General features: G+C 38.3%; 3 pseudogenes; all 3 read left to right on the top strand.

The window, feature by feature from the left end:
• The first annotated feature begins 57506 nt into the window (after nt 1–57506).
• Nucleotides 57507–58895, top strand: LOC149170008 (sucrose synthase 2-like; annotated as a pseudogene).
• A 7157-nt stretch (nt 58896–66052) lies between these two features.
• On the top strand, nt 66053–67077 carry LOC149170007 (sucrose synthase 3 pseudogene; annotated as a pseudogene).
• A 545-nt stretch (nt 67078–67622) lies between these two features.
• Nucleotides 67623–68745, top strand: LOC149170006 (triacylglycerol lipase 2-like; annotated as a pseudogene).
• The last annotated feature ends 507971 nt before the right edge of the window (nt 68746–576716 follow it).

Below are 576716 nucleotides of genomic sequence, written 5' to 3'. Positions count from 1 at the left end.
TCCAAACCAGACAATAGTCAAACGGTCCGGATTACAAGTGACCCGGTTTCGCCTTCAGAAATTACCTCCTCAGATGATGTTATCACTGCCAAGAATGATGAACCCACCGTCCAAATTCTATTCATTGACGTAGACGTTAATGATCAAGTGAGCATCCCTCTCATTTCTTCACAACAGGAAGAAAGTCCATTAGAGGCATATCCGGCTGTCTATCCAGTCCCACCTCCGAGCAACCTAGTTATTTCCTTTAATTGGGATCAACTAGTCAATCCTCGGTTACCAGCCTCCATACCATTTCGAATTATAGTTCAAGTCTATCGCATGGTTATGGCTGGTACAATTATTGATGAAGGATCTCCTGTGAGTATCCTTTCTTCAACAGCCTGGGAAGCACTTGGTTCCCCACTGCTTCTGCCTGAGATGCGAAGCCTTATAGGTTTCCATCGAGAAGTCACTCGACCTTTAGGAATTCTTCCCAATGTACCTATCACGTTAGAAGGGAAGACTATCCAAATGGGTCTCATGGTAGTCCAAGGTCCGTTAGATTACAATTTACTCCTTGGACGAGACTATATTTATCGCATATGTGCTATTGTGTCCTCAATCTTCAGAGTGATGTGTTTTCCGCATGAAGGAAGAACGATCAAAGTCGTAGACCAACTTTCATTCCCCGGTTCGCACTTCACATATAGCCATCTGCCATTCCTAAATGGTCTTATTTCCACAGGAAATGCCCCAGCACCCACCCCGTCATTCTGATGACGGCAGCTCACCTGGGCGCGTGACTGAAGCCCGGGGGCATCCTCCAATCGAGTCTTTCCAAGTAAACCTTCATTCCATCCACTCCGTGAATGCCATGAAGCTTGGGGGGCATGTACCTCGATTGGTATAATCATGCTGGGGGCATGCAACAAATTTTTTTTTTAACAAGCAAAGTTCTTCATGGTTCAAGCTTGTGTAAAAATGAACCCATTTACATCCCGTGATTGCCTTTTATCCGCTAAAATTCTGCTAGATGAGCCTTGGTTGTTTCATTCCATCGCACCAACTCCCAACTCCCAAGGACTCCAATCCTTTCAGTTCCTGAGACACCAGTCCAAAGGACACCAATCCTACTTCTGAGGCACCAATCCCAAGGACTCCAATCCTTCTTACTTCTGAGGCATCAACCCGAAGGACTCCAATCCTTCTTACTTCTGAGGCACCAACCCCAAGGGTTTCGACCCAATCTTGTCAAGGCATGTTTGATAGTAATGTTTTGCTCTCCAAACTCTTCTTTACTGAGTTCTATCTATTTACAGCTTCACTGTAGTCTCCATGCTACAACATCAATGACAACGAGTCTTCTTATGAAGAAGTCTTTACAACTCTTCATATTGTCCACACAGAGTCTCCAATAGCCTTCATGACCTCTGATAATGTCTCCACATAGCCTTAGTGAGTCTACTATTAGCTGCACTAAGTTCTACATAAGAATCAACTTTTTGTTCAAGGATGTGTTCTTATCGTCATAGTAAATGCTTCAAAATGACTGCTTCTCCGCTGACTACTTCTCTCTTCAAACAATGTCAAATAAAACTTTATTTATTACATCCGAGAATTGTTCTACAGACTACATTCTGTACCTAATTAATTCTTTCATAGGGTAACATGATTAGTAGAGAAGCTCACCCTTCGAATGCCTCCTGTCCTGTTGGTCCTTCATCCCTTTTCTATTCTGTTGGACCCTCCAGCTGCCTTTGTTTCCTCCAGATTTTTCAATAACACTTCCACTTTCCTTGTTCTCCATTTTTGTATCTTCTTAATGCCTCTGACCATCGGTTTCCTCTTTCCGCTAGCACTTTGGCTTCTTCCTCAGTCATTGTAGTTTCCTCTGCCTCACTTGATCCTTCGGCTACCCGACTGTTATAGGGAAAAGTGTCTATATAGAACTACTCTATCCCACTAAGGTGTGACAAAACTGCCTTAGAAACAAACAAAGAAAAGCTACTTATGTATTTCCTTTATGAATTATAGATAGAGAGGAATAGAAAGAACCAACCTCTGTCTTGCGCTAATCCTTTGATTCGATCCCTCTCTTCTTTGATAGTCTCCAGCTACCTGCTCCTTAGCACGCCCAGCTTCACAAGGTACTTGTAAGATCACAGAAGCATAGCACTATACAAAGACATAGATCTATATTCATAAACAACTTAGGATCAGATTTAAATTGACCATACAAATGTAACGAGCATCAATGATACAAAAGCATGGAGGAAAACTCAAATAGCTTTTATTGATAGACAAGAAAAGATCCAGGAGGAGTTACAACTAGTTGTTCTGACCCAGCATCAACCTCCCAGCAAAGAAGCCCCTCTTCACCTCAAACAGAGCTTAGATCACCCAACAATCTGATGTTTGTCTCTAGAAACCAACAACAATTCCTTACAATATGCAAAATTCCAGCCCTTGGATCTCTGGGATGAGGGATCCATATATAGATATCTGTAAGGAGGATGAGTCAGCTTGTGATTCGATTAGTGTCTTCTCTCTATCAGTTCTTTCTTCCACTTGGAGACTGAGAGCCTCTTACTCATCCTTGGTCGAATTCAGTGAGGCAAGTGTCACAGGAGAAGATTCTGGAAGCTTCCATTGCCTCTCTACCTCGCGGAATGACACTTCCATTTGTCATTTCTCACCCATCACACCCCACAGAAGGGAGTTTTGAAATGCAACGCACCCTCACAGTGCATTTGGGTGAGATGCAACGCACCTAGCCAGTGGAGCAGCTGCAATGATCCTGTTTTGACCAATTTTGAGTAATTTTTCATGGAGAACTTTTGGGAGAAGCTGTAATCTGTTGACCTTGTTCCTTTAGGGGTTAGAACAACACTTTTAGGGACTTAGGAGCTCTTGGTTTATGGACATTTCATGCTTCGAGTTGTAGGGCACAAAAATGTCTATAACAGTTTCCCCCTAAAGTATGAGGCCGTTAACCTTTTGGTGTCGGGTGAAATGCTTTATTATGAGGATCTGAAGTTCTTTCAATGCTGGGAGGAGATCTGTAATAAGATACAATACAATACATTATCTTCATAATATTTTCATGATCTAGCTGAGGCGGGCATTCCCATGCTGAGCTTTATAAATTCATTTTCATGTACATAGGACAGACAACCGTCTGAGTGTAGACTGATGATTCTGATAAAGCCATCATCCTTTTGGTAGGATGATTATCTGTGCTGCAATGTTGTACATTTAATGTCTTTATTTCCCTGAATATATATTGCAGCCCGGCTGGATGAAACTAGATCCAGGGTCTTCAATCTCGTCCGATCTTCACTCGAAGTAAAAGTCGATCCATGTGAGAAATGTTTTGAAGTTGAACATGGAAAGGCATCGCTTGATTACCAGTCAATGATGTAAATTGTTAACAAGCGCGAGAGGAATCACCGATAATGATAATGACCCTCAAGGTACTGCAGTACAATTCACGTGGTGTGAATAAAGGACTTGGCGTCGAACACCATGCAAAATCTTTCAGTCGAAGGCCATTGATGTATACCTGTCACCGGAAGTGAGAAACTTTCCATTGAGGCATGCAAGCTTCAAAGTATTGAATGGGGTGTTCCTAGATCAACTTCTTGGATAATGAGCTGATGTCGACAAGAAGTGATCCGTCATAGGAGGGCCTTAATGAATCCCACATCAATGACATGGAACGGAGCAAATGATTTTGATGGAGGTGAAAATGATCTGGTGATATAAGGTTCAGGGTGCCGGTCATGAAAGAATGGTGAGACACAGGTGACTTCTCTGGATGACTTCTCTTGAGCATATTGGCGACACTGATGTGATGGATTGGTAGCATTAACCCCAAATGTGGATGGTATGGCGTGACCATGGTGATGTGACCGGTGAGTGAAACAACCCAACCCGACTCGGACAGGGAGTGGAGGTGTCATGTTCAAGAGCGACTTGCTACCAACAAACTTTCTTTGAGTTTTATTCCCAATTTTTCGCCAGTCATTGCTAACCAGTACCTCTTTATTTTTTTCAAGCTTGAGGAGGATAACATATGCTTGTTCTATAATTTTCCCTTCGGGCAAACCGATCGCTATGTTTTAATGAGCCTAGCGATAGTGAAACTCGTTCTCGTTTAAAGACAAGTTTGTCGCTATTAATCTTTTTAACGAGTTTAACGACAAAGATAACTCGGTCCTTTTCAATTTTAGAGAGTCTAAAAAGGAACGTAAAGGTAACTCCAAAATTCCTTTTTCGTCATCTAATCTCTTAAGTCTAAAAAGGTATAAAACAATACAGAAGGGATGAATTTTCGATAGTTTTAACAAGCCGAACAAAACAAGCGCTCGATCTTTTTGTGTAATAATCCCTCAGGTCCAAAAAGATTAAAATCTAGAGGAGGGATAGCATTTCCTGTCCCTTTAACGAGCTGGAGAGGCCAATGGCTCGGCAATCTTTTCATATTTTACGAGTCAGTTGAAAAGATCTTAAAGGAGACTCGTATTTTGAGGAACGAGTGATAAAACGGGTAGCAGCCGATTCCAGGTAAGGTTTGGAATTTTCCAATCATGGCAGTGTAACAAGGATGGCTAGTTAAATCACTCTTCGTAGCTGTTCCTCAAAATGGGTAAACAATCAAATGGAGGTGAATGATCGGCCAATGAAAAAGTGGAGGCGATGGTGCAAACACAACCAAGGCTTTAATGGATGAAGTACTACATTCACGATGGTTATTTACCGGGGAATAGTTCATTTTTTAATGAGCTTAAACGTGGGTGGAAACATTTGCTCATGTCTTATGTTTATTTTTTAACGAGCTTGAACTATGTGCTAAAACGGCTCGATTAATCCAGTCTTGTGATAAGAATGTCTCATATAAAAACGACAACTTTTAGAGATTTGCCCCACATCCTTTCTTTATGCAAGTTAGGAAACGACCAATCCTATGAGTTTAAAGGGTTAGAGGTCCTATAAATTTAAAAAATAAATATCCGCTCTTCGCTTGCACTCTAAAAGGTTTGCATGCCCCCAGGTATAAAATAGAGTTTCAAGGTTACCCCTTCTTTAGTCCGTTAAAACATTTGTTTTACCGAGAGAGGCCTACCTCTTACAGGTTACCCAAAGATTGCTCTATTCATGGCCTAAACAAAACACTTCTCTGGCGATGTCTACCGAAATAAACAAAGGTGAGCGACAATGCCCACCAACTCACATAACTTTGATAAGAGAATCTTGTTCTAGAATAACCCCCTCTTCCAATCACGGACGGGGGGTACAGGCTAGTCATATTCTCCCGCGGAAACCTACCCTATACCCGAAGTTTTCCTGCTGAAGCAGACCAGGGTGCATGCCCCCTGGGTTTCAGTCATATCCCTCTGAATCACTCGCTCATCAGGAGGACGGACTGGAGATTGAGACATTTCTTACGTGAAAAGACCATTCAGAGATGGTATATGACTATTTGCTCTGTATGATCCGGGGAATGAAAGTTCGTCCACGAGCTTGACCATTCTTCCTTCGTGCGGAAAACACATTACTCTAAAGAGTGAGGAGACAATTACTCCCATGCAATAAATATAGTCTCGTCCAAGGAGTAGATTGTAATCTAGGGGTCCTTTAACTACCATTACGTTCATGTGAACGATTTTCCCTCTCAATGTTATGGGCACATCGGGAAGGATCCCTAACGGTCGAGTGGTTCCTTTATCAAAGCCTGTTAGATTTCTCATCTGAGGCAAAAGTGATGGCGAACCGAGTGCTTTCCAAGCAGTTGAGGAAAGGATACTCACAGAAGCCCCCTCATCTATGATGGTACCAGCCATAACCATTCTATATATTTGAACAATAATCCGGAATGGTATATTGGTCGGTAAATGGGGTCTTCCTAGTTGATTCTAGTCGAAGGAGACAACTAGGTTGCTTGGAGGTAGGACTGAATAGACGGCCGGGTACGACTCTGACGAACTTCCTTCCTGTGGTAAAGGAACGGGTAAATTGCCCCCATGTTCGTTGGAGTCTGTGCTTATGAAAAGAATTTGGACGGTGTCATCCTTGTTCTCTTCAGTGATTGTATCATCTAAAGATGGAACCTCTGATGGCGAAACCGGGTCAACTGCCACCTCGACCTTTTGACTTTCGTCTGGTATGGATTCAAATGGTTTATCTTCAATGACAGATGCCTCGGCTGACCACCTGGGTGGGCCAGCCAGATTTTGAACTAGTGACGGACTCAACAAGAGTTTTTTATATCCAAGAGGAAGTCGTAACAGTGAAACCGGACGATCATCCAAAACTCTTTTAGCTTCGTCTAAGAAGGGACAACGGTGGATGGCGTGATCGCCTTCGCACAATTTACAAGGAAATCTATATTTTCCTTTTTGTCCTGGGGCTTCACTTTCACTAGTTGATGGTGTGTTTTCAACATGATCATCAGAGGTTGACGACATTGCATTGTGCAAATGAGGAGACCAGTCCCTTAAGATTCGAGGGATGCAAGGACAATCTCTGTGAAAGTGGTCTCCTTTGCAAATGACACATGGCGATTTAGGCCTGGTTGGTGTAGTGTGTGGATTTTCGTTAGACGACACTCGTTTGCCCCCATTCGCTTTTGGCTCCTTCTTCTTCTTCTCTTTCTTCTTCTTTTCCTTCTTCTCCTTAGGTACTTTACTTTTGGCTTTACCAGCCCAATCAAGCGAAGAGGAAGGAGGAGAGGAAGAATTAGAGGAGGTAGAAGGTTGGTGGGTAACTCTGGACTCGTCTAATTGCCGATTTGATTGTTCAGGAATAGTGGTGTTCTCAACAACACAGGTTGAGAAGAGGCATACAAGCAAACCAATTGTCAGTCCTGGAAGCGACAATGTGGCCATATGGGGTGCACCAACATCTCCCCAAGAGGAGAAGGGACTAGGATTTCCTCCAAGGGGAATTCCTTGGTTGGTGGGTTCCATTTTCTCAACCCAAGATCAACGTAGGAAAGGGGTAATGAATATTCCATTTAAAATAAATTTTTAGACACTTTGACACAACTTGTTTTTTCAGTTTTTAAGAGTCGAGGAAAAACAAAAGATGACTCTAGTCGCCTTCGATTTTTAATGAGCCTGAAGTGACAAGTGCTCAGATGGACCTTTTCCGTTAAGGAGTCTGAAAAGGAACGAAAGGGACTTCTCTGGAAGTCTAGGTAGAGGGAGTACCAAACCAATCGCAAAACTGCAGAATACTTTTTATGGTACGGCAGTCAATCTTCCCGAATGTTGTGTTCAGTGCATTGAGATCGATAGGGCGGCATACACGGCTTCCTATGGATAAAGGATTTAAGCCTATAGGGGTCTCCCAAAATATACTCGACGGTATGTGGGAGCACAAGTCCGTACTGGCACTTATCATCTCAAAGTGGAGGAATCACCCAACCATCAGTGAGGACAACAGTTACCAGGCTTTACGACGCCGAAATACGTCTCTAGCCTGGACCTCTAAATGTTGTGCGTTAAGTTCCAAAGCGTTGTTAGATTCATTGAATTTATTTTAAGTTGATCTTGTTTATGAAGTTTTCCTTTCGGGTTCACCACGAGATGTAGATGTAATTCCTAAAATGCAATCTAAAGATGATAAACAAACTTTTTATCTCTTTTGTTCCATGAAAATCCTAGCTACTAGGGAAAAGAATGACAAAATCTTTTCACAAAGAGCAAAGAGCACATTGTAAATGCACTTTCCTAAATCAAGCCAAATAGACTGTCTATATGCAAATGCACATGCATGTATTTGTTTTTCGACTTTCTTAATATATAGATGCTTAAAAACAAAGTTGATGTACAAATCTGAATTACTTTTCAAGCGACAAATATAAACAAGTTTCTTTTCGAAATCGAAAATAGAGATGATTACGACACCTTACGATTTTGAAATGAACACTCGTTCTTGATACTAGAAAATTGCAAATTCAGACCAAAAGCAATAGTAACAGGATAATCGACCATCAACATCAATCAAACTTTCTCCTATGATCGAAATCGACACTTGCGACAGATCCAAATCAAAGGACGACAACACGAATATGCTACTTTTGCAAAGGAAAACTGTAAATGACTCAACAAACACACAAAAACATCTACAGTTCTTTTGTACAAAGGAGGCGGAATAACAACAAGGAAAAGGGGTTTCAAACAGACATATACTGATCACAGGCAGCAAAATTCAGGAATAAAACTGGAAAGGGTGATCCACAGAAGCCACAACTGCACAGAGCTAGTCTGATCAGCACACCTGTAACACAGGGAATCTGAAATGCAGCGCAGGTTGTCCCTTCGGGAAGTGCGCTGAAATTCAGAATCTTTGAACAGTACATGCACTAGGCCAGAAACGAGACTCTGTCCGGGTTCCGGGTCACAGTTTGCAGTTCAGTTCTTGGTTTTTGGCCGAGTAAAAAGCAATCAGTAATGCAACAATCAGGGGTAGATCTAAGGAGGATCTAAGAGCTATCACAAGGGCAATCAGATAGTTTGTGAATCAGTTGTTTAAATCATAAACAAATCCAGTGGATGGATTGAAGCAGCAGTTATCTACTTTGAATTTGTTATGGAAAATGCAATTCGAATGCTACTTATAAGTTTATGAAACAAACAACAAAGAATGATAAAGAAACAAACTAATTATCTCCACAGTGGAGTCGCCATTTTGTTACAGGGAAAAGTGTCTAGATAGAACTGCTCTATCCCACTAAGGTGTGACAACTGCCTTAGAAACAAACATATAAAAGCTACTTATGTATTTCCTTTATGAATTATAGATAGAGAGGAATAGAAAGAACCAACCTCTGTCTTGCGCTAATCCTTTGATTCGATCCCTCTCTTCTTTGATAGTCTCCAGCTACCTGCTCCCTAGCACGCCCAGCTTCACAAGGTACCTGTAAGATCACAAAATCATAGCACTATACAAAGACATAGATCTATATTCATAAACGACTTAGGATCAGATTTAAATTGACCATACAAATGTAACAAGCATCAATGATACAAAAGCATGGAGGAAAACTCAAATAGCTTTTATTGATAAACAAGAAAAGATCCAAGAGGAGTTACAACCAGTTGTTCTGCCCAGCATCAACCTCCTAGCAAAGAAGCCCCTCTTCACCTCAAACAAAGCTTAGATCACCCAACAATCTGATGTTTGTCTCTAGAAACCAACAACAATTCCTTACAATATGCAAAATTCCAGCCCCTGGATCTCTGGGATGAGGGATCCATATATAGATATCTGTAAGGAGGATGAGTCAGCTTGTGATTTGATTAGTGTCTTCTCTCTGTTAGTTCTTGCTTCCACTTGGAGACTGAGGGCCTCTTACTCATCCTTGGTCAAATTCAGTGAGGCAATTGTCACAGGAGAAGATTGTGGAAGCTTCCATTGCCTCTCCACCTCGCGGAATGACACTGCCATTTGTGATTTCTCGCCCATCGCACCCCACAAAAGGGAGTTTTGAAATGCAACACACCCTCATAGTGCATTTGGGTGAGATGCAACACACCTAGCCAGTGGAGCAGCTGCAATGATCCTGTTTTGACCAATTTTGAGTAATTTTTCATGGAGAACTTCTGGGAGAAGCTGTAATCTGTTGACCTTGTTCCTTTAGGGGTTAGAACAACACTTTTAGGGACTTAGGAGCCCTTGGTTTATGGAAATTTCATGCTTGGAGTTGTAGAGCACAAAAATGTCTATAACACCGACTTTTGGCTTCCTTTGTCTCTTCGAGTTTACCAAAACTCCAGGGACACGTAAATCCAGAAGAGAGGACTGAAAATACACAGAGAAAACATGTTTCATATTAAAACTGTAACAGAGCCCATTTTTCAATGATGATAGGCATACATAGGACTTTTTTTTTTAACGGAGAGACTGTACCAATCAGGAAGGCCCTACATGCAACATCACCACCACAATCGCAATCGCCATCGTTTAGGCCTCCTAAAATGTCGGGTACATTTTTATGCATTTTGGCCTTCAAACACCGCACAACAAAATTTTCGAAATACACAGGAATATATGAAAAATGACCAAAACACTAAAGGCCAGACTTCAAATTTATTACACCCGCATCTATAACTGCATGGGGACTGTTGTGTAATCATAATCGGCAGTCGCAGCTTCCTGATGGCTGATGGCCTATTCACCTACGAATGTGATATGGTATTAAATCAAACTGCAATGTTGCATCGGGTCAGCAACATACATCACAATCGGTGCTTACAGGAGTGAAATCCCTTTGTGTATTGTGATATGCGAGTACCATTAGGGCGGATGTGATATAACAATAAAGCCTTCCATAATGTTGCAGCGGGTCTGCAACACACACATACACACACACACACACAGATATATATATATATATATATATATATATATATATATATAGTGCCGCCTTTATACTCCAATATATCTATCTTTTCCACCTCTGATAGTGCATATCGATATACATGTAAACTCTGCCTCCTTTAACTCTTCCGCATATATATATGTATTTTTCTCTTTCGAATCAATGGCATATATTACCCTCGATAGTTCTTCTTTGGCATCCATTGCTCTCGATAGTCCTTCTTTAGCATACATTACTCCCGATATGGCTCTGATAGCTCTGATATCTATGTTTTTCTCCTCCGATCTCTTTTTGATAGCTCTGTTTTGCTCCTCTGATAGCTCCGGTTTGCTCCTCTGATATGATAACTCCTCTTGGTTCTTCTTGGGCATGTATTACATGCGATGTTCCTCCGATATGGCTCATTTTGCTCCAATGTCTTCCTTTGGCTTTGAAATGTCTTTCACTAACCTCCTCTTGATACCTTCATACCTTGATGGCTTCTGCCTTTTCCGTTATGCCTCTCTTGCTCTAATATTCTACAATACTCTTAAGCATAAGTGATAGCTTTGATATGCCTCCTTTGTTAACTCCTATGTTAACAGACTCTTGCTTATGGCTTGGCTATCTTGATGGCATTGCTCTTGTCTCTTCATGGATCTGCTTTGCTTCCCCTTCATGGATCATCTAGTATCTAGAATATTGACGTCAATGACAACCTAGGTCAACAAGCTCTTGTACCAAGGTAGGTGGCTCACCAAGGACCAAGTTCAATGAAGTTTCCCCATCTCATGGAGGCTCTCAACGCAATGGGATCCATTACTTCCTACGGGGGAGGAATGATCCAAGTGGATATTGTTGGCCACTCGCATATTCCACTTGGACCCCCACCATTATACCATTATGTCTTTCAGTTTTCGTAATTGTAGCACAATTTACTATTTTTGGTAGTTTTTCAAGTCCTAAACTTCCAGAGTTGTTTTGAGGCCCCAAATAATGTTCTTTTTTTTAAACGAGCAAACATGAGTCTTTGATCAAAGTTTGAAATCAAAATTTATATTCCTTTGATATATATTTATAACAAGGTATCGTGCATGTCAAACAAAGATCGTATGCCAAAGTTAGGACCCCAGGAAGTTGATGTGCCAATTTACCCCAATGGGGACCATAGTTTTGACGCTTCATCTCCTACGGTTAGGTTTTTGGATTTTTAGGATTTTCCATTGTTTCTCAATAATAAATAGGCCTTCGAGCCTCATCGTCACATAGTTCAGAGGCATGTAGCTGCCACATATCTTCTCAGAGATAAGCTACCATTGCCCGAGCTAGTTTATTCCCATTATGTATGTAAAAATAATTTAGTTCTTTGATATTAATGAAATGGAGTTTTATTTATTTTGCATGTATATGTTTATGTTTATATCTGTATTATTTTGTGTTCGTACATAAATCTGGATCACACGTCCTTGTGCTTTCTCCTTACTTGTTTCATTTTGGTGTATTAATTGGGAAACTTCTATAGTCACTTGTTTGGTGTCCATGATTATCATATTTAAATCCTTCAGGGACATCCAATAAGGGAAAAAAATAATTGTAACTTAATACCACCTTCATGGGAGTTAATAGATTTATTCCTTTCCAAGTTACATGAGGAGAGCCTTCTTGAGGAATTCATTATTTTACTATTTTTTTTTTATTTTACTCCAATTGGGTTTATGAGAAAAAATAGATCTATGTTTGATTTATTACTCCATTTAACCTGCTTCCTTTACTGCTAATACAAATATGTAAATTTGTTGGTCCTTAGCTTGATTTGCGCCTTTTTTTCATTGTTCTTACCTCTTTTCTTATGCACTAAATGTCCATTCTCCATATGCCACGAATTCCCTTGACTTCAAGAATATAGTACAAATTCACGTTCTTCTACTTCTTTATGCCTGTTTTCCTTCAATTTTTTATTCCTTATTTTTTTTCTTATTCTAAGAAAAAGGTTTGATCTTGCCACTTTTACACTCAAATGCTTTGTGTCCATAATTTGTATAGTTCTAACATTCAATGTAGTTGAGAAAAGGAGAAAACAATTTTTTTCTTATATGAATGTAGCTATGGGAATTTTCAAGTATGTTGTCCCTAGTTCTTGACGACTATTAAGGCTCATTTCTAACATGATTATCTCATAGATAAGTTTTATAATGGAAAACTCTATGACACGAAATTGTACATGAATGAAAACTACCATTAAAAAATAAATTAAAAATATAAATAAAAAAATAAATACAAATTCTACTTAGCAACAATTTTTATTTCTTGATATGGTTTGTTGTTTCTTTAATAGATTTATCTTGGAGGGACATAGCGATTTTGTTGAATTCTTTATTGACCTTCTTAGTTGTTCAAACTACTGTAGATTTCCCTATTTTGATGTCATTGATTTATATTTTCCTTATTTATATTGATGTTAGGTCCTTTGATTTGATTAACATAGCTAATTGGTTCTTTTCCTTCAACCTTGTTGGTGCTTGATTGTTCTTCATAACCTTGACTAGTCTTGATGAGAGGAGATATTTGGCTACTAAGAATATCATTTAAAATCTTGGTACTATTATCAAAATTTTGATATTGATTTATCTATTCATTGGTATTTTCCAAATCATTTCTAAATGATACAATCTCAACTTTTAATCTCTCACAATGACCTTCTCCTTCAATCAGTTGGCTAGTCATCACTTCTTTCATTCTTTTGGCTTCTTCTAACTCTATTTTCAGGATTATGAACGATGAAACTTTAGACCTGTGTCCTTCTTCCACATGCTCCTTGGATAGATCCTTCCTTAAGGATGCATTATCATCTTGTAATGTTTCATAGCTATTTTCCTTGTGCTTTAGCTGCTTTGATAGGATTTATTCAATTCCTTTTGCTTCTTCTAGATGGACATTTTAAAGATTCATTGAATTTTTATCAGAAGAATGACTTTATTTTCCAGGTTTTTTCAATTGTTCCTTCATTCTTATGTTCTCTCTTTTGGCCTTCTTTAACTTATATAGAGTAGTAATCAACTCTCCTTCAAGATTTACTTTATATTATTCTTCATCTAGCTCATTAGGGGAACTGACATGTTCAAATCTAAGGTATATTTCACTTTTAACTTCCTTTTCTTATGAATCTGATATATCTTTCTAATTAGATTTAATTTCTTTAACAATATGATGATCCTACATAGTCATGAATTTATATCCTTCTTCATCTCTACTAGATGTATATCTATCTCTTTTTTTCTAACGAAAAATCATCTTCTAAGGAGTAAAGGTTTTTCTATTTAGCTCATAATATTTTCTCTCAACATCATTTTATTCATTATCACTACCATTTTCTGAAATTACATATAAACATTTAGAAGAAAGATAACTTATTCTTCTACAGTTAAAAAAGAAAACTAACATACCTACGGATTTCACTTCTTCTCCATCTTCTCTACTGTCTATCTTGACATTTGATAAATTAGTAGCATTGTGACTTGTTTCTCCACATTTGAAGCTTTTAATAAGTTGCTTACATTTTTCTGATTTCTTGTGATGCCTCCTTTCAATCCGAGCTTCGTTCTTATACGAGTCATCACTTAATCAATCATGTTATTTGATCTTCTTTAAATATTTGTGTACTTTTTCCTTCTAAGAATATTTCTTGACTTCAAATTCCAAGTGAGAATCTTCATCATAGATGAATTGCAACTTATTTCATATCTCATTTTCTCTCTCTCAACATATTACCTTGTGAGAATTTGATTTAGACAACACATTCAATATTGTATTCATAGCTTTAGTATTATAGTCATTCTTCTTCCGATTTGGATAGCGATACATCCAACCCAAGGTCCTTTAAATAAATTTCATTCTTTCCTTTGAGAGTGCATAATCTGATCCATTCAATAATGATACTCCATATAATGGGGAAAGCTAATATTGGTTAGCCATGATCCCTTGAGATATAACTTCTAGTGTTCACAAACTATTATTGAATGAATCGAATTTGATACCAAATGTTAGAGACTAGGATAATATTGAGAGTGGGATGAATTAGTATTATACAATTTCCAATATTTAATATTATTTTTGTTATAGCTAATCAATAACACAACAACACAATTGATGATACATCATACACATATGAGACACAACATGGAAACCCATAAAGGGATAAAACCAAAAACATTTTTTTTTTTTTTCTAATTTAAATGTAACCTCCAACCAACTGTTACATCAAACTTAGTGGCACCAACCAAAAGGAGACAATCATCCCCTAATTTTCAAGCACCAACTTGCAGGAGGCACAAACCCCTTTTAAATTTACAATCACCCACTTGTTAGTGCCACCAGGCCTTATTGTTTGCAAGTACCAACCTATTGGAGGCATCAACCCCATGATATTTACGTGCACCAACCTAAAGGAACAAAGAACTCCTTGAAGTTTATAGGAAGCAACCTAAGGGAAACACCCACTCCCTATATGCAAGCACCACCCTGATTTCCCTTGTAGATCCCTTTTTAATCCATTTTTAAACTCAAACCCATAATATTTATTTCAATTCAAATAATTTGGCTTATTTTTAATGATGTTACTTATTCAGCTCTCACACAGCTAGATATTTTACTGCAACACAAATATGCTTAGACATCTAATACTTTATACTTTTGTTCTCATGTTATTTGAATCTGTTATTCTCTATCTCAAATATGCATTACTATTGTCAAAATATAGGCTCCCTTTTCATAAGAATTTTCAAATTGTATCCTATGGTATACTCATTGATTCTTGATGTCATTTTTTCTTCCTCTATAATATGGTTCACACCTCTGATCTCAACATGTCTTAAACAAGAACTTAAGATAACTTTTTTTTTGTAGTTCCTCTCATTGTCATTCAAAAGATGCATTTCAAATATACACCAGCCAAATTCATTTGACTTTTCTAATGATATAAGGTAAACATCCTCTTCACTCTTCATTCTTTCTATGATTTGTTCTTTAGGTAAAGTGAGAAGGTAATCGTGTCACACAAAGAGAGAAAAATAAAAAAGAAACTTAACCCCCTTGCTTTGGTTCTCTATATCTAATATCCTTGATTTTGTTTAGATGCACACTCAATAAACTCAGTGACACCCACATCATCACCATTTAATTTGTATTTATAGTTTATGTTTTATGACGCAATGGCTTAAATAGGGCCAGCATGAGGAGTTTACTACCCCCATAAATTAATAACCATGGGTTGTCACCTTCAATAAATTCAATTTTGAACCCATTATTTACACTAACTTTTAATTTACTTTTCTCATAGGGTCAAGGAAACATGACATGGTTCCAATTATTTTTTCTCTTGGGGGCTTATTTCCTTGACCCATAGGACCATCTCACATGACCATGTCCTTAACCACCCAAGAGGAAAAATATGTTGATACCATGCTATCATCATGGTGACATCATCATGTCGCACGACACCCTTTAGGTGGTTCCATGTGTGATTTGGAACCCAACCACTTAATCACCCAAAAGCACCATATACATGTGATACATGGCACCCTTCAATGCGGCCATGTGTATCCACATCATCACCTTGAGCCATGAAATTTCTCTGTCGCCACCACCTATCCCCACATGTGTTTTCATGTCATGCTATGGTCCACTTAGATGCCACCTGTGTTACTTATCGCTCGTCACCCATGCTTTTGAGTGCACACTAATTGGACCAAGTGGTATGACAAGCACTTCGGTGCTTAGGCCAAGCACCATGTGACTAGGGACTATGGCTAGATGCGTTATTTTCCACTTCTTGGTGTTGATGCAACCTATGTGCCACATTTTTTTACCACTTGTTCCACAACTATGCTATGTGTTAAAACAATTTTTTGAACTCCATTAGTTTTGCAGACACCTAAATAATGGTTTTGTAGTTGGCGAGGGGGAGGGGCAATATATTTGAGCCATCTATATTCATTAATAAGTATGGTGTGAATCCATAGGAGGGATCCCCCACCCCATCCTATTAATCCTTCACACATGGGGGGGAGCTCATTATCAACAAGTGTCATTTGTCCAGCGGACCAAAATTTTCAAAAATGATATGCCACTCATACATGTCCATTGTTTATTTGGAAAGTGGGATTTAATGTCCTTGCAACATTGAATGCTTCTAGTTGTCGATATGAAAACTCTACACAATGTGTCTATGATCACTTCACAGCATGCACATGAAATAGTAAATTTTTGGTTTATCATGATTTGGGGATATGCTCTAAATTTTGAGTTTCACTAAATTTGGGGTTTTCCCAATGTTTTGAATTTTGAGTTTCTATACAATGATGAGATCAAAATCCATAACTTCACATTTGAATATAATGCCCAAGAATTTGTTTTTACCCCTCTTGCAAACCTTAAAGAACACCTTGATCATTGTCACTAATAATCCTAGATCTTGTTGGCACACCATATTCTTAACACATGGTTTCAATGTTATATTTGACATCAATAATAATTGTCGTTAATGACAACACATGTCCAACGCACCATCCAAGATCCCTAGTCTAATATTGTGTCTATTCACATGATGAATCAATTAGATTTGTATGATGCTACAGTAAGTAAAGTTTACATTGAATAATAAAAATACATCAAAGGCTATAGACAAACAAGGACAAAAACATGGGGTCTATGATTCCACGAGAGGAAAGAAAGAGGGCTTAAAGGCCAAGGAAGAAGAATATTATTTTATTATGAATATAATTCTTTAAAACTTATCTTTAAGAAACTTTGATTTATGTTGTCCTAAATATTATCAACCATGTTATTAGTTTGCAAGAAAAATACATGGGCTTCTTAGGATGACATGTGGTGCATTATTAGCATTCAAATATAATCCATGATCTTGATCATGCAAATGTTTGGTTTTATGGGATATTAATTCAATCAAAATATTTGTCTTACAACCTAAGATGTTGCACTAATGCTAAGTTAAAAATCATGGAAAATGAAACTATGTTCAAACTAGTTACAACTATATTGTCATTGAGAAAACTAGTTACAACTGAGAATCCCTAGAGCCCCTAGTAGTAATATTTATTAGCTAGTCTATCCTAGAGACTTGGGGGAAAGTGGGATAGCCTAATGACTTCATGGAAAAATAATAGGATCCCATTCAATAGGTTTTGTAGGTTGATGAGGAAATATTGCTGGTGGATTGGGACAATTGTAAAAATTTGTAGAAGGTAAAGTTTTGGGAATTGGGATATGTGAAAGAGCTAGATCTAGCCATAGGATATTTCATGCTTGTGGACTCGAATCCTTATCTTGGGAGTGCCCATTTTATAGAAATATTAAGGGAAACAAGAAGCCTAAATTTAGGTGAAATGTCCTCTACTTGTATCTAGTTAATGGATAAATTCTCAAAAACAAAAGTGTGATAATATATACATGATTATGTTAAATTAATGCTTCTATGTCATGAAATGAAATGGTTATTATATTCTTTAATTATGGTGTATCTTTAAGTTTACAACTAGAAATGTAAATTAATTAATTTTGTTACAAGGGCCTGAACAATCATATATGCATGCATAAATCATTTGATAGCATGGTGTAGATGATTATTGTAATAGAACTATATAATTATTTATTTATCCCAATTAAATGGATGGGCATGTATAGAAAGGTATGAATGTAAGAGAATTGGAATTTTTTCAATGCCAATAAGTACCCCTTAGTCTTTGAAAAGGACAAATTTTACTACATGTGTGACTAACGAGCATCACAAAAAGATCATAAATTCCTTCATGTGTGTGGAACATAGCATTCCTAAATGTCTGGTTTCTTCATTTCAATTTGTGATATCCACATTAGAGGTATACTTTAGTGAATAATTAGGAATTGTTATGTTTATCCAAGATAAAATCAATGATTGTAATCAATAATTTATACTTATTAAGAGCATGAAATTTTAGACATACTATTGAAATTTACAATTTTACTAAGAGGGCGATTGAATCAATATAATGAAATTTTTTACTTATTAAATCCCGTCAAAAATCATAAAACATATATCTCATAAATTAAACAAGTAACATGTGATATATGTGGAAATAATTATGGGAGAAAACTATAAATCTTATTTTTATGAATAATATTATATGCACCAACCTACTATTATATCAATTTGTAGGAACCAACCTATAGGAGACTCCAATACCCTCTGCAGTTGTGTAGGAACCAACCTATGGGATACACCAATCCTCTCTACTACTTTGTATAAAAAAACCTATAGGAGACCAACCCCCTTTGCTGCTTTGTAGGAACCAACCTATAGGAGACATCAATTCCCTCTGTTATTTTGTAGTAACCAACTTACGCTAGATACATATCCCCTCTTTTGAATATTATGAAATAGTCTATAGGAGAGACCAACCCCTCTACTACTTTGTAGCAACCAACATATAAAGACACCAATCTCCATTGCTACAATTATTAGTAGGCACTAACCTACTTCACTGAGTCAACTTTCTCCTTCATAATGTTTATTAGTAGCTTCTACTTTCACCAACTCTTATTCTTTCTTTTTACTTCACCAAATCTATTAATATCTTCTACCTTCTCATGGTCTACTTGTTGTTCCTTCCTTCATTAGGTCTATTTCTCTGAAAAATTGTTTCTTTTGGCTTCTTTCCAAGATTGAACTTGAACAACGTTCTACATAGACAATTTTGTAAATATGGTTATGAAATTATACCATAGGATCCTAGATATATATTCTTTATCTCATCCCTATTTCATAGCCCAAAACATTTTATAAATAGATTAATAGAAAAAATTCCAAATTTACCTATTTGAAGCATGTTTGAGGAGCATTCAAGAAGAATGAATTGCTCATATCATAACTCCATAAATATGGTGAAAAAATGTTTGATATTTCTACCATAGGTACCTTGGGATGGATTTTATATCTCTTCCATATTTCATAGTTTAAAACATCATAATTATATGGTTTAGTGAAAATGCCAAGCTGACTTGTTTGAAGCATGTTTCAAGAGCCTTTAGGAAGCCTAAATTCCTTAAATCATATATCCATAATTATAGTGAAATAAGGTTTGAAATTTGAACCATATATACATGAACATATTCTATCTACATACTCCAAGTTTCAAGGTCTAAAACATGTCAGAAGAATAACTAGAATGAAAATTCCAAGCTGACATGTTTGAAGAAAATTTTAGTAGCATTTTAGGAAGCCTAAATTCCTCAAAGCATAGCTATGGAATTATAGAAAACCAAGGTTTTAAATTTGAACCATGGGTATGGAAATAATTTATGTATTTCCTATATGTTTCATGATTAGAAGAATTCTAGTAGAAAACTTATAGTGAAAATGTTAGGTTAACTTATTTGAAGTAGATTTAAGGTGAACCCAAAAAAGTATAATTTCCTAAGAGCATATCTTTAAAATTGTAGAGAAATAAGGTTTCAATTTTTAAATACAAGTACATAAGTATATTCTATCTATATTCTCCAAGTTACACATTCAGAAACATCCCAGAAGAAATGTTATACTATAAATTCTAAGATCGCTCATTCACTCCATAAATCACTTGTTTTCTTCCACCTTCAGGATCCAAGAATCACCCTAAAAATTATTCCTTAGCTACTTTTGTGGTGTAAGATACATTATTGCTTGGATTATCCTCAAATGAGCTCCTATGCCCTTTATTTATAGTTTTTTCATGTTCACTTTATGGGGCCAACTTGGAAGATTGGTTAGGTGGAACCAATTGTACTTGGTTGGGTCATTGTAATAAATATTTCATATCTGCTCACTCATATGAAAGTAGAGCGAGTTCTATATACTATTGCAAATGTATTGAAATAGTGTTTCAAGATATATATTTGATGCTCATATTTGAGCTATGAAATTATAGTAAACAATTCTTCAAATATAGGGCATCCAAATTGTGCATCAGAATTCCAAAGCAATATTTCCAACCATTCTCATTTTCCAATATTTATCTTTGACATATTTAGTATCCTCTTTTATTTTACATTAACGATCATAATATTTCCAACAATCTCCCCTTTTTCATTCATGGTAACCTTTAGTCAATTCTGAAATAATATTGTAGAACACCCCTATATGTAATTCTCCTTGTGCTTGTAATTCTTTCTCCTTTAACATCAATGGTAAAGGGATAATCCCTCATATCATGTTCTTTTCATTATTTGTAACTCTTATTCTATCTACAAAACTTCCTTCATTCACAGTTTCTCTTAGTGAACAAAGCTCTTCCTCTATTTGCAACTTCTCTTAGTGGTTGCAATTTATCCCTCTATCTACTATCTCTCCTCATGTTTGCATGAATATTTTGGATATTATTTATTTAATTTCTCCCCCTAATATATAAATAGAAAAATAATTACTTTCTTTGAATTCTTATTTCTCCTTTGTTTGCAACTAGGATCCCCCTGTCAAGGCTATGCCTATCTTTTTTATGCAAAAAAAATTTCCTCTTTTATTGTTCTACTCTTAAGACTCTTCCCACGATGCTTAAACTTCCTTTTACTTGTTCCTTTTGGGATTCCTCCCCTTGGGCTTATGATTCCTTTTGTCTAAAACTTAAATCTTTAGGAATCAAAGGGTTGTTCCATCTAAATTTGTGCTTCTCCTTATTTGTAAATCTCCACCTTTTGATTTTATTTCCAAATTAATTTCACTATTAACTTCACTTTCATCTGCTAATTCATATTCCACAAAATTTCCATTTCATCATCCTTCTCCTATAACTCACTCTAAAAAGTTCACATATTCTTAATGTGGATTGAGGTGTTCTAGTCTCACACTTATATTATATTTGTCTTTTACTGATTAGATGTTAGGGATATTACTCCTGTACTATTTTTTTTCTTTCTTTTAATCTCTACTAATATTCTTAAACCTACTTTTCTCATTTCACATACTTTAAAATGGAATATGAGATCTTAATATTGATCAACCATTTTACTTACACTGAATAAATTGTGCTCTAGACCTTCAACAAATAAAACATTCCAAGTTTTTGTCCTTCGACCATGAAGATTGACTATGCATTTTCCAACTATCCTTCCCAAATCATTATTTCCATGGGTGACACTACCTCCTTTTACTTCCTTTATAGAGATAAATTTCGTCCTATCTCCTATCGTATAAAGAGACAAATTTGGTCATATCCCCTATCGTATGATTTAGGAAGGATAGTTGGAAAAGGCACAGTCAATATTCATGATTGGAGGACAAAAACTTGAAGTGTTTTGTTTGTTGAAGGTCTAGAGCACAATTTATTGAGTGTAAGCCAAATGGTTGATCAAGTTTATGATCTCATATTCCATTTTGAAGGATGTGGAATGAGAAAATTAAGTTCAAGAATATTGGTAGAAAATGCAATCAAGTGTTTAAACAATGTATATGTCCTTAGTGAGATTAAAATAAAGAAAAAATATAGTATGCGAGTAATATCCCTAACACCTAATCAGTAAAATAAAAATATAAGATAAGTGAGAGACTACAACACCTCAATAAACATTAATAATATGGGAACTGTTTAGAGTGAGCTAGAGGAGAAGGATGATTAAATGGAAAATTTGCGGAATATCAATTAGCAATTAAAAGTGAAGTGAATGGTAACTTCATTTGGAAATAAAAACAAAAGGGGGTGAGCTAAAAATAAGGAGAAGCATCAACTTAGATGGAACAACCCTTTGATTCGCAAAGAGTTAAGTTATAGACAAAAGGAATCATAAGCCCAAGGGGAGAAATCCAAAAATGAACAAGTAATATGAAGTTTAAGCACATCGGGAGTAGTCTTAAGGTTAGAACTATAGAAGAGGAAATATTGAATGCAGGGACATATAGACATAGCCTTGACAGCAGGGCCTAGTTGCAAACAAAGGAGAAATAAGCAATCAAGTAAAGTAATGTTTTTTCTATTTAGATGTCAGGGGGGGAATTTAAAGAAAGAATATGTAGAATATTCATGCAGACATTAGGAGAGATAGTAGATACAGGAAGAAGTTCCAATTACTAAGAGAAGTTCCAAATAATGAAAGAGTTGTGTTCACTAAGATAAATTGTGAATAAAGGAAGAGCTACAAACAACAAGGAAGTGTTGTAGATAGAAGAAGAGTTACAAATAATTAAAATGACATGATTAGAGGGATTATCGCTTTTCCATTGATATTAAATGGGGAAGAGTGACAGACACAAGGATAAATTCATATAGGGGTGTTCTACAATATTATTTTAGAATTGACTAAGGGTTACCATGAATGAAAAATGGGAGATTGGTGGAAATATTTTTATAATTTATGCCAAGACAAGGAGAGACTACATATGTCCAAGAAAAAATTTGGAAAATGAAAATGGTTGGAAATACTTCTTCTGAACTTTTGATGCCCAACTTGGATGCCATATATTTGAAGAATTTTTTACTATAATTTCATAGCTCAAATGTGATCATCAGATATATATATCTTGAAATCCAATTTCAATACCTTTCAAATAGTGTATGGAAATAGCTCTAAATCCATAGGAATGAGGAGATATGAAATATTTCTCGGGATGACCCAACCATGTACAACCAGGCTCGTACAACTAGGTCCATCCAACCAATTTTACAAGTTGGCCCCATAAAGTGAACATATAAACACCATAAATAAAGGGTATATGAGCTTATTGTAGGAGAATCCAAGCAATAAGATATCTTAGGTAACAAAAATGAGCTAAGTAATAATTGTTAGGGTGATTCTTAGAGCCTAAAGGTGGAAGAAAATAAGTGATTTATGGAGTGAACAAGTCGTCTTAGAATTTACACTGTAACTTTTCTTCTGAGATGTTTCAAAATGTGAAACTTGGAGGATATAGATAGAATATACTCATGTACTTGTATTTAAAATTTAAAACATTGTTTCTCTATAATTTTAGATATATGCTCTGAGGGAATTAAGCTTCCTAAATAAACCTTAAATCTACTTCAAATAGGTTAACATGGGATTTACACTATAAGTATCTCCTAGAATTCCTATAATCATCAAACTTAGAGGGAATAAATAAATGATTTCCAATACCCATGGTTCAAAATTTTAAAACTATGCTTTCTATAATTCCATAGATATTCTTGGAGGAATTTAGGCTTCCTAAATGCTTCTAAAAGTTGCTTCAAACAAGTTATCTTGGAATTTTCATTGTAGCTATTCTTCTTGGATGTTTATACCATGAAATGTGGAGTGTATAGATAGGACATTTTCATGTGCCTATGGTTCAAATTTCAGATCTTAGTTCGTTATAATTGTTGATATATTCTTTGATGAATTTAGGCTTCCTAAATGATCTTGAAACATGTTTCAAACAAGTCAGCTTGATTTCTTTAACTAAACTCTATTTCTGTGATGTTTTAAACTGTAAAACGTGGAAGAAATATAAAAGACATCCCAAGGTACCTATGGTAGAAATTTCAAACCCATTTTCACCATATTAGTGGATTTATGATCTATGCAATTTATTGTTCTTGAATGCTCGTAAAACATTATTCAAATATGCCAATTTGGAATTTTTTCTATAAATTTATTTCTAAGATATTTTGGGCTATGAAATGGGGATGAGATAGAGAATATATCTCTAGGTTCCTATGCTAGAAATTTCATAGCCATATTTGCAAAATTTTATATGTGGCATGTTGTTGAAGTTCACTCTCAGAAAGAAGCCAAAAGCAACAAGTTTTTAGAGAAATAGACTGCATGAAGGAAGGAGAAACAAGTAGACCTGGTGAAGTTAGAAGCTACTAATAGATCTGGTGAAGGAAAAAGAAACAACAAGAGTTGGTGGAAGTACAAGAAACTAATAAAAATTATGAAGTAGCAAGTTGACTTGGTGAAGTAGGTTGGTGTCTACTAATATCTATAGCAATGAGGATTTGTGTCTCTAGCATAGGTTGGTGCCTACAAAATAATAGATGGAATTGGTGTCTCTTATAGGTTGGTGCCTACAAAGAAGCAGAGGGGGTTGGTCTCCTATAGGTTTTCTTGTACAAAGTAGTAGAGAGGATTAGTGTCTCTCGTAGGTTGGTTCCTACAAAAATGTAGAGGGGATTTGTGCCTCCTATAGGTTGGTGCCTAGAAATTGATGTAATAGTAAGTTGGCATATATAAGGTTATTCATATAAATAAGTTTTATAGTTTTCTCCGATAATGATTTCCACATATATCTCATGTTAGTTGTTCAATTTATGGTAAATATCTTTTATGATGTTTGAATGGATTTAATAAGTAAAAATTGTCATTATATTGATTCACTCCCCTTGTTAGTAAAATTGTGAATTTCAATAATATGTCTAAAATTTATTTCTCTTAAGAAGTATAAATTCTTGATTGCAATCATTGATTTTTTCTTGGATGAACATCACAATACTTAATTATTCACTAAAGTAGACCTATAATGTGGATATCACAAATTCAAATGAAGAAACTAGACATTTAATAATACTATGTTCCACACACATGAAGGAATTTATGATCTTTTTGTGATGCCCCTTTGTCACATACATAGTAAAATTTATCCTTTGCAAAGGCCATGGGGTACTTCTTGGCATTGAAAAATTCCAATTCCCTTGGGTTCATACCTTTCTATACATGCCCATCCTTTGGATTGGGATAAATTCATAATTATATAGTTCTATTACAATAATCCTCTAGGCCATGTTATTAAATGATTCATTCATGCATATATGATTGCACAGGCTCATGTAACAAAATCAATTCATTTACATTTCTAGTTGTAAACTTAAACATACAACATAATTGAACAATCTAGTAACCATTTCAATTCATGACCTAGAAGAATTAATTTATCATAATCATGTATATATCATCACACTTTTCTTTTTGGGAATTTAACCATTAACTAGATACTAAGAAAAGAACATTCCACCTAACTTTATGCTCTTTATTTCCTTTAATATTTCTATAAAATGGAAATTCCAAAGCTAAGGATATAAGTCTACAAGCATGAAATCTCATATGGCTGGATAGAAATCTTTCACATATCTCAATTCCCAAAATTTTACCATCTACAAACTTTTACAATTATCCCAATCCACCAGACGTCTTTCCTCGTCAACCTACACAACCTACTTAATGGGATTCTATTATTTACCATGAATTCCATAGGATATCCTAATTTCTTCCAAGTCTCTAGGATAGACTAGCCAATAAATATTACTACTAGGGGCTCTAGGGATTCTCATTTGTAACTAGTTTTCTCAATGACAATAATTTCCCTCGCAGAGGGTCCTAATTTTCCACGTAGTTTTGTTTCCCATGATTTCTAACTTAGAGTTAGTGGAACATCCTAGGCTCTAAGACACATATTTTTATTTAATTAACATCACACAAAAAAATCCATTTGCATGATCAAGATCATGGATTATATTTGAATGCTAATAATGTACCATGTCTTTTCCTAAGAATCCCATGTATATTTCTTGCAAACTAATAACAAGGTTGATAATATTTAGGACAACATGAATCAAAGTTTGTAAAAGATAAGTTTTAAGGAATTAGATTCATAATAAAATAATATTGTTCTTCCTTGGCCACTAAGACCTCTTTCTTTCCTCTCTTGTGGAATCATGGACCCCATGTTTTTCCCCTTATTTGTGTATAGCCTTTAATGTATTTTTATTATTCAATGTACACTTTTCTTACTATAGCATCATTCAAATCCCATCCATTCATCATTTAATTAGATACATTATTATACTAGGGATCATGGATGGTGTGTTGGACATGTGTTGTCATTAATGAAAATTGTTTTCATTGATATCAAAGATAACATTGAAACTAGGTGTTGTTAAGAAGATGGTGTGCAAAGAAGATCTAGGATTATTAGTAAAAATGATCAAGGTGTTCTTGAAGGTTTGAAATAGGGGTCAAAACCAAATCCTTTGTCATTAGATTCAAATGCGAAGTTATGGAGGTTGATCTCATCATTGTATAGAAACTCAAAATTCAAAAGATTGGGAAATCGCCAAATTTAGTGAAACTCAAAATTTAGTGCATATGCACAAATCATGCCAAACCAAAAAATTTATATTTCATATGCATGTTTTGAAGTGATCATAGGTGCATCATGTAGATCTTTCATATTTATAGCTAGAAAAATTCAATTTTGTGAGGAAATTAAATATCACAAGTCAAATAAACAATGAATAGGTATGACTGGCATATAGTTGTCTGAAAATTTTGGGCCCCTGGACGAATGACACTTGTTGATCATGAACCCCCCCTTGTGTGAAGGATTAATAGGATGGGGTAGGGATCCATGATGTGGATTCATGCCATACTTTCTAATGAATATCGATGGCACAAATCTATTCTCCCTCGCCCAACCAAGTAAAAAACCACTATTTGGGGGTTCGCACAACCAATGGACTTCATAAAATAGTTTTAGGACATAGGGGAACAAGTGGTAAATAAAGTGGCACACATATTGAATCAATACCAAGAATTGGCAAACACATAAGCTATACATAGTCCCTGTTAACATGTTGCTTGGTTTAAGCCCCCAAGTGCTTGTTATACCACTTGGTATAATCAATGTGCATTCAAAAGCATGGGCGGTGAGTGAAAAGCGGCATAGGTGGTATCCAAATGTACCCTAGCATAACATGGAAACACATGTGGGGATAGGAGGTAGTGACAGAGAAATTTCATGGCTCAAGGTGATGATGTGGATATACATGGTTGCATTAAAGGGTGCCACCTGTCACTTGTATATGTGCTTTTGGGTGACCTAGTGGGTTGGTTCCAAATCACACATGGAACCACCAAGAGGGTGCCATGTGACATGATGATGTCACCATGATGATAGCATGATATTCAACAAAATTTTCCCTTGGATGGTTAAGGACATGCTCCTATGGGTCAAGGAAATAAGCCCCCAAGGGAAAAATTGATTGGAACCACATCATGTGGCCTTGACCCTCTAAGAAACATACACCAAAATTTAGTGGAAATAATGGATTCAACATTAAATTTATTGAGGGTGGAAACCCACGGTTATTAGTTTAAAATCGTCATGTTGGCCCTATTTAAACCATTGCATCATAAACCATAAACTATAAATATAATTCCAATGGTGATGAAGTCAGTGTCACTGACTTTATTGAGTGTGCATTTGAACCAAATTGAAGATATTAGACACATAGAACCAAAGCAAGAGGGTTGAGTTTGTTTCTGTTTTTTTTATCTTTTTGTGATAGGGTTACTTTCTCACTTTACCTAAAGAACAAATCATAGAAATAATGAAGAGTGAAGAGGATGTTTAACTTATATGGTTTAGAAAATCAAATGAATTTGGATGGTGTATATTTGAAATGCATCTTTTGAATGAAAGTGGGAGGAATTGCAAAATAATAAATTATGCTAAGTTCTTGTTTAAGAGATATTGAGATCAGAGATGTGAACCATATTGTAGAGGAGGAACAAATGAAATCAAGAATCAAGGAGTATACAAGAGGATAGAGTATGAAAATTATTATTAAAATGGAGTATATATTTAGACAATAGAAATGCTTATTTGAGATACATAATAAAATCTTCAAATAAGATGAGAACAAAAACATAGAATATTGGAGGTTTGAGCATATTTGTGTTGCAGTAAGATATCTAGTTGTGTGAGAAATGGAGAACTGACATCGTTATAAATAAGGCTAACTATTTGAATTGAAATAAAGCCTATGGGTTTGATTTTCAAAATGGATAAAAAAGGGATCTACTAGGAAAATTTGGGTGGTGCTTCTGTGTTAGGGAGTGGGTGCTTCCCTTAGATTTTTGCCTATAGACTTCAAGGAGTTGGTTCTTCCTTTAGGTTGGTGCATGTAAATATCAGGGGGTTGGCTCCTCTAATAGGTGCGTACTTGCAAATAGTGGGATTTGGTGCCACTAGAAAGTGGGTGCTTGAAAATTGAAAAAGGGTTGGTGCCTCTTGTAAGTTGGTGCTTGCAAATTAGGGGATGATTATTTCCTTCAAGTTGATGCCAATAAATTTTGATGTAATAATATCTTGGAGCTTGAATTTCAATTATAAATAAAAGGAATTTTTCTAGTTTTATCCCTTTATGGGTTTCCATGTAAATATATTTGTCTCATGTGTGTATGATGTCTGATGAATGGTGTTGTTCTCTGGCTGATTAGTGATAACATAAATAATATCAAAGATTGGAAAAAATTGTATAATACTAATTCATCCCGCTCTCAATATTATCCTAGATTCTAACAATGGGTATCAAATTCAATTAATTTAAGAGCAATTTGAGAACAATTTGTGACCACTAGAAGGTATATCTCAAGGGATCATGGCTAACCAAGATTAACTGTCCCCATATGGAGTACCATTATTAAATGGATCAGGTTATGCACTCTCAAAGAAAGAATGAAACTTTATTTAAAGGATATTGGGTTGGATGCATGGCTATCTATTGTAGATGGAAAGAATAATGATTAGAATACTGAATCTATGAAGAAAACCTTGAATGGTTTGTCTAAATCAAATTATGACAAGGTAATTTGTTGTGAGACTACAAAAGAGATATGCACTGAGTTGCAATGTAACTATAATGAAGATGCTCACATGGCATTCGAAGTCAAGAAATATTCTTAGAAGGAAAAAGTACACAAATATTTAAAGAAGATCAAATACCATGATTGATTAAGTGATGACTCATATAAGAACAATGGCCAAATCATAAGGAGATAACAAAATATATTAGAAAAATGTAAGAAACTTATTAAATGCTTCAAATATTGAGAAATATGTCGAAATGCTACTAATTTATCAAATGTTGAAATAAAAAATAGTGAATATGGGGAAGAAGTGAAATTCGTTGGTAATTTTATTTTCTTTCGTAATTTTAGAAGAATAAATTATCTTTCTTCTAAATTTTTATATGCAATTTCAGAAAATGGTAGTGATAAAGAAGAACATGATGTTGAGAGAAAATCCTCTGAGCTAAATAAGAAAAACCTTTACTCCTTAGAAGATGATTGCTCGTAAGAAAAAAGAGACGGGTATACTTCTAGTAGTGATGGAGAAGTATCTATGCTCATGACTATAGAGGATTATCATATTGTTCAAGAAATTAAAGCCAATGAGAAATAGATATCAAATTCAGAAGCAAAAGGAATTGTAATTGAGATATACCTTAGATGTGAATGTGTTAGTTCCCCTAAAGAGTTAGATGAAGAATAATATAAGTAAATCTTGAAGGATAGTTGATTACTACTCTAGCTAAGTTAAAGAAGGATAGACGAGAGAAAATAAGAATGAAGGAACAATTGAAAAATATTGAAAAAGAAAGTCATTCTTCTGATAAAAAATCAATGAATCTTAAAAAGGTCCATCTAGAAGAAGCAAAAAGAATTGAAGAAATCCTATCAAAGAAGCTAAATCATAAGGAAAAGAGTTATGAAATACTACAATATGAGAATGCATCCTTACGAAAGGATTTATCCAAGGAGCATGAGAAATAAGGAAACCTATCTAAAGTTTCACCATTGATTATTCTAAAAACAGAGCTAGAAGAAGCCAAATGAATGGAAGAAGTGATGACTATCCAACCAATTGAAGGAGAAGGTCATTGTAAGAGATTAGAATTTGAGATTATATTATTGATAAATTATTTGGAAAACACCAATGAATATATAACTCAATATCAAAATTTTGATAAGAGTACCAATATTTTAAAGGGTAATCTTAGTTGTCAAAGATCTCCTCTCATCAAGACTGGTCTAGGTTATGAAGAATAATCAAGCACCAACAAGGTTGAAGGAAAAGAGCCATTTAGATATGTTAATGAAATCAAAGGACCTAACATCAATGTAGCTAAGGAAATATAAATCAACAACATCAAAAGAGGGAAATTTACAATGGTCTGAATTACTAAGAAGGTCAAGAAAGAATTCAACAAAATCCCTGTATCCCTAAAAGATAAATATGTTAAAGAAACAACAGATCATATCAAGAAAGAAAAATTGTCCCCATGTACAAAAATATTTTTTATGGTAGTTTTCATTCATTTACAAATTTTTTTCATACAGTTGTCCACTGTAAAGTCTATAAAAGAGATAATCATGTTAGAAATGAGTCTTATTACTCGTCAAGAATTAGGGACAAGATACTTGAAAATCCCCATAGGTGTATTCATAGAAGAAACAAATTATTTTCTCCATTTCTCAATTACATTGAATGTTTCAATTGTAAGAATTATGGGCACAAAGAAGTTAAGCGTAGAAGTTTAAAAATCAGAACTACCTCTTAGAATAAGAAAAAAAATAAAAAAAAAAAAATATATATATATATATATAGCGAGAGAGAGAGAGAGAGAGAGAGAGAGAGAGAGAGAGAGAGAGAGAGAGAGAGAGAGAGAGAGAGAGTGAGAGAGAGAGTGAAGGTATATCCCATAGTCCATTGTCATAGATTGGGACAACATATTCCTCAGTGCATTTTCGTCAAGTCTTTGGTCGATGATGAATACAAAAATTACTAAGACCAAGAATTTCCACCCCCAAACTGATGGCCAAAAAAAGGTTTTCAACAAGATGATTGCACACATTCTATGCATGTACAACTCGAAGCATCCATGCATGTGGGATCGAAGTCTCCCCTATGTCTAGCACAACTACAGCAGAGCTCTCCACAGCTCAATGGGAAACAACCCCTTTCAGGTAGGGCTGGGATTTCAACCATTATGTCCAATTGATGCGGCCATACCATTTTCAGCCACTCACGTAGATTCAGCTCACGTCTAGTCTGAAGCCAACAGAGCTAGAAACTTCATTGAGCACATTCAACACATCCACCAGAAAGTCCATGATATATTGGAAAAATCCGACGCTAAGTACAAGTAGCACCATGCTCAAAATTGAGTGTCGCACAAGTTCCAGTGGGTGACAAAGTTTAGCTACATTTGCAGAAGGAGAGCCTAGCTATACCCCACTGCATGCCTCACTCACTCCAATATGGACCATACAACATCAGCATGGTTGTCGATGACAATGCCTTTGAGCTCATCATCCCATTGTTCCTTGATCTGCACCTAGCGTTCAATGTAGATCGCCTTCGACCATACTTTCGACCATTGTTGGACACATTCGACATTGCAGAACAACTCACACCAATAGTTCTCAACCCGGACTGCATGGAACAAGTCAAAACGGATCAGCTCATGGACACGCAAATCAAGGAAACTTGCAAATAAAGGATCTAACTATATCGAGTTGTCAAAGCAAGCTAACTCCTTCACCATGGCAAGTGGTTCACAAGGGACCAGGTTCAACAGAAATTTCCTCACCTCATGGGGGCTCTGCATGCAATGGGGACCATTGCTTCTTGAGGGGGGAGGAATGATCCAGGTCCTCAGGAAGCAATGGTCCAAGTGGATATTGGTGGCCACCCACCTATTGCAGCTAGACCTCGAGTCAATTTCATATGTTTCCTTGTTTATTTCAGCATTTACTATTTTTAGTAGTTTTTTGGGTCCTGAACTTCCAGAGCAGTTTTGACCCCCAAAATGGCGATTCTTTGATGTCCGCTATAGGCTCATAGATTTAGGTAGGGGTCTATAAAAAATCCTGTAATACTCAGAGAGACCTTTCCAGCAAGGTATTGTACATGCCAAACAAAGATAATATGACCAAGTTACGACCTTGAGAAGTTGGCTTCCTAACTAACCCCAACGAGGCCCACAAACTCTTGGAGTTACAACTCCTGGGGTTAGGGTTTTGGTTGTTTAGGGTTTTGTCTTGTTGCTAAATAATATATAGGTCCTTTAGCCTCATTGTAACGCAGTTCAAAGGCATGTAGCCACCACATCTCTTCTCAAAGATAAGCTACCATTGCCCGAGTTAGTTTATTTCCATTTTGTTTGTAAGCATAGTTTAGTATTTTCGTAGTAATGAAATTGAGTGTTTTTCTATTGCACATCTCTATTTAGGATTATATTTGTAATTTTTTGCATTCTTGTTTAAGTTCAGATCAAGATTTTCCTCGACAAACATTGTAGGAAGTGTTTTGTTTGTATTAAGCCATGATCTTTTATGTTGAAGAAAGTGTAACTAGGTTCTGTCTTCATAAATGTAATTTTGATCTTTGTACTTGTAAAGAAAAAGAAATATTATTTTTGTTATTTATAACAATGAGTTTCTTGCTCAATGATTAGGTCAAGCACATATTTAAGTGCTTCTAGGAAGTCAAAGAGTCAATGTACTTCTTAAAGACCCTTATGAGCTTGTTACACTATGTAATAATATGTATTAGAGTCATAAGAAGACCTCCAAGCAAAGTCATAAGCCTTCTCCAAGCGTTGGCACCATCAAAATAAGTAATCCGAATTATATAGAGAAAGTCAACTTCAACTCTTGATGCCGGCCTAAAACAAGGATATAGACTCCTATATAAGGAGCCATTCAACCTCCTCAAAACATCATCATATCACCTATGAAATCAGCGATAAATAGGATGAGTAAAGGGTACGACCAAGTCAAGAAAAGTGTTCTCCAATTGTAGCGAAGAAGGAAGGAAGTAAAGCGAGTTTTTGGGGACTGTTCTAGGGCTAATTACAGTGACACATGCGAAGGCAAGTAGGCTATTCTATTGTGATATCAAGCTCTCCTATTACAGTCATAAAGGAGAAGTGTTTGGGCTAGAAAATAGTGCCTATAAGGCCTCTCATTCAAGCAAGGAAGAAGGATACACAAGCGAAGGAAGGAAGAGGAGTCTAACATAGTTTTTGTGAAGATATTGCCTCAAATGTGTGAAGAACTAGGGTTGTATTACTGCTACTCTAAGTATGAAATCTTCATGAAGAAAAGAAGGCCTAGTTGGAAGGTGACTAGTTCATCTTCTTATGTTAGAAAGGCTCCATCTCAAGTGAAGGAACAAAATGACAAGGATAACTCTAGGGCATACAATCTAGGGATTCTACAATTGCCGAAAGAACAAGAACAAAGTGTTGGAAGGAGGAAGATGAAGTGATGGAAGAGGGAGGATGAAGTTTTGCTTGGAGGATATTCTTGTCAAGGGTCCAGGGTTTGTAATTGATCAATATAAGATTCAATAAGAGAAATTTATGAAAGGGTTTTTCGCTCTAAGAGAGAGATGCTTTTCCCTAGCAGAGAGCCAACATCTTGTGTTCTTGTTTCTTGTGTTTTGGTAGCAGTTTGATGAAGTAAAAACACACACTAATAATAATAATAAGAATATCAAGTTAACAAAGATAAATTGTAAAAGTGCTTCACAAATTGTTATCAAGTCTAGAATAATCGTACTATACATTATTTCTCTTGATTCTTCAATATGGTATCATAGCTATGGTGACACATCAAGGAAAGGGAATCTCAAGAACACACAAAAGGTGACTCATCAAGGGAAAACATCTCAAGGACATATAAAAGGTTGAAGCATCAAGCCAAGATGTCTTAATCACATCAACTACAAGAAGAATACAAGAAGACTACAAAGCAAGAGGAGAAGCCTTTTTCTATAAAGGCATCTACAAGAAGAGAAAATCAAAGAGGGACCTACATCAAGATACACCATATTCAAAAGGAAAAGTACTACAAGTCAAGTCATCAACCAAATCTCATCATCAAAAAAGTCCATTTGAAGAAAGAAACTTGAATAACATCAAGATCTAAGGAAGGCAAGCTATCAAGTCTTCAAGAAGAAAACAATTCCACAACATCTCAAACTCTATCAAGTAAGTATGTGTCCCCTTCTAAATACACCTTAATGTATTTTTTCAAGGAAACCAACAAATTGGTTGGGACCACTAACGTCCTTGTATGGAAGAAGAGGTCTGATTTACTTCTCAAAGAGAATGAACTTCCAGATCACATCAAAGGGAATATCACAATCCTTGCTAAGGAACAAACTCAAGCCTTAGCCAAGTACAATAAGGATGAGAAAGAGCTCAAAGGATTCTAATAAAATCCATCAAAGACTTTCTCATTCCTTATGTCTCCAAATTTGAAACATCAAAAGAAATCTATGACAAGCTAATAGAGCTATTCTTGGTAAGCACAACTGGAGTAGTGATATCTCCATGAAATGATTTGTAAAATATGAAGATATCAAAGGAAGGAATAGCTCCATACTTCATGAAGATCTCTAAGATTAGGGATCAACTTCAAGAGATGGGAGGAGTCATGTTTGATAGATAAATGACAACCGTAGTACTCAATGACCTACTTGAGGATTGGGGAAACTTCATATCAAGCATATATGCCAAGAACGAAGCAACCCCACTAAGTGAATTATGGTCTCTATGTAAGATAGAGGAAAATAGAATCAAAGCAAAAGATGATGTCGGATCAAAGGAGGAAGAATTTGCAACCATGGCCAAGAGAAAGGGAAAATTTGGAAAATTTCGTCCATGAAGAACAAATAATCTAGATATGTCCAAAGTCCAATGCGTTGGATGCCAAGAATATGGAAATTATAAAAGGAATTGTCCTAAACTTAAGAAGGACAACAACAAAAAAAAGAAAATGGGAAGAAGATCGTGTAACTCAAGAGATGAAAGAAGAAGACAAGAAGCAGAAGAGGGAAGATCCTCTAGATCTCTACTATCACTAAGTCTACTTCTTTACTTAAAGTATTCTTTCAAAGATTTGAGTAGCATAGGAGCATGAAGAGATAAAACAAAATGCATGGTAGAAATACCTTCTAGAATATACGAGAATGATGTACATATATATTCATGTAGAAGGAGCATATCTATTATAGGACCTCATCCATCATAAAAGAATATTTGATCATGATTGTAAATCCTAGAAGGCCTCCATCATCAAAAGGAAGAAACGTTTTCATGATGAGGGTCTTTAACATACTATGACAAGAATATTCTAAAGAAGGTTCATAAATAACAGAAGATGTATCGATGGGAATTCCATTCATGGAATACAAGGAATGATGATATGCAGACAAGAAAAGATGAAGCAAGAAATTACACCAATCAAAATGAAGCTGAGATGATTAAGGAAAAATCAAGATTAGGTATGTATGCATCAAATTTTAAGTCATGTCATCATATATGTTATTGAATCATGGGAATAGTTCTAAAAACATGATCAAGTACAAAATGATCTCTTTCACCAAAGACATAATCAAGAGCATGTACTACATCTAATAAAGGTCAATAAGAAGAAATGCTCACATAAGGAGTATAAGGTTGTTGATTAGTCCAAGAAGCAAGAGAACAAGAAATACTCTCTTAAGGAGTATAAAATTGTTGACTAAGAATAAAGTGAAGAAGAAATGCTCACTAGTCCAAGAAGCAGGTAATGAATAAAGTTCTCTCTTGAGGAAGTATAAGGTTGTTATCTAAACAATTCAAGAAGAAGAAAATTAAGAAAGAGATCAAGCATGTGAAGAACACCATGGTCATGAAGAATCACTATCTGACAAGAACCATTAAAGGCATATCCCGAAAGAAGGCATGAAAACTCTGACAAAGGAAGAAAAATATCAAAGGATCCCTGACACCTATGAAGGCTTTGGAAAAATGTCAAGATGAATTCAAGAAGAGCTACTAAATCGAAGAATGGGAACAAGAAATTACAACTAAGCATCTATGTGATCAGTATTTTGAAGCATTGAAATATGAAAAAGTAGTAGCCAAAACACAAAAGAACCTGACATACATCAAGAATGCCACTTTCCACGAAGGAGAAATAACATGAAAAGATAGGAAGGAAAATGATTGATGGCCTGTGCCATACCAAGAAGAAGTTAAAATAAATACTTCATGACATCAAAGGAAATAAGGAGATCAAGCAGCTGAAGGGCCCATGAAGACAAAGTTGCTGATGAATGGAAAAGTTGCTATCTAAGAGGGAGTTATAACAAGTTCCAAATTAAAAAGGAGCTCGGACAAGTTCCTTGTCAAAGGAAACTTGGGCATGTCTTCCTCAATTAAGAGGAAGAGATAGACACAACGTTCTTGTCTTCACTTGGGAAGAAATAATGGGAGGATTGGGTAATGATCTGGCATCCGATACTCTTTTAGGATGTGTAGGGCATCCAAGGCAAGAGTAGGTAAGAGGACCAATATTATTTGAGGGATGGGAACCCAAGACAAGAATAGTCCTAGAAGGTCATACTCAATGAACAACTGGGTGGGTATGTACCTTGAGAGACAATGACTAAGGTGTCTATAAGTCATTGGTCTCACCAACATTATGCTTTGATCTAATGAGGGATAGAGCTATTAGTCAAGGAGTTGCTATGAACAATGTTGGTTCTTATGACGCTATAACAAATGGATTGCCAATCTGGGTTCTCTTATGTGAATTCTTCAACATTGAAAAATATCCAAACACCTTATAATGATCTATGAATACCTCCCTAGTTAAGAGGGAGCATTGAAGAAAGTGTAACTAGGTTCGGTCTTCATAAATGTAATTTTGATATTTTTACTTGTAAATAAAAAAATATATTATTTTTGTTGTTTATAACAATGAGTTTCTTTCTCATTGATTAGGTCAAGAACATATTTAAGTGCTTCTAGGGAGTCAAAGAGTCAATGTATTTATTAAAGACTGTCACACAGAATAAGTCGATCTTGCGGGCAAGATAGACCTTCCTAGAATCTAAAGAAGACCTAATGACAAGCAAACCAACCAGACACTATCTTTCTCTAAATATGCTTTGATTAACAATGGCAAACAAGTGTTTTTAGGGCCTACCTTAGGTCCAACGCAAGCTTGTGGATGCCCTTGCTCCTTTGATCCAAATGAGCTCCTTTGTCGCGAATCTGCAAATACAAACAAGGCAAACAAATTAAATAGCACCTGAAAAGCCAATTGCATAAAACATATTTAACATGAAAGTCAAGGAGTCCATGAAACAAATAACATGAGATACTTGTTGAGAAAAATGAGTTTGATTGTATTAATTCAAAAGAAGAAGAACTTTACAACCTTTGCCCTGACGCTGTACAAGCTCCTCCCAGGGTCTAGCAAGAAGTCTCCTCTACTTTGACAAGTTTCACTCACTCCCCAATGAAGCCAAAAAGGTATGTGATCTCTCCTCTTAAGCTCAACTAGGAAGTCTTGATTTCACCAGCATTTACCCTAAAAAATGTTCAGCTCCTAACCTCCTCAGCAACCAACCCAATGCCTGTATTTATAGTGCAATGGAGGGAGGTTACTAGGTCCTCCTTCAAAGGGATAAATCCCTCCTTCAAAGGGATAGCTCCTCTCATCAAGGGATTAGCTCCTTCTCTTTTGGATGCATGAACCACCTCAGAGAGAACAATCCACATCAAAATTCCTTCTAGAAACCTCTAGAATTAACCCAAAGTGAGTTTTTTAAGATAAAACTTGTGCCTTTTGACTTTCACAGGGGTCCGCACCTACACCGTTAGGGACAGAGCGGGCAGGTCCGCAGTTTTTATACATAGAAGGTGTGGAACCGCAGGTGACCGTGAGAGAAAGTGCAGAACTAGAGTTACATTGATTTTTAATGTCTTTCTCTCATTTCCAAAGATTGATTTGAAGAGCTGAGGTCTGAGACTTGCTTAGGAGGACAGTACAAGTGATGATAGACCCATACTGACTGCAAATAATCATGGTGACGATATTTTTGTGTAACAGATTGCCCCCTAAAGTGCGAAGTCTGTAGTAGATGAGGATTTCTTATCATTTAGGAAGAGTGAAGTACTTTATCATTTCAAGGATCATCTTGTGGAGAGCCCGGTTAGAACCTGTAAAAACATTCAATGCAAGATATATATATAAGATCATATCATCGCTGAGGTAGGAATTCCCATACTCAGATCAAAACTGACTAGAAAAACTAACTACTGCTCTCATATAGGAATGATCTTGTAAAACATCACAAGTAAAGACTCATGTGGACACAGTATGGACACAGCCATCTGTTTATGAATAGTCCATTAGATAATGAATACAAAATTCCTCGCAGCCTGGATTGTGGAAACTAGTTCCAGGGTCTTCATTTCTACTTCCCGAAACAGTACGATACTATCCATGCGAATAAATGTGTTGATGTCGAACATGGTAGAAACCACTTGATTACCAGTCAATGATGTAAATTGTTAACAAGTGTGAGAGAAACCACCAGTGATGTCAATGGCTCTCAAAGTACCCAGTACAATCCATGAGATGTGAATAAATGTGTTGATGTTGAACATGTCATGGAATCCTTTGATCGAAAGTCAATGATGTAAACTGTCGTCGAAGGTGAGAAACCTGCCATTGAGGCATGCAGATCTCAAGGTACTGACGATTCCTAGATCATCTTTCTAGATAATGAGCTGATGTCGATAGAAAGTGATTCGTCATAGGCAAGCCCACAGCACGAAATCATAGATCAAGTTGAAGAAATTTAGTTGCAAGGACTAACTCAGGGATGGTAAAGATGGATGACAGATATTTTGCCGATGAATGGCTTATTGGCAGTGACCTCTTGAACACATAATGACACGACAAATGGCTTGGTGACAATAGACCCAAAGTTAACACCCAGAAACTGGCTGAAGACTTTCAATGTGGTTTGATCAACTGTTAGGCAAAGGATTTCCCAACCCAAGTGAATAAAAGTGTCGTGTTCAAGAGTGGTTACAAAGTATGACAAACAGGCTCATTTTTCTCTCTTTTCCCCCACCATTTCTGGCAAGTACCTCTTTATTTTTGACAAGCTTGAGGAGGATAACATTTGCTTGATTATAAGCTCATCCTTTGGATGAGTCCAACTTAGTTTAAATTCGAACCCTAAGAAGGAGTGGTTCGTTCCTATTTGTAATTGAATAGGTCCTTTACTGTGAAATTTTAACGAGTCCAGTATAGGAGAAACTCGACGTTTTTCAATTTTAGAGAGTCTGAAAAAACTTAAGAAGACTCCAGGGTTGACCTTTTTCGTAAATTTGTGTCTCCCAAGCCCGAAAAAGAATTAAATAATACTTGAGAGAACCACTTGATCTTTTACGACCAAGGAGTACTTTTCGTCATTAGTGCCTTTGACCCGAAAAAGTAAAAAAGCGATCAATTACACGTCGTTTTATAACCAATATCGAATTTGAAACGAAACAAATTCGGCAATCTTTTCATGTTTTTACAGTTGGAAAAGAGCTGTAAGTGGACCATCTTTTAATTCCATTTTAACGAGTTTAAAAGAAACACTCGGAAATCTTTTCATGTTTCAGGAGTCAGAAAAGAGCTTAAAGGTGACTCTACATGTTTTTTCGTCGAAAACAATAGATTTCGCCTGAATAATCCTTTATTCTGCACAAAAAAAAAACATTACTCATACCTATTTGAAATGGATAAAAATGTTGCAAAAATACCTTTCCAAAGTGAAACATAAACAAATTTGCAATTTATTTACTCAAAAAACTTATAAAAAGGGTCTTTGTCAATTCATTTTTACCGTTTGAGTTTGGGTGAGAAAATAGTGCTTTTTCTCAGAAAACTTCCCGTGAAGATTGCAGGAAATCCAACCATTGGAATCGAACGCCATCTTCTCTAGGTAATCCACATCATCCCACTCTTCATTTTTAACTGTTTAATTTTTTGTTTTAGTCATTTATTTCATTTTTGGGAGGGTTTTTAGGCACAAAACCCGCGCGCGGGGGCCCGCAGGTTTACCATTGCGGGCCTGCGGACCCCGACTTTTTCTCCATTGGGAAAAAGCTCAGAGTCCCACCTTCCATGTAGACAAAGTTTGGTCCCACACACTGCGTATAACCTGGAGGGCGCGGTCCCCATCGCAAAGGTTTTTAACCCAAAAATTCTCAAAAATAGACCACACAATAATTTCTAGCAATTTAATTTGTCTTTATACTTGATGCAGAGAGTACATCATGCTAGATTGGCGTGAACGAGAGCATGAGGACATGGATGCTACCGCATGGAATCATCAGCCTTCACTTGATGCTTTGAGGACGTGCGGCTTGTACAAATTCTGGGCCATTCCTGGCATGAGGGCTCAGGTGGATTTATTACAGTGGTTGGTTGACAGATGGAGCATACAGGACCAATGCTTCTTCATTGGTGGCCACCGGCTCTAAATTGAGCCGGTGGACATATATTTCTTGACTGGTTTTCCTAAAAGAGGCAAAGACTTGACTCTGTTTGGGGCTAGGCCAGGTGGCCAGTCTTTCGATAGCCTCAGGCTAGAGTATTACAACAACCAGGCTAGAGACAAAGGGATAGACATAAAGACCATATCCCATCCTGAGCTCATCGTGATTGCGTTCACTGTCACGAGACTTTGTGGAGCTGCCGCATTACATATTACCACTGGATCCCAGATGCATATGGCAATTGATTGCTTTCGAGGCACCATCTTCAACTGGTGCAATGTCGTGTTGGCCAATCTGAAAGGCCAACTGACCAGGTCGAAAAACGGACAACTAAAGACCTTTGGTTATGGGGCTTTGGTTGTGAGTTTTGGCCTGGAGAGGGTTCCTATGTTGATCCCACAACACCTTACTGTTGGAGCTGGGCTTCCTCGAGAGCCCAAACTAATGCGATGGGTCGCAGTTATGGCCCGTCACCCGCGCGAGAGGACAGAGTTTGCTCGATTCAAACCTGAGTATTTCCAATGGTTGGAAAACCAGGTCTTTTCTATTCAGGACTTCCCTTATGCTGGGATAGATTTTCGTGGTGACCCAGACATGGTTCTTCCACCAGGAGAGCAGTTGGTTGAGTCAGGTAAAATCCTTTTCAACATTTTTCCTATTTTAATTTTTTTGTTATTTTTTCATCGTCTCAAAACTGATAGTAAATAATTTGAAATGCAGATGTGGGTCCACATCGACCAGCTGCTCTCCAGCCTTACGAGAGGAAGCAACCAGTTGCACCCGCGCCAGCCCCATAGGACGAATCAGCAGAGGTTTTGGTCGAGTTGGAGGGTCATCTCGAGCGCTTGACAGGAGACATTCCTGAGACCACTATAGATGACATTCCTCGTCGACTTCAGCGCTACGTGATTGGGGTCCCGGGACCTTTTAGGAGGTTCCTTTGCAAGGTGGCCCGTGCAGTGGTTTCTTATAGAGATCATCACCAGTGATAGGATGATCGCCTATTGTGGGCACATGTGACATTTTTGTTTTTTGTACTTATCATTTTTGCCGATCATAAGGTATTTTTCAACCTATGATCAAGGACGATGTATTTTTTGACACACTCCTATATATATATATATATATATATCACTATTATCGGCTTATCTTGTAAATCATGTTATGGAATGGTTTTAAATTTACATGTATGATTATTGCAAATGTCTATTTAACATTCGAGAAGCAATTGCATCTGCTAATGTATTTAAAGATCTTGGAATATGCTGATATTCAATATAATCAAATTCACGTTCCAAGAGACGCACTCTCAAAAATAATCTCAATAACACTGAATTTCTAATGGCATACACTCTATTAAGCTGTAATACAACGAGTTCAGAATCTAACCTCACTATCAAACTCCGAATCCCAAATGAAATAGATTCAGATAATAACTCAATCACTGCACTATACTCGGCAATGTTGTTCGTTGTTTGACCGAGGCTTACCCCATGCATAGATACTAACTCGTCAGAGGGCGAATAGATAACCCAAGCTGTGGAAGAGATGTTCCGTGTATTACGACAAGCACCATCAGGGAAATCAATGTATGTTTGGAGAGGCATCGACATCTGCAATATCAAGAGTAAAACCAAGATAAGCAGGAATAATGACGAAAAACACTCTCTAAGCTAAGCACACTATTTAAACTAAAACACACTAGCTAGAAAGAAAAACCATCCTAACTACAAATCTCCATACCCATTCTTTTAAGCATAATACCTCTTCAAGTAAAGGCCATTTCTGGGTTTACCCAAAGAGTCCCCGTCAAAGTCTACCAATTCATAGGCCCCTTTGGCTAGCTTTCGCTTGATAACATAGGGACCATGCCACATAGGAACGAATTTTCCAACGCCTAATCTATCATTAGCTTGATCGTAAACTAAGACTAGGTCTCCTTCCGAAAAATTTCGAGGGGTCACATTTCGATCATATTGAGCTTTCATTCGTTTTGCGTGAGTCTCAATCGCCAATGCAACATCACGTCAATTCTCATCTAATTGAGCCAAGTATAACAAACACTTTTCCTCTTCGGAAGTGGCTGGAAGTAACTCGATGGCCATTTGCACTGACGAGATTTCGCATTCAATGGGTAACACAGCTTCCAAACCATAGACTAGTTGGAAAGGAGTGAACCCTGTTGATGTTTTTACTGAAGTTCGGTATGCCCAAAGCGCTGAAAATAGCATGTTGTGCCAATTCGACCGATGAATCCCAATTATTCGTCAGATCATGATAACTAAAACTTTGTTGATGGATTCAACTAGACCATTCGCTTGTGGATAATAAGGGGTTGAACTATCGTGACGTAAACCAAGCTGGCCTGTAAGTTCGGTCATCATAACGTTTCGAAAATGACGCCCATGATCAGTGATTATTGCTTGTGGGACACCAAACCTAGCAATTATATGATTGAACATGAAAATTGTAGTTGTCTTGCTGTCTGCCTCAAATGTAGGCACCGCCTCGGTCGACTTAGTAAAATAATCTACCGCAAGGATGATATACGCATGCCCCCAGGCCGAGTGAGGGTTACATGTAATAAAATCGATACCCCATTTGGCAAAAGGACCAACGGAAATTATAGGGTGGAGAGGAGCAGGTGGAGCACGCATCTTACGATAAAAAATTTGGCAGTTGTGGCATTTTCGGACCGCCGTAATACAATCTTTAAATAAAGACGGCCAGAAGTAGCCAGCGCGCAATATCTTTTGGGCTGTGGAAAACCTAGACATATGACCGCCACATGCTCCAGAGTGACAGTCATTTAGAACCTTTTCAGCTTCCTTGTGAGTTAAGCAACATCGAAAAACGGAATCCGCCCCACGACGATAAAGAGTATCTCCAATAATCCTGAATTGTTGGGACTGGAATCGAATTTTTTGACGTTCTGACCTTCAAATTTCTGGCCGAAAGGATTGGGTCTGGAGATAAACGATGGTATCCCCATACCACGGATCTAAAGTGCTGATTAGAAACAAGGATTCTTCCGCAATGGGCTCCTTCGCCACAGTTTCCGTGTCAGCACGCGGGAAGTCACACATTAACTCTGCAAAAACTAAAGATTTCTTAGACTTAGATTTCTCAAATTCCAAGTCAAACTCCTGCAGGATAACGATCCATTTAGAGTACTTTCCCCCTAGCAATTGCTTGGTCAAAATGTAGATCATAGGGTTGCAATCCAAAATTACCATAGTTTTACGTAGTAGAATGTAGTGACGAAAACGTTGGACAGCTTGAACAACTGCCAATGCCAATTTCTCCACATGTGAGTATTTTAGCTCAGTTGGATTTAAAGTTCAATTAAGGTAATATATCACATGTTAAGTTCCGAATTCATCTTCTTGAACTAAGACCATTCCAATGGTGGAATAAGAGGCAGCGAGATACAAGAAGTAATCCTGGTTGTAGTTGGGAGGATGCAACAACGGTGCATGGGTCAATGCGTGTTTGAGTGCATCAAAAGATTTCTGAGCTATCTCATCCCAATAGAATGGAGTATTTTTCTTCAAAAACCGGGTAAAACCCTTTGTGACCTCGGCGTAGTTAGGAATGAATCGGCGTAAAAATTTTGCTTTCCCCTGCAAACTTTGGAGTTGGCGAAGACTCGAAGGAAGAGGAAATTTGATGATAGCTTCGACCTTCGAGGGATCGACGCGAATGCCGGCTTTCGAAACTACAAACCCCAGCAATCGACCCTTTCTATACAGAAGACACATTTGTGTGGGTTCAACCGAATACGATAATGCCTACACCTCATAAATATTGCTCGTAAATGGACGAGGTGATCAGCTCGATGTAATGAATGAGCAGGCAAGTCATCGAGATAGGGTTGCACAATGTGCTTCATGTCATGAAACGCATAAGACATCGGCCTTTGAAAAGTTGCTCTAGCATTCTTGAGCCCAAAAGGTAACTTGCAATAAGCAGATGTCCCCCATGGACAAATGAAAGTCGTTTTTGGTTGATCGGCAGGTAGAATATTGATTTGATTATATCCTGAAAAATTGTCCATGAAGGAGAATATTTCGCTGCCGGCACAATCATCAATGATTTGATCGATATAGGGAGTTGGGTAATTGTCCTTTGGACAGGCTCGATTAATATCCCTATAGTCGATGCATATTCTTATTATTCCCTGCTTTTTGTTAACCGGAACAATATTCGATACCCAATCCGTTAACGGGATCGGATAAATGAAACCTGCTTTCAACAGTTTTTCAACTTCTGCTTTAATTGCAGCAGCTTTTCATGGGTGAATCTGACGCAAACGTTGCTGGACGGGTTTAGCGTCCGGGTAAGTTTTGATCTCATGAACAACAATCGCGGGATCAATTCCTGGCATTTCCTCATAGGACCAGGCAAACACGTCGTGGAATTCTTGAAATAGGGCCTTATATAGTTGACTTTCGTCATCTGTACATGAGGCACCTATATGAATGTTCTCAACAATTCCGAGCTTAACCGAAATGTCAATAGGAATAGTTCGAGAGATGTTTCCCAAATTTAACTCTGAATCGGGATGTTTCATTGGATTCTGAGGTTCCTTGACATATTTAGTTGTAAAAATTGATGAGAAATCCTTTTCAAAACGATCATCCTCAGGTAAAAACGAAGATCTGTGATGGAGATCTTCCCATGGTAAATCATCTACACATAGGATTTTCACGAATTTTCTCATCAGAGTTGACAAGTTCAGAAAACGTAGTTAAATCCGAGGTTGATGTGAAAAGTGATTCCTCACGGACCACATTCATTAAGTCATTTTTGGTTGAACATGGGTCGGCAAACGACTGCACGGCTTCATAGGCAATTTCATATGGACTCAAAGGCATGGCATTACCAAATGAGTCTATCTCAGATTCAGAAGGGACAATCCAAGGATCATCGTAAATAAAGGTGTCTGATGTAATCATATGAATGGTTGCAAATGAAGATAATGCGTTGATTGGAGGAAAAGGAAAAGTTCCCAGTAAACCAGCATCTTTAACTAGTCCTACTCCAACATCCTTATATGGGATAGTTGTTTTACCAACATGTTGAATACTCTCTGAAGAGGCTGGGTCAGATGAAAAGTAAGCCAGCTGGTCTATTGTTACGATCTTTCCATTATGTGGAAACTTTATTACTCTAAAGACCAATGAAACGACCGCTATCATAGCATAAGACCAACTTCAACCCAAGAGAAGGTTGTAATCTAGAGGGGCATCAACCACCTCCACATCTAGACTAACGGTTTTTCCTTCAACCCCTATTGGCAAATCCTATAGAATGCCAAAAGGATTAAAGCCACGGCCATCAAAGGCCTTTAGAATCATCGGGGATTGATTTAGCGAAGGAGAACCAAGCGATCTCCAACATTGTATCGACATAATACACGTTGAGGCTCCCTCATCAATTACAGTCCGATGAATAGGCCTGTTTTTTACTATCACTAGTATCTGGAAAGCCATTTAATGAGGCAAACGTGGTGTACTATTTTCTAGATCGAAAATTATTAGGTTCAGGTCCTGAACATCAACAGCCCCTATAGCCGACAAAATTAATTTACGATGTGCTGGACATGATTGCAGCACTTCCAAAGCCGACATTGCTGAGGGTGAAATAGCTAAATCCTCAACAATGTTATAATTCTGAGCCACTCTCACATGTGGATTGAAAGCTGACTTTCGAAGTATACCCTTGGCAGGCGGTTTGATTACCAAGTCTGGATTAGGTTTCTCGATCTGTAGTGGATTGGAATTGGGAGCTGAGGTTGATGGATTAGAATGAGAAGATTCTGCTTCTTTACCATCAACAGGACTTTTACTACCATAATCTTGTGATCGAGTCGCAATCCGAACATGGGACATCATCAGTATGGGTTCTTCATTGGCATTCAAAGATGAACCTATCATCTTACTGTCTTGAGTCGGAAAGGGATCCTTCAAAACAGGAGGAGTTTGGGAACCCTTGACAATCTTCGCAACCTCTGCACGATGAGGGAAGTCTCTTGTAAAATGTTCATCGTCACAAATGAGACAAGGATAACGAGGTTTGCGCTTTTCATCATTGGATTCCACCTTTTCAGGTTTCTCCTTTGAACTTTTGTACGTTTTATTCTTCTTCTTTCCTTTCTTCTTCCCACCGGATTTTGATTTGGCTGTAGATGACTCTACAACGTGAATATCGGCAGAGATCTCTGTAGAAGAATCTCATGTTTGGGAATTAGGCAAGGTTATGATAGGCGAATAATTCTTGGAAGACTTCTTCTTACTTTTAGTGTTAACCATGCCAATCATACCATCAGCGGCATGAGATCCAAAGGAGCTGCGGTGATTTTATTTTGCTTAGGAAGATCGGGGATTTTTTCGCGTAACGTACCTGACTGAGTATAGACCAAGTCAAGGTACTGTGCTTGAGAAATCACTTGCTCCTCAGTAACAACTCTGGCTTTAACAACATCTTCAGTGATCTTTGGCAACAAAGATTTTACAAACCACTCAGCCAAGATCTGATCCGAAATAAATACCTTCACTAAACAACGTCGACGTCTCCACTCATGAATATGATCTGAAATGTAAGTGGATGTCAATTGTTTTAGCGAAGTTAACAATTTCGTGCCATTGTCATATCAGACTGGCAACTGAAAACGAGTTAAAAACGAGGTAGCTAACTGACTAAAATTATAAAAAGTGCCTTGCGGTAACTCAATGTACCACTTGGCCGCGAGACCAATTAGAGTGTGCTGGAAAAGCCTAAGATGGACTGAATCATCTATAATGGAGTTAGACGCACACCAGAGGTGGTAAGTCATCACATGGTTCGACGGGTCCTCTCCTTATTTACCTTCGAATTTGGGAATGTCACTGGGCAACTTATTCGGCATTGGCGGCCAAAACAGAAGATAATTAATGGGATCGTTCATTAGGCGCCACAAGTCAGGTAAGTCCAAAGTTGCGATAAACAGTAACTACCGATTAGGATCCTTAAAACTCTGGGTCATGAGACCAGCCTGAGGAGGAGGATATCCAGGATAACTAGGAATAGGAATTGTGTTCGGGATATTGTATCCTCCCAGAAAACTAGGATTAATCGGACCGTACTGGGGTTGTTGAGGTTGTTGATAAGTGTACCCAGGGTACGGTTGATACTGATAGACTGGCTGCTGCATAGCAGGACCGAATTGGTATTGTCCCTGGTACGGTTGATAAGTGAATTGTGGTTGACTTGTGACAACCATACTTAAACCAGGTTGTCCTACAAGCATCTAAACCGAAGTTTGAATCGTAGATCCAAATGGTGGTAAATATGTCTGAGGAGTAGATACAGGAACAGTAGAAACCGGAGCTGTCGATACTCCAAAAGTAGGTGGGATATATTGAACAGATGTTGCAGCAGTTGTAGTAGTCGTTTGAGGCGGAGTACGAGGTGTACTAGGCCCAGGCTGAGAAACTACCGAAGGTACAGAAGTTTGAATGTTAGACTGGACTGGTTGCTGGGGTGTACCAGAAACTAAGGGTTGTCCAGTTTGAGATGACAACTGTACACTTGGCTGCAATACCAGTTGAGCTTGCGATGGATCCCACACTATATTCATTCCGGGGTACTAACCCATAAATAGTTGAGAATACTAAGGACCATAACCGAATTGAGGGTAGGATTGATAATTGAAAGGTACATTTCCCGTTCCTTGAACATACGTTTGACCGGAGGGTGGTTGGAAACCTTGGTTCGAGTATTGACCTTAGGGTTGATACCCTTGAGGCACATACTGATACTGGGGTTGACCTTGAGGTATAAATTGATACTGGGGTTGACCTTGGGGTACATATTGAGTCTGGGGTTGACCTTGAGGAACGTATTGTCCCATAAGTATGTACTATACTTGAGGTTTCCCCCCAGATGCAAACTGTGTACCTTGAGGTTGCCCCCCAGGCGTTAATTAAGGCTGACCCCCAGGCAGTAACTGGCCACCTTGAGGTTGAGGATTGGGAATAGAACCTGACATCATGAGAATGTCTTCTACGCTCAATGGCTTAGTACCATTTCTTCCAGTTAGTAACCCTTGCTCAATGGGTTGAGGAGATGCTCCCGAAAATGTACCAGAAAGTGACTGATACCCAGAGGGAACAGAAGGACCGTTGTACAAAAAGGATTCGGGTGATTGAGTAAACATGGATGACTATCCTGACATATTTACAGGAGTATAAAAACCTCTAGGTGTTGGGTGATAAGGAGCACGAGGTGGTGAAAAACTTAACCCTGAGTTTTCTAAGAAATTAGTCAAAGAAAGATACCAAGAACTGTTCTTAGGTGGACTGTAAAAAGTTGATTCACGCTCCCTTAGTTCAATAACAGGTTGATTTTCAGGGATAGGGATGCCTACTTCTTCTTCTGGAGCAAGTTCTTCAATAGCAATAAGTCCAGAAGGAAGGTCTTGGGTGATTACTCTTTCTACCCTAGGTGAACCAGGACCACTAGAAGTTGGAGAAGCAAACCCCGATGTCAGAGTAGCAGAAAATTCACTTTTAGGCTCAGATATTTCAGTTTCCTCACCTATATCACTAGTAGATGAAAAGCTACCAGCAATTTCAGAAATAGACACTGACTGTGGATTATAATCTGCTTCTAACGGTTGAAAATCGGGATGTACTATCAAATAAGATTCTCCTTCTTCAGGTGACCCAACTCTACTGTCTCTAGGAGTTACGAGGACTTTCAAGCCTTCAAGCTAGCTTGATACTTCCTCAGGAGGTTGGCCCTGAAGTCTACGAGACTTCCTCAGTAACTCAACCACGTTTACAAACTCAGGAGACTGGCCCCAAAGTCTACGGGACTGCCTTGGTAATTCAGCCACAATTGAAAACTTTTAACTACTTCACACGCAAACAAAGTAAAATTTCAATGAAAAGCACCTAAAGTCTCTAAAGAACCAAACCAATTTGAATCACACGCCTAAAGAATCTAGGAGATCAAACACACACAAACAGAAACTTTCCATACTGAAAACACTAGTTGGTGATGAAATCCAACATTGTAGAGTTCAATACAGAAATGGCGGTTGGAACAGTTACCCAGGAACCTGCTTAAAGAATAGACTGGCACAAGTTCCTCCACTTAACTGTCTCGAGTGAAGTGAACCCCCCAGAAAATCCTAGTGAGTCTAGCCGACGTCTGCTCCAGGTACAGTGGGATCTTCCCACCACTGTCACCTTAGGAAGAGTCCTAAAGAATATGGCCACTAAGGTTACCAACTGAGACAAATATACCTGGGGGAATAGTCTACGATCTGATACGCACGCAAGGGCAGAGTAGCAAGCTCAATCCCCTTGAAGGCTGCTTGACATAATCCAAGGTTTACGAACAAGTGACCCAAGGCTCCTTGACAATGGTTAATCTGAGGTTTACTATTTTTAATACGTGAATATCTGGCGTCGTTCCCAATGAGGAAGGATTGATTCCCACACTGGTTCGAACACGATCTCGTGATTCTCCTTTAAGAGGAGCTTTCCCAGAGCATAAATGCAACAATTGGATTTCTTCCCTACCACAAGATATAGCTACTTGTTTTTTTTACTGTCTTGGAGAGTTAATTACTCTCCTACTCCAAGACACTAGCCTAAGCTAAGTTGGTGTATCAGAGCCCTATAAACAAAAATGTTACTAGGTGAATTTTACTTTAAGCGTTAATTTTAGTGGTTTTTGTTTAAGTCAAAAGATGCGGAGATGAAACTCGTGGTATGAAGACTCGACTCAAAATCACTAAAAATGCACCTAAGATGATTTAAACAATCTTTTTCTCTTCGATGAACTTCTAAACTAAGAAAGAGTTTGAGAATGCAGATGCTTTGTAAACACAAATATTTCTCAATCAAACAAATTAAAAGAAGAGCTTTTTCCTTTCCAAAGCACTCAAAACGAGACAACTAGTTATTTCACAAAAATTTCCCTTTTTCATTCCAAAGCACTCAACCACTACAAAGAACAAACTTTTTCCAAAAGAGATTTTTTATATTTTTTAATAAAACACTCAAAACTATGAAAATGACTAACTTTGAGATCTACAAATTATAAAAACCTATTTGAAGTCAAATCCTACTAAAAGTATTTTTTAAGGATGTTTTACTTAGCTAGATGTAAGCTAAGGACCGATTTATACAGAATCACAAATAAGTCAAGAACAACTAATTTTGTTTTCTTTTTGAAAATGAAAATCCAAACTCTCAAACACAAGCTTTTCGAAGTTTTTTAAAGAGAAAACTCAAAGCAGATTCCTCAACAAGGGGAGATTTCATAGATGGTCAGACTCATAAGAAGGCTGGTAGATATTAAGGTGATCTGAAGTCCCTACAGCTTCTAAGCTCATAGCCACTACACAACCAAAATGAAAAACAAACCCAACAAGCAAAACTCCTAGGAATTTCACTTAAAACCCTAACACTAACGAAATCAATATAAGGAAAGCTTCTGACAAGTTATATGCAGGTCTGGGCAGTGGATACCAATTTCTAAACAAACACTAAGCTGACTAATAGAGGAAATATTAGGGTTTTTCAAAATTTTGATAGGGTCTGCAGGCCCACAGTTGACACAGGTGCGGTCCCGCTCTGCACTAAAAGCCAAGCTGCGGGTATGTACGCACTGTGTCAAATGGCTAGGGTGCGGTCCTCTCCCAAAGCTATGAAAAACAAAAAATAACTGTGGATCTACAAACTCTACCCAATTTTACACACAACAAGCCAAAAACATAAACAAAAACACAGTTTCTCAGGTCAAAGTAAAAACAAGGAAAACAATCAAGTCCCCAGTGGAGTCGTCATTTTGTCACATGGAATAAGTCGATCTTGCGGGCAAGATAGACCTTCCTAGAATCTAAAGAAGACCTAATGACAAGCAAACCAACTAGACACTATCTTTCTCTAAATATGCTTTGATTAACAATGGAAAACAAGAGTTTTTAGGGCCTACCTTAGGTCCAATGTAAGCTTTTGGATGCCCTCGCTCCTTTGATCCAAATGAGCTCCTTTGTCACGAATCTGCAAACACAAACAAGGAAAACAAATTAAATAGCACCTGAAAAGCCAATTGCATAATACATATTTAACATGAAATTCAAGGAGTCCATGAAACAAATAACATGATATACTTGTTGAGAAAAATGAGTTTGATTGTATTAATTCAAAAGAAGAAGAACTTTATAACCTTTGCCTTGACGCTGTACAAGCTCCTCCCAGGGTCCAGCAAGAAGTCTCCTCTACTTTGACAAGTTTCACTCACTCCCCAATGAAGCCAAAAAGGTATGTGATCTCTCCTCTTAATCTCAACTAGGAAGTCTTGATTTCACCAGCATTTACCCTAAAAAATGTTCAACTTCTAACCTCCTCAGCAACCAGCCCAATGCCTGTATTTATAGTGCAATGGAGGGAGGTTACTAGGTCCTCCTTCAAAGGGATAGCTCATCTCATCAAGGGATTAGCTCCTTCTCTTTTGGGATGCATGAACCACCTCAGAGCGAACAATCCACGTCAAAATTCCTTCTAGAAACCTCTAGAATTAACCCAAAGTGAGTTTTTTAGGATAAAACTTCCGCCTTTTGACTTTCACAGGGGTCCGCACCTACACTGTTAGGGACAGAGCGGGCAGGTCCGCAATTTTTGTACACAGAAGGTGCAGGACCGTAGGTGACCGTGAGAGAAAGTGCAGAACCAGAGTTACATTGATTTTTAATGTCTTTCTCTCATTTCCAAAGGTTGATTTGAAGAGCTGAGGCCTGAGACTTGCTTAGGAGGACATTACAAGTGGTGATAGACCCATACTGACTGCAAATAATCATGGTGACGATATTTTTGTGTAACAAAGACCCTTATGGGCTTGTTACACTATGTAATAATATGTATCAAAGTCATAAGAATACCTCCAAGCAAGTTCATAAGCCTCCTCCAAGCATTGGAACCATCAAAAGAAGCAATCTGAATTATATAGAGCAAGTCAGCTTCAAGTCTTCATGTCGCCCTCAAGTTACCCTAAAATAAGGAGACAAACTCCTCCTCCACCATAGCCTCTCTCCATTAAGAACAATGTCTGGGAAGTGGTGCCTAGGCTTGAGGGCCAGTTAGTTGTGACTTCCAGGTGGCTCTACAAGATCAAGCATGCTGCGTATGGCAGCATTGAGAAGTTCAAGGTGAGGTTTGTGGCTAGAGGGTTGTCACAGATAGAGGGAGTTGACTATGATGAGACCTTCGTGGCCGTAGCTTGGTACACTTCTGTCTGGTCCCTTATTTCTGTCACTGCAGAAATGGGTTGGAAGATCCATCAGATGGATGTGAAGACCACATTTCTTAATGAAGTTATAGAGGGGTAGGTGTATGTTGAGCAACCACAGGGCTTTGGGGTAATTGGGTGGGAGACCCATGTATGTCGGTTGATGTGAGCACTCTATGGACTTAAGAAAGCTCTGAGAGCTTGGTATTCAAGGATTGATACTTACTTGGAATATATGGATTTCACGAAGAGTGATGCAGATCCAAACCTATACTACCTTATTGTAGGGGATGATCTGCTCATCCTTGTGTTGTATGTTAATGACTTGTTCATTACTGTTGCAGAGAGACTAATTAGTGGTTGCAAGGAGGATCTTGCTATGGAGTTCGAGATGAAGGAAAATGGGCTAATGCATTACTTTTTGGGGCTTGAGGTGTGGCAGGAGGAGGGGCATATCTTTCTGGGGCAGGGGCAGTATGATGTGGATGTGTTGAGCAGATTTCACATGGTAGACTGTAGACCCATGTCTACACTTATGATCACGAATTGGAAGAATATTCATGCTTCAGATTCTAGTTTGGTGGATCCCACATTGTATAGGAAACTTATTGGGTTCTTGATGTATCTCATCAACACTAGGCCGATATATGCTTTGTAGTGAACACACTTAGCCAGTTCATGGTTGATCCCAAGAGGGTGCACTGGGTAGCTGCAAAGCACATTCTTCGCTACGTGCAGGGGACTACTGATTATGGTTTGGACTATAGGTGGGGAGGTGGAGTGAGGTTGGAAGGTTACATAGATTTAGATTGGGCAAGCTATGCTTCTGATAGGAAAAGTACTTCAGAGTGTTGCTTTAGATTGCGTTCGGCAATTGTGTCGTGGTTCAGATGACAGAAAAAGTTAGTTGCTTTGAGATCTTTTGAGGCTGAGTATATGGAGGCTAGCTAGACTAGTTGTGAGACCATTGGGCTTCACAGGTTGTCGTATGGCCTATTTGATCAAGAGTTGAGATCGACAGTTATTCACTGTGATAATTAGAGTTGCATTAAAGACATGGAAAATCCACTATTTCATGACATGTCAAAACACATTGACATTAAATATCATTTCATGAAGGACTATGTTTAGAAGGCGGCAGTGAAGGTGGAGTATATATCAACAGATGAGCAGGTGGCTGATGTTCTCACGAAGTCCTTGCCAAGAGCCAAGCATGTCCATTTCCGGGACAAGATGGGTGTGGTGAGAAATAGTTTCCTAGGTAAGAGGGAGCATTGATTTTTAAAGTACCTTAGACAAGTGGTTTCCCATGGGTTAGTCTCTACCTAGGGAAAGATGTCCAAAATAATTCTGTTCCTAAGTGTGACTTTATAAAGTGAAAGTGACTTTATAAGTGGTGAAGTCAATGTTATATTATAAAGTGAAAAGCAACTTTAGATATAAAGTACAATGTGGGTACTTTATTTAATGGGTGAGTTAACAAATATAAAGTGAGAATTAAATGCACATTTATTCTCATCCCTTGATCTAAATGAATATGAGCCATTAGATCTTAGGGTTGCCCAAAGGTCATTTAGGGAAACAAAAGCAGGAAACGAAAAGAGAGACTGCATTCATTCTTCATGAGCAGATTAGAGAAAGGAGGCTGAGAGCTGGAGAAAATGTATGAAGGAGAAATTTGTTGCAGCAAGCTGAATGAATGATTTATGGGTAAAGCTAGGCATGCAATTCAAGGTATAGAAGACAACAAAAGGTATAGTACAAAAAACATTTAATGTTGAGAGATGCATGCCGTTTGAGAGAAGTTTTTGAGATTTTTTTATTTATTTATTTTTTTTTTAATTTTTTAATTTTTAATTTTTAATATTTATTTATTTATTTATTTTATTTTATTTTATTTTATTTATTATTATTTTTTTTATTTTTATTTGTTTATTTTTTTATTTTTTTTCAGAAGTATGGAAATCCATATAGTACATATGGAATCGATACAGTAAATTCCGTACATCCATATCCGTACAATACATATTTTCAGCTTCAAGTGGGCACATAAATCGAGGCAAAGTGGGCATGGTTTTCAAGGAGTTTTAGGTTAAAGAGATAAGATTTAATTTGTTGTTTTGTTTTGTCTACAAATGTATTTTTCCTGAACTTGAAAGATAAATAAATTTGAAGAGCTCTCCAATATGTTTCCCCCAGAGAAGATTGGACTTTTGCAGTTCTTCTTTAACTATATCCTTGAGAGCTGGATTCGTTCTCCTTTGGGGTTGTCAGGCTGGTTCGCAACCTTCTTTGATATAAATGTGTTGAGTACACACCGACGGGTGTACTCCCTTCATTTCCTTGTAACTCCAACCAAAGGCATCCATATGTTCCCTTAACATGTTGCACAAACTTTCTTATTGGTGTACAAAAAGAGGGGTTGATTTTCAAAGTTCTTTCAGGGCCGAGTTCTATTGTTTCGACACGGGTAGGGGTTGAATCAGCTAAGAATATATGAATCTGATGGTTTCTCTTAGTTTCCTTTACTACTTCCTCTAAGGATAAGGTGCTAGGAGTTGGAATTTGAAGCATGTGTTCAATCAAATCATCTTCATCTGGTTGTCCTCCCATGGCTGTTTCTAAGGTATAGCGTTTGGATGAGTAGATTTCATCTTCTTCCTCCTCTTCTAGCGATAAAGGTAAGTCATTTTCTAGAGTTGGCTGAGCAAGAGGGTACAAGACTAACTTCTTGGATAGATGCCTATTTTTGATAGTCATATTTCCAGCCCTGCAGTTGATGTAGGCATTGGCAGTGGCTAACCAAGGCCTCGCAAGTATGAGAGGATAACTAGTAAGCTTGGCCTTAGGCTGGAGATCTAGGAAGTCTATAGGGTACTCCCAAGAGTCAATGGAGACCATCAGATTGTTAACCCCCTAATTTTCTCTCTTTTTTCCATTTTCCCCTTCCTAAATCATAACCATTTACCGTTGTTTTACCTCTTTTATACACCCTCATCTTGCACTAGTCCAAGCACGGTGACATATTTCGTATAAACTTTATTTTTCATACTTTTAATTTAACTTAGCATTAATTAATCATTTATTACATGATTTCTTACTTTTAATCACTCTTTGTAACTTATCGATATCTCCAATGTTTATTTGGTAGTTAGAGTACTTACCGTGACCGCTGATCCTAGTGTAGGATCAAATCTTGCACCATTTCTAGCACAACAAATCATTGCAGTAGATCCGAACCTCCTTAATCACTGCCTCGCTTTAAGCAGCTTCAACCATGACAACAAGATCGATTCAAAGGTAGCCAAGATCGAATTGCCTCATTTTGAGTAGCTTCAACCATGATAGCAAGATCGATCTAAAGGTAGGCAAGATCAAGTCTGTGGAGAATGAAAGATGGAGATTGGCTACGACCAATTTTGCTAACTGTCTAATTTTAAAGGCCGAAAAGCTAAATTCTACATTTGGTTATGTAATCGGTTGAATGATCTATTTTGGCCTTTGGCTAAAGATCTATATAATGTAGAATGTAAATAGCACTAAAAGAGGGAAGTGTTCGATAGAACAGAGACACAACCAGAGAGGTGGTAATAGGTTGTTGTATTTTGTTATCACCCGAATCTGGGCTGTACGATGTATTAATGTATGTACTTGCCTCAGTGAATTAATAAAAAGGAGGCCCACCTCGTGTTTCACAAATTGCGTTTTTTTATTTGAGCTGATGAATTGATTAAGGAACTGAGCAACATTTTTATTTAAAGGGGAAACGCGCTGGTTGGATAGGGCCCAGCCAACCCAGCACGTTTACCCCATTTCCTATTTTTCTTGTAATTTGTGTTTACATTGTCAAGTGTGATTTAATTTTAAGCACATGCATTCATGTCTGAGTGAAAGCAGATCCGTTGTGTGAAGTAGATAAATTTCCTCTCCTTCACTCGATTTCCGATTGGTTTTCCTCCTCTTGGTCCAAGCAGGAGAAATAACCCTGCACCAGTGCACGTTGGTGTGATATCTCCTTTTCTGCAATTCTGTTTTATTGGTTTTCCTTGCCTAGTCCAAGTAGGAGAAATGAACCTGCACCAGTGCACATTGGTGTGATGCAGCAAACCTTCTTAGTCTACTTCCTGCAATCTTCTTTCTTTAATTCAATGCTTATGACAGGATAAATGTATATTGATTGTTTCTTTATTCTTGCACTCTATTAAGATTAGAAACATTCACCTTTTATGTGTGCAATTTGATTTAATAGTATAATAGAACTTGCAATAATTAAGCACTCATTTTAAGAATTAAATTTTAACTGCAGGAAGCTCTGATCCGATGCAAGAACTAGTTTCTTGCCACAGGATCTGAGTGCTTTGAACCTGGAAAAGTTCAAGCCCTTGCCGGTGTTAGACTCAGTCTTGCCAGTCCTCTGTCAGAATCAAATTCACCAAGGTTCATTTCTCGTCATTTGCAGTCATCAAATGCCATTTTGGTCAAAAAGAGTCATTTTAATTCTTGATTCCAGGGTTTTGTCTCTAGAAGTGTGAAATAATGCTTGCAGGCTAGAGGGAGGTTCAATAAGTTTCTTATTTCAAGAGTTTCATCATCATTAATGCTCAAATTGTCAAATTTGTTTTATGATACGCTCCATTCACAAAACGAACTCTTGGCAAATCATCCTAATTTTCGAATATATAACACGCTCAACAGTTTGGTGGAGTTTGATGGTTATTATCTTGAAAGTGAAGCCGGTGTGGCTTGTAGCTATTGAGAAGTGCCTTATACAAGAATGAAGTTGGACAATCTGAAATCTGAGACCAAGTTCACTGGCAACTGAAACATTGTCAAATGCACAGGATGTATCAAATGAAGTAAGTGCAGAGCTGAAAGGTCAACCTGATATGATTATTGGAAATTACAGCGATGGGAATTTAGTTGCATCTTTGATGGCAAATAAACAAGGAATTACTCAGTGCAACATTTCTCATGCTTTGGAGAGGAAAAAATACCCAGATTTAGACATATATTGGAGGGATTTTGAGGAAAAATACTACTTCTCTTGCCAGTTTACTGCAGATCTAATTTCAATGAATCACGTAGATTTCATGACCACTAACATATGAAGAGATTGTAGGAAGTAAGGATACTGTTGGACAGTATGAAAGCCACATTGATTTCACCCTTCCTGGTCTCTACCGTGTGGTTAATGGAATTAATGTTTTTGATCCAAAATTCAACATTGTTTCTCCTGGAGCAGACATGCAGATTTATTTCCCTTACACAGAAAAGCAGTGCCGCCTTACTACTTTACCTGATTCTGAGCAGATAGTTGAACATGTGTGTGCCTTGAATGACCATAAAAAACCTATTATATTTTCTATGGCAAGACTCGACCGAGTGAAAAATATGACAGGATTGGTTGAATGGTTTGCAAAGAACAAACGCCTGAGGGAGCTGGTTAACCTTGTTGTGGTTGCTGGTGATATTGACCCATCAAAGTCCAAAGACAGAGAAGAAGTGGCCGAAATTGAAAAATGCATAGACTTATCAAAGAGTATAACCTGAATGGTCAGTTCCGGTGGATATGTACACAAAATAATAGAGTACGGAATGCAGAGTTGTACCGCTACATTTGTGACACAAGAGGTGCCTTCATACAGCCTACACTTTATGAAGCTTTTGGGCTTACAGTTGTTGAGGCAATGCCACATGGTCTTCCCACATTTTCAACATGTAATGGAGGTCCTGTTGAAATCATTGTGGATGGGCATTCTACAAGTGAACAGATTGTTGACTTTTTTAAGAGGTGCCAGACAGATCCCACCTACTGGAACAAGATCTCTGATGTTGGTCTACAGCGTATCTATGAAAAATATACATGGCAGTTTTATGCTGACAGATTAATGACGTTGTCTGGGGTTTATGTATTTTGGAAGTATGTATCAAAACTTGAAAGACGAGAGACACGCCATTACCTGGAGATGTTTTACGGCCTAAAGTATAGAAATCTGGTTAAAACCGTGCCCTTAGCTGTTGAATAAAATATTGATGGGATTGAAGATGAAATGTTGGGGGGAGATGTGCTGCCCAATGGATCTTCTCATAAACATTGAGTGACACCTCTCCTCTACTTAATACGCATTTTGTGCCACCATAAGTTGCCAAAGAAGGTTGTTTTATCATTCACGATTTAGAGTATGTGATATTTCTTATGCATTTCTATTTTCCATAGAGGTGGGGGCCAATTTTGTTAAATTAGGATGGTTGAACACCTTGATAAAATTGTGCATCACTGGTTGAGAGGCAATGTTAGCAGACCTCGAGCACTTCTCACAATTATCAAGCAAGCAATTTTCAAAACACCCAAAAGAAAAGTTGAGTTGAAGTCTGGAGGGAGGGAAATGCACTTTAGAAGAGAAGAATGGGTGTTTGCAAGCAGTGCGACGCATATACTCAGGGGCGCGGTGCACACCTAGGGCGCGGCGCACACAGAGCAAACCCTCAGTTCATTTGTTCAACGTGCGCGACGCACACCCAGCACGCGGAAAATTGGGTTTTGCGCATGGCGCACACCCACAAAGGCCTGAAACTTGTTCCAAATTGCATCAAGTCACCTTTGAAACCCCTAAAATCGACAAATATGAGAGCATCTGTGAGAAGTACAACCTTTCACTGTTCTTCTGGTGGGCGGGAATTCATGGAAGCATGGAAAATGATATTTGGTTTACTTTTCTGTATTGGTTTTAATTCAAATACCCTCTTTATCAGGGGAGTGCAGGAGCCAGGCCGTTTCTGTGCCACACTCATGCAACCTTATTATTCTAAATATGGTTGCCAGGAATACAAGACTACAATTGTAGATGGCTTTCGGTTGGGATTTCAGAGGATCTCTTCTCGAGCATTCCCATGTAAACCTAATTGAAAGAGTCCCATTTTCTTTAGCCACGATGTTTTAACTGGTGGAATCTCATGGGTGGTGAATCCCCTTGATCAAGCCGATGTGTCCCCTGTGTTTGTTCTGGTAGATGCAGGTTATGATGTTTGGATTGGGAATGCTCGCACCAAGAGTTACAGCTATGGCCATGAATACTTGACAGAATTAGATAAGGCATACTGGGATTGGAGCTCGGATGAATTGGCAGCCTTTGACCTTCCCGGCATGATGTACCTGTGCACAACATTACAAACTGAAAATTTCATCTCATCGGCCACTCTCAGGGAGCTCAATGTGCCTTGGTTGCTTTAAGTGAAGGGATTTTAGTGGATGTTGTGGACAAAGTGGCATTATTGGCTCCAGTTGCTTATGACTCTCATATGATTTCGCCGATAGCAGTTGCTGGAAACTTTCTAAATCTATTTGAAGACTTCAGAATATATGCGAAATAAACTGTTGCCTTAACATTTCTAGAAATGGGATGTATGATACTTCAGAGGATACCTCAGCTAAGAACTTAATTCATTTAGCTCAATTGTATAGAGCAAACAAGTTTCGGAAATATGATTATGGAGCTGCAGAGAACAATTAGAGGTATAATTCCATGTATTCTCTAGCATATAATCTGTCTAGAGTGCCAACCCAAAACTTGTTCCTCGCTTTTGGAGGTGCAGACGCTCTTGCAGACCTACAAGACGTGGAAAAAATGAAGTGCGAGTTGAAAGCGGGATACAAATATGTTTTCAAACCCAAATTTGCCCATTTGGACTGCATCTTTTCCATCAATGGCAATGAGAAGCTCTATTATAACATCATCATTTTTTTTAGAGCTAGATCTTCTAGATTGATGTATAATAATTTTTCCAACTAAAAGTGACGTTTTGATTACTTTAATAAGGATGTTTACATGGGAAAGAGGGTACCAAATTTTAATGTATTGATTACCATGATGAGCATGATACGGTGCCTCTTTATCTAATCACAAGGCACCATACTATCAAAACAATGTAACGACAAAAGGAAAATGAAACAGTCAAAGACCAGAAATTCACCACGGCTTCAAATAAAAATCAAAATAATCTCATTCCTTCTGCTCCAAAAAGGATTTTTGAATTAGATGGAACTGCAGCTGTACAGGTGGCTGCCAAATACTTAGGGGTGGGCAAGTCTTCTCCTCCAATTAATTGATAAGAGGTTCCAGCCTGTCCACGACTTGACAATTGGCGTGGAGTTTGATGCTCGCATGTTTACCATTGATAACAAATCAAATAAAACTTCAAATCTAGGACACGGCTGAACAGGTATCATTCCGAGGATGCAGTTGGAGTGTTACAGAGGAGCAGCTGGAGCATTACTAGTTTATGACAACACAAGGAGAGAAGTCCAATGATGCAATAGATTCTAGGCCTAAGAAAGTTGAGTTGCCCAAGCTTCCCAGAAATAGATAAAAGATACCAATCAATGTTCCACACCGTTTGATGTGAAGCTTTCATCAAAATTTATTTGGAGAATGAATGGAAATCACACTTCATCCGGTAATCCAGATATCTCCATAAATAATGCATATGCAAACAAGAACGTTGAATTAAAGGCTGAGTGTCAAAGAATATAACAACTTTCATAATGTTGTTGAGCGCTCTTCAAGTTCTCCTCCTTGGTCTTCAAGAACGACTATTGATATGACCAAGGCTTTTAAGGGATTGGCAAATAATAAGGCCTCAACTATTGTCGCTCAACCTCATGACTCTACAGGTTTATTGGGAAATTTAGGATCATCCTTGCATGCTAACAGTTTTGGACATGATTTGCCAATAGTTGGAGATAGAGTACCTTCGGATTTGAGCTTGAAAGTTAATATGCACCTAATTTCTTCCTCTTCACTTAAATTGGTGCCAGATGTTGAATAATATTATGTTGCAGAGAATGAGTTCCTGTCAAAACGAAAATCAACCTGGGAAGATTCATTTCGTTCAATATATTACATGTTTAGGAAAAAGACACGTGATATCGTTTATTTTTGCACTCAACAGTTTATAGTCATGTTTGTGGGAGGTAGTTTAAATGCGAAATTGGAGAATACATGTGCTGCATATCTCACAAGATCCACTCATGGGCTTCGAGCTTTTCTAAAGAAGCATGATATAGATTTCTCTACGCCTCTCTATAGCATGGAAGTGGAGCACGCTACAACAGAGGATTTGCAGGAGCTAAACCAAGTACTCTGCGAGAAGTTAGAAGATAAATGAAGGGCATAGCTGGTGAGGATACAATAAAGCATCTATTTGAAAGAAATCATTTGAACTACATCGAGTGCGTAAATGTGGATTATAAATCTACAAGGAAGGAATCATTATATGATCTACAGCTTGATGTTAAAGACTGTCGAGATGTCTATGATTCATTTGATAAGTATGTTGAAGTTGAAATAACTTGATGGTGATAACAAATGTCGTGCAGAGAAATATGGACTTCAGAAGGCAAGAAAAGGTGTTCTTTTCCTCGGTTTTCCCCGTACCACAACTTCAGTGAAGCATTGAATATGATTTCATGCGAGACACAATGGTCAAGATAAATGATCGAAATGAATTTCTACTTCACTTGACTCAGACAGAGACAATGGCAAATATCTCTCTCCAGATGCTGATAGAAGTGTGCGCGATTTATATACTCTTCATAGTGTTTTGGTTCACAATGGAGGTGTGCTGGATGGTCATTTTTACGCTTTCATTAGACCAGCTATCTCAGACCAGTGATAAAAGTAATTTCTACAAAATGGAGACACGTGTTGAGCTTAGCAAATTGCAGCTGGGTGCGTTCATTAAAGGTGAAATTTTAGTGGAAAACCGTTTATTGAAAAATTAGTTTTTGATTCAAAGGGCCAACATAAGGTGAAGAGTCACTGCAACAGAAAGATAGGAACCGATAGTATATTTTTAACTGCAGTTGCAATTCAAAGGGTCTATGCTCCAGATTATGTCTTTTAATTGGCCATCAAAAAACAAATGTAACGCTGCTCCTTTTTAGAGCAGATCTTTCCTATTCTCATGATTTTAGGTGAAACGGCCCCTATTCTCAAATCGATTCCCATTCCTGAGTCTATTAATTGTATGAAAATTACGTGTAAGTGGTTCTGAGTTCAGGGAAACGGTGGAGGAATAACTTAGTGTTTGGCTGTACAGATTGACAGAGAAATAATTAAATGGCGCAGCTCTGATTTATAAGATTCTTGTAGTATGAGTTTTGGCATGTGTTTTTCTCTCTGTTTCATGTGTATCCTGTGATGTTTTGCATTTTATTCATGATCGTTTCAAGCTGAATACTTTTAAGTGAGAAAGGTAGAATTCAGTCATTGCTCTGCCTTGAGGAAGTGTTCAGCCTTTATGTGTTTTCTTCTGCCTGGAAAGGATTCATACATTAATGCCCTTTTTAGCTTTCTTACATAGTCTTTTCACCCCATTTAAATTCAATTCGATTGCTAAAACCTCATGCTTATCTCACCTTATGAAATATCCTGTGCCTTTGGTTAAATCTCTGCTCATGCTGCCCTTGTCCCACGTAGCCCAACAACTTAGTCATTAAATCAAATATCTCTCATTCAAATTCATTTTACTAGCCTAAATCAGTTCCCATTTTAAGTCATCTCGGACTCTATTGATCATTTTATCGAGATAGACCTGGAGAGAGCCCTCTCCTGTCCTCGTAGGGCTAGCTATGAGGCTAAGCTTGGTTTGATGTTGCCTTGAACCTCGCCTTCATTCAGCCTGAGGTAGATTCGGGCGCTAACATAGTGGCGACTCAACTAGGGAAAAAATGGTTTACTTGTAGATTGTTTTGCCCTAGTACATATCTCAAGTTCAGAGCTGATTGTTGATGGTGAACAATGATCAAACATAAGAAGATGACTAAAATCATTCACCTGGCGACTCCATTCACTGAAAAATCCATGCAATCAATCCTTCATGGTGACTCCACTGTAGAGGGATCAGTAGCTTTGAGATTTCTTAAGATGGATCAGATTGCAAGAAGATACGCTCCCATGAGCCAAGATCACATCCCAGGTTTTCCAAATAAAATGCCCAAGGTAGATTGGTCAAAGAATTTGCCTGTGTTCAGAAATGTGGAAGGTAATTACGCTGCTCTTCATCTGGTGAAATTTCACATTCACGTGCATAAATTAAAGATCGGTTTTCCTGAAGATTGTTTGATGAAAATGTTTATGGCTACTCTAGAAGACGAAGCCCGATCTTGGTATGAAAGTTTTCCACCTGCTTCCATTTATTGTCTAAAGGATTTTCATTCGATATTCTTTGAGAAGTATAAAGAAACTTATCCATCATTAAATCTAGTTCATGACTATTGCAAACATGCTTCTACTTTTATTGAAAGCCTTTAAAAATATTACAAAGATGATAATTTCATGGATGATGAGATCATGGAAGCCTCGTATGAAAATCCTTTCAGCAGCGTAAAGATGATCATGAAAATTTGCAGCATAATGAAGATTGTAGTACGGTGGAAGGTGAAAGAATTCTGTATCTTGACAGTCAACATGAATTATATGAAATAAATCAGCAGGTTGAAGAGTTCCATATGGTTGAAGGTGATGAAAGAAAAAGTATCGGTTCAGATCTGTCAATAGAAGAAGACGACATGCAAGTAATTTCAGTTCTAATTTCAGAATGTGATAATGTCAGGACAACTATTTCAGTTCCAGATTCAGATTGTGATGACCAAGAATGCCAAGTACGGAATCCTATGAAAGAGAACTTTGCTGTTGAAATCATCTGGGATGCAGAAGACACAGTTATGGATCCAAATGTTCTCAGTTCTTTAGAATACAGCCTTCATGAGGAGGTAATCCAGTCAGTATATGAAAAACAAGATCAGACCTTCATTCAATATATTCACACCACAGAAGATCAAAACATTTAGGATTTCCATTCAGATTCCTCTTCATATGTTTCATGTGTTGAAATGTTTTTCCAAGAAGATATCTGCTCATCTACCTGTTCAGAGTTTTTTGAAGCCCAGGAGCATACTTTTACTGAAGTGCATGATGAAGCAAGATTAGAATTTGAAGCAAAGGACACCTTGTTTCTTCAACAGGAAGAAAATCTTCATGTTTTTCACAATCCAATGGTAGATTTATTGCAGTCAGCAGTGAAGGTGATTATTGCAATATTCAGCGATGAAGGAGATAAGAGTCAATTAGCTTTTTGGATGCCTAGTTACAAGTATCTATGGCTGACCAGAAGATCTGATCAGGAGAATCAAGCAAGAAGGCATCTGCTTGATTGGTTACATTGGCATTCTGATATAGTTTGATCATATATGGCCTTGTAAGAAACACAGGTGGCCATATAATGCCACCAAGCTTTAAGTTTTAAGTTCAGGTCTTGGTATTTTGAGTTAGTTTGCTAGAGTTAAGCTTTTCAATCATTTCAGTTCGCATTGAGTCAGTTTGAGTCAAGCTTCAGCCAATAAATTGAGTCATGTTGTTTTGTCAGAATAATGGACTCCATAGCCCAATGGACGAAGGCATTGTCTAGCTCTCCCAGAGATCTGATGTTCTTGGCACCTCCACATAGCGGTAGCTGCCATCCAAATTGGAGCTAATGTTAGACTTAGTCTTGTCAGTCCTCTGTCAGAATCAAATTTACCAAGGTTCATTTCTCATCATTTGTAGTCATCAAATGCCATTTTGGTCAAAAAGAGTCATTTTAATTCTTGAGTCCAGGGTTTTGTCTCCAGAAGTGTGAAATAATGCTTGCAGGCCAGAGGGAGGTTCAATAAGTTTCTTATTTCAAGAGTTTCATCATCATTAATGCTCAAAGATATTTCTTCTTCAAAACTCTGTTTTGAAGAAGAAATTGTCAAATTTGTTTTATGATACGCTCCATTCACAAAACGAACTCTTGGCAAATCATCCTAATTGTCGAATATACAACACGCTCAACAGTTTGGTGGAGTTTGATGGTTATTATCTTGAAAGTGAACCCTGTGTGGCTTGTAGTTGTCCAGAAGTGCCTTATACAAGAATGAAGTTGGACAATTTGAAATCTGAGACCAAGTTCACTAGCAACTGAGACATTGTCAAATGCACAAGATGTATCAAATGAAGTAAGTGTAGAGCTGAAAGGTCAACCTGATCTGATTATTGGAAATTACAGCAATGGGAATTTAGTTGCATCTTTGATGGCACATAAACAAGGAATTACTCAGTGCAACATTGCTCATGCTTTGGAGAGGACGAAATACCCAGATTCAGACATATATTGGAGGGATTTTGAGGAAAAATACTACTTCTCTTGCTAGTTTACTGCATATCTAATTTCAATGAATCACGCAGATTTCATTATCACTAACATATCAAGAGATTGCAGGAACTAAGGATAATGTTGGACAATATGAAAGCCACATTGCTTTCACCCTTCCTGGTCTCTACCGTGTGGTTAATGGAATTAATGTTTTTGATCCAAAATTCAACATTTTTTCTCCTAGAGCAGACATGCAGACTTATTTCCCTTACACAGAAAAGCAGCGCCGCCTTACTGCTTTACCTGATTCTGAGCAGACAGCTAAACATGTGTGTGCCTTGAATGACCATAAAAAACTATTATATTTTCTATCGCAATACTCGACTGAGTGAAAAATATGACATGATTGGTTGAACGGTTTGCAAAGAACAAATGCCTGAGGGAGCTGGTTAACCTTGTTGTGGTTGCTGGTGATATTGACCCATCAAAGTCCAAAGACAGAGAAGAAGTGGCTGAAATTGAAAAATGCATAGACTTATCAAAGAGTATAACTTGAATGGTCAGTTCCGGTGGATATGTACACAAAAGAATAGATTACGGAATGCAAAGCTGTACCGCTACATTTGTGACACAAGAGGTGCCTTCATATAGCCTGCACTTTATGAAGCTTTTGGGCTTACAGTTGTTGAGGCAATGACACGTGGTCTTCCCACATTTGCAACATGTAATGGAGGTCCTGCTAAAATCATTGTGGATGGGAATTCTACAAGTGAACAGATTGCTGAATTTTTTGAGAGGTGCCACACAGATCCCACCTACTAAAACAAGATCTCTGATGTTGGTCTACAACGTATCTATGAAAAATATACATGGCAGTTTTATGCTGACAGATTAATGACGCTATCTGGGGTTTATGTATTTTGGAAGTATGTATCAAAACTTGAAAGACGAGAGACACGCCGTTATCTGGAGATGTTTTACAGCCTAAAGTACAGAAATCTGGTTAAAACTGTGCCCTTAGCTATTGAAGAAAATGTTGATGGGATTGAAGATGAAATGCTGGGGGGAGATGTGCTACTCAATCAATCTTCTCATAAACATTGAGTGACACCTCTCCTCTGCTTAATACGTGTTTCGTGCCACAGTAAGTTGCCAAAGAAGGTTGTTTTATCATTCACGATTTAGAATATGTGATATTTCTTATGCATTTCTATTTTCCATAGAGGTGGGGGCCAATTTTGTTAAATTAGGATGGTTGAACACCTTGATAAAATTGTGCATCACTGGTTGAGAGGCAATGTTTGCAGACCTCGAGCACTTCTCACAATTATCAAGAAAGAAATTTTCAAAACACCCAAAAGAAAAGCCGAGTTGAAGTCTGGAGGGATGGAAATGCACTTTAGAAGAGTAGAATGGGTGTTTGCAAGCAGCGCGACGCATATACTCAGGGGCGCGGCACACACCTAGGGCATGACACACACCCAGGGCGCGGCGCACACAGAGCCAACCCTTAGTTCATTTGTTCAACGGGCGCGACGCACACCCAGGGCGCGGCGCACTGGGTTTTGCGTGCGGCGCACACCCACAAAGGCCCGAAACTTGTTCCAAATTGCATCAAGTCGCCTTTGAAACCCCTCAAATTGACAGATATGAGAGCATCTGTGAGAAGTACAACCTTTCACTGTTCTTCTGGTGGGCGGGCATTCATGGAAGCATGGAAAATGATATTTGGTTTACTTTTCTGTATTGGTTTCAATTCAAATACCCTCTTTATCAGGGGAGCGCAGGAGCCAGGCCGTTTCTGCGCCACACTCGTGCAACCTTATTATTCTAAATATGGTTGCCAGGAATACAAGACTACAACTGTAGATGGCTTTCGGTTGGGAGTTCAGAGGATCTATTCTCGGGCATTCCCATCTAAATCCAATTGAAAGAGTCCCATTTTCTTTAACCACGGCGTTTTAACTGGTGGAATCTCATGGGTGGTGAATCCCCCTGATCAAGCCGATGTGTCCCCTGCGTTTGTTCTGGCAGATGCAGGTTATGATGTTTGGATTGGGAATGCTCGCACCACGAGTTATAGCTATGGCCATGAATACTTGACAGAATTAGATAAGGCATACTGGGATTGGAGCTCGGATGAATTGGCAGCCTTTGACCTTCCCGACATGATGTACTTGTGCACAACATTACAAACTGAAAAGTTCATCTCATCGGCCACTCTCAGGGAGCTCAATGCACCCTGGCTGCTTTAAGTGAAGGGATTTTAGTGGATATTGTGGACAAAGTGGCATTATTGGCTCCAGTTGCTTATGACTCTCATATGTTTTCGCCGATAGCAGTTGCTGGAAACGTTCTAAATCTACTTGAAGACTTCAGAATCTATGCAGAATAAACTGTTGCCTTAACATTTCTAGAAGTGGGATGTATGAGACTTCAGAGGATACCTCAGCTAAGAACTTAATTCATTTAGCTCAATTGTATAGAGCAAACAAGTTTCAGAAATATGATTATGGAGCTACAGAGAACAATCAGAGGTATAATTCCATGTATCCTCTGGCATATGATCTGTCCAGAGTGCCCACCCAAAACTTGTTCCTCGCTTCTGGAGGTGCAGACGCTCTTGCAGACCTACGAGACGTGGAAAAACCGAAGTGCGAGTTGAGAGCGGGATACAAATATGTTTTCAAACCCAAATTTTCCCATTCGGACTTCATCTTTTCCATCAATGGCAAGGAGAAGCTCTATGATAGCGTCATCATTTTTTTTTAGAGCTAGATCTTCTAGATTGATGCATAATAATTTTTCCAACTAAAAGTGACGTTTTGATTACTTTAATAAGGATGTTTACATGGGAAAGAGGGTGCCAGATTTTAACGTATCAATTACCTTGATGAGCATGATACGGTGCCTCTTTATCTAATCACAAGGCACCATACTATCAAAACAATGTAACGACAAAAGGAAAATGAAACAGTCAAAGACCAGAAATTCACCACGGCTTCAAATAAAAATCAAAATAATCTCATTCCTTCTGCTCCAAAAAGGTTTTTCGAATTAGATGGAACTGCAGCTGTACAGGTGGCTGCCAAATACTCAGGGGTGGGCACGTCTTCTCCTCCAGTTCACTGATAAGAGATTCCAGCCTGTCCACGACTTGACAATTGGCATGGAGTTTGATGCTCGCATGTTTACCATTGATAACAAATCAAATAAAACTTCAAATCTGGGACACGGCTGGACAGGTGTCATTCCGAGGAGCAGCTGGAGCGTTACAGAGGAGCAGCTGGAGTGTTACTGGTTTATGACATCACAAGGAGAGAAGTCCAATGATGCAATGGTTTCTGGGCCTAAGAAAGTTGAGTTGCCCAAGCTACCCAGAAACAGATAAAAGAGACCAGCCGATGTTCCACACCGTTTGATGTGAAGCTTTCATCAAAATTTATTTGGAGAATGAATGGAAATCACTCTTCATCCGATAATCCAGATATCTCCATAAATAGTGCATATGCAAACAAGAACATTGAATTAAAGGCTGAGTGTCAAAGAATATAACAACTTTCGTAATGTTGTTGAGCGCTCTTCGAGTTCTCCTGCTTGGTCTTCAAGAACGACTGTTGATATGACCAAGGCGTTTAAGGGATTGGAAAATAATAAGGCCTCAACTATTGTTGCTCAACCTCATGACTCTACAGGTTTATTGGGAAATTTAGGATCATCCTTGCATGCTAACAGTTTTGGACATGATTTGCCAATAGCTGGAGATAGAGTACCTTCATATTTGAGCTTGAAAGTTAATATGCGCCTAATTTCTTCCTCTTCACTTAAACTGGTGCCAAATGTTGAATAATACTATGTTTCAGAGAATGAGTTCCTGTCAAAATGACAATCTTCCTGGGAAGATTCATTTCATTCCATATATTACATGTTTAGGAAAAAGACATGTGATATTGTTTATTTTTGCACTCAACAGTTTATAGTAATGTTTGTGGGAGGTAGTTTAAATGCGAAATTGGAGAATACATGTGCTGCATATCTCACAAGATCCACTTGTGGGCTTCAAGCTTTTATAAAGAAGCATGATATAGATTTCTCTACACCTCTCTGTAGCATGGAAGTGGAGCACGCTACAACAGAGGATTTGCAGGAGATAAACCAAGTACTCTGTGAGAAGTTAGAAGATAAATGAAGGGAATAGCTGGTGAGGATACAATAAAGCATCTATTTGAAAGACATCATTTGAACTACATGGAGTGCATAAATGTGGATTATAAATCTACAAGGAAGGAATCATTATATGATCTACAGCTTGATGTTAAAGACTACCGAGATGTCTATGCTTCATTTGATAAGTATGTTGAAGTTGAAAAAACTTGATGGTGATAACAAATATCGCGTAGCGCAATATGGACTTTAGAAGACAAGAAAAGGTGTTCTTTTCCTCGGTTTTCCCCGTACCAGAACTTCACTGAAGCGTTGAATATGATTTCATGCGAGACACAATGGTCAAGATAAATGATCGAAATGAATTTCTACTTCACTTGACACAGACAGAGACAATGGCAACTATCTCTCTCCAGATGCTGATAGAAGTGTGCGCGATTTATATAATCTTCATAGTGTTTTGGTTCACAGTGGAGGTGTGTTGGATGTTCATTGTTACACTTTCATTAGACCAGCTCTCTAAGACCAGTGATAAAAGTAATTTCTGCAAAATGGAGACACATGTTGAGCTTAGCAAATTGCAGCTAGGTACATTCATTAAAGGTGAAATTTTAGTGGAAAACCGTTTATTGAAAAATTAGTTTTTGATTCAAAGGGCCAACGTAAGGTGAAGAATCATCGCAGTAGAAAGATAGGAACCGATAGTATATTTTTAACTGCAGTTGCAATTCAAAGGGTCTACGCTCCAGATTCTGTCTTTTAATTGGCCATCAACAAACAAATGTAACGTTGCTCCTTTTTAGAGCAGACCTTTCCTATTCTCATGATTTTAGGTGAAACGGCCCCTATTCTCAAATCGATCTGTTTTCCCATTCCTGAGTCTATTTATTGTATGAAAATTATGTGTAAATGGTTCTGAGTTCTGGGAAATGGTGGAGGAATAACTCAACATTTGGCTGTACAGATTGATAGAGAAATAATTAAATGGTGCAACTCTGATTTATAAGATTCTTGTAGTATGAGTTTTGGCATGTGTTTTTCTCTCTGTTTCATATGTATCCTGTGATGTTTTGCATTTCATTCATGATCATTTCTAGCTGAATACTTTTAAGTGAGAAAGGTAGAATTCAGTCATTTCTCTGCCTTGAGGAAGTGTTCAGTCTTTATGTGTTTTCTTCTGCCTGGAAAGGATTCATACATTAATGCCCTTTTCAGCTTTCTTAAACAGTCTTTTCACCTCATTTAAATTCAATTCGATTGCTAAAACCTCATGCTTATCTCGCCTTATGAAATATCTTGTGCCTTTGGTTAAGTCTCTGCTCATGCTGCCCTTGTCCCATGCAGCCCAACAACTTAGTCATTAAATCAAATATCCCTCATTCAAATTCATTTTACTAGCCTAAATCAGTTCCCATTTTAAGTCATCTCGGACTCTATTGATAATTTTATCGAGATAGACCTGGAGAGAGCCCTCTCCTGTCCTCGTAGGGCTAGCTACGACGTTGAGCTTCATTTGATGTTACCTTGAACCTCGCCTTCATTCAGCCTGAGGCATATTCGAGTGCTAACAACAGGAAGAAAAAATCCTTTAGTAAAGATGTTATTTATACCTTCTGCATAAATCTCTATTCTTGCACTAGTGCAAGCAGACTGCGATAGTACAGGACATATTAGTGCAATAGGACAGATTAGTGCAAGAAGGAAATATCTAATGGAGTAGGTTTAAGGGCCCATCTGATGAGACTGCTAAGTGTCTCTACTAAAGAATAACACATAATCAGTAGTTGAAAAATAATTTGCTAGAGTGATTGCCCTTTATCTTTAATTCCCTCTTGCAAATGCATTCTTCCTTGTTCTGGTCTTAGATTATTTTGATAGTTCAAGTTTCCTTTTTCTCTTTTTAATTTGATTCTACAATCTTTCCTTTAAAGAAAGTAGGGATTTATATTAGGAAGATTAATACCATCTTTGGCATTTCTTGTGCTTCGTCTCGAAGTTTACGGATCCCCCGGGTTGACAAATTAAGTGTTGAGGAGTTTGCTTAAGTGTAATTCCTGCACCCAACATTTTGGTGCCATTGCCAGGGAGGCGATTTGATTTGGTAATAATTTTCTGATTATACAATAGAGGTAATTAATCTTTTATCTTTGCAGTATTTTTTAGAAAATCTTCTTTGAAGGAATTTTACTAGTGTTAATTGATTTCTGACATCATTTTTTTATATTAGAAGTTGTTTGTTATTTTTCTTTCTTTTTTAAATGAATTCCTAGAAAAGGTAAGGGTTCAAAGCCCACTAAGGGCCGAAATAATTTTGAAAACAATTATCATATTGAGTCTCCTTCTGTAAGCAGGAAGCCCAATCCAATTCAAACCCATCACACAGGAACAGTCCACCTAGATTCTAGTGACAATAGCTCAGGTGTGGTTCAGCCTGTTGAGAGCGGTTCAAGTAAAAGGGAAATAATGGCGGACCATGAAGATCATGTGGAAGGGACTAGTGAAAACCAGGTTATTGGAGAACAATCCACTTTTGTGTTCCAATTGTGGATCCTGATACTGTGGTGCAAATGAAGAATATTCCACCATCATCTCTCCCTCATTTCCATGGTAAAGTTCATGAAGATCCTAACTCTTTTCTATTCGAGTTTGATATTCTGTGTAGAAGTTATGATTATTCAACTGACACTCAGAAGCTAAGATTATTTCCTTTTACTCTCAAGGACTCAGCTCTATGCTGTTTTATGGGGATAGGAGGAAACACTATAACCTCTTGGGATCAGATGAAGAGAGTGTTTTTGTCTAAATATCAAAAATATTGCAAAACTCGGGACATGCAGCGTGAGATTTTTACAATCATACAGGACAATGATGAAACTCTTAAAGATTACCTAGAAATATTTTTGTATATTTTACAAAGGTTGAAACTTAAGCTTGATCCTAGTACTATTAGAAACTTGTTCTTAAGGGGACTTACTGATAAGGCTATAAATAATTTAAATATGTTAAGACAAGGTGATATTTCTCAGCAAAATTTTGAACAAACTTGTGAATTATGCAGGAAATTTTCAAGAAATCAGTATAGATCCGGTAGAGGAACTCGAAATAGAAATAGAAAAACTGAATCTACTAATGCTATGATTATTGGACTAGAAAATGAAATGGAAAACATGAAAATTGATATAATGAATATTGTTACCAAACAGTTAAACTCTTTAAAATTTCAGCAAAAACTCATGAAGGAACAAGAGTCATTATGTATTTTCTGTCCTAAATGTAGAGGCAAGCATCGTCCTAAAGAGTGTCCTCTTAATTTGAAAGAAACTAATAAGTGTGATATTTGTGCAGAAGACCATGTCACAGAAAAATGTCCCTCTATACCAGTACTTAAAACTGTATTTATAAGGGGACAGCCTGAAGCTGAATACTTGTATGCTATGGGAGCAAGAAGGAATTGGCCTCAGGTAAGTGCAGGTATGGCTCCTGAATTTTTCTCCACACTATTTTGGTTATAATTCAAATGCATATTCTTATCCTAACACTAATCAGCAGTGGTAGTATGGGAATCAATATCAGCGTGGGAAACCTTCTCAACCATGGCAACAAGGTTGGAGAGGGCCAACTCATTCTCCATATTCCTACCAGCCACCCATGCAGTCATATCCATCTACGCATACACCTTATTCAATGCCCCAACTTCTGAGTTAGTCTACTCCACCATTGCCTTTATCTCCACCTTTTCGACCTCCTCGGTTGCCTGATCAACCTATGCCCAATCCTAACAGTAATAAAGCAGTGCAAATGATCTATGTAACAAACCCACCTTTACCATTCGAGTACTAGTCTATTCCAGTTTGGGTTCATGATAAGATCAGGAAGGACTGTAACATCAGAAAATCAGAAGCAACCTACAGTGATTTTTGAAGACAAGGGAGAAGAGGAAACTATTAACCATTCTCCGAAAGTTGTCACTAAGTAGCCCTTACCCTCTGAATCCTTGTCATCTTCTTCCAACCAGCCTCCCTTCCCAGAGAGGCTAGTAATGGAAAGAAGTGAGCCTATTTCTAAGACTAGCTTGGCATCAGAGCTTTGGAATATTTTCATTAAGATACCTTTGCTTCAAGCCATCAAAGAGATCCCCATTTGTACCAAGATTATTAAGGAACTCTGTCTCAAGAAACTCGGGAGGAAGAGATTGGAACCCCAAACCATTCAATTTGTTGCTTCAAACCATTCCCGTAAATCCTGATGTCTCAGTTCAGATTGGTAATGTCCTTGTCTCTAATGTTCTTATAGACCTGAGGGCAGCCATTAATGTCATGACTAAGCACACCATGGATCAACTTCGATTATCTCATCTTCATCCTACTCCCACTATGCTTGAATTAGCAGATAGATCTAAAATTATGCCAGAAGGAGTATTAGATGATGTGATCATCTCATTAGATTCTTGGGGAATATCTTGTTGATTTCATTGTGCTTCAACCAAAGAAACCAGTAGGAGGACATCCCTTGATCTCGGGTCGACCATGGCTTGCTACAGCCGATGAATATACTGGATGTTGTTCTGGTGATATGTATATTTCGTATGGAGATTCTAGGAAGAAAGTTACCTTGTATCCCCCTACCAGATCCATTCAATACCTTCAAGATACTTTATGGTTGGATAAAAGTAGTGATGGGGAGACTCATCCCATTTCCCTTATCCATCATTATACTGGGTCTTCACAAGAACATGAGATTCAAGATTTCCTGAATAATCTAGACACTATGCCTAATTTTGAGCCATTGAGCTAGATTTTTAGCCTAGATTTTCAAGATAATTGTGATTCTCATTCTTCTGTACCACTGCATTTGACCAATCCCTTGAGTAATCCTGAGCCTGATACTACTCTTTTTGAGATTATCCCTGGTAAATCCTTGCATATTATTTCAGATTTGGACTCATCTCAGCAGGAGCAGCTTGTGAATTTGTTGCAAAACCATCTTAGTTCCTTTGCTTGGGGCTATGAAGATATGAAGGGTATTCCTCCTGAAACTTGTACACATCATATCTATATTCAATAAGGAACCAGACGTGTCCAACAACCCCAAAGGCGAATGAATCCAGCTCTAAGATATATTGTGAAGGAAGAAGTACAGAAACTCTTGGATGTCGTTTTTATCTATCCTATTTCCGATAGTCAGTGGGTCTCTCCATTAGTGCTAGTACCTAAGAAAGATGGAAGATGGCATATTTGTATTGATTATTAAGAATTAAACAAAGTCACTCTCAAAGATTATTTCCCTCTCCCTTTCATTAACCAGGTGCTTGATACCCTTGCAGGAAGGAAATATTTTTCCTTTTTGGATGGCTTCAGTGGCTATAACCAGATACATATTGCACCCGAAGATCAGGATAAAACTACTTTTACATGTCCATGGGGTACATTTTCTTATAAAGTGCTTCCCTTTGGTTTATGTAATGCCCCAGCTACCTTTTAAAGGGAAGTCCTGGCCATTTTTTTTGATTTAGAATTTGTAGAAATTTATATGGATGACTTTTCTATGTTTGGTAATTCTTTTCAGGAAGCTCTCAAAAATCTGGAGAAAGTACTTCTTTGTTGTCAGGAAGCCCATCTTGCCTTGAGTGACAAGAAATGTAGATTAATGTGCAAAACAAGAGTGGTACTTGGCCATTTGATTTATGGTAAAGGTATCCAGGTTGATCCAGCAAAGATTGAAATCATTCTGCATCTTCCTGCACCCGAAACTCAAAGGGAAGTAAGAGGTTTTTTAGGACATGCTAGTTACTATAGAAGATTCATTGAATTTTTTTCTAAGATAACTGCCCCTCTTTTCTGACTTCTAGCTAAGGACAGTGAATTTTCTTGGACCACAGCTTGCCAATAGTCTTTTGAAACATTGAAGGAAAAGTTAGAACATGCACCAGTTTTGAGAGGTCCTAACTAGTCCCTGCCTTTTCACATTTCCTCTGATGCTTCAAATTTTGCTATTCGGGCAGCTTTAGGACAAGAGGAAAATAAGCAATCCTATGTTATTTATTATATTAGTAAGAATTCATCTTCCACTTAATTAAATTATACAGTTACAGAGAAAGAGCTTTTAGCTGTAATTTTTTCAATTAATAAGTTCGGGCACTATATTACAAGATATGAAGTATTTGTACATACTGATCATTCCATGATTAAATATTTGATGAAAAAACCATTGACTAGCGGTAGAGTGACTAGGTGGTTACTATTGTTGTAGGAATTTAATATTACTATTATTGATAGACAAGGAAAATCTAATGTTGTAGTAGATTTTCTTTCTAGATTAGATAATCCTGGTGAAGCAACTCCTGTTAATGATGATTTTCCAGATGAACATCTTTTTTCTATGTCAATAGATTTTCCGTGGTTTTCTGACATTGCTAATTATTTGGTTACTAGGAAGACACCACCCCACTTGTCCACTCGTGAAAAGTGGAATATTATTCAGAAAAGTGTTGCATATTCCTGGATTCAAGGAGATTTATTTTACACAGGTCTAGATATGATTATCTGTAGGTGTGTAAGAGAGGATGAAGTGTTTGACATATTGAAATCTGCTCATGATGAACCTTGTGGAGGCCACTTCACTGATAAGCAGACTACATATAAAATATTACGTGCTGGTTACTTTTGGCCTTACTTGTTTAAGCATGCCAAACAATATGTCAGGCGATGTGATAGCTGTCAATGAATGGGCCAACTTGATCAAACCAATGAAATGCCTTTATGCCCCTAAGTTATGATCGAACCATTTGAAAAATGGGCTATTGATTTTATAGGGCCAATAAATCCAACATCATTAAGTAAAAAGCATATTTTGGTTTGTAAAGACTTTGTTACAAAATGGGTAGAAGCTACAGTTGTTTCCTTTGCTACAGAAAAGGTTGTCGTTGATTTTCTTTTTACTGAAATCTTTACTAGATTTGATGTGCCTAGAGAAATTGTTTTTGGCAATCGTCCACAGTTTATTTCTAATCTGGTACAGGGTGTGATGGAGAAATACAAGATCCGGCACTGGAAATCCACGCCGTATCAGCCACAAGCAAATGGCCAGGTGGAATCCACAAACAAAGTGATTGAGTCCATTCTTACAAAGACACCAAATATGCATTGGAAAGACTAGGCTAAAATATTACCAGAAGCTTTGTGGGCATACATAACCACTTGGAGAAATAGCGCGGGACATACACCATATGAGTTGGTATATAGCAAACATGTTCTGTTACCAATTGAATTCCATATCAAAACTTTCAGAACTGTAGTTTAGTTAGGACTAGATCTCTCTAAGGAACAACAACAATGTCTTCTCCAATTAAATGAGTTAGATGAATTTTGTAGGGATGTTGCTCAGTAGAACATACTAATTCAGCAGCAACGCGAAAGGTGGCATGACAAGTCTATTTAGAAAAAGCAATTTCAACCAGGTGATTGGGTGCTCCTTTATGATTCTACATTTAAAATTTTTAAAAGGAAATTCCATACAAGTTGGATGGGACCTTATGAAGTGATCCGAGTATTAGAGAATGGAGCAGTAGAAGTTAAAACTATTGATGGAAAAAATTCAGTACTCTTGGTAAATGGACACAGATTAAAGAAGTATTTTCAGCCACTTACCAGGAAATATTTTACACAAAAAATCCAACAACAATTTAGGACGGTAGTGGTGAATGGTAATACCAACCTTTTGAAAACATGAATTCTTCTTCTTCTTAAAAAATAAAAAATTAAAAGATAATAATACAAAAAATAAAAAAATAAAAAAGTAAAGAAACAACATGTTCTTGTAATTATGAAAATCAGTTCGCTGACATGATTGCAAAAGGATCAACTTGAAAACCAGCTTGCTGGTAGGAAGATAAAAAATTTGTAACAAAAAGAAAATTTTGCTTGATCTTTAGATATGTTAGCGACCACCAAGTAAAAGAAGGTTCAGCAGAACCAACCTTTATACAATTGGGGTAATTAGCATGGATATTTTTATTCAAGTAATGCTTAATTTTCGCTACAATTATTTTTCTTGCACCAGTGCAGGCAGACCTTCCAGAAAATTTTCTGCCTTTCTTCATATTCCACTTTCATAATATTCCCTTAGCTTTCTTCTTTAATCCCAGAATATTAACCTTCCCATATTCTTCTAAATTTACCTTGCCCGTTTCGTAAAACCCCACTTTACCCTTGAATTTTTTTCCCTATCCCACTTCTATTTATTCCCTCTTATGGTACTATTCCTGGAATCCCTGTAACATAATTCCTTCCCATTATGAAATTCCCCTTTTCCCACTTCTTTGTTCCCTCATGAATTCATTGTAGGATCTCGCACACAAAGAGCAAAAGGATATGCTCTGAAGCATCAAGAAAGGGAGAAGAAAATTTCTAGTATAAGTTGAGGAAGCCATGTTGGAAGTCTAGCCTATATTTTATTTAAATTCCCTATTCTTTTTTTCAGATATTATTCTTGCACTAGTGCAAGCATTTCATCCTATATAATAATGCAAGCAAAATGATACCAACCGACTAGCGTAGTTTAAGGGGTGCAAGTAGACCGGTGCAAGCATGCACCCTATCAGAAACAATACAATTTGTTCTTTTCATAGTATATGTCATAGGAAAGTGGTCATCATGAAAGTTTATAAGAAGTCCTTTCACTTAGTCGATGAGTACTTGTGCTATCATATTAACTAGGAAAAAATTATTTAAAATACAAGGTGTTTTTTTAAGTTAAGAATCATGATCATTTTTTAATGAATGCTAAGTTATTTTTTTGAAATATGAAGGAGTGCAGAACTATTTAACCATTGCTTGGATATAATTGCCCCTTTCCGCCATAATCCTAGATGTCCTTCACTCATAATGATTACCTCACCTAGCCATTAAAACGCCGCCGCAAGTACCAATCCGACATGATCTCAAAGATGTCGTGCATCCACAACTATTTCAGTGGAATGAATGGGTGATAAGATGGAAGGGATGGTGGACGGTTGGATCCCTATCTATAAGAACCAATTTTCCCAGTGTTGCATGTAAATTCTTTACTTTTCATAACCGTTAAGCAGTGATGCCGCCTGTTCGAAGCAAACCTTCATCTCTCACTAGGGTAGAACAGACTGCTGAGTATCGCAATAGTCTTGCACTATTGCCAGACTCAGGCTTTCTTCAGTTTTTGCAAAAGTTTGATAGGCACAATAGTGAAGTGGCCTTACAGTTTGCTAGAAGTTTCAAAAATGGCCGAGTAAAAATTGGGCCTCTAAAATTTGAGGTTACGAAAGAGTTTATAGCAGCAGCGACAGGCTTGGAAAATATTGGTGAGTAGTGGTTTAAAAATTAGAAACTAGAAAGGAAGAGATGGCAGCATTTCTTCATCAACAAAAAGATGAAAGTAGATTGGAAGGAAGGAGTTCCGCGTAGTGCCCTGTTGGGACAGTGGCAGGGCCTCCCTTTCATCCTACAGAAATTCGTAACTTGTGAGGGAAGGTATTCCCACACTTTTGTGTACCATTTTAGGATGTTGCAGCATTTCAAAGTCGCCCGACACATCTTGTGGAGGATGAATTTCCCCTATTTTTTGCTTAAGAGCTTGGAAAAAATGGCCAAAGGTGTGTGGGACGGACGGGCAGACTAGGCCAACAAGAAGTTATATCACCACAACCTGATAAATATTTTGGTCCAGAAACAATTAGAAGTTAAAGGAATGACCTGGGAGGCACTGTTAAAACAACTACATAAAAAGATAGCTGTTGGAAAGGAAACAGAGGACCTCGCCAACACACGCAAGGGTACGAGTAAAAATGTAAAGGGGAGTCCTTCTTGCACAAGTGCAAAAAGGAAACGACTTGAAAAATCAAAATAAGAAAGGGCCCCATCTCCAAATAAGAAGGAAACTAGTGCACCTATTGAAGAGACTCCTTCTATGCCACCACTACAGGCACAAACCCCCGAAGAAGACAACCTATCAGTCCTTACGGACACAACGAAATTTGCAAAGGTCAAATATGAAACTCTGTTGGTAAATTTCATTAAAAGGCCTCGGAAAAAGAATAAAGAATCTAGTGCAGGCAAAGAACCACAGTCCCCACAGGACATTGAATCCCCTTTTGCACCAATGAAAGAAGAAGAACTAGAAGAAGAAGAACCAGAAGAAGAATAATTTCCTAATGTAACCATGACGGATATTGAGGTCCTTGAGGAAGACACAGCCCCTGTCAAGACTGAAAAAGAAGAAGATTTGGTAACTCCTGTTGCTCAGATAGTTGAACTAGAGCTTCAAGTGCAAAACTTAGAACAAATCATAGCTAAAGCGTAGGACGATAAAGAACAGAGTAAAAAAGAATTGACTGCGGATATCCAGAAAAATAAAGGAGAAGTTAGAGTTTGGAAGTACCAAGCTGCGCAATGTTTCAAGTGACTTAAACAGGTGACAAAGAAACTAAAGAACATCAGAAAGAATAAGTCTGAAACATTGCAGCCTGATGTCAGTATGCTAGAGTAGGATTGAGCTAGAATGTTCAAAGTTTTGAAGATTTTTTGCAAAGGTAAAGAGTTGTGTGAGGACACACAACAACTTAGGGATGGGAGGATGTTAGGCCCCTAATTTTCTCTCTTTTTTCCATTTTACCCTTCCTAAATCATAACCATTTACCATTGTTTTACCTCTTTTATACACCCTCATCTTGCACCAGTCCAAGCACGGTGACATATTTCGTATAAACTTTATTTTTCATACTTTTAATTTAACTTAGCATTAATTAATAATTTATTACATGATTTCTTGCTTTTAATCACTCTTTTTAACTTATCGATATCTCAAGTGTTTATTTGGTATTTAGAGTACTAACCGTGACCGCTGATCCTAGTGTAGGATCAGATCTTGCACTGTTTCCAGCACAACAAATCCTTGCAGCAGATCCAAACCTCCTTGATCACCGACTTGTGTTGAGTAGCTTCAACCACGACAACAAGATCGATCCAAAGGAAGCTGAGATCAAATCGCCTCATTTTGAGTAGCTTCAACCACGACAGCAAGATAGATCCAAAGGCAGCCGAGATCAAATCTGTGAAGAACGAAAGCTGGATATTGGCTACGGATAGTTTTGCTAACTATCTAATTTTAAAGGCCGAAAAGCTAAATTCTGCGTTTGGTTAGGTAATCGGTTGAATGATCTATTTTGGCCTTTGGCAAAAGATCTATATAATGTAGAATGTAAATAGGACTAAAATAGGGAAGTTTTTTATATAACAGAGACATAGCCAAAGAAGCAATAACAGGTTGTTGTACTTTGCTATCACCTGAATCTAGACTGGACGATGTATTAATGTATGTACTTGCCTCAGTGAATTAATAAAAAGGAGCTCTGCCTCATGTTTCACAAATTGCGTTTTTGTATTTGAGTTGATGAATTGATTAAGGTACTGAGCAGTGTTTTTATTTAAAGGGGAAACGTGTTGGTTGGCTAGGGCCCAGCCAACCCAACACGTTTACCCCACTTCCTGTTTTTCCTGTAATTTGTGTTTACATTGTCAAGTGTGATTTAATTTTAAGCACATGCATTCTTGTCTAAGTGAAAGTGGACCCATTGTGTGAAGTAGATAAATTTCCTCTCCTTCACTTGATTTCAGATTGGTTTTCATCTGCTTGGTCCAAGCAGGAGAAATAACCCTGCACTAGTGCACGTTGGTGTGATATCTCCTTTTCTACAATTCTATTTGATTGGCTTTCCCCACCTGGTCCAAGCAGGAGAAATGAACCTGCACCAGTGCATGTTGGTGTGATGCACAAGCCTTCTTAGTCTACTTCTCGCAATCTTCCTTCTTTCATTCAATGCTTATGACAGGATAAATGTATATTGATTGTTTCTTGATTCTTTCACTCTGTTAAGATCAGAAACATTCACCTTTTATGTGTGCAATTTGATTTAACAGTATAATAACACTTGCAATAATTAAGCACTCATTTTAAGAATTAAATGCTAAGTGCAGGAAGCTCTGATCCAATGCAAGAACTAGTTTCTTGCCACAAGATCTGAGTGATTTGAATCTGGAAAAGTTCAAGCCCTTGCAGGAAGCAAAAATCCTTTAGTAAAGATGTTATTTATACCTTCTGCACAAATCTCTGTTCCTTGCACTAGTGCAAGCAGACTATGATAGTACAGGACAAATTAGTGCAAGAAGGAAATCTCTAAAGGAGTAGGTTTAAGGGCCCATCTGATGAGACTGCTAAGTGTCTCTGCTAAAGAAAAACACACACTCAATAGTTGAACAATAATTAGCTATAGCGATTGCACTTTATCTCTAATTACCTCTTGCAAATGCATTCTTCCTTGTTCCAGTCTTAGATTATTTTGATGGTTCAAGTTTCCTTTTTCTCTTTTTAATTTGATTCTACAATATTTCCTTTAAAGAAAGTAGGGATTTATATTAGGAAGATTCATACCATATCTTGCATTTCCTGTGCTTCGTATCTAAGTTTACGGATCCCCCAGGTTGACAAATTAAGTGTTGAGGAGTTTTCTTAAGTGTAATTCCTGAACCCAACACACATCCTCAACAATCCCCTTAGGAGTTATTGTGGAATAGTCTGCAAGTTGCAAGAATGTTGTGGTATTTCTTAATGAACCCTGGAGATTGAGCTTTAGCATGGTGTCCTAAGTCATTACATTAATGGCAGCTCCAAGATCAATCAAAGTGTGTGGGACAATGGTGTCATTGATGTGCACATCTACTACAGGGCTTCCAGGGTCCAAATACTTTGGCCAAATTACCTGCCCCAACATTAATTCAGATAGTTGTCCAATGACATTAATGGTAGGGGTGTCTCTTTTTTGCCACCCTGGATGTTTGAAACTCTTCTCTTTAATCAACTTTTTGTAAATAGGTACATCCTTGATGGCTTGGAGAAGTGGAGTTTTGACACATAGATTTTTCAATTCACCTAGAATTTCATTCTTTTCTGGGGTAGGTTGGACTGAATGAGTTAATATTTCATGAAAGGGTGGCAGATTCACTCTAGGCATGCTTTCCTTTCTTTCCTCCTCACTCTCCCTAGGTGTAGGTTGGTTTTCCAGGAGTACTCTCCCATATCTCAGGTTGATTTCTTGAATCTCCATAGCATAAGTAGGATAAGATGTCTTTCCACTGTACACTTGTTGTGCCTATCTGTTTTTCAGGTTCGGATTTGGCTGGGCAGGCATCTGAGGTTGTTTAGGTGGAGTAGGGTGTAAAAGTTGTGGTTGAGTAGGAGGTGAAGGAAATAAATTTGGAGCATTGTTGTATGGGGGTCTCCACCCCTAGGGTGGTGAATTCCACTGAGGCTATGGCAAAGTATATGGCTGAAATTACTGGTTGGTCGACTAGGAATGGTACTGAGGTGCAAAATACCAAGGAGGAGGTGTAGGCCACGAGGGATGAGTAGGGGGTCCCCAAAAAGGAATGGATGTGTTCTGGTTAGGGTTGTAATATGCGTGGGATGAGCCTTGCATGCCATGCTAGTATGGCCGAGGCCCATGAGGTCTCCTTTGATTTATGTAGCAGAGTTGTTCAGTCACCCCTTCAGTTCCTTGATACACAACTTTTAGTCTAGGTAGAGAAGGGGACTTGTTTATGGAGTGGTTTTCTTCATAGACCAAGCATATTTCAATTAGGTTTAATGGACATTCATTCCTAGGGCGCCTCCTTGTGTATCTAGGGCAAAATATGGCTAATGCTCTTTCTGCTTCCTCTTGCTTCCTCTTGATGTGCATAGTGTCCATCTATAGGGCAAGGGTTTGCAACATTTCACTCTTGAAATCTTCCAGCATATTTCCAATCTCACCTTTTATGGATGTGTTGGAGGAGGATGGGCTGGCCATTCGTTGACTACCGCTACCCTTTTTCCTAGCTTCCCTATAATGATTCCTAAAGACAATCTTGATATCTTCATAGGGTAGTTGGTAGATGTCCCCTCCTACTAGTAGGTTTAGGATATCCAGAAGATCTTCCCTTACCCCTCAGAGTAGGACTAGCTTCAGTGACTCAAGATCAAGTGTGCACCTGGCCCTTTTGTAGCTAATTTGGAATCTTGCTTCATAATCCTCTAGGGATTCATCATGTCCCAAGGTCATCCTAAAAATTTCCTCTTTAGTGTCTTTCGACCTACAGTAGTCTTGGTACTTGTTGTTGAAGGCTTGCTGCATCTGAGCCCAGGTTATGATGCTATCCCTAGGTAAACCCATGAACCAGTAGAGTTGCATCCTTGAGAGTGGATGGGAATAGTTTCAACTTATGCTCATCAGTGGTGTAATCATATGTTCTGCATATGACAAAAATATCAAACAAGAAAGTATCTAGATTTTCTAAGGTCAGGCCATGGAAATGAGGAAGAGTAGAGGGGATTATGTTTTTCATCTTGGTATCCCCATTAGTTTCTCTAATGGGAAAGAAACCCTCAATTCTTTCTCTATCTCCTTTGTCATTTCTATGTTCAGTCATTAGGTCAGTTGGAATGGGTTCTCCTTCTTCTTCTCCCCCTGTAGGATCTTCAAAAATATTTGGTTGTTCACCTAAGGGGTCCTCCAATTCACAACTACCGAAGAAGAGGGAAGGTTGGCTGTTTGAAGTGGTGGGGGTATTTTGTAGAAATTTACCTAAGTTATCCCTATTCCTATGAGGCATGAAAGAAGTGTTCTTTTTTGTTTTATGGTTTTTTCAATCTTGGAGACTAATTGCAGAATTGAACTCACAAATTGAATGGAAACTAACTGCTTGAATGAAATCTCACTTGCAGAATGGAAAAGAAAGAAAACTAACCTACAATTACTTTTACAAAAATGAAGCTAATACCAGAATGTTAGAGATAAGAAATGGAAGAAAGAAAGAAGAAATCACATCTTACTCAGACACCTCCCTGACAACGACGCCAAAAAGTGATGAGCACCAGTATTGCAGCAAGAATGCCACAACTTCTGGGGCTACTAACTTTATTTTATCAACCCGGGGTTCATACAAACTTGGAGGTGACAGTGTTATATACACAAGTAGATGCGATGGGTCCACTCTTTGTCACTACTAAGCTAGCGATATACCAATATGGTTTCTCAAACCAACCTTCTATTGATTCAGAAGAAGCTTGATTACCAATGAGGAAAAGGGAAATTTACACTAATTGAAATCTTATCTACTGTAGTAAGGAAAAACTAAGATCAAATGCTTAAACAAACCACTCATCTAACTAATTGCTAAGAGGATTTGCTTGAAAGAATGCTAATTTAACATATGTGTAATCCTACCACCCTAGGAGTGCAATCTGAAATAACCAAACACTCTACTGTTGTGCATGTAAATGAACATAATAACTCTTTTTTCCTTTTTGTCCATTTTTTTTTGTTGTGAAAAGTATGAATGCTAAATCCTATTGGTGATGTTGCAGGTGGATTAGGGATGATGGTGAATGGTCAGATGGATTGGGAGGCAAGTAGGGGTCTTCTGCTATCTTCCTAGGTGTTTTTTCCACAATTCGGCCTCAAAATAGGCCACTATAGGCCATCCTATAGGATGTCCTAATGCCTCCTATAGGATGTCCTAACTCTCTTACAGGATCCAACCGAGAGGAATAGGAGTGATTTGGAAGGTGGTGTAGGGCTTAGGGAAGGTAAATGGTGGGAGAAATAAGGAAAGGGAGTGGCTAGGACTCCTTCAGAACTCAAAACAGAGTTTGTGAGATGGTTGGATTTGCTCAACAAACTTGGAGAAATGTTCTTATAGAATGATGAATTTGGTGAGGAACTTAGTAGCTTTTGATGATTTTGGATCAATGAGGTTAGGTTGGGGTTGTTCATCATGAGATCTATCTGCACTGCTAAAACTCCTTCACTACATCAATCATTGGCATTTATCCATGAATCATGTCAAACAAGAAAGGTTTCCAATCAACTAAAGAAAATAGAATTTCATTATCTAGTTGCCTAGTTGATGCATGGAATTACTTGTAGAATGATGTGAAATACTTATGAGATTTAATACAAGGCTGAAGATATCAGAAATTAAAATTGCATCCCATTCTTGAAAACTGGTAAAATGAAGGCCTAAGTAACAGAGAACCCTAAATTCCATGAGAAATCAGAATTCTGTCTTTTTGGGGCTGCATAGGAGTTATTTCCTCATACCCTGGTCCCTGATGTTATAGACATTTTTGTGCCTTACAGCTCTAAGCATGAAATGTCCATAAATAAAGGGCTCCTAAGTCGCTAAAACTGTTGTTCCATCCCCTAAAGGAACAAGGTCAACAAATTACAGCTTCTCCCAGAAGTTCTCCACCAGAAACTGCTTAGAATAAGTCAAATCAGGATCATTTCAGCTGCTCTACTAGCCAAGTGTGTTGCATAGCACCTAAATCCACTAGCTAGGTGCGTTGCAACGCACCTAAATGCACTACCAGGGTGCGTTGAGCAGGAAATGACAAATGGCAGTGTCATTCCGCGAGGTGGAGAGACCATGGAAGCTTCCATAATCTTCTCCAATGACACTTGCCTCACTGAATTCGACCAAGGATGAGTAAGAGGCTTTCAGTCTCCAAGTGGAAGCAAGAATTGACAGAGAGAAGCCACTAATCAAATCATGAGCTGACTCATCCTCCTTCTATACATCTATATATGGATCCCTCATCCCAGGGATCTAGAGGCTGGAATTTTGCACATTGTAAGGAATTGTTGTTGGTTTTGAGATACATATCAGAGAATTGGGTGATCTATGCTTTGTTGGGGGTGAAGAAGGGACTTCTTTGCTGGGAGGTTGATGCTGGGTCAGGAATCATCGGTTGTAACTCCTCCTGGATCTTCTTGTATATCAATAAAAACTATTTGAGTTTCTTCTCCATGCTTTTGTATCATTGATGCTTGTTACATTTGTATGGTTAACTTAAATCTAATCCTAAGCTATTTATGAATATAAAACCATGTATTTGTATAGTTTCCTTCTTCTGTGATCTTACAGGTACTTGGTGAAGCTGGGCAAGTAAGGGAGCAGGTATCTGGAAGCTGTCAAAGAGAAGAGAGATTGGATCGAAGGACTAGCGCAAGGCACAGGTTGGTTCACCCTATTCCTCTTTGTTTATAGTTCATAAAGAAGAATACAAAAGTAGTTTTCTCTGTTTGTTTCTAAGGTAGCTATCGCACCTTAGTGGGATAGAGTAGTTCTAAATAGACACTTTTCCCGATAACAAAATGGCGACTCCGTTGGGGACCGTGTATAATTAGTTTGTTTTTGTTTCTCTTGTTGTTTATTTCATAAACTTATAAGTAGCAATCCAACTTCATTTGCCATTAACAAATGCAAAGTAGACATCTGCTGCTTCAATCCATTCACTGGATCTGTTTATGATTTGAACAGCTGATTCATAGACTAACTGATTGCCCTTGTGATAGCTCTTATACCCCCTTAGATCTACCTCTGATTGTGCATTACTGATTGCTTTTACTCGGCAAAAAACCAAAGATTAAACTGCAAACTGTGACCCAGAACCCGGATAGAATTCTAGTTTCTGCCCTAGCGCAGGCACTGTGAAGAGGTTCTTCATTTCAACGCACTTCCCGAGAGGGCTACCTACGCTGAAATGCAGTTTCTCTGTGTAACAGGTGCGCTGATCAGCCTAGCCTTGTGCAGCTGAGGTTCTTTGCTTCATTCTTTCCAGTTTTATCTCTGATTTTTGCAGCCTGTGATCAATATATGACTGTTTCAAACCCCTTTTCCTTACTGATATTCCGCCTCATTTGTACAAAAGAACTGTAGATTTTTTTATGTGTTTGTTGAGTCGTTTATAGTTTTCCATTTCAAAAGTATAATAGTCGTACTGACGTCCTTTGATTTAGATCTGTCGCAAGTGTCGATTTTGATAATAGGATAAAGTTTATTTGCTTTTGATGGTCGATTATGCTTTTACTTTTGCCTTTGGTTTGAATTTGCGACTTTCTAGTGTCGAAACGAGTATTTATTTCAAAATCATAAAGTGTCGTAATCATCTCTACCTTTTGATTTCGAAAAGAAGCTTGTTTATGTTTGTCGCTTGAAAGCAAATTCAGATTTGTACAACAACTTTCTTTTTAGCATCAATATTAAGAAAGTGAAAAACAAATACATGCATGTGCATTTGCATATTGACAGTCTGTTTGGCTTGATTTAGGAAAGTGCATTTATAGTGTGCTCTTTGCTCTTTGCGAAAAGATTGTGTCTTTCTTTTCCTTTAGTATCTAGGATTTTCATTGCTGAAAAGAGATAAAAGCTTGTTTATCATCTTTAGATTGCATTTTAGGAATTACATCTACATCTCGTGGTGAACCCAAAAGGAAAACTTCATAAGAAAGATCAACTTAAAATAAATTCAATGAACCTAACAACGCTTTGGAACTTAACGCACAACATTTAGAGCTCTAGGCTAGAGACGTATTTCGGCGTCGTAAAGCCTGGTAACTTTTGTCCTCACTGATGGTTGCGTGATTCCTCCACTTTGAGATGATAAGTACCAGTACAGACTTGTGCTCCCACGTATCGTCAAGTATATATTGGGAGACCCCTATATGCTTAAAACCTTTATCCATATGAAGCCGTGTCGGCCACCCTACTGATCGCAATGCACCGAACACAGCATTCGGGAAGATTGACTGCCGTACCATAAAAAGTATTCTGCAGTTTTGCGATTGGTTTGGTACTCCCTCTACCTAGACCTCCAGAGCAGTCTCTTTCATTCCTTTTCAGACTCTTTAACGGAAAAGGTCCATCTGAGCACTTGTCACTTCAGGCTCATTAAAAATCGAAGGAGACTAGAGTCATCTTTTGTTTTTTCTCGACACTTAAAAACTAAAAAAACAAGTTGTGTCAAAGCATGTTAAAATTTATTTTAAATGGAATATTCATAACCCCTTCCTACGTTGATCTTGGGTTGAGAAAATGGAGCCTACCAACCAAGGAATTCCCCTTTGTGGAAATCCTAGTCCCTTCTCCTCTTGGGGAGATGTTGGTGTGCCCCATATGGCCACATTGTCGCTTCCAGGACTGAAAATTGGTTTGCCTGTATGGCTCTTCTCAACCTCTGTCGTTCAGAACACCACCATTCCTGAACAATCGAATCAGCAATTAGACGAGTCCAAAGTTGCCCACCATCCTTCTACTTCCTCTAATTCTTCCTCTCCTCCTTCCTCTTCGCTTGATGGAGTTGGTAAAACTAAAAGCCAAGTTCCTAAGGAGAAGAAGGAAAAGAAGAAGAAAGAGAAGAAGAAAAAGGAGCCAAAGGCGAATGGGGGAAAACGAGTGTCTTCTAAAGAAAATCCACACACTGCACCGGCCAGACCTAAATCGCCATGTGTCATTTGCAAAGGAGACCACTTTCACAAAGATTGTCCTTGCATCCCTCGGATACTAAGGGACTGGTCTTCTCGTTTGCACAACCTGGTGTCGTCAACCTCTGATGATCATGTTGAAAGCACACCGTCAACTAGTGAAAGTGAAGCCCCAGTACAAAAAGGGAAAGCTAGATTTCCTTGTAAACTGTGCGAAGGCAATCACGCCATCCACCGTTGTCCCTTCTTAGACGAAGCTAAAAGTGTTTTGGATGATCGTCCGGTTTCACGGTTACGACTTCCTCCTGGATATGAAAAACTCTTGCCAAGTCCGTCACTAGTTGAGAATCCAGCTGGCCCGCTCAGGTGGTCGGCTGAAGCACCTATCATTGAAGATAAACCATCTGGATCCATACCAGATGAAATTCAAAAGATCGAGGTGGCAGTTGACCCGGTCTTGCCTTCAGAGGTTTCATCTTCAAATGATACAGTCACTGAAGAGAACAAGGATGACACCCTCCAAATTCTCTTCATAAACACAGACTCCGACGAACATGGGGGCAATTTACCCATTCGTTTACCACAGGAAGGAAGTTCGTTAGAGCCGTACCCAGCCGTTTATTCGGTCCCACCTCCAAGAAACCTAGTTGTCTCCTTCGACTGGAATCAACTAGGCAGACCCTGTTTACCAGCAAGCATACCATTCCGAATTATCGTTCAAATATATAGAATGGTTATGGCTGGTACCATCATAGATGAGGGGGCTTCGGTGAGTATCCTTTCCTCAACTGTTTGGAAAGTGCTTGGTTCGCCATCGCTTTTGCCTGAGATGAGAAATCTGACAGGCTTTGATAAAGGAACCAGTCGACCTTTAGGGATCCTTCCCGATGTGCCCATAACATTGAGAAGGAAGACAGTTCGCATGAACGTAATGGTAGTTCAAGGACCCTTGGATTATAACCTACTCCTTGGACGAGACTATATTTATTGCATGGGAGCGATTGTCTCCTCACTCTTTAGAGTAATGTGTTTTCCGCACGAAGGAAGAGTGGTCAAGCTCATGGACCAACTTTCATTTCCCGGATCACGCATAGCAAATAGTCATATACCGTCCCTAAATGGTCTTTTCACGCAAGAAATGTCTCAATCCCCAGTCCGTCCTCCCGATGAGCACGAGTAATTCAGAGGTATATGACTGAAACCCAGGGGGCATGCATCCTGGTCTGCTTCGGCAGGAAAACTTCGGGTATAGGGTAGGTTTCCGCGGGAGAATATGACTAGTCTGTACCCCGTCCGTGATTGGAAGAGGGGTTATTCCGGAACAAGATTCTCTTGTCAAAGTTATGTGAGTTGGCGAGCATCGTCGCTCACCTTTGTTTATTTTCAAGAAACATCGCCGAAGAAGTGTTTTGTTTACACCGTAAATAGAACAATCTTTGGGTAACCTGTAAGAGGTAGACCTCTCTCGGTAAAACAAATGTTTTGGCGTAAAGAAGTAGAGGTAACCTTGAAACTCTATTTTATACCTGGGGGCATGAAAACCTTTTGGAGTGCAAGCAAAGAGCGATTATTTATCTTTTTTTTAGATTAGTCGTTTCCTAACTTGCATAAAGAAAGGATGTGGGGCAACACTCGAAAAGTTGCCGTTTTTATATGAGACATTCTTATCATATGACTGGATTAATCGAGCAGTGTTTACCGCGAGGTTCAAGCTCGTTAAAAAATAAACCCGGACCAAGCAAATGTTTCCACCCGCGTTTAAGCTTGTTAAAAAATGAACTATTCCCTAGTAAATAACCATCGTGAATGTAGCATTTCAGCCATTAAAGCCTTGGTCATGTTTTCACCGTCACCTCCACTTTTCCATTGGCCAATCATTCACCTCCATTTGATTTTTTACCCATTTTGAGGAACAACTGCGAAGAGTGATTTCACTAGCCATCCTTGTGACACTGCCGTGATTGGAAAATTCCAAACCTTACCTGGAATCAACTGCTACCCTTTTTATCACTCGTTCCTCAAAATACGAGTCTTCTTTAAGCTCTTTTCAACTGACTCGTAAAATATGAAAAGATTGCCAAGTTTCGGCCTTCCAACTCGTTAAAGCGACAGGAAGTGCTATCCCTCCTCTAGATTTTAATCTTTTTGGACCTGAGGGATTATTGCACAAAACGATCGAGTGCTTGTTTTGTTCGGCTCGTTAAAGCTAATCGAAAATTCATCCCTTCTGTATTGTTTTATACTTTTTCGGACTTAAGGGATTAGGTGACGAAAAAGGAATCTTGGAGTTACCTTTACGTACCTTTTCGGACTCTCTAAAAATGAAAAGGACTGAGTTATCTTTGTCGTTAGACTCGTTAAAAAGATTAATAGCGAAAAACTTGTCTTTAGACGAGAACGAGTTTCACTATCGCTAGGCTCGTTAAAACAAGCATATGTTATCCTCCTCAAGCTTGACAAAAATATAGAGGTACTGGTCAGCAATGACTGGGGAAAAATTGGGAAGAAAATTCAAAGAATCTTTATTGGTAGCAAGTCGCTCTTGAACATGACACTTCCACTCCGTGCCCGAGTCGGGTTGGTTTGTTTCATTCACCGGTCACATCGCCATGGTCTCGCCATACCATCCACATTTGGGGTTAATGCTACCAATGCATCACATAAGTGTTGCCGACATGTTCAAGAGAAGTCATCCAGAAAGGCCACCTATGTCCCGCCCACTACCATACATTATACTCCATTCCTTCATGACCGCCACCCTAAACCATATATCATCAGATCATTTTCACCACCATCAAAATCATTTGCTCCGTTCCGTGTCATTGATGTGGGATTCATTAAGGCCCTCCTATGATGGATCACTTCTTGTCGACATCAGCTCATTATCCAAGTTGGTCTAGGAACACCCCATTCAGTACTTTGAAGCTTGCATGCCTCAATGGAAAGTTTCTCACTTCCGGCGACAGGTTTACATCAATGACATTCGACCGAAAGATTTTGCGTGGTGTTCAACACCAAGTCCTTTATTCACACCACGTGAATTGTACTGCAGTACCTTGAGGGTCATTATCATTATCGGTGATTCCTCTCGCGCTTGTTAACAGTTTACATCATTGACTGGTAATCAAGCGATGTCTTTCCATGTTCGACTTCAAAAACATTTTTCACATGGATCGACTTGTACTGCGAGTGAAGATCGGACGAGATTGAGGACCCCGGATATAGTTTCATCCATCCGGGCTGCGATATATATTCAGGAAAATAAAGACATTGAAATGTACAACATTGCAGCACAGATAATCATCCTACCAAAAGGATGATGGCTCTATCAAAATCATCAATCTACCATCAGACGATTTTCTGTCCTATGTACATGAAAATGAATTTATAAAGCTGAGCATGGGAATGCCCGCCTCAGCTAGATCATGAAAACAGTATGAAGATAATGTATTGTATTGTATCTTATTACAGGTCTCCTCCCAGCATTGAAAGAACTTCAGATCCTCCTAATAAATCATTTCACCCGATAAATGGCCTCATACTTTAGGGGGCAACTGTTATAGACATTTTTGTGCCTTACAGCTCTAAGCATGAAATGTCCATAAATCAAGGGCTCCTAAGTCCCTAAAAGTGTTGTTCCATCCCCTAAAGGAACAAGGTCAACAAATTACAGCTTCTCCCAGAAGTTCTCCACCAGAAACTGCTCAGAATAAGTCAAATCAGGATCATTTCAGGTGCTCCACTAGCCAAGTGCATTGCATAGCACCTAAATCCACTAGCTAGGTGCATTGCAACGCACCTAAATGCACTACCAGGGTGAATTGAGCGGGAAATGACAAATGGCAGTGTCATTCCACGAGGTGGAGAGACCATGGAAGCTTCCAGAATCTTCTCCAATGGCACTTGCCTCACTGAATTCGACCAAGGATTTGTAAGAGGCTTTCAGTCTCCAAGTGGAAGTAAGAACTGACAGAGAGAAGCCACTAATCAAATCATGAGCTGACTCATCCTCCTTGCATACATCTATATATGGATCCCTCATGCCAGAGATACGGAGGCTGGAATTTTGCACATTGTAAGGAATTGTTGTTGGTTTTGAGATACATATCAGAGAATTGGGTGATCTATGCTTTGTTGGGGGTGAAGAAGGGACTTCTTTGCTGGGAGGTTGATGGTGGGTCAGGAATCATCGATTGTAGCTCCTCCTGGATCTTCTTGTATATCAATAAAAACTATTTGAGTTTCTTCTCCATGCTTTTGTATCATTGATGCTTGTTACATTTGTATGGTTAACTTAAATCTGATCCTAAGTTATTTATGAATATAAACCCATGTCTTTGAATAGTTTCCTTCTTCTGTGATCTTATAGCTACTTGGTGAAGCTAGGCAGGTAAGGGAGCAGGTAGCTGGAAGCTGTCAAAGAGAAGAGAGATTGGATCGAAGGACTAGCGCAAGACACAGGTTGGTTCATCCTATTCCTCTTTGTTTATAGTTCATAAAGAAGAATACAAAAGTAGTTTTCTCTGTTTGTTTCTAAGGTAGCTGTCACACCTTAGTGGGATAGAGTAGTTCTAAATAGACACTTTTCCCGATAACACCTAAAGGGAGGAGTGAGGCCAAATTCACCTACTAACACTTTTTGGTATCCCTTTATCCTTCTAAGCTATTGCTAAAGTAATGCACAAATGGAAGCAAACTAATCAAATCCATAACTACTTGCAATGAAATAATGATAAAACCAATTCAAACATTAATATATGAAACCAAGTAAGCATAGAAATACAAGGAGAGGAGCCTTTTCTGCTAGGTTGGGACCTAACCCAAGATCTTCATCCCTCTGAGTGAACTCAGTGTTGGATTAAGGAAATGTTCATTCTCATTATCATATCAGATATTACATAACAATGTCTTCCACAAGTCTTGAACTCGAAAATGCTTAGTCCTTTTACATCAAAAATCCAAATCCTAATGAGGCTCTAGACCTCTTTATTTATACAACTAAAGTCTCCAAAAAATTCCTTAAATCTAGGGAGGCTTGGCTCCCAAACTCAAGATGAAATGGCTCTTTAATTGCCATTGGCTCGGCTGCCTTTTGATCTTCATGACTCAGCTGCTTGCAACTCTGAGCTAGTCGAATTTGATGGAGGAATATTCAAATGAGTGAGGATTAAATGAGGAATATCTGTCTCCTACAATCTCTCCTCCTTGCCTAATTTGAGTTTTTTCCCTTGATTAGCCAAAATTTCCATGATTTTCTCTCAGAAACCTGCAATCAATGAACATTAGTCCACTAGACATAACATCTCACTTTTACCCATCTCATTAAGAAAAATATAATCAAAATATGTAAGGAATTATGAGAAGAGTTGATTTAAATAAGCTTGGAGGTGTATTAAGGTCCATATAGTTACCCAATGATGAGGCTCATCACAATTGTTTGGATAAATGCCCATTCTTAATGGTCATGTTCTTAGCCTTGCAAGTTATGTTAGTATCCATAGTGGCTAGCCATGGTCTTCTAAGGATGAGAGGGTATCCATTGAATTTGGTCTTGGGTTGGAGAACTAGAAGGTTAGTAGGATACTCCCAAGAATCAATAGAGACCATTACATCCTCAACAACTCCCTTAAGAGCCACGGTGGACCTGTCTGCAAATTGAAACATTGTTGTGGTCTTTCTCAAAGATCCTTGGAGGTTTAGTTTGAGCATGGTTTCCTTAGTCATCACATTGATGGCATCCCAAATATGAATCAATGGGTGGGGGACAATGATGCCATCAATGTGCACATCTACCACTGGACTTTCGAGGTTTAGATGCTTTGGGAGAATCACTCTCCCTAACATTAGATCAGACAATTGACCAATGACATTGATGGTAGAGGTGTCAATATTTCTTCTCCCAGTATGTTTGAATAATTTCTCTTTTATAATATTATTGTAGATGGGAACATCCTTGATAGCTTGGAGGAGTGGGATTTTCACACACAAGTTTTTCAATTCTCTGAGAAGTCAGTCTCTTCTCGGGTGTGTTGGTTAGGATGGATCAATATTTCAGGAAAAGGAGGTGGTTTGGCTTTAGGAACACTCTCTTCCTTTTCCTCTTCAAGCTCCTAAGGTGGAGATGGAGGTTGGTTATCTGGTAGCACTCTTCCAGACCCAAGGTTAATTTCTTGAATCTCCATATCATAGGCAGGGTAAGATGTCTCCCCACTATAGACCTATTGTGCCTAGTTATTGTTCGGGTTCATATTTGGTTGAGCAGGCATCTGAGGTTTCTTATGTGGAGTAGGATGAATGAGTTGTGATTGAGATGGAGGAAGTAGAGCAAAAGGTTGGTTGAATTGAGGTCTCCAACCTTGTGATGGGGTATTCCACCAAGGATGTGTAGAAGCATATATCTGAAATGGTTGATTGGCAGGTTGGGGAGGATACTAAGGTGCATAAAACCAAGGAGAAGGTGTGGACCATGAAGTATGGGTAGGATAATACGAAGGGGGTGGGGGGGCATTCTGATTGGGATGATAATAGGAATAGGATGCACCCTGCATGCCCTACTAGTATGGCCTAGGTCCTTGAGGCCTCCTTTGATTAATGTAATAGAGTTAATCAGCCCCACCTTCTGCCCCTTGGTATACAACTTTCAATTTGGGAAAGAAGGAAACGTATATGTGGAATGGTTCTCCTAAAAAACTGAGCATACTTGTATAACATTTAATGTACGTTCATTTATGGGGTTCCTTCTAGTGCATTTAGGGAAAAAGATAACTAAGGCTCTCTCTGCTTCCTGTTGTTTCCTCTTGATCTGCATGGTCTCCATTTGCAGAGCAGAGGTGTGAAATATTTTTATTTTAAATTCCTTGAACATGTTTCCAATTTCATTCTTGGTAGATGTGCTGGAGGAAGAGGAACTCATTAAAGCTTGACCAGCCCTACCCTTCTTTCTAGCAACCTTAGAATGGTTTTTGAACACTTCCTTGATGTCGTCATGGAGTAACTATTAGATGTCTCCTCTAGACAACAGGTTTAGGGTTTCCACTATGTCCTCTCTGATTCCTCTAAGAAGGACTAACTTGAGTGATTCATGATCAAGAGTGCATCTAACCCTTTTACAACTGAGTTGGAACCTTTCCTCATAGTCTTCTAGGGATTCATCAGGTCCCAAGGTCATTCTAAAAATTTCCTCTTTGGTGTCTTTGGACCTACAATAGTCCCTATACTTGTTGTTAAAGGATTGTTGCATTTTAGCCCAGTTAGTGATTCCATCCCCAGGCAGACCCATGAACCAACACAAGGATGCATCCTTAAGGGTGGATGGAACAAATTCAACTTTTGGTCATCATAGGTGTAATCATAAGTTCTATAGACAACATAAAACTCAAAAAAATAAGTATCAGGGTCTTCTGAGGTTAAGAAATGGAAGTGAGGAAGGAAAGAAGGGCTTATATTTCTCATCCTAGCATCCCCATTAGTCTCTCTGATGGGAAAAGCAATCTCATTTCTATTTTCAGCCATGATGTGGGTATGTGGAATGGTTTCTTCTTCTTCTTCCCCACCAAGTTCTTCAAAGATCTCAAGTTGTTCACCTAAAGGGTCCTCTAACTCCCCTGTAGTCAGAGAGGGAAGTTGATGATCACTGAAGAAGAATGAAGGTTGACTGTTGGATGCTATGGTGGTATTTGGAAAGAATTTACCTAAATTGTCTCTATTCCTACGAGGCATGAAATACTTTTTTTTTCTTGTGAGGTTTTTCAAAAGAAAATGCAAGATAGAAAGGAAAGAAAGAATAACTTCTATCTAGTAAATGCAAAATAGAGAGGAAAGTAGAAATAACATCTACCTAGACACCTCCCTGGCAATGACACCAAAAAGTGATGAGCCTCAGTATTGCAACAAGAACGCTACAACTCCCAAGACTACCAAATTTACTTTATCAACTCAGGGTTTCATACAAACTTGGAGGTGATAGTGTTATATACACAGTAGATGCATAATTCTACTCATGCCACCCTCAACTGGGTCACTTGATCATTAGGGTTACAGACAATTCTTCTACTAAACTGAAAGGAGTTTAACTACTGAAAGTCGAATGTAAAGGCTACTTCTAGTGCATAGGAAGTAAATGATTTTCAACTCAGAAAATGAAAGCCGCCAACTTGTAAATGATATGAAATGACACAAATCTTATGCTCAATTGCGGAAAGGAAAATATGCTAAATTACACTCAATCATCTAGCTAGCAGGGTTGATTGAAAACAAAAGATTTTTCTACCATTTCATAATTCAAACATGCATGCATTGACTATCTAATTCACACTTGTAGAGTAAATAGAGCTCTAATTGCTAAATTCAGAAATGAAAGAACTAATGCTATCTGATCTTGAAGGAGGGAAAATGAATGAACGAATGAGTCTAGGTGGCACTTCTGGTCATGGAGTCCAAGATGAGGGGTTAAATTACTCCTAAAATAGGCTAGGCTATCATTGCAGGTAAAAACAGGGTAAAAACAGGCTGCTAAAGGTTTGTTATAGGATGTTGTTACAGGATTCACTATATTGCTACATGATGTCTTGAATTGCATGGAAAGGGACACCACTAATCAAATCATGGATACGCAAGTCAAAGACACTCACCAATAGAGGATACATTTATATCAAGTTGTCAAATAATTCCAACTCCTTTACCAAGGAAAGTGGTTCACCAGGGACCAGGTTCAACAGAAATTCCCTCACCTCATTGAGGCTCTGCACGTAATGGGGACCATTGCTTCCTGGGGGGGGAATGATCCAGATGGATATTGGTGGCCACCTTCCTATTCCACCTATAACTCCAGTCAATTTTATCCGTTTCCTTGTTTATTTTAACATTTACTATTTTTAGTAGTTTTTTAGGTCTTGAACTTCTGAAGCCGTTTTGAACCCCTAAATGGTGGTTTTATGAGGTCCGCTGCAGTCCCGTAGCCATAGGTAGGGACCTATCGTAAATCCTATAGTACTCAGAGAGACTTTTCCAACAAGGTATCATACATTCCAAACATGGATAATATGACCAAGTTACGACCCTGGAAATTTGGCTTCCCAACTAACCCCAACGGGGCCCACAAACTCTTGGTGTTACCTCTCATGGGGCTAGGGTTTTGGTTGTTTAAGGTTTTATCTTATTTCTCAATAATAAATAGGCCCTTGAGCCTCATGTAACATAGTTTAGAGGCATGTAGCTACCTCATCTCTTGTCAGAGATAAGATAACATCGCTTGAGCTAGTTTATTTCCATTCTGTTTGTAAGCATAGTTCAATATTTTTCTAGTAATGAAATGAAGTGGTTTTGTGCTGCACCTTTGTATTTAGGATTATATCTGTAATTTGTTGCATTCTTGTTTAAGTTCAGATAAGTGGTATCAGAACAGTTTTCTCTTTCCCTATTTTTATTTTCATGTCCCCAATGAGGCCAGGGTATAAGGAGTTAGGACTCGATCTAGTTGAACTGTTGCAAGATCAACCTCGCAAAACCTGACAACCTCCCATGGCAGAAGAAAATAAAGATGAGGGGGTAGTAGATGCTTTCAAAATGTTGCTCAAGGAAGCCCTCAAGTGACAGAGGAACGTGATGATGGATAACTTTTGCCAGATCCTTCGATGACTACCCACAAGTGCCACATCTTCATCCAAAAACCACTCTCGAGGCACCACTCCTTTTAAGGTATAAGTTAACTTCGATATTCCCATATTTGAGGGCCAGATAGATGCAGACACCATAGATAAATGATTAAATCTATTGGAAGGATATTTTTTAGTTCAAGACTATTCCAATCAAGAAAAAATTACTTTTTCACTTCTCAAAGACACCCCACACGTCAAGGTCTGGTGGGGAACCTACTGTGAACAAAAGGACAAGAGTGAACCCTCGCTATTTTTAGCTACACCCACTTGGGATTCTTTCCGAGATTCCATCAAGAAATAATATTACCCTATTGGGAGCTATGAAGATAAATACATAAATTGGACCATGCTACAGCAGGGAAGGGACCAAGATGTGTCAGAGTTCATAGTTTTTTTCCATACCCTTCTCACAAAGTTGGGTATCAAGGATTCTGAGAGGCATTTGGTACTCAAGTACCGTCGCTGTCTACAAAAGTAAATCCAGGACAATATGGAGTGCTTGGAAATTTCCTCGCTTGACACAGAATACTGATATATTGTTAAGATTGAGCAAGAGTTTAAATAAAAGAAGTGGGACTTTGGATCTACAAATACAAAGCAAGGAAAAGGTGACCCCAAAATATAGAGCAAAGGATAGAGCCAAGGCGAGGCTACCCAAGACAACCTGTCAAATCCGAAAGTAAAGAACAACACAATGAAGATCAAGGACACGGGAAAATGGTGTGAGTTACATAAGAGCTCCACTCACAATGCAAGCGAGTGTCGGGCCAAGTAGTCAATAGTGGTTGAGCTGAAGGCCTCTGAATTAGAAACATGTTACGACTTTGAGTCAAAAACTGATAAGGGGAATGAAAAATGGAATCAGATCATTGATGCGAAGCCCAGTGCTACCATGGCCACCATCAAAATCTAGAAGATTGAGCCTGAAGATCCATAGGAGGGGCAACACCTCTTCCATTCATAGATGTGGGTGAAGGGTTATCCACTACAGTTCATTGTTGACAACGGGAGCCAAAAGAACCTCATTTTAGTAGAGTTCATGAAGTGGTTGGGCCTAAATACTATAACACATCCATAGCTGTACACCATCGGGTGGCTTCACCAAGGACAAGATCTTTGCGCCAGCCAGTAGTGTTGCTTTCCCTATAACATCAAGTCCTTCACGGATGAGGTATTCTGTGATGTTTCTCCTCTTGAAGTTTGTGATGTATTATTAGTAAATCCATACTTGTGGAAGTGCCATGATGTATATGCATCTAGACCTCACTCTACGATTATTACTTTGGCCAATAAGTTGTAAAGGATACTAGAGGTAGCCCCACCTGCCACCATCTCTTTGATCACTGCAAAGCAATGCAGTAAGATCATTTAGCATACTAGGATTTTTTTTCCTTATGATTAGCCCTTAGGGCCAATAGAACATTGTGACCCCAACTTCCAGGCATGGCTCCTTCACATAGCAGCAGCATATGTACAAGGTTGTGGAGGAGTACAGGGACATTTTCGCCTCACCTATAGGGATACCTCTGCACTGTCAGTTCAAGCACTCCATTGACCTGACCTCGGGCACGCCGCTGCCCAATGGACCAATCTATCGACACTTTTTTCTCGAGAATGATGAAATCAAGAGACAGATTCATGAACTATTCCAGAAAGGGCACATTAGGCCAAGCACATCACTTTGTGGGAGCCCGATTGTATTAGTATAGAAGAAGGATGGGACCTCGAGGCTCTATATTGACTATTGGGTGTTGAACAAGATCACTATTTGGAATAGGTACCCAATCCTGAGGATCGATGACCTTCTGGACCAGCTCAAGCAAGTCAAATATTTCAGCAAGATTGACTTGAAGTTAGGTTATCACCAGGTTCCTATCAAACCCTTTGATGTGTGGAAGACGACCTTCAAATCTAAGGAGGGCCTTTTCGAATGGTTGGTTATGCCGTTTGGATTGACGAATGCCCTTGCAACCTTCATGAGATTGATGGATGACATCTTGCGACCCTTCACCAATGCATTCATGGTGGTGTATGTAGATGACATCTTGATCTTTAGCCAAATATGGGAAGAGCACCTCCACCATATTTGACAAGTCCTTCAAACCCCACAACAACATAAGTTGTGTTCTAACTTGGAGAAATTCACTTTTGGCTTGATCTAGGTTCAATATCTCGGGTACATCATTAATGAGAAGGGTGTGCATGTGTACCTAGCCAAGATGTAATTCATTTGGGATTGGCTGGCCCTAACCACTCTGACGCAGTTCCACAGATTTTTGCGTCATGCCAATTTCTACGGCAAGTTCATGTTGGGGTTCTCTCATATCACTTGGCCTTTAAGTCAAGTCACCAAGTGAGGAGAGAAAGCAAAGTTTTTTTGGTACGAAACCCAATAATAGGAATTTTCAAGGGTAAGCATCGCTTCTGATCTGCACCTGTGCTCACATTATCAGACCTACAACAACCATTTAATATTGAGAAAGATGCCTCTAACTATGCTATTGGTGTGATTCTTACTCAACAGGGGCATCCAGTGGCTTACCATAGTGAGACACTTTCAGACAGAGTCCGAAAGTGTCCCACTTATGACAAAGAAATCTATTCCATTATGCAAGCCTACCATCAATGGAAGCATTACATTTTGAGGAAGGAAACGATCATCCACACAAACCACCAACCATTGTAGTTCATACAGACACAAGGGAAGTCAAAGAATGATTTCCATAAGAAATGATCCACTTACCTACAACAATTCCATTTGAACATTAAGTATAAGAAGGGAAACACCAATAATTTTGGTGATTTCCTTAACCAATCGTTAGTCGTGGCACTGATCACTATGCTTGACTCCTATGGGCACAAGATTTCTGGGTGGCCGCATCTTTATAAGAGTGATCCAGAATTTTGCAGCACATACTAGACACTCCTGAAAGGAAAGAAAGTTCCAAATTTTCACCTTTAGGATGCATTTTTATGCCACCTGGGACACATTTGTGTTCTCTCAAGTGAGGGCGCCAAGATGAATTGGGAGGCGCACTACAGTCAGGTTGCTTGACATTTCAGAGTAGAGAAAACAATGGAAATATTGAAAAAGTATTTTTATTGGCTGAAACTTCGTCGAGATGTTGGGAAGTACGTTAGATCCTGCACTGTCTATGCCATTTCCAAACCAACCATCAAGAAGCAAGGCCTATATACTCCTCTACCTACTCCTATTTGGCCTTCAGAATCTATCTCCATGGATTACAAGTTGGGCCTTCCTTCTACTAAGAATGACAACGATTGCATTTTTGTGGTCATTAACATATTCTCTAAGATGGCCATCATGGTAGCCTGCAAGAAGAGTATCACAACAGAGGCCACTACTAAGCTCTTCTTTGAGTGATTGTGGGTACACTTTGGGATCCCATAGTTCATTGTCCCAGATTGGGACAACAGATTCCTAAGTGCATTTTGGTCAAGTCTCTAGTCAATGATGGATACAAAAATTACTAAGTCCAAGAATTTCCATCCCCAAACTGATGGCCAAAAAAAGGTTGTCAACAAGATGATCACACACCTTCTATGCATGTACAACTCGAAGAATCCATGCATGTGGGATCAAAGTCTCCCTATGTCTAGCACAACTACAACAGAGCTCTCCATGGCTTAATGGGAAACAACCCCTTTAAGGTAGGGCTGCAATTTTAGCCATTATGTCCAATTCATGTGGCCATACCATTTGCAGCCACTCAAGCAGATTCAGCTCATGTCTAGTCTGAAGCCAACAGAGCTAGGAACTTCATTGAGCACTTTCAACACATCCACCAGCAAGTCCATGATATATTGGACAAATCCAATTCTAAGTACAAGTAGTGCCATGATCAACATTGAGTGTCACACAAGTTCCGGTGGGTGACAAAGTTTAGCTACATTTGCAGAGGGAGCACCTAGTTGGACCCCACTGTAAGCTTCACTCACTCCAATATGGGCCATACAACATCACCAAGGTTGTCGGTGACAATGCCTTCGAGCTCATCATCCCACTATTCCTTGATCTGCACCTAGTGTTCAATGTAGACTACCTTCAACCATAGTTTCCACCATTCTTGGACACATTCGACATTGAAGAACAACTCACACCAACAGTTCTCAACCTGGACTGCATGGAACATGTCAAAACGAATCAGCTCATGGGCACACAAATCAAGGAAACTTGCGAAAAAAGGATCTAACTATATCAAGTTTTTAAAGCAAGCTAACTCCTTCACCATGGCAAGTGGTTCACCAGGGACCAGGTTCAATAGAAATTTCCTCACCTCATGAAGGCTCTGCACACAAATGGAACCATTGCTTCCTAAGGGGGGAGGAATGATCCAGGTGGATATTGGTGGCCACCCACCTATTGCACGTAGCCCTCCAGTCAATTTCATATGTTTCCTTATTTATTTTGGCATTTACTATTTTTAGTAGTTTTTTGGGTCCTGAACTTCTAGAGCAGTTTTGACCCCCAAAATGGCGGTTTTTTGGAGGTTCGCTATTGTTATAGCTCCAAATCTCACTCTCATGGTTTGTGATGCTGTACTCATGGCCTAGGGCAACCCCTCCTTCCAGACCTGGTCCTAAAATTAAAGAAAAACAGTGTTTTATTCCTTATACGCGACATTGCCCTGAGTTAAACACGTGTATACGCGGGTCTGTGTATATCCAACCCGCGTGTATGTATTAAAGCACTTAAAAATATATATAAAATTCCTTCTTTTCGAGCGGAGATCGCGGGTTTTACCTGCTGATCACCTGTTAGTGCCCGTGGCCCAACTGGTCCCAACCAACTGCTAACTAAAAAACTACTTTGGAGATGGTATAAAAAGACCTCAAAGGGAAGGCCTAAGGAGGGGAGAATAGAGAGAAAGGTTATTATGCTGAGATTTTTCCCTTGACCAGGTCTGAAGTCCCTTGTGCCTTCTGCACTTCCCCCATTTTGTGCAGGAAACCTTTGTTTCCTTGTGTGTTGATGTTCATCCACCATTTATGACATCATGGAGAGAGTCATGGAAGGAGTTTTGTTAGAGGCTTGAGGCTGGAACGGATCCGGAAGGAAGCTTTGCTTGGAGCCTGCTGAAGGTGACTTAGGTGAACATATTCCTTTTTATGTACTTTATTTGTCTATAATAAAAGAAACATGTGTCTTGGTTCCCGAAGTGAATCTTCTTTATGTTAATGATATTCATGTTTAGAATTCATGTGTAAATGGTTGTTTGGATTTCATAACTAACTACCTTTCTTTATACATGAAGATGGTTTCTTTATAAGTTTTTGTCCATGTACTGCTGTGTTCTTTGAATTGTTTGTTTTGCAGGACAAAAGTGAAGAAGGGAACTCCAAGAAGGGTTTGGACCCTAAACCCATTCTCAAACGTAGGACCAAAGGTACGTACCCTTATCATAGAATTTGCTTATAATAGCATAATGGTTGTGTGAATGCATGTTTCTTTGAATAGATAACTTTCAGTCTGCTAGGGTTTCAACCCAAAAAACCCTAGGGGAGTAATTCCCTCTACCAGAATTGGCGACTCCACTGGGGACAACACTCTTGTTGTTCCTAGTTTGGGTATTTTTCAAGCCAATCAGGGCTCAGCTGCCTTGTCTGCTTGCTGTTACTGTCTGGTCTGTTCTTGAACTTTAAGCTTTGCCAGTTTCTTCAGTTTGTCTTTTTTATTTTTATTTTTATTTTTCTTGAAGCTTTTCATATACGTTGTTTTTCTTAGATACAGAGGTGTATATACGCTTGTTTCTTTGAGTGAACCCGCGTATACGCAGGTTTCCTCAAACACAGTCGCGTATACACGTAATATGTACTACAGTACAGTCGCGTATATATTCCAATTTTCAAGATTTGTAAATCTTTTTGGCCTCTAAAGGTTTGTCTGGTGGTTTGAGTCAGTCTGAAACAGTCATTTTCCAGTATCAGTTATTTGTTTTACAGCGAGCATCTCGTTCCGAATTCTCTTTGATTATAAGGAGTATTGGTCTTGTTTTTGTTGATTACAAGCGTCATCGTTTTTTGCTAAAGCACGCAAGATTTATTGCTAGGAATCTTGGCTGCTCTGTTTCATCAGGGTAGGAAGATTGAATTCAATCTTTGTGTTAATCTTGTTTTTGGTGACTTTTTGTTTGCTTGACAAAATCAATTTTTGTGACCATCTACTTCTTTGTTTCATGAAAGTTGTTGTTTGACACTTTCTTGGAATTTGTCTTTTTGATCTTTTTGGTTTTCATTGCCAAGGCTTTCATTGCTGCTTTTGATTGTTAAGAGCGATTTCAAACACATTTACTTTTGTTGGGTTTTCATCCATTAAGTGGTGTTGATTCGCAAAAGTGTTTAATTGCCTATTCTTCAATCACAAGTTTCAGTGTTGTTGAGAGCAATTTTTGAAAAGACTTTTTTGTTTGTTGCTTTGAAGAAAATCTTTTGAAAATCTTAGTTTTGCTTTCTTGAACTTGCTTTTCATTTGATTTCCTTTTAGTGAAGTGAAAGTGCTTTATGTTTGTCTTAGAACTTGTTTTTAGTGTTTAGACGAAATGAATGGAAACATCTCATATTCCATCTAGGCATCTTAAGTGGCACGATAAAGTTTGATAAGCAAGCAACTTTAATTTTGTTTTTAGAGTAGTTTTGAATCTTGCATCCACATATAGTTGTTGCATTAGGATAGATTTGCATCCCCTTTTTAGGAATATATAGCTTTGTTAGATTTTGTGAGTGTGAAGTGTGCATTAACGAAAAGGAAAGGAAAATTTGTTTTATTAGAAGTACCTCTGAACCCTATAGAAATTGCTCTTCATCGAAAAACAAAAAAGTGCATGTGCATGTAGTTAAGTTTTTATTAATTTCTTTTGCGTCAAAAACACCAATAGTTTCACTTCCGTTACCTTGTGACTTAAAGAACAATCTAATAAAAGCGCTAACTAAAATTCACTAGAACTTTTTGTTTTAGTCAGTTACACCAACAAGATTAGGATTTTAGGGCCTTGGATTAGGCGAGTGGAGAGTTAACTCTCCAAGGCCATATAAATGTCAAACGTAGGAGTCTGAATAACGAGAGAAAATCCAATAGCGTTAGGAAGACCAGGAAAGCTCCGGACCTCGGAGTTAAGAATGAGGGTCTGTGAAGACAGGGAAGAGAGATACCCCCTCTCCACTTGTCCGAACTTACCTCACGACTGTTCCGCCTAGCTTCTGCGACGAGTTGGTATCCATAGTTGCTACTCCTAGGGAACTACACAGGTGGCTGCGGAGGGGAATCTCGTGGCACCTGAGGTTGACGTTGCATCACTCTCGACAGTACTACTGGAGGGCACCCTTGCGAAGCTTGGGGGCTTGCACCTTCGTAGGCTGTTGTTAGGAGGTCAGCGTAACTTCCTCTGATACCTTCGCTGATAGGACTGGGCCCTCATCATCCCAGACTATCTTCGGAAGGCCCCTTATTTCACTTTCTCGTATTTTGGTGTCCAGTCTTAATCACCCGGAGCGAAAATACTTGGAAGTTGTTTGACTGGCTGTATCTTTAGGGACTTTATAGTGTGTGATCTGTGCTCCTAGTTGACCTAGCTTTCAATTTTTTTAGTATTTAGTTAGATCATAACAAAAAATTCAAAGTGGCTGACCGATCTACAAGACAGTCTCAAAGACTTCGTGGTCTCTTGCCACCAAGTTTAGAGCCTTCTCCTAGAAGGCGCGGAGGCAATACTATCGGTGGGTTTCGTCCCACGCCGGTTGACGCATCGGGGATTGATCCTCCTCTCGGGGGCATTAGCGACCAAGCAAGGCCTGGCACTTCTGAGCAAGAGAGGGACACTCCAGTCCTTTCTCGAGTTCTCTTTCAAGTGGAGAATAACATAGAGGTAGAAGAAATTTCAGAGTCATTAGTGGCTCCAAATTCTCCACTACCATCTAGTCATCCAGACGTATTGCAATACGTTGGGACTCTAACGCATAGACCGTCAAGTCCAGGTTACGCTACGCGCTTACCATCGATGATCACTACTGGAAGCATGGCTTCTACGAGTGCTACGACTATGCAAACCCCAACATCAGTGCAAGGGGGAGGAACCATTTCCATCTCCTCTGCTTCCTTGTTTGGATCTTTTGCTAGCACATCTATAGTTGGGTCTACCTCCATTCCGTCCATGAGTGGAAATGCCCAAACCAATGCTTTTGGTACTGGATTCTTCCCATTTGGCACCCACTCACAGGGTATTCCATCGGTTCCGTTTAGTGCCGCTACATCCATGATGGGTAGATTGGCTTCATTCCAGGGTTTTCCTTTTGGAAGTGGTCATATACCACATTCCAACCCGACGGTAGGATCCATGCCTTTTTCTTCTATAGGACAAAGCAACAATCCTTTCCAAGGTTGGAATAACCCTGGGGTTAGTAGCGCTGGAACTGGGAATCCGTTTATCGGCCAATAAGGGAATAGGCCGTACTACACGGTTAGTATGTTTCAAAGTATTCCTCCCCTTGCTTCGGCTTGGAATCCCTATCAGGGGTTATCAACTCCCTACAATCCTTTAGGAGGAAACTTTGCTGGTTATGGAGGTTATACGGTTGGAGTTGGTCAAACTCCGAATTTTCCTGGACCACAAGGCTTGCCTTTTGGTTCAGCCGGTTCTATTGGTTACTTCGGGCAGCCTGGTGCCTCCCAAATTACAGGACAATCTTTTCAGAGCTTTGGGAGTTCTGCCCAGTCTGGGTGGAATCCCCAAGGTCCTCCTAGGCTTCCGTTTCTGGCAACGTTAAAATTGCCAGATCTCACTAAGTTAACAAATGACCCAATCACGTACAATCCAGCCTGGCCTCCGGTCCCAACCAAACTCCCTTCGGATATACCAAAATTCGAAGGGAAGAGTGGTGAAGACCCAGGCGACCATGTAACCACATTCCATTTGTGGTGCTCATCTAACTCCCTTATCGATGACTCGATTAGGTTGAGACTCTTTCAGCGCACCTTGACTGGTAATGCGGCCAAATGGTATATAGAGTTGCCAGGGGGCAGCTTTACATCGCTCGCTGACTTAGCCAATATTTTCTTAAATCACTTCCAGTTGCCTGTCCGTTATGATGCCGGAATTGAACTTCTGGCCACCTTCCGTCAGGATAAGGCAACCCACATTTCTGACCATATTCAGGAATGGAGACGGAGAAAGAGGCTCATTAAAGCCGAAATCCCTCCAAAGTACCGTCTCGAGTGGTTTTTGAAGTCTTTACAACCCGAGATCTCCAAGGATGTCTCCATGTCTGGGGTCTATTCTCAGGAGCAAGCCATTTTTAGGGCCCAGCAATCAGAATTGATCTACTCTCTGTCCGGGATCCTACAAAAGTACTTGCCAAATGCTCCTGTATCTAAGGTTGATTTAGCTAAGTCGAAGCTAGGTCTGCACGCGGATGGTATTGTCGGGTAAGTAGACACAACTACTGTGAACTTGTTGAATCAACTGCAGCAGTTGTCTTTGCAAACTGCTTCTAACAACCAAGTCACATCGTCTAATTCCCCCCGCTTCCCAAACTTCTTCAATAAATGTCGTCCAATCTGATAATCCCAAAGGAAATCAGTATTCCAATGGGAAAAAGAAAGGACGAGGTAAGAAAAAGAACTAGGATGGGAAGCCTGATGCAAATAAATCCGGCAACAACGCTGGTGGTGGTACAAATGAGTCGAGAAAGAAAGTCAAGTTTCCATGCAAGTTGTGCAGTGGAGACCATCTAACTCATCTCTGCCCTAAGATTGAAGACACTCAGCGCTTGTTAGGATAGCAAGGGACTTCTAGTTCTCAAGCAGTGTTAACCAACCCGTTTCCCCAAGGGCAACAACTTCTTGCTGGCGCAAGTTCGAACCCTGGAACCTTCGCTGGGGGCAACCAGGAAGGGGAAAAATCGTCAAATGTTTTCATGATGGGTTCTAATGTCCATGTGGCTACTCGGTCATGTGATTATGGTGAAGCCGAAACTTCCAAGGACAAGACTGTTCCCGGAAGTACTGACCTTCATATTGAGCAGCCCCCTGTTGAGACTATACCACGGATACAGAAAGGTTCCGCTAAATGTGCGACGATTAATCCTAATGCTAGGGCCGCCCAGAATTATTCCATTATGGAGGATCTGGCTCAGAGTCCATGCACCATGTCCGCTTTAGAGGTTCTCCAGTCGTGTCCGGCTCATAGAAGTGCTTTACTCTCCGCGATTGGAGCAGTCGATCCAGCTAACTCTTTAGTGCTCACTTTTGACATGTTAAATGTCAAAAAGCGACTCCCTCATCATATGGCTTTTCAAATAAAGTCTACATACCAGAAAATCAATATTTTTCACACCGTAGTAGATGAAGGAGCTTCCACATGCGTTATGTCGATGTCATGCTGGAAGGCTATTGGATCACCTTCGGTTGTTCCTTCACCCACCGTCTTGACTGCATTTGACGGTCATTCTCACAAGCCGCATGGGATTATCCCGGCCTTTCCTATATGTGTTGGGGGAAAGGTCGTCAATATTGAAGTATAGATCATAGACGCTAACCTAGACTATAATCTCCTATTAGGAAGGAACTAGGTATACGTGATGGATGTCGTTGTTTCGACTCTGTTTCGTGTAATTTTCTTTACTCATGAGGGGAAAATTGTTAAGGTTGATCAATTGGACTATTTTTAGTTGATCCTCAAGCAAGCTCTGACTCTACTGTCCCTTTAGTGGATAACCCTCGCCCGTCGACCGAGAATTTAGGAGTAGGGATGTATTCCTCATTGATGGGTACATTTGATCTTCCCTCTCCTTTCGCTAAAATTAATGCTATTTCATCATCTAAGGAGTCTCCTCGAGAAGAGTTCTTCCGAACTCATTATTTTTCAGACCCTTGGACCTTGCCTTCACCTACGAACACATTAGTTGAAGGATAAGTAAATGGAATGGCATTCCCTATATCTGCAGTTGAGCTTAGATATCAGTCTATCGTAGACTCTGCAAACAACCATTCTACTCCTTTTTCCAAAGAGGAGTTAGATGGTCATGTGGCCCTGGCTTGGAGCCTTAATTCTACCTCTGCCTTGGACTGCTTAGATTCGGTTCTACCTTCTGAAGAAGCAATCCTCGAAGTAATGATGGGTATAGATCGACCTTGGGAAGACTTACACCATCGTTCATACTTTCTTCCTCCATTACAGGAAGTAGAATCTAGATTCTCCGAGCTCTTCACTAGTGATGTTTGTACGGTGTCAAACCCTTTGGCTCCAGCACACGTTCGTGCCGAAGGTAATATGTCGGTAATTTAAAAAATGATACCTACAAAAATCTCTAGGGACCCTAACGTCATCGAGAATATCTTCATCAGAATTGAGTGTTCCCCTGAAGAAATTCAAATTTACACCGACCTATTCAAGGAATATCGTGATGTATTTGCTTGGTCTTATGAGGAAATGCCTGGCATTGATCCTTCTATAGTTCAACATGAGATCAAGACATATGAAACCGCGAAACCAGTTCGTCAAAGGCTTTGGCCAGTCAACCCTAGGAAAGCAGCGGCTATCAAAGCTGAGGTTGAGAAGTTGCTAAGGGCGGGTTTTATATACCCTGTTCCTCTTACTGATTGGGTTTCTAATCCAGTCCCTGTGGACAAAAAGCAAGGAACAATCCAAGTATGCATCGATTTTAGGGACCTAAACAAGGCTTGTCCGAAAGACAATTACCCCACGCCATTCATTGATCAAATTATCGACGAGTGTGCGGGTAATGAAATTTTTTCCTTCATGGATGGTTTTTCGTGTTATAATCAAATCTCTATCCGTCCTGAAGATCAACATAAGACAGATTTTATATGTCCCTGGGGTACCTTTGCATATAGAAAGATGCCTTTTGGTCTTAAAAATGTTGGAGCCACTTTTCAGCGGGCCATGTCATACACTTTCCACGACATCAAACATGTCATCGAGGCATACTTGGATGATCTCGCTGCTCTTCTTGAAAGAGAACTGATCATCCTAGTCATCTTCAATTGGTTTTTGAACGGTGTCGTTTTTATAAAATCTGGTTGAATCGCAACAAGTGCGTTTTCGTGGTTACATCCGGTCAGTTGTTAGGGTTCATAGTGTCCAATGAAGTGATTCGGGTTGATCCCTTCAAGGTTGAGGCAATAGTTCAGTTGCCTCCCCCGTCCTCAATTCGTCAACTTCAAAGTCTTCAAGGGAAGGCTAATTTCCTAAGACGGTTTATAGCAAACTATGCCGAGATCACTAAAGGGTTCATGCGTTTGCTACGGAAAGGAGTTCCATTTGTGTGGGACGACTTTGCGCAGCGGTCGTTTGATGCTTTGAAAAAGGCATTAGTCTCTGCCCCACTTTTGAGTCCACCGGATTATAGTAGAGACTTCCTTTTATATCTCGCTGCAGCAGAATCAACCATTGGTATGGTTTTAGTTCAAGAGGACGATGCTCTTGCCGAGCACGTGATTTATTATTTGAGACGAGGCTTAATAGGTCCTGAACTCCACTATTCTCTGGTTGAGAAGCTGGCCTTGGCAGTTGTCCACGCTGTCCAGAGGCTCCGTCATTATATTTTGCTACGCAAAAATTTTGTCTTAGCTGCGGTCAATCCATTTCAATTTGTCCTCAGTAGGTGAGTGATTGGGGGCAAATATAATAGATTGATAGTCATTTTGCAAGAATTCGATCTCGAGTTCTTGTCTGCCAAGTCTAAGAAATCCATGGTTTTCGCGGAGCTAATTTCTGAGCTTCCTTGTGGAGAGGATACTGTGTATGAGGAAAGTTTTCCCGACGAACATTTATTCCTCATCTCTTCACTCAACCCTTGGTACGGAGATATCATTTTTTATGTCCAGACATCGAAGTTTCCCTCTAATTTCTCCAAGGATGAACGTCGAAAATTACGTCACCTAGCTAAAAACTATGTTATCATTGGTGACACATTATACCGTCGAGGGATTGATTCAATCCTCCGACGCTGTTTAACCTTAGAGGAAGCAGAGTCTATGCTCAATGACTGCCATAGTGGAGCTTGTGGTGCTCATCTATCAGGGCTTGCTACAGCCCAGCGCATCTTACGTGCTGGCTATTGTTGGCCTTCACTCTTTAAGGACTGTGTGGAAGCGGTAAAACACTGTCACCCGTGTCAAATTTTTACTCACAAGATGCGCGCGCATCCAGCTCCCCTTTTTCCCGTTGTCACCGTCGGTCCCTTTACTAAGTGGGGTATTGATTTTACAACTTGTAATCCGCCTTCAGCGGCAAATCACAAGTACATTATCGTGGCTGTAGACTACTTTACGAAGTGGGCTGAGGCCATGCTTACATATAAGAACGATAGTGACACGCCAACTTTGTTTCTTTTCAATCAGGTTATCTCAAGATTCGGTATCCCAAGAGAGATTGTCACTGACCATGGCAGTCATTTCCAGAATCAACTAATGTCCGAATTGGCTCTTCAATTAGGTTTCTGTTAGGAGCATTCGTCCCCTTATAATCCTCAGGCCAATGGACAGGTCGAGGCAGTCAATAAAACTCTGAAGACGATACTCCAATGGACAATCGATAAAAATCGGTCCAATTGGCACATTATGTTGTATTCGGCTCTTTGGGCATACCGAAACTCTGTCAAAACGGCTACTGGTTTTACTCCTTTTTAGTTGGTTTAGGGGATGTAATCTATCTTTCCAGTCGAATGTGAAATTGCATCTCTTAAGTTGGCTGTTGAGCTTCTTCCTGAGACTTCGAGTCTCAAAGAGTGCCTAGTTCACTTGGAACATCTCGATGAGCAGCGTCGAGATGCCGCCACGATGAATGAGGCCCATAAGAAAAGAGTTAAAACACAGTACGATAATTATGTCCATCCTCGAGTCTTTTCTGAAGGTGACCTTGTTCTGGTCTACGACCAAGATAAGGACGCCTTGGGGGCAGGCAAATTTAAGCCTATGTGGTATGGTCCTTTCATTATTAAACGAGTTTTAGAAAAAGGATCGTATGAGTTAATTGATTTCGAGGGAAACAAGTTGGCGGAGCCCCGAAACGGGCTCTACCTAAAGAAGTACTTTGCTTAGTTTTGACCAGGCAATGGCTTCTTTGTATTTTATGTATATTTGTACATATATCGTCGAGAGTTTTCTGATATCAGCACTTTTTGTCTGTTGTGGCAGGTGTTGATGGATGATTTGGTCTATTTTGGGTTCGCCGATGGTGCTAGTCGGCACACTCGGAATCTTGCTTCCACAGCTTGGGTACTTTATTATCCAACTCATCAATTGATGGCATCAAGAGGTGTGTGTATCGGTCCTGCTTCAAACAATATGACCGAGTATACTGCTGTTATTAATTTATTATCCGAGGCAATCTCTCATGGGATCGACTCGTTGGTAGTGTATCTTGATTCTCAATTGATAGTGTCTCAATTAAATAACATTTATCGGGTATGGGATCCATCTTTATATCGCCAGTATCTAAGAGTGAGGTTGTTGCAAAGATCATTTACTTATATTAATTATTTGCACATTCCAAGATCTCACAATTGGTGAGCTGATTCTATCGCTAATCAGGCATTAGACTGGCACATCAATCATTAATCATAATAAAATCAAGCACCATAAAGTTAAAGTATATATATATATATATATATATATATATATATATATATATATATATATATATATATATATATATATATATATATATATATCATAAAACGTCTTGGGTGTACATATGCGTGTCCAAAAAATATACAAAATTGGGACTCAAATGCCCATAATCGTGTCCGGCATATCTAATGCCTCGGCTTAGGATGAGCATCTAAGTATGTAACTATAGCATTGGCCACACGCCGAAAAATGCGAACCCAGTCACGTGGCATGCCAACCACATGACGCTGCATATCCTCAAGAAGGTCCTCTATGATGGCCATCAGTACTCGGCAACTCAGTCTCACCAAGTGTCATTAGACGTTGTTTAGAGTCCGCTTTGTACCAGCAGCCACCTCTTCGGCTCCGTGGCCATGCCATCCATGCCGCGGGAATCCATCTGGTCATACAGGCCCAATGTCTGGAACATGATCATCATATCAATCATTTGAATCATTTGAATCTCATCAAAAAAATATTTTTCAAAATTCATCATTATATTTGAAAAATCCAAAAAATCATAAAATCAAAAATCTTACCGATCTCGCCCCATGCTGCATTCGGTGGTAACGCTAAATCAGGATCTCCTCGGAAATCCATTCCAGCATAGGGGTAGTCATCCACGACGATGATCTGCTGATCCCACCAGGTGAAGAAGTCATCATCAAAGGCAGTCCTTGGGACCTCCCTGCCCCCCATACGTTTCATCAGATCAGCCCACCGGCCCATGCGTGGATCACGTGGGGTGCTGATGGAAACTACTACCCTGGGGCGGAGTGCGGGAACCTTCTCGAAAATGAAAGTGCACAAGATGCTCCCATATCCAAAGTTTTTAGTCTGACCCCTCTTGATAGAAGTGAGCTGGCTCTTCATGTTGGCCAAAATAGGAGTACACCAGTCGAACACAGTAGTGAGACAGTCAATGGCCACGCTCATGTTTTGCGGTGATGCATGATGCAGAGAGGATGATCCATTCACCCGAGCCATGGTGAACAGGATTATCCTAAGTGACAAACTCGCCACATGTGTGATGGAAATCTGGCTCCCAACCTTCTTGGGATGTCCAGGGCAGTATATCTGTACATAGTCCTCTATCGAGAGACTACTCCGTGTCCTGCCTCGGGACTGTACTACCTCTCCCCTTCGGGAAAGGCCCGTGATAAAATAGATGTCCTCCACTTCTACCCTAAGCGGCATCTGATCGATCATAAAAGCTTCCTCATCGACATCCCAATAATCAATGAGCATCTCAAGCAATCGCGTGTTCGCTTTCATATTTGGAAATTTGAAAAATTTAAGCAAACCGCATCCCCAGAGTGCATCTAATGCTTCTGGACTGTTCATAACTTCATTGTCTACCGCTGCATGTTCTCTCTCATGCCACGTGATAGGCATCCTGAGAAAAAATCGAGTTTAAACCATTAGTTTTTGTTTAAAAATCATTCGTGGCGTATATGCGGGTCCCTGTGCACACAGTAGCGTATAGGGCTCGCGTATACGCGGGTTCAATATTACCAACCCCCGTATACGCCGCGAGCGATTTTTTGACAAAAGGTTCAACGGTGAAACATCAATCATAAATCTTAAAACATGTCACAATCAATTGCAAGCTAAGTATAAGGGTTACCTGGAGGTATTCGACGAATTTGAACGGTTGAATCTGGCTGTGGGAAGTTTTCTCCTTTTGCTCCAAATCTTTTGCTCTCAAACTCGAATGGTAAAAATCATGAGTCCAAAATGCTTTTTATAAGTTTTGAAAATGCAAAAATTTTTCAAAATTTTATTTTGTTTAGCCTCATGTGACTTTTAACTTGGGAGCTTGGAATGTCATGATTGGTTTATTTTTTAGGACATTTTGGACGTTTTCGATAGTTCGAGACAGTTCCATGACTGCTGACCCGTCATGGCAGGTGTCGTGTTCTCACTGGCATATAGGTTAGGAACACCATTTTCTGTTGCATTATGCATACTAGCCTCCATTTGACCGATACATTTGCCATAGGGTCGATCCCATCATGTTATGGTTCGCAAGCCATCTTCACTCGCCGATTCTTTAAATCATGACACGATGGTAGAGCCATCCTTTACATGGGCATCCTAGTTAGCACCTCACTGACATTTGTTGCCCATGCTACTCTGATTTGAGTAGGCTCGGGAGTCCTCTGTAGTCCCACCATGACTTATGTGTTGAAGACTCATTCCTCTTAGCTTCTCCGCTTTGTTCTGGCCTTATACCCTAGAGGCTCCTTTATGTTGAGTTGTACTACTGCATTGCATGTTGACCACTTGCACCTTTTGGCCTGGAGCCGGATTCACTTGGACTCGTGTTTAAGCCAACTTTTGACCATGACATCTACAAAATCAACTTCGCATATCTTTGACTTCTGCAGCTTGACACACCTGGACCCATGGAAGGAACATACCTTTGAGTGTCACTGACCAGTTTTCACCTCCCTGCATTGAGTATAGGAATGTTCATTTCCCAGGAACTAGATCATCTGTTTCACCGACACTCGTTCTTCCCACTGTACCATAGCATTCTTTTATTCTTTTTCCAGCTTAACATAAAAATACAAAAAAATTAAATATTCCAAAAAGAGCGGGAACGGGACATTATTTCCATTTATTGTTGGCAGCTAGAGTCAGTCGTGTCGCCCTTGAAAAAAGCACTCAAAACAAAAGTCTCCTCCGCATGGGTGGGATTTAGTTTGACTTAGGTATGCCATAACCTTGATTATTGAGTCAGTTCTCCCCCGATTGGTTATCTCTTCCAATCATATGGAGGGTTTGTTCGTGCCTTCTGCATGGCAAACTTATAGAGAGTCATCCTATGCTGCCACACAGTCACATTGAGTCGTGCTTTTGTTCAAGGGAAGTTAGCCTGAGTCGGCCTCTCTGCGGTGTCTCTTGACTCATTTTTCAGTCGGCCATCCCTGGTTGTCAGTGTCATGTCTATCATCACATTAGTTATATTGGTCCTTTACTCGTGCCGGTTTGAGAAGGTCCCCATTGACTTCTTGCTAGCGGGTCTTGTCCTTATCGATGATGACATCTTGCTCTGAGGACAGGCCTAGAGCTGCACCCTGGCCCTATTTTCATTATTGATAAGTCACCTTGTGCTCAGCATCGATCAGTATCATGGGTCTTTGACTGAGTGGTTTCCCTTGTGTTCGACATCAGCTTACATTATCACACATTGGGATTCGTGCAGTACCTTGGTTTCCATTTGACCCTATTGGTGGATACCTCGCCTCTGTGTCGGCTTTCATTATTGGTTGGTTCAGAGGGTTTCTGCCGTGCGCTAGCCACATCTTGTGTATGCCGGAAACGTACTTCGGTTGGGTTACTACATCTTTTTCGTCTGATTCCTTCCACATTATTGGCCTACTGGTTACACTCGCACTAGATTGATGGAGGATGCCTTAATGCCTTCCTTCTAACGGATCTTTCCCTATCGACTCCGACTCATTGCTCTGGGGCAAAGATCTAGAGTCGATTTGGCAGTACCTTGGGGTTTGCAGTCATTATTGGCAGATCCTTTGCTATCGACAGTGGGAAACCATCATTGTCTCCTGATCGATAGATTCTTATAGGTGTTCGACTCCAGCTCATCTATTCACACTTGTTAGATTGTACTGGGTACCTTGACGCTCATTATCATTATCGGTGAGTAGTCTCGCATTTGTTAACGGTATACATCAATGACCGGTAATCAAATGATTTCTCACATGGTCGACTTCAGATCATTTATTCCCATGGTGTAGAAATGTACCACGGCGGTCGGTGAAGACCTCAGGTTGTATCAACATTCATTGGTTCACTTGACAGTTGCTCCTATTGCTGCTAGTTGATACCAGTCCACTTTATATGTTGCAGTCAGTCATGGCGACATTCTATATGCTGGCACCTGAGTTTGCAGTGTAGTACCATCCTATTCCATTATGTTCAGTTGGTACCTTTTGGGATCAGTCTTTGATATCAGTGATCCATTGTATCTTTCAACATCATTGACAGTCTTATATGTGATATTCAGACATGTACCTGTTCATTATGATCAGATGATCCATTATGTATCTTTCAGTCATTTATACTTGTATACTTAGTGGATCCGCTTGTACTTGATATGCGAACATGCTTTACTTTTTCTGAGCATGGGTATGCCCACCTCAGACAGTGTTTCTTTCTGATCTCCTTTGGTGGCTTTGCAGGCTGAATTCTGGTGAAGTCCTCCTCGGTTTTTGACAGACTTCCTTTTCATGTACTCGCATAATATATTTCGGCCATCATGTACCCCTTCTGACCTCATATATTAGGGGGCATCCGTTATAGCTCCAAATCTCACTCTTATGGTTTTTGATGCTGTACTCATGGCCTAGGGCAACCCCTCCTTCTAGACCTGGTCCTAAAATTTAAAAAAAACAGTGTTTTATTCCTTATACGCGACATTTCCCTGAGTTAAATGCGTGTATATGCGGGTCTATGTATATCCAACCTGCGTGTATGTAATAAAACACTTTAAAAAAATATAAAATTCCTTCTTTTCGGGCGGAGATCGTGGGTTTTACCTGCTGATCACCTGTTAGTGCCCGTGGCCCAACTGTTCCCAACAAACTCCTAACTAGAAAACTACTTTGGAGATGGTATAAAAAGACCTCAAAGGGAAGGCCTAAGGAGGGGAGAATAGAGAGAAAGGTTATTATGCTGAGATTTTTCCCTTGACCAGGTCTGAAGTCCCTTGTGCCTTCTGCACTTCCCCCATTTTGTGCAGGAAACCTTTGTTTCCTTGTGTGTTGATGCTCATCCACCATTTATGACATCATGGAGAGATTCATGGAAGGAGTTTTGTTAGAGGCTTGAGGCTGGAACGGATCCAGAAGGAAGCTTTTCTTGGAGCATGCTGAAGGTGACTCAGGTGAAAATATTCCTTTTTATGTACTTTATTTGTCTATAATAAAAGAAACACGTGTCTTGGTTCCCGAAGTGAATCTTCTTTATGTTAATGATATTCATGTTTAGAATTCATGTGTAAGTGGTTGTTTGGATTTCATAACTAACTACCTTTCTTTATACATGAAGATGGTTTCTTTATAAGTTTTTGTCCATGTACTGCTGTGTTCTTTGAATTGTTTGTTTTGCAGGACAAAAGTGAAGAAGGGTTTGGACCCTAAAGGCCTTCTCAAACGTAGGACCAAAGGTATGTACCCTTATCATAGAATTTGCTTATAATAACATAATGGTTGTGTGAATGCATGTTTCTTTGAATAGATAACTTTCAGTCTGCTAGGGTTTCAACCCAAAAAACTCTAGGGGAGTAATTCCCTCTACCACCTATAGGCTCATAGCTTTAGGCAAGGGTCTATCACAAATCCTATAGTACTCGGAGAGAACTTTCAAACAAGGTATCGTACGTGCCAAATGGAGATAATATGACCAAGTTACGACCTCGAGAAGTTGGCTTTCTAACTAAACCCAACGAGGCCCACAAACTCTTGGTGTTACAACTCCTGGGGTTAGGGTTTTGGCTATTTAGGGTTTTATCTTGTTGCTAAATAATATATAGGTCCTTGAGCCTCATTATAACACAGTTCAAAGGCATGTAGCCACCACGTCTCTTCTCAGAGATAAGCTACCATCGCCTGAGTTAGTTTCTTTCCATTTTGTTTGTAATCATAGTTCAATATTTTTCTAGTAATGAAATTGAGTGTTTTTCTACTGTATCTCTCTATTTAGGATTATATCTGCAATTTGTTGCATTCCTGTTTAAGTTCATGTCAAGATTTTCCTCGACAAACGTTGTAGGAAGTGTTCTCTTTGTTTTAATCTATGATCTTTTATGTTGAAGAAAATGTAACTAGGTTCTGTCTTCATAAATGTAATTTTTATCTTTTCACTTGTAAAGAAAAAGAAATATTATTTTTGTTATTTATAGCAATGAGTTTCTTGCTTATTGATTAGGTCAAGCACATATTTAAGTGCTTCTAGGAAGCCAAAGAGTCAATTTACTTATTAAATACCCTTATGAGCTTGTTACACTATGTAATAATATGTATTAGAGTCATAAGAAGACCTCTAAGCAAAGTCATAAGCCTCCTCCAAGGGTTGGCACCATCAAAATAAGTAATCCGAATTATATAGAGATAGTCGACTTCAACTCTTGATGTCGGCCTAAAAGAAGGATATAGACTCCTATATAAGGAGCCATTCAACCTCCTCAAAACATCATAATATCATCTATGAAATCAGTGATAAATAGGACGAGTAAAGGGTACGACGAAGTCAAGAAAAGAGCTCTCCAAGTGTAGCAAAGAAGGAAGGAAGTAAAGTGAGTTTTTGGGGACTGTTCTAGGGCTAATTACAGTCACACATGTGAAGGCAAGTAGGCTATTCTATTGTGATATCAAGCTCTCCTATTACAGTCATAAAGGAGAAGTGTTTGGGCTAGAAAATAGTACCTATAAGGCCTCTCATTCAAGCAAGGAAGAAGGATACACAAGCAAAGGACAGAAGAGGAGTCTAACATATTTTTTGTGAAGATATTTCCTCAAATGTGTGAAGAACTAGGGTTGTATTACTACTGCTCTAAGTATGAAATCTTCATGAAGAAAAGAAGGCCCAGTTGGAAGGTGAAAAGTTCATCTTCTTATGTTAGAAAGGCTCCGTCTCAAGCGAAGGAAGAAAATGACAAGGATAACTCTAGGGCATACAATCTAGGGATTCTACAGTTACCGAAAGAAGAAGAACAAAGTGTTGGAAGGAGGAAGACGAAGTGACAGAAGAGGGAGGATGAAGTGTTGTAAGAGAAAGTAACCTTGAAATGGCTTAACTTGTGCTTGGAGGCTCTTCTTGTCAAGGGTCTAGGGTTTGGCATTGATCAATATAAGATTCAATAAGAGAAATTTATGAAAGGGTTTTCCTCTCTAAGAGAGAAAGGTTTTCCCCTAGTAGAGAACCAACATCTTACGTTCTTGTTTCTTGTGTTTTGGTAGTAGTTTGATGAAGTAAACACACACTAATAATAATAATAATAATAATAATAAGAATATCAAGTTAACAAAGATAAACTGTAAAAGTGCTTCATAAATTGTTATCAAGTCTAGAATAATCCTACTATACATAATTTAAGGTGACACATCAAGGAAAGGGAATCTCAAGAACACTCAAAAGGTGACTCATCAAGGAAAAACATCTCAAGGACATCTACAAGGTTGAAGCATCAAGCCAAGAAGTCTCAATCACATCAACTGCAAGACGAATACAAGAGGACTACAAAGCAAGAGGAGAAGCCTTTTTGTATAAAGGAACCTACAAGAATAACAAATCAAAGAGAGACCTACATCAAGCTACACCATCTTCAAAAGCAAAAGTACTACAATTCAAGCCATCAACCAAATCTCATCATCAAACAAGTCGATTTGAAGAAAGAAACTTGAATAACATCAAGATCTAAGGAAGGTAATCCATCAAGTCTTCAAGAATAGGAAAGAAACAAATTGGTTGGGACTACTAACTTCCTTGTAAGGCAGAAGAGGATTGATTTACTTCTCAACGAGAATGAACTTCTAGATCACATCAAAGGGAATATCACAATCCCTGCTAAGGAACAAACTCAAGCCTTAGCCAAGTACAGTAAGGATGATAAAGATCTCAAAGGATTCTAATAGAATCCATCAAAGACTCTCTCATTCCTTATGTCTCCAAATTTGAAACATCAAAAGAAATCTATGACAAGCTAATAGAGTTATTCTTGGTAAGCACAACAGGAGAAGTGATATCTCTATGAAATGATTTGTAAAATATGAAGATATCAAAGGAAGGAACAACTCCATACTTCATGAAGATCTCTGAGATTAGGGATCAAATTCAAGAGCTGCGACAAGTCATGTCTGATAGAGAAATGACAACCGTAGTACTCAATGACCTACTTGAGGATTGGGGAAACTTCACATCAAGCATATAATCCAGGAAGGAAGAAACCCCACTAAGTGAATTATGGTCTCTATGTAAGATAGAGGAAAATAGAATCAAAGCAAAAGATGATGTGGGATCAAAGGAGGAAGAATTTGCAACCATGGACAAGAGAAAGGGAAAATTTGGAAAATTTGGTCCATGAAGAACAAACAATATAGATATGTCCAAAGTGAAATGCTTTGGATGCCAAGAATATGGACACTATAAAAGGGATTGTCCTAAACTTAAGAAGGACAACAAAAAAAAATAAAATGGGAAGAAGATCATGTAATTGAAGAGGTGAAAGAAGAGGAGAAGAAGCAGAAGAAGGAAGATCCTCCAAATCTCTACTATGACTAAGTATACTTCTTTACTTAAAGTATTCTTTCAAAGATTTGAGTAGCATAGGAGCATGTAGAGATAAAACAAAATGAATGGTAGAAATACCTTCTAGAATATAGGAGCATGATGTATAGATAGCTCAAAATATTCATGTAGAAGGAGCATATCTATTATAGGACCTCATCCATGATAAAAGAATATTTGATCATGACTGTAAATCCTAGAAGGCCTCCATCATCAAAAGGAAGAAACATTTTCATGATGAGGGTCTTCAAGATCCTATGAAAAGAATATTCAAAATAAGGTTCATAAATAACAAAATATGTATCAATGGGAATTCCATTCATGGAATACAAGGAAGGATGATATGCAGGCAAGAAAAGATGAAGCAAGAAAGGTTACACTAATCAAAAGGGACCATTAGATGACGCCGAGATGATTAAGGAAAAATCAAGATTAGGTATGTATGCATCAAAGTTTAAGTCATGTCATCATATATGTTATTGAGTCATGGGAATAGTTATAAAAACATGATCAAGTACAAAAGGATCTCTTTCACCAAAGACATAATCAAGAGCATGTACTACATCTAATAAAGGTCAATAAGAATAAATTCTCACATAAGGAGTATAAGGTTGTTGAGTAGTCCAAGAAGCAAGTGAACAAGAAATACTCTCTTAAGGAGTATAAAATTTTTGACTAAGAAGAAAGTGAAGAAGAAATGTTGACTAGTCCAAGAAGCACATAATGAAGAAAGTTCTCTCATGAGGAAGTATAAGGTTGTTATCTAAACAATTCAAGAAGAAGAAAATTGAGAAAGAGATCAAGCATGTGAAGAACACCATGGTCATGAAGAATCACTATCTGACAAGAACCATTAAAGGCATCTCCCGAAAGAAGGCATGAAAACTCTAACAAAGGAAGAAAAATATCAAAGGATCCCTGACACCTATGAAGGCTTTGGAGATATTAAGATGCAGATAACTGATTCTACTCTACAAAGATGTCAAGATTAAGAAGCCATCCAACAAAAGCACTATTTAATGTTGGAGCAATGTCAAGATGAAGTCAAGAAGAGCTACTAAATCGAAGAATGGGAACAAGAAATTACAACTAAGCATCTATGTGATCAATATTTTGAAGCATAGAAATATGAAAAAGGAGTATCCAAATGACAAAAGAACCTGACATACATCAAGAATTCCGCTTTCCACGAAGGAGAAATAACATGAAAAGGTAGGAAGAAAAATTATTGATGGCCTGTGCCATACCAAGAAGAAGCTCAAATAAAGACTTCATGACATCAAAAGAAAGAAGGAGATCAAGCAGCTGAAGGACCCATGAAGACAAAGTTGTTGATGAATGGAAAAGTCCCTAGCTAAGAGGGAGTTATAACGAGTTCCAAATTACAAAGGAGCTCGGACAAGTTCCTTGTAAGAGGAAACTTGGGCATGGCTTCCTCAATTAAGAGGAAGAGATAGACACAACATTCTTGTCTTCACTTGGGAAGAAATAATGGGAGGATTGGGTAATCATCTGGCATCCAATACTCTTTGAGGATGTGTAGGGCTTCCAAGGTAAGAGTAGGTAAGAGGACCGATATTATTTCAGGGATGGGAACCCAAGACAAGAATATTCCTAGAAGGTCATACTCAATGAACACCTAGGTGGGTATGTACCTTGAGAGACAATGACTAAGGTGTCTATAAGTCATTCGTCTTGCCAACATGATGCTTTGATCTAATGAGGGATAAAGTTGTTAGTCAAGGAGTTGCTATGAACAATGTTGGTTATTATGATGCTATAACATATGGATTGCCAATCTGGGTTCTCTTATGTGAATTCTTCAACATTGAAAAATATCCAAACACCTTGTAATTATCTATGAATACCTCCCTAGTTAAGAGGGAGCATTGAACAAAGTGTACCTAGGTTCGGTCTTCATAAATGTAATTTTGATATTTGTACTTGTAAATAAAAAAAATATATTATTTTTGTTATTTATAACAATGTGTTTCTTTCTCATTGATTAGGTCAAGCACATATTTAAGTGCTTCTAGGGAGTCAAAGAGTCAATGTATTTACTAAATACCCTTATGGGCTTGTTACACTATGTAATAATATGTATCAAAGTCATAAGAAGACCTCCAAGCAAGGTCATAAGCCTCCTCCAAGAATTGGAACCATCAAAAGAAGCAATCTGAATTATATAGAGAAAATCAACTTCAAGTCTTCATGTCGGCCTCAAGTTAGCATAAAATAAGGAGACAAAATCCTCCTCCACCATAGCCTCTCTCCATTAAGAACAATGTCTGGGAAGTGGTGCCTAGGCTTGAGGGCAAGTCAGTTGTGACTTCCAGGTAGCTCTACAAGATCAAGCATGTTGCGGATGGCAGCATTGAGAAGTTCAAGGTGAGGTTTGTGGCTAGAGGGTTGTCACAGATAGAAGGAGTTGACTATGATGAGACCTTCGATCCCGTAGCTTGGTACACTTCTATCCTATCCCTTATCTGTATTGCTGCAAAAATGGGTTGGAAGATCCATCAGATGGATGTGAAGACCACATTTTTTAATGAAGTTATAGAGGGGGAGGTGTATGTTGAGCAACCACAGGGCTTTGATGTACTTGGGTGGGAGACCCATGTATGTTGATTGATGCAAGCACTCTATGGACTTAAGCAAGCTCCGAGAGCTTGGTATTCAAGGATTGATACTTACTTGCAGCAGATGGGTTTAACGAAGAGTGATGCAGATCTGAACCTATACTGCATTATTGTAGGCGATGATCCACTCATCCTTGTGTTGTATGTTGATGACTTGTTCATTACCATGGAAAAGAGACTAATTAGTGGTTGCAAGGAGGATCTTGCTATGGAGTTTGAGATGAAGGAAATTGGGCTGATGCATTACTTTTTGGGGCTTGAGGTGTGTTAGGAGGAGGGGCATATCTTTCTGGGGCAGGGGTAGTATGATGTAGATGTGTTGAGCAGATTTCACATGGTAGAGTGTAGACCCATGTCTACACCTATGATCATCAACTGGAAGAAGATTCATGCTTCAGATTCTAGTTTGGTGGATCCCACATTGTATAGGAAAATTATTGGGTTGTTGATGTATCTGGTCAACACTAGGCCAGATATATGCTTTGCAGTGAACACACTTAACCATTTCATGGTTGAGCCCAGGAGGGTGCACTGGGTAGCTGCAAAGCACATTCTTCACTACATGTAGGGGACTGTTGATTATGGTCTAGACTATAAGTGGGGAGATGGAGTGAGGTTGGAAGGTTACATAGATTCACATTAGGCAGGCTGTGCTTCTAATAGGAAAAGCACTTGAGGGTGTTGCTTTGGATTGTGTTCGGCAGTTGTGTTGTGGTTCAGTTGAAAGAAAAAGTCAGTTGCTTTGAGATCTTCTAAGGCTGAGTATATGGAGGCTAGCCAGACTAGTTGTGAGACCATTTGGCTTCACAAGTTGTTGTATGGCCTATTTGATCAAGTGTTGAGACCAACAATTATTCACTGTGATAATCAGAGTTGCATTAAACTCATGGAGAATCCAATGTTTCATGACATGTCAAAACACATTGACATTAGATATCATTTCATCAGGGAATATGTTCATAAGGGGGTAGTGAAGGTGGAGTATATATCAATAGATGAGCAGGTGGCCAATGTTCTCACGAATTCCTTGCCAAGAGCCAAGCATGTCCATTTCAGGGACAAGATGGGTGTGGTGATTTTTAAAGTACCTTAGACAAGTGGTTTCCCATGGGTTAGTATCTACCTAGGGAAATGTGTCCAAAATAATTCTTTTCCTAAGTGTGACTTTATAAAGTGAAAGTGACTTTATAAGTAGTGAAGTCAATGTTAAATTATAAAGTGAAAAGTGACTTTAGATATAAAGTACAATGTGGGTACTTTATTTAATGGGTGAGTTAAAAAAATAAAGTTAGAATTAAATGCACATTTATTCTCATCCCTTGATCGAAATGAATATGAGCCATTAGATCTTAGGATTGCCCAAAAGTCATTTAGGGAAACAAAATGGGGAAACGAAAAGAGAGACTACATTCATTCTTCATGAGCAGATTGGAGAAAGGAGGCTGAGAGTTGGAGAAAATTTATAAAGGAGAAATTTGTTGCCACAAGCTGAAGGAATGATTCATGGGCAAAGCTGGGCATGAAATTCAAGGTATAGAAGACAATAAAAGGTACAGTACGAACAACATTTAATGTTGAGAGATGCATGCTGTTTGAGAGAAGTTTTTGAGATTTTTTTTTCGAAAAAGAAATCTGTACAGAAGTACAAAATCCATACAGTCCATATAGAATCGATACAGTAAAGTCTGTACATCCATATCCGTACAATACATATTTTCAGCTTCAAGTGGGCACATAAATCGAGGCAAAGTGGGCATAGTTTTCAAGGAGTTTTAGGCTAAAGAGATAAGTTTTATTTTGTTGTTTTGTTTTGTTTGCAAATGTATTTTTCTTGAACTTGAAAGATAAATAAATTTGAAGAGCTCCCCAGTAGGTTTCCCCTAGAGAAGATTGAAGGAGTTTTGCCTAGGTGTAAGTTAACCGAAAGCTATGTACCTTGGACAAGTGGTTTCCCATGGGTTAGTCTCTACCTAGGGAAAAGTGTCCAAAATAATTCTTTTCTTAAGTGTGACTTTATAAAGTGAAAGTGACTTTATAATTGGTAAAGTCAATGTGGGTACTTTATTTAATAGGTGAGTTAAAAAATAGAAAGTGAGAGTTAAATGCACATTTATTCTCATCCCTTTATCTAAATGAATATGAGCCATTAGATCTTAGGTTTTCCCAAAAGTAATTTAGGGAAACAAATGGGGGAAAAGAAAAGAGAGACTGCATTCATTCTTCAGGAGTAAATTGGAAAAAGGAGGCTGAGAGCTGAAGAAATGTTCTAAAGGAGAAATTTGTTCCAGCAAGCTAAAGGAGTGATTTCTGGGCAAATCTAGGCATGGAAATCAAGGCATAGAAGACAATAGAAGGTAAAATATGAAAAACATTTAATGATGTGAGATACACATCGTTCTAGAGAAGTTTTTGAGAAAAAAACGTTTTTTTTAATCCATACAATCCATACAATAGTACAGAATCTGTACATTCCATACGAAATCTCTACAATATAGTCTATACAATCGTATCTATATAGTACATATTTTCAGCTTTAAGTGGGCACAAAAATCGAGGAAAAGTGGGCACGATTTTCAAGGAGTTTTGGGTTGAAGAGGTAAGTTGTATTTTGGTGTTTTGTTTTGTCTGGAAATGTATTTTTCCTGAAATTGAAAGATAAATAAATTTTAAGATCTCTCTAACAGGTTTTACCCATAGAATATTGAAGGGGGTTTGCCTGGGTCTAAGTTGACCAAAAATCTGTGTGTATATTTATGTGTGTTGCTAGTTTGTTTATGTCCATATTTATTTTCAGCATGTGTTGACAGTACCATGTGTTTTAATTTAAAAATTTCATTTCCAGACTTCTATATGTTGAATGTATGTTTATGGGAAAGGGAATTTAACCGAATGGGAGTGATAAGGTGAAATTAAACTGGTTTGGGATTGCAGGAAACTTTTTAGTCATCAAATTTCAACAGTTGGCACCATCAAAAGAAGCAAATCGAATTATATAGGGAAATTCAGCTTCAAGTCTTCATGTCGACCTCAAGTTGGCATAAAATAAGGAGACAAACTCCTATATAAGGAGCCATTCGGCCTCCTCAAAACATATTCATATCATCTCTGAAATTAGCGAGAAAGAGGATGGGTAAAGGGTACGATGAAGTCAAGAAAAGAGGTCTCCAAGTGTAGTGAAGAAGGAAGGAAGTAAAGCAAGTTTTTAGGGTCTGTTCTAGGGATAATTTTAGTCACACATGCGAATGCAAGAAATCTATTCTATTGTCATATCAAGCTCTCCTATTGTAGTCATAAAGGAGAAATGTTTGGGCTAGAAAAGAGTATCTATAAGGCCTCTCATTCAAGTGAGGAAGAAGGCTAAACAAGCGAAGGAAGGAGGAGGATTCTAACATAGTTTTTGTGAATATATTTCCTCACACATGTTAAGAAGTAGGGTTGTGTTACCGCTGCTCTAAGTCTACAATCTTCGTGAAGAAAAGCAGGCTCGGTTGGAAGGTGACAAGTTTATCTTCTTAAGTTAGAAAGGCTCCATCTCAACTGAAGGAAGAAAAGGACAAGGATCACTCTAGGGCATACAACCTAGGGGTTCTACAGTTGTCGAAAGAAGAAGAACAAAGTGCTGGAAGGAGGAGGACAAAGTGCTCAAAGAGGGAGGACGAAGTGTTGCAAGATGAAGTAATCTTGAAAGGGCTTAACTTGTGCTTGGAGGATCTTCTTGTCAAGGGTCAAGGGTTTGGCATTGATCAATAGAAGCTTCAATAAGACAAAGTTACGAAAGGGTTTTCCTCTCTAAGAGAGGGAGGTTTTTCCTTGACAGAGATCCAATATCTTGTGTTATTGTTTCATGTGTTTTGGTAACAGTTTGATGAAGTAAACACACAAACTAATAATAAGAAGAAGAAGATCAAGTTAACAAAGATAAATTGCAAAAGTTCTTCCCAAATTTTTATCAAGTCTAGAAGAATCCTACTATACATAACTGCCCTCGATTCTTCAACATTTTATACCTGTAATACGTACTTTCAAGTAGAACATGTGATAGCAAGAACATGATTTTATTTCTCAAGTTAGATCTCCTACATAACCATGAAGGATGGAATCCTTTGCAAAGTTATTCCTTCTTTCAATTAAGGACTTTTTCTTAAAATCCTAGATTACTCATAAACCCTTTAAGATTATATACATTGAAAATATAAAATATTATGAACATACATACCTTGTGTTTACATACTTGTTGTAGTGACAATACTTACTTGATTTCTTTTAAGCTGGCTCTTGTACTGAAAGAGTGCTTTCTTTGGACAGACTTTGTATAGTCTTCAAATGAATATACAATATGAATATTTTTTCAATTGGGACACCAATATATCCCATAATTGGAGAAAATAATTAGTGAAAGTTAAGTTATTTGGACATGAATCTACATGCAAACTTTACATGTGTTTGTACTTGCTTGACATTATTTTGTTTTTATAAAGAAACAAACTTATTATCTAAAGAGGCTACGACTATATGAAATACATAGGGATTTGGTATGTTGAAGGATACTTCACCTATATAAATGATTTATGGGAAATCTAGTGTCCATATTTATTACCAAAATTCATCCTATATAAGTCAGTCATGGGATAAGTTGGTCATGGGATAAATGACATTTAAAAACATCCTTCATGGTTTCAATTTGGTATTAAGAAAGGATCATTAGAGATGTTTCCCAACATATACCCTTAAAATTAGAATGTGTGGAGCCAACAAACTCACGTTTTCCAAAATCCAAGCATAAACTCTTCAAGATCACAATTTTAAGGAAGAATAATTTAGACAAGATGCTCCCAAAGATATGATATGAGCACATTGTAAAGAATTACAAATCACTTCGGCATGCAAGAATGAATATTGGGAAGATGAGAAGACACTAGAAGGAGATATATTTGAAAAAAAGTGAAGGATACGAGAACTAAGATAAAGAGTCATAATATTGAAAATGATTTGATCAAGTTCTTTTAAGTCACATTTTGGGTAATTGAGTCACATATAGAGGTCAAAGAGGCCTAGAAAGAAATTTCTTTAGAAATATTTTCCAAACAAATGAGAATGTTAAACAAGAAAAAGTAGTAATTCAAGTAAATTACCAACAACAAATGCTACAAAAATTAAATTTTGTATGTAATGAAGTAAATTTTAGGTAGATGAACATAAGAACAAGATTTAAGGAAACATGAAGGATGATAATTGAAGAAATAATCAATAGGAGAGTCTACAAAACATCCTATTTGAGTAGATACGTATACAAGTCTCAAATAATTTAGTAGTAGGATAATACTAGATGATAAATAGATATGAATTTCACATCCACATGCATTCTAATGTGGCTAACCTAGATATATTTACATTCATTCTATAGACCAAAAAAATTATAAGTTAAACCCATAAGAGAAATAAAGTTGTAGTTGATAAGGAGGTTGTATTAAATTCCTAATAAATGGCGTTAAATGTCAATGATACTATATTAGAGGTGCTATACTTTTTAGGGATGATGTTTGTAGGAGAAACTATAGGTTCTTACATATTTCGTATCATGTGACTAAATCTATAATTAAAAAAAACCATGAGGTTGGAGAACTAAGTGAGATAATTTGTTTGTGAGTAATTATTTTACAGTTCAAGACAAGTTAATCGATAACTAGAGTGTTGTGCAAAATAGTGTAGGTATTAGGGCTAGTTTTATACAATGATGAATATTAAAAAACATCTTTTGTAATTGAATACTTACTATGGTTCTCTTTAACTCTATCTCATGAACACACTCAATACCCTTGTCTATTGAGTGTGCATGCATAGACACCATCCCTCTCTTATGTTTACACCATACTTGTACTTCTCACTTCCTCCATCCCAATCTCTATGACTCTCACTTCCTCTCTCTCTCACCAACTCACTCTCTCTCTCTCTCTCTCTCTCTCTCTCTCTCTCTCTCTCTCTATATATATATATATATATATATATATATATATATATATATATATATAGAAATATATAAGAGAGAGAGGTGGAGATAGTGAGATAAATGGTGAAGAGAGAGAGAGAGAGAGAGAGAGGGGGTGAGAGAGAGAGAGAGAGAGAGAGAGAGGGAGAGAGGGATGGAGAGATAGAGAGTCAGTGGGTGATATATACATATACATATATACATATACATATACATATATATATATATATATATATATATATATATATATATATATATGTATATGTATATGTATATATGTATATGTATATATCACCCACTGACTCTCTATCTCTCCATCCCTCTCTCCCTCTCTCTCTCTCTCATTCTCTTTCTCTCACCCCCTCTCTCTCTCTCTCTCTCTCACACTCACCATTTATCTCACTATCTCCACCTCTCTCTCTTAAACCCTTTCTCTCTCACCCCATCTTTCTATCCTTCTCTCACCTCCCTTTGTCCTTCTCTCTCACCCTCACTTTGACCAACACTAAAACCTTCTCTTTCACCCTCTCTGTCTCTTTCTTGCTCCCTCTCTCACTCTTCTATTTTTTCTTTCTCTTTATATCTTTCCCCCTCTACCTCTTTCTCTATCTCTCCCTCTCTTTACCCAACTCACCCACTTATCTCTCCCCCTTTACCTCACCCTCAATCGTTGCCTTCCTATGACCCTTTGTCTCACCCACCCTCTCACACACTCTCTCTTGTGTGTGTGTATGTGCCTCACACCAACATTGTCACCCTCACTATCACCCCATCTCTCAAACAATCGCTTCTCTCTCTCCCTCTCACTCCCTCTCTTTATCCCCTAGCTCACTCCATCTTTCCCTCTCCCTCCCTTGCACATCCTCTATCTCTCTCACTCACACCATCTCACCCACTCTCTTTCTATTTTTGACCCTCTCTTGCTCACAAATTCCCTTTCTATAACTCACCCTCTGTCTCTATGGATCTCCTTTTCTCGCCTTCTGTGCCCACCAATATCTCTCTATCCGACCATCTCTCTTTTACCCCCTCTCTCTCCCTCACCCTCACCCTCCCCTCTCGCTAACCCTCCCTCTATGCCACCGTTTAACCCTTTCTCTTACACCTTGTCTATATATTTCTCACTCCTTTCCCTCTTTCACACTCTCTATCCGTCTCCTTATTCCTCTCCCTCTGCCTCTATCACCTCCATCCCCCTTCTCACTTTCACACAACTCTCTCATTGGAGCTCTTTCATTCCCCCTCTCTCATTCTCTGAACTCCCATTCTCTCTTTTTCACACACTCACTCTCTCTCTCTCTCTCTCTCTCTCTCTCTCTCTCTCTATATGATCCTCTCTATGCCTCCTTCCCTCCCTTCCTCCCTCAGTCTGTCCCTCCCTCTCTCTACTACCCACCACCTCTCTCCTTACCTTTCTTTTTCCTCCTCTCTATCTCCTTCCCTATACTTGACTATCACTCTTAATCTTATCATTTCGCTATAGCTCCTGCTACCCTCTTCTTTCTTTCTCTCTCTCTCATGTCCCCATCTACTTCTCTCCCTCCCTCCCCCAACTCTCTTTCTCTCTCTCTCTAGGCCCCCTTTCTCTTACTCCCTCTCTTCCTCCCTTAATATATCTACCATCTAGGCCCCCTTTCTCCCGCCCCCTCTTTCCCTCCCTTAATCTATCTACCACTCCCCCATTATCTCTTTCAATCTCTCTCTATACCTCTCTCTCTCTAACTGCCACCTTTTCACTTTGTCTCTTCCTCCCTTACTCTCACTACCCTTAACTCTTTCCCTCCCTTTCTATGTGCCCCACAACATCTTTCCTTCCCTATCTTTGCCTTCCACTACCTCTCTACTCAATTTTGCCTCACATTCTCTATCTCCTGCCCTCCACTACACTCTTTGTCTCAACCTTTTCTTCTCTCATTATCACTTTGCCTCGCCCCTTCTTTCACCTCCCCCCCCCCTCTCAACCCATCTCTCTCATGCATGCTCTCACTTTGCTATCCACCGTTCCTCCTCAATCTCTCCTCTCCCCACCCTCTCCTTCTCTCATCGACCCTCTTCCACAACCTCTCTTTCATTCACTCTGTCACTCTCCTCCCACCAATCTTTTTATGTATTTCTCCCCCTCTCTATATAAATAAAAAATCACCATTATTTACAAATTAAGAAAACTTGCATAGAATAGTAAAATATCTAATCACATAAACAAATATATAATTCTAAATATACATATAAGAATTAATAATTATAATATACCTTACAATATTTAATTTAATAACAATTAACTGAAAAATAACATATATCTAAATAAATAATGTACAAAACATAAATCAAAACAAATATTTGAGAAGATCCTTATCCAAAATTGCCTTACATAATCAACATTACCCTTTTGATTTTTTTAACCATTCTTTACATCTATATCAAGTAACCTATATATATAGTAATATTTGATTAAACTATTTTGGAAATACAATTTTTTTTATATATATTTATATTAACAATTTTTTTTTTTTTAAACATTCAAAATCATATAAAAAGATAAATAAAAAATATTAATTTTCTTTGACCATTAAATTATAAAATATTAATTTTTCAATATTATATTTAATCAAGTATAATTTAAAATTTCATTTTACATTATATTAAATATAAGTAAAAACATCTAAATCTATGAAAATTATTTTCAATTTTATATTAAAATAAATAAATAAATAAATAAAAACAAAATATTTTATAACTTATCCAACAAAACATTAGAGTTTTAAAAAAATAAGAAAATTTAATAATGTGCCAAACTAAACTTAGAAAATAAAATTAACTAAACATTTCAAAAACCATAAAACACAAAAGACAAAAGCCCAAAAAAACACTCATCCATAATAAAATGGACAACCAAAACTGTAACTGCGTATAAGCATCCACTCATGTCCAGTTTCTCACTGTCAAAGAAATATAAGTACAGAAACATTACCTTCTCTTTCCAGAAACAAGGAAACAAAATAGAAATTCATATTCAAGAAGACAAAATTATAAATAAAAACAGTTACGAGAATAGCAAACAAAGGTGATTGCAGATATAGTGATTTATTAAATCCTTGGTTCTCTGTTCTTACGACAGATTTAAATGAGACAATTGAGTACTTAATAACCATATGAATGTTAATGATCAACACAGTTATGACGAGAGAACTGAAAACGCCAAAGTATTGAGAGTGTTAATATAAATTCCGTTCATGAGTATTGGAGAAATAGATTAATGGAAATGATATTAGTAAATGGGTTAATTTTTCATGTTTTTTTTTAAAGATTTTTTAATTTTCATTTTTTCTAAAATATTTTTCTCAAATTTTATAGTATAAAATTATTTTATTTTAAAAATAGTTAAAATTTTATCTAGAGATTATAAAATTATTATAAATTTGAATATTTTTCAAAAATACTATCCAACATTTTATAGATAATATATCAATAAGATTGGTCAAAATTTCTAATTATTAAGATAAATTTTCATCCTTAAAATTTTCCCCACTATCCACTTAAAAAATTATTAACATTAAATAACTTACAATATATATATATATGGATTAAAATATGTTCTTCAAAATACACAATACACACAATCAAATTGTTATAAAGACCAATGAGATGCACACGGTTATCCATCACTATCACAACAGAGCAACAACCTAACGGAATTATTCTCGAAAATGAGGGGAGTATTCTACAAAAGCAATTTGTACATGGTTGCACAGAAAAAGCATCCACTCCCTCCACCATCATCGCCACCGCCTCAACGTTTTTGATATTGCATTTGATTATATTTAATTCGTTCTTACATTATATTACTCTTTTAATTTTTTCTTTATGCTGTGTGTTACTCTTTTAATTATTTCATGTTTCTTTCGTCGCAGCTTACAAATATGTTGTGTTAATTCTGCTTGCTGAACAATGTTTGTATTGCATTTATGTTTATGTGTTTTGGCTGAACCTGTAAATTATGCGTAGGCTCGCATGTCTCCTTCAAGTAAAAAGGAGAAAAGCATAAGACCATGTGGATATTAGTTGTTGACGTAGGCCCTCGATTTTGAAGACTTAATCACTATTAGTCGTCATGATTATGTTGGGGAGAATAAGTAGGGTTATCATCATTGCCATAGTGGTTTAAACTAGCTAATTTTTTTTAGTTATTTATATTTTGTATTTTTGTATATTTTTTAAAATTTAAAATAACCATTAAAATTATGATATTAGTTTTTAGATGAGGAAAAAGATTTTTTTTTTTAAATATAATTTGAATAATAAAATATTGTAATTTAAGATTTTATTTTGGTAAAAAAATATAATTTAAATAATAAAATTTTGTAATTTTATTAATAATGAGTAAATTGTTTTAATAAGTAAATGGAAGGTTAAAGCTAATGGATCCATTGGTCCTAGACAATAATATTGAAATCTAAATAATAAAATAGAAGAATAAATAAAGTTTTTTTATTTAAATATAATAGATGAAAAATGATATTCCATGGAATAATATAAATTCCACATTAATACTATCAATTTCGTCCATTCATACTACCTATAACAAGCTATATATATATATATATATATATATATATATATATATATATTTATATTTTAGTTATTTAGTTATTTACAAGAGGATAACAATTTCTAGAAATTAGACAATCTTATTAACTAAATCATATTTTAATTAATGAGTCTTTATATTATTAAATTTTATTTGAAAGATAAGATAACTTAGGATTTTCACGGATTCATTTGAGATTAGTTTATTTTTCAATATTCATGTCACAATGAAAGTAATACATTACATGATGAAGTATTATCCCCAAAAAACCTTTTCTTATTCCCTCTTGAAATGAGTTTGGTTTTCATTGGAGTTAGAATCAATTTTAGTTTTTTAACCTCTTTTTGTACATTAGAAAACTAGTTAATGGGTGAATAATTTTAATGGATGAGGACTATAACATAGTGTGTATCATTATCATCATTTAAGCGCTCACTAGCAAGCTATGGAAATCACATTCGATGGAATAATTTACATAAATATCTATCAAAAGTGAGGTATTAGATCAAAGCTTATCATGTTACTAGTTGGAATTAAACATTGGTGTGGAGGAACCTAATCACTTCTCCTAATCACCTAAGGTGAATCCAAGTTTCTACACCAACAATCTAATTGATATAGTTGAGCTAGTATAAATATATTCTTTAAATTTTACCAAAGAAATTGGAATTTTTCACTATAATTCATACTAAAAACTAACAATGAAAATATATTAGATAATGATTATTGAAGGCTAAGCGCTATTGAGTTATGTTGCTCTCATTTTTATGTCATGAATGAGTTCCATTTTGTTTTATTTTTTGTAATAAAAACATTTGAATATAGAATTTCATGTCATAATTATACTCTCAAGCTACATAAAAATAAACAGAGTAAATGTAAACATATATTTTAAGCAAATTGTTGCTTGGGATCTTCGATGAATGATGTAATTATAATTTATCTCTTCCATGTGACCATATTATAAATGTGTCATCCAAAAATATTTTCCAAAATTTTGGTTTAAAGTGTGAAGATTTTAATGCTATAGATCCAATGTCTTCCATAAACATATTTTCCAGAATGGCAGAGCAAGGGGATCCCATAGACGGTGTTGATATTCTTATGTAAGTAATTTTATTTTTTAATAAATAAATAGAAGGGGTCTAAAGCACTTGAGAATGAAACACTCAGATAAGGGATACTGGCCAAAGGAAATAAAAATAAAAATCTCATTGGTAGATGAGATTTGGACAATACTTTCAGGATAATAACTCTAGATAAGATTCTAGATAGGCTTAATGGATGAGAGAGAAAAATCCATTAAGTTTATTAGTTGGAGAAAGATGCTAAGATTGGAAAAAAATGTAACGCATCGCGGGAGACAAAGGCGAGTTTTTATGGAAAAGGCTAGGCAAGTAGTTGAAATACCACAAAAGCGAGACAACTCTAAAGGAAAGAAACCATGAAAGGTATTAAATACCAATAGAGGTATCAATAGAGGGGATTGATACGTGGGCAAGATATCTTGGCACGAGGTGAACTGGAGGATTGTAGTTCTAGGTTGGGAGGTAAACGTGTAAGATTCTCAAGTGGACTCTATTTTTTATTCTGGTGGGAGTATTATACTGTAAATTCTATTTCAACTACTTACTGTTTTACTATCTTATGGTTAAAGCTGATCTTTGCAAATATTCTGAAGATGTACTATGTTAGTTAGGTTGTAATAGAATTCTGAATAATTTATGTTGGCTATCCTGTTATTGTTTTCATATTTAGTAGGACAATGCCTAACCTATGAGGTAACTGGGTAAATCTAACTTAGAAATAGACCCTACAACTTCAACAACAAACATAGATATTTATGGTATCCATGCTGGAAGTGAAAAACACATAAACAGATTAGATATGCATGCAAACTGAACGTAATCATATTATTTCAGTTTTAGATTGAGGAAATTGTTTGTAGATTTAGAAAGAGAAGTAGATTAAATTTAGACAGGTTACCAGGTATGAGAGCACAAATGAGGGAAGTAGGAATTATAGTACCTAAAACTAAATTTGTACGAGTTTCAGTAGTTGTGTTATGAGATTAATGTACGGAGTTCCAATTTATAAATAATATAGGAAAGAAAAATGAGGGTAACTACAACTACAATATAACAAATCTGAAAAATAATATGCATATACTTAAGTAAAGGGTAGACTACTGAATGAAGAAATCAAGACTTCTATACACTGATATGGGCAAGAAAAACTATTGTTGCGGTAAATATTTTCCACTATTCATTGTATGGTCAGAGAGACATTATAATAACCCAACAATCATTCTAGAAACTGATGTACAATGTAAATAAAATTCATAACTCTTAGTTTGGAACTTAGCCTTCGTTGTTTCCAATACTTTCTCGTTCAGGATAGTTAAAAAAAACATGGAGTTTGATCTAACTATGGTACCATGATTGGCCTAAGGAGTAAATTTAATTATGTTTTACCCCCTTCTAGTTGGGGTTAAGACTGAGACGAGTCAAGCCGAAATGGAAATAAAAATTTTGAGCAAAGAACGAGAGTCATTAGCATAACATGGATACATGAACAACCAAACATAAAATAAATTCATCATAACGTACTCTTGAATAGAAATTTCACAAATATTTGTGAAGGTATTACAAATTTTAGCCGTGGAACAAGAAAGCATTAGAAGTATTTTACTCACTCTAGTTGAAGCATGTAAATGAAACTAAACAACTTTGGATTAACTGATTTATAACAAAGTCCAATATGTTATAGTAAGAAAAAGAGTATGTATAGGGGGCCAACCTTTTTTTAGCTCAACATGAGGTGGTTGGGCTAACCTTTAAATATATGATTGGCCGATAGTTACAAGGATTTAGTGTTAATTACAAAGCATGGCTGTGAAGCCTCAATTGATTTCTCAAATTTGAACAGAACGAAACTATGCACAAATATGCTAAGTATATCTTCAGATTGAGACTAACATAGTCGAGGAAAGGTCAATTTGAACCTTAACAAGATAAATCACATCGCTTGTGCCATAAAGGTCAAAGTGGACTGAATTATAATAAAAGAAGTATGAGTAGAGATGCCAAGGGATAAGCCCTGATTAGCTGTTCGAGTCATCATGGTAGTAAGCAAGGGTTCACCTGTAGAAATGGAAACAAGAAAAAATTAAACCCAGGCAACATCTGCTATATTTGAATCAAGAAAACAAGATTATTAGACAAACAAAATTGTCAGCTTTAGGTCCCCTAGAAAATGTTGAGGGGGATGAAGTCCCAACCTTGTCATAAATCATATGGAGGAGGTTAACAAAAAAAGTTGAAATAATACTTTGTGTCAAGGTTAAAATCTATTCAAAACTTAGAAGGAAAATAGGAAGTATTGTGTCTAACTTGTAAGTGTGTTGAATGGAAGGGATTTCTCTGAAATTCACGACTCTGTCACACCAGAAGCATAACCAATCAAAATTTTCTATCATGGACCAACGAACAGTCAAAGGAACCTGCCTCCTTTCAGATCTTAGTGTCCCTAATGAGTATTGACAGAAAATACTATTAAAATTACTCAAATGGGTAAGAAAGGGTCATTCAAATTACTTGGGTAGGGTTATCACCTGAAGCCAAGCTCAAATTATGAATGAAAACACTGGGTGGAAGACCATTGCACATGTAGCACCCCCAATGTTCAGAAAATCTCCTAGAAAATTAAACAAGGATTAGTAAGATGCCGAATTAATGTATAAATAAATTGAGGCAAGAAGAAAATTGTTTGAAACCTAGACAACTAGGAAAATATGAGATATTTTTACCAAGAGAGGAATTGACTATGCCATTACCTTACTAGAGTAGCCTATAGGGTTTCTCAACCTTGAGGGAAACTACGAAGTTGTACATAAACCCGAGTACTTTCTCCCTATGTGGCGGAAGTAATAGACACTGTATCTAAGGACAAACCCATAAGGAAAAAGGGAAATCGAAAATCACAGAACTGTAGGAGGTCTTCTAGAAAATTAGTAAAATTTCCTTTGACCGAAAAGGGAATCCAATATGCAAAGAAATGACCACCGGAATTATTGTCCCTGACCACTAAAATTTGGTCGTCTTACTAAACGTATGAACCAGAAGTAATACTCCCAGTCCAGCAAGCGTGGATAACAAACTCAAAGAGCTAAGAAGACGAAGGTATATTGTCCATCCACTATGGAGAAAAGGCAAGAGGATTAAGGTTAGTGAGATTAAAACTTTATTGTAAACTGACATCTCCTATGTTGCACAGTAATCATGGTCACCTACGCCCATGTGAAGGGGATTGTTGTGGTGGCGGTAGAGTGGAATACACCAAAATAGAGGCGGGTGACAGAAAGTTAAACCGCATTCACTACAAGGTGCATTATTCAGAACAAGGACGAGGCTAATTACTGTTGTTGGGAAAAGTATCCAATACGGAATGACCCTATCCCACTCTAAGGGTGATAGTATCTCAGCAACAATCGAAGCAAAGCTATCTAAGATTTCTTCTTTATGAAAGTAAAATAGGGGAGAAAGAGATCCACTAACCGATGTCTTTCGCTAATGGTTGATCCAATCTTCTCTCCTTGCTGCTTGCTCCCAGCTCTTTGCTCTTTCACTGGCCCAGCTACGCCAAGATCCTGCAAAATGGCAAGAGAGGGAAACTACAAGAAGCATACATTCATAATTGATTCAAGGATTAGAATAAATCAAATACACAAGCATAACAATACACCATTGAGACACATGCATATAGAAGAACCTCAAATGCTTTATTAATGGAAGAAGTAAAGTTCAGGAAGTGATACAACCATAAAAGGCCCAATCCAGCATCACCTCCCATCAGAAAGAAATCTCCTCTTCACCTCCTTCAAAGCAAATCACCCAATAGTTCTAAACTCAAACCAACAGCACTTCCTTACATTCACAAGATTCCAGCCTCCTTAGACCTCATGAGAGAGCTCTATATATAGGAGTTTTGGAGAAAGGATGAGTCAGCTTGAAGCTGGCATGAAGCTGACTAGTGTCCTCTCCCACTTCAGTTATTCTTCAGTTCTTGAGTCCACTTGGAGGTTCTTACTTCCACTTGGAGATCTAGACCCTCTTACTCATCACCAGTTGAATTCCTTGATCCAAGTGTCATTTTGGAAGCTTCCTGGGCATTGACACCTTGAGGAATGACTGTGCCACATGTCCCAACTCGCCCAGCGCAGGTAGCCTTCTTTGCAGTTGACATTCAGCGCAGGTAGACAGTGGAGCAGTTGACATTCAGCACAGATGCTCAGTGGAGCAGTTGACATGATCCAGAATTAGCTTGTTCTTGAGTGTTTTCAGGTGGAGAACTGCTATTCAGTGATGTGGTTTGCTGACCTTGTTCCTCTAGGGGTAGGAACAACATGTTTAGGGACTTTGGATCCCTTAGATTATGGACATTTCATGCTTCATGCTGTAAGGCACAAAAATGTCTATAACAGTTGCCCCCTAAAGTATGAGGTCGTTTATCGGGTGAAATGCTTTATCAGGAGGATCCGAAGTTCATTCAATCGCTGAGAGGTGACCTGTAATAAAATACAATACAATACATTATGATTCATTCTTCTTTCATGATCTAGCTGAGGCGGGCATTCCCATGCTCAGCTTTATAAATTCATTTTGGTACATAGAACAGACGATCGTCTAATAGTAGACTGATAATTCTCTGCTGAAATTATCATCCTTTGAGTAGGATGATCATCTGCTGCAATGATGTACATGTCAAATGTCTTTATATTTCCTGAATATATATCGCAGCCCGGATGGATGAAACTAGATCCGGGGTCTTCAAACTCATTCAATCTTCACTCTAAGTACAAGTCGATCCATGTGAGAATTGCGCTGAAGTCGAACATGGAAAGACTTCGCTTGATTACCGGTCAATGATGTAAACCGTTAACAAGCGCGAGAGGAATCACCGATAATGATAATGACCCTCAAGGTACTGCAGTACAATTCACGTGGTGTGAATAAAGGACTTAGCGTCGAACACCACGCAAAATCTTCTGGTCGAAGGTCATTGATGTATACCTGTCGCCGGAAGTGAGAAACTTGCCGTTGAGGCATGCAAGCTTCAAAGTACTGAGGGGGGTGTTCCTAGATTAACTTCTTGGATAATGAGCTGAAGTCGACAAGAAGTGATTTGTCAAAGGAGGGCCTTAATGAATCCCACATCAGTGACACGGAACGGAGCTAATGATTTTAGTGGAGGTGAAAACAATCTGTGACATATGATTCAGGGTGGTGACCATGGATGGATGAAGGATAATGTATGGCAGTGGATGGGACACGGTTGACTCTTTCTGAACAACATCTCTTGAACATATAACGACACTGATGCGATGGATCGGTAGCATTACCCCAAATGCGGATGGTTTGGCGAGACCATGGTGATGAGAACGGTGAATGAAACAACCCAACCTGATGTGATACAGAGGAAAAGTGTCATGTTCAAGAGCGACTTGCTACCATTAAAGCTTTGAGATTCTCCCAATTTTTCCCCAGTCATTTCTGACCAGTACCTCTTTATTTTTGTCAAGCTTGAGGAGGATAACATATGCTTGTTTTATAACCTGCCCTTCGGGCAAGCCCATCGCTATGTTTTAACGAGCCAAGCGATAGGGAAACTCGTTCTCGTCTAAAGACAAGTTTGCCGCTATTTAATCATTTTAACGAGTCTAACGACAAGGAAAACTCGATCCTTTTCATTTTTAGAGAGTCTGAAAAGGTACAGAAAGTTAACTCCAGAATTCCTTTTTCGTCATCTAATCCCTTAAGTCCGAAAAAGTATAAAACAATAAAGAAGGGATGAGTTTTCGATAATTTTAACGAGCCGAATAAAACAAGCGCTCGACCTTTTTGTGCAATAATCCCTCAGGTCCAAAAAGATTAAAATCTAGAGGAGGGATAGCTCTTCCGGTCACTTTAACGATCTGGAAGGCCAAAACTCGGCAAACTTTTCATATTTTACGAGTCAGATGAAAAGAGCTCAAAGAAGACTCGTCTTTTGAGGAACGAGTGATAAACAGGGATAGCAGCAGATTCCAGGTACAGGTTGGAATTTTCCAATCACGACAGTGTCACAAGGATGGCTAGGTGAAATCACTCTTCGCAGCTGTTCCTCAAAATGGGTAAACAATCATATGGAGGTGAACGATCGGCCAAATGAAGGTGGAGGTGGCAGGTGCAAACACGACCAAGGCTTTTTATGGCTGATAAATTTACGATCACAGAGGTTATTTACCAGAATAGGTTCATTTTTTATTTAAAAATGAGCTTAAACTCTGGGGGAAACATTTCTCATTGCTTTTATTTATTTTTTAACGAGTATGAAGACCACGTTAAAACTGCTCGGATCTTGCATTTATTTTTTAACGAGCATGAACTTTATGCTAAAACTGCTCGATATACCAGTCATAAGATAAGAAATGTCTCCTGTGAGATCTCTATTTTTTAAGGAGTTTCATCTTCACTAAGCTTTACTCCATCTCATCCTTTCTTTATGGAAGTTCGGAAACGGCTAATTCTACGAGTTTAAAGGGTTAGGCCTACAGGTTTAAAGGGAGGACCTAAAAATTTAAAAAGTAAATAGTCGCCCCTTGCTTGCACTCCTAAAGGTCGCATGCCCCCAGGTATAAAATACGATTTCAAGGCTGCCCCTACTTATCCATCAAAACATTTGTTTTAAAGGGTGAGGCTTGCCTCTTTCTGGTTACCCAAAGATTGTTTCGTTAATCTTTCAAACAAAACATTTCCTCGGCATTGTCTACCGAAATAGACAAGGGTGAATGACTGTTGTCACACACGTAACCTTGACAAAAGAATCTTATTCCAGAACAACCCCTCTTCCATCCACGGACGGGGTACGGACTAGTCATATTCTTCCGCGGAAATCCTATCTTATACCCAAAGTTTTCTCTGCCCTAAGCAGACCAGGATGCATGCCCCCTGGGTTCCAGTCCCATCTTTCCGAATCACTCGCACTCATCGGGAAGGAGGACTGGGGGTGGAGACATTTCTTGATTGAATAGACCATTCAGGGTTGGTATGTGACTATTTACGATGCGTGATCCCGGAAACGAAAGTTGGTCTACGAGCTTGACCATCCTTCCTTCGTGTGGAAAACACATTACTCTAAAGAGTGAGGAGACTATTGCTCCCATGCAATATATATAGTCTCGTCCAAGGAGTAGGTTATAATCCAAGGGTCCTTGAACGACCATCACGTTCATTTGAACGGTCTTCCCTTTCAATGTTATAGGCACATTGGGGAGGATCCCTAATGGTCGACTGGTTCCTTTATCGAAACCCGAGAGATTTCTTATCTCAGGCAAAAGCGTCGGGGATCCCAGTGCTTTCCAAGCAATAGAGGAAAGGATACTCACAGATGCCCCTTCATCAATGATAGTGCCAGCCATTACCATTCTGTATATTTGGACGATGATTCTGAATGGTATACTGGCTGGCAACCGGGGTCTGCCTAGTTGATTCCAATCAAAGGATACAACTAGGTTGCTTGGTGGTGGGACCGAATACACGGCCGGATATGACCCTGACGATGTTCCTTCCTGCGATAAAGGAATGGGCGCATTGCCCTGATGCTCGTCAGAATCTGCGTTGATGAAAAGAATATGGATGGTGTCATCCTTATTCTCTTTAGTGAGGGTGTCATTTGAAGATGAATCTTCAGTGACGATGTCATTTGACGATGAAACTTCTGAAGGAAGAACCGGGTCAACTGCCGTTTCGACCTTTGGACTTTCGTTCGGTCTGGATTCAGTAGGTTCATTTTCAATGACTGACGCTTCAGCTGACCACTTTAGCGGGCCAACTGTATTCTCAACCAACGAAGGACTTGGCACAAGTTTTTTGTATCCAGGAGGAAGTCTCAACGGTGAAACCGGACGATCTTCCAAAACTCTCTTAGCTTCGTCTAAGAAGGGAAACGGTGGATGGCGTGATCGCCTTCACACAGTCTGCAGGGGTATCTTGCTCCCCTTCTTTGTCTTGAACCTTCACTTTCGCTGGTTGACGGTAAGCATTCAACATGGCTATCAGAGGTTGATGCTCCCGAATTGTGCAAACGAGGGGACCAGTCTCTTAGTATCCGGGGAATACAGGGACAATCTCTATGGAAGTGGTCTCCTCTACATATGACACATGGTGATTTAGGCCCGGTCTGTGCTGTGTGTGGATTTTTGTCAGATGTCTTTTGCTTGCCCCCAGTCGCCTTAGGCTCCTTCTTCTTCTTCTCTCTCTTCTTCTTCTCCTTCTTCTCCATGGGAGCTTGGCTTTTGCCGGCTCTACCTTGCGAAGACGAGGGATCGGAGGAAGAGTTATAGGAAGTAGAAGGCTAGTGGGCAGCTCTAGACTGATCTAACTGTTGACTCGACTGTTCAGGAACCATGGTGTTCTGAACTACATTGGTTGAGAATAGCCAAATTGGTAGGCCAATTGTCAATCCTGGAAGCGACAATGTGGCCATGTGGGGCGCACCAACTTCTCCCCAAGAGGAGAAAGGACTAGGATTTCCATCATGTGGAATTCCTTGGTTGGTGCGTTCCATGTTCTCAACCTAAAGATCAACGCAGGAATAGTAGGTGATTATGTTCCATTTAAAATAAATTTTATAACGACGCTTTAGACACAACTTGCTTTTTCACTTTTTAAGAGTCGAGAAAAAGCTAAAGATGACTCTAGTCTCCTTCGATGTTTTAACGAGCCCGAGGTGACAAATGCTCGGATGGACTTTTTCAGTTATAGAGTTTGAAAAAGGCTAAAAGAAACTGCTCTGGAGATCTAGGCAGAGGGTGTGCCAAACTTTTCGCAAAACCACAGAATACGTTTTATGGTACGGGTGGTTGATCTTCGTGAATGCTGTGTTCACTGCATTGCGATCAGTAGGGCGGCCGACACGGCTTCTTATGGATAAAGGCTTTGTTCCTATAGGGGTCTCCCAATATATACGCGACGGTACGTGGGAGCACAAGTCCGTATTGATACTTATCGCTTCACCGTGGAGGAATCACCCAACCACTCAACGCTAAGATATCACGTTTAACGACGCCGGAACACGTCTCTAGCTTAGACCTCTATGTGTTTGCGTTATGTTTCAATGCGTTGTTATGTAAATTCAATTCATTTTAAGTTGATCTTGTTTAGCAGTTTGCCTTTATGGATCACCACGAGATGTATAATACAACTTCCTAAATGCAGTCTAAGATGATAAGCAAGCTTTTCAATCTTTCAACTTTGAAAATCTTAACTACTGAGGGAAAAGAAAGACATCATCTTTTCACACAGATCATAGAGCACACACTAATGCACTTTTTCCTAAATCAACATGCAAACTATCAAAATGCACATGCACAATGCATGTATTTCTTTTCTCTTTCTTAATGTTGATGTATTACAAAAAGAAAGCTGTTGTATAACTTTGAATTCAATTTCAAGTGAAAGCAAACAAGCTTTGTCCAAAATCAAAAGACACCTTAAGATTTACTTGTTTCGACACTAGAAATACATAAATTCAAACCATATGACGAAAGCAAAATCTCAATCAGCTATGAACAACAAACAAACTAACTCTTAAGATCAAAATGACACTTATCACAGGTCTAGATCTAAGAGGCCACAGCAAGACTAGTTCACTTTCGTTATGGGAAACTGCAAATGATATAAGAAATACACAAAGAACAAATACAGTTTCTTTATACAACCGAGGCGGAATAGTGGCAAGGAAAGGTGGTTTCAGATAGGTACATTGACTGATAACAGGCTGCAAAAACAAGGATGAAAACAGGGCAACAAACAGCAGGGAACCCCAGTAGCACAAGGCAAAACTGGTTCAGCGCAGGTAGTACACTGTCAGTTTGACATTCAGCGCAGGTAGCCCCTTCGGGACCTGCGATGAAATGCAGATTGCCTTCACAGTGTCTGCAATGAAGAGATAAACTTTCATTTTTCTCAGTTTCCGGGTTACAGATTGCTCAAAAATCCACAGTTTTTGGCCAAATCAAAGGTTATCAATCAAGTACACACTAAAGGGTAATTAGGAGGATGAAAAGCTATCACTAAGAGCTATTCAGAGTCCTTGTGGATCAGCTCTTCAAATCATAAACATGCCCAGAAACTGAGCTAGAGTAGCTGCCCTCTAATTTCCATTTGAAAGATCCAAATGCAGTTCGATTCGGTACTCCCTGTGTTTAGGAAACAAATAGCAAAAACACAAACAACCAACAAGATACGGTCCCCAGCGGAGTCGCCAATTTGTTGTTGGGAAAAGTATCCAATACGGAATGACCCTATCCCACTCTAAGGGTGATAGTACCTCAGCAACAATCGAAGCAAAGCTATCTAAGATTTCTTCTTTATGAAAGTAAAATAGGGGAGAAAGAGATCCACTAACCGATGTCTTTCGCTAATGGTTGATCCAATCTTCTCTCCTTGCTGCTTGCTCCCAGCTCTTTGCTCTTTCACTGGCCCAGCTACGCCAAGATCCTGCAAAATGGCAAGAGAGGGAAACTACAAGAAGCATACATTCATAATTGATTCAAGGATTAGAATAAATCAAATACACAAGCATAACAATACACCATTGAGACACATGCATATAGAAGAACCTCAAATGCTTTATTAATGGAAGAAGTAAAGTTCAGGAAGTGATACAACCATAAAAGGCCCAATCCAGCATCACCTCCCATCAGAAAGAAATCTCCTCTTCACCTCCTTCAAAGCAAATCACCCAATAGTTCTAAACTCAAACCAACAACACTTCCTTACATTCACAAGATTCCAGCCTCCTTAGACCTCATGAGAGAGCTCTATATATAGGAGTTTTGGAGAAAGGATGAGTCAGCTTGAAGCTGGCATGAAGCTGACTAGTGTCCTCTCCCACTTCAGTTATTCTTCAGTTCTTGAGTCGACTTGGAGGTTCTTACTTCCACTTGGAGATCTAGACCCTCTCACTCATCACCAGTTGAATTCCTTGATCCAAGTGTCATTTTGGAAGCTTCCTGGGCATTGACACCTTGAGGAATGACTGTGCCACATGTCCCAACTCGCCCAGCGCAGGTAGCCTTCTTTGCAGTTGACATTCAGCGCAGGTAGACAGTGGAGCAGTTGACATTCAGCGCAGATGCTCAGTGGAGCAGTTGACATGATCCAGAATTAGCTTGTTCTTGAGTGTTTTCAGGTGGAGAACTGCTATTCAGTGATGTGGTTTGCTGACCTTGTTCCTCTAGGGGTAGGAACAACATGTTTAGGGACTTTGGATCCCTTAGATTATGGACATTTCATGCTTCATTCTGTAAGGCACAAAAATGTCTATAACAATTACACTATTTAATAATTATGTTTTCCATAATATCCCAATAGTGGAACATTAAAAAGGGGAAAAGTTATAATAAGTTAGGAGCACATCCATAGTAAATGTCAAGACCAAATGAGGACCAATGGCTCAACGTAACCGATAGGGGTGTAAATTTATATAACTAATTTCACGAGGAAAATAAGGGCCTCCCTTTTCTGAAATATGAAAGACAAGATTGGTTACATAGGTAACAAAAATAATTTAAAGGTACTAGGATCATGGAAGGGCTTGGTCAATAGCTGATCGACAGTCTAGTGTTTTGGTCCTTAAGACATAAGTTGAATGGTGTAATATGCCAAAAATGGTGTGGACTCTTTGGGGTTAGTGATTTGGGGAAAAATAGTGGCATGAGTTGTTGGGATAAAATGTATTCTTGGGACGTTTGGTTTAGGGTGAGAAATATACTTAATTACACATGATCCAAACAACTAAACAACTAAGCAATGTGAATTTCAGGTCTAGATGAAAAAGAAAAAAATACCCACAATACCTCCATGAATTGTGGAACCTAGTAAGGGTAATCCTAGGGGGGTGGAGTACACACTAATAATAATATAGAGGGTGGTGTATGGAATTTAGACGGGACTCGAGTATTCAAATTCAATATGCTAAGAAGTATAAATGAGCTGGGGTGACAACCATAAGAAGGATTTGATATAGGTGGATAGTGGTGGCCACCCGCCTATTCCACTTGGACTCCCACCATTGTTTCTTTCGGTTTATTAGTTTCCTTATTTATAGCACGATTTAATATTTTTTGCAGTTTTTTGGGTCCTGAACTTTAGGAGTTGTTTTGAGGCCCGAAACAACATTTTTTGGGAAAACTGGTACCAACATGCTTCGTGGATTGATGTTGGTCATTCAAAAGTTGTAGTCCTTAGATAAATCTTTCTAACAAGGTATTGTGTGCATCAACTAGAGATCGTATGACAAAGTTACGACCTCAGGAAGTTGATGTACCAATTTACCTAAATGGGGCCCATAATTTGGCACTTCATCTCCTAGGGTTAGGTTTTTGTATGTTTAGCGTTTTCCATTGTTTCTAAATAATAAATAGGCCTTTGAGCCTCATTGTAACATAGTTCAGAGTCATGTAACTACCACATCTCTTCTCAGAGATAAGGTACCATCGCCCGAGCTAGTCTTATTTCCATTATGTTTGTAAGCATATTTCACTATTTTATATTAAGGAAATGAAGTGTTAGTTCTACTGCATATTTTTATTTATGGTTATATCTATAATTTGTTGCATTCCTATTTAAATATGGATCAATGATATTAGAGTGGTTTTCTCTTTCTCTATTTTTCTTTGCATGTCACCAACGAGGTCGGGATATAAGGAATTAGGGCTCGATCTGGTTGAACCTTTGTAAGATCAAACTTACAAACCCCGACGATCGCTAATGGGGGAAGAAAAGAAAGGTGAGGGGGCAGGACATCCTATCAAAATATTGCTCCTGGAGGCCCTCGAGAAACAAAAGAATGCAATGATGGATAACTTTTCCCAGATCTTGATTTCCCATCGGCGCCTCATCCACATCTAGCAACCACTCTAGAGGCTCCACTCCTTTCAAGCTACAAGTGAACTTTTATATTCCCATATTTCAGGGCCAAATAGATGCAGACGCCATATATAAATGGTTAAATCTTCTAGAAGGATATCTTTATGTTCATGATTTTTCCAACTGAGAAAATATTACTTTTTCTCTTCTCAAAGCCACTCCCCATGTTAAGGACTCATGGGAAACCTATTGTGAGAAGAAGGATGAAAGTATGACCTCACTTTTTTCAGTTGCACCCACTTGGAATTTATTTCAAGATGCCATCAAAGAGAAGTATTAGACTATCGGGAGCTATGAGGATAAATACATAAAGTGGACAACGATGTGGCAGGGAAGGGACCAAGATGTGCCAGATTTTACGAATGTTTTTCATACCCTTCGCACAAAATTGGGTATCAAGAATTCTAAGAAACATTTGGTACTCAAGTACCGCGGCTACCTACATAGGTACATATAGGACAAGATGGAGTTTCTAGACATCTCCTCGCTCGACATGACATATCAATACATCATTGGGATCCAACATAAGTGTAAACAGAAGAAGAGAGACTTTGGATTTGCAAATCTAAAGCAAGGGAAAGGTGCCCCCAAGCCACAGAACAAAAGACAAAGCCAAGGCAGGGTGGCCCAAGACAACTTGCCAAAGTTGCAAGCAAAGAAAAACACCACGAAGCTGAAGGACACAAAGAAGTGGTGTGAGTTCCATAAGATCTTCACTCACAACACAAGTGAGTGTCGGGCCAACCAATCACAGGTGGCTGAGCTGAAGGATTCAAAATCAGATGCATGTTTCGACTCTGAGTCAGAACCTAACAAGGGGAATGACAAAGGGAAGATGATTATCGATTCCAATTCCAATGCCATTGTTACCACCACGAAGATCCAGAAGGATGAACCTGAAGATCTAGAGGAGAAGGAGTGCCTCTTCCACTCACAGATGTGGGTAAAGGGTTCCCCGCTACAATTCATTGTCGACAGCGGGAGCTAAAAGAACCTCATTTCGGTAGAGGTCGTGAAGCAACTAGGCTTACCTACCACAACACACCCACAACCGTACACCATCGGGTGGCTTCACCGAGGACGGGATATTTACGTGAGCCAATAATGTTGCCTTCCAGATAGCATCAAGCCCTTCACTGATGAGGTATTATGTAATGTTTCTCCCCTTGATGTTTGTGATGTATTATTAGGCCAACCATACTTGTGGAAGCGACATGTTGTGTATGAGTCAAGGCCTCGTGTTGTTATTATTACTTTGGGAAATAAGTTGTACAGGATACCATAGGCAACACCGCATATCACCATCTCTTTGGTTACTACAAAACAATGCAGTAAGCTCATTTCTAAAACTGTGAAATTTGTTTTCTTGAAGATACGCCCTCAGGGAAAGAAGAATACGGTGGCCACGAACTCTAGACCAAGCCCCTCCGTATTTCAAAAACAAATGGACAAAGTCGTGGATGAGTACGATGACATCTTCACCTCCCCCACAAGGGTGCCTCTGCACTATCAGTTCAAGCACTCCATCGATCTTACCCTAGGTGCATCATTGCCCAATGGACCAATCTATCAGCGCTCTGTTCTGGAGAACAACGAAATCAGACGTAGATTCAGGAGATGCTACAAAAGGTAACATTCGGCTGAGTTCATCGCCCTATGGGAGCTCAATCGTGTTGGTACAAATGAAGGATGGGACTTGGAGACTCTGTATTAACTATCGAGCACTAAACAAGATCACTGTCCAAAATAGGTACCTGATCCCACAGATTGATGACCTTCTAATGAGCACCAGTATTGAAACAATAATGTTTCAACTCCTGGGGCTTCCTACTTTACTTTTATCAACCCAGTAGTTTGTTACAAACTTGGAAGCGATGGTGTTGTATGCACAAGTACTAGCTCTTACTGCAGGCTGTCACTTAGTCAGCTGGCGCAAGATCACCAGGAGCTGAAGCCAACTTCTATGAGTCTCCAGAAGAAGATTTTAACTGTAATGAAAGAAAGCTAACTCTACAAAGACTATTCTACTTGTAGAAAGAGAAAGAAGATTGGAGTGTAACGCAAACCCTAGCAAACCGTAATTTTTCCAACTAACCCTACTTTTGCAGAAAAAGAGATGAAAACTGATAAAATGAGTGCCATTGACTACTAAAAAGGTAAATTACATCTATTCAAGCTATTCCTAGAAGAAAATGAGAAAAGAACATCTTTTTGTGTTTTTATGTGTTTTATGTGAAATTGTTATGCATGTGATTTTGTCTATTTGTGACTGTGGCAGAGGTTTGGTGGCGATGGAGGGTGGATTTGGTTTTTGCAGAGGTGTAAGAAGGTGTGGAGGGGTCCTAAGAAGCCTCTGGTAACCTTCTGAAGACTTTCCCTGCAATCGAACTTCGAAAAATCACTCACAGGAAATTCTACAGGAGGTAGAGGGGATCTACAGGAGGATGCCGAGAGCTATTTTTAGAGGTTTTAAGAGTGGAAAAATGGTGGGAAAGGGTAGCTGAAGACTAGAGGGATGTGTTGAGGTGTTTGGGGCTTAACAAGGAGGATCAGGAAAGAAAATGATGGTTGGATTTGTTCAAATGACAAGAGGAAAGCTTATGGAAAAAGTGCAGAAATTAGGGCAGATTCGTGAAGGACTGTGAATGACTTGTGAAACCTGTGAGAAATGAGATGATGCTATTTGATTTGTTGATGTATTTTGAGATGAGGTGTGTTGTAAGATATCTACACATCTAACTACCGAAACTGAGCAAGAAAAGGACTAGCTGCACCAAGAAACAGAACCATATCTCTTGTTAACCTAATTTCTGACCTAGAAACATGAAGTGCTGAAGAGTACCCTATGAATAGAAAAGCTTGCAAAGAGATTTATTATAGAAAAAGTAAATAATCTTGGCAAAATGAATCTAAAGCAACCCTTTAACTTTTCAAATGAAATCATCACACTAGAAATTGCATGGAAGAAGCGAGACTGTGTTTTTGGTGGCAGCAATGGTGCCTTGAACTCAAACCATGGTCCCAGGAAGGGAGAAAGGAGATCAAGGCCTGTTTTTGGCCTTTTTGAATCTTAGCCTATCACTATATTAACCTACTTCAGCAACTGAAACAAAATCAACTATGCAAACCATCAAAAGCAACCTATTCTAAACAAGGTAAAATGAATCTATGTAACATAAATTAACTCATGAACTGAAACAAAAACATAGAAGTACAAAGCAAGAGGTGTTGGGTAGCTTGGGTTGGGCACTAACCCAAGAGCTTCAGACCTCTAGAAGAAACCAGTGCTGGATCAGAAAATATGTCATCTCCATTATCAAAATAAAAGTCACATTACATAAATTGTTCACAAAAATAAGCTCGAAAATGAGTTGAACAAGAGCTGCACAAAAGTGTGAAAATTCTACTAATAACTAGCTAAACTACTGAGGCTCTAAGCCCCCCTATTTATAAAAATGGAGTCCCCCAAAAACCCTCCTAAAATCAAGGCGCTTGGCTTCCCAGAACTAGAGATAGACAACAATTCTTCTTGACTTTCTCGGCTGCCCCTTGGATGCATCGATGTGGCTATTTGTGCTCCGAGTTTCTGATGGAGGATTTGAGGTAGGGAGTCATAAATGAGGGGGACACCCTCCTACAAATCCTCTCCCTTGTTTTCCTCGAATATTGGCTGCCAAATGCTCATTAATCCTTTGACTTTGTCCAAAATTGACCAAAAATCTGCATAAAGCACACATTAGACTTCATGGCATAATGACTAACCCAATTCACTCTATTAGCATAAATATAATAAAAAACATGCAATAAACTAATGAGAATGGTGGATTAAGCTGAGTTAGGAGGCCAAATGAGCCCATATAATTACCCATTTCTGGGGCTCATCACCTTCTGGACCAACTCAAGGGGGGAAAATATTTTAGCAAGATCGAATTGAAGTACAGATATCACCATGTACCAATTGAACCGTACGATGTGTGGAAGACTGTTTTCAAAGCTAAGGAGGGCCTTTTCAAATGGTTGGTTATGCCTTTCGGGTTGATGAAGCTCCCGCAACCTTTGTGAGGTTGATGGATGACATCTTGCATCCATTCACCAACTCATTTTTAGTTGTATACTTGGATGACATCCTAATCTTAAGCTAGAGTTGAGAAGAGCACCTCCACCACATCCAACAAGTTCTCCAAACACTGCGACAACACAAGCTATTTGCCAATTTGGAGAAATGCATTTTTGGCATGACCCAGGTTCAATATCTGGGCTACATTATTGATGAACGGGGAGTGCATGTGGATCTAGTGGATATCCAAGTTATTTGGGATTAGCCACCCCAACCACTCTGACAGAGATCCGCAACTTTCTAGGTCTTGCAAATTTCTACCGCAGGTTTGTGTTGGGATTCTCTCATATCACTTGGCCCTTGAGTCAAGTCACCAAGGGAGGAGTGAAAGAAAAATTATTTTGGTCTGACTCTCAACGGAAGGCATTCACAGAGTTGAAACATTGCCTCTGCTATGCACTAGAATTGCAACAACCATTTGAGTTTGAGACAGATGCCTCTGACTATGCTATTGGGGTAGTCCTTACTTAATAGGCGCATCGAGTGGCATAATAGTGAGATTATTTTAGACACAGTCCAGAAGTATCCCAGTGACAAAGATATGTATTCTATTGTGCAGTCCTACTGACAATGAAAGCATTTGAAGGAAATGATCATCCACACATACCACCGACCCCTGCAGTTCATACAGACACAAGAGAAGTTGCAAAATGATTGCCATCAAAAGTGGTCCACATACCTACAACAGTTCCATTTGAATATCAAGTATAAGAAGGGAAGAACCAATAATGTTGCAGACTGCCTCAACCGACCACCTATCATGGCATTAACCACCATGCTCAACTCTTGTGGGCACGAGACTTTTGATTGACCACTTCTCTACAAAAGTATCCCAGAATTCAACCACACATACCATACACTTTTGGAAGGTCAGCAAGTTCTATATTTTCTCCTCTAGGATGCCCTGCTATGCCACTTGGGACACATTTGTGTTCCTTCAAGTGATTGTGCCAATATGATTTGGGAAGCACACTATAGTCAGGTCATTGGTCATTTCAGGGTCAAGAAAATCTTGGCAGTACTGCATAAGTATTTCTATTGGCCAAATCTTCGATAGGATGTTGGGAAGTACATCAGATCCTACACTACCTGCTCCATTGCCAAACCGGCCATTAAGAAGAAAGGCCTCTATACTCTGCTACCTACCCGTATTCGACCTTGGGAATCCATCTCCATGGATTACAATTTGGGCCTTCCTTCTACTAAGCAAGGCAACAACTGTGTTTCTGTGGTCACCGACAAATTCTAGAAGATGGCCATTATGGTAGCCTGCAAGAAGAATATCATAGCAGAATCCACTGCGAAACTCTTCTTTGAACGAGTGTGGGTACACTTTGGGATCCCACAGCCTATCATCTCAGAGTGAGACAACAAGTTCCTTAGGACATTTTGGTTTAGTCTCTAGTCGATGGTGGACACCAAGCTCACTAAGTCTACAACTTTCCATCCCCAAACTAATGGCCAGACAAAGGTCATCAACATGATGATCGTACACATTCTGTGCATGTACAACTCAAAGCATCCATGCACATGAGATGAGAGCCTCCCCTATGTCCAGCACAACTATAATCAGGCTCTCCACAACTCGACTGGGCACAACCCTTTTCAGGTGAGCTTGGGATTCCAGACACTATGTTCCATTGATGTGGCCATACCATTTGTAGCTACTCGAGCAGATTCAACTCATGTCCAGTCGGAAGCCGATAAGGAAAACAACTTCATTGAGCACATCCAACATATCTGCCAGCAAGTCCATGACATTATAGAGAAATAAAATTCCAAGTACAAGCAGCGACATGATCAACATCAGGTGCTACACAAGTTTTAGGTGGGCGACAAAGTCTGGTTGCATTTACAAAAGGAACGCCTTATCGGATCCTATCGGAAACTCAAACCACTCCGATATGGTCCTTACACCATTACCAAGGTTGTGGGAGACAATGCATTTGTGCTCAACATTCCCCCATTCCTTGGCCTACACCCAGTGTTCAATGTGGACTGCCTTCGATCATACTTCCCACCATTGCTGGACACATAAAACATTACAAAACAACTCACACCTATAGAGTTAAATCAAGATTGCATGAAACAAGCCACAACTGATTGAATCATGGACACATAGATCAAGAACACCCAACAACAAAGGATCCAACTAAATCGAGTTGTCAAAGTAGGTCAACTCCTTCACGAGGGACCAAGTTTAGCAGAAGTTTCCTCATCTCATGGAGGAACTCAATGCAATGGGAACTATTGCTTCCTAAGGGGGGAGGATTAATCTAGGTGGATATTGATGGCCACCCACCTATTCCACTTTGACCCCCACCATTGTTTCTTTCAGTTTTTCAGTTTCCTTATTTATATAACAATTTACTAGTTTTGGTAGTTTTTCGGGTCTTGAAATTTTGGAGCCATTTTGAGGCCCTAAACAATGTTTTCTGGGAAAACTGGGACCAATATCGGTGTAAACTAATGTTGGTCATTCAAAATTTGTATTCCTCATATAGATCTTTCTAACAAGGTATTGTGTGCATCAAATGAAGATCGTATGCCAAAGTTATGACCCCGGGAAGTTGATGTACCAATTTACCCAAACAGGGCCCATAGTTTGGCGCTTCATCTCTTATGGTTTGGTTTTTGGATGTTTTGGGGTTTTCCATTGTTTCTCAATAATAAATAGGCCTTTTAGCCTCATTGTAACACAATTCAGAGGCATGTAGCTACCACATCTCTTCTCAGAGATAAGCTACCATCACCCGAGCTAGTCCTATTTCCATTCTATTTGTAAGCATATTTCAGTATTTATATTAATGAAATGAAGTGTTACTTCTACTACATCCTTGTATTTATGGTTATATTTTTAATTTGTTGCATTCCTATTTAAATCCGGATAAAGATTGGTGGTGTTGGTTAGCGAAAAAAAAAGGCAAACATAAGGATAATATGCATCAATAAAAAATTAATTGGAAGGATATTGTTGACCTAATTTAAAAAGGATTAGAAAAATGGCTATAACGAGGTGTGTGACAAGTGGAACCATAGCCTAGGCCCAACTCTTAGGCCTACTGGGAACTATCATATAATGGAGTACGAAGGACAGCCTATAGAAACTATCACGGGTGATGGCTAAAAGGAAAGATAATCGAGTTCTTAAATTATAATGGAGACACCTATGGATAGATGCAACGAATTGCCAAGGGAATTTGGTATCGTAAATGGTGATGTGATAAGAATTTGGAGTGCTTTGTATTACTTCTATGATCCTTCAATTTTGGAGTTTTTCTTAAGGTATTTTTGTCCTTACATCATAGAGAAACTAGCTCATATTTTCCTAGACATGTTCTCAGTATTCACATATTAAATGTCATGGCCTACTCATTGCAAGGTATGAAATTTTGCCCAATAATTTCGATCAAAGTGAATATTCTTTTGACAAGGATGAAATTCCTATGTATCTCCATCAATTTTGAGTAAATAGGCCCATGTGTTATGTGTTGTATGAAATTATTTAGATAACAATATTCATCTTTTATGATCTATGTGACTGCAATGAGGAATATCACAATTATATATGGAAGGTCATTGTTGGAGGTTCATAATCTCCTTGAAATATAATGATTTTCTCTCAAATATAATCGACGAATTAACTGATGCCAAGGATGTACAAGAGATATTTTTGTCACCCCTCTAGAATGTGTGAATATACTAGTGTAATCTCGGCCTCAAATCTGAGAAGTTCTCACAAATAATAATAAAAAAAAAAATCTAAGAAGTATGCTACTGGTCCAAAATTATCAAGAGTATAGTTATATGTGATTTGAAGCATTGCCTCTAATCCAGTATGAAAAATTATCTCAGAGATAGATGATGAATGAGTTAAGAGGAGTCTGAAATACATTACTCTCTATAAGTTTGAAATCTCGTAATTAAAGAACAAGTCTTCTAGAGGACCAAATCTTTAAATAATTCAGAAATCCTATGATGTCAAATTAAAGGCGTCTCTATTTTATACATAACATAAGGTTGAAATACATTACTGGGAGCGGATATGATTGAGTTGGGAGCCGACATAACTCATATTGGCCAGAGAACCACTTTACAATATGAGGTATGTGTTAAATTCCAAATCTCAGTGATCCTTTTGAAGAAACTATTTTGACATACCTTAAATCTCTTGAAAGGACTAAGTGTATTAGTAATAAACTGTTAAGGTAAGACAAGAAGGAGTCTGATATATATTTCAAGTAATTAAAGTCTTTATAACATTTTTTCTCCCATGGGAGTATACACCACCCTTTTGACTTTTTTTTTAGAACTTATGAAATGTTATATAGGACAATCACTGATGACTGATATGATATGAAATTTTGAAAAATGCAAATTTTGGATGATTGAATATTGAATATGATCTTCATCTCTATATGATGAATATTACTCCTTGCACATTGATGAAACAAAAATACTTAGCTGGAATGATATCATGATCATGACCATAGCTCATGCAAAGGAAGAATTACAATCATGGAAATGGGTTGACTAACTTATGTGAAAGAATTAGTAAGTATGTGTATATATGTTGAGAAAAATTGTAAGGTGGTTGCTAAGAGAACTAAACAAGTATGAAGGAACCAAAGGAAAATACATAAATCAATGCATAAATTATCAGTGACGTTGAAATAACTAAGTGATCATAAAAATGTTGTGGGATTTGAAATTTTTGTTAATATATTACAACATTTAATATTGGAAGATAAAGGAATAAAATTACCAAAGTAGTCTAATCAAATGGCAAATATTTGAGACAGAACTACAAATAATATAGTAAACCATGAAACAGAATTTGTACACTTACTATATACACAAAGAATGAAGATGTTGGTATTGGACGAACACACTAGTATCAATGCGATTTCACAAAGTATTCATCATGTCACTACCAATTGACTGATAGTAGTTGAAGAACATGGCAACAAAGATTTAAGAAATTTTATAGGCAATAAATGAAACTAAGCTCAAAGGTTTCAAATAGAAGCCTATAGAAGGGACCTTTTGTGAAGATTTTAGAAACAACCTCGAAAATATATGAACTTGACTCTTATATCTTATACAAAACTTAAATGTCAAAATCCTTGTTCTTCCTGACTAATTGAGGATGTGTATATCCGAGGATATGGCCTACTTTCTATAATAATAAGGTGAGTGGAGCATTATTGCTGACTACTGGGAATAGTGGTTATGCAACCACATGCTACTCTGGTGTTTATGGTACTAAGACCTGTGATGGACTTTAGTCCTAACCCTTTAAATGGATACTTTAAAAGGCTTAATGCCTCATAATGCTAACTACTGGGAATGGATACTTTAACAAACTTAATGTCTCTTTTGTGAAGCCCATAACTTCATTCACATGACATGCTAACTAAATTTATGCCACCTAAAGAGTCATCAAAATATAATACCATGAACAGGATGAGTCTCCATATGAGAGTGACATAATAGTTAGTCGTGGAAAGATGGTTAATGGTTGATCAATTGTTTAGTAAAACAGGCGTCAATAAATACACAAATAACTATGTGGAATTGTTTTTCTTGCCCTTATATCCTGAAAGCCCCTAGTATGGGTAAAAGAAAGGGATAGGGTAGGAACCTTAGGTAAGCAAGTTATTCTTGAGACATCTAAAAATAAATAAAAACCAAAAACATATAATACATAGAAAAATCTGGTTTTAAAGGCGAAATTGTTGATGGAAGTCCACATTGGGTGCATAACTGTGTAACAAGAAGGGTAACCGTACACTAAATCTCAGCTCATGAACAAAATTTAAATGCTATGTATTCAGAATTGTTGTAAGATATACCACTTTGGATGACATTTTCTATTCAACCGAAGGTAGTTTCATTATTTGTAGTAAAAAGTAGTAAGAGTACTCTTAAGTAATGATAGATAACTATTAAGTTTCAAGGATTGTTAGAGAAAGAGGGGAAGTTGCTAGAATTTTTCTTGAATAAACCAACCATATGAACCAAGGTAGGGGGCTCAAATTGGCCTGTTAAAGGATTATGACATGTTTATTTCAAAATGTGTTATGGAGTGTCATATGCAGAATTCATAATCAAGAAATTGGTTGACTATAAAAGACGGGGTACAACCAAATGCTGTGGGAAAACTCTGAAATTTAATTGTTGGTGTGTAACATAAAAATTATGTATAAGAATGGAAATGATGTGGACAAAGGAAGGCAATGTTACTAAATATTTCTGGGATGATGTATATATATAAATGTGTAAGGACAAGGCTTCATGGATAGATACAAGGTAAATGATTTCTAAAATTAACCATGGAAATCTACGGTTTCAAGATAATCTTTAGATAACTAGGTGGGTAAGGTCTTTACACCTTCATCCATTAATGAATGGTATGTAACATACTGAGCACAATGGAATGATACTACTAAGTTATCTTACACTGGAGTTTGGATATTAGATGCGTATTAGATACACAAATATTGAACGCCACATAAAACAAACTGAACCAATGGTCCTGTATTATTAAATCTTTGAGGTAAGCAGTATGAAAGGAAAAATGGGAAATCCCTATGTTTAATCTCTTATGGCGGTGAATAAATGAATGAAAAAATGACCTACTATATTATTGTAATTCTATAACAACGTTACTGAGATTGTCTGAAAGCATGTGGATAGGATAATGAGTGCAAGGAAAACAAGTGTTCAGCGTGGATACAAACGTACCAGAAAATGAGGCATTTATTTTAAGCTATTGTACATGCAAGGATATTGGAATAAGGAATCATAGTTAAATTATACGGTGACTTATTAATTTTCATTTCCTAGTTATGAAAAAAAAAGTGATAGTTTATGTTATGAATTTTTGCTTCAAAAGTAGTTGTTTGACAAAATCTGACGTAATGGATTGGAATAAATGTTGCAGGTAGCACTCGAAGGAAACTGGTTGACATAATTCCTTGGTATTTTCCTTGGTATTCTAGATTCGGCAGTGGTCTAATTCAGTTCGAAGTACAAGGAAAATATTGTACTTCTGAATTTGCTACCTAGGCACCCAAAGGTAATGTGCAGTAGGTTTATCTAGTACTAACTATGGAAGTGACAAAAAATACACACTGAGGATGGTGTGAATAAAAGGGGGGGAGAATGTAATATCCCATGTAATTTTTTTTGATATGGTGGAAAAAGGGCATTGATATTCTTATGTAAGTAAACAATTTTTTTAACAAATAAGCAAAAGGGGTCAGAAACACTTGAGAATGAAACACTAAGATAAGGGATACTGGCCAAAGCAAATAAAAATAAAAATATCATTGGAAAACAGGATTTGGACAATAAGTTAATGACAACAACAATAGGTAAGATTCTAGATAGGCTTAATGGATGCGAGAGAAAAATCCATTAAGTTGCTTAACTGGGGAAAGATGCTAAGCTTGGAAAAAAAACATAAAGCACCATGGGAGAGAAAGACGAGATTTTATGGAAAATCCTAGGAAAGTGGTGAAAATATCACAAATGTGGGATGATGTTGAAGGAAATAAATAATGAAAGCAAGGTATTGAATACCAATGGAGGGATCAATAGAGGGGATTGATACTGTTGGGTCCCTATAATACTAGTAATTACCCCATTACTATTATAGTTGCATCCCTTATTAATATTGTTGTGCCCCTATTATCCCCATATTTTTATTACTGTGCCCCATAGAATCCCTCTATTGTTACTTTTGTGGCTTTATATTATTATTGTTAGGCGGCTGGGTTATATTGTGACTCCTTAGATTCCTATATATAGAAAGGAGGTTTTGTAATTTGAATCATCCAAGAATTGTTCATTTATGTAATGTAAAGGAGGTTTCCTCCTCGAAGAGGCTAAATTCTAAGGCATTGATCTATCTTTTCTATCTTTTCTTGAGCTGGTTTCATAACATTTGGTATCAGAGCTTTGGATTCTAGGGTTTCGCTACTCCAAACAGGTCATCGTGGCATTTTCACTATAACTTTTTTCTGTGACGTTTCAGAAGTCGCAAAAGAAACCTATTTGAGAATAAATCGCGCTGAACCTCGGGTCCAAATTTCAGAGCTTTTCGCGCTATATTTGCCGAGATATGATCTGAGGAAGTTGGTCTTTTTGCAGACTCGTCAATTACATTCCAAACAGGTGACCTGGGAAAAATCGTCATAACTTTCTCTCTGGGGATCGGATTGAAATTTCGTAAGAAGGTACAGAAAGAGGACAGACTGTAGTTTCTTGTATGCATTTTTTAGATCCAAAGGTCGAAACACGGACTCATGGCACGTCATACAAGTTCGCTCTACTGAACTAGTCTATAATCAAGTCACTGTGGGAGATTTCGCATAAATATTCCTTGGAGAATCCAATTTGGGTCAGGCTTGTGGCATTGGAAAGAGGAAACAGAGGGCTACTGCAGATCACAAATTCAAAACTAGATGATTGGAAAGTACAGAGATACATCAGAGGCAATATCGAGCTCCTACAAAGTGAAAAAAGGTGTGTAGATTTTCTTAAATTTTTGCTTAAGATTGGTTTGAAAATTTATTTTGAAGGAATTCAAAGGGAATAGTAGAGAATTATTATCGCTAACTGATGCCCCGAGGAAAGAAAATGCAAACACCTAGTAAGGAACCTGAAATATCTAGCATTACTCATGAAGAAGAGGAAGAAATGCTACATGATATATCAAAATTACAAGAACAAGTGCAACAAATGTCACTGTCACAAAAGCTAACATAAGCTAAGATAAATGGCATGGAAGCTAAGATGAATGGCATGGAAGCTAAGATGGACAACTTGAAGATAGATTTGAACACAAATTTGAAGACGTGCATGGTAGATTTGAAGACAGATTTGACAAATTTTCTACAAGAAATACTTACCAATGGTGAAAAGGTAGTAAAGGAAACTCATGATGCAAACAAAAGAAATGTTAATCATGCTTTCTTAGACTCTAATGTGGGATCTAAAACCCACCATATTCCAAAAATCGATATGAGGAAGTTTGATGGCAAGGATGCCGCAACATGGATATTACAAATGGAGCAATTTTTCGATCTCAATAATGTGCAAAACACACAAAAGGTACGTATTGCAACTTTATATTTGAAACATCACATTGAACATCAACAACAAGTCCTCCAACTCTTAAAGGATAACCTCGTGTTGGCACATAATAGAATGAAACAACAAGCAGATCAACATCGCAGCGAAAGAAGTTTTGATGTAGGTGATTGGGTATTCCTACGGCTACAACCATATAAGAAAATGTCCCTCGAGCAAGCTAAGAAGGGAAATAAATTATCACCAAAGTATTATGGTCCGTACAAGGTGTTGCAAAAGATTGGTACTATGGCATACAAATTGGAGCTTCCTGCAGCTTCTCCATTTCACCTAATTTTCCATGTTTCATGTTTAAAGAAGGTTATAGGCAACAAGCTCCCAGTTCAAACGATATCGCCAGAACTTGACGAGGAAGGAAAAATTATATTGGAACCAGAAGCAGTCATAGAAACAAGAACTCGATAGCTATGAAATCAATCAATTTCAGAGTATCTTATCAAGTGGAAGAACTTATCCGCTGAAGATTCCACATGGGAGGATGAGAATTTTGTACAAAAGCATCCAGAACTACTCAAGTGTTGAGGAAAACACTTTTTTTGAAGGAGAGGGGCATGTTGGGTCCCTATAATACTAGTAATTACCCCATTACTATTGTAGTTGCATCCCTTATTAATATTGTTGTGCCCCTATTATCCCCATATTGTTATTATTGTGCCCCATAGAATCCCTCTATTATTATTTTTATGGCTTTATATTATTATTGTTAGGTCGGTTGGGTTATATTGTGACTCCTTAGACTCCTATATGTAGAAAGGAGGTTTTGTCATTTGAATCATCCAAGAATTGTTCATTTATGTAATGTAAAGGAGGTTGCCTCCTCGAAGAGGCTAAATTCTAAGGCATTGATCTATCTTTTCTATCTTTTCTTGAGCTGGTTTCATAACAGATACCCTGGCGAAGATATCTCAGCATGGGGGTGAACTGGAGGATTACAGTTCTAGGTTGGGAGGTAAACATGTGAGATTCTCAAGTGGACTCTATCTACGATTCTGGTGGGAGTATTCTACTATAAATTCTATTTCAATTACTTACTGTTTACTATCTTGGGGTTAAAGTTGATCTTTCCAAATAGTCTATATATGTACTATGTTAGATAGGTTGTGGTAGAATTCTGAATATTTATGTTGGTTATCTTTTTATGGTATTTGGATTTATTAGGAAAATGCCTGACCTCTGAGGTGACAGGGAAATTCTAACTTTGAAATAGATCCTACCACTTTAGTGACAGACACACATATTTATGGTATCCATGCTGGTAGTGAAACACACATAAACTGATCGTATTTTCACGTAAATTGAACGTAATTGTATTATTTCAGTTTTAGATTGATGAAATTGTCTATAGATTTAGAAAGAGAAGAAGATTAAATTTAGATAGTTTACCAGGTCCGAGAGACAAAATGAGGAAAGTAGGTATTACAGTAGCTGAAACTAAATTTATATGAGTTTCAGTAGTTATGTTATGAGATTAATGCACATAGTTACAATTTATAAATAAAACATGAAAGAAAAAAGAGGGTAACTACATCTACCATATAACAAATTTGAAAAGTAATATAAGAATATTTAAGTCAAGGGTAGACTACTCAATGAAGAAATCAAGACATCTATACAATGATATGGGCAAGAAAAACTATTGTTGTGGTAAATATTCGTCACCATTCATAGTATGGCTAGACATGCATTATAAGAACCCATCAATCATTCTCGAAACTAAGGTATGATGTAAATCAAATTAGTAACTCTTAGTTTGGAACTTGGCCTTCGCTATTTCCAATACTTGATCAATCGGAAAAGCTAAAAAGAACATGTAGTTTGATCTAACTATGGTACCATGATCAACCTAAGGAGTAAATTTAATTATGTTTCACCCCATTTGGTTGGGGTTAAGACTAAGGCACATCAAGCCAAAATGGAAATAAATTTTTTGAGAAAATAATTGGAGCCATTAGCATAACATGGATACATGAACAACCAAACATAAACTAAATTTATCATAGCATACTCATTAATAGAAATTTCAGAAAATAATTGTGAAGGATTACATATTTCAGACGTGGAATAGAAAATCATTATAAGTATTTCACCCACTCTAGTCAAAGCATGTAAATGAAACTAAATAACTTTGAATTAACTAATTTAGAATAGAGTCCAATATGTTGCAGTAAGAAAAAGAGTAGGTATAGGGGGGCAACCCTTTTTTAGCTTAACACAAGGTGGCTAGGCTAAACTTTAAGCATATTACTGGCTAATAGTTACAAGGATTTAGTGTTAATTACAGAGCATGGATTTGAAGCCTCAACTGATTTCTCAAATTTGAACAGAATGAAATTATGCACAAATCTGCTAAGTATATCTTCATATTGAGACTAGCATAGTCGAGGGAAGGTAAATTTGAACCTTAACAAGATAAATCTCGTCACTTCTTCCATAAAGGTCAAAGTAGATAGACATATAATAAAATAAGTATGAGTAGAGATGTCGAGGGATAAGGCCTAATTAGCTATTCAAGTCATCATGGTAGCAAGCAGGGGTTCACCTGTAGAAATGAAAATAACAAAAAAATAAATTAAACCCAAGTAGCATCAGATAGATTCAAATCAAGAAAACAATATTATTAGACAAATAAAATTGTCACCTTTGGGTCACCTTGGAAAATTTGAGGGGCCTGAAGTCCCAACCCTATCACAAATCATATGGATGAAGTTAATAACAAAACTCGAAATAATACCTTGTGTCAAGGGTAACATAGATTCACAACTTAGAAGGAAAATAGGAAGTATTGTATTTGACCTATGATTGTACCAAATGGAAGGGATTTCTCTAGAATTTGTGGCTTTGTCGCACTAGAAGAATAACCCATCAAATACTCCTATCACACACCGATGAACAGTCAGAGGAACCTGCCTCCTTTGAGATGTTAGTGTCCCTAATGAGTATTGACAACAAAGAGTATTAAAATTCCTCGAATGGTAATAAAGTATTGTTCAAATTACTTGAGTAGGATTATAATTTGAAGTGAAGCTCAAATTGTGAATGAAAACACCCGGTAGAATATTGTTACACCTACAACATTCCCAATGTTTAGAAAATCTCCCAGAAAATTGGACAAGGATAATAAAGATTCTAAATTCCTCTAAAAATAAAATTAGGTGAAAAGAAAATTGTTTGAAACATAGACAATTGAGAAAAGATGAAATGGTTTTACCAAGAGATGAATTCAATATGCCATTACCTTACTAGAGTAGCCTGTAGGGTTTCTCAACCTTGAGGGAGCAATGAAGTTGTCCATCAAACCAAGTGCTTTCTCCCTTTGTTGAGGAAGTAACAGACATTGTATCTAAAGAAAAACCTGTAAGGAAAAAGGGAAATAAAAAATCACAAAATTGTAGGAGGTCTTCTAGAAAATTAGCAAAATTTCCCGTGACCGTAAAGGTTATCATATATGCAAATGAATGACCACCGAGTTCATTTCCCTCGACCACTGAAAATTGGCCATATTACCAAATGTATGGACTAGAAGTGAAACCCATGGTTCGATGAGCATGGATAAAAGACTCAAAGAGCCGAGAAGACAGAGGCATATTGTCCATTAACTATGGCGAAAAGGCAAGAGGATTAGGGTTAGTGATATTAAAACTCTATCGTAAACTGAAATCTCCTCTGCTACACAGTAATCATGGTCACCTATGCCCATGTGAAGGGGGCTATCGTGGTGGTGGCGGAGTAGAATAAGGGAACCAGAGGCGGGTCGCAAACCAAGAAAGTTAAATTGCATTCACTACAAGGTACATTATTCAGAACGGGGACTAGGTTAATTACACTATCTCATAATTACATTTTCCATAATATCCCACTAGTGGAACCTTAAAAAGGGTAAGAGTTATTAGAAGCTGCAAGCGCGTCCATAGTAAATGTCAAGACCAAGTGAGGACTAGTGGCTCAACATAACCGGTAGGGGTGTAACTTTATATAGCTTTTCATGAGGAAAATAAGGGCCTCCCTTTTCTGAAATATGAAAGACCATCTTGCTTCTATGGGTAACAAAAATAACTTAAAGGTACTAGGATCATGGAAGGGCTTGGTCAATAGTTGATCTAGACTCTAGTGGTTTTGTCCTTGAGACATACGCTGAATGGTGTAGTATGCCAAAAATGGTGTGGACCCTTTGGGGTTAGTGATTTGGGGAAAAATTGTGGCATGAGTTGTTGGGCTCTAAGGCATTCTTGGGAAATTTGGTTTAGGCTGAGAAATGTATTTAATTGCACATGAGCTAAACAACTAAACAACTGATCAATTCGAATTTAAGGGCTATATGAAAAAGAAAAAAAATACCGACAATACCTTGATGAATTGTGGAACCTAGTAAGGGAAATCCTAAGGGGGTGGATTACACTCTAATAATAATATATAGGGTGAGGTATGGAGTTTAGAGGGGACCAGAGTATTCAACTTCAGTATACCAAGTATAAGTAAGCTCAGGTGACAACCATAAGAACGAGTGGTGGTGTAACACAAGGATAATATGCATCGATAAGAGATTAATTGGAATGATACTGTTGACTTGATTTAAAAAGGATTATATATGTGTGTGTGCGAGAGAGAGAGAGAGAGAGACAGACAGACAGACGGGTCACATGTTTGTTGGTAAAATTTAACCAAAAATTTGAAAATTTTGGATTTGTGAAAAAATTATGTTAGCTTGGATGTTTTAGGATCAATAATTTTACGAATAACCTCCATGGAACTTCCAGTAGGCATATTGGTGTAAAGTGACCTCAATAAAAGCTATATAAAATATCATTTTGATCAACCCTTACATCTTTAATACCATTATTTAAGATAGAGTTAATGAATGAGTTTGTGTTTCCAACCATAGGTTTAAGATTCCAGACATGTCATTTAGAAAGATACCATGTTGGACCACCAATCATATTTGTGATGGGTCTTAGGGGTATGCATTCCTTATGAATCTTAGGGGAACCATAAATCCTTGCGCCCTTGGGGTTTCTTTATATCAATTTCTTATTGTCACATTCATTGATAGGTCTGATGGGATTGCATACTTCTTTAGAGATTTTCATGAAGGGATTCTTACTTAATTTTTTGTAACTTCCACTATTATTAAAATGATATAACATTTTATTGTGATATTCATTTCTATTCATGATAACAACTCCTCCCTTTTTTCCTTTCAAAACCATAATGTTAGGGTTGTTGCTTAAGGCTTATAGCGATTGGTATTATTTTTTACTAATGTTTCTTTTAGGGGATTGAGATTAATTGAATAGTCTTGTCTCATTTTGTATTTATTTTTATCAACTATATATTTAATACCATATTCAATATCAAATAAGATGTAATATCCACATATCACCATTAATTTATATTTTTGGGTTTTCTTTTGATTTTAGCTTTTTCTTGGCACCCTCACTCTCATTCTACCTTTTGTTTCTGCTTAAAGCTTTATATATTATTTCCTAGTGGATCAAATTCCCCCAACATTGTTATAGTCATGGTGATGATGTGCTAGGTATGTTGGTTTGAAACATAGAAAAAAAACCATGTCATGGGAACATAAACAATTCAAGAGGGCTTCAAGAATTTTTATTTAATTATAAAAATTATTAGGAAGATGACAGAGATTTAACATTCATAGAATATTCTCGGTAGTATAAACAAATCAAAGGCTAATACATAACTTCAAACTAGTTAGGAACTTGAGATGTATGATGAATAAAATTTTCTCATGTTTATGAAGGATTTATGTCTATGTTCAGTTACTAATCAATTAAGTTATATATTTGTGCATTAAATAAAATTATAATTTAGTTAATTCTTATGAATTTTTTAAGTTCAACAATTTGAGATGTATGAAAAAGTGTTTTTTATGCTTACTATGAATTTGTGTTTGTTTAAATTTACCATTTATTTAATTTATATCATTGTGAATTAATAGTGAAACTATATAAATTAACTTGTTTGTAAATGAAGATATAAATAAATCAGAAGTAAGCATCAAAGTACTTACCTCGGAAAACATTTTACATTGTTAAAATTAGAAAAATCATAAAAATCACTAAATTATGACTTTATTGTAAATTATTATTATTTTGTAAGTGGGATGAAAGAGTAAATATTTATGAGGCCATTACATCAAAGTCTATTAGTCTCTCCTCAATTGGGTTTGTTGACCATTGACATCAATTCAAAATAAACATTCCAAAAAAGATAAAGGCTAGTAGACCATAACCGTAAAAATGAGATACACTGAAAACTCACAAAATGAGAAAAACACCAAAGCACATAATTATTCATCAGAATTGATGTAAGATGCGTTATCTAGTCCCATCCTAGGTGGGAGAGGAGGGCGAAATAGGCAGCTGACCTATTTCTCCAGGTGAGCCAGCCAAGCCTCCAACTCTTCCAAGTTGTCTAGAATGTGCATATGCCTGCGCCAAACCATCACCACTCTCTCTTGGGGTTGAAACTGAAAATATTGAATTTGTGTCAGGGGTGCCATGACCACCTCATGTTCCTTTTGTCGAACTTTCGTGTTGGTTTCCAGCTGCATTTTCACTAACTTCCTTAATGAACCTATGGTAGAGTGAAATGAATTGTTTCTCTTCCACTGAGTAGGATGACATCCATGATGGGGCCCCAACAAGCCCTCAACCTATGCTCAACCCCACCTCCACCTTTTTACCATAATACGCAAAGGTTTGGTTTCATTTACTACCCACTACTACCTCCTACCAACTGGGAGCTTATACATGGTGCCATGCACCCTTTAATCCATGACTCCCACCTGATCCTTCTAGTGCTTGCACTCCTCTCTTTATTCTCCAGTGCGTCTGTATCTCCCACCAAGCCCTTTGTAGTACCACTCTTCCACAATTGTATAAAAAACATACCATTGATTTGAATTCCCTACACCGTTGAGCCCCTTTGACGTGAAATTTAGGCCACCAAGTACTAGACCAAACCCCACAGTGTACACCACCCCTAGCTAAGTCTGTCATAAATGGAGACCTACCCGAGATCATGCATCTTTGTGCATATAGGCCACAAAAAAACTAAGGGAAATAGGCCAAAAGAAAGGATAGGTAATTGGGGTAAAGGAATCGTCAATTCCACTCTGAGACTCTACTTAACTCCACCATAGACCATAATTTACCCAAACCCACAATAGACCATAATTTATTCAAAACCCACAATAGACCATAATTTATTCAAATCCCTTAAGGAAAGTTGTTGTTTATTTTTGGCTTTGAAGGCTCACTTGGTCAAGAGGATGGCATAATAAGAGAAAAAAAAGTAAATACAAGAGAAATGGCCCAAATGCTCCCCCCTGTAGCTGAATGCCACCCCTGTCACATCCCAAGGAATGGGAGTTTACCTTATCCCAGCACAAATACACATCAACAAGGCTCCGTTCTTAACCCCACACTGCAAATTTCCACTTCAAAAATATCATTGAAATGCCAATTGAGCTCTTTAAAACATCCATCTCCCACCTACCTTTGCATAAATGCACTCAAACATCGATGGCAAGTTTCACATTGACTTGCTCTGGTGTACCCTTCCACACAGCCCATTTTCATGCATTCGCATAGAGAAACTGGGAGGTGGCCAGGCTCATCCCCTGAAGTCCTCTTGTTATCCACCCCAATCGAGGTTAAATTATTATTATTATCATCATCATCATCATCATCATTAATTATAAAAATAATTAATGTATGAGGTAAACATTTGCATAATAACATGGAAGAATGTTTTTATCCATTGAGATTTACCCCCACTTTACGATGGATATTCTTAATTTTTAAATAGGCTTTCAATATGATGGGCCAATAGCATTGTTAATAAATACCACATTCCCAGAAAACCATAACTTATTTCATATGACATTTATTTTAATTGATCAATTTAATTAAAAATAAAAAAAAGGCACAACTACTTTGAAGATAATCATTAAACTTTGAGTTCTATATCCTTCTAAGAACATTCTAGAATATTCCATGGAGGTTGAATCCCTATCATTATGCCAATAGGCATGTCAATTTTGGAAAAGGGATTCAAAATGGTATAGATTTAACCTCCACAAAGTATTATAGAATATTCTTAGAGGTATACACAAATAAAAGGTTGATATATATCTCTGAATAAATTATACCCTTTTTCCTTTTTAATTAAATTGATTAGTTAAAATATTTGTCATATAAACTAGTGTCATATGAAGTGAGTTATGGTTTTCAGCCATATGGTACTGGTAATCCATGGGTCCATGGATCATGGTAATAATGGATACTGATAATCCATGGGTCATGGTATTGATAATGCATGGCCATGACCTCTGGTATTCTGACAAATTCTATTTATAGATTAAGAATATTCTCGGTAAAGTGGTGGAAAATCTCCATTTTTAGGAATCTTAGTTCTTCTTAATGTTTTAATTTTAGCAATTTGAAATGTATTATGAACAAATTGTTTCAATGTGTATTTTGAATTTATTCCTACATACATTTATAAACCATTTAATTTATATGGATACTCTATTACATATTAAAATTATATATAATGGTAAACGGTCAATGGGTCTTTGATAGATGGTGATCGGGTGCTCTGTTATGGCACTCCTTGACGTGAAGTCACCGGTTAAATTCCCCTCCCTGATCGGGGTGAAATATTGGACATAATGAAGATGTAGTCCCACCAAGTTTATATATATAATGAAATTATATTTATTTAAATATTAAATTAACTTATATATTTGAAAATATATTCAAAATGATAAAAAATTGTAATTTCATTAATAATTTGCATAATGTTTTAATGGGTAAATGGTATTCTCAAAATGATGGAGGTGTGAATATATAGCAGTAAGAAATTAACATTTAAATGTAGGTTCTTTTTAAATTACCAAACTCTCGCAAAATTCTATCGGATTTATTAAGGGTGGTTGGAAGAAGTAATTTTTATCTTCTCTCCCGAAATTGATTTCTTGTAAATAAAATCAAGTGTAGACCTTAATTTGAATGTTGACACTATGGTCCCTATAATGTTTTTATTTAATATATTATCCAACATATTTTATTGTATTCGATATTAAAAATTCAACATGAACATTATTAATCTTTTCCACTCATATTTCCTATAACCAACTACTAATATTAAAATATTTAATTCTTAAAAAGGAAAAAAAAACTTCTTGTTGGCTAAAAATGGAAGAGGTAAATTTTATCTCAATGGGGGAGAGAATCGATGGGAAGTAGGTAGATCGAAGGTGTGCTCCCCACTGCACAGATAAATGTGGAATTAATGATCATGGTCCCATGGATGACACCCAGCATGCACAAGCATGCAAAATTAATTGACCTCTATATGACATGGAAATTTCATTCTCTCTTTGTTGTTTGTTATTTCACTGTAGTTTGTCTATTCATGGTTAGTTGGAAGGTTGTCTTTAGATCTAATGCATGTGGGATCCTTCCTGATCTCCACTAGGGATAGGAGGCATTTCTTTCTCTACTTGATATATATTTGGCTTTTTTTAATGATTTTTTCACCCTATTTAATTCTTCTATTATCGTTAGCTAGGAAAGGAGGGATTTTGTTGGGCTTGGAAACCAACCAATTTATGTGACATCGATTGGTGGTAGATAATCCTCATGCAGTGAAAAAATATCAAAGGTTAATCGAGAACTTATTTTGTGTTTCTTTTGTGAACAAAAGGTTTTCCATGCGATACAGGTTTTAGTGCTTCAACTCATTTTCAAATTCCACTTCTCTAATGGAGGTCCAAGATTCTAGCTTAGGGTGATTTTTGTTCCATTTTCTCACATTGTATATTATTATGCTTCTTATTATTTTTTGTTACCTGTTGTAATCCCCATATTCTAGTCTTCATTGGGGCAATGTATCTTTCTTGGGGACAATGATTTTTCATTCTACTTCAGTTACATCTACCCTATGATGTTATATTGCTTATTTGCCCCACCAAGAGTTACCATCTACATTTACCTCATCCTTTTGTTTGTTTTTTATCCAATATTAATTAAACTTTAGCCTAAGCTTAACTCCCCATACCATATTTCTATTATGTTGAGACAAAAAATTACAAGATGCCATGGAGGAAGGGGTTGTGGCCTTGAAGGCCACATACATGCCCAACACCAAGCAACAGAAGGTGCTGAGACATTCCAATCTATTTTTCCTCCTCCAACCCACAACAAAATTCACAATCTTGAGGCTCGATTTGTTGCTAAGTGATAAATTTTATGTATTCTAAGTCATTAGACGAGGTTTCATAATGGTTTCCAGACCTTGGCCATAACAAGGGTAGAAGGATAAACAGGGACAAAGAGATAGTAATTTTGTTTCTTTCGATGACAATACATGTGGCTAGGTGAATCTATGGTTACGCATGAAAGGATTAGAAGCCAAAATTGTTGATATTTAAAGCCATTTATACTATGAAATGGAACAAATAACTCTGGTAGAATCTTGTCCCAAAGACCCTACACTAAGTACCTCCTCGAAATCTTAAGAAGCTATTAGGTTGGTGAAAATCCTTTTGTTTTGTAGCATTCTAGTAGATAGAACTATTTCGAGAAAGTCTTTGGAATTTTGGCCACTCTTCTTATATTGAATGCAAACAATTTTTTCTATTTTCCTTCAATTCATAATGAAGCTACCTATACTAATCTATGTTGCTTATAGGTCTACTGGTGATGTATATTAACGATATTTGTTTCTAATGAAATGCGAACTTCAATTAATTCACAAAAAGAGTTCACTTTTAATTTTTAAAATAGGATATCAACTTCTATAAGTTATACCATCTTGATACTTCTTAAACCATATTTTAGTAAGCAAATATTCGTATTATTAGTTTTTATTTGAGAGATAAAATAACATAAGTTTTTAATGAAGATTTAGTGGAGATTATTTTAAATTTTCAAACTTATTGTTGGAGAAAAGGTAGAATATTAAAATTAAACTATTATCCTTAACACAATATTTTTCTACCCCCTCTTGAGGTGAAGGTGGTTTTGGTTAGATTTGGAAGCAATTTTAGTTTTTAACCTCTTTGTAATACCCCTTTGTCTCATTGTAAATATATTATGTTTCTAGATTGAAATATTTTAGATTGATTGGATAGGAAGCCATGGTGGATTTGACTCAAATAAACAATAGATTATGATGATGTAATAAATGAATTTAGTAATGGAATAAGAAAATAATGGAAATTTTGGGAAATAAACACTTGAGTAAGAGATGCTCGCCAAGATCCAGAAACTAGTGTGGTGGATAGGATCAAGATAATTTTTCCTTAAAATCTCTCTCATTTGTAGAAAAAGATTGAGAAAAGGAAAATTAAAGCAATGTGGGAGAGAAAATAATGTTTTAAGGGAGAAAAATGATATAGAAAGAAGAAAAATCCTAGGCTAGTGGGTTCGTAGACCCATGGAAGGCAAGAAACCGCTAAGGAAAAATCTGGTTAGAAATAATGTATAAAATACATTATTTGGAATCACGAGAGGTTGTTGATTCAAGGAAAATGCATCTCAACTTGGGGGGAACCAGTGGATTGGGTTCAAGGTTGAGTGGAAAAGAGTTTCCCAATTGAATTTTCAGCTAGTAGACAGTAAAAAATCCTCCTTACTGTTAAATTGAGTATTTTTCATATTTTAATCTGAAGTTGGAATTATATGTTGTTGGTTATGAATTATTGTTAACGTAGATTTCGAGATATGCAATAGTTAGTAGAATGGGTGCACTGAATTAATTAGTAATAATGTTCTGTCAGTATGGTCCTTTGTGTATCTAGTCAACAAAAGTATGGGCATGGAAAGAGGAAATATTGTAGTAGGAAATATGAATATAAGATATCTGTTAGAAATTGATGTGATTCTATTTATTTCTAATTAATAAATAAATTCTTATTCTTGAATATGAATAAATTGTAATAAATTTGGTTCTGAATATAATATGTAGTGATTCAAATTCTCATATGAATGAATTAGTATGTTTATTTCCTACCAAGTTATTGATTGACTGTTGATGCTACTGAAATCTGATTTAATGGCTAAGATGTTTGAGTATATATATATATATATATATATATATATATATATATATATATATATATATATATATATATATATATATATATATATATATATATATATATATATGATTTCTTGTGCCTCCAAAAATCCATTTTAGTGGCTAATATGTCTCCCTGTATATGAGAAATGAACATACTATGTATAATAGGTGTGTGGGGGAATGCCTTTAATATATGAAAACAAATATCTAGGGTAAATTGGAAATGGAGAATTTTAGTAGGGAATTAGTAGTAACACTCATAAATTGGGAACTAGTTCAAATTGGCAAGACTGGTATGGATCTCATATGATGGAATAATTCCTAAATAAAGGCCTATTCCATACTTTCGACCCATTTGTATGGTTAGACTCTGTGCTTGTTGGACAAGGTGGGAACTAGTTCAAAGACCCAAACAATGCTACAAACCACAATAACTACAATAGTATTACTAATGGATACGAGGGAAACAATTGGAAGGTAACCTAAGCCTAGGAAATCGAATTATGCTTATAGCTTATTCGAAGTTTCATATGAAAGTAAAGTAGTTGAGTAGCAGAGGGGGTTATACAGTTTACACTAATTATCACACAGAAATAGTAAATCTCAAGAAAAATGAAAGGCTAACTTAGGTGTGATCACACAAGTCGCAGTCACCAGAAATATTATTTTCCCATTAACCATAATACAAAGGATGTGATATTGAAACTTTCAACCAGTACAAAAATTAAAAGTTGATTCAAAATTATCTTAGAAACTTGTGTAAATTACAACACTTTAATAAAGGTATAAATGCATATAAGTTGATAGCACATCGTCTTAATAGAAAGATAGAATCTCTGAAATGGAAAAATAGTACACTAATAAATTGTAAGTAGAGGAAACCTGTATCTGACCACACCAAAGAAATCTCAATTAAAGTACCAACATTTTGTTGATACAAAAGAAGCATATTTCACAATTCTTGGGTAGTAAAATTCATACTTCGAGTAGGACCTGGTGTTTTATAACCATTAAAGAGAACATTTAATAATTTCATTATAATTTATAACTGCCAAAGAGGACATGTAAAACCCTTATGAGTACTTTTCACTAAAGAGAAAATTGAGAGAGGAAATACAAAGCATATGCATAAGAATTGTCACTGTAATCTTCATTGAAACCAGATAATTACATCATTGTTTATAAATAAAAATTCTCATGCAGGGAATATATACCCACATCTAAAATTAGACTAAAACATAGCGAAGGTAGTGGGAAAATGAAAAAATTACAAAATGATTCCCAAATGGGTTATAGTGAATCCATCGTCTCACATGTTCTTTTAGAAATTGATAAGAAATTCCTTCCAGAATATTCAAACAAGTATGAGAGATATTAGCAAATCCACTTCCCTATACTTTGAAGAATACAGAAACATCATCATAATATTAGAAATAAAATCTTCTTCTCGTGAGAAAATCCTAAGGTGTGGGTTTATCTCCACTTAAATAATTTATCCAAATCTCATTCCTGAAGCAGTACACCCTTATGAATAGGCGTAGAGCACCAACCTCGAAGGGGAATAAAACTATATCATCCATCAATGAATAAAAGATGAAACTTTGAGTGTAGTTAACTAGAAATTTCCAAGGGCACCATTACAGTACCTACATAAGGAACGAAAGGGCATGAGAGAACACAATAGTATAGTAAAGAAAAAGAAAAAAAAAATCTGAGGATAGGAAGGGCTAGGTATACCTGGTAAATGGAGAGGTGAATTGTGTCTACTCATCCAAGCAAGAGATGATAGGATTAGTGCCTCCAAAAGAAAAATAGATGAAGAAAAAAAGCATAATAATTACCATTTAAACCTGAAACAACAAAGACAAAAACCCATATGACAAAGAAGAAAAGAAACTCCAAAATTGACCTTAACCTGAGGCATTGCAGCACAATTTCTCAGCAAACCCAGCTCCATTACCAACACCGTTGGATTTTCCCGTCGTCAATGCCATCAGAATCTATGACAAAGGTGAACCAGTTATCCAAAACCTAATTGTGGGAGGAGAATCTAAAATAAGTATATCAATAAGGAAAAATAAAAAAACAAAGAGTGTTCAGAGTAGGAATACACAATTTCCTTATCTCACCATAAGAATTGTCTCAATGCCACGACTTCATTCATATGTTAGCTAGAAGAAGGGAGAAAATCTTAGAAGATTGCAGAAAAAAGGAGGGGGAGAAAGACATTGTTAGACCATTTTCAGACCAAAGGTGTAGAAAAGAATACCTAGGAGACAATAGGACTTCGAACCCCAATCTCACACCATTGGATCTGGGCAAAGCCACCATGAACATTCGCTAAAACTCAGTACATCAACCTTGTGGCACCGCATACGATCCCTAATGTAACCATGTGAGCACATAGGTAATTCACATGAGCAAGGTTATCTTGAGCGAAGCAAGTGGGCACACATTTCAAGAGAGTCCACTTGGAGGTTGTTTGAAGGTCCCAAGACGTGAAACTTGAGAAATGTATTCACTCATCCATGGGTAGAGCACATGAGGCATAATAGTTGTACATATGATTAAATTAAACATAATACCTTGGTTAAAATGGATTCCACCTATTTGGTGGTAATATAAGATGTAGCGCCCTAATACTAAATCAACACCAAGACCCTTCTGTTGAAGTGGACACCATTGGAACCTTAACATTTAACTTAGGTTGAGATACTCAAAATTGTGGAATGCAATAACAAATGTAATTCTAACACCATAATAAAATTAAGTCAATATATGTATGACAAGCAATGCCATAGAATATACAATGCACCTATAGTTGATCAAGAATAGAAAAATTATAAGAAATAAACCACAACCATGGGGGGAATTATAATGAGTATATAATTCTCTATCCATACATAAAAAATAAAAATAAAAAATAAAAATAAATAAATAAATAAATAATGGCTTCCTTAGATCCATGAAAAATGGTTTCAAAGCTCAGTTACTACACTGGGCCAAAAGGCACCACCATAATTAAAAAAAAACCTCAGAAACAACAAAGTGGAAGGAATGCAGATTCTACAATTTGTTTTAATATCCACTAAGGTTATGTGTGACAAAGTTAGTCTAGACGATCTCATTCCTTTCTAACGAACTTATCATTCGTCCATTTGGAATAATGTTGTGTGTAACGATAAACATGAATTAATAAAGATCATTGTTCTTTTTTGTGCAACACACATGATGGGTTCTGCTCCATTTTTCAAAAGGTATGTTTCAACTCTATAGTATAGTATGGATTTCAAAGTATCATTTTCATAGAGCTTAAATGGGTACTTGAGTGGATATCTAGGCTATTTATCCACTAAAGAAGTGTTAATGGAGTTTTAGAATCTAATTTTTTTATGAAAAACATATATCTGGCTATGATTTTGGAAAATAAATTTTGGTACCAAGCTAATCGTGCATATTCTCTAGATGGACTGTTCGCTAAGTGGAATTTCCTACTTTAGGAATGAGTCACTTAATAGTCCATAAATTAAAAAAAAATAATGACTAGCCTGTTGTCAATGCCAAAAACATCAAGTTTGATGGTGAGCTAGTATCTAAGTTAACGAAATATTGTTTCTGTGAGTTTTTCCTTATTTCCACAGTGAAATAAGTGGAAAGAGTAAGCTACATCACAATATCTGCACTAAGAATACTTAGTTTGTACTAGTGGAGGGTGATAATTGCGGAATGTTTAGCTACGTAACTAGATTAGTCAAACCACTACATGAATAATAGTAGCGGGGATTATATTGAAAATCAATAAAATGGAATATCATTGTTACCACTAAAACAAGAGATAAGATAATTTAGCCTTATGAATCAAGAAACTAAGTGAAGATGAAATTTTCATAACAATCAACTTCTTTAAAAAAATACATTGAATTGTAAATTAAATCTAATAGGATAGGGTACATGCAAACTTATGAGAAGATTTTGGCATGGATTAATTGGTACTCATTGACATGGCGAATGTTCGCTATACCAACAAGGGGAACTAACCCGATCACAAGCCCCAATTAGGCCTACTTTCGTTTGGAATGACTAGTTCCAACGGGTTTTAAGGGACCCCGTGAACTGTAATAGGTGTTGAATGATTACTTTTGAGAAGAAGACTTCAATTAAATCAACAAAATAAAATAGCTAACCACTATTTATTAAATCCTCTCTACACTTCTTCTAACTACTCTAATCTAGTCCTAGCTGTCTTAATCTATCCTGTAGGAGCAAAATAAAAGAGATTAAACACCATAAATAAATTCCAAGTCCAAAAGAATCAATTACTGAGTTCATAGATGAACAAGGTTGTGTTAGAGCTGATTTCAATCAGATTATTCATACAAGAATACACATTCCTTTCGATACAAATAAATTAGAAATTGGTTTTTAATATGGTTTTGAATCAGAGATAGCTCATAAGTTAACCATGAAATTGAATCATATTCAATTAAACACGACTAATCGTGAACAATATGCCATCAATATGCATACACAAATCACATTTATATTCATGTTAGTAACAAAACCATGCTTCAAAACACCTCAAAAACAAAGGAAAATGAAACAGAAACTAAAGGCTCCTCCATTGACCAAACAATCCTCCCTATTCACAATACATCAAATTGTTCTTATCCAAAACTCAAAAGCCCCTTCTCCTCTTCAAGGGTAATACTTATGCAAAATCCCCTGACTCTTGGACTTCCCTGCCTCTTCATCTTCCCCCACTATTTTCGATATACAAAACCGAGTACACAGAGATAGGACCGTTAGCGTAACCGCTGACATGTAGAAAGCGTATCTATGGGAGCGCTTCATTTCCTGAGGATGTGAACAAATGTCAATAAGAAGGGTGACTATGTGTTTCCTTTCCATGATGAAAACTGGGATAACTTTGCTCTCAGAATGCACAGGAAACGCGTGGGATTCCAGCCTGAAACACATAAGGCTCTACCTTCAGGCATGATGCTTCTGTATACATGACTCTTCGAATCCACTCCTGCGTCCTTTACTTCTCACCTGCAGAGACAACTATCATTAGCTTCATGATTGTGAACAATATAACAAAAATATTCAAACAGAACACAATCACTACCTTCATTAACTTTTATAAAAATATGGGAAACAAGTGTGAAAGAAAAGGTTTTACGCACAAAATACACACAACACGCAATTTCCCGCTCAATCCATAGGCTTGGCACAATTTTTGAGGGCTTCTTTTAATCGCAATCAGGTATCGGCCCCTCTGTGGGTCACAGTACCCATGCCTTCCACTTCTCCAATGCACACTTACATTATCGGGACTCCACAGGCCCGTCTTTTACATTGAAAACCTTATCCCTTTGTTATTTTGGAAAATTTGGAAAACACAGGAAACCAAAGAACTCCCGCCCCGATCACTCAGGACGAACCTCAAATTTTATATATCGGGGCCTATAAATATTGTCGGGTTCGGCATATCACATATCACAATATGCACAAGCCTGGGACTCTGCCGATTGCGATATGTGACGGGGCTTCGGACCCAAATATATATATATATATATATATATATATATATATATATATATATATATATATATATATATATATATATATATATATATATATTTGATAAGCTCAGTGGGTCCGCCATATCACTGCACATATTGTGTATAAGTCTTAGTCTCCGCCGATATGTGATTGGGGAGTCGGACCCAATAATGTATACAATGCAGTTGGTAATGTCGTAGGGTCAGGAGGCGATATCGGACCCGACATATATATGAAGTATGGTTAATAGTGTCATCGGGTCCGATGCCTTATGGTATGCGTTCTGTACCAAGATTATATGCGATAAGTGAAAAGGGAGGATATATGCATGTTTTGAGCATTTTTGCTATGAAAGGCCACGACGAGAATAGTGATGTGATGGGGTTTTGTGAGTTAAACAAACAAACGATTATAATAAGGGTGGGGGTGATGGTTTGTGCGGGCACAAATGTACCATGCATGTTTGTGAAGATTAAAAGGTCCCGATGAAGGGAGTGAATAAAGGGCCAAGCTGTGTCATGAATGACCCATGTAGTAGAGGTTTATTCAATGGCTTAGCCATCAAGCATTGAAAATTTGACTTAGCAAGGAATTAACATCCATGTGATAAAACAGATCATTCCAAAAGATGAAAGATCAAACTTCTAGGGGACCCATTGAAAATTTTCTATCAAAGCATGTGTTTAATAGGGTGGTAGTTGTGGCCACAACAAATGGCAAACCGCTGGGTGAACTAGTTATCTTTGTTTCCAAATAATCCTCAGATCAATAAAACATCATGGTGTTAAGATAAACTTGAAATGAAAACTATACAGATGGACAATCATGGGTTCCACTTCAACATCAGTTGCTTCAGGTGGGATAGAGACAAATAGCTTCCACTTACTGATAGGATTTTGATACGCATTCTCCAATGGCAGTGTTATGGGATTTATTAACCTTCCTTTACCTATTTCCTGCTTTCAAAATCCTTTTGGGGCCATCACTGGTCTATCAATACCTATTTAGGTGTGTACCTGATCTCTTTATTGTTAATCAAACTTGATGTAGATATGTTTATCTGCACTTTATATGAGAATTTCAGTGTTGTATTTTCATATGATTGAATGGGGTGCAGTCATGGATCATGCCATATTTTTAAACTACTTAAGTAAGGTTGGGCTTGCTGTATCAACCAGTACTCTGAGCCCAACAATAGTCCTTACTCTAACTGTCTTTCCAGACAACTTGTCCTTCTAGATTGGCACAAGGACTTGACATTTCATTTTCTTTTGAATAAGTCCTTCCAGTTTTAGGCACAAGGACTAGAGCACAATTGGATTTTCTACAGGGTATATGATAGTGAGCTTAGCCCATGAAAGGAGGTTTACTTGTAGATAATAGGTATTGACAATTTAGTGTGGTGTATGGGACCATTAGAGAATGACTGTAAACCTTATAAGCAAGTATAGGCTAGGTTTGAGTGGGATTTACTTAAGATGCAACGTTCCTCCATGCCAGTCTCGCTGTAGTTACACATTTTTTGTGTTATAAAGATGCCCCTACATGCTCTAGATATTCAAGTTATTAACAGATCTCACATAGTTCCCAACGGATGCCAATGAGGGGTTTCAGTTTGCATTCCACTGCTAATTTTCAAGTGCTCATGGGTTCATAGAAAGTTTGTTTGATTTGCAGGGAAATGATGGATTCAGAAACAACATAATCATCAACAGGTTAATGAGGAAGGGAAAGGCCGAAAGTGTTGAATGAGGGCAAATCTGAAAGGTAGAACAAGACAGGAGGACCAAAATCAGCTGGTTGAAAAGCAATGTGATTCAAAACAACAGGAAAATAGACTTTGCAGAAAACAAAAAGAAAAGACAGAAATACAACTAAACTAACAGCAAAATGAAATGAACTCTAACCTACTCAGGAGGTAACCACCATGCGGTGGCTACTGGAAGTATCTCTTCAAATGTTGGCCATTAACAGGGAGCTTTTCAATCTCTCCCTGTAATGTTTTCAACCTATAAGTCCCTTGACCAATTTTTTCAACAACTTGGAATGGGCCCAACCATAGGTGTTGGAATTTTGTGTGTTTACCCTTTGGCTCACTCGGCTTGTCCCATTTCAACACTAGCTCCCCTACTTGGAAATATTTATCTCCTGCAAGATTGTTGGTCAGGTAAATCCCCTCTGCGGACAGAGGCGATCCCACTAGCCTATAACACAACTAGCCACAATCAAACCACGCTGCTACGCAAGTTCCTAGTTATGCATCAAAGGTGAATCAAGAATACCAACCTGGAGTCCAACGCTATGATTGAAGCAGAGTTGATATCCCCGCTCCCTCGCTCCAACAGATCATAAACGAACACCTACACATGCAAAGGAAGAGACAGATACCAACATAAAAACTACCAAGGCACAACTATATTTCAGTCAGAAAGGAAATAAATCAACACATCACCATAATAGACAATGAGATTGGAACTATAATAACAGTCGCTCATCTATTAATAATAAACAGGAAAAGTTACAACCATTGTTCTGACGTTGACCCTTCTCCTGGCTGGGTGAGTAACTATATGTGTCTTGCAATGCATCTCCTCTCCGGCAACATAACCACTCTAGCACTCACTAGCATTCCTCCAAGAACTCAAGAACTCAACATCTAACACTCCATGACTAACTATTATCACTACTATCACTAGCGATTATCACTACTATCACTAGCGATTATCACTACTATCACTCCTATCACTAGCTTGTCCAATGCATAATGACAAGCTTATATAGATGAAGAAAGGAGGAGGATACGATGAACCAGGACACCTTTTGTGGATTAACATTATCCCCAAAAGCCATTAAAGATGGAGATAGGATAGAGCTCGACATAAAGCTGATTTTTTATCCTCAGAAAAGCTCCATGTAATGAAGGAAACAACAGTCGGACGTGCGTTAAGGCAAAAAGCATGACTAAACTTGGTTGGCGCGACTGTTGCTCTAAGACAGAGCGCCAATGGTCACGCCCTCTTTTGAGGATTTCCATGATTGGCGCGGGTAAGATACTGTGGACTTGTGCCAATGGAAAAAGATCACTTTTCAGGGATAATCTGCAGAAGGTGTCTTCAGCGAACATGGAGTACATACTCAGGGGAACATAATGTAAGTGTTTTTAGACTTTGTCACTTCTTATAACTCCCGGGATGAGTCCTCCAAGGTACGACAAGAGGAGTAACAGGGATGGTGACAAATTACTGTGTAACAGATGCCCCCTAAAGCATGAAGTCCGAGAGGTGGAGAGGGGTGAAATACTTTACAAGAACACACAAGAACACATAAGAGCACATATAGTTACTTCCGCCGAGGATCTGTATTAAGAGACATGACTGATAGTTCAATTACATAATGTACGTGGTATGGTCGCAGCCATCCATAAGAGAGTACATAAATAATCTGGATCCATAGTATGGACGCAGCCATCTGGTTAGGATCAATGAATTGACTCAGGTATGGTCGCAGCCATCCAGTGAATGAGTCAAGTATCAAGAATCACGCCTGGATTACAATAGACACAATCCAGGGTCTTGCGCTCCATCTCGACCCGAACAAGAGTACAAGTTCAAGCATGTGAATATATGAGCTGAAGTCGAACATGCATGAACATCGTCTGATTACCAGTCAATAGTGGAAACTATTAACAGACGCGAGAGGTACGACCAATAATGACAATGGCCCTCAAGGTACTATAGGTACAATCGACGGCGTGTGAATCAATGATCTGAAGTCGAACACCCGTAGAATCATTCGATCGGAGGCCAATGATGAAAACCTCACGTCGAACATGAAGAACCTGCCATTGAGGCATGCAGGCTCCAAGGCACTGGAAAGGAGTCTCTAGATCAACTTCCTGGATAATGAGTTGAAGTCGACAGGGAGTGACCGTGATTGATGGTGGGCCATAATGTTTCCCACATCATCGACACGAGACAGAGAGATAATGTTGTGAATCAAGATTGTGCGAACTATCAGAGGGAGGTTGTTTCTTTGCAGAGGTCAACTTCTCTTGAACATATCGGCGGCACATTAACGGAATTGGCAGTATTTGACATCAATGTATCAAAGGTCATGATGACAAGGCAATGAGTGGATGAGAGGTCAAATAAGGTACCCAAGTCCATGGAAGCAAGTGAAAGATATGAGATGAAATATCCCCACCCCAGACACGAAAGCAAAAAGTGCCATGTTCAAGAGCGACATACTGCCATTATGGTTTAAAAATTTTCTTTCCCCCCCGCCATTTCTGGCGAGTACCCCAGTTATTTTTAACAAGCTTGATGGGGATAGCATATGCTTGTGTTGTGACAAAATCCGATGTCATTAAGTTTTAACGAGTCTGACAAAGGAAGAACTCGGCGTCTTTTCATGTTTAGAGAGTTTGAAAAGACAGCAAAAAAGGAAACTCCAGGAATGACCTTTTTCGTAAAGTTGTGTCTCTCGGGCCCGAAAAAGTATAAAATAATACCCGAAAGAACCGCCCGATCATTACGATCGAGGAGTACTTTTCATAATTAGTGATTTCGACCCGAAAAAGTAAAAAAGCGGTCAAAACCACGTCGTTTCGTAACCATTAACGAGTTTGAAACGACAAAAACCAGGTAATCTTTTTATGTTTTAACGCTCGACAAAAAGAACTTAAAACGACCGCCCCTTATTAACATTTAACGAGTCAAGAGGAGCGACTCGGCAATCTTTTCTTCTTTAAATGGTTAGAAAAGAGCTGAAAGCGGACCTCCATTTTTATTTTCTTTAACGAGTCAAAAAAGGAAAAATACTCGGCAATCGTTTCATATTTTACAAGTCAGAAAAGAGCGTAAAGGTGACTCGTCCTGAAGGAACGAGTGGTATAAGGGATAGCAACTGGTTCCGGTAATGGTGGAACTTACTCGAAACATGTAAAGGTTAAGAGGCTGGCTAATAAAACCACTCATTGCTGCGGTTCCTTAGGAAAGGAAAAACAACCAAGTGAGGGCATATGATCGGCCAAGAAGATGGTGGCGATGGAATGAAACAACCAAGGCTCATCTAGCAGAATTTAGCGGATAAAAGGCAATCACGGGATGTAAATCAGGTATGGGTTCATTTTTACACAAGCTTGAACCATGGAGAACTTTGCTTGTTAAAATTTTTTTGTTGCATGCCCCCAGCATGATCATACAAATCGAGGTACATGCCCCCCAAGCTTCATGGCATTCACGGAGTGGATGGAATGAAGGTTTACCTGGAAAGACTCGATTTTGAAGGAGGATGCATGCCCCCCGGGCTTCAGTCATGCGCCCGGGTAAGCTGCCGTCATCAGAATGACGGGGTGGGTGCTGGGGCATTTCCTATAGAAATAAGACCATTTAGGAATGGTAGATGACTATATGTGAAGTGGGAACCGGGGAATGAAAGTTTGTCTACGACTTTAATCGTCCTTCCTTCATGCGGAAAACACATCACTCTGAAGAGTGAGGACACAATAGCACGTATGCGATAAATATAGTCTCGTCCAAGGAGTAAATTGTAATCTAACAGACCTTGGACTACCATGACACCCATTTGAATAGTCTTCCCTTCTAATGTAATAGGTACATTGGGAAGAATTCCTAAAGGTCGAGTGGTTTCTCGATGGAAACCTGTAAGGTTTCTCATCTCAGGCAGAAGCAGTGGGGAACCAAGTGCTTCCCAAGCTGTTGAAGAAAGGATACTCACAGGAGATCCCTCATCAATAATGGTACCGGCCATAACCATGCGGTAGACTTGGACTATAATTCGAAATGGTATGGAGGCTGGTAACCGAGGATTAACTAGCTGATCCCAATTGAAGGAAACAACTAGGTTGCTTGGAGGTGGGACTGGATAGACAGCTGGATATGATTCTGATGGACTTTCTTCCTGGTGCGAAGGAATGAGAGGGATGCTCACTTGATCATCTACGTTAATAAATAGAACTTGGGCGGTGGGATCTTCATTCTTTGCAGTGATAAAATCATCTGAGGAGGTAACTTCTGAAGGCAAAACTGGGTCACTTGTAATCTGGACCGTTTGACTTTTGTCTGGTTTGGATTCAGATGTAAGATCGTTTAAGGCTGGAATTTCTGAAAGCAAAACCGGGTCACTTGTAATCTGGACCTCTTGACTTTGGTCTGGTTTGGATTCAGGTGTAAGATCATCTAAAGATGGAACCTCTGTAGGCAAAACCAGGTCACTTGTAATCTGGACCTTTTGAAAGACCGGGTCAACTGTAATCTGGAACTGTGGACTTTCGTTTGGTTTGGACTCAGATGGTTCATCTTTGATGGTAGAGTGGTGTGTAGATGATGAATGTAAATCAACACTCGTTCCGACCAGGGAGTGGTCTGGAACAGGCGGAGCACAGGTAGGTTCAGGAAGAGAGGTCTGGACCAAAGAGGAATCATGTTTGATCACTTGGTGAGTGGAGAGATGATCTGCTACTGCAAAAAGACGCTGATATCTAGCGGGTAGTTTGGGTAAGGGAGCTGACGGACTTGCCAAAAGATGAGAGGCTTCATCCATAAGTGGAAAAAGGCGAAGGAGATGATTACCTTCACAAAGTCGACAAGGGAAACGAACCTTCCCTTTTCTCTTACCAACTGACAAGGTATCGTCGATTAGCGACGACAAGGAGCGAGTCGGGTCATGGGACCATATATCGAGGATCCTGGGAATACCAGGACAATCAGAAAGAAAGTGGTCCCCCTTACATAATCGACAAGGAGACTTAACCGTCCGCGAAGGAGCAGAAGGGGATTCCACTTCAGATATTTTCGTGGTAGATGCGACCTTTCCCTTAGGAGACTTCTTCTTGTTGGTCTTCTTCTTCTTTTTCTTAGCCACCTGGTTAGTGAAATCCACGGTTTCACCAGGCGAAATAGAAGATGAGGAGGCAGCAATGGGCGAAGAAGGAAAGGGGTCCACCTTAGAATCAACATGGTGTTGTTCGGGTGGAGGAGGTGGTGGTAGAACAGGAGTCACCACACTTGAGACCATCGAGTTTGAAAACAACCACACGGGTAAACCAATGGTCAACCCAGGCAAAGAAAATGTTGCGATATACTGAATACCGACATTTCCAACCGAAGGAAATGGACGAGGGTTCCCGTCAGGAGGAGCACCTTGGCCGATGGGCGCCGAGAAGGCTGCCATTGAACGAGAAATAATCCTACTCAAGCTAACGCAAACAAAATCTAATTGGGTAGATGTTATCGTGGCCAATAAATTTTAAGACACTGAACTTAACCTTTTCATTTTTTAAGAGTCGAGAAAAGGATAAAAGATGACTCTAGTATCCTTCGAATATTTAATGAGCACGAAGTGACAAGACGCTCACAGGCACCTTTTCGTTTAGGGAGTCCGAAAAGGATCAAAAGTGACTACTCTGGAATTCTAGGTAGAAGGTCTGCCAAACTTTTCGCAAAACCACAGAATACTTTTTAGGGTACGGGTGGTTAATCTTCGTGAATGTTGTGTTCACTGCATTGCGAATCGTAGGGCGGCTGACACGGCTTCCTATGGATAAAGGGTTTATTCCTATAGGGGTCTCCCAATATATACTCGACGGTACATGGGAGCACAGTCCGTATTGGCACCTATCGTTTCACCGTGGAGGAATCACCCAACCACTCAACGATAAACTACCAGGTTTAAAGACGCCGGAACACGTCTCTAACCTAGACCTCTAGAGTATTTGCGTTATGTTCCAATGCATTGTTATGTTCATTGAGTTCATTTTAAAGTTTATCTTCGATTATGTTTCAGTTTTTGGTCCTACCGTATGTGATATCTCAAAAACTTCTTAAATGCAAACTATATGCCAAAATTAAATTATTTGATTCGATGAATTCTATCTACAGGAGGGTTGAGATTTTTACACAAACGAAGTGATCACTCAACAAACAACAAAGATCCTAATGGAGCTAATAACAAGAAATGAAATTTTTTCTTTTTCCTTTTAATAGCAACAAATAACAATAAATGCTAACTACTATGATGCAAAATATTTTTTTGTTTTTCTTTCCTTTAAGATGGCATGATGCATGTAAAATTTTTTTAAGAGATATGCATAATCCAAGTTCACTCAATGAAATAGAACCAATTCTGAAACACCAAAATGAACCATGCAAGCAAGGAACAACACAAAAGACTTTCACTGAACCATGTAATCTAAGTTCGAATGAAATCGAGTGAAATCCAAAGAGGCTAGAAGTGAAGCACTCAGAGTATAGAAGATCAAGCTTTAACAAATCACTGGATAGGTGCAGAACACAACCAACAAGCTGACTGGATAATCAAGAGATCGAAACTTCCCACAGAAGGCTAGACATGCAAAGTCACTAGATATCCTAGGGCTGAGACGAAAATCAATAGAAATGAGCAAACAGCTGAGGGATAAAGGCTAAGACCAGTCAAGCAAAGGTTCAACACAGTTCCAGAGGCTGTAAGAGATAAAAAGAGATTGAAAGAGCTTTCCACCCACACACAGGCAAAATTTACAGAGCTGGCGTGACTGTCAGCCTGCAACTTGCGCTACCACAGGATTGGCGCGAGTTGCCTTTGAGCAACATGCGCCAACTGGCGCGACTGTCAGAGAAATAATTGCGCCAATTAAGCTTGCCAACTGGAAAAATAAATGATACGACCTCAGGTCGGGTTGACAGTGCTCAGGTGGGTCAAACAGTAAAGAATAAACTCAAAACTGACTCAGGAAGCTCATTCACTCAGGCAAGCAGAAGAAAATTAACATGCAAGACAAAAATCAACTAGCTTCTCCCCAGCGGAGTCGCCGAATTGTTGGTCAGGTAAATCCCCTCTACGGACAGAGGCGATCCCACTAGCCTATAACAGAACTAGCCACAATCAAACCACGCTGCTACGCAAGTTCCTAGTTATGCATCAAAGGTGAATCAAGAAGACCAACCTGGAGTCCAACACTATGATTGAAGCAGAGTTGATATCCCCGCTCCCTCGCTCCAACAGATCATAAACGAACACCTGCACATGCAAAGGAAGAGACAGATACCAACATAAAAACTACCAAGGCACAACTATATTTCAGTCAGAAAGGAAATAAATCAACACATCACCATAATAGACAATGAGATTGGAACTATAATAGCAGTCGCTCATCTATTAATAATAAACAGGAAAAGTTACAACCATTGTTCTGACGTTGACCCTTCTCCTGGCTGGGCGAGTAACTATATGTGTCTTGCAATGCATCTCCTCTCCGGCAGCATAACCTCTCTAGCACTCACTAGCATTCCTCCAAGAACTCAAGAACTCAACATCTAACACTCCATGACTAACGATTATCACTACTATCACTAGCGATTATCACTACTATCACTAGCAATTATCACTACTATCACTCCTATCACTAGCTTGTCCAATGCATAATGACAAGCTTATATAGATGAAGAAAGGAGGAGGATACGATGAACCGGGACACCTTTTGTGGATTAACATTATCCCCAAAAGCCATTAAAGATGGAGATAGGATAGAGCTCGACATAAAGCTGATTTTTTATCCTCATAAAAGCTCCATGTAATGAAGGAAACAACAGTCGGACGTGCGTTAAGGCAAAAAGCATGAATAAACTTGGTTGGCGCGACTGTTGCTCTAAGACAGAGCGCCAATGGTCGCGCCCTCTTTTGAGGATTTCCATGATTGGCGCGGGTAAGATACTGTGGACTTGCGCCAATGGAAAAAGATCACTTTTCAGGGATAATCTGCAGAAGGTGTCTTCAGGGAACATGGAGTACATACTCAGGGGAACATAATGTAAGTGTTTTTAGACTTTGTCACTTCTTATAACTCCCGGGATGAGTCCTCCAAGGTACGACAAGAGGAGTAACAGGGATGGTGACAAATTACTGTGTAACAAAGATGATGATCAAACAATTTTTTTACAATCATTTGGTGATTTTTGAATTTAATTCTGGCTCTATCCATTAATTCCTTCAGCTTCATGAGTTGGTTGATCCTTTCTTGAAGCAAGGCTGAAGGGATTCCTCTTGAAGCTTGGGAGAGTTGTAAGGAGGGAAGGGTAACATTTGGGGGCAAGATGGTTTCCTACCCATAGATGAGGAAGTATGGGGATTTTCCTAAGGCCACTTTAGGGGTGACCCTGACATGGCAAATGTTCACTATACCAACAAGGGGAACTAACCCAATCACAGGCCCTAATTAGGCCTACTTTCATTTGGAATGGCTAGTTCCAACGAGTTTTAAGGGACCCCGTGAACTGTAATAGGTGTTGAAGGATTGCTTCTGAGAAGAAGACTTCCATTAAATCAACAAAATAAAAAATCTAACCAATATGTGTTAAATCCTATCTACACTTCTTCTAAATTCTCTAATCTAGTCCTAGCTATCTTAATCTATCCCGCAGGAGCAAAATAAAAGAGATTAAACAACCATAAATAAATTCCAAGTCCAAAAGAATCAATTACTGAGTTCATAGATGAATAAGGTTGTGTTAGATTTTATTTCAATAAGATTATTCATACAGGAATACACATTCCTTTCGATACAAGTAATTAGCAACTGGTGTTTAATATGGTTTTGAATCAGAGATAGCTCATAAGTTAACCATGAAATTGAATCATATTCAATTAAACAAGACTAATCATGAACAATATGCCATCAATATGCATAAACACAAATCACATTTATATTCATGCCTACAGTAAAACCCTGCCTCAAAACACATCAAAAAGAAGGAAAATAAAATAGAAACTAAGGGCTCCTTCTTCGACCAAACAATCCTCCCTATTCACAATACATCAAACTATTCTTATCCAAAACCCAAAAGCCCCTTCTCCTCTTCGAGGGTAATACTTATGCAAAAGCGCCTGACTCTCAGTCTTCCCTACCTCTTCATCTTCCCCTACTATTTTCGATATACAAAACCGGGTACATAGAGATAGGACTGTCAGCTTAATTGCTGACACGTAGAAAGCGTATCTGCTGGAGCGCTTCATTTCTTCAGGAAGTGAACAGATGTTGATAAGAAGGGTGAATGTGTGTCACCTTTCCATGATGAAAACTGGGATAACTTTACTCTCGAAATGCACAAGCAACACATGGGATTCTGGCCTAAAATGCCTAAGGCTGGACCTTCAGACACAATGCTTCTGTATACATGACTCTTTGAATCCACTCCTGCGTCCTTTACTTCTCACCTGTAGAGACAACTATCATTAGCTTCATGATTGTAAACAATATAACAGAAATATTCAAATAGAACTTAAGTGCTGCATTCATTAACTTTTATACAAATATGGGGAACACGTGTGAAAGAAAGGATTTACGCACAAAATACATGAAACACGCAATTTCCTGCTCAATCCATAGGCTTGGCACTGTTTTTTAGGGCTTCTTTTAATCGCAATTTGGTATTGGCCCCTCTGCGGGTCGTAGCACCCATACCTTCCACTTCCCCGATGCACAATTAGACTATCAGGACTCCATAGGCCCACCTTTTACACTAAAAACCCGATCCCTTTGTTATTTCAAAAAAATTGGAAAACACGAGAAAACAAAGAAAATCCCGCCTCGATCAGTCAGGCCGGACCTCAGATTTTATATGTTGGGGCCTATAAATATTGTGAGGTCTGGAATATCGCATTTTACAATATGCACAAGCTTGGGACTCCGCCGATTGTGATATGCGACGGGGCTTCGGACCCGAAAATATATATATCATATTTGATAGGTTCGGCGATTCCACCATATCACTGTGGGTATTGTGTATAAGGCCCAAGCTCTGCCGATATGTGATATACAATTGGGGAGTCTGATCCAGGTGGATGTTGGTGGCCACCCACCTATCCAATTTGGACCCCCACAACTGTCTCTTTCAGTTTTGTAGTTTCCTTAATTATAGCGCAGTTTACTATTTTTAGCAGCTTTTCGGGTCCTAAACTTCCGGAGCCGTTTTGAGGCCCTAAACAACGTTTTTTTTTGGAAATCTACCTCTGTGATTTTTTAGATAAAAAAACATCTTTTCCGTCATAGTCCTCGAAGATATCTTTCCAACGGGCTATCATGCGCGTCAAACGGAGATCGTATGCCAAAGTTACGACAAAGGAAAATGATGTACCAATTTACCCAAACGGGGCGCGTTTCATCTTCTAGGGTTAGGTTTTGGAATGTTAAGGGTTTTCCATTGTTCTTCAATAATAAATTGGCCTTCGAGCCTCATTGTAAACATAGTTCAAAACAGTTCAGAGGCATGTAGCCGACACATCTCTTCTCAGAGATACGCTACCATCGCCCTAGCTGGGTTATTTCTATTTGTAAGCATATTTCAGTATTCTCCATTAATGAAATGAAGTATTATTTCCGCTGCATCTCTATTTTTATGGTTATCGCATCTCTGTATCTATGGTTATCTCTGTAATCTATTGCATTCCTGCTTAAATCCAGATCAGTGGTATTAGAGCGGTCTGCTCTTTCTTTGTTTTTCTTTGCATGTCCCCAACGAGGTCGGGGTATAAGGAGTTAGGGCTTGAATTGGTCGAACCTTTGCAAGACCAGCCTTGCAAATCTCGACGACCTCCCATGGCGGATGAGAAGAAAGACAAGGGGGCAGGAGATCCTATCAGAATCTTGCTCGAAGAAGCCCTCGAGCGGCAAAGGAACGCGATGATGGATAGCTTTGTGCAGATCCTTCAGCCGCTACCCAGAGGCGACGCATCGACTTCCAACAGCTACTCTGGAAACGCCACACTGTTTAAGGTACAAGTTAATCTTGAAATCCCATAGATAAATGGTTAAATCTGCTAGATGCCGTAGATAAATGGTTAAATCTGCTAGATGCCGTAGATAAATGGTTAAATCTGCTAGATGTCGTAGATAAATGGTTAAATATGCTAGATGGGTATTTTTCTGTTCATGAATTTTCAAGTCGGGGAAAGATTGTTTTCGCTCTTCTCAAAGCAGCCCCCCACGTCAAGGAATAGTGGGAAACATACTGCGAGCAGAAGGATGAAAGTACAGGCTCACTGTTTTCAGCCGCCCCCACTTGGAATGACTTCCGGGATGCCATCAAGGAGTAGTTGTTATGAAACCAGCTCACAAAAAGATAGAAAAGAGAGATCCACGCCTTAGAATTCAGCCTCTTCGAGGGGGCAACCTCCTTTACATTACATAAATGAATAATTCTTGGATGATACAAATGACAAAACCTCCTTTCTATATATAGGAGTCTAAGGAGTCACAATATAATCCAGCCAACCTAACAATAATAATATAAAGCCACAAAAATAACAATAGAGGGATTATATGGGGCACAGAAATAACAATATGGGGGTAATAGGGGCACAACAATATAAATAGGGGGTATAACTACAATAGTAATGGGGTAATCACTAGTATTATAGGGACCCAACATGCCCCTCTCCTTCAAAAAAGTGTTGTCCTCAACGCTTGAGCAGTTCTGGATACTTCTGCATAAAATTCTCATCCTCCCATGTGGAATCTTCAGCAGATAAGTTCTTCCACTTGATAAGATACTCTGAAATTGATCGATTTCGTAGCTGTCGAGTTCTTGTTTCTATGATTGCTTCCGGTTCCAATATAATTTTTCCTTCCTCGTCAAGTTCTGGTAATATTGTTTGAATTGGGAGCTTGTCACCTATAACCTTCTTTAAACATGAAACATGGAAAACTGGGTGCAATCGAGAAGCTGCAATTTGTATGCCATAGTACCAATCTTTTCCAACACCTTGTACGGACCATAATACTTTGGTGATAATTTATTATCCTTCTTAGCTTGCTTTAGGGACATTTGCTTATATGGTTGTAGCCGTAGGAATACCCAATCACCTACATCAAAACTTCTTTCACTGCGATGTTGATCTGCCTGTTGTTTCATTCTATTTTGTGCCAACACGAGGTTATCCTTTAAGAGTTGGAGGACTTGTTGTTGATGTTCGATGTGATGTTCCACTGCCTGAACCTTAGAATTTTCTCTTAAATATGATGTGATGGATGGTGGTTGATACCCATAAAGTGCCATAAATGGGGTCATTTTTGTTGCTGTATGGAAGGAAGTGTTATACCACCATTCAGCCAGAGGCAACCATTTGACCCATTGTGTCTGTTTATCAGATACAAAGCAACGAAGATATCCTTCCAAACATTTGTTTACTATCTCAGTTTGCCCATCAGATTGAGGATGATAAGATGAGCTATGAGCTAACTAAGTACCAAGACAAGAAAATAATTCTGTCCAAAAATTTCCAGTGAAAATGGGATCTCTGTCACTTACAATAATCTTTGGGTTTCCATGTAGCTTTTGAACTGTTTCCATAAATGCAGTAGAAACTGTACTGGCTTTAAATGGATGTGATAATGCACAAAAGTGTGCATACTTGGTAAGTCTGTCAACTACCACCATGATGACACTCTTTCCCTCAGACTTGGGTAAACCTGTGATAAAATCCATTGAAACCTCCTCCCAACGTTGGCTTGGAATGGATAAAGGTTGTAATAGACCTGGTGTCTTAATTGTTTCAACTTTATTTTGCTGGCAAACCAAACATTCCGCCACAAACTTTTGAATATCTGATTTAAGGCCATCCCAAAAAAATTCCTTCTTAACCCTGTGGTAAGTTTTTAAAAATCCTGAGTGCCCTCCTAAGGGAGAAGTGTGCAATTCCATAAGAATCTTTTGTTTTAGCTGGGAATTCTTACAGAGGTATAAGCGATCTTTGTACCATAACGAATCATTTTTCCAGCTAAATGTATCAGAAGTACTGGAATCTTGTTGTAGCTTTTGAATAAGTGCCCACACTTTTTCGTCGTTCTTCCATTCCTCCCTTGCTTCGTTTATCCAATCTGGTTGGATAATAGAAATGGCACACAACAATGCTTCCACATCCTCATCCTTTCTTGAGAGTGCATCTGCCACCACATTTTGCTTCCCTTTTTTGTAGATGATTTCAAAGTCATAACCCAACATCTTTGTGACCCACTTTTGTTGCTCTTCAGAGGATAATCTTTGTTCTAAAAAGTATTTAAGGCTATCATGATCCGTTTTTACCTTGAAGTGTCTTCCCATTAGGTAGGGTCGCCATTTCTTAAGTGCATGGAGTATTGCCAACATTTCCTTCTCATAAATAGCTTTGCTTAAAAACTTTCCCTTGATTGGACGACTTTCAAAAGCAATGGGTCTTTCATCTTGCATTAGAACAGCACCAATTCCATTTCCTGAAGCATCACATTCCACAATAAAGGTTTTTGTGAAGTCCGGTGTAGCTAAGACCGGTGCTTGGCACATTGCCTCTTTAAGATGTTCAAAGGCCTTTGTTGCTTCCGAAGTCCATGAAAATGAATCTTTCTTCAATAATGTTGTTAGAGGTGCTGCTATTCTCCCATAATTCTTAACAAACTTGCGATAATACCCTGTCAACCCAAGAAATCCTCGCAGATGCTTTATGGATGTGGGGATTTTCCATTCCTTAATGGCTTTAATTTTGCTAGGGTCTACCTTAACTCCTTCATGAGATACAATATGACCCAAATATTCCACCTCCTGGACTCCAAAGAAACATTTGGATCTTTTTGCATATAATTGTTTCTCCTCCAATAGTTGTAACACCCTGTCAACATGTTCAACATGATCCTTCCAAGACTTGCTGTAGATTAGTATATCATCAAAAAATACTAACACAAATTTTCTAAGGAATGGTTTGAAAATTGAATTCATCAAACCTTGAAATGTTGAAGGTGCATTGGTAAGGCCAAAAGGCATGACCAAAAATTCATAATGACCCTCATGAGTTCTAAATGCCGTTTTTGGAATGTCTTCAATCTTCATTCTAATTTGATGATATCCTGAACGAAGATCCAACTTGGTGAAGTAAATTGATCCATGCAATTCATCCAGTAATTCATCAATAACAGGAATGGGGAACTTATCTTTAATAGTGAGCTTGTTGAGCTCCCTATAATCTGGACACATGCACCATGATCCATCCTTCTTGTGCACCAATACTACTGGAGCTGAGAAAGAACTTTGACTCGGTTGAATTATACCAGCCTCTAGCATTTCTGCAACCATACGTTCAATTTCACTTTTTTGGACATATGGATATCTGTACGGCCTGATGTTTGGAGGAACACTTCCTGGAATCAGATGAATAGCATGATCATGATCACGCATAGGTGGGAGACCTTTGGGAGTCTCAAATACCTTGGAATGATTGTCCAGGACTTTTTGGAGATCTGGAGAAATAGATGATTCCAATGTGGAAACATCTAGCGAACATAATTGTGCAATTACACCTCTTTGCTCCTTTTTTAGAAGCTTTGTCATGCCATTAGAGCTGATTATCTTTCCTCGTTTCCCTGCAATACCCCTTAATTCAACTTCCTTTCCTTCCACAGAAAATTTCATGAAAAGTTCTTGAAAATTAAAAGCTATTGTACCCAAGGATTGTAGCCATTGGACTCCTAGTACAACATCAGCACCTCCCATTGGAATGGAAAGCATTGGGCTAGTCAATACATATTCTCCCATGGATAGCTTGATATTATGGCACTTTCCAGAACAATTTATTGTTCCTCCATTTGCAATCATCACTTGACACTCTGGTGCTGGATATAGGAAGCAATTCAATTCTTTTGCTACCCTACAATGAATAAAATTGTGGGTGCTTCCTGAATCAATCAACACTATTACCTTTTTCTTCTTGATTTGTCCTTCTATCTTGATGGTTTGAGGAGTGGTAATTCCCGCCAATGCATTACAAGATATGGTCGGATTTATTTTTTCTTCATATAGGCTTTGTTCTTGGAATATATCCTCTTCTTTTGACCTTTCTTGCTCCTTTTCTTCTTCCTCTTCACAATCTATGTAGAATAATTTCTTCTCAGCACACTTATGACCTTTTGTGTATTTGCTATCACAATTGTAACAAAGCCCTTTTGCTCTTTTTTCTTCCAATTGTTGTGGTGTCAACCTTGTAGGTTGTGGAAGACTATGGGCAACAACACTTCCGTCTTTATAGTTGTGAATGGTATGCTTCCTAGTTGCCATAATTTTGCTTTCCATTTTTCTTGCTAACCTGAATGCCTTCTCTAATGAATCAGGTTCCCAAAGGCGCACATCATGTTGGATATTATCCTTTAAAGACCCTATGAACACATCAATCCTATGCTCCTCTGGAATATCTTTTACCCTTATGTTCAATTTTTGGAACTCCTCAATGTGCTCCATTATTGAACCCTTTTGTTTGAGACTTATCAATTGGCTAAAAAAAGTGTTGCTTTTTGTATCCTCATAATGTGCTATCAATTCTTCCGTAAAAATTGCCCAAGTGATAAATTGTTTACGAGAACAAAGCCATTGATACCATACAAACTGATTTGGTTCCAAATATAAAGTTGCCATACGTACCTTTTGTGTGTTTTGCACATTATTGAGATCGAAGAATTGCTCCATCTGTAATATCCATGTGGCGGGATCCTTGCCATCAAACTTCCTCATATCGATTTTTGGAACATGGTGAGTCTTCAATCCAACATTAGAGTCTATGGAATCATGATTAACATTTCTTTTGTTCTCATCATGAGTTTCCTTTACTACCTTTTCACCATTAGTGACCCTTTCTTGTAGCAACTTATTCAATTCTTCCATGTCTGTCTTCAAATCTATCTTCAAATCATCCATCTTAGCTTCCACTTCAATCATCTTAGCTTCTACACCTTTCTTTAAACAGTCCATCTTAGCTTCTACACCTTTCTTTAAACCATCCATCTTAGATTCTGTTCCTTTTTGTGTAAGGGACAGTTGTTGCACTTGGTCTTGTAATTTTGATATATCATGTTGCATTTCTTCCTCTTCTTCATGAGTCATGCTAGAGCTTTCAGGTTCCTTACTAGGTGTTTTCATTTTCTTTCCTCGGGGCATCAGTTATCGATAATAATGCTCTACTATTCCCTTTGAATTCCTTCAAAATAAATTTTCAAACCAAGCTTAAGCAAAAATTTAAGAAAATCTACACACCTTTTTTCACTTTGTAGGAGCTCGATATTGCCTCTGATGTATCTCTGTACTCTCTGATTATCTAGTCCTAAATTTGTGACCTGTAGTAGCCCTCTGTGTCCTCTTTCTAATGCCACAAGTCTGACCCAAATTGGATTCTCCAAGGAAGAGTTATGCGAAATCTCCCACAGTGACTTGATTATAGACTAGTTCAATAGAGCGAACTTGTACGGCGTGCCACGAGTCACTGTTTCGACCTCTGGATCAGAAAACCACCCAAAAGAAACTACAGTCCGTCCTCTTTCTGTACCTTCTTACAAAACTTTAATCCGATCCTCAGAGAGAAAGTTATGACGATTTTCCCCAGGTCACCTGTTTTGAATGTAATTCAGGAGTCTGCAAAAATACCAACTTCCTCAGATCATATCTCCGCAAATATCTTGCAAAAAGCTCTGAAATTCGGACCCAAGGTTCAACGCAATTTCTTCTCAAATGGGTTTTTTTTGCGACTTCTGAAACGTCACGGAAAAAAATTTATAGAGAAAATGCCACGATGACCTGTTTGGAGCAGCGAAACCCTAGAATCCAAAGCTCTGATACCAAATGTTATGAAACCAGCTCACAAAAAGATAGAAAAGAGAGATCCACGCCTTAGAATTCAGCCTCTTCGAGGGGGCAACCTCCTTTACATTACATAAATGAATAATTCTTGGATGATACAAATGACAAAACCTCCTTTCTATATATAGGAGTCTAAGGAGTCACAATATAATCCAGCCAACCTAACAATAATAATATAAAGCCACAAAAATAACAATAGAGGGATTCTATGGGGCACAAAAATAACAATATGGGGGTAATAGGGGCACAACAATATAAATAGGGGGTATAACTACAATAGTAATGGGGTAATCACTAGTATTATAGGGACCCAACAGCAGTACTACCCTGTCAAAAGCTATGAGGACAAATACATCAAATGGAACACACTGCGGCAGGGACGAGACCAAGATGTACCAGAATTCACAAATATTTTTCATACCCTTCGCACACAGTTGGGTATCAAAGATTTTGAGCTGCATCTGGTACTCAAATACCGCGGCTGCCTAGACAGATACATCCAGGAAGAGATGGAGTTCTTGAACATCTCCTCACTCGGCACAGCATACCGATACGCTGTCAAAAGCGAGCAAAAGTTCAAACAGAAGAAGCGAGACTTTGGATCTGGAAATCTGAAGCCCAAAGGACAAAGCCAAGGCGGGGTGACCCAAGACAACCACTCTAAGCTGCAAGAAAAGAACAACACCACGAAGCCGAAGAAGGACACAGGAAAGTGGTGTGAGTTCCACAAGAGTCCCACTCATAACACAAGTGAGTGTCGGACCAAGCATTCGCTGGTGGTCGAGTTGAAGGCTTCCGAATTAGATGCATGTTCTGACTCTGAGCCGGAACCCGACAAGGGGGATGGAAAAGGGAAGCAAATCATTGATGCAGATCCTAGTGCCACTGTTGCCACTGCCAGGATCCAGAAGAATGAGCCCGAAGAGCCAGAGGAGGGGGAACGTATTTTCCACTCACAAATGTGGGTGAAGGGTTCACCGCTGCAATTCATTATCGTTAGTGGCAGCCAAAAGTACCTCGTTTCAGCAGAGGTCGTGAAGTGGTTGGGCCTACCAACTACGCCACACCCACAACCGTACAGTATCGGGTGGCTTCACGAAGGACAATATCTCAAATTTCACTAGTAGTGTCGCCTTCCCTACAGCATCAAGCCCTTCACAGATGAGGTATTGTGTGATGTTACACCTCTGGATGTTTGTGATGTACTATTAGGCCAACCATACTTGTGGAGGCAACATGATGTGTATGAGTCAAGGCCTCACGCTGTCATTATTTCTTTGGATAATTCATTATACAGGATACCAGAGGTAGCTCCACCTACCACCACCTCTTTGATCACTGCTAAGAAAGGCAACAAGCTCATCTCACAGACTATGAAATTTATTTTCTGTCTGGTTCGCTCCCAAAGTAAGGGCAAGATCGTTGCTACATCCATGACCCCCGCAAAGGGTTCCTCCACGCAGCAGCAACAACATAGGGATACAGTCATGACAGAACACAGGAACAACTTCTCCTTACCCAGAGGGGTACCACACAAGTTTTAGGTGGGCGAAAAAGTTTGGTTACATCTGTAGAGAGAACGCCTTACCAGAACCCATCAGAAACTCAGACCGCTTTGACATGGTCCTTACACCAGTAACAAGGTTGTGGGCAACAATTCTTTGAAACACGACATTCCTCCATTCCTTTGCTTGCACTGATTGTTCAATGTGGATCATCGCCTACCATGCTTCCCACCATTTCTTGACACATAAGATATTGCAGAATAGCTCACTGGAGACCCAGCTCAGCAGAAGCTTCCTCATCTCAAGGAGGAACTCAACGCAATGGGGACCATTGCTTCCTAAGGGGGGAGGAATGATCCAGGTGGATGTTGGTGGCCACCCACCTATCCCATTTGGACCCCCACAATTGTCTCTTTCAGTCTTGCATTTTCCTTAATTATAGCACAGTTTACTATTTTTAGCAGTTTTTCGGGTCCTAAACTTCCGGAGCCGTTTTGAGGTCCTAAACAACATTTTTTTGGGAAATCTACCTCCACGATTTTTTAGATAAAAAATCGTCTTTTCCATCGTAGTCCTAAGAGAGATCTTTCCAACGGGCTATCATGCTCTTCAAACGAAGATCGTATGCCAAAGTTACAACCCCAGGAAGTTCATGTACCAATTTACCCAGACGGGGCCCATAGTTTGGCGTTTCATCTTCTAGGGTTAGGTTTTGGAATGTTAAGGGTTTTCCATTGTTCCTCAATAATAAATAGGCCTTCGAGCCTCATTGTAAACACAGTTCGAAACAGTTCAGAGGCATGTAGCTGACACATCTCTTCTCAGAGATACGGTACCATTGCCCTAGCTGGGTTATTTCTATTTGTAAGCATATTTCAGTATTCTCCATTAATGAAATGAAGTATTATTTTCGTTACATCTCTATTTTTATGGTTATCACATCTCTGTATCTATGGTTATCTTTGTAATCTATTGCGTTCCTGCTTAAATCCGGATCAGAGTCAAACCTGATAATGTATACAATGCGATTAGTAATTCCGTAGGGTCTGGAGGCTAGTGGCACACCACATATATATATATAAACCTTGGACCTTGGCTGATTGCGATATGCGACGGGGCTTCAGACCCGACATATATATGAAGTATGGTTAATAGTTCCATCGGGTCTGATGCCTTATGGTATGCGTTATGTGCCAAGGTTATATGCGATAAGCGAAAAGGGAGGATATATGCATGTTTTGAGCATTTCCGCTATGAAAGGCCACGACGGGAATAATGATGCGATGGGGGTTTTGTGAGTTAAACAAACAAATGATTATAATAAGGGTGGGGGTGATGGTTTGTGCACGCACAAATGTACCATGCATATTTGTGAAGATTAAAAGTTCCTGATGAAGGGAGTGAATAAAGGGCCAGGTTGTGTCATGAATGACCCATGCAGCAGAGGTTTATTCAATGGCTTAGCCATCAGGCACTGAAAATTTGACTTGGCAAGGAGTTAACATCCATGTGATAAAACAGATCATTCTGAAAGATGAAAGATCAAACTTCTAGGGGACCCATTGAAAATATGTTATCAGATCATGTTTTAGTAGGGTGGTAGTTGTGGCCACAACAGTACTATATCAAATTTATTTATCTGTTTAAACATATGTAGTCAAGTTTTGAAATTCTTCTATGACAACTTTTCTTACAACAAAAGTTGCATTATACATCTTAGATAATATCATACAAGAATCTTGACTCATTAAGTTAGAGTTCGCCTACATCGGTTCTCATTGGTGGTTGTTGAAAGAAGAAAACAACTCAGCTCCTTAAAGTAGTTCAGATACACATATGGAGGAGTGCACAAAGTATATAAGAAATTTTATAGTCGTTAAAAGCTTTGATTTTTTTTTGAAAAGCAAAGATACTCATTTACAGTTGGAAAATCAAAATATGTTGGATTATGGAAGAAAATTATTACATCGTAACATGCTCCCGGTAAGGGAATACATATAATGTTACTGATGGTACTAGGGACCGTAATCAATTTTTTAAAGGATGTATTTGAAATCAAATTTTGTCAAGGTAAGGTATTGTGGCCTGAGAATCCTATTTCAACAAAAAAAATACTATTGACCTTAGCTCTTTTTGCAAAAAAGGAAAAAGAAAGAAAGAAAGGAGATAACAAATATATGATAATATATGTTACAAGCCTTATGAGAAAAGGATATTTGAACCCATAATTCTCAAAGTATAACCATTGACGATGCAAAGTTACTGTAGATTTCAAAATACTACTACAAAAATCCAGAAGAGTAAATCTCTTTTTTGAATGAAGAAAATTAAGCAGTTTTATTCCAGAAAGAAAAGAAACACATAAGTAAAAAGAATCCTACTTTTGAAGTCTTGGTTAGAAACATAAGGCATGATACTATAGGATTGGTCGATTGAAAATTGAAATCATGCAACTGGAAGGGAAGGATATCTTATATGAACCAATTTATAATAAATAGAGAAGCATAAAAGATTGGGATAATGTCTTAGGGGCTGGTACACCAGTATATAAAAAAAATTCCTCAAGGAAGTTAGTGGAACCAAAACCTTGTTTTATACATGGTAGGGTCAGAGCAAAATAATGAGAAGTTTCAACTAATAATGGAGATGCTTTGTAACAAAAGGAGGTATATTGAAGAGCATGCCCAAAATACATTTAATAGAGCAAGACTTAACTAGCATTTGCACCATATGTTGCAAAGGAAACACCGTAAGGCATAGGAAATAGTAGCATAGAAGAAAAAAGATGTGATATGTTAAACAAATTTAATTAAATATTTAAATTATAAATATGAATTAAGAATAAAAATAAGGATTGTCCCTCTAAATATGAATTAAGAATAACAATAAGGATTGTTCCCACATGAGCATAGGAAATAGTAGCATAGAAGAAAAAATATGTGATATGTTATGCAAATTTAATTAAATATTTAAATTATAAATATGGATTAAGAATAACAATAAAGATTGTTTCCACATGTCTAAGACGAAAACTAATCAAATTCGCATGCATCATACAAATAAATTCAAATCCTTTCAAAATTTTAAATGAAATCCACATGCATCATACATATCTTTAACAATAAGGATTGTTCCCACATGTCTAAGACGGAGACTAATCAAATTCACATGCATCATACAAATAAGTTCAAATCCTTGCAAAATTTTAAATGAAATCCATATGCATCATAAAAATTACTATTGTATTAATCATATCTACTTACTACCAAAGCCAAATGTAATTACATGTACATCAAAAGAATAATAATCTAAATGGATGCAAATAAGTTAAAGAGCTATTTGAAAAATTCACGATTTTATGAGAATTTAAGTAAAGTTAAAAGTTGTAAAATCATGTGAAATGTCCCGAAGTGCAGTGAAGGGTCATCAGTATCCTTGGGTCAGCAGGTCTTCCATCTTATTAGCAGCCTATAGGGTCTAAAGTTTGTTGTTTTCCATAGTGGTAGAGGGTTGTAAAGTGAGTCTCAAGGTTTGAACTAAGTCTCTTATTTCGTTGAGAACTGGTAGTGCATGAAATAATGTTTCTATTTTAACTTTCAAGATTTTGAAATCAGTCATATTTTTCAGCATACCATAATCATGCACACTGCGCCATAGCTGCTTACATGGTCATTCGTATCTTTGTGATCCTCAATTTTGGTCTAGGTTTGTGATCCCAATTTTGGTCACAGGGAGAAATTTGAATTCAAGTTAGAAAACCCAATTTAAACCCATGAGCTATACATCAGTTGGTTTATTTGGAGTTTAGTCCCATCTGGTCTCAGGTTCAAATCTTATGGAGAAGGGTTTGAGGTAGCTAGCTGTAGTGATAAAAACTGTCCCTTAAGGGGTTCAGGCCTACCGGAGTCTCACATAATAATGGTGGCAGCTTCATACAATAGCTCAAATCCTTCTTTCTAACATTGAGCTGGGGCCAACCAAAAAAATGTAAAACCCAATTTAGGTTTACAGTAACACCAAACAGGTATATTTAGAGGATTTGAAATTTCTAGTTTCGAGTTTAACTGTCCGAAAAGCTAGTTATGGACGGAATTAAAGCATTAAACGAATGTGCAATCAAGGTACACACCCCATCCTTTATTTGCAAAAGCTAAATTTCATTCGAAATTCATAATTGAAGCGAAAGAAACAACAACAGAACTTTTGATACTTACGCTCGAGCTCTGCTAATGCATTGTTACCATAATCCCGAACCATCCAGGCTAACAAATTTGTCGGGAGGAAGATGAACCCGTAGACATTTTGTGCCATATGAGGGCAAAGATTCAATTCTGGGCAATCACAAACCCACAACTTCTTCAAGCTGCTCAGGTGACCAAGAGAACAGGGCAGCATTTCCAACAAAGCATTTCCCAAAGAAAATTCTTCCAAACTGCTTAGGTTTCCAATATCCACAGGCAATTCTTTTAAATTTGTCTCTGACAGGATTAATATTTCCAGGGACAGTTGATGTGCAACTTGGCGAGGCAACACTTCCACACTCTTGCAGTCTGAAAGGTTTAGATATTCAAGCGTCCTGATATTTGCAAATGTTTCCTCCAACAAGGTCAAATCGGAGCAATATTCCAAATTCAGATATTTAAGTCAAATTAAATTCCTGAAGGAATTTGGAAGCCCATGCAAACTCCGACAGCGAGAGAGATTAAGGTGCGACCCAAAAGAATCAAGCAGCGACTTCATATATGGGCATCTTAGGTGCAAGTATTGCAGTGAGGACAAATGACAGAATTCCTCTGGTAAAGTTTTGAGATGAATCAAATCTGACATACAAGTCACCACAATATTTTCGATGTGCTTCATCCGTCCAATGGACTTTGGGAACATTGAAAGAGGAGCATAAACATGTAGCTCCTGCAACTTCAGAGGTGCCTGCCACACAATATTCATCTTTCAACAGTAAGAAAAATACAGAGATGTTAGCCTTTATCTACAAAACCCTTCAAATGCATTTGAGAGCCTGTGCTAGTATAGCAATTGCAGCAACAATCTACCATAAATTAGGGCGGCAAAGTAAAAAAAGAGAATAAATACAAAATTGTCTTTAGCCCTAACCTGAGATTTTGCTTGCCACAATTTTTTCAATTTGGTTCATACCACTTCTAAAACCCTTATTCTTCATCGGAATCCAAGGAGGCAGGCAAGAGAAGGGACAGTTGTTCCAACGTAGCCATGTCAAGTTTGGTGACTCTACCCTCCTCAGTATGCTTTCTAAATGACGATCTTCAGTTGCAACAAGTTGTAACTTCCTGACATGATATGGTTTAGGGTCGATCAACTTTCTCAGACAGTTTCCCAAAACCTCATCACACCAATTTTTGAACCATGAGACTTCTTCGTATGATTCTGGTTCCTAAACGTGATAGAAATAACTAAGGACATGAACCATCCTAATTCCCCGCCCCTTGGTTATTACCTGCAGATTCTTTACGATCAAACTGTCAAACAACAAATAAAGAAAACAGAGCGACGAGTTTTTCTCTTTCAAGCAGCAAAAAACTAAAACAGAGCAACATGTTAATGTTAGAATGATTCAAGTACTTGCAGGCGATTGCTGCCACAAATCATCAATATCATTGGTTGTGCGCAGAGCTCCTCCAGGCACATAGAAGGCAAATGAGGCGAGAATGCGGTTAAGGGTAAGGTGGTTACAGCCATAACTAACCCAAGCTGATGAGAAACCCAGAATAATGATGCATGTGGGAAACAGATGTCAAGCGGAAAGAGGAAAATTTGTGCCAGATGTCAAACAACAGAAGATCCAGATGTCAGTCAGAGAATGAAAGTGTACACAACTATGTTCATTCAATGAATTCGTGATATTAATGCATAGTTCGAATTATCACATATTTCATGCACATTATATATATTCATATACAAATAAGAATGTATACTAAAACATGAAATACAAAATAGAAAGTGGTATAGAGGCTTGAAACCTTACAACAATTGTCATCTAGTCTCCTCTCCCTGTTGTCTCTGGCCTTGTATTACATATCTCCGTTGCTGGTTCACTTGTAAACATAGGGGGCAATATGAATGGAAAACAGAAGTAGCAAATTGGTCCACTTATCTACTTCATGTGATATAAGCTTCATACCTAGAGTAATTAGCCTATGGAAACTAAACTACCTAGTAACATAAAATCTTCCTCATACCTAGAGGCTAGAGTGGTTAACATATGGGGGTATCTGTGGTCCAATGGGTGATATAAGTATTTTAGAATATACCAGATAAAATAGTTCAATTATAGTGGTGTCATGCGGAAAGAGTCGATAATGCGGACAAAACTGACCTCCCTAGAAGCAAAGGCTTTCTAGTGACAAACAAGACAAATAAACACTACCTTTCTCTAAACATGCATTTAGAATACAAGTAATCAGATGATTTTAACATACCTTTAGTCGAATGCTTTGTAGTAGTCCAGCCTCGCCGATCCGGATGAGCTCCTCCTTCTCTTTGAAACCTGCATTCACTAACAAGCCAAAAGATTAAATAGCACCTGAATAACTTATAAAATAAAACATATTTATCATACAGACCAAGGAGTATATGAAACAAATCATGAATAACAATCTGTTGAGAAAAATGAGTTTATTTGTATTAAGTGGAAACAAAAGAAACCATTAGAACCTGAGCCTTGGTGTTTTGCAGGTCCCTCCTAGCGTCCAGCAAGAGTTTTCCTTTACTTTGATCAGCTCACCCACTCTCCAATAAGGCTAGGAAAGGATGGGAATCTCTCCTCTCAAGCTTTACAAGGGAGTCCTAATTCCAGCAGCATCTACCCTTAGGAATGTTCAGCTTTCAACCTCCCCTCCCTCTGGCCCAATGCCTGTATTTATAGTGCTCTAGAGGAAGTTATTCAGGTCCACCATCAATGGGATAAGCCCCTCTTTGGATGGGATAGCTCCCCTCTTGATGGGATAAGTTCCTCTTTGATAGGGATACATGAACCATCTAGAGGCGCTCCATCCACGTCAAACAAGCTTATAGAATGCTCTAGAAATGACTACAAGTAACTTTTTTGGAGTGAAACTTGCGCCTTTTGACCTTTACAGGAGTACGCACCCTCCCCTTTACAGATAGAGCATACAAGTACGCAGGTAAGGCTAAGAGAAACTGCGTACCCAGAGATATATAGATTTTTAAATACTTTCTCTCTTTCTTGGAGTTTGACATGGAGAGCAGAGGTATGAGACTTGCCAAGGAGGATAGTATGACAGTTGATGGAGCCATACTAACTGCAAATAGTCATGGTGACAAATTTTAGTGTAACAGATTGCCCCCTAAAGTGCGAAGCCTGTAGTAGATAAGGGTTTCATATCATCTAGGAAGGGTGAAGTAATTTATCATTTCAAGGATTATCTTGCGGAGAGCCCAGTCGGAACCTGCAATTATTCAACACAAAATACATATATAAGATCATATCATTGCTGAGGTAGGCATTCCCATACTCAGATTGAAAACTTTAACTAACACACTATCTACTGCTCTGATACAGGAATGATTTTGCAGTACATCATAATCATAGACTTTGTAGACACAGTATGGATGCAGCCATCTGTTTATGATTAGTCTACTGTATAATGAATACAAAACTCCTCGCAGCCTGGATGGTGGAAACTAGATCCAGGGTCTTCATTTCTACTTCCCGAACAGGTACGATTCTATCTATGCGAATAGATGAGTTGATGTCGAACATGGTAGAAACCACTTGATTACCAGTCAATGATGTAAACTGTTAACAAGTGTGAGAGAGACCACCAGTGATGTCAATGGTTCTCAAAGTACCCAGTACAATCCATGAGATGTGAATGAATGAGTTGATGTCGAACATTTCACGGAATCCTTCGATCGAAATTCAATGATGTAAACCGTCGTCAAAGGCGAGAAACCTACCATTGATGCATGCAGATTTCAAGGTACTAACGATTTGTAGGTCATCTTTCTAGATAATGTGCTGATGTCGATAGAAAGTGACCCGTTGCAGGCAAGCCCACAACACGAAATCATAGATCAAGTTGAAGAAATGTAGCTGTAAGGACTGACTCAGGGATGGTCAAAATCGACGACGGATATTTTGCAGATGAATGGTTTATTTGCAGTGACCTCTTGAACACATAACGACACAACAGATGGCTTGGTGACATTTGACCCAAAGTTAATACCTGGCTGAAGACTTTCAATGTGGTTTGATCAACTGTGAGGCAAAGGATTTCCCAACCCAGGTGAATGAAAAGTGTCGTGTTCAAGAGTGGTGATAAGGCTTCTTCTGAGACAAAGGATAACAAATAGGCTCATTTTTCTCTCTTTTCCCCCACCATTTCTGGCAAGTACCTCTTTATTTTTTACAAGCTTGAGGAGGATAACATATGCTTGATTATAAGCTCATCCTTCGGATGAGTCCAACTTAGTTTAGATTCGAACCCTAAGAAGGAGTGGTCCGTTCCTGTTTGTAATCGAACAGGTCCTTTACTGTGAAATTTTAACGAGTCCAGTATAGGAGAAACTCGGCGTTTTTCAATTTTAAAGAGTTTGAAAAAACTTAAGAAGACTCCAAGGTTGAACTTTTTCGTAAATTTGTGTCTCCCAAGCCCGAAAAAGTATAAAATAATACTTGAGAGAACCGCTTGATCTTGCGACCAAAGAGTACTTTCATGATTAGTGTCTTTGACCTGAAAAGTAAAAAGCGATCAAGGACACGTCGTTTTATTTCCAGTATCGAATTTGAAACGACAAAAATCCGGCAATCTTTTCCGGTTTTTACGGTCAGAAAAGGGCTATAAGGGGACCGTCTTTTAATTCCGTTTTAACGAGTGTAAAAGAAACGCTCGGCGATCTTTTCATATTTTGAGAGTCTGAAAAGGGCTAAAAGAGAACTCCAAGGTTTCACTTTTTTGTAAGTTTTAACGAGTTCGAAAAAATGATAAAAATGTACTCATGGTTTTCATTTTTTAGTAAGTTTTAATGAGTTCGAAAAAATGATAAAAAATGTACTCATATGGCCGACTTTCAATTTAATTTACGAGCAGGAAAAGACGGAAAGAACTTGGCATTTTCATTTGTTTTACGAGAATGAAAGATAGCAAAATAATCTTGAGATTTTCATGAGTTTAACGAGTCTTGAAAATAACTGAAATTGACTCGAGATAGGTTTCATTTTTACAAAAGCTTGAAACAGAGAAAAACTATGCTTCAGAGTAGTTTCATTTTTACACAAGCTTGAAACAGAGAGGAAACTGTGCTTGATGCCCCCTAAGCATAATTTCTAGAGGGCATGCCCCCCCAGCTTCATTTCATTCAACTAAATACAAGTTGGATGGAATGAAGGTTCATGAACGAGATCATTTGAAAGACTCGACCTAAAACTGTAAGAAAATTATGCAAAACACTGAAATAACTAACCTAAATATACAACTTAACATTTATGAGGTCTAGCCAAACTCTCGACTCAAGTAGAGGAGGATTTGTTTCATTTTTTTAATGAGCTTGACACAAGAAAATAACTATGCTCGGATTCAGTTTCATGTTTACGCAAGCTTGAAACAAAAACTATGCTTGTTATAAGTTCGCATGCCCCCATCATAATGACGCAAAACGAGGTACATGCGCCCCTAGCTTCATTGCATTCAATGAGGTGGATGGAATGAAGCTTTACTTTCAAGATCTTGGAAAGACTTGTGGGAGTTGTTTCATTTTTTAGTGAGGTTCACAGAGGAAAAGAACTATCCTCAAAACCCTTGTTTCAATTTTTAAACGAGCTTGACACAAGATAAGGAACTATGCTCATAACTACTCTCTACAATCTACCTATCAAAAAACTATACCTAAATAACCTTGATTCATTTTTTAACGAGCTTGACACAAGACAAGGAACTGTGCTCTAAAATCCTTGATTCATTTTTTAATGAGCTTGACACAAGACAAGGAACTACGCTCATGACTACTCTCTAAAATCTAACTACTTAACCTACCCTTGTTTCATTTTTTAATGAGCTTGACACAAGACAAGGAACTATGCTCAAGACTCCTTGTTTCATTTTTTAACGAGCTTGACACAAGACAAGGAACTATGCTCCAGAAGTTCGCATGCCCCCAGCATAACGATGCAAAGCGAGGTACATGCCCCCCAGGCTTCATTGCATTCAAACAAATGGATGGAATGAAGGTTAACTTTCAATATTTAACTTGAAAAGGGAGTTGTTTCATTTTTAAGGAGGTTGACACAAGAAAAGAACTATCCTCATACCTGATTCATTTTTTAACGAGGTTGACTCAGTAACAGGAACTATCCTCAAAACCCTACTTTCTACAATCTACCTACATATCCTAAAATCTACCTGATTCATTTTTTAATGAGGTTGACTCAGTAAAAGAACTATCCTCATGCTAGCATGTTTCATTTTTTAACGAGGTTGATACAGGAAAAAACTATCCTCGTACACACTGATTCATTTTTTAACGAGGTTGACACAGTAAAAGGAACTTTCCTCATAGCATCCAATTTCATTTTTTAATGAGGTTGAGATAGGAACAAACTATCCTCACCCCTGATTCATTTTTTAACGAGGTTCACTCAGTAAAAAGAACTATCCTCTGACCAACTGATTCATTTTTTAACGAGGTTGACACAGTAAAAGGAACTTTCCTCGAACAACTGATTCATTTTTGAACGAGGTTGACACAGGAAAAGAACTCCCCTCACCCCTGATTCATTTTTTAACGAGGTTGACTCAGTAAAAAGAACTATCCTCTTACCAACTGATTCATTTTTTAACGAGGTTGACACAGTAAAAGGAACTTTCCTCGAACAACTGATTCATTTTTTAACGAGGTTGACACAGGAAAAGAACTCTCCTCATACTCACTAATTCATTTTTTAACGAGGTCGACACAGTAAAAGGAACTTTCCTCGTACTCACTGATTCATTTTTTAACGAGGTCGACACAATAAAAGGAACTTTCCTCGTACTCACTGATTCATTTTTTAACGAGGCCGACACAGTAAAAGGAACTTTCCTCGTGGACACCTGTTTCATTTTTTAACGAGGTTGGCACAGGAAAAGAACTTTCCTCATTACATCCAGTTTCATTTTTAACAAGGTTGAGACGGGAACAAACTATCCTTGCTACATCCAGTTTCATTTTTTAACGAGGTTGAGATGGGAACAAACTATCCTCGCACACACTGATTCATTTTTTAACGAGTTTGACACAGTAAAAGGAACTTTCCTCACTACATCCAGTTTCACTTTTTAACGAGGTTGAGGCGGGAACAAACTATCCTCGCACTAGCCTGTTTCATTTTTTAACGAGGTTGATATAGGAAAAAACTATCCTCGCAGCTCACTGATCATGGCTTCCAACCAGAAGAAAGACATGTCAATGGATACACCTTGATCATGTCTTCCAAGAGGTCCTCATCAGAAGGAAGAATACTTCTTTGGAAGGAACACATGTCAAGGGACTCAAAAGGGATAAGAACATCGTGTTCAAGTAATCCCATAGAGTTTTCCATGTCAATTACGGGATCTAAATCAAAGGAAGATGAGCAAACAGAGAGAGGCTCTCTTACATCGGTAACTGAAAACATGGGACCGGTTGCCACATAATTAACCCGTGGCAGGGTAGATACCACTTTAGAATCAGGAACATTTAGGGGTGTCATATTATTGGTAGTTGAAGCAAGACTAGGGAACGAAAGCTGATCTACAGTCACAATACTGCCATTGTGAGGGAAAGACATCACGCGAAAGAGTGTCGATACGACAGATTTCATTGCATAAACATAGTCTCGCCCAAGGAGTAAATTGAAATCAAAGGGCCTCGAACTACCATAAGATCAATACAGAAAGTTTTACCTTCCAAGGTAATAGAAAACTTAGGAAGGATCCCTAAAGGTTCACTAATGGTTCTGTTAAAAGCTTTCAGATTCTGCGTGATAGGCGCAAGCTGAGGGGAACCCAAAGCTTTCCAAACAGTTGAGGATAAAATACTAACATAAGCACCTTCATCTACCTGAGTGCGATGTATGTCCCTACCACCAGCCTTTACAATGATTTGGAAAGGGATGGAGGAAGGAAAACGAGGCTCTGTCAGTCTATTCCAATCAAAGGAAAAGACCTCAGTACTTGGAGGGGGTTCTATAGAAACAGGTGAAATGCCCCTCGGCATAGAAGAATATGATGTAACAAGAAGAACCTGAGCGGTATGAAGTTCACTCTCTAAAGGGAAAGTGAGATCGACTCTTTGTGAAATTGAATCGACCACTTGATCAACTAATGGATCATCAACCTGAGTGACATGAGTTTCACTCTCCAATGGAAGAGTGTGATCGACTGTATGTGAAATTGAATCGACCACTCCGTCAGTTGACGGTAGGTTGGGAGAAAGTTTAAGGTAACCAGTTGGAAATTCTTGTTGTGGAACAATACGGTTTTCCAACGATTTTGAGGCTTCATCCATGTGAGGGCAAATGTGAGTTTGATGACTCCCTTTGCATAACTTACAAGGAAAGCTAACTTTACCCTTTTTCCCAGGAACCTGACTATCATTGGTTGATGGATCAATGGAAAGTTGATAAGATTTTTCTGACCATACTTCCAAGACCTTTGGAATACCAGGACAATTGACAAGGAAGTGGTCACCCTTACAAAGCCTGCAAGGGTATTTGGGTTTACGATGCATGTTGGAGGTTTCCTCAACACAACTAACACTTACAGCCATGGTTGGTTGGTTGACTTCTTTCTTATCTTGCTTCTTCTTCTTCTTCTTCTTCTTCTTCCCTTTCTTCTTCTTCTTAGACACCTGGTTACTAGCATCGAGGCTTTTACCAAGCGAAGAGGAAGAAATCGAGGAAGAAAAATTAGGCGAAGAAGGTAAAGGGTCAACAGAAGGTTCGTGATGTTGAGATGGTGAACTCTATTGAGGTGAAGCATTCGGTTGAGGTGGAACAATTAGAGTATTTTGGGCCAACGAAGTTGAAAATAACCATATCGGTAAACCTATTGTAAATCCAGGTAATGACAAAGTAGCCATATAAGGAGGACCAACATTTCCAAAATAAGGAAAAGTACTAGCATTCTCGTTAGGAGGGGTTCCTAGGTTGGTAAATTCCGGAACATTTTCCATTATATTCAACTTCAGTGAATTTTATTAAAAATTTATAACTAAAACTAACAATTCACAATTCACACCTAAGAATTAAAATTCACAAATCACACCTATGGTCTCTAAAAGTAAAAACAAACAAATTAACACGCACTATCAAATATAGGAGTCAAACCACACACAAACAGTAACCTTCCGGACCGAAAGCACTAGTTGGGGATGAAATCCAACATCGCAGAATTCAGTACAGAAGTGGCGGGTGGAACATCTACCCCGGCAACCTGCTTAATGAATAGACTGAACCAAGTTCCTCCACTTTAAACCCTAAAGATAATGGTCACTAAGGTCACCAACAACAACAAATACACCTGGGGGAACAGTCTACGACCCGATAGCACGCAAGGGCAGAGTAACAAGCTCAATCCCCTTGTCGGCTCCTTGACAATAATCCAAGGTTTACCGACAAGTGACCCCAGGCTCCTCGACAATAATCCGAGGTTTACCGTTTGTAGTACGTGCGTATCTGGTGTCTTTCACAATGAAGGAGGATTGATCCCCTCACTGGTTCAGACACGGTCTCGTGCTTCTCCTTTAAGAGGAGCTTTCCCAGAGCATAAATGTAACAGTTGGATTTATCCTACCACAAGATGAGATACTTGTTTGGTTTTGCTGTCTTGGAGAGTTAATTACTCTCCTACTCCAAGACACTAGCCTAAGCTATGTTGGTGTATCAGAACCCTAGAAATGTAAAACTTACTAGATGAATTTTAATTAAGCGTTGTGTTATTAAGGCTGTTATTACTCAAAGGGGTAAATGGATACGAAACCAATGGTGTTATGACCCGACTCAAAACTGAATGCAATCGAATATGATAATGTAATCCTTTCAATTCGATGAATCCTAACAAAAGTAAGGAGAGAGTTTCCATTCACTTCCAACAATGCAAAAAATTGATCACTAAGAGAAAATATAACAAATTCTCTAATGCACTAATTTTATCAAGAAAAACTAATGCAAATCAATTTCAAACCATTTTTTTTATTTTTATTTTTGTGTAAATTCAAATCAAAGAAAACTGATCTAAATCTACAATTAATTTTTCAGAATGTAAACTATGCAATTGTAATCTATGCACAATTCACTTGAAAAGTATGCAAATGTAATCTATGCACATTTTTCATTCATATTCTGAAAATGAGAATTCTAATTATGCAAATGTGATCTATGCAAGAGAATTCTCAAACAAAAGACGATTCTAATGTAATCTAAGAACCAATCAAATGCAAGTCGAGAAAATTGGGCGAGAGTTCCAAAGATCAAAAGATAAAAACACTCAAAGGTGATTAACACTCATACACAATTTAGCCCCCCTCGGCGAATGAGGGGGAATTTTTTTGCAAAAACAAAAGCAAAAAGATGCAAAATTGTGAAAAGACTGAGACAAACCTCCAAGTAATGACCAAAGGAAATCAAATTAAGAATTTCTCAAAAAAGAGACTCAAAACACCCAATTGATGAAAGCTTAAAGCAGGAATGCCAATGGAATCAGGTATGAACATAGTTCCTTGTCTTGTGTCAAGCTCATTAAAAAATGAAACAAGGATTTTAGAGCATAGTTCCTTGTCTTGTGTCAAACTCGTTAAAAAATGAAACAAGGAGTTATGAGCATAGTTCCTTGTCTTGTGTCAAGCTCATTAAAAAATGAAACAAGGTTTTTAGAGCATAGTTCCTTGTCTTGTGTCAAGCTCATTAAAAAATGAAACAAGGTTTTTAGAGCATAGTTCCTTGTCTTGTGTCAAGCTCGTTAAAAAATGAATCAGGTATGAGCATAGTTCCTTGTCTTGTGTCAAGCTCATTAAAAAATGAAACAAGGATTTTAGAGCATAGTTCCTTGTCTTGTGTCAAGCTCGTTAAAAAATGAAACAAGGAGTTATGAGCATAGTTCCTTGTCTTGTGTCAAGCTCATTAAAAAATGAAACAAGGTTCTTAGAGCATAGTTCCTTGTCTTGTGTCAAGCTCATTAAAAAATGAAACAAGGTTTTTAGAGCATAGTTCCTTGTCTTGTGTCAAGCTCGTTAAAAAATGAAACAAGGAGTTATGAGCATAGTTCCTTGTCTTGTGTCAAGCTCGTTAAAAAATGAAACAAGGAGTTTTGAGGATAGTTCCTGTTACTGAGTCAACCTCGTTAAAAAATGAAACAGGCTGGTATGAGGATAGTTCTTTTCCTGAGTCAACCTCGCTAAAAAGTGAATCAGTTAGTCAGAGGACAGTTCTTTTTACTGAGTCAACCTCGTTAAAAAATGAATCAGTTGGTGTGAGGAAAGTTCCTTTTTCTGTGTCAACCTCGTTAAAAAATGAATCAGTGAGTATGAGCATAGTTCCTTGTCTTGTGTCAAGCTCGTTAAAAAATGAATCAAGGTTTTTAGAGCACAGTTCATTGTCCTGTGTCAAGCTCGTTAAAAAATGAATCAAGGTTTCTTAGAGTAAAGTTTTTTGTTAGGTAGATTGTAGAGAGTAGTTATGAGCATAGTTCCTTGTCTTGTGTCAAGCTCACTAAAAAATGAAACAACTCCCACAAGTCTTTCCAAGATCTTGAAAGTAAAGCTTCATTCCATCCACCTCATTGAATGCAATGAAGCTTGGGGGGCATGTACCTCGTTTTGCATCATTATGCTGGGGGCATGTGAACTTATAACAAGCATAGTTTTCGTTTCAAGCTTGCCTAAACATGAAACTGAATCCAAACATAGTTCTTTTCCTGTGTCGAGCTCGTTAAAAAATGAAACAAATCCTCCTCTACTTGAATCGAGAGTTTGACTAGGTCTCGTAAATGTTAAGTTGTATATTTAGGTTAGTTATTTTAGTGTTTTGCGTAATTTTCTTACAGTTTTAGGTCGAGTCTTTCAAATGATCTCGTACATGAACCTTCATTTCATCCAATTGAATGAAATGAAGCTGGGGGGCATGTGCTCTAGCAGTTACACTTAGGGGGCTTCAAGCATAGTTTTCTCTCTGTTTCAAGCTTGTGAAACAATGAAACTACTTTGAAGCATAGTTTTTCTCTGTTTCAAGCTTTTGTAAAAATGAAACCTATCTGGAGTCAATTTCAGTTATTTTCAAGACTCGTTAAACTCATGAAAATCTCGAGATTATTTTGCTATCTTTCATTCTCGTAAAACAAATGAAAATGCCGAGTTCTTTCCGTCTTTTCCTGCTCGTAAATTAAATTGAAAGTCGGCCACATGGGTACATTTTTTATCATTTTTCCGAACTCATTAAAACTTATGAAAAAATGAAAAACATTAGTACATTTTTATCATTTTTTCGAACTCGTTAAAACTTACGAAAAAGTGAAACCTCAGAGTCATCTTTCAAGCCCTTTTCTGACTCCTAAAAAATGAAAAGATTGCCGAGCGTTTCTTTTACACTCGTTAAAACGGAATTAAAAGACGGTCCCCTTATAGCCCTTTTCTGACCGTAAAAACATGAAAAGATTGCCGGATTTTTGTCGTTTCAAATTCGATACTGGAAATAAAACGACGTGTCCTTGATCGCTTTTTACTTTTCAGGTCAAAGACACTAACCATGAAATTACTCCTTGGTCGTAAGAGATCAAGCGGTTCTCTCAAGTATTATTTTATACTTTTTCGGGCTTGGGAGACACAAGTTTACGAAAAAGTTCAACCCTGGAGTCTTCTTAAGTTTTTTCAGACTCTCTAAAATTGAAAAAAGCTGAGTTTCTCCTATACTGGACTCGTTAAAATTTCACAGTAAAGGACCTGTTCGATTACAAACAGGAACGGACCACTCCTTCTTAGTGTTCGAATCTAAACTAAGTTGGACTCATCCGAAGGATGAGCTTATAATCAAGCATATGTTATCCTCCTCAAGCTTGTAAAAAATAAAGAGGTACTTGCCAGCAATGGTGGGGGAAAAGAGAGGAAAATGAGCCTAAAATCGTTAAACTCAAGACTCGTTAAACTCATGAAAATTGACTCTTTCCGCCTGACAAAATGGCGACTCCACTGGGGAAATCCATTGATGTGAATGATTTTTCCTTTTGTGAAACTTTGATTTGAGAAAAGTCGTTTGTTTTCTGGTTTTTGGCTATTTGACTGTGTATTTGGGTGGGATAGCTTAGGGTTAAATTAGATTTTAGTTTTTCTTGGTTTTGCTAGCAGTACGCACCCTCTGAGTTAAGCACAGTGCGTACCTGTACGCACTGCAGCTTTGTGCACAGAGCGTAGACGCACCTGTGCAAACAGGTTGCCTGCGTACCCCTGTCAAAAGCCTAGAAAATTTCAATTTCTTCTTTTTTATCTTTTAGATTTTGTTTATAGCTTGTTTTTGCTGCCCAGATCCACTGTTCACCTGTCAGAAGCTTTCATCTTGGCTAATTTCATTGGCATTCCTGCTTTAAGCTTTTATCAATTGGGTGTTTTTAGTCTCTTTTTTGAGAAATTCTAAATTTGATTTCCTTTGGTCATTACTTGGAGGTTTGTCTCAGTCTTTTCACAATTTTGCATCTTTTTACTTTTGTTTTTGCAAAAAATTTCCCCCTCATTCGCCGGGGGGGGGGGCTAAATTGTGTATGAGTGTTAATCGCCTTTGAGTGTTTTTATTTTTTGATCTTTGGAACTCTCGCCCAATTTTCTCGACTTGCACTTGATTGGTTCTTAGATTACATTAGAATCGTCTTGTGTTTGAGAATTCTCTTGCATAGATCACATTTGCATAATTAGAATTCTCATTTTCAAAATATGAATGAAAAATGTGCATAGATTACATTTGCATACTTTTCAAGTGAATTGTGCATAGATTACAATTGCATAGTTTACATTCTGAAAAATTAATTGTAGATTTAGATCAGCTTTCTTTGATTTGAATTTACACAAAAATAAAAATAAAAAAAAATGGTTTGAAATTGATTTGCATTAGTTTTTCTTGATAAAATTAGTGCATTAGAGATTTTTTTATATTTTCTCTTAGTGATCAATTTTTTGCATTGTTGGAAGTGAATGGAAACTCTCTCCTTACTTTAGTTAGGATTCATCGAATTGCAAAGATTACATTATCATATTCGATTGCATTTAGTTGAGTCGGGTCATAACACCATTGGTTTCGTATCCATTTACCCATTTGAGTAATAACAGCCTTAATAACACAACGCTTAATTAAAATTCATCTAGTAATTTTTACATTTCTAGGGCTCTGATACACCAACATAGCTTAGGCTAGTGTCTTGGAGTAGGAGAGTAATTAACTCTCCAAGACAGCAAAACCAAACAAGTAGCTCATCTTGTGGTAGGATAAATCCAATAGCTACAATTATGCTCTGGGAAAGCTCCTCTTAAAGGAGAAGCACGAGACTGTGTCCGAACCAGTGAGGGGCTCAATCCTCCTTCATTGGGAAAGACGTCAGATATGCACGTACTACAAACGGTAGACCTCGGATTATTATCGAGGAGCCTGGGGTCACTTGTTGGTAAACCTTGGATTATTGTCAAGGAGCCGGCAAGGGGATTGAGCTTGTTACTATGCCCTTGCATGCTATCGGGTCGTAGAATGTTCCCCTAGGTATATTTGTTGCTGTTGGTGACCTTAGTGACCATTATCTTTAGGGTTCTACCCAAGGTGACAGTGGAGGGAAGATCCCACTATACCTGGAGCACACATCGGCTAGACTCACTTGGATTTTCTGGGGGGTTCACTTCACTCAAGAAGGTTAAAGTGGAGGAACTTGGTCCAGTCTATTCATTAAGCACGTTGCCTGGGTAACTGTTCCATCCGCCACTTCTGTACTAAATTCTGCGATGTTGGATTTCATCACCAACTAGTGTTTTCGGTCCGGAAGGTTATTGTTTGTGTTTGGTTTGACTCCTAGATTTGATAGCGTGTGTTAATTTGTTTGTTTTTACTTTTAGAGACCATAGGTGTGAATTGTGAATTTTAATTGTTAGGTGTGAATTGTGAATTGTTAATTTTAGTTATAAATTGTTAATAAAATTCACTGAAGTTGAATATAAGGACAAATGTTCCGGAATTTACCAACCTAGGAACCCCTCCTAACGAGAATCCTAGTACTTTTCCTTACTTTGGAAATGTTGGTCCTCCTTACATGGCTACTTTGTCATTACCTGGATTTACAATAGGATTACTGATATGGTTATTTTCAACTTCGTTGGCCCAAAGTACTCCAATTGTTCCACCTCAACCGGATGCTTCACCTCAACAGAGTTCACCATCTCAACATCACCAACCTTCTGTTGACCCTTTACCTTCTTCGCCTAATTTTTCTTCCTCCATTTCTTCCTCTTCGCCTGGTAAAAGCCTTGATGCTAGTAACCAGGAGGCTAAGAAGAAGAAGAAAGGGAAGAAGAAGAAGAAGAAGAAGAAGCTAGATAAGAAAGAAGTCAACCAATCAACCGTGACTGTAAGTGTTAGTTGTGTTGAGGAAAACTCCGACATGCACCGTAAACCCAAATACCCTTGCAGGATTTGTAAGGGTGACCACTTCCTTGTCAATTGTCCTGGTATTCCAAAGGTCTTGGAAGTATGGTCAGAAAAATCTCATCAACTTTCCATTGATCCATCAACCAGTGATAGTCAGGTTCCTGGGAAAAAGGGTAAAGTTAGGTTTCCTTGTAAGTTATGCAAAGGGAGTCATCAAACTCACATTTGCCCTCACATGGATGAAGCCTCAACATTGTTGGAAAGCCTTACTATTCCACAGCAAGAATTTCCAACTGGTTACCATAAACTTTCTCCCAACCTACCGTCAACTGACGGAGTGATTGATCTAAATTCAAGTACGGTCGATCACACTCTTCCATTGGAGAGTGAAACTCATGTCACTCAGGTTGATGATCAGTTAGTTGATCAAGTGGTCGATTCAATTTCACATTCGGTCGATCCCACTTTCCCTTTAGAGAGTGAACTTCATACCGCTCAGGTTCTTCTTTTTACATCAGATTCTTCTACGTCGGGCTGCATTTCACCTGTTTTTACAGAACCCCCTCCAAGCACTGAGGTCTTTTCCTTTGATTGGAATAGACTTACAGAACCTCGTCTTCCTTCCTCCATCCCTTTCCAAATCATTTTCAAGGCTGGTGGTAGGGATATACATCGTACTCAGGTAGATGAAGGTGCTTCTGTTAGTATTTTATCCTCAACTGTTTGGAAAGCTTTGGGTTCCCCTCAGCTTGCGCCTATTACGCAGAATCTGAAAGCTTTTAACAGAACCGTTAGTGAACCTTTAGGGATCCTTCCTAAGTTTTCTCTTACCTTGGAAGGTAAAACTGTCTGTATTGATCTTATGGTAGTTCGAGGTCCCTTGGATTTCAATTTACTCCTTGGGCGAGACTATGTTTATGCAATGAAAGCTGTCGTATCGACACTCTTTCGCATGATGTCTTTCCCTCACAATGGCAGTATTGTGACTGTAGACCAGCTTTCGTTCCTTAGTCTTGTTTCAACTACCAATAATATGACACCCCTAAATGTTCCTGATTCTAAAGTGGTATCTACCCTGCCACGGGTTAATTATGTGGCAACTGGTCCCATGTTTCCATTTACCGATGTAAGTGAGCCTCTCACTGTTTGCTCATCTTCCTTTGATTTAGATCCGGTAATTGACATGGAAAACTCTATGGGATTACCTAAACACGATGTTCTTATCCCTTTTGAGTCTCTCGACATGTGTTCCTTCCAAAGAAGTATTCCTCCTTCTGATGAAGACCTCTTGGAAGCCATGATCAAGGTGTGTCGATTGACATGTCTTTCTTCTAGTTGGAAGCCATAATCAGTGTGTGCGAGGATAGTTTTTTCCTGTATCAACCTCGTTAAAAAATGAAATAGGATGTTGTGATGAAAGTTCCTTTTACTGTGTCAACCTCGTTAAAAAATGAATCAGTGGGTGCGAGGATAGTTTTTTCTTGTATCAACCTCGTTCAAAAATGAAACAAGGAGAACGAGGATAGTTTTTTCCTGTATCAACCTCATTAAAAAATGAAACAGGCTAGCATGAGGATAGTTCTTTTACTGAGTCAACCTCATTAAAAAATGAATCAGGTAGATTTTAGGATATGTAGGTAGATTGTAGAAAGTAGGGTTTTGAGGATAGTTCCTGTTACTGAGTCAACCTCGTTAAAAAATGAATCAGGTATGACCATAGTTCCTTGTCTTGTGTCAAGCTCATTAAAAAATGAAACAAGGATTTTAGAGCATAGTTCCTTGTCTTGCGTCAAGCTAGTTAAAAAATGAAACAAGGAGTTATGAGCATAGTTCCTTGTCTTGTGTCAAGCTCATTAAAAAATGAAACAAGGTTTTTAGAGCATAGTTCCTTGTCTTGTGTCAAGCTCATTAAAAAATGAAACAAGGTTTTTAGAGCATAGTTCCTTGTCTTGTGTCAAGCTCGTTAAAAAATGAAACAAGGAGTTATGAGCATAGTTCCTTCTCTTGTGTCAAGCTCATTAAAAAATGAAACAAGGAGTTTTGAGGATAGTTCCTGTTACTGAGTCAACCTCGTTAAAAAATGAAACAGGCTGGTATGAGGATAGTTCTTTTCCTGAGTCAACCTCGCTAAAAAATGAATCAGTTAGTCAGAGGACAGTTCTTAATGAATAGACTGGACCAAGTTCCTCCACTTTAAACCCTAAAGATAATGGTCACTAAGGTCACCAACAGCAACAAATATACCTGGGGGAACAGTCTACGACCCGATAGCACGCAAGGGCAGAGTAACAAGCTCAATCCCCTTCCCGGCTCCTTGACAATAATCCAAGGTTTACCGACAAGTGACCCCAGGCTCCTCGACAATAATCCGAGGTTTACCGTTTGTAGTACGTGCGTATCTGGCGTCTTTCCCAATGAAGGAGGATTGATCCCCTCACTGGTTCGGACACGGTCTCGTGCTTCTCCTTTAAGAGGAGCTTTCCCAGAGCATAAATGTAGCTATTGGATTTATCCTACCACAAGATGAGCTACTTGTTTGGTTTTGATATCTTGGAGAGTTAATTACTCTCCTACTCCAAGACACTAGCCTAAGCTATGTTGGTTTATTAGAGCCCTAGAAATGTAAAAATTACTAGATGAATTTTAATTAAGCGCTGTGTTATTAAGGCTGTTATTACTCAAATGGGTAAATGGATACAAAACCAATGGTGTTATGACCCGACTCAACTGAATGCAATCGAATATGATAATGTAATCTTTGCAATTCGATGAATCCTAACTAAAGTAAGGAGAGAGTTTCCATTCACTTCCAACAATGCAAAAAATTGATCACTAAGAGAAAATATAACAAATTCTCTAATGCACTAATTTTATCAAGAAAAACTAATGCAAATCAATTTCAAACCATTTTTTTTTATTTTTATTTTTGTGTAAATTCAAATCAAAGAAAACTGATCTAAATCTACAATTAATTTTTCAGAATGTAAACTATGCAATTGTAATCTATGCACAATTCACTTGAAAAGTATGCAAATGTAATCTATGCACATTTTTCATTCATATTCTGAAAATGAGAATTCTAATTATGCAAATGTGATCTATGCAAGAGAATTCTCAAACACAAGATGATTCTAATGTAATCTAAGAACCAATCAAGTGCAAGTCGAGAAAATTGGGCGAGAGTTCCAAAGATCAAAAAATAAAAACACTGAAAGGCGATTAACACTCATACACAATTTAGCCCCCCCCCGGCGAATGAGGGGAAATTTTTTTGCAAAAACAAAAGCAAAAAGATGCAAAATTGTGAAAAGACTGAGACAAACCTCAAAGTAATGACCAAAGGAAATCAAATTAAGAATTTCTCAAAAAAGAGACTCAAAACACCCAGTTGATGAAAGCTTAAAGCAGGAATGCCAATGGAATTAACCAAGGAAAATTTCTGACAGGTAACCAGGGGATCTGGGCAGCAAAAACAAGCTATAAACAAAATCTAAAAGATAAAAAAGAAAAAATTGAAATTTTCTAGGCTTTTGACAGGGGTACGCAGGCAGCCTGTTTTCACAGGTGCGGGTACGCTCTGTGCACAAAGCTGCAGTGCGTACAAGTACGCACTGTGCTTAACGCAGAGGCTGCGTACTTCTATCAAAACCAAGAAAAATAAAATCTAATTTTAACCCTAAGCTAGCCCACCCAAATACACAGTCAAACAGCCAAAAACCAAAAAACAAACGACTTTTCTCAGATCAAAGTTTCACACAAAGGAAAAATCATTCACATCAATGGAGTTCCCCAGTATGGTCGCCATTTTGTCATGCGGAAAGAGTCGATAATGCGGACAAAACTGACCTCCCTAGAAGCAAAGGCTTTCTAGTGACAAACAACACAAATAAACACTACCTTTCTCTAAACATGCATTTAGAATACAAGTAATCAGATGATTTTAACATACCTTTAGTCCAACGCTTTGTAGTAGTCCAGCCTCACCGATCCGGATGAGCTCCTCCTTCTCTTCGAAACCTGCATTCACTAACAAGCCAAAAGATTAAATAGCACCTGAATAACTTATAAAATAAAACATATTTATCATACAGACCAAGGAGTATATGAAACAAATCATGAATAACAATCTGTTGAGAAAAATGAGTTTATTTGTATTAAGTGGAAACAAAAGAAACCATTACAACCTGAGCCTCGGTGTTGTGCAGGTCCCTCCTAGGGTCCAGCAAGAGTTTTCCTTTACTTTGATCAGATCACCCACTCTCCAATAAGGCTAGGAAAGGATGGGAATCTCTCCTCTCAAGCTTTACAAGGGAGTCCTAATTCCAGCAGCATCTACCCTTAGGAATTTTCAGCTTTCAACCTCCCCTCCCTCTAGCCCAATGCCTGTATTTATAGTGCTCTAGAGGAAGTTATTCAGGTCCACCATCAATGGGATAAACCCCTCTTTGGATGGGATAAGTTCCTCTTTGATAGGGATACATGAACCATCTGGAGGCACTCCATACACGTCAAACAAGCTTCTAGAATGCTCTAGAAATGACTACAAGTAACTTTTTTAGAGTGAAACTTGCGCCTTTTGACCTTTACAGGAGTACGCACCCTCCCCTTTACAGACAGAGCGTACAAGTACGCAGGTATTGTGAACTTGGGGTGCGTACACGCAGGTAAGGCTAAGAGAAACTGCGTACCCAGAGATATATAGATTTTTAAAGACTTTCTCTCTTTCTTGGAGTTTGACATGGAGAGCAGAGGTATAAGACTTGCCAAGGAGGATAGGATGACAGTTGATGGAGCCATACTAACTGCAAATAGTCATGGTGACAAATTTTAGTGTAACAAGTGGCTCTGAAAGTTTTGACGTTGATAAAAATATAAATAGAAAAAGACTATTATATAATGTGGTTACCTCCTGACAGCATACCAGCAAAGGAATACAACATAAAGCCCCATAAGTCCTGATGACATTAGGCCTGCATTAACCTGCATTTTGCAAAGCAAAAAAATTCTCCTATATTAGGAATTTATCGTTTAAGAATTACACTGAGGAGCAAATACAACTCTTCAACTAAACGAACTTGTGATAAGGAATCACCAACTTACTAATAACCACATGTGAATTATGTCATTGGAACTTACTTTTGAATGTAGGGAGATGCTAGTCGTTACTTGAAGAAGAAGTAGTGTCCATGTGATGAAAAATATGTTCAGGACGCATGATGCTTTTGGAGCATACCAAATGTACATCAGTATGATTCCGGCCAGGGAAGCAGCATAGGCCATCGTTGACATTGTAATCACTAGGATCCGACTGTGTGAAATTAAATTTTCTTTGTTAATCAGTGTTATGCGATATACAAAAACTGGGCGATAAAATAAATGTCATGATAAGGAGAAAATGGATCTCAATTAAAGAACAAAAAACTCTTAGATTTATAGCTTTTAAACAGGGGAGGTGGAAATTTTAATATGTTTTTGGATGCATTATAACCGGTGTTTCCATGAGTTATAAAATTCAGATTTAGTACATTGGCATGTCAATTCAATATATAGAGTTGTGTTGAGTTGTGGAACAGATAAGGCAAGTTTTGTATTTTTAAGTTGGGATTTCAAGTAACATAGTAAACGCCCATCTTCTGCATTACTCAAACTTTCTTCACTTCCTTCACTTACTAAGGATGCTTCTCGTATTCGTCGATATGGTCATGAGGTAAATATGTGGGTATATCTGTAGATAGACAGGGCTTTATTTTTCTAGTCCTACTTAAATGTTCTTGATTCTGTTATCTCCTGATTTTTGACAAGATCAAGAAAGCAAACTCTAAACCAAATCTACATATTGGAACTAAATGATAAATGGCCATATGAATCTCAACTTAGGTATTACTAGCCATATGCCTTATCTGCATCTCGACTATTTCTATGTTTTTGAATTTCCTTATAGGTTATTTTACCCATTAACATAATTAATACCAGTTCATCATCCAGTAATTTTCCTTTTCTTCTCACTCTGTAAAAGGAATTTTTTGTCCAATCTAGGGATGGCTTCAGCTAGATGAAACTGAGGGTAAAAAAATCTCCAAAACAAATTTTGGATTCAAACTTCAATTTTTTAACATATCCATCTTCCTTGAAGTTAAAAGAAAAAAACGGTGAACATGAGGGGAAAGAGTTGTACCATCATTCAACATTTTTCTTCAATACCCAATATAATCATTCCCCCAGGTGATGAAATTGATCACACTGAAAAGTTGTATGATGAGAAATATCCTACCAAAAAAAGAGGCAAATTTTGGCCCTGGTTAGTATTCCTTAACAAGCAATTAATTTTAGCCTATAATATATAAACCATAATATCCATTTAGTGATTGATCAAACTATATCACCCAAATGTAATGTAATCCTAAATTTACCATGGACAAATAGCATAACATATACATAATCTATTTTGGAAGACAAAGGTTATTTAGTCGTAGTATTTAGGTTAAAATTGCAAAAGACATTTTGATGACGTAGGTGATTGCTGTACAGGGGATCTGTTAGATATCACTGAACTAGTGAAACATTGCGTGAAAATATCACCAACCCCCACCCCTCGATTTGTCATCAACTTTTTTCTACAAATCAGCAAATGTAAAATTGATTCTCCAGAAGTTAATTTATCCAAGCAGATTGTTTGTGTACTTAAAAGGCACATTGTATCCAAAAAAACGTGAAAGAAGAGAAGCATACCCGGCACCAAATCTAGCAACTTCACCTGCATCAATAGTTACAAAGACTTTAGTTTATGATACGCATTTTATGAAGTCCATGTTTGGACAATTTTGATGTCTAATTGCAATTTGCCACAAAGTCATGAAACCTGTCTAATTTAAGCAGAAACAGAGTAAAAATTGGTAATTTGAACGAGATTTGGTATTGAAATAGATTGCTGAGAATCATTTTAAGTAAACTCACCATATAATTGAATAAAATCAGATGGAATAAAAAAGGGGATCACCATCAAAGAAATCCACAAAAGGCTCTTCAAGGGCCACCATCCTGAATGCCACGAGTCACGACATTCATGCAACTTCGTAGTTCCAACTATTGTAAGAAACATAGCGAAATAAAATATCTGAGGTGATGTTAAGGTAAACAGTTCAGACTCTAGAGGCCTATGGCTATGGTCCAATACTGTTGGGGAAAATAACGTGCTTGACATCGCACAAAGTGCCTGAGATGCATGTGCCACTTATAGTCAAATGGCATCGATATGCGGATATGATTTTATGTAAGTTATGTTGCCATGGTCATGCATTTGAAAATTTCCAAGGCCACCTGCATGTTAAAGCCCCCAGAAATAATCTGGTTTGTAACCAATGGGTGGTTAGTTCTGCCTGAAAATTCAGACCTTGATATTGATCCGGATTTACCTTCTGTGAAAGACATGATGCCACTTCAAACTTAAAAATCTCATGACAAGAAATTAGAATCCGGTATCCAACGTGTTTAAAAGCCAAAGAACTTGTAAGGGATATAAATTTTGAAATTGGATACAAAGCAGCCCAGGCAGAAGATCCAAATGTCAGTGAGAGAACGAAAGTGTACACAACTATGTTCATTCAATGAATTCCTGATATTAGTGCATAGTTCGAATTATCACATATTTCATGCACATTATATATATTCATATACCAATAAGAATGTATACTGAAACATGAGATACAAAATAGCAAGTGGTATAGAGGATTGAAACCTTACAACAATTGTCATCTAGTCTCCTCTCCCTGTTGTCTATGGCCTTGTATTACATATCTCTTTTGTTGGTTCACTTGTAAACATAGGGGGCAATATGAATGGAAAACAGAAGCAGCAAATTGGTCCACTTATCTACTTCATGTGATATAAGCTTCATACCTAGAGTAATTAGCCTATGGAAACTAAGCTACCTAGTAATATAAAATCTTCCTCATACCTAGAGGCTAGAGTGGTTAATATATGGGGGTATCTTTGGTCCAATGGGTTATAAAATCTTCCTCATACCTAGAGGATAGAGTGGTTAACATATGGGGGTATTTGTGGTCCAATGGGTGATATAAGTATTTTAGAATATACCAGTTAAAATAGTTCAATTATAGTGGCTCTGAAAGTTTTGATGTTGATAAAAATATAAATAGAAAAATACTATTATATAATGTGGTTACCTCCTAACATCAAACTAGCAAAGGAATACAACATAAAGCCCCATAAGTCCTGATGTCATAAGGCCTGCATTAACCTGCATTTTGCAAAGCAAAACAATTCTCCTATATTAGCAATTTATCGTTTAAGAATTACACTGAGGAGAAGATACAACTCTTCAACTAAACGAACTTGTGATAAGGAATCACCAACTTACTAATAACTACATGTGAATTATGTCATTGGAACTTACTTTTGAATGTAGGGAGATGCTAGTCATTAGTTGAAGAAGAAGTAGTGTCCATGTGATGAAAAATATGTCCAGGACGCATGATGCTTTTAGAGCATACCAAATGTACATCAATATGATTTCGGCTAGGGAAGCACCATAGGCCATCGTTGACATTGTAATCACTAGGATCCGACTGTGTGAAATTAAATTTTCTTTGTTCATCAGTGTTATGCCATATACGAAAACTGGGCGATAAAATAAATGTCATGATAAGGAGAAAATGGATCTCAATTAAAGAACAAAAAATTCTTAGATTTATAGCTTTTAAATAGGGGAGGTGAAAATTTGAATATGTTTTTGGATGCATTATAATTGATGTTTCCATGAGTTATAAAATTCAGATTTAGTACATTGGCATGTCAATTCAATATATAGAGTTGTGTTGAGTTGTGGAACAGATAAGGCAAGTTCTGTACTTTTAAGTTGGGATTTCAAGTAACAAAGTAAACACCCATCTTTGCATTACTCAAATTTTCTTCACTTTCTTCACTTACTAAGGATGCTTCTCGTATTCGTTGATATGGTCATGAGGTAAATATGTGTGTATATCTGTAGATAGACAGGGCTTTATTTTTCTAATCCTACTTAAATGTTCTTGATTCTGTTATCTCCTGATTTTTGACAAGTTCCAAGAAAGCAAACTCTAAACCAAATCAACATATTGGAACTAAATGATAAATGGCCATATGAATCTCAATTTAGGTATTAATAGCCATATTCCTTTTCTGCATCTCGACTATTTCTATGTTTTTGAATTTCCTTATAGGTTATTTTACCTATTAACATAATTAATACCAGTTCGTCATCCAATAATTTTCCTTTTCTTTTCACTCTGTAAAAGGAATTTTTTGTCCAATATAGGGATGGCTTTAGCTGGATGAAACTAAGGGTAAAAAAATCTCCCAAACTAATTTTGGATTCAAACGTCAATTTTTTAACATATCCATCTTCCTTGAAGTTAAAAGACAAAAAACGGTGAACATGAGGGGAAGGAGTTGTACCATCCTTCAACATTTTTCTCCAATACACAATATAATCATTCCCCTCGGTGATGAAATTGATCACACTGAAAAGTTGTATGATGAGAAATATCCTACCAAAAAAAGAGACAAATTTTGGCCCTGGTTAGTATTCCTTAACAAACAATTAATTTTAGCCTATAACATAGAAACCATAATATCCATTTAGTGATTGATCAAACTATATCACCCAAATGTAACCAATGTAATCCTGAATTTACCATGGACAAATAGCATAGCATATACATATTGTCTTTTGGAAGACAAAGGATATCTAGTCTTAGTATTTAGGTTCAAATTGCAAAAGACATTTTGATGACGTAGGTGATTGCTGTGCGGGGGATATGTTAGATATCACTAAACTAGTGAAAACATGCGTGAAAATATCACCAAGCCCCACCCCTGGATTTGTCATCAACTATTTTCTACAAATCAGCAAATGTAAAATTGATTCTCCAGAAGTTAATTTATCCAAGCAGATTGTTTGTGTACTTAAAAGGCACATTGTATCCAAAAAACGTGAAATGTAAAATTGATTCTCCAGAAGTTAATTTATCCAAACAGATTGTTTTTGTACTTAAAAGGCACATTGTATCCAAAAAACGTGAAAGAAGAGAGCATACCCGGCACCAAATCTAGCAACTTCACATGCATCAATAGTTACAAATACGTTAGTTTATGATACATATTTTATGAAGTACATGTTTGGACAATTTTGATGTCTAATTGCAATTTTCCACAAAGTCATGAAACCTGTCTAATTTAAGCAGAAACAGAGTAAAAGTTGGTAATTTGAACCATATTTGGTATTGAAATAGATTGCTGAGAATCATTTTAAGTAAACTCACCATAGAATTGAATAAAAGCAGATGGAATAAAAAAGGGGATCACCATAAGAGCAATCCACATAAGTCTCTTCAAGGGCCACCATCCTGAATGCCATGAGTCACGACATTCATGCAACTTCGTAGTTCCAACTGCTGTAAGAAACATAGCAAAATAAAATATCTGAGGTGATGTTAAGGTAAACAGTTCAGACTCGAGAGGCCTATCGCTATGGTCCAATACTGTTGGGGAAAATAATGTGCTTGACATCGCACGAAGTGCCCGAGACGCATGTGCCACTTATAGGCAAATGGCATCGATGCACGGATATGATTTTATGTAAGTTATGTTGCCATGGTCATTCATTTGAAAATTGCCAAGGCCACTTGCATGTTAAAGCCCCCAAAAATAATCTGGTTTGTAACCAATGGGTGGTTAGTTCTGCATGAAAATTCAGACCTTGATAGTGATTTGGATTTACCTTTTGTGAAAGACATGATGCCACTTCAAACTTAAAAAGCTCATGACAAGAAATTAGAATCCGGTATCCAATGTGTTTAAAAGCCAAACAACTTGTAAGGCATATAAATTTTGAAATTGGATACAAAGCAGCCCAGGCAGAAGATCCAGATGTCAGTCAGAGAATGAAAGTGTACGCAACTATGTTCATTCAATGAATTCGTGATATTAATGCATAGTTTGAATTATCACATATTTCATGCACATTATATATATTCATATACCAATAGGAATGTATACTAAAACATGAGATACAAAATAGAAAGTGGTATAGAGGCTTGAAACCTTACAACAATTGTCATCCAGTCTCCTCTCCCTATTGTCTGTGGCCTTGTATTACATATCTCCGTTGCTGGTTCACTTGTAAACATAGGGGGCCAATATGAATGGAAAACAAAAGCAGCAAACTGGTCCACTTATCTACTTCATGTGATATAAGCTTCATACCTAGAGTAATTAGCCTATGGAAAGTAATTAACCTATGGAAACTGAACTACCTAGTAATATAAAATCTTCCTCATACCTAGAGGCTAGAGTGGTTAACATATGGGGGTATCTGTGATCCCATGGGTGATATAAGTATTTTAGAATATACGAGATAAAATAGTTCAATTATAGTGGCTCTGAAAGTTTTGACGTTGATAAAAATATAAATAGAAAAAGACTATTATATAATGTGGTTACCTCCTGACATCAGACCATCAAAGGAATACAACATAAAGCCCCATAAGTCCTGATGTCATAAGGCCTGCATTAACCTGCATTTTGTAAAGAAAAACAATTCTCCTATATTAGCAATTTATCGTTTAAGAATTACACTGAGGAGCAGATACAACTCTTCAACTAAACAAACTTGTGATAAGGAATCACCAACTTACTAATAACTACATGTGAATTATGTCATTGGAACTTACTTTTGAATGTAGGGAGATGCTAGTCATTACTTGAAGAAGAAGTAGTGTCTATGTGATGAAAAATATGTCCAGGACGCATGATGCTTTTGGAGCATACAAATGTATAGCAGTATGATTCCGGCCAGGGAAGCAGCATAGGCCATCGTTGACATTGTAATCACTAGGATCTGACTGTGTGAAATTAAATTTTCTTTGTTCATCAGTGTTATTCCATATATGAAAACTGGGCGATAAAATAAATGTCATGATAAGGAGAAAATGAATCTCAATTAAAGAACAAAAAACTCTTAGATTTATAGCTTTTAAAGAGGGGAGGTGGAAATTTGAATATGTTTTTGGATGCATTATAATCGATGTTTCCATGAGTTATAAAACTCAGATTTAGTACATTGGCATGTCAATTCAATATATAGAGTTGTGTTGAGCTGTGGAACATATAAGGCAAGTTCTGTATTTTTAAGTTGGGATTTCAAGTAACAAAGTAAACGCCCATCTTCTGCATTACTCAAATTTTCTTCACTTTCTTCACTTGCTAAGGATGCTTCTCATATTCGTTGATATGGTCATGAGGCAAATACGTGTGTATATCTGTAGATAGACAGGGCTTTATTTTTCTAATCCTACTTAAATGTTCTTAATTCTGTTATCTCCTGATTTTTGACAAGATCCAAGAACGCAAACTCTAAACCAAATCTACATATTGGAACTAAATGATAAATGGCCATATGAATCTCAATTTAGGTATTAATAGCCATATTCCTTATCTGCATCTCGACTATTTCTATGTTTTTGAATTTCCTTATAGGTTATTTTACCTATTAACATAATTAATACCAGTTCGTCATCCAGTAATTTTCCTTTTCTTTTCACTCTGTAAAAGGAATTTTTTGTCCAATCTAGGGATGGCTTCAGCTGGATGAAACTGAGGGTAAAAAAATCTCCCAAACAAATTTTGGATTCAAACTTCAATTTTTTAACATATCCATCTTCCTTGAAGTTAAAAGAAAAAAAACGGTGAACATGAGGGGAAAGAGTTGTACCATCGTTCAACATTTTTCTCCAATACCCAATATAATCATTCCCCCAGGTGATGAAATTGATCACACTGAAAAGTTGTATGATGAGAAATATCCTACCAAAAAAAGAGACAAATTTTGGCCCTGGTTAGTATTCCTTAACAAGCAATTAATTTTAGCCTATAAGATAGAAACCATAATATCCATTTAGTGATTGATCAAACTATATCACCCAAATGTAACCAATGTAATCATGAATTTACCATGGACAAATAGCATAGCATATACATATTGTCTCTTGGAAGACAAAGGTTATCTAGTCGTAGTATTTAGGTTAAAATTGCAAAAGGCATTTTGATGACGTAGGTGATTGTTGTACAGGGGATCTGTTAGATATCACTAAACTAGTGAAACATTGCGTGAAAATATCACCAAGCCCCACCCCTGGATTTGTCATCAACTATTTTCTACAAATCAGCAAATGTAAAATTGATTCTCCAGAAGTTAATTTATCCAAGCAGATTGTTTGTGTACTTAAAAGGCACATTGTATCCAAAAAATGTGAAATGTAAAATGGATTCTCCAGAAGTTAATTTATCCAAACAGATTGTTTGTGTACTTAAAAGGCACATTGTATCCAAAAAAACGTGAAAGAAGAGAAGCATACCCGGCACCAAATCTAGCAACTTCACCTGCATCAATAGTTACAAATACGTTAGCTTATGATACGCATTTTATGAAGTACATGTTTGGACAATTTTGATGTCTAATTGCAATTTGCCACAAAGTCATGAAACCTGTCTAATTTAAGCAAAAACAGAGTAAAAATTGGTAATTTGAACCATATTTGGTATTGAAACAGATTGTTGAGAACCATTTTAAGTAAACTCACCATAGAATTGAATAAAAGCAGATGGAATAAAAAAGGGGATCACCATTAGAGAAATCCACATAATTCTCTTCAAGGGCCACCATCCTGAATGCCATGAGTCACGACATTCATGCAACTTCGTAGTTCCAACTGTTGTAAGAAACATAGCAAAATAAAATATCTGAGGTGATGTTAAGGTAAACAGTTCAGACTCAAGAGGCCTATCACTATGGTCCAATACTCTTGGGGAAAATAACGTGGTTGACATCGCACGAAGTGCCTGAGACGCATGTGCCACTTATAGTCAAATGGCATCGATGCGCGGATATGATTTTATGTAAGTTATGTTTCCATGGTCATTCATTTGAAAATTGCCAAGGCCACTTGCATGTTAAAGCCCCCAGAAATAATCTGGTTTGTAACCAATGGGTGGTTAGTTCTGAATGAAAATTCAAACCTTGATACTGATCCAGATTTACCTTCTGTGAAAGACATGATGCCACTTCAAACTTAAAAAGCTCATGACAAGAAATTAGAATCCGGTATCCAACGTGTTTAAAAGCCAAACAACTTGTAAGGCATATAAATTTTGAAATTGGATACAAAGCAACCCAGGCAGAAGATCCAAATGTCAGTCAGAGAATGAAAGTGTACACAACTATGTTCATTCAATGAATTTGTGATATTAATGCATAGTTCGAATTATCACATATTTCATGCACATTATATATATTCATATACCAATAAGAATGTATACTGAAACATGAGATACAAAATAGCAAGTGGTATAGAGGCTTGAAACCTTACAACAATTGTCATCCAGTCTCCTCTCCCTGTTGTCTGTGGCCTTGTATTACATATCTCTGTTGCTGGTTCACTTGTAAACATAGGGGGGCAATATGAATGGAAAACAAAAGCAGCAAACTGGTCCACTTATCTACTTCATGTGATATAAGCTTCATACCTAGAGTAATTAGCCTATGGAAACTGAACTACCTAGTAATATAAAATCTTCCTCATACCTAGAGGCTAGAGTGGTTAACATATGGGGGTATCTGTGGTCCCATGGGTGATATAAGTATTTTAGAATATACCAGATAAAATAGTTCAATTATAGTGGCTCTGAAAGTTTTGACGTTGATAAAAATATAAATAGAAAAAGACTATTATATAATGTGGTTACCTCCTAACATCAAACTAGCAAAGGAATACAACATAAAGCCCCATAAGTCCTGATGTCATAAGGCCTGCATTAACCTGCATTTTTCAAAGCAAAACAATTCTCCTATATTAGCAATTTATCGTTTAAGAATTACACTGAGGAGCAGATACAACTCTTCAACTAAACGAACTTGTGATAAGGAATCACCAACTTACTAATAACTACATGTGAATTATGTCATTGCAACTTACTTTTGAATGTAGGGAGATGCTAGTCATTACTTGAAGAAGAAGTAGTGTCCATGTGATGAAAAATATGTTCAGGACGCATGATGCTTTTGGAGCATACCAAATGTACATCAGTATGATTCCAGCGAGGGAAGCAGCATAGGCCATCGTTGACATTGTAATCACTAGGATCCGACTGTGTGAAATAAAATTTTCTTTGTTCATCAATATTATGCCATATACGAAAACTAGGCGATAAAATAAATGTCATGATAAGGAGAAAATGGATCTGAATTAAAGAACAAAAAACTCTTAGATTTATAGCTTTTAAACAGGGGAGGTGGAAATTTGAATATGTTTTTGGATGCTTTACAATCGATTTTTCCATGAGTTATAAAATTCAGATTTAGTACATTGGCATGTCAATTCAATATATAGAGTTGTGTTGAGCTGTGGAACAGATAAGGCAAGTTCTGTATTTTTAAGTTGGGATTTCAAGTAACAAAGTAAACACCCATCTTCTGCATTACTCAAATTTTCTTCACTTTCTTCACTTACTAAGGATGCTTCTCGTATTCGTCGATATGGTCATGAGGCAAATATGTGTGTATATCTGTAGATAGACAGGGCTTTATTTTTCTAATCCTACTTAAATTTTCTTGATTCTGTTATCTCCTGATTTTTGACAAGATCCAAGAAAGCAAACTCTAAACCAAATCTACATATTGGAACTAAATGATAAATGGCCATATGAATCTCAATTTAGGTATTAATAGCCATATGCCTTATCTGCATCTCGACTATTTCTATGTTTTTGAATTTCCTTATAGGTTATTTTACTTATTAACATAATTAATACCAGTTCGTCATCTAGTAATTTTCCTTTTCTTTTCACTCTGTAAAAGGATTTTTTTTTCCAATCTAGGGATGGCTTCAGCTGGATGAAATTGAGGGTAAAAAATCTCCCAAACAAATTTTGGATTCAAACTTCAATTTTTTAACATATCCATCTTCCTTGAAGTTAAAAGAAAAAAAACGGTGAACATGAGGGGAAAGAGTTGTACCATCGTTCAACATTTTTCTCCAATACCCAATATAATCATTCCCCCAGGTGATGAAATTGATCACACTGAAAAGTTGTATGATGAGAAATATCCTACCAAAAAAAGAGACAAATTTTGGCCCTGGTTAGTATTCCTTAACAAGCAATTAATTTTAGCCTATAAGATAGAAACCATAATATCCATTTAGTGATTGATCAAACTATATCACCCAAATGTAACCAATGTAATCCTGAATTTACCATGGACAAATAGCATAGCATATACATATTCTCTTTTGGAAGACAAAGGTTATCTAGTCGTAGTATTTAGGTTAAAATTGCAAAAGACATTTTGATGACATAGGTGATTGCTGTACGGGGGATCTGTTAGATATCACTGAACTAGTGAAACATTGCGTGAAAACATCACCAACCCCCACCCCTGGATTTGTCATCAACTGCTTTCTACAAATCAGCAAATTTAAAATTGATTCTCCAGAAGTTAATTTATCCAAGCAGATTGTTTGTGTACTTAAAAGGCACATTGTATCCAAAAAAACGTGAAATGTAAAATTGATTCTCCAGAAGTTAATTTATCCAAGCAGATTGTTTGTGTACTTAAAAGGCACATTGTATCCAAAAAACATTAAAGAAGAGAAGCATACCCGGCACCAAATCTAGCAACTTCACCTGCATCAATAGTTACAAAGACGTTAGTTTATGATACGCATTTGATGAAGTCTATGTTTGGACAATTTTGATGTCTAATTGCAATTTGCCACAAAGTCATGAAACCTGTCTAATTTAAGCAGAAACAAAGTAAAAATTGGTAATTTGAACCAGACTTGGTATTGAAATAGATTGCTGAGAATTATTTTAAGTAAACTCACCATAGAATTGAATAAAAGCAGATGGAATAAAAAAGGGGATCACCATCAGAGCAATCCACATAAGGCTCTTCAAGGGCCACCATCCTGAATGCCATGAGTCACGACATTCATGCAACATTGTAGTTCGAATTGTTTTAAGAAACATAGCGAAATAAAATATCTGAGGTGATGTTAAGGTAAACAGTTCAGACTCTAGAGGCCTATTGCTATGGTCCAATACTGTTGGGGAAAATAACGTGCTTAACATCGCATGAAGTGCCCGAGATGTATGTGCCACTTATAGTCAAATGGCATCGATACGCGGATATGATTTTATGTAAGCTATGTTGCCATGGTCATGCATTTGAAAATTTCCAAGGCCACTTGCATGTTAGAGCCCCCAGAAATAATCTAGTTTGTAACCAATGGGTGGTTAGTTCTGCATGAAAATTCAGACCTTGATACTGATCTGGATTTACCTTCTGTGAAAGACATGATGCCACTTCAAACTTAAAAAGCTCATGACAAGAAATTAGAATGGAGATGCTTCGTAACAAAAGGAGGTATATTGAAGAGCATGCCTAAAATACAGTTAATAGAGCAAGACTTAAATAGAGGTTGAAGAGCAACATACGTACGAATTTACTTCAATTTGAGTACACCAACATATTTCGAAGAGTTATTGGTCAATTGTTAAGCTCATGCAACCAATAATCGAAACAAACAAACATGAAAGGTTGATTAGGGAAATCATAATGCTGAATATCCTATTCTTGTTGGTAAAAGAAGGAAACAAAACCTAACGGGATATGTCCATGATGTTTTAATATAAAGAAGTTATAACCAAGGAAATGGGTTTATAAGAAGAGATCTTAGCGAGATATGAACAAACACAGGTGTAAAGAATCTACTGAATAACTTCTATATATGTGGGAAAAGATATAATATCAGCACAAATGGTGATTAATATATAAATCAATCACAAAAATAAGAAGTTGTACAGACCAATTACAGAAGATCAAGTTGAGAATAATTGTAGCATTAATATTTTAAGTGCTATACACGAGAATGAACAAGGGTAAAGTGGACATAAGTTAGGAACAAGACCGAAAATAAGATGTCCCTCAAGTGAAATTGCATGGATGATAAAAAGGGCGAATAAGACCTTGACTAGGCATCAATTTTAAATATAAAATGGCCTCAGGAAACACAAAAAAAACTTGGGGGATTAGAAATCAGTATTGTGTTTTCGTTAAAAACTTCACAAATTGGATGATTACTGAACAAAAAATGATTATAACATGGTGGATTTTAACAATGATAGAAAATAAATTAAGAATCCTAATAAGAGTTTTCTAGAGCATCTTAACAGAGTAGCAAGATCTTAAGATGAAAATTGATGAATGTTGTAGGCAAAACTAGAAAACTCAAGGGAGTGAGAAAAAAGGAACTAGTGTATAAGGTGTGAATTCCTTATTTATGTCCTCACACTTCTATCAATTTATGGAAGGGCATGAAAATAAGTAGAAAAACCATAAAAATTAACTTGAGTAGCTTCACTTAGAAACAAAAATGGGAAAATATAACCATGGAGGTGGATGTCGTACTAGGTTTTCTTATACATACGGATGAGTGATAGATGTGTATTTGATAAAATGGAACCAAAATAACATTAAATAAAATGATTTGAGTAGTGCATTAACCATTATTTCCTTTCTGAAAATAATATGAAAGGAGAAGTGGCAATTTCATAATTTGAAAGTTCCACTCAATAATGCCCATGTCACTTGGTATAGCTAAGAATAAATGTATGAAAAAGATATATGGTAATTTTTATGATGCTATCATGATTAATGAACTTGATTGGATGCATATGGATAATGTTTTTGGTGCAGGTAAAATGCATGAAGCACATGTATAACATGTAGGAAACTGTCCTAGAAAAGGAGTGTGAAATAAATGTAAAAGTTTGTGTGCTTGAGACTTGAGCCACCACACAAAATCAAGTGAAGTGGAAACATTTGGTACTGAAGTGATAGTTTTAGGAACAGAACACAGGAGGAATCTCCTTTCCATTTTTAGAAAAGATGGAATTTCCTCCAATAATATGGAGGATTCAACAAAATATTAAAAGCACACAGGACTGACCGAAAACCTATGTAGACAAAAAGAGAATACAGAAGGTATTCAAAATTGGGGATGATGTTTATTGAGGGTGAAAAAAAGGAAAGGCAACTTAATAATGGGAACCTTTCTAAAGTTAGCACCACGATTTTGTGGGCGTTTTGAATTCTTGGAAAAAATTAGTTCATTGGCCCAACAGCTGGCCCTACCTAACCATATTAAAATTCATAATGTTTTCATGTATATTTATTAAAGAAATATATTCAAGATATTAATCATGTGGTTAATTGGAACTTGATACAGGTGGAAACTGAAGGAAACTTTCTACCAAGAGTCATTCCACATATTTGAATTAAAAGATATTTTCCTCTGGAATTGTGTCGGCTTTCGGGTTAAAGTGTAGTGGAGGCACTTTACACCTAAGGAGGCTACTTGGGAGCCTAAGGATAAAATGAATAAGCTTACCTAACATTGTTCTAGAAGGATTAAAATGAATAAGAAACACAGAGGAACATGTTATTTTAAGAGGGCGAAAATCTAATACCCCTTTATCTCTATGTAAATATATTTTGTTTCTAGACTGAACTATTTTTAGATTGATTAGCTAGGAATCCATGGTGTATTTGACTCAAATAAACAATAGAGTATGATGATTTAATAAAATATTTTAGTAATGGAAAAATAAAATGCTGCAAATTAATTGGGAAAGAAACACTTCAGTAAGAGATACTTGCCAAGATTTGGAAACCAGTGTGGTGGATAGGATCAAGATAATTTTTCCTTAAAATCTCTCAGTTGTAGAAAAATATAGAGAAAATGGAAAGTAAAGCATTGTGGGAAATAAAATCATTCTTTAAAGGAAAAATAAAAATAAAAAGAAGAAAAATCCTAGGCTAGTGGGTTGGCAAACCCATGGAAGGCGGGATGCCACTAAGGAAAAATCTGCTGAGAAATAATGTATAAAATACGTTATTCAGAATTACAGGAGGTTGTTGATTCTAGGCAAGTGCATCTCAACTCGAGGGGAACCTGAGGATTTGGTTCAAGGTTCGGTGGAAAAGTTTTTCCCCTGTTGAATTTTCAGCTAAAAGACTATCATAAATTCTCCTCACTGTTAAATTGAGGATTTTGTATATTTTAATTTGAAGTTGGAATTATATGATGTTGGTTCTAAATTATTAACGTAGATTGCAGGATATGTAATAGTTAGTAGAATGGATGAACTGAATTAATTAGTAATGATTTTATATCAGTATGGTCCTCCGTGTATAGAGTCAACAAAATTGTGAGCGTGACAAAAGGAATATCGTAGTAGGAAATATGAATGCAAGATATCTGTCAGAAATTGTTGTGATTCTATTTATTTATAATTAATAAATAAATTCTTATGCTTGAATATGAATAAATTGTAAGAAATTTGGTTCCCAGTAGAATATGTAGTTAATAAGATGCTGAGACAAATGAATTAGTCTATTTATTTCCTACCTAGTTATCGATTGACTGTTTATGCTACTAAAATATTATTTAATGGCTAAGATGTTTTAGTGTATATATATGATTGCTTGTGCCACCAAAAATAAATTTTCGTGGCTAAGATGTCTGACAGTATATTAAAACAAAGATCTAGGGTAAATTAGAAATGGAGAATTTTAGTAGGGCATTAGTAGTAACACTCATAAATTGGGAACTAGTTCAAATCACTGGGAGAAATATGGATCTCATATGATGTAATAATTATGAAATAAAGGATTATGTGGTAATTTCTAGACATTTGTATGGTTAGACCTTGTGTTTATTGGATGAGGTGGGAACTGATTTAAATACCCAAACCATGTTACAAACCACAACAACTACGATAGTTTCACTAATGAACATGAGCGAAAACACTAGAAGGTAACCTCAACCGAGTCAACCAAATTACTCTTATACCTTATTCAAAGTTTAAGATGAAAGAAAAGTAATTGAGTAATGGAGGGGGTTATATAGTTTACATTAATGATCATACAGAAACAGTAAACCTCAAGAAAATTGAAATGCTAACTTAGGCATGATCAAACAAGTCTCAATCATTAGAAATATTATTTTCCAATTAACCATAATTCAAAGGATATGATATTGAATTTTTTAACCAGTATGAAAATTAAAATATTATTCCAAACTATCTCAAAAACTTGTGTAAATTAAAACACTTTAATAAAGGTCTAAATTTATATAAGTTGATAGCACGTCGTCTTAATAGATAGATGAACTCTCTAAAATGGAAAAATAGTACACACATAAATTGTAAGCAAAGGAAACCTATAGCTCTCCACACAACATATCTCAATTAAAGTACCCACATTTAGTTGATACAAAAGAAGAATATTTCACAATCCTTAGGCAGTAAAATTCATGCTTCGAGTAGGACCTGGTGGTTTATAACCATTAAAAATAACGTTTAATAATTTCACTATAATTTATAACTGCCAAAGATGATATATAAAATGCCTATGAATACTTTTCCATAAAGAGCAAATGCCGAGAGGAAATACAAAGCATATGCATAAAAATTGTCACTCTAATTTTCATTGAAACTAGATAATTACTTCATTGTATATAAATAAAAAATATCGTCTATGGAATATAGACCCACTTCTAAAATGAGACTAAAACATAGTGCAGAGAGTGCGAAAATGAAAAAATTACAGAATAATGCCCAAATGGGTGACACTGAGTCCATTGCTCACATGTTCTTTTAGAAACTGATAAGAAATTCCTTCCAGAATATTCAAACAAGAGTGAGAACTATTAACAATTCCTCTGCCCTATACGACAAACAATACATAAGCATGATCATAATATTAAAAACAAAATCTTCTTCTCATGAGATAATCCTAAGGCATGGGTTGATATCCACTTAAATAATTTACCCAAAGCTCATTCCTGAAGCAATACACCCTTAAGAACAAGTGTAGAGCACCAATTTGAAAGGGGAATAAACCTATATCAGCCATTAATGAATAAAGGAGGAAACCTTGTGTGTAGTTAACTATGAATTTCCAAGGGCGCCATTTTAACACCTATATAGGAAACGAAAGGGTGTGAGAGAACACAATAGTAAAATACAAATAGAAAAAAAGAAACCGAAAATCATGAGGATAGGAAGGCCAGAGTATACCTGGTAAATGGAGAGGTGAACTATGCCTGCTCCTCTAAGCAAGGGAGGACAAAATTAGCGCCTTCAAAAGAAAAAGAGATGAAGAAGAAAAAAACTTAATAGTTATAATTTAAACTTGAAAGAGGAGAGACAATAACCCCATTCAAGATTAAAGAAAATAAACTCGAAAATTGACCTGAACCTGAGACGTTGGAGGGCAAGTTCTCGGTAAGCCCAAATCTGTCACCACCACGATCCAATTTTCCCATCGTCAACACCATCAAAAACTGTGATAGAGGCAAACCAGTTAGCCATAACCTAGCTATGGGAGGAGAATCGGAAATAAGAGTATTAATGAGGAAATAAAAAAAACCAAAGAGGGTTCAGGGTAGGTATACACCATTTCCTCACCTCAACATGAGACCCCAATCAATGCCACAAAGTCATTAAGATGTTAGCCGATAGAAGGGAGAAACTCTCAGAAGATTCTAAGGATGAGGAGGGGGAGAACGACACAGTTAGCCTGTTTGCAGACCAAAGCTGCAGAAAACAACACCTAGGAGGCAATAGTGTTTCAAACCCCAAGATCACACCATTGGGTCTAGGTACATCCATCTTGGTCGTCTGCTAAAACTTAGTATATCAACCCTATGCCACCGCATACACACCCTAAGGTAACCATGCGAGTCGAGTGGTAATTCATGTGAGTAAGGGTACTTGGAGCCAATCGAGTGGGTGAACATTTCAAGAGAGTCCACCTCGCAGTTTTTTGAAGGTCTTGAGACTTGAAACTTGAGAAATGAATTGACTCATCCATGGGTAGGTAGAATACTTGTACATATAAATAAATTAAGCATAATAACTTTGTTAGAATGGATTCCACCTCTTTGGTGGTAATATAAGATGTAGCGCCCCAATATTAAATCACCACCAGGACCTTTCTCTTGGTAATATAAGATGTAGCGCCCCAATATTAAATCACCACCATGACCTTTCTGTTGAATTGGACACTATTGGAACATTAACATTTACCTTAGGTCGAGATACTTGAAAGTATGGAATGCAATAACAAATGTAATTCTAATACCATCATAAAAATAATTCAATATATGTATAATGACAATAAGTGCCATAGAATAGAGAATGCACCTATAGTTGATCAAGAACAAAAAATATTACAAGAACTAGACTACAACCATGAGGGGATTACAACGAGTATAGAATTCTCTATTCATAAAAAAAATTAAAAATAAATAAATTAGTGGTGCCCTGGATCCATGTCACTCTTCTTGTACATAAGATATCTAGGTATAGTCATTCTTTCAGTGGGTGAAAGGATTCCTCTAATAAGGAGTATAAGATTGGGTGTATCATCACCATCACTTAAAGGATGGAGATAAAACTAGTGCAATAAATTTTGATGGAACAATTTAGATAAATACACATCACAGGTTAGGAATATCAAAGCTAATCATGTCACTAGTTGGAATTGAACATTCATGTCGAAGATCCCAATAATTCCTACCAACTTCCCAAGATAAATCAAATTAAAAAATGGAATTTTGATTATTATCAATATTAATATGTTTCCTGATCCAAGTTGGACACTTCCAACTTTAAGGCTTGAATTCTTTCAAAACCTATTTATATATTATTTAATTTTGTTGAAATAAATTGCAATTTTTTATTATTTGATATTTAGAAACAATGTATAAATATTGAAGGCAAAACAACACTTAATTATGCCTCCTTCCTTTTTATGCCCTCTACCATCAACCATATTTCTTCCCTCTCATATTGTCTTAATAAAAGAGTTCCTTTTTTATTTAATTTTTTGTATTATCAAAAAAATTGAATATAATATTTCGTGTGAGAATTATACCTTCAAGCTATGTAAAAGACAATAAATGAATGCAAACTTATATTTCATGCACATTCTAATGTGAGGAATGGGCTCCATTTTGTTCTTAATATAAAAAAGCTTAATATAAAATTTTACATCTTTAGAATATCCAACAAAATTCACTTGTCAAATTTAGGCTATAATTCTACCCTTTTATCATTACAAATGTGAGCTCATTCTTCACTAGTGAATATGCTAAAGTGGGTTACATCTAGTGTAATCTTTCTCTATGTTTTTCTTATTGTTTTATTTCTTAAATCCTTTATTTGTGTGTGATATACTATATAAAATTACCTTTCTATCCATTTTAATGTTTGTTAAGACTTTGCATATTTAAGAGCTCTCTTTGTTTTCATTACTACACATCATATTGGCATCTTTGAGGAAGATTAAAGGCATTAAATGTATCAGCTGTGAGAACACATTCATGTTTCAATATTCCTAATATACTTTACAATTATTAAAAGAAAAACGTAACCTTTTATGCAATCTTTGTTATAAACCATGTGTCAATTGGATAATCTAATACAAAGACCTAATCACTCTTATATTCATTGATTTTTTATTATTATTACATATAACAAACTATGTTATTGCTTAAAATAATATAACATGACTTTTGAACATTTATTTATGTTACCTCTTATAGCTTTCTAAGATTACTTTCATACATTTATTTCAATGAGCAATGATAAATCTATGTAATGCATAGCATACTTGATTAAAGTTACATATTTAAGTAATCTTTATCTTCAATTCCTATAATCCTCACTCCATTTATCCAATGGCATATTATATCTGATGGGTTACTATATTGGCATTATACTTGCATTCTTCCATCAACCTTGTGTTCATTAATAATTTATTTATCTACTTATATTATAATATTTCATATGTTTTAGATTCGGTCTTTAATAACTCACTCTTATCATTTGCTCTATAGCATTACAAACTTAGAAAACATCTAGCCAAAAGTGAGAGGAATAGTTATTAAACTAATAGTGTCTAACATTATTGAGTCATTCAAATTCAATAGTTATTGAACTAATAGTGTCTAACTTTATTGAGTCACTCAAATTAGCTTCTCAGTGTCTAGGACATTATATAATTGGCTTCTTGGTGTATAGAACATTATATAATGTTTCCAAATTTTAAGGTCTCTCCTAAATGTCAAAACCCTTTTGGAGAAACCGAAAACTAACGCCATAGGCCTAATTAACTAACCACCAGAACTCCATTTTTGTAAATTCCCAAAATAAAAATAAAAATTACTAATTGTTTTATGTACTCATAGCTAGTATATATATATATATATATATATATATATATATATATATATATATATAACCCATTTGCTTATAAAAAGTCCCTCTACACCCATATTTCTTATGCACTACATGGTATATTTTATATGTGGCTTACCATGGTTATATATAGGTTTATTTGACCGATATATATGTTTTATTTGACCTATCCTCTTAAACTTATAAGTGGAGCATTTCCTATGTATAGGAAACATGTTATCTACGGAACCCTTCACAACCATTCAGCCAAGTTTCGTTCATTCAGAATTTGTAAAGTTAAATTTCACATCGTTCGAGTGTCATTGTGGAAATTGGTTGGTCTGCATGGAGGTAAACACATAAATCTATGGCAAGCCCTATTTCCACACCTATAGACCTATTAATACACTCTCTAAGGACATCGGTACATGGGAAGATTCTGGCATTTATTTACCAGTCAATCAGTATACGAACACTTCTCGTTAATGGTTATGGAGCTTTTCATGATATGATCATCCATCTGACTGTTTGTATTGATGGTCATTAAAACTGAGTTGTCTATAATGCGACTTTTTGAGATTCCGGTGACGGAATACGGCGGAAGAAATTGAGATGAAATCATGATTTGTTGCAGTTAAAATGGTTTTTTAACTGCATATTCGGATTCAGTGCCCTGAAAAACCTCTGGGGCGCTTTGATTGTGCAGAAACTAGCTATCAAACTTGCGATTCCAATAAATTGCTGCCGGATTTTCACCGGAAAAAACCGTCGGAAAGACCTTCAAAAAGTCGTGTTATAGACAACTGCCATTAAAACGGGGAGGCATGCGTAACATAGGCCCATCCATTCTTCTGATATTGATAGCCATGAAATGTCTTCATGCCAAACACAAGACGCGAGCTTGATTGATGATAAATATTGTATACGAAATAATGTATCAGGTGGAATCAGTATTGTACACATTAATACCATTTATTTATATTCAAATTCAAATTCAAAATTTGAACTTTGAACTTGTAAACCTGCCTCGCCCAATTCGAAATTTGGAAATTTGAACTCGTAAACTGCCCCGCCAATGTTTCAGGGCAAGTAGGAGCCTAAACCCAAGCCAACGCAGATTAAAATAGCAGTCTACCGGTAGATTAGTGGGATTTTGCTACAAGTAGCCAAAAGATTCGGTGGATTCTTTTCATTTTGAACCAGAAATGAATGGAATCAACCCAGCATGCGGAAGCAGAAAAGGCAGCCACCCCCTCTCACATTGTTCTATGCTCTAGCATAGATGGCAGTGGCTTTGGACATTATTACCCTATCTGAAATTTTCGGATGACTCTTTTAGTGAAGAAGTAATTGATAATATTTTGTTATACCATTTTGCTAAGCTTGAATGTTTGAAGATTTTCGGGTTTCTATCCCATTATATTACTCATGTCGATCCAGATCCAATTATGGTTTAAGTAAACTTAAAAAGTTTTCCCATGGCTTGAGTTTCTGTTCACCTTTCAGTGGGCCTACCTCTGAATTATGCATTTTGTTTTATGGATTTCATTTAACTTTCAATTAACTACCTATCAATTCTAAACAACTTTCAACAAATCTTCTTATCAACTCTAAACAAATATTCAATGAACTACCTATCAATTCTAAACAACTTTCAGCAAATATACTTATCAACTCTAAACAAATATTCATAAGGATACCGATTAAAAAGCATTACCATTCAAAATATGGAAAATATTAAAATATGATGCATTTTACATGCAGAATCTTCTTTCCTAAAATGCATTTTAGAATTCCAAACTTTGTAGGTTGGTTCTTTTCATAATGTGTTTGATTACTCCAGCTTATAAATTAATTAACTAGAAGCACAGTTATAATAAGTTTATAATATAATTTTTTTAATCACGTTAAACATTTTATATGAAATAACTTTGTTATAAATGTTAATATTTGTTTCTAAGTTAAATAACTTATATTATAAATAAAATTATTTACAATATTTAAGATAATTAACTTGGATTTTATTGATAAAATTTTAAAATTGGAATATAAAATAATATTATTTTGTGCTAAAAAAATGACAATCTAAAATAGTTTGTTAAGGGTTTTTAAGTAAATTTCTAAATCATTGGTGCTATTGTTTTATTTCTTTAAATCTTAAAAAATGAGCTTTGAGTTATAAAAGGTAGGTAAGTTGTCTAATTACTAGTGTCTACCTTGATTTGATTTCCAATAAAATTATAAAGGCTATGTAGTATTCATAAGTACTTGCAAAATATGTTAGTTAGTAATGTTTATCTTATTTGATTCAATTAAAAAAAAAAACAAAAACTAATAAGTTTGTTTGTATATCTTTAAAAAATATATCTATATTATATTATATATTCTCATTTAATGAAGAAATAAGTTCTCTACAATTCCTAGTTTTTATATATATTATATATTTAATTGTTCTTAGATGCTTGGTGAATATATTAACCATGTTACCAAGAAATAACTCTAATTTAATGAAGAAATGAGGTCTCTAAAATTCCTAGTGTGTTTATATATATATATATATATATATATATATATATATATATATATATATATATATATATATATATATATATCATATATATATATATATATATATATATATAGATATATATATATATATACATATATTACAGATTTAACCGTTGTTAGATGCTTGGTGAATATATTCACCATATTACCAAAATGAATTTTTGTATTGAACAATTTCCTTTACAAAGTTATATTGAGTTTCAACGTGGTTTGATTTTGCATGATATATTGGATTGTTTGCCATATTTATTGAACTTTGATTCTCATATTCAATAGATGTAGGTACTCATTTCCTTTCTCACATTCTTCAAGAATAAGTTGTTTCATAGGCAACATTGCAAAATGCTTTATACTTGGATTCAATTAAGGACAAGAAGATAATTGATTGCTTCATGTTACTCCAAGACACAATTCTAGCTCTTATAATAAATACATATCTAGTTGTAGATTCTCATCATTTAGATCTTCTATACAATGAAAATTTGAATAGCCTATCAACTTAAGATTCAAATGATTGGAATATTCAATATCAAAATTTATAGTGCGTTCCAAGTATCGAATGACTCTCTTAGTTGTTTTCCAACGATTATTAAGTGGTTTAACTAAGAATTAACCTATTAGAACTAAATATGTAATATGAGACCTTGTTGTGGTTAAAAATATTAGAATTCCCACCAATCATCTATACAAAGTATCATTTAGTTCTTTTTTATCATAATAATTTCAAAACTTAACATTTTATTCTATCTGAATAGATAATGGATTACATTCCCTCATTTTTATCTTTGAAAAAATTTAGACTCAATTTGACTAGCTGGGATGCTCAACATTAGAGAATGACAAGTGTAAGTGTAATAGTGAATGTTGGAAAATACAAAAAATCAGAAAAACCAAAGTTTCCTAAGGTTTCCTTTTAAAAATGCAATCCACACAAAATTTCCTTAGTCATTTTTGATGAATCATTGCAATTATACCTCCAACAATTGCACTAGTCCATGTATTTATACCTCATACAATTGCACAGGGTGTCTTGCAATTATGTTCAGCACAAGTTGTGTGATCAATGTTTTTTTAACTACCCTTTGTATGTAGGTCATCACACAACTGTGATATGAATATTCATGGTGATTACCACAACTATTTTCCACCTAGGAACAATGTACACCATGTTTTACCAACCCATAATCACACAAATACACGCAACTATGGCCACCCAAGTTGCACGACCATTCGTGGAACTACACAATTCATAGTTGTGGTCATTATCATGACTGCCTATTCCCCACTCACACAGTCACCACAACTTCCCTTGAATTTCCCACATGGGTATGGGCCCCAAAACATAAAAACGGTTGTATAGACCCATACCATAACACCACCCTAAGCTAAATAATAAAAATCACAAAATGTAGGGACATAAGACTCACTAGGCTCCAAGCTTAAGTTGATCGGGGTATCTGGTGACCTCCAAACAACATTAGGAACACTCGATGACTCATTGATTTCCAACTCATCAAAGATTAAATGAGGTGGCATTCTGGCCCCACCACACTTTTATACACTCAAATGAGGTGGCATTGTGGGCCCCACCACACTTTTATACGCCCTGGTTTGGAACTTTAGGCATACCATGCAGGAGCCCTCAAGATTCATTTTTGATACCACTTGGACCTTTAGGATCACAAATTACACACTTCTCATTCACAACGTCAATTCAACATGCTAACCACCTTTGGGGCTCGTACAAATTTCATGTTCGTCGTCATGTGTGTCATGTTTTCATTCTATCTTGTTAGATATGCATTTTCAACATTTTGTATATCTATGGTACTTTCACTTGAGGTTTTTGGCTCATGACACACTAGTACAAATGGGGCCAAAATCCAATGACGATTAGTTGGATATGTGACTTATTGGCATTAGTTATCCAACATATCGGTGTTTATCAAACCTTCATTGGAATTTAGTTCAGTAGTTGACAATTTAGCTACCATCGGATATGTGACTATACAGGTGTCGATTATCTGACACATTAAGCCTGAAATGGTCCTTAAAATACCAACATTTATAAGTCAGTTATGTAATTCTACAAACTGTCATCTATCTAGTCAATAGAATGCCTCATATCGGGTTGGTCGCGTATGAGTCTCTCATTGGTATTTGACATGTACGTTGTTGTGCCTGATGGAAAAAAAAATGATGTTTAAGTGTTGGGTCATCGAAGGAATAAGTAAATATTGCGAAAAAAAGTGTTGTCGCATCGATGCTTTGAGGCTGACGGTGACCTGTCAGATATGTGACAGATAAGTGTTTTTTCGATAGAACAAACCAACTCTGATACATCAGGTAATCGACAAAATAATTATATTGTGTGACAAAGATGTTGACGCTTTGACGCTTGGAATCTGACGGTTAAGCGTTGTATATACGACAAAGTAGAGTTTTATCCAATGTGAGTGCTAAGGCACCGATGCTTCCATATGTCATTTATATTGTTGAATATGCGACGAGTGAGAAGATTTCCAGTGGTTGAATATTCAACAGTTTGTATATTCCATTGAATATTCAATGATTATATGCTTCTAAAATATTACTCATAGACTGTGAGTTTTCTCGGTGGCCTTGCTACCTTTTACATTCAATACATTTGATTCTTGCAGAATATAGACTGATTTTTCTTATACATTCGATTCTTACAGTATACCTGAGGGTTTCTCGGTGATACTTTTGTTAGACACTAGTTTCCTACATCTTTTTAAAGGTAACGACATTGATACGTGACATACTTGATATGGAAGTGTCTTTCAATATAATAACCAAAATCAAGCATTTCAACTTCATAACAAATGAACTATATAGAGACATGCATTACAAGCATTGCTAGATCACATTACAAATAATTAAGTATTGATGATAAGCCAACATCCAAGAAAAAACATAATCACAATCTAGGTTGGTTTCATCACAAATGTTGTTCATATACCAAAAGTGTACTATGAAACATTACAACCATAAATTAAAATCTATAAAATATCACAATTTAGTTACTATTTGTCCTAACAAAGTATTAATATTCAAGTGGTTTCATCAAATATGTTGTTCATGTACCAAAAGTGTACTATGAAACATTGCAACCATAAATTAAAATCCATAAAAGATCACAATTTTGTTATTATTTCTCCTAACAAAGTATTAAGATTCAAGAAATGGTTGGACTTCAAATGTGGAATATCATGTGTATACTAGTGGTCTCCACGGAGACCATGAGTTGGTCAGACTGACCCCATATGGATTCCAAACAAGTGGCTCTTGTGGTGGGCAAGTAGCTTTGCCAATAGACAATAGCCACAAATAAACATTACTCTTTTAACACAAGGAAACAAAATTAGCAAGCTAATAAACATAGGTAGTGCCTTGGTTACTTTCATGAATGGAGGTACTCATTTACATACTCTAGATTTATTTTTTATCACATATCATAGTTCACAATGCACTCAGTTTCACTGGAAATATTTTGTTATTTGTGCTTAGTATTTTCAGTTTTTTTGAAGATCCCTCTCCAACAGAGCCCTTTAATCTGCTATGATATCAACAAAAAAATGAACTACCACAAAGATTATGTCAAGCTAAAGCCTAAACCTAAAAAAAGATATTAAAACTAACGTAATTTATGAACGCAAACATACTGATTCAATGATTAGAAAAAAAAAAAAATGAACATGACAAACTCTCACAGATTAAATTGTGAGACTAAAAAGTGGAAGATGGAAAACCCCCAAAGCATAGTGAGTAAATATAACATGTAAAATATATGCAACCTGAGCAAGACTAAGGATGGCCAATTTGTAATCCTAATGTGCCCTTTTTGGAACAATACCTTTTACAATTTCCATGTGCACATCAATAATGATCCATCAATTAATATTACTTAGGTTTGAATTAAATTGGATAGTTGATAAATATGGATGACGATATCCTGGTTAGTCTCAACTTTACTAGAAATTTGAACTTTAGCATAACTGAAACCAACTCACTCAAACCAAATCATCATACTGGAATTTGAACTACTAACAAGGCCTAGTGAAGTAATACAATGTGTAGAATGTGCAACAAAAATAATACTAAGGGTTGTCAACATGAAATCCTAATGTAACGTCTCTAAAATGATGCTTGGGACAATTTCCAAATGCACATTAATACCTATACAAGAACTACTATTGAGTAATATTGGACCATAATGACCAAATTGGATGATGCACGTTCGTGCCTCAACTGTACTTGATGTGAATGTGAGGAGAATATGACTAACAGACCATTTAAAAATATATATTACACAAGTTTGTTAACTGATGAGGGAGATATGCTATATATATATAATACACAAGCCCCAAGGGTTAGCTCAGTTTGTCAAAATTAATGCCTCACCATCAGGAGGTCACAAGGTCCAATCTCCCCGAAGCCCTTGGGGTCAGGACTTACTAGTGGACCACGGGGCTAGATTCCCTTCGAGGTTGATCAACCCATATTTTTCCATGGACGTAGGGCCACCCATTGACGAGGGTGTCTGTGAACCACAACCAAAGTATATATATATATATATATATATATATATATATATATATATATATATATATATATATATATATATATATACATAATACTTTTTTGAATACTATAAGAATGCCATCACACATAGCATCCTTTATTGTTGATCACCCAAAGTTGAAGCTAGAGGATATTGTGGCTTATAGAGTTATGGTTATCAACAAAAATCAGAAGAGAGAGTATTTTGGGTGATGGACTTATAGGGGTGGAAATAAGGCTCACTAAAGGGGGCACCTGAAGTAAGGCCAATGTGACACGGCGACGACAAGCCTTATTTCCACCCCTATAGGATATTTATTACAGCTTAAGAGTACAAGAGACAGTAACCTGACAGTGGGTTTTGGCTGCCTCGAAATGAGGACTCCCATCTCCGCAGTTTCTCGGCAAGAAATAACGCGATTATTTTCAGCGACTGCTCCATGACCATACAATACCAATGTGAATGCGCTTCATGGACATAGCATACATGATAGTATGTAATCCAGTCCGTCAACATTAATACTCATCAACCCATTTGATTTGAATTCAAATTTGAATTTCGAAGTGCGCTATTTTATTTATTTCAATACAATTAAATGGATTTTAGCAATTCACCAGGTTACATTGACAAACCTCACCATGTGTTGCCTCTTCATTACTCCTTCAAGCCTGTCGTTCTAGTATGGAAGGCAAGCCGAAGATGACAACCAGCTAGCATACTTTAGAGACTGCATAAGGCTCACCCACAAAGCTTGAATCCGTGCCATTACTGGTTTGGAATTTGAAATTGAATTGATGATCCTCGACTAAACATGGTTGTGAACCAGCGCATAGTGGCTCATTTACTATTGATGAAACCAGAAGCCTATATTCCATAGTTAATCTCCCTTGGGCCTTACGACCATTGAAAGATGGAGAAAGATACTGACTCTCCTTGTGAAAAGATTTCACAGGTGAAGAGGTACAAGATAAAGTTCGCGACCACATTCTTGCATAACCTGTGCCAAGTTTGTTTCTCTCTCACAATTTCGGTGAGTATTCTCAAAACTTCACTCTAATGATGGTTTGTAGATTTATCCTTCCTTTTAAAATCATTAATCCTCGCATCCTCCTCTTCTATATCAATACACAGCTTAGACTCTAAAACAAAGGCTTTTGTGTGGCTTATTGCATGCATATCATGCATTATATTATTAAAATGGAGAATCAGATCCCGCTGTGTGTGCTGAAGGGAGTTTTCAACTACACGATAGAGACAAGAGATGCTGAAAGCTTTCCATTCAATCATTTGTTGTTAGATATGTGCCAGGAGGTTTCTCCTTTCCCATGTGACATTTTGTGCCTTGTTATAGCTGAGCATGAGCTTAATATATTGATTTATGAAATGGAAAATGAGCCGCATCCTCTGGGCTGCATCAATGCATTCCTTTCTAAAGCCCTGCTGATGCAATCTGGTGATGAAAGCCAACAAAGCTGAATGGGAATACCATCTAATGAGTTTAACGACATCCTCGACAAGTCTGTTATATGGATCTGGCATTGTCTCTCCATTGTTCAAGAATTGGGGATGTTATTGCAAATATGTAACGATGTCATTCAACAATAGCTTTTTATTTACAAGAGAGCCCCAAATGGTGATTCACTAACAACGAATCTACCTTTCTTTTCCTCTCGAATTTTGTCTCTGTTATGATTATAAATATGGTATTTTTTCCTTTTCTTCCCTAAGTTAAGGCCTTGGTTGTCCTCTCCAAAATCAATATGTGGTAAATTTTTAAATGTGTCAATTAACAATCTTTAGTTCAAAATAAACATTTTTTGTATTTTAACAATAAATTTGATGGTCTACATTATATATCTATCCGAGGAATCTTTTTCAATTTATTTTTATTTATATTTTGAAAATCTTCTAATTAGCTTTTTAACTTACATAGTGCTAAATTTTTGAGAAGAAAATTACCTTTTATTTAATATCAAAATTATATATTTTGAAACGAATATTGCATATAAAATATTTCAAAAATTTAAAGTTTGAGTAAAAATGTTTTCAAAACTTTGAAAAACCAAACATTTCTAATAAACATTAGAAATTTAATAGCATTTTTATAAATAGCTTACATGTTTTAATTTAACAGTTTAATTGTGGTTTTTTTCTTGTTAATAACTTAATAATTAATAAATACGTTTTAAAAAATTATTTAAATTTTCTGTTTTAAAAGAAAATATTTCAAAAATTCAAAGTGTGGTTAAAAATGTTTTCAAAATTCAAAATTTGGTTTAAAATATTTTAAAAAATTTCATAAAAAATAAACATTTTTGATGATATATTCAACAAGTGATATTTTAATTTATAATATATATTTGTTAATTTATCATGTTAGTTTTTCTTTTAATGAACATTTTTATTAGTGTTAATAAATATATAGATTTTTAAATATTTTTTATTTAATATAATTAAATTAGTTTTTAAATTCGTGATATATAATTTTAAAATAAAAACTAACTATTTTATAACTATTATTCTTATTTTATATATTTAAATTATAAATATATTAAATAATTAATTTAAATTCTCTAACAAATAAGGAAAGAAAATAACATATTATTCAAACCAGCTTTTTATGGCATTCTATTTTTCATGGTCTCAAAGGACTTGTTATTGGACAATCGAATATCATTATTTAATTAAGTTTGATTTTTTTTAAATAGTTTATTATTTTACTCAAGGAAAAGTAAAAAATATCCAATTACAAATTATTCATGACAATGTATATTTTATTTATACAATAAAATGGAGATATATATATAATTTGATGTATATGTACAAATATTGATGGCCCACATATTATTATAGACATTGAAAAAATGTTTATTACCATTTTGTTTAATGGAAAATAATAAAATATGAGTGAAATATATATGTGTGTGTACAAATACATAGTAGTATATAGCTTTTGTCCTTCTAATTATAATTTTACTATGATCAACAAAAATTACATATATGAGATTTAGTATTTATAAAAGACTCTCAATGACACTATAAGTTTTTTTTTTCTTTTTTTTCTTTTTTTAATGAATACTTCATTCTAGTTTAATAGAACATGGAAAAGTACAACCATTATATTCCTTATACAAACATATAGCTAATATATTATCTTATTATCCCAAACAAAAACACTTATAGCCTTGACATAAACACTATTTAGATGCACATATGCGGAAGTTACATATACTAAAGTTGCACATACATGGAGGTTATGCGTATATACAGAAGTTGCACATATACCTGGAAGATATGTGCATGTAGAGAAGTTTCACATATACGGAAGATATGCGCATATCTTCTGTATATGTACAATTTCTGTGTATGTGCAATTTCCATACATGGAAGTTGTGCATATACGGTAGATGCAAGAAGTGCATATACGGAAGATATGCACATATAAGAAAGTTGTGCATATCTTTAACTCTCAGACTAGATGGGTTGAATGTGTTAGACATGCATGCATGTTAGTTGCATGTGTGTCTCTTACACTTATATAATTGTTGTATTGGATTGATTATGTATTAGGATTGTAGTATGGTTACCATGGAGAATTTGATGTTGATTTCATGAAGAGTATTTGTCATGAGCATGTGACAAGTTACATATGCTTGCATGTCACTTACATGTTGCTTTTATGTCGCCTAATTATATCCTTGTATGTTAGTTTACTTTTGAATTCTTTGATTACATGTATCAGTCTTGTAGGTTGATAGCAAGAATTGATCAATTATGTTCAACTACATGCATTTATGCGTATTTGTAGTTGGTTAAGATTTTGCTTATGCATATTGTCGATTGCATGTAGTAATGTGTACAATAGAGTAATGGTTGTTGTTATGCATGAAGTCATAGCATATTGTTGATATCGCCTTGCATTAAAGTTTCACATATATGGAGGTTATGTGTATATACGGAAGTTGCACATATACCTGGAAGATATGTGCATATCTTCTGTATATGAAAAATTTCCATATATGGAAGTTGCACATGTACGGTAGATGCACATACATAAAAGACGTACATATATGGAAGATATGCACATATAAGAAAGTTACGCATATATGGAAGATATGTGCATATCTTCTGTATATGCACAATTTTTGTATATGGAAGTTGCACATATACGGTAAATGCACATATATAAAAGATGTGCATATACAGAAGATATGCACATATAAGAAATTTATGCATATATGGAGTATATGCATATATACGGAAGTTGCACATATACGATAGATACACATACAAAAGATGGACATATACGAACAATATGCACATATATTGTATATATGCATAATTTCTGTATATGCGCAATTTTTGTATATGGAATTTGCGTATATACGATAGATGCACATACATAAAAGACGTGCATATATGGAAGACATGCACATATAAGAAAGTTATGTATATACGAAAGATATGCACATATCTTCTGTATATGCACAATTTCCATATATGCACAATTTCTGTATATGGAATTTGCATATATACGAAATTTATGTACAGACATAAGATATGCACATATCTTCTGTATATGCACAATTTCTGTATATGTGCAATTTATGTATATGGAATTTGTGCATATATGATGAAGATACAGAAATGAAGTGCATATACAAAAGATATGCACATATAAGAAAGTTAGGGATATACCGAAAATATGCACATATCGTCCGTATATGTACAATTTCCATATATGCGCAATTTTTGTATATGGAAATTGCGCATATACAGAAATTGTTCATATACAGAAGATATGTGCATATCTTCCATATATACATAAGTCTCTTATATGTGCACATTTCCGTATACGCGCAATTTCCTTATATGGAAGTTGCGCATATACTATAGATTCACATATATAAAAGACATGAATATACGGAAGATATATAGATATAAGAAAGTTATGCATATACAGAAGATATGTGCATATACGGAAGTTGCGCATGTACGGTTGATGCACATATACAAAAGATGCACATATATGGAAGTTATATATACTAAAGTTTCACATACATGGAGGTTATGTGTATATATGGAAGTTGCACATATACCTGGAAGATATGTGCATATAGAAAATTTTTGCATATACAGAAGATATGCACATATCTTCCGTATATGCATAATTTCTGTATATGCAAAATTTCCATATATGGAATTTTCACATGTACGGTAGATGCACATACATAAAAGACGTACATATATGGAAGATATTCACATATAAGAAAGTTACACATATACAGAAGATATACAAATATCTTCCGTATATGCACAATTTTTGTATATGGAAGTTGTGCATATATGGTAGATGCACATATATAAAAGACGTGTATATACGGAAAATATGGACATATAATAAATTTACGCATATATGGAATATATGTGCATAAACGGAAGTTGCGCATATACGGAAGTTGCGCATATACGCTAGATGCACATATACAAAAGATGGAAATATACAAAAAATATGTGCATATATTGCGTATATGCACAATTTCTGTATATGAAATTTGCATATATACAGTAGCTGCACATACATAAAAGACATGCATATACGGAAGATATGCACATATAAAAAAGTTATGTATATACAGAAGGTATGCACATATCTTCTGTATATGCACAGTTTCCATATATGCACAATTTCTGTATATGGAATTTGCAAATATACGAAATTTATTTATATACAGAAGATATGCACATATCTTCTGTATATGCACAATTTCCGTATGTGTGCAATATCTGTATATGGAATTTACACATATATGATATAGATACATAAACGACTTGCATATACGGAAGATGTGTTCATATAAGAAAGTTAAGGATATACGGAAGATATGGGCATATCTTCTGTATATGCACAATTTCTGTATATGTGCAATTTCTGTATATGGAAATTGTGCATATACGAAAATTGTGCATATACGGAAGATATGTGCATATCTTCCTATATACATAACTTTCTTATATGTGCACATTTCCATATATGTGTAATTTCTGTATATGGAAGTTGCGCATATACTGTAGACTCACATATATAAAAGACATGCATATACAAAAGATATAGACATATAAGAAAGTTATGCATATACGGAAGATATGTGCATATACGAAAGTTGCGCATATACAAAAAATGCACATATACAAAAGTTATATATACTAAAATGTCACATACATGGAGGTTATGTGTATATACGGAAGTTGCACATATACCTGGAAAATATGTGCATATAGAGAAATTTCCATATATGCACAATTTCTGTAGATGAAAAATTTTCATATATGGAAGTTGCACATGTATGGTAGACGCACATACATAAAAGATATACATATATGGAAGATATGCATATATAATAAAGTTATGCATATACGAAAGACATGCCCATATCTTCCGTATATGCATAATTTCCATATATGCGAAATTTTTGTATACGGAAGTTGCACATATATGGTAAATGCACATATATAAAAGACATGCATACACGGAAGATATGCACATATAAGAAATTTACGCATATGCGGAAGATATGCACATTTTCGAAAGTTGCGCATATACGGTAGATGCACATATACAAAATATGCACATATACGAAAGATATGTGCATATATTGCGTATATGCACAATTTCCGCATGTGCACAATTTCTGTATATGGAATTTTCACATATACGAAATTTATGTATATACGGAAGAGATGCGCATATCTTCCGTATATGCACAATTCTCATATATGCACAATTTTTGTATATGGAATTTACGCATATACGATGCAGATACATAAACGACGTGCATATATGGAAGATATGCACATATAAGAAAGTTACGGATATATCGAAGATATGCGCATCTTCCGTATATGCAATATTTCCGTATATGCGCAATTTCTATATATGGAATTTGCACATATATGATGCAGATACATAAAAGACGTGTATATACGAAAGATATGCACATATAAGAAAGTGGCAGATATATAGAAGATATGCGCATATCTTCCGTATATGCACAATTTCGATATATGCACAAAAATGCAGTCTCTATATAGGCGCAACCTCTATATATACACATCTTCTATATATACGCAACTTTCTTACCTAAAAGAGTTATCTGCCAATTTTAATAATATTTCAAGCCCACTAAGCCGAGCTTTACAAAGTTTTCCTTTGTTAAAATATGTTTGTAATATTAAATGAAAATCAACCCCCTGATTGCCACGACCTCTCCTACGTCGATACGATTGCGACTTGGTATCGATTCCTCTGCGATCCTTTTCTAAATTCAGAGCTCAGGTAATCTCTGTATATCCGATATGAAGCTTTGTCCTCCATATTTGGTCTACCCACACTTGATCACTCCTACGTTCCTTTAATCCTCTGCTATGTCTCCAATTTTCAAATTTTTCCCCTGTTCATTCTGTAGCATAAATACAACAGCAAGACATGGATGTGACAACAAGTCAGAAAGCGACGCAACAGGAAGGAAACAAAATACTTATGGCTAGCTCAAACTTTTCCAGAATAACATGCAAGGCTTTAATCTCTCAAATTTCCAATTCTCCAAAGAGCATATTATTGTCCACAAATTGCTTGTGTGTCTCCGAGAGAACAGTTTTAGGGATCCTTTTCCTTTTATATGACCCTCTCACTTTGCCTCTTGAAGAAAATGGACCAAGTCTTCTATTGTGATAATAAACAAGAATGTGGATAAGGAAGCGCGTTACCTCAAGCCTTGGATGGAGTGGAATTTCCTTGAGGGAGATTTGTTGAGAATAATAGAAAAGAAAGGGGTTATTACCATGGATCTAGTCCATCATATCTAGTCTTAAGAAAATACAATGGTTGCCAACATCTGAAAGAGGAATTTCCAATTTAAGTGATCATATGCTTTGGATAAGTGCAATTTCATCAACATCCCTTGCCTTCGTCGAGATTTCAAAGAGTGAGGTATTTCATGAGCCAAGGTTATGCCATCAAGGATTTGTTGCCCCATTATAAAGTTTGTTTGTTTCAACCTAATTATGATGGATGGATCTACAAAGTGGTTGGTTCCAGATGGATCTACAAGGTGAATGTAACAACCCTGGTGGAAATGCCATGTAATAAAAATTAAAAACAATAACCACGGATGAATGGGACACTTATTCCAAATTGAATGTTGGAAAAGACATCCTATGGGTTTTCATTTCATTGTTGATGGCTAGGGAAATTGGCAAAGGAAGTGACATGAGGAAAGAATGGTTTATGGCGATTCTCAGATAAGTAAGATATCCCTACACTTAACTCTGTTGTTTACACATGTAGGTTACATGTTGATGATATGTTTGCTGAAATTTTTGTCATGGCTAGTTGGGGTATGATTGAGGCCTTGATCAACTATTTACTTTTGCATCATTGTTTCCTTGTACTTTACTTAATTATGAGCTTTCACTCCATTCTGGGCAGTGACCTGGGCTTTGGGCCTGAAAAAGTGGCTCAAATCTCGGAGTCTCTGGCACATAATTGGTAAGTTTCATCCACAGTCGCTGGAATGCAGACCTATGAGAGTGACTTTAGGTTTCTGGTCGCTCATTTTCCCAGAGCATGAGAGCGACTGAACCTTAAATTGTCAAGAACAACAGTGGGACCCCGAAATAGGTTATCTGAGTGGTTGACTTGTCTCCCGAGGGTTTTGTTGATGGTGTTGGATGGATATGTGTGATATTCTATCGATTCCACTTCCTTAAGGTCACCTACGAGATTGAATCTAATCATAGTAGCCTCTCATCTCATGTTTACCCCGGATGGCATGGTAACTTGGGTGGATGTGGGAGGAGGTTTTTATAGTGAAGCATGTAGCTCATGGGAGAATTAAAAAGTACAAGGCCATATTTGTGGCCAAAGGATTTTCTCAGTTAGAGGGAGTGGACTATGAAGAAAAATTTGCCCCAATTGCAAGATATTCCTCCATTAGAACCATTCTAACATTGGATCCGTAAATGGGCTACAAGATCCATTAGATGGATGTGAAGACCACCTTTCTCAATGGTTTTTTTGAGGAAGAAATTTACATATAGTAGCCAAAGGGATTTGAGACATATGACTGGGAGACACATGTGTAGACTCAGGAGAGCCTTGTATGGTATCGAACAGGCACTTTGAGCATGGTACAATCAGATCGACACACATCTCAGTGGATTGGGCTTCACCAAAAGTATGTAAAACATCAATTACAAAGACCTCTTATTGGAACTTCTAACCCACAAATAGCAAAGTATTTCGTTTAGATCAGAGATTTGAATCCAAAAACTGTATAAAGCTAAACAGTCAGAAATCCGATTATTAATTATGCTTATAATTATAAAAAAAATTGGTGAATAATTGGTTGTTGTGAATAAGATGAAGTGGCTTAGAATTGTAGAAAAACATCTTTTAATGCCAATATTTGAAGAGGGAAAGTTCTCATGCTCTTCCAAAGGTTGGATTTAGTATCTAAGGAGGAGCTAGTATCTAAGGAGGAGCTCCATAAGGTCTTTCACAACTTCCAGTGGGACAAAATTCAAGGCCCTTATGGGTGTCCAATTGAATTCTTCACTGGATTTTTTGATATTATTGGGGATGATGTCATTAAAGTAGTTAAGCGAGATATACAATTAAAGAAGATGTATAATGCATTTAAGTCCATATTTATAGCTTTGGTTCCCAAGATTTATTCCCCCCACTCTTTTGATGAATTAAAGCTGATTTCTTTATGTAATAGTATATAAAAAAATTACAAAACACATTCCTAATAGACAGAAGTTGGTTCTATCCCAACATATTTCAAAGGTGAAATTTTCTTTCATAGAAGGAAGGCAAGTCCATGAGGCCATAGGGGTAGTGCATGAGGGCCTCCATATTCTTAAAAATAAGAAGCTAAAAGGAATGGTCCTCAAAATCAACTTATATAAGGCATATGATAGGTTCAGTTGGGTTTACATCAGAATGCTTCTAATACATCTTGGTTTTGAGGTAAGGTTCATCAATTGGATCATGTGTTGTATAACCTAAAATTACTTTGTGGTGCTTATCAATATATTCACCTTTGATTTTTTTCATGCTGAAAGAGGTCTCTGTCAAGGTTGTCAGTTGTCTCCTTAATTATTTCTTCTGGTTGTGGAAGGACTAAGTAGATTATTAGTTGAGGTGAAGAGGATTGGATAACTAAAATGTGTTTCAGTAATAGAGATCTGACCATTACACATTTATTTTTTGTTTACGACATTCTATTGTTTAGCGATGGATCAAGTAGGGATCTAGCCTTGATAAAATCAGCTATATCTTTATATGAAAAAGCAACATGTATATTGGTAAATTTGCAGAAATCATCCTTCTCTACGGTGGGTCTATCCAGAGATGAGCTTACCAATTCCCAAAGTCTCTACCCTTTTTAATCAAATGTCATTAAAGAAGGGCTCAAATATTTGGGTTTTTATCTAAAAACCAATAGCTATAGAAAGGTCAATTAGCATTGGTTGTGAGAAAATATCAGAAAAAGGCTCAAGGTGTGGAGCTTCATGTGGTTGTCTAAACCAAGAAGTTCGGTGCTTATCAAATCTGTCTTAGAAGCGATATCGGTTTTCTAGATATCTTTATCATGGATTCCAAAATTAATCCTAATTTATATTTGCAAAGCTTGTTGTAGGTTTCTATGGTTGGGTTCAAAATATAGCAGAGTTTTCCAATGGGTTAAATGGGAGAAAAAATAAATTCCAAAGAAACGAGGCCACTGGGGTCTAAAAAATATGTTGTCTTTTTCCAAAGAATTGGACGCCAAGGTAGGAAGGATACTGATATCCATGGAAATATTATGGACTAATATGGTCTAAGGAAAGTAAATATTCCCTTTTTCAATCTGATATTGGATCAAATCCACAAACAAACACAAGCCAAATGTTTCAATTGTGTGGAAAGTTTTTATTGAGTCTTTTGGTGTGATTGAACATGGTTTAACATGGAAGGTTATCTTGGGTGAACAAGTTAGAATTGGTCAAGATGCTTGGGTCAGTTGTGGGAGAATTTCATGCTACCACAAGAGTTAGTAGCTTTCGTAAAAAAAAATGGACATATAACTATAAATCAGGGGCGGACTTGAACATAATGTCTATTTGAGCACAAGGTTGGATGGACACAAATCAATTAAATTTCCCACTTGTTTGGATTATGTTGTGGTAAATTACACTACTTCTTTGAATGCATCCCATGTTAGATTGAGCGACAAGGAAGATATTTTTCATTAGGTCCATTCTTTCCAAGGGGAATATACAACCAACAAAGCTTATCTTTATATTATGGAAGACAAAGAGCTTGATCAGTTAGATTGGCAGTGGAAGAAGTTATGGAGGCTCACTTTTATGGTGAAATAATGACTCTTTCAGTGATGTATTCTTGAAAACAAACTCCCCACGGCTGAATAAGAATAAATTAATGATCCCACCAATCTGAATTCATTCTTGGTTCTAAACTCAAGCCAAGACCCAAGTGAAAGACACTAATAATGTCCCATAATGTTTAAATATATGACGGTAACACAACATTTGTTATCGTAAGAACATATTTACAAAAATTATGGCAATTCCGTGATCTAGGTGGATAAATATTTTTGTAGTAACTGCGGAGTGTGAAGGAGGTGATTGATAGTTTACATGGAAACCCCTTTATCTTTCCACAATTTCATCCATGTCATTCTTGCACCACTGGGACATTATAATCCTTAGCTTATACATGGTAGCGACAAACATCTATATGAGAACACATTACCACTAACTCTAAGGAAGCAATATGATTAAGAAAAAATGATTATTTATAGAAACTTGGAAAAACCTATGAAATTCAAGGAAGAGGGCTTCCTTGGGGAATCTTATCACGATACATGGTTGTGTCAGCCAGGAAAATGAAGAGTACAAGCAAAGTGTTAATGGTGGATATGTTGAATCACCATTGCCAACTAGGGTCCTTACTAGGTCTTCTACTTTTTGGTCATTTCCACTATTCACCTTACTAAGTTTGATTTTATTTCTAAGAGGCCTTCAAGAAATTTCTTGTGAAGTTTCCATATTCATGGCATATCTTACACTTGAATGGGAATTAGTCATCGTCTACCTCTTAAATACAACTCCAATTGTTAAGATTGGGTTGGATTGTCTTTGATAAAAAAAATTCAAGGTCCACTTCTTCACATAGTCTTACACAAGAAAGCATCCCTTCTTTCAATTCTTCCTTATCAATGCACTTCCTTAAGGTATTTACAATGTTTTTTAAAGTTTCATCATTCAAACAATGAAGAAGGAGATGTAGGAGATTAACCCATACAGGAACAACAAAAGAAATATCATTTTTGAGGCTAAAATTAGGCATTCATTTATTCAAATAGAGCCCTTGGGCCCCTATGAAGTATCACTCCGGAAGATTAAGCCTATATATCTTCCTTCTCTGAAAGAGAAATGCAAAATAAACTCTTCCATAATGATAGAGAGAGTTTACCTTTAATTATAGGTATCCAATTTTTATTAACCTAATTTCCTAATGGATAGGGAGAAGGCTATATACTAGTAAATTATCTTATGAAGCCTTGCTCTACAAGGATTAAAGCCATCAATTGAGACTAAGCTACATGGAAAGCCACTTTGGTTATCTACTCCAAGTATTTGACAAATATACATTTGACATTTTTTTTCCATTTTTATCTAAGGTGCAACCAGGGTTGCAAATGATGCAATGTTGAGAGGAGGTTGGGGAGGCAGTGTTGGGGGTGGAGGTAGACTTCCTCTTGAGGAGTGATCTATAGGAACAAGGGAGTGTGGGCTAGGGTTGTAAAAGGGCACAAAGGAGAGAAGTGATCAAAAGACCATTTTTTGAACTATGTGACTATTATTATAAGTAAAATCAAATTTGATTATGTCCATTGCTAAATAAAAATAATAATATATACCCAATTTTTCATTTATATTTAATAAATCTGAATGCTACAAAATAATTTTGTTTAATATGTGATGAACAACAAAAATAAAATCTCTTAATTATTTTGAAGATTAAAATAATTTATTGATAACACCTATGTGTTTATTACTAATTAAGAAGATATTTGGTTTCATAATACGAAGGTTAAATAAATTTTAGCAAATGGATTAAAAAATATTAAAAAATATACATAAGTTCATTTAAAATCAATAAGAATTTAGTGGTAATTCATAAATAGCATTGCAAAACAATAAACAACTCAGAAAACCATCATTAGAGAATTTTTTAAGTCAAAAATGGGCCTCAAAACAAAAATGTACAACAAAAATCAACTTTATAAGAACCAATAGGATTCACGATGATAATGTTAACCATGGAGGATGATTCACCATTTTTGGAGTAAAAAGGTAAAAAAAAAAAAAAAACAAAAAACAAAAAATTATATTTTCAACTTATGTCCCTATGATTTTACTCAAATTTCGAGTGGGATCACTCGTTGGATGAAAAAATTAATTCCTCATCCATAGAGTACCCATATTGCATACTTTTGATGGACACTACTATAATAAAAATAAAAAATGTGATTGCAATCACATTTTTCATTCATTTCTCTTTTTCATATAGCAGGGCCCATCAAAAGTATACAACATGGGTACTCCTTGGATGAAGAATTAAATTATGAATCCAATGAGTGACCCCTCTCAAAATTTGAGTAAAACCATAGGGAGATATGTTTAAAATACAAGTTGAAAAAATAGCTTTTTTATTTTTCCCTCTAAAATTTTGATGATGTAATCTAATCTTATTTTATTATTTCCATTATTATTTTATAACATTTCTTAGGAGGCCCATTTTTAACCTCAAAATTTCTCTAATGAGCTCATCAAGTAGAACACCTCCATATTCAATACTGTTATTTCTATGGGGTAACATATTTAACGTATCTCTTCTTCATATATGTTTGATCCGAACAAGTTCATTATCACACATTCAAAATATCTAAAATACGAGAATATCCATCATAGGATAAGTAATATTTATAAATCAATTCTTTGAGTACAAAAGTGATATGGTTGAATAAAATGATGGACCTCATATAAATATTAGATGGAAGTGCCCTTTCATAAAGAGTTTTATCTTTTGAGACATGCCCTTTCATAGTTATGAATTATTATTATTATTATTTATATTATTTATTATTTGAATTATTCCATATTCATGTTCATAACATTTCCTTCCCCTTGAGAAATGCTTTGTCTTCAAACCTTACAGATAGAAAGGTGTGTTATCGTTTTCTTTTTCTTGTAATATATTTGCATATTTCCGAATTCTTAGAGCTTTCATCTTTGATGATACAAGATAATATGAAATTATAATCATGGTACATTATTTTCATACTATGAAATGGTATAACCATCCAAAATCAATCTCTTGTTCAACGTTGTACTTATAGGCTTCCAAAGATGGATTGTCATCATAACACTTAATTGTGTTGACATTGCTATTCTTAGAAATGTAACTCAATTGTTTTTGTCTTGAGTGTTATGGATTTCTTGAATGCTTGAGATATTTTCTCTTTTTTTTTTAGTGTCAATAAGGATTTCTTGTGTCCTGATTTTATTTTATTGTATTGTGGAATTTTCCTTACTTTTTTGGCGTATGAACTTCTTTGTATATTTATGTTGCTAGTTTGATTACTAGATCTTCTCTTAGAATTTATGTTGTTTGAGCTACAAAATCCAAGTATGAATTGACTTCAATTGGATTCAAATTTAATTGAGATATGAAATTAATAACATCTATATTTGTTCCCTTTTCTTCAACTTGAATTTCCACATCTGAACATTTTGATACTTCCTTCTTGATAAATTGTTGTCCTTTGTTTTCCAACAACTTAATTTTCATAAGTAATTTTTCACTGTGATCCTTGAAGCAAGAAATTTCTTTATTTTTCTCCATGATAATTTTTTCAACCTATTTTTGCACATTTTGCATTGATCTTTCATTTCTTAAAGAATTACTTTCGAGATATTTTTGTGTCTTCTATTGTTACTAAATATAGCTCTAATTCAATGTCATGTAGTATTGTCCATGGGGGCTTAGATAGACGATGATAGAGTGCACTATTAAGGCACTCCTAGATGTTAAATCATTGGTTCAATTCCCCACCGTATTTGGGTGTTATTCTTGGACATGTCTATTATGTAGCCTTACCACTGCCAAACTTACAAAAAAAAAATTGTCGTGTAGTGTTATTTTTTTCTTTCTGTAGAAAAATGTCAAAAAATTATTTTTCATATTTAAGATGAAGGACTTTAGTAATTCCATCCAGGGTGAACAAAGAATAATGTTACCTTGATCACTTCATAGGCATCTAATAGTGATTTGCAATATAAATTTATATCCCCAATGTTTAATTATAAATAAATTATGTTATATTATTTTTTTTCCTAGTGATCTAATTTCTCAATTTTATTTGACTCTGGAATCACCAATTGTTTAGCGAATATGTGGCTTCTATAATTATTATTTTTAGCTAGATCCATAGATATAATAATATATTTTCTTGCAAGAGTCACCTTAATTCTAAATAGCATTGAAGCATAGAAATACGAAGTTTTTTAAAATATTCCTTATAGACTCCATCTCGTTTTATGTCAATAATTTACATCAAATGGTGCTCTAGATATGAAGTTTACATATTCTTTCATAATGAATGAATGTAAAAAGTGTGAAAGACTTTCTTCTCCAATATTCCTTTTAATTTAAATTTAACTTATTCCAATATCACAATACAATGGTCTAATAATTTCAAAGAAGGGTCTTATTCAATTGGCATCTGATATTTCACAAAAAATTATAGTGATTTTCTGAAACAATGATCATATTTATTGTGATGTTGGCAGGGCTAAATGCATTTCTTACAGTCTTAAGGGGATATCTCCAATATGAGGTCCCAATTATTCTTCACATAATTTGGGATGTGCCTCGTAAGGTTTCTTGGCCTACCTGCCATCTTATGCTTTTACGAATGTTAAATTTTGAACAGATGAGATATGAAAGGGAAAAAAAACTAATTTCCTTAGTGCAATGTAATAAAAAGAAACTTTAATGATTATACCTTAAATGAATTTGTACAAATAATTCTACAACAAATTTATAATAAGCGTGAATTTTGAAGAAAGAGTGATGGAAACCTCTTATTAAGACACATAACGGTTAAAATATACTAAATATTAATTTTGAAACAATTTACAATCAACAACCATCATAAACAAATACAAAAATCAACAAGAAGTTCTTGGAATATTAAGAGCTTACAACTAACGAAATAGTTCATGAACCGACCACAAATATACAACAATCATATATTATCAAACATAAATGAAGAAAAGTATTATAGCAATAATTAACACATGATAGAAAATCATTGTCGTGCCCCTTCAAGCTTCTAATTATTAGATATGAACTTTCAATGCCATGTCACAAACTATCTTCAAGAATCCGAATAGTGGGAGTGCATAAAGTTGAAACTAGTCCTCAACGTTATTACAAGCTTCTCCCTTTAAAAAAAATTACGCAAAGAGTCTCAAAAACTAAGATCCCCATCTCCTTACTAGAGGTTTATATTTATATAAAATGAGGTGATTGTTCACGTTCCATGACTTCTCACCTTTCCTCCTGTCTAATTTCTAATTTACTTTATGTTCTAATTTTGTTTCATTAAAATTCCAAAATAATCTTTTGAATGAAATAAACACCTAACATGAGATCAACCCTAAAATTAACAAGGCTTATAATCCTTGGGTCATATGAGTGTGCCAAGCCTTATAATCTACTACAATAGATAAAAAAAAAATCTTGAAATTAAACCTTGATTGATGACTTTGTAGTCAAACGTATTAGGCACCATTGTCTTTAGGTCAGCTTAGATTCTATGAAAGAATGAAGTGAGAATTATGTGCAGCTTAATGGGCTCCACTAGGTGTTTTTCAAATGCCTCTTTGGTTGGCTTTGTATATTTTTCGATGAGTGTTGATCGTTGTGTGAGAATCATTTCCTATATTTCTTGTTCTATATCTTGCTCAAACCTCACCTCTCCTTAGGATCTGATGGATACTAACTTGTGATATTTTATTAGCTTTCTCATCATGATGTGATATTGTTGGTAGTATTCATTGTTTTCATCACATCCTTTTCAAGCTTTTCTTGAGCTAGAATGGAAAGTCTCAGTTTAGCTTAATCTCTTTCCCGACTTAGTTCATCTTTTCTTGACAATGCCTCTGGTGAATTAGGGTTTTTTTAATCCATGCATGCATTATATAAATGGCTAATAAAATTTCATTGAGTTGCACACATTTTGAATCAAGATGAGTATGACAGCCATATTTTGGAGTTTCCCAAGCTCCTCATATAGTTTCTTCACAATGTCTTCTAATGATTTATTCACCTCCAACATTGTGCTCTTTCAATATTTGTTGTAAGAGATTGAGGTAGATAAATCTTGATTTTCTTTCCATAACTTTTTGATTTCATGATTTTCTTTATTCAAGGTCTTATCTTGTTATTTTACCTTTTCCATTAAATATTCAATATTTCTTTTTGTTGTTGAGGAAAAGGTTTTCCTAGCTAAGACTATGGCCAAGGCATTGTCTAAAGTGTTAGACACTCTGTTTCTATCCATGGTTATTGAGATGGGTTTTGTTAGCTCTCGAGCTAAATACTTCTCCTTTTGTGGAAAATCCGATTGGAGTTCATGTCAAAGCATAAAATTACCAATTTCATAACCTGATTATGATCACTTATAGTGATTTCCATCTCCCTAATCAACAAATGGCCTCCTATTAACGGTGTGTCATTTGAGGTTTTCAGATCAATATTCATTCTAGGTAAACCAACAGTTCTTGTGTTTTGAGCCTATTATTCTTGTTGTTCTTTTAACCTTGCCTCACTTTGGGCTTGTTTTCCTAGTATTTCACTTTCAAGACACTCTTATTTCTTTTGTTTCTTTTCTTCTTCCTCCTTTCATAATCTTTCTCTTTTTCCCTTACCTTTTGTTTTGCCTCCTCCTCCTCTTTTTTTATCTATTTTTTTTATTTTACTTTAGATCTTCTTTTAATGTTTTTCCTTTTCTTTCTTAACAAATTATTTTTTTTTCTACCCCTTTTACGTATCTTTCTTATCCTCCACATCCTTTCCTTTAGAAGATTCTCCTGTTGTAGGGATCCATTCATGTTTCTCAGGGATTCTACAACATTGTAGTAGTTTTTATTTGTTCTTTGTCTTTCTTAGTTTTTGACTAGTAATACCATTCACATTTACATTTGGAACAATGTGTTAATACCATTCCCCTTGGGTCATATCTATGGAAGTCCAATCTCCAAACTTGAATAAATCTAGGTTAGTAGCTTATGCCTGTGTTTCCTTATAGTTTTTTATACTGTACATCCCTACCTAAAAGGGATGTGTAGGCCATGGTTCCTTTTTCAATCATGTTAGCATACAATTGACACCTATAGCCATTTGACATGCAATTTCTTGTACAATTATCTTGTTGATCATGAATAATGGGAGATGGTGTGGAGGTTTACATAACCCAAAAACTCTAATATTCATCGACTCTGGTGAATCATAATCAAATAGGATATGGACAATGAGAATTTCAAGGATGGAAATTTAACTTTAAGTTTAAAAAATTTAGAAAATCTTACCAGTCCTTGATATATAAACTACAAAATGTTTGGTGATATCTTTGTAAAATAATTGAATTTCTAATGATTTTATATAGTCTCTATAAAAAACATCCAATTTTTATGGTAGATTCCTATTTTATAATATAAGATTTGGGCAAAACAATATTTTTAAAAAATGGACATTGGTGAATCCTTTTTTTTTTTTGAAAAAACATGGAGAATTAGCCCACATGCCAATATTAGCCCCTAAAATTTTCCTAGATATGTAACAATGGTGAATGAAGCCCTCCACCATATTTGTATATGATGTTGTATGCTAGCTATCCCATAACTCCTTGTCGTAAATATGCACAAGTAGAATGTCTGAAGTGAGAATCCATCCTCACCCTATCACCTCAAACTCATAACTAACACATATGCCATCAAGTAGGTAGGAAGCTACATGGAATTTTAGTTGCTTGCCTTCTACTATATTTTGAACATTTATTACATTGGATTAGATGGATGTGGAAATAATCTCATCCTAATTGAATTTCGCCACATCATCTGAGCATGTATACATAAGTGGAACCAAGCTCTCCTCGAAGAAATTTGTTGTTGCCACACCATTTAGTCTACAACTATTGTGGGGAAAAATGCCTATGCAGGACGATCCTATCCACCTAAGGTGTGACAGCGCCTTAGCAACAAACGAATACAGCTATTATGATTTCTTCCTTTATGAAATGGGAAAGAGGGGAGATCGGTAGACTTACCGTTGTCTTCCAGCTGTCCCTCGATCTAGATCCTCTTCTCTTTGTGTGTCCACAGCTACTTGTCTCCACGCTTGCTCAAGAGAACAGCTACTTGATTCCCACGAGATCACAAGAGAACAGCTACCTGTGACAAGAGAACAGCTACTTGCGACAAGAGAAGAACACAATAAAAAGGCAAATATACATATTCATAAATGATTCAAGATTAGAAGTAAATCAAATACACTAATGCAATCATACAAAATACACCAGCATATAGGAAAGAATCAAGATAGCTTTATAGATTGATAACAAGGTTCAGGAAGAGATACAACCCATAGGGCTCCAATCCAGCATCTCCTTCCCAGCAGAATGGAATTCCTTCTTCAGCTCCCTTCAAAGCATTAAGCACCCAATGTTTCCAGCCACAAACCAACAGCAATTCTTTGCAATAACAAAATTCCAGCCTCTAGATCCCATGGAGGAGAGATCTATATATAGATGTTTTGAGAGAGGATGAGTCAGCTTGAGATCTGACTAGTGTCCTCTCCCCCTCTCAGTTCTTGAGTCCACTTGGAGGTTCTTGCTTCCACTTGGAGATTTGGAACCTCTTACTCATCACCAGTCGAATTCCTTGATGCAAGTGTCATTTTGGAAGCTTCCTCCGCATTGACACATTGAGGAATGAGCCTGCCACTTGTACAATTACGCTCAGCGCAGGTAGCCTTTGTTGGAGTTGACATTCAACGTAGGTAGACAGTGGAGCAGTTGACATTCAGCGCAGATGCTCAGTGGAGCAGTTGACATGATCCAGAATTGGCTTGTTTTTTGAGTGATTTCAGGTGGAGAACTTCTGTGAATTGCTGTGGTTGGTTTGCCTTGTTCCTCTAGGGGTAGGAACAACATGTTTAGGGACTTTGGATCCCTTAGATTATGGACATTTCATGCTCCATGCTGTAAGGCACAAAAATGTCTATAACAGTTGCCCCCTAAAGTATGAGGTCGTTTATCGGGTGAAATGCTTTATCCAGGAGGGTCGAAGTTCATCCATCTGCTGGGAGGAGACCTATAATAAAATACAATACAATACATTATGATTCATACTGCTTTCATGATCTAGCTGAGGCGGGCATTCCCATGCTCAGCTTTATAAATTCATTTTTGTACATAGAACAGACGATCGTCTAATGGTAGACTGATAATTTTGGCGAAATTATCATCCTTTGAGTAGGATGATCATCTGTTGCAATGATGTGCATGTCAAATGTCTTTATTTTTCCTGAATATATATCGCAGCCCGGATGGATGAAACTAGATCCGGGGTCTTCAAATTCGTTCGATCTTCACTCTAAGTACAAGTCGATCCATGTGAGAATTGCGCTGAAGTCGAACATGGAAATACATCACTTGATTACCGGTCAATGATGTAAACCGTTAACAAGCGCGAGAGGAATCACCGATAATGATAATGACCCTCAAGGTACTGCAGTACAATTTACGTGGTGTGAATAAAGGACTTGGCTTCGAACACCATGCAAAATCTTCTGGTCGAAGGTCATTGATGTATACCTGTCGCCGGAAGTGAGAAACTTGTACTGAAGGGGTTGTTCCTAGATCAACTTCTTGGATAATGAGCTGATGTCAACAAGAAGCGATCCGTCAAACGAGGGCCTTGATGAATCCCACATCAGTGACACGGAACGGAGCTAATGACTTTAATGGAGGTGAAAACGATCTGTGACATATGATTCAGGGTGGCGGTCATCAATGGATGAAGGATAATGTATGGCAGTGGATGGGACCCGGTTGACTCTTTCTGAACGACTTCTCTTGAACATATGGCGATACTGATGCGATGGATCGGTAGCATTACCCCAAATATGGATGGTATGGCGAGACCATGGTGATGTGACCGATGAATGAAACAACCCAACCCGATTGTGATACGGAGGAAAAGTGTCATGTTCAAGAGCGACCTGCTACCATCAAAGTTTTCTTGATTTTCTCCCAATTTTTCCCCAGTCATTGCTGACCAGTACCTCTTTATTTTTGTCAAGCTTGAGGAGGATAACATATGCTTGTTCTATAACCTGCCCTTCGGGCAAGCCCATCGCTATGTTTTAACGAGCTTAGCGATAGTGAAACTCGTTCTCGTCTAAAGACAAGTTTGTCGCTATTTAACAATTTTAACGAGTCTAACGACAAGGATAAGTCGGTCCTTTTCATTTTTAGAGAATCTGAAAAGGTACATAAAGTTAACTCCAAAATTCCTTTTTCGTCATCTAATCCCTTAAGTCCGAAAAAGTATAAAACAATACAGAAGGGATGAGTTTTCGATAATTTTAACGAGCCGAATAAAACAAGCGCTCGACCTTTTTGTGCAATAATCCCTCAGGTCCAAAAAGATTAAAATCTAGAGGAGGGATAGCTCTTCCTGTCCTTTAACGAGCTGGAAGGCCAAAACTCGGCAATCTTTTCATATTTTACGAGTCAATTGAAAAGAGCTTAAAGAAGACTCGTCTTTTGAGGAACGAGTGATAAACAGGGATAGCAACTGATTCCAGGTACACGTTGGAATTTTCCAATCACGGCAGTGTCACAAGGATGGCTAGGTGAAATCACTCTTCGCAACTGTTCCTCAAAATGGGTAAACAATCATATGGGGGTGAACGATCGGCCAAATGAAAAGTGGAGGTGGCAGGTGCGAACATGACCAAGGCTTTTATGGCTGATAAATTTACGATCACAATGGTTATTTACCGGGATAGGTTCATTTTTTAGTTAAAAATGAGCTTAAACACTGGAGGAAACTCTGCTCACTGCTTATATTTATTTTTTAACGAGCATGAAGACAGCGTTAAAACTGCTCGGATCTTGCGTTTATTTTTTAACGAGCATGAACTTTATGCTAAAACTGCTCGATTACCCAGTCATTTGATAAGAGTGTCTCATCAAGATTCTATTTTTTATGGAGCTTCATCTCACTAAGCTTTGCTCCCCATCCTTTCTTTATGGAAGTTCGGAAACGGCTAATCCTACGAATTTAAAGGGTTAGACCTACAGGTTTAAAGGGAGGACTTAAAAATTTAAAAAAATAAATAGTCGCCCCTCGCTTGCACTCCAAAAGGTTCGCATGCCCCCAGGTATAAAACAGAGTTTCAAGGTTACCTCTACTTACCCTCCGCCAAAACATTTGTTTTAATCGAGAGAGGCTTACCTCTTTCAGGTTACCCAAAGATTGTCTCGTTAACCTTTCAAACAAAACACTTCCTCGGCAATGTCTACCGAAATAGACAGAGGTGAGTGACGACCTCCGCCCTCTCACATAACTTTGACAAAAGAATCCTATTCTAGAACAACCCCTCTTCCAACCATGGACGGGGTACAGACTAGTCATATTCTCCCGCAGAAACCTACCCTATACCCAAAGTTTTCCTGCCGAAGCAGGCCAGGACGCATGCCCCCTGGGTTCCAGTCATATCCTCCCGGATTACTCGCGCTCATCAGGAGGACGGACCGTGGGTTGAGACACTTCTTGCATGAATAGACCATTTAGGGATGGTACATGACTATTTGCGATGTGTGATCCGGGAAACGAAAGTTGGTCCACGAGCTTGACCATTCTTCCTTCATGCGGAAAACACATTACTCTAAAGAGTGAGGAGACTACAGCTCCCATGCAATATATATAGTCTCGTCCAAGGAGTAGGTTATAATCCAAGGGTCCTTGAACGACCATCACGTTCATTTGAACGGTCTTCCCTTTCAATGTTATAGGAACATTGGGGAGGATCCCTAAAGGTCGACTGGTTCCTTTATCAAAACCTGATAGATTTCTCATCTCAGGTAAAAGCGCTGGTGAACCAAGCGCTTTCCAAGCAATAGAGGAAAGGATACTCACAGATGCCCCCTCATCAATGATAGTGCCAGCCATTACCATTCTGTATAGTTGACAAATAATTCTGAATGGTACACTCGCTGGCAACCGGGGTCTGCCTAGTTGGTTCCAATCAAAGGACACAACCAGGTTGCTTGGTGGTGGAACCGAATAGACGGCCGGATAACACTCTGATGAACTTCCTTCCTGTGATAAAGGAATGGTGGCATTGCCCCCTTGATCATCAGAGTCAGTGCTGATGAAGAGAATCTGGACGATGTCGTCTTTATTCTCCTCTGTGATGGTGTCATTCGAAGATGGAGCCTCTGAAGGCAAAACCAGGTCAACTGCCGTATCAACCTTTTGACTTTCGTCAGGCATGGATCCAGACGGTTCTTCTTCAATGACAGGTGCTTCGGCTGACCACTTGGGCGGGTCAGCCAGGTTTTCAACTAGTGAGGGACTTGGCAAGAGTCTTTGATATCCAGGAGGGAGATGCGCTCGTAAAATCGGGCGATCTTCCAGAACTCTTTTTGCCTCGTCTAAGAAGGGACAATGGTGGATGGCATGATCGCCTTCACACAGTCTACAAGGAAATTTAGCTTTCCCGCTCTGTCCTGGAGCTTCACTCCCACTGGTTGACGGTGAGCAGTCGACATGGCTATCAGAGGTCGATGCTACCGAATTGTGCAAACGGGGGGACCAGTCTCTTAGTATCCACAGGATACAGGGACAATCTCTATGGAAGTGGTCTCCCTTGCATATGACGCATGGCGATTTAGGCCTTACGAGTGCGGTGTGTGGATTTTTGTTAGATGACACTTGTTTGCCCCCAGTCGCCTTAGGCTCCTTCTTCTTCTTCTCTTTCTTCTTCTTCTCCTTCTTCTCCTTAGGAACCTGGTTTTTAATTCGACCAGTTCCGTCAAGCGAAGAGGAAGGAGGGGAGGAAGATGAAGTTGAAGGCTGGGAGGCAACTCTTGTCTGCTCTAACTGTTGACTCGACTGTTCAGGAATGGTGGTATTCTGAACAACATTGGTTGAAAAGAGCCAAACTGGTAGGCCAATTGTCAGTCCTCGAAGCGACAATGTGGCCATGTGGGGCGCACCAACATCTCCCCAAGAGGAGAAGGGACTAGGATTTCCACCAAGAGGAATTCCTTGGTTGGTGTGGTCCATCTTTTCAACCTAAAGATCAACGCAGGATTAAAGGGTGATTGTTCCGTTTAAAATAAATTGTTAACGACGCTTTTAGACACAACTTGCTTTTTCAATTTTAAAGAGTCGAGAAAAAGCTAAAGATGACTCTAGTGTCCTTCGATGTTTTAACGAGCCCGAAGTGACAAATGCTCGGATGGACTTTTTCTGTTATAGAGTCTGAAAAAGGCCAGAAGAAACTGCTCTGGAGTTCTAGGCAGAGGGTGTGCCAAACTTTTCGCAAAACCGCAGAATACTTTTTAGGATACGGACGGTCGATCTTCGTGAATGCTGTGTTCACTGCATTGCGATCAGTAGGGCAGCCGACATGGCTTCCTAAGGATAAAAGATATATGCCTATAGGGATCTCCCAATATATATGTGACGGTACGTGGGAGCACAATCCGTACTAGCGCTACCGTCTCTCAGGAGGAATCACCCACCTTCTTCGAGATCGACAGTCACTAGGCTTAACGACGCCGGAACACGTCTCTAGCCTAGACCTCTATGTTGTGCGTTATGTTACAAAGCATTGTTAGGTTCATTCAGTTTATTTTAGGTTGATCTTTTTAAAGTTTGCCTTTCAAGGTTCACCACGAGATGTATGATACAAATTCCTAAATGCAGTCTAAGATGATAAGCAAGCTTTATTATCTTTTCAACTTTGAAAATCCTAGCTACTAAGGGAAAAGAATAACACTATCTTTTCTCAAAGAGCAATCAACACACTCTAATGCACTTTCCCTAAATCCAACATGCAAACTATCAAATGTAAAATGCACAATGCAGGTGTTTGTTTTCCACTTTCTTAGTATAAATGCCTACAAAGAAATCTTTTTGCACAATTTTGAATTTTCTTTTAAGATGATCAATACAAACAAGTTCACTTTCTTCGAAATCAACAAGGGTAGAAGAGATTAAAATCACTTTGCGATTTTCGAAATAAAGACTTGTTTTGACACTTTGAAAGAGACAAATTCAAACCAATAAGCAAAAGTAAAACTATAATCAATCTGCAAACAGCCAATGAACTCTCTTCTAAGATCACAATCAATCAGATCTGAATCAAAGGCTACAGGATGACTACTTTACTCATGCAAAGGAAGACTGTAAATGACGCCACAAACACATAAAAAAATTCACAATCTTTTTGTACAAAAGGAGACGGAATCTAAGCAAAGAAAAGGGTTTATTAGACTGGTACCTATGCTGGTTAAAGGCTGCAAAAAACAGAGATCAAAATAGGGCAACAGAGGACAAAGAACTTCAGCTGCACAGGGCCAAACTGGTTCAGTGCAACCTCAACACTGAGGACTTGACATTCAGCGCAGGTAGCCCCTTCGGGACCTGCGTTGAAATGCAGACTGCCTTCACAACAGTTGCGCTGAAGGAGAAACTCTCGTTTCCCCTGGGTTCTGGGTCACAAAATGCTCAAAAATCAACTGTTTCAGGCCAAATCAAAACACAAGCAAGGTATAAACAGAGGGATGCTTTGAGAGGGTACTAAAGACTATCACAAGGATCATCAAATCATCTGTAGATCTAGTTTAGATCATAGACAAGTCCAACAACTGGATCAAAACAACAACTTTCTACTTTGCATCCGGGAAAGATGCAGTTCAATAGTCGCTGTCAAGTCTATGAAGTAAACAAATGATGGAAACACAAATGAAATGAATAAACAAATTCTCCCCAACGGAGTCGCCAATTTGTTGTGGGGAAAAATGCCTATGCAGGACGATCCTATCCACCTAAGGTGTGACAGCACCTTAGCAACAAACGAATACAGCTATTATGATTTCTTCCTTTATGAAATGGGAAAGAGGGCAGATTGGTAGACTTACCGTTGTCTTCCGGTTGTCCCTCAATCTAGATCCTCTTCTCTTTGTGTGTCCACAGCTACTTGTCTCCTCGCTTGCTCAAGAGAACAGCTACTTGATTCCCACGAGATCACAAGAGAACAGCTACCTGTGACAAGAGAACAACTACTTGCGACAAGAGAAGAACACAATACAAAGGAAAATATACATATTCATAAATGATTCAGGATTAGAAGTAAATCAAATACACTAATGCAATCATACAAAATACACCAGCATATAGGAAAGAATCAAGATAGCTTTATAGATTGATAACAAGGTTCAGGAAGAGATACAACCCATAGGGCTCCAATCCAGCATCTCCTTCCCAGCAGAATGGAATTCCTTCTTCAGCTCCCTTCAAAGCATTAAGCACCCAATGTTTCCAGCCACAAACCAACATCAATTCTTTGCAATAACAAAATTCCAGCCTCTAGATCCCATGGAGGAGAGATCTATATATAGATGTTTGGAGAGAGGATGAGTCAGCTTGAGATCTGACTAGTGTCCTCTCCCCCTCTCAGTTCTTGAGTCCACTTGGAGGTTCTTGCTTCCACTTGGAGATTTGGAACCTCTTACTCATCACCAGTCGAATTCCTTGATGCAAGTGTCATTTTGGAAGCTTCCTGGGCATTGACACATTGAGGAATGAGCCTGCCACTTGTCCAATTACGCTCAGCGCAGGTAGCCTTTGTTGGAGTTGACATTCAACGCAGGTAGATAGTGGAGCAGTTGACATTCAGCGCAGATGCTCAGTGGAGAAGTTGACATGATCCAGAATTGGCTTGTTTTTTGAGTGATTTCAGGTGGAGAACTTCTGTGAATTGTTGTGGTTGGTTTGCCTTGTTCCTCTAGGGGTAGGAACAACATGTTTAGGGACTTTGGATCCCTTAGATTATGGACATTTCATGCTCCATGCTGTAAGGCACAAAAATGTCTATAACAACAACACATAACCATGATCATCTGATATGCTCTTCTAAGTGACTTTGTTTTACATATCATGTTTTGTCTACTTCTAAACTTGTTGGGGTATTAACACCAAATCCTTTAGATATATTTGTTGTTTACATTAAACTTGTTGTAACTAGCTACTAAGAACGTGATTAGGTGTTTTGGCAGCTTGTAGTATTCATCTATCCAAGGATAATTAAGTGCAACAAATTTATTTCCATGACTACCTATGATGGTCATCTATTTAATATGAATGCACTTGCCTATCCACTATATAGTCTCACCACATGGAAACGTTGTTGCATGAGAAGCCACTTTATATAAGCATGATTTTATGACATTTTGAGACATATTGATGTCCTCCTCCCCATTGGGATATTGTCTCCTAGTAAACAGTTTATAGAATTCATACCATTCTAGAGCAATGGATTTATCCATATAGCACTTTTGTATCAGCATAAGTGGGCACTAATGTGATGGGACTTTCTTCGAAATCTACCTGAATAGGTTCCTTTATAGGTCTTCTCTTGGGAGTAGTCATCTCTTCAGATGATGATATAATGAAGAACTACAAATCAATTGAACCTAGAAGATCAAAGATATTCATTAGAACAGATGAACTAGAAAGCTTCGCTTTCTACGTTTGTTGCAGCTCCGTGCTACGGCCCAAGAGTCCGCCTGCACTTCACCCAATTTCAGACTTGGTGTACAATGTAAAAAAGAAGTACAGTATGAGGCTAAGATATGTGTTGTTGCACTAATCAAGATTGCGATGTGATATGACCTAGTAATGCATCATAGTGTCAATGTATGGCAACTCAACTATGAAATACATCACAAAATAATATCACATGCAAAGTGAAACAATTGTGTCATAGAGAAACACTTAAGCCTAGACTAACAAACCAATATGTTATGTGATGCAGGGATGGATTATGATGTGATTGTGTATCACATTGCAAAATTTCATGGCATGATGAGTAAAGGGTTTTCACTGTAGTGCAATATTAAAAATTAGATTAATAAACAAAATTGTGATGCAACATGCAAAGAGGTGCGACACTTCAATATGAAATGTGATCTGTGCTACACAAAATGGTAATGCAACGATGTGATGTGAAATCAAAATGTGCCAACAAGGGGAAATACAAAGTGGCTACGTGTTGGAGATTGTAATAATATTGATTTATATACGTATATATGTGGAAGGTGAAGGTTGGACCTGTTATCACTCAGGTTCTCCCAGAAGTTGTAAGAAGAAGGAAAGGGGTCTGTGGTAACCACAAACCAACTTTTAGGTATAGAATCTAGCCAATCTATATCCAGAGAGGGCTCTCTCTTTAAGGTTTAGCTTTGTTTTGGAAGATATTAGGCTAGTTATGAAAGCTTAAGGGTTTTGATTGTGTTTGGTGGTGAAATTCAGTAGCAGAGGGGTAGGACTGAATATTTTAGGCCATTGGGCTAATGGAGTCAAAAGAAGATAGCTCAAATGGATTTTGTTTTTCAACAAATGATGGCTTCATAGGGCAAGATAGCTAAACAGGGAGAAAATAAAGACTTGAAAAGGTGGAATGGACTTAAAAGGGATGAAGGGCAATTAAGAATCCTTCAACATGTTTTAAGAGGAGGGAACTGGGATGATCACCAACAAAGAGCAATTAAGAATTCTTTACTAAATGATCAAAATGAGTAAAATAGGAAACAGGAGCAATTAAGAATTCACTGCTTATGCTAGTTTAGAGGAAAACATTTAGAATAAAAACGATTGAAGACAGATTGCACTTAAGCACTTTCTGAATTATTCTTTTTCGTTTTAATATTCAGATATGAAGCATAATTGATATAATAAACAAGAATACAATAACACATGAGATATAAGATACTTATTTTTCTGGTGTTTGACACATGAATCCTGTGAAAAGTCCTTTGTATTAATTCTTCATCCAGCCAACCATGCAAGATTTTTCCAACAACACTTTATTCCAAAGTAATCAGTTTTACAACAATGTCTAAGAATCCACCGACAATAATCCGAATAAGGGAGTATTTATACAAAAAATTTACAAAAAATATCTCATAACAAAGTGATATATATTCTAGGGTGACTAACAATAAGTTACATAAAAAATAGAGACATATGGTCTCATAGATACAAGAAAAGGAAAAATGATGGCTTTTTGTTCCTATTCTTGTGAATGTGCTGGAGGCAGGCCCTATGATTAGGGATGATGTTGTCTTCTTTGTAATTCTGTGCTGGCTGCCCTGCTTTTGATCTTCTTACTAATACTCTTTACCCGTTCTGATACTTTTTGACCTGTTTGATCCTTGTTTACCTTCAGTTACCATCATTGACTATGGTAAGAATGGAAATTTACCTTTTTACCAAAGGTAGATCACAAAATTTCTATCATCTCTGCCCACCATTTTTCTTGAGGAATTCTGGTCCTTTGAAGTTTTCTAAGGATTTCATCAGCCTCGATATATCTGAAAAAAAATTAGGTTGAACTAGTGTTTTATTTCGTGCTCCACATAGAATAGGTTCTCAAGATTATAAAAGAGAACTCTACCTGTAGGTATCGCTTTAACTGCACTGGAAGATGAGTTGGCCTGGTTGTCTATATATTTAGCCAACTTGTCAACATAGTCTAACTGTGTCATCAGCTTGTCATTGATATCTAAAGGACTAGGAAGTCATTTACTCTGCAATATGCCAAATTTCTTTATAAAGTCATCAATTTCTTCTTGCATGTTGAGGCATCTTCTTTCCAAATTCCGCATTAAGGACTTTATAGTCAAAACTTTCTTAATTTCCAAAATAGTCCCTATTTTGTCTCTAATGCCTAGTTCTTCAAGCTGGTATTTATTCTTAGTATTCAAAAAATTAATTAGTCTGGTAGCCTCTTCATGCATCCTTCCCAATTCTTCCTTTGTTCTCTGGACTTCTTCAAGGGCTAGTTTTATCAACTCCATCTGCTCACAAATTATCTGTATAGATGGCCAAACATCATTTATAGATTGAGTGATGTTGGTCCAAAGGATCTTCCTAATATCTGCCAAGGGTCTATCAAATGTGAGGTCTTTTTCTAATGTTTTCACCTTTTGTTCTGACCCTTTGTTTTCCCTCACTTTCTCTGCAAAATTGATATTTGAAAGATCATACTTTTGTTCTAAGGTAACAAATTGTTCTTTTACCTTTTGCAACTCTGACATTTGGAGCTTCAATTATTCCATTGATTTTATTAATTCATCTGCGCTAAGACCTGAAATCCTTGTTTGTGTTGTACCTACTATTTTTGTTCTTGTTACTGCTTCTGCTATGACCACTGGAACGTTTGGCACCAGAACTATTCCAAGGGTTGAAGGAAGTGTAGTGGAAACTACTGGAATCACATTGGGAGGTTGAGAGGTCGACTCTCCCTGCTTGTCCTTTAATGATTTCTCTAGTTCTTGTTCAGTTTCCTTCAGCTTCTCATTAAGCTTTAGGACTAAATCCATTAGTTCTTCTTCAGCCCTTTGTTGTATGACCTCAGCAGTCTGTGGATGTCGTGAAGGAGGCAACTTTAGCTGCTTTCTTAAGGAAGCTATGTCTCCATCTTTCTTTTTAATTAAGGCTTCTGCAGCCTTCACATCTTTAGGATCATGACCCAACCCAATGATAAATTCTTCTAATGATTTAATCCTGTTGTCTTTAGCCTGTGAAGAGGCTTTCTCTAGCTGTAGTTGGGTAGACATATTGTTAAAAGAAATTTCTAGCCTTTGGACCATCATGGCCTTACTAGTGAGTGTAGAGTAGACCATCTTCCCTGTTTGTTTGTGCAATTCAATCTGGTCCAGTGGATGGATGTCCTTTGGTTTTGAGGTAATCTGCAACTGATTGAGGTTGTTTCACCTTGGGCTTGAAAAAACTCATTATCATTTTACCTTCTTTGATGTCATAAGCTGACACCAACCTGTTCTGATTAGTGGGAGCCATTTTCAAATACTGATTGTAAACTTGGATCCTTAATGGTTCATTTCTGGATTTTATTTCTTTGAACTTTTACTTAATGTCTAGAATTTCCTTTCCTAGGGGCCTAAAAGATGATACTTCTGCACTCTGTTGTCTTTATAATTCATGTCTTTGTGAGTTGGAAGGTGTCCCTCCTACTGGGAAAGTTTGATGACTATCAACACCTTCTCTTCTTTGGCTTTCAGTATTCTCTTCATAAAATTCTTCTTCTGAAAGAGGATTCAGCCTGTGCCTCTTAGCACTAGGCTGTTCAAAGGGTCCATTGGCAGGGTTAGCTACTTCCTTGTCTCTCCTTTTAGTCTTCTCCTTGTTTAGAGGAGTCTACAATATTAGTGGTTCTCCCACATTGACTTGAGTTGGAGGAATTTGTATATGGGCCTACTCTTTGGAAGTTTCAGGCTGTTTAGACATTATAGACTGTTCTGTAGCCTGTGTGCTTGTCTCTGTTTCTTTACCCTTGGAGTTCCCTGTGGCTGGTGTATTGGTTTGATGTGAGTGTCTTTCAGAGGTCCGAGCTACTAAGGCACTTATTCCTGATGTTGTCTTCTGAGAAGTATCATATTGTACCTCTTTTGGGGATTGAGCAACGAAATGCAGGTGTTGGGCATGGCTGGAGAGTTCGAGTCAATGTCAGCTGCAAGGTTTTGGAGCAGGTTGGCAACTGGAAGCTTGAACTGGTTGACCTCGACATTATTTTACATGGGTGCACAGGTTTACAGTATAAAGAAGTGAAAATGACTTATTTTTTTTATTTACAAAGTCAAAAGGTTGGTGGGGTTTTGGATTTTAGGCGAGTGACATCAGTGGCAAATGATATGACATGTTTGTCATATGTGGGAAGGCGGTAAGTGGTTTCGTATCGCACCGCTTTTGGGGAAGGGCGGTAATAGACCTCGAGTCAGCGATTCCATAGAACATTTGACGCGTGGCAGAGGTGCCGTGAGAAAACCGCTTTGTGATCGCGTGCTAACGCGTGGTCACAAAGGGTCACGCAATAATGATAATAGCCATCAGATCTTGAGGACCTGATCGGACGGTTGACAATGGAGGAATATGCGGAGTTTTAACAGAGGGGGGCCTGATATAATTAAGAGTTAATTTAATCATATCGGGAGTGGTGGGATTGGTTGGTGAGGTTATTAATTAACCGTGAGGGTTAATTAATCCCGTTTTATGCGGCGGGGAATTAAGGTTCTTAATGAATTACAGATTAATGCATTAATCCTATTTTAAAACACTGATTATGGTTATATTCAACCGAGGGTGGGATATATAATATTTTGGGATATTTACTATAATTATATAATACGGGAAAGGGTAAACATTCTAAGGAGATTATACAATATAAGTTAAAAGTCAATATGATAATGAAATGGAAAAGCGCCAAGTATAAAAACATTTGATGTGTGTAGTTAAACTTAGGCTTAAAGTGGAAAAAAGGGTTTATATGAGAAATATTTGTAATTTTCTTAAGTAAAATAGGATTTTACTTAGGAAAATAATTATGAAGGTGAATGAGTGATCTATGAATGATTTTAAGTACTTTAGGCTTTATAAACTATTGGGCCGAGGGTCCGGTCCCTCCAGAAGTCAGAGAAATGCTCTAAGCCCCTCTAATTTAGCAAATGCCTTAGTACTTAGGGGAAATTAGTGAAAATTTAGAGAAAATGAGAAGGGAAGTTAATTATTTGACTTTGTTTAGCTTGAGATGCTTTCAAAGTAATGATTGCCTTGGACTTGTGATGAAAGTAAAAGATTAACACATTTTGAGTCGTCATTCATCACATGTAATTCTGCAACATCACCTACCTACCCTACCTACTTTAACCTAACATTTTTCCTTCTTTATTTGGGTGCACTTAGAATGGCAAACCATTATCAAACTTTACTTTTCTTTTACAATGCAGATATCTATCTAATTCTAGCCTTATTACATCCAAGGGCTCAGATTAAACTGTTGAGCTCCTTTTATTCACTCTACATATCTACTTATCTGCCAAGATTAAATAGTTTGGTGAGATCTTTATTCTCTATTTCTAAAACACAAAATTCAAATATGAACTAGCCAAGCTTAAGCTATTTGACTATTCATCAATTGTGGCATAAATTAACCAGCTGCACACAATTGCTTATTACACAAGAGTAAAAAGTTGTGGCATTTGGACTTGCACAATTTCCTTGGTCTTTCTTTTGGTGGGGTTCATTTTCTTTCACTTTTTTGACCATCTTATTCTTTTTACCCTTTGATTTTTCTTTTAGGGTATACCCTCTTTACATTTTTTAAGTTTTTTGATTTTTTTTTTTGAAAATATGGAAAACCTTTGTAACAAGGAAATGTATGAACATATTACATAGCTCATCAAGTCAATCATGATATATGACACCTGTTGGTATAGGAGCATTACAAGACATACAAATGATCACATGAAAATAGGGTAACGCTTATGGTTTACTAGCAAAACATATGCAAGAGAAGCATGTGCAATACCTACTTGCAACATGGCGTGGGTGGGTACGATGGTTAAAACTCCAAGTGACGCAACACAAGATGGAACGACAAGGATATGCTACCAATCGACATGGTGCAAGACAAAAAGGAAGGATTAAAATGACATAACATGGTGAAAATGAAATGGAAGGGGGTGATATACGTTGCTATTCCACTATGGAAAGTGCCTGGAAGGGGGTGGTATACAAAATGAATTGCAACAAAAAATTGTGATGCATGATTGTGATGTGATGGAATGCACGATTGCGATGTGCCATTCAATTTTTCAGATTTTCTATGTTAAAACCTTCCCATTTATTATAGCTCAAGGGTATGAAGAATGGTATTAGGGTCTAGGTTACATAAATTTCTTATATTTTTGGATGAGGCGACCCTAAATTTGGCTCTTGTACAAAAAAATATAGCGTGGTTGTTATAGCTACTACAACAGCTTCTTGATGAATTTTTGTCCTTTGTTTCCAACAACTTATTTTCATTATTAATTTGCATGAGTAATTTTTCACCGTGGTCCCTGAAGTAAGAAATATCTTTATTATTGTCTGCAATAGTTTTTCCAAGTTCTTTTTGCATATTTAGCATTAATTTTTTGTTTTCTTGAAGAGTTATTTTTGAGATATTTTTTATGTCCTCTACTGTTATTGAATCTAGCTCTATGTAATGTCCATGGGGGCTTCACTATGGGATAAATACCATACCACATGCATTCATATTAGGGGATATATATTGAGGAAAAAATGACATAATATATTGGGGGATATATAAGGGTAAAGGATTTTTATATTAGTAGGTATAAAAAAAGGAGCTCAAAGTTAATGAAAAATTATAAAGGGGTATAAAAAATGTTAATGAAAAAATGGATACATACAATATCTAGTGAAAATAGGGGTTTTTTAGTTTCAGAAGGTGTATTGGTTTTGTATTGTTACGGGATTAAATAATGTGATTTTTAGAGGTATTTTCCAATATGTAGTCAAATTAAGGGTATTGCTTAGTATGCCATGAACACACGTGATATGTCAAAGGCTCATTGAGTGAAGCCCCCATGGTAATGTGTTGTAGTTTTATTTTATTTTTCTTTTTGTAGAAAAATCTAAAAAACTTCTTCATATTTAAGATGGACTCTAGTGATTCCATTGAGGGTGAACCCAAAATAATGTCTCCCTTATTGTTTATAGGGATCTAATAGAAATTTGTGATAAGAATGTATAATGCCTATTGTTTAATTGCAAATCAATTATGTCATATTGTTTTGTGTCCTAGTGATCTATTTTCTCAATTATATTTGACTTGGGAATCACCAATTATTTAGTGAATTCAAAGCTTATATAATTATTATTTTTACTTGGAACCAAAGAAATAATCATAGATTTTCTGCAATAATCACCTTAATTCTAAATAGCACAAAGGCATAGCAACATAAAGTTTTTGAAATTCTTCCTTTATCCTCAATTATAGACTCCATTTTGTTTTTTTTTAATAGTTTAGATCAAAAGATGCTCTAGATATGAATTTTTTGTATTCTTTCATGGTGAGTGAATATACAAAGTGTGAAAGACACACTTCTTTAAGATTCATTTTAATTTAAACTTAATGTATTCCAATATCTAATGTTTGACAAAAAATGATAATGATTTTCTAAAATCTGTTGTGATGTTGACAACTATTAGATTTTATAAAACCTCTTATGTTTGACAAAAAAATAATAATGATTTTCTAAAATTTGTTGTGATTTTGACAACTATGTATTTTATAAAACCCTATATATATATATATATATATATATATATATACATATACATATACATATACATATACATATACATATATATATATATATATATATATATATAATTTCCCTGAGATTTTAAATATATACCACTTACACATCTTTAATTATTTGATAATTTCCTTCACATAAAATGTTAAAATTGATCTTTCACATAAAGAGAGTTTTGTATTTCTTTTGCTTTTCTTTACCTTGTTAAGAGAAAAATAAAGGTAAATAATTTTACACTATTATTTTAAAAGCAAATCTTAATACATATTTTTAATAATTTTTTATTAAACCTAAATTTCATAATTACAATCATTAAACTTTCATAAAATTTAAAACATTCATATGATCATCATAGACTCATAAACACTTATCCTTCATAAAATCTAAAACATGCTCGAAAACAAATATTTCAAGTTTAATTAATATTGAAGTTGAAAATGATGAGTTCTTATCCGTTACTCATCTCTCGAAATTACATATAAACTTTGTTAAAGATACTTATTTGCATTTGTTTACCCACATAAAGAAGGGATTAGTTGTAAATCTAGCCTTTGAAATTTTCTATTTGTAAATTTAGTCTATGAATTTTTCCAAAAGAGTATTTGTGGTGAGCACCTTGGAGAATACCTCATATTGAATACCCTAATTTCTCACAAAAAGTGGGTTTGAAAATAAAGAAATAAATAATTGGGTTCTTTTTATTAACCCCTAAAGTAAGAGAATATTGAATCTTTCAAGAAATTCCATATAAATTCTCATTATAAATACTAGATACCAATTGATCATTGGATTTCAAATATAATAATAATAATTTAATAATTTATGAGAGTTTCACACAGGATAGTTTTTTTGGAATACCCTTCATTTTGTCCTACTTATTTCGATTTCAAGAACAATACTTATCGTGAACAAAATACATAATCAAGGTAAAGTATATTGTTATCTTGATCTCAAAGACAATACTTATCTTGATTTCAAGAACAAAATACATTGTCAAAGTAAAAATAGATAATCAAGGTAAAGTATATTGTGTTAATATACATTGAAATAACAAAACTAAGATCTTTGCTACAGTTCCATTTTTTAGCACACAATTATTAAGGAGTGCTATTTTACAAGATTGTTTCACGTGAGACATAGTTGCATATTTATTTTGTAAAAGAAATTTAATTGAATTAAAGATGATATAGATAGGAATTTGCAATCTAGTTCATAAAGATTTAATTGTTTTGTTTAAGACTGTAATGTAATAAATTAAGTAATGTTTTTTGGTAAAAATCACATAAGAGAAATTTTTGGCTAACGCTTTTCCAACTAACAAGTGTGGTGGTTCATCATTTAACAAGTGTGGTTCATCATTGATAAACCACACTTATTAGTTCAAAATGCGCCAAAAATTTCTCTTATGTAATTTCTACCAAAACACTTTACTTAATTCATTATGAATCACAGAAACTTGAATACAAAAATGTAATGTAAATTAAGATATCTTTTAATAGCAAATATTTATTAAAAATATATATATATTACTTTTAAATTAAAAAATGGTAAATAGTAATTATTAAAATTATATAATTAAATTATTCTGGCCTAATTTAAATTTTATTTATAATTATGAGTGCATTTTGATTTTTTATCATTTAAAATATATTTTTCATTACATAAATAGATTTAATATTTTTTTAGAACACGTGTAACATAAAAATTAATACTCAAACTTGTAATTAAAGAAATATTTTCTAGATTTCAAATACAATGGCTTAGAAAATATGCCAAAAATTTCCAAAATGTGAAAAATAGTTAGACGATCAGCTATTCGTATAAGAAATTACACTTTAATCGATAATTATACCACATTTCAGTAATAATATGGTTCAAAAATCCAAAAAAAACCACTTATTTAAATCTACACATTTTTTTTAAACGAAAATTACAAGACGTTCACACAATTCGGTACCAAGAGCTAGTAAGGCATACTCAATTTATCTTTCCAGAAAAAGTAACTGAAATCCATCCGTTTCTAAATTTCCCAATCCGTACCCTTCACCAAAAAGTAGAAGCGGGGCATTGGTAACTCTCAATTAAATTAACCCCAAAAAATACGTCGAAAACTGTACTTTCTTAAATGCGCCGAGCCTTCAAGTGAGCAGAACCGGCTCTGCAATCCATACAGAAAAACGCATGCAAAAATCGCAGGGAAGATACTAAAATGAGGCCGGTCTGTAAAACCCATTCTGCAGCTCTGCCGAGCATTCCAATATTCTCAAACAATACAATCAAATCCCTACCTTAGCCGTGCCATAGCAAGTTTCCAGGCAATCAAATCCCTACCTCAGCCGTGCCAGAGCAAGATTCCATGCAATCTTCCTGTTCGCTTCAAACCCACAAATCTGCCATTAAAATTATTTACAGTACTTCAATCAATAGTAGTTTCACGGTAGTCTTTGGGTAGTTTAATTGATTGTGGATATAAAAATGATATGATATGTAAGAGGAGATTCTATAGCTAAAAGTTTAAAGTTCAAATCTGATCAAATCTCTATAGCTATAAAAATAATACGTTATGTGCGAGAAGAATTCAAATCTCATGGCTATAAAAATAATTTGATATGTGCACAGAAATTCAAAGCTCAAATCCCATATACATGTGCCTACTAAAAATACAATAACCACCTTAAAAAAACACAATGGTAGCGATTGAAAAATATAAAACCAGCCCCTGCCAATTCCTCTGCATAAAGTCTGACGGCTCAAACCTTATTCACCGTTCTTGATCCTGCCCAATAACAGAGAACCAATACTGAAACAGAAAAATAATACAAAAATTGCAAACCCGCTGTAAATCGACTCAATTGAAGTCATCTTGAGGGGCTTCGACGTCGAGAGGATCTCGAGGACAGTGAGACTGAATGCAGTGGCAAAAGGAACATCCCAAAAACACAACCAGAAGGAGAATCACAACCTGTGCAACGCCCATTTCTGTAAAAGATAAAGCTACAGAGCCTTTCCCCCCTCTTCCTCCGCCTTATAAAAAAGGAAACCGTGGGCCCTGGGGTGCCTTGAAGGTTCGTTGAAGGTTCCAGAAAGGCCTGAATGCCTCTGACCTACGATTGTCGTCGCTACTGGTTTACAAGTTCAAATTTCGAATTTGAATATAAATAAATGGTATTAATGCGTACAATATTGATTCCACCGGATACATCATTCCATATACAGTGTTTATCATCAATCGAGCTCGCGTCTTGGGTTTCGTATGAAGACATTTCATGGTATCAGAAGAATGGATATGGGCCTATGTTAAGCATGCCTCCGCTTTTCAATGACCATCAATACAAACAGCCAGATAGATGATCATATCATGAACAGCTACATAATTATTAACCAGAAAGTGTTTGCCTGAACATTACGTATACGGATTGACTGGTAAATAAATGTCAGTCTTCCCATGTACAGATGTGCTTAGAAAGTGTATTAATGGGTCTATAGGGGTGGAACGTGGAAATAGATAGACCATCAAGGGCAAGATAGCACATGACTCTTATCTGTCACGTCCTTTTCCCATAAACATCTGTTGTAGCAACATCAGTAAACCACGGATCCCACACCACATTCTAACATAGAGTAATTATGCACATACACACGTACTCTCTCCCCCTCCCTCTCACTATCTCACACGCACGTAATACCCTGGTAACATAGAAAGGAAAATGATCAAGATAAGACAGATACAATACTATAAACTATAATGATGATCAATTCAAACATACAGACCCCATACGACTTGGCTGGTACGTACCATGTGAGGCCGATGTAAATATACAAATGTCCGCAGATCCTGTACTGCGTTCATTCAGAGCTAAGGGATTCGAGCCCGGGTTGATCATATCATATTATCTGTACTGCGTTCATTCAGAGCTGAGGGATTCGAACCCGGGTTGATCATATCATATTATCTGTAGCACCGGAGATTGTGGGAGGAATGCCCTTTGGCGTAGGTGCAGCAGAGCCCGGGGCCGTTACGGGAGGTTCCACCGAAATGCGAGGAGCAGCAATGAGAATGCCAATAGCTGTGGAAAAATAAAAAATTCAAGGGATAGAGCCGCTCCAATCCATAACCGAAACCATGTGTCCAATTCTGGGTCGACTCGCCCCCGTAGATCGGGTTCAAGCTAAACTGAAAACCTAGGAGCTCCCGACTTGCATCACGATTCGCGCACTATTGCGTATGTGATATCTCGTGGATATGCGATTTCTTCTACGATACGCGATTAAATTCAGCGGGATACGCGGGTTATCGCCGCTAATATGCGATTACCACCATCCGATATGACAGCTACCACTGGATACGCGAGCTATCAATTGATATGGGAGTTATCAACACTGGAAATGCGAGTCAGTGTGGGTTACGCGGTTTATAACGGTAGAATATTCGAATAATTACCTTGATATGCGAGTTATCACCTATTGATATGTGCAGATCGGAAAATACGCGGTTTATCACCACAAGATAGGTAGATAATTACGCGGATATGTGAGTTTTTGGTCCCTTTATGCGAGTGATATATCCCTGTATGTGCCGTAAAATCGCGGATTATCTGTGATTATGCGAATTATTCGAGCGATACGCCAATTATCATCATGTGATACGCGAGTTATCATAGACTACGCGAGTTATCACTAAGATACGCGAATTATCATTACTTACGCGAGTTATCAGTGGATAAGCGGTTTATCATAACCGGATATGAGGTCTATTACGCTGATAAGCGCGCTGTCTCTGCTATTTATGGGAATGTTCCATCCCGATATGCGCGTAATCACCGCGTATCTCCCGGTTATGCGAGCTATCCCCGCTATATATGGGGAATATCTATGCCAGGTATGCCAGTGACCGGTGTCTGTTATGCGCGTTATATCCGCCGATGCGAATTCTGTCGTTGGGTATTGTATGTGGTTCCCTGATGCATCATAGTGGAAGTTTATAACAACGAAGATATTCTAATTTTGTTCTCCCGAAACAACCTACAAAAAAGATATTCTGAGTTTCAAACTATGGTTGATAGTCTCTCACACAGAGACGAGAGGATGATAACTTTCATATCATTTGAATGGATTGCGGAGCTACAAGTCTCTCAGGTACGTGCTTCCGCTTTGTGATTCTATGAATGTGCAGTGCAGATTTGTTGTTGAATGCATGCGCAGCAGTGGGAGGAGCTGCAAGTAGTCATGCTCTGGTGATGGATTTTTCTGGGTCGAAATATTTTTATAAATTTTCCACACCACCACAATAAGCCAATCTACCTAGGCAATTATCGCATTCCCTGAAGTAAGTGCGATGCTTAATTTATATGTTTGTTCTGAGTACCAAATTGATGAACTATTTCAAAATTTTGATCTTATCGAAATGAAACTGGAAAATTTCTTTTCTCCCAGTTTCTTACCCGTACAAACACTATTTTATGGTGAAGAGGGAAGCTCATCAACAAGTGCTTTGCAATTACCTTTCCAATTACTTCTGAATCTCTATCTTAAAGCATAGAGGGACCGAATAAATATCCGTGAGGGTGTAGTATTTATGAAATGTAAGGGTATATCAACTCAGAGGATCACTTATGGCCAATTTATTAGCAAAACCTAACCCTAACCCTAGGGCATGCAGGAAAATTGCTATTCAAATGTATTTACATTATACTTCATGATTGTTTTTCATCCCCATTATATATATGGCTGTTCTCAATACCAAATGGGTTAATCTGCTTATGCGATTCTCGTATTCTCCTGGAGTGACTGCACTGCTTAATGTGTGTTTGTTCTCACTGCCAAATTGATGAACTACTACAAAAATTGATGCTAGAAATTGATGAACTATTACCAAATTGATGAATTAGAATGAATTTTCATTCTAATTCATTTATAATATCTAAAATATACATTTGCAACTTTACATTATGTTGTAATAATCCTTCTTTCCTTATCATATCATAGAGAAAACGGTTCTCTCTACATCACAGAGTTGTTCTAGTCGTGTCCATATCATAGAAACAGCCACTTTCCATACCAACTAAGGTATTCTGATTTTATCCTCGCCCAGCAATAATAATCGATCATAATTGACTCTTATACAGTTTTACTTTACACTTTCTCGACCAATTATAAATTACCTTTCCCTCTTACCTTGACGTTTTACATTACCTGGTTACTTATTAATTTATTTTGTCTCAATAAACGCAATTTAAACTTCATTTAAAATCTTCTGAATATTTGCAAATAATATTAAATTTATTTTAAACATAATTTACATCCGATAGCTCTCCGTAATGTCTTCGTCAACATTCGCAAATAATGCCCATTTACAGAAAGGCTTGCACGGAGATATCCTTGAATGCCATTTACGGAAATGCTTTCACGTTTTTTTGTTGTTAATCATTCAAATAATACACATACTTTTTGTTTTATGACTTTTTCCTGCCTGTCGTAATTTCAACTTTTGAATATTCTGTTTAAATTTTATTTGGGTTACTTTGTAATGTTTTTTACCATTTTAACAATGATCTCAAGCATCCTTCCATTTCCGTGATTTGTACTTTTTATTTTCGACAATTACATGTAATTTTAGCTTTTGAATAACTTTTGAAGTACATATTGTGCAACTTAAAAAGTATGAGTATTGTCTATCTTAAAATTGCTTTATATTTTAAATGTAATATTTATGTTATAAAATAAAATACTGCGCTGTTTATTTGTCTTATTTTGTAATTTTTTTTTTGAGTTTTTAGGATTTTTTAAATTAAAATGTTTTTCACTTCCCTTCTTAAATTTGATTAATAATGTATTTTTGTTGAGACATCCTCTCCCTATTTAATGAGGTTTTATGCAAGTGTTTTATTTATTTTTTAATTTATTTTTGAAATGTATTTTATTTTTAAGCTTAAAGCATTTGAATTATATTTTATATTTTGTTTATTATTTATTGTGACTTTTTTAACATTATTTTCATTTTCTTATCTTTAGAAATGGGTGAGAGAGGGGAGAGGAGAGTGGGGCAAGGGAAAGGGTGAAGGAGGGATAAAGGGCAAGAGGGAAGAAATAGAGAGGGGAGGAAGAGAGAAGGAGGTGGAGAGAGAGGGAGAAAGTGAGAAAATGATAGAGAGAGAAAACATGGTTGAGAAAGAGAGGTAGAGGGGGGTGAGGAGAGATAGGGGAAGGGAGAGAGTGAGAAGTTTGGGAGAGAGAGAAAGGGGGGAGAGAGGGAGGGATGCATTGAGGGAAAGGGAGAGAGAGAGAAAGGGAGGGTGAGAGAGAGGGAGAGTAAGAAAGGGTGATATAAGGAGAGGGAAGGAGAGAAATAATTGGAGGGAGGTAGAGGGAGAGAAATTGAGGGTGAGATAGTGAGGGAGGGAGGTGTAGAGGTAGGGAGAGCATGAGGGAGGAAAGGAGGGTGATGGGGAGGGAGTGATCAAGGGAGAGAGAAAAAGGTTGGGAGAGAAGGAGGGAGGGAGAGACAGAAGAATTGAAGGAGAGGAAGACTGAAAGAAAGAGCAAGATAGGGTGACTGAGAGAGAAAGAGCAAGAACAGGGAGGACCAGAGGGAGAAAGCAGGTAAGTAGCCAGAGAGAGAGTCAGGGTGTGATAGCAACAGAGAGAGAGAAAAAGAAAGTGAGCGAGGGAGAGCGAGAGAGAGATAGTGAAAGGGGGGCGGGGAGAAGGAGAGGAATAGGGAGAGACAACATGGAAGAGAGAGAGAGAGAGAGAGAGAGAGAGAGAGAGAGAGGAGGAGGTGACATATTAAGGGGGAAAGGAGAAGGTGAGGGAGTGAAGGGAAGGGAGGTACAGGGAGAGGGGTTGGTGAAAGAGAGCAAGTGAAGAAGAGAACGACAGTGAGGTACAGTGAGACAGACATAAAGAGAGAGATGGGCAGAGGGGGACATAGAGGAATAGGGAGGGGGACATGGTGTGAAGGGAAGGGATGTATATGGAGAGAGAGTCAAGGAGGGAGGGAAAGAGAGAAAGGGTGTCACTTACCTCTTTGACCCAATACTAACAACCACCTACTATGCTCTAATCACTAAATTTAACTTCGATTAAATTTATATTAAGCAATTGTCACATGCATTAGTATTCAAACGTGTTATAAATAATGATATCAAATGCAATTATACTCATATGCTTAAATATTCGACAACATAAAGTGTAAGGAGCCAACATACAAAACATCCTTTGCGATTGAATCAAACTAGATTAGCTCAAAGAATGTCACTTGGAAAATCAAGCACTGCCACCCAACCTAGATCTGACTTCTCCAGTTCACCCCCGAGCCGAGAGTTCTCACCCATGGATCAACTCCGTCATATTGATCTCTTCAATGGGTATTTAATGCCCTCTTTCATGATATGGTTTCCTTTAGTGACGTCCCACTTTTGTGAATCCCTTTTTCCATTTGCCTAGGATTTTCTTAGAAAAGCTCGCCTTTCTCTCCCATGAGGCTTTTCCCCATAAAATCTCTCCTTTCTCTCGTGTGAGGATTTTCCATAAAATATTTCATTTCTCTCTTGCAAGGCTTTTATGTTTTTCCTAACTTTTCATCTTTCTCCAACTAAGCAACTTAATGGGTATTTATCTCCCATTCCATTAAGCTTATCTAGAATTTGATCTAGAAGTCTTATCATGAAAGAATTATCCATTCCCATTCACCTACGGGATTTCATTTGGCAAGAATATCATCTCTTGGTGTCTCATTTTCCAAGCGATTAAATTATCTTTATTTATTTAATAATAAAGTATTTACTTTCATTGTTACACCTTACAACTAGCTTTTTTGTTACAACTTAGTCTAGCCTTGGTCTTACATGATAGCAACGGAGTCTTACATACAACAGAGGGGTCTTACATACTCCCCCCCTTAAATTTACACCATCCTCATTGTATTACTGCATCTTATAATTTATTTCCTCATTCACAGGTATTTGTTTCCGAAATTACAGGTTCCCATGGCCTTGCCACCTAAATTAGATCTTCCGATATATATGTTACAAAGGAGTGCTACCAGAAAATCTCCTTCAATTCCTACCTCTAACATTTATTTCAACCAATTTTGTGAGAGAATGCAGATTCCCTGAAAAGCTCAATTTTGTTTGCACAATTAATGTCATAACTAATTATCACAGTACTACTATTTGAGTAACTATGGGTTAATGTTGCCTGCTATTTAACTATGATTCCTCATTTTCAATTTCATTGTATTTAAATAATAGAAGGAAATGCATGTTCTTCCAATGCATTTGTGTTCATGCCGAACACTTGCTTACTGCAGTCTTCCTGCATTAGTCACAACAATTCAAACTAGCATATTTGACCAACTTAACATGTATAAAAATATCATATAAGGTTAGCTCAAAACATAACCATCAAAATCATAAATCACATGTTATCATCATAGACCAAAACCATAAATCACGTGCATATTAAAACTAAAATAAAATACCGATACTTATTCTTTAATTAATCCTCAGCTTCCACCTTTGTCTTTATTATGTACACACTTCAGATCGGTTGCCACCCCACACCACCACCCAGTTCCTTCTCCTCAACCATGTGCCCATACACATAATGTGAATCACACACATACACCTATACACGTCATCCAACATCATGCAATACATGTATCCACACTAATACCATATGTACCACATGTACATAGTATCACTTGTACAACGTGTACACAATACCAAATGTCCATAGCAGCATATGCACGACATGTACATTATCCACATGTTTTCAAACAATGTTAGTATTATTAACATAAGATCAAGTCAACGCCAAAAATTCCTTTAATTATTTATTCCTACTACTTTCACGTAAGTCCAATCAAACCATGCTCGATTTGTCAATTGGCGAATAGAGAATTAGTGGACATGTTCAACTTCTGCAACTAGAGAATTCATGTCAAAGTATTTAAGTGATTTTATTGAGCTAATGTCGTTCATATATCTTGTGGTTGCAGGAAAATTTCATCAATGAGAGAAAATGATAACACAAAAGTAATCATGCATAATACATGTTCGCAATACCAATAACTTTGGGTTTTGGGATTGACTCAAGGTCCTAATAACACTAGAATATGACCTCCACCCCATCATAAAGCAGGTTATTGACTACGATAGTTTGTCTAGTATGGACTTCCATGTTATATTTGAAGTTTACTAACAACCTTTACCTTGCATTTCACAATGAAAATAATTGATTGGTATTCAAAAGTACCCCACCTATAGTTGAGTTATATCAAATGATTTCATCCCCTTGCAATGGTTTCTTTTCATGAATTCATGTTTTCTCTTTCTAACCTTACTCCACTTTTGGTTGGGCCGTGAAATTATCAAATAATCAGTATGTATGTACATACATCTATACATGAATCATAAATGAAGGTTACAATGTTCTCAAGTCCACAAGTTTTTAGGCACTATGTGTACTAGGGTGTGAACCTAGGTCATTTACATGTTGACACCCAACCTTAATACTAGATCATGACATGGTAGAATATAATTCTTTTCTTGGAATAAATTCCATATTAGTTTATGCAACAATTGTTATGTTGTCACATTCACAACCAGACAACATTATCAATGCACTCTGATAAGTAAACTTCTCCAATATTGCTTGGTAGGAAATAATGGTACAAAATATGCATCCAAGATTGTACGATTGTGATTTAATTTGAATAGCTTGTTAGATGTCATTTTATCAAAACTAGTTGTCTTTGTGTACCACAATTATGATTACCAGTACAATCTAGCCATCCAATATGGTTGAATCATCCTATTTATTTAACAACGAGTTGCTGCATGGTTTTTTATCCTCTTTCTTCATCACCTCAAACCTTTATATGTCACACCTTAGTTAATGCATGCATTATTTTAATACTAGCATAAAATACCTAGACCATCATAAGTTGTATTAATTTGAAGCCTTTTGTTTTACCAAAAAAATGTTAATTAATTCAGACAAGTGATATTCCAAAACTAGTGTATAATTCTTGTTATTCATTAGGCTGCTATGAATTTCTCTACTTCTATCTTCGAATGCATCCAACACCACAATATCTAATTTGATTGTCATTTCAGTTCTCATAAAGCATGTATACTTTGTTTATATATAGTAGAAGCTTACATATCCTCTTAATCTTACTAATTTTCACAAGAACTATATTTGTAGGATCTACAATCATTGTACTGGAATAATATTTTTCGTGCTGTAGATTTTGAAAGGTCCCTATTTGTGAGAAATTACTAACAGAAACCCATCTATGTCTAGATTGAGATTCACATAAAGGTTGTGGAGTTTGAGGTTGCATGCTTTAAGTTGACACATCAGAATTTTAGTGAACTTGACAATGTACCCTTGAGCTTAATACTATCTTTATGTTATTAATCAAGAAGCACTAGGAGCTACTTTTATACTCCCATTATGTATTTACACTAGATGTACTTTTGGGTGCCAATCCCATTGGCCTACTTATTAGAGTCATAAAATTATTATTGTACAATGTCTTGTCCAACCTGTATACAGTGAGTTGTATTACATGTCTGCATACACTTTACAACTCTGACCCCAAATCAATCTAGATTAGAAATATAATTTATGCCTCTTTCATATCTCAGTTACAATTATTGGGATATTTCTTTATTCAAAAGGAAACCTGCAGATTCCAAACTTATCAAATATGCATGTTGCTATTGAATATCAGAATAATGACCCGATTAAGTTTAGTTTCCTTCAGTAGTGTATATTTGGAGCATTTTCCCAATAAGAGTGAATTAAATGGTTCAACCAGTGGAAAAACCACATCCAAAATGGATTGCTTCATTACATGTACATACGCTAATCAATGCAAAAATATTAAATTGAAATACAAGTATAAATAACCAAAATACATAGTCTAATATCCCGTCTTTCATGAGATTAATGATCTTTCATGGAAAACTTCATGAATAGATACAAACAAGGAAAACCTTCATAATATATTATAGGATGGAAATAAATTAATTAACCATCAATTTTTGTTAATGTTGATAGAATGTCATGAACGTATTTCTTATGATCTATATAGATTCCATCTATAGGCTTTAATTTTTTATTTTTCCTCGTGTTGGCCATGGTTTATGGAAAGAGCACTTGTTATTATTACATCTTTCAGGAAGATTGAGGTAGAGGTAAAAGTGTGAGCTCTATACCAGGGTTTTGAAATGGCTATGTAAGCTCTTACATCAGAATATTGACAAATAGGTAAAAATTCCTTTCCAAGTAAAGAATATTTCAAACTAGAGAAGGAAAGTTTTTGGATTCTTCATGTTGATTCAATGGTTGTTGTTTCACTTGGAAAAATTCTAGCAAATATTTAAAGAAATGTTGATAGTTCATTTTTTTACTTACATCGCTCTATCAACATTCATTAACCATTAAACAAAACAAGTATATTACATGATTTGTTTTCAAAAAAACTGTATTGCATATCCAACAAAATAATATAATTACTTGTTGCACATCAAATTGTACGAAGCAGTTTCGCATGTTCCTTTCCATTTTTAGGGAAAACAAGACCCAACCTCGTATCATTGACTTGGCATTGACTTATTGACTCCAATATTTATCAAACTTGACTTGACATATACCAATGCATAAGAAAGATACGAGAAATACATTTTCTTAAGTCAATGTTGCATTTAGATTGGCTTAGTAAATACATAACACTTTAACCAAAATATTTTAACTCGATAAACTTTCAATTCATTTCGAATCAAGATGTCATGAACAAGGACCTTCCAAATGAGAGACAAATTATTGATATTTTCTTTTAGCCTTATTAATATATACTGATTCTGGACTTTTTCACAACTGACAAAGCCCAACGAGATAAGGGAATGTTGCAAGTGTCTCCCTTGTGTTTTCCACGTTGGTGAAGCGACATCATCACCTGAAGCTTCAACCAATGCCCCATGATTCTCCACCACACCCCATCACGTGTCCACCATTATGCCTTTTACTACTATATTTTGAGAGTGCTACAAGGCTAGCATTCATAATATAGATGTCGATCATATGGTCAAAACTAATCTCCAGGGTAGTTTATTCATCTATGTCTATCCTTGGATTTCATCAAGCCATCAAGTGATTTTTTTTCTATTATGGTTTGATCCCAAAATCTAATTGTTGGGTTCACTCGTCTTTTCTATATAGTTTCTCTGGTAAATACGAAGTGGACTACACAAATTTCTCCAGCTAAGTACTTCCTCAACTTATCCAATATTGGTACATATAAACCATCAAACAATGTCCATCTTTGTTCCCAATGAAACACGCTCATCTGCTGAAGAATTCGAATGGATTGTCTAACCAAAGACATACTTCACATGGTTTCCTCACAAAATGGGGTAAACACTGATGTCAATGAAATCAAATCTATCAGCATAATACGTATAGGTAGTCTTTTATTTCACAGAAGAAATTACCAATTGCTCAGTTGGGTTAACTAATCATATCAATCTAGAGTCGCGTAGCCTTCGGGTTCAGATCTACAATGCCATGGAAAGTATAAGTTTTCAATGTGAAAACATGGGTAAACATTATCCCATTTTAATTCTTTTTAGATGTATAATATTCCCCAGGATGTAACTGCTATTGAAATTGGAAATTCCTTAGTTGGTAGGTTTAGAGATGCAAAAAGCAAAATGAGTGACTTTGTATATCGAAAGGGAAACATCATTCATAGATTGGCTTTTCTCCATTAACCAAATCAGAAAGGGAATGTTGCGTTCCAATTTTACCCATAAAACACACTCCCTAAAGCATTCATAAGAGATCGTTCCATAGAGCTCAATGGCACGGGGTTTTTATAAGGTTTTGGAGGTATATGATCAACAATACTTCAATTTCAGGGAAATTGCCAAAGATACAATGGTCGCAAAAGGAGTGCATTTCTACCAAATAGAGCAATAGGTTGGTAACCCCAGTGCCATGGATGTCTTTTCTGGAGTGACACGATTCCTCGGGTAATCAAGCTGGTGTGGAATGACACCCCTCCGAGCCAGTAAGCACAATAGAGGGAAGTGACTGTTAATTTGATTTTCATCAAATCATTGCTAAAATTCAAATCATCTTGCATGGATCCCAAAACGATGCTATCCTTTGTATATAAAAGTATGATTTCAAAATCAACCACTTGGAAGAATTTCCATGGATCGTGTCATATGAACAAAAGTGAAACTTTTTTTTTGCTAAACATATATTCAACCGACTAATATTTGGTTGCAACCTCGACTGATAAACGATTGCATTCGTCTTATATATGTATATGTATATGTATATATATAGATATATAGATATATATAAATATATATGTTATAAACTACTGTATATTACCAACATAATATTTCACGGTTTTACAAATCTAGAATCTCTTAGACATTCTTACGAAATAATACAAGGTAGACATACATGAAATATTGTGAGTACTTCTTGATGCGGGAAACTTATCCCCTTATATATTGCCTACTTGAATAGAATTTGCAAGTATGGTATTTATATCCATCTAACAAAATCACTTGCAACAAATCTCAATGTTTGATTATCTATTCACCAATTGTGTTTAAGGATTTGTAGACCCCAAAGAATATTCAATGGTATATATGGGCCATTTGGATTGTAAATCACTTTTTACTTATTAATACTCTTAATCCAGTTACTTAAACTGGTTTATGGTCTCGATGCTACAAGGAGGAACCTGATGTTCATTATTCATGCTAGATAACCATTGTGACACGGTATTAGCAAAGAATCCATCACCCTTTCGGTTTAGTAGATTTCTACAATCGAGTACAATAATGTCCTTTACAGCTCGAAATTAGTTAACAAGATTTAAACGACAGAATTTTCTCACTATTAGTTAAAATATTTGGTAAGAAAGGAGAATTTATATTATGAATATTTGTAACTGATCCTAGCCTTCGTAGGCAAGTATTCTATGCAGTGATTCTTAATATACTAGGTGCTCATGCCCTTGATGTTCCTTCTTGGGTTTGAGCTAACATATTTTCAGTTTATCTCTATGATTTCTGGAGTAAATACATGTGTGAACCATGTCTCTATTATAAGTAAATAGTTGTTTTCACCCGACCATCTTCCCTCATATTCATTATGAGTCTAATATCTTAAAAATTAAATGGAATAATACCATACTCAAGTAGGTTCACAGTAAGGCTAATATGGTAACCTCTACTATACCCTTGAAATCTCTCTATTTACCATAAACATGGTTATGGATATGTTGATGCCTCGAAAATCGCTGCAACAACATTGGGGGATAACCACCCGGTCCGGACCTTAAAAGTAGCTCCTTTTCCGTTTGGTGTGGTGGCTCCGACTGTTCATCTAGGTCCAGTTACCTTCTCCCTATTGCTATTGGTTTATAATGTACCTTTAACTACCAATAGACAGGGACATCAGATCACTTCTTCTTGCTGATCAGGCAAGAGAATGACCCTTAAGCTGATTTGGGTTCAGCCAAGCCACAACTAAAGTTTTGCCTCTTTGAGAAGAGGACTTAAAAGAATGTAAAATTTACTCTAAATGCAAGCTTATTCTATGATGCAAGCAAAAGAAACTAATCTAAATCCTATCTTAATTAGGCAGATATAGATCTAACCCAACTAAGAGCAAGATAATTAAAATATTAGGATTTAAACATGTCTTGTTTATAATGAATATCAAGTTAATGAAGTATTTCAATTAACTGATATTATGGTTACCAAAACACATTCTATTGAGACCTTAAAACTGAAATAATAAATCAACAACATTCAGGAAGTAGTTCTCAAAATGATATTGATTATCAAATCAATAAATCCAATAATTGAATAATGATATGTAGAAATAGTTCACACACAATATTATTCAATAAATCAGTTTCATAAGACAGATTTCAGAGTAAGTAGTTACTCCAAAATGAGAAATTAATCCATAAAACAGAGATACATAATAACAAGATTGAGACAAATTACTCATATTGACAATAGTGCACAAACATGAATAAAATGACACATTCATATCACCATAAAATTAAAACTGATATTTGAAACAGTAGTATTAGAAATACCAATTTATTGCATCCATTTCTCTGTTCTTGGTCTCCAACAACCCTTTATATTGCTTGAACTTCTGCCTTGAAAAATAGAGCCACAATAGTGCAAGCTTTGTTCCTCATGCATAATTCAATATACAAAGGGAAAATCCTCAATAATCCCCAGATATGAGATTTTTCACTCCTCCCTCCTACAACTCTAAATTCCAATTACAATAGTACTTTTAGAAGCTCTAAAATTGCAGAAGAGAGCAGCCCCTATTCCATTTTGCAATCTGTTATTTATAATGTTGGCCAAGGAATTGTTGAGAGAAGAGTTTGTTGAAGAGAAATCTGCTAAATCCAATTTTACTTGCTCCTAATTCTGATCTTCAATTGCTGGAGCCTTCTCATTGATTGAGATTCTTTTTCCATATTTCTTCCACTGTTTTCCTGCAAAAGAAATCAAAATAAATTAAAATGCAATCAAAATATCATTTCTGGCAATTAAATCAAACCCAGTCAAATTCTATTTAAATAAATAATTAAAAACAAAATATAAGCTCTGTATTGATGCTTGGAATGGTTTGATTGGTAAATGATATTATTGACCAATGGATTTGCAATTAGAGGAGGCTTTGGACAAATGAAATTGAAAATAATAACTCAGAAAATTGATTTTGTTTTCAAAATTCGGAGCCTGATCTTCTGCCTGATTTTTGGCCCAATAAATGATCAAATCTGTTGGTAAAACCTCCTTCAAAATGTTCTCCTTGATTTTCTCTTTCCAATGAGCCGTCCTGGGCCTCATTTGGCCAAGTAGAACTCAATTTATGAGCTTCCAAAGTTGATGGGTCAAATCTGATGTAAATCTGGAAATTCTGTTGCTGGGCTAAAAAATGAGATTTTAAATTAAAAATTAAATCCTAAATTAGTCCCTAATTAATTCTAATTTAATTGCTAATTATAAACTAAACTATTTATTAATTTAACTAACTAATGATTTATAAACAAATCCATTCTTAATTAAAAACTAATCAATATTAATCTAAATGATGTTTAAATTTTAATTTAATCAAATTAATTAAATGTTATTAATTAATTAATCTAATTAATTTAAAATTTATTAATTAAATATTATATATTAATTTAAATAATATAATACATTACATTTTATTTTAAATAATATAATACATTACATATATTAATATAAACTAATTAATATTGCAAATACAACTCAACCATATTAACATATCTAATATATATATAAAATACCAAAACTTACCATATACGTTAAATAACTAACCCACATCATACTTAAGAGTCCATGAAAACAAGTCGTTTGAACCACTTATAAAACTTGTTTTTATTCGTTTTCGCATCGGCACTTGGGAGAATGGCGGGGTTTATTAAAACGTATCAAGTGAACTTCCCCGATGCGATATCGCATCGGGGTTATGGGTGTCCCGATATCGCATTGAATTTTTGTCTTTTAAACTTCGCTTTAATGCGTCATGCCGACATGTCTTTCGGGGGTTTTCAAAATTTCGGCAATCGGGAGAATGGAAGGGTTCATAAAAATGTGCTAATGAACTTCCCCAATGCGATATTCCATTTTCGCTTATCGGCACTTCGCATCGGGAAGGGTAATGAGGTTTTTGAAATTGTGTTAATACAAAAGTCCCGATGCGATATGTTTTTTGATTTTTTATATTTTTCATATATTAAATTTTAATTTAATTAAATTAATTATATTTTTAAATAATAATTAATTTAATTAATTTAAGATTTAATATTAAAAGTTAATTTTTTATTTTGGTTTATTTTATTTTAAAGAATTTTAGTTGAGTTGTGAAATTATCTAAACTACAGCCACTTAAAAAATAAATGAAAAATAATAAAAATAAACTACAGCCACTTGAATGTTTGGTTTTTCGAGATTAAGATTTGATTAGAAAATTGGAGTGAATTTCTTAAGTCCCGATGCTTAATTATTTGGCTGCATAATGAAAAATGTTAGTAAAACCCTCTACGAGTTAATATTTAAACTAAATGCGATATTGTACATTTTATGCATTTTTAACCCAGGCTAGATAAATGATGAGATTTCAAAGGAGTGCCATTTTCAAACCAATTGACCAAATGAGGTGAAACAAGCGTCAATGTGAAGCTTATAGAAAATCGATTATAACAAAGCAATCAAAACAAGAATCCAAAGAAAACTAAAAATTAACGAAAGCGTAGGGCAATCAATTAAAATAAAAATCAAAAAGGTGCTTAGCCAAAATTTTGATAGAAAGGGTCCCCATTATTTGAAGCGGACGCATCAATAATGGGGGGTGTTGTATTTTTACCACAACAGGATATAAGGTAATATGTGTGATTAATATGATGGTTATAATCACCCACATGAGGTTACCTATATATCTATTTTATCATTCAAGTGTTTCACTAAATACCTTAATGTTCCTTATTTACTTTAACAAGTTTCATGCATAGCCATTATTAACAGTTATACACATCTAAAACTCGCATAACATTTATTCTATACTATAATCATATTATCAATTCTCAAGTAAACAAGAAATATTACAGATGTGGGTTGGCCCGTATGCCTCAATATTTGAAATTAGAGCTCTGATATCATTTTTCACATACCTCATTTACCTAATACTAACAACCACCTACTATGCTACAATCACTAAATTTAACTTTGATTAAATTTATATTCAGTAGTCGTAAAATTCATAAGTATTAAATCGTCTTATAAACAAGGATATAACATGGAATTATACTCATATGCTTAAATATTTGACAAAATAAAGAGTAAGGAGCCAACATATAGAACATCCTATGAAATTGAATCAAACCAAATTAGCTGAAAGAATGTCACTTGGAAAATCGAGCATCGCCACCCAACCTAGAACTAACTTCCTCTAGTTAACCCCCGAGCTAAGAGCTCGTGCCCATGGATCAATTGCTTCTTGTTGATCTCTTCAATGGCTATTTAATTCCATATTTCATGATATGGTTTGCTTTAGCAGCATCCCGCTTTTGTGGGTCTTTTTATCCATTTTCCTAGGATTTTCTTAGAAAACATCACCTTTCCCTCCCACGAGGCTTTCCCCATAAACTCTCGCATTTCTCTCATGCGAGTATTTTCCCATAAAATCTTGCCTTTATTTCATACAAGGCTTTTATGTTTTTCCTAAACTTACCATCTTTCTCCAGCTAAGAAACTTAACGGATATTTATCTCCCATTCCATTAAGCTTATCTAGAATTGGATCTAGAAGTCTTATCATGAAAGAATTATCCATTCCCATTCACCAATGGGATTTCATATGGAAATAATCTCATCTCTTGGTGTCTCATTTTCTAAGCGATTAAATTATCTTTACTTATTTAAGAATACATTATTTACTTTCATTGTTACACCTCAAACCTAGATTTTTTGTTACAGCTCAGTGTAGCTTTGGTTTGGCATGATATCAACGAAGTGTTACATACAATGGAGGGGTGTTACAAAGGGAGAGCCAAGGGGAAAGGGAGGGTGAGAGATCGAGTCAAGGAGGGAGGGAAAGGGAGGGTGAGAAAGAGAGGGAGTGAAAGAAAGGGTCACAAAGGGAGAGGGAAGGAGAGAAAAAAGGGGAGGGATTTAGAGGGAGAGAAATTGAGGGTGAGATAGCAAGGGAGGGAGGTGAAGAGGGAGTGAGAGGGAGGAAAGGAGGGTGATGGGGAGGGAGTGGGAAAGGGATATAGCAAGATGTTTCAAAGTGTAAATGTGTTCGATCTTCATAATGACATGCAATTATGATTTTATGTAATAAGATGTAAGGAAGAAAAATAAAATTGTTGTATTGACTTGCTTCATGGGTTTCATGAGAAACATATTTTATTTTTGAGTCAAGTCTCCCATTGAGAGTCTTTAGGATTTATTTTTCATCTAGGGATATAATGATAGATTCATTGTCATGTAATGAATTCATGTTATACTTTGTAAAATGTCAATTTTTTCTATGAAAAGTATCCTCCAAGACTTTGTAACTTATCCTCTTCAAGTTAGTCTACAACAATTGAATAAACTGCTAGAAGAAGTCAACCCAACCAAAAGTGATCATGTCAGCCTAAAGGACATGAGGAAAGGTGTATATATAATCCAAACTTGGCCTCACTTAGATAAATAAACTCGACTTGCATTCCATCAAGAAGAAGTGAAAAGAAGAGGTGAAACATAAGTGCAAATAAGAGGTCGAGAAGAAGTGAAAAGAACTGGTATGGTGTTTCTTCTAGGCAAGTGAAGGAAAGGATTCTTCTGTGCTTAGTGAAAGAGGATTCTTCTAGGTAGAAAAGAAGGTTCCTTATGGGGCAGTGAAGGAGGATTCTTCTGGGCATCAAAGAAAGTTTCTTCTGGGGTAGCAAAGGAGGATTCTTCTGGGCAGCGAAGAAGGTTTCTTTTGGGGCAACAAAGGAGGACTCTTTTGGGCAACAGAGAAGGTTTCTTCTAGGGAAGCGAGGGAGGATTATTTTGGGTAACCAATATAGAGATCTAGAGACCAAGATTCTATAGAGGAAGTCAACTAGAAGTAGTGTGAATTATAGAGACTAAGTTTCTTGAGAAGGAGTTGAGGTGTGAAGGATAAAGACCTAGTTTCTCTAGAAGGAGTAGGAGAGAAGTTTGAGATCAAGAAGAAAGTCGAGGAAGGGAAGAGGTAAATCATCATGTTTAGTGACAAGGTTCTTTGGAGGATACTAGATTCAAGGGTCTGTGTCATGGTCTTGCAACTCGTCAATTGAAGATGTAGAAGAAGAATTTTGATTGGTTTTCCTCTCAAAAGGTGAGAAGTTTTGGCCATGGCTAACAAGCCTACATACTGTCACTTCTCTTTTATTGTGCATATTGGTAATTATCTTAATGAAAAAAACACAATAATAACATAACCAAGAAAATAATATAATTTAAGAAGTAAAATTATATCACAAAAAATTATCAAGTAGAAAAAGCTTTTAACTTTTCATGCCATAGAGTTCTCAATAGGAGTGAGGGAGGGGGGGAGGATGTGTGGGAAAGAGTGAGAGAGGGAGATAGAGTCGGAGAGAGAGAGAGAGAGAGAGAGAGAGAGAGAGAGAGAGAGTGAGAGAGAGAGAGAGACAGAGAGTGAGAGAGTGAGAGTGAGAGTGAGAGTGAGAGAGTGAGAGAGTGAGAGTGAGAGAGAGAGAGAGAGAGATAGAGAGGCATAAATAAGTAGAAGAGTATGAATTTGCAATGCTCGAATTCAAGGAAATCCATGACTTATTGAGAATTTGAATTCAGAGAGAGAGAGAGAGAGAGAGAGAGAGAGAGAGAGAGAGAGAGAGAGAGAGAGAGAGAGAGAGAGAGAGAGAGAGAGAGAGAGAGAGAGAGAGAGAGAGAGTGAGAGTGAGAGTGAGAGTGAGAGTGAGAGAGAGAGAGAGAGAGAGAGAGAGAGAGAGCATAAAGAAGTAGAAGAGTATGAATTTGTAATGCTCGAATTCAAGGAAATCCATGGCATATTGAGAATCTGAATTCAATGCATAGGAAAAGAGATAAGAACTATGCAAATAAAGGCATGGATCAAGCTAAGGACCAAAATATTTACATATTCATATTAGGAGTATCCCAACTAATCCATTGAAAGGAAAGAAGTTGAAAGAAAGCACGAGGACATGGAAATGAAAGAATATATAAAGGAGAAAATGTATTTTAGCTCTATGTAGTCAAGGTAAAGAGGAACAATGGTATGTATATATTCATTGCTCAAGTCACATAATAGGAGACTAAGGCAAAATTACCTCAATAAAGGAATTAAAAAATGCCATTGTCATTCTCAAAGACAATACATCATCCAAAATAATGGAGAAGGACTAGTTTGCCTTGATAATGAGAAAAGTAAGGCTAAAGGTGTCTTGTTTGTTGAAGGTTTAAACAAAAATGTTTTAAGCGTAAGTCAAATGGTTGATAACAAAAATGAGGTCACATTCGCATCTAAAGGATGTAAATTAAGGAAGGAATAATATGATAAATTGTGGCAACAACAACTAGGACCTCAAACGATGCATATCTCCTTAATAAATGTAAATTGAAAGATTGTAGTATGAAAATGTTATCTCTCTTACCACTTCAGTAAAAGAAAGGTGAGGGACAACAACAACTCAAGTAACATAAACTCGATACAAATCATTGATGATGAGCTACAAGTCAATAATGGTGACTTGAAAGGTCCATTGAAGATATATTGAAGGAAGTATATAAAGTTTGTTTGGCTAGAAAGAAATATGAACACGTGAAGTGAAGTAAAGATGGTGCCAGAAGATGGTGTCAAAAGTAATGAGAGTAGGAATATCTAATAAGAAAAAGGAAAGAAGGAATATGTCAAGTTTTGTCAACAATATGTTTATGTTAGGAGGTCAAAGAGAACAATAGTGAATAAGCTCAGGTGGATATGCAATATTAGCAGTAGCACGTCTTTAGGGGTAATTGATTTTTCAAGCAAAACAAGAAATGAAAAGTTTTCAAATCTTTTTTTTGTCTTATTTCAATTTTATAAGTGGCTAACACAATTAGGTTAAATAGTAGTGAGCATAAGTATGTTTTCATGTTAATATAGGGGAAGAATTTGTATTTTGGAATTAGTTTGAAATGGCTCAGTTGTATGACAATAGAAATGCAACCTGGTTAATTGGTATCAAAAGGGAGAGCTCTTGGTATTTAGATCAACCATTGGTGCAATATTATATTTGAATTTTGGAGTAGCTTTATGTTGGAAATAATACTGAGAGGGGGGGGGGGGGGGGGTGAATCAGTATTATCAGATCAATAAAACTTTTCAATTTCATACTCAGATTCGTACACGCAGCTTCAGTTAAGGATATCAGCGTATATACGCGACTTCGTTAAGGGCAACTAGCGTACATGCAGTAATCTTATGATTCAGTTAGCTTATCTTCAGTAAATGCATCAGAACATTATTAACCATATTAACAGTAAACAGGTGCAGTATAATAGAACAGATCATCACACATAAGGCACACACATGAACACCATGATATAAGGTGGAAACCCAATGTGGGTGAAAACCACCTGTTGCAATTTGTTTCTATCTTCCTTTAATAAGAAACTTCTTTTACAATGTACTGGTGCAGTCCTTTACCAGCACGCAGGCTACAACCTGCAGAGGGCTACAACCCTCTTAGCTCTTGTACTAGCCGATCCATTTACTAGTACGTAGGTGCCTGCCTACAGAATGCTCCAACCTTTACTCGTTCTCCAGCTGCTCCTGGAAGGGAGCTACAACCCCCTGGCTCTTGTAATGGCTGATATGTTTACCAGTACATAGGCGTCAGCCTACTAAACTCTACGATCTTCCCGGGACCACGTTTCATACATTTTCATACTGGATCCATAAAACAACCTGCATCATCAATCTCTGAATCACCCAATACTGAATCACTGAAACCCTGTCAACAACATAGACAACATAACAGTAACCAGATCCAACTTCATCTTCAAATATCATTCATCACATTGTATACGCTACTTGGACAAACCCAACCTGCGTGTATACGCTCTTTTGCCAAAGACAACCTGCGTACAGATCTGCAAATCCTAACTTATAATTCTGCAGCTATACCAGACATCAAAACATACCCAGATCATAACAAAGAACATGCGTCAATAGATCTAGTCTATCCACCATCAAACCATATGAAGATAATCATTCCAAGCCTTGAGATCTCATTCCATAGTTCATCATCCTCCACATGAGTGAAACCATGGTTCAGATCACCAACCCATAACCAGCATTTGGATCTCACACTTCATCAGATATTCATTACTCACTTTTCCTCTTTGGCCTAATGATCTTCTCCTTATATAGGTTTAGGTCTTTCATAATACCACGGTCCAAAACCATAGTACAACGATACCATCAACTCAATACTAGGGATCAACACGTCTGTCGAGATACTTTGGTCCAAAAACATAGGCTCAAGTACCAAGGACTAACTACCACGGACCAAAAGTAAGCTTTCTGACACGTACGCTCTTTTCCGTTCATGAACCTGCGTGTATACCCTACTTGGTATATAGCAAACCTGCGTATACGCGACTTGGTATATAGCGAACCAGCGTGTATACGCGACTTGGGCTTAATGAACCTGCGTATATGAATTTTCTCTTCTTCTTATAGTCTGATCATCAATTCCTTGTTGCTGACCTTCTGCACTATGATTTGTCATCAGTGTGGTTTGCCATCAAGGAAAACACTTATCTCATAATGCCAACACTTTAATTTTCGCTTGGTACATTATTACAACTCATTTAATCAGTACCAAAGAAAATAACTTGTATCGAAAGGATAAGTAAAAGTTTAAGGGGAGCAAAGTGTATTGCATTGTACTATGCGATGGAAAATTTGCATGTTTCCTAGGTATTTCTCTATCTCTGTTCTATTGGTATCACTTGATTTAAGTGGTATAAAAAAGTATGTTCAACAAAAATTAATATGATTAGCCTCTTATATCCCTCTGTCATTGATGTCAAGGGCAAAGAGTAAACAAACATTGGAGATGCAATGTGTACCGAGATATTGAGTATAAACAATGAAAAAAGGGATAGAGTGATAAAAAATCGACTCTTCAAAGTAAAGGGAGAGAAAAAAATAAAGAAAAAAATGAAATGGATTACATAGACATTTAAAATAGAGATTTTTCTCGAGAAATCCAAATCTAGAAAACTAGAAATATTTTTCAGTATATAATATTACTTACAATTTTACAATAAAATATGTACATTATGTGGCATCCATTAACCCTAGATCAATTAATCCTATATATTTCTTTTAGAATTAAATTACCATGGTCTACAATAATTATGTGCCATAAAACCACCAAAAGTGAAACTTGTGTGTTGAAAATCGTTAAAAGTGGACACTAAAAACCACCCAAATATTTTTTAGGGAGCCTAAGCCCGCACTATGACCCCCCATTTCTCATGATGCATACATATCACATGTGTAGCTAATCATGCAAAGAATATAACACATAACGAACATTTTCATAATAATTTCATTCTAATTCCTAATGCATATAAATTAAAATTTTAATAATTTATTTTTCTTACCAATACTAACAATGTTTTTTCTATACATTTTATACATTTACTTTTCCATGTTTGTCTCCAATTGGTTAATGTGCCTCTCCAAGGGCATAGATTTAATTTTCCATGTTTGTCTTCCATGGGTTAACGTACCTTTCCAAGGTTACCATTAATTAGTGGAGGATACCATGGTTGATAAAGTCAATATGATGGTTACAAACTCCTATAAAGGGTGTATGGAAGCACCTAAATCTTGATGTTTAGTACCCATCACTTAGTTAAAGAAATCTTATTCACATTATAACACTTGTTGTTGTCTCCTCCTCTTGTACATGTATGAATTTTGGTAAGCCTTATCTTCAACCCTTCCTTTTGTGTCACCTTTCTAGTAAGAAATAATAGTTTTTCTCTATGGAAAGCAAAATATTCAATGCTAATTAGAAAATGTAATCAAGTTAAAAAGAGTATGGATTCAAAACATATGATCATTTGTAATTTCCTTCGGTATTACATTAGTTTTGTTCAGGGGGGAATTTCAAATCATTTTTTTTTAATCCCTTGCTCGTCACCTTTAGAGTTATATGGGAAAATCCTAAAATAGCATAAAAACATTGATGAATGTGAAAATTAAATTCAAGAATATTTGGGAGCTTCTTGTTTGTCCTTTTAATAAAATATACAAGAAGATGCAAGAAAATAGAAATTCCTTATTAATATTTGAAAAAGTATATCCATACAATGAAGTTATCTAGAAACAAGTTCTCAAACTTGAATGCTTATCTAGATCTCCAAAAATCTCAAAACAATGCTTCTAGTTTTTCCTAGAAGCTTGACTTCTATACACAAACGTATTTACATCAACATGTTTGTATAATTTCTCTATTCTTTTGTTCATTTTACATGTACCGAGGTGGAATCTCTTCTAAACCAAGACATCCCTCTGTAGCATCTTTATCCCTTGACACATACAATGATCTGAAATCACTCGTGAATGATCTCAGAGAATTAATGAAGGTATTACAGACTCATGTGCCAGGGTGTGCCTATGTTATTTTAAGCAACGGATCAATAAGATTATGAAATACACAAACACTTAAGCAGTAAGAGAAACACAATAAGCAAGCACATAAACACAACAAGTTTAATAAGGAGTTCACCCAATCCTCCTGGACTACATCTCCTGGTCCAGCCTCCAATGGTGGCCTTTCTATTGTGTTTTAAAAAGCCTAGTTTTTACAATAATGAGCTTAATTTGAGTCTCATTCAACAAAATATGATCAATAGGATTGTACTTGGATTCCCAAAGACTTTATAGTACATAGATTTCCCTTATTGAATATCGACCTCAACTGGTCACAGTGGTATGATTCCAAACTCAGACTCAATACCTGATAGGTTTGCTCAGAGGAGTTAGCTTGAACCTCTCAAGCCTTCCCTAGAGTTCATAGACTCTCAAACTCTCTCTGTCTCTGTTTGGCTCGATACTGCCTTTGCTCTGCAGGTCAGTTCAACTTCTTCTTTGTTCTCTACAATTCACTTCTCTCTGGCCTCTCGGATTTCTACATCCTCTCTCTACCTCCTTACTCTGTCAATTTGTGGCTTAAAGCTAATCCACTTCCTGACTGTTCGTTTCCACTTCCCGCCTATGTGGATCTCCTACCTTTGTCTATTTGAATTCCCCTACTCTGCTCATCATCACTATGTAATGCTTCACAGAGAGGTGGCCACTTTCTTCCTCACAAGCTCAGTGTTAGTTCTCTTTGAACGGTCATTATCTTCGTTGCTTCCCAGATTTCCAGTGAAATTGATTCCTCTGTCAACTCATCAGTCATACCGGATCTCAAATCTTATCTGCCTCAGCCTATTTCCCCGTTGAATCCGGTCATCCATGGGATCATTCATTCATCATTGATTTGGAGCCTCTAGATCCTACGATCTCCGTCCATATCGGGCGGGTAAGTAGCATGACTTTTACCCATCCGGTGTGAGCGGTTTTCTCTCTCATCTGTTGGACGCATGTCACCCAATGTATGGAATTGGGCAGGACTCAGTTGAACCCGCTTACTACTTTGAAGCCCTTCCTATATCCTGACAGTTTTAGTGTGGAACCCGCCTTCTAACGGAATTGATGATTTTCGTACTGTTTTATGCTTTTCTCTAGACTGAGTGCTTAGGGGCTTTCCTTCACTCAAGGTGATGCCCTGAAATACACAAACAGTGCAAATACGGTCTGCGCGCTTTGACCGAGGGTCCTCGTTGCTCCATGCTGACCATAAATTGCTATTGTTTGGAGGTTATTTCAGATAAGCTCAACATCCATAAGACTTTTAAACTTCGGCATGAGTTTTACAGAGTATAGGAAACTTTAAGAGTGTTTACAGATCTGATTCGAATCATGGCCTTCCCACTAAAACGATTTTGGACCACCAAAAGTTGGTTTTCAAACATCGACTAAGTGAGGGTATAGCTGTCTCACTTTTCCAATCTCTATCCATTTTGCACTGCTTGGCTTTGAACCCTTGAGTCCAATCCTGAGGTACTCAAAATCTCCCCTATGCATCGTCCTCACCTTCCTATCCAAAATTGTGTCTTCCTACAATTCATTAAGATGTTTAGGTAACAGATCATCAATAGAAGGAAACTGACTCTACTCTTTAGGATCTTCAATTAATGAAGGTTCAAATAGTCTCACGCTGTCTACATTAACGACTAAGTAGATGTGCATGTAAGCTGGTAAATCAAGGCAAAAATCATCCTCACAAATTTTCTCAAGTATCTTGAAAGTTCCATACCTTATTGGCTTTAGCTTCTTACCTTCATCTTGCAATCTATCTTTGCTGATATATAGCCAGACTTGATCACCAACTTGAAAAATGTGCTCCATCTGATGCTTGTCATGCCTTGCCTTGTACTTGGCTTAGCTCTTTTCTAGCTATTCCTATACTGCTTGGTGAATCTCTCGGATTTGTTCAATGAACCTGGTTGCTTTGTCCACATCACTGTGTCCATCAATCGCTATGTATTTTCCAAAGACAAAATCCAAGGGGGACCTTGGTGTGAAACCCAAACAGGTCTAAAAAGGAGATCTCTGTGTAGAAGAATGTTTAGCACAGTTGTAAGCATGTTGCACATAACATAAATGTTCATCCAAAAGTTTAGGATGCTTGCTGCAATAACCTTGAGAAATTGGGTCACTGTCCTGTTGACCACTTCTGTTTGGCCATCTTTTTGTGGATGAAAGGTTGTGCTCTTCTTCAGCTTGGTGTCCATCAGTTACCATAGACTCAACCAAAGCTTCCCAACAAATCGAGAATCTCAATCAGATACAATGGAAGTGGGTAATCCAAAATGAACCCATAATTGTTGGAAGAACAACTTTGTTGTTTCTTCAGCTGTAATCTGTTTGTTAAATGGTACTAGAATACTCATTTTATTGAACCTATCCACAACAACATATAGATAGTCATGACATTTTCTAGATTTGAAAAGTTCCCCAACAAAGTCCATGGAAACACTTTCCCAAGGATGATAAGGCACTGGTAGTGGAGTGTACAAGCCTAGTTTTCTATTACTGGGCTTGATTTTTGCACACATAGTACACCCCCTTACATATCTAGAAACTGTCTCATTCATTTTAGGCCAATAACAAAACCTTTGCAGCTGTGCAACTATTTTACTTACACCAAAGTGACATGATATTAGAGAAGTGTGTGCTTCTCGAACTATCTTTACTCTTTCAGTTTGTGGAATGCATAACTTTCCCAAATGATACAAGAGTCAGTCCTTAATATGATAATCCAATTCTTCTATTTGTTTTCCATGACTTAAAGTTGCATATATATATTTAAAATCTATATCTTGAGCATATTGTTCAATTTAGATGAATTATTCCTAAGTATAGTAGATGCATTGATGATTGGTCTGGACAACATATCTGCAACTTTATTGTGTATGCCCTTTTTATATCTGATGACTAAAAGAAACTATTGTAGAAAACCCATCCATCTATAATGCCTTGATTGCTGCAACTTAGTTTGGGAGTGTAGATATTCAAGTGGTTGATGATTAGTATGTATAGCTGTCTCTTTGCCCATTAAATAATGTTTCCACTTTTTCACACTCTGTACTAATGCATGCAATTATTTATCATATGTGGGATAATTAACTACTGCATAATTAAATTTCTCATAATGATAACATATGGGTTTACCGTGCTTTATCAACACTGCTCCCATGGCATAGTCACTTGCATCTGTTTCAATCTCAAATGGTATTTGAAGATCATGCAGTTCTAGTATTGGTGTTGTACTAATCTTTTCTTTCAAGGTGTCGAAGGATTTTTATTGTTTTCCTCCCCACTGAAACACCTTGTTCAATCCTGTCAAAGCATGTAAAGGTGCTGCAATTAAAGAAAAGTTAGCAATAAACTTTCTCCAATATTGTGTTTCCCCTAGGAAGCTTCTAACTTCAGTAGCATATTTGGGTTTAGGCCAATTTACAATGACTGCAACCTTAGAGGGATCTATATTCAATTCACCACCACCTATTATATGACCCAAATAATTCAAAGATGTTTTACCAAATTCATATTTTGAGAGTTTAACATAAATTTTTTCTCTTTTTAAAACATCTAGAGTCTGCTTGACATGCTTTAAATGTTCTTCCCATGTTTTACTAAATATAAGAATGTCATCCAAATATACAGTTACAAAAGCATCAATAAATGGTCTGATTACATCATTCATTACTCTCATGAAAGTAGCAGGAGCATTAGTTAAGCCAAAAGGCATAACTAGCCACTCATATAGTCCCTGCTTTGTTTTGAAAGCAATCTTCCATGCATCTTGCTCTGCAACTTTGACCTGATGATAACCACTTTGCAAGTCCAACTTAGAAAAACAAATAGCTTCTTTCAATTGATCTAGTAGATCATCTATGCAAGGAAGGGGATAACGATTTTTTATCGTTATCTGATTTATTGCTCGGTAATCAATGCACATTCTCCATGAGCCATCTTTCTTTCTCACCAAGACAATTGGAGACCCACATGGTGATGTGCTAGGTCTGATGAACCCTTTCTCGAGTAGCCCCTGTACCTACTTCTTGATTTCTACATTCTCTAAAGTGAACAACCTTTTGTACCGGTGATTGCAATTGTTGTTTCATCTCCTGAGTCTGACCCCAAATATCTTTGAATAGCTGCAACAGTCTTCTTCTTTTTGCCATCGAACTTCTTAGGTATCAGCTTCGGATGCAAAATCCAGCAGTGTTCATCATCATGCCCATCCTTTTTACAGTTAGTGCATGAAGACTTTGTCTTTTGTATAACATTGGCCTTCCTCTCTTTCCATTTCTATTTTCTCTTCTCCTTCTTCTTGCTGGCAGTGGGTTTGGATGATCACCTAACTTTTGGGACCACATTCTTGCCTCTAGCCTCTAAATGGGTAGCTTGAATAGAGACCTCATCTATGCTACTAGGGTTAAACATGAGAATAGTATGCCTTAAATAACTGTGTAGACCACCCATATACTTCAGCAGAGTTTCAGGCGAGTCTAAAGAAATGCCTAGAATCAATGCTCTTTTTCTAAATTCTTGAGTATAACCTTATACACTTTGCCCTTCCAATTTTCGAAGAGTTTTCTAGCTCATCATGGCTTGTAGCATATAAGCTAGTGGATATAATTTTTTTTTAATTGCAGAAAGAAATACACTCCAGACAAATAGAATTTTACCATGCTTCTTCATGTAAGCTTGTGTTTGACCTTCCCACCATACCAAGGCAGTTCGTCTAAGGCTTAGGCTGGCCAGCTAAATCTTACTTCTGTCCGAGTCAATATTCTGGACCTTGCAATACATATCAATCTGTCTAATCCAATTATCCACCTTCTCTGCATTTAACTCTCCATCATAGATAGGCAAATCAAATTTAACATCCAATTTAATCAAAGATGTCCTCTTCTTATTTTCAGGGCTATTAGGGGGTGTGAGAAAGTTTTCTTCTTTCCCTTTGCCTTTAGAGTGGTCATGGAGGAGAGATTCCTCTTCCCCTTTATCTTTGGAGTGTGAAAAATCTGCATCTCTACCTTTCTTAAATTCCCTATACATTTCCTCTACCAGGGACCTCATGGCCAGGAAATTGTCCATAAACCGGGGGTTTGATCCCAAGGGAATTTCTTCTAACATTTTCTTCTTAGGATAGACTCTTCCAATTTCTAGTTTAGCTTCAAGCAACTCTTCTTCCCCTAATTTAAGCTTTGACCTAGTTAGCATTCAACAACAAAATCCAGCACAAGCTTGTCTAACCTTAACAACCTAGAGCTCTGATACCACTTGATCTGAAATCACTCGTGAATTATCTTAGAGAATCAATGAAGGTATTACAGACTCATCTGTCGGGGTGTGCCTATGTTAGTTTAAGCAACGGATCGATAATATTGCGAAATACATAGACACTAAAGCAGTAAGAGAAACACAATAAGCAAACACATAAGCACAAGAAGTTTAATAAGGAGTTCACCCAATCCTCCTGGGCTGCATCTCTTGGTCCAGCCTTTAGTGGTGGCCTTTCTATTGTGTTTTAAAAAGCAGAGATTTTACAATAATGAGCTCAATTTGAGTCTCATTCAACAGAGGATGATCAGTAGGATTGTACATTGATTCCCCAAGACTCTAGAGTACATAGACTCCCCTTACTAAATCTTGACCTCAACTGGTCACAGTGGTATGTGTCCAATCTGAGACTCAATACCTAACAAGCTTGCTCAAAGGAGTTAGCTTGAACCTCTCAAGCCTTCTCTGGAGTTCATAGACTCTCGGACTCTCTCTGTCTCTGTCTAGCTCGATACTGCCTTTGCTCTTCAATTCAGTTCATCTTCTTCTCTGTTCTCTGCAATTCACTTCTCTCTGGCCTCTCAGCTTTCTTCTTCCTCTCTCTACCTCCTTCTTACTCTCTGTTAGTTCATGGCTTAAAGCCAATACTCTTCCTGACTGTTTCTTTCTACTTCACGATTGTCTAGATCTCCTACCTCTATCCATTTGAATTACCCTGCTCTACATCATCATCACTGTGTAACGCTTCACAGAGAGGTGGCCACCTGCTTCCTCACGAACTGAGTGTCAGTTCTCTTTGAACAGTCGTTATTTCTGTTGCTTCCCAGATTTCTTGTGAAATTGATTCCTCTATCAACTCATCGGTCACACCGGATCTCAAATCTTATCCGCTTCAACCTATTTCCCCCTCGAATCTGGTCGTCCATTGGAATATTCCTCTATCGTTGATCTGGAGCCTCCAGATCCTACAGTCTCCATCCATATCAGGTAGGTAAGTAGCATGACTTTTACCCGTCCAATGTGAGTAGTTTTCTCTCTCATTCGCCGGGTGCGTGTCACCCAGTGTATGGCATTGAGTGGGACTTAGTCGAACCCACTTACCGCTTTGAAGCTCTTCCGATATCCTGCCGGTTTTAGTGTGGGACCCACCTTCTAACAGAATTAGCGATTTCCATATGGTTTTATGCTTTTCTCAGGACTAAGCGCTTAGGGGCTTTTCAGAAACTAACCCTATTTTTGGATTTTGACCTCCTGTTTGTCAATTTGTGACAGTGCGCAGTTACCATGGGCCAACGGTTTATGCGCTTTGATCGAGGGTCCTCATTGCTCCGTTTTGACCACAAATTTCCATTGTTTCGAGGTTATTTTTGATAAAATCGACATCCACAAGACTTTGAAACTTCGACATGATTTTTACATATTTTAGGAAACTTTAAGAGTGTTTAAGGATCTGATTCAGATAATAAAATATGTCATAGCCTATAAAAAATAAGGTTAGGACAATGTTCTACTCAGCATTGGTTCATGGTTGGCATAGTATGCAGAGTGAGATACCTTGTTTCTAACTCCTTCATCATATTTTTAAGCTCACTTGATTTTTATTTAATCTCTTTAATTGTATTGTGTAATTCTACATTGTTGAAAATACAAGTACAATGTTAAAAGTGACCAAGATTTTGAAATTCTATCCACAACAGTCTAGACAATCCTGTAGATTCACAAGCTCATACAATGTACCAAAGCAAAAGACAAGAATCTACTTCTACTTTCAACTAGCAGAAGCCAATAGATCGATGAAAACAATATCAAAAGGAAGAAGATAAATCAATGGCACATGAAATAAGATGTATCTAGGGAAATCCACTACTCAAAACCCCATTATTTGCATTGCATATATCAGAAATATGAGTGAATATATAAAGCCTTTTCTCACTAGAACAATTCCGAACAAGTATGCTAAACTCTCTCAACTCACAAGCTAGCTCAAACTAAATCCTTAGCTTGTTCAAGCCCCTAATCTCTTGCGTAATTCCTAGGATGAATAGCCCGTATTTAAAGGGAATTCATGCTTCCAAAATTGTGCAATCCATACATATGATCAAAATCTGATGCAAGCATGATATTTAAACTCCAGTAAATAATAGCGCTGATGGTACATTGTCCCTACACTCTAGTCTCAACTGGGTCTTTCTTAGAATCAACATGTATGAGTTTCTCATGAGGGAATCTTCAGGTAACTGGAATAGCACTATTGGATGCATTAGTGCACCAACTGGCTGTTAGTCCTTTATTAGTTCCAAAAACAATTTAGAACTAATTTAACTGAACTTAACTCAGTAAACTGAGTGATCTAATTTCTAACTCAATTTAAACTCATACTGAACCCCTAAAACTTAGGGAGAACATATACATGACCACAAAAATACTTCCAACTTGAAATTCCTAAGCTAATTAAGTTAATTAAACTCAATTAACTATTTACAAGTTACTATGAGAATAGAATTCAATTTAAATTCTCAATTTAATTCAAAGAAAAATTAAACTGGAATTTCTTATTTCCATTTCTCAACACTCTCTCTCAACAATAAAGGGATTATCAACAACCCCGATCCTATCTCTGCGAAACTTGAATTTACATCTTGACAATGCCTTTGTCAAAATGTCAACATATTTCTCCCCCATGGGAATGTACTCTAACAACATAATCTACCTCAACACACAATCTCTGAGATGGTGATATCAGATATCAATATACTTGGAACGAACATGAAAAACTAGATTTTTAGAGAGTTTGATACAACATTGATTATCACAGTAAATCACAGTTGGATCCATCTACTAACCAAACAAAGAAACCATGATCTTCCTCATCCAGATGGCCTCACATGATCCCTGAATTGCAGCCATGTACTCTACCTCTATTTAGTTGACTGCAACCGCTCTCTATTTCCTGTTGTACCAAGAAACTGTCACTAACCCAATACTGAAGATCCCTCCTGATGTTCTCTTCGCATCGGATGGACTCCCTACCCAATATACATCAGTGAAGCCTTGAATATTCACTCTCTTTGTCCGTCTATACCATAATCCTTACTGAGAAGTGCCCCTGAGGTATCTCAACACATGCTTTGTCGCCTTCCAATAAAACTTGGTAGGCCTAACCATCGCTTGACTAAGCTAGTTAAATGCGTAGCACATATTCGTTCGTGTGTTCACCAAGTACATGAGTGAACCCACAAGTTGCCTGTAAATGGTAGCTTTCACTACTTCCCTTGAAGTAGCATCCTCCTTCCTCCATTTACCTACTAGAGTAGTCTATATGGGTTCACTAATCTCCACGCGGAATCTCCCGAGTATCTCGTCGGCATAGTTTCCTTGAGACACAAACAACTCCCCATCTACCTTCCATACCTCCATGACATGAAATTAATGCATAAGCCCCATGTCCTTCATCTCAAGCTCTCTTACAATGTCCTCCTTGCAAGACTTGATCAACTGATCATCAACTGTCAGTATGAGATCATCAACATAAAGTACAATGATAAAAAATTTACCTTCCACCATGTGGAGCGATAAAAAGGTGTCTTTTGAACTCCTAATTACCTTCACATTAATTATCAACCCAGGGACAACTTTGTATTTCAAGAGTGTACTCAGTCTGAGGCGGCTATTTACTCAAGAGTAATGTTTAGTAGTACAGCGTTCAGAGAACACAAGAGTAGACGGGTGCTAAACTATGACTAAATTACTTCAAAAGGATAAAATCACACAAGACAGCTTATCAGTCAAGGGTGCGGAAGTGATAACCCATCCCTCTAGAAACTGATGGAAAGGAAATTAGAGCATGGACCATAGGTCTGGGAGCTAAGCAGCGACTTGCTGGCTCACTACAGCCTTAGACCTTCTCTCACACCAAAGCAGTAAATGCAAGTAAATGGAACGATAGAAAGTAAAATGGAATAGCAAAAGGAAATAGAACAACAGTAAATGAAACAGCAATCAAAAGAACTAAATCTCGTGAGTCAAAACCAACTTACTCACACTCTGCTATGAAATAACACTCTTCACTCCTCAAGCAAACTGGATGGAATATACTTTATAGAACAGCAGGGATCAATCATATATACACGCAACACGCTAATATAGTAATCTGATCTTGGTAATCCACTTGTCAGTCTTAGTTCTAAATAATACGATTGTCTTTTAGAATGTAACAACAACGTTCATAGATTCAAGAATCGCAAGGAAATATAATTTCTAAGATGAATTCAATAATACCAATGGTCAAATGTTACAACACAGTCATTCCATAATTGAATAGCAACGGTATCCTGTAAAAACCATTTATATCAGCACTTAAAGAAACAGCAATGCGTTGCAAAGTTAATATAACGGTTCTGTCTTCAGAAATGATATTACTCAGTAAATCAAATGTAACGGAGCTGTGATGTAAAATAACATAACATATCAGATTACCAAATAAAACTGATAAGCAAACCACGCATAAAACAAAAGAATATAATATATAGTAGCAGCAGCAGTGTACTCCACCAGAGGCTGGGCCCTTAGCCGCCAGCGGACGCTGCTGGGTTACTTCAGAAGGAAAAGAGTGAACAGAAACGCCCAAATTATGTATTAGTCATTAAATAGTGAAATCATTACAATAGTTGAAGCTTTGAGACTTACAACATAAAACAATCCTTCCTTCCTCCTATCCTATCATGAATCCTTGCTTCTGAATCTCTAATTCAAATCATCAATTCGCCATCATTCAAATCCCCAAAGTCATCCTGAAGTCTCTCCGAAATCACCCCCATCTCTGATCTTTGTTTTCATTTAAATAAAGAGATCAGAGAGAAGTTACAATAGAGATAACTACAACATGATTTACATTACAAAATTGGTTTGATTCTAACCAGATGATCAAAAAGAAAATATATTTCCTTTCATCTCTCGACAAAAGCAAGACGAATTTGGGTTTGCAGCTGAGATTTGGAGGACGGCCGCAATAGCAAATCTGAGAAAATCGTGCTCAAAGAACCCTACGTTTCTCTCTGTACAAGCCGAATTTGGGCAAACCGTTCTTTGCTAAAGTTAATTGGGCCCGTTCTGGACAAAACCCATGTTCCAGATTTCTCAAATTCGTCTTCATTTGCTCAGAATCTCAACCACAAAACTATCACTCCTTAAACCAGCGAATTTCTGAGTTGGCAGATTTAAAAATCAAATCTTCAATCTCGAAGTTACTTTGGAGGCTAAAAATGGTGAATAATGTTATAACCAACTTATTAGAACTATCATTGATAAAATAATGCATAATCATCAATTTATTAGAAATAAAGGAGAATAGATAATATTCATTCATAAGAGCATAAATCATTTATAAAATGGATTTAAATGATAAATTATAACAAATGATATGATGAAGAATAGTGGAAATGGGTGGGATAAGTGTTCAAAAGTGATAATAATAATGGCATACTAACGGCCCAACATACCCCCACACTCAATATGTTGCATGTCCTCATGCAACGAAAACTGAATATATTGCATGTCTTCATGCAACCCAAAGACAAAAACCATGTGTTAACTAAGCAATAAAAATTTGAGAACAAATGAATGCTTCCTTAATTAGTGAATATTCAATTTTAGCAATCTCGATGAAGGCATAACAATTTTTACATTGACATTCAACTATATGTGTGAAGTTGCCACAAAATATGACATAGATAACAACAAACTTCATTAACCATTTTCCCGAAAACTACAAACCAGATTTTGTTGAAATGTTGCAAGTAGATTTGTAATATATGAAGGCTTCTATGATCCAAAAATCAGATCGTTTTGATGCACGGATCATGAGATATAAACAAAATGGCTGTAGGTGAGAGTGCATGATTGCCGAAATTTTATGAACCAATATTTCTTGAAATTGTGTGGGTTTGTAATAATGATATGTATGTGTTTTCCAAAAATTACAAGAATTGAGTTCATAGTTTTAAAAATATTAGGGAAATCAATTTCTGCACTGTGTGAAAATGAAATTGTATGCCTTAAATAAGGAAGAAAGTAGAAAACATCCATCATGCATAGCAATTCCTCCCCCTCTCTGAAAAATTAGCATGTCCTCATGCGATGCTAGAAAACAAATAGAGGTGGTTGCTACCAGCTGTTGAATTCTATGCTTGGTGTAAAACAACATGGAATAAGGGAGGTGTTGAGAGTGAATAAGAATAGCAATGGATGATAAAGAATATGAATGGCGTGGTCGTAAGAAAGAAATGAATGAAAGGAACACTCCCCCACACTCGAAAATGACATGCTGCTGAAAAAGGGGAAGTGGTAAAGATGTGGAACGAAGGATGACAAATAATGCTCAAAATGGATTTTCATTAGATTCTCCTAAATTTATAATAAATTAGAAAACTATGCAATTTTACCTCAAGTTTTACCTCCAAAAATGTGGAATGACATATATGGACTGGCAGTTGTTGAAGCTGATGTAGGCAGAGTTGGTGCTGAAAGTGATGCAAAAGGTGGAATCCAGGGAAGCACAGCATGTCTGAAGAATTGTTCACGTTCGCGAGCCTCTACTGTGAAGTGCAATAGTGTGGTCATGCTACGAATAGAATTCTGCCCATACTTTTTGTTCGCCTGTAAACAAAGCACTATTTTGCATACAATGTTCTTGAATCCATAGTGTTAGTTTTGAATAGAAATAGATAAGATGCATGCAAAACTTTCAGTCAGAAAAACTTTTGTCAAATCAACAAGTTATGGCAGAGTGTAGTAATCATATCGCATGCAATTCCATAATGTAGACATTCCCCCCCCCCCCTCTAATTGAAAAATGAATTCCATGACCATAAAGCGTATGAGAGGGGTTATGCTGATGGCAAGGCAAGGGAATGAACAATACAGTAGTAGAGTACACATATCAATGATAGGACGACGAGAGTTATGGTTATAATGAGAGTAGAGTGTATAAAGATAGTTATGAATAAGAGATAGGACGCTTTGAATTGATGATAAGTGATGAAAAAGAGAAAAAGAACAACAATATGTCAATAAGATGCTTTACTGATAGTATTCTAGCTGAAAATGATGTGATTGATCATAAAACAATTTCTCATGCATAAAGGTTCAAAACAGGGAAAAAGTTAAGGAAATAACTTCTCTTATAAAAAGAAAAATAAGAAAAGGGTATTATAATAATAATTGACGATAAGATATAACTTCAATACCATAAGCAGAGCCGCTGCTGCCAGCAGGCGTCCATAGCCTCGGCAGGGTTGCTTTTTAACCCATATGAGCCAGAATCCTCAATTTATAACTAGAGAGTTTCAGTGTTGTTCTACAGAAGAGATCAATGTGCTGGCATGGTAACCAGATAACCACACTGCCATTCACTAGGATGTAGCAAAAGTGATCAGGCCGGCTCGTGATGAGACCTCCTGTTCCATGGATAATTTGGCTATCCAATGGATCATAACCCTGGTGTGGTGGCCATAACGGGAATGTCACTCTGTTACAGCCTTATGATCATGGTAGGCTGGCTCGTAATGAGACCCCCTATCCTCCATCTGCGAACAAAATTTTGTTATTATTACACATTTTGATGATAAAAAGAAGGAGGCTCAGTACTCCTTAAGAGCAGGGATGGTGGAAGAAGTTGAACATGTCAAAAAAAAATATACCCATAATCTCGTTTATTACAGAAAGAGAAGATTATAACCAGGAAGGGTGGAACCAGCATGGTATTAAGATGGTCAATCAATATCATGTTCAATAGAAAACAATGCAGTAAAGTGATATATAAATAATTGTGTCCCTTCTGAAAAAAATCTATCATCAAGGAGTTGTCCGGTTAAAGATTATAACGTGAATGATATTAACTTTGCTTCAAAAGAACCCATAATTCTTGTCCAGATAAAAGTAGTGTACTTCATGCCATAAAAGGGAATCGGTAAAATGTGGTTGAGATGAATTAGGAATAATATCACAAGAGGAAGAAAAGGGTTGCTCTAAAAAATACTCCCAAAGTGTTGCTTTTTTTTTAATGAACAGCAAAAACACTCAAAAAAATGTTATTCCTTGTAGGGAACAACAAAGGAAATGCACACCAAAAAGCAAAAATACACACACAAAAAATGTGAGAATGCGAATGCCGTTCCTTTGGAAAAAGGAACAGCAAAAATCAAAAGTACCGTTCCTTTGAAAAAGGAACATCAAAAATGAAAAGTGTCGAAGTGCTGTCCCTTTTGAAAAGGAACAGCAAAACGTAAAAGTACAGAAGTGTTGTTCCATTCGAAAAGGAACAGCAAAACGTGAAAGTGAAGAAGTGTTGTTCCATTTCGAAAAGGAATAGAAGTTGTTCCATTTCGAAAAGGAACAGCAAAATGTGAAAGTGAAAAGGTGCTGTTCCATTTCGAAAAGGAACATCAAAACGTGAAAGTGCAAAAGTGTTGTTCCATTTCGAAAAGGAACAGCAGCTGTTCCATTTCGAAAAGGAACAACAAAATGTGAAAGTGAAAAAGTGTTGTTCCATTTCGAAAAGGAACAGCAAAACGTGAAAGTGCAAAAGTGCTGTTCCATTTCGAAAAGGAACAACAGCTGTTCCATTTCGAAAAGGAACAACAAAATGAACTGTGAAAAAGGAACAGCAAAATGAATGGCTGAACCAAAAAGTGCTATTCCTTTAGAAAATAAATAGCAAAACGAAAATGATGTCCCTTTGAAAAAGGAACAGCCGGAACGACAAAAATGCACACAAATGCTGTCCCTTCAGAAAAGGAACAGCAAAATACACAACCATAAAATGTAAACACGCAAAGAATGAATTAGCTGTTCACTGCCTTGATGCTGAGGATGAGTTGCACTTTGAATGAAGCAACACCTGAAACACAAAATGAATGGCTGAACCAAAAAGTGCTATTCCTTTAGAAAATAAATAACAAAACGAAAATGATGTCCCTTTGAAAAAGGAACAGCCGGAACGACAAAAATGCACACAAATGTTGTCCCTTCAGAAAAGGAACAGCAAAATACACAACCATAAAATGCAAACACGCAAAGAATGAATTAGCTGCACACTGCATTGATGCTGAGGATGAGTTGCACTTTGAATGAAGCAACACCTGAAACACAAAATATAAGAGAAATTAGAAAAAAAAACAACAAAAAGCAGTATGTAAATAAATAAATTGAGTTACAACAGCTATGATGTTATGTCAAAAAAATGATCTATTTGAAAAATGTTTTGGCAACAGTGACAAGACATGAATTTTCAAATGGAAATCAATTCTTCATTTCTTCTATTATGAATCCGTTGGGTATTGAGTTGGATGAAATTCCTTTGTTTCATTTAAAATTTCTTTCAAAAATCACTCGTCCATAAATTGACCTTCTTTATTTTCCCAAGACCTGCAAAAAACGAGTATCTACCTGCAATAAAACATTAAATCATGGAGAAAGAGAGGTGCGCGGGCTCCCCTAATCCAAGAATTATGTAAAAAACTAACAAGTAGTTACTCTGTAGAACAAATCCTTGGAGAAAATAACAAAGTAAAGTTTATTTGTTACCTGCGGGAGAGCAGTGGCCAATCATACTAACCTGCAGTGTTTTAATCACAACTTCTTTGTTTTTCGTCGAAATTGAGTGATTCCAAAGTCAAATGAGAGCTAATTCGAAGTTTTATCTCCATTAGAAACAGGTTTTAAAGATTCAATGATATGATATGTCAATTTTAGTTAGAACAACCTGCATAATAGAGTCATTGTCGATTACTCGGCTTAGACCAACAGTTGATATTTCAAGCGTAACTTTTTCGTTTGATGTCGGATTCGAATAATTAAAATTGGAAATGAAAATAGATTCATTTATTTATCTCCAATAGAAATAGGGTTTGAAGACAAGAAGAATTGATAGGTAAAATACTGTAAGGAACAACCAGAAAGACATAGTGTTAAGAGTGCTGATTTACGATAGACAGTCAGTATTTTGATCATAACTTCCCCATACGATATCGAAAATGAGTGATTCAAATTGAATTGTAAACTAGATTCACAGGGGAATCTACCATAGAAACAGGTTTTAAAAATTCATTTATTTAGGCCTCCAAAAACTGACTGTCCCAACTCTGTTCCTGAGCTGCCCGCTAGACATCCGGTCAATGTTTTGGCTCTAACTTTCTCGTTTCAAATCAAAATTGAGTGATTTAAATTGGGTTAGAAAGCATACATAAAGGGATACTTAGGGTAGAAACATGTTTTAAAAATATGGTCATTTAGGCCTCCAAAAACTGACTGTCCCAACTCTATTCCTGAGCTGCCCGCTAGACACCCTGTCAATGTTTTGGTTCTAACTTTTTCGTTTCAAATCCAAATTGAGTGATTCAAATTGGGTTAGAAAGTAGACATCAAGGGCTACTTGGGGTAGAAACAGGTTTTAGAAATATTCACTTTTGGTCCCTCAAAACATGACTGTCCCGACTGTTTTTCCAGAAAGTTCATCAAGCTCGCAAGCCAAAAAAATGAAATTCAAGCATTTTTTCAAATTGGTGATAAAAATGAAAATGAGTGTTTGTAGAACTTATTATTTCCATTATAAATCATCTATATACACAAATTATTAAAAAAAATTATCACCGATGTTGATTTCGATAGCATGTTGCAAAAAAAACAACTAGTTTTACAAAAGAACAAAATGCACTTATTTATGTCCTTATTTTATTTTATTTTATTTTTTCACTAACCTACTTTGATTGAAGGATGAATATGACTACGTATATGAGTACTTCCAGTGAAGCCATTTTCGAAATACGGCTTCACGTATGCACATACCCAAATTTGAAAAATGCATGTTAATGGATATTACGGTATGAGAAGCCAACTTCCCTTCAAAAAATGGTATCAAAAATTGTTGAAGCATGGAGTGATGTTGCAAACAAATGATGGAGTGAAACCAATCTTCAATGTATCCTTTATTTTCTTGATTTCGCATAGCCATCATATCATGAAGTTCTTGAGCTTTTAAAATAGCTTGTTGATGCAGAGTAAAAGAAACCTCATTTTCTTCCATAGCTTCTACAATTTTTGCATTTGAAACATTCTGAATCTCATTGTAGGTTTTCTCTAATAACACATGTGAGATAGAATGGGTGGGAAGGGTGGGTAAATTTTCCAGTTCAACATTGTAAGCATGTTGTACTGGTTTATTATGGTGAGGGTGTGGAATTAGTTGAGCAGGAAAATGTGTATGGAATGGAGCATTTTGATGATGTGGTTGATTGGGTTGTGTGAATGGTTTTGATGGGCAAGCAAGGTGTTGTGAAAGAGCTGGTGGAGAATATGGAGAATGTGCTTGTGCTACAAGATGAGGGAGAGTAGTCATGCCATCATAAGATGAACCATGCCCAACTTGTAAACAAGATAGGTGGTTATATTGAAATTGACATGGCTGCCCTAACACATTAGCATTCCATAATGGATTATGCAAGTATGGCAATGGAGAAAAAAGTGTTTTGAACCATACCTGTAGGCCTTGTTGCAGCTTTCTTACCTCTTTGATATGCTACTTCCATCCTAGATAAGGAAGAGTGAGTATCTATGAGATGCTCCTTTCGGTCCTGAGGGTAAAACACTTCATCCAATTCTTGATTTTTATGAACCTGCAAAACATCCAATTTTCCGTTTAGAGAGCTAATAAAATCAACTTTAAAATTTTCAAATAAAGCATTGATTTCAGCTTTTATGTTTCCTATTCTTGTAGCAGATTTAGAAAATAAGGGACAAACTTCTCTAGAATTCTTACCAGCCTTGGAGATTCCTCTTGAATACCTTATGCACAATTCACAAACATCATCACATGACAACTGAAAAACATCACCTTTTCCTATCAGATTTAAAAGTTCTAAAAATTTATCTTTAATTCCTCTAAGAATGAGTGTTTTTAAGATCTCTTTTTCCAAATGCTTATGCTTTGATTTTTGAAGGTTATAATGAAATCGATCTACATAATCCTCCAAACTTTCATCTTCCCCTTGTATCATACCGAAAATATCTTCATTGGATTTGCAATAGTCTTGTTACTTCTTCAAGAATATGTTCTCCATGTCCTCCCATGATTGGATGCAATTCCCACCTAGGCTCATGAACCATCGGAGAGCTGCTCCTTTTAGAGTAAGAGGAAACACTTTCAATCTTTGATCATTAGTACAATAATCATATCCTCTACAAAGTATTTCGAACTCAAATAAAAATGTATCTGGATCTTCATTTGCTAAACCATGAAAATTTGGTAAAGATGGGGGAATTATGTGCATTTGTGTCACTTCTCCTAGATCTTTGATAGGAAATTCAAAAGTAGAAACGTGAGCCATTTCTTACCATAATATAAGATGTTCTTCATGTGTTTCTTAAAGGCTCCTTCTTCAAATGTTCCTGTCAATCGGTTAGTGAAATGGGTGGTGCTTACATCACCACTTGCGTGAGATCATGTGATTCATTTTTTAAAAATTTCTATCTTTTTCCTAATTATTCACACAAAAATTCAAACATCTATTTCTACTCTAGGTTCTTTAACAGTCCTGCTGGAAAGCGGACGGGGGAGCAGGGCTTTTACATGCTCCATACGCAGGTTCTTACATTCCGTTTTTAAGATCCGACTCTTCCCTAGCAGGCACTCATCAGATTCACACTACTCTTTAGAAATGGCTACACTCTCCCCGGCAATGGTGCCAAAATGTGGAGTGATAAAAAGGTGTCTTTTGAACTCCTAATTACCTTCACATTAATTATCAACCCAGGGACGACTTTGTATTTCAAGAGTGTACTCAGTCTGAGGCGGCTATTTACTCAAGAGTAATGTTTAGTAGTACAACGTTCAGAGAACACAAGAGTAGACGGGTGCTAAACTATGACTAAATTACTTCAAAAGGATAAAATCACACAAGACAGCTTATCAGTCAAGGGTGCGGAAGTGATAACCCATCCCTCTAGAAACTGATGGAAAGGAAATTAGAGCATGGACCATAGGTCTGGGAGCTAAGCAGCGACTTGCTGGCTCACTACAGCCTTAGACCTTCTCTCACACCAAAGCAGTAAATGCAAGTAAATGGAACGACAGAAAGTAAAATGGAATAGCAAAAGGAAATAGAACAACAGTAAATGAAACAGCAATCAAAAGAACTAAATCTCGCGAGTCAAAACCAACTTACTCACACTCTGCTATGAAATAACACTCTTCACTCCTCAAGCAAACTGGATGGAATATACTTTATAGAACAGCAGGGATCAATCATATATACACGCAACACGCTAATATAGTAATCTGATCTTGGTAATCCACTTGTTAGTCTTAGTTATAAATAATACGATTGTCTTTTAGAATGTAACAGCAACGTTCATAGATTCAACAATCGCAAGCAAATATAATTTCTAAGATGAATTCAATAATACCAATGGTCAAATGTTACAACACAGTCATTCCATAATTGAATAGCAACGATATCCTGTAAAAACCATTTATATCAGAACTTAAAGAAACAGCAATGTGTTGCAAAGTTAATATAACGGTTCTGTCTTCAGAAATGATATTACTCAGTGAATCAAATGTAACGGAGCTGTGATGTAAAATAACATAACATATCAGATTACCAAATAAAACTGATAAGCAAACCACGCATAAAATAAAAGAATATAATATACAGTAGCAGCAGCAGCGTACTCCACCAGAGGCTGGGCCCTTAGCTGCCAGCGGACGCTGCTGGGTTAATTCAGAAGGAAAAGAGTGAACAGCAACGCCCAAATTATGCATTAGTCATTAAATAGTGAAATCATTACAATAGTTGAAGCTTTGAGACTTACAACATAAAACAATCCTTCCTTCCTCCTATCCTATCATGAATCCTTGCTTCTGAATCTCTAATTCAAATCATCAATTCGCCATCATTCGAATCCCCAAAGTCATCCTGAAGTCTCTCTGAAATCACCCCCATCTCTGATCTTTGTTTTCATTTAAATAGAGAGATCAGAGAGAAGTTACAATAGAGATAACTACAACATGATTTACATTACAAAATTGGTTTGATTCTAACCAGATGATCAACAAGAAAATATATTTCCTTTCATCTCTCAACAAAAGCAAGACGAATTTGGGTTTGCAGCTGAGATTTGGAGGATGGCCGCAACAGCAAATCTGAAGAAATCGTGCTCAAAGAACCCTACGTTTCTCTCTGTACAAGCCGAATTTGGGCAAAGCGTTTGTTGTCAAAGTTAATTGGGCCCGTTCTGGACAAAACCCATGTTCCGGATTTCTCAAATTCGTCTTAATTTGCTTAGAATCTCAACCGCAAAACTATCACTCCTTAAACCAGCGAATTTCTGAGTTGGCAGATTTAAAAATCAAATCTTCAATCTCGAAGTTACTTTGGAGGCTAAAAATGGTGAATAATGTTATAACCAACTTAGTAGAACTATCATTGATAAAATAATGCATAATCATCAATTTATTAGAAATAAAGGAGAATAGATAATCTTCATTCATAAGAGCATAAATCATTTATAAAATGGATTTAAATGATAAATTATAACAAATGATATGATGAAGAATAGTGGAAATGGGTGGGATAAGTGTTCAAAAGTGATAATAATAATGGCATATTAACGGCCCAACACACCACTATGTAGTATGTGTTCACATTTGCTTCACTCATTGTGAAACCCAACATGATGAAGTAGATATCTATCCTTGTGTACCAAGTATGGGGTTCTTGCTTCAGCCCATACAATGCTTTCTTCAGCCGGCACACATGCAACTCACGGTCCAAGGTTTCAAAACCTTCAGGTTGCTCCATGTACACCTATTCCTCAACCATGCCATTAAGGAAGGTTGTCTTCATGTCCATCTAATGTATCTTCCAAACCATCTGTGATGATAGTGCCAATATAGATCTGATTGATGAGTACCTTGCAACAGAAGAAAAGGTCTCATCATAGTCAATCCCCTCTACCTGTGAAAAGCCATGGGCCACAAATATAGCCTTATGCTTCTCCACACTACCATTTGCAACTTTCTTTACCTTGTAAAGCCAATAGGAGCTCGCCACTGACTTGTCCTTCAGTCTCGGGACCACATCTCAAACACTGTTACGAATTATGGAGTCATACTCCTCCACCATGGCATCAACCCAAACCTACTACTACAATGCTTCCTTAAAGGAAGATGGCTCTGTCACAACACATTCACCCAAAAGAGCCATGTATCTAGTGTACCTCTCAGGTGACCTCCTTTGTCTGCACTTAGAAGTGGGTTCTCTCACATTCTCTCATGTATCATCCAACAATCTGTCAGCCTCTCTAGTGCACTTTCTTCCATCTCTGGAACACTCTACCTGAGTGGATGTCTCCTCTCCTGAATCCTCTGCATGTGGCTTCTCTATATCAATATGAGGCTTCTCAATCTTAGGAGCTAAAATCTCCTCATCTGCATGTAGCTCAAACTCCCTCTCAAGGGAAACTTGCCTGGCCTTCTCCTCATTGAATCTGACATCCCTATAAACCACTGTCATCCTATTGGTCAGAAAGTACACCCGATAGTTGTGAGGTGTATCAGTGTACCCCACAAATATACCCAACTCTATTTCCAACTCAAGCTTCTTCTGTGCATATTTGGTCACATGGCAATATACCGATGATCCAAAAATCCTGAAGTGACCAACATCTAGCCTCTTACCGGAATAATCCTCCTCTAGTGTCTTCATCTCAAATATCCAATGTGGGCTACAGTTCTAAACATAAAACATTGTGTTGCATGCCTCAGCCCATAAGTGTAGTGGTAGGCCCTGATCATGCAACATCACCCTTGCTGCCCCTACTATGCTTATGTTCTTGCTCTTGACCACTCCATTCTACTGAGGTTTATGGGGTGTCGTCAACTCCCGTTTAATCCCTTCCACTGCACATAAGTTCTTAAACTCGCCTGATACATATTCACCACTGTTATCAGTCAGTAGAGATTTAACCTTCTTACTCGACTCTTTCTCCATCAATTCTTTAAACTCACAAAACTTTGGGAAATTTTTAAACCCCTTTTCCGAATGAAAAATATCCAACATTTACAAGAATAGTCATCCTCAAATATAACATAATGCCTGTGTTTGGTTGTGGATGCTCTCGAGAATAGTACACACACATCTAAGTGGGCCTACTCTAGAATAACCTATGCTTGACTGTCTCTATCGTGAAAGGAAGACTTGGTGTATTTTCCCAAAGTACACCCCTTGCATGTATCAACTTGCTCAAGTGTACCTTTGGGAAGACCAGTAGAGAGCTATCGTAATATCTTCAAAGACCCATGACTCAAGTGGCCCAATCACGTATGCCACAACTTTCCAACATCTCAACTCTGCACCCTTTCTTATTTTGTGCTCAAAGAAGCACACTCCTCTACCTCCAGCTTATATAGATTCTGCACCTGAATCCATATCTTCTTTACTTGACCTATGGCTATGTGTCAAAGGAACGCCTTTCCTTTCGAGAAGATCACATCATAGCCTCTATCCTCAAGCATGCCAACAAATACCAAGTTCTTCTTCAGCGCGGGAACATACATAACATTCTTCAAGGTGAGTGGAGCCACATGCTCCCTTCGAAAAATAATTGTGCCCAATCTAGTAACACTATACTTCCCATTGTCACCTATCTCGATATGCATCTGGAGATCTTTCGTTTCTAGGTCACTCAATAACTCTCTGTTTCCAGTCATCTGGAATGAAGCACCATTATCTAAGTACCATAAACTTCCCATCATTGATGATACCATGCATGGAATAAGGGAAAATCCCAATTTTAATTGAGAGGCCAAAGCCTCACCCACCGCTCCTCCTGAGGACTTCTTATTGGACTTCTTAAATGGACAATTTGTAGCAAAATGGCCCAGCTCATGACAATGAAAGGGCTTAACTTTAGTCATGTATTTCTTCTTACCTACATGACAAGAATCTGATTTGGAATGTGAAGCTTTCCCTTTCCCCTTCTTCATCTTAATTTCTAAGGCACATTCTCTTCATCATCAGTCTTTGATGAAGAGCCATCCCTAGTGTTCCTCCTCATCTCCTCCTGCACCAAATCTGACCATAGTTGTTCCCAATCCAGTAGCTTCTCCTAACCATTAACATAGTCTTGATAACTATGCCAACTCTTTTGCAGTCCTAGAAGACAAAGACTCACCATATCATCCTTGGCAACCATGATTCCAACACTTCCAAGTTCATCACGACATTGAGTGAACTTGGTCAAGTATTTTGGAATAGTCTCGCCTTTCTCCATTTTGATTTCTCAAAGTTTTTCCTTCAGAGCCAATTTCCTTTGTTCATTGTTGTTCTAATACAAGTCTGTCAATGTTTTCCACAAAGAATATGGAGTTTCTTTCCCATGAATACTCGAGACAATGTGGTCTCGAACTCCCTCAAGGATTATCCACCTCGCCTTCACCACAAACTTCTTCCAATTGGCAAAATTTTGTGCATCCGATGTTTTTGGCTTAGAAATTTCTTGATAAAAAAATTCCTTCAAGCCATTATACTCTAACACAGCCTCCATTCTATCCATCCAGGCTATAAAATTCGAGTTGCCTTCCAAGGCATCCTCGAGCTGCAAATCGTAGAACACCATCTGTCAATGCTGAAGTATGTATTGAAAATTCGAATTTCACCTGTAACCCAAAACTCAAAACTTCAAAATATCCTCTAGTATATTGTTCTCAGCTCTAACACCATGTAGAAAATCTTTTATATTCACAAGCTCATGCAATGTATTAAAGCAAAAGACAAGAATCTACTTCTACTTTCAACTAGCAGAAGCCAATAAATCAATGAAAACAATATCAACAAGAAGAAGATAAATCAATGGCACACAACACAAGATCTATTCGAGGAAAGCCACTACTCAAAACCCTGTTATCTGAATTTCATATATCAGAAATATGGGTGAAGACATAAAGCTTGTTCTCACTAGAACAATTCCTCACAAGAATGCTCAACTCTCTCAGCTCACAAGCTAGCTCAAGCTAAATCCTTAGCCTATTCAGTAGCTCTTCAAGCCCTTACTTTCTTGTGTAATTCCTAGAATGAATAGCTTGTGTTTAAAGTGAATTCATGCTACTGTTGATGTCGCGAAAATCGTTGTATCAACATTGGGGGATAACCACCCGGTCCGGACCTTAGTACAACTCCTTTTCCGTTTGGAATGGTGGCTCCGACTGGGGATAATGGGACCAGTTTCCCAGTAAATGGATAAACGGGATAAATGAATGATTGGTTAACTAATCATATGATAGGCAAATAGCTTAATCTATTGACGAAATAAAGGAACTACTACTAATCCCGGGAAATATTGTACTTTTAAAGTGTAGCGCTTGATGATCTATGTTTATAAACAGGCATGTAGATGACTCTATTCAATAAACATGGATTTTATTCGTTCAGAATTACTCTGCTTAAATCGTTAAACAAAGGATTAGCGCAATATTGCTACACTATTTATATCATCGACACATATATGATCAAAGGAAAGGCATCCCATAAACATCCAATAGTGGAAGGAATACAGAAATGCTACTAAAACACATACATATATTCGATAATAGCATAGGTAATTAAATAACAATTCATATGAAAAGAATGGATTCATACATAGATAATAGTACCATATGAGCTGCTAAACACTCCCAATATCAATCGCTATCTATGATTCTTCCTTCAACACAGAAATACTTTCAAACAAAGACAGTAGTGCACATTTGCATAAAAGCTTCCTTGTCAAAATTAGAATAACTGGTCCAGTTTTATAAAAGAATATGGCTGAAGCACAATAGTGCAACTTCAATCTTTCAGTCAAGTACAAAACTTTATGACCCTTTCTAAAAACATGAAAGGGTCTATAAATACCTAATTAAGCTAACTATCTATGAAACTGAAATCCTACTTAATTGGTATCAATTGATTTTGATAATATTTTCCTCAGCAATCTGGCAGTCGGCGGCATGAATCATCAAGCAGGCTGTTTGCCTTTAAATCTGAGTTGACTTATTGCAAGCATTGGCTCCACTTCGGGTGGTTTGTTGAGGCGAGTGCTGAGGTGGGCGGCATAGGTGGCATCCTGAATATCGGGGATAATATACCTGATTGCATCTGTAAGGCACTTGAGGGCAGCTCTCTGAGTGTGTGGTTTTACCAAGAAGAACCAATAGGTGTCCCACGTTAAACTATTAATTCCAGCAATTAATCTTTCCTTTTCCTCTAGATCCGGATAACATGACTGCTCCAATGTTTTCATCGCTGTTAATTTTCCTGGTGTGCATTGGGAAATCATGTTTGACAAGTAGAGAGTGTTATTGACTAATTCAACTAAATTGCTTGAAGTTGATTTGCATCTTGAAACTTCCCTCTCTGCTTTCATTAACTGGGACTGCCATTCTGTAAATAGTATATCTTTATGTGATTCTAAAATTCTTGGTAAATTTGCCGCTTGTCCTTGATCAGAATCTTGCCAGTCAAGAAATGCCGCTATCGTTTCTTCAGCTTGATCCAATTCCGTCCTAGCCTTTTCTACTTTTTCGCTTATGGATGCCATTAATTCACATAGTGGCTCTGCCTGGGCGATTTTTTGACATAGAAGCTTAATTTGGGCTATCAATGCAGTATTTATCTGTAGCGCTTCTATTCTGAATTTAGTTACTTGTGGAATGCCCTTTGTTTTCTCGAGCTGTGCTGATAGTTGAGCAATTTGCTCATCTTTTGTTTTTAGAATTTTTTCATTTGCTGCTTTCAACTGTGCCAAGGCCTCTCATAATTATTTCTGCTTTTGGATTGCACTATGGTCAATACTTTGTTTTTCCGCCTGCAATTGTTGAGTTAATTGATTGTTTAATTGCTGTTGTGTCAACAATTGTTGTTCTGCCTGCTTCGCTTTTTGCTTTGCTTCAGTTAGCTGTGCCTGTAATGAGAAGATTTCCTGGTCTTTTGTTTTCAGTAAAAGACTCACCTCCGATGCCTTATCTATTGTTGCTGCCGAATAGGCTCCAGCATATTGTGACAGTTTTGTTAGGTCATGAGAGGGGTCAGATTCCTCCTTCCAAGCCACATTGCCCGTGACCGTCTGTTCTGGGAAAAGAGAAGGTTGATTAGTCCTTCTTCTTTTCCTCTATCATTTTACTACATTTTTATGTCTTGGGCTGTAGAAGACATCCAAGGGAGGAATCTCTTCTACCTACAAAATGATTTGATCGGAGGGGTCCTTCGGTATTATCTCTACTTCCTTTGAAATGAGTGGGCCGCTGGTTCCACTTAGAACCTGTTGTGAAGTGGTTTCCTGTGTGTCTGCTGCTTTAGAAGTTTTAGTGTTCTTGGAACACTCCAGACTACTGATAATATAATCAAATTGCTGCCATTCCTAGAGCAATTTAGGATCGATATGAGTATCCACATTTATTTCAATGTTGGTCTATTTTTTCTCTTTAGTCTGATTCTCCTCCCGCAATTTCTACTGCTCTTTCTCCTGCTCTTTCTCTTGCTCTTTCTCCTGAGTTTCCTCCTGTGGCTTCTCTTGTTCTTTTGTTGTAACCGGAGGTTCCTTTGGCTGTTGCCGCTCAGGCTCGCTTGACGATGTTGTTGGGGTTGTTGCTAATAGATCTAGAGGCAGAGTTCGCGACCTCTGTTCTCTAAGTCTGTTAAATTCAATCAACCCTTCATCTTGATATTTCATTCTGGAAAATGCTTTAACTTGCATTATTGACTCAGCTGAAGAGAACAGGTCATCAAACATATCTTCTTTATGATCAAATTTTGACAATTTGGCCTGTTCGAGTGCATTATAGGCGAATTTGTTGGGATCAAATTGCTTATTAGGGAGAGTTGCTAGAGTTAATGATTTCATTTTAGTAGCTTCTTTCTCTGCATGTTTGAGATCATGCAAGGTATAAACACCGCATCTCAAAGGAAAAGAGGGCCAGCCCTGTTTTTTATTTTTCTTGAGAGTCTGTGTAACACTCTCAGCAATGATCTAGTAAGCTATTTCCCTCGCCAGCAGTTTATCAGGTATGTACAATAGAAGGACATGAGGTTCGGCTTGGATGCCGAAAACTCTTATATAAGTGAACTTCTCCTCCCCGAACCATCTTCCTACTGATGTGAAGTCAGTTCCGGCTTGGTAGGAAATCTTGGGAGCAGGTTTATCAAAAATAGAATAATGAATAGGTAACATAAAGCCGTTGCAGACTTGGTATAAATGGTGCTTATACGAGGATTTCCACAATTTCTGATGATATATGTGAATCGGCATGGGGTCATGTGGCGTCCACCTCCAGCCGAGCACAGGAAATTCAGAGTTAAAACACAAGGTGTCTAAAATATAGGCACTCTAATAGAATGGGGGAATTACCCTTTCAGTAACGCGGGTCTTATTTCTAAACTCAAGAACAGCAGTTGCTAGTTTATCTGAGAGAATAGTGGCCCAATCCATTATTTCACTGTTGCATGCCACTTCCATCAAGGGAACCATTTCTATAGTGAAATTAGAAGAGTCGTGCAATCCCCACAATCTACACATCATTATTCCAGCATAACAATAAGGAGAACATAGGGAATCAACCGAGTACTTACCGAAAGATTCATGTTTGTGTTTTGCTGGATTTTGTCTCCAATCCCGGATGGGTTCAGATTCCACCTCATTCTCTTTTCGGAATTTCTCCAAAAATGCCTTATTGTACTTCTTCTCTGGCTCAGGCAAATGATACATTTGCCTTAAATCATCAGCCTTGAATGACCCGAAAATCCTCCCGTCTCCGGTGCAGAAGGTTCTGTCCATGATCGGGATTTCCTCAATTGCCCATCGCACTACATCTGTATATGGGAGAATTTGCTCCCGAGCTGCTATCCGATGAAGGAAGGAGTCAGCCAGGTCCTTTAAAGTACCATCTGATTTCCGAGTTGAATCTAAAGAAGCTTGTACTGTTGTCACTTTAGGTTCTTTGATTTCAATCAGGTTGTAGGTACTTTGCCAAGTAGTTCTGCCGAGACCAGAACATGTAGCATCAGATATCAATCCTTTCTTTTTGTTTGTTGGATCAGGGACAGCTTGTCCTGTGGCTGGTGCAACGGAAGCGACCGTGGTTTTGTTAGATTTCTTCCCCATTCTGCTTGAGTTTTCTTCTTTGGATGAATTCTGCACAGAGGTGAAAATGAACGTAACACAGAGAGTTGACAATGAAAACCCAATATGAGAGATTTCAGAACTTATTATTACATTAAATGGCCGTTTAAACCTACCAATCCTTTAAATGCCCATCATATCATTAATCGGCCGAATGATTCGTTTAAGCGTGCCTCAGATGTTTTGGCAGTTGAGCGGAGGTAAGTCACTGTTCGACAGATCAAGCTTTTAATATGAATTGATCGTAATATCCCTCTATCTTAACGGATTTTTTGAAATCTGCGCTTTTGGCTTTATCGCAATCAGGCGTCCGGGAAAGCTTAACTTCTTATGTTGGCACCTTTTGAAATCCCCGATCGCCAATAGCGATATCGCATCGCATCGGGAGTATGGGCGCTCTATTAAAATATGGATAACATACCGCCGATCGCCGATAGCGAAATCGCATCGCATCGGGGTGAATGGCCTAGGGCGCTTTAAGAACATGCATAGAATATTGCCGATAGCCGATAGCGATATCGCATCGGCGAAAATTATTGGGCCATCAACTTATGCTCCCTATGTCATTGCGATATGCGATCTTGCGATCGCTTTATCGCAATCACCAAAGATTGATTATTTGCTTTATTATGATCAAAATGGGTTTATTGAAAAGGTTTTCATAATGTTTTTCATTTTGTTTTCGGACCTTTTTGAACAATATAATATTGATACCAATCAAAACGAAAAGGGACCCATTTCATATGATAATTTTTCTAAAGAAATAATGATAAGAAACGGGGGGTTGTTGTAAAGCACAACAATTGGCGATTCGCTGGAAGAAACAGTTATCTCTGAAAGTATGGGAATACTTAAACTTTTCCAAAATAGAGTTCTCATTAAAGGTAAAAGATTCTAATATAACTAGGTATATTTGCATTCTAAATAAAATAAAACTATCTTTGTTAATTTCCTCTCTTGTTTAAAATTAGATACATTCTAAATTTTAAATTGGCGTTTCTTGGTTTATAATGATAAAATAGAGAACCTTTCCAAATCAGCTTTTAGAATTGACTCCTTTGTCATAGGTAGAGCCTCTGCTGCCACCAAACGTTCATAGTTTCGACAGGGATACCTTTAAACCATATTATTGTCCATGGTCCCATCCACTTAAGAGTGTGATTAATAGAATGAATTCAAAACATGTTTTCATATTTTGTATTTCCTTTCATTTTCTGTTATTGCTAAGACAAAAAGGCATTGTCCTGGTTTGGTGGCCAGCTATTGACAATGCCATTCACTGGTAGTAATTTAACCGAACAAGCTGGCTCGTGATGAGACCCCTTGTCTTAGAATTCTAAGCCATTACCCTGTTTTGGTATGCAGTATTGGTAATGTCGGTTAAACTATTTCCCTATGAACATGGTAAGCAGGCTTGTAATAAGACCTCTTATCTTTAATATTAGATTTTTTATAATTACACTCTGAGTAACCATAATCTTTGGTGAATGGGATGGACAATTTTCTCCTTAAGAGTAAATGGATGACAAGATAAGAGTTAAAGATACTGAAATTGGATTAGTTTCTGTTTTGATATTGATAACCCTTTTGTGGCCAATCTGAAAACATAAAATGATTTACAATACTTCTAAACTTCGAGAGGGGTTCACAAAAATTGAATTATGATTTTAGGATGCAACTATACCTAGTTTCCTAGAAATTTTTTCTCTTATGTAAGACTTCTATTATCTAAAAGTAAATTTGCACACTACCTCTGTTGAGAAACTTTTAAATACAACAAAGATCAATGGAAGATACCTTACAACTTTATTTTCTAATGGTCCTACAAATTACGAAACTCTATTAAACTAAAAAGGAGAAGGGGTTACCTCCTCAATTAAAGAAATTTTTTAAGATAAGGCCATTAACAGGGAGAGAATCTCTCAAACCTGATAAATCTTGTAATATGAAGGTCGAATGGCCTATATTTTCACAGATCTGAAATGGCCCAAGCCACATCTTCTAGAACTTGGTGTGTTTTCCCTTGTCCTCATGGGCTTTGTCCCATTTCAGAACTAAAACACCGACTTGAAATTGTTTTGAACCGGATGAGACTAAATCAAAGGATGACTTGATGATTTTCTGATGTTTCGCATGAACAACCTTGGCTTTTTCCCTTTCCTCTTCTAATTTTAGAATTTGGTCATGTCTAAATTGAATAGAAGAAGAAGGGCTTTCCTCAATAAACTGAACTAGGGCTAAGGAAGGTAGGACAAGATTAGTTGGTACCACTGCCTCTTTTCCATACACAAGGTTAAATGGAGATGATACTATAGAAGCCTTCTGTGTTATCCTATCAGCCCATAGTGCGAATATTAGGGATTTGTGCCATGTTTTATGGTTCTGTTTGATAGTTCGCTTAATAATTTTAATCATATTTTTATTTGTAGATTCTGCTAAACCATTACCCTAAGGATAGTAATTAGCGGAATATTTTAATTTAAATCCTCTTTTAATAGCGAAATCAAACATAGAATTGCCTGAAAAATAAGATGCATTATCAAAAACAAGAGCATTTGGGACACCAAACCTGGTAATGATGAATTGATCTATGAATTCAATGATTGCATCAGAATTCGTTGTCTTCAAAGGAATTGCTTCAACCCACTTAGTAAAATAATCGGTAGCAGTAAGGATATACTTATGTTGTTTGGAAGAATGCAGAGTAATTTCCCCAATGATATCCAATCCCCATTGTTCAAATGGTTGTTCAATGTTGACCGGCTGCAAAGGGAAAGCTGATTTTCTTTGTCTTCCACTAGAAGTTTGACAATTTTTGGCATTTCCTCACATATTCATGAGCATCTCTAAATAGAGTGGGCCAATAGTAGCCAGCATGAATGATTTTATGGGTTGTTGTGTCAGCTCCAAAATGTCCTCCTGCTGGTCCATTATGTAATTCCTGCAAAACCTTTTGTGCTTCAGGTTTTTCTAGGCACCTTAATAAAATTGAACCATAATTTCGCCTAAAAAGCATATCGTCAATAATTGTAAAAAATTTTGCTTTCAATCTAATGGCCCTTTTGTTTTTGTAAGACAGGTTAGGAGGTGCATATCCATTTTTTAAATAAAAGATTAAGTCAGCATATTGTGACTCAGAATCAGTAATACTTATCTGGTTGATATCTTTGGTTTGATCTGTATCACTTGATTCTGGAATGTTGGATGCTCCTGCTAATAACCTGCAAAAACCTTGACCTCTAACAATGTTTGCTGGTTTAATTTCTAAGTCATATTCTTGAAGTGCTGTAACCCAATTTCCCTTTTTTCACCTAGTTCCCTTTGGATCAATAGTTTCCTTACTGCGGGGAAAGGAACTATAACTTTTGTGTGAGATTTTAAAAGGAAGGGTCTGTAATGTTTGACAGCTTTATACACAGCAAAGGCTTGTTTTTCTAATTCACAGTAATTTAATTCAGCACCCTAAAGATTTGAACTATAGAATGAAATGGGTGCTTCCACATTGTGATCATTGAGTTGCGTGAGTACTGCTGTATAAGAAAAGTTGGATGCGATCGTATACAATGTAAAATGTTTAGAAAAATTTGGAGTATTTAAGGCTGGGGCATTGATTATTGATTGCTTGATTAAATCAAACGCTTCCTTTTCTGCTGATCCCCACTTAAAGACCGAATTTTTCTTAATCATAGTTTGAAGTGGCAAAATAATTTGAGAAAAATTTGGAACAAATCTTTTGACAAAATTGATTTGGCCTAAAAATGACTGCATGGATTTTTTATTATGAGGGAAATGGATTTCAGAGATTTCTTTGATCCGATCAGGATCAATATAAATACCATCTTTAGACACGATAAAACCTAAAAGATTTCCTTGGTCAAGAGCGAAGAAAGATTTTTTAGGGTTAAGAGAAATGCCATATCTTTTGCAGCGTTGAAAGATTTGATTTAGATCATGCAAATGATTTGACCTCTCTTTGGAAAATACAGTAATATCATCTAAATAGATGACTACTGTTCTATTAATCAACCCTTTAAAAGCTATATCCATTTCTCTTTGGAACGCCGCTCCTGCATTGATAAGTCCAAAAGGCATTTTCTGATACGCATATGTTCCCCATTTTGTTCTGAATGTGGTTTTAAGCTAGTCATCAGGATGGACCAGAACTTGGTTATATCCTGAGAAACCATCTAGGAAGGACATTAACTCAGAGCCTGCTACTGATTGGAGTATCTGCTCCATGGTAGGTAATGGGAAATTGTCTTTTAGGCTTGCCTTGTTCAAATTCCTGAAATAAATACAAATCCTAATGTCGCCATTTTTCTTTCTAACTTGCACCATATTGGAGACCCAGTTTGAGTGCCGAACGGGAAAAATAATCTTAGCTTTCAAGAGTTTGTTAAGTTCGGATTTTATTTGACACTCTAAGTTCGAATGTATTTTCCTCAACTTTTGCTGAATTGGTTTCTGATCGGGAAGCATTGAAATGGTATGCTGGATCATGGACGTATCATATGTCTTTAAATCATCATATTTCCAAGCAAAAACCTGTTTATTTTTCCTTAACAGTGTAATGAATGGCTCCTTCTCTTCCAAAGAAAGTCCTAATCCTAAATTAATGTTTTGAGGGGTTTGCTCAGTGCCAAGGTTTATCAATTCAAACCTTAAGGTAGAACTATGGAGCTTTGCTTTAGTCACAGGGTTAAACCTGTCTTTAATATCATACAGATCCTCAAGCTTTACCACAGGCTTAGGGATTGAATTTTCCTCAGGTTTACCTCTCATTTGAAGGTCATGCTCGTTTTCCTCGATGATTTGATCATCATAGGACTTTTCGGAAGTTAAGAACTGCAAAATGTCTTCATCATGGTTAAATACTCTCCAATTTGTGACATTGTCAGGAATTGATGGCCTAAAAAGAAACTCTACTGAAAATCTATCTGGGATGTAGTCTTCGGAAGGTAGGAGCTTGGAAGCGACATTGGCTAGCAGGTCGGCTGCCGAATTTTGAGACCTGGGAATGGAAGAAATATTGAAAGCCAAAAAGTGGGAGGTAAGTTCTTGTGTCAGCGATTGATAATGCTTGAGATGGGTGGAAAGACAATGAATCGTATTCCTTACCTGTTTAATAATAATTTCAGAATCTCCGAACACTTTCAAATATTGGACCTTGAGGCCGATGGCTTTATATAGCCCTTGGACTAAGGCTTCATACTCTGCTGCGTTATTTGTGCATTCAAATTCTAACCTACAGGACAGCATTGTTTTTTCCCCTTGTGGGCTAATCAAAATACATCCTGCTCCTGAGCCCTCACTAGATTTGGACCCATCGAAATATAACGACCAAAATAAAGAAGTATTAACAAATTTATTTACAGTTTTATCAATACCATTGAAACATCAAGACTTATCTATTTGTGAAAAATTCTCAATCTGAGATGCAAAATGGTTTACTGAGAAAGGGGATGGCTAAGCAGCGAAGTTGCCAAAGAATGACTCTGATGAATAGTTCCCCAAAATGTTATTATTAAATGCTATTGGTTGGTTTTCTTGCTCAAACTCAGTAACTGTATGGGTCATATGTTTTTCTTGATCAATCCTTATTTGATTTGGCTTACCCTTATAGGGAAGCCACATATGTGACCAATCAGTAGAAATATACCCATGTAGTTTTTCAGACCAATCCCTGCTCAAGATCAAACTGTAAAATTCAGGTATATCGGCTATTAGGATATCAATTCTTTGTACTATTCTGGGATAAACAGATAACCTGATAGTTACGGAATTAATCTCTCCTAAAACCTGTACTTTGGTCTTGTCCAACTGTACAATATGAATAGCAGACTTCTGGGGTTCAATGTTCAGTTTGGAAAAAACTGAAGCTGGCATTATGTTAGAAGATGCCCCTGAGTCAATCAAACAGTTGTGCAGGTTTCTATTGTAGATCTCATAGGTTAGAAGGAAAGGTGGAGTATGAGAGTTTGATCTATCTCCTATTAGGACTGCATCAGTAGCTTCAACCATACCAGAATGTGGATGACCTGTATCACCAACAGCTTTAGCACTGGGAAGAGGTGAAGTGGTAACAGCATTAAATTCTTTGAGAAGCAATTTCTGTTGATGTTTTAATTTGCTAAGTTCAAACATGGTAATGTTTGCCTTAGTTTTCTTTATATCATCAACAATATTGTAATCCATCGAATCGGATACTACCCAAGTTTTAGATGTTGAAGGAGTATTTGAGGTTGAAGGTTGGTTTTGAGGGACCGCTGTAGGTGGCTTCTTTGTAGATACTTTTTACTTTGTTGTAGCAGCACCTGCACTCCTTTTCTTTGAAGTTGCCTGAACAGGTTCGGAGGTACTTTTACTCCTAGTAGTGACAGGGAACGCTTCTTCTTCATTATCGGTATCGGAGTTGGGTAGTATGAAATCCCACATCCTGTGACATTCAACAATCTCCTCTTCTTCATCAGTAGGTGTAGCTGTTTCTTCTTCTCCTTCTTCAAGATCTGAATCCGCGTTTGATATAACATTTGGTGGTTTTGATTCAGTTTTCTTATAATTTCTAAAGGGTCTTTTGGTTGAGGTTTCGGCTACCTGTTTATTGATTTCAACCATTTCGTTTGACAAAGTCTTGAGGACCTTTTGCAAACCCTCCATGTCATATGGATCTTTTGGGGTTTTCTTCCTTGAATCATCTTTAAAAGAAACTTTTTTGGCTTTTCTGTCTTCCAGAGCAGCTTTCTTTTCTAGAGCATTAATGCGTTTCTCCACAGCAAGTGCTTCTTTCATGTTTTCAGCTAAAGTAGGTTTCCCAGCCCTGTCTACAAAAATAGCTATATTGGCAGGTAGGGCGGTTATATACCATTCGCTTTGAATTTGTTCACTTGGTTTGGAGGCCGTCGGGATTTTATTCAAGAGTTTATTGAATCAGGCATTAAATTCCTTAATTGGTTCCCTATGCTCTATCCTAAGATTGGAGAGATCGTTTATTAGTGTATCCAAAGACCTATCATCTCCATACTTGGTAAGAAACTGTTCTTGGCAAGTGTTCCAACTGATAATGGAACCAGAGGGTAAAGAAAAATACCAGGATCCTGCTGATCCTTGCAAGGTATAAGGGAAAAGTCTAACAACAGCATCTTGTTTTGTTACTCCTTTCAAGTTTACTGCCAACGTGAAGTTATTAATGTGTTCCTCAGCTTGGGTCCCATCATCTGGGTTAAACTTGGGTAGCCATTTTTCATGAGCATCAGGTAATGCATGCAATGGTGCAGGCATGTTGACTGCACCAGGCCTGGTCCATGGATCTGCCATTATAACAGCAGTAGCAGATGATGCTACTGTTGAAATTCCAAATGTCTGGGAAGGAGATAATGTTGCGGAGCTAGCAGATGGGGATGTTAAAGCTCCTAGTCCCTGATGAACAACAATATGTAATGAGGGAGTGGATGGTTGACTTTGCACAGGGGAAAGTGAGATGGAGGTTGAGGATGAGAGCTCTTCACTGTCAGATCCTTCAGTATATTTCTTCGCCTTTTTCCTTTTGGGTAAAGGGAACTCAGTAGGTTCAATACCGAGCTTTTCGCTCTGAAGTCTGGTGAGAGGGTGAGGCAGATTAAACTGCGAAGTCACACTGCTTTGTGATACCTCAGATTTCTATGGTGAAATCGAGAAGCTCTGAAGTTTGTGGATAAGAGACTGAACTTCAGGGGATTCAAGACTTAATTGTTCTGGAGTATGATGGGTTTGAGCAGTGGTAGTTGATTCCTCTTCTTCTTGTTTGAATACTGGAGAACCAGCATGCAATTGGGAAGTACGAGGAGATACGGAGGGAGAATTACTCTTAGAATGGCCTACAGATTTAGGTTTGCTTGCCATTCACAGTTGAGGCCCTCCTTATAGCGCCAAAAATTTTGATGCCCTAAAAATCGTTGTATCAACATTGGGGGATAACCACCCGGTCCGGACCTTAGTATAGCTCCTTTTCCGTTTGGAATGGTGGCTCCGACTGGGGATAATGGGACCATTTTCCCAGTAAATGGATAAACGGGATAAATGAATGATTGGTTAACTAATCATATGATAGGCGAATAGCTTAATCTATTGACGAAATAAAGGAACTACTACTAATCCCGGGAAATATTGTACTTTTAAAGTGTAGCGCTTGATGATCTATGTTTATAAACAAGCATTTAGATGACTCTATTCAATAAACATAGACTTTATTCATTTAGAATTACTCTGCTTAAATCGTTAAACAAAGGATTAGCGCAATATTGCTACACTATTTATATCATCGACACATATATGATCAAAGGAAAGGCATCCCATAAACATCCAATAGTGGAAGGAATACAGAAATGCTATTAAAACACATACATATATTTGATAATAGCAAAGGTAATTAAATAACAATTCATATGAAAAGAATGGATTCAGACATAGATAATAGTACCATATGAGCTGCTAAACACTCCCAATATCAATCGCTATCTATGATTCTTCCTTCAATGCAGAAATACTTTCAAACAAAGACAGTAGTGCACATTTGCATAAAAGCTGCCTTGTCAAAATTAGAATAACTGGTCCAGTTTTATAAAAGAATATGGCTGAAGCACAATAGTACAACTTCAGTCTTTCATTCAAGTACAAAACTTTACGACCCTTTCTAAAAACATGAAAGGGTCTATAAATACCTAATTAAGCTAACTATCTATCAAACTGAAATCCTACTTAATTGGTATCAATTGATTTTGATAATATTTTCCTCAGCAATCTGGCAGTCGGTGGCATGAATCATCAAGCAGGCTGTTTGCCTTTAAATCTGAGTTGACTTATCGCAAGCATTGGCTCCACTTCGGGTGGTTTGTTGAGGCGAGTGCTGAGCTGGGCGGCGTAGGTGGCATCCTGAATATCGGGGATAATATACCCGATTGCATCTGTAAGGCAATTGAGGGCGGATCTCTGAGTGTGTGGTTTTACCAAGAAGAACCAATAGGTGTCCCACGTTAAACTGTTAATTCCAGCAATTAATCTTCCCTTTTCCTCTAGATCCGGATAACATGACTGCTCCAATGTTTTCATCGCTGTTAATTTTCCTGGTGTGCATTGGGAAATCATGTTTGACAAGTAGAGAGTGTTATTGACTAATTCAACTAAATTGCTTGAAGTTGATTTGCATCTTGAAACTGCCCTCTCTGCTTTCATTAACTGGGACTGCCATTCTGTAAATAATATATCTTTATGTGATTCTAAAATTCTTGGTAAATTTGCCACTTGTCCTTGATCAGAATCTTGCCAGTCAAGAAATGCCGCTATCATTTCTTCAGCTTGATCCAATTCAGTCCTAGCCTTTTCTACTTTTTCGCTTATGGATGCCGTTAATTAACATAGTGGCTCTGCCTGGGCGATTTGTTGACATAGAAGCTTAATTTGGGCTATCAATGCAGTATTTATCTGTAGCGCTTCTATTATGAATTCAGTTACTTGTGGAACAACCTTTTTCTTCTCGAGCTGTGCTGATAGTTGAGCAATTTGCTCATCTTTTGTTTTTAGCATTTTTTCATTTGCTGCTTTCAACTGTGCCAAGGCCTCTGATAATTCTTTCCACTTTTGGATTGCACTGTGGTCAATCCTTTGTTTTTCCGCCTGCAATAGTTGAGTTAATTGATTGTTTAATTGTTGTTGTGTCAACAATTGCTGTTCTGCCTGCTCCGCTTTTTGCTTTGCTTCAGTTAGCTGTGCCTGTAATGAGAAGATTTCCTGGTCTTTTGTTTTCAGTAAAAGACTCACCTCCGATGCCTTATCTATTTTTGCTATCGAATAGGCTCCAGCATATTGTGACAGTTTTGTCAGGTCATCAGAGGGGTCAAATTCCTCCTTCCAAACCACATTGCCCGTGACCGTCTATTCTGGGAAAAGAGAAGGTTGATCAGTCCTTCTTCTCTTCCTCTGTCGTTTCACTACAGCTTTATGTCTTGGGCTGTAGAAGACATCCAAGGGAGGAATCTCTTCTACCTACAAAATGATTTGATCGGAGGGGTCGTTTGGTATTACCTCTACTTCTTTTGAAATGGGTGGGTCGCTGGTTCCACTTAAAACCTGTTGTGCAGTGGTTTCCTATGTGTCTGCTGCTTTAGAAGTTTCAGTGTTCTTGGAACACTCCAGACTACTGATAATAGAATCAAATTGCTGCCATTCCTGGAGCAATTTAGGATCGATATGAGTATCCACATTTATTTCAATTTTGGTCTATTTTTTCTCTTTAGTCTGAGTATCCTCCCGCACTTTCTCCTGCTCTTTCTCCTGCTCTTTCTCTTGCTCTTTCTCCTGAGTTTCCTCCTGTGGCTTCTCTTGTTCTTTTGTTGTAACCGGAGGTTCCTTTGACTGTTGCCGCTCAGGCTCGCTTGACGATGTTGTTGGGGTTGTTGCTAATAGATCTAGAAGCAGAGTTTGCAACCTCTGTTCTCTAAGTCCGTTAAATTCAATCAACCCTTCATCTTGATATTTCATTCTGGCAAATGCTTTAACCTGCATTATTAACTCGGCTGAAGAGAACAGGTCGTCAAACATATCTTCTTTATGATCAAACTTTTACAATTTGGCCTGTTCGAGTGCATTATAGGCGACTTTGTTGGGATCAAATTGCCTGTTAGGGAGAGTTGCTAGAGTTAATGATTTCATTTTAGTAGCTTCTTTCTTTGCATGTTTGAGATCATGCAAGGTATAAACACTGCATCTCAAAGGAAAAGAGGGCCAACCCTGTTTTTTATTTTTCTTGAGAGTCTGTGCAACACTCTCAGCAATGATCTGGTAAGCTATTTCCCTCGCTAGCAGTTTATCAGGTATGTATAAAGGAAGGATGTGAGGTTTGGCTTGGCTACCGAAAACTCTTATATAAGTGAACTTCTCCTCCCCGAACCATCTTCCTACTGATGTTAAGTCAATTCTGGCTTGGTAGGAAATCTTGGGAGCAGGTTTATCAAAAATAGAATAATGAATAGGTAACATAAAGCCACTGCAGACTTGGTATAAATGGTGCTTATACGAGGATTTCCACAATTTCTGATGATATATGTGAATTAGCATGGGGTCTTGTGGCATCCACCTCTAGACGAGCACAGGAAATTCAGAGTTAAAACACAAGGTGTCTAAAATATAGGCACTGTAATAGAATGGGGGAATTACCCTTTCAGTAACGCGGGTCTGATTTCTAAACTCAAGAACGGTAGTTGCTAGTTTATCTGAGAGAATAGTGGCCCAATCCATTATTTCACTGTTGCATGCCGCTTCCATCAAGGGAACCATTTCTATAGTGAAATTAGAAGAGTCGTGCAATCCCCACAATCTGCACATCATTATTCCAGCATAACAATAAGGAGAACATAGGGAATCAACCGAGTACTTACCGGAAGATTCATGTTTGTGTTTTGCTAGATTTTGTCTCCAATCCCGAATGGGTTCGGATTCCACCTCATTCTCTTTTTGGAATTTCTCCAAAAATGCCTTATTTTACTTCTTCTCTTGCTCAGGAAAATGATACATTTGCCTTAAATCATCAGCCTTGAATGACCCGAAAATCCTCCCGTCTCTGGTGCAGAAGGTTCTGTCCATGATCGGGATTTCCTCAATTGCCCATCGCACTACATCTGTATATGGGAGAATTTGCTCCCGAGCTGCTATCCGATGAAGGAAGGAGTCAACCACATCCTTTAAAGTACCATCCGATTTCCGAGTTGAATCTGCAGAAGCTTGTATTTTTGTCACTTTATGTTCTTCGACTTCAATCAGGTTGTAGGTACTTTGCCAAGTAGTTCTACCGAGACCAGAACATGTAGTATCAGATATCAATCCTTTCTTTTTGTTTGTTGGATTAGCGACGGTTTGTCCTGTGGCTGGCGCAACGGAAGCGACCGTGGTTTTCTTAGATTTCTTCCCCATTCTGCTTGAGTTTTCTTCTTTGGATGAATTCTGCACAGAGGTGAAAATGAACGTAACACAGAGAGTTGACAATGAAACCCCAATATGAGAAAGATAAATTGATCAATGTGTGGTGAGGGATTAGCTTTCAAAATGGCCACGAATACAATCTATGGGAGATTTCAGAACTTATTTTTACATTAAATGGCCGTTTAAACCTGCCAATCCTTTAAATGCCCATCATATCATTAATCGGCCGAATGATTCGTTTAAGCGTGCCTCGAATGTTTTGGCGGTTGAGCGGAGGTAAATCACTGTTCGACAGATCAAGCTTTTAATATGAATTGATCGTAATATCCCTCTGTCTTAACGGCTTTTTTGAAATCTGCGCTTTTGGCTTTATCGCAATCGGGCGTCGGGGAAAGCTTAACTTCTTATGTTGGCACCTTTTGAAATCCTCGATCGCCGATAGCGATATCGCATCGCATCGGGAGTATGGGCGCTCTATGAAAATATGGATAACATACCGCCGATCGCCGATAGCGAAATCACATCGCATCGGGGTGAATGGCCTGGGGCGCTTTAAGAACATGCATAGAATATTGCCGATAGCCGATAGCGATATCGCATCGGCGAAAATTATTGGGCCATCAACTTATGCTCCCTATGTCATTGCGATATGCGATCTTGCGATCGCTTTATCGCAATGATCAAAGATTGATTATTTGCTTTATTATGATCAAAATGGGTTTATCGAAAAGGTTTTCATAATGTTTTCCATTTTGTTTTCGGACTTTTTTGAACAATATAATATTGATACCAATCAAAACGAAAAGGGACCCATTTCATATGATAATTTTTCTAAAGAAATAATGATAAGAAATGGGGGGTTGTTGTAAAGCACAACAACTTCCAAAATCGTGCAATCTAAACATAGGATCAATCTCTGATGCAAGAGTGACATTTAAACTCTAGTAAATAATAGCATTGATAGTACATTGTCCCTGCACTCTAGTCTCAACTGGATCTTTCTTAGAATCGACATGCATGAGTTTCTCATGAGGGAATCTTCAGTTAACTAGAGTAACACTAGTGGATGCATTAGTCCACCAAGTGATGGTTAGTCTTTATTAGTTCCAAAAACAATTTCGAACTAATTTAAGTAAACTTAACTCAGAAAACTAAGTGATCTAATTTCCAACTCAATTTAAACTCATATTAGACCACTAAAACTTAGGGAGAAGATATACATGACTACAAAAATACTTCCAAATCGAAATTACTAAGCTAATTAAGTTAATTAAACTTAATTAATTATTTACAAGTTTCTATGAGAATAGAATTTGATTTTAATTCTCAATTTAATTCAAGAACAATTAAATTGGAATTTCTTGTTACCATTTCTCAACACTCCCTCTCAACAAGAAAGGGATTATGAGCTACCTTGATAATGTCTCTGTGAAACTCGAATTTACATCTTGACAATTCCTTTTTCAAAATGTCAGCATCCTTCTCCATGGGAATGTACTCTAAAAACATAATCTACCTCAATACACAATCTCTGAGATGATGATATTAGATATTAATATGCTTGGATCGATCATGAAAAACTAGATTTTCAGAGAGTTTGATAGAACTCTGTTTATCGTAGTAAATCACACTTGGATCCATCTACTAACCAAACAAACCAACCAGGATTTTCCTCATCCAGACGGCCGCACATGCTACCTAAATCGCATCCATGTACTCTGCCTCTATTGAACTGAGTGTAGTCAATCTATGTTTCTGTTGTACCAAGAAACTATCGCTGACCCTATACTGAAGATCCCTCCTGATGTGCTCTTCCTATTAGATGGACTCCCTTCCCAATCTGCATCGGTAAAGCCTTGAAGCTTCACTCCCTTTTTCCGTTTGTACCATAATCCATACTGGGATGTGCCCCTAAGGTATCTCAACATATTCTTTGTTGTCTTCCAATACAACTTGGTAGGCCTAACCCTCGCCTGACTAAGCTAGTTAATTGCATAGTACATATCCGTTTTTGTGTTCACCAAGTACATGAGTGATCCCACAAGCTTCCTGTGAATAGTAGCTTCCACTACTTCCCTTGAAGTAGCATCCTCTTATCTCCATTTACCTGCTAGAGTAGTCTCCATGGGTTTGTTGCTCTCCATGAAGAATCTCCTATGTATCTCATTGGCATACTTTCCCTGAGACACAAAAAACTCCCTATCTACCTACCATACCTCCATGCCAAGAAAGTACTAAATGATCCCCATGTCCTTCATCTTAAACTCTCTCGCAAGGTCCTCCTTGCAAGACTTGATCAATTCATCATCACCTGTCAGTATGATATCATCAAAATAAAGTACAATGATCAGCAGTTACCTTCTAGCACTATGTGGTACAGGCTCACATCTGCTTCACTCTTCATGAAGCCCAACTTGTTGAAGTAGCTATCTATCCTGGTGTACCAAGCACAGGGTGCTTGCTTCATCCCTTACAACGCTCTCTAGAGTTGCCACACATGCAACTCACAGTCCAAGGTTTCAAAACATTCAGGCTGTTCTATGTACACCTCTTTTTCAATCATGCCATTAAGGAAGATTATATTCACATCCATCTAATGTATCTTCCAACCCATCTATGCTGATAGTACCAATCTAGATCTAATTGATGAGTACCTTGCAATAGGAGCAAAGGTCTCATCATAGTTAATCCCCTCTACCTGTGAAAAGCCACAGGCCACAAATCTAGCCTTATGCTTCTTCACACTACCATATGAAACTTGCTTTACCTTATAAATCCAATAGGATCTCACTACTAACTTGTCCTCCATTTGAGGACCACATCTCAAACACTCTTACCAAATATGGATTCATACTCCTCCACCATGGCATCAACCCAAACCTACTGCTGCACTACTTCCCTAAAGAAATATGGCTCTCTCACAACACATTGGCCCATAAGAGCCACATATCTAGTTTACCTCTCAAGCGACCTCCTTTGTCTACGTTGAGAAGTGGGTGCTCCCACATTCTCCCGTGCATCATCCAACAATCTGCTAGCCTCTCTAGTGCACTTTCTTCCCTCTCTAGAAGACTCTGCCTAAGTGGATGTCTCCACTCTTGAATCCTCTCCATCTAGCTACTCCACATCAATATGAGGCTTCTCAATCTTAGGAGCTAAAATCTCCTCATCTACATGTAGCTTAAGCTCCCTCTCAAAGGAAACTTGCATGGCCTTCTCCTCATCGAATATGACATCCCTGCGAACCATTGTCATCCTCCTGGTTAGCAAGTACACCTGATAGTTGTGGGGTGTATCAGTGTACCCCATAAATATCCCCAACATTGTTGTTGTCTCAAGATTATTCCATTCATCTTTCGTCACGTGGCAATATACCGATGATCCAAAAATCTTGAAGTGACCAACATATGGTCTCTTACCGGAACAAGCCTCCTTTGGTGACTTCATCTCAAATATCCAATGTGGGCTATAGTTCTGAACATAAACCATTGTGTCGAATGCCTTAACGTACAATTGTAATGGTAGGCCCTAATCATGCAACATCACCCTTGCTACCCCTACTATGCTTATGTTCTTCCTCTCGACCACCCCATTCTTCTGAGGGTTATGGGGTGTCATCAACTCTCGTTTAATACCTTCCACTGCACATAAGTTCTTAAAATCGTTTGAGACATACTCATCACTGTGATCACTCAGTAGAGATTTAACCTTCTTACCGAAAACTTTCTCCATCAATGCTTTAAACTCACAAAACTTTGTGAAATTTTGATCCCTTCCTTGAATGAAAAATATCCAACATTTACGAGAATAGTCATGAAAACATATAACATAATACCTATTCTTGGCTATGGATGCTGATGAGAATGATCTGCACACGTTTGAATGGAATCGCTCTAGAATACCCTATCCTCAGTTATCTCTATTGTGAAAGGAAGACTTGGTGTATTTTCCCAAAGTACACCCCTTGCATGTATCAAGTTTCTCAAGTGTACCTTCGCGACAACTGGTAGAGAGCTACTGCAATATCTTCAAAGCCCCATGATTCAAGTGGCCCAATCACCTGTGCCACAACTCGCTGACATCTCGGCTCTGCATCCTTTCTTCTTTTCTGCTAAAAGCAGCACACTCCTCTACCTCCATCTTATATAGATTCTTCACCCGAATCCCTATCTTCTTTACTTGACCCATGGCTATGTGTCAAAGGAATGCCTTTCCTTTTGAGAAGATCACATCACAGCCTCTATCCTCAAGCTTGTCAATGAATACCAAATTCTTCTTCAACCCAGGCACATACATAACATTCTTCAAGGTGAGTGGAGCCACATGCTCCCTCTGAAAAGTAATGTGCCCAATATAGTAACACTATACTTCCTGTCGTCACCCATCTTAATATGCATCTAGAGATCTTTATTTTCCAAGTCATTGAATAACTCTTTGTCGCAAATCATGTGGAATGAACCTCCACTATCTAAATACCATAGACTTCCCATCATTGATGATACCATGCATGCAATGAGGGAAAATTCCAACTTGAATTGAGAGGCCAAAGCCTCACCCACTGCTTCTCCTGGGGACTTCTTCTTGTACTTCTTGAGTGGACAATTTGTAGCAAAATGGCCCAACTCATGACAATGAAAGGGCTTAACTTTAGTCATGTATTTCTTCTTACCTCCATGATAAGAATCTGATTTGTATTGCGAATCTTTCACTTCCCCTTATTTGCCTTATTTTCTAAGGCACAATTCTCTTTATCATTATTATTTGATGAAGATCCATCCTTGTTGTTCCTCTTGATCCCCTCCTGCATCAAATATGACCACAGTCATTCCTAATTTGGCATATTCTCCCGACCATTGACAGAGTCATGATAACTATGCCAACTCTTTTGGAGTCTTAGAAGAGCAAGGCTCACCATATCATCCTCGGCAACCATGATTCCAACACTTCCAAGTTCATCCTCCGCAACCATGATTCCAACACTTCCAAGTATTTTGGAATAATCTAGCCTTTCTCCATTTTGATTTTTCAAAGTTTTTCCTTCAAGACCAATTTCCTATGGTCACTGTTGTTCTGATACAAGTCTGTCAATTTTTTCAACATAGAATATAGAGTTTCCTTGCCATGGAGACTTGAGACAATGTGGTCTTGAACTCCCTCAAGGATTATCCACCTCTTCTTCGCCACACACTTCTTCCAATTGGCCAAATTCTATGCATCTGATGTTGTTGGCTTAGGAATTTTTTGATCAACGAATTCCTTCAAGCCATTATACTCTAACACATCCTCCATTCTATCCTTCCAGGCTATAAAATTCGAGTTTCCTTCTAAGACATAATTGAGCCGCAAACCGTAGAATGCCATCTATCGATCCTGAAGTATGTATTGCAAATTCAAATTTGATTTTTTTTGGTCTAAAAACTCAAAACTTCGAAATTCCCTCTTGTATATTGTTCTCAGCTTTGATACCATGCAGAAAATCCTATAGATTCACAAAGTCATGTAATGCACTAAAGCAAAAGACAAGAATCTACTTCTACATTCAACCATTGGAATCCAATAGATCAATGAAAACAATATTAGCAAGAACAAGATAAATCAATGGCACATAAAACAAGATGTATCTGGGGAAAGACACTGCTCAAGACTCTGCTATCTTCATTGCATATATCATAAATATGAGTGAAGATACAAATTTTGTTCTCACTAGAACAATTCTGCACAAGTATGCTCAACTCTCTTGGCTCACAAGCTAGCTCAAGCTAAATCATTAGCCTATTTAGTAGCTCTCCAAGCCCCTAATCTCTTGGGTAATTCCTAGGATGAATAGTCTGTATTTAAAGGGAATTCATGCTTCCATTATTACGCAATACAAACATAGGATCAATGTCTGACGCATGCATGATATTTAAAATCTACTAAATAATAGTACTTATAATACATTGTCCCTGCACTCTAGTCTCAATTGGGTCTTTCTCATAATCTACATGCATGAGTTTCTCATGAGGGAATCTTTAGTTAATTGGAGTAGCACTAGTGGATGCATTAGTGCACCAACTGACTGTTATTCCTCTATTAGTTCCAAAAACAGCCTAGAACTAATTTAATTGAACTTAACTCAGTAAACTGAGTGATCTAATTTCCAACTCAATTTAAACTCATACTGGACCCCTAAAACATAGGGAGAACATATACATGACCAGAGAAAGACTTCCAACTCGAAATTCCTAAAATAATTAAGTTAATTAAACTTAATTAACTAGTTACAAGTTTCTATGAGAATAGAATTCAATTTTGATTCTCAGTTTAATTCAACAAATTAAACTGGAATTTCTCGTTTCCATTTCTCAACAAACAGTAGACAACGAAATTGAAAATCTTTAAATTTTCAGCAAAAACTAATAAAATATAGTTAGTAATAATCCACAAAGCATAGTTAATAGGTAGATAAAGTAAGTTGAGATAATTTTATTAATGTCCAATGAATGACCAAGAAATATGACTATGGGAATAAAAGTACAATTAGTGTAATACATAGCAAAAGTAAAACAAGAGTGCAATAGTAGCTCCTATAGCCATGTTAACAATAGAATGAAAAAATATAATATCTAAAAGGAAAGTTACAAAAGGCTAAAAGAATAAATCAAAGAAAGAATGACGCAATGAATAAAATGGATACGTTTAAGCAAAATCTCATCAAGAACATGTCAATTGGTGCTCTACTTAGCCAAAAGGTTTAGCTCAACTCGTTGTTGCCAATGTCTTTGGGCATTTTGCTAGATCTATGGCAATAGGTATCCAACTTAAATCCACATATGTTAGCCACACTAATCTTTTAAGGAAGTCACCCACAAATATGTTCTAAAGTATTTCTCTGCAAAGTTAGAATCCAAACTATCCCAATGAAAGTGAAATTCATGGATCTCATGGTTCAAAACCTTCTTTTAGGCTTCCTGCATAGTTCCCTAGTGAATCTTTGCACATACACAGACAATTCCATTAGAAATTGTGTATTAGTGTGCTTTGTCTTACACTATGACATGCGCGCATGACTTAACGAATGTAAAAATAAAAAGTAAAGTCTAGAAGAATTGTTAGTCATATCTATCCCAACTATCAAGCTTTGAATGGATGAATATTCATCCATGATCCCTCCCATCATGGAGCTACTCTCTCTCTTTGTGGAACCCCTATCCCACCAATAGCGGATCTCATCCCTCAGAAAATGGATCCCAAACTTCCCCTCCTTGGCCTATAAAGCTAACCTAGGCCTGAGGACTGAGGAGGACTGTTGAAAGTAGGCTTATATTGTAGAAATAAGGTTGGAAGGTTACTCATTCAAGGAGAGGATTGGAAATTGTCGGAAGGGACTTGCAACATCAAGGCTTCAAGGTTGTAAGAATATTATCCATTTTATTAATATAAAAGCAACTTTTCTTTCTCAATTATATCTTTGTTGATACAATTTGTAAGATTCCTTGATCACCTACATAGATTATGATTTCATGTTGATCAATTTTTTATATATGATTGAGTTAATTAGTTCATTTATCTCTTATGTTATATATTGGATGCTTTGATCTTATGTATGTTTTGTCTATGCAGATATCCTTCAAGACATCATGGAGAAGGTGTGGGAAGTGATGGGAAGATATCTAAAGCATCGAGGAGAAGCAGATGGTCGAAAGCTCTGAAGGGGACTTCATTAATCAGTTTGATTAAACAGTATGTGGCTTCTATCGTAGTATTTGTTTCAGTCAATCGTATTTTAGAAAAAGGTAGCACTTTTTGGTTGTTTGTTACTAGATTTCTCTGAGGTCTAGGGAGATCGCTCTTGTCCATAAGAGGGATAAGTCCACATAACAAGAAGCACTTCTGAAGTTTCCCTAGAATGTTTTTCTTGAAAAGAACAAAAAAAAGTATTTCTAGAATTAGAATTAATGTTGAAAGAGAGGGGATAAAAAAATGTTTGCTCATATGAATTGTCAAAACGCACAACTCCCTTGAAAATTTTCTTGAAACATCTTATTCAAGAAAAAAATTTATTGCTTCTTATAGAACAACTTGTGCCTGACCATTTTGGTTTAAAATTTCATTTCCTAGTATAAACCTCTTAATTGTAGTTGGATTTCCATGTTCAAGGGAAGAAAGTGTACTTGAAAAGAGAATATGAGAACCACATTCTAGTTACACATTTTGTCATGATATTTGTAATGATGGGTGCCACTAAGATTTATATAAAGGGATCATGTTTGATTCCTTCAAAATCTTAAATATACGCAAGCCTGGTCACCATGGCTACACATTTTGTCATGATATTTGTAGTAATTGGTACCACTGAGATTTATTTAATGGGAAAATGCTTGATTCCTTCAAAATCCTAAATAATATACACAAACCTAGTTACCATGCTAATGAATTTTGCCTGAAAAAATAAACATGTAACCAAGTGATATGTATAAGGTTGTTCAAATCTATTATAATAAGATTTTTTGTATCAACATTTGTAGTTTCATGTGAAGTGGCTTCCAACTAATCCCAAATATCCTTATTGGAAAATTTCACAGTGCTTAAATTTCCATCCAATAGAAAAACGATTCTCTAATTCTTTTAAAACAGAAGCCAGACTTTTGAGATTAAAGAGAGATGTGGGAGGAGAAAAGGAATCAAGATAGTTGTGAGACAAACCCATTTAGAGTACCAATCACAAAGAGTATAATTCATCAAACATGGATTTAAATAGTGAATTGAGTCACATGTGATCCATGAAATAACACTCATTGGTATTTCTAGTTCTCATGCAAACACAAACTTCTTCTTACTTTAATACCTTCATTATTATTTTAGATACCAATGAAAATTAATGAGATGCTAAAGTTAGATCTCATACCAATATTCATATTACATCGAAGAAGTTAATGGATTTGAGTTACAAATTCACATCAACATTTTAATTTTAGCTTCTATTCGTTCATAAATTTCAAATAAATAATATGGAACTTAGTCCAAATTTGAAGAAGAATGTTAAGAATTCTCAAATTTGTCACCAAAGAATCTAATGTATTTGAGTTACAATTTCACTTCAACATTTTAATTTTAGCTTCAATTGGTTCATAAATTTCAAATGAATAATATGAAACTTATTGCAAATTTTGAAAAGAATGTTAGGAATTCCAAAATTTAAAATAAGTCAAGGTTAATAAATAATAATAATAAGGTAATAAAAGAATGTGAAAAACATGAATAAAAAACGAAAACCAACAATTAAAAAAAAAAACAATACGAGACCGGAAAAATAGAAAAGAAAAACAAAGCAGCTTTTAAATATACTTGCTTCTTGTGTGGATAGTTGGGCCAATCAATTTAAATTTAGAATTAAAACTATCCTCCAGGTCCATAGATTTAAAACTATCCTGGAGGTCCATAGATTTAAAACTATCCTCCAAGTCTATAGAGAGAGGAGATTGAGAGGAAGCCAATGTATCTGTTGGAAAGAGAGAGTTGTTTAAGACATGGAAGACAGTGTATCCGAACACTATAAGGAAGGAACACTACAGATATTTATAGAAAGAAAGAGAGCGGATTTATTGTGTGAAAGGGTTGTTCAAGAGATGAAAGCCAATTTATCCGTTAAAAGGGAAGGAACACTATAGATATTTGTAGAGTTTCTGCACATCAAACTTACTTAATCTTTGCTCAAACCATATGAAACTTATTCTAAATTTGAAAAGAAAGTGATTTTTTTTTTCAAATTTAAAAAAATAAAATAAAAAATCACAAAGGCTACAGGGGAAGAATTCACAAATTCACTATATATCAAAGATACTAAATAATATTAATAAAAACAAACAATGAAAGAAATGAAAAACAAAAAACAAAAATCTTAAATCAAAATTCAAAAAAAAACTAAAAAGCATGCCAGCTTTCTAAATATACTTGCCTTTTTGGAAACTTTCCTTCAGATCGAAAGCAAGAGGCTAATGTATCTCTTGAAAAGGGAGCGGATTTGTCTGTAAAATGGTTGTTGAAGAGATGATGGTGGCCAATGTATTCGTTGAAAGAAACACTAATAATATATATGAAATCTTTCATAAAAAAAAAATTGAATCTAAATTTTAAAAATAATGTCTTTATTGAAAAAACACTAACAATATCTATGAATTTTTTCATAAAAAATTATTAAATTGAAATTCATTTAAAAAAAAAAAAAAACCAAAGACAAACAAACAAACTAAAAACATCTTGGCTTTCTAAAAATAATTGCTTTGACGAAAAACATACAAACTTTCATCTTGGCTTTCAAAAAATAATTGCTTTGACGAAAAACATACCAACTTTCTAAATATAATTGCTTTTTTGGATGCCAATTTTAAAATTATCCTTTGGATGGAAAGAGAGAAGAGATGAGTTACGATTTCATTTAGACATTTTAATTTTAGCGTATTTCCCCATATATGGTGGGGTGGCGTAGGTGATGGGCCAAGTGCACCCTATGGGGTGGCGTAGGTATTATGATAAATGACGGTGATGAATACATCACATTAAAAGAATCTTAAAAAACAGAAAAGACATGAATGGGAAAAAGTTAAAAGAAACTGAAAAGAGAAAAGACATGAATAAAAAATAATTAAAAGAATCTTAAAACAGAAAAGAATCTTAAAAAACAGAAAAGACGTGACGGTGATGAATAATCACACTAAAAGAGTCTTAAAAAACAGAAAAGACGTGAATAGGAAAAAATTAAAAGAAACTGAAAAGCAGAAAAGACATGAATAAATCATAATTAAAAGATTCTTAAAACGCACACAAGACATGAATAAAAAAGTATTAAAAGAATCTTAAAAAGGAGAGAAGACATGAATAAAAAAGAATTAAAAGAAACTCAAAATCGAAAAAGCTTGAATAAGCAGTTGTCTATAACGCGATTTTTTGAAAGTCTTTCTGGCGGGTTTTTCCGGTCGAAATCCGGCAGGAATTTATTGGAATCGCAAGTTTGATAGCTGCACAATGAAAGCGTCCCTGGGTTTTCCAGGGTGCTGAATCCAAATATGTAGTTAAAAAACCATTTTAACTGCAACAAATCAAGATTTAGCCTCAATTTCTTCGGCCGAATTCCGTCACCGGAATCTCCAAAAAATGGCATTATAGACAACTCCTAATAGAAATAGAAAAACATAAAAGCGTGCCAGCTAATTTAAATACACTTCAGTTATTGCAAAGAGAAAGAGGAGAGAACGGTTCTCATGGAGGCCAATGTATCCGTTAAAAGTAACACTAATAAATTTCATCGCTTATTTGTATTTTTAAACACAAAATCCTACAAAAGTTTCAAGAATGTAATGCATAGGAACCATGAAAGTATTTCTAATGGTATTATTAAATAATATACTTTTGATGCATAAGAAATATTTTCAAGAAAAGGATGGTTGTTTATCTCAACAACCATTATAGCCGACGAGTCCATCTAGAATCGATTTTCATAAGGGGGATCCAAATAGAAGCTTTTTCCCTCCACTCTCCTTCACGGCATCATATCTAAACAATCATAAAACACTAGCGTTCCAAAGACCAACTAGCTTGCATTTGGAAAAAGAAGAGGAGCCTGGTGGACACTGACAAAAGGAGGTGTCTAGAATCATATCATAAACAAAAAAAAAAGATGGAAACCATGGATCTTATGAGTTAATGAGAATAGAATAGTATAGAAGCTATGAAGTATGTATGAAGGAAAAGTGAAGTTGACACAAAAGTCTATTCACATGCTGGCTCGGCCAAATTTTTTGAAATGTCCTTAGTTTAACACAGGGAAGTTCCATCAATTTTATATGTCTTTGTAAACAAGAATTTTGGGTTCAAGTATAATGTCAACATAGGGATTTGGCTACGAAAGGAGATGTGCTCGATTCACCACTAGCAGTTGGATGGTTTTACTTCCAAGTGTATGGCAATGAGCTACCTTTTCTATCTCTTTTTCACATATTTCCTCATTTTCATAACACAAAGGTTGCTCCCCTTTTACCATAATTGCACCCTCCTCTTTTTCAGAGCATAGATCCATATCGAACAGAAAATGAGAATGAGGTTATCAAGAACCATTTTATTTTCTTTTCGACTTAGTTACCGTAGAATCCACAGTAAGAACCATTTTCTACAACGTTTCAAATCCCAACCGAGATCCATAATCAGGACAACTTGAATGCTTGATAAAGAAGAGCTTATTTGAGGGATTAAATAGTAATGAGGAAAAGGAAATTAATTTTTGATGAGATGTCAGCTCTCTCTGATTAATTTAATTAATTTAACTAATTAATTAATTTTAATATTAATTTTTTTTATTTTTTTTTTATTTTTTTATTTCAATTAATTCTTAATACTCTTTTATATATTAAATTCGTAATATTTTCACTTTGTAAATATAAGATTTTTTACGGGAGTCTTACAGTAGGGATATTACAATAAAGTTTTTTTATTTTTAAGTATAATTTTATCGTATTCATTGTGACAAATTGTCCAATGGATTATCCATCTCTATTTACAGATCAATTTACCTCATAAGGTAAGGAAATTAAACTTAGAGTTATCCAAGGGAAAAGCTATAAAGTGATAAGCTCTAATGGAATGACAAAGTTACTCAAAAAGGGGAACCATGGTGTAACGGCATAATTATGTTCACTAAATGCTCAAACATCAATATCATCTATGTGATGGGGTCTTCATAATGTTGTCAACAATTGTCACAAGGTGTTTAGATTAATGCCTAAAGGTATTCCACTTAATTAAGATCATGACTATGTTATTCATTTCTAGTTGAGAAGGATATCAGAGATGAATGAAAAAGAGAAAATCGTACAAGAAGTAGAAAAAATCCTCCAAACAAGGGTTAAGTGGTCGAGTAACCCAGCTAGGTATTCAGATTAATGCCTAAGGGTCTCCCACCTAAAAGAAACTGAAAAGCAGAAAAGACATGAATAAATCATAATTAAAAAATTCTTAAAACGCAGACAAGACATAGAATAAAAAAGTATTAAAAGAATCTCAAAAAAGAAGTGAATAGGAAAAAATTAAAAGAAACTGAAAAGCAGAAAAGACATGAATAAATCATAATTAAAAGATTCTTAAAACGCAGACAAGACATGAATAAAAAAGTATTAAAAGAATCTTAAAAAGCAGAGAAGAGATGAATAAAAAAGAATTAAAAGAAACTTAAAAGCGAAAAAGCTTGAATAGAAATAGAAAAACATAAAAGCGTGCCAGCTATTTAAATACACTTCCGTTATTGCAAAGAGAAAGAGGAGAGAACGGTTGTCATGGAGGCCAATGTATCCGTTGAAAGTAACACTAACACTATTAATAAATTTCACATTTGCTTCCTCGTCTACTCTGCTTGATGTCTGTCTCAGTCTGTGTGAATGAAGAGTCTAAGTCCCAACGTCAAAGGAACGGCAGTGGAGCAACTGAGCAGTCACGGCTCTCTCCCATCAATGGCTTATTTTAATTTCAGGTACATACCATCATTAATTCATTTGTAGTAATAGTTTTATAATTCATTTCAGCCGTTTTAATCCCTGTCAACAACCTCCAATTGAAGAGTTCGTAAAGCATGATCAATGCTCATGGATTCGATTACAATTACAGATACCCCAGTGTCTTCGTTTCAGATTTCTTTTACGTTAATTTGTTCTTAGTCAAACCACAACAAGAATGGGTTATTTTCGCTTTTTTTTTTTTTCCTTCCCTGTTACTTCTTTCTTTAGGCACTGTAATGATGGAAATCGAAATGTTAAACCAGCCCTGTAATGAATATTTTTGTTAATTCTTTTTTTTCAGCCCTGTAATGAATATTTGTGTTAATTCTTTTTTCAAGCCCTGTAATGATGGAAACCGAAATGTCAAACCAGCCCTGTAATGGTTATTTTCTTTTAATTGAGTGAAACCGAAATGTCAAACCAACCTTGTAATGAGTATTTTTTTAATTGAATGAGTGTATTTTGTATTGATTTCTTTAACCGAGACTTCTTTTGCTCGATTTCCATTGATTTCTTTAGCTAGGTTATCGATCCATCCAATTGCATTTATCCATTTAGTGTTTATGAAATTCATTCTTCTTGTTTCTACTCATCCATTAACTATTTAATTGGTTCAGATTATTCATTTATCTATCAATACGCATACATGTACGCATGAAACGTGTAACTTTCGTTTCTCAACTCGTGCAATTTCAATGTAATTAGTTTTGTCTTATTTAAAAAATACGCAAGCATGTACACATGAAATGTGTAACTTTCGTTTCTCAACTGCTGCAGTTTCAGTGTAATTAGTCTGTAGTTTTGTTTTATTTAAAAACTATGCAAGCATGTATCCATGGAATGCGTAACTTCTTTCTCAACTGTTGTAGTTTCAGTGTAATTAGTTTGTAGTTTTGTTTTATTTGAATTAGTTTCTTACCATTACCAATGTAGTTTTGGTGTGACGGTGGGAATTGAGACGGGAATTGTTATTTAAATTTGAATTTGAATTTAAAAATATATATAATAAATTCAAAAATTATTACCTAAATTTAAATATTTATTTGAAATATATATAATAATTTTAAATGAGAAATATTATTTGACAAACTAATGTTATTATGATAGCCAGTGAATATTTTTCCTGTCCTAATTAAATTATTTCAATATTTGCACCAAATTAAACCCACCACACCCTCTATTTCTTGTAAGCAAATATTGCAATGATTAATTAAAGATATACAAAACACTCAAGGCCATAGCATCATCAATTTGTCAAATGATACTTCAATTTAAATTTCAATTTATTATACATATTTTAAATAAAGATTGAAATGTAAGTCATAATTTCTAAATTTATTTATTATATATAGTTCAAATAAGGATTCAAATTCAAATAATGATTTCTGATCTTACCTAAGCTCTCTCAGTTATTTTTTCTAAATAATTTTTTTTATATTATTTATTTTATTTTATTTTATTTTTTAATCATTTTAAAATTCAGACAATTAATATTTTATTAAATCCTACACTATATTTTATTAATAATACAAAAATAATATAAGATACAATGAAAAATGTTTCAACTTATACAATATAAAGTAAATATGCTTTTATATTAAATTTATATTATAAAAGTAAATTATAATGTAAATATTTTTTAAAATTGATTTTGAATGTGTTTTATTAAGTGTCTCAACTAAAATGTGTATATATACACTTTTATAGATGTAGATGGGGTTAGGCTAGACTAGTCTAAGCTAAGCTAAAGCTAGAGTGGGTTAGAGTAGGCTAGAGTATCCTATGCTAGGCTAAGCTATGCTATAGTAGGCTAAGCTAAGGTACGCTAGGCTAGGCTAAGATATAATAAGCTAGCTTGGAGTAGGCTTGGATAGGGTAGGTTAATCTAGGTTTGGATAGGGTATGGTAGGTTATGTTAGATTAGAATATGGTAGTCTAGGGTTAGGCTAGGTATAGACTAAGCTAGGGTGGGCTAGGGTAACATAGGCAAGGTCACACTAGAGTGGGCTAGGCTAGGCTAGGCTAGGAAAGAGTAGGTTAGGCTAGAGTAGGCTAACTTAGGATAGGAAAAAGTAGGCTAGGTTAGGTTATGAAAGAGTAAAGTAGGCTAGGCTAGGCTAGAGTGGGCTAGGCTAGGCTAGACTAGGCTAGAGTAGGGTAGGGTAGAGTAGGTTAGAGTAGGGTAGAGTAGGCTAGGCAAGAATAGAATATGCCAGAATAGACTAGGCAAGAGTAAACTAGAGTAGGGTAGGCTAGGGTAGGTTAGGCAAGGATATAATAGGGTAGAGTACCTAGCCTAGGGTAAGCTAATGTAGGCTAGACTATAATAGGGTAGGCTAGGCTAGGCTAGAGTGGGCTAGGCTAGAGTAGGGTAAAGTAGGCTAGGCTAGGTAGGCTAGCCTAGACTAGGCTAGGTTGGGCTAGAGTAGGCTAGGCTAGGATAAGCTAGGCTAAAGTAGGTTAGGTTAGGCAAGGCTAGACTAAGCTAGAGTAGACTAGGCTAGACTAGGCTAGGGTAGAGTAGAGTAGGCTAGGCTAGAGTAGGGAGTAGGCTAGGGTAGAGTAGGGTAGAGTAGGTTTGGCTAGAGTAGGGTAGAGTAGGTTAGGCTAGAGTAGGCTAGGCTAGGCTAGGTTTGATTAGGCTAGGCAAGGCTGCATAGGGTAGAGTAGGCTAGGCTAGGTTAGGTTAGAGTAGTCTAGTGGGCTAGGTTAGGCAAGAGTAGGTTAGGTTATAGTAGGCTAGACTAGAGTAGGTTAGGCTAAGGTAGGCTAGTGTAGGGTAAGCTAATGTAGCCTAGACTAGAGTAGGTTAGGACCTAGAGTAGGCTAGCCAAGAATAGACTAGGCTAGAGTAGGCTATGATACAGTAAGTTAGGTTAGGCTAGGCTAGTGTAGGATATGCTAGAGTATGCTAGGCTAGAGTAGGCTAGGCTAGGCCAGAGTGGGTTAGACTAGGCTAGGAAAGAGTAGGTTAGGCTAAGGTAGGCTAGCCTAGGTATTCTAAAGTAGGCTAGACTAGGGTAAGGTAGGCTAGAGTAGACTAGGGTCGAGTAAGTTAGGCTAGGCTAGGCTAAGGTAGTGTAGTTTAGGCTAGAGCACGCTAGGCTAGAGCAGGTTGGGCTAGGCTAAGCTACAGTATGCTAGGCTATAGTAGGTTAGGTTAGGCTAGGATAGGCAACAATATGCTAGGGTAGGCTATGCTAAAGTAGGATAAATTAGGCTATGTTAGAGTAGACTAGGCTAGGCTATGCTAGCTAGGATAGGCTAGGCGAAGATATGGTAGGCTAGAGTCGGTAAAGCTAGGGTAGGATAGGGTAGGCTAGAGTCGGTTGGGTTAGGGTAGGGTAGGATAGGGTAGACTAGAGTAGGATAGGGTAGCCTAGGTTAGGGTAAACTAAAGTAGGCTAGGCTAGGCTAAAGTAGGGTAGTTTAGAGTAGGCTAGGTTTGGCTCGAGTGGGCTAGGCTAGAGTAGGATAGGCTAGGGTAGGCTAGGCGAGAGTAAGCTATGCTAGAGTAAGCTATGCTAGGTTAGGATAGAGTAGGGTAGGTTGGGTTAGACTAGGTTAGGCTAGGGTAGGCTAGGGTAGGCATGAATAGACTAGGCTAGAGTAGACTAAGGTAGAGTAAGTTAGGCTAGGCTAGTCTAGGCTAAGCTAGTGTAGGTTAGGCTAGAGTACACTAGGCTAGGCTAGAGTATGCTAAGTTATAGTAGGTTAGGTTAGGCTAGGCTAGGCTACAATATGCCAGGTTAGGCTATGCTAGAGTAGGATAAGCTAAGGTATGCTAGAGTAGGCTTGGCTTGGCTAGGTTAGGCTAGCATAAGCTTTGCTAGGTAGGCTTGGTTAGATGAGGCCAGGCTAAACTAGGCTAGGGTAAGCTAGGTTAGGCTAGGCAAAGCTACATTAGGCTAGGTGAACCTAGGTTAGGCTAGCGTAGGCTAGAGTCTGCTGAGCTAGGGTAGTATACTGTAGGCTAGAGTCGGCTAGGCTAGGCTAGGTTAGTGTAGGCTAAGGTAGCCTAGGTTAGTGTAGCCTAGAGTAAGCTAGATTAGAGTAGCATAGGTTAGGCTATAGTAGACTAGGTTAAGCTAGGCTATAGTAGACTAGGTTAAGCTAGGCTAGGCTAGGCTAAAGTAGGGTAGGGTAGGGTAGGCTAGGCTAGGCTAAAGTAGGGTAGGGTAGGGTAGGGTAGTCTAGGCTAAAGTAAAGTAGGGTAGGGTACGGTAGGCTAGGCTAGGCGAGAGTAGGCTATGCTATACTAAGTTATGCTAGGTTAGGATAAAGTAGGGTAGGTTGGGTAAAGTAAGCTAGGCTACCTTAGGAATGAGTAGGCTAAGGTAGGCTAGGATAGAGTGGGCTAGGCAAGGCTAGACTAGGGTAGAGTAGGCTAGGTTAGGCTAGGGTAGGCTAGGGTAGGCTAGAATAGGTTAGGCTAGGCTAGGTTGGGTAGGGTAGAGTAGGCTAGGTTGGGTAGGCTAGGCTAGGCTAGGTTAGGCTAGAGTACGATAGGGTAGACTAAGGTAGGCTAAGATAGATTAGGCTAAAGTAGGCTAGGCTAGGTTGGGATAGAGTAGGCCAGTAGGCTAGGCTAGGCTAAAGTAGGTTAGACTAGGCTAGGCAAGAGTAGGTTAGGCTATAGTAGGCTAGACTAGAGTAGGTTAGGTTAAGGTAGGCTAGTCTATGGTAAGCTAAACTAGGCTAGACTAGAGTAGGCTAGGCAAGGCTAGAGTAGGTTAGGCTAACCTAAAGTAGGATAGGCAAGAATACACTAGGGTAGAGTAGGCTAGGTTAGAGCAACTTAGGCTAGATTGTGCTAAGGTAGGCTAGTGTAGGTTAAGCTACAGTATGTTAGGCTACAGTAGGCTAGTACGCTAAGCTAGGCTAGGCATGAGTAGGTTATGCTATAGTAGGCTAGACTAGAGTAGGTTAGGCTAAGGTAGGCTAAGGAAAGGTAGCTTAGGGTAAGCTAAAGTAGGCTAGACTAGAGTAGAGTAGGCTAGGGTAGACTAGAGTAGGTTAGGCTAACCTAGACTAGGTTAGGCAAGAATAGACTAGGGTAGACTAAGTTAGGTTAGGCTAGGCTAAGCTAGTGTAGGTTAGGCTAGAGTATGCTAGGCTAGGCTAGGATAGAGTAGGCTAAGCTAGGGTAGGATAGGTTAGGCTAGAGTCAGCTAGGGTAGGCTAGGCTAGAGTAGGCTAAGGTAGCCTAGGTTAGGGTAGCGTAGAGTAGGTTATACTAGAGTAGGCCAAGCTAGGCTAGATTAGGCTTAAGTAGACTACGTTAGCTTAGGCTAGGCTAGATAGGGTAGGGTAGAGTAGGTTAGGCTTGACTAGAGTATGATAGGGTTGGCTAGAGTGGACTAAGCCAGAGTATGCTAGGCTAGGGTGGGCTATGGTAGGCTAGGCGAGAGTAGGTTATGCTAGAGTAAGTTGTGCTAGGTTATGATACAGTAGGTTAGGTTGGGTTAGACTGGGTTAGGCTAGGTTATGCTATGCCAGATCACACTAGGCTAAAGTTGGCTAGGCTAGGCTAGGCTAGGCTTAAGTACACTAGGTTAGGCTAGGCTAGGCTAAAATAGGGTAGACTAGAGTAAGCTATTATAGGCTAGGCTTGGCTAGAGTGCGCTAGACTAGACCAGGTTAGGCGAGAGTAGGTTGTGCTAGAGTAAGCTATACTAGGTTAGGATAGAGTAGGGTAGGTTGAGTTAGACTAGGTTAGGCTAGGCTAGGCTTAGCCAAATTACACTAGACTAAAGTAGGCTAGGCTAAGCTAGACTAGAGAAAGCTAGACCAGAGCAGGCTAGGCTAAGCTAGACGAGAGTAGGTTAGACTAGAGAAGGCTAGGCTGGAGTAGGCTAGGATAGAGTAGGGTGGGATAGGCAAGGCTAACCTCCACTAGATTAGGCTAGGCTTAAGTAGACTAGGTTAGGGTTGCCTAAAGTAGGGTAGACTAGAGTAGGCTAGTATAAGCTAGGTTAGGGTAGGCTATGGTAGGCTAGGCTGGGCGAGGATATGTTAGGCTCGGTTGGGTTGAGCTAGGCTATACCATATTACATTAGGCCAAAGTAGGCTAGAGTAGGCTAAGTTAGCCTAGAGCAAGCTAGGTTATGTTAAGCTAGGTTAGAGTAGGCTAGGCTAGGGTAGGCACCTCCATTATATTAGGCTAGGTTATAGTAGGTTAAGCTAGGCTACAGTAGAGTAGTCTAGGGTAGGCTAGGTGAGGATAGGGTAGGTTAGGCGAGAGTAGGCTGTGCTAGAGGAAGTTATGCTAGGTGAGGATATAGTAGGTTAGACTAGGTTAGGTTAGGCTAGGCTATGCTAGATTAAACTAGACTAAAGTAGGCTAGGTTACGCTAGGCTAAGCTAGAGTAGAGAAGGCTAGGCTATGTTAGGCTAGACTAAAGTAGGCTAGCATAGGCAAGGCTAGCCTCCAATAGATTAGGCTATTCTTAAGCAGACTAGGTTCTAAGGCTAGGATAGGATATGCTAAGGTAGCCTAGAGTAGGGTAGACTAGAGTAGGCTAATATAATCTAGGCTAAGCGAGGCGGCGATATCGTAGGCTAGCTGACAATAGGCCATGCTAGAGTAAGCTATGTTAGGTATAGTAGGTTGGATTGGGTTGGTTTGGGCAGATGCCATATTACACTACGCTAGAATAAGGTAGGCTAGAGTAGGCTAAGATAGACTAGAGCAGGCTAGGCTATGTTAAGCTAGGTTGGAGTAGGCTAGGTTAGGTTAGGCTAGGCAAGATTAGGCTAGGTTAGTTTAGAGTAAGCTAGCCTAGTCTAGGCTAGAGTATGTTAAGCTAGGCTAGAGTAGGCTAAATTAGTCTAGGCTAGAGTAGGTAAGGTTAGGTTAATCTCGACCAGGTTAGGCTCCTATAAGCTAGGCTACAATAAGATAAGCTAGAGTAGGTTCCCATGGTAGGTCATGTTATCCTAGGCTAGGCTAGGATAAGCTAAGATAGGATAGGCTAGGCTAGGCTAAGCTCAACTTGGTTCGACACAACTCGGCTCAGCTCAAGTAGAGTAGGTTAAGTTAGGTTATGCTAGAGTAGGATTGAGTAGGCCAGGCTAGAGTATGTTAGGAGAGAGTAAGTTAGGCTAGTCTAGGCTAGGGTAGGCCAAAATAAGCTAGGTTACGGTAGGTTAGGATAGAGAAGGGTAGGTCACAATAGGTTAGAGCAGACTATGATAAACTAGGCTATAGTAGGATAGGTCATGATAGGTTAGAGTAGGCTAGGATAGGCTAGGCTAGAGTTGTTTAGGCTAGGATAGAGTAGGTTAGGATAAGATACACTACAGTAAGTTAAGCTATAGCAGGCTAGGGTAGAGTAGGTTATGCTAGGTTAGGCTAGAGTAGGCTAAGCTAAAGTATGTTAGGCTAGAGTAGGCTAGGATAGGCTATTCTAAGCTAGGCTAGGTTGGCCTAGAGTAGGTTGGGTGAAGGTAGGTTGCAGTATGCTAAATTAGTCTACAATTGAGTAGGCTAACCTAGGTTAGAGTAGGCTTGGTTAGAGTAGGCTAGGCTACAATGAGCTAAAGTAGGTTAGGTTAGGCTAGGCTAAGTTAAAGTATGCTAGGTTAGGCTAGGCTATGCTATATTACACTAGGCTAAAGTAGGCTAGGTTAGGCTAGGCTAAGCTAGACTAGAGCTCGCTAGGCTATGCTAGGCTAGGCTACAGTAGGGTAGGATAAGCAAGGTTATCCTACACTAGATTAGGGTAGGCTTAAGTAGACTGGGTTAGGCTAGGTTAGGCTAGGTGAGGATATGGTAGGCTAGGGGAGAGTAGGTTATGCTAGAGTAAGCTAGCTTAGCTAGGGTAGGTTGGGTTGGGTTGGGCTTATGCCATATTACACTGGGTTAGAGTAGGCTAGAGTAAGCTAGGCTAGAGTAGGTTAAGTTAGGCTAGAGTAGGCTAAGCTAGACTAGGCCAGGCTAGGCTATGTTAAGCTAGGTTGGAGTAGGCTAGGCTAGGTTGGGCTAGAGTAGGTTAGGCTAAGCTAGGATGGAGTAGGCTAAAGTAGGCTAGGATTGAGTAGGCTAAAGTAGGCTAGGATTGAGTAGGCTTAGCAAGGCTAGAGTAGGCTTGGTTAGAGTAGGCTAGGCTACAATGAGCTAAAGTAGGCTAGGATAGGCTAGGCTAGAGTAGGGTAGGCTAGGTTGGATTTGGCTAGGCTAGAGTAGGCTAGGCTAAGATACACTAGAGTAAGCTAGGCTAGGTTAGGCTAGAGTTGGCCAGGTAGAGTAGGTTATGTCAGGCTAGGCAAGGGCTAGAATAGTCTAAGCTAAAGCATGTCAGGCGAGAGTAGGCTACGATAGACTATTCTAAGCTAGGCTAGGTTGGGCTAGAGTAGGCTAGGCTAAGCTACGCTGGAGTAGGCCAAAGTAGGCTAGGCTTGAGTAGGTTAGGCTAGGCTAGGGTACAGTAGGCTTGTCTAGAGTAGGTTAGGTGTAACTAGGCTAGAGTAGGCTTATAAGGAGTAGGAAATGGTAGGCTAGGTTAGGTTGGATTAGATAAGTTAGTCTAAAGTATAATAGGCTACACTAGTCTAGTCTTCGAGTAGGATATGCTAGGATAGAGAAATTTAGAGTGGGGTAGGCTACAATAAATTGTAGTAGGCTTATCTAGGTTAGGTTAGCATAGGTTAGAGTAAGGATCGGGTAGCCTAATCTAGGATAGGCTTGTGTAAGCTAGAATATGCTAACCTAGAGTAGGTTAGAGTAGGCTAATCGATACTAGGTTAGAATAGGCAAAGCTAGGCTAGGGAACGCTGGATTATTGTATGGTAGTCTAGTCTAGAGTAGGTTAATCTTGAGTAGACTAAGCTAGAATAAGCTAGGATATGGTAATAAGGAGGAGGCAAGAGTAGGCTAGACTAGAGTAGGGTATGATAGGACATGCTAGAGTAGGTTAAGTTAACATTGCCTAGGCTAGAGAGGGATGGACTAGAGTAGGATAGGCCAGGGTAGGTTAGGTTAAGGTTTGCTAGGTGATCCAAGAGGATCCTAATTAAAAGGCATAAAATTCAAAGTTCCTAAAAGCTAATGGAAATAACTCCTTATTGAATATCTTGATGAGATCATTTCAATGCAGCTTGAATTATGTCAAATGCAGTCTACATGCGAAAGATATGGAAGTTTGAAGATTTTGACCAATGGGCAAAAGGTTGAAGTCAAAGGGTGTAGAAATTAATGTGTAGATTCAATACTACTCATAGAATTTATTAAATCATAAGGCTTGAAGCTACTCTACTGATATGTGGAAGTTAATTCACCATCTAAAACACAAATCATAGACATGAAAAAGGAAACATCACACATTGACAAAGATTTATCTAGGGGAAAGAAATTGCTCAAAACCCCTTACTATCTATATTGCATTAGTCAGAGAATGGAGAAGAAATATAATGCTTTCTCAAGCCTAAGCACACCCTGCATGTGTATAGTCTATCTCTCTACTTGACTGACTGAACCTATCCCAACACTTAGCCAAATTCAAGCCTTCCTAAGCACATATTTTCTTTCATTATTTCCTTGGGAAATTGCCCCTATTTTTTAGGAAACAATAGCCTTAAGTTCATCTCTGACTGCATGCACTACTTTTACACATGGGAATAGGCTATAACTAATAGTACATTGCCTTGGAATCTCCATCTCAAATAGGTAAATCAAATTCTCTTGGGTTGATTAATTAGTTAACTGGTTGATCACTCAGTGCGGTTGAAGTTCCACAACCACAACTTAATCTCCACTACTTCTTGTGACAGTTAGATCTCATTAAACTGATAATAACTCAAATTAGCTGAAATAGATTGCTAAAAATTAGCAATCAATCATGTAGGATTGAACTCGATCTTCTCCAACTTGAATTTATTGAGTTAACTGAGTGACAAGAGCCATGTCACCTTAGTTAACTACCTCCAAGTATTATGCTAAAATTGAAATTAAAAATTTAATGTAGTTTGACCAAGGGAAAGTCAAAACTACATTTTCTTGCTGCATTTTCAACACTCCGTCTCAGCAAGAAATGGATTATCAACCACCCCTATCCTGCACCTTGGAACTCAAATTTTCCCTTTGAAAAATCCTTTATCGAAATATCTTCATATAGTTCCTCTGTCGGAATGTACTGCAACAACATAATCTTCCTCTGCACACAATCTCATAGATGGTGATACCCGATATCAATATGTTTGGATCGATCATGAAAAACAAGATTCTGATAGAGTTTGATACAACTATGATTATCACGGTAAATTACAGTAGGATCCTTCATGTGATCAAATAACCCAACACAAATCTTTCTCATCTAGATTTCTTCCTTCTATGGATGTCTCTACTTTAGTGGATGTCTCCACTCTCTCCCCCTCTGCTTTTGGCTACTCCACAACTTTTTGAGGTTCTTCCTTTGAGGCAAAAATATCTTGATCATGCTGCAACTAAAGCTCCCTCTCAAAATAACACCTCATTTTCTTCTCCTCATCAAATTTCACATCCATTATTACCACTATCATCCTAAGGGATATAAAGTACACATGATAGTTGTGAGGTGTTTCTATGTACCCCACAAGTATGACCAACTCTACTATCGACTCTATCTTTTTCCTTTCTTCCTTGGAAACATGACTGTAAAGTAATTATCTAAATATCCTGAAGTGTGACACATTTGGTTTATTTCCTTGAAAAAAGCTTCCTCTGGTGTACTCATGCTAAGAATCCTGTGAGGAATCATGTTCTACAAATAGACTGTCATGTTGCATGCTTTAGCCCACAAGTGCAATGGTAGGCCTTGGTCATGCAAAATTTCCCTTGCTTCTCCCACAATACTTATGTTCTTCCTCTAATCCATCACATTCTATTGTGGTTTATGGGGTGTTGTCAACTCCCGTTGAATGCCTTCCCTTGCACACAAGTTTTGAAACTCATTCAACATGTACTCACCTTTGTTATTGCTCCCGAGAGACTTCATCCTTTTTCCAATTTCTCTCAAAATAGGTGCTTTAAATTCAACAAATTTGGAGAATGTTGGGTCTTTCTTCTGTGTTAAGTAGATCCAACACTTCTGTGAGAAATCATTTACAAATATAACATAATACATGTGCTTAATAGTGGAGGTTATGAATAAGGTCCAAATACATCAAAATGGATCCCTTTCAAGGACCGCATGCACCTTCTTGTCCTTATCATTGAAGGTGGATTTTGTGTACGTTCTGGACATACACCCTTTGCATGTATCCCATTGCCCTAGTGCTCCTTTGGGAAGGCCTATAGAATTTGTTGCATGATCTTCAAAGCACCATGTTGCAAATGGCCAAGTCTTCTATTCCATAATTCACTGACATCTCGGCTCTACACCTTCTTTGCTTTTGTGCTCAATGTTCCATGGTCTTCAACATCTAATTCTAGAGGTTCTTCACTCAAACTTCGATCCTTTCTTGAATATCACATCATAGCCATGAGTTCCAACACAACTACGGAAACTAGATTCTTCTTCAAGCCCTGTAAAAACATCACATCCTTGAGCCTGAGAGGGGAGTCAAAATCCCTCTTAAAAGTAATTGTACCAATACCGGTCATGTTATACCTTCCATTATCTCTCATCTCTATGTGCATATGGAGATATTTCTCCTCCAAGTCACTGAAAAGTTTTATGTTCCCCGTCATGTGGAATGAGTTACCATTATACAGATACCACACATTGCCCATCAATGTGATTTCCATGCATGCAATGAGAGTAAAATCAAGCTCGAACTGTGAAGCCAAGGCTTCACTCATTGCTCCTCTTATGGTCTTCTTTCCTGACTTCTTATTTTGACACTCCGTTGCATAGTTCCCAAATTCATGAAAATGAAAGCACTTGATTCTGGATAAGTCTTTGTTCTTTCCCCCTTCACTCGAATCTACTTTGTATTGGGATTTCTTCCCTTTCCTTTTATTTTCCTTTCCATCCAAGGAAAAGTTATCCTCATCCTTGCACTTGGATGAGGTCCCATCTCTGGTTTTACACCCTATCTCCTCCTGTACTAAATCAATCCATAATCATTCCCAATTTGGTAGCTTTTCCCTCTTGTTCACTAAATATTGATAGTTGTGCCAGCTCTTGGGAAGGTCTAAAACAGTTAGGATTACCAAATAATACTCTACTATAGTAACACCAACTTCACCAAGTTCATCACAAAAATGTGTGAATGTCCCCAAGTATAATGGAATGGTATCATTTCTCTACATATTGATATTTCAAAGCTTGTCCTTGAGTGCCAATTTATTATGGTCACTACTATTTTGGAAGAAATCTGTCAGTGCTTGACACATTGCATACGGAGTCTCTTTTCTATGGATATTGGATATAATATGGTCTTGTACTCCCTCCAATATGGTCCTCCTCACCTTGGAAACACATTTCTTCTAATATCTTATATTGTGAGCATCAGTTACTGTTGGTTTTAGAATATCATTATCAATGAATTCCTTCAAACCATTATCCTCTAGTACTATGCCCTTGTGTTCTTCCATGCAACATAATTTGAGCTTCCCTCAAGGGCATACTCGAGCCTTAGCCCATTGAAATCCATCTTCTCAATCCTAAGGAAAGCCTGCAACCTCGAACCTCCTACAGTGACAACTTCAAAATCTCTGCTCTACATTGGTTCCAGCTCTTATACCATGTAGAAATTAATTTGTAGAATCAATACTGCTCATGAAATTATCTATGTCACAATACTTGAAGCTACTTTACTAATTTACAGAAGTTAATTCACCATCTAAAACAAAAATCATAGACATGCAAAACGAAACATCACACATGCATGGATATTTATCTAGGGGAACGAAATTGCTCAAAACCCATTACTATCTATATTGCATTAATCAAAGAATACAAAAGAAATAAAATTCTTTCTCAATCTTGAGCACACCTTGTAAGTGTATAGTCTATTCCCTTTCCTGACTGATTGAACTTGGCCCAACACTTAACCAATTTCAAGCCTTCCTAATATCATATTTCCTTGCATTGTTCCCTTAGGAAATTGCCCCTATTTTTTACGAATTTCACACCAAAGAATTGCACAATAGCCTTAGGTCAATCTCTAACTGCATGCACCATATGTACACATGGGAATATACTACAACTGGTAGTCCACTACATTGGAATCTCCATCTCAACTGGGTAAATCGAATTCTGTGCATGTAACAATTATTTTGGGTTGATTGATAAGTTAACTAGTTGATCTCTCAATGTGGTTGAAGTTTCACATCTACAACATGACCTCCACCAGTCCTTCTAACAATTATAATTAGTTAAACAAACAATAACTCAAATTAACTAAAATACATTGCTACAAATTACAAATCAATCATGTAGAACTAAACTGAGGCTTCTACAACTCGAATCTACTAAGCTAACTAAGTGACAAGTGCCATGTTACCTCAATTAACTACATCAAAATATTCTCCTAAAATAGAAATTTGAATTTTAATCTAGTTTGACCAAGGAAAAGTCAAAACTAGATTTTCTTGCTTCATTTTCAGCAAAGGGTGATGTGGCACATGGAGATGACACATGGGTAGTGTTAGCTTTGCTGTGCAAAACTATCAAAAATGGATTCAAACACTCTCAAAGGCTGCAATTACACTTATAATGGTGCCAAAGTATCCATGGTTGTTGTTCAAATTCTCCAATTATGGCTAAAAGTCTTCCACCGATCGAAAAAATTGCAAGGGGAAAGCCCTTTGGAGGGCAGAAATACACTATCGGGACGCGGAAATGCCCAAAAAACCATGTAAAAATCAAAAGCGTAGGCATAAGGGACCGAATTAATCTCAGCCGTTGGATCTGGCCGATCAACGGTCCAGATCTCGTCTGCATTTCGCAAGTCAGGGGAGGCAGCAGCATGGCCTTTTGCATATAAATGAGCAATCTCCGATGGGCCGGACCCGATGGCGGTATCAATTCCTTTTGATAGATTATCGTGTCCACAACAATTTTGCATCGACATTATCAAAGAAATCGGGGCTTTTATGTTTGCGATGAGCGATCGCCGATATCGCTATCGGCGATAACAAAGGGGCGGGCTTTACCATGAGTTATGTTGCGACCCAATGGGCCGGACCCAACGACAATATAGCAACCCATTCCATAATATTTGAAATCCGCCCCCGTCGTTGTTTCGTTGTTTTTATGTATTTTCTTTATATAAAGAAAATACAAAGGAGGCCTGGTGGGTGCCGATAGCGATGAGGGTCGGACCCGATGGAACTATAAATGGTTTTTATTAAAATTTCAAGTCCGCGCTGAGCCATTTTCATTGGTTTTGGGTGCATTTTCTTTGTTAAAGGAAATATAAGAAAATATAAAAGGAAGCCTGGGAGGATGTCAATAGTGATGAAGACCGGACCCGATGGGGTCCGGGAAGTAAAATATATATGTTTTTAAGTCTGCCAAAAGCAAATTTCCCGTGGTTTTGCAGCAGTTTATGTGTTTTCAAATACAAAGGAAACCGCCAACCTTATCGGACCGCTTTTTCTCAGCAAGTGGTTTTCGTACAAACGAGCCTGATGTAATAGAACTATGCCACGCGTCCTCTGTACGTTTCCAAAACAGTCGTTCTATCGGGACGTAAAGGACTGTCAGGAAAGGGCTTCCGATATTCACCTCATTTCTTGAAGGCAGATCAACGGTTGATGGGCACCTTTTAAAGCCAAAGTTGAAACAGTGATGCGCGGGAATGAATAGTGTAGTAGTGTTTCGCTCTTCTAAAGCCAAACAGTCATGATTGAGCCGTTTTAATGATTCAGCAGCTGCCATTAATCAAAAGTATGGCCGAGGAGGAAGTAGGACACCGTTTATCATATCAGTGCATTCAATGGTTATGGCTCCTTTGGTATTTCACGCCACCTGCTCAAAGGAGGACTGCAGAGCAACAGAGGGGTCAAATCGATTTACAGCATAGCCAGATTTGTACCAAAGGCCCACTCCTGAATGTAAATGTGGTTGGTGACCATTTATGGGCTCCTCCACGCATAGCTAGCAGGGGGATTGTGTAATGAGACACCTTATATTCTAAAAAAACCGATGTAGTGGGATTGATGAGTGTTTGATAAATGATAGTTTTGTTGTTGCCTTTAACTTCTGGAGACTGTAAATACTATGAGACCTGCAGCTTCTGGTCTTGATTTTCAACTAATACAAGCTTCTTTTGCTATCACCTACTCACTTTCCACTTCTCTTTCTTGTTCCAGGCTGTGCCTGCTGACATTTATTTGATGTGCTGTGAATGTTTAATATCAGAGGGGCTGTCATCCCACCTCTGTATTATAATTTAGTTGTTCATTAAAATTGCTTGCAGATTGCTGTTGTTTAACATCAGGGAGCTGTCATCCTATTGTGTATTAAACAATAGTGATACAGACCTTCTAACTGGTTGCAGCTGGTCATCACAGGGTCCTGTGTATATGCTGGTGTAATTAGTCTTCTCCATCATCACCTTTACCTTAAACTGTGAGTAGTTGGTAGTTGAGGGCCTTGTAGTTTGGGGGTCTTCACCCATGTCTGGGGATAGTCATAGTAGGAGTGGTTATCTGGCTTAAATGTGCAACATATCTCCAATTATCCATCATCTTATCCAACCATAATTTTTGAATTTGTAATGTTCCTGAGAATCACTGATTTACAACCTAGGTGAGTTTCTTGGGGTGATAACATTAATTGGCGCCGTTGCCGGGGAGAGGAGAATTGGAGCTCAAACTTCCCTGGGAGAACAACATAGTTTCAAGCTTTGATGGCAGACAAGGTTTGAACACAGTATTGGTTGTAATCTTCTGTCTGGCAACTCCATTGGTGGAAGGCCATCCTTTGGTGACTCCACTTTGAAGTTCTAGCTCAGTTTTTGAGGCATACTAGAAGAAATCTGCAAAAATCTCCAGCTGAACCATTGCATGACCCTGAGAAAGTTGTTAAATCGAAGAAATCATCACAGAAGGGGGCATCAGGATCAGGTAAGCCTAAAAACTCCAATTTATCTCTGAAAGATGAGTTTATAACCGAATAATTATAGCTTGAAGTCTTAGAGCCCAGCACTGTTAATAAAGAAATTCCTTCAGAGATTAATTCAGCCCCCTGTGCAGTTAATTCCCCTTTGAATCTCAGTCCAAAGAAAGCTTCCCATACTGTCCAAAACATCCCAATATCTCTGCCATCCATTACATTATTTCCTACTGCTCCATCTGCTAGTGTTCTTCCACATATTCCAAACATGGCAGGATAGCAAGCACCTACTAGGATTGAGAGGATTGTTGCTACTAGATATGGACCTTTGGTATTGCCTGTGCCTCTAAATCCTATGCCTGTGGGAGAATATAAAAAATATATGCCTAAATTTACTGGAACAGAGGGAGTGACAGCAGAAGAACATCTTGAAGCCTTTTACAGTTATGCTGATAATTTAGATATAAATGAGAATGATGTATGGATGAGAGTTTTTGTCCAAAGCCTTGATGGAGAGGCTAGGAAGTGGTTTAGAGAATTACCCCAAAGATCCATAACAGATATTGAAGCATTAGATGAGGTATTTTTGAAGCAATGGGGAGATAAGAAGGACTTGCTGTATTATCATACAGAGTTTGGAAACTTGAAAAGACAAAAGGGTGAATCTTTGCCTGATTTCAATAAAAGATTTAATAGAATGTATAGTAAAATACCAGCTAAGGTAAAGCATACCCCCACTGCTGCCAAACTCACATGTGCCAATGCTTTTGACTCTGATTTCTTCTTATTGTTGAGAGAAAGACGATGTTCTACTCTGGGTGATATGCAAGAGGCAGCCTTGGAGGTGGAATCCAATATTATGGCAGCAGAGAAGTTAAAGAGTCAAGTTGATAAAAGGAGGCCGAGAGGTGAGGATTCTTCTTCCCTGGCATCAAATTCAGAGCCTAAATTAGAGAAAATGACTAAAATGATCGAGTCATTAGCTGCTGAAATTTCTAAGTTAAAGGTTGAGCAGACTTCAGGCAAAACAAGGCAGCAAAACACATTTGCGCCAAGAAATCCAAACCCATTTAGAAAAGAAAATGAGCAGCGGCAAATTATGCAAAGGGGTGAAGAATCAAAAGAAGATCATAAGGTTAAAGCTCCCTTTCAGAATGCAGTCATGGAGGGGGAAGAATTTGAAGACGATGAGGATGAAATTCACTGCTTGGAGGATAAAGGCAGCGCTGCATTTTTAACATTGGCCGAATATGAAGAGTCATTGCTGCAAGAACAAAATAGTCAGAGGTGGGACAGTGGTGTTGTTCTGCAATCTGGTGAGCAGCAGCAAAAATATAATCTAAGATCCAATGCAAAGAATGTCAAGGAACATGTTGCACAAGAAGCAGCTGCTCAAACAATGCCACAGAATAGCAGGCAAAGAAGACCAGCAACTGATCCTATCACCCTCAAAGCTCCAGTTCAAGAGGTAAACACTACTGATAAAGTATTCTTTTCTTTTAGTTTTGAGTCAGAAATTCAGAAATTGAAAATATACATGCCTCTGGCTGAATTGGCGAAGAGTGAATTATTCAGAAAACCCATCCTAGAGGCCCTTGAACTAGAATCTAAACAAACCTACATTGACTCTATCAATTTGCAAGATGACAAGCCTGCTATTGTGCTTAGCCCCATGATTGAACCTGCTGATAATAGTTCTCCATATTTCTATGTTTCATCAACTATCCATGAGAAAATCCTCCACAATTGCCTGCTAGACACAGGGGCCAGCCACAATCTAATGCCTAAAACTGTCATGGAAGAGTTAGGCCTTGATATCACTAGACCTTATCATGATTTGTTTTCTTTTGATTCAAGGAAGGTAAAATGCCTTGGATTAATTAAGGATCTGGCCATTACCTTAACCCAGCTGCCCATGAAAAGTATGATGATGGATATAGTGGTGGTTGATGTTCCTCCGAAGTTTGGTATGTTGTTGTCTAGAGGATGGATTACGAGACTAGGCGGGACATTGCAGAATGATCTATCTTATGCAACTGTTCCAGTGTTTGGAGGAGAAAGTAGGAGGTTATATAGAGAAGCACAACTGGCATATATCATTAGTGATGAGAAGAATCATACAAACCATCCCATATATGCAGTGGACACTGATTTTGGAGCTTGCATTCTCCAAATAGAAGAATCTCAGAAGGCTGCATTGCAGATCAGGAAACCAACAGCTCAGGCTGAGCATGATACAGGTGGTCAGATTTGGGAGATGTTCTTTGATGGAGCATGTACCAAGGAGACTGCAGTAGCAGGGGTGGTGCTAGTATCTCCATAACAAGAAACAGTTCAGTTGTCTCTAAAGTTGGTTTTTCAGGTGACAAACAACATAGCAGAATATGAAGCACTGTTGTTGGGCCTTCATGAAGCCAAAGATAGAGGAATAAAAAATCTGAAGGTGTTTGGAGATGCTGATCTGATAATTCAGCAAGTAAATAAAACATTCCAAGCAAAGCATCCAAGGCTAAGAGCTTATAGAGATGAGGTATGGAGAGTCAGAGAGTTTTTTTATTTTTTCTGCATTTCATATATTCCTAGAGCCCAAAATGTGCTTGCTAATTCCCTTGCTGTCTCTGCTAGTTTGTTCATCCCTCCATCGCCTCCCAAACTAGTTTATGAGGTACAAATGAAGTATAGACCCTCTGTGCCTGATAATGTTCACCATTGGAAGGTTTTTGATGATGATGATGAGTTAAATAGGTTCCTTCAAGTCATTGATGAGTTCTCTGAAATGCATATTGACAAAAATAATGATGCTTTGTTAGAGGATCCCAAGGCCCAACTTAGAAATAAAATTGGCAAGAATAGCATAGTCCAGCTTCCTAGTAACCATATCCCTAAGGGTGTAATTCCTCTTGAGAGATTGTTTGACCACTGACATCTGGACAATGTGACCACTAAGTTATTTTACAGCAATCCCAGAGGTTGCACCGATAATCCCATCGGCATCCGCTCTAGGGTGCTGAGTAGCAGAAGCATTGGTGTTGCGAGGGGCATTGGGGATTATGTCATAAAGAGTGCTAGACTATGAATATATCATATCTAAGTGCTAGGCACGACGTATGGATTGGTCTTCTGTGACTGCACCACCTAAGGTGACATCCTTAGCGATTTGAGGGAGTAGGGACTTGTAGAACTAGTCTGCCAAGAGATAATCTGAGAGGGGAGCTTTGACTAACCTCAGCCTCTGTCTCCATTCATGTATATTATCGGAGATGTGGGTGGCGGTATCCTTACATAATGAAGTGAGGAGTTATGTCCCAGTCTCATAGTGGATGGGTAGCTAGAAGTTCTTTAATAATTCCATCGCTAGAGCATTGAAGGTATTTATTGATGTGCATGGTAACTGAATGTATCACTTGGCTGTGTTGCCAGTGAGGGTACGGGGAAAAAGATGTAATCAGACACTATCATCCACCATGGAGTTAGAAACACACCAAAGATGATAGGTACTGATATGGGTACCTGGATCCTCCCCTTGTTTCCCTTCGAACTTGGGGATGCCTGTTGGTATTTTATGCAAGTTTGGAGGCCAAAGTAAGTTATCATAGATGGGGTCATTTGTAAGTTTTTACAAGTCGGGGATATCCAACGTTTCCAAGAAAGGCAGAGTGTGTGGTGCCCCCAACTCAGACCAAGGCGAGGACATATGACTTGAGGATCCTTGTGGTCCTCCCATCATTTGAGTGCCAATATTATACATAGGTTGTGTGGTATAGTAGTTGCCTTGGGGTATGGCGTTGTAATGTGGATTTCCATGGGGATTGTGATCTTGGGGTATAGAATTGCCCCCAAGATAAGTTGTGCCCCCTTGAATCATTTGAAATTGTGAGTAGGGTGCCCCCATGGATTGGTTGGGACCTCCTTGAGGATTCCCACCTACCACAACACTAATCATATGTCCTTGATTGACATAACAAGCGCTCATGTCAATTATTGACTAACCATGCATGCCTAAAAATGGAGGGGGAACTGTTATGTTCCCGACCGGTATATGCCTATTGGGAGTGCCCCTAGATACTTGAATCTTGGGGTTTGAACTATACAATGGATGCCAACCATATTTTTTGTTGAGGGAACCCACACTAATTGTGCTATATTGAGCATTATAAGGAGCGTTGTATGTAGCACTTGTCGAAGGTATAGAGTTTGACACTAAAGGGGTGGAACCCGGCATAGGCTGGGTTCAACTCGTGGAGGGTGTCATGTGAGGGTTTGTACCTGGGAAAAATGGGATAGTATGGTTCACCATCAATGGTGTGGTGGTGACTGTTGATCGGGGAAGTGGTGGGGGACCAAAAGTGTTCACAAAGTTCCACAATCCGTTAGTCATCAACGGGATGGATGGAAATGTTCCAACTAAAGACACAAGGGGTGCAGGTGCCACATGAACCAAGAGTGGTTCCAGTGGATTCATGATCAGAGAGTTTTAGGGAGGAAGAAATCTTGCAGTGAAGAAATCCTCCGGTAAACTTGAATCGTCGGTTGTCCAAATAGATTCTGTGTGAGATCTTGGAGACTGATTTTTGAAGATGGGGAATCTGGTTCACTAGAGCTCAGTGGATCTTCCATAATGAGTGGAGGAAGTCGTAACAATCATCGATATTGATGACGAGGGCCGGATGTAGCCACGGTGACCATTAATTTTTATTAATAAATTTATCGTGATATTTGCTAATGTCTCAATGATAACATTTGGGTGCCTAAAAAAATTAAAAAATAAAAAATAAAAAATACACTAAGTGAAACAATCAACAAACAAAGGGAAATGGCCCTGTCTAATAAGCACTGATCACTGGAGATGAAACCCAGTATCACAATGAATAACAGAAAGGGCTGGCCAAATATTACAGTTATGGTTACTCTAGAGCTTCGCCTGAACCTTAGATTGAGGGGCCAAGTACTCTCCTGAAGACGAGCACCCTCCCAAAAACTGAAGACAGAGTAGGTCCTTCTGTGTTAGGTACTAGGGTAGCCCGCCTGAGCCACCTTGCCTAAGTCCCTAAAGGTATGGCCACTAAGGATACCTCAGATCACATACACTACCAGGTGGGACATATTCACAAATATTACACTGTGTGGGCAGGATACCTATGTCCTCGACTCAGCTCTGAAATCCCCGAAGGGATCCCTAATAAATACAATACCTAAAGGAGTTGCAAGCGAAGGTGGGCGACCTTCATTTATTGTCCGATGTTGTCTCATATTTAGCTCCACTTTGACTGGAGTGTTCCCGATAGTATGAGTGCAGAAGGAATTTTCTCTCTTTTAATGACACTAGTTTTGGTTTATGATCTTGGGCAGTTTACTCACACTGCCTATCCCAAGATCCTAGCCTGAACTAATGTTTTTTTACTCCATAAAGAGTTACTAATTGATTTTCGGTAAATTTTGTGTGTACTTTCTTAGTGTCTTCAGCAGGGGTGTTGACGTATGATGTGTGGTGGGACTCTGACTCAAAAATCATGCAAAATACAATGCTTGAAAATATTAAATTCGATGAAATAAGTTGTATTCTACGAGTGAGAGTCTTTCATACATTCATATCTATTCCATGCATCCTACTCATTAATACACAACATAACCAACATAGATATTTCCAATTCTTTCTAACAACTATTTGAAACCAAAATAAAGCAAATTTTAACCAACTAAGCAGAAGAATGAATAAAAAAAATTGTTGATTTTTCTTTGATAAAAACTTTTTAAGAAAGAAAGAAAAACTTATTTCCTAAAAAAAAATTCTTTTAGGATATAGATCTTGCTAACTAAATGTTGCTGCAGATCCTCTTTCAGTCCATGAGTAGGTTTCCCATCCCTTTGAGTTTACAAACACAGTTGTATGTCAAAATTTGGGGACTAACGCTCTGTAGCAGTGGTCACAGAGAGTTACTGGGTCCACTAATGCATTGTTTGTGTAGACACATAGCTTTACAAAGCTCTGTTTACTCTGCTAACCTGCATTAGTGTGGGAAAAGAGTTCAAAATAGAGCTTTTAGGATCATATCCAAGGCTAAATATGTGAGGGAAGAATGCAACAAGGTCTTGATGGGCTAGAAAAAGAATGAAAAAGTATAGGGAGGTCTTAGAAGGAGGAGGCAACTAATAAATTTCAGGGTGAACTAGGAACTAAATATATAGTCCCAAGTGGAGTCGCCAATTCTACTATAGGATAAAATGCACGTATATGGAGAATGGAGATACCCTCAGAGGTCTTCCCGGGACCTTTGGCAGACTGTAAGATTATCTACAGCTGTCACAGAGTTACATGCACATCCATAAACAATAACTAACTAGCAAAGCAAAACAGATTGATTACCTCAAGCCTCTATGTAGATTTGCTGGAAAGTGCAATGCAGCTAGGTGGAAGTCCCTGGAGCCAGCTCCAGATCAAGTCCTACACATAGAAGAGACAAGCATAGTCATAGCATACAACCTTGATAACTAATACATGAATACATAAAAGAAATCTCGTTACACATAACTAAGCTATTTGTGCTAAACAGTATTCGACAAACAAGTAAATGAATGATATCACCAACACGACGGAGTAGATAGTACAACTGCAGTTCTATATTAATGTCGGAAGAGTGATTACAACCATTTGTTTCATCAGCCTTCCCTTACCCCTCCAACTTCTCTCTCTCTCTCTCTCCCTTCTTACCAACTTCTTATGCTTAGATTTGAGACTATGCTCGACAATCAAGTAAGTTGTCCTTCCAAATGATGTGAACTCCATCACCATAGCCCTAGATTTGCTTATGTACCAATTAAGTTAGGGTTCCCAAGTTCCTCCATGAGACTCTTAAGGTAAAATCAATGATGTTGCCATGCTTTTCAACTCTTTCCCATGTGCCTCCTTCATTAGGATATAGAAATCCCACAAATAGGTCGAACTTGAGATGTTTCCTTGCTTTTTTGAGTAGATTTAGGAGGGAATATAGAGATATTTATGAGTCAGTTCACTCCTTTGAACTCTATATGCTCATTAGAATCCACTAATGTTGTTCCCGAACTAACTACTTGAGTTAGTAGGGTCACTAACGCTCCCTTAGGCTTACAAAGAAGCTTTATAAAGCATGTTGTTAGTGTTTAGCCAACATTAGTGTGGAAACAAGGCTTGTAATCTTGGTCTTTGCTTCAACTATCATGTATTTACCCTCTGAGCTGATGAGCTTGTCATTTTGATGTATAACAATTATGCCATGAAAAAGGCACTTATATTAGCCCCACTACTTAGTGCTCCAAACTACGGGCGCGACTTTCTCCTCTATCTAGCAGCCTCACCATCCACTCTAGGAATGGTCTTGGCTCAAAATCACGATGACCTAAGTGAGCATGTGATACATTATCTGTCAAAAGGCCTAGCTAGGCCTGAACTCAAATATTCACATGTGGAAAAGCTATCCTTGGTAGTTCTCTTCGCTATCAACTGATTCCGACATTACATACTTCTGTGACAGACTACCATAATTTCTTTGGAGAATCCCATGAGACACATTTTGTCTAGTCAAGCCATTGGAGTGAAATATTCCAAATGGATAGTAATCCTCCAACAATTTGATTTGGCTTTCACTGTTGCCAAGGTGAAAAATTCCTTAGTCTTCACTGAACTTTTGTCGGATCTTCCCATTGTCGATCCCAACGAGATAGACCATGATCCTCTTTCGGATGAAGTTGTTTATCTAATCAACTCTACTAACCCTTGGTATGGTGACATTCTTGTCTACCTCCAAGCACAATGTTTCCACTATGAACTATCATCAGGTGACCATCGTCGCATCCACCACCAAGCACAACACTATTTAGTGCTCAATGATACTTTATATAACTATGGTGTTGATACAATTCTTTGACGTTGCATCACTCATGAAGAGGCAAAACACATTTTAAATGACTACCATGCTGGGGCATGTGGCTTTCATCCTTTTGGCATATCTACTCCTTAGAAAATTTTATGTGCAGGCTACTACTGGCCAACCTTGTTCAAGGATTGTATCAAGGCTATCCGGCAGTGCTACCCTTGTCAAGTGTTTACAAAGAAAATGCATGCTCCTCCAGCCCTACTGCACCCGATTATCTCCATCCGCCCCTTTTCCAAATGGGATATAGAATTCGTAACTTGCAACCCCACTTCCTCTACCAGACACAACTACATTATCATAGCTATGGACTATTTCATGAAATGGGCTGAAGCCCTTCCCACTTTCCAGGCCGATGGAGAAACTATTGCACTAATCCTATTCAATTAGGTCATCTGTCGCTTCGGTGTGCCCCGCACAATCGTTAAAGACCATGGGTCTTAATTTCATAATCACATGATGTCTGACTTAACATCGTTGCTCGATTTTCAGCAGGATCAGTCATCCTCCTACTACCCCCAAGCTAATGTCCAAGTAGAAGCCATTAATGGCATATTAAAGACCATGATTTGTAGGTTAGTAGGGAATCATAAAAACCAACGGCATGGAATGTTATATCCTATGCTATGGGCATACTGAACTTCAGTAAAAACTACTACAGGCTTCACACCTTTTCAACTAACTTATGGCCTAGAAGCAGTTTTAGCAATTGAGTGTCAGATTCCTTCCTTGCAAATCGTTTTTGAACTCTTGCGTGTTACCACTACTGAAGAAGAGTGCTTGCTATACCTAAATAAATTGGATGAAACTCATTGAGATGCTGAATTGGCACTCGAAGCCCAGAAGCATTGGGTCAAAGCCTAGTATGACAAAAAGTTCAAGCCTCGTTCTTACCAAGAGGGAGATCTTGTTTTACTCTACGCTAAAAAACATGACCTCTTGGGGGTAGGAACGCTTCAACCCTTATGGCTCGGTCCATATGTCATCATGAAAGTCCTCTCAAAAGGGGCATATGAACTTTAGGATTGGGAAGGAGTCCCACTCTTTGTAAGTTGGTGTCATCAGGGACATATCCTAAGCCTCGTCTATTCTTGTTATTTTGAATTTCTTCCCAGGGCTTGATGAGGGGTTTGGAAGAAATTGGAATTTGATCATGAACAACTTTGACACTTGAAGTTGTTGGGATGAAGGACTTATCATCTGGATGGTTCAAGGACTTGAAAGTATCACTCTTTTCTTGCAATTCATTCCTTTGCAGTTGGGACTCAAGCTGAATAAACTCAATGGTTTCATGCGTTTGCTGTAGATGCCGTGAAATATCAGCAAGAGTTTCTTTGCTGACGTGCACCATGTCTTCATCACTGGAGATGATCAAACTGTGAAGAATGTTTAACAACTGAATATGCTGCGCCATCTGAACTTGCTCACTTGAAGTCAGGCTCTCTTGTCGTAGATGTCGTGCTTTGAACTGTTTCACTTTAATTGAATGACAGGCTCGCTTGCTATGGGATTTGACTGGCACGCTCGCTTGATTTGTTGATCTCAACTTGCTTGATTGGTGTTAGAGTTGAACTTGTTGTGGTTGCTGTGATGGTTGTTTCAAGGAGTTAAAACTCATGGACTCACTTGATTGTGCTTTAAAGGAAGGGTGTCGAACACTGTCGAAAATGCACCCAAAAAGCTTACAATTGTTTTAATGACTCACATAAAACAAGGAATTCACTTGTCTTAATTTGACTAAGTGCTTGACTTCTGATCAAATCAAAACGTGGGTGTCGGTTTCAACCGAGAATGCACCCGTACAATGCAATGTAATTGGAATTTGATTCACAAGTTCTTAAATTTGTTTGCAAGAATGTTGATGTAGACTTTGCTTTGAAATGCTTTAACTTGATTAAGTGAAGTTGCTTGTTGATGTAGAATGTTGATGTTGACAATCTATGATTATGAGTTTTATTTGCACAGATGCAAGTGTCGAGTTCAATTGTCCTTCCTTGACGCTATTCTTTTACAAGTGTTGTGCTTGCTTGCATTGAACTTTATGTGTGTGATAAATGCGATCATTTATGTGTCACAACTAGACACAAATCATAAGCAAGAACATGAAGCCATAAAAACACTCGCCATCACAAATACACATGGTGTACCTAAGATCCCCTTGTTCAATTTCGGGCGGATCTAGGACACAATCACCACAAAAATATGATATCTTTATTAATCACTGAGTACATGCCAAGCTGACAACCCTTTAAAACAAGTCGCCTTCAAAATCTGAATGGATAGTGACACGATCCCTCTCAAAGTAAAACAATACTTTGAATTACAAAAAAATTTCTCTCAAAGAATTCCACTTATCACTTTATCTCTCCAAAAAAAATTGCACCTCTATTAAAAATTACCTTATTTCTCCATTACAAATAAATAATTTTATCCACTCCTTATCTCTCCTAAAAATCACTCATTTAAAAAATATACCTTTATTATTCCACTCACTTATCACTCAAAATAAAAACACACCTTATCACTCCAATAATTTCTTTTAAACTCCCATTGAATAGAATTTTTATGAAATTCTTCAAAAAAGTGAGTTAAAAAGTGAATGGAGTCACTTTAAAAAAGAACGTGTCTCCTTTAAAAATGTAAGGCACACTTTTAAAACATATTTTTAGAAATTCCATACGGCAGCATATGGTGAAGGTGAAACAAACGACAACTTGCTCGAAGAGAGGATTCTAAACCTTCATTTCTGCTGCGCTAAATCTGATATGTAGAAGACTCCAAAAACATTCAAGATTGCAACTAAGCTCTTTTCCAGCGCAATTCATTCATCGATTTCTGTTTTACACTTCAACGAAGAGTTGTACTCAAACATTGTTTCAATGAAACATGCTCTGCTCAGAAGCTTCAATGCTGGTCTATTTCTCAATGATGTTCTCTTTCACGATCCGAAGAATGCTCCAATTTAAATTTCACCTCAACGATGATAGCCAAAACCTCATGACTGCTAGCTCCTCTGCTCCGCTACTGTGTATGGTCAAATATTGGGCATCTGTAGCTTTTTTTCTTTGGCAACTCGTATAGAGAGAGGTGGATATTTTCCTCACATGGCAGAGATTTTACTGGCTATATTCTAAAATAACCAGTGCCAGAGTATTTCGGTAAACTGTTTATGGTTACCCATTTATCTCTTAATATTCTCAAATATATGATATATGTGCAGCCGAAGGTAGGCATCCATATAACCTGAAACAAATTATTTTATTGGGAATAAATACCAAACCGAGAAGCAAACTAATAAACACTCACCAAGAAGCCATTAATGTTGCAGAACTGAAGTATTCTCAAGAATTGATCAACGCCACACACAGTAGGTCAGTGTAAAACACCACCACTCTATGAACTCATGTCGTGGATCTTGCACCTTCAGCTATTGAACGGCACTATGAATGTTGCTGATGGAATTGGTTAACATCCAGCGTACTAGGAAAAAGAGAACGACTTCCAGTTCATGGAGGTAGCTCAACAGAAGCCTGTCGTGAGAAGAAACTCAACAGGAAACGATTAGAATACCCTCGAACTGACGCAAAAAAAGACCAGCCATCACAGTCACATCCAACTGGCACTTTGACAAATCACCACTGGGCTCTTCGTTGGAGGAGGGGAGCGCTTTCACATCTCAGACACCGAATCTCGGCGGCAGACAACTTCACCCGTAAAGCAAAGCGCTCAATAAATTCGCGGTGGAGCTATGGCTCACAACACACACCTCTCACAACAAACCAGCTAAACTGGCTCCGATACCACATGATAAAAATGCAATTAACTCAGAAAAATATATAAATCACACATAAAAACCAGAGACACAATATATTGGTGGAAAAAGGCTGAAGCCTCATGTATTCTCTCTTATTACACTTTCATTTCATTACAAAAATAATTGAATATAATGTTACAAATAAATAGATGAGAGACAATGTTCTCAAGATAGTGCGTGCTATCTTAGACACCTTTGGTTGAGATAATTTCTCCTTTGGTTGAGATAATTTCTCACCAGACACACCAATATAGGAGTTACCTAAACTAACTCCTATCTTAGAGGAACAACCCAAGAGTTAGGCACAAATTGCTAACTTGGAATATTTAATTAATTAATGGATTTATTATTGTTTTATGAGAGAGTCTAACACGCTAAGCGCCGAAATAGGCTCTATTTGAAAAAGTATTATGCCTAGTAGTACACTAGGCACGTGCTTTGTAATTTTAAGTATTTATAATTTTTTCTTATTTTTGATGTGACTGGATTTTTTGGTATTTATTGAAGTATTTGTCTCATACATATTTCTCATTGTGCAGATGTCTTCATTACCCTTAACATACGTAGGATACGCGGATGGTGCCAGTCATCACACATGACACATGGCATCAACTGCTTGGGTCATTTACACACCTGACTCAGAACTTATTTTCTCCAGGGGAGTCTTTCTTGGCATTTCCACCAATAATATTGCTGAGTACATGGCCGTAATTTCACTTCTCACTGAAGCATCATCAAGGGACATCTCCAATCTGGTGGTCAGGTTAGACTCTCAGCTTGTTGTTATGCAATTGACAAATCATTATCACGTTAATCCAATCTTGTTACATCATTAATTAAGGGTACGACTCTTGGAACGTCAATTTGAGTTTATTACATACGAACACATTCCTTGAGAATTTAATATAATTGATGATTCGTTGGAAAACTATGTGTTAGATTGGCGTCTATCTCATTTATTATAGATCCATGTATGAAAGTAAAAATTTACATAGTTAAATTTTTATAGAAAACACTTAAAAAAACTTTTACATCATCAAATACCAAAATATTTGTATGTATGTATATATATATCTATATATATATATATATATATATATATATATATATATATATATATATATATATATGTATATATATATATATATATATATATATATATATATATATATATATATATATATATATATATATATCAAATCTAGTCTTTTACATCAAAAAATTTCCCAAAACATAGGTGTTTTAAGTACAAAATGGCTACTAAGCCTAGCTATAAACACCCACTGGTTATACCATGTGCCTACTAATAGAGCCTAATGCTCATGAAAAGACAATACAACTCTAGCTATCTTCCAAAGAGGAACTAGAAACTATTGAGGCACCCCAACTCTATGTCGTAGCATGTGAGTGAGAATCTCCCTCATAGGAAGGGGGAGCACACCCATGCTCAAGCCCTCCAGGCTCCTTAGAACCTCACGAAGACTCTCGGCATCAGCGCCCCTTCGGGTAGTTGGCCGCCTCACCTTCTAGTTGCACCGCTACCATATCTGCGTCAAGCAAAAAGATTCATGTCAGTACTTTTTTCACCCATAAAATCAACAAAAACAAAATATAAACATTCAAAATCTTAAAAATACTTTAAGTAATCAAATAAACCTTCTTACCTTAAGGCCCCCAAGTTGTAATAGGTAGAAAAATCAAGTCAGGATCACGTGTTAAGTCCATACCCTCGTAGGCATAGTCATCTATCATCACAATCTGACCACTAAACCATTCAAAGAAATCCTCTTCGAAAATATACCTGATGGGTCCTCCTCTTATGCGAGGATTAAGTGATGCCCATCACCTCTACCTAGGATCCCTCAGATCGAGTGGACCTAAGCTCATCTGTGGTCGCATAACTAGTACCCTCTCAAGTATGAAGGATACAATGAGAGTACTATATTGAAAACTCTGTTGGGTCTGGGTCTTACATGCAGTCAAATCTGCCTTCAACTAATGAGGCACTGCCTTGCACCAATTAAAGATCTCCAGCTGGACACAGTTAGCGACAAGTAACAATTGGGCCTTTGTCACAACATGGGGACTTTTAGATCCCATCAAGTGCATAATCATCCATAAAAAGGCCCACATAGACCTAGATCTGATCCACTCTATAGGGACTCTGTTGCTCACGAGTCCACTCTTAGGGATACGATAAGCTCAGACCAGATCTAAAGTGGGACGGGGATCAAGCCTTCAACCGATCAAGTTTTCTTGTGTTCCTCTAAATGACAAACCTGTTAATAAATATATGTCATCTCGGTCAATAGTAAGCTCATGGTCCCCAATCATGAACACTTGTTCGTGTTCATCCCAATGCTGAATAATCGAGCTTAAAAGGTCCTCCTGACCTTTCATCAAGTTCAGATATGCATACTTCATCAAGCCACATCACCATAATGCAAGTATACAAGCTGGAGCATTTCGCATAAGCAATTCCTATCGATCATGGGCCCGTTCTCTCCATAAACTAGTCATAATGGCTTAAAACCTTCACAAATCAACCCAAAAATTAGTGCAAATGGGGTAAAAAAGCTCAAGAAAACACTTGCTATGGTTTTATAGTGTGCCCTCATGCACTAACAAACCCCTTGTGGAAAAAATGGAGGATTAATGCCCTCCCCTAGGTCGTAAAGGGCGTTTAAGGCTCCCTACAAACCTGGAAGGGGGCGTTAGGCACAATAAATGAACTATGGCTCCAAAAATATTTAAAAATAAACCACAAAATAAGCTAAAAAAGGTTGAATAATACAAGATAAGGGTTTTGGCATCTACCTGGGATAAATGACAATCTGAATGGTCACCCGGATCGTCTGCAATTGTCCATGGAAGATTTTCTCCTCTTTAACTCCAAAACACACTCATAGCTCTCAAATGATGCAACTGGTGAAAGTGGAGGTTCAAGAACTCCCTTATAGTCACTTTGGAGACATGATTTATCTTAATTGAAGTCATTAAAGTGGAATTAGTCCACTTCCTATGATATTTATCGGGTGCCATGACCCCATATTGATAGAAATTGCTCATGGTTTTATGAAAGGACTTTTGGGGTTTAATGACAGAACTGACCATGTTCGATTCTCAATGAGGGATTTCTTTCATCGGGCTTGTTAAACACCTACAATGATGGTTTGAGAAAATCTTTTTCTCTCTTTCTCTAGCTCACTAAACTAAAAAAGATCGAGTGAGCATTATTTTTAGGTACTTTTTCTCACTCATAAAATTGAAAAAACCACGAGTTCCTTCTTCAGGCTTGTTAAAAACTTATGAAGAAGCTATGAGAATTATTTTTAGGAGCTTTTCCTACCCATTAAATAAAAAAACCCCAAGTTTTCGTCATCGGGCTTGTTAAACTTTTGTGATGACGATATGAGCACTTTCTTTTTTGGGACTCTTTTCTTGCTCTTAAATTGAAAAATCCTCGATTTTTTCCCTTCTTTGAGCTCGTTAAATCTACAAAGAAGGAATGAGCAGTTCTCTTACCTCTTTTTCCTCACTCATTAAATTGAAAAAGATACCTCGAGTTTTCTCCATTTGACTCGTTAAAATTTGATGAAGGTATATTGAGCTTGTCATCACGTGACTCATTAAAATTTCATGATGAATATCGAGTTTACTCTATCTCCTTCACTCATAAACAAAATGAGGCAAACATCTATTGAGCATATGTTTCTCTATATCCAGACTTAGTAGATTAACTTACGGAAAAGGAACCTTTTCGGGTATACTATTAAACCTTTGTCGCACCCAATTAACTATGACAAAGGAACCACCTGGAGTCATTCTTTATGATATTTTCAATGAAAAGACCATCGAGTTGTCCCATCTAGACTCATTAAACTAAACAAAGGAGGAATGGAGTCACTCTTTACGATCTTTTCAGACTCTTGAAACATGAAAATACCAATGAGTTTGCCTGTTTGGACTCATTAACCTAATCAGATAGGGCATAGAGTCACTCTTTTATGATCTTCTCAGACTCTTAAAACATGAAAAGATAAATGAATTTACCCATCTAGAATCACTAAACTAATTAGATGGCGAAAGTGGACTGTACAATTGCTTTGTGTTTAGTATTTTGAAAAGAGTTTTTTGGTAGCAGTCGCTCCCTTGAACATGGTACTCCCTCAGATTAACCTTCCTTGTGACGACCTCTCAATATGAACCTTACCATCCTATGGGTTTAGCCTATATACCCTGATGTTCTTGCATCTATGTATCCTAACACTCTTTGGTGTTCATGAGTCTTGTGTTGCACGGTTAAAACCATTGTGTCATGCCTTCTATTGTTCAAAGGAAAACCTTTATCTTCTATTTCCTCCATCAAACCATCAAGCATATCCTTTTGTCATGCCCTCTGTTACTTTGACCCAATGCTCAAAATATTCCTAAAAAAATAATCATTCTTGCCCCGTTTCGTGTCGACTAATGTAGGACACATTATTGCCTACCTTTTGACATGTGTCTTCCTATCGACTTCAACACTCTATCTAGGAAGAAGACCCAGAAACACTTTAGTGCCTTGGAACTTGCAGACATCAATGGCAGGTTACCTCATTGTGTTTGGTTAGGGGTTTTCATTATTGACTCCTAGATAAATGATTCTACAGGTGTTCGACAACAAAAACATTATTCACACTCGCTAGATTGTATTATGCATCTTGGAGACCATCACCATTATTGGTGGCCATCCTCGCATCCGTTAATGGTCTCCATTATTGACTGGAAATAAGACGATTTCATGCATGTTCAACCTCAACGAATTTATTCACATGTATCGATCTATGTTGTTGTGGTGAAGCAAAAATCAAGACCTTGGGTAGAGGTTTACATCACTCAACCTTGTTTCCTCTCCCAAGTTGCATTTATTTCCTTTTGGAGACAACTCATCAGAATGATCGTATTATGACACAGGTTCCGCATTGTGCTTATCCGGGACCAACATCATCATATCTCTTTATTAACAAAATCACTCTGACATAGCTACCAAGTGTGGGAATTCTCGACTCGGGACGTGATTTTAGTTGTTTTATATATATGTGTTGTATTAGGTTTCTAGTACCGCCCGAATCTCTGATCCTCCCTCTCTTTTATCGAAATGAAAAAGATAGTTAAATATAAAGCATTTCAGCCATCGTCGCGACCTCTAATATCACACTTTAGGGGGCATCTCTTATACAGGAAAATGACCTCCTCACCAGCTTAGAGGAGAAGGACATGATCATTTAAGGACTGACCAAGTTCATCAACCCAGTTGTTAAGCTAACGATGTCTAAGAACTAGCAACCTAATTTATAGAGCTTCCTAACAAGGCTAAGGGTGCATTAGTGACTAGGGTAACTTTATTTGTTACCTCAGGAAGAGCATTAGTGACCCTAAATGAGTTTCTACGGGTCAAGGGAACAAGTTGACCGAGAAATATCCCGAGATCCTCTCCTATGTCAGCTTGCAAAAGCAAGGAAACATCAAAACTCAACCTATTTGGAGGAATTACTAATTCCTAATGGATTCTATAAATGGGAAAGAGCACAGAGGCATGGAAAGATCACTTCTTTTGCATAATGGAACTCATAAAGGACTTGGTAACCCTATCCTCCAATGCTATATATGCAAGGCTAGGGCCGTTGTGGAAGAGGTCAAACCATTTGAAAGGATTTCCTATTTGACTATCGAGTAGAATCTCTGACTAAGGCATTAGAAGATTTTAAGAAGGGAGAGAGAGAGAGGAGCTGGAGGGGTAATAGAAGGCTGATACAACCGATGGTTGTAATCACTCTTTTCTACATCAATATAGAACTACAATTGTGTTGTCCACTTTGTGATGTTGGTAGTAGAACATGTTTATATGTTCATTAAATGTCATTATGAGTGACTTAGATATATGTAACTAGATATATTTATATGTTTATGCACTTTTTATCAAGGTTTTATGTTGTGATATTATGCTTGTCTTATCTATGTGGAGGTTTTGATCTGGAGTTGGCTCAGTGGTCTTCCACCTAGCTACATTGCGCTCTCCAGCAACACCACACTAATACTCGAGGTAATAATTCTTTCTTCCTACCTTGATATTCATTTATTGAACATAGATATGCATGCATATTTGTGATAGCTACAACTAATCTTACAGTCTTCCAAGGATCCCGAGAAGGTCCTTGAGGCTTTCTACATCACCAAACAGCTGTGCATTAATCCCTATATCAAAATTAGGGCAACACATTTTCACACATGTATTGTATTCATTTGTAAGAATCTTCTTTTGACACTTGTAATGCATGTTTCTGTAACCTATATTAAGATGGTTGAACTATTTCGGTTGTTTTAGTAGATATGCTATTGAAAATGTTTTGTATCATTTGCTAATGATGTCTTGCCCTTATTGGTTATCCAGTCAGTCACTCGACAAATTCATTCTCGTAAAATTGTTATAACACCTTTCGCACTCGTACGAATTATTCCACTAAGTGTTGTACGTGCTATCTGTTCGCCTTGCATTTTTGACTGCCACATCTATGTGGAATACTCCCCCTAAAGCTGCACATGTCCTATTGTGTTGTGTGTCTCTAGTAGAGTTGGTACTATTCCATTTCAATTTGAGACTCACTTCCACCCTCTCCCTCTACAGTGGAAGAACTTTGACACAAGTGGCACTAAGCATTCACCAGGTACGCAAACCTCACTGTTTGAAGACTAAGTAAACAATATCATGTGATGAAAAGAAAGAGCTAAGGAAAATATTTAAGATAATGGAAACTGGGCCATCATACTGGATGGGACTCCTACACCAAATGGTGTGGGGTCTAGTTGGGACTGCATACTCGGGGGATCCGCTGAATGTTGGCTGGTCCAGCACTATCAACACATGGGTGATATCTCTTAGTCCCTATACTAATAATAACACCCTATAGAAAGAATATGCCTAATAGGGAATTCCATTGACATGTCTTGGAGGGAGGTTGACATAAGACAAGCAACTATGCTATAGGACCTGTTTCATTTTTCTAATGATCTTGACATAGTAAAAGAACTATCCTCATATTCCTTGTTTCATTTTTTAATGAGCTTGACACAAGACAAATAACTATGCTCATATTCCTTGTTTCATTTTTTAATGATTTTGACATGAGACAAGGAACTATCCTCATATTCCTTGTTTCATTTTTCAACGAGCTTGACACAAGACAAGGAACTATGCTCATATTCCTTGTTTCATTTTTTAATGAGCTTGGCATAAGACAAGGAACTATGCTCATAATTCCTTGATCATGACCCATAAGAGGTCATGAGTTCCAAGAGTTTCTCATCAAATGGGAGAACAACGCTCTGGAAGGGATATGTAGTAAGGAATCCATTACAAATATCTAGTTCCAATGCCCCTAGTACATAATGCACAAAATCACGGAATCGATCGTCAGTTGATGTAGGCGTGGAACAGGTTGCCACATAATTAACCTGTGCTAGGGAAGATACCATTTGGAAAGAAGGACCATTTAGGGAAGATGGTTCACTGGAAGCCATATTTGGACCAGGAAATGAAAGCTGGTCAACGGTGACAATTCTACCTTCATGCGGGAAATACATCACTCGAAAGAATGTTGAAACAATAGTTCCCATGTCATAAACATAGTCATGCACAAGAACTAAATTGTAATCTAAAGGGCCTGGTACTACCATCACATTGAGATAAAAAAAATTTCCTCCCAAAGTAATAGGCAATTGAGGAAAGATCCTTAATGGTTGACTGGTTCCTCTGTTAAAATCCAACAAATTCTAGGTAACATGCACAAGTGGCAGTGAATCGAGTGCTTGCGAAGAAGTGCAGGAAAGGACACTCACAGATTCACCTTCATCTATAATAGTGTCAGATACAATCATATTATAAACCTGTACTATGATCTGGAAAGGCAGATAAGAAGACGACAATCTGCCAGTAGATTCCAATCAAAGGAAGTGCCTAGACTACTTGGAGGGGCTACTGTAAGAACAGGAGAATTACCCCCTTGAGTTACGAGAATGGGATGATTTTCCTCTTGTCTTGATGGAATAGGAGGGTTTCCTCCAAGCTCCTTGGAATCTAAAGAAACGAAAGAACGTGAGTGGTATCATACTCAGTCTCTACGGGAAGGGTACGATTAACTGAAAGTGAAATGGGGTCAACTATTTCCTCGACCTGTGATTGGTTAGGTATAGACTCATGGGTTTCAAATTCAGAGAGAGTGGGTTTGACCGCTGGTTGATTTGGGTCAGTCACTTCATCAACTAGTGAAGGATTAAGGGAAAATCTCTTGTAACCAGATGGAAGCCACTGCAGAGAAGCAGGATGGTTATCCAACACTTTTTTAGCTTCATCAAGATGGGGATAAAGGTGAATGGGGTGATTCCCTTCGCATAAACTACAAGGAAACTTAACTTTACCCTTCTTTCCATGAACTTTACTACCACTAGTTGATGGTGTGTCACCAGCATGACCTCCAAAAGTTGATGACATAGGATGATGTGAACATGAAGACCATTCTTCTAAGATCTAAGGAATACCAGAACAATGAAAACCTTAACTACAAGGCATAGAGAAATCAAAATATTTAATCAAAGAGCATAGAGCACATCTAATGGAACTTTCCCTATACTATTCCTACAAGCACACACAAACCTCTAAATTCATAATGCAATTTTTTCTTTTCATTTCCCTTAATGTTTAGATTAACAAAAGGAAACTAAATGCACAAAAAATCAATCAATACTTTTTTGAAGAAACAAGGAATTTACGACAGTTCCTATTTCAAACAAATGAAGACTTTATGACACTTCCTTTTCAGAAAAGATTAATTGACTATAAGCTAACTTTGACAATGAATTGATAATGATAAAGAAATCACCTAAGAAACACAAAAAAATCAAGGCCAAAGTAGGGCTAGGAGGAGAAATACAACTTGATTTCAGAACCATAAGAAACATTGATCTTTCAGCAAACAAAATCAGAAGCAAATTTGGAAAAATCAAACCAAAGGTGGGTTTGTTAGCCTAAGAGGGATCAGCGCAGGCTAGAGTGGGAGATAATGTGCTGCAATGCACTTTCTCTAAGCTAGGGCTACTGTACAATGCACTATGTCAAGACCAACACTGCACTGGTGTGAGAGAGTCAAATCAACAGACATTCATGGACACTTTTTGACCAAAACACTTCAAAAGGATTGAAATAAGATCAATGAAGTCAAGCAAAGTCTACTAGGGTGTAATATGATGAGGATGAACTACCAAGAATGATAGTCATTCCCCAGTGGAGTCACCAATTTGTTATATGGAATTTGTATCTATGGATACGCACATTTTCCCTAAGTGGGTAGCTACACTTAGAACAACAGAAAGAAAGTAGTTTAAACTTTTCCTATAGTATATAGATAAGATGAAGGAACTTACATGTAATCTTTTTCTTCCTTGACCTCCTTTGAATTTCTCCCATTGCTCCCACTTGAACCGAATGCGCTCAATTGGTAACTGTGTCAACAGAAATAGAAACGACAACGATCAAAGCATACATGATCTATCTACTATAAACCAATGGAATTGACAACATTGAAACACATAATCATCATAGATATGAACGAGAATATGAGAAAAGGAACAAACAACTTTATTAAGTTAGAAGGACGAGTTACACCCAAATCTGTTCAAACCCGTGTCACTCATCCAGCTTCAGTCCAACCGTCATCACACAAAAAGCACACCAATCGAGCAACATAACATTACTTGACATGAACTCAAATCTCAAACCAATAGTATTTCTCTAGAATCTTGAAATTCTAGCCCCCTTATCACTATTATGAGTGGTCAATTTATAGGGAAATGGAGTTAGTTTCCATGAAGTAAGGGATGAGAGGATAGGAGGTTAATTGAACCATAGCCTATCCAAATTCGACCTCATAAGATGAGATAAGAGTTGGGCATCCTTATAGAATGCTCTAGAATCATAGAATATTCCCAGAATCCAATGTGAATTTCGCTCATTCTCGCCCAGCGTAGGTCAAAGAGGGCCTGAGCTCACTGTAGTGCAAGCATAAATGGGCCTATTTTCTCTGCAACACAATTACCCCTGACCAAGGTTGTGCTAGTGTCTCAAGGAGGCATTTCAGAAGGGTTTCAGACTAGGAAACTTTCATGGATGGAGGCATTCAATTTGATGACTTCTCTAGGGGATGTAACAACTAATTTAGGGTTTGATGAGCCCTAATTATACTGATCTGAATGTCATGAATGATGTGCCAAAATAGACCTGTAACAGTAATGTCTTGTGACACATCTCTTTAGTCTGGATTATAGCACCGGAGGTTTTCCCATCTTCATTGTAAGTCTCTACTTGATGTGAGACAAATGGTGATAGGGATGTCTAAGTTCAAAATAGAGCATGAAGGTGTATGTCTGGGATGTGCCGAAGGAAAGCTAAAAATGGGACCATTCCCCTCTAGCCATAGCAAGGCCTATAAGATTTTGCACTTGGTTCACTTTGACATATCTCGTATGATGCCTGCGAACTCTTTGGGAGGATATCTATATTATCTCACTTTTACAGATGATTATTCTCGCAAAGACTTGGATATACTTCTTGAAAAAAGAAGGATGAAGTGTTCTCTTGGTTCCATCAATTCAAATCCTTGATCGAGAATCAAACTAATAAGATGATCAAGATCTTAAGGATTGATAATGGGGGCGAGTATGAATCCAATGAGTTCCATGACTTTTGTAAAGAGGTTGACATTAAGAGGGATACCACAACACCATACAATCTCTTACACATCATTTTTTCATTGTCCTTGTACTCCCTGTTCAACGATCCCAGAGGACCTCTATAGTGAAGAAGCTCCCATTATGTCCCTCTTCATGAGAAGAACAATTCCCTTTTGCATCATTTCCCAAGAATCTTCCTTTTACCCCAGTTTACAAGACCGACGCTAATGACCTATTTCCTCCTCACGTCAATTTGCAGAGATTAAAACTAGGACTATTGTTGTATGACACTACTAAGCCTTTTCTTAGTCACACCGATCCTTTTTTGGGAAGTTTTTTAAATATGGAGTCGAAGCTTCTAGGTCTAGAAGCTTCGTAACAGAAGTCTGGTAAATGGTTGGGCTAGATGGAGCCAAGGAATTCAGTTTGGGCTCCTTTCCCCTATTAGGATGGAAAAAACCCAAGAGATAAGGTCTTCTGCCATGATAAGAGGAACCATCTCCCCTCCATCCAATCTATATAAACCCATCCTTTTACAAGCTAAACTAGTTTTCAGTCTTAGCATTTTTGGAGCTTGAATAATCAGCAAGACATCTATAGCTTGTAGCTCTCTAGTTTATGTATGTGGAGGAAGAATAGTGTGTTTATTTTGGTTTGAGACTAAAGAGAAGAATACTTAAAACTTCTATTTTTGGGGCTATCCATGAGATGCTAGCAGAAATGTGGGAACCCAGATACGTCGGAGGAGACCAGCAATGTCAAGGCATTGGTTGTAATCTCTTCCTGAACACATATGAATACAACTATTGATTGGTTTCCTACATTAAAGTGTTATCTTACATTTGAAGGCTTAATATTCCTTAACCTGTTAAGTAGGTTGAATGTAATTTGTATGCTATGAATGTAATTTGTATGCTATCATGTTTTTTGTTGTTGTTTTGTTGCTTGTTTCAAATATTCAAAGGAAACAAAAGGTAGCTGGAGTAAGGAAGCAGGATCATGACCAAGCGGAATAGTGTTCTAAGAGGTAGGCCCTATTATTTGATTCTAGCTTAAGGAATTTTCACTAGATTGTTTGTTTGTGGCTAGACTTGCTCTCTCGTGCTAGAAGAATTGTCTTTGTCCGCATCGAGAATTTACCTGCACCACAAATTGGTGACTCCACTGGGACATATGTTACATAACATTTTGTCATTGTCCCTATACTCCCCATTCCATGACCCTGGAGGACCTATACAGTGAAACCTACATGCTTTCCCACCATGAAGAAACTCCCATTATGTCCTTGTTCATGAGAAGAACAATTCCCTTTTGCATAATTTCCCAATAATCTTCCTTTTACTCGAGCTTACAAGACCAACGCTACTAACCCGTTTCCTCCTCGTGCCAATTTGTAGAGATTAAATCTAGGACTAGTGTCGTACGGTGCTACTGAGCCTTTTCTCAGTTGTGTTGATCCTCTTTTGGCAAGTTTTTTAAATATGGAGTCGAAGCTTTCAGGTCTAGAAGCTTCATAACGAAAGTATAGTAAATGGTTGGGCTAGATGGAGTCGAGAAAATCAGTTTGGGCTCCTTTCCCCTATTAGGATGGAACAAACCCAAGAGATAAGGCCTTCTCCCATGATAAGAGGAACCGTCTCCCCTGCATCCAAGCTATATAAACCCTTCCTTTTACAAGCTAAACTAGTTTTCATTCTTAGTATTTTTGGAGCCTAAAAAATCAACAAGACATCTATAGCTTGTAGCTCTCTAGTTTATGTTTGTGGAGGGAGAATAGTGTGTTTGGTTTGGTTTGAGACTAAAGAGAAGAAGCCTTAAAAATTCCATTGTTGGGTTTATCCATGAGATGCTAGCAGAAGTGTGGGAACCCGGATACGTCGAAGGAGACCAACAATGTCAAGGCATTGGTTGTAACCTCTTTCTGAACTCATACAAATACAACTATTGATTGATTTCCTATATTAATGTGTTATATTACATTTGATGGCTTAATGTTCATTGACCTGTTAAGTAGCTTGAATGCAATTTGTATTTTATCACACTTGTTGTAGTTGGTTGTTTTCTTGTTTCAGGTATTCGAAGGAAGGAAATGAGAGGTAGATGGAGTAAGGAAGTAGGATCATCACTGTTATAGCTCCAAATCTCACTCTTGTGGTTTGTGATGCTGCACTCATGGCCTAGGGCAACCCCTCCTTCCAGACCTGGTCCAAAAATTTAAAAAACAGTGTTTTATTCCCTATACGCGATATTGCCCTGATTTAAACGCGTGTACACGCGGGTCTGTGTATACCCAACCCGCGTGTATGTATTAAAACACTTAAAAAAATATATAATTCCTTATTTTCGGGCGGAGATCGCGGGTTTTACCTGCTGATCACCTGTTAGTGCCCGTGGCCCAACTCTTCCCAACCAACTCCTAACTAAAACTACTTTGGAGATGGTATAAAAAGACATCAAAGGGAAGGCCTAGGAGAGAGAAAAGAAGAGTAAGATTATTATGCTGAGATTTTCCCCTTAGACCAGGTCTGAAGTCCTTGGTGCTTTCTGCACTTCCCCCATTTTGCATAGGAAACCCTTGTTTCCATGTGTATTGGTGATCATTCATCTTTTATGTCATCATTGAGTAAGACTTGGAAGGAGCTCTTGTTGGAGGCTTGAGGCTGGAACGAATCCGAGAGGAAGCTTTGCTTGGAGCCTGCTGAAGGTGTTCAGGTGATATCTTTCCGTTATATGTACTTTATTTGCCTTTATATATAAAGAAACATGTCTTTGTTCCCGAAACAATCTTTCTTTATGCTTATGAGATTCTTGTTTTGAATTCTCATGCAAGTGGTTACTTAAAGATTTTTATAACTAAATTTATAGCATAAAGATGGTTTATACATAAGTATTTGTACATGTACTGTTGTGTTCTTTGATTTGTTTGTCTTACAGGTCAAAGGAAGAAGAAGGGAACTCCAAGAAGGGTTTGGACCCTAAAGGCCTTCTCGAACGTAGGACCTTAGGTACGTACCCTTAACATTACAATTTGCTTAAAAGTAAAGATGATGGCTGTGTGTGTGTTTCTTTGAATAAGCAATTTTCAGTCTGGTAGAGTCTTAGCCCAAAGGACCTTAGGGGTACTTTCCCTTCAACCAGAATTGGCGACTCCGCTGGGGACAACACTCTTGTTGTTCCTAGTTTGGGTAGTCTTCAAGCCATTCAAGGCTCAGCCCCTCTGTTTGTTGGCTCTGACTGTCTGATCTGTTCTTGAACTCTAAGCTTTTCCAGTTTTTTCGGTCTGTGTTTTTTATTTTTCTTGAAAGACTTCAGATACGCTCTTTTTCTGGATTACAGAAGCGTATATACGCAAGTTGCACTAAGTGAACCCGCGTATACGCAGGTTTCCTTAGTTACAGTCGCGTGTACACGCATGCTGCACATAATTGCAGGCGCGTATACTATATAATTTTCAAGATTTATAAATTTTCTTGTTGCTGAATGTTTGTCTGGTGGTTTGGGTCAGTTTCAAGCAGTCATTTTCCAGTAACAGTCCTCTGCTTAACAGGGGGCATCTTGTTCTGAACTCTCCCTAGTTATAAGGAGTACTAGTCTTGTTTTCATTGATTGCAAGCGTCATTGATTGTTGACACACAAGATTTCTGGTTAAGAATCTTGACTGCTCTGTTTTGGCAGAGTAGGAAGATTGGATTTCAAGCTTTGTGTCCATTTTTCTTTCATGACACTTTTGTTTGCTTAACGAAATCATTTTTGTGACCGTTTGCTCCTTCGTTTCGGGAAAGTTGTTTGTTACCATTTTCTTGAAACTTGTCTTTTGATCTTTTGGACTTTCATTGCTGCTTTTGATTGTCAAAAGCGATTTCAAACACATTTTATTTTTGTTGAGTTTTCATCATTTGAAAGGTGTCAATTCACAAAAGTGTTTGGTTGCCTATTTATCAATCATTGGTGTCAGTATTTTTGAGAGCTTTCCTTTGAAAAAGACATTTTGGTTTGATTGAAAGAAAATCTTTTGAAAGTTTTGAGTTTCGCTTTCTTAAACTTGCTTTTCATTTGATTTCCTTTTTTGCGAAGTGAAAGTGCTTTGTTTTTATCTTAAAACTTGTTTTTATTGGTTGGACGAAATGATTGGTAACACATCATCTTCTATCTAAGCATTTTAGTGGCAAGACAAAATTTGGTAAAGCAGCAACTTTCCTTCTTTGTTTTTAGAAGTAGTCTTTAAATCTTGCATCCACATGTAGTTCTTGCATTAGGATAGATTTGCATCTCTTTTTAGGCATATTTAGTTTTGTTAGTTTTTGTGAGTGTGGAGTCTGAAAAGAAAAAGAAAATTTGTTTTTATTAGAAGTACCTTTGAACCTCATAGAAATTGCTCTTCATCGAAAACAAAAAGTGCATGTGCATGTAGCTAAGTTTTATTAATTTCTTTTGCGTCCATAAAAACACCACAAGTTTCATCTCCATTAACTTGTGACTTAAAGAATAGCCTAATAAAATCAAGCGCTAAATTAAAATCCAATAGAACTTTTTTGTTTTAGTCAGTTACACCAACAAGTTTAGGATTTTAGGGCCTTGGATTAGGCGAGTGGAGAGTTAACTCTCCAAGGCCACATAAAACGTCAAACATAAGAGTCTGATTAATAAGAGTAAATCCAATAGCGTTAGGAAGACCAGGAAAGCTCCGGATCTGGGAGTTAAGCACGAGGGTCTGTGAAGACAGGGAAGAGAGATACCCCCTCTCCTACTTGTCCGAACTTACCTCACGACTGTTCCGCCTGCTTCTGCGACGAGTTGGTACCCATAGTTTCCTCTCCTAGGGATCTGCATAGGTGGCTACGGAGGGGAATCCCGTGGCACCTGAGGTCGACGTTGTATCACTCTCGACAGTACTACTGGAGGGCACCCTTACGAAGCTTGGGGGCTTGCACCGGTGCAGGCTGTTGTTAGGAGGTCAGTGTAACTTCCTTTGATACCTTCGCTGATAGGACTGGGCCCTCATCATCCCAGACTATCTTCGGAAGGTCCCTTGATTCACTTTCTCGTATTTTGGTGTCCGGTCCTAATCACCCGGAGCGGAAATACTTGGAAGTTGTTTGACTGGCTGTATCTTTAGGGACTTTATAGTGTGTGCTCTGTGCTCCTAGTCGGCTTAGCTTTTAATTTTTTGAGTCTTTAGTTAGATCATAAAAAAAAATTCAAAGTGGCTGACCGATCTCCAAGACGGTCTCGAAGACTTCGTGGTCTCTCGCCACCAAGTTTAGAGCCTTCTCCTAGAAGGCGCAGAGGCAGTACTACCGGTGGGTTCCGTCCCATGCCGGTTGACGCATCGGGGATTGATCCTCCTCTCGGGGACATTAGCGGCCAAGCAAGGCCTGGTACTTCTGAGCAAGAGAGGGACACTCCAGTCCTTTCTCGAGTTCGCTTTCAAGCGGAGAATAACGTAGAGGTAGAAGAAATTTTAGAATCATTAGTGGTTCCAAATTCTCCTCTACCATTTAGTCATCCAGACGTATTGCAATACGTTGGGACTCCGTCACATAGACTGGCAAGTCCAGGTTACGCTACGCGCTTACCATTCATGACCACTACTGGAAGCATGGCTTCTACGAGTGCTGCGACTATGCAAACCCCTACATCGGTGTAAGGGGGAGGAACCATTTCCATCCCATCCACTTCCTTGTTTGGATCTTTTGCGAGCACATCTCTACTTGGGTCTACCTCCATTCCGTCCACGAGTGGAAATGCCCAAACCAATGCTTTTAGTATTGGACTCTTCTCTTTTGGCACCCAATCACAGGGTATTTCATCAGTTCCGTTTAGTGCGGCTACGTCCATGATGGGTGGATCGGTCTCATTCCAGGGTTTTCCTTTCGGAAGTGGTCATATACCACATTCCAACCCAACGGTAGGATCCATGCCTTTTTCTTCTATAGGACAAAGCAGAAATCCTTTCCAAGGTTAGAATAACCCTGGGGTTAGTAGTGGAGGAACTGGGAATCCATTTATCGGCCAACAAGGGAATAGGCCGTACACCACGGTTAGTTCATTTCAAAGTATTCCTCCCCTTGCTTCGGCTTGGAACCCATATCAGGGGTTATCAACTCCTTACCATTCTTTAGGAGGAAACTTTGTGGGCTATGGAGGTTATATGGCAGGAGTTGGTCAAACTCCGAATTTTGCTGGACCACAAGGCTTGCCTTTTGGTTCAGCCGGTTCTACTGGTCACTTCGGGCAGCCTGGTGCCTCCCAAAATCCAGGACAATCTTTTCAGAACTTAGGGAGTTCTGCCCAGTCTGGGTGGAATCCCCTAGGTCCTCCTAGGCTTCCGTTTCTGGCAACGTTAAACCTACCAGATCTCACAAAGTTAACAAACGACCCAATCAGGTATAATCCGGTCTGGCCTCCGGTCCCAACCAAACTCCCTTCGGACATTCCAAAATTCGAAGGGAAGAGTGGTGAAGATCCGAGCGATCATGTAACCACATTCCATTTGTGGTGCTCATCCAACTCCCTCATCGAGGATTCGATTAGGTTGAGACTCTTTCAGCGCACCTTGACTGGTAATGCGGCTAAATGGTACATAGAGTTGCGAGGGGGCAGCTTTACATCGTTCGCTGACTTTGCCAATATCTTCTTAAATCACTTCCAGTTGCCTGTCCCCTATGATGCCGGAACTGAACTTCTGGCCACCTTTCGTCAGGATAAGGCAACCCACATTTCTGATCACATTCAAGAATGGAGACGAAGAAAGAGGCTCATCAAAGCCGAAATCCCTCCGGAGTACCGTTTAGAGTGGTTTTTGAAGTCTTTGCAACCTGAGATCTCCATGGATGTCTCCATGTCTGGGGTCTATTCTGAGGAGAAAGCCATTTTCAGGGCCCAGCAGTTAGAACTGATTTACTCTCAGTCTAGTATCCTCCAAAAGTACTTGCCAGATGCTCCTGGATCTAAGGTTGATTTAGCTAAGCCAAAGCCAGGTCCGCACGCGGATGGTATCGTTGGGTCAGTAGACTCGACTATAGTGAACTTGTTGAATCAATTGCAGTAGTTGTCATTACAAACTACTTCTAACAACCAAGTCACATTGTCTAATCCTCCCGCTTCCCAAAATTCTTCCATTAACGCCGTCCAATCCGATAACCCCAAAGGAAATCAAAATTCCAATGGGAAAAAGAAAGGACGTGGTAAGAAGAAGAACTCGGATGGGAAGCCCGATGCAAATAAATCCAGCAACAACGTTGGTGGTGGTAAATGTGAGTCGAGAAAGAAAGTTAAGTTCCCTTGCAAGTTATGCAGCGGGGACCATCTAACTCATCTCTGCCCTAGAATTGAAGACGCTCAGCGCTTGTTGGGACAGCAAGGGACTTCTAGTTCACAAGCTGTGTTAACTAACCCGTTTCCCCAAGGGCAGCAACTTCTTGCTGGCGCGAATTCGAATCCTGGGACCTCCTCAGGGGGCAACCAGGAAGGGGAAAAAGCATCAAATGTTTTTATGATGGGTTCAAACGTCCATGTGACTACTCGGTCACGTGATTATGGTGAAGCTGAAACATCTAAGGATAAAACTGTTCCCGGAGGTAGTGACCTTCATATTGAGCGACCTCCTGTTGAGACTATACCTAGGATACCGAAAGGTTCCGCCAAACGTGCGACGATTAACCCTAATGCTAGGGCCGCCCAAAATTACTCCATTGTGGAGGATTTGGCTCAAAGCCCGTGTGCTATGTCCGCTTTGGAGGTTCTTCAGTCGTGTCCGTCTCAGAGAAGTGCTTTACTCTTCGCAATTGGAGCAGTCGATCCAGCTAATTCTTTAATGCTCTCTTTTGACATGTCAAATGTCAAAAAGAGACTCCCTCATCATATGGCTTTTCAGATAAAGTCTACATACCGGAAAATCAATATTTTTCGCACCGTTATAGATGAAGGAGCTTCCACATGTGTCATGTCGATGTCATGTTGGAAGGCTATTGGTTCACCTTCGGCTGTTCCTTCACCAACCGTCTTCACTGCATTTGATGGCCATTCTCACAAGCCGCATGGGATTATCCCGGCCTTTCCTATATGTGTTGGAGGGAAGGTCGTTAATATTGAAGTTGAAGTCATAGATGCTAACCTAGACTATAATCTCCTATTAGGAAGGAACTGGGTGTACGAGATGGAAGCCGTCGTGTCGACTCTGTTTCGTGTCATTTTCTTTCCTCATGAGGGGAAAATCGTTAAGGTTGATCAATTGGACTATTCCCCAATCGATCCTCAAGCAAGCTCCGACTCTACTGTTCCTTTGGTGGATAACCCTCGCCCGCCGACTGAGAATTTAGGAGTAGGGATGTATTCCTCATTGATGGGTACGTTTGATCTTCCCTCTCCTTTTGCAAGAATCAATGCTATTTCATCATCCAAGGAGTCTCCTCGAGAAGAGTTCTTCCGAACTCATTATTTTTCTGACCCTTGGACCTTGCCTTCACCTACGACCACATTAGTTGAAGGACAAGTTAATGGAATTGCGTTTCCTATATCTGTAGCTGAGGTTAGATATCAGTCTATCGTAGACTCTGCAGATAACCATTCTACTCCCTTTTCTGAAGAGGAGTTAGATGGTCATGTGGCCCCCGCTTGGAGCTTTGATTCTAACTCTGCCTTGGACTGCTTAGATTCGGTTCTACCTTCTGAAGAAGCAATCCTCGAAGTAATGATGGGTATAGATTGACCTTGGGAAGACTTACACCATCGTTCATATTTTCTTCCTCCATTGCAGGAAGTAGAATCTAGATTCTCCGAGCTCGTTGGTAGCGATGTTTGTACGGTGTCGAACCCTTTGGCTCCAACACACGTACGTGCCGAAGGTAATATGTCGGTAATCTCAAAAACGATACCTATAAACATCTCTAAGGATCCTAACATCATCGAGAATATCTTCATCGGAATTGAGTGTTCCCCTGAAGAAATTCAAATTTACACCGACCTATTCAAGGAATATCGTGATGTGTTTGCTTGGTATTATGATGAAATGACCGGCATTGATCCTTCTATAGTCCAACATGAGATCAAGACGTACGAAAACGCAAAACCGATTCGTCAAAGGCTTCGGCCGGTTAACCCTAGGAAAGCAGCAGCTATCAAAGCTGAGGTTGAGAAGCTGCTAAGGGCAGGTTTTATATACCCTTTTCCTCTTACGGATTGGGTTTCTAACCCAGTCCCTGTGGACAAAAAGCAAGGAACAATTCGAGTATGCATTGATTTTAGGGACTTAAACAAGGCTTGTCCGAAAGACAATTACCCCACGCCATTCATTGATCAGATTATCGACGAGTGTGCGGGTAATGAAATTTTTTCCTTCATGGATGGTTTTTCGGGTTATAATCAAATCTCTATCCGTCCTGAAGACCAACATAAGACAGCCTTCATATGTCCCTGGGGTATCTTTGCATATTGAAAGATGCCTTTTGGTCTTAAAAATGCTGGAGCCACTTTTCAGCTGGCCATGTCATACGCTTTCCACGACATCAAACATGTCATCGAGGCATACTTAGATGATCTCGCTGCTCGCTCTCGAAAGAGAACTGATCATCCGAATCACCTTCGATTAGTCTTTGAGTGATGTCGTTTCTATAAAATCCGGTTGAATCCCAATAAATGCGTTTTCGCGGTTACATCCGGTCGGCTGTTAGGGTTTATTGTGTCCAATGAAGGGATTCGGGTTGATCCCTTCAAGGTTGAGGCAATAGTTCAGTTGCCTCCCCCGTCCTCAATTCGTCAACTTCAAAGTCTTCAAGGGAAGGCTAATTTCTTAAGACGGTTTATAGCAAACTATGCCGAGATCAATAAAGGGTTCATGCGTTTGCTACGAAAAGGAGTCCCATTTGTGTGGGACGACTTTGCGCAGCGGTCGTTTGATGCTTTGAAAAAGGCATTAGTCTTTGCCCCGCTTTTGAGTCCATCGGATTATGGTAGAGACTTCCTTTTATATCTCGTTGCAGCAGAATCTACCATTGGTATGGTTCTAGTTCAGGAAGACAATGCTCTTGTCGAGCACGTGATTTATTATTTGAGCCGAGGCTTAATAGGTCCTGAACTCCGCTATTCTCCGGTTGAGAAATTGGCCTTGGCAGCTGTCCATGCTGTCCAGAGGCTCCGTCATTATATTTTGCTACGCAAAACTTTTGTCTTAGCGGCGGTAAATCCATTTCAATTTGTCCTTAGTAGGCGAGTGATTGGGGGCAAATATAATAGATGGATAGTCATTTTACAAGAATTCGATCTCGAATTCTTGTCCGCCAAGTCTAAGAAATCTATGGTCTTCGCGGAGCTAATTTCTGAGCTTCCTTGTGGAGAGGATATTGTTTATGAGGAAAGTTTACCCAACGAACATATATTCCTCATCTCTTCACAAGACCCTTGGTATGGAAATATCATTGTTTATCTCCAGACTTCGAAGTTTCCCTCTACTTTCTCCAAGGATGAACGATGCAAGTTACGTCACCTAGCTAAAAACTATGTTATCATTGGTGACACATTATACCGTCGAGGGGTTGATTCAATTCTTCGACGTTGTTTAACCTTAGAGGAAGCAGAGTCTGTTCTTAATGATTGCCACAGTGGAGCTTGTGGTGGTCATCTATCAGGGCTTGCTACAGCCCAGCGCATCTTACGTGCCGGCTACTTTTGGCCTTCACTCTTTAAGGACTGTGTGGAAGCGGTCAAACGCTGCCACCCGTGTCAAATTTTTACTCGCAAGATGCGCGCCCATCCAGCTCCCCTTTTTCCCGTTGTCACCATCGGTCCCTTCACTAAGTGGGGTATTGATTTTACGACTTGTAATCTGCCTTCAGCGGTGAATCACAAGTATATTATAGTGGCTGTAGACTACTTCACGAAGTGGGCTGAAGCCATGCCTACTTATAAGAACGACAGTGACACGGCAGCTTTGTTTCTTTTCAATCAGGTTATCTCAAGATTCGGTATCCCAAGGGAGATTGTCACTGACCATGGCAGTCATTTCCAAAACCAGCTAATGTCCGAATTGGCTCTTAAATTAGGTTTCCGTCAGGAGCATTCGTCCCCTTATTATCCTCAGGCCAATGGACAGGTCGATGCGGTCAATAAAACTCTTAAGACGATACTCCAATGGACAATCGATAAAAATCGGTCCAATTGGCACATTATGTTGTATTCGGCGCTTTGGGCATACCGAACCTCCGTCAAAACGGCTACTGGTTTTACTCCTTTTCAGTTGGTTTACGGGATGGAATCTATCTTTCCGGTTGAATGTGAAATCCCATCTCTAAAGTTGGCTGTTGAGCTTCTTCCTGAGACATCAAGTCTCGAGGAGCGCCTTGTTCACTTGGAACATCTCGATGAGCAGCGTCGAGATGCCGCCATGATGAACGAGGCCCAGAAGAAAAGGGTCAAAACACAGTATGATAAGTCTGTCCGTCCTCGTGTCTTTTCTGAAGGTGACCTTGTCTTGGTCTATGACCAATATAAGGACGCCTTGGGGGTAGGTAAATTTAAGCCTATGTGGTACGGTCCTTTCATTATCAAACGAGTTTTAGAAAAAGGATCGTATGAGTTAATTGATTTCGAAGGAAACAAGCTGGCGGAGCCCCGAAATGGGCTCTACCTAAAGAAGTACTTTGCTTAGTTCAGGTTGGGTGATGACTTCTTTGTATTTTATGTATATATTTATACATATATCGTCGAGCGTTTTCTGATATCAGTGCTTTTTGGTCTGCTGTGGCAGGTGCTGATGGATGATTTGGTCTATTTTGGGTTCGCCGATGGTGCTAGTCGGCACACTCGGAATCTTGCTTCCGCAGCTTGGGTACTTTATTACCCAACTAGTCAGTTGATGATATCGAGAGGCGTGTGTATCGGTCCTGCTTCAAACAATATGGCCGAGTATACAGCTGTTATCAATTTATTATCCGAGGCAATCTCTTATGGGATCGACTCGTTGGTAGTATATCTTGATTCTCAATTGATATTGTCTCATTTAAATAACATTTATCGGGTTAGAGATCCATTATTATATCGCCAATATTTAAGGATGAGGTTGTTGCAAATATCATTTATTTACATTAATTATTTTCACATTCCAAGATCTCAAAATTGGTTAGCTGATTCTATCGCTAATCAATCATTAGACTGGCATATCAATCATTCATCATCATAAAATCATGCATCAAAAAGTCAAACTGTATATATATATATCGCAAAGCGTCTCGAGTGTACATATGTGTGTCCAAAAAATATACAAAATTGGGACTCAAATGCCCATAATCATGTCAGGCATATCTAGCGCCTCGGCTCAGGATGAGCATCTAAGTATGTCACTATAGCGTGGGCCACGCACCGAAAGATGCGAACCCAGTCACGTGGCATGCCAACCACATGACGCTGCATATCTAGAGGAAGGTCCTCTATCTCGGCCATCGGTACTTGGCAGCTCAGTCTCGCCAAGTGTCGTTGGACGTTGTTTAAGGTCCGTTCTGCATCCGCAGCCGCCTCTTCGGCTCCTCGGCCACGTCGTCCATGCCGCGGGAATCCATCTGGTCGTACGGGCCCAATGTCTGGAACATGATCATCATATTAGTCATTTGAATCTCATCAAAAAATATTTTTCAAAGTTCATCATTAAACTTGAAAAATCCAAAAAAAATCATAAAATCATAAAAATAAAAAATCTTACCAATCTCGCCCCATGCTGCATCCGGTGGTAACACTAGATCAGGATCTCCTCGGAAATCTAGTCCGGCATAGGGGTAATCATCCACGGCGATGATTTGTTGCTCCCACCATGTAAAGAAATCATCGTTGAATGCATTCCTAGGGACTTCCCCACCCCCCAGACGTTTCATCAAGTCAGCCCACCGGCCCATGCGTGGATCACGTGGACTACTGATGGAAACTGCTACCCTGGGGCGGAGTGCGGGAACCTTCTCGAAGAAGAAAGTGCACAAGATGGTTCCGAACCCAAAGTTCTTGGTCTGTCCCCTCCTGATAGAAGTGAGTTGTTCCTTCATGTTGGCAAGGAGAGGAGTACACCAGTCAAACACTGTAGTGAGACAGTCCACTGCCACGCTCATGTTTACCCGTGATGCCTGATGTAGTGAGGATGATCCGTTCACTCGACCTATGGTGAACAAGATTATCCTGAGTGACAAACTCGCCACATGTGGGATAGAGATCTGACTCCCGACCTTCCGATGACCCAGGTAATAAATCTGTACATAGTCATCTACACTGAGGCTATTCCGTGTCCTGCCCCGGGAATGCACTACCTCTCCCCTTCGGGAAAGGCCCGTGGTAAAATATATATCTTCCTCTTCTACCCTGAGTGGCATCTGATCAATGATGAATGCTTCCTCATCGACATCTCCATAATCAATGAGTCTCTCGAGCAAACGCGTGTTGGCTTTCATATTTGGCAATTTGAAGAACTTTAGCAACCCGCGTGTACGCCGCAAAGGAATTTTTTACAAAAATCCAACGGTAAAACATCAATTAAACTTCCTAAAAACTATCACAATTAATTGCAAGACAAGTTTAGTGCTTACCTGGAAGTTTTCAGCAAGTTTGAACGGTTGAATAAGTCACAGGGAAGTTTGCTCCTTTTGCTCCACAATTTTTGCTCTCCAAGTCAAACGGTGAAAATGGTAAGTCCAAAATTTCTTTTTATAAGTTTTGAAAATGCAAAATTTTTTCAAAATTTTATTTTGTGTGGTTTCATGTCACTTTTAACTTGGGAGCTTGGAATGTCGAGATTGGGTTGTTTTTCAGGACATTTTAGACATTTTTCGACGGTTCGAGACGGTTCCGTGACTGCTGACCCGTCATGGCAGGTATCGTGTTTTCACTGGCATATAGGTTAGGGACACCATTTTTCCATTGCATTATGCATACTAGCCTCCATTTGACCGATACATCTGCCATAGGGTCGACCCCATCATGTTATGGTTCGTTAGCCATTTTCACTCGCCGATTCTTTAAATCATGACACGATGGTAGAGCCATCCTTTACATGGGCATCCTAGTTAGCACCTCACTGACATTTGTTGCCCATGCTGCTTCGTTTTGAGTAGGCTCGGGAGTCCTCTGTAGTCCCGCCATGACTTATGCATTGAAGACTCATTCCTCTTTGCTTCTTCGCTTCGTTCTGGCCTTATACCCTAGAGGCTCCTATGAGTGTCGAGTTGTACTTTTGCATTGCATGTTGACCATTTGCACCTTTTGGCCTAGAGCCGGCTTCACTTGGACTCGTGTTTAAGCCAAATTTTGACCATGACGTCTGCAAAATCAACCTTGCATACCTTTGACTTCTGCAGCTTGACATACCCAGATCCGTGGAAGGAACATACCTCTGAGTGTCACTGACCAGTTTTCGCCTCCCTGCATTGAGCATAGGAACGTTCCTTTCCCAGGAACTAGATCATCTGTTTCACCGACACTCGTTCTTTCCACTGTACCATAGCATTATTTTATTCTTTTTCCGGCTTATCAGAAAAAGACAAAAAAAATTAAATATTCCAAAAAAGAGCGGGAACAGGGACATTATTTCCATTTATTGTTGGCAGCTAGAGTCAATCATGTCGCCCTTGAACAAAACACTCAAAACAAAGTCTCCTCCACATGGGTGGGATTTAGTTTGACTTAGGTATGCCATAACCTTGTTATCGAGTTAGTTCTCCCTCGATTGGTTATCTCTTCCAATCATATGGAGGGTTCGTTCTTGCCTCCTGCATGACGAACTTATACAGATTCATCATATGCTGCCACATAGTCACATTGAGTCGTGCTTTTGTTCAAGGGAAGTTAGCCTGAGTAGGCCTTTCTGCGGTGTCTCTTGACTCATTTTTCAGTTGGCCATCCCTGGTTGTCAGTGTCATGTCTATCATCACATCAGTTATATTGGTCCTTTACTCGTGCCGATTTGAGAAGGTCCCCATTGACTTCTTGCTGGCGGGTCTTGTCCTTATCGACGACGACACCTTGCTCTGAGGACAGGCCTAGAGTCGCACCCTAGCCCTATTTTCATTATTGATAGGTCACCTTGTGCTCAGCATCGATCAGTATCATGGGTCTTTGACTGAGTGGTTTCCCTTGTGTTCGACGTCAGCATACGTTATCACACATTGGGATTCGTGCAGTACCTTGGTTTCCATTTGACCCTATTGGTGGATACCTCGCCTCTGTGTCAGCTTTCATTATTGGTTGGTTCAGAGGGTTTCTGCCGTGCGCTAGCCACATCTTGTGTACGCTGGAAACGTACTTCGGTCGGGTTACTACATCTTTTTCGTCCGATTCCTTCCACATTATTGGCCTACGGGTTACACTCGCGCTAGATTGATGGAGGATGCCTTAATGCCTTCCTTCTAGAGGATCTTTCCCTATCGACTCCGACTCATTGCTCTGGGGCAAAGATCTAGAGTCCATTTGGCAGTACCTTGGGGTTTGCAGTCATTAGTGGCAGATCCTTCGCTATCGACAGTGGGAAACCATCATTGTCTCCTGATCGATAGATTCTTACAGGTGTTCGACTTCAGCTCATCTATTCACACTTGTTAGATTGTACTGGGTACCTTGACGCTCATTATCATTATCGGTGAGTAGTCTCGCGTTTGTTAACGGTATACATCAATGACTGGTAATCAAATGATTTCTCACATGGTCGACTTCAGATCATTTATTCCCATGGTGTAGAAATGTACCACGGCGGTCGGTGAAGACCTCAGGTTGTATCAGCATTCATTGGTTCACTTGACAGTTGCTCCTGTTGCTGCTAGTTGATACCACTCCACCTTATATGTTGCAGTCAGTCATGGCGACATTCTATATGCTGGCACCTAAGTTTGCAGTGTAGTACCATTCTATTCCATCATGTTCAGTTGGTACCTTTTGGGATCAGTCTTTGATATCAGTGATCCGTTGCATCTTTCAGCATCATTGACAGTTTTATATGTGATATTCAGACATGTACTTACTCATTATGATCAGATGATCCATTATGTATCTTCCAGTCATTTATACTTGTATACTTAGTGGATCCACTTGTACTTGATATGCGGACATGCTTTACTTTTTCTGAGCATGGGTATGCCCGCCTCAGACAGTGTTTCTTTCTGATCTCCTTTCGGTGGCTTGGCAGGCTGAATTCTGGTGCAGTCCTCCTCAGTTTTTCAACAGAGTTCCTTTCCATGTACTTACATAATATATTTCGGCCATCATGTTCCCCTTCTGACCTCATACATTAGGGGGCATTTGTTATAGCTCCAAATCTCACTCTTATGGTTTGTGATGCTGCACTCATGGCCTAGGGCAACCCCTCCTTCCAGACCTGGTCCAAAAATTTAAAAAACAGTGTTTTATTCCCTATACGCGATATTGCCCTGAGTTAAATGCATGTACACACGGGTCTGTGTATACCCAACCCACGTGTATGTATTAAAACACTTAAAAAAATATATAATTCCTTATTTTCGGGCGGAGATCGCGGGTTTTACTTGCTGATCACCTGTTAGTGCCCGTGGCCCAACTGTTCCCAACCAACTCCTAACTAAAACTACTTTGGAGATGGTATAAAAAGACATCAAAGGGAAGGCCTAGGAGAGAGAAAAGAAGAGCAAGATTATTATGCTAAGATTTTCCCCTTAGACCAGGTCTGAAGTCCCTGGTGCTTTCTGCACTTCCCCCATTTTGCATAGGAAACCCTTGTTTCCATGTGTATTGGTGATCATTCATATTTTATGTCATCATTGAGTAAGACTTGGAAGGAGCTCTTGTTGGAGGCTTGAGGCTGGAACGAATCCGGGAGGAAGCTTTGCTTGGAGCCTGCTGAAGGTGTTCAGGTGATATCTTTCCGTTATATGTACTTTATTTGCCTTTATATATAAAGAAACACGTCTTTGTTCCCGAAGCAATCTTTCTTTATGCTTATGAGATTCTTGTTTTGAATTCTCATGCAAGTGGTTACTTAAAGATTTTTATAACTAACTTTATAGCATAAAGATGGTTTATACATAAGTATTTGTACATGTACTGTTGTGTTCTTTGATTTGTTTGTCTTACAGGTCAAAGGAAGAAGAAGGGAACTCCAAGAAGGGTTTGGACCCTAAAGGCCTTCTCGCACGTAGGACCTTAGGTACGTACCCTTAACATTACAATTTTCTTAAAAGTAAAGATGATGGCTGTGTGTGTGTTTCTTTGAATAAGCAATTTTCAGTCTGGTAGAGTCTTAGCCCAAAGGACCCTAGGGGTACTTTCCTTTCAACCAATCACCAAGTAGAATAGCTTTCTAAGAGGTATGTGCTCTTATTTGATTCTATATTAAGGAAGTTTTCATTAGATTGTTTCTTTGTGGTTGGACCCGCTCTCTCGAGCTAGAGGAATTGTCTTTTTCCACATCGAGAATTTACTTGCACCATAGATTATTATCGTTTCCATGGATTACTTCACCAAATGGGCTGAAGCGATGCCTACATACTCTATGGATGGTAAAAAAATGGCTCAATTTTTATTCAATCATGTTATTTCTAGGTTTGGAGTGCCTCGGGCCATTGTCACCGACCGTGGCTTCCATTTTCGAGATTTCAAGATGGGTAAGCTGACTTCTACGTTGGACTTGGGCCACAATGGCTCAACCCCATATTATCTTTAGGCGAATGGCCAAGTTGAAGCTATGAACAAAGTCTTGGTTACGATGCTTCAGGGCACCATTGGGATGCACAAGTCAAATTGGCATATCATGCTCTTTTCAACTCTGTGGGCTTACTGAACCTCAACCAAGGACACAACTAGATTCATACCATTCCAGCTAGTTGATGGTCTAGAAGAAACTTTACCAATTGACTGCAAAATTCCCTCACTCAGGCTGGCTCTTGAACTTCTCCCCAAGACCTCACCTCAGGAAGATCGCCTCTTGTATTTAGAATGACTGGATGAGACTCGCCGTCTTGTTGCTTTGGTCATCAAAGTGTAGAAAAAGTGGGTCATGTCCCATTTTGATCAGTCAGTCTCTCCTTGGTATTTTTCTGAAGGATATTTGGTTTTAATGTATGATGAGGCTAATGATAAACTGGGGGTAGGTAATTTGAAACCCATGTGGCATGGGCCCTACATTGTTAAATGTGTATTACAGAAAAGGGCCTATGAGCTAATTGATTATGAGGGCAATCTCTTAGACAAGCCCCGTAATGTGCTTTATCTAAAAAAGTATTATGCCTAGGTCATCTTCCATGGTTAATTTTGTACAATAATGTGTTATTCACTTTTGTGGAGTGTGGTTTGGTGTGTTTCTTTTTAAGTAGTGTTCCTTCTTATTATGTCTTCACCTGCTTTGCAAATGTATGCAACTCCTCACATCGGTTTCGCTGGTGGTGCTTTCTGTAGTACCCAGAATATATCATCCGTGGCATGGACCATTTATAACCCCCATGGTGATTTATTGATCTTCAAGGTATTTTTTTAGGTTGGACAACTAATAACATTGTTGAGTATAGCACAGTTATCAAATTATTGTTAGAAGCCATTTTTCTCGACATTTGAGAATTGGTTTTCAACCTTGATTCACAACTTGTCGTTCTTCAACTCAACGAGCAATATTCCATCAGAAACCCTCATATATTGAGAATGTATTTGTGTATTCGTCTATTGGGGAGAAATTTTGATTACATTACATATCATCATATTCCTAGGCATATGAATACGTTAACAAATGCATTAGCTAATTATGTGTTGGATAGACATTTGAGAAACATGTGAAAAACAAAAACAAAACATTTGTAGCATAGTAAGCAAGTAAATATAGCATCTAGATATATATATATGTCGATAATGTTTGACTGTCATAGATCAAAACCCAAAAAAATATTATATGTGTTCAAATAAATCTGTGGCTCGTAGGCCTCAAAACTGTAAAATTCTAAATCTATGGACAACTCGGCATTATGCTCATGCTAGCACATAACCGCTCGTACTACACGAGTCAGTAGTTGGCAGATCTGGTCTGATACCCCCACTGTGTGCCTCTTATACTGGCGTGGGATGTAACCTACCCGGGAATACTCTAGGATACCTCTGGTCAATCCTTCGAGGTTCCATGTGATTTCCTTCTCATTATCGCTTCCTTCTTGATAAGGAGATATATCGAACTATCGAGCAAAGTGGCTGGAAATCGGGGACATCCTAGCAGGACGCACTGATCCCACATCTGCACTTACAAAATCGAAATGTCATGAATGCATGTATTTCAAAAACAATAAAAAATAAAAATTTAAAATTCTTTTCACCTCCATCATCATAATCTTCTCCCTCTGGGAGCGACATATCTGGATCACTGCGAAATTCGGTACGACTATAGGGCCAATCCTGTACTACGATCAACTCATGATGTAGCCATAAAAAGGAGAGATTATATTACATATGTTTGCTCTCGATGATTCTAGGCATCAATGCATTCCAATAGACCATCTGTGGGTCTCATGGCAATGGTAGATTCACCTTAGCAAGCTGGTAGTGAAATAGCAAGATCCGCTCCAAAAACAAGGTCACTAGAATGGAACCATATCCGAACTACTTCAAGTTTCCTGCCTTGGCTTTAGATAGCTGGTGCTTCGTGTTTACCTTCATGGCTTCAACCCAATTGAAGATAGTCGGTGTCATACAGTCTATAGTATACTGAAACTTGGACTGGTTGGACTCATGTTGTGCCTGATCCCCAATCACTCTGTTTATGGTCAAAAGCAACACTTTCATCATAAGATCTCAAACATTCATTACCTCTATATTGCCACTCATTGATTTCAGTGCTTTTGGGCACTGTTCTACGAGCAACATGTTCACACTTGCCCCAATAGGCCTGGACCCATACAGATTGACTAGTTCCCCTCTCTGGGACAGTCCAGGAATGAAATAGATGTCGAAAGTTTGCAACTCTAGTTCTTGGTCCCGGATCATAAAAAATTCCTGATTGACATCCCAAAGACTAATTAAATACTGCAGCAACTCAGGTTGAGCTTGAAGACCTGGTGTGAGGAAGAATTTGACAAGCCCACAGTTCCTCATGGCATTTAAATAGTTTGGGTCTGCCAATGTCTATGAATCAATGTCCACATGCTCACGTTCCTTCCAATCAACCATTATTCATTGTGTTTTCCTTGCAAAAACCATAACATCAAGTCAAAAATCATCCTTGGCTAAAGAAATTTGGACTAAAAAGAGAAATTTGGGAAAAATCTTTGAAATTTTGTGTTCACAGTATCGGGCAACTGCTTTAAGAATAGTAACGACGATGGTGCACTTGACAGATGCAATAACCCTCGATCGGCACGATTCCATGCCTAGAAATCACGCTGACCTAGTGCAATTTTTTTTTGCTAAATCCTCCTCAAGAAATCCAAAAAATGGTTAAAATAGGCAAAAAGAGCATAAAAGTGAAGCTGAGGGTCTCAGCTCTTACCTGCAACTGATGGATCATCGAATGGCCTCCCAGATTTGCCGCAATCTGCTCCTGAAAATCTAGGGCACAAATGGGTGAAAAGTTCTCCACACAAGGTAAAAAGGTAAAATGGTAAAAATTATTTACTTTCTCCCCTTTTTATTCATTTTTTATGAAATATTGGGGTTTTCAAGGCATTTTTAATCTATTTTTATCTCATAAATTGGATAATGCATTTACCTTTTGTGCAATGATAGGTGACAAATTCTTGATGATGGTAGTGGAGTCGCGTTTAAGCTCTTTTCTTGACTCGTAAAACTCAAATGAAAATATCGGCAAGTATTTTTCCCCTTTTGACTCGTTAAAGAGAATAAAAATAGGATGTCAGCTTTCAAGCTCTTTTCCGACTCTTTAAAAATGAAAGGATTGTTGATCTCTTGTCATTTTGAACTCGTTAAAGGTTGTGAAACGTCGTTTACCCAGTATATGGTTACCCCTTTTTTGGGCTGGATTAAACTATTTATGAAAGAGGTACTCCTTGATTGAAATGGTCAAGCAGTTCTCTCAAGTATCATTTTCTACCTCTTCAGTCTCGAGAGACACAAATGTACAAAAAGGGACCATGTGGAGTTTTCTTTTCCATGTCTTTTTCAAACTCTCTAAACACAAAAAATATACCAAGTTTCACCTTTGTCGGACTCGTTAAAACATTAAACGACATTGGATTTGTCACCATGACGAACATGAGCTTCTCCTTCCTAGGGCTCATTAATCTTACTAGGTCGGATTCATCTAAAGGATGAACTTACAGTGCAAGCTCACGCTATCCCCTTCAAGCTTGTGATTAAAAAATAATTGGGCTACCTGCCAGAAACGGTGGGGCAAAATGGGAAATTCTATCAGTTGTGTCAGAAGCTCACTCTGGAACGTGACACTTTCTACCTCATATCGGGTTGGGATATCCTCACTTCATCATTGACCATCCTGGGTTGGGCTATTCTTTTTTTCCTTCCATTTGATCTTTGCCACATCATCATGACAACCAATTCTATGGATCCAAAAGCTGCCAAACTCTGGAGTCGTGTCACTGATATGTTCAAGAGTTGTCCTTCTCTAGTTACACTCATTCATGATTCTTTGTATCAACCGAAATCATGGCATACCTTTGTCTCATGTCAATGATGTGGCATATGTCATGGCCCTCCTTCGACATGGTCGCTTCCTATCAACTTCAGCTCATTATCCAGGAAGTTGGCCAAGAGATTCCCTTCTAGTACCTTAGAGCTTACATGCCCTAATGGCAAGTTCTTCGCACTGTATGAAAAGTTTACATCATTACCTTTCGATCGGGTGATTTCACAGGTGTTCGACTTTAGTTTCTTTACTCACATTCTATGTATTCTGTTGTTGGTACCTTGAGAGCCATTGCCATTATTGGTGGTTCTCTCATGCTTGTTAATGGCTCACATCACTAACTGGTAATCAAGCAACCTTCTAGCATGTTTTACTTCAACTCCTTTATTCACATATTAGAATTTGTACTTTGTTTGGGTCGTGTTGGAGTGCAAGGCCCTGGGCTCAGATTACAAAAGTCCAAGTTACAAGGCGATGTGAAATGATCATGTTGATATACATGTCTCTTTTAGATGGATTATTACGACCATACCACGAGTGGTTATATGTGATGCTCTCATTATTGGATGGTTGCGACCATACCTTGGTTTCGATATGATCCTATTTATTGGATGGTTGTTCCCATGCCTTGTATTCATTTACATTATCTTTCTTTGGATGGTTGCATCCATACCACGACTCATGTATCATTTAACACAGTTTTCAGTGATGTATATGTATCTATTCTTTCTTGCAGGTTTTCCAATGATGGACTCTGGTTCCCCGCATCTACTTGTAAAGCATTTCACCCCTCACTCTAGTTCGGCCTTCACTCTTTAATGGGCATCTGTTACACAAAATTTTGTCACTATCCCTGTACTCCCCATTCCACGATCTTGGAGGACCTCTACAGTGAACCCTACATGCTTTCCCATCATGAAGAAACTCCCATTATGTCCCTGTTCATGAGCAAAACATTTCCCTTTTGGATCATGTCCCAACAATCTTCCTTTTACCCTAGTTTACAAGACCGATGGTAATGACCTGTTTGCTCCTTGCGTCAATTTGTAGATATTAAAACTAGGACTAGCTTCATATGGTGCTACTGATCCTTTTCTCAATCGCGTTGATCCTCTTTTGGCAAGTTTTTTAAATATGGAGTCGAAGCTTCTAGGTCTAGAAGCTTCGTAACGGAAGTCTAGTAAATGGTTGGGCTAGATGGAGCCGAGGAAGTCAGTTTGGGCTCCTTTCCCCTATTAGGATGGAACAAACCCAAGAGATAATGCCTTCTCACATGATAAGACGAACCATATCCCCTCCATCCAAGCTATATAAACCCCTCCTTTTACAAGCTAAACTAGTTTTCAGTCTTAGTATTTTTGGAGCTTAAATAATCAGCAAGACATCTATATCTTGTATCTCTCCAGTTTATGTTTGTGGAGGGATAATAGTGTGTTTGGTTTTGTTTGAGACTAAAGAGAAGAAGGCTTAAAACTTCCATTGTTGGGGCTATCCATGAGATGCTAGCAGAAGTGTGGGAACCTGAATACATCAGAGGAGACCAGCAATGTCAAGGCATTGGTTGTAATCTCTTTCTAAACTCATATGAATACAACTATACCTGAAGAGAGAGTAATATTGCTAAAGGATCTGCTTCCAGGCCATCCCATCCTTATACCTTGATCAGGCAACTTATCCCATATATCTCTATGGCTAGAAACCTCCTAAATCTTCACCTTATGACCCCCAAAATCAATCCCTCTCACAACAGGGGACTAGCTATCTAGACATTCTTTTAGTCCTCTCTAATAGCCATTTGAAATTTCTCAGCCTTCACATAGGATAAATGCCCTTGTAGGTTGAAATTCTCCTCACATACTGATGGTTTCAAGCCCCTAAACTCTGTTTGGCGAAGCTCAGTCCCATTTATTACCTTTCTCCAGGATATTGCATATACAAAACACACAGTGACAATCATCCGGAAAAATAAATAACCCTCCTTTGTCATGATTGCATTCATTTCAAGTCAACATTCAATGCCGCCTCCAATGAAAAATTCCTATCAACAATAATTTTTTCTTTGTGGGATTTTATTACCCATGAAAAAGCTATTATTCTCCATATTTAACCTACACCACCTTGCATGCTTCCACCATGAATGAGCCACCCAACTCATGCCCTTTCGATCCCAGTCCAATATCGTTTCCCCTGGCCATTTGTCTCAATGCTAGGAAATATATTAAGGTAAATTTATGACATATGTTGAGTAGTGCGTTGCCACATCCCCTGGCTATTGGCCAGATGGGTGGTGAAAAGTCCCCCTCTCCTCTCTCCTTCTGTCACCTAGATCTCGTGAACTAAATTATAACTTTATCTAAAATAATAATAATTATTATTAATGACAAAAATAATGAATATAAATGTTAAACATATATGCATTTAAAAAAGTTCATGTAACAAGATTCTTAACGATGGAGATTTTCCCTAACTTTATCATGAATTTTTTTAATGTGTAAATAGGATTTGTTACAATGGAGAAAACTATAAGTCATTTCATATGACACATTCATATGACATAGTTTTTTTAATGAATTTAATTAAAAGGGAAAAAAAAGCCATAATTATTTTGGAAATAAATCGCGACATTTAATTATTGTATACTATTAAGAATATTCTATGGAGGTTAAACCATATCCTCCACCTAATAATTGTTGGTAATTAAATTAAAATTCAAAAATATCTATTGCAAAATAGACATGCCTACCTTCATGACAAGTAATTACATTGATAAGCATTCTTATTTTTTATAGAGCTTCCAAAAATTTGATCTAATTATCAAAAATTATTATGTGGATGGTAGGAATGTAACCTCCATGGAATTTTCTAGGATATTCTTAGTGGTGGAGTTATCCCTTTTCTACCCCTTTAATTAAATTGATTAATTTAATAAAAGTTGTCTTATGAACATGAATTATGGTATTTTTGGCATGTAGTTTTAGTAAGCCACACTATTGTAACAAAGCATATTTACAAGTTAAAATATTTAAATTAGATATTACATTTTTATTATTAATAATATTATTAATAATGACAATTTAAAAAATATCTATAATTTTGTTAATTTTTATGATTTTACTAAAAGTTGGCAATGTGATATGTATCATGAAAGATAAGTGTTTTGATGTCTTTTTTAGCTTACTAGCCATTTCATTGATATGACTACACTAGTTCTTATGGATATCAAATACTTTACCCTACATGGTAAATATTTGGTCACACACATAAAGAATTTCACTTGCCAATTTTTCAAAATTTAGTAAAAATTGTTTTGCAAATTTGTGGAGATGCTAATTTAAAATAAAAAATAATATTAATATCCAATAAGTTTTATGTAGGTTTATAAAATTAAAAATTAATAGCTTAGTGTTTCATCCTCAAGCCTTGGAATTCCCTACTTCAAACATCCACAAAATAAATAAAATTTTATAATGAAAATTAAATCCACAATGAATTCAATTGCAAATCCATTTAATCTTCCCAAGAAAAAGGAATAAATAAAAAAGAATTCAACTTAAAATACATTTAATCTTCCCAATAAAAATGAATAAATAAAAAACCATAAATAAAAGCATAAATTGAAGCTCTATTATTGGCAAAATGTGTCTTGAAAAAATGTGAATTGAAGGAGAAAATAAGACCATGTATGAAAAACACAACAAAAAAGGATTAGCGAAGCATGGACCAAAAGAGCATAAAAAAATGAGTGAATTGAAATTTGGAAAAGCATGAACTCTCAACCAAAAAAATTAACCAAACCTTTTCAAAAAATGCATGAATTAGAAAATGAAAAAGCATGAACTCTTACTTGAAAAGGGAGTAGGAATTTTGTTTATCGATACTTGGTGTACAGTTCGAGAGGATGTAGAGGTAAGAAATGTCTATAACAATTAAAGGGGGTAAGGGAATCACAATATATACATTACTTATTATCATTTTTCAGGCATTTTCCTCCTTTTAGATCGAGATTGTTAAGCTTGTGTTCGATTGTTTGAGCCCGTGTGGTTTAATTGAGGAAGTAGAGGATGGAAATCTCTATAAAAGTTAAAGGAAACGAATCACACTATATACATTACTTCTTATCATTTTTAAGGAATTTTCACTTTCGCTTTATATCCAGATGGATATGCTTGTGTTCGATTGTTTGCTATGTGGTTTGAGTTTGGATCTTCTGTGTTTAGGTCATGTTTGTGTTGGGGTCACATTCAACTATTTAGGTTGAGATTGTGTTTTGGCCAAGTTTGAGTCAGTCTTGTCTATGGGATAGAGGAGGAGGCTGGAGAAGAATGGAAACAAAAGAAGGGTAGTTGAGTTGTTTAATAGTTTTTGGCTTTTTAAGATCAATTATATTTATGTTTACAGAGATTATCTCTTCGAAATGGTATGAATCAAATTTTATTTAATTGAAGTATTTATTGCTCATTTTTGCTCTACTCCAAGAACTAATTCCTTTTCATTACCTTGTATTTTTTTTTTGTGCATAATAAATCATTTAACAATCTAAACAAGGAACAAACGAAGGGTTGATGTTGTAGAATAATGAATGAGAAAAAATATTGTTGGCATTGCTACTGTTCAGAGCCTACCTAGCTATATATATCTGACATCTCTCCTAAACATGGTGCTATAGCCATATTTAAATGGATTTATGGCTCTCCTTCCTCCTCAATAATTTTAACCTAATGTGTCCACCATTTCTATTAAATTTAATTTTCCATTCAGTGCTTCAATTTGCCTGTGTACACATGTGTGTGGCTCTAGCTTAGCCAATTTATGGCGATACTGGTGGGATCTAGTATTGCAGCAATAATGTTGCAACTCCTAGGGCTTCTTTCTTTACTTTTATCAACCCGGTAGTTCGTAACAAACTTGGAAGCGACGGTGCTATATGCACAAGTACTAGCTCTTGCCGCAGGTTATCACTTGATCAGCTGGCACAAGTTCGCTAGGAGCTTAATCCAACTTCTATGAGCTCTTAGAAGAATCTTTTAACTGTGATAGATGAAAACTAACTCAACCAGAGGCTAATCTACTTGTAGAAAGAAGTTGAAAGCTAGAAAGGAATGCAAACCCTAACAAACCCTATTTTTACCGACTAACCATGCTGGTGCAAGTAAAAGGATGAAAGCTATAGAAATGGATACTATTGACTTCTAGAAAGGTAAAATGCATGTGAATAAACTACTTTTTAAGAGAAATATGAAGAAAACATCTTTTTTCATTTTTGAGTAATTTGTCAGAATTATTTTGCATGTGCTTTAACTGTTTTTGACTGTGCAGAGGTTGATTGGCGAAAGGAAATGGAGTAGGTGCTTGCAGGAGGTTGGGAAGGTTAGAAGAGGTTCTAAGGGGTCCCTAGCACCCTTCCAGAGAGTTTCACAGTGTTCGGATCTCGAGAAACCGCTTTCATGAGCTTCTATAGGAAGTCTGCAAGGGCTCTACAGGATGTTCTGTGGCTTCTACAGGATGTTTCCACAGGATGTTCCGAAAGGGGATTTTGGAGGGTTGATGGTGGAAGAAAGGTGAAGAAGTGGGTACAGAGGTTGGATGATGATGTGGAGGGATCCAGGACCTGGCAAACGAAGCGGGTGAGTGATAAGGATGGTTGGATTTGTTCAAGGAGGGGTAGAGTAATGTTGCACAATGGAAATTAGGTCAAAGTGAGGGAACGTAGCAAATGTGAGGCAAGAATCAGAGTTAGAGGATGGATCAAGCGGTATTGATGGAGTACGGGTAGGAAAAGAGGTATCATAGGTGCTCTGCAAGTTATTTTCCAACTATTCAAACAAAGACTCGTAAAACCAAAGACCTAGCTACTTTAACCTAATCTGGCCTAAATATCAGCAAAGAAAATGAAGAGAAGTTTATTTGCAATAGAATCATGTGAAATAGCTATGCAAACTAAGCAATCATGAACCTGAGCATATAGCCACAACTGGTATCAACTTCTGCAAATGAGAATCTAACACTAACAATTGCATGATGAAGCAAAGACAATGTTTTTGGTGGCGGTAAGGACACCTTGGTCTCAGCTCATGGTCCCACAGAGGGAGACGTGAGATCAGGGGTGCTTGATGGCCTTTTTATAAAGATCTTCTCTATTATTAACGTATAAAATCAATATGAACATGTAAAGCCTTTTTAATCATCAACAATGACCTAGGTAACCAAGCAAGACTTTAATCTACTTAACAGAAATTATTTGATAAAGACATTAAAAACATATAACAGTACAAGAAGGAGGCCTTAGTACTTGGGTTGGGCCCAACCCCAAAAGCTACAGGATCCTAAGAAAAAGTTTAGAACTGATGCCAAATGAAACTTCTTTCCATTATTCAAAAATAATCATTTCGTAAATAACCTACAAAGGTTGGAAGCCTTCCTATTTATGCACTACGAGGGTCTCCAATAGCCCTCCTTAACTCGAGGGGATCAGCTACTCGAATTTCCAGTGATCAGTCACTTTACACAAAACTGCTCGGCTGCCCTTGGGAATCCTTTTTGGTGGCCCACTGAACTCCGAGCTGAGGGTGGAGAATTCATGTAAGGGGCCATTTAGTGCAGGAGACACCCTTCCTATGAATCCTCACCCTTGTTCCTTCATGCTTGGCTGTCATTTGGCTCATAAATGCTTGGCCTTGGTCCAAAATTTGTCCAAAAATCTGCAATAACCACGTGTTAGCCTTCTTGGTCAAGTGACTATTCTCATTCGTTCAACTAACATAAATATACTCAAAAAACATGCATAAACTATGAAAAATGGTGGATTGATGAAGAAAAATAGGCAAAATGAGCCCAATAAGTTACCCATTTTTGGGGCTCATCATCACCCCCCTGCTAAATGGGTTGCTCATCCTCTGAGCAACTAATCTAGCTCATCATCCTTGATAGCTTTGACTACCTCTCTCACATCCCAGGCCTCCAAGGTGATGTCTTCTTCCCGGTCATGAAATCCTGCTTTTCTTTCCACTTCCTCCCACTGCTTGTTTTCCTCTTCTTCCTTAACTCCTTCCAACAATCCCAAAAGCAAGGGAGGACTGAACTTTAGGCCGATCCAATTGGCTTGCAGATTTTGCATTGACTGTTTATAGAGGGGTACCCTTGCCAAGGCCTCCCTCATCCTGGTTGGAGAGTTGTATTCTCTTATCTTCAAACTGTGGGGCAATGTGTTCCACCTCCTTGTGCAAGCATGAAGGCAGTTATCCCCCAACAGTCTCTCCATGTCCTCAAAGTGTGCAATAGCTTGAGCTTGTCGTTCAATGTAATATGGTAAAACCTGAGGGCTGTTAGCCAAGTGCTGGTGGGCGCTTATCAATGCTGAGGGATCCCTCGACTCTGCTTTGATCATTAGTGCTTCACGGAGATCCCTGTTCATAATATCTCAAACCTCTGCTGCCCATTTTTCCTCATGATTCAACCAAGAGGCCATGGCCTTTTTCACATCTCCTACCACAGCATTGGGATCCCACAAATTCATGTTTGGAAGGGCCAAGTTGTGTAAATAAAACTCTAATAATTTAGCCTTGTCCTCCGATGAGCTACTGTCACATAAAGCCATGAATTGATGATAGTTTTGAAATGGAGTAGTGCCCCTTTTGGCTAAGGTGTTAATCTGGAACTGCAACCATTGATCTTTAAGGTACAAAGCATATGACATGGCAGGCTGCCTTGTTACAGGGAAGAGTGTCTATATAGAACTGCTCTATTCCACTAAGGTGTGACAGCTGCCTTAGAAACAAACAGAGAAAAGCTACTTTCATTTTTCCTTTATGAATTATAGATAGAGAGGAACCAAAAGACCAACCTCTGTCTTGTGCTAATCTCTTGATTTGATTCCCCTCTTCTTTGATAGTCTTTAGCTACCTGCTCCCTTGCACGCCCAACTTCACAAAGTACCTGTAAGATCACAGAAGCATAGCACTATACAAAGACATGGATCTATAATCATAAAAAATCTAGGATCAGATGTAAATTGACCATACAAATGTAACAAGCATCAATGACACAAGAGCGTGGAGGAAAACTTGAATAGCTTTTATTGATAAAACAAGAAAGAGCAAAGAGGAGTTACAACCAGTTGTTATGACCCAACATCAACCTCCCAGCAAAGAAGCCCCTCTTCACCTCAAACAAAGCTTATATCACCCAACAATTTGATGCTTGTCTCAAGAAACCCACAGCAATTCCTTACAATATGCAAAATTCCAGCCTCCGGTTCTCTGGGATGAGGGATAAATATATAGATGTCTGTAATGGAGATGAGTCAGCTCATGATTTGATTAGTGTCTTTCCTCTGATATTTCTTGCTTCCACTTGGAGATTGATGGTCTCTTACTCATCCTTGGTCGAATTCAGTGAGGCAAGTGTCACAGGAGAAGATTCTGGAAGCTTCCATTGCCTCTCCACCTCGCGGAATGACACTGCCATTTGTCATTTCTCGCCCTTCGCACCCGAAAGAAGGGATTTTTGAAATGCAACGCACCTGCACAGTGTATTTAGGTGAGATGCAACGCACTTGGCCAGTGGAGCAGCTGAAATGATCCTGTTTTGACCAATTTTGAGCAGTTTTTCATGGAGAACTTCTGGGAGAAGCTGTAATCTGTTGACCTTGTTCCTTTAGGGGTTAGAACAACACTTTTAGGGACTTAGGATCCCTTGGTTTATGGACATTTCATGCTTGGGGTTGTAGGGCCCAAAATTTCTATAACAGTTGCCCCCTAAAGCATGAGGTCGTTAATCTTTCGATGTCGGGTGAAATGCTTTATTATGAGGATCCGAAGTTCTTTCAATGCTGGGAGGAGACCTGTAATAAGATATAATACAATACATTATCTTCATAATATTTTCATGATCTAGCTGAGGCGGGCATTCCCATGCTCAGCTTTATAAATTCATTTTCATGTACATAGGACAGACAATCGTCTGAGTGTAGACTGATGATTCTGATAGAGCCATCATCCTTTTGATTGGATGATTATCTGTGCGGCAATGATGTACATTTGATGTCTTTATTTCCCTGAATAGATATTGCAGCTCGGATGGATGAAACTAGATCCGGGGTCTTCAATCTCATTTGATCTTCACTCGAAGTACAAGTCGATCCATGTGAAAGTTGTTCTGGAGTCGAACATGGAAAGACATCGCCTGATTACCAGCCAATGATGTAAGCTGTTAACAGGTGCGAGAGGAATCACCGATAATGATAATGACCCTCAAGGTACTACAGTACAATTCACGTGGTGTGAATAAAGGACTCTGCATCGAACACCACGCAAAATCTTTCGGTCGAAGGCCATTGATGTAAACCTGTCGCCGGAAGTGAGAAACTTTCCATTGAGGCATGCAAGCTTCAAAGTACTGAATGGGGTGTTCCTAGATCAACTTCTTGGATAATGAGCTGATGTCGACAAGAAGTGATCCGTCACAGGAGGGCCTTAATGAATCCCACATCAATGACACAGAATGGAGCAAATGATTTTAATGGAGGTGAAAACGAACTGGTGATATAAGGTTCAGGGTGGCGGTCACGAAAGAATGGAGTATAAATGTATGGTAGTGGGTGAGACACAGGTGAATTCTCTGAATGACTTCTCTTGAACATATCGGTGACACTGATGTGATGGATTGGTAGCATTAACCCCAAATGTGGATGGTATGATGGGACCATGGCGATGTGACCGGTGAATGAAGCAACCCAACCCGACTCAGACATGGAGTGGAAGTGTCATGTTCAAGAGCGACTTGCTACCAACAAAGTTTCTTCAAGTTTTCTTCCCAATTTTTCCCCAGTCATTGCTGACCAGTACCTCTTTATTTTTGTCAAGCTTGAGGAGGATAACATATGCTTGTTCTATAATTTTCCCTTCGGGCAAACCCATCACTATGTTTTAACGAGCCTAGCGATAGTGAAACTCGTTCTCGTCTATAGACAAGTTTGTCGCTATTAATATTTTTAACGAGTTTAACGACAAAGATAACTCGGTCCTTTTCAATTTTAGAGAGTCTGAAAAGGAACGTAAAGGTAACTTCAAAATTCCTTTTTCGTCATCTAATCCCTTAAGTCCGAAAAAGTATAAAACAATACAAAAGGGATGAATTTTCGATACTTTTAACGAGTCGAACATAACAAGCACTCGATCTTTTTGTGTAATAATCCCTTAGGTCCAAAAAGAGTAAAATTTAGAGGAGGGATAGCACTTCCTGTCCCTTTAACGAGCTGGAGAGGCCAATGGCTCGGCAATCTTTTCATATTTTACGAGTCAGTTGAAAAGAGCTTAAAGGAGACTCGTCTTTTGAGGAACGAGTGATAAAATGGGTAGCAACTGATTCCAGGTAAGGTTTGGAATTTTCCAATCATGGCAGTGTTACAAGGATGGCTAGTGAAATCACTCTCCGCAGCTGTTCCTCAAAATGGGTAAACAATCAAATGGAGGTGAATGATCGGCCAATGCAAAAGTGGAGGTGATGGCGCAAACACGACCAAGGTTTTAATGGTTGAAGTATTACATTCACGATGGTTATTTACCGGGGAATAGTTCATTTTTTAACGAGCTTAAACGCAGGGGGAAACATTTGCTCATGGATTATGTTTATTTTTTTTAACGAGCTTGAACTATGTGCTAAAACTGCTCGATTAATCCAGTCGCGTGATAAGAATGTCTCATAAAAACGGCAATTTTTTGAGTTTTGCCCCACATCCTTTCTTTATGCAAGTTAGGAAACGACCAATCCTACGAGTTTAAAGGGTTAGAGGACCTACAAATTTAAAAAAAAAAAATAGTCGTTCTTCGCTTGCACTCCAAAAGGTTTGCATGCCCCCAGGTATAAAACAGAGTTTCAAGGTTACCCCTTCTTTATTCCGTTAAAACATTTGTTTTACTGAGAGAGGCCTACCTCTTACAGGTTACCAAAGATTGTTCTATTTACGGCGTAAACAAAACACTTCTTTGGCGATTCCTACCGAAATAGACAAAGGTGAGTGAAGGAGGCTACTCCACTCACATAACTTTGACAAGATAATTTTGTTCTAGAATAACCCCCTCTTCCAATCACGGACGGGAGTACAGACTAGTCATATTTTCTCGCGGAAACTTACCCTATACCTGAAGTTTTCCTACCAAAGCAGACCAGGGTGCATGCCCCCTGGGTTTCAGTCATGTCCCTCGAATCACTCGCACTCATCGGGTGGACGGACTGGGGATTGAGACATTTCTTGCGTGAAAAGACCATTCAGGGATGGTATATGACTATTTGATATGCATGATCCGGGAAATGAAAGCTGGTCTACGAGCTTGACCACTCTTCCTTCGTGCAGAAAACACATCACTCTAAAGAGTGATGAGACAATGGCTCTCATGCAATAAATATAGTCTCGTCCAAGGAGTAGATTATAATCCAGGGGTCCTTGAACTACCATTATGTTCATGTGAACGGTTTTCCCTCTCAATGTTATGGGCACATTGGGAAGGATCCCTAACAGTCGACTGGTTCCTTTGTCAAAGCCTATTAGATTTCTCATCTCAGGCAAAAGCGATGGTGAACCAAGCGCTTTCCAAGGAGTTGAGGAAAGGATACTCACAGAAGCCCCTTCATCTATGATGGTACCGGCCATAACCATTCTATATATTTGAACAATGATTCGGAATGGTATAATAGTTGGTAAACGGGGTCTACCTAGTTGATTCCAGTCGAAGGAGACAACTAGGTTGCTTGGAGGTGGGACCGAATAGACGTCCAGGTACGACTCTGATGAACTTCCTTCCTGCCTTAAAGGAATGGGTAAATTGGCCCCATGTTCGTTGGAGTTTGTGCTTATGAAGAGAATTTGGATGGTGTCATCCTTGTTCTCTTCGGTGACTGTATCATCTAAAGATGGAACCTCTGAAGGCAAGACCGGGTCAACTACTGTCTCGACCTTTTGACTTTCGTCTGGTATAGGTCCACATGGTTTGTCTTCAATGATAGATGCTTCAGCTGACCACCTGAGTGGGCCAACCAGATTTTCAACCAGTGACGGACTCGGCAAGAGTTTTTTATATCCAGGAGGAAGTCGTAACGGTGAAACCGGACGATCGTCCAAAACTCTTTTAGCTTCGTCTAAGAAGGGACAATGGTGGACGGCATGATCGCCTTCGCACAGTTTACAAGGAAATCTATATTTTCCTTTTTGTCCTGGGGCTTCACTTTCACTAGTTGATGGTGTATTTTCAACATGACCATCAGAGGTTGACGACACCGAGTTGTGCAAACGAGGAGACCAGTCCCTTAAGATCCGAGGGATGCAAGGACAATCTCTGTGATAGTGGTCTCCTTTGCAAATGACACATGGCGATTTAGGCCTGGTCGGTGCAGTGTGTGGATTTTCGCTAGATGACACTCGTTCGCCCCCATTCGCTTTTGGCTCCTTCTTTTTCTTCTCTTTCTTTTTCTTTTCCTTCTTCTCCTTAAGTACTTGACTTTTGGCTTTACCAGCCCCATCAAGTGAAGAGGAAGGAGGAGAGGAAGAATTAGAGGAAGTAGAAGGTTGGTGGGTAACTATGGACTCGTCTAGTTGCTGATTCGATTGTTCAGGAATTGTGGTGTTCTGAACGACAGAGGTTGAGAAGAGCCATACAGGAAAACCAATTGTCAATCCTGGAAGCGACAATGTGGCCATATGGGGTGTACCAACATCTCCCCAAGAGGAGAAGGGACTAGGATTTCCTCCAAGGGGAATTCCTTGGTTGGTGGACTCCATTTTCTCAACCCAAGATCAACGTAGGAAAGGGGTAATGAGTATTCCGTTTAAAATAAATTTTAGATGCTTTGACACAACTTGTTTTTCCAATTTTTAAGAGTCGAGAAAAAACAAAAGATGACTCTAGTCTCCTTCGATTTTTAATGAGCCTAAAGTGAAAAGTGCTCAGATGGACCTTTTCTGTTAAGGAGCCTGAAAAGGAATGAAAGGGACTGCTCTGGAAATCTAGCTAGAGGGATTACCAAACCAATCGCAAAACTACAGAATACTTTTTACGGTACGGCAGTCAATCTTCCCGAACGTTGTGTTCAGTGCATTGCGATCGATAGGGCGGCAGACACAGCTTCCTATGGATAAAGGATTAAGCCTATTGGGGTATCCCAAAATATACTCGACGGTACGTGGAAGCACAAGTCCGTACTGGCACTTATCGTCTCAAAGTGGAGGAATCACCCAACCATCATTGAGAACAACAGTTACCAAGCTTTACGATGCCGGAATACGTCTCTAGCCTAGACTTCTAAATGTTGTGCGTTAAGTTCCAAAGAGTTATTAGATTCATTGAATTTATTTTAAGTTGATCTTGTTTATGAAGTTTTCCTTTCAGGTTCACCGCGAGATGTAGATGTAATTCCTAAAATGCAATCTAAGATGATAAACAAACTTTTTATCTTCTTTGTGCAATGAAAATCCTAGCTACTAAGGAAAAGAAAGACATAATCTTTTCACAAAAAGCAAAGAGCACACTCTAAATGCACTTTCCTAAATCAAGACAATCAGACTGTCTATATGCAAATGCACATGCATGTATTTGTTTTCGACTTTCTTAGTATATGAATGCTAAAAAGAAAGTTGATGCACAAATCTGAATTTCTTTTCAAGTGACAAATATCAACAAGTTTCTTTTCGAAATCAAAATGGAGACGATCACAACACCTTACGATTTTAAAATGAATACTTGTTCTTGACACTAGAAAATTACAAATTCATACCAAAAACAATAGTAACAGGATAATCAACCATCAACAGCAATCAAACTCTTTCCTACGATTGAAATCGACACTTGCGACAATTTCAAATCAAAGGACGACAGTACGATTATGCTACTTTTGCAAAGGAGAACTGTAAATGACTCAACAAACACACAAAAACATCTACAGTTCTTTTGTTCAAAGGAGGAAGAATAACAACAAGGAAAAGGGGTTTCAAACAGACATATACTGATCACAGGCAGTAAAATTCAGGAATAGAACTGGAAGGAATGAATCACAGAAACCAAAACTGCACAGAGCCTAGTCTAATCAGCGCACCTGTAACACAGAGAATTTGAAATGCAGCGCACCTTGTCCACTCAGGAATTGCGTTGAAGTTCAGATTCTCTGAATAGTACCTGCGCTGGGCTAGAAACGAGACTCTGTTTGGGTTTCGGGTCACAGTTTGTAGTTCAGTTCTTGGGTTTTGCCGAGAAAAAAGCAATCAGTAATGCAACAATCAGGGGTAGATCTAAGGAGGATCTAAGAGCTATCACAAGGGCAATCAGCTAGTTTGTGAATCAGTTGTTTAAATCATAAACAAATCCAGTAGATGGATTGAAGTAGCAGTTATCTACTTTGCATTTGCTATGGCAAATGCAGTTCGAATGCTACCTGTAATTTTATGAAACAGACAAAAAAGAATGATAAACAAACAAACTAATTATCTCCCCAGCGGAGTCGCCATTTTGTTACAGGGAAAAGTGTCTATATAGAACTGCTCTATCCCACTAAGGTGTGACAACTACTTTAGAAACAAATAGAGAAAATATACTTTCGTTTTTCCTTTATGAATTATAGATAGAGAGGAACAGAAAGACCAACCTCTGTCTTGCGCTAATCTCCTGATTTGATTCCCCTCTTCTTTGATAGTCTTTAGCTACCTGCTCCCTTGCACGCCCAGCTTCACAAAGTACCTATAAGATCATAGAAGCATATCACTATACAAAGACATGGATCTATAATCATAAACAATCTAGGATCAGATGTAAATTGACCATACAAATGTAACAATCATCAATGACACAAGAGCATGGAGGAAAACTTGAATAGCTTTTATTGATAAAACAAGAAAGACCCAAGAGGAGTTACAACCAGTTGCTCTGACCCAGCATCAACCTCCCAGCAAAGAAGCCCCTCTTCACCTCAAACAAAGCTTAGATCACCCAAAAATCTGATGTTTGTCTCAAGAAACCAACAACAATTCCTTACAATATGCAAAATTCCAGCCTCTGGACCAATGGGATGAGGGATCCATATATAGATGTCTGTAATGGAGATGAGTCAGCTCATGATTTGATTAGTGTCTTCCCTCTGATAGTTCTTGCTTCAACTTGGAGATTGATGGTCTCTTACTCATCCTTGGTCAAATTCAGTGAGGCAAGTGTCACAGGAGAAGATTCTGGAAGCTTCTATTGCCTCTCCACCTCGCGGAATGACACTGCCATTTGTCATTTCTCGCCCATCGCACCCCACAGAAGGGATTTTTAAAATGAAACGCACCAACACATTGTATTTAGGTGAGATGCAACGCACTTGGCCAGTGGAGCAGCTGAAATGATCCTGTTTTGACCAATTTTGAGCAGTTTTTCATGGAGAACTTCTGGGAGAAGCTGTAATCTGTTGACCTTGTTCCTTTAGGGGTTAGAACAACACTTTTAGGGACTTAGGAGCCCTTGGTTTATGGACATTTCATGCTTGGGGTTGTAGGGCCCAATAATGTCTATAACATGCCTACACTATATAGCCTCTATTGCCCAACTGGCCATGTAGGCTAGTTGGGCTTCCTTCTCATGTACCTGTTGCCTTAGAGACTGTATCTCCTCTGCTGCCTGCAACTCCTTCTCCTGTAGCTATTTTTTTAGTGCCTCGATCTCAACCTACAGCCCATCCTTTCTTTGTTGTTCATCCAAGGTTTCTTTGTCTGTTGGAGGCTTTTCGAGTTGCTGCTGTTCTCCTAGAATGGAGGGCCTATATTCCTTATGGATTCCCTGTAGTTGTAGCTATTGTCTCAGCAGCTCATTCTCTTCCTGTAGTTTGGCCCTCTGACTACTTTCCACATGATTCACCATGGCCAATTCTTTCCTTGACTCGCTGAGTTGTTCTTCTAGGGGGCCTATGTCTATCACACCCTTGGACTTGGCAATCCTCATCCATGTGTGAGTCCAAATTCTTTCTTCTTCCAGTGCAAAGAATAGTGGCACCACAAATTTCTGGGGAATTATTTTCCCAGCTTCTAACAAGTTATAGTATGAGCCCAAATTGGGCTGAGGGCTTGGTTCCAATATTTCCTCTATCCTCCTTCTTCCTGTGATCGTTTGGTCGTCTTTTCGTCTAATTTCTCGGTCTCTTTTATCTTAGCTCGAGTTTCCTGTAGAGATTTCTCAGCTTCCTGTAGAACTGTCTTTCAGTCCATTGTCTTTAGTCTCTCTCTCCAGGTGGAAGTTTTTGTGCTTCCTCGTTCATAGGTGACAAATATATTTGAAGGAGACCCTTCCTTTGGTTTAGGGGTTGTGTCCTCAATGATAATTGGCTCCTTTGACTGCGGTTGGGGTCTGCCTACTTTGATCTGTGTGCTCCTTCTTGCCTTAAAGTACATGGAGGTTCACCTCTTTCGCTTCCCATTTTGTTTTGGAGGTGCTTTTAAGGTGGAAAGCACAACTGTTGTCTCTCTTGCCAATATTTCCGGTGATTTCTCCCTTTGCCGTTCTATTTCCATGCTTCCTATAGAAGTATCTGTGTCAAAATGTTTCTGCCTGTATTGCGGCCATTTCAGGATCTATCTTCACCTTTTGTTTTGGTGTGATTGCTGTGGCTGTGCCAACCTTTACTTGGGATGTTTCTGCCTTCTCTGCTCTCCTCTGCAGTCTCTTTTCCCTTGGTGTTTGTGCTGTTTTTCCTTGCTCTATTTTAGGCTCAGCAATCTGGCCCTTTCCCTCTTTCTCTTTTTTTCCTGCTTGTGCTTGTTTGTCTTGTGTTTCTTTACCACTGGTTTTCTCTCCTGCTTCAGTTTTTTCCCCTTCTTCACTGTTGGATGAGGTGAGCTCCTCGGCTAGAATTCTAATATCGTCGTCTTTGGACATGCTTCGGAAAATTTCCCAAGAGAGGGAGACAGTGTAGGTGTGGAGGGTATCTTCCACTAAAATTTTGATGAGCCCATGATGGGATAACTGATCTAGTGTCCCTTCATTCAATTTTGTGCCACATTCACTTAATGACTGCAGAAGAAAATAGGGGATGCTCAACTTCTCTTCTGGAGGTAAATCCATTCCATGTCTTAGTTCATTTAGCAACCTGAAGTGATAGCCATAGACAATGGTGAACCTCCCTTCACTGGTAATGTATTTCACGATTTTGAAACTGACTTCGCTCTAGAGAGGAGGTAAGCTGGTTCTCCGGACCCCGTTCTTGTCTTCTACAGGATGTTCCTCAGGCAGGAAGAATGCTTTCTTGGCTGCCTGGCCCAATGACCTTTCTTCTTTTCTCCAAGGGAGTCCTAATGGGAGACCAGTAACATGACTGTTAAGCTCAGGGGTAACTTCTAGGGTCAAACCCCTAAAATTCACTACAGCCTATGCCTTTGATTCATGTTTTAGGGACATTAAGAATTCCTCCATTATCTCATCGTCATGACCCTAAATTTTGTCACAAAAGGACATCCAATTAGTGTGGGTGAAGAGGTCCACCACCTCTAGATGCTCATGGATCTTGCTGGGATCTGAAGGTTCTTTGCTGATAAGCCCCCCTGGCATGGTGAGAGTGCCCTGTTTTATGCTTTGATCAGAAAAGGGAATGTTTTTTATGGATTTCTTCCCTGAACTTTGAGAAGGGATTTCAACTATCAATTAGCACCAATTCCCTGGCTTTAAGGCTATTGCTACCCAGAACTCGGCTATCCGTTTATGAAGGAAGAAATTGGGTTTCCACAGGCAGAGTACAGAGCTCAATGTTTATTCCCAACATACATACAAACATGCAAATTCAAATTCTTCATACACAGGCTAGCCCTCACAGTTGCGTATCTTTCCTACAGGAGAATTTTCTTTTTTTTTTTAACAGGAACTATGGAGGAGAATTTTGACGCAAAAACGACTGAGAAATATCATGCAACACATAGGAAAACTACTATTTCCAACTCACAGGCAGATTTTTCTCGGACTCCCGAATTTGAGACAGTTCAATTCACCACCTTTTTGAAACATACCATGCATGGAAGAGTGTTTTCAAGCCTACCTCTCTTGGAACTCCAAATTCGACGAAGAAAAGTCCAGGCTTCCCTGCTCCGGAAAGCTGTGCCGTACTTCCTGTAGAGCTTCTTCCTGTAGAACTCTTGCCGGCTTCTGTAGGATGTCACTATGCCTCTGAACGAGCATGGTACGCGGGAGATTTTTTTGAAACAGGCCGAAAAACTCGGTGTAGGACGAAGGGTTAACAGATTTTGGAAGCAGAGGACACGTACTTCGACCGAGGACGTTGCAAGTGCAAATGAACAATGGGTGGTGAGAGTCTTCAGCGGAGTATCTTTTGACTGCGGCGCAATTCGTGGCAAGGGGATGAGGTGGCCAGACTGAACCGTTGATCCAATGTCACGGCCATCATTTCTCTGCGTGTCTCTGACTGCCATCACCTCGCCTCTGCCATCAACCGCCACCACCACTGCTAGTCCAGACGATTTTCCCCGACTGGACACTCCACATGTGTCAGCTGCACGTCTCGTTAGCAAATTCGAATGTAACTGAGCTTGTTAGGATCCCACGAAGCTATGTAACTGGCTGAGGGTGGCCAGTTGACTAGCCACCGATCCCGTTCAATCCGAACCATTTTCACAGTCATGCAGTTTTCGAAATATAGTTTATGCAATTGACGAATGAGTTTAGACACTTACCTGTGTGGCCGTGGATGTGTTATGCAGACTTCGGGTCTTGGAACCACTGCTTTGCTTGTTGCTGCCTCGTGCACAGGTGTTAGAGCCCATTCCTTCATTTGTTGATGATGTATGCATGGGTTTTGGAACCCGATCCTTCGGTTGTCAACGCTGCATGCACAGGTTCTGTGGGGTTTCGGCTGCCGAGGATGTTTTCACGTCCAAGAGGAGCCTTTTGCATGTTCCCTTTGTTGATCTCGGCTGTCCCTACCTCCAGAGTATGTCTTCCAGAGGGATTAGCTGCTACAGGATTCCTGTAGGATGTCCTACAGCTGCTTCTCCTCCTGGGATGCAGGCTTAACCGAGCAGGGCTATATTGTGAACGAGGGATTCGTTGATGAAGAGTCTAGATGGAGTTTGGATAGGTAGGGTGAGCGAGACTTTATTACTTGACTTGTCACTAAAAATTCTTGCTGTCAATCTGAGGAAAACATGGTTTGTTGTATGACTGTGTAGGAACACATAACCAGGTGGGTGACGGATGTGTAAAGAGATGGAATAGGGTGCCATATGATGATGGGTGGAAACAGGGGTAGTTGCAGGCCTAACAAACATATTCCAACCTTCAGATTCCCCTCCAAGATCGATTTTGGCTTGCCCAAAGGTTCTACAGGATGTTTCCTGTAGAAGACATAGACTCCCTGTAGAATAGGCAGAACTTCCTGTAGAAGGTGAAATCCGCCCCTGAATATGATCAAATCCTAGGAGAGGCGATTTGTCATGGAGGAAGTGTCTGTGAGGGTGTCCTACAGCCTAGTGCATACCCCTATCCTTGTTTTGCGCGACCTTCCTAACCTGAATATATTCCCTGCAACCTGCAATTATTCCACAGAGATTAGGCCTGTTCTTTTATTTTTTTTGAGAGACAGCTGGGGCGCCTCCATGAGGTTTTTACCCTCACTGTCTACCCTGGGCGCCTCTAAGAAGTTTTCACCCAGGGATATTTTTATTTCATTTCTCTTTTTTTTTTTTTTGATGCTCAAGGTGTGGGTGGAGTAGAGACAAGGACCCGCTCCACTACCAACACTGATTTGTCCAAAGTTTCAGTGAACTCTTGTCTCGAAAGGGGTTTCCTATAGATTTTCAATCGATGCCCATTGACGAGCATGGGGATGGCTTCTTCATCAATGTTCCTAATAAGGACTGAACCATTGTCATTTCATTTCTCCACTATGTATGGTCCTAACCACCTTGTCCTCAGTTTCCCTTTGAAATCCTTGTATCTTGAGTCATACAGCAACGCCCAATCTCCTGGCTGGAATTACTTTTCATTAAGGTGTCGGTCATGCCATATATTCCTCTGGAGTTGAACTACTTCTGAGTGGAGGAGGGCCTGCATTCTCTATTCAGCTAATCCATTCAGCTGCAGTAATCTTTCCCGTTGTGCATGGCTGAGATCTAGGTCCAGCTGAGTTGCCACCCTCAATGTGTTGTACTCAAATTCTATGGATAGTAGAGCCTTCTTCCCGTAGACCAGCTTATAAGGTGTGAAACCTGTTGTAGTTTTCCAAGTGGTGTTGTAGGCCTAGGTGGCCTCAACCAAGTGATCTGCCCAATCCTTCCTGCTGCTGCTCACTACTTTAGTCAAAATCTCTTCCAAAGGTTTATTAGTAACTTCCACTTGCCCATTAGCTTGCAGATGATAAGGGGTGGAAGTTCTGTGCTTGATCTTGTGATGAGCGAGCAGGTATTCAATCAGGTTGGAGGTGTTACACAGTAATTTGTCACTATTTGTCACCGTCCCTGTTACCCCTTTCCCGCACTTTGGAGGACTCATTCCGGGACCTGTGAGAAGTGACATAACTTGAAAACACTTGCATTATGTTCCCCTAAGTATGGACTTCATATGCCTTGAAGACATCTCCTACAGAATATCCTTAAAAAGTCCCCTTTTTCCATTAGCGCGGATCCACAGTGTATCACCCGCGCCAATGGGGGAAATTCTCCAAAGAGGGCGCGCCATTTGGCGCTCTATCTCAGAGTCTTACCCACACCAACCAAGTTTGGGAAAGCTTTTTAACAAATGCACGCTCAAAAGTTTTTTCCTTTCGACTCATGAAGCTTTTCAAGGATAATGCCAATCTCATGGATGTTGAGATTCATCGTATCTCTATGCATAATAGTTTTTCGAGGATAATGCTAATCCCATGGATGTCTGGATTCATTGTATCTCTTCCTCCTCCTCCATCTATAAAAGCTTGTTCTGGTGCATTTGACAAGCTAGTTTTTGAGCATAGGGAGAATTATACTGTCAGAAGTCTGAGAGATTGCTGTAAGAGTCTTCTTTGCATTCATAATCAAAGAGAGAGAGGCTTGTTCCCAATCCCGACAAGCTTTTCAAGACATATGTAACTGATCACCTAGCCAAAGGATGATTTAACGTCAGAACTATGGTTGTATTCTCCTTTGTTGATTATCAATAATAGATGACTATCATTATGGTTCCATTCTTGTTGTTCATTGTGATGATGTTTGAGTTATATCTTTTCTAACCGATATATAATTGCATCTATTGGATTTTATGCTTGTATTCGTGTCGTTCTTTGCATGTGCAGGTGTCCTTTCATGGAGATCGTGAGGATCGTGACCAGTAGGAGCAAAGGAACGGGAGTGTCAACTCTTCTGCAACACTAGCATTGGAATCCAAGTAGGCTCTCATAATCCACCTTTAATTTGCAATTAGGAACTTGCGTGATAGCATTGTTTGATTGTTGCTAGACCCATTTTGGGCTAGTGGTGATCGCTTCTGTCCGCAGAGGGGATTTACCTCTCCAACAATTTGGCGACTCCACTGGGGAAGCTATTTGTTGTTTGATTCGTAAACTTTGGATGGAGCTTGAAGTACGGCCAGGTAGCCTTCGAAACGCTATTGCTCCGCATTAGCGAAGTAGATCAATGCCACTTCAGTCAATCTCTGGTTTGGTTTACGAACTAAACAACTTGGAGTTTGTCTTGTCTCTTTGGTTTTCTCTTGTTTTGATTGCTTAGATAGCTTTTTGGGTTGGATTCTTTGCTGTCTCTTGTTGCCTGGTCTGTCTGGATACTATTGATCAAGCCTTGGACTGCTTGTTTTTTATTTTAGCATAGAAAACTTGATTGGCGCTCTTTTTTGCATGACAGTCATGCCAATTGGCGCAACTTGTCAATGTACAGCCCGCGCCAATCCTCAATTGGTGCTACTTTTAGCCTAAAAGTCGCGCCAGCTCAGGGAAACTTTTATTATTTGCTTGTTTTGAGCCTTCCAAGCTTGGTTTTTGTGTCCGGATACTATTTTTCAATCACTTGAATGTGTTAGGGTATTGTTTGATTGGTTTTTGGCCTTTACCCTTTGGATGTTTGCTTTTTTCCACCGATTTCACATTTTCAGCCCTAGGGTATCTAGTGGCTTTGTGCATCGAGCCTTCCTTAGGAGTTTTGGCCTTCTGTTGGTCCAGTCGACTTTTTGGTTACTCTCTTGCACTTGTTCAGTGATTGTTAAAGATTTTTATTGTGTTATTCGAGTGATTTACCTCTTTTTCGCTTGGATTTCACTTGGCTTCGTTTGGGCTTAGATCACATAGATCATTGAGGTCTTTGTGATTTTTCTTGGTTTGAAAGATTGTCTTGGTGTTTTAGACTTGATTGTGTTTTCCTTGAGTGAAATTTGTCTTTTTACTCTTTTTTATTATCTCTCAAAATTTGTTTAGTGCATTTTGCCAACGAAAAGAAAATGAACAATCTCTTTTGCATTGCATTAGTTAATGGAAATTAGAGCTTTTCATTGTTATTAAGCGATTAGTGACTTTAAAAAAAAAGTTTCGTTTATTGCCATTAGCTGCATTAGAGTCATTATTGATTGTTTTATGATCATTTTGTTTGATTGAAAGATCTCAACTCTCCTGTAGTTAGCATTCATCGATTGAAATGATATATTTTGGCATATAGTTTGCATTTAGGAAATTGTGAGAGATTACATACTGTAGGACATAGAAACTGAAACCTAATCAAAGATCAACTGTAAAATGAACTGAATGAATCTAAAAACGCATTGGAACTTAATGCATACATCTAGAGTTCTAGGCTAGAGACGTGTTCTGGCATCGTTAAACCTAGTCACTGTTGTTTCACATTATGGTTGGGTGATTCCTCCTTTTGTGACTCGATAGTGTTCTAGCATGGATTTGTGCTCCCACGTACCATCGAGTATATGGGGAGACCCCACTAGGTTATCATCCTTTAGCCACAGGAAGTCGTGTCTGCCGCCTTACAATCCGTAACGCATCGAACACAGCATTCAGGAAGATTGACTTCCGTACGGAAAGTCCTTGGTTTTCATATGATTGCCAAGGTGTATATGCAGTTTTACGAATTTGTTTGGTAAACCCTTTGCCTAGTTTCTCCAGAGTAGTCACTTTTGATCCTTTTCGGACTCTCTAAAAGAAAAGGCTCACCTGAGCATTGTCACTTCGGGCTCACTAAACATTCGAAGGCGACTAGAGTCACCTTTTTGTCCTTTTCTTGACTTTTAAAACATGAAAAGGTCAAGTTCATTTCCTTTGTCTTAAAATTTATTCGACCACGATTCACATTTACCCGATTAGATCTTGTTTGCATTAGCTTGAGTAGGCTTCTTTTTCGATGGCAACTTTTCCGAGGTTCACCAACCCAGGGATCCCCTCTGACGGAAACCCTGGTCATTTCGCTCCTTTTGGGAATGTTGGTGCTCCTTACATGGCAACGTTGTCCCTCCTAGGGTTAACTGTTGGGTTGCTTGTTTGGTTGTTCCCAACCTCTTTGGTCCCTGCCATCTCAACTTCTGGTCAATCAGTCCCTCCACCTGAACAACATCATGTTGATTCTAAGGTGGACCTCTCCCCTTCTTCGCCTGTTTCTACGTCCTCATCTTCTACTTCGCCTCGTGAAAGTCTAGATTCGAGTAACCAGGTGACGAAGAAGAAGAAGAAGAAGATAAAGAAGAAGAAGTCTCCTAAGGGAGAGGCTAAAACTGCAGCTAGTCCCTCGAGTACACCTCCCATCGGGCCACCTTCTGCTCCTCCGCGGAATGTCAAGTTTCCTTGTAGATTGTGCAAGGATGACCACCTTCTTCGTGATTGTCCTGGCATTCCCAGGGTCTTAGAAGTATGGTCTCGTGATCCAGCTCTCCCCTCATCGTCCTCTAGAGCTCATGACGATGTTACCTTATCAACTTGCAATGGTAAGGAGAAAGGGAAGATTCGAATCCCCTGTAGACTTTGTGAAGGCAATCATCCCCTTCACCTTTTTCAGCTCATGGATAAAGCCTCTGTTGTCTTGGAAAGTATTACAGCTCCCTCACCCCAACTTCTCGTTGGTTATCAAAGTCTCTCTGCAGTGCAGATCGTCCCCCTGCTGACCAAGAGATTGATTCACATTCTTCTCTTGTCCAGACCCCTCTTCCTGAACCTGGCTGTGCCCAGCCTGTTCTAGACCAACCATTGGTCAGAAAGAGTGTCGACTCGAGTTCACCACCCATCGACCACTTTGTTTCGGAAGAGCATCATTCCCATGTTCTTCTCGTCTCCTCAGATTCTCCTGAGTCCGGAAATGACTCTCCTATCCCAGCTACTCCTGAGAGTCCTGCTTCAGTTCTTTTAGAGCAGGGGGGAAATCATACGATTCCCCCACCAAGTAGTTCAGTCGTTTCCTTCGACTGGAGTCGTTTGACTACCTCCCGCCTCCCATCCCATGTGCCTTTCTGGGTCATGATACACGCCTATAATAAAGCGATACCTGGCACTGTTATGGATGAGGGTGCATCTGTCAGTCTTATGTCTGCCACTACTTGGCAAGCTTTGGGTTCCCCACAGCTTGTGCCAGTCGCGCTGAATCTGATAGCTTTTGACAGAGGAACTAGTCAACCATTAGGGATCCTTCCAAAGTTCCCTATTACTTTGGGAGGAAAAACCATCTATATAGACATATCGGTTACTCAAGGTGCTTTAGATTTCAGTCTTCTCCTTGGTCGTGACTATGTTTATGCCATGGGGGCCCTTGTCTCTTCACTTTTCCGTGTGGTTTGCTTTCCACATGATCGCAGAATTGTGACTATTGATCAATTATCGTTCGTTCATCCCCGGGTGCCTCCTGTGGAGTTGTCATCCCCTCCTGGTTTTCATCCACCAGTTGCATCTGCCCCACCACAGATCAACTACGTGGCCACTTATCCCGTTCCTGGATCCAGTGATGCCGCCGTCGTCCATAGTGTCCTGGGGACATTGGGCCCTGACTTCCAAGATGTTGGCCTTCCATCGGGAGTGGCACTCTTGGGAGCCTCAACATCCTATTCATTGTGATGAGATTTGGGCGGAGCATAGTTCATTTTCCGGTGTCAAGCTCCTTAAAAAATGAAACTAGGTTTGGGCGGAGCATAGTTCGTTTTCTGGTGTCAAGCTCCTTAAAAAATGAAACTAGGTTTGGGCGGAGCATAGTTCGTTTTCCTATGTCAAGCTCCTTAAAAAATGAAACTAGGCTTGGTCGGAGCATAGTTCATTTTCCTATGTCAAGCTCCTTAAAAAATGAAACTAGGCTTGGGCAGAGCATAGTTCGTTTTCCTATGTCAAGCTCCTAAAAAAATGAAACTAGGCTTGATCGGAGCATAGTTCGTTTTCCTATGTCAAGCTCCTTAAAAAATGAAACTAGGCTTGGTCGGAGCATCGTTCATTTTCCTGTGTCAAGCTCCTTAAAAAATAAAACTAAGTGTCCGAGGATAGTTTTGATCTTGTGGCGACCTCGTTAAAAAATGAAACAAGGGTTATGAGGATAGTTCTTTTACTACGTCAATCTCATTAAAAAATGAAACAAGCATAGTTTTTCATTTCAAGCTTGTGTAAACATGAAACCGAATCTAAGCAGAGTTCTCCATGGTTCAAGCTTGTGTAAAAATGAACCCATACCTGATTTACATCTCATGATTGCCTTTTATCTGCTAAATTCTGTTAGATGAGCCTTGGTTGTTTCATTCCATCGCCACCATCTCTTTGGCCGATCATATGCTTTCACTTGGTTGTTTATCCTTTCCTGAGGAACCGCAGCGATGAGTGGTTTTATTAGCCAGCCTCTTGACCATTACATGTTTTGAGTAGTTCCATAATTGCCGGAACCAATTGCTACCCTTTATACCACTCGTTCGTCTAGGACGAGTCTCCTTTAAGCTCTTTTCACACTCGTAAAAGATGAAAATATTGCCGAGTACTTTTCCCTTTTTAACTCGTTAAAGAGAATAAAAATGGAGGTCTACTTTCAGCTCTTTTCCGACCGTTTAAAGACGAAAAGATCGCTGAGCTACCCCTCTTGACTCGTTAAATGTAAATAAGAGGTGGTCGTCTTTAAACTCTTTTCCGATTATCTAAATATGAAAAGATCGTCGGACCCTTGTCATTTCAGGCTCGTTAATGGTTACGAAGCGAAGTGGTTTCGATCGCTTTTTTACTTTTTCAAGTCAAAATCACTACTCATGAAAAGTACTCCTCGATCGTAATGATCGGGCGGTTCTTTCGAGCATTGTTTTATACTTTTTCGGGCTCGAGAGACACAACTTTATGAAAAAGGACACCCTTGGAGTTTTCTTTTCTGTTGTCTTTTCAAACTCTCTAAACATCAAAAGACGTCGAGTTCTTCCTCTGTCAGACTCGTTAAAACTTGATGACATTGGAGTCCGTCGAGATGATGTTACAAGCATATGCTATCCCCGTCAAGCTTGTTAATAAAAATAACTGGGGTACTCGCTAGAAATGGTGGGGGAAAATGGAACCATAATTATTGTCGTTTCGGTAGTATGTCGCTCTTAAACATGGCACTTATCCGCTTTCGTGTCTGGGTGGGGACATCTCATCTCGTTTTTCGCTTGCCTCCGTGGATTTGGGTGATCCTGTTTGACCTCTCATATGCTCATTGCCTCGTCACCATGACCTTTGATCCATTGATGTTAAATACTGCCAAGTCCACTGTCGTGTCGCCGATATGTTCAAGAGAAGTTGACCTCTGCAGAATAACAACCTCCCTCTGATAGCTCGCATAATTCTGATTTACCACAACATTCTTCGTCTGTCTCATGTCGATGATGTGGGAAACACTATGGCCCACCTTCGATCAAGGTCACCTCCTGTCGACTTCAGCTCATCATCCAGGAAGTTGATCTAGAGACTCCCTTCCGATGCCTTGGAGCCTCCATGCCTCAATGGTAGGTTCTTCGTGTTCGACATGAGGTTTTCATCATTGGCCTCCGATCGAATGATTCTACGGGTGTTCGATGCTAGCTCACTGATTCACACATTGTAGATTGTACCTATAGTACCTTGAGGGCCATTGTCATTATTGGTGGTACCTCTCGCGTCTGTTAACAGTTTTCATTATTGACTGGTAACCAGACGATGTTCATGCATGTTCGACTTCAACTCATGTATTCACATGCTTGAACTTGTACTTTTGTTCGGGTCGAGATGGAGCACAATACCCTGGATTTTGTCTGTTGGAATCCAGGCTGTGATTTTGTGGATTATTGTTACATGACTCATTCACTGGATGGCTGCGACCATGCCTGAGTCTGTTCATCGATCCTCACTGGATGGCTGTGCCCATACCTTGGATCTAGATTATTATGTACTCTGTTATGGATGGCTGCGCCCATACCACATATATCATGTACTTGAGCTATCAATTGTACCTCTCTATGCAGATTCTCCAGCGGCAGCTGCATGTGTTCATGTAAAGCATTTCACCCCTCTCTCTCTCGAGCCTCATGCTTTAGGGGGCATATGTTACATAGTAATTTGTCACCATTTGTCACCGTCCCTGTTACCCCTTTCCCACACTTTGGAGGACTCATTCCGGGACCTGTGAGAAGTGACATAACTTGAAAACACTTGCATTATGTTCCCCTAAGTATGGACTTCATATGCCTTGAAGACATCTCCTGCAGAATATCCTTAAAAAGTCCCCTTTTTCCATTAGCGCGGATCCACAGTGTATCACCCGCGCCAATGGGGGAATTCTCCAAAGAGGGCACACCAGTTGGCACTCTGTCTTAGAGTCTTACCCGCGCCAACCAAGTTTGGGAAAGCTTTTTAACAAACACACGCCCGAAAGTTTTTTCCTTTCGACTCATGAAGCTTTTCAAGGATAATGCCAACTCATGGATGTCGAGATTCATCGTATCTCTATCCATAATAGCTTTTCGAGGATAATGCTAATCCCATGGATGTCTGGATTCATTGTATCTCTTCCTCCTCCTCCATCTATAAAAGCTTGTTCTGGTGCATTTGACAAGCTAGTTTTTGAGCATAGGGAGAATTATACTGTCAGAAGTCTGAGAGATTGCTGTAAGAGTCTTCTTTGTATTCATAATCAAAGAGAGAGAGGCTTGTTCCCAATCTCGACAAGCTTTGCAAGACATATGTAGCTGATCACCCAGCCAAAGGAGGATTTAACGTCAGAACTATGGTTGTATTCTCCTTTGTTGATTATCAATAATACATGACTATCATTATGGTTCCATTCTTGTTATTCATTGTGATGATGTTTGAGTTATATCTTTTCTGACCGATATATAATTGCATCTATTGGATTTTATGCTTGTATTCGTTTCATTCTTTGCATGTGCAGGTGTCCTTTCACGGAGATCGTGAGGATCGTGACCGGCCGGAGCAAAGGAACGGGAGTGTCAACTCTTCTACAACACTAGCGTTGGAATCCAAGTAGGCTCTCATAATCCACCTTTAATTTGAAATTAGGAACTTACGTGATAGCAATGTTTGATTGTTGCTAGACCCATTTTGGGCTAGTGGGGATTGCCTCTGTCTGCATAGGGGATTGACCTCTCCAACAGGAGGTGAACTGACTTCGTTGATCAGTGACTAGCTCTCTTGGGTAGCCAAATTTGTAGAAGATATTTTCCCTTAAAAACTCAGCCACTTTTCCTTCTGTCGCTTCCTTGATTGCCTTGGTTTCTGCCCACTTTGTCAGGTAGTCTGTGCACACAATGATGTAAGACCTTTGCTTTGAAGGAGGGTTGATAGGACCCACAAAATCCATGCCCCACTTCTCAAATGGCTCGAAGGTCACTTGAGGTTGGAGGGGCATTTCATCCCTTAGAGTCGGCTTCCTCATCCTTTGACATCGGTCACATTGGCTGATGTATCTTCTGACATCTTGATGAAGAGTGGGCCAATAGTAGCCTGCTTGTAGAATTTTGAAGGTAGTCCTTTTCGCTGTGAAGTGACCTCCACAGGGCCCATTTTGATAGGTCAGGAGGATGTCAAAAACTTCCTCCTCCCTAACACAACGCCTCAAGATCTGATTAGGGCCAAGTTTAAACAGATTGCCCCCGATCCAAGTGAATGGGGCACTTTTCCTCATAATTTTGCTCTTCTCTCTTGAGGATAGGTGTGGAGAGAACTGTGCTAAGCCCAAGTAATTTTCTATATCAGCAAACTATGGAGAGAGTACTAAAATAGCAAACAGGTGTTCGTCTGGCATCTGGTCATCCACTGTCCCTTCTTCACCTGCAGGCAAATCCAATCTAGACAGAAAGTCAACAACAACATTTTCCTTACCTGGCTTGTCCACAATGGTCAAATCAAATTGCTGCAACAAGAGTAACCATCTAATGATACAAGCATTTACATCAGGCTTATTCATTAAATATCTAATCGCAACATGATCAATGTGTACAAATGTTTGATAACCAGTGATGTAGTGTCTAAACTTGTTTAGGGAGTGGACTACAGCCAAGAACTCTTTTTCGGTTACTGTATAGTTCATCTATGCCTTGGACAGGTTTTTGCTAACAAATTATATGGCATATGATAGTTTCTCCTCAACTTGTCCTAAGGCTACCCCTATGGCTTTGTTCGAGGCATTGGTGTGGATGTGGAAAGGTAGGGCCCAGTTTGGATCTCTCAAGATTGGGGCAGACACCAGCTTATCTTTCAACTCATCCAGAGCCCCTTGACAGTCGTTAGTCCATTTAAACTCAACATCTTTCCCTAAGAGGCCAAACAATGGCGAGGCTAGCTTAGTAAAATCTTTAATGAATCTTCTAAGCCTAGAAAACTCCGAACATCTCTTACCTTTTGAGGAGGTGGAACCTTTCGGATGATAGCAATTTTGTTAGGATCCACCTGTAATCCTTGCTGAGAAATGGTATGACCTAACATGGTCCCTTGAGTCATCAGGAATTCACATTTTTTAGGACTGAGGGACAGGTTCATCTCAATACACTTGGTTAAAACTTTTCCCAGGTTAGACAATGCTTCTTGGAAGTTAGACCCATAAGGAGTAAAGTCATCCATATAGATTTCCACCGAATCGTAAACCAACTCAGCAAATATGCTCAATACTGCTCTCTAGAAAGTGGCAGAAGCGTTGCATAGCCCAAAGGGAAGGACCCTGTAGGCAAAGGTTCCCCAAGGACAAGTGAAGGTGGTCTTATCTTGGTCTTCCGGGCTGATTTGGATTTGATTATACCACTGAACCCATCTAGGAAAGAAAAGAACTTCTTCCCTGCTAGCCCATCTAGCACTTGATCTATGAACGACAAAGGGAAATGGTCCTTCTTGGTGGCTTTATTAAGTTCTCGATAATCTACACAGATTCTCCCCTTCCCATTTTTCTTGGGTACAAGCACTAGAGGAGAAACCCATTCGCTATCCGAGATGGGGTAGATGAATCCTGCATCCAACAACTTTTTCAATTCTTCTTTAACGATGTCCTTAATGGCTGGATTCATTCTCCTCTGAGGCTGCCTGACTGGTTTACAATCCTCTTTAATGTAAATGTGATGGGTACAGACCGAAGGATGGACTCCTTACATTTCCTTATAGCTCTAGGCAAAAGCCTCCAAATGGCTATTCAATAGGGTACATAGCTCCTTCTCCTGAGAGGAAGATAGGGATGAACTGATCTTTAAGGTTCTTTTAGGGACAAATTCCACATTTTTAACTCTGGGTGAGGTCGTATTGGCCACACAGAGGTCCACTAAAGTGTTGGCTTGGGTACCTTCCACTAACCCCTCTAACGATGGTTCACTAGGAGGTGGATTTCGAATCAAATTCTCGATCAAATCATCCTCGGTCAGAGGACCTCCCCTGGCGTCTTCTACTGTGCACAATGGTGCAAAGTAGACTTCACCCTCATCTCCCTCCTCCAACCAGAGTGGTAAGTCATGTTCTAATAGAGGTTGGGCAGGAGGGTATAGGAATAGATGTTTGGACATAGGCCCATTCTTGATGGTCATGCTTCTAGCTTGACAACTGATGTAAGCATCCACAGTAGCTAGCCAAGGCCTTCCCAAAATGAGGGGGTATCCAGTGATTTTTGCCTATGGTTGAAGGACCAAGAAGTCCACAGGGTACTCCCAAGAATCAATAGAGACCAGGACATCCTCCACAATCCCTTTAGGAGTCACGGTGGAGCAGTCTACCAACTGCAGTACTATTGAGTTATTTCTTAAGGAACTCCGAAGGTTAAGTTTAAGCATTGTGTCCCTGGTCATCACATTAATGGCAGCCCCTAGATCAATCAAGGTGTGGGGGATTATGGTGTCATTTATGTGGACATAAACTACAGGACTCCCAAGGTCCAAATATTTTGGACAGTTTACTTGTCCCAACATCAGATCAGATAGTTGTCCTATGACATTGATAGTCGCGGCATCTCTCTTGCGCTTGCATAGGTGCCTGAAACACTTCTCCTTGATCAATTTGTTGTAGATTGGTACATCTTTTATGGCCTAGAGAAGTGGGATTTTCACACACAACTGTTTAAGTTCTCCCAGAAGTTCAGTCTCCTCTAGGTTTGGTTGCGTGGCTACTGTTAGTCTCTCAGGAAATGGTGGAATGGCTTTGGGTTCACTTTCCTGTTTCCCTTCCTCATCCTCCAGGGGAGGAGGTTGGTGATCTGGAAGGACCTTTCCAGATCGTAGGTTGATCTCCTAAATCTCCACAGCATAGGTAGGGCATGTTTTTTCTCTAGTGTATGCCTGTTGGGCCTGTCTATTGTTTCGGTTGGGGTTTGGTTGAGTAGGCATCTTGGGTTGTCTTGGAGGAGGAGGAGGTAATGGTTGTGGTTGAGTAGGAGGTGGAGGCAAAATAGCGGGAGGAGAGTTGTATTGGGGCCTCCACCTCGGTTGAGGTGCATTCCATTGAGGTTGTGGCGAGACATGAGAGTGAAATGAATGAGCAGCAGGTTGAGTATGGTATTGAGATGGATAAGGCCAAGGAGGAGGTGTGGACCAGGAAGGATCAGCAGGGGGCCCCCAAGAAGGCATGTGAGCGGATTGGTTGGGGTTGTAATAAGTTTGGGATGTTCCTTGCATCCCCTGCTGGTAAGGTCTGGACCCATGCGGTCTCCTTTGGTTAAGGAAGTAGAGTGGCTTAGTGGCCCCTTCAGCCCCTTGGTACATGGCTTTAAGTCTAGGTAAGGTTGGGCACTGGTTCGTGGGGTGGTCTTCCTCACAAACGGAACATACCTCCACTGAGTGCAATGGACACTCATTCTTAGGATGCTTCCTGGTACATATGGGACAAAAAATGGCCAAAGCCCTCTTAGCTTCCTCTTTCTTATGTTGGATTCAGAAAGTATCTAGTTGCATGGCAATGGTCTGTCTCATCTCACTTTTGAGGTCTTCCATCTTATTAGCAAACTCATGCTTGGAGAACGTGGTCCTAGGTGAGAGTGGATTCCCCCTACCTCATTTCCAGGCTGCCCTAGAGTGGTTTCTAAACACAGTCTTTATGTCCTCATAAGGTATTTGGTAGATGTATCTTCCAGCTAGCAGATGGAGGGTATCTAGAAGGTCTTCGAGGACTCCTCGGAGTAGAACTAGCTTCAGAGATTCAGGGTCGATCATGCACCTGGCCATTTATAGATAAGTTGGAACCTTTCCTCGTAGTCTTCTAAAGACTCATCACTTCCCATGGTCATTCGAAAGATCTTTCCCTTTGTTTCCTTTGACCTATAGTAGTTCCGGTATTCGTTGTTAAAGGCTTGCTGCATCTGAGCCCAAGTTGTGATACTATTTCCAGGTAGCGCCATGAACCAGCGTAGTGCTGCATCCTTGAGGGTAGAGGGAAAGAGTTTCAACTTTTTCTCATCCTCTGCATAGTGATAAGTTTGACAAAGGACAACAAACTCAAACAGGAAGGTATTAGGGTCTTCAGTGGTCAATCCATGGAAATGAGGTAAGGTTGAGGGATTTATGTTTTTCATCTTCATGTCCCCTTTGGTCTCTCGGATGGGAAAGCCACCTTCTATTCTCTCCTCATCTTCTCTACCGTTTCTGTTTTCAGCCATGGTCTCCAAAGGAATGTTTCCTTGCTCTTCTTCCGTTATAGGATCTTCATATATCTCAGAAGGTTCACCTATAGGTTCTTTTGGATCACTGCCACCAAAGAAGAGAGAAGGGTGACTCAGCGATGTGGTGGGGGTGTTGGGTAGGTATATTCCGGTATTGTCTCTATTCCTACGAGGCATGAAATGTAATATTTTTGTTTGTTTTTGTTTTTTTCTACTTGTACCTGCAAAACTGAAATAGATTGAATTGCAACTAACTAAAATCTATCTTGCTAAAATGAAAATGTGGAATTGAAATGAAAGCAGGAAAGGACTAATCTATTTTGTTGAAATGAAATTGCAGGAATGAAATGCTAGGCTACACTTGCAGAATTGAAATTGCGAAATTGAAATTCTAATTTATGCTTGCAGAATTGAAATTGTGGAATTGAAATGCTAATCTATGAAAGCAGGAAAGGTCTAATCTACTTTTGCAGAAATGAAATTGCAGAAATGAAATTGCAGAATGGAAATGAAATAAACTACTTAGCAGAAGGTTGTAGTAGAAAATAGAAGAAAAGCAGCAATCACAAATACTCTGACGCTTCCCCGCCAATAGCGCCAAAAAGAATGGTGGGCTCCAGTATTGCAGCAATAATGTTGCAACTCCTAGGAATCCCTTCTTTACTTTTATCAACCCGGTAGTTCGTAACAAACTTGGAAGCGACGGTGCTATATGCACAAGTACTAGCTCTTGTCGTAGGCTGTCACTTGATCAGCTGGCACAAGTCCACTAGGAGCTTAATCCAACTTCTATGAGCTCTTATAAGAAGTTTTTAACTATGATGGACGAAAACTAACTGAAACAGAGGCTAATCTACTTGTAGAAAGAAGTTGAAAGCTAGAAAGGAACGCAAACCCTAACAAACCCTAGTTTTACCGACTAACCCTACTGGTGCAAGTAAAAGGATGAAAGCTACAGAAATGGATGCTATTGACTTCTAGAAAGGTAAAATGCATGTGACTAAACTACTTCTGAAGATAAATATGAAGAAAACATCTTTTTGCATTTTTGAGTAATTTGTCAGAATTATTTTGCATGTGCTTTAACTGTTTTTTACTGTGTAGAGGTTGATTGGTGAAAGGAAATGGAGTAAGCGCTTGCAGGAGGTTGGGAAGGTTAGAAGAGGGTCTAAGGGGTCCCTAGCACCCTTCCAGAGAGTTTCATAGTGTTCGGATCTCGAGAAACCGCTTTTGTGAGCTTCTACAGGAAGTCTGCAGGGATTCTACAGGATGTTATGTGGCTTCTACAGGATGTTTCTACAGGATGTTCCGAAATGAGATTTTGGAGGGTTGATGGTGGAAGAAAGGTGAAGAATTGGATACAGAGGTTGGATGATGATGTGGAGGTGTCCAGGACCTGGCGAACGAAGCGGGTGCGTGATAAGGATGGTTGGATTTTTTCAAGGAGGGGTAGAGCAATGTTGCACAAAAATATGGAAATTAGGTGAAAGTGAGGGAACGTAGCAAATGTGAGGCAATAATCAGAGTTAGAGGATGAAGCAGGCGGTATTGATGGAGTAGGGGTAGGTAAAGAGGTATCACAGGTGCTCTGCAAGTTATTTTCCAACATTTCAAACAAAGACTCAGAAAACCAAAAACCTAGCTACTTTAACCTAATATGACCTAAATATCAGCAAAGAAAATGAACATAAGTTTATTTGCAATGGAATCATGTAAAATAGCTATTCAAACTAAGCAATCATGAACCTAAGCATATAACCACAACTGGTATCAACTTCTGCAAATGAGAATCTAACACTAACAATTGCATGATGAAGCAAAGACAGTGTTTTTGGTGGCGGCAAGGATACCTTGGTCTCAGCTCATTGTCCCACAGAGGGAGAGGTGAGATCAGGGGTGCCTGATGGCCTTTTTCCGAAGATCTTCTCTGTTATTAACTTATCAAATCAATCTGAACATGTAAAGCCTCTTTAATCATCAACAATGACATAGGTAACCAAGAAAGACTTTAATCTACTTAACAAAAATTATTTGATAAAGACGTTAAAAACATATAACAGTACACGAAGGAGGCCTTATCACTTAGGTTGGGCCCAACCCCAAGAGCTACAGGCTCCTACGAAAAAGCTCAGAACTAATGCCAAATGTAACTTCTTTCCATTATTCAAAAATAACCATGTCACAAAGAAAGTTGTACAACGGAAGCTACAAAATGAGCTGAAACGCTTACAACACTATAGTGGAAAATACAACTGCTCAAAAAGTAGCCTACGAAGCCTGGAAGCCTTCCTATTTATGCACTACAAGGGTCTCCAACAACCCTCCTTAACTCGAGGGGCTCGGCTGCTCGAACTGCTAGTGATCATTCACTTTACACAAAACTGCTAGGCTGCCCTTGGGAATCCTTTTCGGTGGCCTATTGAACTCCGAGCTGAGGGTGGAGAATTCGAGGAAGGGGCCATTTAGTGCAGGAGACACCCTTCCTATGAATTGTCACCCTTGTTCCTTCATGCTTGGCTGTCATCTGGCTCATAAATGCTTGGCCTTGGTCCAAAATTTGTCCAAAAATCTGCAATAACCACGTGTTAGCCTTCTTGGTCAAGTGACTATTCTCATTCATTCAACTAACGTAAATATACTCAAAAAACATGCATAAACTATGAAAAATGGTGGATTGATGAAGAATAATAGGCAAAATGAGCCCAATAAGTTACCCGTTTTTGGGGCTCATCAGATACTAAGCATCACTGGCTTTTTGTATGATTTATCATAGCATTGTGTTTGTGCATGTTTTGCAAGCTTTTGGGGAAACTAATGGATGCTTCACCAAAATCTTGTGGATGACATCCATCATAGTAAGCTATATGTTTATATATAATAATTTCAACTTACCTTGACTAAATTACATAACTATAATATTTAGGTATGGAAATTCAATATTTTAAGGTAAGTCATTACCATGTGAAACAAATATTTAGAGACTTCAATGTAAATATCCCTTATATAGATTGATAATAATATGAAATGTGAAATTGTCTTTTTTGGAGAGGCCATATCAATAATAATAACAATAATCTAATTTGAAGGTCATGGTCAAGCCTAGACACCAAATTGATGTATGATATCACCTTGTTTGTGTGACAAAGGACATATCTTCACATAGGAATTTGTTTGCTAAATATATGAAGGTGTACACACTTCCCCTCTATGTGGTCTCATATGAGGAAGCACATGTTCTTAACAATTAAGCCTGCTCAATCTATAAACCTCCCATTTTGATAGAAATTTTGCAATTATGTAAGTTAGCAATAGGACTAGACAAATATTATAAAACAACTATAAGGGTCGCAAGGTTTCATGTGAAATATGTAACTCCCTTGAGATCGTTTTAGAATCACCCCAAAGGCCACAAAAATATTTTTGGCATGAGCATGGGAAAAAAAAATATTTTGGAAGGGTCACCTTGTATGCCATTTTAATTTTAGATCATTTTCATTTTAATGTTAAGGGTAATTTGCATGTATTATAATGATGCATATATGTATTTTGGACATTTCTGTTCAAAATGCGAAATATTTGATAAATACTACTAGTTATTATGTTGCATAATTATTGGAAGGGCCTCAGAAACACCTATATGAAAATTAGGTTATATTGTTTAAACAAATTATCTTTTTGTTTTATGGACTAAGTAGAGCCTAGGATGGAGTCAATGTAGAAATTTTTGTTTTCCCACCCCGGTTTTCAGTTTCACCTTATTTCTCCCATGTAGCTAAATGCCCTTTCCCATAACCATACATTTACCAAGTGTTGTTGGGAAAAGTATCCAATACGGAATGACCCTATCCCACTCTAAGGGTGATAGTACCTCAGCAACAATCAAAGCAAAGCTATTCGAGATTACTTCTTTATGAAATGTAAGAGAGGGGAGAAAGAGATCCACTAACCGATGTCTTCCGCTAATGATTGATCCAATCTTCTCTCTTTGCCGCTTGCTCCCAGCTCCTTGCTCTTTCACTGGCCCAGCTACACCAAGATCCTGTAAAATGGCAAGAGAGGGAAACTACAAGAAGCATACATTCATAATTGATTCAAGGATTAGAATAAATCAAATACACAAGCATAACAATACACCATTGAGACACATGTATATAGAAGAACTTCAAATGCTTTATTAATGGAAGAAGTAAAGTTCAGGAAGTGATACAACCATAAGAGGCCCAATCCAGCATCACCTCCCAGCAGAAAGAAATCTCCTCTTCACCTCCTTCAAAGCAAATCACCCAATAGTTCTATACTCAAACCAACAATACTTCCTTACATTCACAAGATTCCAGCCCCCCTAGACCTCATGAGAGAGCTCTATATATAGGAATTTTGGAGAAAGGATGAGTCAGCTTGTAGCTGGCATGAAGCTGACTAGTGTCCTCTCCCACTTCAGTTATTCTTCAGTTCTTGAGTCCACTTGGAGGTTCTTGCTTCCACTTGGAGATTTAGACCCTCTTACTCATCACCAGTCGAATTCCCTGATCCAAGTGTCATTTTGGAAGCTTCCTGGGCATTGAAACCTTGAGGAATGACTGTGCCACTTGGCCAAACTCGCCCAGCGCAGGTAGCCTTCTTTGCAGTTGACATTTAGCGCAGGTAGACAGTGGAGCTCTTGACATTCAGTGCAGATGCTCAGTGGAGTAGTTGACATGATCCAGAATTAGCTTGTTTTTGAGTGTTTTCAAGTGGAGAACTGATATTCAGTGCTGTGGTTTGTTGACCTTGTTCCTCTAGGGGTAGGAACAACATGTTTAGGGACTTTGGATTCCTTGGATTATTGACATTTCATGCTTCATGCTGTAAGGCACAAAAATGTCTATAACAGTTGCCCCCTAAAGTATGTGGTCGTTTATCGGGTGAAATGCTTTATCAGGAGGATCCGAAGTTCATTCAATCGCTGAGAGGTGACCTGTAATAAAATACAATACAATACATTATTTTTCATTCTGCTTTCATGATCTAGCTGAGGCGGGCATTCCCATGCTCAGCTTTATGGATGAAACTAGATCCGGGGTCTTCAAACTCGTTCGATCTTCACTCTAAGTACAAGTCGATCCATGTGAGAATTGCGCTGAAGTCGAACATGGAAAGACATCGCCTGATTACCGATCAATGATGTAAACCGTTAACAAGCGCGAGAGGAATCACTGATAATGATAATGACCCTCAAGGTACTGCAGTACAATTCACGTGGTGTGAATATAGGACTTGGCGTCGAACACCACGCAAAGTCTTCTGGTCGAAGGTCATTGATGTATACCTGTCGCCGGAAGTGAGAAACTTGTCATTGAGGCATGCAAGCTTCAAAGTACTGAGGGGGTTGTTCCTAGATCAACTTCTTGGATAATGAGCTGAAGTCAACAAGAAGCGATCCGTCAAAGGAGGGCCTTAATGAATCCCACATCAGTGACACGGAATGGAGCTAATGATTTTAGTGGAGGTGAAAACAATCTGTGACATATGATTCAGGGTGGCGGTCATGAACGGATGAAGGATAATGTATGGCAGTGGATGGGACACGGTTGACTCTTTCTGAACAACATCTCTTGAACATATAACGACACTGATGCAATGGATCGGTAGCATTACCCCAAATGTGGATGGTTTGGCGAGACCATGGTGATGAGACCGGTGAATGAAACAACCCAACCCGATGTGGTACAGAGGAAAAGTGTCATGTTCAAGAGCGACTTGCTACCATTAAAGCTTTGAGGTTCTCCCAATTTTTCCCCAGTCATTTCTGACCAGTACCTCTTTATTTTTGTCAATCTTGAGGAGGATAACATATGCTTGTTCTATAACCTGCCCTTCGGGCAAGCCCATCGCTATGTTTTAACGAGCCTAGCGATAGGGAAACTCGTTCTCGTCTAAAGACAAGTTTGTCGCTATTTAATCATTTTAACGAGTCTAACGACAAGGAAAACTCGGTCCTTTTCATTTTTAGAGAGTCTGCAAAGGTACAGAAAGTTAACTCCAAAATTCCTTTTTCGTCATCTAATCCCTTAAGTCCGAAAAAGTATAAAACAATACAGAAGGGATGAGTTTTTGATAACTTTAACGAGCCGAATAAAACAAGCACTCGACCTTTTTGTGCAATAATCCCTCAGGTCCAAAAAGATTAAAATCTAGAGGAGGGATAGCTCTTCTGGTCATTTTAACGAGCTGGAAGGCCAAAACTCGGCAAACTTTTCATATTTTACGAGTCAATTGAAAAGAGCTCAAAGAAGACTCGTCTTTTGAGGAACGAGTGATAAACAGGGATAGCAGCAGATTCCAGGTACAGGTTGGAATTTTCCAATCACGGCAGTGTCACAAGGATGGCTAGGTGAAATCACTCTTCACAGCTGTTCCTCAAAATGGGTAAACAATCATATGGAGGTGAACGATCGGCCAAATGGAATGGAGGTGGCAGGTGCAAAACACGACCAAGGCTTTTTATGGCTAATAAATTTACGATCACAGTGGTTATTTACCGGGATAGGTTCATTTTTTATTTAAAGATGAGCTTAAACTCTGGAGGAAACATTGCTCACTGCTTATATTTATTGCGTTTATTTTTTAACGAGCATGAACTTTATGCTAAAACTGCTCGGTCATATGGTCAAATTTTGATTTTTTCACCATTACTAGCTTTTCTCTTTTCAAGGATAGTACTGTATTCTTAATTGCTGCAACAAACTTTGTTAGAAATGAATAATATTTGCATGAAAATGAGATTATAACCCTAATATTTCACTTTGAACTACGTAAAAAGCCATTAAAAGGTGTTTTTACCTCTCATTTACCATTTCATTTGCATTTGGTTTGTTGGAGCTCTGGAGGTGCCTCTTCCCCCTTGATTTTCACCAGCTGATTCCGGGAGATTCTGCGGACGATTTTCGGCGCCGTCTGGACCAGGTAGGAGCTAAACCCTAGCTCTTTCTTTTCATGGTTTTCTTTTCCAGTTTCATGCCTGTTTTTCAGTCTTTCTGAGCCCCAAGGGTTTTGCCAGGGCGCCCTAAATTCAGTGCAGGTTTCCCATTCGAAACCTGCGCTGAATGTCAAGCTGCCTTAAGGCAGCCTGACCTTCAGCACATGTGGGACACTTTATGCCTGCGCTAGGCTCAGAAAACTGAGTTTCCAGCTCATTTTTTGATGAATTTTCGCCAGTTTTTCATCAAAATCAGGAACTTACTCCTTCTCTTGTTTTCTTTGCAGGGAACTTTGAACAAAATGTCCCTTACATGGCGAGAATGAGAACATGAAGAGGAGGACATGATTGCCCTCCATGACCCGGTCACGGTGAACGCGCTGCGGAACTGTGGCCTGCTGAAGTTTTTCCGTATCTCTAGCATGAGAGCACAGATTACTTTGCTGCAGTATATGCTTGATGCTTGGGATCTTGTTAACCAAGTATTCCAAATTAGGGGAAAGTCCATCCCCTTGACCATAGAGGACATGTACTTCTTGACTGGGTTGTCAAGACGAGGTGCCCCCATTTCCTTGTCAGGTACGGCCCGGGGGACCGATTCCACCAGAGATTATGTCCGCCAGTATTGCAGGGAAGGTTCTCAGCCGAGCAGAGACGGCAAGATTGTTATCCGTGAGATTACTGACAGGTCTCTCAGGTCCATTCTGTATACCATTGGTAGGATGGCCCGTAGCGCAGCTCTACATGTTGCCAACAAATCTTATATGCAGCACGCCTTGGAGTGTCTCCAACCGAAAGTATTCAACTGGTGTGATGCAGTACTTGTTCAGATGAAAAGTAAATTGACCAAGGTAAAGGACGGGAAGCTGAAGAACTTTGGATTTGGTTCTATTCTGACTGCCTTCGCCTTGGAGAAAATCCCACTGATGCAGCCTCAGTACATCATACTCGACTTGCCTTCTCTGACCGAGCCACGCATGCAGAGGTGGGTTGATCACATGTCTAGGCATGCTGGTCAACCTCAGATTACTTTTACTGAGGCCTTCTTCAGGTGGTTCGAGCGCCAGGAGATGGTCTTCTCCGAGTATCCATATGTGGGTATGGATTTTCGAGGTGATCCGGATTTGGTGTTACCGGATGGCGAGCAGTGGGGCGCTATTGGTAAGCTCTTTGACCATATCACTGTTTACTGTTTTATTAATAATGTTGCTGTGCTTTATTCTGTCAAGACTTTTAATCATACTCTTGGGTGCATGCAGATGTTGGTCCTGTTCGTCCAGCAGTTCGTCCGAGACCGCCGGTTGCTGCCCCGACAGTGGAGCCTGCTAGGAGAGCTATCCTCCGCGACCTTGACGATACTGAGACCCTTACATCTGTGTAGGAGCAGGTTGAGAGCCTTACTCTCGGCATTCCCGATGTGAGGATTGATGAGTTACCTTTACAGCTGCAGCGACACACTACCGGTGTGCCCAGACGATGGACTCGTCTCTTGCGCATGATTGCACAGGCCGTGACATGCTATCATGAGCACCACTAGGCTAGGGTGCCCCCTAGCACTTTTTGAGTTTTGGGTCATATGACCCATTTTGTCTTGGTTACAGAACATTATGTATGAACTATAAACAGCTTATATATTTTGATTTTCGAGTTTTATTCTGTTTGAGTTATATGATCCATATGTACAATCTTTGATGATGTGTCCTTTTTATAAATGTTGCAAATGTCTATCTAACACATAATTTGCTAATGAGTCAGTTAATGTGTTTAAGTTTCTGGAAATATGTTGATATTGAATTGAATCAAATCGTCTTTCCAAGATCTTAACCCTTAGGAACATGCAATAAATAGCTGGATTGCGAACAAAATATATACCATTGAGTTGTAGTATTACGAGCTGTGAGTCTAGCCTGACAATTAGTCGGCGTATGCCACGTGTGATGGCATCAGAGAGTAGTTCTATCAATGCGCTATACTCAGCGATGTTATTCGTTGATTGCCCAATACACACACCTCTGAAACTTACTAACTTGCCGCTTGGATAAAAAATGGCCCAGGCTGCGGAGGATAGGTTCCACGAACTACGACTCGCTCCGTCGGCATATCCAACACATGTCTCCAGAAGGTTCGACATCTGCAACAAATGGAAAAGGTGGATCACTCGACTAGAACAAATACTTTGGCGAAAACAAAATACAACAAAAGCATGCAGGTTACTATTTAAGCATAGTAACGCTTGAGGTACAGCCCGTTGCGGAGCTGCGCCAGTGGAATTCTGTCGTAATCCATTAACTCGTAGGCTCCTTTTGCTAACACCCTTTTAACAATGTAGGGACCCATCCATAAGGACTTGAATTTACTTGCTCCCAATTTATCGGATTCTTGGTCATAAAGCAAGACCAAATCACCTTCTGAGAAGACACGGGGTTTGACACTTTTGTCGAACTGAGCCTTGACTCGTTTCTTATGGGCTTCGTTAGCCAAAGCAGCATCACGACGGGTTTCATCCAATTGGATTAATTCCAAGAAATGATCCTCTTCTTCTGAGGTTCCGGGGAGAAGATCGATTGCGAGTTTAAGCGACGAAATTTCGCACTGGATTGGTAAGACTACTTCCAGGCCATACACCAGTTGAAAAGGTGTGAACCCGGTTGCGTTCTTTACCGACGTTCGTTAAGCCCACAAGGCTGAGTACAGGACTAGGTGCCACCTTCTTTTATGAACCCCGATCATCCTTTGCAACATACGCTTCAGGACCTTGTTGATTGCTTCAACTTGTCCGTTGGCTTGCGGATAATATGGGGTAGAGCTGTCGTGAGATAGCCCTAGCTTGGCAGCTAATTCGACCATCATGTGATTGCGAAAATGCGACCCATGATCTGTGACTATAGCCTGTGGTACGCCGAACCTGGCGACTACATGATTGAAAAAGAAAAGGGCAGCTGTTTCACCAGTGTTATCCAATGTAGGCATCGCCTCGGCCCATTTGGTAAAATAGTCAACCGCGACTATAATATACCCATGCCCCCCAGTCGAGGTGGGGTTACATTGCATGAAATCGATGCCCCACTTGGCGAAGGGCCCAACAGCAACTATCGGCTGTAAAGGTGCGGGTGGTCGTCTGGTTTTGCTGTCAAAAATTGACAAGCATGGCAACTTCTGACTGCGGTTATGCAATCTTTGAACATGGTTGGCCAGAAGTATCCTGCTCGTAAGATTTTTTGTGTTGTTGCATATCCAGATTGATGCCCCCCACACGCGCCTGAATGACACTCATTCAGGGCTTTTTCGGCCTCCTCATGGGTAAGGCACCTCCTCAGAACTGTATCGACACCACGACGGTAAAGTGTATCGCCGACGATCATGTAGTCTTTTGCTTGGTATCGTATACGTTTTTGTTCGGAACGAGAGGTGTTTGGCATGAACCTTTGGGTTTGGAGATAAACTATGATATCTCCATACCACTCATCGCTTGCAGATATGAGAAACAAACTTTCGTCCACGATTGACTCTTCCGATGTTTCATCGTTGGACGACGATGGGAAATCACATAATAATTCTGCGAAAACTAGAGCTTTCTTTGATTTGGATTTTACAAATTCCAGATCAAACTCTTGAAGGATCGCTATCCATTTTGAATATTTGCCCCCCAGCAACTGTCGCGACAGTGTATAAGTCATGGGGTTGCAATCTGACAAGATGGTAGTTTTTCGAAAGAGGACATAATGTCGAAACCTTTGAATCGCTTGAACAGCTGCAAGCGCTAGTTTTTCAACATAAGAATATTTACTTTCCGTATCATTTAAGTTTCTACTTAAGTAATAGATCAGATGTTCAATTCCATCGACTTCTTGAACTAAAACCATCGCAATGGTCGTATCCGCTGCAGCCAGATACAGGTTAAAATCTCTTTGATAGTCTGGGGCGTACATTAATGATGCTTTTACTAGACAATCTTTCAGAGCATCAAAGGAAGCTTGCGCCACCTGGTCCCAGACGAAAGGTATATCTTTTTTCAAAAGACGATTATAACCCTTAGCAAGTTCTGCGTAATTTGGAATGAACCTCCTCAGAAAGTTCGCTTTCCCTTGGAGTTTCTGAATCTGAAGCAAATTTGAAGGTGGAGGCAAATTAATGATTGCCTGAACCTTGCAGGGGTCGAGACGAATCCCTTCCTTAGAGACTACAAAGCCAAGTAAACGACCAGAACCGACGCAAAACACACATTTGTGTGGATTGAGTCTTATCTTGTAGTGTCGGCAACGTAGAAATGTCGCTCTTAAATGCTGCGGATGATCAGTCCGCTTTCGCGAATGAGCCGGAAGATCGTCGAGATAAGGTTGAACAATGTTCTTGATGTCATGGAAGGCATAATTCATTGCCCTCTGAAACGTCGCCCTTGCGTTCTTTAAACCAAAGGGTAATTTTCGATAAGCGAATGTGCCCCACCGACAAATAAATGCAGTCTTTGACTGGTCCTGTGGGTGGATATTTATTTGATTATACCCGGAAAATCCATCCATAAATGAAAAGATTTCACATCCGGTGCATTCATCAATTATCTGGTCGATGAAGGGTGTAGGGTAGTTGTCCTTCGGACAAGCTTGGTTTACATCCCTATAATCAACACACACTCTAATCGTCCCTTGTTTCTTCATAACAGGAACAATATTCAATACCCAATCGGTTAGAGGAACCGGGTAGATGAATCCAGCATGGAGAAGTTTTTCAACTTCTGCCTTAATGGCAGCGGCTTTCTTGGGGTGCACCTGCCGAAGCCGTTGTCTTACTGGTTTGACATCAGGATACATTTTAATTTCATGTTCAACGATACTCGAGTCAATGCCTGGCATTTCATCATATGACCAAGCAAAGACATCTCTGAATTCGCGAAAAAGAGCGTTATATATTTCCAGTTTTGAAGGGGAACAACCTTTGCCGACATAAATATTCTCTACAACATTTGTTTTAGTCGAGATATTTATGGCTATAGTCTCTTCAATATTGGATAGGTTTCGCTCGGAATCCACCGTGTTTACAGTATTTGTTAGGAATTAAAAAACTGAAGGGTGATAAAGGTCACTTTGAGTATCTTCTTCATATTCCGGAAGAAGGGAACGATGGTGGTGAGCATTCCATGGTGCCCCCTCAATCATCATTGATTGTAAGATTCCTTCGTCAGTCCCATGTACTTTCGACCGAGGATCTAACGGGGTTCCATATTCTCTAGACCTATCTACCCAGACGCTTGACGAGCGTTGATTTGGGTTCGCCTCCCATGCTTGAAACATTGATTGCTACAATATTTCTAAAGGGCTTGGGGGCAAAACAATTGCACGATCCATGTCGACCTTCGTGGAAGATATCATGTTGCAGGTTGCTACAAACGGTATATTTCCCATGTAAATAGGGGGTGGTAGCGCGAAAGTTCCCATCAATGTGGGGTCTTTCAATAATCCTACTCCGATATCTTGAATTGAATGGTTGCTCTCATGGATCATGGGAATGCTTCCTATAACTTGTGAACCATTAGGGAGGAAATTTTGTTGGTCGACGATCGTAATCCCTCCTTCAAACGGGAATGCAATCTTCCTAAAATAAGTCGACACAACAGCTGCCATGGCATAAATCCATGGTCTACCCAGTAGGATGTTATAGTCAAGATTTCCATCAATGACCTCAACATCAATTTCCACTGTCTTTCCTCCTAGTTCAACTTTCAAGTTATTAAGGATACCGTATGGGGTATAAGTCCTTCCGTCGAAAGCTTTTAATGTCGTCGAAGATCGCGACAAGGTTGGAGACCCTAAAGTTTTCCAGCAACTCATCGACATAATACATGTTGATGCTCCTTCATCAATAATTGTTCTATGAACAGTTTTGTTGAGGGCTTTCACTTGAATAAGGAAAGCTAATTGAGCTGGTAACTGAGGATCGTATCCTTTGTGATCAAAGGATACAAGATTGGAATCCTTAGGATCAACCCCACCAATTGCTGATAACAATGCCTGCCTTTGGGATGGACAATTTTGTAATACTTCAAGAGTCGACATAGCGGATGGCGATTGGGCCAAATCTTCCACTATGTTATAATGCTGCGCCGCTCTGGCGCGAGGATTAAATGTCGACTTGTGTATTACACCCTTTGGCAGTTTTATTGTTAATTCAGGAATGATGGGCGGCACAACTTCTGTCGAAGTTGTTGTCGAACTACTTGGTTGATCTTTACCTTTTTCGTTCGACAGCTGAGGATTCCCATAATCTTTGTTCCTTGTCGAAATCAAAGCATCATTCTGCTGTTTTGAAACCGACAACATAAGTACTTGCGACGGGGAAGCATTTCCACTATCAACCAGATTTTGACCTGGGTTTGGAAATGGATCAGTTAACACAGCTGAGGTTTGGGAATTTTTAAAGAACCTCTTTAACTCAGCTTTGAACGGGCAATTCTTTGTGTTATGATCTTTATCATCACATATTAGACATGGATAATTTTGTTTCCCTTTCCCAGGAGGGTTTGAAGAATTTTTTCCAGGGGATGACTCACCCTGTTTCTTCTTCTTCCCTTTGTTTTGCTTCTTCTTGCTTCCTGGTTGATTTGTTTCTTTGCCTTTATCTTCTGACATGGCATTTACTTCTGAAGCAAGAATTTCTTCTTTTGCATTTTGATCCGAATTCTTACGGGCTTTCTTTGATGAAGCCTTTATCGATTTCGCGTTTGCCGTGCCAATCACACCATCACCGGCGTGAGAGTCACTATTTGATTTAGGAGGAGGAGGAATTGAAAATTCCGGTCTAGGAGCGTCATGTATTTTGTCGTAGAGTGTACCGGACTGAGTATAAACTAAGTCCAAATACTGCGCACGAGCAATAACTTGCTCCTCTGTTACGACTCCCCCCTTTGCCACATCTTCCGTTATAGCAGGAAGTAACAACTTTATAAACCATTCAGCTAATAGCTGATCGGGAACGTATGTTTTCACCATCCTACGACGACGACGCCACTCATGTATATGATCAGATATATGGGTGGCAGTTGTCTGCTTGAAGTTGGTTAATATTTCTGTTCCCGTTTCATACCTTATCGGTAATTGAAAATGGGTTAAGAAAGTCGTGGCTAGGGAACTAAAATTGTCGAAAGAGGCTCTTGGCAATTCAATATACCATTTAGCCGCTGGACCTGTCAATGTCCTCTGAAAAAGGCGAAGCCTTATCGAATCGTCGTTTAGGGTGTTCGACGAACACCACAGATGAAAGGTCATCATGTGATTCGATGGGTCTTCACCTGGATTTCCATTGAATTTAGGAATGTCAGATGGAAGTTTATGAGGAATTGCTGGCCACCAAGGGGCATAAGCAATCGGATCGTTGGTTAACCGGTGTAAATCGGGTAACTCTAAAGTTGCCATGAATGGTAACTGTTGATTCAGGTTAGGCGAAGCGTAACCAGGGTACGATGGAATCGCTTGAGCAGTGGGTCTTTGCATACCAACATAATGTAATTGATGTTGGTATGACTGATACGGTTGGTGGACTTGACCACTGTAAAGCGGTTGGTTTTGACCGTTTTGGATATACGGTTTTCCACTGTTCGCAAAGATCTTCTGCTCAGAACCTTGATATACCTGCTGGAATTGCGGTTGTTGGTATTGCACCAGCCATGGTTGTGAAGCCATGTTCTGTTGTGCTATGCTAACCGTTGGACCAAGGTGTGGGGTAATTGTACCCGTTTGGACCTGTGTCGCCCCACCAGTTGGCGATCGTGGTTGTGACCCATGTTCAAGAGGTTGTTGCATTACAACCTGAGAAATCTGAGGTTGACATGCAATAGGCATTGCTTGAACTTGTGACACTGTTACAATAGCCGGTGTGGTCGGGATGCTCGTCATAGGTACACACTGTTGCATGGAATATACAACCCTTGGTTGCTGAGGTAGCATAGGTACCCAACTACTTGATGTAATTCCAGTATAACCTGAATACTGTTGAGAACTGCCATATGGATATCCTCCCGGAGGAGGTAATGAAAGGGCATACTGCCCCCCATATGGTAGCAATCCGGAACTCAGAGGGATTGTTAGTCCTTGAGGACTGGATGGCCCAAATTGACCTCCTTGAGGATCAATCTGTCGAGTTTCAACGTAAGAGTTGCCGGATACTACTCCGGATGAACAAACTGGAACAGACCATACTGTCGAAATAGTCCCTTGGTGGACTCCTTCTAGCGGTTGAGAGCTAGTTGGGACAGCTGGTATGCCGGCAAACATCGTCGGAGTGACGGCAGGGGCTTCTGCTGTCGCTGTGTCATTTGACATAGTCCTAGATGATGACGGTTGTTCAGACATCTTAAGTCTATCCAATAGATTGCCTAGCGATTCTACAGGAACTTCCACTTGTGGTGGATTAACTTCTGATGAAGGAAATAGAGTGACCCCGACTCCAAAATGGGTTGGAGTATTTGCTTGCGGATCCTCTGCAATTTCCTCTATCGCAATCAAACCCAGTGGAAGAGGAAGACTGTCAGGTCCGTAAAATATTTCTGGTGCCGAAAAAGTGGTTGCTTCGACAGCGACAGTTGTTTGAGGAACAAAACTCTCTGGACCGGTTACAGATGGAACTGGTTCAGTTATACAAGTATTTGCCCCCAGACTAGGATCAGTATTACTATCCTTCTGTGGCTGTTGAACTTCTTCTATAGAGGCAGGGTTTCCAGAAATGTTAGGAGTAACCGGAACCTCAGATGCAGTTGGAACACTTGTTCTAACTTTTATAGGAGATTTTGAACCGGTTAAACGAGTTCGCTTTGTCCGTACTGTTTTCGATTCCGGAGACAAAGACGGTTGACTCGTAAGCCTCCGCGAACGACGGGGTTTCAATTGACTTTCTTCCACGATTGCGGATTACTCGATTAACCAAAATATTAAAAGGGGAAATTTGTGTTTTCGAATTGAATGAATTTTATTAGACGCTTTTAGACACAACTTGCTTTTTCACTTTTTAAGAGTCGAGAAAAAGCTAAAGATGACTCTAGTCTCCTTCGATGTTTTAACGAGCCCAAAGTGACAAATGCTCGGATGGACTTTTTCAGTTATAGAGTTTGAAAAAGGCCAAAAGAAACTGCTTTGGAGATCTAGGCAGAGGGTGTGCCAAACCTTTCGCAAAACCACAGAATACGTTTTACGGTACGGGTGGTCGATCTTCGTGAATGCTGTGTTCACTGCATTGCGATCAGTAGGGCGGCCGACACGACTTCCTATGGATAAAAGATATATTCCTATAGGGGTCTCCCAATATATACGCGACGGTACGTGGGAGCACAAGTCCGTATTAGTTCCACCGACTCTCAGGAGGAATCACCCACCTTCGTCGAGATCGACAGTCACTACGTTTAACGACGCCGGAACACGTCTCTAGCTTAGACCTCTATGTGTTTGTGTTATGTTTCAAAGCGTTGTTAGGTTCATTCAATATATTTTAAGTTGATCTTTTTAAAGTTTGCCTTTCAAGGTTCACCACGAGATGTTTGATACAAATTCCTAAATGCAGTCTAAGATGAGAAGCAATCTTTTTCAATCTTTTCGACTTATGAAAATCTTAACTACTGAGGGAAAAGAAAGACATCATCTTTTCACACAGATCAAAGAGCACACACTAATGCACTTTTTCCCTAAATCAACATACAAACTTATCAAAATGCAAAATGAAAAATGCAGGTATTTCTTTTCTCTTTCTTAATGTTGATGTAATACAAAAAGAAAGCTGTTGTATAACTTTGAATTCAATTTCAAGTGAAAGCAAACAAGCTTGTCCAAAATCAAAAGACACCTTAAGATTTACTTGTTTCGACACTAGAGATATATAAATTCAAACCATATGATGAAAATGAAAGCTCAATCAGCTATGAACAGCAAACAAACTAACTCTTAAGATCAAAACGACACTTATCACAGGTCTAGATCTAAGAGGCCACAGCAAGACTAGTTCACTTTCGTTACGGGAAACTGTAAATGATATAAGAAATACACAAAGAACAAATACAGTTTCTTTATACAACCGAGGCGGAATAGTGGCAAGGAAAGTTGGTTTCAGATAGGTACATTGACTGATAACACGCTGCAAAAACAAGGGTGAAAACAGGGCAATAAACAGTAGGTAACCCCAGTAGCACTAGGCAAAACTGGTTCAGCGCAGGTAGTACACTGGCAGTTTGAACTTCAGCACAGGTAGCCCCTTCGGGAACTGCGCTGAAATGCAGACTGCCTTCACAGTGCCTGCACTGAAGAGATAAACTTTCGTTTTTCTCAGTTTCCGGGTCACAGATTGCTAAAAAATTCACAGTTTTTGGCCAAATCAGAAGCTATCAATCAAGTACACACTAAGGGATGAAAATGAGGATGAAAAGCTATCACTAAGAGCTATTTAGAGTCCTTGTGGATCAGCTCTTCAAATCATAAACATGCCCAGAAACTGAGCTAGAGTAGCTGCCCTCTACTTTGCATTTGAAAGATTCAAATGCAGTTCGATTCGGTACTCCCTGTGTTTATGAAATGAATAGCAAAAAAACAAACAACCAACAAGATACGATCCCCAGTGGAGTCGCCAATTTGTTGTTGGGAAAAGTATCCAATACGGAATGACCCTATCCCACTCTAAGGGTGATAGTACCTCAGCAACAATCAAAGCAAAGCTATTCGAGATTACTTCTTTATGAAATGTAAGAGAGGGGAGAAAGAGATCCACTAACCGATGTCTTCCGCTAATGATTGATCCAATCTTCTCCCTTTGCCGCTTGCTCCCAGCTCCTTGCTCTTTCACTGGCCCAGCTACACCAAGATCCTGCAAAATGGCAAGAGAGGGAAACTACAAGAAGCATACATTCATAATTGATTCAAGGATTAGAATAAATCAAATACACAAGCATAACAATACACCATTGAGACACATGTATATAGAAGAACCTCAAATGCTTTATTAATGGAAGAAGTAAAGTTCAGGAAGTGATACAACCATAAGAGGCCCAATCCAGCATCACCTCCCAGCAGAAAGAAATCTCCTCTTCACCTCCTTCAAAGCAAATCACCCAATAGTTCTATACTCAAACCAACAACACTTCCTTACATTCACAAGATTCCAGCCCCCCTAGACCTCATGAGAGAGCTCTATATATAGGAGTTTTGGAGAAAGGATGAGTCAGCTTGTAGCTGGCATGAAGCTGACTAGTGTCCTCTCCCACTTCAGTTATTCTTCAGTTCTTGAGTCCACTTGGAGGTTCTTGCTTCCACTTGGAGATTTAGACCCTCTTACTCATCACCAGTCGAATTCCCTGATCCAAGTGTCATTTTGGAAGCTTCCTGGGCATTGACACCTTGAGGAATGATTGTGCCACTTGGCCAAACTCGCCCAGTGTAGGTAGCCTTCTTTGCAGTTGACATTCAGCGCAGGTAGACAGTGGAGCTCTTGAAATTCAGCCCAGATGCTCAGTGGAGTAGTTGACATGATCCAGAATTAGCTTGTTTTTGAGTGTTTTCAGGTGGAGAACTGATATTCAGTGCTGTGGTTTGCTGACCTTGTTCCTCTAGGGGTAGGAACAACATGTTTAGGGACTTTGGATTCCTTGGATTATTGACATTTCATGCTTCATGCTGTAAGGCACAAAAATGTCTATAACACCAAGCTGAAAAATAATTGCTGAAAACACAAATTCTGGAAATTTTACAGAATGCTGGAAATTGCATAAATAAAAATCAACAGTAATAAACAGCCATTAAAACACATTTAAACACTGAGATTTTTGGTCAACTTGACCCTGGAAAAACCCCCTACAACTCTTGGGGAAAACCAGTTTGAGAGCTCTTCTTTATTTCTGAAAATGACTTTTTCACAGTGAGAAATATTCAGCAAAAAAATCAGCAAGCAAATTTACAACTTATCTCTTTTCCCATGCCTCACAGCAAACTGGAAATTACAACAAACAGGACAGCAATAAATGCTGTACAGCCTCCTCGATTTTTGTGCCCACTTTCAGAATTAAATGTTGTTGTATGGCCAGCATTAAATGCACTGTAAAACCCTCGTTTTGCATGTAGAAAAATCAGCAAATTGCTCCTCGATTTTTGTGCAAACCACTACTCGAAAATCGTGCCAAAATCTGCCTTTCACTGTGTGCTAAACCAGCTGTACAAATCTGCTCAACTACCACCTTGGAATGTGTACCAAGCTGCTATCTCCTTCTCCTCCCTGCTCAGAAATCTCTCTTGCTCTCTTACTCTCCTTCTCCCAATCTGCTCATGAAAGAATGAATGACATTTTCCTCCTTTTCCTCCTTTAATCTAACCCTAAGTGACTTTTGGATGATCCAAGTGACTTTTGGGTGATCCCTAAATCCAATGGCTGAAATAGATTGAGATCTAAGGCTGAGATTAAATGCTCATTTAAATTTCACTTTTTATTTTTTAATTCACCCCACTTTAATAAAGACCCACTTAGTCATTTATTTCCAAAGTCGCTTTTCCTTTCTAATTTTTCATTGACTTTATAAAAGTCACTTTAAAATTAGACTTAGTAACTTTATCACTTAAAGTCACTTTTAAATTAGATTTAACTTTATAAAAAATTATAAAGTTACTTTAGCAGAAAAACTAAATTCTTTTGGACACTTTTCCCTAGGCCAAAGATCAAAGCCTAAGGGAACCACCTGTCCTGCGGTACCAAATTTCAACACTCCCTCTTACCGATGAAGGTGTTCCTCACCACACCCATCTTGTCTCTGAAGTAGACATGCTTGCCCCGTGGTAAGGCTTTGGTAAGAAGATCTGCAACCTGCTCACCAGTGGAAATATACTCAAGCTTCACAGCTCCCTTCAGAACATAGTCTCTGATGAAATGATATCTGATCCCGATATGCTTTGACCTGTCATGAAAAACTAGATTCTCCGTGAGTTTAATGTAACTCTAATTGTCACATTAAATCACTGAAGGTCTCAACGGCTGACCAAATAAGCCAAACAACATCTTGCGAAGCCAGATAGCCTCACAACTAGCTAGACTGGCTGCCATATACTCTGCTTCCGGTGAACTCAGTGCTACTCATTGCTGCTTTCGGCTGAACCATGACACTACTGCTGAACCCAACCCAAAACAACACCCTAAAGTGCTCTTCCTATCAGAAGCACAACCTGCCCAATCAGAATCAGTGTATCCTGCCAATCTCACTCCATCTCCCTGCCTGTAGTCCAGACCATAATCCACTGTCCCCTGCAAGTACCGCAAAATGTGTTTTGCAGCCACCCAGTGAACCTTCCTAGGCTCACACATAAACTGACTCATTGTGTTGACTGCAAAACAGATATCTAGTCTAGTGTTGACCAAATACATCAAGGAACCAATCAGCTGCCTGTACAATGTGGGATCCACCAACTCGGAATATGAAGCATGAAGCTGCTTCTAGTTGGTGATCATCGGTGTCGACATGGGTCTATAATCCTCCATGTGGAATCTGCTAAGGATGTCCACAATATACTTCCCCAGCCCCAGGAAGAAATGCCCCTCCTCCTGCCACACCTCCAAACCCAAAAAGTAATGCATCAAGCCGATGTCCTTCATCTCAAACTCCGTCGCATGATCTCTCTTGCAGTGCTCTATGAGTCTCTCTGCACCTGTAATGACCAAGTCATCCACATACAGCACCAGAATGAGAGGCTCCTCACCTATCACAATAAAGTAAAGGTTCGGTTCTGCCTCACTCTTTGTGAAACCCATCCCCTGCAAATATGTATCTATCCTGGAGTACCAAGCTATGGGAGCTTGCTTGAGGCCATAAAGGGCCTTCTTCAGTCTGCACACATGGGACTCCTTCCCATGCGCCTCAAAGCCCTGTGGCTACTCAATGTACACCTCCTCCTATATGAAGCCATTGAGAAATGCGCTCTTCACATCCATCTGGTGGATATTCCAACCCATCTCTGCTGCTATCGATATAATGGAGCAGATCGAGGTATATCGAGCCACGGGAGCGAAGGTCTCCTCATAATCAACTCCCTCTACCTGGGAGAACCCTCTAGCCACAAACCTCACTTTGAATTTCTCAATGCTACCATCTGCAGCATGCTTTGCCTTGTAAAGCCATCTGGAAGTAACCACATATTTGCCCTCAGGCCTCGGTACCACCTCCCAAACATCATTCTTCATGATAGAAGAATACTCCTCCTGCATGGCCTCTCTCCAGACCTGCTGGCTAGCTGCCTCCTCATAGCTAGAAGGCTCAGAGTCAAGGATGCTGGTAACCATCGCCATATAGCTACAAAACCTCTCAGGTGGTCTACTCTCTCTAACCAGCCTCTTCGGCTCAGCAACAGATGTGGCATCTCTCAAGGTGTCCTAAAGCCACTTGGGCTTCCTCTTCCCTGAGCGCACTTCTCCCACCGGAGAATGAAACTCCTTCTCCTCATCATCATTAGGAGCCTAAACTCCTGACTGTCTGTCTGCTATCCTCCTGCCTGCACCTGAACCTGTAGAAGCTGAGGTACCATGTGAACTGTCCATCAGTGGACTCCCTAGTGAACTGCTTAGTGAACTGCTCTGCATGCTTCCCGGAGCACCACCCCTCTGGCTCAGTGAGCCACTTCTCACTGACGGACATGACATCCTCATAGATGTACCAATGAATCCTCCTGATCCCTGCCCACTGGATCCTTGCGACTGACTCAACTGCTACTGAGAGTCTGGCTGATCCAGATACTCTAACTCTCGTGACCTCCTAAAGGCCCTGTCCTCCTCGATCTTCACATCCCGTCTGACAACAACTCTCCTCTATGCAGGAATGTAAATCCGAAAGGCCTTTGAGGTCTCACTGTAGCCCACAAAGATACCCTTCTCTACGGTGGGCTCTAGTTTGGTCCTCTTCTCCTTGGGTATATAGGAGTATGTAATGCATCCAAAGATATGAAGATGACCAATATCAAGCTTCTTCGCAGAGAAAGCCTCCTCCGGAGTCATGTGCCCCAAGGCACAATGTAGACTCCTGTTCTGCAAGTAAACAGATGTGTTGCAGGCCTCTGCCCACAAGAACAATGGCAACCCCTGATCATGTAACATGGCTTTGGCAGCCCCTATGATGGATCTGTTCTTCCTCTCCGCAACCCCGTTCTGCTGGGGGTTGTAAGGATCACTAAACTCCCTCCTAATGCCTGCCTCCACACAATAGTCAACAAACTCTCCAAGGGTGTACTCTCCTCCATTGTCTAACCTCACGGACTTGATCTTTCGATTTGTCTATGTCTCCACAAGAGCTCTGAACTCCTGAAACCGCTTGAAGACCTCACTCTTGGTCTTCAAAAAATAAATCCAGGTCCTCTTGGAGTGATCATCAATGAATAAAACATAGTACTCATATCCACTCAAGGAAACATGAGATATCCGACCGCTCACATCAGAATGAATCAAATCAAGTATCCCAGTCGCTCTGCTGTCACTGCTGGGAAAAGGGGATTTGGAAAACTTGCCCATCGCACAACCTCTGTAAGTATCAAAGTGATCAGTACTGAAATCTGGCACACCTGTAGTGATCTCTCGCAATGTCATCAAGGCTCCATGATACATATGTCCCATCCTGCGGTGCCAAATCTCACACAGCTCAGAATTACTAGCTCTGCTGTCGGTACTACTACTCAATGCCAAAAGGGGCTGGAATGCAAACTTGTACACCTTTGCATGGCGTACACCTATCACTCTAGCTGAATCAGCTGGAGTGCCCCTGGGATAAATCAACACCTATCCTCCCCTGAACACTACCTCATATCCTCTGTCCTCCAAAGCTGAGACGGATATGAGGTTCTTCCTCATCCCTGGCACATAAATAACATCTGACACTTTCAAGGGAGGTTTGGACTCCCTCTGAAATGTCAGTGTCCCCACCCCAACTGCTCTAACAACTTTGTCATCACCCAGTACGACCTCTATATCAGTGCCACTCTCTGAAAGCTATGAGAAGTACTCATAGACACCTGTCATGTGACGTGAAGCCCCACTGTCCACATACCAGATACCTGAAGATGCTCCGCTAATCGAGGAAAAAGTATGCTCCCTCTGAACCTGTGTGGCAGGTGATCCTGCACTAGAGGACTCACACGTAGTGAATGCAAACTTCCGGTCAAAACGACCTACAAAGTCCTCAATCTCTGCTGAAGCAGCCACATCCTGGTTCTTCCCCTTCTTCTTCTTCTTCTTCGGACACACAACTGCATAGTGTCCCATCTTTTGACAATTCCAACACTTCACCTTGGAATAGTCCTTCTGTGTGTTCCCCTGTTTACCTTTACCTTTGCCTTTGCCCCCACCACTGCTTGTGGAAGCCTGCTTCTCCCCTTTGCCTTTCTTGCCTCCTGCCACCAGTGCTACATCCTCATCCTGCTCAACTGGCTTGGCTGCCCCAAGCTGGCCTTTCGTGATCTTTGTCTGAATGCAATCATCCCAAAACCTCTCCCATGTGGGAAGGGTCTCACGTGCACAAACACCATCAGCAAAGTTCAACCATGAACGGGGGAGGTCGTTCACTGTAATCCGCACCAACTCAGTGGGTGGAATGGCCTCTCCAATCGCTGCCAACTCATCTCTTACATTAGTAATCTTTGTGAGATATCCAGCTACACTATAATTACCCATCTTAATGTTCTTCAGCTTCTCCTTCAGGACCATCTTTCGGTTCTCATTAGTACTCTGGTAGAGATTGGACAATGTTGTCCACATCTCATGGGCATTGCTCTTTCCTCTCACATGAGGAATGCAATGGTCTTTGATTCCATCTAGAATCAGCCTCTTACACTTGTTGTTCTTTTTATTATAAGCTGTCAACTGAGTAGCATCAGTAGGCACAACAGGGTTCTGTGTGGTATGCACCATGATATCCCAAACTTCTGCCTCCTCAAAGATACTCTGCATTCTCTCCTTCCAAATGATGTAATTTTTATGCCCATCCAACCTATCCTCCACCCTCAATCCCAATGACATCCTGCTGTCCTAAAACTGAAAAATAGCACTGCTGTAGTAAAGATAAAACTGTTGTTTATGAAAAAAACAGCTTGCTGGAATTTTCTGAGTGAAAAATCAGCAGTTGTAATTTTTCCTTTTGCTGTCCCAAACTGTCTTTCAACACTCAAGCTCTGATACCATGTAGAAATTTTTGTTTCCCCACCCCAGTTTTTAGTTTCACTTTATTTCTCCCATGTAGTTAAATGCCCTTTCCCATAACCATACATTTGACAAGCTGAAAAAATAAATATTGCTGAAAACAAAAATTCTGGAAATTTTACAAAATGCTGGAAAATGCAGAAATAAAAATTAGCAGTAATAAACAACCATTAAAGCACATTTAAACACTGTGATTTTTGGTCAACTTGACCCTGGAAAAACCCCCTACAACTCTTGGGTAAAACCAGTTTGAGAGCACTTCTTTATTTCTGAAAATGACATTTTCACAGTGAGAAATATTCAGCAAAAAAATCAGCAAACAAATTTACAACTTATCTCTTTTCCCATGCCTCACAGCAAACTGGAAATTACAGCAAACAGGACAGCAATAAATGTTGTACGGCCTCCTCGATATTTGTGCCCACTTTCAGCATTAAATGTTGCTGTACGGCCAACATTAAATGCGCTGTAGGACCCTCGTTTTGCATGCAAAAAAATCAGCAAACTGCTCCTCAATTTTTGTGCAAACCACTCCTTGAAAATCGTTCCAAAATCTGCCTTTCACTGTGTGCTGAACCAGCTATACCAATTTGTTCAACTGCTGCCTTGGAATGTGTGCCAAGCTTCTATCTCCTTCTCCTCCCTGCTCAGAAATCTCTCTTGCTCTCTTGCTCTCCTTCTCCCAATCTGCTCATGGAAGAATGAATGACCTTTTCCTCCTTTTCTTCCTTTAATCTAACCCCAACTGACTTTTGGGTGATCCAAGTGATTTTTGGGTGATCCCTAAATCCAATGGCTGAAATAGATTGAGATCTAAGGCTGAGATTAAATGCTCATTGAAATCTCACTTTTTATTTTTTAATTCACCCCACTTTAATAAAGACCCACTTAGTCATTTATTTCCAAAGTCACTTTTCCTTTCTAATTTTTCATTGACTTTATAAAAGTCACATTAAAATTAGACTTAGTAACTTTATCACTTAAAGTCACTTTTAAATTAGATTTAACTTTATAAAAATTATAAAGTTACTTTAGGAGAAAAATTAAATTCTTTTGGACACTTTTCCCTAGGCCAAAGATCAAAGCCTAAGGGAACCACCTGTCCTCCAGTACCAAATTTCAATAGTCAACTCTAAAATTGAATGGAAGAACAATTTTCCCAATAATGAGATTCTATTAGTAGAATTGTATGACACTGGAATCGGTCTTGCATGCATCGAATAACTTAAGTGGAAACATTGCTTTGCTATTTCAATTTATTTTTCATTTTTAGTATATAGTCATTTTTTTTTTTATCGTTAAAACTATGCTATTTCTATTATTTACAGTAACAGTAGAAAACAATTACAGCCAGGAGTACATGTCGCCAGAGGCCAGGGGTGGCGCTCTGGATGGATGGTATTCACAAAAAACTACCCGCGCAGGGGCATCCTCATCGTGACTGAACACCCACGCAGGGGCAACACCATTGAGACCAACAACCCATGCAAGGGCACCGTGACTGAGACTGGTAACCCACGCAGGGGCTGTAGAGCTTTGAAGACCAGAAAAAGCAAAATTATCTATCCCACGCAGGGGCAAGAGAGAGAAAAGGAAGTTTTTCAGCAAAATCCCTCGCAAGGGCATGGTCATGCACAGAACTACATAATTGTCAAGCCAAACATAAACATTCACGACATACATTGAGCATTTGTGATAAGAGTAACAGTTCACAAAAAAACCTGAGCATTGTCTGAGGGCAGGAGCTTGGTTGAGCCGGCGTCTATTCGTTCGAGTCTTTCGGATAAACCCAGTACTCGCCTTCTGGGGGAGGTCCCCAATCATACTTGGCCTTGCCTGAAGTGGGCGCTGGTTGAGATGATGGTGGAGCGACCCCTGGCTCAGGTTGTGCCTCTGCCTTTTCCTCAGCTGCTCTGGAGCTTTCAGCAAGATGAATTTGGGCGCTGGGTTGTGTTGGCATTATGATTCAAGTGTTGTCCTTGATGGCAACTCACTCAGAGGTTGGTACAGGTGATGGCAACTCAATCAGAGGACAGATCTTAGTACAGCATGCCAAGAAAGTTCATACACGCAGGTTCGTTAAGCCCAAGTCGCGTGTACACGCAGGTTGGCTTCAGTAAAAGAGCGTGTATGTGAAAAAGTACCTTTGGTCCGTGGCGGTTAGTCCTTGGAAGTTGTGCCTATGGTTTTGGACCATGGTGTCTCGACGGGCGTGTCGATCCCTCGTTTTGAGGTTGATGGTATTGTGTTACTATGGTTTTGGACCGTGGTATTGTGAAGTACCTAAGGCTATATAAGGAGAAGATCATTAGGCAAAGGAGTGTGTATTGTGTGTCTGACGAAGTGAGAAGATCTGGTATTACTGTTTATCTGTTCGGGACGCTTGGTAAGGGTCGGATCTGACAGCGAAGGCATAAGAAACTATTTCTGGATCTGCACGCGGGTTGCCTTTGGTGAAAGCGCGTATACACGCGGTTTTGGTACAGTGAAGTAGCGTATGCATAATAAGATTTGATATTTCAGGTTGCTGCTGTTTCTGGTGGTTGTTGTAGAGTTCTGGGCTCTGGTTTGGGTTCTGTGTTCTTGATGACAGGGTTTCAGTGATTCAGTATTGGGTTGTTAAATGAATTATGATGCAAGTATAAGTTGATGATTGTATTGCAGTAATGTTTGTTTTGTACTCTTGGATCCAGTCTGAAAATTAATGAAACGTGGTCCCTAAAGGAAAGAAGGTTGTAGGGTCAGCACCTACGTACTAGTAAATGGATCGGCTAGTACAAGAGCTGAGGGGGTTGTAGCTCCCTTCCAGAAGTAGTTGGAAAAACGAGAGAGGGTTGTAGCCCTCTGCAGGTTGTAGCCTGCGTACTGGTAAAGGACTGCACCAGTACATTGTAAACTGAAGTTTCTTATTAAAGAAAGAAAGAGACGACTTGCAGCAGGTGGTTTTCACCCACATTGGGTTTCCACCTTATATCATGGTGTTCATGTGTGTGGCTTTTATGTGATGATCTGTTCTGTTATACTGCACTTGTTTACTGTCAATGTGGTTAATAATGTTCTGATGCATTTACTGAAGATAAGCTAACTGAATCATAAGATTTCTGGATATACGCTAGTTGCTTTAGACACAGTAGCGTGTACACGCGGGTTCACTTAACTGAAGTAGCGTATATGTTTCTGAGCATGAAATTGGAAAAGTTTTATTGATTTGTTAATACTGATTCACCCCCCCCCCCCCCCTCTCAGTATTATTTCCAACAATTGGTATCGGAGCAGGTCCTTCAGAGGAAGCTTGATCGCTTGAAGGGAAAGATCCATCAGAATGGCTAATCCAGAAAGAGAGGCACACATCAGGCCACCAGTCTTTGACGGGAACAATTTTACTCACTGGAAGATAAGAACCACTGCATATCTACAATCTCTTGGAGCAGAAATTTGGGGAATCGTAGAAGGAGGATACAAATTCCCATCAGCAACTCCTACAGATCCAGCAGAGAAAAAGCAATATGAGCTCAATGCCAAAGCTGTTACTGTCCTATTGAGTAGTTTGACACAATCAGAATTTATGAAGATCATGCATTTCAAATCAGCTAAGGAAATATGGGACAAAATCGTCACAAGCTACGAAGGAGATGATCAGGTAAAAAGAGCAAAGCTTCAAACTCTCAGAATCCGGTATGAAACTCTTAAGATGCGTAGTAATGAAAGCATAGCTAATTATTTCCTGCGTATGGATGAAATTGTGAATTGTATGAGGGATCTGGGTGAAGAATTTGAGGAAGTTGTCTTAGTTGAAAAGGTTTTGAGATCTCTGTCTACTAAATTTGATTCTAAAGTATCTGCCATAGAAGAAAAGGAGAATGTGCAGAAAATCACCATGTCACAGCTTCACGGAATCTTAACTGCTTTTGAAATGCGACAAGAGGTACCACCAGAGGCCGCATTCGAAGTGTCAGAGGAAGAAGATGAGGTAAATTTTGTTAAGAATCTTGAACGGGGAACTGGACGGTTCAAAGGTAAGCTACCTTTCAAATGTTTTCTATGTGGTAGAGTTGGTCACTATGCTGCTAGATGCCCTCATAACAAAGGAAAGATATCTGAAGAAGATGGTAGAAGCTATTATACCCATATTACAAGTCCATTCAATGATAGTGAAGATATTAGAAGTCTCATGGCACATGAAAAGAAGAATGGTTCATCCAATAATAGCAAAGATATTAAAAGTCTCATGGCACATGAAAAGAAGAATGCAGAAACTGAAGAAGTTACCAAATTAAATGAACAATTGGAGACAGTAACCAGGGTAAGGGAGAAATTGCAGGATGTAGTAAAGGATCAGAGCATAACTATTCAAAGGCTTGAATCAAAGATCCTCTCTCTAAAGGAAGATCTTAAAAAATCAAGAGAACAGAACAAAGAAGCTCTTGAAGATCAAGAACATGAAGTGATCAAACTAAAGCGACAAGTGGAAGAAGGAAGAAAAGTTGAAGAAGACCTAAGGAATCAATATCTGAAAAAGGAAGAACAACATCAAGTTGAGGTAAATATCTTGAAAGGTAAAATAGAAGAAAAGGATAAGCTTTTACGATTTCAAGATAGTACTAAAGTCCTGGATGATATTCTTAAAAGTCAAAGGTCTCCTGCTATCAAGACTAGTCTTGGTTTTCATGAATATGTTGAAGGTGAATCCAGTTCACAAGGTGAGGCAAGAAACTCTAATGAGAAATCTGAAATGCTCAACAAGGAACAACCAAGGAAAGAAATTCCTCAAGGAAGATCCTTTACTCCTAACTATGGACATGATAGATGATTATTTCCTCCATTGAATAATGTTGAATGTTATGTATGTCATAATCTTGGACATGTTGCAGCCAGATGTAGAAGTAGAATGGTTCAAGAAAGATCATCACATCCCAGGTATTTCAGAGGATATTGCTTTGCCTGCAATGCATATGGACACAAAGCAATTGATTGTAATAGAAGGAACATGAAAAATGTAAGGTGTTATACATGCAACAACTATGGGCATAAAGCAAGGGAATGCAGGAGCAGATTTCAAAATTCAAGACAAGAGGACCATACATCATCACAGTTGCAGGAATTGAAGAAGACAGAGACAGAAAGGTGTGGCATAATTCAGACAGCTGACATAACAGACACAGGGGAATCTGAAAGTGATGAAATTCAGTATTCCATCCTGCATACGCTGATATAATGAAGACAAGTCGCGTATATACGCGAGTTACAGGCTGTAAAGTCGCGTGTATGAAGAAAGGGCAGCAGAACAGACCCAGGTTCAGTCATGGTTGGCTCAGGCTCAAGGGGAGTAGGACAGACTCAGGAAATGGTTCAGTCATGGTTGGCTCACACTCAGGGGGAGCATATACTTCAAATCATTCATTGTTGGCATTATGGTTAGAAGTTGCTGATGAAACTAAATGATACATCTTGTTGTTAGATCAAAGGAATAGTATTGCAGGTTGATGCTTATGGTGCAGATCTGAATGGCTGGTCTTAGAACCTGCATCTGCTCAGGGGAGCATGGATGGATTGATACAACTTGGCATATACAAAGGGGGAGCCAAATCAGAAACTTCAGCATGTACTCAGGGGGAGTATGGACAACAGTATGGACAGCAGGAGGTATACCAAAAAAAAAAAAAAAAAAGAGAACATCTTGGTCCGCCCTTTGCCCTTGATGTCAAAGGGGGAGAGTGACTTGGTGTGGTGGTTTCCATCAAGTCCAAAGGGGGAGATTGTTGGCATTATGATTCAAGTGTTGTCCTTGATGGCAACTCACTCAGAGGTTGGTACAGGTGCTCAGAGGTTGGTACAGGTGATGGCAACTCAATCAGAGGACAGATCTTAGTACAGCATGCCAAGAAAGTTCATACACGCAGGTTCGTTAAGCCCAAGTCCCGTGTACACGCAGGTTGGCTTCAGTAAAAGAGCGTGTATGTGAAAAAGTACCTTTGTTCCGTGGCGGTTAGTCCTTGGAAGTTGTGCCTATGGTTTTGGACCATGGTGTCTCGACGGGCGTGTCGATCCCTCGTTTTGAGGTTGATGGTATTGTGTTACTATGGTTTTGGACCGTGGTATTGTGAAGTACCTAAGGCTATATAAGGAGAAGATCATTAGGCAAAGGAGTGTGTATTGTGTGTCTGACGAAGTGAGAAGATCTGGTATTACTGTTTATCTGTTCGGGACGCTTGGCAAGGGTCGGATCTGACAGCGAAGGCATAAGAAACTATTTCTGGATCTGCACGCGGGTTGCCTTTGGTGAAAGCGCGTATACACGCGGTTTTGGTACAGTGAAGTAGCGTATGCATAATAAGATTTGATATTTTAGGTTGCTGCTGTTTCTGGTGGTTGTTGTAGAGTTCTGGGCTCTGGTTTGGGTTCTGTGTTCTTGATGACAGGGTTTCAGTGATTCAGTATTGTGTTGTTAAATGAATTATGATGCAAGTATAAGTTGATGATTGTATTGCAGTAATGTTTGTTTTGTACTCTTGGATCTAGTCTGAAAATTAATGAAACGTGGTCCCTGAAGGAAAGAAGGTTGTAGGGTCAGCACCTACATACTAGTAAATGGATCGGCTAGTACAAGAGCTGAGGGGGTTGTAGCTCCCTTCCAGAAGTAGTTGGAAAAACGAGAGAGGGTTGTAGCCCTCTGCAGGTTGTAGCCTGCGTACTGGTAAAGGACTGCACCAGTACATTGTAAACTGAAGTTTCTTATTAAAGAAAGAAAGAGACGACTTGCAGCAGGTGGTTTTCACCCACATTGGGTTTCCACCTTATATCATGGTGTTCATGTGTGTGGCTTTTATGTGATGATCTGTTCTGTTATACTGCACCTGTTTACTGTCAATGTGGTTAATAATGTTCTGATGCATTTACTGAAGATAAGCTAACTGAATCATAAGATTTCTGGATATACGCTAGTTGCTTTAGACACAGTAGCACGTACACGCGGGTTCACTTAACTGAAGTAGCGTATATGTTTCTGAGCATGAAATTGGGAAAGTTTTATTGATCTGTTAATACTGATTCACCCCCCCCCCCCTCTCAGTATTATTTCCAACAGGTTGCTCCCCAACCTCCTCTTTCGCTTCCTCCAGGAATAGGGCTGAGACGTGAGCTTGAATGTTAGAATTGCCCTGAGCACCGCTGAAGGAGAATACCGCTGTACCAAATGCAGGTAGCGGGGCAACACTTGAATCCGGCGTCCTGGCGTCCATGAATTGCTGCGACTGAATGGGATTTGCTTCAGCCACCCGGTGGCACAGACAACGGCAGCAATTTGAAGATGGATTGGCGACCGGGGGGCGTGAAGTTCCACCTCGTCCTGTGCCTCGATGGCTGATGAGCCTCTGTCTCGGTGGCATGAATTCCCTGAGGTCCGATGAGGGTGTGAGACCGCCTTCACCCCCTTTTGATGCCCTATCTCCACCTCCAGATGCCAGAGGGAGTTCTCGAGCTTGTGCTCTGAGACCTGCCCCCCAGAAACCCAATTCCACAATTCGAACCTGATCCGATGCATAACATTCCCAATTCTTGCCATACTTATGCTGCTCTGGCTTGCCTCGATCCTGGTAAGCCATAACTCCCCTCTGCAACAGTTAATGGAGCACAGCCCCGGCAATGAATTGCCGTCCTCTCGCTCCTTTGCTCTCACGCTTGCCATCCAGGGCGGCGGAGGGCAGTTAATGACCTGATCAAGCTTGAGGCCGCCCATGCTGACCAGGTGGCGCGCCGTCCTTCTTCTGCGTGGCACCCGCATCCGGGTTAGTATATAGTCAATTTAATAAGAGGGAAAAACTCAATTGAATATTGTGTATGTACCATTTTATAAATTATATTTGTGACAGTGTGATAATTCATGTTGGACAAAATGTGAGTTTTTTTTTCATTTGACATGTGAAGAATAAGTATGTCTTTCATTTTTATTATATTGCCTTTATTTAACATTGTGTATGTAATATTTTACAAATTATGTTGGATAAAATTCCATTGTACATTGAGATGAAATAGTTTTGTTATCTATTTTAAATGGACATATGACGAATAAGTAGGTCTTTCATTTTTATTATATTATTAATTTAATACGCAACAAATAGTTAATTTAATATAGTTGATGTACCATTTTATAAATTATATTACTTATAAAAGATATGTTTTACATTGGACAAAATGTTCCTATACATTATAATTTCATAATTCTTGTTATATATATATATATATATATTTTATTAGATATGAAAAATAATTATATATGGTAGATAAGTGTTTACATGAAATTGATTATGATACTTGTATGTTTTCTTTGTGTATGTTGTAACACTGTAAACACATTGTATCAAATGATTAATAGTAAATGTAGCCAATAATGTTTTGCTCTTAAAATTACTTATATCAATTCAATTAGAAAACAATGTACTTCTAGACATATTATACAATTATACAATATTATACACATATTATTCAAATTCTAATAAGGAAACAAACATCATAAACCAAATTGAAAAACACATATTATACAATTCCAATAACGAAACGAACATCATACAATTTCAAGTCAACACAAAAACAAACACTCAAATATGCAAATGAAACATTAAATATGAAAACACACAATATACAAAATAAAGCATATATTTTATATACAAATTCAAATTTAAGTTGTGAAATTAATTACAATCATAGTTCAATACAACAAACACACAATTACAATATCAAGCCACATGCAGTACACATATTCATAAAAGTTGAATAAATCGATTATAAGAAAGAGTAAGTTACAGCGCTGTATTAATCATTTGAAAATGTATATTATTAATTGGATAATTTAATAAACCAGACAGAAGGAAGAAGGAAGGGTAACGAAGTTGGTTCAGCGAATGAGGTTGAGGTTGAGCCAATAAATTCTTTGCTCGGTTTAGTTGATATGTTAAAATGGTTTTATTTAGTTACAGATAAAAATGATAATGGTTAAAGACTAAGACCAAGGTAACGAAGTTGGTTCAGTTAATGAGGTTGAGGTTGAGCCAATAAATTCTTTGCTCGGATTAATTGATATGTTAAAATGGTTTTATTTAGTTACAGATAAAAATGATAAGGCTTAAAGACCATGGATTAAAGTAGCAAATAACAGAAAATATATCTGCCTTTAACTATCTCATGAAGAATTAGCACGAATGGTAGAGGGCGTACCTAATACCGGAACGATATAAATACCGGCGTAAGGGACCAACCAATACCGGAACGATATAAGAACCATGTTTAAACTAATGAAAGGGAGAGATATAGATACAGGGCTATCTCTACATACTTGGAATTGAGATTCGATTTCATTTCAGTTAGGTAAGCGTAAAATATGAAATGGTTTTTTTAAGCCAGTGGATAAGCCAACATAACTATGAAGAAAAAAGCATATAAAAAGAATTAAACAAATAAAACACAGTTACTGTGTGAGCAAAAATTTGCTGTAAATCTCATATTTTAATTGAACCATTAATTACATTATTGTATAGTAAAATTATTACTAAAATGATTAACAATAAACCCTGAAACAAATCCACTGACACGACAGTTAATTTCCAACACTCACCACCCTAACAATTTGCTGCTCTAACTCACCACCCTAACAATTTGCTACTCTAATTTTGGAGAGCACAAAATATGATGACTAATTTGTCAGCTATTTACATATCTAATTAAGCATTATTCCCAACACTCCCATTTAATGATTAATGAGGATTTACTATCTTATCTCATAGTGCCAAAAATTTAGTTTTTGCAACTACTATGGTGAAGATATCTCCTAGCTGAGCTGAGTATTTATATGCTTCAATTCAATATCCTTCTTTTGCACCAAATCTGTAATGAAGTGATATTTCATGTCAAAATGCTTTGTCGTGCTGTGATAAATTGGATTCTTTGCTAACTTGATGGCACTTACATTATCATAATAAATCACTGTAGGCTGAATTTGTTTTTCTCCAATTTCTTCCAAAATTTTTCTGAGCCAAAGAGTTTGTGTATCTGCTGACGTAACTGCAACATACTTAGCTTCTGTGGATGAGAGGGCAACAATGCTTTATTTTTTTGAGCTCCATGTAATCAAACCAGAACCAAAATAGAAACAATTTCTAGATGTGAACTTACGACCATCAAGACTACCTCCCCAATCTGAATCACTAAATCCAACAAGATTGAACTTTTCATAAGAGTAGTAATGAAAACCAAAATTTAGAGTCCCTTTCACATACCTTAAAATCCTCTTAGCTGCCTTCATATGTATTTCAGATGGATTTGTCATATGCCTTGAAACAAGTCAAACTGAATATGAAATATCAGGCCTTGTGTGTGTTAGGAATATCAAGCTCCCCACAATACTTATATAAGTTTTTTCATTAACTAAATCAGCACCATCATCTCTACATAACGTCTCTCCACGAGCACTTGGAGTAGGGGATGGATTACAATCAAGCATATCAAATTTATTTAGCATATCCTGTGCATACTTTGTCTGAAAAATGAAAATTTCATCCTCACTTTGATAAACCTTCATTCCTAGAAAATATTTCATGATGCCTACATCTTTTATCTCAAATTCATTCATCATAGCAACTTTGAATTTATCATTCATCTTAGAACTACTACCCATATACAATAGATCATCAACATACAAACTTATGATTGTAATATCAATACCTTCTTGTTTGTAGTAAAGGGTAGGATCACTCTTACTTCTCTGGAAGTCATTTTCCTGAAAATATCCATCAATCCTTGCATACCACGCTCTTGGTGCTTGCTTGAGGCCATACAAAGCCTTCTTCAACTTGTAGACATTATTCTCCTTTCCTTCCACTTCAAAACCTTGTGGCTTCTCCACATATATTTCCTCTTCTAAGTACCCATTCAAGAAGGCATTGTTCATGTCCATATGATGTATGCTCCACTTTTTTATAAGAAGCTAATGAAATCAACATTCTAATGGTCTCTTGTCTTGCTACTGGTGCAAATGTATCTTCATAATCAATTCCATACTTCTTTGTGAATCCTTTAGCAACTAATCTTGCTTTGTGTCTTTCAACACTCCCATCACTGTTAAATTTAGTCTTATAAACCCATTTGGTTCCAATCTTTTTCTTGTCATATGGAAGCTCTATCAACTTCCAAGTGTCATTCCTTTGAACGGAATCCCTCTCTTCTTTCATGGCTTACATCCAAACCTCATTAGTACATGCATCTTCAAAACATGATGGTTCAAAATTAACCTTGGCTAATAAAGCAAAATTAATTATCTCACTTATTGGGCTTTCTTCATGTGCTTGATTTGCACTCCTCTCATAAATATCACTCAATATTCTTACCTTGTAAAACTTGGAGAAGAAGTTGGACTTGAACTTGATGTTGAAAAAATTGATAGTGTTGCTTGGTGGAGTTAAGCCACTAGTTACAGAAACATTAGTTGGCTGCTCATGACCATTATCAACAATTATATCATCATTCAAAACAAATTTTGTCTTTTCAACATGGCCTTTTTGATGACCATAAACTCCCCCTTCATAAAAAATTACATCTCTTGAGACAATAAGCTTGTTAATTAGAGGATTATACAATTTATAAGCTTTGCTTGTCTCACTATACCCAATAAAAATACATAACTCACTCTTTGCATATAACTTTTTTATATTCTGATCAGGTACATGCACATAAGCCAAACCACCAAAAACTTTGAAATGATTAACATTATGCCTTTTTCCATACCGAGCTTCATAAGGAGTCATCTTTTCCAGTGCACTGATGAGGCTATGGTTGAGAATGTACACTACTGTAGCAAATGCATCTCCCCAATAAGAATTGCTCAACCCCTTAGTTTGTAACATGCATCCTTCCATTTCAACCATAGTATGATTCTTTCTTTCAGCTATGCCATTCTCTTGGGGTGTGTATGTTGTAGTATGCTTCCTCCTGATGCCATTCATATCACAATAACTCTGGAAAGATTTTGAGAAGAATTCCCCCCCACGGTCAGTCCGAAAACATTTGATCTTGCACCCTTTCTCATTTTCTACGAGGGCTTTGAACTTCTTGAATGTATTGAGGGCTTCACTTTTGGCCTTGAGAAAATATACCCAATACTTTCGTGAGTAATCATCAACAAAAGTGATGAAATATGATGACTTATCCAAACTCTTAGTCTGCATAGGACCAAATATGTCTGAATGAACAAGCTAAAGTGGGTGATAAGCCCTCCATGCAGTTCCCTTTGGAAACCTTTCCTTTGCATTCTTTCCTTTAGCACATTCTTCACAAACCTCCTTATGCTCTTCTACGTTGGGCAAACCAAAAACTAATGCACGTGAGGTTAGAAACTTCAAACTGTGAAAATTTAAATGCCCATACCTGGGATACCATAACCAACTTGAATCCTCATAAAACATATTTGCAAGATTGTTGTTATGATCATCAAACCTCAAGGGAAACATCCTATTTCTTGTCATAGGCACAACAGTGATCACCCTATTTCCCTTATTCTTACCATAGATAGTACATCTTATTTTCAAAGACCACTTTATAATTTTTCTCACATAGCCGCCCAATGCTCAACAAATTATGCTTCAATTGTGGAGTATAATAGATGTCATGAATACTCTTTAAACCTTCTTTTGTTTGTACTTCCATAGCTCCTTTGGCAGCAACCTCCAATGATTTATCATCACCAAGCTGGATCTTGGATTTGAAACTTCCATCCTTTGCTGAAAACAACTTCTCATTCCCTGTCATATGGTTAGAGCAGCCAGAATCTAGGTACCAAACATCTTTACTAGTATTTTCACCTTTGGCATAAGATAAAAATAAGTGATCTCGAGGATAATCACCACTTTCTTGAGCATAATTAGCATTTTTACCTTCTTTCAATCTGCATTCTCTTTCAAGGTGGCCATACCTGTTACAATAATAACATTGAACATTTCTCTTATCAAATATACCTCTACCTCTACCTCTTCCTCTAAAACTACCTCTTCCACTTAAGCCACCTCTTCCTCTACCTCTTCCTCTAAAACTACCTCTTCCACTTGAGCCACCTCTTCCTCTACCTCTTGAAGAATTTTGGGTTTGCCATTTACCTTGACCTTGATTGATTTTGGCACTGCTGTTGCTTGCATCTTCTTTCTTCATAATTTGTAATTTAGAGGAAAAAGCTTTCTCTACACCTTCAAAAGTGCTTCAATCTTTCTTCATGAGACATCAAAGATCCAAGAAATTGAACAAAATGTAGTTTTGTCAAATCCTTACTTTCTTCCATGATTATGGCAACATGATTCCATCTATGTGTTAAAGATCTCAATACTTTTTTAATTAAAACTTTGTTACTTACACTTCTCCAAGTGTATCCCTTTTATTGACAACATCTTTGACTCTCACACAATAGTCACTCACACTTTCAGCATCTTACATCTTCAAATTCCCGATCTCTTGCTTCAATGTCTGAAGCTTGACCACCTTAACTTGATCACTACCTTGATAAGCTTCTTATAGAGTCTCCTAGGCATCTTTGGTAGTTTTTTCTCTTGATATTCTTGGAAATAAGCTCTTATCAAGAGCTATCTGAATGTGAAACAAAGCTTTAGCATTCAGCTTCCTTGCTTCCTTTCTTGATGTTCTTTCATTGGTTGTAAGGGAATTCCAATCAGTTGGCTCCTCATATCCCGATTCAACAATCTCCCCAAATATTTTTCAATAAAAAAGGTTAGCATCTTAATGCACCAATAATCATAATCGTTCCCATCAAATTCTGGAACTGGCATCTGGTTAGAATTCGACATGATTAACTTTGGCGAAATTCCAGCAATAAAAATTTAACCCAAAATAATTTTACCTGCTCCAATACCACCTGTAGAATATGAAATGGCTTCTTTAAGCCAGTTGATAAACCAACATAACTATGAAGAAAAATACATATAAAAAATTAATTAAACAAATAAAACACAGCTACTGTGTGAGCTAAAAACTATTGTAAATCTCATATTTTAATTGAACCATTAACTATATTATTATATAGTACAATTATTACTAAAATGATTAACAATCAACTCTGAAACAAAGCAACTGACACTACAACTAATTTCCAACACTGAGCACCCTAACAATTTGTTGCCCTAATTTTGTAGAGAACACAAAATCTACTGACTAATTTGTCAACAATTTACATAACTAATTAAGCATTATTCCCAACAGTAATTGGGATCAGTGAGGTATGCTTTGAACAACAGCAACGTCAACCACCTCTTTCCTTCTTTCATTCATTTCCCTGAGCAAAAAATGCAAGGCTATCAAATGGAATTAGTTCTCGTATGAGAAAGGAGATGAACATAAACAATGAAATTAAATAAAATTTGATCCCTACCATTTCTAAGAGAATCCATCTCTATGAGTCCAAAAAATGTTAAGCAACTCAACTTCCCTACCCTTTTCTAGCTAGTCTTCTCCTGTATCCCACACAAACATGACAGACTCAAACACAAACTCAACACAGACAAACCCAAACTCAAACCACACAAACAACTAAATATGGAAGCATAACCTAATCGGATATGGACAAAGGAGGAGGAAAATGCTACAAAGATGATAAGACTTAATATGTATATATAGGGTTTCCCCAGCTCCCTTCAACGGCTACAAGAGCTTTACCACCTCTACTTCCTCTGGAATGGTTAGATAAAATCCTTGCTCTCTCTTCAAATATAAAAGCATAAGCTGACTGGATATGGACAAAGGAGGAGGAAGATGCTAGAAATATGATAAGACTTAACATGTATATATAGGTTTCCCGAGCTCCCTTCAATGGCTACAAGAGTTTTACCGCCTCTACTTTCTCTGGAATGGTTACATAAATTCTATGCTCTCTCTTGAAGTGAGTCGGTGCCTTTGAAAATATGTTGGGTTGATGCTTTTTTGGTCCAGGTTCAATGTATGCTTTTGTTCGTTTGGGTTTTTTTGGTGGTTCTTTCTATTAATGCATGCCTTTTTTTCTTTCAAACGCACATCGTGCCAATAGAGTTTCAATTCATGCTTTTACCGTTTTTTATTTATTCCATTTTGTTAGTCACATTATTATGGAATTTTAGTTAATTCTTTGGTGGGCTTTTTTATATTTTATTTATTTATTAAGATGTTTGAAACAGGGCGTTGAAAGGCTTAATTACTCTAGAGTTTGCCCACATACCATATCTTGTTATTTATTTTTAATTTTATTTTATAGTTATATAAAATTTATTGGATATTATTATTAATTTTTTATTTTAAATTGTAAAGCAATAGGTATGTAGCACAAATTTCCAAAACCATTTTTTTATTTAAAATGCTAGTTGAAGTATTTATTTTAAAATTAAAGTGAACAACTATGTTACATTATTATTAATTTGAGGAAACATATTTCAATGATTAATGATCTACTTTATAATTTATAAAAAGTCATGGTTAGAAATATTGTTGGATACAATGGAATTAGGTTGACAGTCCTCAAGATTGAGGCGGGATAGATGTCATATCCCTCAATGAAAAATAAATGTATAATTTACTTTACTACAATAACTTGGTAAACCATGGGCTAGGTGGAAAGCCTAGAAATATTATTTTAATTTTATTTAAAAGTTTGTTGTGGCAAGCCATGAAATTGACCCTAGAGGAAAATTTTCATTTACCATAATAGTTAGGTAGTTAGTCACCTCCCAAAGATAAATTATCTCTGTTGGGAACCAACAGAAGGGGAGGAAATTGTCAAAGGAAAAACCTAAGGTTATTGAAAAGAGAGATGAAAAGATATTAAACTGAGAACGCCCTCAGAGGGAGACATAGGAACATAGAGTTCCTACGCTCATTGGTTAGTGGAATTCCATTGGAAGCCTAAATGCAACCAATGGAATTTCATTTGAAGCCAAAGTGCTCAAGCTAATTCTTAGACTGTAGTTAGTTTGGACTAGGTGGTCTTGGGTGAACATGTGAAAGTTCCTGATTTGAAAACTGTCCTGGGAGTGAAAAATATTGGGAGAGAAATAGAAGTGATTGCCATTCTCATTGGTTGAGAAGAGTGATATTTTCTTGTGTGAATTTCATGGCATCCGTAACCTTAACCTACACAGAAGTACTTTGTATTGTTGTATTTTTCTTCAGAACAAGAGATATTAATGTCTTTAATAAGTAATGTATATAGAAATAATAAATGAATTTTTCTTAGAGGAATTTTCGTGGCTACCATTATCTTGTTTGAATGAACTCTATGACAATTTAAAAGAGTTTGAGGTCCATGCAAAGTATTATGTAACTAAAGAAATCTTGTGGCTGTAAAATCTTCATGGTAAGAAAACATGTTCGTTCTATATAGAAAGCTTGACAGTAATTTATGAAGAAGGATATTAATTCCAGGAAAAATTGGTTAACAATAACCTAGAACTCTCATGGCTTCCCTCCACAAAAGAGTAAATGAACATACATGAAAACCCACAAGCTTTATAGTAATTTATGAGGTAGGAGGTTAGTTCCAGGAAAAATTGGTTAACAATAGCCTAGAACAATCATGGCTTCCGTATGCAAAGAGTAAATGAACATACATGAAAACCCGTGTGCAAACGTTACACAGGGCCGCCAACTAAATTGCTTTTCGTTGAAATAAATTAATCATAATAGAGCCCAACATATATGATAAGTGTGACAGATATCTAAATAATCCAAGTCACGGTACAAACAGCAAAATCCTTAGAAAAATTATTATTGCCCAGTTAACTCAGAATTGTATTTATTTTTTTTTAAGTAGAAAAAATAAAAATAAAAATAAGGCAATAAGGATTACAAATTTCACTCAAGAACATGAATCTAAACCCCAGTTATTAACAAGAAATGAAGAAAATGTAAATGAGGAAAAATGCCTTTACTAACAAATCATTTTCTTCCTGTAATTACTAGTTTATTATTCACACAAAGTTAACTCATATTTGAAAAAGATTGATAATTACCAAAACCTAAAAGATTAATAAAATACAAAAGGTTATTTGCTACTACTTATTTAGTACTTGTTATTTTATGGTAAATAGGGAAAGAGACATACAAAGGAAAGCAAGTTGAACTTAATTACATGTATTTGATTAGAAAATGAAGCTCATAATAACTATTAAACTAGCTAATTAAAAAGACCCGAATGGGAAATGAAAATTCTATTATTTAATTGTTATACCCCACATTTATTTAAGCACTCCCATTGAATATATATATATATATATATATACATACATACATACATACATACATACATACATACATACATACATACATACATACATATATATATATATATATATATATTACTGTAAAAGGACTCTATGATATTGTCCTCAACCCAAATTTTGCAGAGCCACTATACGTAAATTGTATCTTGTATTCCACCATAAAAATGTTGGAAATAAAATAAAAAATAAGAAAAAAGACAAGAAACGATATAGAAACAGATGCCATTAAAATTTATCCTCTCGTAACCCTAGGATCTAGGTAAACACAACTCAAAATCCTTGGCTCCATAACTTTATGGCTATTGGATGTAAATATGTGAAGGAATACACTACTTTACATTTCAGTATCAAGAACAGTCAAGTGCCAAAACCTGGGTTTAGCTTGGGGCTGCAAACTCCAAAAATTTGAAAACATTCGAATCAATCATTATAAGGAGAAGAATGATGCATGCCACAATTAGTAAATAGAGGAAGGTTTGAGAAAAATATACAAATGTGATTAAAAAGGAATTTTCCAAATAATTCCATTAGTTAGCGAGAAGAATTACTAACACATTCTATGAATGGTTCGAAGAAGTAATCAAGTATAGTATGTAAACATACCGGTACCAAACATTGGAGTAGATACCTTGATTAGTTCGCCTTCAAAAACTCTGAACTTTAGGGAAGGGAAAACCCTGTGTAAGTACAGTTCGAAGAGGGTTGGTGTAATATTGCTAATAAAGAGACAATCGAGCCAATAAAATAAAATACCAGTTCAACTTCCCACAATTATTTTTGTAAGAATAATCCTACCAAGAACAACATGGAAACAAACAGTTACAGAGCAAACTCTCTTGAATGAATAATTTTCAAATGGCTTGAATAGCGCCGAAGTGAGAGAGATATGTAGTTAACATTGTAACTCCTCTTCCCCACTGAATCATCTGATTCCAAGCCCTAGGTTGTTGATCGTCATATTAGCTAATTTGTAGTACTACTCACAATTAATTAAGAATATATTCCACATTGCAAACCATAAAAATGAAATCTCACTTGCAGAAATGAAACGAAACTAAATAATGCAAAATGGAAAAGAAAGAAAACTAGATTACTTTTGCAGAAATGAAACTAATAGCAGAATGTCATAAACAAGGAATGGAAGAAAGAAAGCAGAAATCACATATTACTCAGACACCTCCCCCGCAACAATGCCAAAAAGTAATGAGCATCAATATTATAGCAAGAATGTTGCAACTCTTTGGGCTACCAACTTTACTTTATCAACTCAGGGTTCGTACAAAGTTGGAGTTGATAGTGTTGTATACACAAGTAAATGTGATGGGTCTGCTCTTTGTCACTACTAAGCTGGCGATAGACCACTAAGGCTTTTCAATCCATACTTCTATTGATTCAGAAGAACCTTTATTACCAATGAGGGAAAGAGAAATGTAAACTGAGAGAAATCTTGCCTACTAGAGCAACAAAAAATACTGAAATCAAATGCTTAAACACACCATTCTTCTAATGAATTGCTAAGAGACTTTGCTTCAAAAAAATGTTAAGTTAACATGTATACAATCCTATTTTCCTAGGCATGCAAATTAAAACATCAAACATTCTATTGTTGTGTATGTAAATGAACAAAATAAATCTACTTTTCTTTTTATCTTTTTCATGTGAAAGTGTGAAAGCTAACTTTTTTTGGTGATGTGGCAGGTGGCTTAGGGATGATGGTGAATGGTTGGAAGTCTTAGGAGACAAGTAGGGGTCCTTTTCTATCTTCCTAGGGGATTTTTCCATAATTTGGCCTCAAAACAGGCCACTATAGGTCAACCTACAGGATGTCCTAATGTGTTCTACAGGATGTCTTGAATTCATAAAGGATCCCCTATATTCCTACAGGATACAACCGAGCGCAAAAGGATGGACTTTGAAGGTGATGAAATGCTTAGGGAAGATGGATGGTTGATGAAATGAGCCAAGGGAGTGCCTAAGACTCCTACAAATCTCAAAACTAGAGTTGGGAGATGGCTGGATTTGCTCAACAAGCTTGGAAAAGTACTCTTGGGAAATGATGAAATTGGTGACGGTTTTAGTGGAAGAAAGTGATGACCATGGATGGATATAGTTGGAATGAGGTTGCTAATAATGAAATCTTTCTGTACTTTTGAAACTCTTGCACTCCATCAACCATTGACATTTATCCAAAAATCATGTAAACGACAAGGATTTCAATTAACTAAGGAAAACAAAATTTCATGAGCTAATTGCCTATTTTATGTATGGGAAAAACTTGTAGAATAATATGAAACATTGATGAGATATAATTTAATATTGAAGATAGAAGAAATGATAACTAAATCCTATTCTTGCAAAATGATCAAATGTTGGCCTAGGTAACAGAAAACCCTAAATTCCATGAGAAATCAAAGTTCTGTCTTTTTGGGGTTGCATAGAAGTTATTTCCTCAAACCATGATCGTTGAAGGGAGAAGTGAGGAAAAATCCAACTACTGACAACTTTTTGATGTTCCTTTATCTATTCTAAGCTACTGCTGAAGTAAAGTACAAATGGAAGCAAACTTAATCAAATCCACAACTACTTGCAATGAAATAATACTAAATACAATTCAACCATTAATCTATGAAATCAATCTAAACATACAAATACAAGAAGATGAGTTTGCTGCTAGGGTTGGGCCCTGTAGAGTTGTAACAAGGGTATCTTTCACCTCTAGTTATTCCACATTAATAAGTCAATCTGGGAACGCTTTGTTATTGCAAAGAGTATCTCAATCCGAGGCTATTCGTCAGAGTAATGCTTAGTAGTACAGTGTTCAGAAAAAACAAGAGTAAACGGATGCTAAACTATGACTAGATTACTTTAAAGGCATAAAATCACACAAGGCAGCTTATCAGTCAAGGGTGCAGAAGCAATAACCCATCCCTCTAGAAACTGATGGAAAGGAAATTAGAGCATGGACCATAGGTCTGGGAGCTAGGCAGCGACTGCTGAGGCTCACTACAACATTAGACCTTCTCTCACACCAACACAGCAATTGCAAGTAAATAGAACGGCAAAAAGTAAAATGGAACAGCAAACAGGAAATGGAACAGCAAGTTTGAAATGGAACAACAGTAAATGGAACAGCAGTCAAATAAACAAAGTCTCGCGAGTCCGAACTAAACTTGCTCTATTGAACCAAACTCACATTCTGCAATAGAATAGTAATCTTCTCTCCTAAAGCAAATTGGATGGAATGTACTACATTGATGAATTATGGAATAGCAAGCATCAACCATATATACACACACCACACTAATATAGCAATCTGATGGTTAAAGAGAATATGACTATGTTTCCAAATAGAATAACATTACTTCCGGATTCCAATAATTGGGATTTCACATGAATCCAATAACAATAATATTCAGTACAAATGCTCTGTAACAGAAATAGCTAGCTTAGACTGATAACATGCAATCAACTCTGAAAGGATTCACTCATACGATACAGAGTCACTACATAAATCTCCTGAAGAAACCATTAATGAATTAGTTGTAACAGAGCATGGAATAGCATATAAAAAACAGGTGAGATTGCTGAGCAATAAAGATAAGCAAACCACGCAGAAATCAAATTATAATGATACAAAAGCAAGTGTCCTTCAGAGCCGGGCCCTTAGCTTCCAACGGTACACCGCCTTAGATTACTCCAGACGCAAAGATGAAATAAACACCAAGTCTTTTATATTAACGCATCAACAAACGTACAACAAACCAAGTCTCAGTGAGAGTCGATGATCAAAGTTTAGTCTGAAACTTAAAATTACATAAAAAAAAGTCCCTTTGCTTAATGCTGTTGTTCCTTTTTATAAAAGTAACGGCGGAGGTATCTAGGTAACAAAAATAAGCAAAACAGCGATCCCTCAGGATCAAAGATCCTGAGGGATTCGCCAAGTCGTTAATCCTTTACTTTTCTTTCCCTGTTCCGCCGAATTGGTAACCCTTCTTTCTCTCCTGGGTCGTTCTGCTTCGATCTGTTCGATCTCGTTTGCATCCGGTTCCCTTCTAGAGGGACAACAGTTATTCCTCCTTTGTCTTTCCCTTTTGGACGACAACTCTTCGTTTCCACCTTTTCCTGCATAGAAAAATGACAATTATCAGCGATTAAGCTTTCCATACTAATTCTCACACATTCTATTAAAATTCTTTATTTCTTTAAGTTCATGATGCAGAAAGGGTTACAATTGTTACTAAAAAGTCACTAAATTGTTCGTCAAAAACATACCTTTCCAGTGCTCCACACACCCCCCTGCTTACCCTGTTTCATGCCCTCATGAAAACATTATAGTTGACATGCAAGGTGGTAAGAGAATAGGCTGGAGAGGGAACCTCGTGTGGAGGCCTACAATCGTGATGAGCAACTAGATCATCAAAGAACTGATTTGTTTGACCTTCAGGCATTTCATACAAGGCCTGATATCCGGGTGCAGGGTGCCAAATGATTGGACTACGAAATCGATACCCTAACCAAGATGGCCCTGCTTGCAAAATACGCTCGCCATAAAGGTTTAATCCGCTGGCAGCCAGCTCAAAATTTCCGTATTTGAACGGTTCCCTGAGCTGGATGTTTGGGTTAGAAGTCCGGTATCAGAATTTTGTAGCATCGATGGCGAGGTCTTTAATAGTCAGAAAATATTCCAGACTATGTCGGATTAGGCCCTCATGCATGGGTCCTAATGTCTCCATAACACCCGGGGTTCTCATAAGGTTCCTATGTGCTCTCCATAACAGCACTGGGTCTCTAGGCTTGGCTCTTACCCACAAGTCTAGGCTATTTTCCTGTCTCTGAAAAGTGTTATAAGCCCTGAGCCATTTTAGCTGATTAACCATGAATGAAACAAAGGCTTGCAATTGTATCTCCCCAACAAAAGGGCCAGGATTTAAATCAGTTTCCTGGTCTAGCACGAGGTTATGCAAGTAAAATTCACACAATAATCTTTGAACCTTAATTCCATAATGCTTGCAACAATCTATAAAATCATTAACAGTATTGATTTGTATAGGGGCACCCGCCCTGACAGCTTTTATCTTTAATCGTAAATATCGTTCAAGCAAAAATAAAGCATAGTTTTTAGCAGGGGCCCTACAGGCCAGAACGTCATTATACAATGAACACACAGTGTCCATCTGCCTAACAACAATATCTAATCGACGAGTTACCTTGGCAACCTTTTCTTGCTCCTTTTGCCAGCCTTCGAAGGCCTGGCTCTCGGACTCACTCATATCCCGAAGTTGCTGTTGCAACTCTTCATATTTCTCCCAAGGGACTGTTTGTTCCCTCAGCTGTTCAGTTTCTTGCTGAGCTTGCTTCATCATCTTGTGCAAGGTTCTTGTTTTCAGATCCTTTTTCCATAGAGCCGTAGAGACCGGGAGTTTTACCTGAACCTTTTTATTATACTGTTTGGAGTTCAGAACCCGAATTACCCCTGAGGGTGGTGCCTCTGTTTGGATCTCTTTATTCTCCTTTTCTTTCTTAACACGAATGAAAGGTTGCTATGGTTCCCCTGTTAATGGAACATCATCCTGTCCCTCTGCCTCAATTGGAACGGCAGTCCGTTCTTCAGTGTAAATTGGAACAGCAGTCTGTTCCTCAACGTCATTTGGAACAACCGTCTGTTCTTCAGTGTCAATTGGAACAACAGTCTGTTCTTCAACATCGTTTGGAATAGCAGTAGGTCTTCTAGCAGGGTTTTGACCAACAGGGCGGCTATAAGTCCTTCATCTTCTTGTTCTACGGGATTTTGCTGCAGTGGCCCTTTTTCCTTTCCTTGTGGTCCTTTGTATCCTCAGATTGGCTTTCAGAATCCGAATTTGCTGTCGGAGTTGGGCTATAGTGTTCAGCAGCCTCTGTTGTTTTCTCCTTAATTTCTTGATTTCCCTTGCCTCAGCAGAGGGCTTATGACCGGCCCTTAAATCTGCTCCTACTTCGTCTAGAATTTCTTCTGGTGCCTTGGGAACAGATTGCTCCCGATTGGTGTCCCTTATTTCTTCGTCATGAACGGGCGGGTTTTCTTCTCCTGCCTTTTCTGCATGTGATTTCTCAGGTATGTCTTCCTCTGGAGGTCCATCAGGAGGACCTGCTGGGCTGGAGGGTTGGCCATATTCCCCCATATTGGCCAGGATTGCGGCCAATTCATCTTCGCCCACAGGGTCTCGCAGCGGGCTACTCTCTGGCTGTACTACTTCCTCCTCCTGATTGTCCTGCTCAGTGACTGCCTTGGAGTGTTTAGCTTCTGTTTCTGTTTCGGAGTGCACTTCTCCCTCCTCACCTCCTTCTCTGGCTTGCTCAGCCTTGCCCCCAGATTGTCCAGCATTTTCTTCGAAAGGTCCTCCTTCTGGTTCTGGAGGTTCGTCTGTAATCTAGATTGGCTAGCTGGTGCTTTCCCGAATCTTTTCCAGCCTCCCTCGTATTCGAGCTAGCCGAGCTGATTTTCTTGGTCTCTCAGGTTGTTCAGGTGTACTAGCAATAGGTTTTTCTGCTACCAATTCTCTGCGTTTTTCTGGTCGTTCCGGTGTACTTGAAGAATGTTTACGTTTTGGAGCAACATGTTTTTCTGCTGCCAATTCTCTGCGTTTCTCTGATCGTTCCGGTGTGCTAGAGGAATGTTTAGGTTTTGGGGATGGTGCAGCCAATCCCCCCTCAATCAATGCAATGAGCTCCTCCCAGCTACTCTGCTGTTGAGTGAGACTATGGCTCACTATCAATCGAATCAATCCATGGTGGCTAACAACTGTTTCTATGTGTTGTGCCTTTTTCAGGCTTCGGGCCGCATCATGCAATAATGAATTTAAAAGTGCAGGCAGATTTACAGAACATTTTTCTTTCAAAACAGCTAAGAGTTTAAGATGACGTGGTCTTACCACGTCTTTCCTTCCTTCACAAGTAATGTAGCTCTGCACTATCTTTGCTAATTCGGTCCAGGGTTCTCCTAACGTTGCTGGCAGAACTCCCTTCCCCTTAACTGTCAAGCTTTGGCCTTCATCCTGGAAAATCTCCATAATCTTTTGTAGTCTTTCTTTCCTCAGCGTCCACATAGGTCCTACGACTGGTAGTCCTGAGACTTCTGCAATTACATCATCAGTGATCGCTATCCGCCTTTCTCTTACTATGGAGTAGTCCTCCTGCAAGTTTTGCAGAAATTCCAACGCCACTGTCTCGTTTGATTCTTGTAGGCGACTGAAATAATTCAGCCATCCTGCCTTTTCCAGGATCTCCCGGGCAGCAGCGGAGACTGTCAATTCCTGAGGTTCGCTTCGGATTGCCTTTCCTCCCATGGTTCCACTAAGAATTTCCAATGGAACAGCAACTGCCTGTGTTGTTTTGAGACGCAGAGAGGGTGATCGTTGCAAGAAAAAACAAAGTATGCAACAAAAATGGATTGTGGATGGCAACTTTGCGTAAAATAGAATTATCATACCGTTAAACCATGCCATACCTTCGTACACTATCTACCCCGAATGGTGTGCTGACACGTAACTTGTGGAGTAATGAGATTACCTTCCCCCCCGCGATGTGATAGGCTGCCCCAGTCATCAAATAGAGGAGCAATAGCCATCGTGTAACCAGTCATAAAGGAACAGCATATAAAATTACGCCATGTTTTAGATGGACAACGAAATACCGAAATCGAGGCAAAAAGGTGGATCGCGTTTTACATAAGAGCCTGCATGATATGATGCGAGGCCGGGGATGGGACGTCTGTCAATCGTACGAAATCTCCAGAGGTCATTGTCAGTTCCTTTGCCATATGATTGGTGGTAATGAGTGTTCATTCGATATATTCATTGGGACATAAAATATGAATTATTCATAGGATATAAGAGATAAAGAAGTATTAATATCATACCTATTGGTGTAACCATTATGACTTCGATACCATTAACACAGCTCTGCTGCTGACAGGTGTTCATAACCTTGGCAGAGTTGTTTATTTCACCCTCGGAACCATGATCCTTTGTGTGTATTTTGAAAAATATTTTGTTGAAATGGAGGCCATTATGCTGGCTTGGTAACCAGGTAGCCATAATGCCATTCACAAGGAAGGTGCGAAACGTGGATAGGCCGGCTCGTGATGAGATGCCTTGTTACAAGGTCTGTTTATTTAGTGTACCTTTTGGACCATATCCCTGGTGTGGTGGCCATACTGGGAATGCCACTTCACTTCCATCCTGATGATCATGGTAGGCTGGCTCGTGATGAGACCCCCTATCCTACATTTGACAATTAATAATCCATATTCATTTTTTCTTTTTGCAAAGCACTTTTTTCTTATTTATTTACACATAAGGGTGGTTCAGCACTCCTTAAGAGTGGGAATGGTGGAAGAAGTCTTATCATCCCAGCAGGAAGATATGAATCCTCTGCTCTTATCCCTAAGTAATAATCAAAGAAATTTTTTAGGGAAATCGCCATGATAAAGATAACCAACCAAAACAATGGGAATAAGTCAATGACAACGGAGATGAGAGGTAAGTATGTCCCTCCTCTTGTCCTCTTATCAATACTAGGCCCTATAAAGATAGCGATCTATGATCTGCTGACTTCGGTATGTCGTAATTTATGTTCATTGCATAAGTGCATAGCTGTATCTTAAAGACTGGAGAGAACATGGCTAAAAGCATCCTCAATATAAATCATCACAGAGAGCAAAAACATGGCTATGGTGTTCCTTTTGAAAAAGGAACAAGAGAGAAGAATCCATGCAAAACAAATAGTTAAGATGTCGTTCTTTGAGAAGGAACAGCCGAAGATCATGAATGTTGTTCCCTTTGAAAAGGAACAATAGAAACTCACAAATACTGTTCCTTTTGAAAAGGAACAACAAAAACTCACAAATGTTGTTCCTTTTGAAAAGGAACAGCAAAAACTCACAAATGCTGTTCCTTTTGAAAAGGAACAGCAAAAACTCACAAATGTTGTTCCTTTTGAAAAGGAATAGCAAAGACTCACAAATGTTGTTCCTTTTGAAAAGGAACAACAAAGACGCACAAATGTTGTTCCTTTTGAAAAGGAACAACAAAAAACTCACACATGTTGTTCCTTTTGAAAAGGAGCAGCAAAAACTCACACATGTTGTTCCTTTTGAAAAGGAACAACAAAAACTCACACATGTTGTTCCTTTTGAAAAGGAACAACAAAAACTCACACATGCTGTTCCTTTTGAAAAGGAACAGTAAAAACTCACAAAAGCTGTTCCTTTTGAAAAGGAACAACATAAAATTACAAATGTTGTTCCTTTTGAAAAGGATCAGCAAAAACTTAGAAATGTTGTTCCTTTTGAAAAGGAACAGCAGAAACACAAAAACAAGCAAATGCTGTTTCTTTCGGAAAAGGAACAACAAAGACACGCAGAATGCAAAAATCAAAATTAAAAAAAAAGAGAAAGATAAAAAAAAATGTTAAGAAAACGTATATACAAAAACTTATGTACAAGTTATAGGGAAAAAAATGCATTCCTTACTGAATTACAGGTGAGGAAGATTTTACTTCCTCTCCTAAAATTTCCATATCAGTGTCTCGACGTAGCTGCTGACAGAAGGATTCCCGAGTGAGTGGCCCGCGATAGAGACGAACTCGGTGGCCATTTACCTTGAATGCATATCCAGAACCATCGATTGTGATCAGAGTAAGGGTCCCATTATCATGTACTTTCTGGATTTCGTATGGTCTCAACCAACGAGTCTGCAGTTTCCCCGGGAAGTCCTGAAACCGAAAGTCATATAACAGAGCCCAGTCTCCTTCGTGAAAGACTTTGTTCTTGATAAGTGCATCATGCCATTTAGCTCGCTGTTGTTGAATAAGTGTTGTATTCTGTAATGCAGAGAGCCTTATTTCATCCAATTCATTAATCTGCTGTAATCGATTAATTTGTGCCTCACTTAAATCTAGGCCAACTTCCTGTGCAGTTCGTAACGTTTGGATTTCGAATTCTATGGGGAAAATAGGTTGTTTTCCAAACACTAATTGATAGGGTGAATAACCGGTGGTACTTCTCCATGTGGTTCTATAAGCCCAGAGTGCTTCAGGTAGTCGGGCGGCCCAATCACGCCTATGTGAAGCAATGGTTTTTTTTAAAATTGATTCTATTACCTTATTGCTACTTTCTACTTGCCCATTTGCCTGCGGGTGATATGGGGTAGTAATTTTATGCTGGACGTGATAATTGTTAAGTGTTGCAGCTAATTTGTTTCCAGCAAATTGTGGTCCTCCATTTGTAATTATTTCTCTCGGAAGGCCATAACGTACAAACAAATGGAACAGGAATTGTATTACAGAATCTTCTGTAGCTCTAGGCAACGTTTCGGCCTCAACCCATTTGGTAACATATTCTGTGGCTACCAAGATATATGTTCTTTGATTTGATGATGGGTTGATAGGTCCAACGAAATCAAGAGCCCATCGTTCAAATGGTTCAATGACTAATTGCGGCCTCAGAGGCATTTCGTCGGCTTGACCAGGTCGTCCTGCTCGCTGGCAGCTGTCACAGGCTTGAACAAATTTCTTCGCATTCTTAAAAATTGTAGGCCAGTAGTATCCTGTCTGCAATACTTTATGTGTTGTTCTTTTTTCAGCAAAGTGTCCCCCACATGGTCCGTCATGACATGCTTTTAAGATGTCGAAAATTTCATCTTCTCGAATACATCTCCTAATTTGCATGTCTGCCCCTGTGTGGAACAAATAGCCCCCAATCCACGAAAATCGAGTACTCTTCTGAACAATCTGCTTACGTTCATTAGGGGTTAAGTGTTTTGGTAGCTTACCTACTGCAAGGTAATTGGCAACATCAGCATACCAGGGTGTTTGAACAGCAATAGCAAACAGGTGCTCATCCGGAAATTGGTCTTCCACTGTTGTTGCCTCAATTGATTTTGGTATTCGTGAGAGAAAATCAGCTACAGGGTTTTCCTTGCCGGGTCGATCCTTGATTGTGATATCGAACTCCTGCAATAAGATCAACCATCTAGTTATTCTAGCATTTGTGACAGGCTTATTTGCTAAATATTTGATAGCAGAATGATCTGTATATAAAATAACAGGATAGCCTATAATATAATGTCTAAACTTATTGACAACATGTATTACAACGAGGAATTCTTTTTCAGTGACAGTGTAATTCAATTCAGCAGGGGATAAATTTTTGCTGATATAATAAATAGCATATGGTTTTTTATCCTCTTCTTGCCCAAGGACTGCACCGATTGCTGTATCTGAGGCATCAGATGAGATTTGGAATGGTAAATTCCAGTCTGGTCCTCGAAGGACTGGAGCTGTTGATACACGCTTCTTTAATTCCTGGAAAGCGCGGTCACATTTTCCTGTCCACATGAAATCAACATTACCAGTTAGTGCATATAGAGGTGCAGCAATGTGTGAATAATGTTCTATAAATCGTCTATAATACCCAGAAAATCCAAGAGAGCTGCATACCTCTATTTGAGTAGTGGGGGTGGGGATAAGCAAAAGTATTTGAATTTTGGCCGGATCTACCTGAATGCCAGCCACTGAGAGAAAGTGTCCTAGAATAAGCCCTTCAGTCATCATCATATAACATTTTTCGTGGCTTAAGCAAAGCCTGGTAGCAATGCAACGCTGTAGGACTTTTTCTAGAGTGTCTAAAGCTGGATCAAAATCATCTCCATATGGTGTAAAGTCATCCATGTACACTTCAAGTCCATCATTTATTAAATTTGCAAAGATGCTAAGAACAGCCCTTTGGAATGTGGCAGGAGCATTACATAGGCCAAAGGGTAGAACTCTATAGGAAAACATTCCCCAAGGACAAGTAAAGGTAGTTTTATCCTGGTCTTCAGGGGCAACCTGAATCTGATTGTATCCACTGAAGCCATCCAGGAAAGAAAAGAATTTCTTTCCTGCTAAAGTGTCCAATACTTGGTCTATGAATGGGAGAGGGAAGTGATCTTTTTGTGTGGCTTTGTTTAACTCCCTATAATCCACACAAATCATCCATTTCCCATTCTTCTTGGGTACAACCACAAGCGGAGAGACCCATTTACTATCAGAAATAGGATAGATAAAATTAACATCTAAAAGTTTCTGAAGTTCAGCTTTTACAACATCTTTTAGATGAGGGTTGAGTCTTCTTTGCGGTTGACGGATAGGTCTTGCATCTTTTTCTATATAAATATGGTGGGTGCACAATTGGGGATCAATCCCTTTCATATCAGGGTAATCCCACGCAAATGCTTCTTGATACTTCCGTAACATATGGATGAGTTTTATTTCTTGGTCCGGTGTAAGGTTGGCATTGATGTTTAGAGTTTTTCCCGGTTCAATTTCCACTACTTTACTATTGGCAACAGAAGTCACAGGTATTGTTTGGTCATGCGCATCTTTCAATGGATCTTCTTCTAGTTCGCTATCGAATGCAGGTTCTATCATGAAACACTGTGTGTGAGATCTAGATTCAGTTTGACTAATGAAGTTATTGATAGCATCGTCTTCTGTTTGGTCTTTAAAGTCTAGGGCCTTCTGTATAGTCAATGGTGATCTGATATTGTCAGTAAGATATGATACAGGGTGCTGGTTAGTTTTTATCATTGTAAGACTTGGCTGTGCTGGAGGGTATAGAACTAGATTTTTAATATCTGGTCCTCTGGTTATGGTCATATTTCCCTGCCGGCAACCAATGTAAGCATCGGCGATAGCAAGCCAAGGTCTACCTAAAATTAGCGGGTGTCCATCCAGTCGGGTTTTTGGATTAATTACCAGGAAATCAGTTGGGTATTCCCAGGAATCTATAGAAACCATGACATCGTATAGAGTACCTTCTGGTCGAACTACAGATCGGTCAGCCAATTCTAACAAAGTAGAAGTGGGTTCTACCGATGTAATGTCGAGCTTTCGGCAAGTAGAAGTTGTCAAAATATTAATTGCAGCTCCTAGATCAACTAAAGCATTAGTCAGGGTCTGACCATAGATTTGAACAATTACGATTGGATTTCCCGGATCTTCATATTTAATGGGTGTTCCTGATAACAGGTCAGATAAAGTACCGACTACTTGGACTCTTGGGTTAGTGGTTGCATTCCTCCTTGATTTTTTTATGCACAATTTTTTTATAGTTTTTGCATATATAGGGATGTCTTGAATGGCTTGGAGGAAAGGAATTCTTATGTACAGATTTTGTAACTCTCTCAGAATATCAAAGTCTGGATATTGTACAGGTCGTGGTATGACTAATCGTTCTGGGAAGGGAGGAGAGGATGTACTTGCTTGATGATGAATCTGCTCCTTATTTACACCCTCTTGTTGTAACGGTTGTTCTGTTGGTAACTGATCTTCAATGTGAACTGTTTTATCTCCCTCTGTTTCTATTATACGTCCATATCTTAACTGAAGATCATTGCACTCCCTCAGATCAGGTCCGATTTCTGATGATTCTATGATTTGGAGGGATTGGACCGGTCTATTATTTGGATTGGGATTGGGTTGGGTTGGGAGTTGCGGTCTCAGATTAGACTGGGGATTTTGTTGTAAAGCTGGCAGAGTCGGTTGAGGGAGCGGAATAGTTCCTGTTGGCTGATATGTCGATTTTGGCTAGTTTGTCTGCCAGGGTGAACCTTGTGAAGTAGGGGGGGTCCATTGTGGAGGATATGGGTTATTCTGCCAATATGGTGGAGCGTAGGGAAAATTCGGCCAACCAAATAGGCTTGTCTGATTCATCCACGGATTTGGAGAAGGAAAGGGTTGTGATGACCAGTTCGGAAATGGGGGTTGAGATTGGTTTTGCCACATACTATATTGCTGAGCATTATATTGCGGAGGATGGAAAGAAGAAGTTGGGTCTGAAAACATACCAGATTGCCTTGGTTGCCATTGGCGACGCTGGTTAATGAAGTATGCTGATTCTGGCTCTTCTTCCGCTTCCTTATATACTGCCTTCAATCCAGGAAGTGAGGGGCAGCTCTCAGTAAGGTGGTCTTGTGTACAGATAGCACATGTTTGAACTGCATCCAGTGGACATTCCTTGTGACTATGTTTTCTTCTACATCGGGGGCAGAAGATCGCCAAATTCTGTTCTGCCTCCATCTGCTTCCGTTTAGCCTGCACAATATCAAGTTGTTTAGTTAATTACCCCAGAATATCAGTTTTAAAATTTTCTAATAAATTTCCAAGTTCTACACGTGTTACTCCTTCTGTTGATATTTTGTTATCTCTAACAAACCGATCATATTCTGCTGGTTTTATCCTTGTGCTGCCTCTCGAACTCCTGATACATAAGTCGATGACGTTAGCAAAATTCTCTTGATAAATATCCCCTTTTCCCATGATATTTAATGTTTCAATCCATTGTTCCTTCATGCCTCTAATCAATGCTGTTTTTAACACATTATCAGGCAGAGGTAGTGATGCATATGGAGATCTTTGTAAATTATACTGAAAACGTTCTACATATTCTTCTAATATTTCATTTGGTCTAGCTATCATCTGAAATATTTCATCTTTCAGTTCTCTAGACCTACAGTAATCTTGATATTTCTTTAGGAAAGATTCTTTCATTTGCTCCCAGTTATTTATAACTCCACCACCTAAACCCATAAACCATCTTAAAGCTGCCCCTTTCAAGGTGGAGGGGAACAATTTTAATTTCTGGGGGTCAGTGGTGTAATCATATCCCCTGCATAACACATCAAATTCAAATAAGAATGCATCAGGGTCCTCTGATGTAAGTCCGTGAAATGTAGGAATGTGTTGAAGGGGAATTCCTTTCATAGGAGCATTTGCTGCGGAATCCACTATAGGATAATGTAATGTAGAAGTTTGAGTATTTGGCTGATTCTGCGCCATGGGAATGAATATGTGCCAATAACATTCCGGGATTTCTAGGAGGGTATTCCTAGGCTGAGAAGGAACAGCCTTGATAGGGATTGTTTTAGTAGCACTTCCTTTGCCTGGAATAATAAAAGTCCCTATTGTTTGAGGATATTGAATCCCCCCAACAATGATTTTTGCAGCGCTCCCTTTATCTGGGCTATTTAATGGCTAAATTATCCTAGGAGGAGATCTTGGCTCCTCAACTTCCCCTGTTTCCCCTTCTCCTTCACAAATATTGCTTAGATTCCCTTCCTGCAGTCGTTCTGGAATAGAATTTTCAATTTCCTGAAAGTCATGTTCATCAGTCTGACTATGCACCTCAGCGAAGGCTACAGATGGTGATCCTGCGGCCTGAAGGGAGTTGGTAGGCTGTTTAGAATTGGTTTCCTGGACCCTACTGATGGCTGAGATTCAGTTTTCTTATAGATTTCGTGTATGAAGGTTATTCGGCCAAGGGTCACCGGCCCTTTGGCTTTTTCGAGTTTGAATGGAAGTTTGATATTTTTTTCTGGCTTTTTCTGCTTAGTCATGCACTATATAAACTACCAGATCCTATTCAACCCACAATTCTGCCAGTAAAGCGGACGGTGGAGCAGGGCTTTTACATGCTCCATACGCAGGTTCTTACCTTTCGTTTTTAAAATCCAACTCTCCCCTAGCAGACTCGTACACTACTCTGTAAAAGACAAATGGATATACTCTTTCCCCGGCAACGGCGCCAAAATGTAGAGCTGTAACGAGGGTCTCTTTCACCTCTAGTTTTTCCACATTAATAAGTCAATCCGGGAACACTTTGTTATTGCAAAGAGTATCTCAATCGGAGGCTATTCGTCAGAGTAATGCTTAGTAGTACAGTGTTCAGAAAATACAAGAGTAAACGGATGCTAAACTATGACTAGATTACTTTAAAGGCATAAAATCACACAAGGCAGCTTATCAGTCAAGGGTGTGGAAGCAATAACCCATCCCTCTAGAAACTGATGGAAAGGAAATTAGAGCATGGACCATAGGTCTGGGAGCTAGGCAGCGACTACTGAGGCTCACTACAGCCTTAGACCTTCTCTCACACGAACACAACAATTGCAAGTAAATAGAACGATAGAAAGTAAAATGGAACAGCAAACAGGAAATGGAACAGCAAGTCTAAAATGGAACAACAGTAAATGGAACGGCAGTAAATGGAACAATAGTCAAATAAACTATGTCTCGCGAGTCCGAACTAAACTTGCTCTATTGAACCAAACTCACATTCTGCAATAAAATAGCAATCTTCTCTCTTAAAGCAAATTGGACGGAATGTACTTCACTGATGAATTATGGAACAACAAGCATCAACCATATATACACACACCACGCTAATATAGCGATCTGATGGTTAAAGAGAATATGACTATGTTTCCAAATAGAATAACATTACTTCCGGATTCCAATAATTGGTATTTCACATGAATCCAATAACAATAATATTCAGTACAAATGCTCTGTAACAGAAATAGATGGCTTAGACTGACAACATGCAATCAACTCTAAAAGGATTCACTCATACGATACAGAGTCACTACATAAATATCCTGAAGAAACCATTAATGAATTAGTCGTAACAGAGCATGGAATAGCATATAAAAAACATGTCAGTTTGCTGAGCAATAAAGATAAGCAAACCACGCAGAAATCAAATTATAATGATACAAAAGCAAGTGTCCTTCGGAGCTGGGCCCTTAGCTTCCAACGGTACACCGCCTTAGATTACTCCAGACGCAGAGATGAAATAAACACCAAGTCTTTTATATTAACGCATCAACAAACGTACAGCAAACCAAGTCTCAGTGAGAGTCGATGATCAAAGTTTAGTCTGAAACTTAAAATTACATAAAAAAAAGTCCCTTTGCTTAACGGTACTGTTCCTTTTTATAAAAGTAACGGCGGAGGTATCTAGGTAACAAAAATAAGCAAAACAGCGATCCCTCAGGATCAAAGATCCCGAGGGATTCGCCAAGCTGTTAATCCTTTACTTTTCTTTCCCTGTTCCACCGAATTCGTAACCCTTCTTTCTTTCCTGGGTCGTTCTGCTTCGATCTGTTCGATCTCATTTGCATCTGGTTCCCTTCTAGAGGGGCAGCAGTTATTCCTCCTTTGTCTTTCCCTTTTGGATGGAAGCTCTTCGTTTCCACCTTTTCCTGCATAGAAAAATGACAATTATCAGCGATTAAGCTTTCCATACTAATTGTCACACATTCTATTAAAATTCTTTATTTCTTTAAGTTCATGATGCAGAAAGGGTTACAATTGTTACTGAAAAGTCACTAAATTGTTCGTCAAAAACATACCTTTCCAGTGCTCCACAGGCCCTAACCCAAGAGATTTAGCCCTCTGAGTCAACTGAGCATTGAAACAAGGAAATGCTCATTCTCAATATCAAAACAAAAAATTACATCACAATGTCTTCCACAAGTCTTGAACTCGAAAATGACTAGTGTTTTACAACAAAAATTCGAATCCTAATGAGGCTTTAGGCCTCCTTATTTATATAATAGAATTCTCTAATGACTTCCTTAAATCTAGGGAGGCTCAGCTCCCAAACTTAAGATAAACTAGCTCTTTGATTGTCACTTTCTCGGCTACCTTTTAATCTCCATGACTTTGATGCTTGTAACTCTGAGCTAGTGTGATTGACGGATGAATATTTGAATAAGTGAGGAGTAAATGAGGAGGATATACCTCCTACAATCTCTCCTCCTTATCTCATTCGATTTTTAGCCCTTAATTAGCCAATATTTCCATGATTTTCTCTCAAAAACCTGCAATCAATGCACATTAGTCCACTAGGCATAATATCTCACTTTGACTCATCTCATAAAGCAAAATACAATCAAAATATGTAAGAAGTTATGAGAAGAGTTGTTTTTAATAAGCTAGGAGGTGTATTAAGGTCCATATAGTTACCCAATGATGAGGCTCATTAATTCATTTAGTGTGGTTACAAGAGAGTGGAATCTTTATTATTCTTGCCAAAAATGAAACTACAATAAAAAAAATCCTCCAAAGTATTGCTAAAAAATTGATCATTTGCTACTAAACTGAGCTTTTTTGCTACTGAGGAGTTGTCTCTAAAATGCCACCAAAAACCTTCATTGGCTACTATAAAATCAAGCTCCAAAAACCACTTACATTCAAAAATACACAGGCCAAATATAAGTCTTAAACACTCTTGTCACATCAAAACATTATAACCACACCAATATCACTCAATTTCAAATCTTTTGTGTTTATATTATGTTGGGGGTTCGCAGCTCCAAGGTTGAGCTCGTGGAAATTGCACCCCTTTCTTATAAAAAATGGCATATATTTAAATTGTTGTTGTAACCATATAATTTATATGGTGTATGGTTTAATCCCATCGGTGTATTATAATAATAATGTTCTATCCGAACGTTACATCAAACAATATCCCATAATAATAATATTCCATGCATGTGCATATTGTTACATTTCCATCCAATTACATACGAAATGTTATACATATTCATTTGAACCATTTGCAATAATAAACAATATAACACAATTATTTGGTTTGCGTGCACATTTTTTGTAATGACTTCAAAATTCTATACATATTCATTTGAACCCTTTGCAATAATAAACAATGTAACACATTTGTTTGTTTTGTGTGCATATTTCTTTTAATGACTACTCATATGGTTGTCCACACATATATATTAACACCAACCTGATTCACATATTCTACCAAGCATTCAATTTTAATATATAACGAACCATTCTATACCCATGAATATAAAACCAATAGGTTTCACCAACCACATCATCATCCAATCATGTGGCTATGTAGTGGTGTATATGGCAGAGTTGTCAGGCTTCGTTGGTGAATATTTATTAGACTTTAGTTTGGAAGAGATGCCAAGTTTGGCGGTCTCCACCCACCCCTTTTCATCATACATGACATTCAAAACATATACATATTCTTTATCATCTAGATATCACACCTTCCAGCCATGGCTCGATGGATAATTCATTGTATTGTTGTTCCATAAGTTGTGGGTTCAAACCCCATTAATGCCAAATATTGGACCAAATTAAAGCTTTTGGTGTTCTGAGGTGCCATGTGGAAGCCCCCCATTGGAGCACCTAATCTACCAACTAGGTTTCCATGCATTGCCAGTTGCACTTTCCTTCTATTCAAATTGCCTATCTTTCACATGTAAACTCGATTCAACACAATTCAAGTTGTATTGCATTTACCTTATCGAGCTCTTCAACGAGGCAATATTTCCATTAGCTTTTCCGAACCTGAATTTTATACTTTTTAATTAGGATCCTCTTGGATCACCTAACAAATCTTAACCTAACCTACGTGACCTATCCTACTCTAGTATATCCCTCTCTAGCCTAGCCTATGTTATCTTAACCTACTCTATCATGTCTTATCATACCCTACTCTAGTCTAGCCTACTCTAGCCTACTCTTGTTTACCATATTCTAGCCTATTGTAGCTTAGCCTACTCTAGCTTAACCTACTCTATACTAGCATACCATAGAATACTCTAGCCTTCCATGGCCTAACTTTTCCTATTCTAACCTATTATAGCCTAGTTTCCTTTAGCCTACTCTAGCCTACTCTAGGTTATCCTATTCCAACTTACCCTAGCCTATCCTAGATTAGGCTACCCTATCTTACTCTAATACTATGCTATCCTAGCCTAGAAAAACCTAATATAGTTTATCCTAGCCTGACCACTCTAAACTACTCTAGCCTAGCATATGCTACTCTAAGCATAGACTAGTGTAGTCTATTCTACTCTAGACTAACTTATCTAATCCAACCTAACTTAGCCTACCCTTCCCTACTCTTTCTAACCCTACTATATATCCTAGCCTACTCTAGGCTAACCTAGCTTACTTTAGCCTAATGTAGCCTAGCTTGCCTTTCCTACTCTAGCCCAACCTACCCTAGCATAGAATAGCCTAGCCTAGCCTACTCTATCCTGGCATGCTTTAGCTTAGCCTACTCTAGCTAGCTTAGCCTAGCATAAGCTACTATATCCTAGCCTACTCTAGCCTAACCTAGCATAGCATACTCTAGCCTAGCCAGATACATCCTAGCCTACCCTACTCTAGCCTAAATTACTCTACCCTAACCTACTTTAGCTTATCATAGCTTAGCCTACACTCTAACCCATCATGACATAGCCTACTCTAACCTAGCTTATTTTGGACTACTCTAGCCTAGACTAGCCTAGCTTACTCTACTCTAAGCATGGTCTACTCCATCCTACCCTAGCACAACCTATCATAACCTACTCTACTTTAGCCTAGCCTAGCCAACTCTATCCTAGCCTAGCCTAACATAACCTGGCCTGACATAGCTTAGCCTGGCCTTGCCTAGCATAACCTACTCTAGCGTAGCCTAATCTAGCCTACCCAAGCCTACGCTAACCTACCTAGCCTACCCTAATTGAGCCTTGCATACTCTAGCCTAGGCTAGCCTAGCTTACTCTATCCTAGCTTACTCTGGCATAACCTAGCCAAGCCTAACCTAGCCTAAGCTACTCTAGCCTAGCCTACTCTAGCCTAGCCTACTCTTGCCTAGTCTAATCTAGCATAGTCTATCGTTTCCTATTCTACCCTAATCTAGCCTAGCCAACTCTAGTCTAGCCAATCCTAGCCTAGCCTAGCCCACCCTAACCTAGCCCAACCTACTCTACCCTAGTCTATCTTATGAGAGCCTAACCTAGCCTAGCCTACTCTAACCTAGCCTATCCTAGCCTATCATAATTTGGCATAGCTAGCCTAGCCTAGCGTAACCTACTCTATGCATTGCCTAATATAACCTACCCAAGCCTACCCTAACCAATCTAACCTACCCTAATTTAGCCTTGCATACTCTAGCCTAGCCTACCCTAGCCTAGGCTAGCCTAGCTTACTCTAGCCTAACCTAGCCTAACCTATTCTAGCCTAGGGTAGGCTAACCTATTGTAGCCTAGCCTACTCTTGCCTAGTCTAATCTAGCATAGGATTTTCTTGCCTATTCTACCCTAATCTACTCTAGAATAGACTAGCTTGCTCTAGTCTAACCAAGCCTAGCCTAACCTAGCCTAGCCTACTCGAACCCAACATACCCCACTTTATCCCAACCTAGCCTAGCTTACTGTAGCATAGCCTACTCTCGCCTAGCTTATACTAGCCTACTTTAGCCTACACCACTCTAGGATACCCTACTCTACCCTAACCTAACCTAGCTTAGCCTAGCTTATACTAGCCTACTCTTGTCTACCCTACTCTAGGCTACCCTATCCTACACTAACCTACCCTACTTAAGCCTAGCCTTCCCTACTCTAGCCTCCTAACCTAGCTTAGCCTAGCCTACTCTATTCTACCCTACTTTATGCTACTCTAGCCTACCCTAACCTAGTCTACTTAAACCTAGCCTAGCCTACTCTAGGCTACCCTGACATAGACTTCCTTAGCCTACTCTAGCCTAGCCTAGCCTAGCCTAGCCTAGCCTACCCTACCCTACCATAGGTTAGCCAACTCTAGCCTACCCAGCTTAGCCTAGCCTAGCCTAGCCTAGCCTACCCTACCATAGGTTAGCCAACTCTAGCCTACCCAGCTTAGCCTATCCTAGCCTAGCCTACCTTACACTACCATAGGTTAGCCAACTCTAGCCTACCCAGCTTAGCCTAACCTACACTACCCTAGATTAGCCTAGCCTAGCCTACCCTAGCTTAGATTACTCTAACTTATCCTAGCCTAGTTTAGCCTCGCCTCACCTAGCATAGCCCACCTAACATAGTCTAGCCTAGCCTAACCAAGCCTACTCTAGCATAGCCTAGCTTATCCTACTCTAGCATAACCTACCCTAATGTAGTCTAGCCTATCCTAGCCAAACCTACTCTAGCATAGCCTAGCTTATCCTACTTTAGCATAAGCTACCCTAGCATATTGTAGCCTAGCCTAACGTAACCTACTCTACCCTAGCCTAATGAACTTTAGCCTAGCCTAGACTAGCCTACTTTAGCTTAGCCTAGCCCAGCCTCGCTTATACTAGCCTACTCTAGGCTACTCTAACCTACCCTAACCTAGTCTACTTAAGCCTAGCCTAGCCTTGCCTATTCTAGCTTACCAACCTAGCTTAGCCTATCTTACTCTAATCTACCATACCCTAGGCTACCCTACCCTACCCTAACCTGGCCTAGCCTAGCCTACTCTAACTCACCAACCTAGCCTAGCCTAACCTAGCTTATACTAGCCTACTCAAGTATACCATGTTATAGGCTACCCTACCCTACCCTAACCTAGTCTACTTAAACCTAACATAGCCTACTCTATGCTACCAGAACATAACATTCCTTAGCCTACTCTAGCCTAGCCTAGCCTACCCTACCAAACCATAGGTTAGCCAACTCTAGCCTATCCTAGCCTACCCTAGCTTAGCCTAATCTATTCGAGCCTAGCCTAGCCTAGCCTAACCTAGTTTAGCTTAACATCACCTAGCATAGCCTACTTAACATACTCTAGCCTAGCCTAGCCAATCCTACTCTAGCATAGCCTACTCTAGGCTACCTTAGACTACCCTACTCTAGGCTACCCTAAACTACCCTAACCTAGCCTAGCCTAGCCTACTCTAACCTACCAACCTAGCCTAACCTAACCTATCTTATACTAGCCTACTCTTGTTTACCCTACTACAGGCTACCCTAGCCTACCCTAATCTAGTCTACTTAAACCTAACCTAACCTACCCTAGGCTACCATGACATAACCTTCCTTAGCCTACTCTAGCCTAGCCTAGCCTAGCCTATCCAACAATAGGTTAGCCAACTCTAGCCTACCTTAGCCTAACCTAGTTTATTTTGGCTTCACCTAGCATAGCCTACCTAACATAGTCCAGCCTAGCCTAACCTACCCGAGCTTAGCTTAGCCTACTCTAGCCTAGCTTAGCCTAAACTAGTTTAGCTTGGCCTCACCTAGCATAACCTACCTAACATAGTCTACCCTAGCCTAACCTACCCCAGCTTAGCTTAGCCTACTCTAGCCTAGCCTAGCCTAACCTAGTTTAGCTTGGCCTCACCTAGCATAGCCTACCTAACATAGTCTAGCCTAACCTAGCCAAGCCTACTCTAACATAGCCTAGCTTATCTTACTCTAGCATAACCTACCCTAATGTAGTCTAGCCTAGCCTAGCCAAATCTACTCTAGCATAGCCTAGCTTATCCTACTCTAGCACAACCTACCCTAACATATTGTTGCCTAGCCTAACGTAACCTACTCTACCCCAGCCTAGCGAACTTTAGCCTAGCCTAGACTAGCCTACTTTAACTTAGCCTAGCCTAACTTACTCTACCTTAGCCTACTCTAGCCTAAACTGCTCTTGTCTAACCTACTATAGGTTTGCCTAGCCTAGCCTAATAGCCTACCTAGCCTACTCTAGGCTACTTTAGCTTAGCCTAGCCTAACCTAACCTAACTTACTCTACCCTAGCCTAGTCTTGCCTAACCTACTCTTGTCTAGCCTATTCTAGGTTTTCCTAGCCTAGCCTACTAGCCTACCCTAGCCTACCCTATCCTAGCCTACTCTAGCCTAGCCTAGCCTACTCTAGCCTATCCTAGCCTACTCTGGCCTAACCTACTCTAGTCTAGCATACTTCATCTCACCCTAGGCTAGCCTACCTCAGCCTACCCTAGCCTACTCTAACCTAACCTACTCTTTCCTAGCATCCTCTATCCTAGCCTAACCTACTCTAGCATACCCTACCCTACCCTACCTCAGCCTAATCTATCCTAGCCTAGTCTAGCCTAGCCTACTCTAGCTTAGCCTACCCTAGCCTACCCTATCGTACTCTAGCATACCCTAGCTTAGTCTACCCTACCCTATGCTACCCTACCCTACTCTACTCTAGCCTAGCCTAACGTACTCTTACCTAGCCTAGCCTACTCTTTCCTAGCCTAACCTACTCTTGCCTAGCCTAGTGTACTCTAGCCTACCCTAGCCTAACCTACCTTAGCCTAATCTATCCTAGCCTAGCCTACTCTAGCTTGGCTTACTCTAGCCTACTATAGCCTACCCTATTGTACTTTAGCCTAGCTCAGTCTAACCTAACCTAGACTAGCCTAACCTACCCAGGTGTTATAGACATTTTTGTGCCTCGCAGCATGGAGCATGAAATGTCAATAATTACAGGGATCCTCAGTCCCTAAACATGTTGTTCTTACCCCTAGAAGAACAAGGTCAGCAAACCACAGCACTTTCTATCAGTTCTCCACCTGAAAACACTCAAAAACAGGCTATTTTTGGATCATGTCAGCTGCTCCACTGAGCAACTGCGCTGAATGTCAACTGCTCCTCCTTGTACCTGCGCTGAAAGTCAACTCCAATGAAGGCTACCTGCGCTGGGCGAGATTGGCCAAGTGGCACAGTCATTCTGCAAGGTGTCAACTGCCCAGGAAGCTTCCAAACTGACACTTGGTTCAAGGAATTCGCCCTGTGATGAGTAAGAGGTACTTGATCTCCATGTGTAAGCAAGGATCTCCAAGTGGACTTAAGAACTGAAGATTAACTGAAGAGGGAAAGGACACAAGGCAGCTTTATGTCAGTCTCAAGCTGACTCATCCTTTCTTCTTCTATCCTATATATAGAGCTCTTCTATGAGGTCTAAGGAGGCTGGAATTTTGTGCAAAGCAAGGAAGTGTTGTTGGTTTACAGTTAGAGTTATTGGGTGATTGCTTTTATAGAGGTGAAGAGGAGATTTCTTGCTGCTGGGGAGGTGTTGCTGGATTGGAGCCATTGATGGTTGTAACCTTCTCAGAACCTTTTACTTCTATCAATAAAGCTTTGAATGTTCTCCTATATACTTGTATTGCATTGATGTATTGTATTTACTTGTATATCTGATTCACTCTAATCCATGCATCAGTTATGAGTACATGTTTCTTGTAGTTTCCCTCTCTTGTTTGTGCAGGATCTTTGTGTAGCTTGGCCGGCAAGAGAACAAGGAGCTGGAAGCAAGGGACGAAGAGAGAAGACAGGATCGACAAAAGCGAAGGATATCGGTTGGTCAATCTTTTCTTCCTTCTCTGTACTTTCATAAAGGAAAATATCAAAGCTTTTACTTTCAGTTGTTGCTAAGGAACTATCACCCTTAGAGTAGGGATAGGGTCATTCCGAGTCGGATACTTTTCCCCACAACAAACTGGCGACTCCATTGGGGATCGTATCCGTTTGATTGTATTTGTAGTATCTTTGCTATTCATTTCCTGAAGAAAAGAGTACCAAATCGAAAAGCTTTTGACTATATCAAAAGCGAAGTAGAGGGGCTGCTACTCTTGCTCATTTTCTGAGCAGATTCATGATTTGAAGAGCTGATCTACAAAAGACTCTTGTGCTCTTTGTGATAGCTTTTCATCCTCTTGATCATCCCTTAGCTTGTACTTGACCTATAGCTTTTTATTTCAGCAAAAACAGTGAATTTTTGAGCTTTTTATGACCCGGAAATCCTTGTAAATGCAACTCTCGTGTCTCAGTGCAGGCTGCCCAAAGGCAGTCTGCATTTCAGCGCAGGTACTCCATTCGGGAACTGCGCTGAGAGTCAGTTTGACAGACCAGAGCCTGCGCTGACCCAGTTAGCCAATGTCTTCCTGAGGTTTCCCACTGAGTCTTAGCCCTGTTTTCACTGTTATTTTGCTGCTGATTGCTTGTCATTTGTACTTGCTGTAAACCAACTTTCCTTGACAAAATTCCAGCCTCCTTAGACCTCATAGAAGAGCTCTATATATAGGATAGAAGAAGAAAGGATGAGTCAGCTTGAGACTGACATAAAGCTGCCTTGTGTCCTTTCCCTCTTCAGTTAATCTTCAGTTCTTAAGTCCACTTGGAGATCCTTGCTTACACATGGAGATCAAGTACCTCTTACTCATCACAGGGCGAATTCCTTGAACCAAGTGTCAGTTTGGAAGCTTCCTGGGCAGTTGACACCTTGCAGAATGACTGTGCCACTTGGCCAATCTCGCCCAGCGCAGGTAGCTTTCATTGGAGTTGACTTTCAGCGCAGGTACAAGGAGGAGCAGTTGACATTCAGCGCAGTTGCTCAGTGGAGCAGCTGACATGATCCAAAAATAGCCTGTTTTTGAGTGTTTTCAGGTGGAGAACTGATAGAAAGTGCTGTGGTTTGCTGACCTTGTTCTTCTAGGGGTAAGAACAACATGTTTAGGGACTGAGGATCCCTGTAATTATTGACATTTCATGCTCCATGCTGCGAGGCACAAAAATGTCTATAACAGTTGCCCCCTAAAGTATGAGGCCGTTTATCGGGTGAAATGCTTTATCCAGAGGGTCCGAAGTTCATTCAAGTGCTGAGAGGTGCCCTGTAATACAATACAATACAATACATTATTTTTTCATTCTGTTTTCATGATCTAGCTGAGGCGGGCATTCCCATGCTCAGCTTTATAAATACATTTTGGTACATAGAACAGACGATCGTCTGATGGTAGACTGATAATTTTCTGCTGAAATTATCATCCTTTGAGTAGGATGATCATCTGCTGCAATGATGTACATGACAAATGCTTTTATATTTCCTGAATATGTATCGCAGCCCGGATGGATGAAACTAGATCCGGGGTCTTCAAACTCGTTCGATCTTCACTCTAAGTACAAGTCGATCCATGTGAGAATTTCGCTGAAGTCGAACATGGAAAGACATCGCTTGATTACCGGTCAATGATGAAAACCGTTAACAAGCGCGAGAGGAATCACCGATAATGATAATGACCCTCAAGGTACTGCAGTACAATTCACGTGGCGTGAATAAAGGACTTGGCGTCGAACGCCACGCAAAATCTTCTGGTCGAAGGTCATTGATGTATACCTGTCGCCGGAAGTGAGAAACTTGCCATTGAGGCATGCAAGCTTCAAAGTACTGATGGGGTTGTTCCTAGATCAACTTCTTGGATAATGAGCTGAAGTCGACAAGAAGCGATCCGTCAAAGGAGGGCCTTAATGAATCCCACATCAATGACACGGAACGGAGCTAATGATTTTAGTGGAGGTGAAAACAAACTGTGACACATGATTCAGGGTGGCGATCATGAATGGATGAAGGATAATGTATGGCAGTGGATGGGACACGGTTGACACTTTCAGAATGACCTCTCTTGAACATATAACGACACTGATGCGATGGATCGGTAGCATTACCCCAAAATGTGGATGGTTTGGCGGAGACCATGGTGATGAGACCGGTGAGTGAAACAACCCAACCCGATGTGGTACGGAAGAAAAGTGTCATGTTCAAGAGCGACTTGCTACCATTAAGCTTCGATGTTTTCCCAATTTTTCCCCAGTCATTTCTGACCAGTACCTCTTTATTTTTGTCAAGCTTGAGGAGGATAACATATGCTTGTTCTATAACCTGCCCTTCGGGCAAGCCCATCGCTATGATTTAACGAGCTTAGCGATAGGGAAACTCGTTCTCGTCTAAAGACAAGTTTGTCGCTATTTAATCATTTTAACGAGTCTAACGACAAGGAAAACTCGGTCCTTTTCATTTTTAGAGAGTCTGAAAAGGTACAGAAAGTTAACTCCATAATTCCTTTTTCGTCATCTAATCCATTAAGTCCGTAAAAGTATAAAACAATACAGAAGGGATGGGTGTTCGGTACTTTTAATGAGCCGAACAAGACAAGCGCTCGATCTTTTTGTGTAATAATCCCTCAGGTCCAAAAAGATTAAAGTCTAAATGAGGGATAGCTCTTCCGGTCCTTTTAACGAGCTGGAAGGCCAAAACTCGGCAAACTTTTCATATTTTACGAGTCTGAAAAGAGCTCAAAGAGGACTCGTCTTTTGAGGAACGAGTGATAAACAGGGATAGCAACTGATTCCAGGTACAAATTGGAATTTTCCAATCACGGCAGTGTCACAAGGATGGCTAGGTGAAATCACTCTTCGCAGATGTTCCTCAAAATGGGTAAACAATCATATGGGGGTGAACGGCCGGCCAAATGACGGTGGAGGTGATGGATGAAAACACGACCAAGGCTTTTAAGGCTGATAAATTTACGATCGCAATGGTTATTTACCGGGATATGTTCATTTTTTAATGAGCTTGAACTCTGGTGGAAACTTTTGCTCACGCTTTTCTATTTTTTAACGAGCATAAATTCCGCGGTAAAACTGCTCGATTCATGGTCAAATTTGATTTTTTACTTTTACTAGCTTTTCTCTTTTCAAATGTAGTACTTCACCTTCAATCGCTGCAACAAACTTTGTTAGAAATGGACAATATTTGCATGAAAATGAGATTATAACCCTAATATTTAACTTTAAACTGTGTAAAAAGTCATAAAAAGGTGTTTTTACCTCTCATTTACCATTTCATTTGCATTTTGCTTGTTGGAGCTCTGGAGGTGCCTCTTCTTCCTTGATTTTCACCAGCTGATTCCGGGAGATTCTGTGGACGATTTTCGGCGCCGTTTGGACCAGGTAGGAGCTAAACCTTAGCCCTTCACTTTCATGGTTTCCTTTTTCAGTTTCATGCACATTTTTCAGGGTTTCTGAGCCTCAGGGGTTTCATCAAGGCGCCCTGGCATCAGCGCAGGTTCTCCTTTCGAAACCTGCGCTGCATGCCAGGTTGTCTTAAGGCAGACTACGCCTCAGCGCAAGGGAGAGACTCTCTGCCTGCGCTGGGCCTAGAAAAACTGACACTGCATGTGATTTTTGATGATTTTTCGCCAGTTTTTCATCAAAATTAGGAACTTACTCCTTCTCTTGTTTGCTTGCAGGGAACTTTGAACAAAATGTCCCTTACATGGCGAGAACGAGAACATGAAGCAGAGGACATGGTTGCACTCCATGACCCGGTCACGGTGAACGCGCTTCGGAACTGTGGCCTACTGAAGTTCTTCCGTATCTCTAGCATGAGAGCACAGATTTCTTTACTGCAGTATATGCTTGATGCTTGGGATCCTGTTAACCAAGTATTCCAGATTAGGGGGAAAACCATCCCCTTGACCATAGAGGACATGTACTTCTTGACTGGGTTGTCAAGGCGGGGTGCCCCCATTTCTTTGTCAGGTACGGCTCGAGGGACTAATTCCACTAGAGACTATATCCGTCAGTATTGCCGGGAAGGTTCACAGCCGAGCAAAGACGGCAAGATCAATATCCGTGACATAACTGACAGGTCTCTTAGGTCCATTCTGTTTACCATTGGTAGGATGGCCGGTAGCGCAGCTTTACATGTTGCCAGTAGATCTTACATGCAGCACGCCTTGGAGTGTCTCCAACCGAAAGTGTTTAACTGGTGCGATGCAGTACTTGTTCAGATGAAAAGTCAATTGACCAAGGTAAAGGACGGGAGGCTGAAGAACTTTGGATTTGGTTCTATTCTGACTGCCTTCGCCTTGGAGAAAATCCCATTGATACAGCCTCAGTACATCATACTTGACTTGCCTTCTTCGACCGAGCCACGCATGCAGAGGTGGGTTGACCACATGTCCCGACATGCTGGCCAACCTCAGATTACTTTTACTGAGGCCTTCTTTAGGTGGTTCGAGCGTCAGGAGATGGCGTTTTCTGAGTATCCATATGTGGGTATGGACTACCGAGGTGATCCGGACTTGGTGCTACCAGATGGCGAGCAATGGGGGGCTATTGGTAAAATCTCTGACCATATTACTGTTTATTGTTTTTACTCATGATGTTACTGTGCAAAACTAATCAAACTCTTGGGTGCATGCAGATGTTGGTCCTGTTCGTCCAGCAGCCCGTCCACGATCGCCAGCTGCTGCCCCAGCAGCAGAGCCTGCTAGGAGAGTTGTTATTCGCGACCTTGGTGATACTGAGACACTTACAGCTGTGCAGGAGCAGGTTGAGAGCCTTACTCGTGGTCTTCCGGATGTACAGATTGACGAGTTACCTTTACAGTTGCAGCGGCACACTATTGGCGTGCCTAGACGATGGACTCGTCTCTTGCGCATGATTGCACAGACCGTGACGTACTATCATGAGCACCACTAGGCTAGGGTGCCCCCTAGCATCTTTTTGAGTTCTAGGTCATACGACCAATTTTGTTTTGATTACAGCACATCATGTACAAACTATAAATAGCTTTACATATTTTGATTTTTGGGGTTTATTATGGTTTATTTGTGATCCACTTGCATTAGCACCGATGCATCTCTTTTTATATATGTCGTAAATGTCTATCTAATACATAGTTTGCTAATGAATCTGTTAATGTGTTCAAGTTTCTGGAAATATGTTGGTATTGAATTGAATCAAACTCTCTTTCCAAAATCTTAACCCTTAGAAACATTCGATAAATAGCTGGATTGCGGACTGAATATATACCAGTGAGTTGTAGTATCACAAGCTGTGAGTCTAGCCTAACAATTATTCGGCGTATACCATGAGCGATGGTATCAGAGAGGAGTTCAATCAACGCGCTATACTCAGCGATGTTGTTCGTTGACTGTCCAATACACACACCTCTGAAACTCACTAACTCGCCGCTTGGATCAAAAATGGCCCAGGCTGCGGAGGACAAATTCCGCGTACTACGACTCGCTCCGTCGGCATATCCTACATATGTCTCAGAGAAATTCGACATCTGCAACAAACGAGAAGGGTGGATTACTAAACCGAAACAAACACTTTAGCGAAAACAAAATACAACAAAAGCATTCAGGTTACTATTCAGGCATAGTAACGCTTGAGGTACAACCCGTTGCGGGGTTGCGCCAGTGGTATCCCGTCATAATCCATTAACTCGTAGGCTCCTTTTGCTAACACCCTTTTAACAATATAGGGACCCATCCATAAGGACTTAAATTTTCCTGCTCCTAATTTGTCGGATTCTTGGTCGTAAAGCAAAACCAAGTCACCCTCAGAGAAGATACGAGGTTTGACATTCTTGTCGAACTGCGCCTTGACTCGTTTCTTATGGGCTTCGTTCGCCAAAGCGGCGTCACGACGGTTTTCATCCAACTGGATCAATTCCAAGAAACGAGCCTCTTCTTCTGAGGTTCCGGGGAGGAGGTCAATTGCGAGTTTAAGAGACGAAATTTCGCACTGGATCGGTAAGACTGCCTCCAGGCCATACACCAATTGGAATGGTGTGAACCCAGTGGCGTTTTTTACCGAGGTTCGGTAAGCCCACAATGCTGAGTACAGGAGTAGGTGCCATCTTCTTTTGTGAACCCCGATCATCCTTTGCAACATATGCTTCAGGACCTTGTTGATTGCCTCAACTTGTCCGTTGGCTTGTGGATAATATGGGGTAGAGCTGTCGTGAGATAGCCCTAGTTTGGCAGCTAATTCAACCATCATGTGATTGCGAAAATGCGATCCATGATCTGTCACTATAGCCTGCGGAACGCCGAACCTGGCGACTACATGATTAAAAAAGAAAAGGGCAGCTGTTTCACCAGTGTTATCCAATGTAGGCATCGCCTCGGCCCATTTGTTAAAATAGTCAACAGCGACTATAATATACCTATGCCCCCCGGTCGAGGTGGGGTTACATTGCATGAAATCGATGCCCCACTTGGCGAAAGGCCCAACAGCAACTATAGGCTGCAAAGGTGCGGGTGGTCTCCTGGTTTTGCTATCAAAGATCTAACACGCATGGCAACTTCTGACAGCTATTATGCAATCTTTAAACATAGTTGGCCAGAAATATCCTGCTCGTAAGATTCTTTGTGCTGTTGCTAAAAAGCTCAAAAATTCACTGTTTTTGCTGAAACAAAAAGCACTTGGCCAATCTCGCCCAGCGCAGGTAGCCTTCATTGGAGTTGACTTTCAGCGCAGGTACAAGGAGGAGCAGTTGACATTCAGCGCAGATGCTCAGTGGAGCAGCTGACATGATCCAAAAATAGCCTGTTTTTTAGTGTTTTCAGGTGGAGAACTGATGGGAAGTGCTGTGGTTTGCTGACCTTGTTCCTCTAGGGGTAAGAACAACATGTTTAGGGACTTTGGAAAAGTATCCGACTCGGAATGACCCTATCCCTACTCTAAGGGTGATAGTTCCTTAGCAACACCAGGCTCGAACCACTCTAGCCTAGCCTACTCTAACCTATCAACCTATCATAACCTAACCTAGCTTATGGAAGCCTACTCTAGTTTACCCTACCATAGGATACCCTAGCCTACCCTAACCTCGTCTACTTAAACCTAGCCTAGCCTACTCTAGGCTACCTTGACATAGCCTTCCTTAGCCTACTCTAGCCTATCCAACCCAACCCTACCCAACCATAGGTTAGCCAATTCTAGCCCATCCTAGCTTACCCTAGCTTAGTGTACCCTAGCCTAACCTAGTTTAGCTTGGCCTCACCTAGCATAGCCTACTTTACATAGTCTAGACTAGCCTAGCTAAGCCTACTCTAGTATAGCCTAGCTTATTCTACCCTAGCATAACCTGCCCTAGCGTAGTTTAGCCTAGCCTAGCCAAACCTACTCTAGCATAGCCTAAATTATCCTACCCTAGTGTATTGTAGCCTAGCTTAATGTAACCTACTCTACCCTAGCCTAGCCTACTTTAGCTTAGCCTAGCATAGACTAGCCTACTTTAGCTTAGCCTAGACTACCCTAGCCTAGACTAGCCTAGACAAGAAAACATTAGCCTAGACTAGACTAGCCTACTTTAGCTTAGCCTAGCCTAGCCTAGTCTAACTTACTCTACCCTAGCCTACTCTAGCCTAACCTACTCTTGTCTAGCCTACTCTAGGTTTGGCTAGCCTAGCCTACTAGCCTACCCTATCCTAGCCTACTCTAGCCTACTTTAGTTGCACCTAGTCTGGCCTAGCCTACTCTACCCTAGCCTACTCTAGCCTAACCTACTCTTGTCTAGCCTACTCTAGGTTTGCCTAGGCTACCCTACTAGCCTACCATAGCCTACCCTATCCTATCTTACTCTAGCCTAGCCTAGCCTACTTTGGCCTAACCTACTCTAGTCTAGCATACTTCAGCTTACCCTGTGCTAACCTACCTTAGCCTACCCTAGCCTACTCTAACCTAACCTACTCTTTCCTAGCATACTCTATCCTAGCCTAACCTGCTCTAGCCTAGCCTAACCTAGCGTACTCTAGCCTACCTTAGCCTAATTTATCCTATCCTAGTCTAACCTAGCCTACTCTAGCTTAGCCAACTCTAGCTTAGCCTACTCTAACCTACCTAGCCTACCCTATCGTAGCCTAGCCTAGCCTACTCTACTCTAGCCTAGCCTATCCTACTCTAGCCGAGCCTAGCCTACTCTTTCCTAGCATAGCCTACTCTTTCCTAGCCTACCCTACCTTAGCCTACCCTAGCCTAGTCTATCTTAGCCTAATCTATCCTACCCTAGCCTAGCCTAGCCTAGCTTACTCTAGCCTACCTTACCCAAGCCCGACCCACTCTAGCCTAGCCTACTCTAGCTTAGCCTACTCTAACCTACCCTACCCTACCCTATTGTACTCTAGCCTAGCTTAGTCTAGCCTAGCCTAACCTAGCCTAGCCTACTCTACTCTAGCCTAGCCTAACCTACTCTTGCCTAGCCTAGCCTACTCTTGCCTAGCCTAGCCTAGGATACTCTAGCCTATTCTAACCTACTCTAGCTTTCACTTAGCTTGACTTACCCAAGCTTACTCTAATCCCATCTAGATCTATAAAAATTTATATATACATATTGTAGTTGAGACATTTATTAAAACACATTTAAAATCAATTTTAAACAATTTTTCATTATATATTATATTATTTTTGTATTATTAATAAAATATAGTGTAGAATTTAATAAAATATTAATTATCTAAATTTTAAAATGATTGAAAAATAAAATAAAGTAAATAATATTATTTAGAAAAGATTATTTTTAAAGCCACAAATTACACTACTAATTTTAATAATTAAGAGCCCTTAAATAAAACCAGAAATCATTATTTGATTTTAAATCTTTATTTAAAATATCTATAATAAATTTAGAAATCATCACTTACCTTTCAATCTTTATTTAAAATATATATGCCAAACTTTAATTTAAATTGAAGTATCATCTCCCACATTGATGATGCTATGGTCTGAAATGTTTTCTATATGTTAATAAATCATTACAATATTCGCTGCGAATCAAACTAACTTCACCCTTGATTCCAAGAACGGCAGAGTGTGGTGGGTTTGATTTGCCGCAAATATTACTATGATTTAATTAGGATAGCGAAAGCATTCACTGACCCTTGATATTTCTCATTTGATATTTCTCATTTAAATTCCAATTTACTATATATTTTTTAAATAAATATTTAAATTCAAGTAATGATTTTTAAATTTATTATATATTTAGAAAACAAATCAAATTCAAATCATGATTGTGTTTCAACCCACAATAAAACAAAAATATAATATAGGCTAATTACATTGAAATGTTGAACATGTGTACATGCATATTAATTTTCATGCAAATTAAACTTGGGTAACTGATGGACAAGGAATAATCTGAATTTCATGCCAATTAAACTTGGGCCAGGAATAATCTGAACAAATGCGATAGTTACGGGATTTGTAAAAACAATAGGAATGGGATAAGCTCAACAATAATTATTGGATGGATCGATAACCCACAGCTGAACAAATCAACAGAAAATAAGCTGAACAAATCAATAGAAGCTTCATTACAGGGCTGAGGGAAGGGAAGGAATAGCAGAAAGAAAAATAAAGAAAATATGCTATTCTTGCTGTGGTTTGACTAAGTTGAAGAAATTAACCTAATCAAAATTAAAACCAAAGGACTGGGTTCTGTTTTGAGAGCAAAATTCAGTGGTTTGACCTTTCAGGGCTGGTTTGACCTTTCGGTTTCACTCAATTAAAAGAAAAACACCATTACATGGCTGGTTTGACGTCTAAGTTTCCATCGTTACAGGGATAAAGGAAGGAATTAACAAAAATACTCATTACAGATTTAGATTTCGCTCAATTAAAAGTAAATACTCATTACAGGGCTGCTTTGCCATTTCAATTTCGATCATTACAGCGCTGAAAGAAAGAATTAACAGAAAGAAAATACCCTATTCTATTCTTGTTGTGGTTTGATTAGGAAGAAATTAACATAAAGAAATCTGAAATGAAGGGATTGGGGTACTTGTACTGTAATTGAATCCCTAAACATTGATTATGCTTTAAGAATTCTTCAATTCGAAGATGGAAGAAAGAAAAATAAAGAAAATACTCTACTCTTGTTGTGGTTTGACCAGGAAGAAATTAACACAAGGGATTGGGGTACCTGTACCTGTAATTGAATCCCTAAACATTGATTATGCATCAGATTTGAGATAGACGGACATGTATTAAAATAGCGGAAATGAATTAAAAGGATATTACGGAAAATGAAAAACGGAGCACAAATGAATTAATGATAATATGTACCTGAAATTAATGGCAGAGAGCAGAGCCATTATTGAGAGAGCCGTGAATGTTCGGTTGCTGGACTGCCCTTCTTTCGACGTTGGGAATCAAACAGACTCACACTCACTCAACTCACATTAAGAGGAACACACAGATTCATGCACAGGCACAGAAATATTCATGCACAAACACACTCATGCATTAGACAGGCAGAGACACAGTCGTGCATCAGAGAGGCATGCATCAGGTACAGAATAGGACTCGGACTGAAATGCTGGAGTAAAATGTAAATGTAAATATAAATAGTGTTCCTTTAACGGATACATTGGCTTCCATACCAGCCGTTTCACATACACACAAATCCCCTCTTTCATTACAACGGAGTGTTTCTTTCCAGACTTTTCTATGAAAGATTCCATATATTTTAATTTTAATTTCGAATCAAGACTTTTCTATGAAAGATTCCATATATTTTAATTTTAATTGTGTTTCTTTCAATAATACGCTAGCCCGTAACAACCGTTTCACAGAATGACAAATCCGCTCTCTTTCCCACTGATACGTTGTTCTCCATCTCTTCTCTTTCGGATTTCCAAGTTTTAAAATTAGTTCCCGCTATCGTCCTAAAAGGGAAAGTTTTAAAATTGGTTACCACTCCCATCCCAAAAAAGCAAGTATATTTAGAAGGCTGACCTGCTTTTTAGTGTCTTTTTCGATCTAAGATTTTTTTGTTTTTTCAATTCTTTTATTAACTAACTGTTTTATTGTTATTTACTAGCTTTGATTTATAGTGAATTTGTAAATTTTTCACATTTACAGTGAAATTGATTTTTTTACATTTTTTTCAAATTTAAAATGAATTTTATATGATTTGAATAGAAATTGTATAAATATCTATAGTGTTCCTTTTAACGAATATATTGACCTCTATCTCTTGAACAATCTTTCTTTGCAACTCATACATTGGCTTCCATATCTTGAACAATCTTTCTTTGCAACTAATTCTAGCAATACCTTTTTTTCTTTTAAAGAAAAACATTCTATGGAAACTCAAGAAGTGCTTGTCCACTTTTATGCATGGCATCCTTAATAAATCAATTGGTTTAGATCAGTGTGGCTAACCTATGCAGATTTAAGCCGCACTATGTAGATTTAAATTTGACTCCTGTTGCCATAAATCTAGCCGAATGCCCAAAGTCATTGACTTAAATCAGACACTTGTTGCCATAAATCTAGCCAAATGCCCAAAGTCATTTACTTAAGTCGAACACTTGTTGCCATAAATCTAGCCAAATGCCCAAAATCATTGACAACAACCAGTTGAGCTAAATCTTTGGGCTAATTCGAGCAACACTTGACATATTCTTGATGAGATTTTGCTTAAATGTATGCATTTTATTTCTTTGCATCTTTCTTTCTTCCAGTTATTATTTTACCCTTTTGTAACTTTACTTCCAAATATTAGATCTTTTCCTTCTATTGTTAACATTAACACTCTTGTTGTGCTTTTGTTGTGTATTACATTAGTTGTACTTTTATTCCCATGGACATATTTTTTTGGTCATTCATTGGACATTAATAAAATGATCTCATCTTATTTTATCTACAAATTAACTATGCTTTGTGGATTATTGCTAACAATATTTTATTAGTTTTTGCTTTGTGCTTGTATTTTCAGCAATCCAGAATTACACAATCCAATTAAAGAGCTTAAAGACACAGCAAATGAGCTTAAAGAGATGACCAAGGAGCTTATAAAAAGGGTATCTCACTCTACATACTATGCCAACCATGAACTATTGGTCAGTAGAACATTGTCCTAAGTTTATTTTCGATAAGCTATGACATATTGTATATGTCAAAGGAATAGAAACACTATAAAGGGAGGTCTAGATTTGGAAGAGATGGCACCCTTGTACATGTAAAATGACCAAAAGAATAGAGCATTTATACAAGCATGTTGATGCAAATACATTTGTGTGTACAAGTCAAACTTCCAAGTTTTCACTTTAAGGACAAACTAGAAGCATTGTTTAGAGATCTAGATAAGCATTCAAGTTTGAGAACTTGTTTCTAGATAACTTCATTATATGCATATAATTTTTTAGATATTAATAAGAGATTTCAATTTTTGTGCATCTTCTCGTATATTTTTAATAAGAGGACAAACAAGATGCTCCCAAATATGCTTGAATTTAATTTTCACATTTATCAATGTTTTTATGTTATTTTAGGATTTTCCCCATGTAACTCTAAAGGTAAGATTTGAGCAAGGGATAAAAAAGTAAATCATTTGAAATTCCCCCATAAACAAAACTAATTTAATACCAAAGGAAATTACAAATGATCATATGATTTGAATCCATACCCTTTTTAATTTGATTACATTGTCTAACTAGCATTGAATATTTTGTTTTTCATAGAGAAAAGTATTCTTTCTTACCAAAAGGTGACACACGAAAAAGGGTTGAAGATGAAGCTTACCAAAATTTATACATGTACAATAGGTGGATACAACAACAAGTGTTATAATGTGAATAATATTTATTTAACTAAGTGATGGGTGCTAACCATCAATATTTAGGTGCTTCTATAGGAGTTTGTAACCACCCATATTGGCCTTAACAACCATGGCATCTTCCACTAATTAATGGTGCCCTTGGAGAGCAACGTTGACCCATGGGAGACAAACATGGAAATGTAAATGTATAAAATGGATATAAAAAACATTCATAGTATTGGTAAGAAAAATAAATTATTAAAACTTCAAACATACTTGTAATAAACACACCCATAATGAAATCAAAAGATTTAGTGGCTCATAGTTGAAATGCATTGGGAATTAGAATCGAATTATTATGAAAATTTTGGGTATGTGTTACATTATTTGAATGATTAGATACACATGTGATTTGTATGTATCATGAGAAATGGGAGGTCACAGTGGGGTCTTAGCCCCACTAAAAGATATTTGGATGGTTTTTAATGTCCACTTTTGACGATTTTCAACACACATTTTTCACTTCCGGTGGTTTTATGGCACATAATTATTGTAATTAATGGTAATGTAATTCTAATTAAATAAATATATATGATTAATGGATCTATGGTTAATGGATGCCACATAATTTACAAATTGTATTGCAACATTGTAAAGTAATATTATATACTGAAAAATCTTTCTAGTTTTCCAAATTTGGATTTCCCAGGTGAGATCTCTATTTTAAATGTTTGTGTAATTTATTGCATTTTTTCTTTCTTTTCTTTTTTTTTTTCTTTCCCTTTTCTTTTGAAGAGTTGATTTTCGATAACTCTACCTATTTGTTCATTTTTTATACTCAATATCTCAATACACATTGCATCTCCAATGATTGTTACTCTCCACCTTTGACATCAATGGCAGAGTGATATAAAAGGCTACTAATATTAATTTGTGTTGAACATACATGTTGCTACCACTTAAATCAAATGATACCAATTGAAGACAAATAGAGAAAGACTTAGGAAACATGCAAATTTTCCATCTCATAGTACATTGTAATACACTTTGCTCCCCTTAAAATTTTTGTCTCTCCTTCCAATACAAGTATTTTTCTTTGGTATCAATTAAATGAGTTGTACTATTGTACCAAGCCGCAATTAAAGCTACTCCGAAATTCAAATATAATATTGCACCAATGGTTGATAGAAATACCAAGATCTCTCCCTTTTTATACCAATTAACCAAGTTGCATTTCTATTGTTGTACAACTAATCCATTGCATACTAATGGTTGTTACAAAAGCCAAATTCTTCCCATGCCTTAACATGATAGGATACTTATGCTCATTAGTATTTAACATAATTATGTTAGCCACTTATGAAATTGAAATAATACAAAACATATAAGATTTGAAAAATTTTCATTTTTTATTTTGGTTGAACAATCAACTCTCCCTGAACACATGCTACTACTAATCTTGTAGCTACCCCTGACCTTATTCACCATTCTTCTCCTTGACCTCCTAATATACACCCATTGTTGACAAAAATTGACATAATCCTTCTTTCGTTTTTCTTATTAGATATTCATATGGTTCCACATCTGCTATTCACACCACCTTGTGACACCATCTTTAATTCAATTCACTTGTTCATCTTTCTTTCTAGATAAATGAAATTTACATACTACCCTCAATATATCTCTAGTGGACCTTTCAAGAAACCATTATTCTCTTGTAGGTCACCATCAATGATTTGTATCTTATTTATTTTACTTGACGTGTTTTTGTCACTCACTTTTCTTTTATTGATGTGGTAAGAGAGATAACATTCTCATACTACAATCATTTAGTTTACATTTATTAAGGACGTATGCAATCTTTGAGATCCTAGTTGTTGTTGCTACAATTTACCAGATTCTTCCTCATTTTACATCCTTTATATGAGAATGTGATCTCTTTTATGTTATCAACCATTTTACTTAAATGTAAAACATTTTTGTTTAAACATTCAACAAACAAGACTTCTTTAGCCTTACTTTTCTCATTATCAAGGCCAACTAGTCTTTTACCCATTATTCTGGTTGATGTATTGTCCCTGAGAATGACACTGACACTTTTGACTTCCTTTAGTGAGATAAGTTTTTATTTGTCTCCTATTATGTGAATGGAGCAATGACTATCTACATACCATTGGTCCTCTTTATCTTGACTACACAGAGCTAAAATACATTTTATTATCTTTTTATTCTTTCTTTTTCCATATTGATCTAGGGGGATATTGGTCGCCAACCACCTATTCCACTTTCACCCCCACTATTGTACCATTTTTTTCTATTAGTTTTTGTAATTGTAGCACAGTTTACTATTTTTGGTAATTTTTTAGGCGTTGAACTTCCATAGCCATTTTGAGGACCTAAATAACGTTTTTTTGGAAAATGAGCAAACATCATTCTACGATTGATGTTTGCAATCAAAAGCTATAGTACTCAGATAGATATTTCTAGTGAGGTTCACTTATGTCAAATGGAGATCGTATACCAAATTTACAACCCTTGGAAGTTGATGTACCAATTTACCCGAACGGGGCCCATAGTTTTGGCACTTCATCTCCGAGTGTTATGTTTTTGGATGTTTATGGTTTTCCATTGTTTCTCAATAATAAATAGGAATTCAAGCCTCATTGTAACACAGTTTAGAGGCATGTAGCTGCCACATCTCTTCTCAGAGATAAGTTAACATCACCTGAGTTGGTTTATTTCCATTCTGTATGTAAGCATATTTGAGTTCTTTGAACGTAATGAAATGAATTTTTATTTCTATTTCATCGATGTGTTTATGTTTATATCTGTATTTTGATGTGTTCCTACATAACTCTAAATCAATGGTATCAGAGCGGTCTACTCTTTCTATGTTTTTCTTCGCATGTCTAGAATGAGGTCGGGATATAAGGAGTTAGGACTTGAACTAGTTGAACCTTTTCAATACCAGCCTTGTAAAACTCAATGGCCTCCCATTTCGAAAGAAAAGAAAGATAATGGAGTAAGATATCGCTTCAAAATATTGTTTGAGGAATCCCTCGAATGACAGAGGAACATGATGATGGACAAATTTTCCCAGATCCTTCGACGGATGCCCACAGGTGATGCATCTTCATCTAGCAGCCACTCTGGAAGAACCACTCCCTTCAAGTTACAAGTCAACTTTGACATTCCCATATTTGAAGGCTAGATAGATGAAAACATTGTAGATAGATGGTTAAATTAGTTTTAAGGGTATTTTTTTCATTCACAGTTTTTCCAATAGGGAAAAGATTAATTTTTCACTTCTCAAAGCCACCCCCCACATCAAGAACTAGTGGGAAACCTATTATGAACAGAAGGATGAGAAGGAACCCTCACTGCTTCCAGCCACACCCACTTTGAACTCTTTCTGAGACACCATCAAGGAGTAGTATTAACCTGTCAGGAGATATAAAGATAAGTACATAAAGTGGACCATAGTACAATAGGGAAGGGACCAAGATGTGTCAAAGTTCACAAATATTTTTCACACACTTCGTACAAAGTTGGGTATCAATTATTCTGAGTGGCATCTGGTAGTCAAGTACCAAATTTGTCTACACAAATACATCCAGAATTAGATGGAGTTCCTCGACATCTCCTCGCTTGGAACTGCCCACTGATATGATGTCAAGATCGAGCAGAAGCTTAAACAGAAGAAGCGAGACTTTGGATCTATGAATCCAAATAGAGGGAAAGACGCCCCGAAATGATAGAACAAAGGAGAAAGCTAAAGTGGGGTGACCCAGGAAACCCATCGAAGCCATAATCAAAGAACAACACCATGAATACAAAGAAGGACACAGGAAAGTGGTGTGAGTTCCACAAGAGCCCCACTCACAACACAAGTGAGTGTCGAGCCAAGTAGTCACTAGCCAAGCAGTCTAAGTCCGAACCTCGCAAGGGAAATGAAAAATGGAAGTACATTATTGATGCAAATCCTAGTGCCACTATTGCCACCACCAAGATCCAAAAGATTGAGCTCGAAGACCTAAAGGAGGGGGAGTGTCTCTTCCACTCACATATGTGGGTGAAGGGTTCATCGTTGCAATTCATTGTCAACAAGGGAAACCAAAAGAACGTCATTTTAGAATAGGTCATGAAGTAGTTGGTCCTATCGACCACATCACACCTGCATTTGTACACCATCGGGTGGCTTCACCAAGGAAAATATCTCCACATTAGCGAGTAGTGCCACCTTCCCTACACCATCAAGCCCTTCCTAGATGAGGTATTGTGTGATGTTGCTCCTCTTGAAATTTGTGATGTATTATTAAGACAACCATACTATGGAAGTGTCATGTTGTGTATGAATTGAGGCATTGCACTATTACAATTTCTCTCGGTAATAAGTTATACAAGATACCGGAGGTAGCCCCACTTGCCATCATCTCTTTTATCTCTACTAATCAATGTAGTAAGATCATCTCTGAGACCGGGGAATTTGTTTTCTTTCTGATTCAATCTCAAATTAAGGGGAAGATTGTGGCCACATCCATGGCCCTCTGGAAGGGTTCCTCCACGCAACAAAAGCAAGTGGATAAGGTCGTGTAAAAATACATGGACATATTCTACTTACCCACAGGGGTACCCTTGCACTATCAGGTCAAGCATTCGATCGATATGACTCCTGGAGTACCTCTACCCAATGGGCTAAGATATCATTGTTCCACTTTCGAAAATGAAGAGATCAAGTAGAAAATCTAGGAGTTGCTACAAAAAGGGCACATCCGATTAAGTCCCTTGCCTTATGGAAGCTTGATTATACTTTTACAGAAGAAGGATGAGACCTAAAGGCTCTGCATTGATTATTAGGCAGTAAACAAGATCAATGTGAGGAATAGGTATCCAATCCCATGAATTGATGACCTTCTGGACCAACTCAAGTGGGGCCAAGTATTTCGGCAAGATCGATTTGAATTCTATCTATCACCATGTTCTAATAGATCCCATAAATGTATGGAAGACTCCCTTCAAATTCTTGGAAGGCCTTTTTGAATGTATGGTTATGCCTTCAGGTTGAAAAATTCCCCTACTACTTTTATGAGGCTAACGGATGACATCTTACAGACCTTCACCAACTTATTCATGGTTGTTTAACTAGACGACATCCTCATCTTCAACAAGAGTTAGGAAGAAGACTTCCAACACATTTGGCGGGTCCTTCAAACCCTGCGGCAGCACAAATAATGTGACAGCTTTGATAATGCACCTTTGGCACGAGCTAGGTCCAATATATAGTTACATCATAGATGATCGAGGCATGCATGTGGATCTGTCTAAGATCCAAGTCATTCGGGATTCTCTAGCCCCAACCACTCTAACAAAGTTTCATAGATTTTTGTGCCCTACAAATTTATATCGGAGGTTTTTGCTGGGATTCCTCCAAATCGCTTGGCCTTTGAGTCATATTGCCAAGGGAAGAGCGAAAAAAAAAAGTCTTGGTGCAAGTCCCAATAGAAGGTGTTTGTTGATTTGAAGCACCAACTTTTCTCTACACCGATATTCACATTGTGGGACCTACAACAACCATTTGAAATTGAGATAGATGCCTCCAACTATGCTATTGGTGTAGTCCACACCCATCAGGGGCATCAATTGACCTATCATAGTGAGACACTTTTTGATACAATTTGAAAGTACCCCACATATGATAAAGAGATGTGTTCCATCATGCATGCTTCTTGGCAATGGAAACATTACATTCTCGAGAAGGAGATGGTCATCCACACCAATAATCAACCTCTTCAGTTTATACAGACACAAGGGAAGTTACAGAACAATCACCATCAGAAGTGGTCTACGTATCTACAACAATGCCACTTTGACATTAAATATAAGAAGGGAAAAAACAATCATGTTGCACACTACGGCATCCAGCTCCCAGTTGCATCATTGAATATTGTTCTTAACTCTTATGGCCACGATACCTTTCGATGGATACAACTATCCAAAAATGATCCAGAGTTGACCTCCACACAGATGCTAGTGGATGGCAACCAAGTTCCTGAATTCCACCTCTAGGACATAGTATTATGATACCTGGGCTACCTTTATGTTCCTTCAAGTGAGCGTGCCAAGCTGATTTGGGAGGCACACTATAGTTAGGTCGCATGATACTTTAGTGTGGAGAAAATTGTGGTCGTACTACTGTTGTGGGGAAAAATGCCTATGCAGGACGACCCTATCCACCTAAGGTGTGACAATGCCTTAGCAACAAACAGAAACAGCTATTCTAGTATTCTTCCTTTATGAATTAAAAATGAAGAGAGATGGATGGACTAACCGGTGTCTTCCGTTTGTCCCTCGATCCGGTTTCTCTTCTCTTTGAGAGTTCCCAGCTACTTTCCTTCTCGCTCGCCCAGCTTCAACAGGTTTCTGCAAGATCACAAGAAGAGAACACTACACAAAGACATAGATTCATATTCATAACTAGTTTAGGATTAGAAATAAACTAAACATACTAATGCAATCATACATCAAAGATACATCAGTATATAGGAGAAACCAAGATAGCTTTATTGATGAATAACAAGGTTCAGGAAGAGATACAACCCAGAGGGCTCCAATCCAGCATCTCCTTCCTAGCAAATGAAATTCCTATCTTCACCTCCCTTCAAAGCATTAAGCACCCAATGATTCCAATCTCAAACCAACAACAATTCTTTGAAATAACAAAATTCCAGCCTCTAGATCTCATTGAGGACAGATCCATATATAGATGTTTGGAGAGAGGATGAGTCAGCTTGAGATCTGACTAGTGTCCTCTCCCTCTGTCAGTTCTTGCTTCCACTTGGAGACTAAGAGACTCCTACTCATCACTAGTCGAATTCCTTGAGGCAAGTGTCATCGGAGAAGATTCTGGAAGCTTCCAGGGTCTTTCCACCTCGTTGAATGAACTTGCCATTTGTCACTTCCCGCTCAGCGCACCCTGGTAGTGCTTCTACATGTGTTGCAGTGCACCTAGCCAGTGTAATCTCTGCATTTCAGCGCAGACAGCTAGTGGAGCCTCTGAATTGATCCTGAATTGACTTGTTTTTGAGCAGTTTCTAGTGGAGAACTTCTGTGAATTGTTGTGGTTTGTTAGCCTTGTTCCTCTAGGGGTAGGAACAACATGTTTAGGGACTTTGGATCCCTTAGATTATGGACATTTCATGCTTATAGCTGTAAGGCACAAAAATGTCTATAACAGTTGCCCCCTAAAGTATGAGGCCGTTTATCGGGTGAAATGCTTTATTAGGAGGATCCGAAGTTCATCCAATGCTGGGAGGAGACCTGTAATAAGATACAATACAATACATTATTTTTCATACTGCTTTCATGATCTAGCTGAGGCGAGCATTCCCATGCTCAGCTTTATAAATTCATTTTTCTGTACATAGAACAGATAATCGTCTGATGGTAGACTGGTAATTTTGATGAAATTATCATCCTTTGGGTAGGATGATTATCTACTGCAATGATGTACATGTCAATGTCTTTATCTTTCCTGAATATATATCGCAGCCCGGATGGATGAAACTAGATCCGGGGTCTTAAAACTCGTTCGATCTTCACTCTAAGTACAAGTCGATCCATGTGAGAAATGTTATGAAGTCGAACATGGAAAGACATCGCTTGATTACTGGTCAATGAGGTAAACCGTTAACAAGCGTGAGAGGAATCACCGATAATGATAATGACCCTCAAGGTACTGCAGTACAATTCACGTGGTGTGAATAAAGGACTTGGCATCGAACACCACGCAAAATCTTTCGGTCGAAGGTCATTGATGTATACCTGTCACCGGAAGTGAGAAACTTGCCATTGAGGCATGCAAGCTTCAAAGTACTAAAGGGGTTGTTCCTAGATCAACTTCTTGGATAATGAGCTGATGTCGACAAGAACTGATCCGTCAACGGAGGGCCTTAATGTATCCCACATCAGTGACACGGAATGGAGCAAATGATTTTGATGGAGGTGAAAACGATCTGATGACATATGATTCAAGGTGGCGGTCATGAAAGGATGAAGGATAATGTATGACAGTGGATGGGACACGGTTGACTTATTTGAACGACTTCTCTTGAACATATGGCGACACTTATGCGATGGATCGGTAGCATTACCCCAAATATGGATGGTATGGCGAGACCATGGTGATGTGACCGGTGAATGAAACAACCCAACCCGATTGTGGTACGGAGGAAAAGTGTCATGTTCAAGAGTGACTTGCTACCATCAAAGTTTTCTTGAGTTTCTCCCAATTTTTCCCCAGTCATTGCTGACCAGTACCTCTTTATTTTTGTCAAGCTTGAGGAGGATAACATATGCTTGTTCTATAACTTGCCCTTCGGGCAAGCCCATCGCTATGTTTTAACGAGCCTAGCGATAGTGAAACTCGTTCTCGTCTAAAGACAAGTTTGTCGCTATTTAATGCTTTTAACGAGTCTAACGACAAAGATAATTCGGTCCTTTTCATTTTTAGAGAGTCTGAAAAGGCACGTAAAGTCAACTCCGAAAGTCCTTTTTCGTCATCTAATCCCTTAAGTCCGAAAAAGTATAAAACAATACAGAAGGGATGAGTTTTCGATAGTTTTAACGAGCCGAACAAAACAAGCGCTCGATCTTTTTGTGCAATAATCCCTCAGGTCCAAAAAGATTAAAATCTAGAGGAAGGATAGCACTTCCGGTCACTTTAATGAGCTGGAAGGCCAAAACTCGGCAATCTTTTCATATTTTCCGAGTCAGATGAAAAGAGCTTAAAGAAGACTTGTCTTTTGAGGAACGAGTGATAAAACGGGTTAGCAGCTGATTTCAGGTACGGTTTGGAATTTTCCAATCACGGCAGTGTCACAAGGATGGCTAGTGAAATCACTCTTCGCAGCTGTTCCTCAAAATGGGTAAACAATCATATGGAGGTGAACGATCGGCCAATGGAAAAGTGGAGGTGACGGTGCAAACACGACCAAGGCTTTAATGGCTGATAATGGTACATTCACAGTGGTTATTTACCGGAAGATAGTTCATTTTTTAACGAGCTTAAACGCGGAAAAACACTGCTCAATCTTATGTTTATTTTTTAACGAGCATGAACTATGTGCTAAAACTGCCTTGATCTTGCGTTTATTTTTTAACGAGCATGAACTGTGTGCGAAAACTGCTCGATAATATGGTCTAATTTTGATTTTTTACCATAACTAGCTTTGCCCTTTTCAAAGATAGTACTGTACCTTCAAATGCTGCATCAAACTTGTTAGAAATGAATAGCATTGTTTTGAAAATGAGATTAAAACCCTAATATTTTGCTTTGAACTACGTAAAAAACAATTAAAAAGTGTTTTTACCTCTCATTTTACCATTTCATTCGAACTTGGTTTGTTGGAGCTTTGGAGGTGCCTCTTCCCCCTTGATTTTCACTAGCTGATTTCGGGAGATTCTGTGGACGATTCTCGGCGCCGTCTGGACCAGGTAGGAGCTAAACCCTAGCTCTTTCTTTTCATGGTTTCCTTTTTGCATTCTGTGCCTCTTTTCCTGTTTTTCTGAGCCCCTGGGGTTTCATGAGCTCGTTTTCCTATCAATGCACCCTGTGCCTAGCGAAACCTGCGCTGAATCTCAACCAGTATGAAGGCAGTTTGACATTCAATGCAGGTGAACCACTCCTGCAGGTGCGTTGGACGAAAAAGAGGAACTTGTTGCACATTTTTTGATGAAAATTTTGCCTGTTTTGCATCAAAATCAGGATCTTACTCCTTCTCTTGTTTGTTTTGCAGGGATCTTTGAGAAAAATGACCCTTACATGGCGATAACAAGAACATGAAGAAGAGGACATGATTGCCCTACATGACCCTGTCACGGTGAACGCGCTGCGGAACTGTGGCCTGCTGAAGTTCTTTTGTATCTCTAGCATGAGACAACAGATCTCTCTACTGTAGTATTTGCTCGATGCTTGGGATCCTATCAACCAAGTATTTCAGATTAGGGGCAAATCTATCCCCTTGACCGTAGTAGACATTTACTTCTTGACTGGCTTGTCAAGGCGGGGTGCCCCCATTTCTTTGTCAGGTTCGGCCCGAGGGAGTGACTCTGTGAGAGATTATGTCCACCAGTATTGCAGGGAAGGATCTCAGCCGAGCAGAGACGGCAAGATCATTATCCGTGAGATTGCTGACAGGTCCCTCAGGTCTATCTTGTATACGATTGGTAGGATGGCCGGTAGCGTGTCTCTTCACGTAGCCAACAGATCTTATGTGCAGCATGCCTTGGAGTGTCTCCAACCAAAAATATTCGACTGGTGTGATGCAGTACTTCTTCAGATGAAAAGTCAGTTAACCAAGGTAAAGGATGGAAAGCTGAAGAACTTTGGGTTTGGTTCTGTTTTGACCGCCTTTGCTTTCGAGAAGATACCACTGATGCAGCCACAGTACATTGCTCTCGACTTGCCTTCTCCTACTGAACCATGCATGCAAGGATGGGTTGATCACATGTCTAGGCATGCCGGTCAATCTCAGATCTCTTTCACTGATACCTTCTTCAGGTGGTTCGAGCGTCAGGAGATGGTCTATTCCGAGTATCTTTATGTTGGTATGGACTTCTGGGGTGATCCGGATTTGGTACTATCGGACGGCGAGCAGTGGGGCGCTATTGGTAAAATCTTCGACCATATCACTGTTTACTGTTTTTATTTATAATGTCCTTGTGATTTATTCTATGAAGACTTTAATCAAACTCATGTGTGCATGCAGATGTTGGTCCTGTTCGTCCAGCAGTTCGCCCGAGAGTGCCAGCCGCTACCCCAGCAGGGGAGACTACTGGGAGGGTTATTCTTCGTGACCTTGATGTGGCTGAGACCCTTACAGCTGTGCAGGAGCAGGTTGAGAGCCTTACTCTTGGCATTCCAGACATGAGGATCGACGAGTTGCCCTTACAGTTGCAGCGGCATACTACTGGTGTGCCTAGATGATGGACTCGTCTCTTACGCATGATCGCACAGGCCGTGACGTGTTATCATTAGCATCACTAGACTAGGGTGCCCCCTAGCACTTTTGAGTTTTTGGGTCATGTGACTGATTTTTTCTTGGTTACAGAACATTATATGCAAACCATAAACAGCTTATATATATATATATTTTGATTTTTGGGGTGTTATTCGGGTTGAGTTATGTGATCCACATGTACAATATTGATGATGTGTTTCTTTTTATAAATGTCGCAAATGTCTATCTAACACATAGTTTGCTAATGAGTCGGTCAATGTGTTTAAGTTTCTGGAAATATGCTGGTATTGAATTAAATCAAACTGTCTTTCCAAAATCTTAACCCTTAGAAACATACGATAAATAGCTGGATTGCAGATGGAATATATACCATTGAGTTGTAGTATTACGAGTTGTGAGTCTAGCCTGACGATTAGTCGGCGTATACCATGGGTGATGGCATCAGAGAGTAGTTCTATCAACGTGCTATACTCAGCGATGTTATTCGTTGATTGCCCAATACATACACCTTTGAAACTTACTAACTCGTCACTTGGATCAAAAATGGCCCAGGCTGCAGAGGACAGGTTCCGCGAACTACGACTCACTCCGTCGGCATATCCAACACATATCTCCAAAAGGTTTGACATCTGCAATAAATGTAAAAAGGTGGATTACTCGACCAAACAAACACTTTAGCGAAAACAAAATACAACAAAAGCATACAGGTTACTATTTAAGCATAGTAACGCTTGAGGTACAACCCATTACGGGGTTGCGCCAGTGGAATTCCGTCATAATCCATTAACTCGTAGGCTCCTTTTGCTAACACTCGTTTAACAATATAGGGGCCCATCCATAAAGAATTAAATTTACCCGCTCCCAATTTATCGGATTCTTGGTCGTAAAGCAAGACCAGGTCACCTTCTGAGAAGACACGGGGTTTGACATTTTTTGTCGAACTGCGCCTTGACTCGTTTCTTATGGGCTTCGTTAGCCAAAGCGGCATCACGACGGGTTTCATCCAATTGGATTAATTCCAAGAAACGGGCCTCTTCTTCTGATGTTCCGGGGAGGAGATCAATTGCGAGTTTAAGAGACGAGATTTCACACTGGACTGGCAAGACTGCCTCCAGGCCATACACCAGTTGGAAAGGTGTGAACCCGGTCGCATTCCTTACTAATGTTCGGTAAGCCCACAAGGCTGAGTACAGGATTAGGTGCCACCTTCTTTTGTGAACTCCGATCATCCTTTGCAACATACGCTTCAAGACTTTGTTGATTGCTTCAACCTGTCTGTTGGCTTGCAGATAATACGGGGTAGAGCTGTCGTGAGATAGCCCTAGCTTGGCAGCTAATTCAACCATCATGTGATTGCGAAAATGTGATCCATGATCCATAACCATAGCCTGTGGTACGCCGAATCTGGCGACTACATGATTGAAAAAGAAAAGGGCAGTTGTTTCACCAGTGTTATCTAATGTAGGCATCGCCTCGGCCCATTTGGTAAAATAGTCAACGGTGACTATAATATACCCATGCCCCCTGGTCGAGGTGGGGTTACATGTCATGAAATCGATGCCCCATTTGGAGAAAGGCCCAACAGCAACTATTGGCTCTAAAGGTGCGGGTGGTCTTTTGGTTTTGCTATCAAAAATTTGACAAGCATGGCAACTTCTGACTACGGTTATGCAATCTTTGAACATGGTCGGCCAGAAGTATCCTGCTCGTAAGATTTTCTGTGCTATAGCATATCCAGATTGATTCCCCCCACACGCGCCTGAATGACATTCATTTAGGGCTTTTTCGGCCTCCTCATGGGTGAGGCACCTTCTCAGAACTGTATCGATACCACGACGGTAAAGCGTATCACCGACAATCATGTAGTCTTTTGCTTGGTATCGTATACGTTTTTGTTCTGAGTGAGAGGTGTTAGGCCTGAACTTTTGGGTTTAGAGATAGATTATTATATCTCCATACCACTCATTGCTTGTAGATATCATAAACAAATTCTCGTCCACGATTGATTCTTCGGATGTTTCATCATTGGACGACGATGGGAGATCTCACAATAATTCTGCGAAAACTAGAGCTTTCTTTGATTTGGATTTTACGAATTCCAGATCAAACTCTTGAAGGATTGCTATCCATTTTGAATATTTTCCCCCCAGCAACTGTCGCGACAATATATAAGTCATGGGGTTGCAATCAGACAAAATGGTAGTTTTCTGAAAGAGGACATAGTGTCGAAACCTTTGTATCGCTTGAACAGCTGCAAGCGCTAGTATTTCAACATAAGAATATTTACTTTCTGTATCATTTAAGTTTCTACTTAAATAATATATAGGGTGCTCGATTCCATCGACTTCTTGAACTAAAGCCATCGCAATGGTCGTATCCGCTGCAGCCAGATACAGGTTAAAATCTCTTTGATAGTCCGGGGCATACATTAATGATGCTTTTACTAGAGAATCTTTCAGAGCGTCAAAGGAAGCTTGCGCCACCTGATCCCAGACAAAAGGTACATCCTTTTTCAAAAGACGAGTATAACCTTTAGCAAGTTCTGCGTAATTTGGAATGAACCTCCTCAGAAAGTTTGCTTTCCCTTGGAGTTTCTGAATCTGAAGCAAATTTGAAGGTGGAGGCAAATTTATGATTGCCTGAACCTTACAGGGGTCGAGACGAATCCCGTCCTTGGAGACTACAAAGCCAAGTAAACGACCAGAGCTGACGCAAAATACACATTTGTGTGGATTGAGTCATATCTTGTAGTGTCGGAAACATAGAAATATCGCTCTTAAATGCTGCGGATGATCAGTCCGCTTTCGCGAATGAGCCAGAAGGTCGTCGAGGTATGGTTGAACGATGTTCTTGATGTCATGGAAGGCATAATTCATTGCCCTCTGAAACGTCGCCCCAGCGTTATTTAAACCAAAGGGTAATTTTCGATATGCGAATGTGCCCCACGGACAAATGAATGCAGTCTTTGACTGGTCCTGTGGGCGGATATTTATTTGATTATACCTGGAAAATCCATCCATGAATGAAAAGATTTCACATCTGGCACATTCATCAATTATCTGGTCAATAAAGGGTGTAGGGTAGTTGTCTTTTGGACAAGCTTGATTTACATCCCTATAATCGACGCACACTCTAATTGTTCCTTGTTTTTTCATAACAGGGACAATATTCAATACCCAATCGGTTAGAGGAACCGGGTAGATGAAACCAGCATGGAGAAGTTTTTCAACTTCTGCTTTAATGGCAGTGACTTTCTTGGGGTGCACCTGCCGAAGCCGTTGTCTTACTGGTTTGACATCAGGATACATCTTAATTTCATGTTCAACGATACTCGAGTCGATGCCTGGCATTTCATCATATGACCAAGCAAAGACATCTCTGAATTCGCGAAAAAGAGTGTTATATATTTCCAGTTCTATAGGAGAACAACATTTGCCAACATAAATATTCTCTACAACATCTGCTTTGGTCGAGATATTTATGGCTATAGTCTCTTCAATATTGGATAGGTTCCACTCGGAATCCACCGTATTTACAGTATTTGATAGGAATTCAAAGACTGAAGGATGATAAAGGTCATCCTGAGTATCTTCTTCACAATCCGAAAGAAGGGAACGATGGTGGCTATCATTCCATGGTGCCCCCTCAGTCAACATTGATTGTAGAATTCCTTCGTCGGTTCCATGCACTCGCGACCAAGGATCTAAAGGGGTACCATATTCTCTAGACCTATCTACCCAAACGCTTGATGAGCATTGATTTGGGTTCGTCTCCCATGCCAGAAACATTGATTGCTACAAAATTTCTATTAGGCTTGGGGGCAAAACCATTGCATGATCCATGTCGATATCGTCTTCTGAGATCTTCGTGGAAGATATCATATTGTAGGCTCCTACCAACGCTACTTCTCCTATATAGATTGGAGGTGGAAGTGCGAAAGTTCCCATTAATGTGGGGTCTTTCAGTAGGCCTACTCCAATATCTTGAAGCGAATGGTTGCTACCATGGATCATAGGAATGCTTCCTGTAACTTGTGAACCATTAGGGAGGAAGTTTTGTTGGTCGACGATTGTAATCCCCCCTTGAAAGGGGAATGCAATCTTTCTAAAATAGGTCGACACAACAGCTGCCATGGCATAGATCCACGGTCTTCCTAGTAGGATGTTGTAATCAAGATTCCCATTGATGACTTCAACATTTATTTCTACTATTTTTCCCCCTAGTTCAACCTTCAAGTTATTTAGGATACCATATGGGGTATATGTTCTTCCGTCGAATGCTTTTAATGTTGTCGAAGATCGCGACAAGGTTGGTGATCCTAAAGTTTTCCAGCAACTCATCGACATAATACATGTAGATGCCCCCTCATCAATAATTATTCGGTGAACAGTTTTGTTGAGGGCTTTCACTTGGATAAGGAAAGCTAGTTGAGCTGGTAACTGAGGATCGTATCCTTTATGGTCAAAGGATACAAGATTGGAATCCTTAGGATCAACCCCACCAATGGCTGATAACAAAGCCTGCCTTTGGGATGGGCAATTTTGTAGTACTTCAAGAGTCGACATAGCGGATGGCGATTGGGCCAAATCTTCCACTATGTTATAATGCTGCGCCGCTCTGGTGCGAGGATTAAATGTCGACTTGTGTACTACTCCCTTTGGTGGTTTTATTGTTAATTCAAGAATGATGGGCGGTACAAATTCTGTCGAAGTTGTTGTCGAACTGCTTGGTTGATCTCTTTCCTTACCGTTCGACAGCTGCGGATTCCCGTAATCTTTGTTCCTTGTCGAAATCAAAGCATCGTTTTGCTGTTTTGAAACCGACAACATAAGCACTTGCGAAGGGGAAGAATTTCCACTATCAACCAGATTTTGTCCTGGATTTGGAAATGGATCAGTTAACACAGCTGAGGTTTGCGAACTTTTAAAGAACCTTTTAAGCTCAGCTTTGTACGGACAATCTCTCGTCCAGTGATCCTCATCACATATCTGACACCCGAAGGGGGGTTTCCTATCTCCAGGAGGGTTTGAAGAAGTTTTTTCAGGAGATGATTCACCCTGTTTCTTCTTCTACCCTTTGTTTTGCTTTTTCTTGCTTCCTGGTTGTTTGGTTTCTTTGCCCTTATCTGCTGATACGGCATTTACTTCCGAAGCAAGAATTTCGTCTTTTGCATTTTGATCTGAAGTCTTACAGGCCTTTTTGGAGTTGGCCTTTGTCGACTTCGTGTTTGTCATGCCAATCACGCCATCACCGGCATGAGAGTCATTGTTTGATTTAGGAGGAGGAGGAATTGAGAATTCCGGTCTAGGGGCGTCAGGTATTTTGTCGTAGAGGGTGCCAGACTGAGTATAGACTAAATCTAGATACTGCGCACGAGCGATAACTTGCTCTTCCGTTGCAACCCCCCCCTTTGCCACATCTTCCGTTATAGCAGGAAGTAACGACTTGATAAACCATTCAGCTAATAGCTGATCGGGAATGTACATTTTTACCATCCTACGACGACGTCGCCACTCATGTATATGATCAGATATGTGAGTGGCCGTCGTCTGTTTGAAGTTGGTTAATATTTTCGTTCCCGTTTCATACCTTATCGGTAATTGAAAATGGGTTAAGAATGTCGTAGCTAAGGTGCTAAAATTGTCGAACGAAGCTCTAGGCAATTCAATATACCATTTTGCCGCTGGACCCGTTAACGTCCTCTGAAAAAGGCGAAGCCTTATCGAATCATCGTTCAGGGTGTTTGATGAACACCATAGATGGAATTTCATCACGTGATTCGACGGGTCTTCACCTAGATTTCCATTAAATTTAGGAATGTCTGAAGGAAGTTTGTGAGGAATCGCTTGCCACCAAGGGGCGTAAGCAATTGGATCGTTTGTTAACCGGTGTAAATCGGGTAACTCTAAAGTTGCCACGAAGGGTAACTGTTGATTCAGGTTAGGTGAAGCATACCCAGAATACGATGGGATCGCCTGAGCAGTTGGCCTTTGCATACCAGCATAATGTAATTGATGTTGGTATGACTGATATGGTTGGTGGACATGACCAGTGTAAAGTGGTTGATTTTGACCGTTTTGAATGTACGGTTGTCCACTGTTCGCAAAGATCTGCTGCTCAGAACCTTGGTATACTTGTTGGAATTGTGGTTGTTGGTATTGCACCAACCATGGTTGCGAAGCCATGTTCTGTTGCGCTATACTAACTGTTGGACCAAGGTGTGGGGTAATTGTACCCGTTTGGACCTGTGTCACCCCACCAGTAGGCGATTGTGGTTGAGTCACAGGGTCAAGGGGCTGTTGCATTACAACTTGAGAAATCTGAGGTTGACATACAACAGGTAACGTTTGAACTTGCGACACTGTCACAATAGCCACTGTGGTCGAGATGTTCGACATTGGTACACATTGTTGCATAGAATACACAACCCTTGGTTGTTGAGGTAGCATAGGTACCCAACCACTTGATGTAACTCCAGTATAACCTGAATACTATTGTGAACTCCCGTATGGATATCCTCCCGGAGGGGATAATGAAAGGGCATACTGCCCTCCATACGGTGGCAATCCGGAACTCAAGGGGATTGTTTGTCCTTGGGGACTGGATTGCCCAAATTGACCTCCAAATGGTTCAATCTGGCGAGTTTCAACATAAGAGTTGCCGGATATTATTCCGGAGGAACAAACTAGAACGGACCACACTGTTGAAATAACCCCTGGGTGGACTCCTTCTAGCGGTTGAGAGCTAGTCGGGATAGATGGTATGTCGGCAAACATTGTCGGAGTGACGGCAGGGAGTTCTGCTGTCGCTGTGTCATTCGACACAGTCCTAGATGTTGACAGTTGTTCAAACATTTTGAGTCTATCCAAGATATTACCTAGCGATTCTACAGGAACTTCCACTTGCGGTAGACTAACTTCTGATGTCGAAGGAAATAGAGTGACCCCGACTCCAAAATGTGTTGGAGTGCTTGCTTGCGGATCTTCTACAATTTCTTCTATCGCAATCAAACCAGGTGGAAGGGGAAGACCGTCAGGTCTGTAAAATATTGCTGGTGCCGAAGAAGGGGTTGAATCAACAGCGACAGATGTTTGAAGAACAAGACTCTCTGAACCGGTTACAGATGGAACTGGTTCAATAACACAAGTGTTTGTTCTCAGACTAGGATCAGTATCACTGTCCCTCTGTGGCTGTTGAACTTCTTCTGTAGAGGTAGGGTTTCCAGAAATGTTTGGAGTAACCGGAATCTCAGATGTTGTTGGAATACTTGTTCTAACTTTGATAGGAGATTTCGAACCGGTTAAACGAGTTCGCTTTGTCCGTACTGTTTTCGATTCCGGAGACAAAGACGGTTGACTCATAAGCCTCCGCAAATGACAAGGTTTCAATTGACTTTCTTCCACGATTGTGGATTACTCGATCAACCAAAATACAAAAAGGGGAAAGTGTGTTTCCGAATTAAAGGAATTTTTAGACGCTTTAGACACAACTTGCTTTTTCAATTTTAAAGAGTCGAGAAAAAGCTAAAGATGACTCTAGTCTCCTTCGATGTTTTAACGAGCCCGAAGTGACAAATGCTCGGATGGACTTTTTCCGTTATAGAGTCTGAAAAAGGCCAAAAGGAACTGCTCTGGAGTTCTAGGTAGAGGGTGTGCCAAACTTTTTGCAAAACCGCAGAATACATTTTAAGGTACGGGCGGTCAATCTTCCTGAATGTTGTGTTCAGTGCATTGCGATCAGTAGGGCGGCCGACATGGCTTCCTAAGGATAAAGGTTTTATGCCTATAGGGGTCTCCCAATATATACTCGATGGTACGTGGGAGCACAATCCGTACTGGCACTATCGTCCCTCAGGAGGAATCACCCACCATCAGCGAGATCGACAGTCACCAGGGTTTACGACGCCGGAACACGTCTCTAGCCTAGACCTCTATGTTGTGCGTTAAGTTACAAAGCGTTGTTAATTTCATTCAATTTATTTTAGGTTGATCTTTCTTAGAAGTTTGCCTTTTTGGATCACCACGAGATGTATGATACAATTCCTAAATGTAGTCTAAAGATGATAAGCAAGCTTTTATATCTTTTCAACAATGAAAATCCTAGCTACAAAGGGAAAACAAAGACACCATCTTTTCTTAAAGAGCAATCAGCACACTCTAATGCACTTTTCCTAAATCAAGCATGCAAACTATCAAGATGCAAATGCACAATGCAGGTGTTTGTTTTCTGCTCTCTTAATATTGATGCCTAAAAAGAAAGCTTTTTGTACAACTTTGAATTTGCTTTTAAATGACAAATACAAACAAGTTTACTTTTTCGAAATCGGAAAGGGTAGAAGAGATTACAACACTTAACGATTTTCGAAATGAATACTTGTTTTGACACTCAAAAGAGACAAACTCAAACCAAAAGCAAAAATGAATGTATAACCAACTGTAAACAGCCAATGAACTCTCTCCTAAGATCACAATCAACAGATCTGAATCAAGGGCTACAGGATGACTATTTCACTCTTTCAAAGGAAAACTGTAAATGACGCCACAAACACATAAAAACACTCACAGTCTTTTTGTACAAAAGGAGGCTGAATTTAAGCAGAGAAAAGGAGTTATCAGACAGGTACCTATGCTAGTTACAGGCTGTAGAAATCAGAGATCAAAACAAGGCAAAACAGAGCAGAGAACCCCAGCTGCACAAGGCCTAAGCTGGATCAGCGCACCCCTAACACAAAGGTTTTGACATTCAGCGCAGGTATCCTTCACGGGACCTGCGTTGAAATGCAGAACCTCTTCACAGAGTCTGCGCTGAAGGAGAAACGAGAGTTCCTCACTGGGTTCTGGGTTACAGTTTGCTATTTAATCTACAGTTTCAGGCCAAATCAAAGCAACAAGCAAGGTACAATCAAAGGGATGCTTTGAAGGAGGACTAAGATCTATCACAAAGGATCATCAAATCATTTGTGAGTCCATTGTTCAGATCATAGACAAATCCAGTGATTGGATCAAAGTAGTAGCTGTCTACTTTGCATCTGAGAATAGCAGATGCAGTTCGATTGTTGTTGTTGAGTCTATGAAACAAACAATGATAGAGACACAAATAAAATGACTAAACAGATCTCCCCAGTGGAGTCGCCAGTTTGTTGTGGGTAAAAATGCCTATGCAGGACGATCCTATCCACCTAAGGTGTGACAGTGCCTTAGCAACAAACAGAAACAACTATTCTAGTATTCTTCCTTTATGAATTAAGAATGAAGAGAGATGGATGGACTAACCGGTGTCTTCCGTTTGTCCCTCGATCCGGTTTCTCTTCTCTTTGAGAGTTCCCAGCTACTTGCCTTCTCGCTCGCCCAACTTCAACAGGTTTCTGCAAGATCACAAGAAGATAACACTACAGAAAGACATAGATTCATATTCATAACTAGTTCAGGATTAGAAATAAACTAAACATACTAATGCAATCATACATCAAAGATACATCAGTATATAGGAGAAACCAAGATAGCTTTATTGATGAATAACAAGGTTCAGGAAGAGATACAACCCAGAGGGCTCCAATCCAGCATCTCCTTCCCAGCAAATGAAATTCCTATCTTCACCTCCCTTCAAAGCATTAAGCACCCAATGATTCCAATCTCAAACCAACAACAATTCTTTGCAATAACAAAATTCCAGCCTCTAGATCTCATGGAGGAGAGATCCATATATAGATTTTTGGAGAGAGGATGAGTCAGCTTGAGATTTAACTAGTGTCCTCTCCCTCTGTCAGTTCTTGCTTCCACTTGGAGACTAAGAGCCTCTTACTCATCACTAGTCGAATTCCTTGAGGCAAGTGTCATTGGAGAAGATTCTGGAAGCTTCCAGGGTCTTTCCACCTCATTGAATGAACTTGCCATTTGTCACTTCCCGCTCAGCGCACCCTGGTAGTGCTTCTACCTGCATTGCAGTGCACCTAGCCAGTGTAATCTCTGCATTTCAGCGCACACAGCTAGTGGAGCCTCTGAATTGATCCTGAATTGACTTTTTTTTGAGCAGTTTCTGGTGGAGAACTTCTGTGAATTGCTGTGGTTTGTTACCCTTGTTCCTCTAGGGGTAGGAACAACATTTTTAGGGACTTTGGATCCCTTAGATTATGGACATTTCATGCTTATAGCTGTAAGGCACAAAAATGTCTATAACAACTACATAAGTACTTTAATGTGCCAAAACTTGGACATGATTTTCGGAAATATATCAGATCCTGCATTGCCTACACCATTGAAAAGCCAAGCATAAAGAAGAAAGGATTGTATACTCCTCTTCCTAATCCCATCGAACCTTAGGAATACATATCCATGGACTATCTGTTTAGCCTCCCTTCTACCAAACATGGTAATGGTTGTGTATTTGTGGTCGTGGACAATTTTTCTAAGATTGTTATATTGACGGCCTGTAAGATGAGTATCACAGTAGAGTAAACTACCAAAATCTTCTTTAAACGAGTGTGGGTACATTTTGGGATCTCATACGCCATTATATCAGATCGGGATAGAAGGTTCTTGGGAACACTTTGGTCAAGCCTCTTGACACTATTGGAAACCAAGCTCACCAAGTTGACTGTATTCCATACCCAGACTGATTGCTAGACAAAGGTCATCAATAGGATGATAGTGCACATACTTTACATGTAGAAATCCAAGCATCAACAAACCTGGTATGAGAGTCTTCCCTATGTGCAATACAATTATTACATATCTCTCCATATCTCAAATGGTTGATGTCCCTTTCAAGTGGGTCTAGGATTTCAACCTTTATCTTATATTGATGTTGTCATGCCTCATGCGACTACATGGATAGAATCCACACATGTACTATGTGAGGTTGATAAAGCAACCAGGTTTATTGAATTCATCCAACACATTTGCCCGTAGGTTCATGACATCTTAGAGAAGTTCAATTCCAAGTACGAGCAGTGACATGATCAACATTGGGTGCCACATAAGTTTCATGTGGGCAACAAAGTGTGGTTTCATTTGTAGGAAGAACACCTTACAGTAGCACATTGGAAGCTCATACCACTCAAATATGGGCCTTAAAACATTACCAAGGTTGTGGGAGATAATTATTTTGAGCACAACATTCCCCCCTTCCTTGGATTGCACCCAGTGTTCAATGTAGACCACCTTCATCCATACTTTCCACAATTACTAGACACATCACACACTGCAGAACAAATCACACCAACAAAGATAAACTCGGACTACATGAAATAGGTCGCAACTGATCGGATCATGGAAACACAAATCAAGAACACTCAGTAGTAGAAGATCCAAATGTAGTGGGCTGTCAAAGTTGGCCAGCTCTATTGGAAATACTGAGAGGGGGGTGAATCAATATTTCTTTTTCAATTATTGTTTTACCAGTTAAAAAAATTTATATCCAGAACACAACATGAACAACAAGAATAAATGCTTTTATTAATATAATCTTTGTAGTAAAATAGATACAATATATAAACGGTTGCAATTAGTTGCCACGCACCAACTTGGACTTTTGTGAGGCTCCAACCTCCATAGCACCAACTCTATTTTTGTCAAGACAACAATCCTGGAATTAGGAGCACCAACTCCCAAGGACTCCAACCCTTCTTACTTCTGAGGCATCAACCCCAAGGACTCCAATCCTTCTTACTTTTGAGGCACCAACCCCAAGGGTTCCGACCAAATCGTGTTAAGGCATGTTTGATAGTAATGTTCTGCTCTCAGAACTCTTCTTTACTGAGTTTTGTCTATTTAAAGTTTCAATGTAGTCCCCATGCTACAACATCAATGACAACCAGTATTCTTATGAAGAAGTCTTTACAACTCTTCATACTGTCCACATAGAGTTATCATGACCTCTGATAATGTCTCCACAAAGCTTTAGTGAGTCTACTATTAGCTGCACTAAGCTCTACATAGGAACCAATTTTCTGTCCAAGAATATATTCTTACTGTCATAGTAAATGCTTCATCATGACTGCTTCTCTGCTAACTACTTATCCCTTCAAACAATGTCAGATAAAAATCTATTTATAACATCCCATAATTGTTCTACAGACTACATTGTGTACCTGATTAATTCTTTCACAGGGTAACATGATTAGCAGAGAAGCTCACCCTTCAAATGCCTCTTGTCCTGTTGGTCCTTCAACCCTTTTCTGTTCTTCTAGACCCTCCAACTGCCTCTGTTTCCTCCAGCATTTTCAACAACACTTCCACTTTCCTTGTTCTCTATTTTTTTATCTTCCTGATGCCTCTGACCATCGATTTCCTCTTTTTGCTGGCTCTTTGGCTTCCTCCTCGGTCACTGTAGTTTCGTCTGCCTCGCTTGAACCTTTGGCTTCCTGGCTTTCAGCTTCCTCTATCTCTTCGAGTTCACCAACACTCTAGGGACACGTAAATTCAGAAGAGAGGACCGAAAATACACAGAGAAAATATGTTGCATATGAAAATTGTAATAGAGCCCCTTTTCAATGATGAGAGGCATACACAAGACTTTTTTGTTTAATGGAGAGACTGTACAAATCAGGAAGGCTCCACATTCCATGTCACCATCACAATCGTAATCGCCATCGTTCAGGCCTCCTAAACTATCAGGTGCGTTTTTATGCATTTTGACCTTCAAACCCCACACAATACAATTTTTGAAATACACAGGAATATATGAAAAAGCGACAGAAATGCTAAAGGCTGGACTTCAAATTTATTACACCCACATCTATAACTACATTGGGTTCACTATGTAATCGCAATCGACAATCATAGCTTCCCGATGGCCGATGGTTGATTCACCTACGGATGCGATATGATATTAAATCAAACTATAATGTTGCATCGGGTCCGCAACATACATCACAATCAGCGCTTGCAGGAGTGGCATCCCTTTGTGTATTTAATGGAAGAAGTGTCCTCAGACACGTAATTTTATTAATAATAAAAAAAACAATTACATAATTGATTTTGCAAGAGTTTACACCGAACAACCAAACACTCTTGCAATGAGCTATTTATTGGACGTTGGAAGACTTCAACTCCAAGATAGTAGTGAAGTAATCCCAAATCTGTCATCTTAAAACCTGCATGTAACTCCTTTTTCACCTGTGCCATATGATCATCATGGTTGCCAGTAATGATCAAATCATCTACGTACATAACAAGAATTACTAGATATTTTCCCTATTGTCACACATACAAAGTATCATCAGATTCACTTCGTTGAAAACCAACTTTCTTAAGGTATTCGTCCATCTTTGCATACCAAGCTCGGGGAGCTTGTTTTAATCCATATAAAGCCTTGATAAATTTGCAGAATTTATGTTCTTGTCCTTCAACTTCAAAACCAGGTGGTTGGGTCATATACACTTCCTCCTGTAAATCCTCGTTGAGAAAAGCACTTTTCACATCCATTTGATGAACTTTCCATCCTTTTTTAGCAGCCAATGCAAGTGTTAATCGGATGGTGTTCCATTTAGCTGTAGGAGCAAAAGTTTCTTCATAATCAATGCCTTCCTGCTGTGCAAAACCATTTGCGACAAGTCGTACTTTATACTTTTCAAGTTCACCCTTCTGATTATACTTAATTCTGTAAACCCATTTACAGCCTATGGGTTTAACATTTGCTGGACAATCAACAAGTTTCCAAGTGTTGTTATCAATTACTGCTTGATATTCTTCAACCATAGCCTGTTGCCATTCTTTATGTTTTCCTGCCTCTTTGTATGTGGAAGGTTCAGTAAAATCATTTGCGATCAAGGCAAAATTGCCTTCACTTCTATGTGCCCTTCTGGTGGCCGTTTTATTCTGTTCATCAAGCTTGACATCTTTCAAAAGTTGAACTGCCCATTTCGGAAGTTGGTGCTCACTTGTTTGTGCTTCTGTAAAGTCCTCATCATTGTAAAGAGGATTAATATAAACTGATGTTCGTTGTTCAGGTGAAGAATGTGGAGAATCACTGTCAGAAGAACTGCTGCTGCTTGGAGATGCGGATGAACTGCTAGAAGACCCAGATGATGTTGTTGATGTAGATGGACTGGATGACTCATCTTCAGAGGAAAGAAAATCAAGTTCATACCAATTTGGTGAAGTTGGTTGACTTTGCATTTTTCCATTTCTTTTACTTCCCTTAGTTTCTAACTTGTGAAGAAGATTTTCAATTTCTTCAGCACTCTTACTCTCTGTTTCATCAAAAATTACATCCCTGCTCACAATGAATTTTCCATTGGTCAAAAGACGATACCTTTCTTCTCATCAGAATAGCCAATCATTGTGCATTTTAAACTTCTTGAGTCAAGCTTAGTTCGTTTTTCTTTCGGAACTAAGGCATAACACACTAACACAAAAACTCTAAGATGTTTAACTCAAGGCTTGAAACCGAACCAAGCTTCATAAGGTGTGATTCCATCTAAAGAAGCAGTTGGAGATCTGTTTCTTAAGTAGACAACTGTATGAATTTCTTCCACCCAATATGTTGGAATTAACCTCTTGAAGGTTAACATGGATCTCGCCATTCCTAACAAAGTGCGATTCATTCCTTCGACTACTCCATTTTGTTGTGGAGTGTAAACATTAGTGAGATGTCGTCTTATGTCATTTTCACTGCAATAAGTTTTGAATTCATTTCAAGTGAATTCTCCCCCATTATCCGTCCGAAGAGTACCTATCTTTTCTCTGACTTCATTTTCAACAAGTTGGCGAAAAATTTTAAACTTATCAAATGCTTCTGACTTGTTATCCAAGAAGTAAACCCAAGTCATTCTGCTGAAATCATCAATGAATAGTAAGAAATATTTGCAACCACCAAATGAAGTTTGTAGTGGACCACAAACATCACTGTGAACTAGTTGTAGCCGCCTGTTTGCACGCCATGAACTTGTTGGAAAACTTTCTCGATTTTGTTTCCCATAAATGCAAGCTTCACATTTTGCATTTTCCCTTTTGAATGTGGGAAGTCCTTTAACCATTCCTTGTTTCTGCAATTGAGAAAGACTCTCAAAATTCAAATGTCCATATCTTACATGCCATAGTCTTATAGGTGAAATACCTGTAGTCACTGCCCCTGCAAAAACAGAATTCCTTGGAATAACTGTCCCTTTCATCCGTAATAGTTTTCCATCTTCATAATCTGTCATAACTGTTTTCAAGTTCTGTTTCACTGAATTAATCTTCACTAAACCATCTTCCATAATCACCTGATGTCCTGCTTGTCAAATCGTGACTAAAGAGAGCAAATTTTTCTTGAAACTCGGTACATACCATACATTGGAAATCATTTTTTCTCCAATGTCAGGGAGAAAAACGTTTACTACTCCTTTTCCATAAGGAGTATGTTTTGTATCATTAGCAAGAAAAATGGAATTAAGTTGGCATTCTTGAAAATTCCAGAAAAAATCACGTCGACAAGTCATGTGCTAAGTTGCCCCGGAATCCAAGATCCAGGCATCTTCATAGTCACTTCTAAGATGAGATGAAATTTGTGATGCTGGTGAGGAAGTAAAAACATATTCTGAGGTATCTTCATCTTGATCATTTGCAAATTGTGCTAAATGTTGCTGAAACTTGGGAATTTTATTAAGTGAAGTTCAACAATCTTCAGCATAATGGCCAACTTTGTTACATCTTCGACACACAATTTGACTTAAGTCTCTTCCTCTTCCTGAAGATTGTCCTCTACCTCTGCTTTGACCTCTAATTTGAGATTGTCCTCTACCTTGACTATTACATCCTTGTCCTTGAAAATTGCCTCTTCCTTGGTTGTTTCCTCTACCTTGAAAATTATTTCTTCCTCCTTTGTTAAAATTGTTGCCTCTGCTTTGGCTTCGACCTTGATTATGTGCTGCTTGATTCTGATTCCCTCTGCCTCTTCCTCGAGAACTATCTGCTGATGACTTACTAGTGCTGGCCTCTGTGAGAAAAACATCTTCACCAACTTTCTTCTTCTTCTCAAAAGTTTTATCATGTTCACTTAACATTTCACAAAGTTCATCAAACTTTAGTTTTTCTAATTTCCCAGTTACTTGTAAAGTCTCTAAAAAATGCGTATAGGAAGAAGGAAGCCCAACAATTACAATTATGACCATAAAGCTATCATCAATTGCGGGAAAACCAACATTAATAATTTCCTGCCTAATATTCTCAAGTCTGGAGAGATATTCAAGAATATCACCATCTTCAGTTAATTTTTGTTGCAACAATTTTAACTGTAGATCAACCTTCTTTGATTCAGGCTGAGTATCAAAGAGGTCTTTAAAAGTTTTCAAGGCAGTCCATTCATCTAAAGCATTTTCTATATGGACATACATTTCATCATTAACAGACGATTTAATAAGAGCTAAGGCTTTAGCATTCTTGATTTCCCATTTTGCCAGTGCATCTGCATCTGTGGGTTTATTCGGCTTAACATCTCCATCACATATTCCCTGCCATAATTCATTGTAAATGAGTGTGCTTTCGATGAGACGATGCCATGTTTTATAAGATTTGGTGCCTTCAAGTTTGTCGGAATCAGAAAACAAATTAATCAACTTAGACATTTTGGCGTTGAAGCGTCGCACCAAGAATCAGAACAGAAAGGACAAGATAGTCAGCACAACACACCACGCAAAAAACACGATCTATCGGGGCTTGGCCTTGACCCTCAAATAGTCGTCAAAACAGGAGAATATTGACTAAGCTTTGCACTTGGCTCTAGTCAATTTCTCAAATTTTTACAGGGCAACTTTCAAAATTTGACGTTTTACAATGGTGCTTTTGCACAATATGGTAAAAAAAAATTTACCCCCCCTCAAAGTAAAAAATACTTTGAGTTACAATGTGATGATCCCAAAAAACTTCTTAAAAACAAATTACCCAACACACCTTATCTCCCCAATTTACAAATTACAAATAAAACTCCTTATTACTCCAAATACAAAATAAAACACTTATATCTCCACAAAATATTCTTCAAATTTACAAAATGTGCTTGCCCCTGGCTTCTGGGCATTTTTTGAACGGTAGGCATGGGACTGGCTGAGGCTGCAGTGGATGATGCATAGCTGCGTGTCCATTGCTGCAAAAGCCTGAATTATAATCCGATTATATTAGGGTTTTGCTATTAAAAAATGTTCATTCAAAGCAGCTCGGTTGCGCGCAGAACTCAGCAATACCTCTCGCTTCTTCGACACCTGAATACCAGCATTGGATGCAAAAGTTTGATTGATAAAAATCATGATCTCTTTAATCAGATATTTTAGGAACCACCAGATTTCCATCGGAAAAATTAGCAATGAAGCATTCTTAGAATTCCTTTAATAAGGCTTAATTTGTTCTAGTCGTAATTTACTTATGTAGATATCAACTTAACATTACAATTTTTCCAATAATCATTACAGCAATTTCGTAAGACACAAATAGACACCCATCATCCATATAGCCAGCCGCTTGACACTTGAATTCTATTTTGTTCCTCCTGAATTTTGTGATTGATTAACACTGGCATTGTTGTCCTTTGATGCTTCCTCTTGTAGTTTACGAGACCAGTATTCCTCCAGTGGTGGTCCAAATATGACTTTGCCTGATATAACACCAATTACAATAGCTCCAGCAACTGCTAGAAAGGAGATCACGCTGACTTCTTGCAGGTCTCAGGCCTCTGAATTATTTCTTGCAGTGCTTGGGAAATTTTTGAAGCACGATTCAGAGACTGAGAAAATAAAATGAAGGGAAGAAGCCATAAAGGGTGCACGAAACGAAGAGTCCTGGCTTAAACTTCTCGGCAAAAAATGGTGATCAGATATTTGATAGCGCTGTAAATGATTTTGCGCTGCTGTTGGTGAGAATTGTTGCGCTGCAGCGGTGCTATGTCCTATGAAAAATGTCCATGCCTTCCAGGTAATCGTAGATGAGAGGTCTTTTAAAAAAGCGGCAGAGTTTCTTGACACTAAGGTAACCCCATAACAGAGAAACGCCAGAGACAGAATTAAAAGTTTCTATGAGCAGAACATGGCCCAGGTTAATTTGAAACAATATAGGTTCAAATCTAGCTCGGTGCTCAGAAAAAAGATGAAATATAATTCATTATATATATATATATTACTTGCCCACATGTAGTTCTAGGCTAATATGCAGCTTCAGGCTTCTATGCAGTTTTTAAAAAAAAAATGATTTTAGAATTGGCAGATCTAAAATCAATAAAAAAAAAATTTGTTGCAAATTTCATACCAATTTTTGCTGATCACTTCAACGGAGTTGAGTTTTTCCACGATCTGATAGAGCTGGAATCTCCTCCTCAAATCAACTGCTGGAATCTCTTCCTCAAATCAACTGCAGCATTACTGGAGCTATGATACCAAAATAATGGCAGAAGTGTCCTCAGACACGTAATTTTATTAATCAGAAAAAAAAACAATTACATAATTGATTTTGCAAGAGTTTACACCCGAACAACCAAACACTCTTGCAATGAGCTATTTATAAGCTCCATGTCCTAACTACCTCTAATTATGGATCACTTATTAAATAAAAAGTGTCCATTTACATTAAATGCTATTCAAACCAACTAGCTAACTAATCTCCTAAAATAGAGCCTAAGATATGACACATTCGGAGAGTCATATCTTGTTACAACAATATACTAATTTTCTAATTGTCTCCATTAATTAATCATTCTAGAATAATAATTATTAATTTAATTTCTTAAATTAATAATTATTTTATTTCAATTTTTATAACCTATGATAATAAATTATTTTTGGATCATCTAACAGTATTGCGATATGTGAGTACCGATACGGCGGATGCGATATAACAATAAAGCTTTCCATAATGTTGGTCTGGGTCCACAACATATCACAGTTATATATATATATATATATATATATATATATATATATATATATATATATATATATATATATATATATATATCACATTTCGCATGTTTTAACATGGAAAGGCTTAAAGCCCGAATATATGAAATACACTAAAAAACCATGCTTCGACACACTTAGCGGACTTCACCTGTTTATACACTCAGATATATATGTCATCGGGTCCACACATATATATCGTTGTCGAGGGTTTTAGGTATTGCCTCATTGCAGAACCTGTCGATTACCATATCGTTGATATATATATATATATATATATATATATATATATATATATATATATATATATATATATATATATATATATATATATATATATATATATATATATCTATATATATATATATATATATATATATATATATATATATATATATATATATACATATATATATACATATATACATATATACATATATATATATATATATATGTATATATGTATATATATATGTATATATGTATATATATATGTATATATATATATATATATATATATATATATATATATATATATATATGTATATATATATGTATATATATCTTTGGAATCAATGGCATAGATTACCCCCGATAGTTCTTCTTTGGCATCCATTGCTCCCTATAGTCCTTATTTGGCATACATTAATCCTGATATGGCTCTGGTAGCTTTGATAGCTCTGATAGCTCTTTGATACCTCTGTTTTTCTCCTCTAATAGCTTTGCTTTGCTCCTCTGATATGCTAACTCCTCTCAGTTCTTCTTGGGCATGTATTACATGCGATTTTCCTCTGGTATGGCTCCTCTTGCTCCAATGTGTTCCTTTGGCTTTACAATGTCTTTCAATGACCTCCTCTTGATACCTTAATACCTTGATGGCTTTTTCCTTTTCTAATATGCCTCTCTTGCTCTGATATTCTACAATACTCTTAAGCATAAGTGATAGCTTTGATATGCCTCCTTTGTTAACTCCTCCATTAATAGACTCTTGCTTATGGCTTGGCTATCTTGATGGCCTTGCTCCTGTCTCTTCATCGATCTGTTTTACTTCCCCTTCATGGATCATCTAGTATCTAGACTATTTCCATATTGACATCAATGAAAACCTAGGTCAACAATCTCCCTCTTTGTTATTGATGGCAATATTCTTCTTCTCTCCCGCTTTGACATCAATGGCAAAGGAGTGCTCTGGGACTCCCCTTATCAAACTGCTTATGTTCTACATGAATGGTATATCTTCATGGGTCTGTGACTCCCCCTGTCATAGTGCTTTTCTTTTTACTCAAGATAGAAGGATTGATGCTTTATCATCAATTAACACATTATTCCCTCTTCACGTCGTGGAACTGATTTATCATAGCTTCAACAATGCTTAAAGATGCTCTACTTCAATCGTTTCAATCAGATTGCAAATAGCCATAAACCAAATGTCCTTGGGTTTTTATGCTTCAATCCATATTTTTGTTTCCAAAGTCAGAATTGAGAGGCCTTCATAGTCCAAATCAAGAGAAAATGCCACTGAAATTTTATTTCTTTTTATATTTCTTTAGATCCGAGTTCCTTTGTGTTTCTGTGCTTCTCCTTAAGTCACTGTCGTTCAGTGTTCAACATCATGGCATTTGGATGAAATGGTGAGAGGTTGTGCCTCACTGTTGCTATATTTTCCAAGTGACCAGTATCAACTTAAGTTATATTTGACTGCACAACACTCTCCTTTCTATGAACCATCTTTTCCTTGTGTTCTTGTACATATCTTTGCAAGTTATTTCCGCTTGCAGATTTAGATATCCAATCTGTGACTGTCTTTTAAATTCATTTTTCTGATTTGCAGCTTCTTTCAATGCTTCAATTTTGTTATACACTACCAGCTACTCTTACTTCAAAATCCATTCCAGATGTATCTGTTTGTTTGAAGGTTGCCTCTACTTTTGTCCAGAATTTACCTATTCTCGCATTAAATCCCCGAGTCAAGACATTTAACATCTGTAATATCAACACCATAGTTATTTGCCCTATTTCTCTAGTATTAGATGACCTTCTCTATTGCTCCAAATACTACTTAGAGATTAAGTGGAAACCATCTTTAAGAACAATCCAGAGAATGGTTACAGGATCATGTTCTTCAATGGAGTACTCCTGAGAAATGATCTTTATCGAAGAATGATTGTTAATATAGCTCAACAAGGATTTCATAATGACCCTTTCACTAATATCTTTTGCAATAATGATAAAAAATTACATGCTCCCCCTAACTGTATGCATCATCTCTTTTGGCAGAGTCTTCCCATCAAATGCTTAGATTGTCAAAATTTAGGCGAATGACCTATGTTATTGGCTGGAGTGTTCAAGGGACTTTCAGATTGTATTTTCTTCCTTCTCCATACTTGTGTAACTTTATTCTTTTGCATGGTTCTAGCTTGTGTAAGAGCCCAGGTTAAGTTACAATCACGTGCCATATGACCAATGTTATGACACTTGAAGCATTCTACATTATTCATGAATAAGAATTCATGATTTCTTCCTGCAAAATTATTCCTTGGAGATTGTTGGGGACCATAATATCTATCTTTATGAGATGGTTGGGGACCATAACATCTATCTTTATGATATTCTTTACAATCTTTTTCCATGTGACCAAAGTTTGTACAAGAATACCAATAGCAAAAAAATGAACTTTGGTACATGGGAGATGGAGATTTCCTTGATGTACTTCTAAATCCTTTCTTCCTTGAGATCCTTTGATGATAACCATTGCCTCTTGCATCTTTGACATCATCTACATTTCTTCTTGGAGCAGGATTTCTTCCATTGTAGCCTTGATGTTTCTCCTTGCCTTTGTTGGAACTAGGAGCATCACCATTTATTTCTGGCTTCTTCACATCCCTTTTGTTTAAAGCATTATAATTCTTGTTTGAGGATTAACCTACATACCCGAGACCTGATTTATCAAATGGACATCTATGATAGCTGAGCATGTCATCTAAGGCCTGAGAGCTCTTCAAGATTTTTTTCATCCCTTCAACCTTTTTCTGAGGAAGACAATCTCTTCCTCCAATCTTTCACACTCATTATTCTTCTTAGCAAGTTATTTCTCAGTTTCTTCCTTGATACGAGTAGCTTCATCTGCTTCTATTTTAAGGGAGATGATATCTGACTTAATTTTGTAGATTTCTTCATCCTTTGCTTTTAGTTCACATATCATGGTGTTTCTCTCCTTTCTTGCTTCATCAACCTGTCCTTCTATGACTTCCAATGCTTCCATTGACTTATTAGCTCCTTGTGCTTGTTTCCTTGCTTCTTGTAGTTGAGATTTGAGAGAGGAGACTTCTACCTTGTACTGACCAATCTCTTCTTCAATTTTTTTCATGCTCTTGTGCCCTTGTTCAAGTTGACTTGATAAGGTATCTTCCAATTTCTTTTCTTTATCCAATTGATTTGTCATGGATATGACGTCTTCATGATGCTTTATTTTGCTTTGATGAATTTCCTTCTTAAGCTTGGCAAGCTCTTCATCCCTTTCTTGTACTTGAAGCTTGACAAGGTCAACTTTCTCCCTTGTTTGATCTTGGTTACCAGCTAGTGCTACCTTCTTAAGTTGCTCTTTTTCCTTTTTCATATTTTTAATCTCTTCCATGGCAGCCATAAGTTGAGCGAGGAGATCTTCTACAAAATCTTTTTCATTCTCTTCATCTTCTAGGTTTGTTTTAGCCTTGATGTCATCATTCTCATTTTCAACTTCTATGATGGGTTCTTCATTTCTATCATCTTCTTGACTAATGGTCATGGTCAATGCTCCTTTTGAGTGAAGGTGATGAAGTTTGTTCCATATACCCTTTGCTGATGAATATTTTCCTAGATTGTTCTTTGTAGAATCAGGTGGCCCATTCAAGATTTCCTTTACTGCTTTTGCATTGTACTCCTTGGATTCTTCATCCATCCTGCTATCAACAATCATTGATTTCAAAATTTGAATGCCTTGAGTCTATAAGAAATTCCTCATTCTTGCTTCCCATATATTAAAGTTCTAATTGAACCATGGAGCCTCCTCAAATTGATTGTTTTCTATTTTAGTAGCAGAGGGAGACACATCCTTAGGAGGATTGGAGACTTTCTTTCTCTACCTCGCCATTTGTGTTCTAAAGATCAACCTTCAAGCTGTTAGGCTTTGAATGAAGGTACTGGCTTTGATACCAATTGTTGGAAATACTAAGAGGGGGAGTGAACCAATATTTCTTTTTAAACTATTGTTTTACCAGTTAAAAACATTTATATTCAGAACACAAGATGAACAACAAGCATAAATTCTTCTATTAATATAATCTTTGCAGTAAAATAGATACAATATATAAATGGTTGCAATCAGTTGCCAAGCACCAACTTGGACTTTTGTGAGGCTCCAACCTCCAGAGCACCAATTCTATTTTTGTCAAGACAACAATCATGGACTTAGGAGCACCAACTCCCAAGGACTCCAATAATTTCAGTTCCTAAGGCACCAGTCCCAAGGACACCGATCCTTCCTACTTCTAAGGCACCAATCCCAAGGACTCCAATCCTTCTTACTTTTGAGGCATCAAACCCAAGGACTCCAATCCTTCGTACTTCTGAGGCACCAACCCCAAAGGGTTCTGACCCAATCTTGTCAAGGCATGTTTGATAGTAATGTTCTGCTCTCAGAACTCTTCTTTGCTGAGTTCTGTCTATTTACAGCTTCACTTTAGTCTCCATACTACAACATCAATGACAACGAGTATTCTTATGAAAAAGTCTTTACAATTTTTCATACTATCCACACAGAGTCTCAAATAGCCTTCATGACCTTTGATAATGTCTCCACATAGCCTTAGTGAGTCTACTATTAGTTGTAATAGGCTCTGCATAAGAACCAACTTTTCGTTCAAGCATTTGTTCTTACTGTCACAGTAAATGCTTCAGCATGACTGCTTCTCTACTGACTACTTCCCTCTTCAAATAATGTTAAATAAAACTTTATTTATTACATCCGAGAATTTTTCTACAAACTACATTGTGTACCAAATTAATTCTTTCACAAGGTAACACGATTAGCAAAGAAGCTCACCCTTCGAATGCATCTTGTCCTGTTGGTCCTTCAGCCCTTTTCTATTTTGTAGGACTCTCCAGCTACCTCTGTTTCCTCCAGCTTTTTCAACAACACTTCCACTTTCCTTATTCTCTATTTTTGTATTTTCCTAATGCCTCTAACCATCGGTTTCCTCTTTCCGCTGGCTCTTTGGCTTCCTCCTCAGCCGTTGTAGCTTCCTCTACTTTGCTTGATCCTTCGGCTGCCCGACTTTCAACTTCCTCTGTCTCTTTGAGTTTACCAACACTCCAGGGACACGTAAATTTAGAAGCGAGGACCAAAAATACACAAAGAAAACATGTTTCATATTAAAACTCTAACAAAGCCCCTTTTTCAATGATGATAGGCATACACAAGAATTTTTTGTTTAACAGAGAGACTATAATAATTAGGAAGGCCCTACATGCCACATCACCACCACAATCACAATCATCATCGTTCAGCCCTCTTGAACTATCGGGTGCATTTTTATGCATTTCGGCCTTCAAACACTGCACAATACAATTTTTGAAATACACAGGACTATATGAAAAATGACCAAAATGCTAAAGGCCAGACTTCAAATTTATTACACCCGCATCTATAACTACATCGGGTGTGCTGTGTAATCGTAATTGGTAGTCGCAGCTTCCCGATGGCCGATGTCCGATTGACCTGTGGATGTGATATGGTATTAAATCAAACTGCAATGTTGCATCGGGTCTGCAACATACATCGCAATCGACGCTTTTAGGAGTGAAAGCCCTTTGTGTATTGCGATATGCGAGTACCGATAGGGCGGATGTGATATAATAATAAAGCCTTCCATAATGTTGCAGCAGGTCAGCAACATATCGTAGTTATATATATATATATATATATATATATATATATATATATATATATATATATATATATATATATATCACATTTCGCATGTTTTAACATGGCAAGGCTTAAAGCTCGAATATATGAAATACACTAAAAAACCATGCTTCGACACACTTAGTAGACTTCACCTGTTTATACACCTGGACATATATATCGTTGATTCCGCACATATATATCGCTGTCGGGGGTTTCGGGTAGTGGCTTATTGTATAACCCGTTGATTACAATATCGTTATATATATATATATATATATATATATATATATATATATATATATATATATATATATATATATATATATATATGCCGCTTCTATACTCCAATATATCTATCTTTTCCACCTCTGGTAGTGTATATTGATATACATGTAAACTTTGCCTCCAATAGTGTATATTGCATATACATGTAAACTCTGCCTTCGATAACTCTTCTGCCTCCTTTAACTCTTCCACATATAAATATGTGTTCTGCTCTTTGGCATCAACGGCATAGATTACCCCCAATAGTTCTTCTTTGGCACCCACTACTCCCGATATTCCTTCTTTGGCATACATTACTCCCGATATGGCTCTGGTAACTCTAATAGCTCTGATATCTCTATTTTTCTCCTCCGATCTCTCTTCTATAGCTCTGTTTTTCTCCTCTGATAGCTCTACTTTGCTCCTCCGATATGCTAACTCCTTTCAGTTCTTCTTGGGCATGTATTACATGCGATGTTCCTCCAATATCTTCCTTTGGCTTTGAAATGTATTTCAATGACCTCCTCTTGATACCTTCATACCTTGATGGCTTCTTCCTTTTCTGATATGCCTCTCTTGCTCTGATATTGTGCAATACTCTTAAGCATAAGCAATAGCTTTGATATGTCTCCTTTGTTAACTCATCTATTAACTGACTCTTGCTTATGGCTTAGCTATCCTGATGGCCTTGCTCCTGTCTCTTCATGGATCTGCTCTGCCTCCCCTTCATGGATCATCTAGTATATAGAATATTGACATCAATGACAACATAGGTCAACAAGATCTTGTACGAAGGTAGGTGGCTCACTAGGGACCAAGTCCAATGAAGTTTCCCCATCTCATGGAGGATCTCAACGCAATGGGATCCATTACTTCCTAAGGGGGGAGGAATGATCCAAGTGGATATTGTTGGTCACCCACGTATTCCACTTGGACCCCCACCATTTTACCATTATGTATT

Source organism: Pinus tabuliformis, chromosome 4_2, assembly GCF_031772625.1.
Source record: "Pinus tabuliformis cultivar Carrire ecotype Pingquan chromosome 4_2, CPIR1, whole genome shotgun sequence".
Classification (NCBI taxonomy): Eukaryota; Viridiplantae; Streptophyta; class Pinopsida; order Pinales; family Pinaceae; genus Pinus; species Pinus tabuliformis.
The sequence above is the reverse complement of the archived record's forward strand: the minus strand, read 5'-3'. Positions and strand labels throughout refer to the sequence as shown.